This window comes from Plectropomus leopardus, chromosome 18 (assembly GCF_008729295.1).
Source record: "Plectropomus leopardus isolate mb chromosome 18, YSFRI_Pleo_2.0, whole genome shotgun sequence".
NCBI lineage: Eukaryota > Metazoa > Chordata > Actinopteri > Perciformes > Serranidae > Plectropomus > Plectropomus leopardus.
In genome coordinates, this window is record NC_056480.1 from 8,611,265 (window position 1) to 9,187,980 (window position 576,716).

Here is a 576,716-nt window from a genome sequence, read left to right on the forward strand (position 1 = left end):
AGATTATAATTTCAGAAGTACGAGAAAAGTTGGGAAAACAGAAACAAAAAAAAAGGCTTATTTTCAGTGGCAGATCTTCCGACTGGCCACATGGGCTCCTGCTTAGGGTGCTACCCAGATAGGATACTCCAAAATTACAAATCTGAGCAAACTTTATTCTTTTGTTTATTTTTTATTATCATTTTTAAACAGCTAACTTATTTGTAGATTTCTTATTAGCTATCGTGCTTGTTTGTAGTAAATAAAATACATATAAAGGACAATAAAAATGCTTGCCTAGGGTGCCAATGTACTAGGTCTGGCACTGCTTGTTTTTCTGTATTTATGAGATAATAATCTTGTTTTTTTCAGGAAAAAACTGCAATTTTTTTTCTTCTTTGAATGCATTACCCTCTGACCTTCTCTCTCATGCTGTGTTTCAAACATGTGCAGCACGATGATTGCCTTCAAGGAGACAGTTTAAATCCATCATGTCTATACAAGAAAATATTTGGCCAAGAAACAATTTGGCACACAACCCCTCTAAAACCACACCTTGACATTCTCACAGTAAGCTAACTCTTTTATGGATTAAAAAAACAAGAGTTTGTCAAGTCATGAGCTTAAGGTGGATATTTAAAGTGTATTCCTTTTGGACAGAGCCAAGCTCCCCGTTTCTAGTCTTAATGCTAAACTGAGATACTGTCTGCTGGTTATAGCTTCATATAAAGTACAGACGTGAGACTGGTCTTGATTTTCTTATTAACAACACATCAAGATAGCACATAATTTCACAACATGGAACTTTTTTTGAAAGACAACACACAGTAAAAAGTTTGTTTTAACGCATACCTCACTTTTTACTCAACACGGTCAGTGTGATTACGTAATAGATTAACAGTAACCTGTTACTCCCAGTCTACTTCCCATCAGCAGTGAGACACAAAGCCTCCAGAGAGACTGTATTTAGTTTAATTTTACATAGACACTCAAACTCTTCCAGCACTCATCTTTCATCTAATGGGGCCCCAAACTCCAGATGCTCTGACGACAGCCGCTGCCAGCTGTATCCATCAGGCACACACTGTATATAACCTCCGCTCTTTCCATGTCTCTTCCCTCTCTCTTTCTATCTGTCGCTTTTAATCCCTCTTGAAATCCTTCTGTAGTTTCATGGAAAAGCGTTAAGGAATGCCCTGGCACTGTAATACAGCATCATTAGCCACAGCAGAGCCCTTTGGCTGCTCGCTGCCAGCTCCAGCCTGCACGTCTTAATCTGCACCACTGTGTACACTTGTTGTCCAGCTGGTACTATGGCAACGGGGCTGCTTTCTGCGAGACCTCTGCTATGATATCTGGAGTTCAAGACACACACACACACACACACACACACACACACACACACACACACACACACACACACACACACACACACACACACACACACACACACACACACACGAGCACACACACACACACACACACACACACACACACACACGGGCAGGAAGACAGACCAACAGGAGGAAAAGCAATAAAGAGTGAGCTTTAAAATGCCAGCTCAGCTCCCAAAGCAGAGCAGTGAAATACTGACGCAGGGAAGGTGAGGCACTTCTGCGTCGCTCTGTTGGCGTTTGCCGATGTTCGTTTTGCTGTGATGGCTTCAGCTCTCATCATTAGTCATTTACCAGCTAACCAGGGGATGTACCACATGTCAGAAAACAGGCCCAGACCCGCTTACATAATGACATATATTATGCAAACCTTATTGGTTATGGCAACATGGACCGGCAGATGTCCAAACACATGGAATAAGAAAACTACACATCATATATTTCCACTAGGAACTCCCCTTAGAGGCCAACAGATGTTTTAGGCTCAGTTCCTATGTTGATGGTATGGGCAATGGCAGATTAGTGAGACGAGGTTCACGTGGCTTAACCTTCACATCCACGCAGCTCATTCATTATTCATCAGGGCCGGCGGCACTACACACATGACAAGACCTTAAAAAACATGCAGAATCTCAGTCTTCCTGTGTTATTGAATGGAGCCACATCCTTGGTAAAGTTCCATTTATTATCAAAAGCGGAGGCAGTGGTTTTGTACTTAAAGCGTGCTCCTTTGCAAAGTGAAAGCATGTGCTGTGCTGTATTATTTCATACTGCAAGGACACATGGAATTAAAAAGCTCTGTATTTTACAAGTCACACTGAATCACAGCCAAAATCGAAGTAGTGTGACGGCATTAACGCTGTGTTCATCAAGTGAAGTGCCCGGGAGGCCGAAAGAGGTTGAGCAAAAACTTTTTTATATTTTGAGTCTTATTTTTGTGGTTTTGGCAATTATCTTTTCAGATAGACATAAAGAAAAGCCACCGACTAACACACAAGCACTTTAAAAGGTCACCAGTTGAATAATATTGTCTTAATTGGCTGCAAGAAAGTGAAAATGCCAAACATTTAAGTTGCTACCAAGACTTCTAGTCTATCATTCTAATCTTCTAGTATATCATTTCATGTCTTATGATTTTACGTCTAAATAACCGGGTAAGATACTTAGGTTTAAGCAGAAGTAGCAACACATTCTCACTCCCAGCTCATCAAATACAGAAACTGATCAGTGGCCATACTCATGAAAATATTACATGCTAAATACCCCTCCTTTCTGCGTCAGTTTTGTTCTTTCAGAGACAGCATAGCAACTTAGGCTCGTTACAGGCATTGTATATTTTCAAATTAAATTCTATTTTCACAAGAAATGTACAGTTTCTGCACATTAATCGCAAAGTCTTTTTTCAAATTAACTTAGAACGTAAGGAAAAAACTTTCAGGTTCACGTCCTTAGGCTTAGGTAACAAAAGCACGTGGTGAGGTTTAAAGGTTTAGAAAAAAAATGTCATGGTTTGGCTTAAAATAAGTAAGTTTGCTACTAATGTAATAAAACATCACGTGACAATAGTTTGCTAGACCAACTAGCAAACTAAGTTATTAAAATAACTTAACTGACTTTTGGTTTAACATAGAAAATGAACAGCAGGCTTAAAGGTAAAAGTCTGGAGTTTGTTTGACTCATCCACCTCCAGATGTTTTTACTCTTCACAGTATGGTAGATGCAGAGTGTCAAAAATGCCGTCACCTGTTGCATCTAAAGCCTGTCTAAAGCCCAGTTCAGACCAAGATTACGACCAGATGAAAACCATTTTAGAACGTTGCAGTGAAAAATTGCAGCAGTGTGAATTGGGCCATTTAAGCTAGACTCAGGCTGGCTGATGGTGTCATCTGCAACTCAGCTTGTCAAATCACCAGCGGCTAATTTCAGAACATGAGACATATCACTTGTCCCAACAGCCAACCAGTCCATTGGTAAAGTCAGTCATCTGTCCACAGACAGCGTCTTGCTGCTGCAATTTCTGCCAAAAGCCCTCAGTCCCCGCCCAGTCCGAGTCCGCCTCATTCACATCTGTCTCCATCATCACAGTGTGGCGATGTCAGATGGTAGGTCGTCACTGCTGCTTGCTGTATGTGCTGCATGTCTCACACACACACACTCATTAACTAATAATCAGCACTGCTTATCAAAATTATTGTGTGTATTTACTATGAATGTGATTCCTCTGAAGCTCAGAATGATTCACCATCAGCCTACTGGAGATGCAACCGTAGCAAATATCTCACTTTCCTATCTCTTATTTCAAGAAGCTACAAATTATATTCACCTAAGAAATGGCTGAGAAGCTGGAAATCAGAACAGAAGCTTAAAGAGTTGTTGATTTAGAGATGATACACAGTCTGGTCTAGATGGATAGTTGTCAACTGACAGGTTTTTATAACATTGCAGACTGGTACATTTCAAGTAGTAGCGTGTTTTAACTTGTCTTGTTGTGAATCTTTGGTCTGAACTGGGCTTATCGCGTCTAAAAGGTGTCTCTGTGCCTTGGTGTCTGATGTGGGGACCACTGACCAAACATTGTTATTGGACTTGTTGGGAGTTACTCTTCTGTAAAGATCTCAAGATCTAAGCAATTAAAGGCTGATGAGCAAAACGTTATCAGAACTGGTATGAATCATGACCAAAACTATGGCTGCTTTTTTGGGCTGCTTTGCAAAGAGTTGCTTTCAGCCCTGTGTTTAGTCTCTTATAACTCCTCAGGGAAATATCGGGCTCAGCTGAATGCTTTTTGTTCCCCAGGCAGTTATTAACTCTTTATGTCATAAGAGCAGTGAGAGTAAACCAAAGCAGTTAAGTAGAGGGCTGGAAAATGAAAACAATGAGCTGAAAGAAACTTAAACGTCTTTCGGATTTGGACGCTTTAAATAATGGAGAATGGGTTTCACTCCTGTGACACTTTGCCAATCTACTCCTGTCACGTTGGTAGGGTTGATTCACATGTCTGACTTGGAAAAGAGTTTGAGGAGAACCAGTCCAGACAGTTCTGAGGCTGAGATTTAGTGAGAGCTAATCTCTGCTGATGGTCCTCAGGCACTCAGACAGACATACACAGACAAATACTAAAGCACGAGTGATGTCATGCATGCACACATCCGCGTGGGCTGACTGAATTCCTAAAAATTAATTGCACAATAAAATGCAGACACGCAGAATGAACAAAAGTTGGCACACGCACACATAGAGTTAAATACAGCTCATGTGGGAGTACTTAACAGAGTCGGGGCCCCCTTCTGACTCCAGCCTCACCTATGTCGAGTTTCTTTGTAGTTCAGCGGAGGGTTAGTCTGCCGCAGCCATAACATGTGTAATGTACCATAACTCTGGAAAGATTAGAAAACATTCTGCTTGACTCAGAGGAAACACAGTGTGCAGAGCAGTGTGTGTGAGAGACAGACAAAGTTTTTGCAGTATATCAACCTAAGCTGTGTGAGGTGTACGGGTGCATGGTGGGTATGGGCCACTGACCCAGAATAATAAGTGCCCATTTCTTTCCTCTGCTTACAGTCTACACCCCTTTGCAGCGTCTTAAATAACCGCCGCAGTCAGTCAACACCGACCTTTCACAGACTCAGACACAGCACTTCTAACGTATTTATAGCGTGGTATTTCCCCTGCTTGTTGCCCTTAACCAAGTCCACCTTCCATTGTTATTCCTTGTAGAGAGGGCATGACATTTGTGGTATACGCACCATTCTTTCACTACGCTCTCATAACATGCAGCCTGACGAGGGCAAAGGGTTATCCAGCTGACAGACGAACTGAACACCCAGCGATTTGCAAAAAACAGGAGAAACAATGACATCCGCAGCATTACAATATACGAGGAAACATAAAATAATGGATAAGATTAAAACAGAAACATCATTATACATCATGTTCAGCTAGAAGCTTGTGTTGTTTCTTGTGCTAAAAATATATATTGTCAATTCATTTCAAACAATAATAGGGATTAAAAGTTGCTCCGGCAAAAGGGCGACTTTAAAAAAGTCCTAATAGTTCAGAATTAGGGATGCTCGATAACATCAGCATATCATCAGTATCGGCAGATATTGGTTTTAAAAGTATATACGTAACGGTGGACCAAGGAGACCTCACCTGCGCACTGCTCCCAGGAACGTCCTGAGCATACCACATCTACACCCATCTTTAAACTCTGCCTTTAATTTGATCTCAGCTGCACACCTATGAAGTTTCTTCACTACTTCCTATCCCCGTACTTCCAGCTTCCTTGCTCAGACCACAGCCATCATTTTGATATTAACTACACATCTGCAAAGTTTCTTGACTCTTTCTTGCATGGTTGTGGCGCTGTTGCTTAGAAAAAATCTTTCCACAGACAAACAGAACTATAAACCCCCTGGCAAAGTACTCAAAACATCTTCTGTTGTAGTTCCTGCTGCAGTTGGTGTCTCCAGAACCACATTTCACCATTGTGACAAACACACACACAGACTCACGCAAAGAAAACAAATTTAGCCAATGAACCAATGTCACAGCTGCTAACTAGAGACCACAGTGCGATGGGATCACTCCAGCCATGATGGAACTTAATACAAATGTAGGCCAGGGGCAGTAAGTGGGCGAGCAATGGCCCCCTCCCTCCTTTCTACCCCACTACTTCTGGGGACCACATTTCTGCCATGAAGACAAACTAACACATGCACACACATACACACTATTGCAGCTGGTAAAAATAAGAAACACAGCCACAGGGCAGAGTATTTGCAGATAAAAACACCACCACACACTCCTAGTGAGCCATAAATTAAGATTAAGAAGGATTACTTCTGTATGAGTCTATCCATTGTTTTGTTTTTTCCTACATAGTATACTTTTAAAGCCATACTCCAGTGATTTATTTACTGCACTTTGATAAAGCTAAGAGACTTATAAGAGTAGGATTAAAATCGCCCATACTACGGACTTTTAGTAGTTTTAGGGACTTTTAATGCTACTCAGAATGAAATTTAAGACCAATTTTACAGTATGTCCAAAATGGAAGAAAAATAAATATAAACCAACATCAATGACTTAGGGAAAGGGACAATTTACCCAAATATTCAATGTTACATAAAATATGACTTTTGTAAGTCAAATTAAAAAATGACTTTTAATGCCAGAGGCGTTCAGTAAATTAAAAATATTTGTATATGTATTAAAAAAAATTGATTTTACAATGTGATTTAAGAAAGAAAATAATAAAATCCTACTTCCTGTGTCTTAGCATTTTTAAGACTTTTGAAAGATTGATTTAAGACATTTTAATACAGATTAAGGCCTTGTTTTTTGATTCATATATGCAGTTATAAGACTTTTTAAGAATCTGAGGGAACTCTGAATATGGGTCAAACTTCCCACCCTCTTCTTTCATACCCCACGCCCTGATGACATCATGTTGTTTTGACAGGATAAGTATTGCTCTTTGTGACAAGTAAACTGAACTTTGTTTAATACTTGTGTAAAGTTAATGGACTGCTCCTTTAAGGAAAAGTGCTATTTTACACCAGATTTCTCCCAAGAAGCAGAATTCACACCTTAAAGCTGCATGCAAATACACTGTAGTTTAAAACAACTCTGGAATTACACTTGCTGATTATTTTCACCATGGCTAACTGTTTCTCAGTCTTAAAGCTGAGAAAATTATCTCCTCATGGATCTGGCTTCATATTAAGCAAACAGACATGACAGTTGTTTTAATAGTCTCTGAAGTAGTGTTTTAATTTTGGACTATACTAAAAAAAATCTCTAAAAAAGAACGACACTAAAGGTCCACTTATTAGCTTTTTGGAGCTTTTTTCAGCTGTATCTCATGATATTCCTCAGCGTGATCAAGGGATCCATATTTCAGTTATGTGAAGCTGAGAAAGACTGAGAAATGGTGAAAAGCTCTGTGTAAAGCTAGCAGGTGGGCTTTGAGTTTAAATTATTATTATTTTGATCAAACTGCTTTTTCCAAGATCAAGACTGAACTTAATCAATCTGAATTTTGACGGTTAAAGTTGATAATTTGCAGCGTATTGCTAAAACAAACCTCATAATTCTCCCCATCATATACTTACCGAGCACATCAGGGTCACATCTGGAGGGACTGAGGTGTTTTCGAGGCCTTCGGAGCTGGAGCCGTGTTTTATGGCCCCACATGTCAGTAGCTTACACATGTTCCCATTACAGTCTCACAAATCTGCAGCGCCGGGGCCCCGGGGGTCGGCCCCTGAAGCATGTGTGGTCTTCTTCCTGTTACCGGGAGGACTGTTTATCCACCTGCAGTCTGTTGCTGTAGATCACATCACTTGGCCTGGAGGTGATAGTGAGCCATTAGGACTTCCAGGTCCGTTGGGCTGCAGGGGGAAGAGAGGAGGTGCAAGATGTATTATCGTCTTTTTTTCCTTTATCTTAACCCTCTTGCTATTTGTCTCTTTCTCTCTCTTCTTCACTACTTTCCTCCTTCTCTGCCACTCTTTCAATTGCATAATTCATTTTTTCTATGCTTGTTTATGCTCTACATCGCAACCTCTCTTTTCATCTTTCTATTCTTTCACTGGCCTCTTCTCCTAATATTCTTTTTTATCAATACATACTGCCATTTTTCTGCCCTGACCTTCCCCTTTTGAGCTCCACTGACCTCTTCAATCACATGCAAACTGTTATACTGAATGTGAACAATTATAGCACCCACTAGACACTCAAAACTGCACATTCATTCATTGTGATTGGCAATTTTTCTCAAGGTAAATTTCTGGACTCAAAGGAATTCTTACACCCACAAAATGATCATTTGTATACCTATTACACATGCCGTGTAACATTTAATTTGTGAGGAAAAATGTTTTTCTTGCCTGCCTTCAGCCCTGTCTCCTTCAAATTACATTTATATACAACTTATTTGAAACTGCAAATGTTCTGAGAAAATCATGATGCTGAACACATTATGATTTTTAAATAAGGAAATGTTGCTGATTAACAGAAAGTCGCAAAAATGTTGATCCTGAATGTTTTTGCAAAATGTTCAGTGACAATGTTTTTCTGTTGTTTTTCACTAAAATCATCAATCTCGTTTACTTATTTATTTAACTTTTCCTGTATATTTATCAGAGACTGATGTTTATGGAAGAAATGAGAGATATTTGCTGGCTGTAATTAGTTGTTAGCCATCACATGACATGCAGTGCAGGCTGCTGTATCCTAAAAGTTAAACTCTGTTTAAAAAACAATCGCTTGGGAATGCGCACACGTCACAATGGCGAGGCTTATTAGCAGGCCTGTACGGCCCCTTAACCTCACTACCCACAGTAGTGTGGACACCAAACAACGGTTTGGTATGTCTGCCATCTTCCCCAGCCACCTCCTCCCAAAGCCTACGCAGTACATGAATGAAGTGTGTTGTTACTTGAAAGAAACGTTGTCTATGACAATAATCCAGGCAGTGACTACACAGCCACAACATTGTTAAGAAAGCGGTTTAATAACATACAAAAGTAATTTCGGGTTGCCATGTTGAATGACAAATCCAAAAACGAGAAAATTCTTGATGAGCTGAAGTCATAGGTTAACAAGGTTAACAGCAGCAAAAATATATCAAAACATCTGTACATGCAATCTCACCCACAGACTGGTTGCTGGTGCGCTATTCCTCTGTGTGTGAGACCGTTTATGAGAACATTTAAGATTTTAGCAAAAATGCATGTGTTTGGGAAGAACTGAGCATGCGACGGGATAAATGAGACTTGGATTATACTGCACAAGTTGAGAGTTTGATAACAGATGTTTTGATATATTGTTGTTGTGAAACATGGCCCCCTATGAGTTTATTTTTTATTATTTTTTTTAAATTGCGTTTTTGCATTCTTTGTTCACCGTGGACATGTGAGAAAAACGACATTTTCAATATGAATTCAACATATCGGGGTATGCATTTGATATACAAATGATCACTTTGTGGGTAAAGTATTTCTTTAAAATGCCTCTTTGCATAATTGAATTCTTTGAGCAGCCGACTCTGGACAAATCCCAAAGTGGAGTTTTAGCTGAGGAAACTTCACAATGGGTCCTATAGGATCTCTCTGATATCTTAGAATAGGCTGAATTCCTGATGTTGCCCTCCAACTTGCAGCAAATTTAAATCGGAAAGTGTTTTATGTTGCCTTTTTGTGAGTTAGAAACCTGAAATGTCAGTTCAGTTTGATTGTGACTGTGCTTGTCTGGAAAATGTTGATGTAAAACAGAGGGCTCACATGTTCCCTGTATATTCAAGCAAAAAATCATCCAAATATTACAGCTTTCCCCAAACTGCCTCCTTAAATACATTTGCTGTCTGATTTCTCCCTCCTTTTTTAGATCATGTAAACAATGCACTCTAGAGTCAAACAGTATGAAGAGTACTATATTTCCATGTTTTTTACATGTTTATATTTCATAAACATCTGGGACAAGTTGTATTATTCTTGGCATATATACATTTATAATAAATGACTCTAAGTTTGCTGCATATAGCATTTGGAGTTGCTTGTGCTCTCTTCACTCCTCCCTCAGTCGCTCTCTGTCTCACACACAGACACAAAGTCCAAACTAATGTTGCTTCAGAGGGAGAAAGAAAGGAAACCTGAGCTCTTGTGTCCGGCCTGCTGGGAAGCTCCTGTCCAAACATATTCTCCTGCACACAACTGTTCAATCTCTCATTTTTTTCTAGAACTGGATTTAAATTCGACATAAAGAGTTGTTTTTGTTTAACAAAGTGCTGCAGCCCTTGACTCTATCTGTTGGCAGACTATTTTGGTCTGAGCTCCACCCAGTCAGATAATGGTCTCAGTGCTAGATGATACTGGCATAACTCCTCTAACCGGCCAAAACCAGATGCAAATCACAGCGAGGGGACCAGCAAACAGCTCACAGCCTGTGAAAAGCTATGTGCACAGTTTATATATAGAAAATTGAAATTGGAGAGCCCTAAAAAGTGCAACTGCATTTAATCTTAGATTTCGGGGAATGCAAAAATGACTTGGCCTGAATTCTACAGAAGTCCTTTGTATTTTCTAAAGTAACCAAATGAAATGAATCTCATTTTTCCAAATGTGTAACCTTAAAGGAGCAGTGTGCAGAATTTACTGGTATCGAGCGGTGAGGATTACAGATTGCAAAGGCTCTGAGTATTGCAGCTACTTTTTTCAAGTGAACAGTCGTGCTATTGCAGCAAAGGTTTGAAGGCTTTTACCAAAAGCCAAATTATCCGCAGAGGTCTCTTACTCGCCAAAATAAACGGACCAGGTGATTACAGCCAAAAGAAAAGCGTATGAAGCAGTTTCATGTTACAAATCAGTGTTTCTCCGTAGCTGTCTGGCAAGTCAGAGATGGCCAAGCACTTTCTAATGTGCGCTCACCTTTTATCTCTGATAACTTAAGATCCAGGTGTTTAGGAGGTTTTTATCAGAAACCAAAATTATAGATGGCTCTTCCTCTTAAAAAAACAGGCCAGGTGACTGAAACAGGTAAAAACACTGAATAAAGCAGTTTCATTTTAAAAGTCTGTGTTTTTTCAATGCTGTTTGGCTCATCAAAGAGGCTCTGCTAACTAAAGCAGTACACACGCATAAACTCAGAGCGGTAATGGTCGTATCTGAAGCCAGTGTTTAGTTTATCTATTATGAGCTACTGTAGACACAGCACAGTGATTTCCATAGACAAAGACCAGCTCCTTATGTAGATATATACGTCTCATTTTAAGGTAGCAAAAACAGAACAATTCTTACTGTATGGTGATTATACACTAAAGAAAACATACTTATTATATCATATTCAATTTCTGCCTAAAAATACCCCTAAACGCTACACAGTGACCCTATAACTTCTGATTCAATCATGAGAATTAGAGACGATTCCCTTCCTGTGCTCTGCTCTCTCAGGAAACACCTGTTTTCCTTAAAGTTTCCGTTTGACCACGAGTAACCTTAAAGGATTATTCTGGGTTATTAACAGTTGAATTTTTTTCATAATACATTAGATAATTAGACAGATGTACAAGCCAACTCAAGTCAGACTATCTCAATCTGGCTAACGAGGGCAGATGTGTGAATATTTCTTACCCTCTGTGTATGAAAACCTAATCTCATTTAGAAAAAGACAGATGACTGTTTGCTCTGTTGACTATAATCAAATGTACATCAAAAACTTGAATCAGGTGCTCATGGAAAATGGAAACCAACAGGATACACAGAAAAGAAACCCAGGCACTCCAAAAGTGTGAAAAATGTGAAAAAATAGGAGGAATTAGATTAAAAAGTCTTTATTGTAGTGGCAGAATCATTAAAAAAGCCAACATGTTTCAACCATTACTGGTCTCCTTCAGGGCTTTAGTAGTAGTGGTAAAACATGTTGGCTTTTTTAATGATTTAGCCACTATAATAAAGGCTTTTTATTTTTCACACTTTTGGAGTGCCTGGATTTCCTTCCTGTTTAACCTAACCACAATGTTCAAATTCGAAAGTGCATTTAAACTGACAGGTTGGGTTAATGACAGGAAGTGGTGCATTAATGTAAAAGTTATGACTTACTGGCTTTCCTCACATCCTCAATTAACACTTATTGTCATCAGCATGTCGGGAACAGAGCGGGGCCCTTGGCATAGACCCGCTGCTGTGCCACCTGGGGAACAATGCCTTGTGTGCAGCCCCCAGGATCTCCTGGGATACAATTGTTCCACTAATGTCATTGTTAACTTCAATAGGCTTTGGCTGGGCTCCCAATTTCTGCTACACAATGATAGTAATTCATCATGGGAATATTGAAATGGAGCTGCTGTCGGAGTGAGTGTGTCGCCACAGGGACTCTATTGTAGATGTGGGACAAGACATCCGTGTTTTTTATTTGTTCTCCTGTCGGCTGGAGGAGCACATCTGGCAAAGTTGTTCACACCTTGTTTATCAATACGTGCTGGAGGGGTACATTTGATAAAGCTCTTTTTGCAGGTGGAACAATAACCGGACAGAAGGCCTGTTCCCATCTCAGATTTTCACAAACAAGCAATATTTTCAAAATGACGATTAAAGAGAATTGCGAGATGACTGCGTTTCTATTGAAAGATGCTGTGCTACTTTATCTTGCGATAAAATTCCAAGAAGCATGACGATCAATGTTCAAAACAATCTATCTATCTATCTATTTGTCTATCTATCTGTCTGTCTGTCTATCGAATAATATTCCACTGTTCGCCTTCATTTTCTCCTGCGAGTAAGTTTGGCTAACCTGGAGGTTTGTTTAAATCCAGATTGATCATCTGACTTCTTGTGTTTCTTTCCCCATGTATCTATAGTTCAGTGCTCAGTATTCCTCACTCAGCAAATTAAATGCATATTATTATCACTAATGACTGAATTGACCAAAGTAAGACTTCATTTCACCTGAAATCATCCACATACATTTCATATTTGTGCAAAGATTATAGACATGTTACTTATGCAATATTTCCACCTGAATCTAATAGACCTAGATAGTGTATAAATATGAATCATGCATTTCCTTGCTAATGAGATATCCACATTTAGCTGCTTGTAATGAGGTTTACTGGCCTAATGTTGCATTCACATATTCCTAGATTAAGCGAATAATGAATTCCCCCTCAAAACTCACCAAATCCCTCTTGGGCGTTATTTAGATTTTAGCTCAGCACTGCAGATCCCCCCCTTTGGTTAATTATGTCTCTCTTAGTGGTGCATAAGCTAATAAGGGAGCACCAGGTGTGTTTGTGGTTGCTGACGATCACAGATTCTTGATTGGATGCAAAAGCGCTTGGACTGCACCTGGAAGCTCAGGGTCGTTAAAGGTCCCAGACCCAATCAACCTCATTCCCCTGTTTGGATTGGTCTGGAATCAAATCAATTGTGCTCAACTAGCTGGAACCTGAAGTCTTGTCACCCTCGGGGTCTGCACAGATCAGTGCCTGCAGGCAAATAGATCTCCTTCAGAATGGTTACAACTAATTTACTGCTGCTTGTTTTGTACTATGTGGAACATGTTATTACAATCAGGGCATTAGAGAGTGCTGAGGCTGCAATAATGACATAATGATGGAGACAGACATGCATGAAAAAAGCTCGCGAGCGCTGTTCATCATGTTCCTCTAGCTGTATCTCTATATGTCTATAACACAAAACCTGACATCCAAAAAATGTATGCTGTCAAGCTACAACTATGTCATGGTCGATTAATCTGTGAATTATTTTTTTCATTCAAGAATTAGTAGTCTATTATAATATTTAGGAAAATTGTAAAAAATAAATAAATAAATAATAATAATAATAATAATAATAATAATAAAAGCCAAAGATGATGTCCTAAAATGCAGGGTTGTTCTATACTGTATTTGTTATGAATTAAAAATCATAAGAAATATCTATTAAATATGTCACTTAGTCAGGAATTGTTGGTTTACTCAGTAATAGGAAAGACGTCCCTTAAGGAAAAAGGTTGTACTGGAATACAGAACAGTTACAAAACATCATTTTTGTGGCCTTACCATCCTATATACATAATTACAGCTATAAAAAGTATGTTTCCATCATTGTCTAAACTGGAGCTTTGGGGGTTAACCCCTGACAAGATCAGTTTATTTAACATTTTGTTAGAGATGAAACTCATTCACAATAATATGCATGGATGTGATATATAATATGTATTTACTGTTGGTTTTAGTTGATTATTAGCCTGATTTCAATTTTAAAAAATGCTTTTGAGAAAACATACCTACTTCTTTTTAAATTAAAGATTCAGAGGCTTGGATGATCCTGATGAAGGCCACAAGCCGAAACCCATTGTTCTTCTAATGAAATTGATATACAGTACTGTGCAAAAGTCTTAGGCCACCATAAATGTATTGTTTCATATATACTAAGATACAAACAAAGAATACAGAGAACATGTCAAAACAAAATGTATTCTTCATACTGAAGTCAATATTTAGTGTGAAACATGGAATCGTACAACCATAACAAATCAACAATCAATACTGAGCTTTGGACATGACTTGAATGAAACCTGATGTAAAGACACCAGAGGATTAGTATTGTAAACCTCACATCGGGCTCAACACATGCTAAGTGGAAAAGGAGGTCACAATAAATACTTCAGTGAAGTCGTTTTACTCTGAAATATATGCGTAATTAATACTGTATACTTATTTCTTGTATGTTGTGGTTGTACTTTAATTAAGAGACTACTGAGAAATAAATATGTATGATCATTATAACCTTGTTAAAGTAAATAAGTTTAAGGTGGCCTCACACTATGACACAGGACTGTGCTACAGGTGGAGCTGGAAGGAGGTAAAGTTGCTCCAGAAACACCCTGCCTCTACAAAAATAAAGATTCAGGAAATAGTGGCTTGACGTTTCTACTCACCTACCGATAGTCTGAATCAGCTCTGCAGAGTTGCGCTCTCTTTAGCTGTTTCCTTCAGCTCTTTTACCTCCTGCTGCCTGTATGTTAGCCAGCTAGCTAGCCAGCTAGCTACGACGGGTTAAGGTGTTAGCATATTAGGCTACATCGCTTGACGCGATAAAGACCCGAAAAGCTTCGCATTTTCGGATTTTTAGCCACGAAGAATCCCGTTGGTTCACCATTTCGTCCGTAACCATTTATACAACTAAACTAAACTAAACTTCAGCGGAGCATGACCGTATTAGCACCGCAGCCCTCAACGGTCGGCACGGAAACAACATAGTCACGTGACAGGTGTCACGGGTCATCGCTTTGTGTCACGTTATTTATTTTTCTTTTTTCTTTGCGGTATAACTTTTATAATTATGATCTACTTTTTATTTCTATCACCTCCTGAAAAATAAAAGTTACATTTTTATCCTTAAGACGGTTCATATTACAAAAAAAAAGAATAAAAATAAAAATAACACATCTTCAGGAGCCCATAAGGGGACATCCCTAAAAATGTTTGCTCTCCTGAGCACTCATTTATTTTTCGCCATCATTTTTTTCCACCATCTAATTTTCCCCCCACTTTTAATTTCTTTTTTTCACCATCTATTTTTTTTTTATATCACCATCTAAATTTTCTCCATAATCATTTCTTACCATCTTAAGTTTTTTTCACCATCCAATTTGTTTTCCCCATCTCATTTTTTTCACACCATATAGTTTTCTGTCTCCCCCATGTCCCTTAGGAGCTCCGTAAATATCAAATTAGCTGTTGATATATTTAAAAGTTGAAAACGAATCAATTATTCGTTGCAGCTCTAATTTGCTGCTGTAATTTTAACATTTATTGTACTGTTTAAAAGCAAACCGTTTAAAGCAATTCCAAATTTACTCCCTTTCTGTGCATGCATTTTCAATGGACATGGATTATCTGTTTCTATAGAAGTCAGAGTCCTCACAGTGAAGCTCCTGCCAGGATTTACCATCAGCTCCCTTATCAACACCAAATGCTGCATCCGGAGACCCCTCAAAGACCATGTTTATCCTATACACTAAATACACATCAATCAGACAATTTGTACTGCAACTAGGACATCTATATTTTAATGTGCATCCAGGCTTTTTCCATCTTAATCTTGGTTTATATTCAGCAGATGGCAAACCCTCCATGGGAAAGCTGGTTGTGTTGTCGTGTTTCACCCAGTGGAGATGCCCTTGATCTGTATCCAGTGGTGGTAGTGTTGCATGCGTGTGTGTGTGTGTGTGTGTGTGTGTGTGTGTGTGTATAGGGCTTCTCACTCCTCTGTGAAATAAACACAGCAGATAACATCTGTGTTGGTATGCTGCACCCTTGTGGTGCTCAGCTGCTACATCTCTATAAGTCCAGATAAGGAGGCTGCCTGGCTCCGAGGGAGTGAGATTGAATCTGTGGCATTTCACTCGATAAAGGATCCCACTGCATTTTCCCCAGATTTAACAGCCTCCAGTGTGTAGTGGAGAAAACCACGGCACCACGGAGAAGTCTCTCGGAGCGGTAAAATGTTTTAAATTGCTGTAAATGTACCACACCGACACTTATCTCTGTCAAGCACTGGGGTACTCCCATGTATTCCCAGATCAGCAGATGCACACAAAAAAGGAAGCTGGAGGCTCAGTCATGCACACACAGTCCGATCCAACCACTCAATTGTTCTCTATTAAGATGTCCTTTGTCTTCAAGTGCCGGCCTTGTCGCCTTGATCTTGCAGAGACGTCTCGCGCAGTGGAAACTTGGCTACAGTGCAGCCTCGATATTGACAGTACAGGCGTCCCTAGGAGGTGACAAGGACAGCAATTGATTGGGCCTAAATGAGAGTGAAGAGGAAGATTGATTGCCATCGATCCACTTCTTCCTCCAGCAGGCTCCTCCATCTTTGATTATGACCACTTTACGCCCAATCAAGTGTGTGTGAGCAGCGATCGGGGAAATCCCATTGAGAGGTATTAGCTCCATTTGCGAAGGCTGTAATTATGAGAGGATGTGAGGGCCCAAGGTCAACGCGCAGCAGGTGCTATCAGGCTGCATGATAATAATAGGGCTTCCTCTTGCTTCCCACTGCAATTTAGTCATATAGATAATAGGCTATGGGTAAGATGGTGTGTTGTGTGTGTTGCTCTGAAGACGCTTGGTGCATAATAAATGTTTCCATGATAGGGGCTCGAGGACAGGAAAACAGCAAGCATGCGGTGATCGTTTGCATGCAGATTAAGCCTTTGAAATCTGAGCAAATGTGCTTGGTTTCTTTCAAAATATGGGGAGAAGGCAATGAGCAACGAGAGAAAAAATGATCCAGACATTTGCAAGAAATTAGTAAAAAAGTGTTTAAAAAAAATCAGGGTGCCTGGTAGCGCACCTAGTGGAACCAGCGTCCTGTATGTCCTTGCTGCAGCAGCCGCAAGTTCAACTCTCTCGCCCTGTCACTCTACTGCTATCCTATAAAATAAAGGCGAAAAAGCAAAAAAAATAAAAAAATAAAAAAATAAAAATCTGAAAATCAGTTTAAAAAAAGAAGATATACTTAAAAATTAAAAAAAAGAAGTGGCTTTAAAAATTGCATTAAAATTCCTTAGCATTTTTTCGCCTACACAGTTTTCCTTAGCTTTTTAAAATAAATTTCTAAATCTACTAATTTATTGCAATTTGTAGAGCATTTTTTTTTATGAAGTTGCTCATACCTTTTTCATTTTTTTTAAGAAATTGAAAAAAAATGCTTAAAAATATTAAATCTGTGACATAATTTTAAATATGTAATTACGATAATTTTAAATAAAGTTTTTCCATAGCTGTTTGGATTTTTTCCTTATACAGTTTTCCCTAGCTTTTTAAAATAATTTTAATCTACTAATTTTTTTAATCTAATTGATTGCAATTTGCAGAATATTTCTTACTGAGTTGCTCATTTCCTTTTTTTCCCCTCATGTTTTTGAAAGAAATCGCACCAATTTGCTCAGAGACCAAAGTTTGTGAAAGCAGCACAAGAAAAGACGTGTCACTTCAAGTTTCAAAGGGTCAAAAGATAACAGCGCTCCTTGGTGCTTTTTTCCACAATTTTTTTTATTGAAAGCTTCATCAGAGAGAGAAAAAAACAACTCATAAAACCCAAGTCAAATCCTAACATCCACAGATGTACAGATAATTTCTCAAAGATCACACACACTGAGCAGCGTGTGCGAGGCGTGACCATGTCCTCCTCGGCGCTGAAACCAAGAAAAGTGAAAAAACGAACAAAAACAACAAAAAGAGAAAAAACTCAAAAAACAAAACAAAACAAAAAACCGCTCTGCTGTCCTAATAAATAGTTTCTCTTTTTATCTTGAATCCCATGCCTGGCGCACTTTCTGTGCAGGCTATCTCTAAACAATTTGGTTGGCCATTTCCTAGTGATTGTTGGATTTCGTATTTCTCAGGGAGCTGTTTGAACTCTGCAAGGGGCTGTGCTGGCTGGCTGGCTGCGCTCCTGGGGTTGTGTGGCAAATCGATAGCTCTCATCAAAGGTGGACCGGAGCATCAATTAAAAAGCACGGGGCCTCGCTCTTGTGGGGGGCAGTTTGAGCAATTTTCCCACTGCATTATGTGTGTGGAGAGTGTGTGTGTGTGTGTGTTGTGTGTGTGTGTGTGCTGGTCTGTGATGAGTTATTGAGCCACAGTTCTCCTTTACACACAGTGGGAGACGGGCTGTGAGAGTAACTCTGAACTACTGTTTTCCTAACACATGAGAATCAACGTGGAATGGCTACAACTTGCGAGTGTGACATGAAATAAATCTAATGAGTCGACTCCTGTGACAGTGTGGACGCCACGCTGCATACATTACTTTCTGGATCAGATTTAAGGATGGCGGCAGTGATTGTGAGAGACGGTGAGTTAGGGACGGATTGAGAAAAATACAGTGAAGTAAGCACCTCGCCTTGAAAATCTGACACCAGAGAAGACCAGGATGTAGGTAAAGACTGGAGATCTGTGTTTATCAGAGAAGGTAAGCTCACGGCAGATCAGATTTACCTCGTAGAGAGTGTGCGAGCTATCCACAGAGGACTGACGGGGAATAAAAGGTTGCATTTCCTCGTATTTGATCCAAAAATACAGAATTCTTCCTTCTGTAACAATTCTGAGCTTTTGGTTTCACTTCTTTGGGGCACCAGATGAGTGAGATTTTCTGCATTATGACACTTTAAACATGTAATATATGATTGCATAAACTTCATTTCAATTTTTTGGCACTATAGCAGCAAATATCCTGACACTTAAGCAGGCAAACTGTTAGAGCACCAGTGGGACCCAGTTTTACTCAGCAAAATGAATGACAGCGACCAACTGCCCTTCTTGATAATACAGACTAACGAATGCACGAGTCCAAAGGGTCTTCAATGTTTTTTGGGCCAAGGATCCATTAACTGAAAGAGACACGGAGCAGGGACCCCCTATTACATGTATTTTATAAAATTACATCAAATTTGGGATAACGTTTTGAATATTTTTAGCTGCTAGGTCAGCAGCAGCTCTGTTAGCCTCGCCTTCTGCACTTAGCTTGTGGTAAGTCTCGAAAAGTTAAAAAAAGATCCATTGTGTCGCACAAGAATATCTGTACCTATCAACAATGGTAACTGTAAATTGTAAATTGCATTTATTTATTTTTTTCATGAAAGGGCTTACTTATCTTTAATATGTTGGATTTGTATTAATGTGTATTTTCATACATATTGTAATTCTTGGACACAACGGATGCAAACAGTAGTGGCAAACTGACTTATCGCATTGCTAAACTGCAAGCTCTCTTTCGTGAGATATTTGTTTCATCCAAACAAACAAAAAGAAAACAAAAAAATGCATGGACCAACTATTAATGACACCACTGCACCCCATGTGACAATTTCTCAATCTCTCCACTCTCACTTTCCACTCTGTGGAATATGACAAGCCCACTGATGTCATCACGGTTTGCCCTTCAGGTAATGACAAACCTGCTTTTTGGGTTCAGAACCAATTGATTTTTTGGTAGAAATACTCTAGGAACTAAAACAGAACCTATTCAATTTTGAGTGTAAGTGAGATCCTAATACGATGAGAAAGCAGCAGATTGGAGGATGGTGAAGTGGACTTGAAGGGGAAAGTAGAGAATGCAACTGACGCTAACAGATGGATGGAAAGTGGTATAAAGATTAAGGATGGAAGAGATGGAAAATGATGATCGACTGTGTGGTAAAGGAGAGTCTGTCTCAGTGTGACGGTGTAGGAAAGGAAGAGTGTTGCTAATTAGTGACGGGTCAGGCAGGTCACCTCCCAGAGTCCTGTGCAGTGTACATACTGCTGCATGAAGACGGAGAAACTCCAGGCTATGACCACTTCTGCCCGGCAACAGGAGCTAATGATCCCTCTCCTCCTTCCTTCCCCACACACATACACTCTCTCCTGGTGTAGCTGGCTCCTGGTTTGTGCTGACACATGGGCTGACTGGGAGCAGAGCATTTCTGCCACAGCGTCCTTAAAATGGCAAGCATTCGTTCTGTACACTCCCGTGAAGGTATTGGTATTCTAAAAAGATACATTAAGCCATTGTGCTATTAAGAAAAAGCCATTTTCTGTTGGTTCAGTCGGGTAATCTTTCAGATCTCTGTGAAATATCGGCGCCGTACACCAAAAGCAAACACCTGCTCTCCTTTTCTTTCTGTCTTGAATCTCCATTAGCAAAATAGAGCTGATGTTCTTTGTTGTGCATTTTTTTCCATAATCTCTTGGCTATTTGTAATCCTATTTCCCATAATGCCATTACTATTGAATCTCAGGCCATTTGTGGGACGCTCTGCTCTCCGATGTGCAACTCCTGCATTATGAGTCCTATTAAGCTTCAAAAATGTCTCTATAAAACAGCAGCTGTAAAAGTCTAGAGAACGTAGTTATACCGACGCTGGATTTCCTAAAAGTTGAACTGTTGAGTAGAAGATCTCTTCACACACGCACACTGACACACACATACTAGCTTAAAACTGGTAGTTGTAGTTTAGCAGCTCTGTTCACACTTAAAAAGACTCAATGATAAACAGATGAGCAACATGGGGAAGTCCGGGAGCTCTAAAACCCAACGTTTGTCAGTTGTTAGCCGTTAAAGACTGTAATGTGGCTTGTTTATGGGGAGATAAGAGCAAATTGTAGCCTGGAGGCGAGTACAAGCAGATGTTGAGTGGCAGATGAGATGAAAGGAGAAGGGCAGGTGTTGATTTGATTGGACAATAAACAGCTGAACGGTCATTGAGAGACGGTTTGATTGGCTTTTGACCTCCGTTGGTGGATGGGAGATAAGATACAGCAGGTTTTAACACAGACTGAGGAAAAAGAAATATGGCTTTAAAGGTGCAGAAACCTGTGTGCCTTTTTCTTTTGAGTGTTGTCAAGTTAACAGGTGGCTTGTTAAGAGAGCTGATGGCCAAATGATCAACAGTGGCCGGCTCGCACTGAACACAATGAAGGCACAAGCCTGAGACAGCTTCCTCTGTAGCACCGTAGAGTAGCTTCGACATTGTGTAGCATTTCTTTAGCACAACTGGAGCCGGTTGCATCAACTGGTCTTAGCTAAGCCTGGTCCGAACTGCTAAGTCTTTAGAACTGACTTTACTTTACAAACTTAAACCTAGTCCTAACTACGCCCCGTCTTAGCGGTGCATGTTCTCGTGAATGTCTAAAACCTGCAGCTGTTGCTGAGCAGCGCATGTGTTTCTGTGACACATTAACATTCTCCAGCTGTCTTGTTAATGTTTGGCTTCATTTTTTATTATTTGCAGCAACGTTTTAATGGAGGAACAGAGGAAAAGACACCATGATTTGAAAAGTATAGAACTGTGCAAGAGAGAAGTAAACAAAGCTGTCTTATAACCAACGGAGGGACGGTGTGCTGTCAGCGGTGGTGCAGAGAACCCCAGTGTGAGCTCTGAAATCTGGAAATCATAAACATTTCAGCACCTCCGGTTCCCTCGTCTCGAAATCAGTGGGTTTTTCGAATGAGTTTTTGGTTATCAGCCTAAAGAGAAAGAGACTCTTGCGTTTTGTTCTATGACAAAATAAATCAGTTAATACCCCACTAGTGAACTTTGAAGTTTTAATGCATCTTAAAGAGATGGTTGTTACCACGTGGCTAAATGAGACTACAGAACGTCATCACGCCAAACCGCACCAAACACAGCTTTACAGCCTCATAGCGGTGGCGTTGCTACCGTAGTTTAGCTCATTCTAGCCTAACATTAGCGTTTTACTCCTAGCAATTAAATTTAGGCTTCAAAAATCCTTAAATGTTGTCATTTGAAAGTGGTAGTTATTTGTGGAGATTTTTTTGTTGAGCATAATGTGTACGTATCATAAACACAAAACATTTTTTTTCTGCAATGATCCAAAATCTAATAGAAAAATCTGAATAAGCTCTTTGGTAAGGGAACCAGGGAGATGTTAGCCTTTGGTTTGGCCTACAGAAAAACAGTATCCCAGGGTCACTCTATGTTTGTATGTTAGTGAGATAAAAAGGAGACTTTAGCAGGAAAGCTAACGTTGCTGTTCAAGTTTTGTGGCTCTTGTGCTCTGTATCAATCAGGCTGCAGACACATAGAAACAATTAAAATTTAAACTTTAGACCTGCTCCTGACTAGGCGTAAGACTTACACCCAGTTTTAGCAAAAAGAAGGCTTAAGACTAGATGGTGCAACCAGCGTAATTATGAGGTCAGCCAAGCTGTGACCAACTTAGCTTAGGACCAGGCCTAAGTCCTGTTGGTGCAACCGACCCCTGGGTTGTCAATGTGCTTTTTTTGGAATCATCTGGAAGCTTTGTTAAAAGGCACTCAATGTACAATATGATTGTTTGTTACATACATGCCACGCACAATGACGTAGCTTGCCTGTAATGTGCACAACACGGCATCATGACCCCCAAAACGCAACGCTGGACTCAGATTTAAATGAGTCACATGAACTGCAAGAGCTCAATTGCAATTGTCACCAAACAAAAAGCTCCCTCTCTGTCTGGAAGAAAGGGGTCTTTTGAGGGACACTGGAGTGGATCCTATTGCCCCGGAGGGAGACAAATTGGGCCCGTCAAGCCTCATTGCGAGAGTGACTGAAATTGGTTTGTGGTTCTGCTTGTGCACCATCCAATAAAGAGAAGAAACCTCAGAGAGAGTGCGGGAGAGAGGAGGGGGGAAAAGAGGGAGAGAATGAGGGAAAATGAGAGCAAAAGAAGCCCGGCTTGGCCATGGCACATTAATGGTGCCAGTGGAGCAGGGAAAAAAACTGAGTCTTTTTAGTGCTGTAGCCGCACGGTGGGGCAGAGCGGGCGGGCATGGGTGAACGGAGCAGACACACAGCGCTCCTGACACACAAAGGCTGCTGTAATGGGGGCAGAAATGGCTGCCATCCCACAGGCAATTTCTTCAGGGGACAATCCTCAGAGATGAAATCATTGAAAACCTCACACAGCTCCGGGATGGAAATACCCGATAAGATGTGACGGGGTTGTTTGTGCAACAAATTGGGACAACCAGGGGTGTAGCTGACACTCAGTTGTAGGGCTGGGGACGGGGCGGCCATCAACATCTTGTTATGGCTGCTGAGGAGCCTAGTTAGTTCCCGCAGGTGTGCTGACCGTCGCTGCTTGTGTTGGGTAAATGATCAGGGGGATGTTCAAGACAGACTGTCCTCTACTAGCCTTTAAACACATCTTTCCAGACCTTGTTAGTGTGTTTTCAAGAAAATGTGCCACATTTTTTCACAGTAACTTCCTGGAGTCTTCTGGTTGCATGTTAGGGCCTGAAATCATTAAATGGCGCCGCGTTGTCAGTGTTTTTCCGCCTTAGACACTGTTTGTCAGTGTGTTTCGGCGTTAGACACCTGTGCCAAAAGCCACTTTTCACCACATTAGGAAGACACTGGATGAACAGAAAGCACCTGGGGCGGCAGTATGATACACCAAAGGACAGCATTAGGTTGAAACGCTGGCGGTAACGACATAATAAAAAGACCTTGAGGGTCCATGTAAAGTGGGTGGGAGGGTTGGTAGTTGGACCCAACAAACGTTTGTCTGGGAGCCTGGTGCTCACCTCCTGTGTGAATGCTGATCCAAACCATGATATATTTATTAAAACTAACCACCACTGCTTTTGTTGCCTAATCGTAACCACATGCTTTTGTTGATGGCCCTGCTTTGATTGTGGCAACCCAGAATGTCAACAGCAGACACAGGAGAACAATTAAAGCTTTTTTTGTAGACGCAAAAGTCCCCTGACAAAGCAGCAATATGTGACATCTTGGGATGAGAACGTGTTGACTTGAAACGCCGAGCCGACGGCCGCCCGTTATTCATGTCGTGCCATTCGTGAGCCTCTTTTGTCCTAGTTTTTATGGCGTGTTCCACACAGTTGGCACTAGTCTCTTTGTTACGGCCGAATCAGCATGTTAAATCCATCTTGGAGACAGTGGAGCCCGTTGGTGATTGAAATCAGTCTGATTGGCAGTTCAGCTCAACGCACAAGGAGAAACAAAAGCCAACAGCTAAAGCCAAGAGTGTGTGAGATTGAAACAAACTCGTCATATTAGATACGATTAGTTCTTAGCAGCCGAGCTCTTTAGCAGAAATGGTTCCTATTTGCTTGTGTTATCATTTGCTAGTGCACGGTAAAAATCGGCCATTCTTTCAGCACTAGGTTGTGTATTTAATGTGCTAAATGGCAAACTAGCATCTTGAATCTATCCTTCAGGTCTTTTGGTTTCCCTTTTTGGGGTGCAGAATGTGCATGCTAGTCGGCTGTTGGCTCTAGTATTTGCTGTGCAACTTTTTGGCCGAGACACAGGGAACACGAGATGACACAACAGTTGGCCTTAGTCGCCCTTAAGCTCACAATGATGACGTGACTTCTGTAAATTACTGCACCTAGCCAAGAAATAGTCTGGCACAGAACCCCCTTATGAAACCAAAAGCTGTACTTTATACTTTTTTATGGATTAAACAAAAAGGTATAAATTGTTTATTATGTCCTTCTTTGGACAGAGCCCGACTAGCTGTTTCCCCCTAACTGCATATTTCCTGTTCAGACAAGTAAGTGAACAGTGAAAACGATTTTCTCATTGAGCTCTTGGGAAAGGAGTGTACAAGCACAGTTCATAAAATGTTAATTCAAGCATTGCAATTACTTCTTCATGTTTGTTTTGATTTACTTTGGCCGCCCAAAAGGTTCTCAAAAGTCAGTACCATTAAGTGCCATGAAGTTTATGCAATCATTGCTTAAGACTTTGACTTGCACACTTTTTTTGTGACCAACAGCTTATCTCGTACAAAATGCAGCAAACACCACTCATCTGGTATTCTTGTTGGCGTAAGTGTGGTGACACACAGCAGAGATTAACAGGAGGTCAAAAAGCAGCAGGAAGATTCCCAGTTCAACACTGAAGCTCAGCGTGTTGAGAAATGCTTGAGTTAGTTACGGTTATAAAGAGACTACGGTCAGAAATCACTGAGGGGACGAAGCTGGAAGCAATGTGTCAACAACCATGGAGCGTAGCGAGCAACATTCCCCAATCTGTTTCCTAAAGTTTTCCCTGCAGGATCTGAGAGATAGATAGAGGTGAAATGCACCCACGGTGTGTGAAAGCATCGTGATGAGACATTTATAAAGAAACCAAAAGACAAGAAGAGGAGGTGAAGAAAAAGGACTTTAGGTAGAACTGCCACAAGTTTGTACTGTTAGTATGTACGTGATGAGATATGTGTATGTTTGTGTTTATCTGTGTGTGTGAGTGTGTGTGTGTGTGAGTGTGTGTGTGTGTGTGTGTGTGACAGCTTGGACAACCGTGGAAAACTAGCTTAAACCCGGTGAAAAAGATGTTAAGAAGGATAGTAAGGACTGGTCCGGCCATCAAGGTCAAATAAAAAAACAACGACAACAGCAACATCAACAACAACAATATCAACATTAACATCATCAACAACAACAACATCAACAACAACAAAATCAAACTGAAAAATGAAAAGGAAAAGAAAACAAAAAAAACAAAAACAAAACTCTGGTTCAGAGTGTCTCTTCATCTTTGGTATAAAAATGGCCATCCATGGGCTGCATTTGATCCACAACTAGGAAAGAACTACAGAAATTGTCAACAATTTCTTCTATTGCTTTTGCACTGATTGGTTTAAACCGTTAAGCTCCTACTGAATCTACTGTTTTTATTTCACTGCCAGAATTTTTTCCGCAATTTTTTTTGTTAATTTTATACTTTTTTTCTTCTTCTTTTTTTTTTCTTTTCGCAGTGTGACAAGCAAAGCGGGCTAAAAACATCTTAAAGCTCATAAAAAAGGTAAAATGTGGCAGATAAAAAGCACTAATGTTGTTGACAGCAACTTTGCCATGTAAAATAATAATTATGATAATAAAAAACAAGTTCAGCATTTTGCAACAGACTGCATCCACAATGCAGCATGTTTTTCGTATGTTTTCATTTTTTTCCTCATTGTGAAAAATCTCTTCAAAGCTTCTTCTCCACACCCCCCGAGTCTTTTTCCCCAACAGACATTTTGTTTTCTTCTGACACTTAGTTACCTCTGACATAATAATTATCAAAGTTTTCTTCTAATGAAGAAAAGAAAAAAAGCTCTTCTCTATTAAATCTGTACAGCTTATGTGATAGATTCTTTTTTTCCTCTTTAGAACAACTCATCCAGTGTCTTGTACCCTCTGAGTGGTGCAAGAGACTGATTTCGTTTGCTTGTTTTTTTTTTTTATCCTAACCAGACGTCAGACTTTAACTCTGTAAAAAGTTTCTGCCGCCCTTCAAATTAAGGCCATGAAGATTCAAGAAAGAAAAAAACAACACTTTTTCGAATATATCTAGAAAACTAAAATTTAACACTAGAACATAAAAAAGAGTGAAAAGAAATTGTAGCTTAATATCTGAGGAAGACAATCTCTGTGTGTATCTCAAACTTGACTCCCCTTTTTCTAATTACAAAATAAACTTCATCACCTACCTGCGCATTCAACCTTTTTTTTTTGTCATTTTCTATTTTTTTCTTTTTTTTTTAATTGGTTGAGAATTTTCTTTGAGAAACTTTTCAAGCTTCAGCCCAGCCCTTCAGGCAGGTTCCCAGACTAAACAATTTCACTTCTTTGCACTGTGCCCAGCAATTTTCTCATCTACCTCCCTCAGCACTCTTTGCCTCCTTCCTGCGTTGTTGTTTTTTTTTTCGTTTTTTTTCTCGTAGGCCAGGTAAGAAATGAAAAAAGTGTCTCTTTTTTGGTGCCTGGGCAATCTGGAAGCAATCTCTTTCTTTTCTCTTTTCCTCACATTCACAGTGCAGCCACCTTCTGTCTCAAGGCAACGCTGTCACAGGAACATTCGCTCAGGCCGTTGCTATCTGATGAAAGAGGAGAAAACGGAGAAAGAGAGAGAGGGAGGGTGCCGCTGTAATCAAAGCACAATATTACAAACACAGAAAAGCAATAGAGCTGACAGCTGACAGCCCAGTCAAAGACTGAGGCAAAATGAGGAATGTTAAACAGTTCTGATGAGGTCAGAAAAACAAAAAGTGCTGCCAAAATGACGAGCAACTGACATCAGCAGCCAGGAATAATCTGAGTCATTTATTACGGCACAACTGAGTCTTATTTCATTCAGATTAGCATTTTGTGTTCCTTTGTCAAAGAGAAATAACTTGCAATTTTAATGCTTTTGTTATTCCAAAAAACAAAACATCTTAAAATAATTACTTTGTATGATAATATCAATACAGTTTACAATTTTATTCACAGACAGGAGGCTGATCTGTATAAGTCTGATTTACTTAGGGAGTTAAAAACCTGTTTGTGGCAGAATTTATGTGTTGGACCACAAAATGACCTGATATACGTAAACAGTGCATGCTGGGAGAGGGCAGTAGGGATAATATCTGACAAATTGTATTCTACGGAGCCTGGGACGGGACATGGAGGAAAAAAAATGTTGAAAATCAGGTGTGGGATCATACTCTGTGACTTTTTAAAAATCTGACGTGTGCTTTTTTTAACGTACTGTTGTCCATGTTTTAAAATATTGTATGTGTTCTTAGGAAGTGTACTTTGTCCTGTGTACTGTTGTTCCTGTTTGAATATTTGGTATGTGTTTCTTCTGTAGCTGTCACCACACCTGCTCTGGGACGACAGGTGAACATTAGCCAAGCTGGCTAAACTGGCACATTTACAGAAATGTCTGTTAATGTGCACTGTCCCTGTAACCTTTAACTGTATACATAAAGAAATTTAAAATAAGAAAAAAACATTAACTTTGTGAGATCTTGCAAAACTGTAATGAGAAAAAAGTTGTGGGTTAGAAAAAAAAAAAAAAGTAAATTCAGGTCAGTTTGGTACCATGGAGACAACCACAACAATGGGGCGTTCATAGGATTTTATTTGAAAATGGCCTCAAATATTAAGACATTAAATCAGTGCTTGGCAGTAGGCACGCTCTTCCCATAGTGGTGCACTCCGCGGCCCTTCCTCCTCCGTCCCTGTCACTAGGAGAGTACTTTGCCGGCAGTAGAGCGGACAGCAGCTCTGGGACAGACCTTTAGTGGCTGTAGCAACTTGAACTCAGCCAATCCAGTCCCAGCACTGAGGGTAACAGTGGGCTGAGTCTAACCTCTAAAGATCCCTGAAAGTCCTGGCTCCCCGCAGGATCAACAAACTTTCTGTTGCTGCCATTACGCAGGTTAGACCCAGCCCACTGTGTCTCCTGACACAGGCTACAAGTTTACAGATTGCTACTGCTGCTAACTGAAGGTCCGTCTCCAAAGACACAGCCCGTTTTCCCTCCAACAAAGAAGTCAGGGTGTATTAACTAACTACTTCTTGTTGCATTTGCAGTCTGCTAAACAATAATCTCTCCGGGATCTCCGGCTTCCTCCCACAGTACAAAGACACGCATGTCAGGTTGATTGGAAACTCTAAATTGCCCGTAGGTGTGACTAAGCGTGTAAGGTTGTCTGTCTATATCTGCGATAGTCTGGCGACCTGTCCAGGGTGTACCCCGCCTTCCCCCCGATGACAGCTGGGATTGGCTCCAGCCCCCCCGCGACCCTTACGAGGACAAGCGGTTACGGAAAATATATGAATGAATGAATGTAGCTGCCATATTTTGCAGGACCCTCATGAGTGTGGTTTCCATAGAAACGCAACTGTCAAGGCTTTTGTCACATTGAAGTGGGCGTGGTTTCATCTGAAGTTGCTCAGAAAAATGGTAAGAAGCTGTCAGGTCAGATTGTGCTTTGCAGTGTCTCTCACTTTTTTGAAAACTGTGTTTGCTGCCAAGCACTCATTTAATGTTTTTATGTTTGAGGTCGATCTGAAACTAAAACCTCTCCCTCAGTTATGTGCACCCCATTCTTATGATTGTCTCCAGGCTGCCAAACTGACCCATAAGTGCATTGATCTTTTTTTTTTCAAAATAAAAAACTAATGCAAGATCTTTCAAAAGTACTTCTTTTTTTTTTTTTTTTTTTTAAACCTTCAATTTTCTTCAATGTCCCTTCTCGGCCCCAACGTGACGATGAAACTGACCTGCTCAGCGATTTGCAACATGGACAACTCTCCGATTATAAAATTGTACTGTCATATTGCCCACCCCTAGCGCTTACATCTAAGAGTGGAAAATCAATGTGAAAGTAAAAATAATGTTGGCATGGCATGCTAAAACAGTTGACAGCAGCTGTCCTGCTTCACTGTTTGACTCACTTGGACTGGTATGAGTAAGCAGGAACGTGGTCGGCAGCACTGTCCACCTGGATCTGTTGCTGCTGGCCCGCCACCTCCTGTGACGAGGGAGCCACTGTCTGGGGGGAGGCGTCCGTCACCACTCCCTGGGGACAGACAGGAGGAAATGTGTCAGCTCTGAACTTTAACAAGCATCTCGCTGCAACGTTTGGCATGTCCTGCTGAAGAGTATGTGACTGAATCTGGTAAAAATTTAGCTTTGTACGTACAGTACACGAGTTCTTCTGCATGAGGTTTTTATTACCGAAATTAATATTACTATACAGACTCCGACAGACCAAAAATTCGAACTTAAATAATGATAAATAAACTGTTCTGACGTGAGATAAACGTATACTAATAAAGTTGTGATTATTAACTTCTCAAACTGACATATCCATCAAGCGTAGACAAGAATCTCTCACACCCACAGAACTTCATTTCAAATAATAAATGTTTCCATCCGAGAAAGCCAATATGCTGTCTGTCAGAGATACATATAAAATAAAGGTGGTCTTTCAATTATGTACAGTAAATATGCAGCCATACAAAAATGCTGTTTTGAATTTTAACATTTCACTCAAGTGATACAGCATTGCAAGAAAAATATGAGGAATACTTGTCATTTATATATCAACTGAAGCTCCAGTGTGTAGGATTTAGGAGGATACATTGGCAGAGAGGGAATTTACAAGATTCATAACTGTTTTCATGAGTTTATGATCCCCTGAAACTAACAATTGTCACGTTTTTTAACCGCAGAATGAGGCGCTTACAGATATATACAGAGTGGGTCTTCATCCACACAGGACCCCAGGGCGTGTACCAGGCTTTAAAGACAATTTTGGTAGTTAGCAAAAACCAAGATTAAAATTTTAGAGTCTATCATGTGATGTTACTTAGGCTCAAACTTTTTTCCACAGACTTACATTCTGAAGAGATTTCTGTAAATTGATGGATAATTTGTTTTGAACGTCACAACCCACGCGAAATTCATTCTACCATGAGGATTTGATCCATTTCGTCTCAAGTCTAGAGAAGCCGCGTGACTGAATCATTTTCATCTCTATTTTCCCCACATCCTTTTGGTGCGTATTTAACTCGTTGGGCTGTTCACACTGGACGTGCTGTGAACTGCCGGCGGCGATAGTTTCAGCGTCTGGTCTCAACGTGGACTGGCTGACAGTCGCTCAGTCTATAGGGAACAGTTGGGTTGTCGACTCTGGTTGTGTGTATATCCTTGTGTATAGGCACACTGTTATTTATTACAGTTGCATCAGGAAATTATTAATATATATTTTTTCTGTGCCTAAAATCATGACACACACTCACACCTGTGCTGTGCATGTTGTGTGTGTTTGTGCTCCTCAGAGGATACTTATTATGTATTTTCACGTTGATATATTGTATATTTCTATTTTGGTACCTCATTAGAGCTTGAAGGGCGTCAGCTGTGTTGGGTCATGTGTGTATCTGTGTATTTTTAAGATGGCGACTCAAATTTGCAATTCTGAGGAAGAGCATACTGGCTCGAAACATCACTTGCTTTGCAGAATAAAATCCTTTAATGAGAGCCTCCTGGTGCGCACATCTCTATCTCTGTACACTAAATTGCTGGCAGACTTTTACATTTATATTTTACGTTAAAACAGTCTTAAAAGATGACCATGTGCACCGAATTCATCCCAACAGCCTCTTAGCCTTTTTATGTGTCTAGCAATACAGATTACCCCCATCATTGAGTCATCTCCATCACCTTTAACAAGCTCTCAAGGATACTGCGTCCTGTCCATACATCAGCCCTCCAGACACTGGCTGATGCAGTGATATACACCCCGCTGCTGACGCTGGCACCGAGAGGATGACGCTGAGGATGAAATAGGTAAGAGGCGCCACGGGCTACAATACAACTACATTTCTCTCCTCTGTCCCGCTCCTTCATGAGGAACTTTCAGGGGAAGGGGAGCTTTGGAGGGGGGTATAAAAGAGGGGGAGGAGCGACTAATGGGTCTGTCAGGGGGAACTGTCATTGTCCGTGGCCGGTGGGCTAACCAGAGCTCCGTGGCTGACGGATGTGTGTGTTCCAGCTACCTACCGGCCCGGACCGGCTGTGGAGGGAGAGAGAGAGAGACAGCACCGCCGGCACTGTGTCTCACTTCAGCTCCTGTCATCTGATACACGACTGATAGTCCATCTGAATACGACCGCACTGTCAGCCGCCAGACAGCCGTCCCGCTCTCCTCGCCGGGCCTGCCTGCCCGCCTGCTCTCCACGTTCATCATTTCTCAAGCTGGACTGCCCAAAACCTGCCAGGAGCTCAGACAGCCGCCGAAGAAGTGACAAAGTCTGTGCTGCACTTCAAATGTCTTTCCCAAATACTATAAAACTTCTGACTCATCTTGCTTTGCTTGCAGTTTTCACCCTTGTTATTTGCTGGTGGTGCGAGGCCATTTGTTCAGAGAGAATACGAGCAATTTACAGCGCGCTTCAAACGTAATCTGTCTATTTAATGACTGTTTTGGTCTGTCGATGGGGTGAGCAGGTTTAGAGATGGTGAAGAGCGATGGTGGGTGTCAGTGAGTGGGCTGTCAGGAGTCATGGTGCCCTCTGTTTGGGTAAACATCGACAGATAGGTGATTATTACTAGTAGGGATTAACAGATCGTGAAATTCTGGGCCGACACTGATGTTTAAATAACAGTTTTATTGATAGCTGATGCAGATAGCAATGTTTTGTTTTGCTTTTTTGTTTCCAGGGAAACAAAGAAATCTTGAATTTCTTAAAAAAATCTTAGAAATCTTAAAAAAAGAACGCTCCTTCCTCCCTATTGACGTGTCAGACAATGCACCCTTTTGTTTCCCTGATAATGCTACATTGTGACCAACAAATCCACGTTTAGATGGTCAGGATGAGAACTAGTTACCGTTAGCTGTTAGCAGCCGATGACTAACTAACAGCTAACAGCGGTTGCATTGAGGTACATTATGATGCATTTAAGCTCTGTTCAGGAAAAATAAGTATTGGGCTTCATGTAATTTCACATCAGTTTGATCCTAATGTAAGATATGTTTTCAGCATTGTTTGAAAAGAATGTTTGTTAAAGTGCAGCCTCATTATGGCACCTTCTTTAACTTGAAAAACAAAGTAGTGCTCGTCAAATACTATAAATATCCTCTGACATTTAATCCGACAAACTTAAGCTGTTTTATCAATCATCGTAATTTCACAAGACATCACAGGCTGGTGACGTGTTAGCCTACATTCCCACTGACGTCATCTCATTCACAGGCAGGACAGATCTTCTTGGAGACTGAGCTGTTCAGGTATTCATCCAGCTATCAGCAGCTGGTCTGTCTGTGTCACAAGCCAGAAACTGTAACGTTCTCATGATGTGTTCTAGTGAAATCTTCTAAAATGGAGATTTTGGCAAGAAACTTAAATAAATACAGCTGTCTGAAGGACAAATTTTTTGATGTTTTTCAACAATATAAAACAGATATTAGAGGGGGGATTGTGATATATTAGGTAAGGTAAAAGGCTTGCGAAGCAGTTTACAAAAATGTTTTTTTTTTTTAAAAATTAGGTTATATTAAAGGCTGTTTCATTATTGTTTATGATTGAATTCATTTTCCAAATGTATTTTCTGACAACGAAGATTTTTTTTTTTTCCTTGGCACATAACAGGGAATAAATAACAAAAAAAACCAAGATCAACAACAACCAATTCTGTGAATCGGCCCAGAATTCCGCAACCAGTGTAAGCCTAATTATTAATAGGCACTGTGTGTGTACACGTGAGTCTTACTTCGACAGGGACGGCTGTTGGAGGCACAGGAGTGTACTGGGGAATGTAGGTCCCTTGCATAGGCGCCGCGGCAGCTGCAGCAGTCATGTACTGAAACACAAACAAAAGACAAACACATATCAAAACTCGGCTGCACACATCACAATACAAACATGTTACATGCAACACACACATTTGTAACATATTCTGCCAAATCCCAATCCAAAATGGTACAAGACACTGATATCACAAATATCACAATGAAACCCTCATTCACTGAAATTATCCCCCGAAACCAGTGGGAATGTGAGCATGCTGTGCCCTCAGCGTCCTTTGGAGGGCGCTAAAAGAATATGTGTGCACTCCTAGCAGAGCATGTGAGTGTGTGACAAAGAAGGAGGAAGAGATGTTCAGTTGTTCCACTAAGACTTCACAGGCGAGCAAATGCACCGGGCCCACAGCTGAGAAGCAGATAAAAAATAAAAGAAAGTTGAAGGGAATGAAGGTGGAGTGTTTGAGTGAGAGAGAAGGAAGAGGAAGCGGGAGGTATGTCGCCTGTGGCCTATATTCCTTTCGACATGCCTGCCCCAGCTTTTAACCGGGTGCTCGCTCACTCCGTGATGGCCATTTTACAGACGTGACACAAGTTCAGTTACATGACAGCCACGGGGCTTTCACATGCAAAATGAATGAGGACATGGCACTTTTGTGTGATGCGATTTTTTTTTCCAGCGAATGCATGTTTTGTGTGTGTGTGTGTGTGTGTGTGTGTGTGTGTGTGTTGGTGAACATGCGTGCCAGTGTCAGCCAGATTTGCCAGTGTGTGTGCGTGGTTTTAATTAGCGCATGCCTGTGCATAAAAGATCACTATTTGTGTGTCCAACTGTGCGTGTGGATGGATGAGTTCGTTGTGTGCAGCTGTGTGTTGGGAACATACATGCACGTGTGTGTGTGTGTGTGTGTGTTTGTGACAGACAAAGACAAAGAGGCTTGGAACGATAATGCTGCAGTACAGCGCCAACGGATGTGATCCCAGATAAAAGCCACCAGGCTGCCTCTCCGCCTCTCCTCGTCTTCCTGCTGCTTTTCCGGACCGAGAGAGAGGAAAAAAAAGGAAGTACAATCCCTTTCTTTCTGTCTTATTTTTTTCTTTCGCCTCTCAGTCCCCCTGCCAGTGCTAAAAAGCGTGGCGGCAGTATGCAGTAGGAGGCGGTAATGGAGGGGCTGCGCCGGGCTGCGGAGCCTTTCTTGGCCGCGGGCCCGGCGGTGCTGGTGAAGTGTCATTACCGGCAGCGTTGCTAATGGATCGGGTACGGCTCCACCGCTCACCGCTAATGAGAGCAGCTAAAGGCCATGGACATGGGTGATTAACTCCCCCACCGTCGCTACACATGGCCAGGAGGATGCCCTGGGATGGATGTTAGCGTGTATGTGTGGGCATGTGCGCGTGAATTTAAGGTTATCACACCTCCAGGGCTGTCACACTCAGGACGGGGTGAGGCGGCACATCCAGACTTCCTGACACATTACCACATTACCTCTCTGTGTCATCCCTTCTTCCCTCTCACCTTCCTGTCACTTGCTCTCTCTCTCTCCCATTCTCTCTCAACCTGCTATTGTCTAAAAGGCCCTATCAGGTTGTTGAAGTGACCTTCTCCCTGGCGAATCGAAACCATGCATACCAATTTTCCTTTTGCTCCTTGCCTTCCTCCCCATTAACTTATTCAGTCAACTCACCTGTGAGGGCTGCAGGAAAGCAAATGAAGGGAAGCAGGAGATAATTAGCAATATCAAAATCTCCCTGTCAAAGCCAGGATGTCCATTTGAAATGTTATATTTCTCTGCAGGACTGCAAAAGGAATTTAAATGAGATTTAACAAGAAAATTTAATAAGATAAGATTTTTCCCCCCTCCTACCATAACCATTAGTTAACCTATTTAACGTGGCAGATTGAGCTGGGCATATTTTTGCAGTCGCTGCCGTGGCAAGTCAAGAGGATGTCAGGCCCGGCTACTGTGAATTGGGTTGCTATGGCGATAAAGATGATTTTTGTCCAATTTCAACTCTTTTAATACTTCCCTGTCCATAGTCAGGGGACAGGTTGGGCAATATAAAACATCCCTAATTGGCAATAAATGGTGTTTCACTCTCACAGTCACACACATAGCTTCACACACACACACACACACACACACACACCTGTGACTGGAGCAGATGGCGTGCGCGTATGTTTGATGAACGGGAGGCCTGAATAGTTCCTTAACGAGGCTGGTGTGAGTAGACTCCTTAAGTCTCTTCTTCACCATCACTCTCCATGACATACAACTACAGTATAAAGTTAGACCGCAATGCAGCAATGCCAGCACGGAAAAACATATACCATAGACAGAACCACTCTAGTACCGCCGCACTGAATATGACAGCATGTACAAGGATAGTAGTTTACTTTCAGCTTTCCAAATCAACAAAAATTTCTCTAGCCCTTTGGCGTCCTGCTCAAATGTTTGGTAGAACACATTTTGAGTTGCTATATGTGTATTGATAATGAAAAAAATGGTGTGAGCTAGTGATTCAATGACTGAAGAAGAACTCAGGAGACTTCGATGGATTACACTCAGTATTTAACAAAGACTCGATCGAGGAGAATCACAGCAGACCATACAGTGTGAGACAGTGGATGCCGTTCAGGGATTCTGAAGGTGTCGTTGTGTGAGGACAGTCCTTAACCACGACAATCCTCCAGAGAGAAACACTACATGTTACCAAATAAGGTTATTTTGCAGACATCTGTGAGTGAAAAAAGGTCCTTAAGTTTGAACAAACAAGTGTGCTCACCCTGTTTACCCTAAATCACCTTGCCTGTCACCCCAACTATACAACTGAACATCCCCAAGAAGAGACAATAAATCTATTTAGAGCAAATATAAAGAAAGGCAGCTGTGGGAGTCAAGAATCTGACCTCATGGCCTGTTGTAGGCCTGGTACTGACCTAACTCTTGCTCCACTAAAAATTCTCTGTCATTAATAACGAATGTTTTAAATTTAACTCAACCTAATTCAGCTATCTGTATCATTCCATTCATGTATGTTTTGCAAAAACTAGAATTACGGCCTCTCGGTTGCCTCAATGCACCAGTGAAGTTGCCTTTAAAGTGTATAGCCATTTCTGTGAAAACATGGATACTTCAATGCATCTTCCCTCCGGCAGCACAGAATATCTTATACAGTCAGCACAATTTCAAGATTACTGTCACTAATTCAGTATTTGACCAAATCTTTTACTTTCCGTTCCTGAGTTATGACATTAAGTAATGGCCTGAAAAGTGTTTTTGCAGAACTTTACAATGTCACAGTTAACCTTTGGCCTCTTGGACACAGCTTTATCACTATATATTCTTTTAGTTTTACCATTACCATGAAGGGCCATCTGAACCGTTTACTTAGAGGCCTACAATTTATTTTACCCTATGGGGTCTGTTAAAAAAAACAAAAAACATTGATTTTTGTTATTATAGCTCAAAGAAAAAAAAAGATTGTTTTCGTAGAGAGGACATTAAAGGGCTAGAAACTTCTTCTGGCACTGGTGGAAGGTAGCAGAGCACGTTAGCATGTGCAAACGTCCAAATAAATCATCCACCTCTCCGTCTGTCACTCAGCCTCAACATCTATCTGCTGCCACGGTGACAACACGCTGTTCTGTCGCGTCGTCTGCAAGGTGGAGGATAACAGTTGGTCAAGGCAAGAGCATCCAGCCACTCAGTGTAGGTTATTAATGGCAGAGCAGCGTGGGGATGGGCTCTGATGACTATTGATCTTAGCTGTGGGGCTCCGACACAATGGGAACTATTGGAGCTGTACATCAGCGGCTGTGAATCACAGCGCTGTACCACTTCACCGTGAAAAGCCCTCCATCTTGGCCCCCAGACTTTGTTAACACCCCGCCTGCAGAGATCATTTTAACCGAAAAAAATTCAGTGTCACTGTTTTAATCACTTCCTTAAACACATTATTATCAGTAGCTTTCACAGTATATAATTCCACTATTTCAATATTGAAGGTACTTGGTGGTGTTTTTGACCCTTAATAAGACTATGGAAGTTTTGTTAAGAGCAGTGCCCATTTTGTTTGTCTCATGCACCTGCAGAGGTGCACACAGGTATGTTCACACATGTTGGTGACATGTTGAACGCCCTGACAACGGTTTCACATTATTCCACTGATCTACAGCAAAATGCAGCTGTAATCCCTTTATGCTGCACAAGAGCTTGGATTGCCGCCTCACGTTTGCATGCCTCCACTGAACAGTCAAGTCGCAGTTTACATCCATGTTCAGCATCAAACATATGTAGTGAAGACTTTGAAGGACTTGCATAAAAAGTAATAAACATACACAGTATTTTGGCGAAATGTCGCACACACATCTTCTGCACTGAAGATCTATTGAATCATGTGCTCGCCCAAGAAAAGAGTCACCATTATAGTGTCTATGTAAAAGTATTTTTCCAAAACTTTATGATGTTGAAGTGAAGTTGACCTTTGACCTTTTGAATATAAACCGTCATCACTTCACCTTTTAAAAAATCCTATTAGATGTTTGTGTGAAATGTTGTTATAGTTAGCGTACAAATTTTGAATTATGGCCCAAATCATACAAACGTCATAAAACCCTGCATACGTCCTCAAATCTGAGAAATGTCCTGAAAATCGAGAAATTTCTTAAAAATCCCAAAAATGTCAGAAAATCCTAGGATTATGTCTGCTGTGACTGGGCCCTGACCTCCTGTCAAGTTGAATATCCCTGCTGCAGCGTGTGTCTTCTCCTCCGTCTACAGGTTTTATTTGATTCGCTGTTTATTTAAAAATATTGATTGTGCAGCTTTAAGTTAATATACTAGAAAGACGGTCCTTCAGAGGCCCCGATTATGCCATAAACAATAAACTCTGCGTCACGAATTGACTGCTGTTCTCTGTGATCAAGATCAAGAGTGTCGGGCAAACATTTGACCGCACTGCAGAGTTTGACGCTCGCTGTGAGCTGATGCATTTAACTCCCATACACATAATTCAGGAGTTCACATTTGGAGAACAATTTAGATTCAGATCACATAATTCAGATTCATAAAAAAACAGCACGGACGCCAAATTCAGAACATTAAAATTCATTTGAAAGTGGCACAACTCTTGCACCATAGTTCTTGGCTGCAAGCCCTTAAACGCATTCAAATTGAAGTGTGAAATCTAAAAAATGCCATAAAACGCTGTCCCCCTACTAGCAATTACCTTCAAGGTCTTGCAAGGACCTAACTGCTCTGTGGTACTGGGACTCACTGAGGTGTCAACATGTGTTACTGTTTGACTGTGAAGCTACGAGAGAAGAGAGTGCACGCTCAGGCAACTTTCCCCGGGTGAGTAAAGGTTAAATATAGCCATGCACAGTTATGGAAATGCACAATAACATACTGTACTTAGACTTGCCTGTAGAAAACCAAGAGAAACAGCCCAGATAATAGAGGGAAGCGCTTCACACAAATCTGTCTTGCAGGGACAGAGAAGCTGTCAATCACCACTGTCACCATGCCAACAGAGACCTGGGTTCTACATGCCATGACAGGAATAGGATGGAGAACACAGAGGGAAGGTCACCTCTTGTCATGTCAAACACTGTGTCGCTCAGCTGCAGACACTGACGCGTGCAAACACACTCGCACAAAAATGACAGAGCGTGCGCACACCCACAAACTAACAGGCATGAGCGAAGCATGACAGATAGACTCCTTCTAAGTGGCGAGAGCTGGGAGATAGTAAATAAATCACTAACAGAGCAATATGCACCAAACATGGTAAAATCAATCAGCGAGGAGCACGGCTGGCATGTTTATGTGTGCCATCCATAAACAGTGAGCCTGAGGTTCTTTAGCATTCTGTAATCAAGTTGTTCCAGATACCAAAGCGAGTGCACAAGTTGTCGAAAACAGAACATTTTTCTGGTGAAGCAGCTAAATTCCAAAGCAGTGACCATGAGACGAGGCTTCCTCATTACGAGCTTTTCCCTGCCACTCCTTTTTAACAGGCCTCCGTGCCGATCCGTTCTCGGAAAGCTACGGTCACCACACCAGTGTCACAGCTTGGGCGGACCGGGAACATTTGGTTCTTTTCTTGGAGGGAAGAAGAAAGCCACAGCCATACACAAAAACAGCCGCAGAGAGTCCCGGAACAGCCAAGAAGTATTCTGAGGTGTGGCTTCTCCGTCAGCGGCCAGGGGCTGCTGCGATAAGTTGTTGACTTTGGAGACAGCTGCTCGTGGCAGGTGCTCCTCGGATGCCAAGGTTAACCCTTTGAAACCTGAGCAAATTGGGTTAATTTCTTTCAAAAACATGGTAGCATGAAAATGAGCCCCTTAACAAGAAATTACCCACAAATTAGCAACAAATTATTAAAAAGCTACAAGAAAATTACCTGAAAATTAGCAAAAAAGGGAAATTTGTTTTTAATGGAAGACAAGGCTCTGGATTTTCCCTGTAGTGTTTAAATTTTTAGTACGGACATGCGACTTAATGTCAGCTTTCTACCACATTACTTTTTTTATTTTCCTATATTATATTTTATATTATTTTTTCTGATATTTATAAATAAAATATTTTATTTTTTGTGCTTTATTTTTTGTTTGTGTTATGTCTTCATTACTGTTTGCAAAGTTTATTTAGGTAAGACATCTTTCTAACCATTAATGTTTTCTTTTAAATCTCAACTGCACTATCTGTTTTAATCTGTTGTTGTGCTTTTATTGTACAAATAAAAATAAAATGTTGTGAATAAAATAAAAACAAGGAAATAACCTAAAGAGTGCTAAAAAGGGCCTTTTATATATTGAGTTTCATGTTTTGAGTATATAATTATTCTAATCATAAGTATAGTTTCTGGATATTTTTCCATTTTTTAAAATTTTTTGGGGATAATTTTGTAATGTTTCTTTCTCTCCCCCTTTGAAAAAGATCAGGTTGTTTTCTTGTCAGCTTTTATAAATTTTGCTCATTGCCTATGCCCATGTTTTTAGAGAGAACTGAACTTTTTTGCTCACGTTTCAAAAGTTTACAAACTTGTCAATGTAGCACAAGAAAAACTGATGTCCATCCAGGTTTCAAAGCGTTAAATCACTTGACCAGCGGGTGGCAATCAAAACAACCTCTCCACATGCGTGTACACGTGAGGAATGTGCGGTATCAACTCCAGTTTACTACATGGATCTTTTAACAGGCTTTCTCAATCAGGCATTATGAAAGGCCTTTCACATCTGGCTTGAGAAAAAGCTTTATAGGAAACATGTCTCAATTCCCATAGATGATCAAGTGTGGCATGCCGTGTGTGCAGCTCAGCCGTAGAGAAGTTATGCTACACAGCACATCGCCTCAGGAAAGCTAAGCAGGCAGAAAGGGGAGAGGCAGAGAGAGTAAACCAAAAATGAAAAAAAAAAAAAAAAGGAGAGCCTTAACCCACTTTCTCCTATAATACAACCCATCAAACATCAGAAGCCATCATCATAGATTAGCCTGTCTCTAATCCTGCCTGTTAGCACAGCTGGGGCAGATTAAGGAGGGGGCATTCCTGACAGAGCCAACATGGCGTCAAAAAAAAAATCAACAACAGCTTGTTCCCACCAAGTATAGAGTAAGAGCTCTGATCTGAGAACTATAGCAGAAAGCCACACACACACACACACACACACACACACACACACACACACACACAGATCAAACGTAGTGGCGGAGCAAAGCTGCCTGCTTGCTTGCCCCCGGGCAGCGGGGTTAGGGCAGGAAGTCAGGCTTCAGAAACTGTGCGACACCTCTAAGTCGACTTGATCCTAAAACAGGGGGGAGTTCCTGGTTTAGGGGGGCGGCCACTGTAAGCGTGTGTGTGTGCGGAATAAAGATGGAGTGATAGGTTTGCGATTTAGAGAGCGAGGGAGACAGAAAGGGTGAGAGAGAAACAGAAATTAGAGGAAGGTGGAGAACAGAGAGCCCTGTCACACTGCTAGACTTCACAGGAAATCTGTTTAATGTGGAAGATCAGGGAGGAAACATGCTCTCTCAATATCTGGTGGTGAATGCATGCAGTGTAAAACAAATGATACGGCAGCTCTGTGGCAGCTCCGTGGCAGCGCACATGTGGCGACAGCCTAAGAAGGTTTGGCTTTCTTGAAAGGAAATGTAAAATCCGTCTCTTACTCAGTGTGTACTTTGTGTTAGAACCAAATGAACAATGTTCCCCACAGATAAAAGGCCTCCGCGTGGTCCTCCTGACCCAAACCTGCTGTGTAATGGACACCTGCCGATTTCTCTCTCAACGTTTAACTTTCTGTCTCAAAGAGCAGATGGAGACTGTTAGATGTTCTGCATTGCTGATTGGTACGATGAAAAGGAATAACAGCAAATATGCACCTTTTTATTAACGGATTCGTCGTGTTTGAGTTTTCATTTCTCCTAAGGAAATGTAATATAGGTTTGGGTTTATTGACCCCTGAAAAACCGAAAGTGTGGTAATGCTACTTTCTGCATTTATATTTTTATCTTTTTTATTTTAGTCCAGTAGGGCTGTACCTAATATTTCGAAGCTTCATTCATATCGTTGACATGCAAATTCTAAATCAACATTCGAATGCTGCAAAGCTTAATTTTTTCCTTTTTTTTGCATGACCATTACTTTGTTTCAAGCCTTGTAATTCTGCACAGATGCAGATAAAGATTTGGCACTTACATTGTAAGGTTTATATAATTTGTAGCATTAGACTCCAGTGGTGGCTGCATAGGATTGTTTCCAACGTGTGATCCAAACATTTCTAATAACTCCAGGGGCCATATTCACAAACGCTCCCAATTTAGCCTAATTTTTTAGCCAGGAGTCCTAGTTTATGAGTAATTTGGGAAAGGCCTCAGAGCAACTCTAAGCAAGGAAGGGACAGAAACATTTATCTCAGAGAGGAGGTGTGGTTAACTTTATTGCAAGGTGTGATGCATTCTTTTAAAAGGTGTGATTGGTTGTCACAGAAAGGCCCTTTTGTGGGCCTGCAATTTGTGGACACACAAAGGAAATGAAATGAACTGCGTCACAATATGAGACTCTGAAAAGTGGCGTTTGTGTGATGTTACTGCTGCCCTGTGACATGTTTCCTGTTGCCAAACACCTAATATTTTTATCACTTTATTTCTGGCGTTATATATCGTTACTGTGTTGGGTAGGAGATGTAAGCACATCTCTAATGAGAATGACTACAAATAGTATCCCTGCACCATCTAATCTGTAGTATTTCATTAACTCACCATCACCCAGGGTTCGGAGAATATCTCTCCTCTCCTCTGCTTATTAAGTTCTCCTCGCTACTCCTAACAATATTTTACCTCGAGAGCTCTCTTAAGGGCAAAAACGCATTATGGCAGACCTTCATCTGTATCAGGACCTAGTCTTAACTTTAAAGGGGAAATTCATGGAACATGTAACATTTCTAAGAATTTTATTAGAATTTTGTCTCTAGGAGCAACTAGGAAGCTTTATGAATACAACCTCATTTCCAAACTTTTCATGTTTTTATCTAACAAAATATTCAGCTTCAATCTATATTTGTTGGTGGTTGGCCTTTTAAAAACATAATTTTCACTGTGGTTAAAAAAACCAAGAAAAAAACAGTGTGATCTCCCGCTTGCCACACACAAAGGGAGGCGCGCACTTGTTTAAATGAGGGTTGAGCAGCAATCTACCAGCATCAAAGTTGATTTCATATCAAAAGACTAACTAATTTATTTGGTTGAATGACATTATTCAATTTGATTTTTTTAAGGATGATTACTTAAAAAATATGACAACAGACATTTAAAGCTTCATTTAAAAACCTCAATAGAAGCATCAAACGTAAAAAAAGTAACATTCAGTACAGCCTTAAAATCTAGCAAATAAGCCATTATGATGAATTGGTGAGTGTGCTTTCCATATGAATGGTACTGTACAAAAGATTCATCAGAGCTGAGTAAATTGCCGTATTATTATTTCACTAAACCAACATAATTTCACTGACAGAGATGTGGCAGTTTATATAAGATAATATTAAACTTGAATCAGTTCTTTACTGCCATATCTTTGACGGTTTATACAGCAGCCTTTTATTCTGCCCTCACAGCTTGTGCACTGTCGGTGGAGAGCTATGTGGTGATTTAAACACACTTTCAACAAAGGTTGGAGACAGGTCTTTGAGTTCTTTTTACAAGAAGCAACTTTGAAGCCGTGAAAAAGCACTGGACAAAAACAAGATGCCATGAACAAGACTTAGGCCAAAGGCATTGTAACAAGGACGCTGGATTCACAGTGGTATATACCTGTCAAATTAGTTACACTGTCCCTAATGCCAGGACTGAAGAAAGTGACTCCAGTGAGAATTCAACATTGAGTTTTCACGGGAAGTACAACACAGTAATAATCTCGTAAACCTGACATAGAGCCTGTTAATCTGTGGTTTTAACACATTAACAAGTAGAAAGAGCTAAACAAAGCATCAAGATGCAACCCTAACCCTAACCCATTATGACCCGATCAAACCATTTACCGAGCTGGTCTGGGACACATTTAAGAACATATCTTTTGTAATGTAAAAGCTAATGCATCCCTGACAAGGACTCCGTCTGCAATGAAGGATGCGGTGGTTGTTTTGGTGACAATGTGCTCACGCTCTGTAACTTGTCCATTTTACGATGAGTCACAAAAAAGATGTCCATCACCCGAAAACTTTGCATTTCCAACTTTAAACACACCCAACATGACGTTTCCCTACAGGCTGCCCAGATTTTTGGACACTGCATGATCTCACCACCTGACCTGTTGCACCATCAGCTGGTCTCAGACCAGCACAACCACCCCGATGCCCCACTAGTCCATTTATAAGAAAAAACTTTGGACAAGAAACCACAAACCGCTACAATTGTAATATATCCCTCAAATTTAATCTGTTAAGTCTTGAAAATGTCATATTTTTCTCTCTAGTTAAAAAAAAATCAACAACAGCTTGTTCCCACCAAGTATAGAGTAAGAGCTCTGATCTGAGAACTATAGCAGAAAGCCACACACACACACACACACACACACACACACACACACACACACACACACACACACAGATTTTTGTCATTTTTCTATGAGGCTAGGATGGTGGTAGAAGAAGAATTAAGAATGCAAACATTAATTTTAATTTTACGGACCATTGTTAAACAACTACAACTGTTCTGTAAATACCATAGGCATCCTATAACTATCTACAGATGCAGATCCCTAGAATTTTCCCTCCAGACCGAAGGCTTTCAGCTGCCAGTCAGTTCCCAGCCAACTTCCAGCCGAGGACCGGCCAGGGTCCGGGCAAGGTTGCAGCTGCATCTGTACATCCTGTACAATATTTTATAGTGCTTTTTGTACGTAATGCATGTGCAGTCTGTGTTATTGTTCCCAGCAGAGTGGGAATAAAAATTGGCTTGTAGCTACATTTCTGTATAATGCATTAGATTACAAGTATTGAAATTCCTGTTTATTATACGTGGTGCCTTTTTGACTGAACATAAATTTATAATATGCAGTGTAAGAAGTCCAAACTATCATTGCTTCTCATAAAGCTTACTGCTTTGATTGCACAGTGCTAAGTTTATAACTTGGAGGATCTCTCTTCTGCTTTCTGGCAGCCTGACAGACTCGGTGTTTGTGTTTTGGTATGTGCACGGCTCATTGTAGCACAGCGAGGAGTACTCACACTTCCTGTAGTGCCCAGGGACAGATGGTTCATCTGCTGGGTGAGAGGGCCCATCATGCTGGCAGGCTGCATGGACATAGTGTGGTCCATGGCTGGCGTGATCACTGCACCCTGGTGGAACGAGAGGAGAGACGAGGAGAGAGTGAGGCAGAAAGAAAAGAAAACAATGCAGTCTGTGCAGGTTGTTTTAATCTTTATTCTGCTTTCTATTAGCTTCTACAAAGTGGCTGTAGAGGATCAGGCGTGTTGGGGTGGGGATGGTAAAGGTTAAAGAAAGCGAGGGAGGAAGAGAGAGAAGAAACGGAAGAAAGTCAGCAGGACAAAAAGGAGAAAAGTAGGAGAAGAGGGTGAATATGTCAAACACATAAAAGTAATGAAAACAGAGGGAGGGAAGAAGGGTGGGGCGCGGCCAGGGGTGACACAAGGACAAAGCAGCCAGAGAAGAAGAAGCGAAGAGGGACAGTTTCGATATGCAGCTACAGAACGCGGGGACATTTTCGAGATCAATACCCACTATTGTCTTTGGTCCATCAAAATAGTCAATATCTGCTGCTCATGTATCAACAGTATGGGTTTGTGCGGTTCATTGATTTCTGAGAGAGGATGCATTCTCTCCGTCCCTCCCTCTCCGCCTCACTCTCCAGCCTCCCCTCTTGGTATAATGCGCGGCATGTTTTCCCTAACGGGCGGATGAGAACGCTAGAAGCTTCTTTTTCACGGTGCAGTGGAACATGAGGGAAAGTGATGAAACCATTGTTGCTCTTTCATCCCTTGTCATGATAGCTCCATTTCCCCAGCACTGAAGCCTCGGGAGGAACGTGTTCAAAACCAAGCCCTTTTCCAACGCTCTTCTCACTTTGTGTGTGTCTGTGTGTGTTTGTAGGTAAGCCTGCAACACACTGTGTTGAACAGCATTAGTGCACGAGTGTCAAAGAGACTGACAGTGTGTGTGTGTGTGTGTGTGTGTGTCTACGGGCACGCAGCTCCAGAAGTGTACGCGAATGTGAGCGTGCATGTGCGCACCCCACTGGTGACTCTGTGTGGGCCTATTGGAGAACAAACTGTGCAGACACAGCCTGTCAGAATCGCTCTGCTTGTCTACTCTCTGCATTCACAACACAGTCAGCTAACTCTCTCTCTCTCCTCCCCCTCCTCGACACCCGTCTCCCACTCGATATGCAAGCTTCATGTGATCCTACCCGGAGTTTCACCTCAGCACAAAAAGAAAGAAACTGGGTTGAATGCTAATATCAGTGATGGAGGAAGTGTTACAGTCGCACCAGCTCTTTGTATGTCTCATTATAATGTAGTCAGTGTTTAATAAGTGCTGATGAAAACGTCACTAAATTAAAACAGGTTGCAAACACAAAGATCTTACTTGCAGTCAGGATGGATAGAATCATTTTTTTTGCCCTGGGGTTTGCCTCTCAGGCTATATAGCCGACCACTGCCTTATAAAAACACAGCAATGATAAATAATATAATAAAACATGAGTAGTTGGTAGTACTTATTTTCAACCAGGGATAAACTTAGAATTCAAATTTTAAAAAAAAGTAAAGTTTAACACATAAAAACACAGCAATAGTAAAAAATATAATAAAACATGATTAGTTGGTAGTACTTATTTTCAACCAGGGATAAACTTAGAATTCAAATTTTAAAAAAAAAACATAGAGGTAAATGAAATTATATTATTAAATACTATAATTGGCATTTTGGTAACTGCCAGGTGTAACTGATGTAATGCTAAATGGAAAGACTCATGAATGCTTGCTAATATAAGACATAATATTAAATATGTTAATACGTATTTACATTTGATTAAAATGCTTTTTGTTGGGTTAATTGACAAATTATTCTGTTAGATTGGCATAAATAGATGTTTCTCTCATTGTAAACTGCATGAATATTACTTATTCTATTACTAAAAAAAAAAAAAAAAAAAACCCCCAATGCAAAACATACCTAAAAAGGTATAGCTCATGATGCTACACTGAATTTCTGTTTATGTATTTGGTGTTTTTTCTTTTCTACAGATGACTTAAATCTTTACTAATGTACCGAAAACATGAAATAAGTTTTAATGGTGCAACCTTATTAGACTTGTTATTTATAAATAACTAAAACAGTAACCTCTTCATTAATAACACTGACCTCTGTAAATGTCTGAATATGTACATTTAGTTTAAGTAATGCCTTTCATTTGATATGATTTTTAATGTCTTACTTGCACAAGTCTTTATAAGCTGCTATTACTTCATCTTCTGTCCTATCTAATAAAGGCAAAAATGCCCCAAAATAGTCTTTAAAAAAAAAGGAACGACCTTTCATAAAAACTAATTTAACGGCAGCAAATATAAAACTAACTAAAAAGTGTATAAACTGATCTCATGTTGTATCTATTCTGTGTGGAAAATCTGAATCTGAAAAAATAACTAGCTCAATAGCCGCTCCAAAAAATATAAATATCTAGTACTTAGCTCCATTTCACTGCTGGCTGTGATAGACGAAATAAAAGGTAAAAGGAGAGGGGAAACAAGGAGACAGAAAAAAAAGACTGCGGGGACAGGAGAAAGATGATTAAGGAGTGAGCTGATGGAGGTCATGAGGAAGACGGGAGCGCCGAGAGACGGACAGAGGAGAGGGAGGAGCGAGAATTAGAGAGAAAGGCTGAGGGACACACAGCAAGAGAGAAGACAAAGAAGGAGAAAGATGAAGAGAGGAGGCGAGGAGGAGAGAAGGAGAGAGACAGAGAGGAGCGAGAGGGAAGCAGCAGGAGCTGTGGGCTACCTGTTACTGATTCAGCCTCTGACAATGCCTTTATAATGGGAAAGGGAGAGCAACGGAAAGGCTTAATTCACAGACGTGTCAGGGAGAGTTAAGCCGATTTGTGATTTCGATTTTCTGTGTTTGTGAGACTGTGTGTCTGTGAGGGAGGGGTTTTTAGTGTGTGTGTGTGTGTGTGTGTGTGTGTGTGTGTGTGTGTGTTGTTTGTCTGTCTAGGGACACTCTAGAGATGAAAAGAAAATGAGGCGGAGACGGACACAAATAGACAATATATGTTTTTGATTTGTCCACTGTGTGCGAGAGAGTAAAATAATGGATGCCACAGATGCGTTACAAATGTATGACACGATGTTTACAGATCTCCTCAATGTATGCACATTTCAGTGTGTGTGTGTGTGTGTGTGTGAGAGAGAGAGAGAGAGAGAAAAGCCCATCTTGCTTAAGACGGTATTGATCCGGCTCTAGACAGCAGACAGATGATATCAGCACCATGGTTGTTAAATACGTTGATTTACACTCAGCGAGCAGAGACAATGTACAGTAAATAGGAAATCTTGTAAAAAATCTAACAACCTGCAGTGTTTTTTAATGACCGCTCATTACAAGTAAGCAGCAGCACTCGGACTGATGGAGCACTGATCGCTATCAGCTGATGTTCATGACTTTGTGTTCAGAGCTGCTGATCAGAAATAACAATTGTAAAATGGGGAGAGCAAATACATAAATGTCACACAGATAGAGTGTTTTTACTGCATGAGCCATTACAGCTAAAGGATCTCCACCACGGCCCGTTTAGCACCACACAGACTTAAGATGCAGTCCAGCACAGGCAGTGTGTTTGGGTGGCTCGTATCGAGCTTTAAAACTGAAGTATTTGTTTTTCTGCTGCACAGGATTTCACCCAGTTTTTTGAATGTGGATAAAAGTTTTTGCCTTTTTGTTTGCGGCTATGTGACTTAAATAGACAACAAATCTGCTTTGGTCAAAAGGGAGTTATGAATTTTGAAATAAAGATCAAAATTTCTCATTTTGGATGGTGTAACAAGACACGTAATAAAGCACTGCTTAAAGTAAATATATAATAATCTTCATGGACTAGCAGTGTATCATTTCGAAGTGAAAAAAAAATAAAGGAACCTTGCAAATGAAGAAAATGCTATGTTTTTTAGCCCGTTTTCATTCCCGACCCGTCAAATACCGCAGCTTGGTCAGTAATTTTGGTTTCAGACGATGCAAAAAGGTACATTTTGCTTCAGTCTGAAATACGAAACAACGGTAACATATATTACAGTAATAGAAGGAGCTGGAAAGTCCTAATAGGACTGGTGGGAGAGGTGGTGGATGGTTATAACAAACCCTGGACTTTGTTTAGTATCAGGTTACAAAAACCTAATCAGAGCATTTGACATGACAAAGTTGGTACCAATGGTTGCCTTACACTGTCTTAAAATGAGTGTTCTTCATCCTCTTAAAGACAATGCAAAGTCAATGTCGACCAAGATCACAGCATTACTAAAACCATTTACAAAGTGCTCATCAGAACATCGTTGTTGGCCCTGATGTTTCACTGCTTGCAAAACGACATCTGAACTGTTCAGAAATTGTACACAAAGTCACTGTAGCTTGTTAAGCAGTGAGAATAAACACAAAAAAAGTTTTCAGAGTGAATGTGCTTTTTGACAAGTGAAATGTGAAATTTTGAGGGAAAAAAAGCCAGGAGAGGCACATTAAAAGCCTCAAAAACGTCAAACAATAACCGAGGCTGTATTCCATCCAAACAAAGCATCACTTGTGTTGTCCACATGAAAGAGGACCCGCACTTGACTCAACACATTCCTCGCAGTATTTGACAGTTGGTTTCTCGGTGTGGGGCTCTGTGGTTTGGATGCTGATGCTCGTGTGTGTATGTTGGTGTGTTTAGTGTTGGGATGAATGTGACACGCAAGACTGCAGGAGACTTGCAGAGGTGCTGCGGCTTTGCGTAATTCTGCTAATGCATTGGTAGTGCATTAGACAATTCTCCATTTCCACAGAAACAGACTGAGCTTGTTCACTTTACTGGAAATCCTGGTGTTATAGAACATCTGCTGATGATTGACTGGTAACTATATACAGTACAGAATGCCAGGGAGCCTTAATACTGAAGGCTTGCCCACCTGTAGGCACTGAAACCGTATTCATAGAAGCCAAAAAAATTATATAAGTTACTGGATTTTAATAAACATGCATTTGTCTTTAACCCTTTGAAAAACATGGAAGGAAGGCGATGAGTAACTTAACAAGAAATGACCCAAAAAATCACTAAAAAGGAGTAAAAGTTACAAAAAAAATAACCTGAAAATTAGCCAAAAAAGTATAAAACAAAAAAATAATTCCTAAGTTGTTTTCTTGTTACCTTTTACCCATTTCTTGTTCATTGCCTTTTTTTCATGTTTTTGAAAGAAATCAAACCGATTTGCTCAGGTTTCAAAAGATTGCTTGTGAAAGTTGTCTTGAATGCAGCACAAGAAAACTGATATTGGTTCGTTTCTCAAAGGGTTAATCCATATTTATATGCTCTTGAATCATCTGAATTCATCACCATCTTGGTCTGTATTTGTGCTGAACAACAGCCACCCAGCACTTCACCCACCTCGACTGCGACCACTTTTCCGGCGCCCTCAGGCACCTTTCTGTTGGTTAAGCTCTAAAAGGGAGCCAGCATCTTGGGTCTTTCACCCTAATCCTCAGCCTGAATCCCACCTTGGGGCTACCAGACTACCAGGGCTGCCCTGCTTTTACTGACAGTGTGTCTACAACGTGCCGCAGACTAAGCCAGGAAGTCGTAGCGCGCACTGATGAATAGCAATGACTGAAGCCTCACAAGTTGACATTGACACAGATAGCGGCTTATCTTGGCATTTACCATCATGTTTAAATTATAAATTTTATTTTTTTTATGGTTGTGGTAAGCATACTTCCAACCCAGACAAGAACCTACAGGGAAAACGGGGATTGTTAGCGTGGAAATGAAGCAGCTGAGGGGCCACAACAATGTATGTTAACAGATTAGCATATGGAGCCGCCGGAGGATTTCTCACCTCTGGCAAAGATGTTTATCTTCTGTGTTACTGTTTGTCCTCCACAATGAGATGACAACAAGAGGGATGATGGATCAGTCTCCTGCCACTTATTGATTAATTTGTCTGTCAATCATGTGCAGCAGTCCAGAGGACACAGACTGAATTACAATAAAACGTTTCAGCACTGAAATCAACATTTTCAAAATTACACCAGCGAAGGTCTACATTAAACAAAAATGACAGTGCTGTCATCATTTCAAAGGAAGATTGATTAAAATTACACTCTGGTGCTTTATACCACCTTCAATTATATAAACATCATAACAATAAAATAGTTAAAACCCTCATGCCTGTAAGGGACATTAGGGACTTTCTAGGGTCTATTTTTGCATAACTGATTGTGGTAAAGGTGTGCATTTTTTTACTCAAGTGTTAGAAATGTGTATAGATATAACTAGAACTGTCCTTATTAGTTGTCCTTAGTTCAAACCATTGCCGACTAGTTGTGGCACCTATATGATATTATTTTAATTGTTTAAATACATTTTTGGACCATCAGACAACTGTTTGAGTTCCAGGGCTGAGAAACAATGTTATAAGTAACGCAGTTAACACCACGATACATTAGGAACATACAAAACCGTAATAATAATGAGCCCACAAAACATTAACAAGATGTAATAAAAATACCTGATTGCAAGGTCTGACCACCAGCTTCTTCTGTTTGTCCACTCCAGAAAGTCTGATAACTAGAAAACACATGACTGCTTCATATGCATGCCGTTCTGCATGTTAAGTAGCCATGTGCTTTCTTGCTATCTGGGCTAAACCTTTGTATTTATGGTTGAGTTACTTCAGAGCATAACGTTAGCTTTGGCTAGCTAGCTGATGAAAGCATTTGTACAATTGCAAAAAGAGCATTTAGTGTTGACTTTCCCAGAACAGGATATAAAATCATTGAAGACAACCTGCACAATCAGGGGTGCATCTGTTGATTGTGAGCATATATACTCAGGGTCGTGCAGGACATTAACTCGCATGCAGGTGGAGTACACACACAACCCTTCACTGCAAAAGACTCAATGTTACATACTATATATATATATATATATATACCAGAATTTTATACAACGGCTGCCCCTTGAAAGTTGGAGGTTGATTGAAATTCCTTCCAGTGGAGGAGTTGTTTTTTTCTCTGCAGTGTAGCCTACATCTGGGGACATTGTGGTCCCTAGATTTTGCTGTGGAGTGAGTGCTCTTGACTTTGACGCTACTCTTTGATACAAAGCTGCAGACACCATGCAGTGGCACAGAGGAGGAGAGAGGCCCTCTGCTTATAAGTGTCAAATCTACAACTCCCACCAACTCTATACAATACAGGCTCTGACTTTTGTGATGTCTAGTGTTGACAGAAATGTTGTTGCACGTTAGCTTGTTTACTATATTATGTGAATGCTGCAGTGAACATGCACTGGAGTCGGGTACAGCCCTACTTAAACCCAAACTGCAAGAACTTTTTACGCATATAAGTCATCTGATCTTTATCCAACTTCTAAGTCCGACTTCATGAATGCTCGAGTCCAAGTCGAGTCACGAGTCCAGAGAATAGGGGTTTGAGTCGGACTCAAGTCCGTGTCGAGGCCTGGAGTGCTACATCACTGGTATGTGCACATTTAACTTGGCCAATAAAGCATAGTCTGCTTCAGAGAGGTGAAAATAGGAAACACATCAAAATGAGGGGACATATGTCACTAACTGTCCCTGACAGGGATTGTTCATGACAATGCCGTTGCTTTGTTGTGCACAAATTAAATCAATCCCTATTGTGACTGATTAGGAGTGTAAAATGCTCAGAGTAATGAGATTATTACCAAAAAGAAACCACTAACTTGAGGAGGACAAAATATCTGGATGGATTTGAACTGTGTTTGTGTGTGCGCATATGCGCGTGTACGAGAGAGGATAAGGACGCTAGATGAAGCATGTAACAGTATTTGTCATGTCTTCATGGGAGGTCCATTCCTCTCCACGCTCGGATCAACCATTCTCTGACTGCCATTTTGCAGACAAATGGATCATTTCACACTCAAGGATCTCTCCAGAATATTTACCCTATTTACAAAACCAAAAAAAAAAAAAATTAGAAATCCAATTTTAGAAAAAAAAAAACAAAACACAGCAAGCTAATAAAGCCTGTCCACCAAAGCAAATCAGTTTTAAAATGTGTTTCTGCTACTATCGCAACATTTCTGGAGGTAATATCCAAAGGCTTACAGTGAAAGTGCAGCAGCTCAATCTCTCCGTCAGTCACCCTGTGGCACTGCAACAATATCTCTCTTATATGAATGCAACTTTAACCCTGAACAGACGATTTTTTGCTGGCACCGGCACAGTAGCTGCAGTTGTACTCAGAAAGGGCAGCCAGAAGAGAGAGAGAGAGGAGAGATGGAGTGAGACAAAAACTGGGAGAAATGTGAGGGAGATGTATAGGAAGAAGTACAGAGGAGGTGAGGATGGGAGAGAGGGATGAAACGATAAGAGAGAGGTAGAGAAAGAGCGGCGAGAGCAACTCAAGGACGACCATAGCCCCGTCTCAAATTCTGCCTCGCCAGTCAAATCTATGAGACCGACATAATGTTCCCCCTCTGAATCCGTGAAACGTTTTTCGTGTCAAGCGGGGAGATGGGTATCACACAGTGCACCGATTCACCCCTATCCGAGGAGGGCAGATAGTTATGGTTCAATTCTAAGAGGCCCAGCAAGCGGCCATTGAAAGCCGGAGCCAGGGAGAGCTGGCCGGGGTACAACGGAGAGGAATTCAATAATTCACCTTCAGTGTAAGAGCCAATGCATTGTAGCGTCTACACACTTGAAGCACATACAGTGAGGAAAAAGAGAGGATGGATAAGTCATAGGGGAAGACAGCAGTGCTGCGCTTGGCTGGCACTGCAGCGGCCCTGGCACTCTTTGGCAGTATGAAGTGAATTTGAGAGTGCTTGATTGATGATCCTGTGTGAGATTTAGCCTTAAAGGGATACTTTGCCAATTTTCAACCAGCTTTGTATCACAACAACGTGGGTAGTATGTATAGATAAACTGTGGTAGACTTCCCTCCATCAAACCAGTGGCTTGATGTCCCTCCTCTGCCCCCTGGCAAAACACTGACAAAAGATGTAATTTCAGACCATTCTCATTTTGAAGTTGTCAAATACTGCTGCTTTTGCAGTGCTTTCGGCGTAAGATCCTGACACCAAAAGCCACCTTTCGTGTACGCACGACATGCAGCTGGACGGCGTCAGTTGAGAATGCGGCTGGACGGAAGCTGTTGCGTACGCATGACACGCCGCTGGACAGCACCAGGTTGCCAGTAATAAGAAAGTACAAGAAGCAAGAGGGCGGAAAGGTGGGGCAGCGGATGGGTCCAACAGACTGGACATTCATGTGGGAGTCCGGTGTTCGCTTCCTGTCTGAATGTTGTGGTGATTTTTCTTTACATGTGCCTTCTTCCCCTAATCCATAACCATCCGTGAGAGTGTGTGCATTTGTTAATGTCCTGGCGTTGGTAGCCATGTGCTTTTCTTGCCTACATATAACCACATGCAGCATCATCCCAGTGTGATGGTCTCAAATTTGGACCAAAATCCTGTCAAATGGTAAACTAGACAGCGCTGATCAAATATAAATCAAGATTATATCACTCCACTGCCTATCTCTTGCCCAAAATGTTTTCAGAAATGTATTTTAATGCTCGGTTTTGCCGTAATGGCGAGAGTTTGTGAACAGAAAGTCGGTGTTATACTGCTTCCTGCACAGTGAAAAGGAGGCCAAAAAAAGGGAGATCAAACAGTAAAATTAAGCAGCGCTGATCAAATATAAAAGAAGATTCTGTTATTGAGCTGCATATTTCTTGCCTCAAATGTTTTTCAGAAACATGTTTTAGCTCATTGTTTCACTGTAACCAGAGATCCAGCCGACTGCCATTGTGTCGAATGGATGAGGTCCATTGTGTGTCTATCTATCTGATGCATTCTGGTAGTTGTAGGTTTTCTACCCCTTAAGCAAAAACACCCTATTATTTGTTTTCTCTGGTCATGTAGCTCCAATCCAAAAGTATTTGCGTCTCTACTGCTGAGACAGCCTCGTTTTACGTAAAGACTCTCTTTGTATTGGTGAAATGCTTCTTTAAAAATGTGTTTCTGCACTAAAACAATATGTGTGTTTCGGAAGTCGTGCATCTGTGAGCCGCATGTGTGCATTTGTCTTTTGGGGCTCCAGTTTTCGCCCCGTCTGCAGGCTCTGCTGACTTGTGTAGCGCTGACCAAACAACATAGCACAAAAGGCGAGCAGTCATGCTGCTCTGACATCCCACGCCTAACTGCCAAACAGAGCACAGCATTAGGAGTTCTGAGAGACAGTGTGAGCTGAGAAGAGGAAGGGAAGACAAGTGATAAAGTGAGGGAAGAAAAGAACGAAGAACAACGCCTGGAAGAACAGCCTCATTTAGCTGTCCACTTTAAAAAACACTGTCACTTTCTATCAAGTTCCTCTCCGAGTGCATCGCTCCCATTAATTGGGGATAAACAAATTTTGAAAACTGTTCTCCGCTCACTCTCTCTGTCTTCCCGTTAACAAAGTGCCGGCTCCTCTGCGGGGATGAAGTCCAGTTTTGTATGGATGGACTTGTCAAACTTAATCTAGTTAGATAAAAAACAAACACCTTTGCCGAAGCGGTACACGCTGTAACGCTGTCTGTTTACTGTGCAATAAGCAAACTCTGGGTCAAGTTGTTCTCAACGTCAGCACAGTTTGATTTACTGCCATTCAATATATCATCTGTTATTTCCTACAGTTTATTGTCTGACACTATTTCTAAAGGAGTTTACTGGGAGGCTAAAATACAGAAAAACATGTAGAAACACAGCATCAGCAGCAGCTAATTAACCAGGTTTTTCACCGTATATCTCTCTCCACTGACCTTTTATATCATTTTACCAACATGCTAAATTTATCCTTGTGAGAAGTATTGTACTTTTAAGGTTAGGAAATAATTTCTTAGCGAGTTCTTTATCCCAGTGGAAGCTCCTCACCCAGATAATTTATCATGATTGTCTTCATTGCAGCATTAATAAGGGAGGAGTGATTTTTTTTTAAGGCTCAAGCAGAAAGTGCAGATAACTCCAGTTTAGTCTACAATGCACTTCTGTGGCTTCTCTGGAGTATCAGAACCAGTCAGTCATGTCTCTTACTAAAGAATGCAATAAGTACGTATGATCCCATAAACAATCTTTACAGATGTTTATATTTAGAACAGTTTATCTCTGTTTATCAGTTGAATGCCATATATGTACATATATGTGCATATATGTGCATAGGCTGCAGCGGGACAATTCAGATTTGAAACATAGTTTTCGTCTCTTTGACGAAGTGAATGTTTTTTTACGGCTGAGTCTGAAATATCATACTTTATACAGTAATATGTTTAAACATTATGTGAGATTTTTTAGGATGTCAGCCTTAGTTTGAAACTGATATTATGTAAATAGCACTCTATTTCAAAGACTACATTACAGTATGCCAACACTGGCCACTATTCAGGCATAAATATCCCACAATGCAATACGAAAGACAATAATTACGGACATTGCCCAAGACAGCTCTGTTATGTTGGTAATGCTTCAAATTAAGTGTAAGTGTAATATCTTCCTTGGCTTGGCTTATTATATTTTTAGTCTCTTAGGAAGTTATGTGCTTAAACCATGCTAACAGGCCAAAATAACTCAACTTTCATACACTCAATTGCAAAATTTTTGATTTAATGTCAAGGTTAAACAATTTAACGTAAATACAACCAAGCGTTTGTTTCCGAAGAAAACCTGTCAGTGCAAAGTTAGCTTCTTAACAGTTAGAACTTTCCCTCCATCATGAGAAACTCATGGGGGTGCGCTCAGGGACGTCGCCGCCAACGTGTGAACTGCGAAACACCATTTTTTAAAGAACTGCTGCTGAAGTTCCAGTCAGTTTCACCCCCCTTTGCTACTGTGTTGCTACAATATTCCAGGTAATCTAACACGCGTGCACGCATGCACACATGCACGCACACACACACACACACACACACACACACACACACACACACACACACTGTTCTCCTCTATTCTGACATCTGACTGGCTTGCTGTGACCTCTTCCTTTTCCACGCTCGACCGCCTCCATATTGCCTGGACACCAGGAGCGCCATTGCACAACGCTCCATTGGTTTAACACGCGACACGTGGTGGGGCCCGCCAAACTGCAGCACAATCAATTGGTTTTTAATGCTTTGAGTAGGCCCCCGAGCTCTTGAAGCAAGCATGCTTGGGTAATTTGATGTGATTCACTGAGCTGGTGGCAGGCTGTGTGTGTGTGTGTGTGTGTGTGTGTGTGTGTGTGTGTGTGTGTGTAAGTAAGGGGCGGTCTGCTGTGTATGTAGCTGGTACGGGATATGAGCGCGGGTCATAAAGGGAGACAGATTGGTAGCTATGATCCACTGACGGCGATGACAGCTGGGGTTAGCAACTAGCAGCCGTTTGGTGACAGAGAGAGCCACCGGAACACAATGGGGACGGGGCCATGGGGACGACATGGCCACATGGCTTCTTCTGGCATGAAGGCATGATGAGATGAACACCACAGCACGATGCGGCTACTGGCTAGTGGCTACTGCCAATGGCTGAAAGAGGCCTAATGACATAAGGCTGGAAGACGGATGGCCGTCAGGCAGTCGTACGGGCTGGTTGGGAATAATCAGTATGGACCACACATATGGCTCTACATAACACATAGAGTGCACACAAACATGTATCTGGCAAACACGAGGGGTTACACAAACATAGACGACGAGGCTGTGTATGTGCTGACAGACAAACCATAACAACACATGACTGGAGAGTCTGAGAAGATACCAGAAGATGAAGAAAATGGTGTGTACATTTACATATACACATGCATTGGCATAGTCTAGACCAGTGATACTCGACTAACAACCCGTGGGCCAAATCTGGCCCCTGATTGGGTGCTGGATGGCCCCCCCGACCATTTTCTAATTCACAATAAAAATATGGTGATTCATACAGGGAATTGTTTTTTTTAGTATAGATAAGGTGCCAGAGTGCATAAAAGAGCATCAAAACAGAGATTGTTTATAAAAAAAGTACAGCTGGATGATCTCCTGCAACCCCTAACAGAGGTCCTAGCTAAGCCCCTTATGTCCTAAAATCCAATAATGCTAGGAACATCCTAAAATCCTGGAAATGTCCTAAAATCCAGAAACATCCAAAAATCATAGAAATGTCCTAAAATCTTGGAAATGTCCTTACATCCTAGAAATATCCTTACATCCTAGAAATGTCCTAAAATCCAGAAACATCCTAAAATCCTACAAATGTCCTCGTCCTTGAAATTCTAGAAAATTCTAACTCCTTTAAACGTCATTAAATCCAGGGTGTCTGGTAGATCAGTGGATAAAGCAGGCACCCCCATGTTTGAAGGAATGTCCTTGCTGCAGCGGCCGTGGGCTCGACTCCAGCTCATGGCCCTTTGCTGCATGTTGTCCCCGCTCTCTCCCCCTTTCACACTGTCACTGTTCTATCCAATGAAGGAAAAAAAAAAATCTTTAAAAAAAACCCATAAATCCTTGAAATGTCCTGAAGTCCTACAAATGTCCTAAAATCCTAGAAACATGTATAGGGCAGCCTCCTGTCATTTTGCAGAAGTGGCCCCCAAGAAAAGCAAGCTGAGTATGCTTGGTCTAGACACACAGAGATACATTGATGTGCACGTGTTTGCAGCAGCAAACACATATTCGCACACAAGTACACATCGCTGCACATGCTGACACCATTAGAAGTCAATCTTGTCATTCACCTTGTAATAATGTCTAACATCCATGTCACTGTCACAACAGGCGGACTCAGCAGCAAAAATAGTTTGCTTGTTAGTGAGCTAACTTTACTCCTGTGCGAAACACCAGGAAAGTGACTGCAAAGGCAGCAAGCGACGGCGGGGAAGAGAAGGCCGGAGAGTTAAGAAACCTGTAGGACAGGCAGGAGGTCGCATGGCTGAAAGGCAAACTGAGTGGCTTGGAGGGCAGCTGCAGCTGGGTGTGGTGTGTGTGTATGTGTGTGTGTGTGCCTGGCTGGTGGCCTGCTGCGACCAGATTACATGTTCACTGTCCCACAGCGGGAGTGGAAGTGAGATGGGTAGGACTGAGTGGTAAATGGCCGCAGCGGGGAGCCACGCGGCTGGTTGAGCACTCCTCCAGTGAGTGAGTGCTAGACCGTCAGCTGTTGAGTCCAGTGTTTCCCAATTTGTTCAATCACAGGGACTGAAGCAGGTGTCTTTTTGACTCAGGCTAACAATTCTACTGACACTGGCAAATATTTTTCGATAAAAGCAGCAACAGAACTAGGAAATATTAGAGAATTCCATTTTCTGGGTGCTTATCAGCATTTGCACCTCATGAACATTTTCTTGGTTTACTTTGACTATCAACAAAAAAACTGACCAACTGCCAAAGGAAACATAATTGATTAATGTAAGAAAGGGCTTTTCAAAATAGCCCCTGTCACACATGCACTGCAAACCTGGGATTACCTGGAGGAGCTGTATGTGAGAACGCAAATGTCTGAATCAATTAGATTAGACATTAAACAAACTTTGTCCTGCCGGCTTCTTCCTAGTACAAAGTCTGTGTAATGTCCAATTAAGCTGTTGTGTGAAAAGAAAATGTAATTGTCTGCAAAATGTATACCCAGCAAGTGGCTTGTTGATTAAGTTTTAATCATGATGAGGATCTTGCGAAATTGGAAGAAAACAAACGTGCAGGTAAGGAAGAAAATGTAATTTACGTGAAAAATGTCTAATTGGAAAAAACGATGAAACTCTGGACTTCTCTTGGTAAGGGCGGAAGCAGAAATCATCAGACAAATTGACAGAGCAGCAAGAGACTCTGACCACGCTGTTATTGGCTTCATGCGAGTATTTCCAGGAGGTGAAAACACTACATGTTTTGTGCTACATGTGCGAAATAGAGACTCCAGCATGTTTGCACCTGATGACTCCAAATTGTCTGGAGTGTGATGAAAAGACATTAAAAATCTACCTTTAAACTGGTGATAAAATTACTATATACAATTAAATAATAATTAGAAATCCTTAGTAATTATTATTCAGGTTTTTCACTTATTATATGGCTTTTAGGTAGATATTAATCAACTCTGTAGTGTTTGACATCTCCAGTTTTGTAGTTTGCAAATTGTGTTTTTATTTATATAACTTCACTGTTTTAACACTTTCAAAAGCCGTATTTCTAAGAGCGTAGTTGAAGACTGCAGAAGTTTGTTATTCTGAAAAGTACCACGCTGAGTTTCTTTTAGGTCTTGTTGTCTGCAAAGAATATCCACACTAATGAGTTAGTTTTATATTCTTTACTGTTAAAAACACATTTTAGTACCTCTGGCAAAATTTAATGGATGTTTCGGTTTTTAATCAGACAACAAATATGTATGTTTTTTTTAAAAAAAAAAAATGTTGTTAGAGACTCTAACAACCCACATGTTTTATATTAACCTTTTGAACTCATGTTCTCTTTAAGGTACCAACAGTACTGTTTAGAAAAAACATCCCACATTTACTTTCCTAATGTTGTAGCAACAAAGAGCATTAGTAGCTTTGTAAATTGTTTTAAGGTTGAGCTTTAATTGATCCTTGCTCCATGAGTGTTCTCATTTTGTTGCTTAGAGGTTTTTAATCTTTCTGCCAGAGGCTTTAATGTTTGCTTAAGGCTTTTCGTGGCCCCTGAAGCACATTCCGTGTACACTGTTCTTCATTGCTCTGAACCAGTCCAGGGCATATCTAGTTGATTCTTTACAATCTTGAACCAGTTTCACTGCTCCACTACTATGACATGCATTATAACACAATATAATAAACACATAAATATTAGATAATTTTCCTGATGCAGTTATATTATGTTTGGAAAAAAAATCATCAGCCTGAGGGTAACCTGAGTCATCTTTTGCTGAAGTTACCGCTAATAAATCTCACAGCTGCATAATTTAACTCATGCTGTATGATCAAAGTTCACTACTCTGTACTAATGATAAAATGAATATGCATACAGGTGAATAGGTAATGCCTGACTATAAGGATTTATGACATTTGAGAAATATCTTGCAGTTTTTTTTTTTTTTTTTTTATACAGATATTTTTATTTGCAGTGCAGTTTAACATGTTAAGACACACCGAACTATCAAAGAACTCCTGGCAACAAAGGCCCATACCCTGATGCGGACAGAAAAAAGGAGAAGTAACGCACAGTAACACAAACAGTTATAAAGCATATTTGCTCAAGAACTCAATAGCTAAAAAATTAATCTTGCCTTGTATAAGAAATTCATTTTGATGTCACGGCCTCTTGACTTGCTTGCCTCATTTCAGTTTCTTTTCTTGTTCGCTAAGCTGAACTGCCTCTGAAGACGATCCAACAGTCTGAACAGTGCAAAAAAGCTGACAGGGGCTGACTATTGCCAATAGTGCAGGACACATCGCCAAAACCTGGGGGGCAGACACCCACTGACGACCTGACAAATGGCTGACTGTTGGATTTGGTGTGTCAGGGCCCTTAAACAAAAACAGGGTTAGTGGGATAGAAAGCTCTTTAGGTAATGGAGAAAATTAGCACTGCAAGAGCCTGTCTGGGTGGGTTTTAAATGAAACTCTTGGAATATAAAAGTGTTCTCAGTAGAAACCTCTGGGTGGATTCTTGATAGGACCCTTAAAAGATTGAAAGGTTCTGGATAGAAACACCAGAGGGAGTTTTTGGTGGAACCATTACACCATAAAAGGGTTCTCTGTAGAATCTCTTAAAGGAGGTTCTGGGTGAAACCTTTCTCCTTTATATTTAATGGTAGGTAGAAATCTCTGATACCCCTTTTCCACCAAATTAGCTTTGTTTCTTGAACTGGTTCAGTTCAGAATTCTTGGAAACTTGGTGCTTCCCCGCAAATCAGCCTCAATTTTTACTAGTTTCAACTGGAACCATTTTAATTGAGGATGCGTCAACAACAGAGGGAGAGAAAACGGAAGTAGCAAAAAGGCTAATCTCATTGATTACTTGTGAGCTTTTTAATAAAAAAAAACAAAACAAAACAAGCATGGAACAACTATTAATATATCACTGCACACAATATTTTCTGTGGTGATTTCTCACTTATCGTTTCTGTTGTTGCCCTCCCCGTCCTCTTCCCAACCTGTAGAACATGACATCCTTACTGATGTCGTCACGGTTCTTCAGGTCAAGAATAGCCTGTGCATGCTTTCAAAAGGGATATTCAACCAAACCACGACCTGGCTATCTTCGGCTGCTCTACAAGGACTTTTGAGTTGTCGTGCGACATACAGACTGCCCTACATCTATCAATGGTGGTTGCTAAGAAACGTATTCTCCTGACCTGGAAGTCTACCAACTAACCCTGCTTTACACATTGGCTCAGAGAGATGATGTCTGTTATTCAGATGGAAAGACTACGTCTGGATAAACTTAATACACGGAAAGGGCTATTTTTGAGAATTTGGGGACCTTTTCTGGCTCAGTGCAACATAACTCCTCCTCCATAGAGACCCTGACTTTCTTGGGCAATTGAACAAGCATAGTATCTTTTCTTTTCTTTTTTATTTCATTTCTAGTCTTGAATTATTAATATTGTGGCATTTTTCATGTGAGGCTATTTTTCGTTAGAATTATCTGGCAGCCTTATTGTACTGTTCTGTGTTGTGTTGTGCTTTGCACTTTGTCTGGTTTGTCAACTGTCATCAGATTGAAAAGTGAAAATGAAATGAAATGCTCTCAACGGTTCAAAATTAGGTATGGGAACCAGAATCAAAGCTGTTCCACGTTGGTGAGGGAGACGTAAGGTTCTACAAGGAACTATGGCTGTAACTGAATTTGTTTTCCATACAAAGGTTTAAGTTTAAACGGGCTTCACGGGATGTTCAGTGTGACAGCAGCATTCACGTCATACAATAAACAAGCTAACGGCGCTAACGACTGACCACAAATACACAATAACATTTTTTCTGACACTAGATGTCAACAAATTTGCTGTGAGCTGAAAATTCACCACTTCTTCACTTTACGGTGCGGTCTCTTCCTCTGTGCCACTGCAGCATGTTCGCAGCGTGTAAGTCAAGAGAACTCACTCTGCTGCAAAATCTGGGGACCAAAACGTCCCCATGAGTACACTGCACAGAAAAAAAACAACTGATTTGAGGCAGTCTCGGTTGAATGAGGGTCTCCAACTGATGATTCGAGTCTCCTACTTTCAAGGGACAGTCCTACAACGATTCGCAGAGATTATCCAATGAGGACAAGAGAATAAAGTCTATACCTTTCTAGTTAGCACATTTAATTCTAAGAGAGTAGGATGACTGAACATCATTGGATGCAATCTCCTGTAATGTTCTCCTGTGGCAGACTGTGTTGCCAGTGAACTACATCTAATTGATATTAATTTTTTCCCTGTCTGCTGTCTGGGCTGGTAACCCAGAGCAACAGTCTACAGCCTTCTGTATTGTGCTGCGGTCTGGTAAATGATGCTGAATCGCTTCCTGGCACATCAAACACCTATAAACTCCCAACTAAAAAATAAAACGAAATGTGTTTGTATACTTACGAAAGATGGAAACAAGAATGGGATAATGTGCTTTTATGGAGCTGTGTGTAGTAACTGCAGGGCAAAAGTGGAGCAATCATTTAGCTATAAGAAGTTTTCATGTGGCACTATAATTGTATGTGAATGTATGCAATTGAGCCGGTTTGACATTTGACCTGCTGCAATGGAAGAATGTGGCTTAAACGTTTTTCCAGACTGAATATATTTTCTTGATCAGCAGTATTGCTCTAAATATAAAAACTAATCTTCCATGTTGTAAACTATTTTCGGCACAAACATGAAATAAACATTTTTTAACGAGTTCCTCCTAAAAGCTTTCAACAACTCTGGTGAAACACTGCGCAGAGAGGAGAAACTGAAGGGTAACTATACATTTCCAGCTAAAGGTGGGCCCCAATGGGGAGTCAAGGGCAGCTACTGCAGGTGAATGGTAGAGTACTTACTGTAGGTTGCATAACATATTGTTGATGAGGCATCCATGACGTACTCTGGACCTGAGGAGAGACACATAAAATGTAAAATGTTGGTGACAATATAAATTTTTGTCAATCTCAGTCAGATCCGAGTGGTATCCCACATAAAGCAATAAACGCTGTTCAAATATTCACAATATGTTCAAATACTCTCAAGTCTGGAGGTTTTAAAGTGATTGCGTTGGTTTTAATGCACCAAAATGGCTGAACTTTATACAGATTAAGTTGTGCCAAAGAATTACAGAAAGAATTTGAAAGTCTGGAGGCAGCAAATCTCCCTCCTGCCTTCTCATTATTGCCAACAGTATGACTTGTGCAGGGAGCCCATAAATTAGGTTCCTTCTCTATTATAATAATATTATTAATGCCGTACCCGGTGCTGTCGCAAGAGGGGTGAAACATTGTGAAAATTCGAGGGACAGACAGCTAAAGAGGACTGGTTTTAGTAGGATTATTAAAAAGTAAAAAGAAAAAGGAATTTAAGAGTGGTGGACAGAATTCAGAAGTGTGGGAGACATACAGACATGCATATTCCCAAACGTTGATGAAAACGTTAAAGAGACGGTGAAACAGTGACAGAGACAATGATCAAGAGACTGGGGAAAATGGAGGAACAAACAGAGCTTTTAGATGTGCTGGAGAGAGGAATTAGACAGCTTGTAGCAGACAAACACACAGGCTGGCCACTGATCCTGGTAAAATGATTAGATTAAACAAAGACAAACATGGAATAATCTGCTATAAGAGCAATCAATCCTCTGTGCCAACCCAAACGCGTGATTTGGATCCACACCTAAACAAGCTCGATGTTCTATAACATGAAGCCAAGTCTGTTTGTTTATACATGGCAGTATTTGCTCTCTCCAGCTGAACGGGACAGCAGATAGACACAGAGAAAGCTTATCTTTAATCACTCATCTTTATGCAAGATACTGCATGACCATCATGTGATTGATTCAATTGAGAGATTTAGTCTCTAGTCAGACTTAAGGCCCTTGTACACTGCACCACTTTGGGCTTTCCAAAATGAAAGCTGGCAATCGTGAATGAAATGTGGTCAGATCTTTAGCTGTGAATCAAATCATTTAGATAAGTCCATTAAGGACCAAATATCCCACATTGCGACCACTGCTACAACCCACGTTTGAAAAAACAAAACAATCACAGTACAACATGACATGACACAGAATAAACTACAGAGCTAGTGCAATGCTAATACTTAACACACATTTACCATTTTGGCTGATTCCATTGTAGAGCTACGATTTACCAAACGTTCACTGCACCATCTGACATGCTTCAAAACTGACAGCATACTGTCTGAGAGAGATTGTGAAACACATCCTTCACACTGTCAGCAGTTTGAGATCTAATTAATTCTTATGAAATACTCAAAGTTACACTGCTCCACGTGAATACATACGCGCAGCGTCTCCTAATGGGGTGTCGGACAGCAGCCTCAAATCTTATTAATATTTACTTCATTAATTACCTTATTAATATTCACCTAATTAATTAAATGTATTATGTCACACACATGCAACCCATCTGCACATCCACGTGTTTGTAACAAGCAGAGTGTGTATGCGTTGTGAACCCACATATGTGGCCACATCTTGCTACCTAATAATGTGTCCTTGAAATAGCAGGAAAATACTGCGCTATTGACTTTAGATCAAGTTTTTGTTGGTCAATGGAGGGCTTAAGCAGAACGCTTGCAGGCTAGAAAAACTGCATGCTGGAAAACTCAATGCATGAGTAAATGTACACAGCGTCCTTCTTAATGTGGACAGCAGCTCTGCAACTCTGCTCTGCTCTCTGCTGTATTCATATTTTTGAGTAATAATAAATGTTAATATTTCCCTCATTAATAATGTAATATTTCACACACATGCTACCTATCCATGCATCCCTGTGTGTGTTACAAGCAGATTACATGCATGTGATGAAACCTGTTATCTAGGTACATCTTCTGAATAATGCACCCTTTAAATAGCAGCAAAATACAGCGCTATCGACTTTAGATCAGGTTTCTGTTGGTCAATGACTGGCTTAAGCAGCAGGCTTGTAGGCTAACCTTGTGGAGAACTCAACGTGTGAGTAAATGTGTAAAGCGCCTCTCTTAATGGGGAGTCAGACAGCAGCTCTGCAGCTCTGCTCGCTGCTATGTTAACATTTTAGAGTAATAATTAATGTTGTTAATATTTCCTTCATTAAGGATGCATTATTTCACCTGCATGCAACCCATCCTCCAGTCCTGTGTGCATAACAAGCCGAGTGTAAGAACAGTGTGAGCCCACTTATGTAATCACATCTTACTATTTGAAAAATGGGCCAATTACAAAGAAAATACAAAGCAATTGAGTTTAGACCATAATTTTGTTGGTCAATGCCTTTTTAATGGCTCAAAATAAAAATTGCTTAAAATTGCAACAGGAGACACCTCTGTTAAAGACCTACACACCAATGGGTGCACAAATAGGGGCAAGTACATTTGCTACACAACGTGGGCGCTGGCCATGCAAATGACAACTGCATCAGTCCGAAACTAGCATTGACAGTTTTGCTGAACTGAAGAGGCCCTTTGCCTCTGAGCATTTGTCTTGGCTGATTGAGACTTGTCTGTACTAACAATAATTCTATAGTCACAGTAGGTCCAGTGTGAGTTAACAGTATAATTTACCTAAGAAGCTCTCCACCTCTGGCTGAACTTCACAGCTCGCGTTACCATTTAAAACAGCCTGTCAGCCAATAAGCCAAAAAGCCGGTCAGTCAGTCGTTCATCCGCACGGTCAGCCAGTTGGCCACCCATCCAACCAGTCAAACGTGAAGCCAAACAACCAGCCAGTTAGCTAGTTAGTAAGCCAGCCAGCCACACATCCAGCCAGCCAGTCACATATTTAGTCAGCCTGTGAGCCAGTCTGCAGAGCCAGTGATGTAAACCAGGCCACGGTTGGCTGGCGGCACTAGCTGAGATCTCGGTAGTGATCTGGCCTGGGCTGGCTCCCGTCATGTGGATCATCAAAGCTGTTTTTCCAGGAAACAAAGCCAATCATCGTTCAAGCTCACTGGAGGCAGGCTTGAAAGAACACCAGAACACTGCTGTTGGCATGGGTCATTTGCAGATTTGATAAATCAATGCCACTATACTAGTAGCTCAGAAAATATCCACTCAACATAAACATAAAAGAAGGAATGGCATATGCAGTCATTTCCATGAACCTTGAGATTTTCATTACAAAGGCAATAGTTATCATCACAAAAGGAAGCGATTTCCTTTTGTCTGGCGTATGTGGCTGCCTGGCTTGTCTTCTCTTTTTCTTTTCCCTCTGTCTCTTTGTACTTGAACAGAAGATGAAGGACTCACCTTCCTGCCGTGACTGGCTGAAGGGCAATATTACAGGAAGCGGTGGCAGAGCTGCCCGATATTGAAACTGTGAGGATTAATATTCCTCAAAAGCCTGGCCATTGTTTTTGATAAATCAATTTGGGAAGCCTTCCGAGAGCGGATTAGAGACGCGCCCTGGCCCACTTTTCTCCCTCCTCCTCTCTCCCCTACTCCTCCACCGCAGGTACTGGACCAGAGTTTTAATCAAGCGTGCCTCAAAGACGGGCACAGCAACCTTCAGCGACACCCCTCCTCTGCCCCCACCCCCACCCGAGCCTTTGCCATCACCACCACCCGTACTATCTGTCCTCCTCTCCCTAGTTGTCTTTCTCTCCATCTGTCCCTTCTATTTTCCCCATCTATCCTTCATCTCCTTTCTCTTGCTCACTATCCCCGTCTGCCTGTCTTTGCATACCAAACAGAGCCGATGTTCAACGATAGTGTCTGAGCGAGAGGGCACGGTGGCACTGCCTCTTGATGTTTAGATTCGGCAAAGGGTGCCGCGTGAAATGCGCGGTGACGGAAAACGGTTAATGCTCTTGACATCTCACACAGCCAATTTTCACGTTCCTGTTCTGTTCTCTTTCATTACTCCGCAGATCACAGCCGTGAGGAATGTGGAAATTCACTTTGGAAGAGGAAGTGATTGTATCCAAGTTAGCAAAAATAAAATCTAAAAACAAAAAAAAATAATTAAAAAACGTCTTTATTGTGTTAGCAGCTGAGGGAGCACAAAGAGGTCAGGAAACTGGGAGGGAGGGAAGCGTTTGTTTTTCCTAGACACTTTCATTCTTGATGGGCGATTTTAGTTTTTTCTACCCTGTCAGCCGTTTTTTAATCCTTTTTTTTTCTGCCTCTTGTTTTCTGATGCCTGTTGTGTTTGCCGCCTACGAAACAGATGTCATCGAGCACAGCTGGAGCGGCGAAGAAAACGATGAGAGAAGAAGAGAGAACCTCACGCTGTTTTGCAGCCCGCCCCCTCTTTCCATCTCCTTTACACAAAGCAAAACCCTCATATTACACATACACAGACAGCAATCTACCCATAATGCAGTGCATTATGGCCCACCTGATATGTGGAAACGGGGGAAGCAGCGATGAAGGGCGTGATGGAGGTCTGTGCAATCATGCGGTTGGTGGCGATGCTGTAAGGCGAGGAGTAGAACCTGAGGAGGGAGGGAGGAGAGGACACAGCAGAATTAGCTTTTCAAATTCATATTAAGCATATAGAACATTATGTAAATATAAAAACGACTTCTCTGTCTATATAATAAAGAAACCAGAGCACACATACACACACACAGACACACACACACGAACGCACTGTCGATTTATCCCGCAGCTTGTTCAGAGCAAACACTCTGCCATATATTGTATTTCCAACGCCGTATAAAAGTTTCATAAAGTGTCTTATAGCTTTCTCAATTGAAAAGTCGGGTTTTATCACATCAAATTGAGCTTTGTCATAGTAAAGCGTAGGAGGTTGTCTGTATTTTTTTTCTTTCCAATGTGGATTCTGGTATTAAGGCTGCACTGTACCACGCTGGCTGGCTGGCTTAAGCAGCGCGCTTGTAGGCTAAGCTCGTGGAAAACTCAATGCATTTCAAGAAGGTGAGGTTTGACATGAGCTGCAGAGAAGCGAGGTGGTCAGCTCCGCTACTTTATCTCGTTGCTGAAGGTTTATAGCGACTGAATGTAGCTGGGATCCCCTGGGAGGCCAAGTGGAATGTCCAATAGTCTCTGTCACCTGAGCTGAAGATCATGTTACAGGCCGATGATATGAACCATGATGTGCACCAGGTCTGACGACCCCACATTTGATATCATGATCCAGCATCGGGTCTTCCTGTTGTGTTTACGTTAGGGCTGCCAGCGTTTATCATAATGCCATTAAGGTCTGTACGGGACTCATTCATTTTTAAAATCGTGTTAATCGCAAGGAGTTTTTCAGAATGTCCCTTTTTGGTGTCAAAAAACTGTTTGCATGTGGACCAAAGGCCAAAATGCATCGGAAAAGCTGAGTTTTAAAAAATACCTGTGTACGTGAGGACTAGGCATTAGCTCCGACCCTCACCTTTACGAGGTTTGGGCAGTTACAAAAAGAATGAGATTGTGGAAACAAACAGCCAAAACGTGTTTTGTCCAAAGGATGGCTGGGCTTACTCTTAGAGATAAGATAAGGACCGTGACATCCAGAGGAAGCCACTGCTCCTTTGAAGGAGACAGTTGAGGTGGATCAGGCATTTGATCAAAATGCTTCCTGGACGTCATCTTTTGAAGGTTTTTAAATGGGAAGGTGACCCGGGTGTAAATCCAGTGGACTTTGGAAAGATTATACTGTATATCTCAACTGTCCTTGGAACATCTCAGGATCCTTCAGGAGGAGCTTCGAAACGTTGCAAGGAAGGAAGAACGTCTGGACTACCTCACTTAGCCTGCTTGCACCATGACCTGGCCCCGGAAAAGTGGCAGAAAATGGATGGATGGATCCAATTTGCACTTGAATTTTGATACACCAGTGAGCATAGTCTGTAGCATTTCTGTTTTACATTTTCAGTTCAACTGTGGTTTTATTTTCAACTTCGCATTAACATCTTAATCAAATTGAGTGTATACTTCTACATTCTTTTCTAGATGATTTACTATTTTTTACTCCCCACACTGCATTAACACTTGAATAAAATGAACTACTTTTACATTTGTTGTATTTAATTCACCTTATTTCCCTTTTTTTTCTGGAACATGATCATTACGCTCAACTTCTAATCGAATGCATTACGACTGAATCATTCCTTTCCCAGCAGGTCTGTTGCTTAACACAAATATCTGTGGGATTATAATTTGGCGGATTTGCAGCAAAGCAGGCTTTAAAACGGCAGGCTGTGTGTAATGAGGGATGCTATTCATCCAGTTTTTTGGGTTGAGATTGACTCCGAGTCACTGGGGGATAAGTGGTTTAGGAAGCGGGGAATGAGGAGCTTCCTGTGAGTGACTGAGGCCAGAGGGAGATAGAACGGAGCCTCAACACCCTCCTTCCTGTCTCAGTACTGTGGGGGAAAATAAAACATGTTGCCGGGTCATTTATTTCCACAGCACCGTTAAGTCATGACATAAAGACACAGAAACACACAGGAACACACACATACATGAAGACCCAAACACACAGACGCTCGCTCGGCCACACGTTGCCATTTTTCACCCGGCCCAACCAGTGAAAACCGATATGAAGTCCATATAGATTTTCCTAATCAAACAGTAACAAAGTGCAGACACTACATTAATCTTTATGTATGACAGTGGTATTGAACGGGGTCCTATGAGCCAAGAGGTGAGTGTATTAGATAGTGCCGAGGATGGATTGACTGTCAAACTCTTACCCATTCTGCATTGCAGCGGGATCATATGTTAACGCCATGCCAGTCTGAAAGAGAAAAAACATACAGGATTAATCACAAATTAGGAGTCGGATAAGACAACAATATACTAAATGACATTAAAATGCATTAGGGGAAAATGTGATAGTTGAGAAGGCATTGCACGACAATGTCTGTCACAAAAAAAAACAATGTTATCTTTTTTTTTCCTTTTTTGTTTTTTCTATATTTTCATACCATTAAAGGAATAGCTCAATGTTTTGGGAAGTGTGCTTATTTGTTATTTTTTGGCGAGAGTTAGTTGACAAGATTGTATGTTTTTGCATTTTGATTTTTGTACAGCTTAAACAAACGAGATATAACGTGTTAATTAGTGAGCTGTAGAGGTTTTAGTGATACATAACCAAGCTTGCTTTTTCTCCTGGTTCCAGTCTGGCTGTAGCTTCATATTTAGAGAGTACAGACATCATGACAGTGGCGTCAATACTGTCATCTCAGGTTCTGCAAATACGCAAATGTACACATTTTCTCAATTTCTGAACTACTCCTACTGAAAGGGAACCTGTGATTCTCATTTTCAGAATTATACTTGTACATTGGGTTTCTACTAGATCATCTTTACTTTAATGTTCAAAAAACACATTTTTTCCCTGCATGATGTCTGTGCTGGTACAACTGTATCCATCCTTTGTGTGAAATGCTCTGTTGTAGTGCCTGTTTCTTTAAGACGCCATCCCCAAAAAGCTCAGCCTGCTCTGATTGCTCAGCGTTTACGGGTCTTTCATATCTGGGCTCTTGACATCTCTGCACTGTCATTGCAGCCGGGGAATGACTGTAACGCAGTAGAGCTACACTTTCTACTGTATAACACCAATAAAAGCATCTTAATTAAAATCTTCACCACTGGACATGTTCCAGAAGGAATATGATATGAAACTGAGGAGAAATTAAAAATATAAGCAACCAAGATAACATGTTTCCTTGAGGTTATCATGTAGCTACATGTAGCAGTGTAGCTGCATTAGCATGCTTGGAGAAAATGAACATGTCAAGAAATTTGTCACAAGCTGACGTCATCTTGTCTTACAACAACAAAAAAAAAAAATGTTGGAAACAGAGTATTTAGATCACAGGTGGCCTCCAGTGTGGCTAGATATTGACAGTTGGTTGAATTTAGGTAGTAAGGTCGCGTGACCAAAATTCAATGTCCGGACAACATCTAATTTCAACGTCATTTTGACATAAAATACTGACGTCAAATGACACTGATATTTTGTTGACTTTTAGTTGTGTTGTTAAGTAACAAAAAATCTCCAAAAGTCTGCCAATGGTCTCATGCCAACGCCATCTTGGTGTAGAATTACGACATGAGGTATTAAGAACAAAACCCAACCTCTGCAAAAGTCAAAATGTCAACGTCCACACGGAAATTTTAACATCTTAAGACATTTAAAATATTGTCAAACCAATTCTCACTCTAACCAGAAATGTGATATCTATCTAACTCAAGAATCAAACATCTTTTTGACATCATATTCAATAGTCTAAAGCAAATTTTGAAAAATGCCAGGAGGCCAGGGGCCACTCGCAACAAATTAGCTTAGGTCAGCTGTACGCAGGGACATTTTTTAGCATTTGAGGACATTCAGGGCTTAGCCTTTTCCTTTTTCAAACAAGCTCTATTTGAATTCTTCTAATGCTCTCTGGCATCTTATTTACATCTTAAGTACAAAAATAAACACAGAAAAAAAGTCACAATGTCTTTTAGTTAAGAATTTGAAATGGTTTTGGGGGCAAACTGGCACCTTATCGGTGGCCAGATTTGTCCCTGGGGTTGTAAATTGAGTATCATTGGTCCAAAGTCTAAAGTTTTTGCTCACAGGGATTATGTTTACGTATGTTTCACTCATTATTTGAAACTCTGCACACATCTGATATGAATTTCTGATACTGTAATACACTTTATATGACAGAAAATAAGGAAAAGCAACAACGGTTCCCTTCAATGACAGAGGAACCAGAAATCACTGAAAACACTATCTGTTTTTTTCATTGAGTCACAACATTTCAGCAAGTACATCATTGTCAAGTAAGATTAGTATCTCAGTTTAAACTGTATAGTACATATTCAAGGTAAATACGCATATACATTGTACTGCATTCTGCCAGTGTCACCTGTGTGTTCTGTACGTCTGTCGATATGTTCCTGCATCAATGTCACCCAGATAATTCGCTGTACCTTTATTGTACTTGGGGAATAACGCGATTTAGACTCTGATTCTTTTTTGTTCAAAATAAATTTAATCAAATCAAAATCAACTCATTTTCAAATTGGAAAAACTGACAAGTGACAGAGCCAATGTGGGGAAAAGCTCAGTCGATAGGACAAAGTGAATTGGTATTGAGGACGCCTCTTTTTCCATTTCAATCACGTACAATCATGTATTTATGAATGAGAGGAAATGAAGAAATGCCCTTTGGAGAGAAAAGGAGTGAGCGGAAAACTGAGTTCTTTGTCTGCTGATGGTTTGTGTGTGTGTGTGTGTGTGTGTGTGTGTGTGTGTGTGTGTGTGTGTGTGTGTGTGTGTGCGCGCGCGTGCAAGTGTGTGTGCGGCCCTCTTAGAGTCCAGGAGAGAAACCTGTGCGCCGCAATCCGTCATCTGCATTCCTGAAGGTTCTCTCCCGGAGGAGAGCTAATCCGATTTCTTTTAACGGGAGGCTGCTGAGGACGGCAGATTTCATCAGCATACACACACACAGACACACACAGACACACGCACACAGACACACACTCGCTGTTCTTGCCCTTCCTCTCTCTCACTTTCCTCTCCCTCCCCCTCCTTTCTTCCCCCATCATCTTGTTCCTTTCTCTCCGTACCTTTCTCTCCCCATCCCTCATCTCTTAATCTACCCTCCTCCTGTCTCTCTGTACCACTTTTTTGCCCTTGTTCCTCCAGAGGGCTACCTACACTGAGCTACGGTGTTAGGGGAATAGTGGCTCAGAGGAGCAGGGGGGATCAGTGAGCCTGGACCAAACCTCGTAGAGTGAGCAAAAACACAGAATCTAAACCAAATGAATAGAGATGCTCGGACGCATCCGTGAGTGGTGGCCTTTGCGTTCAATTTCTGTGAGAGTGCATTTACACAACTGGTTAAAAAAGGCTTTCAGAGGCATTTCATTTCATTTCATTTTCACCAGATAAAGCGACTTATATGAGTGCGTGTTGTGGAAAGACAGAATGAAAACTAGATATATCACCACACGGTTGTCTGCCTCTGCGCACCAGTCGAGTTAAACGTACAGTTTACAGACATGTATGTGAAAATGTGGATGCTTCATACACGCTCAGGGGGCCAAATGTACTAGAACTGCCACTGCCCGTGTTTTATATCCTTTACTTTGTGTTTTCACCTTCTGTCCCTTTGTGTGAGCAGTCATGTGCAAAAGTCTCTGTGTACGTATTTACACACTGTCTTCGCACCAAATGTGAGATCAAGCCTGCATATTTGTGTGTGCGAGCGTGTGTTCACAACACGCTAATAGCAGTGGCAGACATGGCCAGCTGTCTGGTGAGGCTGATAACTCCCCTAAGTGCTGCCCTTGGTTCCATGTGCTGATGAATTCCACAGCAGAGAAGCTCCTGACCGGAGACCCTGCGCGGCCAATGACTGATTACCGATGCAGTCAGCTTTTGGCTCTGCCGCAACATGGAGAAAGGAAAAGACAGAGACAGTCTGTGTAATTTTTTTTTTTTGTCTGAACTTGATTCAAGAGAGAAAAAATGTCGATACTGTGCAGATACTGTGAGCAAAGCTCAGCCCTGAGAAAAGCTGCCAGGGAAAGAGTTTGCTTTTCAAAGAGGGAGCAGCTACGTATGTTCATTTTGCATGCTTAATTAGGTCAAAATCGAGTTACACTTCCTCACCACATGTAAATGTGATGATTTAAAGGTCCAGAGTGTGAGGTTTAGGGGAATATTTTGGATATGTTGTTGCCAAAAATGAAATATAATTAAAAAGTATGATTTCTTTAATGTATAATTACCTGAAAATAAGTTTAAAAAAATTGTGTTTTTGTAACCTTAAAATGTGCTGTTTATCTACATGGGGAGCAAGTTCTTTTCCATGGAGACTGCAAGGTTTTACCACCATGTTTCTACAGTAGCCCAGAACGGACAAATCAAATTCATTTGTTTTTCACGTCAGCCACAGTAGTTCTCCTACTCACTTGGCACATATGGGCGAAGTTTTAGATTTGCATCCTCACTGCAAGATGTAACTAAATCCATCACACTATCACATCCTACCACAGCAACATGTGTTTGTGAACATGGAAACATCATGTGTTTAACAACCACATCCTAAAAAAAGGGTCGGGTGAGGACAGCCTGTAAGAGGCTGCTGTAAGGACACCTGTGCTGTGCTGTTCTTATGCTGGAAAACTGAGCCGAGCAGTTATACCCATGTCCTCACACACACGCATACACACACACACACTGACCCACTCCCTCCTTGTATTTTTGTCTTACATACACAGATCCACTCTCTATTTTTTCTCCCCGCCTTGTGGCCACACACACACACACACACACACACACACACACACACGCACACGCACACAAACACGGACATCTGTCAGGCTTTCACACAGAGTGGAGAGCCGGATGTTTTTTTCATCTTCACTCATTCCCCTAGAGTAGGTGCTTGAGAAGTGTGACTTTGAAAGTTTTTGTGTGTAGGAGTGTGTGTTGGTGAAAGAGAGCAAGGAAGTGAAAAGAGAGGGAGAGAGAAAGAGAGAGAGAGAGGGGGGGGGAGAAAAGGATGAGCACCCATGGCGCTTCTGTCTGTATGTGTGTGTGTGTGTGTGTGTGTGTGTGTGTGGCGGGAAAAAAAATGCAGTGACTAATATGTTTGTCAGCATGAGACAGCGAGACAGCACTTTCTCGACTCCCACTTTGGGTAGTTTACAAGAAAATCTGTCATATATTTCTCAATCCTCACCGTCAGCCCACCCTGCAGCACTCAACCCCTTGTAACTTCTGACTGATCATGCAATGTGTTCCCTCTCTCTTTTCTTTCTCTTAGTCTCAGTGAGTCACTCACTCTCTCTCCATATGTTGCTGTGGGGATCTGGGAAGACTTCAAACACGGCGAAGAAGAGGCAGAGAGACAAAGAGAGAGATGGCGAGAAGGGGAAGAGAGTGCTGAAAGACAGAGAGAGAGAGAGAGGAAGAGAGTGAGAGAAAGACTGACAGTGTAGACATAGAGAGAAGGTGGAGAGACACGGAGAGGGAGAGATAGAGAGACGTTGATGGTGTTGCTCTCCTTCATCTGCCTGCCACAGGGAGGCGGGGTGAGGAATGGCCTCATCTCTGATAAACGGACTAACATGTGATGCCTATCTCCCATCTCCTCCTGCCCCGCCTGCAGAGCTGATCGATGACCACGAGGATGCTCACACACTCACACACACACCACATACATGACACACTACACTTGTAAGGGCCTTTCTGTTTCGATAGGAGATGCACGCAGAATGCATTGCAATGTGAACGCCATTTTCCCCTACATTTTCAAAAATTATTTCCTAAATTGACTAATTTTTTGCAACAGGACACAAACTCACAAAAAGCTACAGATGACCCCTTCAAATAGCACATTCAGATCAAACTGGGGGCTTAATCAAAATAAGGAGGATGCTTACTAACAGCAGGTGTGAATGTAGATTAAATGACATATCAGATTGCGTCGTAACAGCAGGTTAATTCCCTCTCCGGGGTGATATGGTTAGAGGGTGTTGTTCAGTAGAAAGAAAATAGTTCCTGTATGTAACTGCTCACAACAACGTCTGCGGATTATCTTGAGTAACCGGGTCATGATGTCTGGAAAGAGAGCTGCTGAGTTTTTCAAATTTATTTTTTGGCGCTTTGAGCACCAAAAGCCGAGTCCTATCTCATGCTATCTCGTTCCATTATTTTATAAGGCAGACAACTCTACAGCCGGTATCTCCAGTGCTCGGCAACTAATACGATTGATAGATAGCACTACAGGTAAGAGGAAAACTATTTCAATTTGGGGTGAACTGTCCCTTTAACCATAACGCTGACATCTCACCCTAAACTTTCATCATCTTTCAACACTGTAACAGATAAGACAGACACATGTAAGATTTGAATATAAGATAACATAATACTCCTCCCCCTCCCCTTTATCTTCTTCCTTTCATCTCTCTCTATATGTGGTTTCCTTTCTTCGTTTCATGTTTTTCTTTTATACATGTTGAGAGGAACTCGAGATAATAAGGTTCTGCACATTTAGGTCAGATACAAGTCTATAATGATGAAGCCAAGCAGTCAGTAGACCTCCGTGAGTAATAATCCCTGAGCTCATAATGACATCAAATGGAGCACACCTGTGATTTTCAATAGGAGCACACATGGGAAATGCTATTCACAAAATCTCAGTCAATACAGAGAAGGTGCACAGTGCACAGAGAGCCTTTTTAAAAAATTCTGTATTTGATTTTTCAGCCTCTTTATAGCTTTGTATTGTTTCTTGCAAAATACTTTGTTATCTACCAGTTGCTGCAGAAAAGAACATGCAACAGGGTGTTAACTCGGCTGGAGTAAGAATAGAAATTTATGAAAAATAAAAACTTGGAAACTAAACTGCACCTTATTCTAATCTCATCTTGTTCTAGCCTCCATTCAAATCCCAACTCTTTATTTTTCTGTGAAGTTTGGGAGCTACTCAATTTGTAAAAAATGTCCTCAGGAAGGTCTAAATCTCAGAGCGGCTCCCTCAAGGACAGCAAAGCAACAGCACATAAACAAATAAATGTCCACACACTCGAGCGCGTTCGGTGTTCAGCTACAGATTTACACATTCACACACACTGCCTTGAACTGAGGCTGTTAAAGCTCGGCCTCCCAGCCGTGCCACCGCGCCTTATCAGAGAGTAATGTGAAACATGAGAGAGGTGGAGGGGAGGAGAGGAGGAGGTGATGCTGAGGAGAGATTTCTCTTTTACTGAGACAACAGGAAAGAAGTTTAAAATGAGATGAAAATACCTGTAGCTAGAAATGTACGCAGCAACCGTGTCTGCGTGGCTGTGTTCAGCTCGGCCTTTGACTGAACTCTCCTTAAACTCTGTGTCTCTCTGTATTTCCCTTGGATTCGTACAGCCTGAGGATAGGTGCAGTTCTTTTACTCAAAAAGAAACAGCTTAAAAATGTACTGCGTGTTTGTTTGGTTTTTTTTGTATCAATTTGCGTCGCCGTGGGTACATTTTTTTACTGACATAGTATCAAATTTGCGTTGCGTTCCCTCTGAACACACAGTGTCTGCCCTTTGAAAGTTAGCAGGGTAGTTTAAGGTAGCTTAATTTCTGTTTTCATGAAAATGAAAGCCCAAATTACATCGAATGGCCAGCTGAATGTCCATATGTGCGAGACTGATCCTGTCTGCTTAAATCTACATTCATATTAAATTAATCTGCATTAGCAAATGCATTATTGCTGCCTGGATAATGTTTTTTTTTATTAACATAAAAGTTCAAACTTTATGTAAAACGCACAGTATCTGTAAGCTGCTTCACTCCCTCTGAACATCCCTGTAATATGTTTACTTTTAGTGTTTTCTTTTCAATATCCTGGCAATGCAAGTGTGATCAAGAATTTCATGGTTATTTTGAGACAAATCAAATCCCTCAGTTTAAGTTGTGGAGAGACTGCAGGCTTGATTAAATATCAAGACCATGAGCTGGAAAAAGGGTTTAAAAGTTATAATAATTACATATATTATAAATATATGATAATATGATGATATAATTATATTAAACAAATCTGGACATTTTCCCCCTACTTTTTAAAATTAATTTCCTAAATCAAGTTTTTTTTGTAATTTGCTAGACATTTATTGGCAAGTTGCTCATTTTATTTTCTCCCATGTTTTCAAAAGAATTTAAAGCATTTTTTTCGGCATTTAAAGGTTTAAATACTTTTGAAAGGTGTCTAAATGCACCAAAAGAAAACGAATGTCCATCAAGGTTTCAAAGGGTTATTGAACCTAAATTGATGGTGTGAACATGCCCTGAATGGTACATTCAAGCCTGTTTTTTTTTGCTAAAACAGAATATAGACTCCGCATTTCCAGGCAGGACGTTTTTTGGGGAAAAAAAGAACGTTTGTAGTATATAAACATATTACACAGGAGGTAGGATCAGTGATACACGATATGCAGCAATTTAAATTACAAAAGATAGTGTGTGTTTAATGTAGAGGAAGTCAGAGGTGGTTGATGAATAAAGTGAAACAAGAAAAAAAGGTGTTTCTCCCATTCTGACAGTGTATTATTTTTCTTTTAACCTTATTACACACACGCTCATACATACACAGCCGTCTCACTTTACCTCAAGTAAGTCAACTGAGCTGACCCTGTCAATGTGCGGGCCTGCGAGGGGATGTAGCGATGTGATTTAGGTTAAACACGCTTCACTGGCTTATAGGTGTTAGGGCTGCTGAACATGTGATGGACAGACACAAAGACACACACACACACACACACACACACGGCTGGTGTAACAATCCACCAGACCCTAAACACACACACCCACACACAGCAATTCTACAGCCCACAAAGAGAGCATGTGTCTTCTGAAGGACAAACATTTCATCTCTCCTGGTCTCCCCTACCTTGCAGTTTCAGCACAACTGTCAGCCTCACTGAATGTGTGTGTGTATGTGTTTGTGTGTGTGTGTGTGTTTGTGTGCACTCTATAGTCCAGTCCTGAAGTACTCGGCTGCCCGTCTCCTCTGTGTGTCCTTCCCAGTATAGCTGCCTGGTAGCCTATGAAGAGACTTTAACCTTGCCTCCACATGTTGCTGATGAATACGTTACCATAGCACTGGATCCAATTTCTGGGTTCTGATGTATGGCGGGAATATACGTGTTCAGTGAGGCGTTCGGCTTGAGATGCAATTTACATGACAGTGCCTATATATCCGGGGGCAGTATGATCGATATCTGGGGTATTTTTCTTTTCTTTTTTTAATAGCTCCATACCTTTAGAGTAAATACAAATGACAGGCGGCAGTGGTTTACGTGAAGCCAGATGTTGCCAACTGTGGAGGGGCTCTGTGAGCAGGGTGGGTCCTGTTATTAGAAATGCCATTACCTCAGAGGTAAATGCTTTGTTTAATACGTTATCGCTATAGGATGGAAAAAAGTTTAGTCAACAGGGATTTTTTTCTGAACATATTTGGGTCTCCTGGCTATGGATTATTATAGAATAATTGATTGCATTCACGGAAATTATGTAAAAATGTGAATATGTCTATTCAACACGTTCTCATCCAAGCTCATCAAATACAGACAAATTATCACATCCCCTTAGCGTCTTATAATAGTGACAAGTGACATCACATAGTGATGTGTGCTTAATGTTGTGAAATGGTCGTGATCAGATTTAGGCAACAAAACTACTTAGTAATTAAATTAAGTACCTGCACACACTCACTTTAGCTGCTCCCCTTTAGTTCAACCAGGGGCACAAGGCGTTTTTCTTGTTTTACGGGCTTTCATTACACAAACGTTATTATAGGAGGTGTTAACAGGTGGTCATATATGGGGCGAGCACTTCTGCCTGTCCACTGACTCGTAGTCAGTGACTCTGACCCCTTCAGAGTCAGTGCTCAGTTGGTGAATTATCACATTGGCTATTCATATGCAACACTAGAGATCATCCCAAACAGAGACAGGAGTCAGGATGTGTCCGACACCATCCGAAGCTTCTATAGCTGACTCAGTTTCTTGTAACTTTCGCTCAATAGTTTGGTAATTGCTCTTTATGTGGCACCTCTAATGTGTTGGCAGCTTGATGAGCAAACCAATACCCAGTTTGTTGAAGAAAATGCTCTAACCCCAAGCAGGTATACAAAAAAAAAAATTCTAGCGAGCTATTATGGGGGGAGATCTGTACCCTATGTAAGTGTTTTTTCAGTCGTGCAAGCGTCAATAACGTCTTTTTACTTCTGGGACGTATGGAAGGACAACAGCTTCTTTCACAGTGTAACATCTTACCTCGCCTTCTCTGTGCCACGGCCTCCCGTTCTGAGGGTACTTGCTCTGGCTCTGGCGTTTCTTCTGCCCTCCGTCGGCAAATTTGCACAGCAAAGGCTCCGTGGGAGCTGCGGACAGAGAGAGGACAAAATCATGTTAGGAGGACTTCATCCTGTGACCCATCAGAAGGACAGAAGCCCTTTTGCACTGTGTTGCATTTCTTGTCTTCTACAATCGTATCTCCCTCCCTCCCTCCTCTCTCCTCTCTGCCCTCCTACGGAGCTCCTCGAAAAATTCCCAGACCGACGATGTTGGCAGGCACTTCCTACCCCGGCCCAGGCTGGCAGCCCATGAAAGAGCATTGCAGGGTATTGTTGAAATAATAATCACAGTAATCGCTCTTGTAAATACCTCTGAGATGGTAATGCAGGACTGCTCTGTCAGCCAAAGCTTTTTTTCTCGAAGGCGTTCCTGCTCCTGACGTGTAATCCCTCCGTGTTTCACTTTAACAGCCATATTCTCTTTTATTTGAAATGTTAGGCCCTTTTTCCACTCTGCAACCATCAGTGCGAGCGTCTCACCGGGCTGGAGTGTTTGAATTGAAACTGTCATGATATTACCGGTGCCGTTCTCAGCGTCAACACCGGGGGCACTCTAACCATTTCTGACATGATAAGAGCAACAGAGGATTGACTCAAGTGCCCACGGAGCTGGCAGAGTGTCTAACATCAAGCAGCAGGAAAACATGACATGAAATAGCTGTTATTAATCTAATTAAAAAAAAAGAAAAAAAAAAGCCGTCTGTACTGCGACCTCATTGAAGGCGTCTCTGTATCAACAGCCTATTGTGTGCATAATTGCTGATAAAAGGTTGATGAAAGTGTTGCGATGACCTACGCCTCTGTAAAGATAACTTCTCAAAGGGCACTTTCTCACTACTTGAGCTGCAGGTGAGCATCGACGGAGACAAAAATGGATTCAGGTGGAGGACTCTCCTGATGAGATACTGCAGAGAGAGAGACGGAGAGGAAGAAGGAGCCGAGGCAGGTAAAAAAAAAAAGCTCTTAGTGAGCTTTTCTTGTGAGAAATGGGTCGCTATCTTAAGTTGAGACGTCACATTTCATTCAGTTCCTCACTCGTTTTCATGTCCGTTCAGTTGTTCAATCAGCCACTCTGTCATCGCTGTATTTATTGTTTCACATCTATTTCCTTTTTTTCAAAATCTAATTCATTTAAAATCTTTTTGCTGTGCAGTTAGCAGTGATGGAATGTAACTAAGTACATTTACTACTTAAGTACTGCACTTAAGTATGAATATGAGGTACTCCTACTTTACTAGAGTATTTTCTTTTCATGTCACTTTATACTTTACTCCACTACATTTCAGGGGGACATATTGTACTTATTTACTTCACTACATTTATTTGACAGCTTTAGTTACTTTACAAATGATTTTTACACAAGAAAACAAAAGAAGAATTTATAAAATATGATATTTTGTTACAAATTAAGTCACCAAAGAGTTTATACAACTACAGCTGCAACAATTATTGATTTTGAGTTTTGGGGAGTGTTATATTCAATTTCTGATTCTTATGATCGGTTTTTTAATGTTTTTTTCTTCTTTATTTGAATAATTTTGAGTTTTGGTGTGTTTTTCTATTTTTTTTTTTAAATAATAATTTTGAGTTTTTGGATGTTTCATTCTATTTTCTATTTTCTAATTTTGAAGTTTTGGGTGTTTTTTCTAATTTTTTCATCATTTGGGATATTTTGTCTTATTTTTTAAAATAATTGTGAGTTTTTTGGTGTGTTTTTTTTAAATTTTTCTCTAATAACTGATTTTTTGGGTATGTTTTTTTGCATTAGGTACTTTTACCCTAAAGTATGTTTTCCCTATTATACTTAGTTTTACTTAAGTGACATCAATGACAGACTTTAGCTTGTATCAGAGTATTTTCAGAGGGAGTATTCATACTTTTACTTCAGCAATGATCTGAATACTTCATCCACTAGGGGTAATTAAATAAACAATTAATTTATAGACATTTTATCTTGTGATTTGTGCGTATAAATGTCAGGTCACCGTACACTAGTAAGTCGAACTTTGTAGCAGCCTTCAATTTATTAGACTAGATTAATTAATTAGGCTTATTGGCTATCAGCCTTTCTATTTTGATGGGTGGTGCTGTGAGGTTTTTAAAATTATTTTATTGAATATAAACTCATTATTTCTGATAGCTGAAGTTGAGTCCCATTACTCTGCTTCATCTTTATACCAATTCATGTGTTTCTGAGTCATAGTTTTGAATTATAACATTTTCTTGTGACATGTTTTGGTATTAATTAATTCATTAATTATCAATAGTTTAATATAATTTTTAATTAATATTTAAATCTGTAGTACTGTAATCTCTACAGACGACCTGCGCTCCTGTAAAGAGAACTTCTCGAAGGGCACTTTCTCACTACTTGAGCTGCAGGTGAGCATCGACGGAGACAACAATGGATTCAGGTGGAGGACTCTCCTGATGAGATACTGCAGAGAGAGAGACGGAAAAAAGGAGGGAGCGAGGAAAGAAAAAAAAAAAGCTCTTAGTGAGCTTTTCTCGTGAGAAATGGGTGGCTCTTTTGGCTGGGGATCTGGGGGTCTTAACAGTGTCCGTCCCCTTTTCAGTGTGCGTCAGCGAGATCGGAATCTCTCTGGAACAGACCGCGGAGATGAGAGAGGGGAATGGAAACTAAAAGAAACACGGGGGTACAGAGAGAACGAGAGAAACAAGACAGAGAGAAAAAAATTGGGCAAAAGAGATAAGAGAAACAGGTGAGTGACCGTGGGAGAAACAAGAGGGGGAAGCAGGGGCAGAGCGAGAATCACCAGGATCAAACGCTCGTTCCCTGTGAAGGCTGCACAGTTCAGCAACAGTACAGTACACACTGAGCCGGCCAGCTTGTCCAAACACTGAACCACGGCTGCTCTGCACCTGGTGGCTTAGAAAGGGACCTGACGGCTCTCCCTGTCATCGCATTCACATTACAGGCCTGGCAGCTCGTGACACGGCCGCTCTGTGACGACACAGGCCAATGACGGGGCTGTCTGCGGGAGGTGAGCAACGGGAGTTTTCATCACGCCGTGCCAGAGATGACACCCACCGGGAGAATTGTTGATGCTTTAATCTCCGCTCACAGATGTTAGAGGCGCTTGGGCCTTGATAATAAGGCAGCATCACAAGACAGGAGAGAAAGAAATGCTGTCAGGGACTGACAAGGTAGTGACGGCAATAAAACAAGCTGGAGTGAGGTGAAGTGATGACGAGGAAAAAAATTAAGGCAGCCTGGACACCATTTTTTTCCTAAAGTTAAAACAAATAGTTTTTTTTTTTTTTTTTTTAACAATTTAGACTTCAGTCAAATTACTTAAACAGACTCTAACAAAGACATCATAGTGGGGGCAAGAGTCAGACAGATTATCACGAGCCCCAATGGGACGGGGTTTCTTCGAAAGTCTGGCATGAAAAGTAATAAGTGATAGTGAAGTAATTAGTGCCATAACTAAATTAAAATCAGCTAAATAAATTGGTTGGTGACTTGAAAGTAGTAGTAGCTCTCTGAGGCACCTCTCACTCTTACTTAAAGGTGCAAAATAGTTTAGTCCAACCCCAGGATCAGTCTCTAAACAGAGCTAGAGCACCAACGTACACTGTTACCCCCTTTGCATTGCTAGTACAAAAGAGCTGTGAAGCAGAGCAGCAGCAGAGAGCAGCATGGAGGCCTGTGAAAATGATGCACTGTTTTAATCTTTTTTATATCTCTTACTTATTCGGGCTCTATTTCAAATTTGGTGCATACTAACTTGGAACAATGTTTGAGCACTGCTTAGGTGGAGGCCAATGGTATTTTGTGGTGGTGCGTTTCTGCATCTTGCCGGTAAAGGGGCTAAAATTAGCACATTCACTCGGCTGTAGTATTTTCATCACTGCTGACTGATGCCAGAGTTGATAAATATTTGTGACTACTACAGAATCATTTGAGGTGTGTCTGAATGCTGATTTTAACCTTTTCTTTTACATACAAAAGCCAGATGTGAGCAGGTGTGAGGGATTTTTAGTGCAGTGGGAAAGGGGTTTTACTTGTGACTTGTAAAACAATGACTTGGTCCCATCTCTTTTATCTACAGCTGGTGTCTGAGAGTTATGGCACTAACAAAAATGTGTGTGTGTGTGTGCTGCTAAAGGGCTATTATAGGCACTATATGCAAACAAATTACTCCAGAACAAAAAAAAAAAAAGCTAATGTGTTTAGGTGGCTTTAGGGTCTACTATGGGACCAAACTTTTCACAGTCGGCCCAGGAAAATGTTGCCGGGCAGGCAGAGTGAGAGAGACGCTGCAGAAGAAAAACAACAAAAGCTCTTCCAAACCTCTCCTCTGGCAGTCTGGGAGATAATTAGCTATCGGAGAGATTTGGAGAATCTGACACAGAGCACGCTGACGTTACCCCTGTGACTACATCCCCAGTTCCCACAGCGCGCTAGCCAATTTGTTTAAGACTCCAGCCCAAGATCAACAGCCTTATACCACCCCACCCACCCTGTGATCACACTCACCCCTCTGTAGACCTAACACACACACACACACACACACACACACACACACACACACACACACACACACACACACACACACACCCCTCCGCCTGCCCTTAAAGTCTCTCTGCTATAACCCCGCAGAACACGCAGAAATACTCACAGACACGTAAACACACAATGCAAACTGCTGCCAGCCTGAAAACCTTTCTTAGCCCTCTCACCACACACCGTCATCACTGGCACAGCCCAGAATAAACTAGACCACTTGCTGTTCGTACCAGCTGCTGATGCTGCGTCTTTACGTCTCCAAGTACAACACAATTCACACTGGCTCCAGTCGGAGTGTGTGTTCTAGGGGGGCGCTTAAAAAAAAGTAGTTATAAACCAATTTGCTGCCCCATAATGATCCCAAATGATGGGAAAATACATAAAGTGCTTTTGGTCAGAGGTCAACAACCGCCGCTAACAAGGTGCTCCATGGGAACTCCTAATTGTTTTTTATGTGGGTTGCTGTAGGAACTGGTAAACATGTTAACGAGGGGTGACCGCAGACATGCATGTGTGGAGCATGCACACTCATGGACACGCATAGTCAGAAAAACAAGAGGAGCGGCGCTAGGCAAAGTACTGAGAGCAATGTGTGTGCCTCATTTGATCACAGCCGCGGCTCAATCACACTCCACACTGTGCATTTGGCTCTGAAGAGATAGTCATGGCTTTCTGCTCATCAATAGACACATTACCACCCAGTAAAATGAACCAATAAGTGCATGCAGATGTACTTCTGTACAAGACAGTGCAATTACAATAGCCATTTAAATCGAAGCTTGTTGCAAGTTTCACTTATTAGCGCAGCGTTGCGTAAGTAATCATCGCTGTTACTGTTGTTTCCTATGGGCCAGCATCTGGGGGAAATCAACCCTTTGTCTGGAGAATAACAGCCAACAGCGGCAAAAACTCCAGATCTCACCATCCTTTTTCTTTCCGAGATCTGCAGACAAAGACCGCTCGCGTGTGCTCTGGATGGTATAGCAAGACCGACTGAATAACATCTTGATCCATGAATGCAAATCAGCACATGCATTATAACACATAAATGTCGGCACGTCATATAATCACTCAGAATTGGACCGTACATCTGTTTGGCCTGAATGGTGAGATCAATGCAGGAATGCCCCTGAGCTGCAGAGGGAATGGGTAAAAAGGTTCTCGCTCAGTGTAACAGCCAGCTTTTCACCATCAAGACAGTTACAAAAGAGGCCTCTCACATGGGGCCTGGAGGCAAACTGGGCTGGCCTTGCTGTACTCATGGTGCGTGCAAAGTCCTAAAGAGGCTGAACTGTTCAGCCACTTGTACCAAAAAATGTCAATTTAAAGAGCTTCAGTGAAAAGAAGTTTTCCGCTTTTCACTTTTTTTTTAATAATAATGGTTAACTCTTTAGAACCTGGATCAACATCAGTTTTGTTATGCTGCGTTTGGATGCCCTCAACAGGCATTTAAACCTTTTGGTTGAAATTGGTTTGATTTCTTCTGAAAACATGGGGGAAAAATGTAAAGGTGACAAGAAAATGACTTGAAAATTAACTGTAGGGAGATTATTGAATATTATCCAAAGAAAGGGGAAAAAATGGTCCAGAAAACTGACTATATTTCTAATACTCATAAATTCATATTCAAAATTAGGTTACAGAAAAAATTGCTCTTTACTTTTTCTTGAGGTAATTTTCTTGTCTCCTTTTGTTTTTTTACTTTTATTTTTTGTCCTTATATTCAGGTAATTCTCCTTTAACTTTTTACTATTTATGTGCTTATTTTCTGCCATTTCTTGAGTAGTCGCTTATTGCTATCTTCCCATGTTTTTGAGAGAAATTGAGCCAATTTGCACAGGTTTCAAGGGGTTAAGGCTTCAAAATGGCAGTCTGCAAACCAGTGGGTTACATCACTCTAGCTACATCCATTATTTACACACCCTATGGTTTTTACAGGAAGGACATGTTTTGGAGGGAGTAGGAAGAGGGAAGGAGCAGGACAGTATTTTATTGGAATTCTGCTGTACTCTGACGTTGCTCGAGGGGATCTCTAATTGGATCAACAACTGTCTGATTCCCATCAGCCAGCTTGACCTGTCTGCCCAGACTGAGGAGGCTGTGTCTTATGGGAAGGAGAGAAAGAAAGAGTGGGAGGAAGAGAGACATGGAAAGACACATGAGGAGGCAGGGAGCGCAGGGGACTGTGTTCTAGAAATAGATAAAGGTGAAGAAAAACACGGGGTCATTATGCTAGAAAAACAATCGAGGGGACAAACGAGAAGGGACATGCCAAAACTAGCATGCACGCATGTGTCGCCATTTTCAGAATAAAAGCTCAGAATGGCCGCCGACCGGGAAAGTAGGCGGCGGCAGCTTCCCCACAGGGAGGAGGACTTTGACGGATCCCAGTCGATAGCTCTCACAACTGCCACGCTGGCCTCGCATCTTTCAGCGTGGAAATGAAGACAGTCTGCCAGCCATTTTGCTGACAGGGACGGCACACATGGCTCAATGACACGGCCCGATAAATGGAGCGGGGCGCCGAGAGGAGAGCGAGACAAAGAGGGGGAAGGAGAGGGAGATAGATGGAGAGACAGATACAGCGTCATGGAGAGACAAAAAAGACGTGGGGAGACAGTGACGGAGAGCAACAGAGGGGATTCAGCGATGGCAGGAGTGACAGTCCAGTTTTCCCCATTACGATCCATACCATATAGATGAGAGAGGGAGATTAGTACTGGGAGAAGCATGTCAACAACGCCTTGCTCCTCACTCTGCATCCGCTACACATGCTCTGTGCCTATTGATCAGACTTTCCCCATCGAGGGCTCCTACAGCATGGCAGGGCTGAGATGATATTATGGATTACGGGAAGGGAAGTGGAGGGAAGAGCCCTGGATGCGGGCGGTAGAAGCCTGATCGATGAGCTATTGCACACTTAACAAGAGTAATGTTATGTAGGGAGTCTCTGACATGCAAATCCATCTCTCACTCTCTCTGTCCATCTCCCTCCATCGCATCTCTCTCCGTCGTGGTTATCTGCCGTCTGACTATTGCTTTCCTCATTCCTTTCTTGATTGTTCTATCTATCTATCTATCTATCTATCTATCTATCTATCTATCTATCTATCTATCTATCTGTCTGTCTATCTGTACTGAATAAAAGTTGAAATGCAACACTTTTGTTTTTGCTCTCATTTTTCACAGGTTTAAATTTGGTTGTAAATCCATTCACTTGAGAGGAGCAGCATATCAAAATGCTGATTAAAAACTAAGTGGTGTCCATGGTTTAAATAACTTTTGAAGAGTTAAGTAATATTTTTATGTTTCTACATCTAAAAGTATTTTGGATCAGTATGTTTAGATTTTTTAATTTGGTAAAATCGGGTTAAAAAAAAAAATCGTCGCAAAAATACCAATGTAATTCAAAGGGTTAAACAACATCATTTCTAAGAAATAAAGTTCCCTGTATACAATTAACACTTAAAACGATAAGAAAGGAACTTGAAAATGACAAGGTAGCACAAAATGTAAACCATACTGTGATGTTTCATCTTTACCAAATGTGCAATCTTATCACATAACACAATGACACAGATTGCTTAGGTTTTTAGGGAGCTGACGGCAGGAATGTCCACCAGAGCTGTTGCTTGTGAACTGAATGTTAATTTCACTACCATAAGCGGTCTCCAATGTCATTTCCCTAAGTTTGGCAGTACATCCAACCACTCTTACAACTGCACAAAGCAGTTACAATGACGATTGTGCAAACGAAGTGTTGCATCAGCTGTTCTGTTGGCTGGTCTCAGACGATTTTGCAGGTAAAGACGCTGGATGTGGAGGTCCTGAGCCTTTGTGGTTATTTGTAGTCTGCAGCTGCGAGGCTGGTTGGATGTACTGCCAAATTCACAGAACTGACATTGGAGATGCCTTATGGTAATGTAATGAACATTAAATTCCTGTGCAACAGCGCTGCTGCAGTCAGCCAAGGAAAATATGAGAGAAGTGAAGGTCATGAGTCAGTGACAGTGCTCGGGGAGCACGCTATAACCCATCATATCGTTGTTGTCTCAACAACGACATGATGGGAACGAAAAATCCATCCACGAGATTAGAAAACACACATTACGTGATGACTGCTGATGTTTTTGTAACTAAAACCTGAGAGAAATATATCTATTGAGTGCATGAAAAAGTCTTAGATCTTTATGTTAATCCTGGGGAATAAATATGAGCAAAAACAAAAGCTGCATTTATGTTTTTGCTCTATCTATCTATCTATCTATCTATCTATCTATCTATCTATCTATCTATATATCTCTTCATGCACCGCTGAGCACACTCTGCTCCCACACCAGATTCTCACAAATAAAACTGATGGATGAGATGAGCTCCATGTGTGTCTGGCGCACAGTCAGTCTAAAACGAAGCAGACAACTACAATTGATTGAGACCATCTTATGGGAACGGGAATACTTAAGCCTCAAAAACATGCACATTTCTAAGAGGCAGTCCAGGAATACATCGATGTGAAATGATCTCACAGAAAAAGGTGAAGAAGATTCTGCATAAATACAGGGCTGTAATTATTTCAGCAGATGAAAATAGGGTTGTGCCTCTGAGTCTGAATTAATCTGCTCTTACAGTAAAAGTGAGAGCAGCAAGTGCAGCGCCAAACAGGCGGTGGGTTTCCAGCTGGTAGCCAACTCCTGCGAGAGACGCTCTGAGGTACCAGTTAAACGAGAAATTCAGTTTTGCTTAATCAGCTAATTCCACTCGTCATTCGCAATGCTAAGGTTGCCATGGTGAGTAAACAAATTACTAAAGACAACACACAGAGGTGTGTGAGGGAATGTAAGTTAGTGCGTGTGTGTTTGCCAACTCTAATGAGCGGCTCACAATCCTCCATCCATATATTGAAATAACATTTATACAGACAGTCCTCACCACATTCATCCCAAATGGCATAGCTGTGTGTCGCTGGTTCCTGTAGCCGGCTGCAATTTTAAAGTGGCCGTGGCAGATGTTTCTAATGCTGAATCCACACATGCTGCTCCACGCTGCCAACATCTCTGCTGCTGCTGCGGCAGTCGGCCTCAGTATCAGTGGCCGCTTTACACAGCTGGCCAGGGTGGCAATTACAAGAAGCCACATTGTGGTCGCTGCAAAATTGTTAAGAGTACAGTTTAAGATTGAAAACACTATTTGCAGAGTGGATTCGAAATAAGATCCCAGCTAAGAAAACACTACAATGTGCAGCAGGCGACGTGACGTCAAAACATCACAGACAAATCGAGCAGTGAGCCAAGCAGACTGACTGTTTGGTTTGGAGACGCATCTTAAGGTCTTCATCACTTGTCTAAATTGATGAAACATCTTTGTGGCACATTTTAAGCTGTCTTCGCATCACTGTAACACTTACAATATGACTTGGCTGTGTGAGAATCTTCCTCCTAAACACGTTCTTGTAGATAAAACTAGACAGATGTGAAGCTCGGTTATGCTTTATCATTGAACTGTCTTATTTATCTGCCAATCTGATTAGATTGGAAAGATTAACGTTTATTTTAAAACAGGACAATTGGAAACTTAAGATCGTTCTCAGCCATGACATGTGGCCATTCGATGTTCACATTACAGTAACTGATACATGCGTTTTGAATAAGAACAGCGATCACACTGACACACTGAATTTATGTTGCTGCAAAACATGGAAAGATGTCCAGAGACCACTTTCTGTGACATACTGAGAAAGGAAATGCATGAGACATTATGAATTATTGCACTGGGGTTGTAAGCCTCCACAAACCACTCAAGTTGCAGTTACAGTTCACATTCGTGTCTGTTCAGACTCATATGTAGCCATGACAGTCGACGATGCTTCAGATAGATGCTGCCGCAAAAAAGCTGCAGATTCTAAAACGCGCATGCTTCACACACATCTTCTGGTCATAATTGACATGCATGCATGCTTGAGTTGTTGTAAGTTTTTGACCTTGTTATGCGGTGTGATAGTGTATACTGGGAGGTAGTACGTGTACGAAATCTCATGGGAATAGGACACTAAGTCTGTAGTGGACCAGATGAGATGTCATTTTGGAAGGACTTTGCCTGCTGTGGTTTTTGTATTCTCAAATAAACCATGTTCAAGTTTTTCTCTGCCTCAAGTGAGTACTTTGGATTTTCACAAAAAGAAACTGAAACACAAGTTGAAACCAGGACATATTGCAGAACAAGTAACACAGGAACTCTGGTATGTTTACTATACTATTCCTCAATACTTGAGATATTATGTTCACAAGAGTGGGATGGACGGACGGACAACCCAAAAACAGAATGGATCTATCCACCCCTCCCACCTGCCCTATAGGGACCTTCCAGCTCCTTATATTACATTGTTACCAGCAGCATTTCAACCTGCCACCGTCCTGGGGCACATCATACTGCCGCACCAGGTGCCATCCAGACAACTTGTAATGTATCATAACACCCCAAAAGGTTCTGTCTGCGTTACTTCGCACCATAAAATCTGGCTTTTGGCGTCAGTATCTTACACGAAAATCACTGGCAAAGTAGTGATATTTCACAACTTCGGAATGAAAATGGGCCGGAGAGACAGTTATGTTAACCGTAAATCTCATTACCCCTGTGAAAAATGTCTGAGGGAGCCACTACAATACAAAGACAACAAGATGCATGCTAATGTACGGTATTGCATCTGCAGCGGAGAAATGTTGCAATAGCCAACTCTCCCATGAAATGAACAAACTTTAAAAGAAAGCAACTTCCCTCAGACAGTAACAAGAACTGTGTTGATGAAATTGACAAGTGAGCTTTGATCGGTTCTCTTCGGCCTGGTGGCATAAAACTGGTCCTGGCCTGTGGAGTTCTCCTTTCACGGCAAACAGTTTTGGCTGCAGACGGACTTAAGAGCAGCTGTTGCTGTTCTTTGCCTGTGGGGGTTGACTCCTGCTGCCACTGTCTGTGTCACTGCCTGTGTGGGCAGACAGTGAAGCCAGCTCTGTCCCTGTTAGCAGAGTATTATAACACTGCCAACGCCTCCAGTGACCCGTGAAACCTCCCATCTATAGAGATGAATCATACAGATGGGGGCTTTGTAATTCAACAGAACTGCCCATCCACCAGACCTTCGGCAAATATTTCTTGGTATATATGACACCGTATCAGAATCAGAATAAATCAGTTCTGAGCTGCAAGTTAGAAGACGCGATGTACTCTATGCTCTACGAGCGTGGGTTTGGTACATTGCGGAGGCTTCTTTATTAGCATTCAAATACATATTTTTGCCTCATACTCAGCTTTGCACAGCTTCTACATAATATTACAGCAAAAATAATTTAGGTTTATTTTGCAAGGAGAGATTTTGCTGAGCATGCATGGTGTTTTCCAGCACCACGCTGCTTGACATTCATAGAGTTACACATATTCACGCTCAGAGCACATTGCAAACAGTCCTCTATTGTTGGCCAAACTCAAAAGAAAAACTGGATGTTAGGTGTGTTTTTAAAAAGCAGCTCCAGGGATTCAAACACATGATTTTCTTATTTTATTTTATCTAACCTTTAGGCTACCATTGACTGCAAATTGATAATGACATCTGAACAGAGGTGGAAAATATGCTTCAAGCTGCAAATACAAGGAAGCCACATGAGTTAGAGTGGCATAAAAAAAGGCTCTGTGTTTGTTAACTAGGTTTCCACCGTAGGGGCTTCCAGTAACAACGGTATGGACAGGAAAGAAAATGAAATTACAGCACAATAAATGAATTATCAATAAAGAGCCCTCGATACTGTATCTGAGGGGGATCGATGCGCCACAGCCGGGCTGCAATGTGGGCCGAGGGGCTGAGGGCAGGCCCATAGCCGAGGGACTGGCCGGATCAATAGTGTCACTGGGGTGATTGACGATCGATGCCGCCAGTGACGTTGATTTATGATCAATGAAAGCAGGGCACCTGACTAATAAGGGGAGAAGGGGGTGTGCGAGGGGGGTTCCATAGCCGCCCCTTTACTGTAACTGATTGGGGATCGATGAAGAGTGGCACCGTGGCTGATTAGGGATCAGGCGACTCTGTGGCAGAGGAAGGCAGCTGTGTGTGAGAGGATTTGGTTGGCTGCACGGAGACCAGCCTGTCTGAGCCGAGCAGAGCTGCAGAGACTGTAATTAAAGCTGTGCTGAAAGGAGCTTTCCACTGGTTGATAGAAGCTGCAGGTGCAGCTCGCTTTGCTCTTTCACTTTCAAAAGAGCAGCCATGCACCCACACAGACAGACACACACATACACGCACTAAAGCACACTCACAGACACAACCACAGACAGCACAGGAAGGTCTGCACTATGTTTCTGCCATTCTCCCTCATAAAAATCTTATCTGGTACTCTCATCGACATCCTCTGTCTCTTTTACCGTGTTTCCTCACAGGCTTCAGCTTTTTCAGGACACTGTTGCTGCTTTTTGGCATTTTGCTACTATAACCCAAACAGATCAGTCTACAGTCAACAGTGTCACAGTTGGACATCATGTGTTAAAAGTTTTACTGGCATATTACTTTACCTTGTTTTCATTTCTGCAATCTCATTATCATTCTCGCTGCTTAGAATTAAACGCTTCTATCTGCATTCTGAGCCGTTTGAGACATTGAGCTTCAAAATTTTGCATTGCACATAGCATACATTATATGAACTTTTTTGTTTTCTAAATGTCCAAAAATGCATACAACAACAAAAAAACCTAGGTGTAAATGTAGCAAAAATTATGAGTCTTACAATGAAAATGCGTAAGTGTGGATGTAGCTGTAGTGACATTTGTTCTTGTTATTTAAAAGTGACAAACAGGTGTAAACTTCTGTGCAGTGTCAACACAAGAAACAGTGAGAATACTGTTTTTAGAGCTTTGTTTTGGTGAGAAGAACTTCATCTGACATGTGAATGACATGTGACCAAAGTATCTGCACAACAGTAAACATGATCTTCTCATAAATTCAAAGAACATGAATGTAGGCACAGATGTGGTTTAGATTAGCCCAGTAGCTTCAGACTTAAAAGCCAAAGTAAGGTCCAAAGTAAAAATGGCTAACCCACTCATCTACGCTTTGTCTGACAGACCCCTGTACTTCTGAACTTCAAACAGTGCATCAGACATTCCCAAGGCTCATAATTCATTCATATCTTAGGTATTCTCTTTGTTCTCGAGCGGCGTTGACACTAATTTTCGTCTGTCTTTCTAAAAAAAAAAGAAGTTGCTGACAAGAAAGTGGCATCTTTTTTGTGCACATTGGATATATGGACAGTTTTCAAAGGAAATTGCAATATATCCCAGCCTATCTCCTGATATTTAAACACTGTTTTAGATCTTAAAGCTCAGGTCAGGGTAATTAAGGGATTAAAAATATATAGTAAGCAGCCAATCTTTTGCAATTTACTTGCACAGCATCATTAGGTGTCTACCATGTGTCATCACTATTAAAGAGTTTTCTCCAACTCCTTTAAATTAAGCTTAAACTGAAAAACAGGCTGTAATAATAATGATTTGAGAGCTAGCTAGAGGCTTTAACACTTGAAACAAAACTATCTGTGGCCAAAATCTGACCTCACATCCTTCCTGTGTTAGTGTTCCCTCTCAGTCTTGAAGAAAAAAGAAAAAAGCCAGTTTGAAAGCACATTCCTCTCACACTTAAAAAACTCTCCAGTGTTATTTATGCTCAGTAGCTGTGCCCCCTCCTCCCGTTGAAAGAGCCGGAGCGATAACCAGAGAGAAAAGGTTGACCTGTGTAGAACAACTTTGAGTAAGTCCTTGCCTAAACATCTCAGAAGTGATGAAAAGACTTTGTTTTCTCAGTCTGCCTTAATGGGTCCCAATCAATGTGGGAGAGCCGTGTTTTTTCTCCTCATGTCCTGACCCTTGGGGGAAACACAGGGAGGTAATGTGGGAGGGGAAAGATATTGACACGCCAACGTCGATATCACTAGGGTTCACAAACACCGGCGCAGTGAAGGTAACTCCTTTTTACTTGAAGTTGAGGCCGGCTATCAGGGGCTCATCGATGCTGCATCAAGGACATAAGTACAGCGTGAGTGCGCCTCAGTGTGGACCGTAAATTAGAAACAAACACTGTTGTTACACTGATGATATTCATCAGCGCTTATGAGTCTCCTCCAAAAGAAACCACCTGTCTCCCACACACACACACAAACGATGCTTTCAACTAAACAATGTCAGGAATGTGAGGCGGCGCAGCACTGCCTGCAGAGGCGAGCGCACCGCCACGCCGGCTCTCATCTGTCACCAACGGCAACCAGCCCACCAGCCGCCATGATGTGCAGCTTAATTGGGGGAGCTGATGAGGTCTGATGAGGCCGGTACTTATTGAATTCCCCGGCCTGTTATTTAGATAATGCTGGAGAGGAGCGGCCTCCGTCATCTTTCCCATTCTCATCCATTCACGGTCCCAGCAGGGGGCTGCTGGCTAATCCACTCTTGTTTGTAATGGCTGTGCGAACTGAGGGGATTTGGACACGCTCTCCCCTCGCTAGCACACATCTAACAATCCCCACTGTTGATTTTACCCCATAATGGGCCTATTTGACGAATTAACCACATCCCCACACCCATCTCAACCCGCTTTTGCCTGTCTTTCTTTCTTTTCTTTTTTTTGGGGTGGTATTGTTAAATAATTAGGCTTTGAAGCAATCTTCTCCTTTTCTCGGCATCTCCAAAAGCAATTACCAAACTTCAAAAATGTGGCTGCAGTACAGTGTTCACTGGCTTACGATGTATGTGTGAGTGAGAAAGAGAGAGAAAGGGTGTGAATGGAGTGCAGTGGGGAGAAAGCAAACAGAGGAGAGGAGCGGAAGTTGCAGAACAGATGGCTAAATGGCTGGACAACAAACTTTTAATTCTGAGCCTCAGAGTGGTGAAGGAGATGGAGAGCGTGAAGTCGCAGAGGGGTGCCAAGAGTGCTGCTCAGTATGAGACAGCACATCAAAACGCATCAGAAGTGACGAAAACTCCTGTGATTAATGCCTCTGCTGCAGAGAACTGAAAAAGCATCTGAATTTCAAACGTAAAGTTTTTATGGAAAAAATCTGCATTTGTGTGGTTAGACCTTCATAAGTACCAGCTGTAGTGTGGAGAGGCTCCAAAAACACAGTTTTACTTGGATGATGAGCATAAGAAAAGCAGATATAAAACTTAAAATTACTGCCACACAGTCGTATGCATTTGCGCACCAGCCAAGTTGCAGTTACAGTTTGCATTGATATCTGTGAAAACATGGTTAACACATCCACACATCTTCCCCCCAACAGCACAGAAGATCTATACAATCAGCACAGCTTCAAGGTGGGCACCCAAGATCAGCATCACCAAAACCGCCTTTTGTGACAAATAAGACAATTGAATTGAACTGAATCACTTCAACATTTTATGTGAAATGTTGTCATAATTAGCGTATGAGTGCTTGAGCCAAACATGCTTTGTGAGGTCAAAGTGACTTTTGACCACTAAACTCTAATTAGCTCATTCTAATGTACAAGTAGACATTTGTGCCAAATTTGAGGAAATTCCTTCCAGGCCTTCATGAGATACTACCTGAGAATGGGACAAATGCAAGGTCACGGTGACCTTGACCAATGACCGCTAAATTTGACTTATTCATTGTTGAGTCCAAGTGAACGTTTGAGCAAAATTTCAAGATAATCTCTTAGGGTGTAAAAGTGATATCACGTTCATGAGAATGAGACGCATGCAAGGTCACAGTGACCTTGACCTTTAACTGCCAAATTTGAATCACTACCAAGTGAAAGTTTATGCCAAATTTGAATAAAATATTTCAAGGTGTTCTTGAGATATCCCTTTCACAAGAATATGAGAGATGAGCTCACGGTGAACTTTTACCAACTAAATTCAGTTGATCATTGTTGTGTCCAAGTGGACATTTGCGCAAAATTTGAGGACAGAATGAGATGGATGCAAGGTCACAGTGATCTTTACTTTTTATCACAAAATGCTGATCAGTTTATTGTTGAGCCCAAGTGGACATTTGTGCCAAATGTGAAGACATTTTTTCAATGCATTCTTGAGATATTGCTTTAACAAGAATGGGACAGACGTATATATGGACAGATGGACAACCTTACCACATAAGGCCTCCGGCCAAGGCTATCACTGGTGTGAAGGTGGAAATAGACACAGATGTGTTGCAAATTCTGACTACGTAAAACATAGATTTGTCGTCTGATGTATGCAAAGTATTTGAGATCTTGTTTTCCTGGCTCTTTGTCTGCCAGAACGTGCATCACAATGGAGCACAGTCAGCTGTCAAAATCTCAAACAGTCATTTAAAGCACTTGCAATTTTCCTATTTGGAAGTGTTAATGGAGGCAAAAGATAATTTAACACATCCGATATCACCAACTGCAACTCAAAATGATACCTTATCTTGAAAAAAATAAACAATACAGCCTTCCCTCAGAATTACTGGTCTGAAGAATATCCAGTGACATCCAGACAAACAAAAGGCCATATTTATACGGGTCAGCTGTCGGGGCCTTATAGATTAGGGGGCGATACTGACGAGGGGGGCCATTAAGGTAGCAACATTTAAAAGCTTACATGGGGAAGGTACAACGAGGAGTTCACCAGGGGCGCAGCGAATCAATATCAGCTCGACTTAGAAATCTGCTGTATAATCCTTGATCTCCAAGGCCATTTGCTTTGCAGCCTGAAATTGGATACACCCCGACTGCATCCATCCCTCCAATCTCTCTCTCTCTCTCTCTCTCACACACACACACACGTTGCGGTGAGCCCGGTGCTCCACAAATGAGACATGCTGAAAAATTGATCTGGATGCATCTGTGGCAAGATTACGTCTAGGGCTAAAAGAGAGATATGACTAGCTCAAGGTAATTCATAAATCTGTGTGTCTATGTGTAAGAGGATCAGGACAGGGCCCGGTGAATGGGGAAAAACCCAGTGGTGGTATTATCATAACTACATCACGGCTATCTGGCAGACGGCTGAGCAAAAAGGCCATTAAGTCAACACCTCTATAAATGCTAAGGCTGGTTATGGCCACACACTGAAAAAACACTGGTATATACTTCTGTAAAGCACAGACCGCAAGTATGATTAACAAGGATCTAAGGAAAATAAATCATCTTTGGTTTTTTCGCCTGTAAGCAGCGAGTCATTCTGCAGAATAATACAATTTTTATGATGAACGATTTGAGTAGAATGGAATGAAGTATAATAGACACACATCTGAAAAATACACTTTTGCATTGCATTTTTTGCTTTTGCCTGATAAAGGTTTACTGTGTAGGATTTGGGGTGATATATTGGCAGAAATAGAATATAATATATAGAAATATTCCTAACTTTTCTTTCATTAGTTTATAATAACCATAGATTATATACAGGTGGACAACATGACAGCTCTCCCAAAGTGAGGCCATTCAATCTCAATCACGCCCTGGTGTCTGACTGCAGTATAGGTAATAAAGCCCGCCCCTCTATGTTAGTAAATAGGACACAGGCCAAACTAAATACTCAAAGTACGAGCCAAATAAATTTTTCCCAAAGACAGTTTCTGTCACTTAAGGTCGTTTTCATCACCCTGGTTTTTGTTCAAGTGTTTGTGTCTATGGTAAGTTCAGTTTAAGTGAGTTAATAAATTATAAAAAAGGGGGCTTTTGCACCATGATTGACAGCTGTGAAAGCCAATCCATGCGCTCCCAATCAATGGAGCTGCTCACGGGCTCTCAATGACATCACTCTCACAAGATGGCAACGCCTGTATTCTGGATATTTTAACCTCACTTCAGCATAATGGCCGTAATTGTGGGCGTGTCCTTGATCTTCATGTACAGTCTATGATAATAGCCTAAAAAAATAACAATAATTTTCCTTACCTTAGAATGATCTGTTTATGTCTACGTGCTTGCTTCTGCTTTACCTTGTTTGTCAAAGTAATTTGTAAAGTCTGTTTTTTGCTATATAAATAAAGTTATTATTATAACATTAATTCTCCAAAATGCTAGGCACATAAAAAGTTTCAGTTGGTTGTAGTCTATAACCTCACCACTAGATGCCATTAAATACTTCACACCAGAAATTTAACTGCTCATTCAGCTTTCTTTGTCTACGAATAAATGCACAAAATATTCAGGTTTTTGCCCTTATTCTGGAAAAGACAATAGTGATATTTGCATTTACATGCAGCTGTGCATTTTGCAGTTAGTGCGCCCTAAAATGTCCTTTATCACGTCAAAATGTGGAAAAATGTGTGGAGCCAGTTGGTGAAACAGGTCAGTGTTGTGATATTTGTGCATAACCAAAAACCTGTTGATTTCCTCGTCTTTCTTAATGTTTAACAGTAAGTGTGTTTTTCCTTCTAGAAATGTGGGCTTTTCTTTTGGGCATGCATTTCTACACTGGCCTTGCAAACTGCTGGTGAGATGGTTCAAGTACAACACATCCACAGTAACACACAGAGCTGACAGCAAACACGCAGGAGGCCGTGGGCCACAACCTTTTGTACAAACTCCAGTTGAGACACATTTACCAAATGTGCTGTATACATGTCCAAAGAATTCCCCTAAAACCTGAATAATACCCGTATGTCACCCTTCGTAATAGGAAAATGCTTCATTCAGACCATCTTAGTGTAATATGCTATTTACATGACAAGTATCAAATTTGAAATATTGTGATATTCAGAATAATAATTTATTAGTTCGATGTGCATGTAAATGTAGTGATTTGTGCATGGTTGAATGAGAGCAGCTCACTCTCTCTTTCTCTCCATCTAACATTTAGTTAACATTAAAGGGTCACATTTTGATAGGGTTTAAAAAAGGGCACAAATCCAGCATTAAATAAAATGCTTGGACAGCTAACTCAGATCTTCCCCACTGCAGGTGCAGGAATAGCCGAAGTCGATGCTGAATCTTCTGGATGCAATGCCTTCTTAGAGCTGTTAAACAAATAACTACCCTTGCAACAATAATAATCTGGAAACATGGAGTTTCGATCACTTTAAAAACTATGCTTACTTTTTTGTGTCTCATGATAATCAAACAGACATTCAAGGTAAAAAAGAATTCGACGACTTTAAACTGCAGTGAAATTATTTTACTGTTACAGTTACAAACAAAACTAAAATCGAATTAGTCGCTTTAAAGGGACTGATAATAATAATAATAATAATAATAATAATAATAATAAAAACAATAATAATAATAATAATAATACTTTATTTATATAGTAGTTAAAAGCAAAATGCTTTGACAAACAAAGTAGAAGCAAGATACCCCAAAGGCAATGTAACAATAGAAGCCAAACAACAATGCTGAGCTAAGACAGGACAAAATTAAGTCAGAAAAAAGAGATACAATTTGCTACAAAAAATACTAATAAAAGTAAAACATATAAAACAAATAAATAAAGTAAAGACAAATACTACTACTACTACTACTACTACTACTTAAATTAATAAAAATAGCAATAAGCGGGATCAAGACTGAATAAAAAGATTAAATAAAAAACAGCCTCACATATAAAAGCAAGTCCATAAAAATTATTACTTAAATATTATACCTTACGCATTTATGTGGGAGTTTTACTCCAACTTTTACAGTATTATAAAAATATTTTAGGACCTCTCAAATGTATTGTTGCCTGACCCTTTCTTCTGCCTTCCGGCAGGTGAAACAAAACAAACAAAAATATTCCACTTTAACGGAGAATCTGCACTGCAGTAACAGCACTTACTACTGTGCAGCAAGCGAGGCATGCGAAGTGAGATTTCCAGGAAGGGTATATCTTTAGGTGCCTCTCTGCTGTAAGTGTGGGCTGCCTGACTTTTTTTGTATTTATTCCCATGGTGGTGTGCATTGTTAGAGTGGCAGTTGTTGGACTCTCTGAGGCCTTTAAGCTCTCTGTTTTCCCCTATTACTTGTGCCCTGTGGGGGGACAGACAGTTGTAGTGAGATGCGGTGCAGCGCAGCAGGGATGGTCCCCAGATACCACCGATTCATACTTTCCACCTGACGCACAGGATAGAGAGAACAGAGAGCTGGCAATTACCAGACTTCTTGCTATATATACTGCAATCCTGGCCAGCTCTGCTCTGCTGTACTCTACTCTGAAGGCTGTCTCAGGGCCAAGCTGGAGGTAATGAAAGCAACACACTCCTAATGGACTATTGATGTGTGTGTGTTTGTGTGTGTGTATGAGAGGAAGAAGTGAGCGAGGCTCAAAGAACAAAGGTAGGAAACAGAGACTGTAAGAAATCATTCCGCTGGCGTGTTTTCCTTTTGTGCGTCGTCTGTGTTTTTGCAACTGCAGAAAAGTGTGCATCCATGTCTGTGAGCTACCGTAAATCATCTATATAAGCTGAGCAGAAGCAGCAGAAATAAACCGCAAGCGTGATCCAATAACGGCGGTGTGCTGCGCTGCCAGCCGAGGAAACAGAGACAGACAGAGAGACAGTGTGTCTGAGACATGAGGTCACTCAGAACCAGGTGTGTTTCCATCGTCCTTCAGCTCAAAACACCAGCAGGCGGCTTTCATATAAATACAAAGAAAAACACACAAATAGCTCCAGGTGACAAAAAAACACTGGCAACTCGGACGCCATCGCAGGATGTTTCATCAAATGGAAAAAATCCCATGCCTGCTGATCGTCCATTGGCAGAGCGTATAGGTGTGTGTCTCTGTGTGTGTCCCCTACCCCGCTGGCAGGCAGTCGGATGAATGAATGGGCGTCAACTCCTGGAGGTCCGGTGGCGCTACAGAAATAACTCTGCTGACCACGGTGACCTCTGCTTGTTCCCACACAGCCTGCGTCCTGTTCTAATGGAGGCCCGTGCTCTATTTTGGGGGCGGCAGCTAGATTTATCTCACTGCCCTCTGTGTCCTGGGACAGTGACAGTGACGTGGCCGGGTGTAACTGATGCTTGCTTTTTTTTCCTTTTTTTTTTTTAACTCTGCTTCCCTGACGCAAGCACACAGAGGATACAATTAGTCTTGAGGTCAATTCTGGTCAGTCAGATGACCTGGCTATACTTCACTATTTCTATTCACTTTCAAATATTTTGTCCGCATACTAGATTATGCTCCCATGAATCTTTAATATAATTACCATCGAAGTGACATTTCAAGCTACACGCTCTTCACCACACAGATGAACATTATCTCGTTTGTGGACTTTGTTTTTTATTCTCTTGTATTATCGCTTGTCCAGCGCCTGGATGTGTATAAATAATGCCGAGTTAAGGCAAGTAAATCTATCAATTTCCTGCAATTTGTGGAAGATTTTTTACCAAGTTTGCCTCATTGCCTTTTTTTCTCCATGTTTTTAAAATCATCACACCAATTTGCTCTAGGTTCAAAGCTTTAAATATTTGTGAAAGGCAACGTGGCGTCACTCTAGGTTTCAAAGGATTTAAAAAAAGAAAGTAAGCTGTGACTGATCATGTTTCGTGATGCTTATAAGATGCTAAAAAGGTGCGGGAGATAGAGAGGAGTGAACCACAGGACGCAAGCCTGCTGCATTGCTTGCATACCACAGAGACCTTGGAGCATGATTATCCTCCTCAGCGAACTTAATCTTCATTCTGGCGGACAGGCAGGCTGGCCAAAAGGCTGTGAGCTCGGTGACCTACTGTATCTGCTGAGAGGCTGAATATTATTCTTTGAAAAAGAAATGCATCGCCTCAGGTCCTGCATTAGATTAAGTTGACTGATGGCTAGAACCTGGAATCTAGGGATCCGTGAAGATAGCTCGTGCATCTCAGGACTTCATTCCTAAGAGTGGTGGAGAGACCCGTAACATATAGGGAGGAGTAGAAAAAGAGAAACCTAAAGGTTTTTGCTCAGTCAGCAGAGTGCGCCCCTGAGCTTTCCAGAATAAAAGTCACGGGAAAACGTTCAACCGTTCAACCAACAACTGGTCCCCAACTGTGCTCCACTTGGCAGAGCTGGACGTTAGCAGAAACCAAAAAAATCTATGGCTGTGTCAAGAATCTCATACCTTTTCTTTTCACTTCCTGTAAGTACTGCAGCTGCCCTCACAAACTGTGTGGTGGAGTATGCAAACAATTAGGACATAACACCTGGTCAAAACAATGCGCCTCAGCGTTGACCCTGTTACTCATATTCCAGTTGAACCCCATAGCGCGAAATTTTAAAGTCAAAAGAAAAGATTCTGAGTTTTCATCTGTCTCTGGCTCAGTGTTTGTGTCATATCCTTCGCTGCTAAGAGGATTGTGGGTCAGAATAGCCAGAAAAGCAATCTGGCTTGCATGCCGCAAAGTGCGACCGGATGCAGTAGGACTTCCTGGTATTTTCTGCAAAGTGCATCTGAAATACTTTGTATTGGGACATACTAAATCCTTTTCTGGCATACTAAATAGTGTGGTTGTATTGGTATTGGAGCATAATGCCTGACTTTACCTGATAAATAAGTAGATGAATGTGCGACTAACTAGTGCTAATGTTAATGTTAAGTTAATATGATTCATTTTCTGTGGCTAATTAAATAGTCATCGAAACATTTTAGTCTGGAAAAAAAGGTTGCCACACTCCTAGTACCACAAAGCTAAAGCAGCTAAAACCAGCCTGTTTTGCAGTGAGGCAAAATGTGAGAGAGAATACTCTTAATTACAGTATGCATTATACATTTATGAACATATTAAACTCCAGAGCATTTTTGCAACAAGGCCCAATTGGAGTTTGTGCCCAACCTTGCTGCTGCTCCACTTCCCAGAATAAATAATTGATAACTGAAAAAATTTTGGTCATAACTGTCAGCTGTCCATGTAGGGAGTGAATCCACAGCAGAAAAGAAATGGGAGCACATCAATGAACGGGCTGAACGCATATCAAACAAAAGAGGAGAGGCAGGCTGTTCTTCATAAATAAAAGCAGCCTCAGGTGCTTATTTTGCTCGCACTAATATTGTGTGCACTCAGCTATATCCGGTAACATAGATGAGCGTTAGGGAAGATGAGCAGGAATGTGTGCGATGTGGAGAATAGCGAGGAGGAGAGGAGAGGAGAGGATGATGGAGGATAGAGGAGAGGAGAGGAAAGGAGAGGAGAGGAGAGGAGAGGAGAGGAGAGGAGATGAGGATGCAGGAGGATGAAAGACGGCGATGGCAAGGAAGATAAGACAGTGTGTTTAAAGGCGAGGACAACAAAAAGTGCAAGGAGAGATGTGAGCGGGGGTGAGGGTGAAAAAGATAGAAGGGGATCAACATGGTGGACAGCTGGTTGGAGGTCGCCGGGGGTCAAGCTCAGGAAGTGGTCGCCCGCCCAATGTCATCCTTTCATCTCGTCTGCTGCAGATGCAGCAACCTAAACTTTGCTCAAATTTAACCTTCCAAAAGCACGGCTTGATCCAACTTTCACTCCTCTCTCTTCTGCGCCTCCCATCACTTTCTTCCCCTCGCTGCCCTTTTCCATCTGTTCTCTTTTATCTCCCTCTCTTATTCCTGTCACATTTCCTCAGCTCTTAATCTATTTCTTTCCATCGCCCTGCTGCTATATTTCTCTCCATTACTCTCCCTCGTTATGTATCTTTTTCTCATGGTAACTCTCCTACGTTCTGTCTCTCTCCACATTAGACGTGGTTGAGTGGAGAGCAAAGTCAATCGTTCCTGCCTAAACCCCTCCAGGAGCCAGAGCTCCTCTCCTCTGCCTAAACAAACTTTGAAGCCAATCAAAGGGCTTATATTATTTTCTGTGGAAGGGGACTGCAGCAGGTGAATACTTTATATTTCGGTGACAGATCCACTCAGAGCGGCTCCTCGCTCTTCTCCTCTCCGCGCTAACCGTCGGCTCCGCTCATGATTGATACAGTTCAGTGGCAAAACAAACAAAGCGTGACAAATCCAGATTATTGTCTGTGGGCGAGATAAGGTTATAATGAGAAAGTGCATCGGGGGAAATTGATCCTTTTTCAGGAAGCTGTCTGATTTACTGGGGATGCCAATAATAACTTCCTGTGTGTCCTGCCTCTAATGGGAGGCGGGTGAAGTCAGGGGTGGTGGTGGGGGTGGAAGGTTCATGCTAAGAGGACAGATTTCATTACGATGCAATATCCCGAGAAATGCATTCGAGAGGGAGGTTTGGTGGCTAATTATTATCCGTAGCAGTGTATATTGAAAAGCTGTCTGACTGTCATTGTGTATCACAAACAGAGACAGAAATATGGGTTCACGCCGGGTGACAGCGGCAGTAAATGAATTATCAATACATTATGGATCTGACCTTTTGTTTCTGTCAAATACAAAAAGGAAAACATTAGATATAAACAATTCACACAACAGCACCCACACATGACATGCTGATGCATCATGGGAAAAAACTGTGCGTGCTTGGCGAGGCAGCCATGTCTGAGACGCACTGACAGCCAACCTACTTGGCTGCACGTTAAATCTACACGCCATAGGGGAGAGGAATGGGCCTGCTGACAGGCCAGTTATTAGCCGGGGGAATGTGGGAGGGATTGCAGAAATTAACATGGATTACTCAAGTATGACTGACAGTTTCAGAAGGGCTTTTTGTGACTTAGCGAGTGAATTGGGACTTGCCTTAATTCAGCGAGGGACGTTTTAATACCGTGGGCTGTCTCTGCTATCTTGGCACCGTTGCCGTGGTGAGGACGCCAACAGGGAGGGAATCTTTTTCTGCAACAGCTCCCCACCCTCAGCGGCACAGGCCTTGTGTTCTGCACATAATGACGGGATGTGTCGGCAGGCCAGCACTTGGGGTGCACTTGGTCTGTGCTGTGTTTTGTTTAAAGGGGGGCTTGCCAAATAGCGGCCCCCGTGAACTCGGTCTGGCATAAGCTTGACAGCTGTGGTGGTCCACAGACCCTGGGTGTCATCTGGATCTCTGACAGATCAGGGGAGTAAATCAGAATACTGGGAATTTGTTTGGGTTTTGAAAAATGTAATCAGTGCCTAAATGACAAAAGAGGTTCATATCTGCTTACTTCTGAAATGAACACTATGACCAGCCTCAAAACAACACATACAGAGTGGTGCGAGAAGGAATCCGAAAACCAGCAAATGAGTTAACATTTTAGCATCTCAAAGTCAGTAGATTTTTTGGTTAAATGCCTAAAATAAGGTTTGTGGTCAACACAAGCTTAAGAGACTTTAACATTTTGTTCTATGGCATGAAATATGTCAATAAATACCCCACTCCTAAGTTTGAAGCTGTCTTAAAAAAGGTAATTGCTAACAAGTTGTTAAAGGAGAATACAGAACATCATCATATCAAAAACACTGTTTTGGTGGCAACACTGAATTTATGCGACCATAGTGTAGTAATTTTATAGCCTAATGTTAGCTTTTCACTTTCGCTAATTGCAGTTACACTTCAAAAATCATAAACATGGTGAACAAAACATGTAAGTATCAGAAACGTGTATGCATGCTTGTATGCATGCTACAAATACTAGCTTACTAGTTTTCCTTGTTATTAAAAATGCGCATCTTGACTTCTGGACATGAACACCGTTGGTGTCCTGAGTGAAAGTCCCGTGTCTGTTTGAACAATTCAACTCCAATCTCAACAACACAAGAAGGACGTCTTTGATATTTGTACAACATTATGTGAACTTTGTCGCATTTTCAGCTACGTCACACCACTTCTTCCTCTGCTTCTATGACAATTATAACAGCCACTAGAGGGCGCTGCCTTACATTAAAGGTAAGTGTGGGTTGTAAAAGCTGCTGCAGTCGACCTGTGTGGCCGTGTGTCTGTGAGAGCTGGCTGTTCGTGAGGGAGGATGGGGCTCTTTACATGGGAAAAGCACTGATGCTTCCCACAAGTCTCCATGAGGAATATGGCTTTCACTGTCAGCCTGAATCAACTTTATATGTATACATTATACAAACACTACTTTTGATCTGAAGACAGATTGTGAGTGAGAAGAGTCAGAGACAGTCACTGTGGTTTGAACAGAAATTGTGAAAACAGATAAAGTTAGAGGGAGAAATGCCAGAGTGTTGTATTAAAAAAAAAAAAAAAGCAGGAAAGCTTGTACATATTGCATGTTTCCGTTTGGTTCCATCTCCCAGGGCCACTGGCTGCTTCCTGATGTGGTTTCCATTATTTATCCAGCATCTATTGGACAATATTGGAGCCGACTCTCAGCTCCGCTGCCATATTGGCAGCAGGACAACGGAGTGAGCAACAACAACGGAAGGGAAAAGGAAGACGCTGCAGTGTTACTGCACATCCAGTCTGGATTGAATCTGTGTTTGCACAGTTAGACATTCACGAGAACAGTGGATTCATTGAAGTCTGGTGCTGTCATTTGGCAGCGATCAACACTACCTGTATCCAGCCCGTCTGAAAACACACCTTTGTGTTTATTTAGCTGTTGTTTGATTGTTGACAATGAAATTAAGTGAAATTGCACAAAGAGCAGCAATTCGCCTGAGCGGCACAGAACATGTATCAAATGTTATCCATTTGCTCGCTGCCACAGCACACACGCAATATGGCATGTACGTGAGATTACTCACCTGCCAAAACCAAACAATGGCTAATGTATCTCCGGTTCAAATTACATTTACCATAGGGTGTCATCTCTAAGCTGTTTAATGCATTGTGGGACGAAGGGCTTTAATCAGCAAGGCTCAGCGGAGCCAGCGGATTAAATCACTTTTTATCTGCGCTTCCTTTGACTTTCCCAGTGCTCAGGGTTGCAGTGTAAATCATAATGCGTCCCTGTTGGGCTCACTTCAGTATGGTTTATTGCCGTAGTCACATTTCATAAATTCTATTTATTTTGTATATTGAGTAAATCCACATGCACTGAAAAACACGGATAACTCTTTATTCTCACCTCCGACTACGAAGTTGATCGTTTCTCAAGAAGGACTTTATTATCCCTACATGAATGTTAAGTCCATCTATTTGTGTGTGTGTTTAGATAGTACGTGTGCGCCTTGTTGCATGTACATACAACGTATACGTCAATACACACACACATATGTGTATTTTGGCACACATGCATGTTATCTAGAGTGTGTGAATGACTTTGTATCTGCGTGCAGGCGTATGCACACTCACAGCCGGTAACAGCGACAGGGAGAGCGGCTGCCGCATTGCACAGAATAGCTAAACAGCTGTAGTGCTCCATCAGGGCTATCGATCATGTCCCTCTCTCTGAATCACAATCAGACGTGGGCAGAGCGGAGAGGCTAGAGCAGGCCTCGGTGACTGGCTTGTTGGACGAAAGCTACGCACCTCTCATATCAACCAGGCCTCGGCAAACAAACCTGACCGGGATAGCTGATTAGATGCATCGATACACACGTGCTGTTGTACGTGTTTCTATAGAACTTGCTGGAATACAATGGTTTTATTAAATAATGGATGGAGTATCCAGACCCTTTACTCAACTAAAAGTACAAATACAGGGCTGTCAAAATACTCAAGTTAAAGTCCTGCATTGAAAATATTACTCAACTAAAAGTAAGTAAAACCAAGAAAATGTACTTTAAGTATTGAAAGTAAAAGTACCCAATCTAGAAAAATGAAATAAAATAAAAATAATTCAAGATAAATTAGAAAAAGACTAAAATGTTCAATAGCTATTTAATTTTCTGTCAATTGTCTAATTGTTTAATGGCCTAATTGTTTCAGCTGCACTTGCATGATATTTCATAAACTTTTCTTATGCTTTTTATGCAAAAATCTCCATTCATAAGTAACTAAAGATGTCAGATACATGTAATAAAAAGCACAATATTTTTCACAGAAATGTAGTGAAGTAGGAGTATAAAGTGGCATGAAATGGAGTAGACTCAAGTGAAGTATATGAACCTTAAATTTGTATTTAAGTGCAATACTTGAGTAAATGTACATTCCACCAATTCTTTTGCTGCTTATAAAGAAAACACGGGTGTTTATCATGTTTAAAGCACTTATTACTTATGTAAGAGTTATGAATGATGTTGGATCATGACAAGAATTGGCACAACACCTCACATTCTGTACATGCAGACTCTGAATCACATTAAAAGTGCATATGTTGTAACTAAATAACACATGTGCTGTATTTCATTAAAAACTAAACGGTAAGAATAGGGACTCTGTTTAAGTATCATTAGCCGCCATCTGCTATCATCCAATCCACACTGTATATCAACTCAACATCTCATGTAATCACAAGGAAGTTCAATGTTATTACATTATAATTTAAACAGGAAGTGTATGGAATCTGTCTGTGGCGCCATTAACTGCCATCTGCTAGCATCTCGCTGATCCTCCGCTCTGTCCCGTATGTTCTCTGCGTCCTTTTCTGCAACTCGACGATAAAACTTCCTGCCAACATGGTGACTTCCTTTCCGTTTATTTTCCCACGGTCAGTTGAATTTAACGGACGACCTGGCACCTGACATCCACATATTTACTTCCTGGTACAGGACAGCAGGGTTACAACTCAATATCCTTTTGTACTGCCACTGGACACACCTGAGTAGAGGAGGGCAGCTATAACGAGACCAACCCCCATCACACACACACACGCGCGCACACACACACACACACACACACACACACACACACACACACACACACACACACACACACACACACACAGAAACAGACTTTGTCAGCACACAAATACAGTTTGTGTGTTCCTGCTTTAAAATGCATAAATTTAAATATGCACACATGAATGAGAAAACACAACTGTAGTGAAAACACATGACGTGCACACTGACACACAAATACATGACTACAAAGGGCTATTCGCTGCATGTGTGATAGACAGAAACAGCCCCGAGGTTCTCCACAGAGGAACATCTGAGTTTGATAACAGAGGAATGTCCAGAGATCTTCATTTAGCAGACAGCAACTCAACATGGAACACTTCCTCAAACCCCACCCTCGTACAGACCTCAAGAGTAAAGAAAAATATCAAAGGGAGTTACAATACAGTTACAATTTGCTTGTTACTTTATAAGTTTGGGATCATTCATCAGTAGTGCCAACATTTGAGTCTCCAAGTTAATTTCTGATAGCTGGAAACAAGGTGTATTTGCCAAAAACAAACCAGGTAGGGCAAGAACCACAAGCAGTGATGCTAGACTGGTTTCCAAAAGCAGTTTACTTGAATACAGAAGCTCATGCAGACCTTCATAACTTATTGCGCCAGAGAAAATTTCCCAGAAGTGAAGAGAAGATCATTTCTGCACACTGGCCTATCATCTGCAAGATCGTCAACATTTCCGTCCTCACACTTCTGTCTGGTGAAGTGTAGGAACAAAAAATATTTTAAAACATATTTGGATAAAGTCTCCTCGGGTGAGGATCACTTTGGTGATTACAATCGGAGCTGGAATTTCACAGGGGCCATTAAGACCATGGCCGCCCCGCCACCTCAGTTTGCTGCACCAGAGTGGCCTTGATGCCCATCCTGCACTTCAAACCCAGCTGATTTTGCTGTTTTCTCCTCTGCTGCTTTTCTGTCAATACGATTTATTGACACCGGTGTGCTTTGTTGATATTCTGAATTCTTACTGAGCAACACCAAGGGAAACGCTGCATATGTAACAAGTCGCGGGTTTCATTTCCAGCCAGGTATGAGGCACTGGAAAACCAGGTTATTCATCATTAGGTCTGTCAGATATTATCACAACACTTTAGTCACGATACAATATTATTGGCATTTTAAATGTTTTGCATGATGTTGATTATTGCAAGAACATATATTGTGTATTATTACCTTTTCAAGATGTAAATCATGTCCCCACTTATAAAGTAACGCTTTTAAATTAGAGTTTCTTACTTTAGTCATTTTTTATTGAAGTAAAATGTATCTAGTGGACTAAAGAGTTGAATTTGCATTTGCAATATCTGTTAATCATACAATAAAAGAATCGACACTTGGCAACTGTGTTTCGATACAATATTGCCAAGCAAAATATTGCAATACTATACTGTATCTATTTTCCCTCACCCCTTGTAATTTGTGAACACCGATCAATTTCTTTTTAAATAAATACCCTTGTTTGGTTATTTTCTTTCAGTGTAGAATATATTCAAAATAAAATCATCCTTGACTCTAAAATTAAATTAACTATTTTTGTGGACTTAAAATTATTGTCTAATCCAATCGCATTTGTGCCCATAAAAATTAATAGCACCAAAGTAGCCTTGCCTTAAAAAATATTAAAAACAAGGCTTTGTACATTTTTTTTATAATGATAGTGATAAAAATAGCAGCCAACCCCCCTAAAAAAATTAACCAACCAACAATAAATAAAATGAATAAATAAATAAAAGAGACCCAAGTTGTTACAAATTGAGGGATTAGTTATGGTATGCCATTACCTCAAATTACAAAAAACAACAACACAAGCAACAATATTAGCCTTTGCCACAGCCAGTCCAGTCTGTGTGTGCATTCAGGCACACATGAAGGGACAGGGGAGATTTCATGGACCCTTTAGGAGCATAGTAGCACCAGACCAGAACAGACCTTGTAAACTTAACTATTCTTAATTCCACAGAAGGATTTCCTCGATCAGGGCAGTAAATCTTCATGCTTGGCACAAGCCTGAACAATCCATTAACAATAATAAAGCCCGAGCGGCCGGGAGATAGACCCTTAAAGGGGAAGGTCAGCCTGATATTACAGCTTTAAAGGTTTCCTATTACGGCTCAACTTCAATATAACCACTCACCTTGCCTTTAATGGCCGCTGGCTATGCAGTGGCTGAGCATATATGGAGATTCTAAATCCAGACTCTCTGAGATATTACTGTATAGTGGAGGGCGATTTATGGGTCTGTTTCTGGTTGGAGGTGTGAGTATTGTTAATAAAATTGCCACAGGGGTGAAGGAGATCTCCATGGTATTGCCCTGTCTGGCCCCCACGTCCTGCTGGGACGCATTGGGAGGCTTCGCGCGCTGCAGCACCTGGCCCCAAAAGTGCTACGGCAGCATGTTTTCTCCTCCCTCTGACTCTTTCTTTCATATCTCGACTCTCCTTCCGCCTTGCTTCTCTTTTTGCTAACACCTCGTGTCACCCTTGCTCCCCCCGAGACTCACTCCAACATTTCCAATGTCTCCTTTTGTTTTAAACTTTGGAGACAGTGATGCCTTCTCTGTGCTAACACACAATGTGGTACAGCCTTGTCTCCACATCTGTCTCTATTTTGTGACATCCCCCCCCCCGCCTGTTTTCTCCTTGGCCAACTTGTTCCACTGTCTGAGGTGACTGCAGGAAAGAAAGATAGGAAGGAGAGAGGACACGGCAACAGAGAGCAGGAGCAGGAGAGGAAAGAGGGGAGAGTGCAAGCTCTTAAGTAGATTGCAAAGAACAGCACAGAGGCATGAGTGTGAATATTAAGAGGGTTTTCTCCTGCCCGAGAAGTTTCAGCCTGCAGCAGCAGCAGCACCACCAGGGAGGGGAGAGAGACGGTGACAGAAAGAGAGAGAGGGAGAGGAAGCGACCTATAGAACCGTCAGCTATTCAGCCATAGCCGCGACAGCTAGCTTCAGGTGTCAGAAACACCGGTGTACACAATCTATCAAGCTGTCCGGCAGATCTGAGATGAGAAATTACCATAATTGAATTAGAAAGGAGGTTTCTCATCGCAGAGGTGATGATTTTCCAAGAGAGAAAAGAAAAAGGGGGTGATGCGAGAACAATGTAAAGCAAAAGGAGGGGAGAGACTCACCTGGAATGCCTGGCGGGGTTTTCAGGTATTTTCCATTGAAATGCTGTATCACTACTTCACATTTCTCTGTGGACTCCATCCTGCAACACAAAGTGATACACAGCAAGTTAAATTAAAAATAACCATCATCCACTTGCAGCCAAGGTTGACATTTTTCAGAGTCCTTCCTTAGAAATAGAAGTACTTAACCCCTACACTACATCACGGACAAAAAGGAGAGTGCTTGTTATAAAGATACTGAATTGCTTTGTGGTGTAAATTGAGGGTTTTTATGGCACAAAAAAATGACAGTCACAGGCAGTGGTGGGTGAAGTATTCAGATCCTTTACTCAAGTAAAAGTATTCATACCAGACTGTAAAAATACTCCGTTACAAGTAAAATTTCTGCATTGAAAATATCACTCAAGTTAACTTAAGTAGGAACAATCAAAAATGTATATACTTTAAGTATTTAGTGTTAAATGACCCTATCCAGAAGATAAATAAATAAATGCTAAAATGAAGTAAATAAATGTAAAAAAATATTCAAAATAAATTAGAAAACAACTGAAATGTTTATCAAAATAGTTAATTACAATAAGAGGATGCATGATGTGATGTTAATTCCATGACAGAAGAGACCTGATGATCACTAAAATTGATACCAGTATTGGTTAATGGCCAAATAACTATATCAGCATATTGGACAATGGCAAAATCTAATTTTGTGCATCCCTAGTCAGGTGAAAAAACAAAACAAAAAACATCACATTCAAATGGGAAGCTAACACTGGACCCCCTGCTGCTAACTCACTGTGCTTCTTATATCATACTGTTATACAGTAATAGGGGTATAAAACACTGGTTTCATCACGATACAATATTATATTGATACTTTGGACAACGATACGATATTTGCCGATATATATATACACAGTCTACCGCAATAAGATGTCGATTCGATTCGATTTAGGGGCTGCGATCAATATGAGCCGATATTATCTGCAACACGGTCGGTTACAGGAGAAGCTGCCACTCTTTGTCTGCAATCTATTTGAGCTTATTAATGAGTATATTATTGGTTTATTGACATTATCATTTTAGCACAATCCAATTCATAGCTTCATGCACCAAAGCCATGGTGCCATTATAATAATTCTGCCTGTTTTACATTTATTGTCCACTTGATGGTACAGTAGAGCAAATGAAGCACCGTGAATCTTCAGCCTATGAGTGAACCAATTGGATGGAATGCTTCAATGTTTTATGACACTTCATCTTGCCATCACTAATAGTCATATATCCTCATCATATTTCTCTCAGCCGCTCGCCATCATGATGGATGCTGTGTGACACAGACTTTCACAATAAGGGTGCGCCTGAAAGAGGATGATATGGATCCATGTTTACACTTCGCATCAGTGTTATCGTTATTGTTGATCGTTGCTCATTTAATCCATATATCGATGCAGATCAAGGGATCGTTACACCCCTAATTGTTACAAGCAGCCTTTGCACATGATGCCATTCAGCAGCATGTCATGCCGACAGTACCAACCCTCTGTGTATCATCCTGTGGTGGCAGGTTTCGACCAGCTGTCCAGAGTCATATAATAACACAGTGACTGGTCCGGTCTGACCACGTTCTCAGCTGACCACATCCAGCGGTGTATCATACAGACGCCAAAGGTGACTTTTGATGTCAAGAGATATGCGGAAAACACTAAAAAAGCGGCGATATTTAACAACTTTGGAATGAGAATGGGCTGGGTAACCTTTGGTATGACATACAGTTTACCACTCAGCTCCAGCACAGTAGCAGCACCTACAAAATATTCCAAGGTGAGTTTCAGCCCACGGGGAGCACTGCTGAAGCCATTTTCATTATTTTATTTTAATATTTAATCAACTAAAACTGCTGGTTTCCATACTGCACTGGACACCATCACACATGGGGCACGAGGTTATGAAGTGCCACTGATCACACATTTAAAACAACAAGGAGTCACCCACTAGACTGTGTCCTGCTGGCTGGGTAGTGTGAAAAGTTTGTATCCAAAAAAAAAAGTCTGACACTGTTGAGAGTGTGTGTGTCTATCTGCTGGGGATTGTCTTTGTTTGCATGAGTCAGAAATTCATAATGAAATTCAGGATTTGCAGGAAAAAAGTTGTTACGCAGCTCTTCTTGAAGTAGAAAAGGCAGCGAGGACACTTAAAAGGGATGCAGATATGTAAAAGAAAAAGTAGAAGAGGGGGACAAGTTTAGTATAAAGGAAAGTAATGACTGATTTCTGGAGTGGGAGAGAAAATACAGTTTGCTGTTTGACGCACTTCCCCCCCTTCACCAGCCGCTGGATCAAAAGTGTATGGGCTGAGCAGCTGAGCAGCAGGAGGGCTCTGATCTCTCACATCATAAGCACACAGTCACTAATGCCATACACACATCACATCAAAACACAAACATAAGTGTATCAGATGCATTGTATTGTTCACATGCAAACATTAGTGGTGCGGAGAAGGGCACATTTGTGTGCAAGTGAGCAAACACACTCTGTCAGCTTAAAAATAACCCCTTATCTTTCAACCTTTACAATACACATAAGTCACACTAACATATATCTGCTCCATACTGTTAACTCAGAAGAATTTTCTTACCCTGAATTTAAATCTCAAACTGTGAGCTATGCATACTGCCCACATAGTCCCAAGAACGGGCACAAAATGTCGCCTGGTGTGAACTGCAACTCCTTAGTTTCTTTTTCTTACCATGAATATAATGCTGACTCATTCCTAGCTTCTTAACTTAAAATAAAAGCAATTAGGCTTATTAATCATTCTTAATGTTTGGTTTGTCCATCGTAGGCTACTGTAGAACAACATGACTACATGGAAGACAACCTGCTCCACATGTAGATATGAAATACCTAATTCTAAGTTAAAAAAAAAACAATGATTCTTACATTTAGGTGATTATAAACCATTGAAAGCATAGTTATGAAAATGTCAACCAATATATACCTTTAAATCCTACACACTCAAGCATTAATTGTGGGAAGCCGAAATCATGATCAAGATTAATATGCAATTAAATGTTACAATGTTCACCATCGTAATTCACTGTGTTAGCATGCAAACGCTTGCTAATTAGCACCAAACACAAAGTATAGCAAGGCCGGTGGGAATGTCATTAGTTCTGATTGACTGACTTTTTGACCTAATGATGCTGCTACATGAAAAGTCAGGGGAAGTTATCACAATTCATCTTGACGGTTGTGTGTGCCACATTTAATGGCAATATCTTCAGAAAACACTTCACTGAAAACTGAGATTGTGAACCTCAAAGTGACGCTAAAGGAAAAGTCAGGGGATTTCTAAATTCATTAGAATTCATCCCCTGTGGAGCATGAATGCATGTAAAATTTTGTTAGAGTAACATCAAAAGACACCGCCTCATGCATGGATTTGCACCCAGTGTACATATGTTACCATGCAGATCCTTTAATATATACTCACAAAGCACTCATATTAAAATGAGGCCGTTTTTAAATGCGGGCCTGAGTGATTGCGATGCCTGTGCTTATGGTAATATGCTCTTGAAATGTGCAGAACTCATTGCTTTCCAGATTTTCATGCTTTATTCGCTCTCACCTCCAAGAATACTCATATCATCCTGTCAGCCGCTCACTTCTCTGTCCTCTGTCTCTCATCCCTCCTCTATCTCTACCTTCATCCTTCTTTTTTTACCATAGCTTCTTTATCGCTCCCTCCGTCCCATCCATCTTACTCCCGGCCCGTCTGCACCTCTTCTTTTTGACGTCTCTCTCATTCCTCCCCGTCTTTCAACCTTGGTTTTTTCCTCCATCTTTCACTGTTACTCTCTCTCTTTCTCCCGCCTCATCTCTCCCACTTTCCGTGCCCTCCTTTTCTTTCCTCTCTGTCTATCCGTTTGTTTCTCCGTGCCTCCCTATCCACATCTTTCTCTCTTTCCCTCTCCCTACTTCTCCTTTTAGAATATGTAATCTTTCATACTTCCTGGCATCATCCATCTCTCTCTGACCCTGTATCCATCCCTTCTCCCCGAACTCTCTGGCTTTTCTCTCTGTCCCCCCTTGAGTTTGGGGAGACTGATAATAACCAGACACTGTGACTCAGCTGATCACTAATCTTGACAACTGGCCTTTAACACATCCCCAGCACTCAGCAACTAACAATTAGATCAGTAAAAACACTGTCATTCAGCTGATTGAAAGAGTATATAAGGGTTGGGCGGTTTGAACATTTTAGATTTTTATTTATGAGTGATATTTTTAACAAAAGAAACCAAATTTCTCAAAATTTAAATATCTGAAAACAAGCACCCACATGAATTGCGCCTAAATAAAACCGGTAACATAACGATTTCAACCTGTGGTTGTTTGATTAATGAATAAGAAAAGAGATAAAAGGAATATAAATACAAAGAAGCCTTCCATGGCAGCTTTCAGGACCAGACAATATTCAAAACACAGCACAAAAAAGCATTCAGGTTGGATGATATCCAGCTCAACATTATATAAAGCGGTTTTGTGCCCAGTGAGAAACAAAGGAAGTGGAAATGGATGTCCGTTCCCTTACAGATAACCCTAAAATATTTTTTTTATAAGAGATTATTTTCTGTTAAGTGTAGCCTACTTAATTAAAAACACAGATTTAAGTCATGTAACCTTATTTGCTAGTAAGTTTATAGCTTTTTTTAATTTATTTTTTTATGAGGTAGTGTCCTCCGCATAGATTTGGTAGTTTATTCTGTGGCAGAAAAACATTTTAATACTAGTGACTGAAAGGAAAATAAAATAGTTATGTTACTTGGCCATATATCAGTGGCTTTAAAAATCTGATATGTTTGTGTATGCTATAATTTAATGTTCTTAAAAAAATCATACTCAGCCAAAACTGTTTTTGGCAGGTCAGACCTGGAAAAAAAAAAGGAAATTGGAATCGTCCTTAAAAATCCAATTTCTTACAGTATATCCTATTTAAAGGGGGTCGACAGATTATGAGCCTGGCTGATCATTGGGGCTGATATTTGGCATTTTGCCTATTATCTGTATCTGCATTTTATTTTAATGATAGCTGATACAATTTATTAATTAAAAAGTGCAAAGAAAGTGTCAGCATGGGAGGAACTTTTAATTTGTAAAACCTCAGGGAGCTATTTTTATTCATTCATTTTTTATTTGAAATTTTCACTTGACATTATAAAAAAAAAGTTGCTTAGAACTTACTGTATATGATGATGAAAGTTTCAGTTTTGATTAAACATTTTCTAAAGGCATTCAAACAAAAGTTTGTGTTGGAGTTTGTTATATACATGCTGTATATATTGCTATATATTGAAAGATTTTCATTTTTATTGTAAACGTACATCATTTTCAAATATCGGTTTGCAGTCTCATTAACTACTAATAACTGGCATTGGTTTCGACCCCTACTTTGTGTTTTGTATGTATTATTCATTTGGCTCTGTATAACATTCTTTGATGAAAACATCACGCCAATAAAGCTTCACTGAATTAAAATGAATATGCAGTGTGTTCATGTTTACATATAATCTGTATGCATGTATGCACACATTCATAATATGCTCCTAATCCATGTTCACACACAGAACACGGTTACACAAACACACCAATAACCCCTCCATAATGCTTTCACTTCGGGAGGTGACACAGAGAGGATCTGCATGAAGAAAGCTCCTCATCGCTTTATTGCTCTCTTTCAATAAAGCCTAAAAACTTAGTGAAATATTGAGGTTTATGTGGTTGTGTACTGCCTTGTCAAAACAAAAGCTGTTTTGAGATTATTTGTTGCTGTATTTTTGCTTTCCATCTTAAAAGGGGGGCACGGATGCATCACACTCCTCCAGAGTTTTAAGTGATCCTCTGACTGGAAGTGTTGCCGCTCTGCCTCTCCTCACTATTCCCTTGCGCTCTTCATCCATCCTCCTCACACCCCCTCTGGCTACTCATTGTTTGCCTCCTCCTCAACGCTGTCTCTCCTTTCAAGCAGGTAGGTAGACAGAAAACAGGTGGGTAGACAAGGAGTAAATAAGGCAGACGGGCTGTTAGGCAGTCGTAGGGAAACAAAGCGGTCAGCCAGACTGTCTGTTGGTCAGCGAGGCTTTCGGGTTAGCCGCCGCTCAGCAAGAGAGGCAGCCAGGTAGGCGGTGAGGCAGGCTGGTTCTCTGTGTGCTGCTGGTTAATGGCATCAGGTGCTGCTGTCTGCAATGATTAGTGCTGGGGCTGGAGTAATGGGCTCTGATAACAGTAATGGATCGGCCCACAAACACTTAGCTCAGTTTACTCTCTCTAATGCCCCTCATGGCCCAACCCTCGGCAGCTGTCTGTCTGTCCGTCTGTTGACACAGCTAACGGGAGCTCTGCTATTCATAAAATGCATTTTTTTCCCCTCTCACTGGCTTCTTTTTCTGACCCGTACTTACAAATTACACGAAGAAACCTCCTAATTTTTCTCTTTTTGCTCTTTATCTAACCAAAACACCACCCATATTTTCTCCCAGACACCCGCACTCACTCGTCTCTATTCCTCAATCTTCCTACGTGTCACACTACGCTCTCCTTCCCGTCACCTTCTCTTTCTCTTTATAATAACCTCTATGATTAGTTCTTTTACCTGCCCATTGTTTCACACTCGTATCCTTTCTCTCTCTCCCTTTTCCATCATGTCTCCTCGTCCTCCCACCGAGGGCTGCTGGAACAGGTGGCCTGTGGCAGGTTGTTGCTGTGCTCTGCTTGTTGGTCTGCAGGAGGCTGCCTTCCTGTCTGTGTGTGTGTGCACGCGCACGGGAGAGTCTGGCACACGTGCATGCTCTTATGCACATGTGAGGCGGCCAGTCTGTGCATATGCTCAAGTTTTTGCCTAAGTGCCTGTTTGTGTGTGTTTGTGCCTGTCTGTCCTGCTGTAACCCGCAGTAATAGAGCGGGGAATAGGAGAGGAGTTCAGCCGGAGCAGGTGATTAAGAAAAATCCCTGCAAGATGGCGGCTCAGTGGCCGTCAGTGGCCTCCTCTGGGTAAACAAGGGAGGAATGTGTGGAGGGGAATGAGAGCCTGGTGGCTGCTGCAGAGGACAAGGACAGAGCGGTTTATGACTTTGGGGGATTAACGAGCTGAAATGGAAACTTTTCTAAGTAGAAAAAAGAAATAAAGCGTTGAGTGTTGGGAGTGGTGGTGGAAATATGTCAGCCCTGGCTGTACTGGAAGGAGGTAATTGCAGGTATCCGTGGATGTGTGAGAATGTACAGGCCCAAGCATCCGTTACTCTGCATGTGCACACACACTCTGATGCACAGGCATGAACAAAGATGAACTCATCGACTGGCAGGCGCGCTGTCAAACAGGCCTGGCAAACAAATCACCTTTTAAAGTTTCCACCGCCTCGAGGCAGGATTCATCTGACAAGTGTCTCTTTAGAGTGAACGTGTGCGTGCACATAGTAAGCACGAGTGTGTGCCAGTATGCCAGAGCATGTTCACGTGTTTGAGCCCATTTGTCTTGAGTCTGTAGAGTTGTGAAAATGAACTTACAGTATATAGGTCAAAATGATCTGCAAATTATATCAACGAGATGGGAATAGAGAACTGGTTCAAGTTGGGAACAGGTTCCAAATTTTCCAATACATCTGATCATACGCCTGCGAGCTTATCCATCACGTTCTCATCCCAACTCGTCACATGTTGAAGCTGTCAGTGGACTAACGGGACGTCCAAAGCAGTAGGCTGCACTTTATAATTTCTGTGGCCCAGTTCTCCTGTCTGCGTCTCCAAATTGGGACTGTGCATCTATTAATGTGTTTTACACTATACAAATGAAGTATTGTCATGAATCTCAGTGTGTTTTCACCTGGTTAAATAAAGGCTTAATGGCATTATGTTCCACCACAAAGCTAAAACCTTGACACTTTTCTTACCTTCCATGCTTGCAATGTCAGTGAACGGCATGTGTGTGGGGGGGGTGGCTGTAACCTACGATATTGTCTGAGTGGAAGCTTCAATTTGAAAAACACAGAATAGAACGCAGTTGGACCCACCCTTTAAATTTAAGAAATGCTATGTATTTTACACTCTATGCATGGGTGCCACTGCTTCCAACCCGAACAGCATGTCCATTACCAAGGGTAAATATCCTGTAACAATAACATCAGCGCCAGAATTTTTTTTTTTACTAAGACGTGAAAACAAATACTGTACAAATATTCTCTCATTTCATCTACACTGTGTTCAGACTCAAGAGAGACAATAAAAACAGTGATGCTGAAAACCTGAGAAGGCCTGCTTTTTCCCAACACAAAAAAATTACCCAATAATGGATACGTGATAAAAAAAAAAAAGAATCGGACTGATAAGCGGAAATGATAATGGCACTGGTATCAATAATATCCTATCAATTCCCACCCCTGTAGTAGCAGCGTTACTGTGTACCTGGCGAAGCCGACTCCTCTGCTGACCCCGTTGGCATCCCTCAGTATCCTCGTGGAGATGACGTGACCCAGAGGCTTCAGCATGTTCTCCAGCTCCTGCTCGTCCATAGACACCGGCAGGTTGGAGATGTACAGGTTGGTGGGGTCCTGCTCCTGTTGCTGCAAGGCCAGGGGTTTGAAGAGTAATGAAAGATGGATAGAGGAGAGAGAAGAGAGGGAGAGAGAGAAAAAGATGAGAAATAATGTATCACCAACAATTGTCAGAATTGTGAAATATGCATCGGCTCTGTGTCGTGGGGCGTCACGTAACACGCCGCAGCGGTGCCAGCAGTGGAACCAAACTCTGGCTGAACTCATATGACACTTTGCTCTGCTCACATGTCAGATGGATACACCAGTAGGTCACTGTGCCTCTGGCTCTATGCGTGACACAGATACAGAGGGGGAATGTAAACTAAATGAACTAACTAAAGTACTGTACCTAAGTATGAATATGAGGTACTTGTACTTTACTGGAGTATCTTCTTTTTATGCTACTTTTTACTTTTACTCAACCACATATCAGAGAGAAAAATGCACTTTTTTGACTAAATTCTTCTCAGAGCTTTAATTACTTTACAAATTAAGATTTTTGCATTCAAAAGAAGAATGTATAAAATATGTTTTGCTAGTTAGCAAAGTTACCAAAGGGTTTATACAAGTACATCTGAAACAATCAGTTGATTAATCAATTCAGAGAAAATTGATTGCCAACTGATTGGATAAAAATTTACATCTTTTTCTATTTAAAGAAAAGATTAAAAAATGTATATAATATTTTTTGTCTTATTTTTAAGAATTCTTTAAGGATTCTTTTTTTATAACTGAGTTTTGATGGGTTTTTTTTTCATTTTTTGTTTTTGATTTTCTGTTTTTTCCTATTCCTAAAATTGTAACTTTTTGGGTTGTGTTTTTTTTGAGTTTTTTTTCCCCGCACTGGAAACTTTCACTTTGAATACTTTAAGTACATTTTCCTGATTATACTTACTTACTTTTACCGAAGTACCATTTTCAATGTAGGACTTCTACTCATTACAAAGAATTTTCACAGGGTGGTATTAATACTTATAGTTAAGTAGAGGATCTGATTATTTCTTCCAGGATTGCACAGATAGTGAGTAACCTATGGAAAGTAATATGACAGTCTGTGTCAACATCTTGCTGTACATTTTTATAGTTTGCATGGCTTATTATGGGCGTGTTTCTTGTTAAACCAATCTAAAGTGTTAAAGATGAAGAGAAAGAGAGAACCAGCTAGAAGCTGTGCAGTGTGAATTGTACAACAGCGTGTTTCTCTGTTGTGCCCAGAGGCTGCTGCTAGCTAGGTGAAGCTACACAGCTGGTGGTGGGTTGAGCCTGAGGTAGCAGCGGGCCCTGTGAGCTCTACAGTGGAACAGCTGGAAACAGCAGCCCCAGTCAATCAGTCACGGAGGCAGGCAGCCACCGTGTAAGTCAACCAGCTATCCATCCATCCATCTACGCTACAAGTCTCTAAATTAAGCATGAAACAACATTATGTCATCCTTATCTCCAATTATGATGCTGTACGCACGTCAGCATATTCTTCTCTAACATACCAAATTGCATTCAGTCCATCCTCCCACCCAGGTAATAAGTATCCAATCAGGCGGCCAGCCAGATTCAGATCTGAACCAGCTCTCATTCATCACATCTCTTTATCCAACATCTCCAACGCTTTCCTCCAACAGCAGCCAGGACCACAAGGGCAAAAGCAATATTACAAAAAGGCCAGCATAATGTGATGAGTGATTACTGCAGCATTTTGATAAGAGTTACATCCACTTTAGATCACAGGTATTAGTAGAGAGTTAATCTTGTACCATCTATTTTAAATTTGGGTCGGTCAATTGCTGAAAGAAAACTAATAGATGTGAATCTTTTGGATAATTCTGAGTGGATGTTTTGAGTCTGCCTTTGTGAACTGCACTTACAAGTTCTGCATTTAATCAAAATGAATCATGAGTTAAATTTCCTCACACCCTCAGTAACAGCTTCTCTTATCAGAAGGTTACATATTAATCTAGTTTAGATCAATAATGTGAGCAGTGGAGGGCCTTCAAAAGGAGCATCAGCATATAGAGAGGCAATCATCTGTGTGATGGTTGGGCTCTATCATCTAATAAGAAGGCAGGCTACTGAATCTATCCTGAATAACAACAGCAATATAACAAGACACACATCTTTAAAAGTTATGGAATGATATGAATTCTTAAGAGTAAAATGGTAATTTCATTAGTTCAGGAGTGGTTAAGTTGGGTCGGCCAAACCTTGTCTCATAAATCTTAATAACTGGCAAGAAGACAAAAGAAGATGAGACACAAGGATAAGAAGAAGAAGTAACTGTCTTTTGCCTGAAGTAAATTAAAGTGAGTCTGAAGGATTTTTCATCCTTGACCATATTTACACATATTTTTGTTTCAGTGGGACTAATGGAAGAAACTCTTGTGAAGGTTCAGTGTGTAGGATTTAGGGGGATACATACTGGCAGAGATGGAATATAATATGGTAAGTATGTTTTCTTCAGTGAAAGATCACCTGAAAGTAAGAATTATTGTGTTGAGCCGTTTATATCTATATTGGAAGCGGGTCATCATTCATAAAGTCTACCATGTTGCATCACCATGTTTCTACAGCAGCCCAAAACAGACAAACCACCTACGGTCGCAAATGAATCAGAAAAACCCGAAAAAAAAGGGTCCAGATGAGGTTTCACTTTAACAGTATCAGTAATAGGTACATAAGTGAAATTTTGTAAAATATAATTTGCATTCAAGAAGATTTGGAATCTGCTATCACTACTTAACTGTGAATTTAGCTGATTCGGCCTTAAATCAATAGCACAAAAAGACAAGAAACGTGAATTTTCTGTGATCTTCCTCACACACATATGCAGCACACTGTAAACAGGGACTTCAGTAAAGAAGTCTGTCTTCTTCTCAGCTGGGGGTTGTGAAGATACTTCAGTTGCAGCCTGCATGTAAACACCTTCTTTGAGAATCTTTACAGACTCTCTGTGCTTCGCCACAGGCAACACTGTCTCACTCTGTTCTTGTTTTGCTTTCTGTTGACGGTCGGAGGAAGAGGTTAAGGAGGAGGAGAGGAAGTGCCTCCACCAGCCTCCATCTCTCCATCTGTCAGAGGAGAAGACTGGTCCCTCCCCTGATTAATTAGCCGTCTTATCTGACAGGACATGTTTGATCTGATTAAAGCCTTTGGGAAAAAGCCCGTGCTTGCCGTAAAAGCAGGAAAACCGCAGCCCTTTCTCCTTTAACCAGGAACTCAATTACCTAACTTTGGGGAAACTAAACCCCCTCCCTTCTTGCGCTGGTTTGCCACATTTATGCGCTTCAAAAGGAGCGCACAAGAGTTTGTATAACACAGGATTTGGCAGTGAATGAGGCTTAATTAAATCTGCCTGTAAAAAATCTACTGTACACGTGTCACTCTCCTGCTAAGTCCCTTTGCTGTATGTAGCCGTGCAGCTGTGCTTTCCTTTGAGTTGTTATGTGAGGTGATGTTTTTCAGGATTATGTCAAATAGGCTTCCTATTCCAATGCAGACAGGAGGTCTGGATCAAAGAGTTAACTGACTGACTCAGTCGCCGGGCTTAGCCAATGATATGAGAGTTTAGGTGTGTGTGAATGAAAGCACTTTCTCCTTTAAGCATGTGACAGTACACGCGGTGAATGGATGCGACGGAACGGAGAGCGGTAATTTGTGCGCGCGGGCTAATAGCAGAGAGCTCCGTTTGCTGGCGGGGATTATCGCGGGGAGGCCTCATCTACGCACGGCCGCCTCGCTAAGTTTCCTCTTTGATGACGTTCCGCACCACAAAGCCCTAAATACCCAGATGAGAAGGTTACGGGGAGGAGTGGAAATGGGAGCATTTTGACGGGAGGTGAGACGGGCTGCCCCATTCCATGAGGAGATTTAATTTCCTTTAATGTCAGCCTTTGCACACGCTCCGCTGTCAGGCTATGAATGAAACCGTAATTGAGGTGTGTGTGCGCCTGTGTATATATCCTATCTCGGGGTAATTATGCGTCTCTTCCATCAAATCTATAGAGTCTTTTTTCGCTTTATGTGTGTGTGATTCTTGTGTGTGCAATGGCATTTTGTGCCCGTCCCCTCCCCATTGACCAGTGTTGTAGAAGGCTAATGGAAAGGCTCCAGGCGGCGTTGAGCCTTTGATGAGCATGATTCCTTCACCTTGCCACCAGGAGGACAGGAGGAATCCAACAGTGTGTGTGACAGGAGGGGGGAGGCGTCCGCCGTGTCGTTTCCCGCTGACGGATGGCCCACTCGCTCGAGCTGACAGCCCCGTAGCTGTTATTTCATTTCGACACCCTGCTCTGTTTACCTCACTGTAATTTCTGAGAACATTACCATGCTACGGGAGAGGGAGGGAGGGAGGGGGGAAGGGGGTATTAGTGGAAAAAAAAAGAAAAAAAGGGGAGGGTTCAGCAAAAAAAGAGAGAAAATAGAAGTTATATATCACGGTGCAAAAGGTGAAAGAGTGAAAAGGTAAGAAAGCTGCAGAGAAAGACAGAGACGCAGGCAGCTGACATGACAGGCAGATATAACACATTAAAGGGAGCCCTTGTTGCCTTTGACAACGCTTGAGGGAAAAGAGACGTCAGCTGTTAGAAGTCTCACGTTCTGCCTATGGGGCTCTCAGGGCTGTATCCATTTAACTGATAAAAGTTAGACAGATAGATATGTGTCTTGACCGGGGGCTCTGCATCTAACGCATGTTGAGGCTCGGAGCTGCCCTCACGCCTCATTCTTTTCTGATGCTATACCTCCCTAATTCGTATACCGCATTCTGTCTTTCTTTTCCCCTCTTTTCTTATGCCACTGACCTCTCCATAGCTTACCCTCTTCCAACTTTTCTTTTAGTCAAACTTACTCTCCATTTTACGTTCCTCCTAAAGCTGGATTTCGACTCATGGGTTGAATCGACGCCATACTTCCAGCATATCCTCTGCATATACGAGTACCCTACGTTGTTGCCTGATGCACATCTTCCCAGGGCAGGGCAGACCTCCTGTTTGTTTTTGTTTGTTTGTTTTAAGCTGAAAACCATTCCATTAAGTGGAAACTTTCACAGATAAAAAAAACAATAAATTGTGAAGACAGTAAAGCCCTGAAAAAATATTTAAATTCACAGAAATCGCACTGCCAACTAGCGTTTGGGAAGTGTAACTGTAAAGTGACACAGACACAAGTGTTAACGATCACAATGGCGTGGGCCACTTGCAAAGTCCACTGTGTATGTTATTCATACAACTATAAATCAGCCTTAATACTTACATTTTCCATCAATCTATTCCTTCTTGTCCTTCCTACTCCACCATTGCCATCTCCTCCATCCTTTTCTCCTTGCCCTCTCCTCTTTCCATTCAGTTTGCTCAAGAGATTAGAGCTCAACGTGTAATTGGCTCTACAGGGCTTCTCAGCTGCTCCTCTAAGCACCGGTACACACTCTGTGAGAGCGTGTGTGAATGTGCATGAGCCTATATCCAATGCCAATCCTTAGCGGTACACCGCACTATTCACTTCCCTCAGGTATGCCTCTCTGGCCTGTTGTGTGACTAACCAGCAGCCTGAAGGAGCACAATTAAATGAAAAAGACAATGGGGTTCCGTGTTGTTTGGTTGGAGAAAACTGCAAGGAAGCAGCAGTTGCTCTGTTGCTGCTGCTGCGAGGATGTGTTGCTGACAAAGTTTTGCAGATGCCAGAGGGAGCGTTACTGTGCTCTTGTATATAGGTTGAGGATCTGCACTCAGATCTTGCTGTGGGAGCCTGAGTCTGCAGAATGCCTCGAACAGACAAGCGGGGCCGACCAAGTGGAAGGAAGAGGGGGAGATCGGGGAGCTGGAGAGGGGAGAAGCATATGAGCGCATCAACTCACTTCAAAAGCTTGAGTTTAATTTGCGAGGAGCCAGAAAATTCGGAGGCAAAAAGGTAGCACTACAAAGGAGCTATCATTCTGTCAGCCGGCTAGTCAGCTGGTCAGACAACAGCAGGCGAAGTCAGGCGAGCAGCTTACTGCCCTTTGATGAGCGCTCGCACATTCACTGTTGCCACTGATGAGCGGATGGCAGGATCACTCTGCTCTTCCCTTTGTAGAGGCTGTTGTCAAACGCTTCCTCAACACTCTGCCATTCTGTCTGTTATCAAGCGCCTCTGTGACACTCGACTTCAAAACCCCCTCCACATCCAAGACTTTACATTACAGTGTGTCCTCATCACGGCGCGCCTCTGTCCACCACAGCCACTAACAGCGGATACAGAGCCGAGCTGCAAGAGGCGTGAAACTACAAGTGCAGAGTTTAGTGGGAGAATTAGATTTTGAAGTTGCTGCACATTAAAGGGACAGTTCAGATTTTGGAAGTGGGGTTGTGTGGGGCACGTTTCTATAGTCAGCGTATTATATACAGCAGATGTAAGTCAGTCCACCTCCAGTTTGGAGAGGCAGGCTGGAGTCCAGAAGCTAAGCAATGTGCTGTTGTGGATGAGGGTCAGCGTCAGCAAAAAAAAATGTATTTATTGCCTTTAATGGATAGGACAGTGTGAGTGTGAAAGGGGTAGAGAAAGAGGGGGAGACACGCAGCAAAGGGCTGAGGGTGGACTCCAACCCGTGGCCACTGCGGCGTGGACACAGCCTCTGCACATGGGGCGCTACTCTATCCACTGGGCCACCAGGTGCCACAAACTAACTGATTTCAGCAAAGACAGACCAGCAGTTCATGTGTTCAGTGATAATAAATCCCTGTTTTTCTCAATGGAGTCTGGCTTCGAAGACAGCGATACAGTGGCTTAATTTTCCCATTGGAAATCACCGTCTGAAAGGTAAAATGCTAAAAGTACAGAATACACTTCTGGTTTTGTTGCTGAGCCCTCCACAGCAGTACATTGCTCAGCCTCCGTGTCGGACTCCAGTCTTCTTCTCCAAACCGGAAGTGCACAGACTGACATCTACTATATGTAATATACTGTCAATGTGGATACTAAAATATGAATACAAAGCCCACCTAAAAAAAAAACCCAGGAACCATCGCTTCAAACAAAGACCAGCTTATGGTGCATTAGCACAGAAGCGCAGGAGAAATGTCAGGCTCTGCAGACAGGCGGTGAAACTTTGTTGGCTTGCATCCTCTCTCAAACTGACACACATCCTCACAAACACGCTGACATGCACACAACAATCCAAAATATGCACACATGTCTCAGACCTAGACACAGAACAGCATGCCACAGAGTAAAAGAAAGATGGCAAGAGCGCAAGCTGGTAACGCGTGAGGTCCTTCTGCTGCTCACTGGGGGGGCTGACGAAATCCACATTCCTGATTCAAACCTTCTGTTGGAAAGAAAAGGCTGTGAGGCGGAGGATCTGTGCCATCACCCAGGGCAGCCATTTTCAATCCAATTACCATATTACATCTGAACAAACAGCCTAAAACACCTGTCATTTAAACAGTGCTTTAATAGCGCTGTGATAAACGGGTATTGGCAGGGGGTTTAAGATAAAGAATGCAAACACACCGTGTAGACATATAGTCGTCAGAGCTTAAGGAGCTGAATTAAAGCTCATTTTTTTGTTGTAGATAACATCTTTCCTCTGATTCATAATTTGATTTTGAATCATCATTTGTAGGTGGAAGTGCTGTAATCACCTTGGCGTGTACACGGTACGAGTTTGAGAGTGGTTGGAGACGAAGTTGTGTTTCTGAAATTTCAAGCGTGTTTCCCTCAAAATCTGCGTAAGAATATAGTCAAGAGGGTGTATGAGAGTATATGAGATGACATTTCATTGCAGCTTCCCAGAGACAGTAAGATGATGTTAGACATTGGAATAAATATTAATTTTAATTTTTTTTAGATTTCCATCCAGTTTTTCATAACAGGTGGATGGAAACTGTTGGTGAAACCAACTTTTTCTTTCCTGACAAAGAGTCAGACACCACAGCTTTAAGGGTGTGTGCCCATACCTTTTCTGTGCCCTCTTTTTCCCCAAATAAAAAAAATCTATATACATTACAATATGACATGCAAAGGAATCCTTTTAATGTAAAGTAACTCGATGGAAGATATTCTGTGGCACTCGACACTGAGTTGACTGCCTGCTGTGACTAAAATAACACCATGGTGATTGTGGCAAAACTGATTTATAAAGACATTGGCACGGTAACTGTATTTGAAGCAACAGTACACCCCAAAATCAAAAATACATATTTTCCACCTGTAGTGCTATTTGTCAGTCCAGTTTGTTTTGGTGTGGGTTGCTGAGTGTTGGAGATATCAACAGTAGAGATGTGTGTCTTCTCTCCTCTGTAATAGAAGAATAGATGGCTCTCGACTGATAATTAGCACTACAGGTAAGAGGAATCATATGTATTTTTGGTTTTGGGGTGAACTGTCTCTTTCATTTGGATCATACTGCACATCCTTAGTCAAAACAAAATATCTGTCAAAATGATTACTCTCCCTTTGCTGTGTATTGACATGATGTGGACACAGTCAATCTGCGTTCCTGATCTGTCATCATCCTCACTGTAAGCTTCCAAACGGATCTGTCATTTCATCTTTTCACATTAGGACGCTCAACAACATCATCCACTCACCAACAGATGGTTGCTTATGTAGATTAATTAACCTCTCAGCATCATATTCACACCAAAAAGTAATTTAAACTTTGTCACAGGGCACAAAGTTTTTTTTTTTCTTCCTTTCTAAATGGCCTTTTTTTTTCATAAGATACAAAAGATAAAAATAGCAGAATATGAAGCTCGGGAGAAGGATTAGAGGTTCACCTTGCTCACGCAGTGTTCCATTTGGCTGGAATACAATGTTACCTGATTAAATAAAAATCTTACAAATTACCATACGTTGCTGCAGAGCACAGCTTAATACATCACATTATTCAGCTACAGAATTCTTCCCATGAGTGCAATCCAAGCCAATGACAACTAAGTGTGTCCTAGCGGCCCAGAGGCACTGAGGTGTTTAGTTTGGTTTTAAGATCTACACTCATTCACTCACATAATTACGCACTCGGCTCCTGCACAGCTCTGCATCTCATACGTGCACAAACTCACAGCCACATACATGTGACCGTACACGCAAACATGCAGTTCATCTTTGTCTTGTTACGGCTCACGGAAAATGGCTTTCTCGCTGCTCAGTATTATGGTGAGATGATAGATGCTGTGTGAGGAACAAAAGTGGGTGATACATTATTGAGCCTTTGAGTATGCTAACACAGCGGTGGGGCTTTGTTTTACTAACTCTCTAAGCTCGGCCGACTCTCTGCTGGCATAACTGGTGAAATATTCATCCAGCATGTGGTGCAGTGAGTACTATGGCACAAAACCAGGTCTTTGTATGTCCTTCCATGTGCCATTTAACGGCGCTGGTAAATTCAAGCAAAGGTACATGAAGGATCATGTGCTGTGCAGAGGACATTAAAAGTCAAACTCTTGCTAGAAATTTTGATTTGGTGTGACATCTGAGATATATTTTTTGTGGGTCATTGCCATAAAATTAAGACTGAAGGCCACTTAAACAGCTTCAAACATAAGTGCAATGCTGATATTCCGGTCACACATGCACGAAATTAACATTGGCGAATATTTGCCTCCCGGTCACTTTTGTTCAATGCTACCAAAGGGGCGAATAAAACATTTGTTTCCTGTGGTAAAGCAGATTTGCAGTTTGTAAATTTGACCCAGCTTGTTGCTGTGTCTAACCATACTTTTCTGCACTTTTTGTGCCTATTCATGCCTATCAAAGATATTTAACCCTGCAGGGCCCACCATTGCAAAATTATAGCCCATTTAACTATCCTAAAAAAAATAATCTGCAGAAAAACACACATTTACATAGTAAGTGGGTCCCATTGTTTATACTTGCATTGCAATAGGATGGTAAATGTGTTTATAGGTCTGGTCATCTGGTCATGAAGCTCATCTCTGTGTTTAATTGGAGCTGATTTGTCAAGATTCAGGTACGTAAAATGTCTTAAACATTTTTTTCTGTGATGACTACAATGTCTTAAACATTTAGATATTTAGTTATTGTGGAACACGTTCATCACATTTGATTTTGAGCTTGTTATGTCTATGTGGTAATTTTACAACATTTCCCTAAAAACTTAGTAAAAGTGAAAAAAACATTTCTACATTTGGGCTATACAGGGTTAAAAAAAAACCAAAACAAAATAAAACAAAACAAAACAAAACAAAACAAAAAAAAAAAAAACGGTCAAAATGTATAGTTTCATTCTCAAGCTAGAATTACAGCCTCTGTAATTAAATAAAATCTTATAAATTCATTGTTGAGTTCAAGTGGATGTTTGTGCCAAATTTGATAAAATTCTCTCAAGGTGTTATTTAGATATCATGTTCACTGGAATGGGATGGATACAAAGCCACTACAACATTTCACCACCAAAATCTAATTAGTTCATCCTTAAGTCCAAGTGGATTTGTGGTTTGTGCCAAAATTGAAAAAATCCTCTCAAGGTGTCCTTGAAATATCCCGTTCACAAGAATGGGACAGAAATACGTACAGGTGGACAAGCGGAAAACATAATGCCTATGGCCACAACTGTCGCTGGCACAGAGGCATAAACCAGACCAAGAAAAAGCAGAAGGTGGTTTTTAGCTAATTTTATCTAAACAGGTGCAAAGGCAAAGGTGCTCTTGTGAGTGCAACAAGTGCACCAACAAAACAACAAACAAGTGTTTTTAATCATTTTTTGACAGCAGAGGTATAAGCTGCATTAGACTTACACTTGTTAATAGTAGAACCTTTTTGCATGTTTCGCTATTTTTAAGGGATTTGTTGAAATGACAGAAAAAACAACCACCTCCTTTAAGATTTCTGAATATCCAGGATGTATCATCAACCGTATCAAGTGTAATTTTCCCTGTTTTGCAGATGTGTGATGAAGCGATCACACCTTTACTTTGCAAAAACAGACGTAACACCACTAAATTATGTCTGCCATCAATGTCATGGCTCATACATTTTGATGCCAGGTTAATGTGAATTTAAATGGGTCGATATGCGCTTCACCCGCTTAATCACGACCCCCTGATTTGATTTTGTATCTCCCTCGGTGAGCTAATATTCCAGAGATTAAAATTTCATGTGGAGCTCATATCAAAAATTCATTATTAACATGGAAGACGGGCACACCCGCCTTACCCCCGTGCTCCAGCAAAAGGAGACAAAACTCATGCATGCATAGCACAAGTGGGCAGACACACGCGCATGCAAACGCACTCTTAGCCACGCTCCCCAAGGACTTCAAGTCGAATTCATCCCGCCTTTGTAGAAATATTGAGGAATTTCCTTATAAGCTGTGGTTATGTCGTCGGTCGTGCTCCCTCAGCTCAGGAGTAGACAACATTCACAAATGTCTTCCCAGTTTCATAATACATTTTCATCACCGTAACCTTCATATTTTTCCATTACGGTGTTCGCAACAACAGCTCATTGTGTTGTCGCCAGGGTAAATGCATTTTTCCGTCTTATGCATCATTCATGATATCATTTCTGAGATTGAATTCCTCCTGGCTGACATCATGTGGAGGCGGAGAGTGCTGGTGATGGTTTTGGTTTTGGAGAGGAGGAAGGGGGTGTTAAGAGGAAACGGTGGCGAGCTGTTTGATTTCCACTATTGACCAACATGAGGACCTCTGTGGGCTGACGCAGGAAACCAACTGCATCTGTAAATTACGATGACTTTTCACTCTGCACAAGAGCTCTCCCTCTTTGCCAGCTTGTCTGTTAACAGGAAAACTCTCTATTTCAAATCACTATCACACAAATTCTCTAGATTGCCTCTTTTTTCTGTGTAGTCCACATAGTTGAGGACATTTGATCATGTACATTGGGCAGACATGAGATAAAATACTAAACTGAACACATGACATCCTGTAACTGTTGTATGCAGTGTGCCAAAATGGGGCTTTGATATGTGGTGGAGGATTTCCCCAGTCACCCAAGAAACATAATTTAAGTCTTTGGAGAGCTGGCTGGGACCCTAATATTACAGTAACATTCTGCATGTTTCAGTCCAACGTGGCTTTGTGGAAATAAATGCTTTAGAAAGAACATTGTGCTCGGTTTGTTTGTGCACAAAGATTTCATCAAGGGGCGATGTGCACAGTCTTCCACTGTTTGCCTTCCTACTGATGAGCACACATGCTGATTTTCTATGATGATTGTGTACTTCACACCTAGTGTGCCATTCATTTTAGGCCTTCCTTTCAGCCACTGTGTGTGCAGGAGAGGTAATTTTGATTCTTGAACTTTAAAGTGAAATGTTTGAGTACCTAATTCACTCACAATAGTCCCACAAATAAACAAACAAACAAAGCATGCACAATTTATTTCACTTCTCTACTGGAAAGTGAGAAATTCTCTAGGACCTGCACTTGTGTAACACTTTTCTAGTTGCTTTCACACTGTGAGTCACAGTCACCCACTGACACACTGGTGGCTGAGGCCACTGTACAAGGTGCCAACTGTTACTCAGTGTAACATTCATAAACATTCATCCAATTTGGGGTTCATTATCTTGCCCAAGAATACTCCTGAGCCACAGCCGCCCCTGTCGGTCTATGTTATTATAATCAGAAGCACACAAGTGAAACATAAGACTGTATATGTCCATATATAAGTATTAAGGTGTCACAAATAGGAATACTAATCCATGCTAGGCTGATCTTTCACATAATTACTGTCACAATAACCGAAGCAAAAATGATAAAGTAATCAACAAGAAATCAAAACTGTCAAAACAGATAAAAGTAGTGGATAAATAGCTAAAATGTCCAGCTTTAGTCATTCTAAGTATATAGCTGCAAAGACTAGTCAATGAATTCATTAGTCAGTCCACAGGAAACTGATGTGTTATCGTTTAGGTAATTTTTTAAGTAAAAAAGCCAAACATTTGGTGGTGTCGTGTTTCTAAATGTGACATCTGAATGATTTTCTTGTCCTACATGATAACAAACTGAACAGCTTTTTAGGACTGTTGGTCAGATAAAAAAACATTTTGAAGATATCTTCCTGGGCTCTAGGAAATTAACTAGGACATTTTTCACTATTTTCTAACATTTTATTGACTAAACAATTCATCTCTTGATCGAGAAAATAATTGGTAGATTAACTGATATGAAAGTAATCATTAGTTGCAGCTCTACCTAAATGATAGTAATAAAAAAAAATAAATCTATTGAAAGAAGATAGACTAAGCCATCAGTATTTAAAGGATCCTTATCACTCATTTCTCATATGCACTGTGAGACTGAAATTATCTGGACATTATCTGGAGGGGTGATGTATGTGAACATTATTGTTCGGATCAGTTGCATCAGAAATGGAAAAGGAATTAATCTTGCCAGCTCGCCAGTGCAAAGTACATGTCATGTCCTTTGAGCTTATGTATCCCATGGATTTTTTTGCATGGAAAATTTGGGGTTGTGGCAATATGCTGATTGCAGACAGCGTGCATGCACCTGCCAGTTACGAATGATTCTGATCCACCAACATACACAGTGTGGTAAGAAAAAAATCAGGGAGTGCGCACGCCTCATAAATCCGACTGTAGTTTTGCGTGAACAATTATTTTACCCGCAGAGCAAGAACGTTTCTATGAACAGATCAGTAAATGAAGCCCATTGTGTCTGCTCTGCAGAAAAAAACTCTAAAAGTATTCCCTGACACTAGCCTCCTGGTAAAGCTGTGGGGGAACACCAGAAACAAAATGTTGGGAACCACCTCTTAAAGGTTACCACACTTGCTCCACAGTGACCTACCCACTTAAAAACTCCTAAAAAGCCCATGTGTCTCCAACATGCTCTCCTCTCCGCTTCAGAGAGGCTGTCTTATTCAATGCACGCTCCTCCCAGAGCTTCACCACATACGATCCTCAGAGCTGCCCTCGACGGGGTTCACCGCATCATAAAATCGTCATGCGTGTTAACTCCACGGTGCAGGGGTCAAATGAGCCGTAACCGTGGATGTTAAGTTACTTCAAAAGGCTGCGTTTATGCTCCCCTCCCCCTGCCTGTGTGAAGAATGTGCTCTCCAGTCCGGCCGGGTCAGAGGATCGAGGATGGGGAGGAAGGCGAAGTCACATGCGTGCACTTCAGCGTGCATCCAAGACCTTCTCACATGCTCGCAACACTCTGAACCATACGAGCACTTACGCACAGACTCACGGCTCCTTTTCAACCTCGTTTAAAAAGCGGACACATACTGTGTGTTGACAGGCCATATTCAGTGTTAAGATGACAGGCAGGATGTGTGAGCCTTTCAGCAGAGTGGTACAGCAACATCAGAAAACAGGAGAGTGACAATCTCTTTGTTTCCCTGCACACTCCATCACCTGCTCTCCAAATGGAGCCACAATGCAATTTTCACTTATGAATCTACTGCAAAGCAAATAGCATACGCTGTTTGCCTGCTCCACAAACACACCCTGAATAACTACCCTGGGTCATGGACTCATTTGTTATTCCTTAATGTGCCACTACTCACCGGGGAACACTAAGGCTGCCACGTGAAAATGCGCTGGGATGTGAGCGTCATATGTCTAACTGTGAGCAGAAATACCTCGCCTTAGCTCTGTCACATCGGCATGGAGAAATGACAACACGGCGGAGGCGAGAGAGCCGCCGAAATATTGAAATATATATTAAAGAATTATTTCTCAATGGAAAACAGCAACAACAAAAGTAATAAAAAAGCAATAATGGAAGTGTTGTGCGGGGAAAGCCACTCAGAACAAATCAACATTTATGTGACATCAGTCAGGTTCAGTGGTGGAACTGATGCAATGATTTTCAATTACAAAACACTGATGTGGAGTATTAGTTCCCGTTCTGTCACAAAACACGGCTCCTTGATGCTGCTATGAGCCAGGTTTTGATTTGAATAAATAGATAGGGGAGAAAACTAATACATACTTAATACTTTTTCTAAAATCAATACCTTGTATGTGTTCTTTAATACACATTAAATATGCTGCTTCAATTATTTTGATCAGAACAGATCAGTCTCGTTAATCTTTCTTGCTACCTGCAAATACAATATGTTTAATTACATGTTGCATGATGGACATACTTCTTAGGCATAAATGCAATATGTTGCCTTAAAGTCCATTTGTCATCAATTGATGTTATGAGCTGTACAAATGACAATCCCAATTATACAATTAACAGAGCTGGATAAATGCTAATTATAAGATCTCAGTCCATAATATGCCAAAAATAAAATCTCATCAAATGAGGTTTTCCATATGTGTTTATCATTTTGACAAAAATGGTAAAAAAAATAAACCAAAAAATAGAAGAAAAAAAAACAAAAAACAAGAAAAAGGCACATTTTTGATACCTGGCAGAAAAATCTGACAATGTTGACAAATCACCACATAATTACACATCATCCATGTGTTCCACACAGCAGCCCTTTTATTTTCCATCTGGTGACAGCTGCCTCTGGGCCCTAGTTAATATGTATACAATTACATCTGGACTTCAGTGTAAATATTTCCATGATGATGTGCTGACCTATATGGTTGTGACAGAATTATCATCAATATAACATGTCTACATTAGCAAAAAACAAACAAACACACCACTGTCTGTCTGAGTTTCATATGATAAGATAAAATAAGATGAAAGTTTATTTATCTGTAGGGAAACTGTCATGCAACAGTAGAAATACAAAATGGGCAGTGCGCATTTATAAAAAGTCCAAATATAGTAACAGTAAGGTGGAAATAAGATGCAATCCTGATATATTAATAACAGGCAGAAACTATATGACTGCTCAGGGTCACTGTGGTTTCTCTGAGTTCTAGCTTTCATTCCTTTTGGAGTCCAATTATACTGATAATTCAGATATTAGATATCAGTAGAAACTATTGCAGTGCCCATTCAAAATGTGCCAGTTCAGGATGGTCCGATCGCTTGGCCTCAAAAATTGACACTTGCAGCTTCTTCAATAACTGCTCATCTAAACAACTTCACACTGCACTTTGTTGCTGAAAGCTAGTAATATGAGGCTAGGTCTGGGCAATATATTACAGTCAGATTATATTGTATTATATATGTGATATGGGACTAAAAGTATTCTTAGATTTTGGAAATGTTAATGCTGTATGTAATTTTCTAAACCTACCTGCTTCAGCTGTTCTATAATTTGTCTTTACACACCTATTCATTATAACCACACTACTGATTTTTAAAAAATAAAAAATCTCACTGTGTAAGTATTTTGCAAAAGCACCAATAGTCAACTCTACAATATTGTCGCAATATCAAAGTATTTGGTCAAAAATATCCTAATATTTGATTTTCTATCTGGGACAAGGTTATTTCTGGGAACAGAAGCACTTATTCAGACAGTTACATTGCTGATGTTTGAAATGCTTGCGTTCAAGGCAGTGTAACATCTTCTTAGTCTTCTTCATCTGTTTTTGAATGTACTGTAGATGTACCCAGCTAGACCCAGCATGCCATTTGGCAATGTAACAGTATGAACATAACGCACTTGTAATACATATATCCCATAGATCTCAAGAGCAAACACTTGACACTGCACCTCCTTGGCTCCTCAGCGATACACCTCCCAAGTGTGATGTTGATCAGATGAACGGTTGTTGAGAACATCAAAGGGCAAACACACTGACTATGTGAAATTCGATAATATTTGCGCACTTTTTTCTCGCATTGTTGCTCCCCTTTTATTTCATGGTTACGTTTCAAATTAGAAATACATGTACTCACTATGAAGTCATATTATCAACAACTCCTTGCGGGACACGTGTTATTTCAGGCTTAAGAATCAGTGAAGGGAAATGCCGCTGAGCCATGCAGCTGCAACCACCAAAACCCCATGCAGGCGATTAAAGTTTAATCGTTCCCAACCTGCAACCATTACACAACAAAAAAAATTATCGGTGGTAATTCCCCGCTGCTAAGTCATTTTGTTGACCCGTCAAAAACAGTAGACGAAGTTTTCCAAGCCCAAACCCAATCTCCTCGGTGTGTGTTTCAGTGAGAGCGTCATTAGGAGCAGATGACCTATATAGAGGGGACGGCTGCTTGTTACAGTCTAATTCTCACCCTAAGTGGCCTGGAAGAGGGCTGCTTCAGCGGGAGATAATGTGTTTGTTATGGACACTAATGATACAGTGAAAGCAAACTAACGACCCACCCTGGGTGTCCCGCCGACTTCAGCGGCGTCATCACTCCCATTCTATGAGCAAGTAGGAAAAGTCTCTTTACGGGTTTCCTCTGTCCAGAGAGGGAGGGACACAATGGAGAAAGAGAGAGAAACAAAAAAAAAGAGGAAAAAAGAGAAGCTGGCTCTTTAGCCTCAAATCCGGTAAAGGCCACGCAGGGAGGAGGCACACGAGAGGAATGCAGGGAGAGCGGGAGGGGAGAGAAAAAGCTGGGAGGCTAGTAATAAAAATGTAGTAAAAACAATAACAACTGCCTTAGTGCTTTTTATTGATGCTCAGGTGGACTTGCGATGAGGTAAATAAGCCTGTTAACACCAAAGTGCAGCCATGACACAACGGTGTTCAACGAATTCTGAGCAAATGTTGAATTCATGCATTAAATTAGTGATAAAAAGCTCGGATCTATGTCTGCTACAGGGTGAATTAGCAAATGTGATCTTGAACAGAGGAGGCAATACAGATGCAAAATAACTCATTAACGGTATCACACATAATGTACTGAAGGTGACTAAATTTGTAAAAATGCAACATAAAAAGGAACAATTTAATCACAGGACTATCATCCACATTCTTATACATCTTAAAATCTTTTGTACATGTAATAAATGGTTTCTTTGTTGCACCTGAAAGAGTATATTTTAAATTTGAAGGCAAATTTTTATGACATGGGACTTCTAATTGAATAGACCCGCAGGGCTGTTGAGACCTCCAATATTTGCTTTTGACTATGCTTTTATAAGAGCATGTCTGCTACCCTGCACATCCTGTCTTCACTCAGGATTGGAAATTAGCACCAGCCACTAGTCAAATGCTGGTAAAATATGCAAGTGGCTGCTAGATTTGCCTTTCTCACTGGCCAAAAAATACCCAAGAGTAACTCACTGAGAGGCTGGTAGATTTTGGAATCAAGCAGCCACAGTGGAAAGTGGACAAAAAAGTTAATTTCCAATTTCCAGCCCTGGTTCTCATCCTCAGATATTAACGCCACATGTTCACAAGATGTAAGGAAGTTGATGAAAAAAAGGGAGCAGGATCAGAGTCCTGCATCAGGTCAGATACACGGTGGGTGACACACTACAAAGGTAAAAAAAGGTAGGTTAAAAAAACCAACAACAACAAAAAAAAGGTTATGATAGATGGTGGATGATTATAATATCTTAAAATAAAATAAGAAGAAAAATAGTATTTCATGTTTTATCCTCCGACTACTGGCTCATCTTTACTCCCTGCATGTATTAAAGAAACAGATTTATCTGTTTAAAACATCACTGCCCTTATACTTCCATTCATCCTTTACATTGGCATAAATGCAGCCAAAAGATGGCACTAGAGAGCGGAGTCAGAAGATTCAGACAACAACAAACATTTAATGGTAGAGAAGGTCGTAATAACATTTACCAGAGACAGAGTTATAGATGGCGGTCTGTGAGGCCATTAGAAACAGCTCTATTTGAGGAGGGAGAATTCTTTTCACTATGTTACAGATTTGTTATGTCCCATTTTATAAGTTTTCGTGTCGTGTCTTGCTTGAAGTAAGATTCACTGCTCTACAATCTCCAGTGGTACTACTCCACTTCATCCATATCCATCAATTTTAAGATAACGTGCACAAATAAGGACAAAATTAACTGAGAGTACAGACAGAAGGCTACATCTGTATCTGTATACTTCTAATATATCTATCTAACATTAGCATAAATGAGCGCTTAGTGTGTCGGCTCTGTCCTCTGCTCCACCTGGAATATGAGAGCTGCTTCAATTAGGTGCGTGACTACAAGGCACGGTAACTATGGTGCTCACTGCAATGGGAATAAACAAAAAACGTCATATTTGAATTGTGTTTCCTGACTCACCTTCATTTTGAAATACATTATTTTAGTTTCACATGTGGAAAGTGTTCCAAAATAACCACTTCAAGCACACTACTTAACCAAATTATTTTAACAGCACATGGTTATCTTAGAATTTGGCTGTGGTATTGCACACTGCGGCTCCGGTTCAGGAGTGGGTCTTAAAAATTTGACTGCTGCAGGACTCTGGGCAAGATTTAAAGTTAAGTCAGCAGCAACAATAAAAGAGAGGTTTGATGAAAAACTTGTCTGCAATGGTACGTTTTTTTGCTTTGATATTGATAATATCTCAATCTCCTCAAACGTCACCATGTTAAGTCATGTAAACATGCAAAATTGTATTATTTCTGATAAGGATATTTTGATGTGGACAAAGAATGATTGGTCCTGATCTACAGCCTAATGGTTATATCTTAATATCATCCAAGTTCACAGACAAGTATGTGAGCAATGACACTCGAGTTACAGCTGCTATGACTCAGCGAACTTTGATTCACGATAATGATAAAACCACATGCAACTAAACTACTGTAGAGACGAAGTGTGTGTTTGTGTGTGTGAGAGGATCACAGGAGGAAGGACGAAAGTAAAGGAAGAGAAATGGTCACTGGGTAATCATTTGTGGGAGACCCTGGTTTGTAGTCCAACTGCATAGACGAGTCTAGACACATGTCATGGGTCTTGGCAGGAGAGACAGGAACATCAGTGTCCACATGACAGCATGACAGAGTGAGTGAACTCTAGACTCTGGAGATTCAGACAAAAGGAAATGGAGAGAAGGACGAGCATCCTGCGAGATGGAAGAGGGTCACCTTATCCGGAGGTCATCGTGGGTCGAGAGTAAGCGGAGTGGAGAAAATCACATGCAAGGTGCCTTTAAATAAATCAGTCATCTGATGTCAACACCTGCTTCATGTCTCCAGATAATTAACTGTCACACGTGTCCCCGTAGGTTTTAGCATAATCATTCCATCATTTATCATCGCCACCCAAGAGGACGTTATCATGGTCAATGCTGTTGTCATAACAGCAAGATCTTGCTTGTGCAAAGACGTGTTTGTGTGCGACTGCAGTTAAGATACTAAAACAACAGTGCCTAAGGAAGCGATGTCAAGGCCCATTGCACAAGACTGCACAATAAACACACCAACATAAAGCAGGAAGCACAAGCCTACTCTATAAATCCGTCAACAAACCGTCTTGGCTCATCAGCGTGTTATCTGGACGGCATCTAATGAGCTCTTAATTTGAGAGTGTCTGCATCATTAACAGGGCCCGCCGTTTGATGCCACAGCTGTCAAATAACACTTTCATCCCAACACGACGGCAGGAAGTGTGTGCCACTTTGTGTGTGCACTGTTCATGCTAAAGGATTATGTTTCCATGCAACAAAGATGATGTAAAGAATGCATTTGCTATATTAGATAAAAAGAACTGTTTTGATTGAATGTCTTCCACGCTGGGGCTAGGAAATATATTAATACTATATAGATGCATTTCTATAACTGTAGGACATTTCAGATTTTAGGATGTTTCTGGGATTTTAAGAGATTTCTAGGATTTTAAGACATTCCAAAGATGTTAGGATGTTTCAAGGATTTTAGGTCATTCATAGGATTTTAAAACGTTTCCTGGATTTACAGATGTTTCCAGGACTTTAGGACATTTCTAGGATTTTAGCACATTCATAGGATTTTAGAACGTTTCTTGAATTTAAGGATGTTTCCAGGATTTTAGGACATTTCTAGGATTCTAGAAAATTTCTAGGATATTAGGACATGTTTCGGATTTCAGAACATTTGTAGGATTTTAGGAAGTTTCTCTGATTTTAGGAGGTTTCTAAGATTTTAGGACATTAGGGACTTAGCTGGGACCTCTGTTGGGGATGTGGAGGATCCTCCACTGGCACTTTTTTTGATAAACAAGCAATATATTAATGCTGATTTATGCAGTCTGGCACCTTATGTTACTAAAAGTACAAAAACAATTAGAATTAAATGCCACCCAGCACCCTATCAGGGGCCAGATTTGGCCTGGAGGCCGTTAGTTGAATATCACTGCCCTAGAATATTGAGGCAATATGGATTTTGAGGTAATTGATTCATAAATATTGTGATTTATGATTTTCTCCAAATTCTCCAACCTTATTTCATGCTGTATCTGTGTTTAGAGAACAGGTGGAAAGAAGGTATTTTGGAGAGAAGAGCAGCGGTGTGGAGACAGAGACGGGCACTAAGGGAGTCAGAAAGACTCGCAGAGAGAGAAATGTGTTTACCCTCCAAAACAAGTCTTAAAAAACAGGGCAGTCCCGCGCCCTGGCATCTCCCCCTGGGCAGTCGGCTGTGAAAACAATCACAATGACCCGCGGCACTGGCAGCTTGCTAGCGTATGAACAGCGTCACTCTGTGTAATGATATCACAGATTGCTACGGGGGCCTGCAGGTGTCAAACTTGAATTCAGACAGGGAGGAGGGATTTGTTACACAATGTCCTTTTACAAGACAAACCGAGGGGATCATCACGTCATCGTGCGATTAACAACACCCGTGTCCTTCCATTAGCCTGACCTTGTTAAGTGTGTGTTGCGTGATTACACGGTCTGTCGCTATCATGTGTTTCCACCAAGTGCAGCGAGTAAAATCTTTGCAGCTGTAGCTGTGAAGCACTTTTTTGTTGTTGGTTACTGTTGTTATTGTTGCCATTGGATTGACCTTACGGCTGCGTGGCTGCTCTCGTAAGTGTGAAGGCTCGTCACTCTCTCTGTCTTCCTCTGCCTCTCTCACTCTCTCACTCACATCCCTGGCTGCTATAATTAGAGTAATTGGAATCAGATGATGCTGGTTTAATTGGAAAGGAATGCAGACGGGGCTACGGGGCTTTTCCGCACGGGAAAATCAGCTGGGAGAGAGTCCACGAGACAGTAGGGAGGCATGGCAGACGACGAGGTCCACAGTCACGCATTCGGCTGCTTTGGCTTTAATGAAATTGGCGTCGTAAACACACAAACAAATTACCAGGCCTGATGGAGTCTGAATGCTGTCGCATGTTGGCAGCGCTGAGAGTATGATGTCAGGTAAGGCAATACACAAGAACTAAGTTTGGCAAAACATTCAAATTACAGGAGCGTGATTTATGAACAGTAATGAGTCAAAGCAGAAATTCAATCTCCTCATCTGACGGTAGCTTGGACTTTCGGCAGAAAAAACATTTCATAGTGAAGGTTAGGGAGCCACAGGGTGATAACGATACATATTGCATGATGAAAGTTGGATACACACTTGCCAACAAAGGGCCAGAATATTAAAGGTTAGAATCCATCGGTAAGAGGGCAAGTTTCATTTAAACTGTGCCAGAAGCAAATTCTCTTTCCAAGTTGAAAGAGACTGAGAGAGCGAGAGAGAGAGACAGAGAGAGACAGAGAGAGAGAGAAAGAGAGAGAGGGATGCTAGGCTGGTTTCATTCTGCTGAAAGTCACAGCTGAAAGTCAGCCTGATTGTTTGCTGTTTGTGCGCTGTGGCGTGGGAAGAGTATTAGATTCCCTGCAGGCGCTGGCAGCTTAATGAAGGAAAGAGACACACCCGCTTCAAGAGCTGGGACTTCCTCATCAAACGCTGCAGCTGACCTCCTTATCAAAAGGGGGCGGTGTTGCCCATAATGTGTGTGTTTTGTGTTGTCTTTGCTCAGAGATATAGAGAACCCCTGTAATGAGTCCTAAATCCCAGAAATAAATTAGCATTTTAGCCCCTCCGGTGCCCTTTTCTCAGAGTCGATGGGTTTTTTGAATGGGCTTTTGGTAAGATGCTTCAAATAAGGTCTGTGGTTGACACATTCACCCACTGTGAACTTTGAAGCTTTGATGTGACCTAAAAAATATAGTTGTTAACAAGTGGTTACAGAACATCATCACGTCGAATGTGACCATAGTGTAGTTTGTCTTAGCCTTGCATTAGCTTTTACTTCTGATGATTACAAAAAAGGCTTCAAACATCCTAAAAGTGGTGTTCACTTGTGAAGATTATCCTGCTGAGAAAAAATATGCACGTGTCATCAACATTTGTTTACCACAGAGCTCTAATGGAAATATCCCGCAGGCTTTTTGATGAGGGAACTTCCTTATAGTTTCTGGGTTGGCCTATAGAAAAATGTCATCCCGGGGGCCATCTGTACGTCAGCTAGTGGGGCCGTCATATTGGAGAGACAAGACTATAGATTACAAATGCTAGCAAACACAGGACTGGCAGTTTTTCTAGCTAAAAAGCACCACGATATATTTCTCAACCATTTGCAATGAATCTGTTTATATTTAAGGTTTGATGATCTAGCTGTAGCATAAAAAAAAGTTTTGCCTCAGTGAAGAATGTGTGTTAGACTGACACAAATCACTCACATGTTGAATGTTTATCATCATAAGGAAGTGTAAAAACATAAACATAATTTGGCTTATTGTCCTCGTATATCATTTAATGTGGAAGGAGACATCTTTCACACTAATGCTGGCACTTTATTGACTCCTTGATCATAACCTAATATAGGAACTTTCATCACTGTTCATTTTAGAAAGGCCACCACAAGAAAATGTGTTATTTATTTAGATTATTACACAACAATGGACCACAGACGTCCGTTTGTGGTGTCCAGCAGTAATTACAGCCCAATTACTGAAATTATAATTAACTGCAGGCAAAACTTTTGGTTTTTGGTTAAGAAATATAAACATTTTAGGGCTTTTTATAAATAAAAACTTCAGCTCTCCTGTTTACAGTTGTGTTTACAGGATAGTCTGGCCTCTCCAATAAGGGGGTGGCACCCAGTGGCCAATGTAGTGATTATGTCGATGTCTTTTGTATATCTAGTAAAAGAGCTGGAACTGCATGAAGTCAACAGATCTAATTATCCTGACAATCCCGCCATCTCTACACAACTAATTTTCTACGACCGCCACGTGTCTGGCTCGTTTGTCGGGTTCAAGCTCTCCATCTCCAGCTACATCTCATTACCCTTAACATGGGGGTGGTAACCAGGGACGGTTTGGAGAAAACTCTAAGCATGCCTCCATCTCTCAAACTTGTTCTATCCGTCCACGTGGGCTTGAAATGTGTGTATGCAGCTCTTTTGTTTTGCCCGCCGCTTGCTGCCGGACTGCTCAGAGCCTTTGTCTTCCTGCGATGCTCCCCAGATCTCAGTTCGTTACAGAGCGTAATTAGCGTGGCGCGAGCGGGCTCCCCAGCCGACACACAAAACTCATTAAATTCCACTAGCCTGCTTTTTCGCTGGCACGCTCTCCTCGCCCCATATTAATCTTCCTTCCAACCCAAACTTTAATTCTCTGAGAAAATGTTTATGGGAGGAATAACCGCTTCCGCCCTCACATGCAATAACATTTTTTTTTACTCTTAAATTCAATGCTGTTTTATAATCCAAGGTCAGGTCTAATGAGTGTCTGGCTAATCAGATGCAAGGTGCCACAGTGCCTCCCCGATGAGTGCGGCAGGTCGAAGATGACACCAGGGCACTTTCTCTCCGTCTTTTGTCTCTATCTCTCCATGTGTGCGCCTGCATCTCCAGACAATGACCAGACTCATTTCCAGACTCCCTCCCGCAGTCTCCCTACCCACTAACAGGGCCACACAAACAAGGTCATTCAGACTGCTGTAAGAGGAAGATGTATCATTTACTGGGAGATGGATGACATGATGTCTCCGCAAAAAGCTTTTATTTTGACCAGAAGTATTACTGCAACCCTCCAGCTCTCTTTCCCCCCTCCCCTCTAATTGAACAAGGAGGCAAAAGACAACTGCCACTTGAGCTGCAAAGGAAATTGCCTCTTCAGTACGATGGAAAATACACAAACCATTGTTGAAAAATGGGTGTATTCGCTCAACAACCTGGCCTAAGAGGGCTGAAGACAGATTGGAGATGGGCGTCCTTGATGACTCATCTGGCCAACAGTGCAAAGGGCAGTAAACCTCCCTCCCATTACTTGCCATGAAGTTCCTATTTGGCACCATCATGCTTCAGATTTCCTTTAAAAGACAGCAATAAAGATCAGTTTAAAAGCAGGGTGAACTACCGGTTTTCCATTAGCATCACATATCTTGCTGCTGGTCTCTGCTGAGCCCTGACAGTGCATGCTGTTTAGCAGACCTGACAGCAGATTACACTGAGTGGAGTTAAGTGAAGTATATTGTCTTTTATTGGCAATTTATTGTTTATCTGTATTTTTTTTTAGCCATGCTAGATTCATGGTTATCTTGCAGGGTAGCTGATTTTTGAGATGTCATGATCACAGGATCTCAAGATCACACACAAATCCATCTTGTCAGACTTCAAATAATGCATTTGTGTCTGAACCACCGGTGGTTCCATCCAATCAGCATCCTCTGAGGAGCTACTGGCAGCCAGGGGTGTGGTTTAGGTTTGTGTGATGACAAGCAGATGCTAAAGTGTTCAAAACCCCAACGGGACGCCCACAAGCGCAGTTGGTAGAATGGGCGCTAGTGCTGTAGTACTTGAAATCGGTTTCAGTCTTGAGCTTGATGAATATTGATGTTTTTTCTTTGCATAGATGATCAGAATCATTATATTCATTAGATATGCAGTATGTACAAATTTTGCCACACATTTCACAGATACAGGGCTGCAAAAATACTTTTGTCTGTAACAAAAACAGTTAATAAAGCAACTTTCAAGCACTACGCCAGACAATTGTGTGTTATATTATTGTGTGATTTCAATATTGGTAAAAAAATAGATCTTGAGAGAAGATGCAGTCTAGAGCAGTACAGTATGCGTGTGGTATGACTTTCAGGTCTGCATCAGTGCTGCTGAGGTATAAAGAGCAGCAATGTAGCCGGGCAGACTGACAGCTCCTGCAGAGCTTTCGGGCCAGACGAGTGCAGCCAGCACTCCCGTGGGTCCAACACCTGCCAGATGCAGCGGGATGAGAGCGGGTGACAGCGGGGTATCAGAACCCTCAAACCCCCCTCAGCTATCCCAGAAAGAAAAACCTCACCAGGGCTGGCAGAGAGACAGCTACCACTGGGACTTCCACCTCGCTGCCTAGCATTAATTTAACCTACTTGATGGGTGACCGGCTGCATTAACTTGACATTTGCTCATGCACATCATGTCGGTTGGCAGAGGATGGCAGCAAATTAGCAGCACCGTCATAGTGTCACAGAGTTTTGGGATGAGTTTTTATAGTCTATGTATGATTTTTTTTTTTTTTATCATATTATCTTTTCATCACAGCGATGATGAGTTTTTAATTAGCCATAGAATTATCTGCATCATGAGCGGTGACCTTGAAAGGGCAGGGGCTGATAACAGAGTTGAAAAATGAAGTAGACGTTAAGTAGAACAGAATAGAGGAGCAGAAAGTAAACACTGCTTAACAATGTACTCAGAGTTCAGCCTATTATCATCTAAATCTACATCAACTGAGACATCAAAGCAACTATCAAAGAAAAAAAAAAGAAGTCCAGACTCCAGGATATGAACTTCCACAGCTCCCACGAGTCCCGTTCTTAGTCAAGTCCATTCACTCCCATTAGCAAACTGCAGGTTCTGCTAATGTCTAAAGCTATCCAGGCAGGTAACAGTCCCCTGTTATGATAATGGTTTCACCCAACTCTTTGATGCCACACTGGCCGTAATGGTGTCTGAAGAGAGTGATTGCGGGGTACTACCCTCCAGGGGCTCATTAGCGAGGAGCGGAGCTATTTGAAGAAGGCCGTGTATGGGAGTGTGGGGAGAAACTGTTTTTTTTCCTGGACATGTTTTTTTTTTCCCCTCACTGCTGTTTTCCTGTCCCAAAAAAAATACACAAGAGTGTGGAGCTGTAAGAGGGCAGGCTAGGACAAACTGCTTGTTGTGGGCAGCAGTAGTTGGCAGAGATGCCAGAGAGCTGAAGTAGCACCATGAGCCACAGGAGGGAAGCCGGGATAGAGAGAATGTGATGTGTTGGCAGGGTGCAAAGGAGACGGAGACAGAGAAAGAGAGAGAGAGAGAGAGGGGGGGACAGTGGGACAGGCTGATAGCCATAGGATGCCGTCTCTTTGCTCCAACAGAAGCTTGCTGCAGGATTCTGAGCAGGGTGCCATCACGGATGTGCTGGGACTGCACATGCTGACAAGTACATTAGACTTTGACTACTGTTACGTCAATCTGATCTGTGATGACACTGTAACCAGACAGGAGGCTGCTGCTGCTGCTGCTGGGAGAGGCCGAGAACACCTTGAAATTTCGAACAATTTCCTATTGGACCTTGGTTATTTTGATAAGAAAGCCATGAGAGCTCTGAAAAAATTGGTCCGGAGCAAGTTTTCTTCTTACATGTTACATTCTGTAATAGTAACAAGTAATAGCAGCAACATGGTAAAATTGGCACGGACGATACTGAAGTTCTAACTTTCTAACTAACTTGCCACTGTTGTGCACAATGTGTACCGAAAAATGACACAAAAAGACAAAACCAGGTAAAAGTTTAGAGGGACACTTTAACCTCATATAAAAATACATTTTATTTAATTTTTTTATGTTTTGAGCACCAAAAGCCGAGTGCCATCTAGTTCCATTATATTGGAGAGAAAGCAGACATCTCTATGGACAATATCTCCAACACTCTACAACTCACAGCAAAACTAACTAGATTAATACAAAGCAATGCAGGTAAGAAGGAAAAATATGTAATTTTGATTTTGGGGTGAACTGTACCTTTAATATCGTGATTTAAGATCTCCACTTGCTGCCAAAGTTGAAATATAGTTCAGCGTGCGTCAAATATCTCAAATAAAATTTTGATATTGTTTTTTTGCCTCAGTATGTGTCACAATATTTCATCAACTTCAATTGACCCAAATCCATACAAATGACTAAAAAGACGTTCACGAATCCATTTTTCATCCCCATTTTGTCACATACGAAGAAGGGAAAAAAAGAAGTCAGCAGTGCAGAAAGTGCCAGAGCGTGAGGTGTTCGTTAACTGGAAGATCTCTTCCTTTAAAAAGACCCCCAGCATTTACATTCCCCTAAACCCTTGCCTTTCAAGCCAAGCCTGCTTTCAATATCAAAGCTCCTTTTGAGAGCCTCTGGTGGAATGATAACAGAGAGAAGGGGACTTTAGTGAAAATGTAAGATCTTGAAAAGAGGGAGAGATGAGGAGGAGAGAGGAAGAGAGACAGAGGGGGAGGGTAGGAGCCGGGAAGACAGCATATCAATCGGCCCTTTAACTGACACAAGTTATTCTGAAGTGTTTTTTTTTTAATCTTTTTTTAAACATGCAGGGAAACGTGAACATGATGCAGAGAGCGTGATAAAACATCATTAGGCAGCCATGAAAGAGGCTCAGAGTTTTTGGTGACAATAGGATCCTTCTGTCAGATATGGTGAGGATTACACACAGCGGCAGGGTGAAATGACTTGTTAGAGTAGAGGGAGGCTTCCCTTTTTTTGTCCTTTGGATGACATGTGTATGCTTGTATTCGGGCGTGCATGTGTGCGTGTTTACCTTGTACGTGCGTGTTTGAGCATGAGTGGTGTATGTTCTGCGTCTTGCAGGAATATGTGCCAGCTGAGTGCACCTGGAAGCTGTTTGAGATAAACTGGGGCTGTCGGGGATTACTTGGGACAGAGCAATATGCAATCTGTGTGCACATGTATGCATCTGTGTGTGAGTGTATGTGTGCAAGTGTGTGGTCTGCAAAACTTCATTTATATGTGCATGTGTTAAGGTATTAAACTAGATACATAAAGAAAAATGTACATCACCCATACCAGAAAACACGGTAATTGTAGGCAAAAATACTGACAACATTCCCGCAAAGACTTATTATTTTTGATGGGGCCGGAAAAACAGAAAAAGAAATCCATGTTTACCACCGCCGTTGATGAAAGAGAATTTTGCTTTGTATCCTATTACAAATGTGACTTAATTCGTCAGGCTGTTGGTGCACTGTTTGTCTCCGTATCCTCTGATACAAATGCACAACAGGCGACTGCTGTTAAACAAATGCAACTATGCAACCATGTGGCTGCGTTCTGTGTTTGGTTCTGTTTTGTTCTAATCCACTTTGTTCCGCTCAGTCCTGTCCAATCTGATCATGTTTCGCTTCAATCCAGCCCACGTCTCTGCTGACGCTCCCACTCTTTCATTAGCCAGGTTCAAGTCAAATCAGTTTTATATTTAGAGCCAGAAATCTCTTTACAATCTGTTCTGCATACAACATCCTCTATCCTGAGACCCTTGGGTTGAATAAGGGAAAAACTTAACTTGAACAAACAAGAAGAATCCTCATGAAAAGCAACAGAGGAAGGAGAGCTGTTCCAGCAGAGATTAACATGCAATGCTGTAGGTAGAGTTACAATATTAAGGCTGCATTAGCGGACTTTTTTCAAGCCACTTGTGGGTGTTGGAAACAAGTAGCAATCCCCATGATGACATGCAGTATGAAATTTTGAGTTGATGTAATGAACTTTTAAGGATACAGTTGCCTAATTTACACATCCCACTGGTACAAAGCAACATAAGCGTTCATCTGGAGTCAAATTAGGTACCAAAACTACATACTAATTAAGTATTAACAAAGTGCATTAACTTATAAAGAGTTTATTCCCCACATCCTTATTAAAAGTATAGTTCAGATCTTTTAGATTGGGGTTTATGAGGAACAGTAGATGTCAGTTGGCACGTCTCCGGTTTGGAAAAACAGCAGGAGTACCAACACAGAAGTTAAGCAATGTACTGCTGTGGAAGGGGGCGACAGGAAAACAGATGTTAGCCACCCAAAAATCAGTAAGTATCAATTTAAGTGTACATTATATTAAAAAATATTTTCACAGCTTTACCTTGATGTCAGACAGCCCTTTTTCTCGGAAAAGCTGTTGCGTTATATTGGAAGCTACCAGACTCCATTGACAAAAACAGTAACTTTAGCTTCCTGAACATGGAAGTTGCTGGTCAAGCACCGCCTCGATTGGCCAGTTTGTTTGTGTCAATGTGTGAATTGGGTGAATCTGAATCTGACCCTTTAAAGCTCCAAAATCACACAGCAACACAAACAAACTTACAGACTGAGGCAGCGGTAAACCAGCAGCTCCCAAGTTCTGCAAAGTAATATTACCGTGGTTTGACGAGAGCATAGACAAAGGCTTCACTTCCCTATTAGAAAAGGCTTTCTGACAGCAAGGTTAAGGGGTGAAAATATCAAAATTATAGCATACACTAAAATGAATTTTTTTTCTTTTTTTTAAGATTATTTTTTGGGGATTTTCCCCTTAATTGATAGGTCAGCTGTAGAATGACAGTATATGTCGGAGAGAGAGGGGGAATGACATACAGCAAAGGGCCACAGGCCGGAATCGAACCCGGGCCACTGCAATGGCCTCGGCATATGCAGGTGAGCTAGAGGCTGTGCCTTGATGCACTTTTCTAAGCTGGTAGTACGTTTCTCAGTGTCCATGGAGGTACTGTACTCCTGCCTGGTTCTCCAAACTGGGGGCGTGCTGACTGCCATCTACTGTGGTTAATACACCAACTACGGATAAATACCTCATACAACTCCACTAAACTATCCCTTAAGTGTAAACACATTAGTTGAATGTGTGTGTTAGCTGCTGTGTGACCTCTCTGTTGCAATCCTGGCATCAGGGGGCACGAGGGAGGAAATGTGCCGTCCCTCCCTGTCTCCCTCCATTCCTCTCATCATCACTCACTCCCACGCTGTAAACATCACCCTCCAGGTTGCAACACCAAAGAGGGGAGCCCCCTTTCAACTGGAGGAAGCTCGCCACAACGGGGGACTGTATGTGTGATGGTGTGTTTGCATGAAAGAGAGACAGAGAGAGAGAAGGAGTGTCGTAATATCCATCCATCATGATTAGTCAGGGAATTATATTTATTTGATTTTATCGTATATGTATAAATGTATGTATGTAAGCATTATTGTGTACTATAGATTAATAAATATCCTGCTTGCACCACCCATGATGGATGGATATTACGATTTTTTTTTTTTTTTTCCGTCCCTCTTTCATGCAAACACACCATCACACATACAGTCCCCCGTTGTGGCGAGCTTCCTCCAGTTGAAAGGGGGCTCCCCTCTTTGGTGTTGCAACCTGGAGGGTAGCCAATAAACATGATTGGTAAAAAAAAAAAAAAAAAAAAAATCTATCTTTTCCTGCACATATAAATGTTAAGGAGAGCAGAACATCTCCATCTGACATCTACTTTCAATTCAGTGTTTTATTTGAACGGTAAACAATAGTACAAAGCCTACCACAAAAGTTCATTTAAATGAGAAAAATAATGAGCAGAAACTAAACGTCCTGTGTCAGCAGTTTGGTTTAGTTTCTAAACACAAAATTTAGCCCCACAATACGCTGCTCTTTTCCAACCATACACTCCCCCTCCGGAGAGCTCTCGCTACGACCTCCACACAGATAATGACTTCTCCTGCCTCTCTGTTTTCTTTCTGCTCTCTGTTCTAACAGCTCCTGTGCCAGCGGAGGTGGTTTGACCCCGGCATGGTCCCTGGCTTCCTGGATACTTCCTGGAAAGCCCTGGATAACCGGGCAGGTCTGGGGGGCTCAAACGTCAGCGGGGGCACGGCCCACTGTGGAGGACTTGTCTTACATCCAGGCCTTTGAGATGCTATCTGCAGCTATTTGGAGGCAAACTTGAGAAACTTTCCCCAGCACTTCAAAAGGATTACATCGTCTCTTTCTCTTACTTAACTACTTTCTAGTAATTTTCTCTCTTCCTGTTTTGCTCTTTTCGCTCTCACCTTGCGCTGTTATTTGAGCCAGGTGGATGCTTGCTCTAATGCTCCGGGACTTAACATCTGATTTTAAGCTCAGACTACTTCAGCTCCTGTTTTTCTCCTGCTGCACACACACAGTCAGCAGACAAGGAGTGAAAACCACAAGAAGTCTGTCAATTTTCTGCAAGAAAAAAATAAAAAAACAAACAACAAACAGAGTAACAGAATCAGACACAGTACCCCTGAAGCAAAGCAATGGCAATTTTCTTCTTTTGTGTTTGTGACAGGCTGTATACCCAGGAGGGGAAAAAATGGAGGTTTCCCTTTGGGAGAGAGTTAACGACATGGTGAAGGCTTTTCAAATGGAGGGGAGGCTTGGCATGTGCCACTGTAAACAAGCTGAAATGCTGGGAAGTTCAGAGAGTGAACGGTGCCCCGAGTAAAGCCGCTCCAACATGACACACCGCTTTTGATGTGCTGGCCAAGTTTGTATTCGCAACCATTATAACACTTAGCCGGTCAGTCGTAAACAAGCGCGTTTAAGAAAACACACAGGCACACAAACACATTACGTTATACATTCATGTCATCAGTAGTGGACAGTAATTAAGCACTTTGAAGTACTGAATTTACTTAAGTTTGGAGTAGCTGTACTTTACTTGAGTATTATATTTTAGGGAATTTATAACTTTGTCTCTACTACATTTGAAAGACAAATATTGTATTTTTGACTCCACTTTATTTCTATCAAGGCTCTTACATCCATAAACTATAATCATAAAGTCCTGCAGTTGGTTTGTTTGTCGAAATGGTGTCCCCGTACCCTTACCACATGCATCTGCTCCTCAGATTGGGCAGCTCATTGGTAGAGACAGGTAGAGGGAAGAGGTCATCAGCAGGTGGTTGTGATTGGTTATGTGTTGTTACTCATGGCTACAGCGACAGAGATGAAGACTTCCCATCAGATCACCCATGGCTGTGCCTCAAGTCCATATATGAGGTTTTCAATTCGGAGAATAATTTTTATGGATTTAAATTTTTGCTCTATTTACCATGCAACAACTTCATCACGGCATGTTGAGGTATGTAAACATTTCTTTAATTCCAAGTTAATATTTTCAGTTAACTGTGCTTGTAGTAGATGCAGTTTTCATGCCATTTTGGGTCAAATGATTGTTTAGTTGTCATACACTGTTCAGCATTTTCACTTTAGCTGCAGACTCATCAGTGCGTTAAAATAAAAAGTACTTTAAATACAAATTTTTTTAAATGTATTTTTAAAAGCAAGTACTCCAGTACTTTACCTCGGGTAATAATTCAGCTCTGCTACTTTCACTGGTATTGGAGTAATATTTGAGCAAGAGTATCTATACTTTGACTCAAGTAGTAATGTTGTATTCTTTGTCCACCACTGCATGCCGTATTGACTCACTCACGCAGCTGGAGTGCTTTCACTCACACAGCACACAGTTTAGATGTAAACACACGTCCTGCATAACCTCTACGTGGTGCTGCTCCCCGTTTAGACCCATCCATCAACACTATTTGGAGTCTGGATTGTTTTGCCGCCACTGGCTGACATCTTAACTTAGTATTTTTTCATAGTGCCACCAGTTCAATCTGTGCTTTTTCCATTTAAGAATAGATGGTTGAGTGTTGTCGAAGTGACACGTTGCATATACCAGCGCTTGGTGGCAAATATTAAAAAGTTGGAGTTAAAAATCTAACAAAGTAACCAGAAACACAACAAATTAAGCTCTCGAATGATTCCCCATGATGGGGGAATTTCACCGTATATATCACCATGGCAGGTACCAACCACTCTGGGATTTGTCCAAACTAAACAAGAGGGCTAAGAAAACTGCTGGGGGTTGCATTTAATACGTTTTCTCCACCATCTACACCATCTCCTTCCATCCACATCCAATTCGCCTCCCCTCTGGCAGTGGGTTTATAGAAAACTTGCCTCGACCAAAACATGATGAGCCTACAAATCTCCTGCGGCTGACAGAGGGAGATGTCTGGCGTCCCGTGTAGGAGGAGACCAAGATTTGATTACACTCTGTCACCGAGCGCTTGGATGAAAAACACAGACCCCTGCCAGAGCCAAAATGGCGTCTGGGCTGAGAGAACAGGCCTCACGCTGTGACTTGGAGTGCAAAACAAAGCATAGTGATGGAGAAACAAAGGGACATACACAGGCCTTTCGATGACGCCACAAAGTGAAATAAGACTAAAATACTGTATATGTCTTTTTTGCCTGCAGCTTAAGGTTCATAGCCTTTTCACAGAGTCTTTCTTTTACTGGCTTTTAATTACATAAAGCTTCCACAAGAGCAATCCAAAGCTTATATTTGGGGCATTTTGCCAACAGAAGTGTTATGTAGTTTCCTATCAGTCAACAAGTGAAAGACTGAGACAGTGAAGCAAAATGATCCCAAGAAGAAATCAGAAGAAAGAAAAGGTGCATCAAATTACATAGTTAAGAAATAAATTAAAATAGTTTTGAATATTCAGCTGAAAATGCCACATACCTCAGTAAAGCCTCATTACCACATTACCTGCAATATTATGGTCTTACTTAAATGTCATACAGAAAAAACATCTGATATTCATATCAGAGATATTCATCTCATATTGTTTCTGACGGTGATAAGATGCGTCTCTGGCATGGAAAAGCATTATATACAGACAATAGCAACAGCAGCTGTGACTGTCACCCTACATAACACAAGAAAAGAGAAAATCCCAATGCACATAGTTTTATAACACAAAAATACCAGTTCTAAACTCTGTCAGCCTTAGCCATCACCAATCACACTTTGCTGCAAAGCAATCATCCGATCATACTGATCAGGCAGGATGCACAGATCAGTATAGTGACACTGCCATATGCAGCTTACAAGACAGTGGGCCCCCGGGCAAAGACATGCAGAAGGCTCCACCACCGTCGTTTTGCATCTTTTTGTAATTGTTTTGACCCTTTTTTAGTTACTTTCTGTCTCTTAAACATTCCTTTGTATCATTTTTGGTTATTTCAAGTCTCACCCTGGCTGGAGTAACAGTTTGCAAGTGAATGCCGGGGGCCCCTGTCACTTTGGGCTCCGGGGCCTGTGCCCGGTAGCCCTGTTCAGTAATCCATCCCTGGGCACTGCCAAACAAATCTTTCAAGAAACGTTTTCTTATGTGATGCAATCTTGGTAACTTTCATAACAGCAGCTGTGGTCAAAAGTAAAAAAAAAAAAAAAATACAACATGTAGTTTCTTTAAAAACTTTTGCTTGACCTCAAAGGAAAATGTCATGAGGTGAGGTGTGTGTGAGGATAGGGAAGAGAGGGAGGGAGATACTGCTAACTGGAGTTAAAGAGCAGGATTGGTTACTGTTATTATTGCCACTTGTTATGGTTCTGTGCAATGACAGCACTTTTTTATTCTGTATCTGTACTTTGACATGTGGATGGAACAGAAATGTGACTTTATTCTTTTAATTTCAAAAGTAAAATGTAAAAATTGCTATTTTCTGCTTCAATCATTTGAATTTTGCTAAAATTAATCATTATAAAAAGGTTAAAAAACAAGGGAAAAAAAAGTCATTTAACAGGCTGCTGAAAATGTCTGGCTCATCTACTGTTCCTGGTTTTAAAATCCAGCCAAGCTCTGTATTACAGGAAAAATATGTGTTTTTTTTCTTTTTTGATTAACTTTTGAAACATCTATATAACATCTGGGAAATCTTTCTTTCACAATGCACATTCCTAACCCAAGGAAAAAACAGTACACAACATCTCAGACAGACAGATACAGCATGTAAATAATTTTTTGCCTGCTTGTACAGATCATTTTCTGGCGGCCACTGGCAGAGCTGAGAGCAGTGACCATCTGGTTTCCCTGTGTTTACTTCTCTCCGGGTTCAGTTTAAGTAGTACAGCCAGATTTCACTGGGAGACACCACAGACAGGCCCGCTTTAAATCTCCACATCCGAGCCTGTCATGGACACGTGTGCGTGCGTTGGAGTGTTTTTGTTGGTGTCCGTCTGCATGTATTTAGATCACAGGATCCAGTTAAAGACTAAATTTAGCTGTAAGGACATCCTCCGCGCTGGATCTGCTCTGCATGGCACAGCCTCACATACTTTATCCATAGTTCTGTTCAGATCAAAGAAATATCTCAAAAACTTCACGCACTTCCATGAACACACACAGAAAAAATGCTGCTTTCCACCATTAGACAGAGTTACTGGGATTAAAATATATAATTTTGGTTATTAAAATAGCAGATGTTTCCATAGCCAGGCACGTTAGCTGGATTACGCGGGCTGCAGCGAGGATCCCAGAGAGTGCAGGACAAGGTCAGACGGCCAAACTGCCATGTGATGCTTCCGCGTGATGATACACACAACAGGCTGTTAGCATGCAGCAAGTAGTAGGGAGGTGGAGAGGGATGAAGGAAGGGAGGGAAAGAATGAAAGTCAGGATGGATGGTAGAGACAGAAATGAGAAAAAAGACTGTTTATGAATGGAAGAAAATGTGGAAGATGAAGGTAAGGTGAGAGCTGGATGAGGGGAGTGTATTGTATCCTAAAATATAAAACACATGATCAAAAATAAATCCTCAGTTGGAGGTTACAATACAGCTTCGGTGCTGCAGAGGGGAGCAGGCGCAGTGATCCGCTGTTAAGAGTTGGCTCAATGACAAGGTCACTGGTGGTAAGAACCTTGACATGATAATAAGAGTGTGGAGAAAATCTGGTGAATGAACTCATCACAATGCACAAACCCACTGTAGCCTTAAAGGGAGCACAGCACTCGGCTGTAATCTAAAGAAATGTTATTCGCATTCAAGATAAGAATGAGATAACTGTCAATACAATTCCCCGCTATCAGAATAAAATGTGCTTCCGTTAAGTGGTGCGCTGTGTTCACATGTTGTTGCCTGAAGTGCTGCTTGTGAGGAGAATTGAAAGCACGCAGCCTGTTATCTGCTGTATCTGAGTTTACCTTGCTACAGATACAAGATTATTTTACTGGCAAGACTGACCCATATTCCCTGCTACATTGTCATGTTTGCTGCAGTCATTAATTGTAACTGGTGGAGACAAACATTGTTCCCTTCACGCAAGACTTTTCTGAGTAGTTAAACCAACTTTTGGGGAGCCTTTGAAAGAAAGCTTTATGATGGAAGTGGCATTGATGTCTTTGTCAATCAGACAGAAAGTGAAACACAAAAAGTCAACGGACAGAAAGACAGGCAACAGAAAAAGGAATGTGAGCCACCAGAGCAGATCCAGGGGGCCTGGTAAGATGGCATTGGCCACGGAGGCCTAATAATTGGTTGGGCATGACGGAAAGTCGAGACCCTGCCAGCCTGCTCATGATGAGGTCATGGGACTGGGGAGCTAGTGGGCAGCCGGTTAGTCATGATGTTGGCTCATCCATCAAAGTTGCTAGGAGAATAAATCTTAACTGACAGCCGTCATAGCAGTGCTTGGGCAGCGCCGGGCTTGGTGTGCAGTCCAGGCAATAAGGTGTGCAAAGTTTAGTGTGTTTTAAAGTACACTGTGCAGAATAAACAACATATAGACATACAAAGTAATCCCTCTAATCATCACTTATGACCCACTCAGAGTGTGGGCTGATGTATTTGTCTGCAGGGACTCTGCCCCCTGCCTGTGTTTTCTTATTTTTTTCTTGCTGGGCAGAGTGCATAAGTGAGGCATGGATGGATTACTGGATGGGCCTACCAAGCCTTCACTTGCAAAATGTCACTCAAAATAACAAGTACCAAATAGGAGGAGCATACAAAAACACACACACAGAAAAAGACCACAAAATAACAAAAAAAAAAAGACAAAACAACCACAAAGCAACCAAAAAGGCACAAAATAATCAATTTTAATAATCAACAAAATTACCTCAGAGACTCAAATGACTACAAAAAGACACAGAACAACTACAAAGAGACACGAAACCAGCACAAAGTCTGTGTCTTGCTCCTATGTTGATGATAAAGATGTCATGACCAGGTGCCGGACTGTAAGCAGCATGCATCCAAGAGAAAGATATGAAAATCACAGACAAAAGTGCCGAAAAAACGTGAATATAAAGAATATAAACGCTACATGACTAAAGCTAAAGTTGGCTTTCATTTTTGTTGGCGATGCTGTTTAAAAACAGCAGACAATTCCTGTATAGTAAACCTTTAAAGCTTTGTGAGCTGAGAGAGAGAGCGAGTGTGGCCAGGGACGGCAATATTTTACATGGAGAAGTAATTCCAGCTAACGGCAACCATTAAGTTTCAGTTTATTTACTGAGAAAAATTAAGATAAGATTAAGAGGCTGCAGCTCCCTCCTTTTATAGGTCCTTACCATCTGTCTCCTTCTATATCAGTGTCTGTGTCATGGTTATTTTTCTTTTCCTCCCAATCTCATTTCTTCTCATTGCTTTTTGTTCTACGGACGAGCCTGAGGGTCGCTCCTCTTATATCGCCAAACTAATGCGGCCGCCCACTCTTCAAAACCACGGCAGAAAAACTTGGAGACATAATCGCTATAAAACTCCACCGCATGAGGCCCCTTGTGCGAGTTCATCAGCTTCTGAGCATTCAAGTGGAGAATGTATCATTTATAGATGGTGCTTAGGAGGCGATGGAGTCTCCCAAGGCCATTAAAGTCTAAACAAAGAAGATGAGGTGTCGGCGTCCCAAAGGACACACGGCGCCGGGCCCTTTTACACCAGCATGTCATCTGTGCGCAAAGTGTTGTCTGAAAAGGTTGAAAGCTCTATCAGCACAGACCGCGCCCAGGGAATTGAACTCTCAACCCCTCTGGTAATTTTGTGAAGTATGCAGCACGATGACTGCGGTGCGTCGCTGACCAAAAATGTCACCCTGCCCTTTCCTCTTGTCAGAGAGAGCCTGTCAGAGTCCTGGGGGCACTGACTAATTACTGTTCCCTGTGCTGGATAGGGGACGTGGAGGGGGTGTGTATGCCCCTGTGCGGATGTGTGATGTGTCTTGAATGCTTTGTGTGTGTGTGTGTGTGAGAGAGAGTACTTCTAAATGACAAAGCACTTCTGTAAGGTCAGGCTCAACTTGTGTATCAGCTCCTTAGTGAGATGACAAGCAGATGTGCAGCAAACAAGTCAAGCAACAAGCTCTCACTAGTGATGACAGAAAGTGGAGGTAAGTGGAAGCAAACAAGGAATTATGGGGCTCATTTTTACAGGATGAGGAAGACTGCAACCTACACACACGTTGAGCATTAATTGCCACCCTGCGGCTTAATAAATTTGAACTTCACTTACATGAGCTGATATGCTGCATTCTGTCAATTCATTAAATAATATTGCTTAAAGGGAAATTCTGAGAGTCTCCTATAGCTTCTCAAAAAACTCTCAAATTCAGCCGCTTTAATCCCATCTGTTAATTTCCCCAGTAAGTACTTTAAAGGGTTAGGAAATGGGAAAAGTTGGCTTCATTGCTTCATTCATTACATTCAAATTCTGAATCAGCATTCAAATTATTCACCACATTTGTTCTCTTTGTCAACGCATTCTGTTTAACCCTTTAAAAACTGGGCAAACTGGTTTAATTTCTTTCAAAAACATGGGAAAAAAGCCAATGAGCAACGTAAGAAGAAATGACCCAAATATTAGCAAGAAATAATCTGAAAATTAACAAAAAAAGAAAAAGAAACAAATGGGATAGAAAAAAACAGGGAAATTACCTGATTAAAAATATAAGTATTCTCTTTAATAATTTTTCATATATAAGTATGATAATTTGAAATATAGTTCTCCAAGGCTTCCCCAGATTTGCAATTTACTGAAAATGTATTGCCAAGTTTCTGTTTGCCATATTTTCCCATGTTTTTCAAAGAAGGATTCAAATGTTTAAATTTGTGAAAGGCGTCCGAATGCAGCACAAGAAAAACGATGATTCAATTTTCAAAGGGTTAAACCTGATTAGATTAGGCTACATTAATATCATTAGTATGATACTATTTCACTGATTAGATTGCAGTAGTGGCTGTGTAAGATTGTGTCTGACTCACTGACTGACTAAACTCTTCCAGTAACTCCAGAGCATTGTGAAGTGCAGAAGGCATAATTTACTGAAAAAAGTTAGATGTAAGAATTTTTAAAATTTGCATTTTTATCCATATTTTATCCATATTTGTTGGTGTTTAGTCTTTTCACTGTGGTCAAGAAATGGTCTGCTTTCCTGCTTGCAGCACATAAGTGCACTTGTATATAAAGGGCAGTCCAGCAGCAATCTAACAGCAGCATAAATTAAAGTTAATTTAATTTTAAAAAGTCACAAATTTAATCTTATGAATAACTTTATTCAAACTGAGGATTTTGTTCGAGGAGTTTCTTATGTGACCTCATGAAAAATGACATTTGAAGCTTGATTTGAAAACTTAAGTTTAAAGCTTCACATTTAAAACAAAAAAAGTATAACTCAAGGATCCTTGTTTTTTTTATAATGGCATCAGTCCATCAAATGACAAAAAACTAGATGTGTATTTCCACAAAAGTGTTGCTGCACAGCGTCACCTTGTTTTAAAGAGATTAGCAGAAAACATCTCAAACATTTTTACACAGAAAGAAGCCTGAAATTCTTGAAGCTTATTGAGCAGACTGTACGGCAGATGCACCTCTGGCTCAATCTGCTGGCTGACCTAACCTAATGTTGTGGGGGATATGCAGCTTGCTTCAATAACTACAGGGCTTTTCTGTAGGAGGTTTGTGCTCTATGCCCTTATTGACATTACTACTGCCAGAGTTAGGTTCCAAAATCTTTAGGAAAAATATTACAGGGGTTAATAATTCATCTGTATGTTTAAAAAGGCCTACGCATAGCTCACCAAAAAACTACTCTCATTTTGGTGCTGTAAAATAACAAAACACTTTTGAGGGAAATGGAATTGCTTAGTCTAACTAATGCAGGCTCATATTCGTCCGTCCCGTTATTATATGCAGAAAGAAAAAAAACACACACCCTCAGCTAATAATACACGCCACGGGCTACACCTGCTTCAGTATTCAAACTGTGCTTCAGACCTCTCTGGCAGAAGTATCGAGTCATCAGCAAGTTATCAGCCTATGTGGACAGAGAGCTTCATTAGCACAAACACTGCACGCCAGCTAACGCAGCATAATTTTACACCCCCGCTCAACCCCTCCGTGCGTGCTCCTGTGAGCGTGTGTGTGTGTCATGGTGTCATCTGTAAGTGTGTCTCTAAATGTGTGTGGGTATGTAAGCAGGGATGCAGAGGATGGATCTGATCTGCTTTCACATATGTGAGGAATATCAGTTAACTTGCTGCTTTAGCTTTGAGTTCAGCTCATTTTGTTTTCAAAAGCGCGACAATCATTAAATAGTGACCACCTGGTTAATTTTTAAGAAAAAATGCAAAAGTGCAGCACTCCATTGACTCAGTGAGCCACATTTCAAAGCGCTAGCTCTTTAGAGGAGGTGAAATTTTAATGTTTTGTCTTTTATTTGATTTTTTATTAGCTTTGCTGACAGACAGCTAGCGAACCACTTTAACATGAGGAAACATGGTGCCTATTACACACCCTCCAGTCTCCTCTGGTTAGCTAACATTAGCCTTAGCTGCTCTGCATTGTGCACCACCCAGGGTGAGTGGGAGCTAAGTTAGCTCATTTAGCATCGCTCATTTGCATTCATGGCTAGTGATGCTGTCCCTGTCACAGGATGACACTGCTGTTAGACATTGTGTCGATCCACCAGGCTCCCTCAGGGTTGCCCCGTGAGTAAACAGCTTTATTTTTAGCCAAAACCCCTATAGCAATATCAACCAGCACCACTAGGGGTGCTGGCACTGCTAAAGGCGCTAACAGACCTAACAATGATGCTAAAGAGCATTTTCAGCTTAAAATTGAGCCAATAACTCATCAGGGCAACATGAAAGGAGACCAATGTTTCCATAGCAGGTAGCACGCAGCAGGTGACCTGCAAGTGTGATGGGCTTTGAAGCCAATCTTCATAGTGGCCAAAGGTGGAATTACACCTCCTGGTCCCATAACCTGATGCCACTGGGTCAAAAAAATACTTTTTCCCATTGACTTACATTGTAAACAAGATGCATGTTAATCACTGGATACATTTCTTTTTTTAAAGGACTTGGTCCTCCTATCAGGATTTGATTCGTTTGGTCCGATAAAATTTGTAAAGTCTAAAAGAGCTGTAAGTTAAAATAATTTTATCCCCGCTGAAGTTAGCGGAGCGCTAAACCAGAAGTAGCCAGTTCGACCGAGGGAGGTCTCTATTAATGTGGAATAATGTGGAAGCAGCGTCGATCATTGTGCGATTTCATACTGTGAAAATAGAGCTTTTTTTGGCTTCATGTGCAGCTGAGCAACTTTCACAGCAGCAAACCGGATCTCACCGCGAATGCTGTATCCAGGTCTCTTAATACATCCATGGTGGACATGAGCACTATGTCTCCAGATGTTAACAGGGCCGATGAATGGTTAACTATTGACATCCCCAATTGGAATAAATCTTAACTTTATTAATTAAATCTGTATATCACTCTATATATTTGCTGCAGGCTGCATCTTTAAATATGACCCATTTTCATTTGGTTAGCATGCACAGGGCTACTGTAGGCCTATGTGGTTCTGGAGTTGGCAGGCCAAGATGATTTAGGAGTGTTTGTGCTGGTGTGTGTGTGTGTGTGTGTGTGTGTGTGTGTGTGTGTGTGTGTCACAGGAGGAGAGGCATGCTAGTAGTCAGCAGAACAGGACTGTGGCTCAGTGTTTGTCCCTGCAATGTGTTTAATGGGCCCTCTACACATAGCACTTCCCTGGTGAGAATGATGCTAATTACTGTACAGCACCTTGCCACACTCTCTTGCAGCTCCTCTCTCTCTCTCTCTCTCTCTCTCACACACACACACACACACACACACACACACACACACACACACACACACAGATGTACATGTGCATATACACACATATTAACATGCAAAGTGATGTGCACAAACAGCAAGGAGGCCTGTGAAGATCCACGTGAGTAAGCAGGCAGAATGCAAATGCAACCACAAGCAAATAAGCTCACACTCAACTGGGCATGCACGTGGATTCATAAACACATAGAAAACACACATTCCCCCCCAAAACAACAACAACAAAAAAAACAAGGACATAATACTCAGCACATTTCTGCCCTCGCCTGACTTTTTATTGCTCTCTCATCTCACTTCACTTCACTTTTTTCCCTCCTTTCCTCACAAACATAACCTCCACTTTTTCTTTTCACACCGCCTTAATTCGTCTTTGTTTTTCCCACACACGTTTGCCCATCCTCTCATCTTTCCCACCCTGTTTCTCAACATTTGAACGAACCTCTTTCCCACTGTTTGCCTCCTGTAGCTAACTCTTTGACCCATCACGTAAACATCACCTTATCACCCTGACCCCTGACACCATTTCCAGGATTATCCGAGTTCACAGGTCGCGGCCGTGCATTGATCCGGAGGAAGCGGATCAACATCTACAGTCATGTTCGCTCGGCTTCTCCGCAATGACTTGGCCTTGAAGTTGAAACCAAGCAACCATTAAAAGCTTCTTATTCAAATAGATGCAGTGATGCAGACTGTGTGTGGATATATCTGCGTATACTGTAACTGTATGAGCAACTGTGTTTGTGTGTGTGTGTTGCATGCATATCATATGTCCATCTAAGAGTTTTGGAGTGTATGGGTCTGAGAGAGAGACACGCACACACTAATAAGATGCAGAAAGCGGTGCAGGCCTTTAAGCAAGGGTATGGGTGAGTGTGTGCTGTCCACGACTGCAATCAATTACAAAGCGTTGGGGCTGCATGTTCTAATCAGAGGCATAAATGTCAGCTCCTTTCCCCCACACACGCCTCCATTTACATCCATTAATGCAGCGGGGGAAAGAGCGTGAGAGCCAGCGAGAGAGAGAGAGAGAGAGAGAGAGAGAGAGAAGCTGCCTTGTGTTTCATATGGAGAAGGATGAGAGCTGGCGGGATAGTGAAAAACAGAGCAGGAAAAAAGAAAATTAAGCAGCAGAACCAGTGATAACCTGTCAACTAGGTAAAGTGCAGGTACAATTTATGGCCAGAGGTATGTTAATACTCCCAAACACAAAGCAATGTTCTTAAAGACATGGGTTTCCCCGTTTCATGTAGAAGAACTTGACTGGCAGCCCAGTTCCCAGAAGAAAAAAATGGCATTATACACTTCTGCAAACCATGAATATGCTACAGTTGCACATTTCATTTGTATCATATCAAGATTTGTAAAGTGTAATATATGAGCTGACTTTGTAATCAGAGGGTGGAGAAGACAGTGAAGGGTGCCTCATCTAGGCAAGACTGCAGACTACTGCAGACCACTGTTGATGTCAAAAAACAACAAAATATTTGTTTAATAAAATAAAAAATAAGTCATAAGTCATTTCTGTCTTTCCGGCAGTTTTTTAGGCTTCAAATCTGGTTGTTTTGTAGCAACCTGTCAGTGTTTTTGCAGCAGCTTTTTACATTTCAAACATTGGTGGTCTGTAGCAACCTATCAGTGCAGTTTTTAGGCTCCACATGCAAGTGTTGAAGTGACCCAATCAGCCAACCCAATTTACCAAAACATCAATGTTTTTCCTGCTGTGATTGTGCCCCCAAAACCAAGTATTTTAAGCCAAAAAAGGACCTTTCCTTCACTATAACCTAGTGGTAATTGGGTGGCAATTGGGTTTTCACTGGTTGGCACAGAGCTCTGACCTCGACCCCATCAAGCAACTTTAAAATAAACTGCAATAGAGAATGCAAGCCAGGGAAAAGCTTCACAAAAACAATATGCATGTTCATGCAGGGGTCACTACTGGTAGACTCATCATCTAAAGTCCATGCCCATTATTATTAATGCTCTTGTGTCTGAATGGGAGCAAATCTCTGAGCAGGATATCATTGACTATGTTATAATTTATCAACAGATGCTGCTACTTAGAATTCCTCTTCCTTGGTCCAGTCAATCCCCAGCCACTCATTTTTCTCACAGGGCATGTCTAGATTCAGCTGTAAACATGCATAATCTCATTCCAGCTAAGGACCAGGCAAGGTCCCAGCAGGGATTTGCCATGGGTCTGCCTGGGCCCCATCATGGAGAAACGGGAAATTCTAGGGGGCTGCATCTGTAACTAAATATCACAAGAGGTAAGCAAGAAAATATGTTCTTTTGTAAAACCATTTCTTCAAATTCTGGTAAGGTACTAGTCGGTATGTGTGGGTAGGAATCTTTTTGTGCATTATCACTGTAAACAACATTTGCAAGGCGGGAGAGAAAGGACAGAGGGATGAATGATATGAAAAAGGAAAGGCAACAAAAAATACTAATAATAAAAAAAAGTGGGTAAAGCCTGAGGGCAGGGGCCCATTACTATGGCCTTTCTCCCTTCTGGAGAGAATAAGAAGAGGGATGGAGCACCCAGCGCAAAACCCAGACAGGCAGACGATGGAGCAGCAGCTGTGATAGCAATTAGACCCTTATGTATTAAACATACCTTTGTAGAGAGCAAAGAGAGGAGAGAGAAGAGGAAGAGAGGGAAATGGAGAAAAGGAGTGGGGTGAATAGTAGCCAGCGGAGCATCTGAATCATATCTCTTCCTCTCTTCCTTCCTCTCGCCCCCCTCCCCTGCCTCCCTAAACAGCAAAACAGTGAAAGCTATTCCCCGTGCTGCTGTACAGCATCTCAAAAGGTTCCAAAAGTGATTAAAAGACTGACAGAGGACATTTGTATACATCCGCACGGCATGTAAACAGCTAACTCTCCCTTGTGGTGGATACCGCACTGGCTCCCTCGCTTCCCGTCTCTTCCCATGCCTACAGCCGGAGACGAGGCAGCGGGTTCACATGACTCGCAGTGCAGCTCCTCTCCATCCTTTTGAAGACTAATCGACCCTTCACTTGAGCCTAATTGATGTTGCATCGGTGAGCACTGGCTCTTGGATTATTCAGTCAAACATGTTTAACTGGTTCCCAGGCTACAGGCTGGAAAAACATCTTGACTGTAATATAGTGCCAATATGCAGCACAGGAGGTGCATATACTTTGTCATTATAAAAACATAAGGTTTAAACCATTTTATATATGGTAGTCCCCTGTGTGTAATGCACACATAATGCTGCCTGAAGCCAAAAATAATTAATGAAAACTCACATTGAAATGTAGGCAATACAGCGGTGGTGATCTTAATAAAAAAGTAATAGTATACCAACACATTCTTATCTCAAGTTGTCACATATTACTGATTTATCAGTGGACTTCTGTGTCCACATACTGTGTAAGTTATCCTCCTGCATCTGCTGTTGATGTTCAAGGATGCCGCAACCTACGTCAGGATGTCAATAAAAACCACATGGCTACAAAGGCACTGATGGTTAGGTTTAGGAAAAAACATCATTGCTTGGCTCTCCATTCTAATAGGTGAAAGTCCATGTATTTCCCAACCATCCTCTAGGGACCTTCCAGCTATTTATATTACGTCGTTGCCGTCAGCAATACAACCTGACGTTATCCAGCGGTATATCATATGGCTGAAAGGGTTCTGCCAAGCCGCGTTATCAACTGATGATGGCCATCCGTGTAACACACTGCCGCAACAAAAGCCATCCAGCCAACCGGTGGCGCATCATAACACCCCAGAAGGATCCATCTGGCTACATAACAAACTGAGGCTGCCCGCTGGCATATTATACTGCCGTAAGAAGTGGCTTGTAGTGTTGGTATCTTACGCCAAAATTACTGACAAAGCTGTGGTATTTGATGACTTTGGAATGAGAACAGGCTAAATATACTGCAGTATTTTGCAAACATTCATTCATTTTTTATGATTTTTTTCACATTTTTTCAGCCACTTATTGATTTTATATTTTTGGATTTATATGTATTTATATATATATATATGCATTTATCATCCGTTTAATCACTTCACCACACTCTCAGGGAGCAAAGTTTCCTCTGGGTACAAACGCAGCAGCAGAACAGCAGATGCAGTGAAATAAAACTCAATCATTAATGTGTAGGATCTAAAAGTTTGCTTTCACTCATCTCTGCAGCAGCTGCCACTCTCATCCATCAATCTAATCTGATCACCTCTGACAGGATCAACAGATCAGTTATCTTCCCTGCGATGTAAACTTCCCAAACTGTAGCTGAGGAAAAAAGAACTCAAGAAAAGCTTTACAGGTGCTGCATTCAAGTACCCTCAGACAAAGTACATATTAATTTACAAAAAGGACAAAAACACTCTAATTATGTTGTAACCACTGTCTTAGCTTTTCTTTGTTTGTTCTTTATTGGTTGTTAAATTGGGACTTCTGCCAAAAAAAAAACTGAAAAATGTCTACGAAAACCAGCAATTAAAAAAGATATAGCGGCAATAATATATAATAACATTAATATTTTAACCAAAGTAAGAAATTACTATTAAATATTTAATCACTCAGACAATACAGACATTGTTAATCAAAGCTGAACAAAAGCATTGCCGCCATTAGCTCCTTTTTGATTGACATCCTGAATCACACGTGCTGCCTTGTTTGCAGCGTGCTTGATGGAAGGGCCATATGTTTTATGAGATGAGGTTATTCATAGGTTGTTGTGTTAACCAGGAACACTGTTGAACCTGTCACTTCCTCTTGAGCTGACAAGCTTTATTAGGGGAGGGGAGGACGCCCCTGTTTATTCATCCTTGGTCTACGGCGTGCGGCGTGTGTCAAACCAGATCCACCATGCATAAGCTTGTTACAATTGTTCAACTGGTGCTGTATTGGTACAATGGCTTTAGTCAGTCAGTTGTGATGGAATCAGATTTGTTCCTGAGAATAAGTGTGTGGGAGAACAGGGACACATGCCACAATATTGTGAGGCGGCAGATTGCCAGGCTCTCTAAAAAAAGGGTGATTGCTCACTTATGGATACTTGCTGTGGTATCACAACATTCAGCCTTTTTTTTTTTTTTATGGACGCCTGACTGTCACCCACAAATAAGCATATGGCTGAAATGAGAAAAAACGTCAGCGCTCCCAGAGCAGTCGCACATAGACACATACCGAAACAGACACACTTCAAAACCCCATTCTGTTTGGCTGTTGTTTTTGTCAGTTTACGACCTAAACCCCCCATTGTTGAATTAACCGCGGAGAGAAGGGTGGGTGGCTGGAGCCACAGTGCCAGGGCTACGCTGGCCCAGAAAAAAGCCACAACACAAACTAACTCTTGGCAGGGGATGGAGAGGCAGTATTTTTCCAAAAACTGATTACCTTCCCACCCCCCCAGTGCTCCCTCCCTTTCCCCTCTCTCACTTTCTCTCCCTCTCTGAGACAAGCTGTTCCCTTGGCAGCTGTTTCGACAATGCAGATCCCCAAGCGCAGAGGGAGGTTGGACTGTATAAGAGTGTGTATATGTATCGACGCAGGGAGGGGGGTCACTAATTTAGGAACCCTCTACATGCAAATCAGCACACAAACAAGCCAAGATTTTTTTTTTTCTCCAAGGCCCCAGGATGCTGAAACTGAGCATGATTAGCACTCAACACAGTGTCAGATTCTGAAAACCCTGTGCTTTCTGAGGGTCCGGCCTTTTGTTGGAGCCCCTTCCGTTCAATGTCGGGCCCCGTAGTCATGTTTTTTCCAGGTGTAAGCTCTCACGGCGAGCTGCATTCACCCCATCAGGTTTTGTTACCCTCGTAGATATGACAGCACAAGATTGTCAGGGATGCTCAACTTGCTTTGCTTTGGGGCCACTTTTGCAAAATAGAGGGCACTTCTAGGATTTTTTTTGGCATTTCTCAGATTTTAGGATGTTAGGATGTTTCTAGGCAGTTTCAAGGACTTTAGGATGTAACGTCTGAATGTCCTCTATGGGCTGGGCAGTATATTAATACTATAAAGAACGTTTCTAGGATTTTAGGATGTTTCTAAGGTTTAAGGGTGTTTATAGGATTTTAGGACATTTGTAGGATTTTAAGATGTTTATACAATTTTAGGACATTTCTAGGATTTATGGACTTTGGAGTTTTAGGATGTTTGTAGAATTTTGGGATGTTTCTTGGATTTTAGGACATTCTTCAGATTGTACGACATTTCTTAGGTTTTAGGATGTTTCTTGGGTTTAAGGGTGTTTCAAGGATTTTAGGTAATTTTTAGGAATTTATAGCTTTTCTAGTATTTTAGGAAATTTCCAGTGTAAATAACTTTATTTTTATTGTAAATTAGAAAATGGTTGCGGGGCCACCTGTCACCCTATTGGGGGCCAGATTTGGCCTGCGGCTGTTAGTTGAGCATTACTGGTATACACTATCCTCTACAGTCCAGGGCTGCCAATATGCAGATGTGGCATTAAATTCACATGCAACCTTATTGTATTTTATACCCATACCATGTGTGTTGAAAAATGCTGTTAGAGGCAAAAATAACAATGTGACTTTAACTAGGCAATCCTGGCAGGACTCATTAGAGGATAGATGATACTTCTCTACCTAAAACATGAGTCAGATGTGGCCAGGGAGCCCATGGGCAGGAAACAAACACATCATAATCCTCCTCTGTAATTGGGCAAATGAGAGATGTTGCCATTGGACAATGGCACTGGAACAGATGGCAACAGAGAGGCGTTGTAAACCACCCACTACCCCTAGCCTGGCTTTCTCTCCTTTACAGTATTTACTCCAAAAAAGGTAGAGGCAGGCATCATTTCAGCAACCCCTACAGACTGCCTGTTTCTTTCTGTCTTACGCACACACAGACACACTCCTCCACCAAAAAGTGAATCTCTCTTGTCTCCCATCAAAGCACCTTTTCCTCCGAGACCCCCCACCAAGCTGCTCGCTAAGAGCCCTCCTTCGAGCCCCTAATGCACAGCCAATCAGATTAGGGCCGTCGATGTAAGCCTTGAATTACTCACGTTATGACTTGATTGGCCAATAATTTGATTGGAGTCACATCTCTACTTCCCCTGGTTCTTCAGATCCCATCTTCCCCGTTCCCCCCGCTCTTCCTCTCCCAGTCTCCCTCTCACTTGAGGCAACAACAACAACAACAACAACAACTCTGGCTGTCAGCTTTTGAGGCAGCGTGTGACCGTTTCCATGGGGATCACCAAACTGACTTATCAGGGGAAAAGAAGCTCTCCTACTGTAAGTCAGATGCAATGATTTAAACCGTGAAACAAAAACATCGAATTCTCTTGTGACTGCATATCACTGAACAACCTCGGTTTTACTGTCAGCATGTTCTCACTACCAACTTGTCAAATATGGCAGCGTGGTCAGTGGCCCTATGCTTCAAGTGCTTTAGGTGCCTTCTAGCATCAGTTGAAATAAATCAGGGCACCCAGTAGCTCACCTGGTAGAGTGCCCCCCTATGTACAAAGGCTATGTTGTTTCTAGAGCAGCTGCAGGTTCAATCCCAACACATGGCCCTTTGCTGCAGGTGGTGAAGTGATTTGCTGCAAAAAAGCTTCTTTCACACAAAAACAATAAACCAGCCATCTAATAATGATGACAATCTCTAGTTAATGCATCCAATAACTATGCACGATTGTAAAATATATAGTCAGACAACACAGGCATTAAAACCTTTGCAGATGGTAGCAGTTCATTTACATTTTCATGCAGAGGTCACATATTGCCAACGTGAGCATGTGAATTCATGTAATAACTGACAGTGGGTGGTGGAGACAGTGGCATTAACATATGCTGAAGTCAGTGCATAGCTGTACATTTGCCCATACAGCTTCAACTAAATAAACAAGATATCATGACCCAGTTACTCAAGATAATCAACAGACCTTGTTGTGAGCAGTTTCATGTTGGAACTATTTTCTTTCCAATGAACTACAGCTGCCAACGTTATCACTGCAGAAGGAAACCTGCATCTACTGCTAGCTCACCTAGCACCACCAAAAGTCACAGCTAAGCTGAGGAGGACGCCATTTATGCTTAAATCTCACGTTGTCACGAGCTGGAGCCTTAGTCCATGAGAGGATGCATGTTTCTTTCTGTGATATGGTTGACGGGTGTTGTTCAGTAGAAATAAAATAGCTCCAACATAAAATTGCACATGACAAGGTCTGTGGATTATCTTGAGTAACAGGGTCATGATTTCTGGAAAGAGACATTGCTGTTGACTTTTTCAGATGTCTCTTTGTTTTCTTTTTTTTCTGGTGCTTTGAGCACAACAAGCCGAGTGCCATCTAGTTCTATTATATTTGAGAGAAGGCAGACATCTCTACGGCAGACATCTCCAACACTCAGCAACCCACAACAAAACAATGTACTAATAACTAGCCCTTCGGGTAACAGGAAAAAGATGGGTTATTTTTGATTTGGGGTTACCTGTCCCTTTAATCCCTCTAGAAAGCAACTGCCTGTTTTCAATAAATGAACCAAATGGTAAAATAACACTGTTGAATTCTTTCTTCAGATGAAATGACTTTTCCAGAAAACTAACTGTGAATTTTACATTGCCCAATCTAATTATTTCCTGGAATAACCATTTACAAAAGGTGAAGTTCTAGGAAAGGAGGCGCTATGACAAACTATACTTCCTGTTGAGCTTGGGCTGTTTCCGAACAGTTGGTTCAAATCAAGCCAGAGTCCGTCCAGATAGGAAGTGATGTGATGTAGGGAACAAAAGCTTCACTATATGTTAACTTAATCTCACAGAGGCGCCTCAGAGAGACTGATCATTATTCAAGATGGCAGTGCCTCCTCACCAGCTAGCTGCCTCTTCCTTTTTCTGACAGTTATGAGGTGTACGTACCCTGTTAACCCTTTTCAAACAGACAGATCGCTGTACGCATGATTCTCTTTAAATAGATCTAAAATAAGAACCATAACAGCTAGAATGTTCTTTCTTTTTGAAGCAGAAAGCAGAAACTTATGTTTTCTGTGTCAACATTTTGAACGCTTGTAATGATGTCACTGTGCTATGATGAAAAAAGCGTCCGGTGGCATCAGATAAGTGAATGATGGATCATCACAATGCCTCTGCTCTCTGCTCATGAAACGGAGCATATCTCAAGAACTAAATAATGTACATAGTTCAAATAATTATTTTTTTCATGTTTCTACATTTAAAAATCTTTTGGATCAGTATGTTTTGTTCTTTTATTTTTCTAAAATTGATGAAAAAACAGATTTTTGTATTATTTTTTAATGACACAGTTTCAATACTTTTATCAATTATTATAGTTTATTGACTTACATAACCTTTTAGTTTAGGCTGTACATATTTTAGGGATATGAAGCAAAACACTCGATGAAATCACAATGTGCAAAAATACCAATGTAGGCACTGGCAGATCATTTCCACTGTTCAAAGGATTAATAAGGGACTACAGTGGTGGCTGTAGTGTGGACCATAACACCGCTATAATTACATATGGCATAAAAATTTCTGGTTTGTACCAGTGAAGACTGAGGAGGCAAGAGGGTCTCCTGTTTGAGTATCCGGCAAAAAGAAAGTGTATAAAATACCAGAGGAAGAACTTCACTGTCAAAAAGATACAGAACATGAGCAGCAGAAAGGGGAAGGAAAAGAGGCATTAGCAGATCGACTGATGTGCAAACAGCCTGGAGCATGTATTTAAGGGGTCTCCAGTCTTATTTCACTACATGGAGGCAAAAGGGCTGATTCTGTTTGACTGCGAACTTCAAAATGAATCTGCGAGGAGTGTGTGCTGCTCCACAAATTAGCCTGGGAGACATTTTGTATCTATGTCACACACCAAGCAGAGAGAGGGATGCGGATGGATGCTCCCTCTACTGAGAGGATGTTTTGATGGTAATCACATCCCTGGTTTTTTTCCCCTCCCTTTTCTATCTTGTCTACCACTCTCAGTTTTAACTTTCTTCAGCTGTCACACTCCTCAGGAAGAAGGCAGCCATCTGCTATGAATCATACCATGCTCTGAATCAAATTTAACAACACAGACTTGCAGCCTTGTAAACACAGGCATACGCAAATGATGGCAGCAGACGAATCGCAGTCGCTGGCAGAAACAAAGACATCCCTTAGAGCTAAACATGTTTGACTCGAATGAAAATGCACACATCCAAGAGGGAGCTAAGAAGCATACACACAGGATAAAAAGTAAAACAAACTTAGAAAATATGATATTTCGACATCCAGCATCCAAATGTAAAGATGAAAAACCCAAAGAAATCACAATAATTAACCGTGATAGTCAGAGGAACTGCCAAGACATGCCTGGGAGAATTTTAAGACATTGTCAAAAAGAAAGGTCACCACCTTGATCGTAGCGCATGATAACACGGGGACAACAGCACTGAGATAACCCAAAAGATAATGCAAAGATAAAACCAGAGATGGCAGCAAGATAACCCTCACAAAACACCGCAGCGACGCTACGATGGCATGAAGAATACTGAGATAACACCAAAAACAATGCCGCAATATCACAAGCCGAGCACAACAAACATCAAACATACAGTAAGTGGAGGAGACAGAATAACAGCTTTCTAAGGGTGGAGTGGAGGAATGAGAAACAGCGACAGATATAACAAAGACAAATGGAGATAACGGGGCCATCGGTAAAAAAAAAAGAGAGAGAGAACAACACAACAAGCCAGCATGCAGTCGCACCACAGACATCACGACGCATGCAGACAAAATATTGACACTGTGTAGAGACAAAAAGGGCAGCAGAGAATTTAGTGAGTTCTAGATAAGAGCTGGTGTAAATAAATGTGCGGTAAAAGCAAAATTTGCATGACAGGCTCTTTCTAAAGGCGACATTCTCAAATAAACTACTTTATTATTGAAACACGCAAGCTGAAACTGTGCTGCGCAATGCAACAGTGATGTGAGAAAACTTTTACTATAAGATATAAAAAGGGCTGTAGACACTGCAAAGTTGTTTGAGCGAGTTTATTTGTCGGCTAGAAACTAGGGCTAGGTGATTTATACCGATTTTATATCGATAGACCACATATCTTCTTAGATTTTGGATATCGTAATATGTGTAATAAGTGTCTTTTCCTGGTTTTAAAAGCTGGATAACAATAAACTGATGTAATTCTCTTAACTTGCAAGGCTGTTCTATTATTAACCTTTATCTATTTAAGCTCCTATCACATGAGACTAGTAATAATCAAGGGTATCTTAATTCTGTGCATATCTGCAATTTCTGTAATTCATCATGTGAAAATTCAACTGCCTAATATGCTAATACGTGTAGCATGGAATACAACATGTAAAATTTGAAAAAAAACTTTTTTTTGTAAACATTTATTACATAGTTTTGTTGCCTAAACCCCACCAGGTAAAGTGGAAGTGTGACAGTTTCAGGATAATAAGGATGAATTTATAACAGCAACTGTTTGGCCAGTGGAAATTAACCTATTCTGTCGTTTAGGTATGAGAGAGCATTGCCTCGCTACACAGAAAGATAGAGCATGCTCAAATCCATCAGAACAGCCAGATTTCAAAAGATGGTGATTAATGACCAAAGACAATATGTGACAGATTCAGTTCTGTTTGTTCAACCCAGATTTAAAGAAAAAAAAAGATAAAAAAGGATGTTAAAGAACTTACTTGTGGTGCTCTGAAGTGTGTCTGTGTTGTGCAGAGAGGAGTCACAAATGACTGCATTATATCCGGAAGATAATGTCAGTAAATCCAAGTAAGACAGATTTTGCTTATCGAAAGCACCCCACAAAACACAGACATGGGGGCAATTTCTAAATCACATGAGGTCCCCTGTTTGTACTAGTTCTGTGTGAATAGGGCTTTATTCATTATATCCACATCACTGATAATTATTCATCAAAATTACATTTATATATTTTGTAAAAGCACCAACATGCAACTCTACTATATCATCCATATATAGATATCAAGGTATTTTGTAAAAAAAACAAAAAACAAAAACAAAACATTGATATATGATTTCCCCTAAATCACCCAGGGTTTTTTGAAAACAAGGGGTGGGTTTTAGCAATGTGTGGTTGACTTTGATGGAGAGTTAATGATCTAAAATCACCTTGAAGGGGCTTGACACACATACATGTACCCATCTATTTGCAATTTGTCCCTCTTAACTGCTGACTATCTCTTACTCCATCCAGACCCTGGAGGATGAACTGCGGAGGCAAAAGCTCCCCCAGGCCACCCCTCTTAAAGGTCCACTTTTTCTTTCCTCTCTCCCTTGCATCCTTTTCCTTCCTCAACAAAGCAACAGTCACAGCATGTGTACAGTGTGTGTTTGCCTACAGGGCCTGAGGTCTTGAGGGCTTGGCCCTGTCTGAGCTCAGATAAACTCAGCTGACCTTGACTTTTTAGACCTCTTGAGACAAGGCAGAGATCCCTACTGTGTTTCTCAGCAGAGCGAGAAAGGTCAGAAAAGCATTTTCTTGTTCTCGTTTTCTCTTTGACATAAAATAAAACATGTAAGACGTGGGAGCCTAAAAAAAAAAAACACACATCATCCAAAAGAAGAACATTTCACACAATCACGAGTGTTTGATATTCTGATGTGAAATTTTGTCGTCTCTGTTTCCATCTCGCCCTGTCTTTATCTCTTGCACGGCCGTGTCCACACACTCGCACACAGAGACTCATGGGAGTAGTGTCAGAGAGATGAAAAGGATGAAAAGGGACCCGATACTCTGGCTTTCCACTTCCTCATTAGGCAGAATGAGGGACTGTGTTGGTGTCAGAGAGCTGGTTCATCAGCCCTCAGCAGGACAGAACCACCAGCCCTGATCCACGCTACTCTACCCAGCTCTGCTCTGCTCTGCCTGGCCTGGCTGCTCCCTCTTCCTGCACTCCTCTCACATATGATTGAAGCCACTTGAAATGGAGACAGTCGGTGTAATTTGACATGGCGAGCCCGCAGAATTCGTTAAAGAGGGTAATAGGGTGCAATAGAGAACGGGAAATAATGACAGAGGGAAAGTGAGAGGAGTCATAATAAGGAAAGTTTTAGTTAATGAAATGACGACAGCTGGAATATTAAAAAAAAAGAAAAGGAACACGCATGTTGCTTAAAAGAGGCTTGTCAGTGAATAAAAGGTAAACTGTTTATTATAATAACTGGAAACGGCTTTTATCCCCTTGTTTTTGTTATTTCTGGTAGACATATATATGTCACAAGTTATGCTTGTGTATAGCATTTAGACCAGTCTGGCATCTGCCATATCAAAACTATGCGTAAAACATGAATGCCCAAAAACACTGTAACCTCTGTTAGCTCCGTTTCCACTGTTAGCACAGTTAAAGCTGTTAGCATCATTAGCTGCTAGCTGCCGACTCAGCCACCTCCATGTCGAGAGCCCTAGAGTGACCCCTTACTACATATATCAAACTGATTAACTGATTGATTGATTTATAAATCATGGATTCATTTGACAAGGATTTATGGGCTTTTAAGATGAGATAAGATTTTTTTTTAAAAGGCTTATTTATTTTTGCTAATAATATGTTGAATTCATGTAACTGCATTTTCAGACATATTTTAATTTATTTAAAAAAAATAAAAAACTTTAAAAGACACTTTTAAAATACAAAAAAACAACAATTTGGCAGAAACTCGAGGAACACCAAGGGGTCACAGCCTTCCTTTTAAACATCAGTCTTAATCTTAAGACTAAAATGGATGGGGAATGGAAAAAAAAACATTTCAGGAACCAGCTGCACCTCCCACTTTGTATTTCTACTGAAGTGCAGCTATGTCTGTCTAAGTGTAAGCTCAGATAAAGGCTCGGATCTGACTGTGCTGCAGCGCCCAGAACTACCATTAAATACGATCCATGTAGAGTGACTCTCAGTGTGATGGGAATATGGACTCGCACAAGCGTGCAACCGGATGTAAGCAGTAGCTTAAAGTTGGCGCACAGACTCATGCTGCTGCTGCAGTGGATGGGTTGCATTAATCAAATGAAATTTTCTGGTGAATTAAAGATGAATTTAAAGCCCTTTGCTTTAATGTAGTCACTTTGAGTGAGTGAGTGTGTGTGTGTGTGTGTGTGTGTGTGTGTGTGTAGTCACAACCTCACCAAATCACAAAGTGCTGTGTAATGACTGCAAATATGCCGTTTGTTGCTACGAAAGCATAGTTTTCACAGTGGCACACAGCCTTGACACTTGATTCACAAGCATACAACAATGTAATTAGGACAGGATCTGTGTGTCTTAGTTTAATCACGTCTTGCCAAAAATGAAACATCCAGTAATCTGTAAAAATGATAAAGTGCTCGTTCTTGTCCCACTGAATCCTATAATAGTCTTCGTAGACATTTAACAATGCTTGCCATTCTTGGCCCTTTTTTCTTTTTTTTTCAAAGCATTTTCAATGTCCGGAACTTTTATATAACTAGTATCACAGATCATAATTTTTTTTTTAAAGGATTGAAAACAGGTTATGCGCATTTATAAAAACATTTCTTTTTTTCTGTTTGCTCCTTTTGGCCACATTTAAATCATAAGAATTCAACCATTATACCAATTGATTCTGCAGTGTGTGCACTCTGCTGCTAAGAGTCTACTTGTCAAATCAGTGCCTCCTAGAAATCTACAAACACACTGCAGATATAGCCAATCTTGCAGTTTTACATCAGTAAAACTAACACTTGAATGAATACCGTTATGTAAAAAAAGCACGGTGGCCCCAGTGTTAATCATGGTTGCAGAGTGGATCCTGAAAATCATACAAACTCTGCATATTGATTGTCATTTCTGTGTGAACGCTTGCAGAGAGAGGAGTCAGAATATATTCATCACTGCTGCATTCATGCATACATTTACTCTGACTTGCTCAATGCAAACACAGAGAGCAGTGCATGCTTTGTGATGCCACATCTTTGCTCATAATCTAATGATGAACGTATTTTAGGTACACTATATACAGATGCAGCCACACAGAATTTCCCCTTCTAACTGAAGGTCTTCTGGCTGCCAGTCAGTTCCCAGCCAGTTACCAGTCAAATCCCAGTGAAAACAGTGAAGTTGCCCTTACTCCAACTCTAGACCACTTACATCTTTAGTACAATGTCTTTCAACTGTCAAGATCAAGGCCAGGGGGTAAGGGAAATTGTGGCTTTGCGGTAGCTGCTCCAAAGCTTTGGAATAGCCTTCTGCTCTCATCAATTGATCTCTCTCCATTTCCAGACAAATCTTGAGACATCTATATTTTTACTGGCCTTTGGTTGCTCATAGTGGTTTTAATATTTTATAATCTGTAATTGATCTCACCATTCTTATTCTGTTTTATATTTGTGTACATATAATACCGCTTTGTAATTTTTCCTTTTTGTTATTATGCCTACTTAAATTTTAGCTATTTGTGCACCTTTCATTTTAACTTGTTCAGCACTTTGGTTGGAATTGGTTGCTTTTAAATGTGCTTTATAAATAAAGCTGATTTGAATAAAGTTACCAGTAAAATCCCAGCCACTTTCTGCAGATGCAGCCTCATAGAATTTTCCCTTCTAACCAAAGATTTTGGCTGCCAACTGGCTGCCAGTCATTACCCAGCCAGTTACTAGTCAACTCCCAGCTACTGGTTTCCTGACATGGTTTGAGTTGATTCCACTGTAAACATAATCTCATTCCAGCCAAAAACCAGGTAAGGTCCTAGTGGGGATCCACCATGGATCTGCCTGGATCTCATCTTGGAGGAACGGGAAATTCTAGGTGGCTGCATCTGTATGTGTGTATGAGAAGGTTTACCATTGTTTTACATCAATCATTTGGAGCCTCTTTGCCATTAGCTGTACACCTGGTGCTTTCCAGTTACTCACAAATGCACCTGGTTTGTTTTTTAGGTGGAGAAGGCAGTTTTTTTTTAAATATATTTCTGAGGCCAGATAGAAGCAGCAAGAGAAACTGACAAAAATAGGGTTCATGAGTACCACTCGAGGTAAAATTACAGTTCTTCAGAGGATAGCAGGTAAGTAGCCTTGAGGTGGTATTTCTGACACATAAAATGCAATGAGAGAAAGGTGCCTGGCGCTCTCTCTTTATGCACATCAACAGCCTGCTATCAGAACCAGATGCTGAGAAGCCCAGTATGGCTGTTGAGGTTGATGTGCGTGGTGACAGCACTGTATAGCGGAGGTAAGTAAGCATGAATGGAGGGATAGATGGAGAGATGGCAGGATACAAGGAGGACTGGGGGCGCCTGGCATTGAGGAATCTAATCCCCGAGTTAATTGGTATGACTGATGAAGACAAATTGAAATGGGTCAGCTGAACCAGGGAGGAGAGGAAGGGCTGAAGATAAGGCGCACTGTGTACAGAGCACAAGTAGTTTAGCACAAAAAGGATATAAGCACGTGCAAACACATACAGTTGATAACTGGAGTGAGATACCGTAAGTTTGTACTAAGGATGCAGCGGGAAATTAACTCGTTCGGGTGAAAGAATGCGCCAAACATTCTCGGTGAAAGCTTTTCCTTAACACTGAAACTGTGCCATTGATTTTCCAATACTCACATCTATTCACAGGTGGTCTTCTCAGGGCCAGCTGAGTAACTGAATGCAAAGCGTTTCACCTGGTCCGTGTGTGTCAGTGTGGAAGTGTGGAAGTGTGGAAGCCCGGTCCTTTGAACGCCGTCTCTGTGGACCCCGCTAATTGAGCCAGATCAATTCACAGAGACGGCGAGCAGGTTGGCACAGTTGCCACATCAAAGAGATTCTAATAACTGCACACTGTGGCCATTACTGAGCCTGAAAAAGCCATATTTGTGGCTGCTTCAAAGCAAGCATGGCAGCAATGAACATAGTGAGAATGCAGGCCTTCACTATTCTTTTAAAAGCCTACAATCGAGACACAAGGCCATTTTGGAGCAATTTTGGGAACGGAATAGAGGCTATTTACGCATACATAAATGCAACCACTTTAAATTGTACTTTAATTAGAGCGCTTTTTTGCTGCTGTGGTGGAAACCAATAAAAACATGCAAAAAGAGCCCAATGACGGGCTGTAATTGTTAAGAAGAAATTGCAATAATACCCGAATGATTCCTCTGCACAGTTTCACACAGCAGCAGTCTCCTACTCTGCATCTACAGCAGGATTAGTTATGCTGATGCTGTCTGTTGCTAGTCATCTCCTTCCTTCTTTCTCTTTCTCACTCCCCCGTCTTTGCCTGATAAGTGATAAGTTTGTAACTTTGTTCATTAGTGCTGGCCTGTCTCCTGCTGCACGGGCTGTCTGAGGCGACATTATGGCTGGCAGGCCTCTCACTCGCCTCTCCTAGCTCTCTTTTCCGCAGTGTCTCTCACTTTTTGTTTCCCTCTCAACTTCATTCTTCCTCACACTCTTCCTACCTTTTTTTGTGCTTCATCTCTTTTTTTTCTCACACCCCTGCTCTCACTGAGTTCTACTTAGCCTCAGTTTCTCACTCTCTCTCATGCTCGCAGCTCGGCATGTCTCTGCGCTGCTCGGCGAAATAATTTACCGCACGCAGCGCTCCCGCGGATGATTGAAGCGTAATTAGACGGCAGAGACAGTGGAAGCCAACGGAGGTGCTTGGGAGCCGGCGCTCGTCAGATGGTCCGTCTCACTCTCACTGGCTTTGCCCTTCAAAACTATCACTTCTGCGGGAGGAGCAGGGAGGGGACGATGAGCTCAGCCACACCGCAGCTAACTACACTGCAAAAAATACATGACACGTTGGCAAGTGATTGCATCTTTTTTATGAGTAAGATTTTCTCACTGCACTGCAGACTTTTCCATTGATGCTTTGAAACCTGAGAAATTGGTTTAATTTCTTTCAAAAACATGAGGAGAGGGTGATGAGCAACTTAACAAGCATTGCCCAAATAAATTGGTAAAAAGTTTCAGGAAAAATCAAAAATAAGCCACCCCCCCCCCAAAAAACCCATGATAATAATAAAAACAAAAAAAAGACATGTATGTATATATCTGTATGTATTTTTTCCAAGTAACATTGATATAAATATATAATTACAAATAGTTTCTGACCTTTTTTCCCCACTTTTTTGATAATTTTCTAATTATCACCTTTCTTGCCATGTTGGTCCTTGTCCTTTTCCCCATGTTTTTTTTTAAAGAAATCAAACCAAAATAGTAACTGTGTATATATATATATATATATATATATATATATATATATATATATATATATATATATATATTATATATATATATATATATATATGTATATATGTATATTGGTTTTCAACTGAGAAAAAAAGTGGTTTTGGGCTTTAGTTACTCTTTAATTTCTAACCTTTTTTTCTTTATTCATGTCAATGTACCTTCCTTAATGGAAGACAGGACAAAAAAGTGGCATCTTAGGCCATAAACTTGTTGAAACTTTAATGACAAGAATATCAAACAAAACTTAAGCATTTCTCTTGAACTCAAGATAAACTGACTTGCCGCAGGAATAGGGAATCGACATGATGTCTAGGTCCATCATTACACTTTTAGGGAGATGAGGAGCGGAGAGGAAGGAGACATACAGATATGTGTAGGGAAGGCATGATTAGCTTTGTGCTACTAGTCTCTGAAAGCCACACTGTCACCACAGCAGAGTGTATAAAGCTACAAGTGCTTGTTAAAGGATGAGTGAAGGAGCGAAAGGAGTGAAGTATAGACACGATTTGCTTACTGGCATCATTTGGATACTTACACGCTGTATTCAGATGTGGAGCAAAAGCAAATATGGAAGGGAATGAGCTGCTGTGAGTGACTATAATCATAAGGACACCCTTGTCGATGGCGGTTTCACGGGGAAAGTGCTGATCACGGCACTGGTTCTGACACCATATGCTTCGCAAACAAACACCGCGGTGGATGTCAGAGGGGAAATGGCATCAAGGTGGCGAATGGAGAGGTGAGTGATGCTGCTGAGTGAGCACCTGCATCCCCAAACTCTGTCCAATTACCCATTCACAATACAACGCATTTCCCCCTACATTCTCCACAGATTTAACCCTTACTTTGGGGGGAGGGGGGGCTTCGTGAGCTGTTGTCAGCAACCAACTGCAACAGCACTGTCAGCCATGCCTTTGATTATCACCCAGAGGTCACACTGTGTTGAGCCCTACCGTGGGGTTCTGGGTGTCAACGGAGCTAAGACGTCAGAGGAGTCACCTTTAGAGGATAATAAGAAGACTGCTGACTGACTGCGGACCACCCAGAGGGGGAGCCGTGCTTTTCGCATGAATATAAATGTAATATTGACAGGAAATCTTCCCCAGGAGAGAGGAAGGAAAAGACAGCAGAGCAAGTGGAAAGGAGTGAGAATAAATGAGAGGGGGGGTTGCAAAAGGACTGAACACTCTGGTTCGTTTCACACCGTTAAACCATCTGAAGCATCCGCTGGTGACTACTGCTTGATGGGCCGGTGCGAGGGCTGTGTTATCATAAACATTTGGGATTCACTTCATGGAGGCACTTTAATGATGCTTTTAGCATAATTCCCCCACTGTAATGTGAAGTGAAGGGCAAGCAGCGCCTTTCTGTCTGCCTGTAGCTTCTGTGAACCTTATGAATATTGGCGATCGGAATGAGGGGAGTGACGAAGGCACACTGCACCACAGGCTTCGCCCCAGCTGCTCAAACCAGGGCATTGGTGAAAACTCCTAAAAATCAATATCATGGCTTTGTTGAACCCCTGCATGATGGCCTTACACCTAGTGACTTATCAAGCAATTTCACTGTTGCAGAAAAATTTCCTCAGTAGGTGGGCTCCTGCGATGTTAATCATTTGGTGTAAGTTGGACACAAAACTCAGTCTGAGCGATCTGAAGATTTCTTTTTCTGTTATTAATGTTCCAACAAAAGGCTCATGCAAATACTAGTCCAGCACCAAACAAAGTTGTGTTGTTAAGAAACCAAAAGCCAGCATCTTCCAAGCGTTATATGAAAATGTCACGGCGACGTAGAAAAACATTAAGTTGGGAGATATGAAACAAAATCCAACATCTGCAAAACATGATGATGTCAACATCCACCCAAACTCTAACGTTGTTAGACATTTAAAATATCATCAACATGATTTTTATTATGACAAAAAATTTGACGTCAGTCTATGAGTTCAAAGTCTTTCTGAAGTCAAATTGATGCCCAGTGCCAGCTGGGGAGAGGGTGTCAGACGTTAGTCTTCTAGTGGCATTAGTGACAATAAGCGCAATTCATTGTATAACAATGAAAAAGCACTGTTACAGCTGTGTGAATTTTTTTTAATTTTACAATATTCTTTTTTCCCTAAAAAATATATTAGAGTGAAAGAAGTATTTGACGTACCAGGATTCAAAAATAAAAACCAGACAGGAATTTTACTTAAGGATCAAAGAAGTGAAAATAAAACAAATCCACATGCATCTTTATGAGCATTATGGAATTTATGGTCAGATCCAAAGAAAACAAACATCAGCTCTGAGTTTTTATCAGCCCTAAGTATGTGTAACATAAAAGCAAGTGCACATTGTCAGAATCCATAGGATGTTGGAGTTGTTTTGCTAATTTTAGGCTGTCCACATAGAGAGGAAAAAGAGAAGAGTGTGGAAAAAAAAACAAAGTAGAAAAGGACAGCTTTGTTTTCATCCGGGCTGTTATCAGCAGAAGCCGACTGCAGCGAGAATAGGGAGGGATGATTTCCATAAAGACTGGCTGTTGTCTGAAAGCAAGCAGCTGTCAGGCGGAATTACCTCTCCGACACAGACACCACAATCGAGGGCGCCCTTCCCATAATTCAGTCTGATTGGCTCAAGGGGAAAATGGCAGCCTGCGGAGAGTGAGGCGAGCGGCTGGTTGACAGGTTTGCATCTGCGAAGCTAGACGCGGCGTTTACCTGTTATCATTCTGTCTGCTCGACGTGTCACTTTTCACAGCTCGGAAAGCTACCTGAACAAAGTGACATAGAGAATGGAGTCCGCGGTGTGAGGAGGCAAATATGTGCCTATACTCAATATCGCTCTCAATCATGCACGTACGCACAAAGACACACACACAGACACACACACACACAAACATCTAAAGTATAAAAGGTGGGAACACTAATTTGTAAAGCGTTCTCTTGCAACTGATTATTAACCACGTTTCTTTGTATAATACATGGAATATGGTTTTTACATACAGTACTGTAATTTTAACACATTGTAACACAGTAAGTGTTTTGCTATCTGACATCTTGTTGTTTACTAATGCGAGACTATTTCAGTGATTCAAACAATGCTGTTAGAGCAAAGCATGCTTTGCCTCTTGATATCTTGATATATCATCCCAACATAACTAGCAGACCAATGAACTGTTTATATTGAACCATCATTGTTTAAAAAAATAGTTTGATATTTATACAAACTATAAGACCACAATCATGTCTTGGCTGTAGTTATGGATCCCGATCTAGAGGTGATTAGCTTAGCTTAGCTTGCTGTCACACCCACACACACACACATTCAAGTTCACATACAAACTGCCACTCGCTCACACAGATGTACACTATACACACACTCTGCACCTATGCTAAGTGCTCTTATCTGTGACTTGTGTAGAGGTGAGTGACAGGAAGGGAGGCGCAGGGGGGAAGTGTCCTTTAGGTATCTTAATTATGGCTCCTCTCCTCCCTCTCGCTGTCACCGTCCCCAGGGGAGGGCAAGACAAAAGGAAGGCAATGTTTCATCTCTGCTGCCTTGGTATTTCAAATTCCAAGGGGAGTAAGAGGAGAGAGACAGCAGGGTGTTACATTGGAGGAAGAAGAGGAAACCAAGTAGCTCTTTCCTTTTCCCTCTATTTCTCTCACTGTGCCTCCTCTGCAGCTGTGTTCAAAATAAGCCTCCTTAATAAAAGCGTTTTTAATGGCATCAAGGCGGCAAAAAAAGGCACAACTTGATTACTGTGACGGTTTTATTTAATGAGCTCAAAGCCTCTGGCTCTGACTTATTGTGGGAGTCTTGTGTGGCGTTAGCATTCGTTTTTGTGATTTACACCTTCCTCGATGCGCACCTGGGTTTCTCATCCAGCCCCACCAGGGGAATGCTGCTCCGCTATGACAGAGAGGAGGGTGTCAGAGACACCTTGGCAGGTAGGCAGACACAAAGACAGCCTGCTGTTAATTATTGATGGGAATAAATTGCACTCATTGGATGTTTGGCAGGGGAACACATGGTGGATGTGGATACAAATGTGTTTATGGATGTGTGTTCTCAGAAAGGAAAAAAGATGGCACGCGAAAGCGGCTTTAAAGGGATAGTTCAGATTTTTTGAAGAGTGGTTGTATGGGGTACTTATCCATAAATACTATATCAAAAATAGTAGTTGTCACTCAGCACACCCCCAGTTTGGAGAAGAGGGCAGGAGTCTGACATGGAAGCTAAGCAATCTGCTGCTGTGGAGGGGTCAGCAACAAAACATACTTTAGCCACCTACAAATAGTCCTCCCTGAAAAGGCAGTATCACTTTAACCATATGCTATTTTGAGAGTATTTTTAGCAATTTACCTAAATGTCAGACAGCGATTTTCTGCTGTATTGCTCTTGTCAAAGTCAGACTTCATTGAGAAAAACGATAATTTAACATCACTGAACACAGGAGCTGCTGATCTACCGCTGCCTCAGCTGGTTAGACTGGTCTCTTTATTATGTGACCTCAGCATTGTAAAGGATACATTTGGGTTCACAAAGGTGACACGATAACACAAACTAACTAACTGATAAATGCAATGGCAGAACAGCAGCTCCTGTCTTCCTTGAGCTAACACCACTGTTTTTGTTAATACAGCCTGATGGCTGATGAGAGCATAGATGGGGAATTGAAGCCATTACTGACCTCCCCGTCCAAATGGGCTGACTGATGGAAAAGTAATGTGGTGAAAATACTCTTGATATATCATACTCTTAACCTGATATACCTTTCTTTTTAAAGTGGGACTTTTTTAAAGTGCCTAAAATACATTTTGTTGCTGACCTCTATCCACAGCAGCACACTGCTTTGTGTTAGTTTTTAAACTTTTCTTTCTTTTTTGCATATTTCCAGGGAATTTTCTTGTGACTTTTTACTAATTTCTTACTCCTTTTGGGGCCATGTCTTGTTATGTAGCTCACTGCCTTCTTCCTCTGTTTTTTAAACAAATCAGCTTGCTGAGGTTTCTAAGGGTTTATCATAAGAAAAGGGGGTTCGTGAGGGGGCACGGAGGGGGAGGAGCCAGTAGAGTGATGAGAGTGGTACCTGGTAAAGAGACGTTAGAGAGATGCAGAGGTAGTCTATAAAAGCAAACAACTCCTTAATGTCTCTCACAAGTGTGATAAAAGCACAGAGCTGCAGCACAGGATGGTGGCCTTTCCATTTGTGTGAAAAGAACAAGGGAACGTTGAAAAAAACTATTATACACATATGCTAATAGAAAATGATTTTGCGAATGTGCCCACACGCACACCTATGCAAACAAACATTCTTAAAAAGGTCAGCTCTTTTGTTTTGGGACACAAGACCTCTCTCATGAAAATATTGACTGAGAAAAAGGGGAGCAATGCAAAGTGCGGTTCTTAAAATGAGATGGGCAAAGAGCACGGCTTCCTATCTGTATTCTGAGAGCCTGGCCTCTTATAAATATTGGAAGAAGGACAGTGGTGGGGAGAGGAAACGGCCAAATGGTGCATTTGAGAAATGGCACACCTGAGCACCGCGCCGAATATCATCTCCTCCTGTCAGATCTCATCCCATTTGATCAAAATAATTGCCACCTTCATCGTTATCATCAATTCTGTCATCTTCAACCGGTGCCATCGCCGTTCCCCATCTCATCAGGGCTTCTTTGGCTTCAAGGGGGGGATTTCTGGATCAGATCAAATGCAGACCATCTCTGTCTGGGAAAATCACTCAGAGTGTACCCTCATAGTCATCACCATATTCATTGCTTTAATGCTACTGACATTTTGTTCACCTATTTAAATATTCTGACACCAGCAAATCTTCGGCTTGTACAAAAATAGCATGGTTTAGCCGCGCGGGCTCGTCTATCATAGATGTCCACAGAGTGGGCCCTGCTGTGGTTTAGTCTATGATGATTCTCTCTATAGTCAGCAAGGATATGAAAAATTTAGAAAAGAAAAATGAGGAAAGGACAGCTGCTAGCCTGGACTGAGGGTCGACACACGCTCAGCAATATCACTGCATGTTCTTGTTCTGGCACCAGTTCTTTTGGGAGAGTGCGAACCAGCCAGTTAGCCAGTCGACAATCTGCTAAAACTGACAGACAGCCAAATATGCAACAATCAAGATTTAGTCACAGTCTTAATATACAAGACTCTGAAGTTAAAGGAATGGTGTGTAAGATTTAGGGGAGTTCAGTGGTGAGGGTTGCAGATTGCAGCCACCTAGAAGTTAGATTTCCCTTTAGAGTTTAGGAGGTTTTCACTGGGAGCCGAATTATCCACAGTGGTCTATTCCTCTCCAAAACAAACTGACAAGGTGATTTAAACAAGTAAAGCACTTTTTTTAAACTTGTTTGTGTTTGTGTCTTCACTTTTCATCATTTTGTCCCCTCACTTCCTGTGATTTGCAGGTACGTGAGCACAGTGCAGGAGGAACTCTTAATGAGTTTTTTCTTTTTTTTTCCCCTCAGCAGCCCAAATTTGTGTGAATCACAGGGTTGATAACAGATTTGTTGATCCGGTCAGACCTGATCAGATCAGATCGCATGAACTGCTGCAAAGCAGCGAATAAAAACTTTTAGACCCAGCGCAATTAACAATTTAGTTTCACTTTCACTGTGCCTGGTGTTTTGCTGCTCCCTCTGTGCCCAGAGTATGGTGTGTGTTCAGAGAGTGTGCTGCAATGCATAACAGAAAAGTAAATATATATTTAAACAGCATTCTTAATGAACAATGCAGCTCCCAAAATATCAAATCAATACGTGGCCGTAGATATTTTAATCGTGGCAGGCTGCCACAAATAAATGAATGTGTGAGAAACCCTGTATGAGATCCAGACATTCAGGAGGTTTTTACTGAGAGACAAAATATTCACAGTTTAATGTTAGAAAATTTGTGTTTTTCCTACACTGTTCACCATGAAGGCACTACTAACTACGATGGCTGACACGAAAACCAAATGGCCCGATCTAGAGCCAGCGTTTGTGTTTGTTCTGGGCTACTGTAGAAACATGGCGGTGCAACATGGTGATCTCTGCAGTCAAGGAAACATCTCATTCTAAGATAACCAAAACACAACACTGCTTATTTTCAGGTGATTATACACTAATAAAAACTTCTTATATTATATCATATTTCTGCTAATACCTACACACTAGACCGTTAAATAGTACATACGCACACACTGCCAATGTGTTTTCCTCTAAGCCATACCTCTCCATCTGTGTCTATATCTATCAACCTGGCTGCATTGTGCAACTCACTGGGGCCCTCTTTGTACCACTGAAACAGCTTGTCTCATCTGCTTCCACTTAGCAGCCTAATAATCCTGCACAACATCGGACAAGCGGCTGGTCAATCTTCAGTTACAGCAGAGCCAGCTTACAGCCAAGATAGTTTGCTGTGGAATAACGCCACACACACACACACACACACACATTCTCTCACATATAACTAAGTCCACATAACCACTTGAAACAAGGTACTACATGAACAAGTCTTGATACTGGGTTGTATTAGACTACAGCTTTGCACTGTCACAGAGCATGTCAGTAAGATAAAACAGACCCACATGCACCGCAGTCACCTCCCAACTTGTCATATAACCCCAGAAACACACTTACAAGCCCACATTCATGAGTCGTCTTATATTACATTGAACAAGTTTGTCATTAAACAGCAAAGCACTGCGGAAAATCACTTTCTATAAAACTGTGTTTATGGACAGAACAAGTTTTGGTGGAGCTTTCAGAGCCATCAGCATCTATTAAGTGTGTTGAGTGTGCGATATTAAATCCCTGGAGGGAGTTAAAAGCGTAACAAAGTGCTAATGATAATGCAAGAGGAAGCGGTGATGCTAACTTGTTTTTAAACACTTCTTACCTTGGCCATTTGGGCCTGCACCCCGGTGGCTTTGAGAGACGACACGGCCTTCTGTGCTGCAGCTGGGCTGTCAAAATCCACAAAGCCATAGCCTGGAGAGAGAAGAGGAGAGAGGGAGAGAAAGAAAAGAGGCATTAGTAAAGGAAAAAATGAAGGCAGATGACTAACAAGGAGAATGACAGGCACTTGGTAATTGTAGCAGTAATAGGTTGGTAACATGACTACAGAGGCTGCCAGTTCTCATATCTGGTGAGCACTACATTGTTTGATAATTAGCGACACTGACGTTCATAGGGGGATGCTATGCATCTTAATTAGTAGCATGGATGAGCGATTTAGTAATAACAAACCCCGGCACCCTGCCCACCTCCACCTCCACACACACACACACACACACACACACGCACACAATGAAACACACACATGCAAACACACACAGAGATACACACACTTTTGCAAAAACAAAATCAGCAGTGAGTGGAGTGCAAATCAGGAATACAGACAATCACTGTTGCAGTTATGTTGAAGAGACATTCTTATTTAACTTTATATACGGACTATTTATTTATACATTTTAGTCTGTATATAAAGTTTGTACATCATTTTATTATTTTTCATCATATTTATTTTTGAATCTGTGCTATTATCCTTTCATTTATCTCTTATTTAATGTTTAGAGTCTTATTTGTTAATTTAAATGTGTCTATCTACAGGTTTTATCCTACCTCTGATATTTCTTCCCTTATTGCAGTGTTTCCTCAGTTCATAGTTTTAATGAGTGCTCTTATTTTAGTGCTTTTAGTGTTAAATTCTTAATCACAAAGTCTTGTCTTTATTCATGTCCTTGTGTGTGTACGTGGGGGGTAATCAAATAAAGTCTGACTGATTGATTACTTGTAGTTTAAGATTATTTACATATTGTGAAAAGTCCACGATTAAAGAAATAATACACACACGCACACAGACGTGTCAATTATTCCCTGAGAACATCGAGTCATTTCAGTTTTCACTTGTTCAGTCTTTTGATTTTTGGAGCCTGTGAAGTTGGCTGGCCCACATCGTGTTCCCCAGCACCCGGCATATTAACACAACCCCATTTCAAAGCCTCCATAATCCTCTCCCCGGTAACAAATCTCTCAAAGGTTGACAACATACCACAAATGCTGCCATTTCTCTCTGTCTTTCTTCAAATATATCTCTCTTACATACACATAAACACTTGTACTTGTCGAACGCAGCCTTTCTGTCCACCTTCTCACTGTCTTTGTCCCTCTCAGTCTCTAACACGCTTTCTCTCGACATCTCTCTCTCTCTCTCTCTCATATTTTTCCTGCTATTAACAGCCACCAGCCCCCATCTGGAAATTCATCACCGGAGGAAAGCGGAGGGAATGAAATCTGCGGCTGTGATTTATGAGTTATTGTGATCCCGACGTTCTCCGGGATGTATCGGAGACGGGGGTCACGTCTGTGTTAATTAAAATTTGGTGGCGGATTAAAAGCAGTCAATGGTGCCCTATGATCCACTGTTTCAGAGGGAAAGTGTAATTAGAAAAGGATAATGGGTGTGAGGTGGGGGGATACGCGCCGCTGTGGTTACCCCACCATGCTACGAACCATCATACAGAAACACGTAACATTTTTTATTCTCGCCATGAGTTGTTCTCATACAAACATCTCACTTTCTGAAACATTCGAGGTGTGTGTCTATGTGGCGGCGGTGGAGGTGATGGTGTGGGGGCCGGGGGTTTGGGTCATTTTCCTGTTGGATGACGGTGAAGGAGTGTGGAGTAATGTGAAAATCATAACCTGTGGCGGAAGAGAAATCGAGTGTGAGGACTGATTAATGGCCAGCTGTTAGAGTGGGGCTGGGAGGGGGGGGGTCTTTAATTGTGGAAATATGAGGAGCAACAGCGAAAGGACTCAAATACAGGTGGCAGTCCAAATAACCGTACCCGTTCTTTGAAAATGTATAATTCCCCAAAAAGAGACTGCAAGTAGGTAGTACATACCAACATTTTGCCACATTAGTAAGCCAATAAATGTGCCACTTTTAACAGTATTTAAAGGTCTCGTGTGTAAGACTGAAGGGGATATATAAGTATGTTTTCCTCAGTGTATAATCACCTGATAGTAAGAATCGTGTGTTTTGTTTTGTTTTTTTTACCTTGAACCTACCTAGAATGAGGTTAGATTAGAATTAAACGAGTTATTAAAAAATTTACCCCCCCCCGATACAGGTGTCATAAATTTTGAAATAAGCTTTAGAGACCAAAACCACCTTTTTTTGTACCAGCCTATATATATTTATTTCGGCTGTAAAGGTGATTATTTTAAATGGGGGTCTATAGTAAAATGACTGGCTCAAGTGGCCATTCAAGGAACTGCAGTTTTTGGAGGTTGTAGGTTGCCACATGGATTAAAAGCGCCAACCATGGCACAACTAAAACAGGGAGAGGAAAGCGCTTTTGTTTTCCACGGTAGCTATCCCCAGAGTATAAGTATATATAGGAGTTCTTTGCAGTTACTATCCTAGTGTTGGAACAACCGAAACAAGTGAAACTGTAGAAACAAAACGAGTGTGTCCTGTGTTGTTGGTTGCTAGGCTCTAAGGAAAATTAAATATCGATCTGACTGTCTTTGCAATAGCGGCACCAACAATAATATTACTTGGAAACGTTAGGAGGGGAAAGTGAAGAAGTTGTCCATTTCCACTTGAATTTGAAGGGTTGGTTAAACCAAACTACAAAAAAAACAAACAAAAAAACCCACTTTTTCTTTCCTTTAGTGGAATCTAGCCAAACAGATATTGTATAGTGGATTTTCTTTGGCCAGTTTTCTGCCTCCCTCCAAGTACAATGGAGGTGAATTGAATTTTGGATGTGGCGAGAGTGAAAGCAATGTGTCTTTTCAGAGACAGTCTCCCTGTCACTGTGGATAATCCACAGACAACACTGTGAACGGTTTTCAGGGGACTACAAATGGATGAGAAACTACCAACATAAAGTGTCTTTGTAAGATGTTGGGCCACAACAAACAGCTTCACTGTGCCTTGGCACAGACTGTACAGTCACTGGAACGCCACTGGAGGGATGAACACCATTATTCCGAAATATATTTCCTGCTTTGGTGTGTTGATGATGGTGGTGGAGAGTTCTGTGAAAAGGGCAGTTCCATATGGAAAGCGTTTTTTGAAGAGTTTACAGTTTTTTCCCTGGCGCTGGTAGTGGAGTGCCATCTTCACAGTCCAAATCTCCAGGGCCGATCTGAAAACATTTAATCCAGATCAGAATCATCTGGATAGACTTAAGTTGCAAAATTGGGTATTTCAAAATAAGGAGATGTAATCCTGATTCTGCAAATTGGGATATGGATTTGAATTTTTCATCTAGTGAGTGACACATTCAATTTACTAATTAATGATTGATAATGATAATAATAATAATAATAATAACAATAATAATAATAAAATAATTGATTACATTTACAGAGTTTTTCTCAACTCAGAGTTTTTCAGAGAAAAAAAAAAGTAATAAATACAGCGATAGTTAAACCAGGGAGATAGTTAAAACCAGCCCAACATAGATAAATGAGGATAAATAATGTCCGTCTATCTCTTCTAGAAATTTTTGCAAAAAGCACATATTTAATTAGACAATGTTTCATTTGCATCATTAAACATAAAATATCAGAAAACTTATGATACAAAAAGATAACTGTCTAATGCAAGTAATCAACTGGGGACGTTTCATAGTGATATCTATTATTTTTACCCTAGCGTCTCATTATAAGTATACATAAGTGTATCTACATACAGGCATATCTTTAAAGGCTGTTTTCCTAAAAATTATCATTTTTTTTCTGGCACTCTGAGCCACAAAATCTCCACTTCAGGAGGACTTACATTCATCAAACACACTAGTTTTGTGACTATCTGTATTTTGAAGGTTTTTATACAGGGGTTTATTCATATATCATCCATAGTCTGATTTATATATATCCTTTATTAAAAACAACAAAAACAACAAAAACATGGTAATTTTTTGTAATGGATACTGACAATACATTTGAATTTATTTAGTAATAAAAAAAAAGATATCCAAAATTCCCTCTAAAAACATTTAATATGAAAAGAGATGTCATACTTCTAGCGATCATCTAAGGAAGTTTTGGCAGTATCTATTGGTTAAAAGTTTTATCTGCACCAAGGGTGTCTCCCCTTAATTTGTAACATGTCCATGTTTGTCTTTCCACAGTGAGGAGATTTATCCAGAGTGACAGGCATAGTGTTATTTGGAAAGACATGTTGCTGTTAAATCTTTTAAAAGCAATTTTTCAATGCTGTGAACATCACAAACAAAATTCCATTCACCTCTGCTGCACTGGGATGGAGGCAGAAAACTCACAGATGGATCTCTCTCCAAACGTGGGCGAGAAAAACAAAACTACCTGCATGGCTAGACAACACCAGGGGTGAGTGCTTTTTTTTGTAGTTTCGGTGAACTAGCCCTTTAAACACGGTGAAACCAGACATTGCATTCTCTTTGGATCTAAGAACACATTAAAAGTACATTAAGAGAAGCACACAGATTGTTACCGAGGCCCTCTGGGTGACGGCTGCGTCTCTTTAATAATCAGAATATTCCAATGGTGGATACCTGGGACCCCCAATTACAAATTTAATATTCACCCCACTGCCACCTGGAGTGCACTTATCAAACTTTCAGCAGGATGAGGATTTCAGAGAATGCTGACCTATATTCAGACGGCTCTGAATGGAGGAAGAGGTGAGGGGAAGGCAGAGAGAAAGAGAGCCAGAGAAAGGGTGTGTACAAAAGAAAGGCAGCGTGAGGGAGGGTGTTATTTGAGGTCATCTCAATGCACTGAAGAAGACTGAATCGACACTCAGCTTGCAGCCTCCAGTAATAGATCCAGTTTGCTTTTCCCCTGTGCAGTTATTGAAGCTGATATATGCATTATGATTCTATAATGTGGAACGTTTGATCTGTAGCCACAGGCTAAAACTGGTAAAGACTTGTTTTGTTGGAGAAGAAAATAATAATTGAGGGACATGAAGACAGCTTGACTCTGAATTTGTGCTTTTGTCAGGCCGAAGGGTTGTGGAGGTTATGGAGGGGTCTTTGTATGTGTGCGTGTATATATATGTATGTGTGTGTGAGCTGCTTCAATACTTGAGACAATCAGCTCTAACATTAGACCACTGAAGTTAAGTCATTCTGGCTCATCCTCACGGTTTAAAGAGTAACGTATAGGATTAGATAAAGACATAGTGAAATTCTGAGGATATATTCAGATTTAGGATTGGGTATAATTTCCAATTTTTATGAAATTAACCTACATATTGTACAGTAAGTATAGTACATGAGACATATGTTCCCTCAACATTCAACACTTGGAAGGACCCAGTGTGCTGTTAAGTTTGCACTCCACATGGAAATTGGACACTAATAAGGTAGGCTGCCCCTAAAAAGAGATTCTTATCATTAGTCAGAGATCCTCAGTAGACTGCGATAGCTTCATGTCGAGCAGTCAGTTGGTAGATTTCCATTCACCCTCAAATTGCACAAACTGAAATCGGGAATATAAAATACGCCTAATGAAAACACGTCGAAAAAACTCCCATTTATCGCAAAAGAAGTTTTTACGTTAGCATGAGCTGGTATTTCAGGTGATACGAAAAGCAATATTTTGCAAAACTGGAATGGAAACACTTTTTTTGCTTTTATAGGTCACACGATGAAGGAACTGGCTCCCTCAGGCATGATGCAGTGGGCACTACAAAAGGTGTTATTGCATCACATAACTCTTCAAAAATTGAGCACAATATTCGGAAGTTTTGAATCCACAATTCCTCTGTGAAATCGTGGACTATCACCTCCCAAAAATCCCTCATATGTGGCCGCTCCCTCATATAAGGGGCAAGCCCTTCCAGTGTTAGTGCGGTGGCTGAAACAGTTACCCTAATGTTCTGAACATCCATGACTAAAAACCATCAGAGAAGGAAGAGGGAAAATGTGTTTGTGTTCATTTACAGCATGGGCCAAATCACCGTGATTTCACACTAATGTCAACAATCGCATACAACTCTGGATTGCAGACATATGTGAAATCGGCAAACTTGTTCATTTCTGTTTTCATTTAAGCCGTAACTCTTACATAGATATATAGTTAGACACAATGGTCTGATCTGACGGAGGTTTCTGTTGTGCTTATTTTGTATTAATTTGCTCTCTCCTTTAAGAAACCAAATTTAGCATTACCCAACAGTGATATCTTTCTGCCACAACTACTAATTTTGGGTAAACTTAAGCAGTTGTTTTCTTAAATTTATGACCCAACAGGTAAATTAGGTCCTTAACAAAATATAAAAGCATCAATAATATATTTAAAGGAATGAACACACTTTGAAATTGCAGACGTTCAGTGCAAAACTGTTTTTGAGCAAGTTTGCTCTTGGCAGATGGAAATCTGAAATCCTGAACCCTTCTCTACTTTTATTATTACCTGGCACCCCATACACAAAACTTAACGATTGTCTTTTCAGATCTTAGCTTAGCTGTTTGCTCAGCATCCTTGAACTGTATGTATCCAGAAGTTACTGCAAACAAACACTGTGATTCAGTTTATAAAGTGTGTATGGACAGGAACTGTGCCTATAGCTGTGTATGTTTCCTGGCGAATCCAACTGTATGTATGTATTTGGTTAGTCCTTAAGCAAAAGAAAAAGTAAGTTGTGAAGAAGCGGCAGGGTCAAGAAATGTTACACTCAATTTAAGACATCGCATCTCACACATCCAAACAACACGTACGCACACCTACACACAGATGCACGCACAAGAATGTGTTGCTGAAGCCAAGTACATGCTGTACTCCTACTGTATTCACTGCGGGTACTCTAGAGTTTCCATCTTGAGTGGGTTGCAGAGGGCAAGGTGTTGCTTTGAAGCCTCTGCAACAACACAAACATCCAATCGATAGCTGTCACTTAAAAGCAGCTCAAAGTGACTGACTGCATACGTGGCTGCTGATAATGCGGCACAGCTTCACACTAATGTGCATACACACATACGCGGCGCAGGGACACGCACACACATACTGTATGTACAGACACACAGACTGTCTCTCTGTGTGGAATAAAGAGAACATGAGCTGCCATATCATATTTCCTGGTCTGGCTTTAACAGGGAGCCTGTCAAGATAAAAGGACCATCTTCAATCAGTTACTACAGGATGGTGCAATGCTACCACTGCCTCCACTCCACTGTAGCCCCAATGGCTGTGTATATGTGTGTATGAGGCAGGGTGCTCCCTAACACAGTCGCCCTGCGGAGGTGTAGAACTACAGTAGATGCCACCTCGGGCTACGCTCCGCACAAAAGTCTTCAGTGAAGAGCGGAGATAAGGGACTCATTACAGTACGTGTATCGACGTATCAATCATCCATGCATCATTCATGCGCTGTCAAATTATGCTAATCCTAATTACTTCTGGGGAAATTACCATTCTTTATCTGCTAATAGTCAGGATTGTTTGGGGTTTCCTACCCACTATATCCACCACCATTTTCCCCAATATTTCCATTTTTCACATTCTAATATTCAGCGCTAATGATCCCATTTTGCACAGCATACAATGGAATAATAATGCCCTAAGTATGAATAATGAATCAACGACAAGTCACGGAGCATTACAATGGTGTACGGGGCAAACAGTGTAATTGTTTACGTCCTTGTGAGTCATCAAGAGGGGTTGTGAAGCTGCTGTTGCACATGGGTGATTAATCATCACGGTTACACGTATGTTAATAATTCGTACTTTGCATGTATAAAAGTAATTATGGCTAAGAGGGGAGATAGATGGGCCACACCATGGACAAATATGCATAACAATGCCTGTAATATGACTGTTATGATTCATGGTATAGTTGTAGCACTGCACGGCGTTCCATCCGAAAGTATGTGCATCGCTCTGACCTTCTTACTGCAGATGCTGTATTTGCATGTACAGATTCCTGTATGCCACTTTTACCTTTTTAGGATTTGTATATTTGGCCTTTAATAAAACTATGTAATATAGTGCTGAAATGGTTTGTCAATTTATAAATTTGTTGATAAATGACAAATGAATTGATGAAGATTTTGAGAATGGAGACACTGCGCGTCATTTATCAAAGCCAAATATTCTTTAGTTCCTGCTTCTCAGATGCGAAGTTTAGGCCTGCAGCTGATGCAATTTGTTGATTATTTGTGATAATCAGCTATAATGGTGGTTCCTAACCAGTGGGTCATAGGTCCATTCTGAATGGACCAACAGTGACTTGTGAACGTGTCATGTTTGTAAAAAAAACAGTTTATTTTGAAGTACATTTCCAGCACAGAGCCTTTATTCTGAAGTGACTTTTCTGTTTATTCTTGCAATATGTTTTAATTATTTGTGTTCTAAGCAAACGTGCTAATTACATTTTGTGAAAATAAATTGAATATATGTACATTTATAATGTGTGGACCTTGAACTAATGACTATGGTTTTGAGAGCACAAGGTTATGTTGTTAAGTCAATCTTTTTACTGACCGACATATTTTCCTGTGATAAATGACTTCAATTTAAATATTCATTCTTATTTTACGAAATTTAAAAAACTGTCATTATGAAAGTTACATGATACTTAATTAATAAGAGAACATACTAACAGACTGTTTATTATATTGGGACTATTAAAAATTAAATATTTAGTTGAGTACCAAACTGTATTAGTTTTGTATCGGGTGAAAAGTAGAGTACTACAAAAGTTGTTTATTTTTATTTTAGAGAATGAGGAACATAGAGGGAAATTTTACTTTAAGCACCAGTTTGCGCTGACTACATTAAAGCAAATGTGAAATTCAGTTGTTGGCATCAAACTGTGGAATTTTCTACAGAATGATTTAAAGGGTTGTTTAAATATTTTTTATTTTAAGAAAATGTATTACGAAAGAACAGTTAGATTTTATGCAGTTGGTAGGTAGAATCTGTCCCTTTATTCAAGATGACTTATTATTGCTCTTAATTCTTCTCTTGCTATTTATTTATTTTTCTTTCTTTTCTTTCTTTTGTTGAACTGTAATTGACAGATCATCTTTTCCTTTTCTTAATATATGTTTTGAGAAAGGGGCAGGTAAGATTTCTGTCTTCTTCTTGCCCCTTTTTTCGTCATGGAATATGTATTAGAGTTGTTCTGCATGTAAATATGATTGTTGTGCAATAACATTTGTGGAACAAATAATGAAATAAAATAAAAATGATGATTATTTTTCTGTCTATCAATCAATTAATTGTTTCAGCACCAGTGAGGTTTAAAGGTATGCTTTTTTATATCCCTGTAAATTGAATATAATTGGGTTTTGTATTGCTCAAAGGAGAAAATTAATAATCTGAGGCAGTCACTAATGGCCCTGGGAAATTGTGAAAAGTAATTTTCTCTTTATTCTTAACTTCATAAAAGGTCCAGTGGGTAAGATTTGGAGAAACATATAATCAGAAATGGAATATAATCTAATATGTATGTTTTCTGAAGTGAATAATCACCTGAAAATAACAATTGTTGTGTTTTAGTTACCAAGAACAGGACGTTTATGTAGGAAGCAGGTCCTCATCCACTGAGATAGCCAGGTTGCAACGCCACATTTCTACAGTAGCCCAGAATGGACAAACCAAACACTGACTCTAGGTAGGGCCATTTGCATTTTCATGTTTTTGTGTCCGTCCCTTGTTAGCAGCCTCTTGGCATCGAGTTAAACTGCACATGAAAAACACTGATTTTTAAGGTGACACTGCTTTCTCAGTGTTTTGACCAGTTTTAATCACCTGGTATGTTTGTTTTGGAGAGGAGGAGACTTCTGTGGTTAATTCGGCTTCCGATTTAAACCTCTTGAACGATTAACACTGACAGAATCCTAATCGTGAGCTCATGATTGGCAAATGGGACATGGGTTGCAATAATGTGATTCTCACTGCTAGATGCCACAAAACCAAACACACTGCTCCTTGAAGTGATTATGAAAGTAGGTGAATAATCATAAAAATATTTGTTAGTTACAGAGACACGGCTACTCTGCCCTTGAGAGAAAAAAAAACAACTTTTAACCCTACATACGTGAGTGAAAGGAAGCTGTTGAAAAATGTAAGTGATTGTACATTTATAGATGTCTTTGGTCAATTTTGGGGTTTGACGAGCTCCTTTGCCCTGCAGGGAGGGTGGATGGTGGTTTTGGGACGCTGCTGTGAACTGTGCAAACACTGAAGGGGGGGTTTAAATAGCGAGATGGCATCCATGACTAACTGTGGCCAAGTCAAGACCGCCATGGTCACACTCCAAACCCAGAGGAGAGCATCCTCACTGGGACTGCATTCTTACACCCTCCTCCATCTTTCCTGCACCACCAGCAGCTGACTGATGATAAAATTTTGTGGCTTCCCTCTACTAAACCATACAGTGGTGTGTGTGTGTGTGTGCGTGTGTGTGTGTGTGTGTGTGTGTGTGTGTGTGTGAATGTGTTTCTGTGCCTCTGTGTTTGCTGAATGGGTGTGTACAAATGCTTGTGTTTGACCTCCAACTTTCTTGTTTGTGTGTGCGTTTGAGGGTACGTGAGTAAACAAGGGGAGGACCATAAATCTATCTCTCAGTTGAACGATCCCACAGAGAAACATCTGCAATGCATTTATTTTTTAAATGTTATTAAAATGTTTGCTTTGGGCAAGAGACTCCTGACCACATCACAGCCGTCACAGCGCTGACACCACAGAGAAGTGACAACTCAAGAGGCAACACTTCCCCAGCTGGGCCTGTCACAAAAACGACTTATCTTAAACGATATGTTGTCCCACAAATAATTGCGATAAACAATATTATTGTCATTTTGAGATAATTTTATACCACTGATATCGTGATATTATAACAGCTCCAAAACAGAGTCAATTCCCATAGACCCTCATGTTAAAATGCCCAACTTAACAGTAGAAATAAACATGTTTACAGCCTGCTGCAGAAAAACACTTTTGGTGTTTATGTCTAATTTCAACATTGACAGAAACTGCACTGGGGATAAATTTTTATATAACTCACTTTTACATTTCATTAAGGCCCAAAGTAACAAATTTAAGGGCAGGATCGCTTGAATGACAGGCTGTCTTCGAGGTGTCACTCCAGTCTGTGAATCAGACCCACCCTTCGCTCATCCACATCTTCACCCTTTAGACTAAATGTGGTCACTTCTGGCCCCAAAATACCAAGACAGCTACGGCCGAAAGGTCGTGGCTATAAAACGTCTGCCCACAAGCCAAGAGGTAACCTACCGTAGCTCCATTATTTACACAATCTATAGCTCTAAACCCATATAGTGATTCTGCACATACGTACCTAAAGAGACAAGTTAAAATTAGTAAAAACATGCAAGCACCAACACCCAAAAATGCTTTCACGCACCCACAGACTGCAGCTCTTGGAACGACTCAGAAAATAAAGATCCCTCATTTACTCGTCCGCTGTCACCATCCTGCCTGCCTTGTGTTCGGAGACAATACCCATTTGTTGTAAAATAACTCTCACAGAAGCCTCCTCTATATTAGACACAGGCGAGGAGATAGCGGTACAGGCAATTAACTTATCAACCCTGCAACATGGATTTATAGCTAAGGCATTCGTCTCGGGCTGAAACAGCAGCCCATTGGCTGTATTGTATTTCTTGTCATCTTCTCTCACAGGTGGAGGAGTGTCCTTGTCAGAGAGCCGCAGTTGGGATCTGCAGAGGGCAAAGTGCCAGGGCTCAGGGCCAAGGGGGCCAGTGGCAGCTCATTGTGCAGAAGACAAACTGGACAGGAGGTTGGAAAAACAAATTGCTCATTCAATATGTGTGCAAATGATACAGATGGGTCCTGCGCAACAGTGACGTACCTACAGAATTGATGCACATAGTCAGTTCATAGCAGATTCGGTGCCCTAGGTAAGCCTCCCAAATACATCCCTTCTCCCCCATTTGTTTTTTGTTGATATTTATTCCTCCTTTATGCCAGAAAAACAGAAATCTACACTAAAAATAATAAAACTGTTTTAAAGTAAGTAAGCCCCTCATTACACTGCTTTTGAAGGAGTAAAAATTCAGTGGCACACATTTGAAATCTTTTATTCCCTCTGCGATTTGTCTTTTAAATTATCTTTAAATATTACTTTTCTATTTTATTTTTTACCTTTATTTTTATTTATTTGATTGAAAATCAAACTTACTTTATTCTATTTATAGATCCTTTTATTCCACTGAACTCATTGGCAAATTTTATTTTTTACGATTACTCAACTTTATGTGTCGACATTTTACTGTATAAGTACAAAGCAAGTCCTTCAAACAAATTGCCCCTGGCAGGATTGATAAAGTTATCTGAATCTGACTTCATGAAACAACCTTCAAAATAATCTTTCACATGAAAAAAATCTAATAAGAAATAAAAAAAAATAACTGCTCCAAAGCCTTTTCACTGTCACTTCTCCTCCTTTTCTCTCCAAAAGCTACATTTTACAAAATTACACTGAATACATCACGGAAACGTTATAATTTACCTTCACCCAATATTACCAACCCACTATGTAACTTACTACAACCCCTGGGAGCTGTTAGTTGTGGCCATCTGCTGCTTAGAGGTAATGTTTATCAGCCTTCTGATTTCAACACAGAGTTGTTGTTCTTTTATTCTCTCCACATAAACTCCTCTGATGCTCACTTGAGTCCACTTTAACTTTGAACTTAACCACTGAAGATGGCATGGCGTGATTATGGTGCCAACCTCGGAATGGTGCCGGCCTGTATCGCCTATGGCAACCGCTGCCACGGCATATGGTTGCACAACGATTGGCAGCATGTAAGTAAGGACCCTGTTTAACATTCAGCCAGCTCTGATGCTACACATTCTCTCCACTGTTATTCTTTAGAAATTCATACTATATTGAGTTTCAAATAGAAAGTGTCACCACGAAGCTATTCTGGGAGCACTATGAAATGTGAAACGTTAGATTAACATTTTCACAGGTCGAATATTTAAGCATTTCAACATATGGGTTCACTGTAATGATCTCCTCTCCATCTAAGCATTTCGTTTCTTCTCCATTTTACTCTTCATCATTTTCTGCCCTCTTTCCTTTGTTCCTTAATTAATTCTGTCTATTCACACTCATTAGCTATAGCACAACACCATATGGCTTCCACTACATTTTCAGCGATAAATTCAGCATGACAGTCAAGACACTGTTTAAAATACTGTATGTGTGTGTTACAAGAGAGATACAGTAATGTTAAAATCCTCGCTAGGGTGCTAAAAAATGCTATCAAGGCAAAAGGAGGCTTGTTTCAGGACACCTGTCAATTCGTTTCACAGACCTGAAGAGGCGTTCAAAAATAAAATATTCACACACTCATTGCTGACATTCACTGATTTAAAGTGCATTTTGTGAAATTGTGCAGATATGGACTTATACGGACAGTCAGATTTGTAAATGACATCAATGCTCAGTTCCCTGGTAGCTCCATTAGCTCGCTCGCTTAATAGCAAAACCTGATGTGTTTGGTACAACATGTGAAAGGTTTTAGACCTGAAGGGTGTTAATTACTTGTCAAGAGGTTGTTAAAACGAGACCGGTGGCAAAAAAACACTGAGTAGCTATACAGAACCCCCACATGGATATCTCAGAGAACACACACACACACACACACACACACACACACACACACGAATACTATGTGCATTCACACATGACTGAGTACTCATACTCATGAGTGTGCGAGCAAACACAAACTTGGAAATACTAGCATACACACGCATGGCAGAACATGAATGTGTTAACATACTGTATATTCATATTGATACAAGTGCACACACACACACACACACACACACACACACACACACGCACACACTCAGGTTAGAATGTCAAACAGCCTTGAATAGCTGCTCATTATAGCGCCCGTTGATGTGAAAATGCCAAAAGCAGTATAAGCACATTTTTACACAAAGAGCAGGTGCAGTCCTTCACTCGCACCTCTCTTTCACTTCACCTATAGAGCGTCTTAAAATACACTCCCATCAACTCATGCTGGGTGTTTCTTTTTTTCCGACACGTTATCTCCATTTGAGCGTCAGGCTGTAATAAGCAATATAATCATGTCACGGCCTGAGAGCGCCACCAGCGAGGCGAGAGGACAGGCTAAATATTTGAACAAAGCCGGATCGATGAAATTCAAGCGCCCTCGGAACATGGGAGGAAAATCTCCCCGGTGGAGACGAACATTAAAATCCGGACAAAGACAAAGTGTCCCATTCCTATGAACAAGTACGCAGCGCATTTCTGTTCTCTTGCATCTGTTAGTCATTCATGAGGAACGGCCCAGCCGCCCCCAGCTAGCCTTCCTCTTCATTGCAGTTATGATTTATGCCTTCCTTAACTAATCAAGGGTATGATCATTAGTCAGGGGATGTGCAAGGGGCCAGGGCCTTGGCAGGTCAGTGGAAGGACTTATCTCAGAGCAGTTGGGTCGGGGATAAGAGATGACTCGGGGTACGCCCCCTCACCTTCCACCGGTGCCCTCCGAGGCATTTGTCAACAAACAGGACAAGGATAGGGAGCTCCGGGGTGTGTTGTAAAATGGATTGAGCCAATGGCGAGAGAATGGTGCTGACAAACATCTGCAACGGATATTCCCAAGAGTCAGCTTGTTGACATTTATTAGATTTTTCTGTCTTTGCTTGGTTCCAGAATCAACAATAACACTTCATAAATGAACAAATTCCCAAAATTCATAATGAATCTGTGTGCAAAAAATGCATTTGGGAGGCCTTGGTCTATTTTGATCTGGGATTCTGCAGTTTCACCTCACTGTGACCTCCACAAAACGAACACTCACACACAATCATTAAAAATGCACGCACATATACAGACAACAACCACACTGCATGCAAAAACAGCACAGGAAGTAGAGGGGATACAAAAGGTCAGAGCTCAAGGAATGCAGCGCTGATGGCCCCGGCTGCTTCTATTTATGACAAACTTGGCCAATCAAATGCCTGCTTGGTGAATGGCCAACTTGGAATGGGGGGGGGGCGGCGGCAAATAAAGGAGAGAAAAAGGATTTTGTGTGTGTATATGATTGGGAGGGTGCTAACAAAGGCTGTGGGTGTTATCCAATGAGGTTCTGCATGCTGAATCTGTCCAAATCAATGTGATTATCCCTCAGCTATTGCTAATTAGAGTCATTAATACGCAATGCAAGCAGGAAACAGCACACGCTTTCTTTCCCCCCACCTTGCTCCTCCAGCTGATCTCGCCTCTTTCTGGAATGGCTTTTAGGGAACTGAGGCATTTGGAAAAGGTCCGCTCTTGGCCACATTTCAGTCGAGATTCTCATCTGCACATAATTCACTTTCAAAGGGCAGAGGGGGCGGCAAAGAGAATCCTTAATTGCGCCGGCACCGTGTACAACATAGACAAATGTTTATATCTCAGCCCTCTAATGAGAAACCAATAACGGATGCAAAAAGCACTCTCTGCCTTTTCTGCCCCCCCCCACCCCCGCCCCTGCTCCCTCTCCACCCCAACCCAAACACAGATACACATGCACACGACAATGAAAAACAGGCCTTTTTGGAGAGCGTCACCTCATTCATCAATAGCCCTTATGCTCGGAGTCATGCAATACTCTACTCAGACACTGATGCAGCAATAAATCTGTTTTTATAGAATGTAACATTGCCTATATTTCTCCATTAGGCTGATCTTGTGGTAAGGGCATGGGATGCCTCAGATTGTAATGGTCAAGCCTCTGACAGGCTTTTAAATTGAACCATACGGAGGCTGCATGCAGCTCAGCACAGCCATGCAAAACTGATTCAGTGTTCAAAATGCAAGGAGTTCAGCATTTAATGATCAGCATGCAAAGACATTTTGCTGTACATTCATGATAACTATTTTTTTTTTTTTATCATATGCTACTTTTATCTCTGCAATCAAATGTTTGGATTACTACAGGTCCCATATTGTACAAAACCAGATTTCCATATCTTTTAAAGGTGGTACGGGTGCCATATAAATACTGTGAAAGTATCAAAACATTCAAAACGGAGCATTTCAGACAGAGGGTGGATGCAGGTAGATACAGGGTGACCCAACGAACTTTTTCCAGTTCATGAATATATATTCATTACCACATGGATTTTTCTTTTTTTTCACTTTGAATGTGAGTAAGATGCAAGAGAGCATACAAATAAAATAAAATAAAATGAAAATAAAGCGAGGACCCCCCAGACCAGCAATGGAGGTTGGGTTTAATTATTTATATAAAGCCCTTGGCCTCTTGCAAAAGTGGTGCCCTGAGCAAAGCACGTCAAGTATGGCAGTTCTTATTGCAGTTGAAATCCAAAATACAAGTATGGACCTGAAAATGAGCATGAAATTGACATAAAAGCTAACTTTGTTCTTTTGTTTGTCAGGGAAACCGTGGACTCGATGTCCTGACAAAATGGAATTTGTATAACCGCACAAACTACATTGTCAACCTATCTGAACAATACCAACTCATTAAAACATCACTGTTAAAACCACTAACGTCTAATACAGCGCATTGCACAAAGGCACAGTCGAGTATGACAACTCCCCCTTGACGTGATACGATGCGTTTGACATATAATGATGAAAAAAAAAACTGTTTAGGAGCATTGCTCAGAATGGCTACTTTTTGCTCTGAATTTCTACCCTAATGTCTTGTAAAATATACAAAATGCTACATTTACTTTTCAAATGGTCATTTTCAGGAAAGACTAAGTATAAATGTTCCTGAAAAATTAACCTGCAAGTGTCTCTTTAAGCATAATTGGGATTTTCTGGGACCAAATAGGTAGTGAGCCTGTTTTACATCAGGTCACCCACATAATAGAGTAAAGGCGACAGTAATTCTTTCAAGATGCAAGTTTATGTAATGCCCTTGTGAGTTTTTAACATCATCATACAAAATGGATGGCAAGTTACGGGGCAAAGAATTGAACAACAACAAACTGCTGAAACACACAGCCACAAGAGACTATCTTCTCATCTCATCTATCTCCCACCAGTCAGTGTGGTGGTCCGTCGCGGCAGAGCGCCAGTCAGGCCGGTGAATCTCGACGCAGCCTTATCTCCCAGCGGCGGAGGAGGAAACGGAGGTCCTTTAAAGGGCTGAGGTCATTTCCTCTGCCTCTGGGCTCTGGCAGGAAAAATAAAATGTCTCCATTCGGTCAGCCCTGCTTTATTTCAAATGCCGTCGCTGCCTTTTAAGAGGCCCTTGTGGGCATGGATGGCAAATGAGCGGTTTTGGTTTCCCGCAATCTATTCCTTTTCTCTCTCCCTCTGCCATTCTCAATCCCCAACTCCGTCCGTGATGCAAACCCCAAATCTCTGCTGTATTTCTACAGTAAATGTGAAAGTGCACAGACAGATATATAGATAGACAGAGTACGAGATCAGGAGAGAAAAACAGAGACAAAAAGCAAAGGAGAAGCGGTGTGAGAGTGCGGAGGAGCATGAGAGCGAAAGAGATGAAGAGCTGAATGCCTCCTCTAACCCACAGCGCTCGACAGCCCTAAAGCCCTTTCACAACTTCCTGTTACCATTTCTCTCTGAACTGGGCTACATCCAAAGCATGTGTGTGAGTATTTATCGGCATGCACAGTTTGTATGTGACTGTTGTGCACCCTTGCAAGAATGTGTGTTTGTGTGTGTGTGTGCCTGCAAGCCTGTGTGTCACAGAGTGCGCAGAGAGTGAGGGAGTGAGTCAGCGCTGGGAAGATAGAGAGGCTCATTGAAAGGCCTGCGTGGTGCGGTGGTGGAGGAGAGCAGCCAGAAAAGGCAGACAGGCAGGCAGGCACACATGCTGTGATGTTAGGAGGAGGATTGATAGATCTGTTGCATGGCCACTGCGGCTGCAAGAGCCGAACACACCTCAGGCAGATGGATGGGGAGTGCGTGCAGGGGTACGATTAGTCTTTGTGTGTGTGTGTGTGTGTGTGTGTGAGTGTGCCCTTTGTGTTTGAGTGCGTGGGAGAGGTGCATAACATGGTCTTGGTGTGTACTTTTTGTGATGTGGCACTTCAAACAGGCCTTTGCAGCACTCACACACACTCGTCCATCCACTGAGGGCAAATGTATAGATGGATGTACGGCAGCGGGTAAACAATGTGGGTCCATGTTTGTGCGTAGGCGACGGCCGTACCTGTGTTGGTATGCATTTTCCCAACACTTGACCCGTAAGTACAGAAAGCGTCATCACTGTTTTTCTGCTTTTCCACAACAGACAGCCTTTACTCCCACGCTCATGATTCCATCTCACATATCATCAGCGATCCATCTTCCCAGCCTCTCTCTCATATTTAAACTATTTTTATGGTCTTTCTAGAGATGTTTTATCGACACAACAAATAAAAAACTTCTGCTATAGAAAGGCTTCAACATTTGACATTATTGTATTGAAATAAAGTGAAGTTCTAAATCCAGTGTATAGGTAAAGGGTGTAAATGCACTTAAGGGTACATGAACATTCACATGTCCGTTATGAGAACCAAGTTATCCCACAGTACCTGCAAACATGTGTGTGTTATTCAACCACCTGAAAAGTACAAATGCAGGAAGACAGAGAGTAGCCCACTCTTCCGTCTTTTAAGTGGTTACATCTTAAGTATAATCTCGACATCCCTGAAGTGCATAATTAATAGATTAATTGTGGACAGTGCTTTCTTGCTTGCTGTTAAGACACAGTTTTAGGCCTACATATTCTTCTGCTAAGTATTTTTTACCAGATATAATGGATGGAGAGATTTAGGGTTTCCATGGTCAACAAGCAGAAAACAGAAAGTTTGAGTGTGGCAGCACTGATGATAAAACTGATTACTGTGTATGTGTATGTGTGTGTGTGAGACACAGAGATGAAGAGAAAGAAAGAGGAAGGTGGAAGGTGGACTACTGCACAATGATTCTTACATTAATAAAAAGTCACTTTCCCTGTCCCGCCTGCTCAAAACTGGTGATATTTTTTTAATAAACTCACTTGCTTACCCAAATAGCTGTGAAGCTATGGTGGCATCTAACTTATGAAACTTTGCACTAATGCCATAGTTTATGTAAAAGCTCTAACCAACTTTGCCAACAAATATGTCCAGGAGGTCCCTAAGAACTTGCTCCATGCCAAAACCTGCTAGATGTTGATTGACCATGATATGCTGCATATCCACTGCATGGTCTGGACTCGACTCGACTTTCTTTTGGTACCAGTTCCCTTTCTGTATTTTATTTTCTACTGCTGTTAGGACTTCCCCAGTGTAGGCGGGACTCTCAGCTGATTGCCAATGGGACGTCGTGTGAAACTAATTTGATATAATTATCAGGAACCAAACAACAGAACATCAACACTCAGTCAGTTGTATGTGGTAGTGCACATAGTGCATACTTTTGCAGGCTAGCATTTCTAAAAATCTGGATTGAGTGAATTAAAAAAAATTTAGTCGCTATTGACTGTAGCTTGAATATTTTAAAATAGCAGGTCAGCAGTTGAGTTGAGGAGAGCTGTATCCTGCCATACCATGCAGTGAACATGTGGCAATATAGTCAAAAAACAACACTTAATCTACATGAATCAAAAAGGTCTAAAAACTTCACAATCAACTTAAAAAAGACACCAAGACATCTAAAAGCCTGCCCTCCATGCAACATTTTTTCTTGTTACATAATTAGATATTCTCTAGGATCCATCTTTGCTGCAATTTTACATGTTGAAGAGTTTTTTTAATAACTGATGTATTTCATCTGATCCAAATGCAACAAATCAAAGATTGACATTTTGCTGATAACGGCACACTAAGTTTCATAATACTGTCACAGAGGATTTGACTGTGGCAAGGCAATATTATGAAGGTGTTTGCCAAGTAATACAACATTAATGTTACAACGTAATCTACTCTGAATATGCGCGTGTAGATATTTGACTGGCCAACAAACACCCTGCCAGATGACATCACATTGTGGCTCTGTAAGAAAAGAGCCTGTTTCAATTTTATTGCTGGGCAACCCTGCATTGTTTTGCCAGAGCCATGTACACCCCCTCTGCATCGATGCAATGAACATATTGAAATGAGTGAGGGGGCTGTGTTATTCATGCAGTGCTCATGTCAGTATGAACACAGCCTATTGGTGACTATACTAGAGCATGCATTACATAAATGAGCTGGAAATATTAGTTTGTTCATATATATATCCTTATTCTCTCCCTGTCTTGGATGTAATTGTTTAACATTTTTGTGAATTTAATCTGCCTTATCAGCAGAATAAATTGTACCCCAGATGTTATCATAATAAAAGATACAGAATAATCACACAATGTTGTTTAAATGTGTGACTATCAAGTGTGTGTGTGTATGTGGGGGGGGATTATTAAAGCATAGTATCGCAAACTGTTTTGCGTGGCAATATCGTATCAATACACAGGCGCCGAGCATGGACGTTTTTATTGTATAAATTATTAACCCTTTGAAAGCTGGAGGGACATCACTTGTGCTGCTTTTATATACCTTTCAACCGTTAAACCCTGAGCAAATTGGTGTGATTTTAAAAAAAAAACAAAAAAACAAGGAGAAAAGGCAATGAGCAACTTGGTAAGAAACGTTGCTCAACTTGCAAGAAATCAGTAGATTTAAAAAATTATTTTAAAGAAGCTAGGGGAAAATATCTAGGGGAAAATAAAGAAATAAGACTGAGGCAAAAACTTTCTAATTATCATATTTACATAACTTATAATCATTTTTTCCAGGATTTTAAAAATTTGTTTAAATCAAATTTTATTTCCTTTTTGTTTGTGTTTTTATTTATGTCAGTTTTTTAAATTAATTTTCAGGTAATTTGTTTGTACTTCTCATTAATTTCTTGCTAATTGTGGGGACATTTCTTCTTTTGTTTTATTTGAAAGAAATAACGCTCATTTCAAAGGGATAATATTGCAAATACAAGTTAAAAATTAGAAGTCTACTAGAATAACAAAACATATTGTTTTTTTAGTCTATTAGGTACATTTTGCTCCAATAAAAATGAGTTATGTGAGTAAGCAGCTTATAAGCCATATCAGATAAAACAGATGTTGACAAAGTTTTACATAACTTGCAGTTAAAAAAAAAGGTATTAGTCACAATATACTACAAAATATGTTATCCCAATACTCAGCATATCAGATACCAATTAAAATTGCAATACTATGGTGTTGTATCTTCAGTATCATATTGTATCATGCGGCCCCTGGTGATTTCCACCCCCCAATAAATATGTTTGAGACCCGATTTCATGATTTAAAAACTCAAACTAAACCAAAAGTTTTTTAATCAATAAAATGACGAGGAGAGACAATATAAAAGCAGAGAAAGAAGTTAGTTAGAGATATGCTCCCCTCTTTGTTCTCCGTGGGCTGACTGTCGATCTCTCTCTCGCAGAGATGACCGGTCCTGACCTCTTCTCTCTCCCATTTTTCTCACGTTGTTTTTGGCAGTGCGCTCACTGAGCTGAACTAAACACAAATAACACGAGGGGGAGGAGAGGAGGTGGAGCAGGAGAAGAGACCGGAGGAGAGGGATGCTCGCTGTGTGATGGTGGCACAGCAGTGATAAGCCGCCGCTCTGACATTTAAACAAGTGTCAGGGTCGAGAGGGTCAGATGACTGGAAACAATGCGTGACTAGATCAGGGCGATGTGTCGATTTCGCTTTGTTACTGGGAGCGCAGATGCACGCCAGCCCATCAGGCTTCAATACGCCCTGCTCGATTCGTTTATGCTTTGATAACTGCTCACCTCTCAGGAGAGGTGAGATGTGCGTCAGAAATTATGTTTTTGTGTTGTTTCTCTTTTTCCCAACTTGTCTTTAAAAAACTAAAGAACTGTAATTTTCTCTTCAAGGTTACTCAGTCCTTCTCCTCACACTCTTACTTCCTCTTTGTACACATCCTCCCCTCCGTCCATCTTCCTCTCTCTCACAGAGCAGGACTCTCCTTTCCACTCATAAAATACGTCTGCTTGTATTTGCTTTTTGGCATCTCAGCAGTGCTGCATTCCAGGAGGGTGACTTATGGGAAACATTGTCTCCCACACAACACAGTGCTAAACTGAGTGGATTTTTTTGTTGTTGCTGTGCATAACTCAGGTCAGCTGAACACAGAGGGATAACCTGTGATCTGTGTCTGTAATAGAGCTCGATGTATTTCTTGCATCACAGAAATTGAGAGGTTTAACAAACCTCTACTTTTTAGCTGGACCACAGAGCTGAGGCTTGAGTGTGAGGTTACACCACCGGTCAGAGTGACTGATGCTTTAAGTGTTGGTGTTAACCCACTGGCTGTTGCTCTTTTTAAATGAATAGACACTGATGGGAAAGCCACTCAGACATACAGCAAATTTTTCTCAATGGCCACTTGCGGTATTGCAGCAAAAAAATTACAGGTCAATCAATAATGTTTTTTCCAAGCCAATAACAATACCATTATTATTATTAGTTAATGAGACCGATAACCAATATTTAGAACCGATATGCATTTACAATAAAAAAAAATATCTCTGTCTGTATACACTTTGGAATATAACAAACTCCTACACAAAATTTTGATTAAATGACTTAAGCAAATATTTAGTCCAAACTGAAATGTTCAACATCATATGCAGCAAGTTTCCAGCTAACTTGCTAACTTAAATGGGGTTAAAATCATTCAATCATGTGGCTCTCCTAGACTTTTGAACTGCTTCAGACCAAATGGGTCAAATCCTGATAATGAAACGAGTCATTTCACAGCAGTTGTGTCTCTGAAATTATGTATCCACTGACTTACAAATGTCTCTTTTACCATGTAAGTCAATGGGAAAGTCATATTGGGATGCAGGGCACAGTTTAATTACATTATTTGGCCACAAGGTCGTTTTCAGTGGAACTTGGCCTGATTGGGACAGATGCTGCGCAGTTTTGTTCTTCAATTTAACATGTATTTACAATAATTTTTGGGCTGGACTGTAAAAACAAGGCTGGCTCTATAAGCGTTAGTCAACATGAACAAAAGTCTGTCACTGGTAGACTAATGCTCACTTTCTGTTTCAAATCAAAAGCCCTAATTTCAAATTAAAAGCCCTCTAGCAATATACTAGGTTTTAACCTATAGTCTTGTTTCGCTTCTTCCAGCCTCACTTCCTGCACCTCTGCCTTTCTCCTCTTTAATCCCCCCTCTGCTGTGTCTTGTAACCTGTAGATACATCCTTCCTACTAACATGCATCCAGTCTCGTCTTTAATAGCCCCTAGGACACAAAAAAAGGACCTGTCAGGATAATCAACCCTTTTTTCCCAACTCTCTAACAGGCAGAGGTTATTTTCCTCAACATTTTGACCTAGAGCATGCCTGGCAGGATAAACCAAGGTGTGGAGTGGGGTTAAGAAGGCAGCTTCACCTTGAAAGGCCACACTTCAGAGCCCGGGAAACCACAAAAAGCAATTAAAAGTATTGATGGAACTTCAATAGCTCTTAAACAGTGCTGCCAGACACCTCGGGGCAAGTAGCACACTAATCTTTTTTTTTCTTTCTCATCTCTCTATCGCTGCTTCTCTCCCTCTTTCTTCACTGACGCTGTTCTTGATCATTACCAACTGATTGCACAAAAAAAAAAAGTGTGAAATGTATTTACAGCCGCACGAGGCAGGGGGCTGATGTAAAGATAGAGCCAAGACCTCAAGAAGGTGAGTGTGACAATGGTCGTCAATAGGTAATCTAATCCCGACCACCTTGTTAGGCCTCTAATTGGTCAAGTATGTTTGAGTATGTAAATGTATGCAGCATGTGTGCTCAAAGAACAATTTCAAAATGAGGCACTAATGTCGTCGCTGCATGTGCGCACCATTTACTGTTCAGAGCTTTAATGGGCCTTTTACAGAAACACACAGAAAGATTGTCTTCAATATTACAAAACAGGAAATCGAAGAGGAGACAGGGAGGGGCCGAGACAGTGGCTGCTTATCCTCTGAAGCAGGGCAGTGACATCTAAGAGCGGGTTGTTTACCCGAAGCCTTCCTGCAGTGTTAAGCCAGCTACTCGCTTAAATCACTGATTTACCGGGTGAAGCTTCCTCAGCTGATGTCTAAATTTACAGCTTGAACTGCTGTTTATCGTGACAACACATAGTCTTGAGAGTGATAGCTGCACTAAAACAAGGTGGGTGTACAGGACAGACAGAGTAATGACTTACCTTTGCACTGGTTGGTGTTCTTATCCAGAATGGCCTTGGTTGACACTATTTTTCCATACCTGTAAAGACAGAGAAATCAAATTGAGTGTTTTTGACCTGCAGACCTTTGACTGGTGGGGCAGTTCACGAAAACCACTGTCCCCTGGTTAAAGTAGATGTCTTGTTCTCTGTAGTCTCTGCCATTTAGTTGCAACTAGCAATTTGCAAAGTCGCACAAATGTCAAAAGCCATTGGAAAGAGAAATCACTTGAGGTTAATAACATTATGTGTATGGCTGACTTCAAATGAATGTGCGGCCCTCTGACATTTGAGCGAGTCACTGAACATTTTCAAAAGGTCTGAAAGCATACAGGCACAGTGAACGATCTTAAAAGTTAAGTTGTTATATTAGTATACAGTGCAACACTAATTCATTCATTTCACATCTGAGAACTAAAGTGATCAAAAAGTCCAGTCTGTCACCTGTGACATAACAATAATACTCATTTATTTCACTGGATAATAATCTGTTAAAATATATATAAAGAAAACTAATTAGTACTTGAACGAGTGAACTCATTGTTAGTGTTTACCTGCATTTTTGGCAATTTCTATAAACAAGCATGGAATTAACAACATAGTGTTTTTGGTGTACATTTGATATTTATTGACATGACTGCGATTTTTTACAATTTTCATTTAGTATTGTGATTATTTTCTAATTGGATAATTCTTGTTTATGCAACAAGATCTTTATACTTAATACAACATACTTTATATGTTCTAACATGATTACACTATTGATCCATCTGCTGACATTTACACTTGTTGGATGATGAGTACCTACAGTATTTGGTTAATCTTTGGGTACTGTATTTTTAATGTAATTTAATTTGATTCAGCCTTAGGACCCTGACAAACTAAGCTAACTCTATTTTTTTGCAGTATGCACTTTTTTTTTTGGTCGAATCATTTAATCATCATCTGATCAGCGTGAGACACAGCGAAGCCTACTGGTCAATGAAATCACTCTGATTGGCAGAACTTCTTAAATGTTTTAGCCATTGAGATCTTTATCAGAAATGGTTCAGAATAGTTTGTGTTATTTTTGGCCAATGCACAGTAAATATCCTTTGTTATTTCAACATCAGGTTGCGTTGTAACGTAAAAGTTATTTTCTCTCACGCAGCCACAGAAAGCACCTCCTATTTGGCCGTTGGTTATAGTCTTTGCTATATTTTCCGTGCAGCTTTTTTGGCAAGATACAGGTAACAAGAGGCAATGTTACAATCAATCTGTGTGGCCATTATTTCTTTGAGGTCAGTTTGATTTTTGATATACGGATGCTGTGCCCTCCAATTACTTTGTGTTTGTTTGTTTTTCTGGTGCAGTTTGCTTGCAACTTTTGTCCAATAAAGGTCTGGGGACCAAAAAATCTTAAATAAAATGAGTGATCAAGAGAGTGCAAAATTTAAGGGATCTTTTACAGATTTAACCCATTTATACGAAGCATAAGATGTAAAAAGATAAAGTATTTGTCTCTATGAAACCCAAATAAAAAAGCCAAAATTGTCCACAAAAGTCCACTGTCATCATTATGTTAGTGGTGTAGCTCGCTGCAAAACTGAAAGGTATTAAATCTCTTTATTCCACAGCTCTGCATGCACAGTGGGTTGCTATGAATTTTTTGGAATTGAAAGATTGACCTTAGTGACTGACTGACAGTGAGTTATTCTATCTGCTTGTCTCAGCTAAAACTGCAACATTCTGCATTGTGTGCAGGGCGAGAAGCACTGTAAGTACAGTATGTGCGAGTGTGCCAATCTGCACATGTGCATATTCTGCACGCATCTGTGACTGTGTGAGTGTGTGTGCAGCTGCGACCTTGCATGTACAATTACACTTGTGTATGTGATGCATGCATGTTTGTGTATAAATACATAAGTGAGAACAATTCCCCGTGTGTCGAACACACATCACAATGAGTGAGCAGAGGAAACGTCTGCCGTACACACCCACGCACGCACGCACACGCGCACACACACATTCTGTAGGGAAGAAGCAGTGGTGCATCCCGGCCCATATTTCAGCAGCAGGGGATAATTGTGCCATTTCTCAACGAGTGGCGGAGACTCTATTTACTGCATGCTGCGGTGGGGTGGGTGGTGGATATGAACTGATGAGCTCCGAGAGGAAAACTACCAGCTCACACACACAAATACAGATACCGCGTGAGTACACACACACACACACACACACACACACACACACACACACACACACACACACACACACACACACACATACATACATACACAAATATGCACACACACAGACAGCACTCACCAATCAGTGGATTGTCTCTCTTCAGCAGATAAACAGGCCATTTTAACTATAGGGATCCATAATCTACTTCACCAGAATGGGACTAACGTGTAACATTTGATCACATTGAGACACTCTCAAGCATAAGTACACAAGACGAGCATGGAACAGCGAGCGCTCATTTGATTAGAGAACATGCAGAGCCGGGTTAGCAACTGCGGTATTTCAGTTTTTGATGAGAAACAATCTGGAGAGGAACATGCAGTGAGAACTTGTGATAATGGTAAAATCTTCAACAAACAATATAGTTCAATGAAGATACATGTATGTTGTGATTTACTTTAGACTGGGTGACTATTTATTGATAAAATATAAGAGACAATAATTAGCACTGGTTGATACTGACAAACACAAAAGTTGTGATATTTTAAAGTCCAAATAAAATGGGGCCTGCCTATTGTTCTAATGCTTCAAATTTCCAAGCCCAAGTTCATCCATAAATGGTCTATAAAAACTGCCATTCCTCTGAAGCCATTTCTCTGAAAACATGCACTCCCTACAGTTTGATGACCCAAACCCCAGAAAAAGTCTTTGCATTGCACGTTTCTGTGAACCAAGAACCACTGCATTTGTCATCGGCACTATGTTGAATGTGTGGTTAGGTTTAGGCACACCACCCTCTCGGTTAGGGTTAGGCAAAGAGCATGTTTTGGCTTAAAACACCCACGTTTGTTGGTGTAAAAGTTCACTGCAGGTTCAGTGGAAGAAAGGCAGCTGATAATCTCAATGAAGAGTTGGTAAAAACACCCGGAATTGGTGGCTCAAATGCCGCTGGGACATTGAAACTAACTGCAGGGAGTGTGTATTTTTGGAGAAACACCACTGTGGAGTAATGCATGTTTGATTTTGGAATACATGCTGACGGACAAACGGGTTTTTGGTCCAATGTGATATTTTTTGGACTGATGGGGCTTTGAAATGTCAGGCTCTTGTATTAATGGCACTAGTGAAACATCATTTTGAGAGTATCAAGCTTTACCTTTAAGAATTTTAACCCTATGGAACAGGATAGGCAGGTGGGACATATGATAATATAGCATTGATAAGAATTTAGATTGATCATTGAAAAATGGGCATGTTATGAACATGGAGAATTACACGCAGAATAGCAGTATTCGCAAGGGAGAGAGGGGCAAAGCCCATGGTATACTCTATGTGGATGATCAAGTGGTCTTCTGTAAAACACCTTGTGCATTACCAGCAGGCCTGTAACAATGGTATTGTGCAGCTGAAAGGTGCACATAGATTAATGGGTGGATGTCATGGTATTACTGGATGCTCCTGCTTGGTACTAGCTCATGTCAGCACACATCTAATTTTGTTTTCGGGAAGAAAACATGATAGAATTTTGATAGGTTCACAATATGACCTAGGTTGTGATCTTATGAGGTTAAAAGGGCAGTTTTCATTTCATGCTGACATTAATGCCTCAATTATCAATATTTTAGAATAGAAAAAACTTTCAAAAATGAGTACTAATGTGAATATGGCATACTACTTTTCTTTTAATTGAGCTAGAAAAGTAAAAAAGTACACCATTTAAGTATAAAGCCACCATAAACACACTGGAAAGACAAGATTTAAGATGTATGTTAAAAAAATATAACTAAATCAGACATAAATTAAATCTTAAATCACAATATTGATTTCTTGCCCAGCTCTAGATGCAAGCCACTTCACTAGCTAGTATGTTTGTTCTTGTATGTGTATCTGTTTATTTGCACACAGGTGTCCCCCCTTCTTCAGTACTTAGGTGAAAATTGTTGTATGCTTTCAGTCTGGGAAGCAGTTAAAAAGCTCAGTGCTTTTGGCACAAATTGGGGGAAAAGTTCTCATTAAAACTTTGTTTGGACTCTGGGGAAGCAGGAGACAGTAGCTTTTTCAATGCCAGCTCATCACTGCTTGCCTCATTAAATGTTAAAGATGGCTCATCAATGCATCCTTTCCGCGGTCCAAATACACACCACAAAGACACTGCAGCGAGATGAAAAGGCAAGGTGGAAGGAGCCAGCTTCCTGCCCATAATGGAGGCATACTGGGGACAGACAGAGAATGTGATCAGCCTGTTCATGTATGTGGCGTGTGTGTGGCTGTGGACGACCCTGCTGGTGGCTCCTTCCCCTCTCTGCCAGGCGGGCCTGGGGTGGCTTTGATGTGACAGAGGCAGTCCCTGTGAAGCACAGGTTTAACACTGTGATGCTGTGGCCGGGGATGCAGAGCCTGTCTCCACTAATCCTATTTCAATCACTCTCGCAGCCTCTTATCTCTGACTCCGCTGGCCCTCGGTCCTCCCTCCTCCTCACAAATCTTCTCCTCTCTCTCTCTTTGCCTCCTAATGTCTCTTAACCTTCCTTTCTATTTTTCGTTCCTATTCTGTATCCTTCATTTCTCTCCTTTTATCTCTCTCTTCCTCCTCCCTCCTAATAGGAATCCCATGGCAATCATACTGATGCAACATCGGATCAACCCAAAGAAAAGAAGACGCCAGAAATGAAACTGCCTATAAAAAAAAAGAAGCTTTATGAGCTATTTTAGGCTGATGAAATGTACAAATTGTGGTGGATGTAAAACATGTCATTCGTTTGACAGCTGTCTGGGCACTGAGATGCGATAAAATTGAAGCTGAGCCGAAAGCTCAGCTACGTTTTTAAGAGGGCAGCTGCATGCACACACGAGTGACATCCCAGTGCTGCATTTCTATCTTTTCTCGCTTTCTAGCTGGATGAAACGATCCAGGCGTGTTTCATTTCCGTCATCAGAGCTGGGAAAGTGAAGTGGCTCTTTGCTGTATGTGGGCAGAGAGAGAGCCGGCCAGAACCACAACACGTCACTGTGGTGTTGCTGGTACACAGGAAAGCACAGTGCTGGAAAGGATGGAGGGACCACCCAAGTGTTGTGCTTAGACCTTGCCCTCGCTCTTTGGACACACTCTCCAAAGATTTGTAACTGTGTGTGTGTGTGTGTCATTGAGCAGGAGATAAAACTAGGATCTAAGAGCACTTTCTCCCATCTGTGCTCTCCAAATGTCTTTGCATATAAGCTTGCTGAGGTGTGTGTGTGTGTGTGTGTGTCTGTGCCTGTGTGCGCACAAATCTGCATATGACTGTCCATCTGTGCCTGCAGAAGAAGACTGTAATATAGTACATATACCATTTGAGCTCTCACTCTTTGATGAAATAAAAGAAGAAAATAAGCAAAAAAAAAAACAAATGCAGAGAGAGAGGGTTAGGTTTTCGTGTTCAGCTGTGAGCTGTATAAAAGAAAAGTCTGCCTCAGTTGGTTCAGCACCTTCAGCGCACCTGTGCAGGGGAATAAGGCAGGTGCAAAAGGCACACTGCAGAGAAAAATAACTTCAATTTATCACCTCTTGTAGGCCTTTACACAAAATAATTAGCAGAATGTAGATACTGTAGCTGAGAAAGAAAAGGTGCTACATTAGGAGTTCTACTCATGTACAAGCAGGTGCACCCACCATCCAGATTTACTCGTTGCTCTGTGCTGCAAATATAATCCAGAGGGGTTTCATAAGCATTGTTTTATTGAAAAATGTGTAATGGTTACACCAGTGTCTTTGTCAGCAGCACAGAGCAGCATTCAAATATATTATTTCTACCTATTAGTTCAGGTAGTGACAACCTTTACAGCAATTCCAGCTGACGAAACTGTGATAATAAGTTTGTAGGATGAGCCAATCTCCAGTAACGTCTTGTTATTTACAGGGAAACCGCTCCCATTTTTGAAATTCAGACATTTCTATGGTCTAAGACAGTTCAAAAGTATTAGTAGGCCTAAACACTTTCTCCCAAATCTGAAAACTAGAAATCTGTAATGTCATCCTGTAAAAAAGGAGCTGCTTCATTGACAGTGAATCAGGAAAGATGTTATTTGTAACACCGAAAGCGTGGAGGAGAATGTTCTGAAAATATGGGTACATTTGCTGTTTCAGAAGTGAGAACACTAAATTGACTGAATCACTGTGACATCCGGCTAAAAAAATAATCATTTGTATGGGACCTGCACTTGTATAGCGCGTTTTTAGTCTTTCTACCACTCAAAGCACTTGCACACTACAAGTCACATTCACCCATTCACACTCATTCATACACATTCAAACACTGATTGAACGGTCATCAGGAGCAGTCTGGGGTTCAGTATCTTGCCCAAGGATACTTCGACATGTTGACTGAGGTGCAGGGGATCGAACTACCCATCTTCTGATTTGAGGAAAATCTGTTCCCTACCAAAGCCACAGTCACCCCGTAGCTCTGGGTAGACAACTGGCAATCCGTTACAGAGATATGTGAAATCAGCCAACTTTTTTATTTCTGTTGTCATTTTCAGTTGTAACACCGTGGTCTGACCTATCTGACATTTCTGCTGTGCTTTTTTTATGTATTGGGTTGCTTTGTTAGCAACTGTGATAAACCAAATGTACCAGCAAGGACTGCTGTGGACGGGGGCTGCAACAAAACAAATTTTATTTAGCTGAAAAACTCAAATTCCCTTTAAGTTTACACTATTTTTGGAATATAATCACAGCTTTAACCAACATACAAATCAGCATAGACCAGCAACTTCTGTGTTCTGCAAAGTTAATTTACTATTTTTCGTTAATGGAGCCCTGTGACTTTGAGATAACAGCTTCAGTTCCTCATCAGAAAAAGCTATCTGACGAAAGCTAAAGTGGTGAAAATATTCTAATATATCTAATATATAATTAAACTGATATTGATGATTGACAGTGCTGTTTCATTACATGTTTTCTACTCGTAAGTTATTGTCAACAAACATTGTGATTCACTCTTAAAAGCTCATTTGTGTATAAAAAAGAAAACAAACACTCTGTGGATCCACAAAGTCAGTCTCCATTCATTGTCCTTGGAGCAGCTCCAGACTTTATACTTGATGCCATCACACATTTGGGACATACTGGTTTCTGGCTTTCAGAGAGAGAAGCTCATGTTCACAAATATTGACTGAATATCCCTTGGTGATTTAAATAAAATATTGGAATTCCTAATTTAGGTGGTGCTCCACTTTAAGACATCGCTTGTATGAAAAAAGGTCTGAGTCTGGCTGAACAGCTTCATGATATGATGAATTATAATTTACTTTTTCTTGTTTTGTTTTTTAGCATTAGAAAAGGAAAGGTAAAGTAAAAGTATAAATGTCACCTATTCCAGTAATGCTGAAGATAACCAACAATTTTATAGGATGTGTTTTGTTTTTGTTAAGTCTTTGATGCTAATGCAAGAGACAGGTGTCACTGTGGCAGACGCACAGAGAGGACGGAGCAGAGGGGGGAAAAAAAAGATGGAAAAGAAACATGACTTCTTTATACTCTTATATCAAAGATGAAAAGGAGAAACAGGATGTAGGAGAGAGCAAAATATAAAGAGGATGAAAGATAAAAATGGAGAATCTGAGACAAACAGCACGTACAAACACTCAGGCATTGACACAATTGAATGTTAAAAAAAGGAAAGAGCATTTTGTGCACATTTCGCATGTATTGGCATTTATGTTATATATATACATATATATTATATGCGTTTAGTTAAATGCATGTGCATGCCTTTTCGCTGAGAATCAGTGGGAATTATTTTGTCGAAAAAAAGCAGCATGTGGCAGCTGCCCTTGAAAGTCGCCCCGTCTTACATCAGCTAAGGTGTCCTACAGCTCGCACATCTCTATAACTCAAACAGAGGTCAGGTCTCCTGCCCACCGGGCATCTTTTTGGATAGAAATATTAAACAGATTTATTTGTGAAATGTTGTTGCTGCTGCAGTTGCTATGCGACAACTGAAAATCTGTATGGATATAGCTAACCTCAAGCTTCAAATATATCTGTGTATATTTATTTTTATTCCTAATGTGTTGCACTTTGAGAGCCGAAGACATGCTGAACTGAGAGCAGAGTCACAGACACACAACTGCAAAAAGAATGTTTATCCAATCTTCAACTGATATTACTGCATCTATTTTAACTCTTTACTTTTTTTAAAAGTTCAAATCTCTAGCTCTGGTCTGTGGGAAGGACAAACGGCAGAAAGAGCAGCACAGGACAGCAAGCATTCATAAATGAAAAACATTATCAGAGACTGGCAAAATAAGAAGGCTGGTGGCTAGAATAAGAAGCTACAAAGAAAAAGAAACTACAAATACCATCTCACAGTTCAGCGCCTCTGCACACCAGTTAGGTTACACTAACAGAAAACATGCCTCACACATATCCTCCCCCCTGGCAGCAAAAATATCTCTACAATCAGCACATTTTCAAGGTGGGCACCCAAGATTAGTGTCACCAATTCAGCATCTGACCAAATGTCTTCTCTTATGTTCCTAAGATATAATGTCGAATAATGGACAGAATTTTTTTTTTTGCAGAACATTGTGTGCCACAGTGTAGTTTACCTTTGATCTTCTGGATATAAAATGCCATCGCTTCATCATTTTATCTTTTTAGAAATCAGTGTGAAATTTTGTCATGATTACATATGAATTCTTTAGTTATATCTGCTAAAGCAATTTCTTTTCTGAGGCCAGCGTATTTTTTTAAAAATGATTTGCAAATGGAAACATTGCATATTTATGGCACGCTACATGTGCTGGCAGTGCAATGAGATGCTGGGCGTGCATTCTGCGCTGAGCACTGGGCGTTTTTTGGTTGTTTTTTTTTTCGAGCACAGAGAGTTGAAAAATGTTCCACTTTGTGCTCGTCACTGTCACTTCAACCATGCAGTCACAGTGGAAAAGAAACAAACAAGACTATCGCAAAGACAAACCGTCATATATGACATGTATAAGTGCTGCACAACAACAAGAATGGAGGAAAAATATGTTAATATAAAGCATAGAGCCTATACTGCGTTTCCTCTCATGAACCCACACAGACCAGCGTGTCCATCCTCTTTCCCAACATACTTCAACCTTCCCCTCATACAAAACGAGTACTCTACCCTGAGCTTACGTTTACTTCTGTGAATATTGCCTATCATAGCAACCAGACACAACCAAACTTATCGTGAAAAACGCTGCACCTTCAAGAGCTCTCATTGCTCTCACACAACGTTTTGGTGGACACGGCCCCTTATGGAACAAAAAGGTGTCTTGTGAAGTCAAAGTGACCTTAATCTTTGACTTTTAACAACCAAATAATAATCAAATAATAATCACTCCAAGTGGACCTTTGTGTCATATTTGAAGAGTTCATGAGATGTTGCCTTCACGAGAATAAGACAGACAAGGTCACAGTAACCTTGAAAAATATGAAGAAATTCCCTAAAGCCATTCTCAAGATAATGCATTCACAACAATAGGATATACAGACATAATCCCTCTGGCAATCTGTGCAGAAAAACATAAAAAAGGCAGAAATTCAGAGCGAGACAAAGACAGGCACAGATTAATACGATGACACAGAGAGACACAGTGGGAAGAATAAACAGAGGAGGGCAAAACTATCCTGATGGACACCTGGCAGGGAACAGAGCAGCTGTTCACTCCACCAACTCTGACTTGATATCAGTGACTTGTTCTCATGACCTCCGAGCCTCTGAGCTGACAAGTTGGTGGTAATGGCCTTTATCTTTAACCCAGCATGGAACTGCACAGAGACTGTGACACGTTTCAGCAAAGTGAGTCCAAAGTCGTCACTCGTCATGAACACAAAACTTGCTTGTTGGATCAAAGCTGTGGGTCGCCTGCCTAATTATATTGTTTGGTATAATATATGGTAAAGTATTCCATAGTTTTGGAATGTTTTTGTTGAAGGATAATGGTGTCTAAATTATGAAAGCATCACAGTATAAATATCAAAACATTGTGTTGGCAAGCATGAGCAGCAATAAATCAAAAACGCTTCAACAAATTGGATAATTCCTTTTTTGGCTTTAGCACTCTATCTTTTTCTTGGCAGAATTTCACCGTGTTTTTTTTTAGGTGCTGGGATTCCCCCAGTGTTTTGTTGGCGCGTTTGCGGTAAACTGCCAAATGTGTACTTTCAAACCTTTAACGTCTCTAAATGTGGGAAGCATCTTGGAACCGAAAAGGTAACCCAGGCTTGAGTGGTTGCTCTTTCTTTTCTTATGTCCTCTTCTTCAACAAACGTTACATTCATGGGGTAAAAGAGACATTGGCAACACTGTAAAACATCTAGTTTATTTTGGCATCATATAAAGGGTAAATATCATCTGGTAGACTAAAACAACATAATCAACATTAAGCTTCAAGTCCATTTATTTCCTACAGATTTAAGTGACCGCAGTGCTCTGGCCCTGCAGTGTGTCATTGCACCCGTCTGTTGAAGTTGGCCGTGGTCTCTCTCTGTGGTCATTAGTTGTCATCAACTGTTCTGATTTCAATTTTTCCTTATTTCCCCACTGATGTGATTTCTTTTCATGAGCATTCATTTCACCTGGCAAGTGTGAAATGGATGACAAGTTGATTAGAACCATTCAAACTTCCCCTCCTCCCTTTATAATAGGAATGGATTATAGCTGCAAGCAGCAACACAGCCACCGGGCTCCAGACAGGCAATTTATAAAGGAAAAGAAGGTGATTTAAAAGTTTTAGCATGTGTTCGGAATTCATTGCTGGAGAGTTAAATTTAAAACAATTCATCTTCGTATTACGGGACTTTCAGTAAAAGAAAGTTTTAAAATTCAGATAGCCTCCATCAGGTAAATTGTTCCCACAATTTTAGTCTGTGTCGCCTTGGATAAGACTGGATCAATCTGCTAAATGTGGTTCATTTATATTCCTTTTTAATCTACTGCATTTATGTCTTGCTGTGTCCATTTCTCCAGATAATAATTTAACTGTTCTATTTTATTATTAAATCAATACGAAACTCAAAATTTTGGATTGGATACAAAATGTAGCGCCTTTTTTCTGCAAGTCTTAAAATAGAGTTTTTATTATTTCATTTTGGTGTATTTGGAAATGTTTTTGTTTTACCAAAAAATATAATTAAGGGAAAAAAAAGGAGAAATCAAGAGTCAATCAAGAGAACATGAAACTGGAGACTCCTGGACTGTCTTCACAGTAGTGAGTCATCAACCAAAGTGTGAACACGGGTCAAAATACTGAAACTCTGGTATAACGCCGACAGTGCATCAGACAAAAACGAGTGTCTTTAAAAGTGGACAAACTGTTTTCAGATGCAGCACTGTGATGAAATGCAGGCACATCCATCACAACAAAGGTCTATTTGTCTTCTAAATAAAGGCAATTTTACTGTGCTGCAGGCATTCATCTTTAAGAAAAATAACTTAGCCTGGTTGAAATTAGATATGAATATGGATTAGCATGAAGAGACTAATTTCTCTTTGGAGTACAACAATCAAAGTGACATGTTGCAGTTTTTTTTGGAGGTAATGCATCAGACTTTTTCTTGGCCTAAAGCAAATGCTTCCATGAGTTTACACTAGCTGTCTGGTAACCTCACAATGTTGACAGGACTCTAGGAAGTCACTAGTTTGGTCTCAATCCGGATGCAATGTAAATTTTAACCAAATTCTCAGAAGATCTGCAAAAGAAAATGTGAATTTATGTGCTTTTAGTTGTAATTTAATTGTTATTTACGACATCTATTGCATGTCTGTCTGTCCTGGAAAAGGGATGACTCCTCAGTCGCTCTTCCTGAGGTTTCTACCATTTTTTTCCCCCATTACAGTTTTTTTTTGGGGGGGAGTTTTTCCTTAGACAATGTGAGGGTCTAAGGGCAGAGGGATGTTGGATGCTGTAAAGCTCTCTGAGGCAAACTGTTTTGTGATAATGGGCTTTATAAATAAAAGTGCACTGAATTGAAATTAAATTGAAATAAGTAGCAGGTGGCGCTTGTTCTCCGGTCAGATTCCACTTTAGAAGAAGAGCGCCAGTCAAATGTCAAATGAAAAAAAACAATGCCTGAGCAATAACGAGCAGGAGAATGGGAATAGGGAGTTTTAAACAACTGATATTATGAGTGTTCTGGTAAGAGTCCTGTGTGCATATTAGTGTGTTTAACTCATCAAGAGACAATGAGAGCTTGCAGTGCAATGACAGTACATCACAACTGTACATCAATTATTTGCTGAATCTTTTTATATTGCACTTAGTCTCATTTAACTTTTATTGAATAAACCAACTTTTCCCCTCTCCTCCAAGCTGCAATCTTTCCAAATTTTTTTTTAGGATTTGTTGCGATTCCACTTTTACATGCACAAATTCAAAATGCTTAAAAGAAGAAGATAGTAATGCACCTTCTGCTCTCAGCCAAGAAAACGCCTCTCCATTAACTGCAAAGAGTCACTTTGATGTTTAAGTTTTAACAGACAAAATATAAACTGTCAATCTCTGAGCTTAGTTTTTGGTATAGACAAAAAAGTCTCACCTCTTTCTCCCTGTTTCAAGGCTTTATGCTAAGATAAGCCAATAGCGTGCTGGCTGTAGCTTCATATCTGATGAATATGCGAGTGGTATCAATATTCACATCGTGCTCTCAAACATTTCCCAAAAAATCTCTTCATCCTGTGGTCACCTTCAGAGGATCAAAGTGGGCGCTCTGCCCTGGAGAAGATGATGATTTTTGGGCTGATCGCTCAACCCTGCCACCCATCTGGACTCTAACCAGCCGACTGAGGATGTCCTTGTCAACCAAGTATCAGTGTGACACAGAAATAACATCCATCTTTTATGATTTTCATTTCTGCTGTATCACAGGTAATTCATTTTATTTATTTGTTTTGGTGTTTCTGTTTAAAACTGTCACTCATACTTGAAATTGAGTATTGGTATTGTCTTTTGTAAGCTTAATAGGATGTAAAGGTCAGAAAAAGTTGAAAGGATAAGACAGTTAATGCCAGAGAAGTTCACCAAAGAGGCACAACGCCCTCAGACTGCGCCACAGACTGATAGTGTGTGTGTTAACGGAGTGTGTACCAAGAAAAGACAAGAGGAATAGTAAGTGACGGCAGGAGGCATTAGTCTGTTGTTCTGAGTGCAGCTAGTTACAATCTCTCTCTTTCAAACACACGCGCGCGCACACACACCGGTCTTCTTCATAGCCAGCCTTGCAGAGTAGCCCCTGTTTGTTTGGAAGTGTCCAACCTGTCAAACCCTCATGCCATGCACTGCTGTCTGACACGCACAAATGAACCCATCTCATCTGTGCTGCTGTTGCCTCTGCTTTCTAGATACTGCTTCAAATGAAAGGGGAAGTCAGTAGAAGGAAATGGGGAGGAGGGAAGGAAGGGAGGATAGTGATTTAAAGCCAGAGAGCCCTGAGATCTCAGGTTTTGTCCCTAATGTCAGTCAGTCTTGTTGCACCGGAGATTTTGCTGCAGCTTCTGTAAGAGCTGAAAAACTGTCCCTCGCTGTAGGGCTGGAGTCAGACAGAATGCAAAGCACAGTGGGGAGGAAGACTGTTGCACAGACCAGCATGTTACAGAAACAACTGGATTGGTTGCTATGGTTTTTGGTATTAGCTCCTGAAGGGAAACGGAGGTGAAATACATCCAGAAAACTTGACTGTGTGTGTATTGTGAGTGAATCGAAGCCCTGAAGTCATATTAAATAAGCTAAATAACGAAAAATGCTGTTCAGGAAAATAATTGTTAGAGCATTAGCTGTTAACAGAGTAAGCTTTGAAGCAGAATTGAAAGAGAAGCTCTTTCCAGCTTCTAAATAGGAAAACTGTCTACATGTCATGTATACAGTAATGGGGGGGATAAATAATTCAAAAAAACAGCCTGAGGCCAAATCAGCTTCTCTGCTCGCCCTCGCTCTAAAATCGATGTTTGGGGAGGAAAAAGGCGTTGCATTTAAGTCAGTTTGGAGCGGCCAGTGAACTGACTATGTCACTTCAGCTGGAGCAGAGAAGGGGGGAGATTAACATGATGAAGAGATGCGAGAGGGCAGATGAGAGAGAGAGAGGGGGAGGGAGAGACGAAACGTGGAGCAAGTGTAACAGGGAATAAGAGTGGGAAAGAAAAAACGGAGAGCGAAGCAGAAAGGGGGGCAGTGTGAGAGCGAGGAAGACGTTCACACATAGAAAAAGTGGGTAAGGAGAGTTTTGGTTCCAGGAACAGCAGATGCTTCTACTCAGCGTGAAGCTGGAGCCGTAGGAGTAGTTTAGTTTGGGCATTCCTGTGGCTGAGGTTAAGCACTACTATCTCTTTATGCCCTGAGTGACGCACAATGTGACAACTTGGTTGGCTAGAGTTGGGTGTGTTTCGGGTAGGGAGGGAGCAGTGCAGGGATTATAGAAAGATAGGTGATTATGCAAAAGAGATAGATTGAGGAAAGAAAATCACCACATTGTTTAGAATAGAACTCGACCAATACTAGATTTTTGATTTTTTGATACCAATATGGATAATTTGAATATCTGCTCACTCTACATCTGCTGATATTCCTTTGTAGGATAAACCACAACATAGACAAACATTTTTTTGTGAGAACTTCTAAAATGTAGTTATTAAAGAGCAACGTAACACCATGCTTAAAAGCATTGTTTGATTGACCTCTAGATTTTAGTTTCTGTTAAACCTGGGGTTGATCAGAGGTGTGCTACGTTTTGACTGTCACTACACCCAACAGTGATATCACTGGCAACTGCTTTTTCAATAAGACTCTGAGGACAACAGACAATATTTTAGGGCTCTGGTTTAGCTCTTACTTCTTCTGCACTCTGGTAATTTAGTCTAAGCTCTATAAACAGATGACTACATATGAATACATATAAATAAATTAAACAAGCAAATAAAATGCTACATTTTCATCGGATGATATCTGATATGCTCTGAAATTGCATTTCGGCCGATGCAGATATGTTCATGGAGAATAGTATGATTTACATGAGGATTGGGTGCTGAACTCAGTACTTTAAAGAGTACCAACTGAATTTTGCTTCTGCTACCGAGTATAAATTCACGTTAAATTCAGTTTTCCATACCTAAGAGCCTTTCTGGGGGAGAGAGTTGGGTTTAAATAGGAGGCAGAAGTGCAGCCAAGTGCCCAATATCCTGGAAGTCGGCCACAGAGTTCTGAGGCCAGCTATGGAGCTCTGCGGAGCTGGCCGGTTCATCTTCAGACAGGAGGCATAAGCATCCCAAAGCTGGGAAGCCGGTTTCCCAGGGAGCCAAAACTATTGCTGCAGCGTTGATCTGATGATAGTTTTGGCGTCTGGTCTATTTTCTTTTCTATATTATTTTAGTAATTGCCTAGTATTACATTTAGAAGAGCAGACAGAAGACAAGAGATTAGCTCTATGTGTGATTGGAAAAAAGCAGTGGAGTTGCTTTTAAGGCTATTACGTCACCCCTTCAGCCTGTTCAAACATTAAACATTTGTTATTACAGAGAAAGTAAAGCACCAAATAAAGGTACCATTGGGTACTGGTTCCGAATTCCAATGTACTGATAGTGTATAGGTTCAAACGTGAACACTACCCAGCCCTTATTACCAATGAAAGCTTTATTCATCTTGATCTTTTGGCAATTTCTTTGTATTCATTGTCCTACGTATATATGGACATCCCCAAATGTTTGTGATACACTAAAAGGGCAGATTAAACCTGCCTCTGTATCTGTCTAGTAGTATAATTGTACTGGTGGTGAAAATTTGAAACTGTGATGCTGCACTGGAGCATTTTTGCTCCTAATTCTTCTTCCTCTGTCAGTTTTTTGAAACAGAGCCATGGGACAGCCGGCTCTGATAGCTAGGCAGCTAATGTCAACACTGGACCTCAGAGAGTCATTAGGGATAATGTGGCGCTGCTGAGTGCCTGGGCCTCTGCGCCATAAAAACAGGTGGTCCCAGGGTCACCCCTCCCTACTCTCCCCCTCACCTCCTCTACTTAGCATACCTTATGGCTCTCTCCCTTCTCTCCTCTCTTCTCCTACTCCCCCTCTGTCTTTCCCTCAGCACACACGAGAAAGGTTATTTGGACAATTGGTGGTGATTAGCTCTTGATTTGGCTCACTGTGTTCGTTTGATCAGACCGTGGCATGGAAACGAGTGCGACTGAGGGGCGCAGCTGTGCCTCGGCCATGACTGAAATTGGGTGAGGAGAACCAGAAGGAGAAGGAGGGGAAAGGAGGAAGCAGAGAAGAGTTAGGACTGAAGAGGAAGAAGAGGAGGAGCGAGGCGTTGGGGGTTTAGGGACTTCTTGGGTCCTTTGCTTTCTTGGCAATCTGAATTATGGATTTGGGCTGCTGGCAGAGAAAATGTGAACTGCTTTGTCCGTGTTATTCCAGGTGTGGGGGCTCGTAAAGAAAAAAAATCCATCTCCTTTTAACTTTCAACCTTTCATCCAACAACCTGCTTCCATCCTTGCTGTGCCTCTCCCGGGTGGTGGATTGCGAACAAGAAAAATGAGGGTGCTGCCTTATAGCTGGCTGCTGAATCGGGTTATAAAGTCTGCTTCACCCTTAGGTGTTCGGGGCCTGTGCTGGCAGCAATGATCTTTGGGTTGGATGGGGCTGATGTTGGGGCTTAGGGTTGGCCCAGTGCCTCAACCTGGCTGGTAGGCCAAGGAATTTTTCTCACAGTAACGGCTGTTCTATTCATCCATCCATCCGTCCATCCATCCAATCATCAGGCAAGTGGGAAGGCTTCTCGCTATCTGAGTGTTTAGCCAACAAATCCCCACTCCACTCCTTTGGCCTCTCCTCCACACCCATATATCAGGCTGACGGCTGCAGAGAACCCAACATCCAGCCAGCTGAATAAAACAGAGATTAAGCACCCACCCGAATCCATTTAATTACTCGTTCAACAGCTCTCGGCATGTAACTCCAACCGCTGTGAGAACTTTGGTGTTCTTCACTCTTTACTTTTCTCTCCCAGTGACCACAGGGAGGTTGAATGAGGTGGCTGGTCACACTGAAATCGTGGTCTTGGTAACTAAAATAATCGCATGTTCAGTTGTTGGTAATTGCATGGTTGAGTGTGTCTGCAATTTAAAGGGATAGTTTAGTTTTTTTGAAGTTCGTATGGGGTTCTCATCCATAGTCAATGCATTACATACAGTATATATCAGTCGGCAACAACACATATTTTAGCCGCCTATAAACAGTCCTATCTAAAAAAAAATCACTATCATTAAAAAAACATTATTTTAACTACATGCTAGATTGAGAGGATTTTCACTGCTTCACGGTGCATGCCCACTTTACGTGACCAATTTGCCTAAATTAGCATCCGCTCCACGGGTTGCTTGTGTCAATCCCACAATCCCCCCACCACCTTTTCAACCAACTCCACACACGGGTGTTTTATTTACGGAAAAAAACACCCAGTACAAAACTGTTTTCTTTCATATTTTACAATTTAAACTGGAAATGGCTAATTTACGTAAATGACATTAATTTAACTATAACATTTGCAGTTTTATGCCTGTCTGTCTGTCTGCCTGTCTGTCTTTCTGTCTGTCTGTCTGTCTGTCTAGTCCATTCTTGGGAATGTGATATCTCAAGAACGCCTTGACAGAATTTCTTCAAATTCACCACAAATGTGCACTTGAACTCAAGGATTATATAGACTAAATAGATTTTGGTGGTCATACGTCAGAGTTTAAGGTCAATGTGACCTTGACTGTCTTTTTCCTGTGAACACACATATCTCAAGAACACCTTGAGGGAATTTCTTTAAATTTGGCACAAATGTTCAAGTATACTCAAGGAGGAGCTGATTGGATTTAGTGGTCAAAGATCAAAGTGACCTTGCATTTATCTAATTTTTGTAATGCGACCTCTGAAGAACACCTTGAGGGATTTACTTCAAGCGTTCAAGTTGACTGGTGCACAGAGGCATACAACAGTGTGGTGGTATATGTAATTTCACATGGATAGATAATCAGCTACAATACATTTTTATTAGTTTCACTTTAGTATTTCCTGGATTTACACAAGCAGTTCAGAAAGTCACCAGCACTGCAGCTTGAGTGGCTGTGCTGAAACGAGCTCTGTTTAAATTTTGAAATTGTCACTCCCTCTCGTTGCACTGCCAGCTTGATCCGCATCGCAGGTATCCCAGCATGCTTTGTGCAGTGAATCAGTTGTTTGCAATACACAATAAATAGGAGCAAATTTGTGGTTGCATATTGCGTGTAGTGGGCATGTAACTTTACCTTTACAGTCAGACAGCCATTTACAGCTCCCCATTTATGCTCTTTTTAAAGCTACTAGTCTCCACTGATAAAAACAGTGATTTAACATTGCTGAAGACAGGAGCTGCTGGTCTACCACTGCCTTAGTTTGTTCGTTTGTGTTATTGTGTTTGACTTTGGTGAATCCAGTTTAACCTTTAAAACACCAAAATCACATAATAACAGACTAACTGACTGAGGCAGCAGTAGACCAGCAGCTTCTGTGTTCAGTAATGTTAAATCACTGTTTTACTCAATGCAGTCTTGCTTTGAAGAGAGTGATGTAAAAGCTTAATTTTCCCATTGGAAACACAGTCTAAAATTAAGGCAAAGTAATTAAAATATTCTAAATATAGTGTACACTTACACTGATAAAAAAAAATTAAGTGGGACTTTTTTAGGTGGCTAAAGTAGGTTATGCTGTGGCCCCCATTGACAGCAGTAGATTGCTTAGCTTTCATGTCAGACTCTGTGGGTATACTGACATCTACTATGTGTAATGTACTGTTTATGGATACGTATCTCATATAGCTCCACTCTAAAAAATCTGAACTACCCCTTTAAGGTCCAGTTACCAGTGTGTAAAGCTGGGAATGGAAGCCAGTTGAACCAGTTTTTATCAAAAATGACATAACAAAAACATGCAAACAGATTTGATGTAAATATTTAAACCTAGATAATCAAACTTCTGTATTTCTGTCTTTTAACTGAGAACTGTGAACTCTGAGAGTTTGGGAGGCCTTGATGAAGGTTATTAAAAATGTGACAGGATCTTGGCAATGCAGTATTAAGAGTTCACAAGGACGGGGTTACAACCACAGTAGACGGCATTTATTTTTTGGCATCACTCAGGCGGTGTGCAACAGCCTCCAATCAGCAGCTACGATATGGCCTGCTGTCAAGAATTCGTCAGTTTGGCAGCAGCATGTTTGCTTTTGAGATAGTGTTGAACCAGGGCGGCAGGAGCTGCCTTTCAGTGCGTGTGACACAACAAACCCAGGCCCTCGGCCCAATCAAGGGTAGCTGCCGCGGCTGAGGGCCAGGAGAGGAGGCGCTGGGTGTTGGAGAAGGGCTGGGCATGTGGGAAAAAACCTGAGGGGGACCCAGGGTGCTGCAGACTGCAGAACAGTCGCATGACCTTTTCTAGAATGCTGCCACCCGCCTGCCACTGAAACACAGTCTGGCTAATTAAAGTTTCAGTGGCATTGGATTTTCACTGGCACAGCACACCTCGGGCAACCTTGGGGGCTCTCAGGCAGGCGATACACACATAGGGAAGGATGGGGGATACAGGAAGAGAGAGAGGGGAGGCCGTGGAAACAGCTGAACAAGAGGACAGCCACTAGAGGACAGCACGGCAGATCCAAGCAGAAGCAGGAAAAGTCAGTGGCTTTCCATAACACACAAGCGAAAAGCTATATATTATAATGCAAATCTACAGTCACAAACATGCACACTACCAGGGTATTTTACATAAGCTGCGAGATGGTTTGCCCTTCCGAATAGTTCCGCTCAAAATATTCAAGATCATATAGAATTAGAAATGAAATTGAAACTGTCCAACTCTGTACAACTGGGTTAATGCAAGAGCTAAGCGAGAGATATGCAATGTCAAAATGCTGAGTGCTTTTCCAAATCTTATCGGGGCCGCCTCTCAGGCTAATGGAATTTTGATGGGTCAGTATCAAGAATAAATGCATGACTTATGACACAGCTACCGGGAGCATTACCAAATATACTGGACAGCATGTTCCCGTCTCAAAAGGATCATTGAATAATTGGCCGCGTTTGACCAGGACATTTCTCGAAATATGGCCAAGAAAAGGTTATGCAACCAGACAGACTCGCTCATGGCCTGTATTTCACAATCTACTGGCCTTGTCTCCATTAATGATCTTGACCCCCTTTTCACCATTTTAGAAGTGAAAGGGCCTAATGGAGCTGAACAAAGCTGCTTGTGTGTGTCGGTGTGTGTCTGTCTGTGTGCGTGTGCGTGTGTGTGTGTGAATGAAAGACAAAGACGCAGAGAGAAAAGAAAGCCCCTGAGACTGTGTGTTACAGCTTGATGAGGTCTTGGTCTGTGATTCCTGAGGGAGGTGGTCCAATCTAAGCTTTATTAGGCCTTATTGAGCTGTGTGCAGGCAGGTGTGTGTGTTTTCTCTATCAAGAACATTTGGCAGAGCTTTATGAGTACCTTTGTGTGTGAGTGTCCCTAAAAAACACTTACTTGGTAGCAGTTTAATGGGGGTGTGCAAGGTATTGTTCATGGATCTTTTCTTATGCCTGTAATTTTCTTCTCGGAGAACTTTTTTAGTCTGATCAGTTCGACACTTAAGAGCTATGGTATGTCATTTGTGTCAACGTCGCAATACCTGACGACAACTGGAGGGTCCAGGTATGTATGTGTATAGCAGTCAGTCCCTTAAACGGATAGTTCATCCCAAAATAAAAAAAAAACGTATTTCCTTTCTTACCTGTAGTGCTATACATCTATCTAGATTGTTTTCGTGTGAGTTGCTGAGTGTTGGTGACATCGGCTATTGAAAGTCAGTTTGTAACACAGCCACATGGATCATTTTGCAATGTTATGATACGCCGCAGGTTGACCAGATGGCACCTCGCATGGCAGTATGATACGCGAACGGGCGGTGTCAGTTAATAACACGGCCGCATGGAACCTGTTTTGGCTGTATGATACACATCTGGACAGCGTCAGGTTGAAACACTGCCCATAATAATATAAAATAAGGAGATCGAAGGTCCCTATAGGGCAGGGATGGGTCGAAAAATCCCAGACGTCACCCGGGAGGTCGATGATTACTTCCTGTATGAAGCAAACACTGGCCTTCTGTTTTATTTTATAACCACATGCTATTGTTGCCTAAACCTAACCATCTGTATCTGTGTTTTGTAATCCTAACCATGTGCTTTTGTTGACATCCTGCAGTTGGTTGTGTATCCTGGGGCGTTAACAGCAAACGCAAGTGGATAGCTAGAACGTAATATGTAGACACAGAAGTCCACCGACAAAGTGGCCATATGTGACAACTCGGGATGAGAACATGTTGGATTATCCAACAAAAGGAAGGACGAATAAAAGAGCCCACTCTGGGCTGGTGAGCTGACTACGACTGGTGGCCAGGTGGACCACCTTTGACTGACATTTGACTTGACTGTTAGCTTCATGGTTTGATGCCCATGAGTTACAGCCACTGTGAAACACTCCAAATGCACATGCGTTTTCCATCTTGTCTGGGTACAACATCCTCTACACAAAACGTCTCTTGTGTCTCCAGTCCATCAGCTATTTATTCAGATAGTCACTAATATGTGCTCCTGTCAGGGTAACCTCCATATTTTAACTTATTTGGACTGCGGGACAAGCACATAAAACTTTTCCATGAAACATCTTTATCATTTTAAACTTGAGACATTGTTTCTATTAAAGGCTTTTCAAGATGACAGTTTAAATTAGTGCCACTATATATTCAGAATGGATTTGGCTTCTCATCCATAATGATTATATTAACTTTCCAACAGAGGAAAAATTAACAAATCATTTCAGTTAACGTGGAATATGAAATGATTAATATGGAAACAAAGTTTCCACATTAAATGAATGAAAGTGGATGACATTTATGTAGCCTACAGTAACATTATGAGCTGGAGACATATAGCGAGGCATACTGTCAACGATGTGTTGCTATATACATACAACATGGAGAAGCACATCATGGCCAATTAAACCCCATAGTGACTTTGACAAGTGTGACAGTGGAAGCTCTGTGTTGAACTCACGGTTGGCAGAGTTTGATGAGGTCCTGGTCGGTGGTCCCAGGTGGCAGGCCTCGGATATACAGGTTGGTCTTACTCAGCTGCTCCGCCCCTCCCTGGCTGCAGCTGTTGGTGCTGGGGCTGGGAGGAGCCATGGGATGAGGGGGTGGAGCATAGGGCTGCTGGGAAAAGAGAAGAGAGGAAAGATTTAACACAAAAAGCTAAAAATAGATTTAATTTAGAAGACATGAGATGAGAAGTTAAAGAGTAAAAAAAACACACCGAGAGATGAGGTGTGAAAAAAATACAATGTCTAAGGAGGCAGAAGAAAGTGTGAGAAGGAGTAGGAAAAATATATCAATTCAAGAAACAGCAGGCGCTGCCAGTTTTATATCACTGTAATTATGAAAGTACACATTTTAGGGTGGCTGCAAGGCTGAGAGGAGATGAGAGCGGGGTCACCTCGAGGCTGAGTCCACCAAAAGCATTTTTTCCTAAAGGCCAGGGTATTTTAAAATTATTTGCAATGGGAACACTATGTATATAAACTACCAACACCAGCAGCATAACCAGGCACTGAGCCTCTAATCTGTGAAGAGCACGACAAACTAAAATTTCACTTTTTAAGAGTTCTCAAGCACGTGGCCAGGCGTTTCCTGAGGATCACTGGGCATTTTCATCTGAGAAAAAAATGCTTTGGTGAGCACGGGCCATGATAAACCCAACAGTGGATGTTAATGAGTTAAATTTCTAAGAATATAGTCAAATAGGGCTAAAACTACTGATTACTTTCATAGTGGATGAATATGTTGGTAAACAACAGAATCGTGAAAAATGTCAATCAGTGTTTCCAAAGCCAAAGATCCTAAAATGTCTTGTTTTCTCCATGACCCAAAGATATTCAGTTTACTGTCATAGAGGAGAAAAAACACAAAATATCACATTTATGATGCTGGAATAAGAGAATTTTACCTTTTCTTAAGAGAACTACTTCACCCACAAAAATGACCACTTGTAAATCAGTTTGTCATACTGTTTTATCTTGAATTGGATTGGAAATGTTTGAGTGAAAATGCATGTGTTGGGAAGTACTGAGATTACCAGTGGATAAATGAGTCTTGGATTATGTGCCACAAGTTGTGTAAGTGTTTGTAAAAGCGTGTTTTGTGATGGTGTTGCTGTTGTTAAACGTGGTCCCCAATCAATCATTCAATCAATCAATCAATCAATTAATCAGTATGTTTACCTTGTTCAATGGTGGAATGCAAAGAACACAAAGTTTTCTTCATAAATTCTACTTGGCACAGCGTGAATAAGTAATTTGCAAATAGTCATTCTGTTAGTGAAGTATTCCTTTAATTACTCAAATCAATTACCAGACAAGTTGGCCATTAACTTAATACGTGAAAACTCATCAATTAATTGTTTCAGCTTTATAACAAAATTATGAGAATAAGAACACATCACGAGGAAAACATTCTCGTGGAGAAAAAAAATGTCTTCAGATACGATGCCAAAGTCTGAATTTATATATTCACTTTCACCTCCCTTTTAAGTACAGCATAAAGTAATAAATTAGATCTGAATTTCTCTGTCAGTGTCTTTACTCTAAACATGACACTGGAGTCAAGAGTGCACAGATTTTTATATTTTTTATTTAAAGTTAACATTTCACCAAGGGGACTGTCTGAAATTAGGGTTCATGAGGCTTACAGCAGCTTACAACACTTTTAAATGATGGCAACTTCCTGCTTACTATTCATACCCTCAAAACCAATTCCATTACACTGTAAAACAATTTACACCTCAGAGGGTGTGATATCTCGACGCAGTAATCCTCTCCAGCCTGTTTCATAAACATCTCAACATGAACCTCTTTTCTCGGTGTAATCTCTATCTTCCAATATGTATTCAAAGTGTATTTGATATTTGATTCCCTCGCTTTCTTTTGCTCCCTCTCTCTCCTCCTCTGCTCTCCTCACGTGCCTGTTGTGCTGTTAGTGTAGATTTATGGTGTAGGAGTCAGGGCCCCCTGCTCACAGCCCATTTATATCTCTATTGCAGGGACACTGCACATAGTGACAGGAAGAGAGAAGCAGGGCCCTGTGGGCATGAGCGGAAAGAGAGGGAGACTAGAAGAGAGCGAGCGAGGAGGGAAGAGACGATGCACACTGCAATAAAGTAAGTGAGTGATGGATGAAACAGAGTAAAGAAAAAAAATGGTCAGGGAGAGTCGGGGACATGACTAAATACCACCACCAGCTCCAGTTAACCATCTTAACCCCTCATCCTCCCCAGAGAGAACCTAAAGACCCCATACCATGCTGGAGAGACACACACAGTTTAATACTCACACACAAACACACACACAACATTAGCCATCCAATCCGCCCCACACGTTAGCAGCGGCTGCCGAAGCATGGCTGATTTGATGCGCTATTTTAAGCGTGTGTGCCATGCCAGCGTGTTGCCTCCACTCCTCAGACAAAGAGCCGGGGTCCCTGTAGCGTGAAGAGGGAGCCACGTCCATCAATGGACGGCCAATTACCACGCTGAGCTAAGTGGAACTGATGGCCAGCCACTCGCTGTGCCGGACGCACACATACTGTACACATGTCTATGTCTGCGCTCGCACGTACACGCAAAAGGCATGTGATGACACAGAAACTCCTTTTTCACACAGAAGCCAAAACAGAATTTCAGGGCACCATTGCCGGACCTGTTTTATGTCTTCATAAAACAAAAACTTCAACTGAACTTTCAAACAAATCAAGACAAATCTCAAGTCACACACTGCAGATTACATCAGGTCAAAGAAATGATCTCTCAGGTCTCTACATGTAAACCATGAGAATTCCTTAACATGTGAAAACTTTGCTTTCTAAGCTGTTTATAGTATTTTTTTTTTTTTTTTTACAGAGCTGACCATTGACGCTTTATGCATGAGCGTAAGAATTAAGTATACATAATGTGTGGCTATATAATGCCCCCTGTTGTTATGTCATACCGTCGTTCTGGATTTCAGTCAGCAATTTTGACACACTTTTAATACACTTTTTGTCAGATTCCGTAAAAATCTCCTTACGGTCCACTTGCTATCTATTACATGTGTGCACTGAAAAACATATCAGGTGTTTTTACACAGACCTGGCTCTGTAATTGGTAAACAAACAAAGTGGTGTGGACTAGGGCTGTACACTGAAACAAAGTATCATTTACACTGCAATATTGCAATGTAAAATCTTCAAATTACAGGAGCTATATAAATCTTTTTAAAGTAAAGATTGTCATAGCATACCATTATAAATGAAGTAACGCGGTGCTATTGAGAGGCCATGGGAACATGCTTGTTTGGTACGGACCCTAGCACAAATGACATCATCATGTTCATATTTTTTTCTTTCAATGAAAATTAAATGCAAAAATTATAATTTACGCTAAAATCCATCTCATATTGCAGTTGCAATATGTATGTCAAACTAATCACAATATGTGTTTTTTCTAAGCACTTCTTGCTTCAAGCTAATCAGTAACAGAGGGCTTTATTGATGAGCTCTGCTGTCTCAAGAGCCAAAACAACATGTTGAATGGCTGAGAAAAGCCAAAAGTGGCCGATAAGTGCAGACGGGTCAAAGACAGCCCAAAATTGACTGTCAGCTTGGTGTGTCAGGACTCTGAGACGTCCAACATGAACCACAACATCCAGGGTTCAAATCCGGCCGGTCTTTGATGCATGTCTCCCTCATTTTTTGTTCTCTTTCATCTCTTGTGTCCAATACAGAAAAGTTGAACATGAGAGTTAAATGCGCTTTTTGTCAGGTAAGTTAATTGCTGCAGCAGCTAAGGTAAAGTTGTTACTTTAATGACTTAAGTATGACTCCAGTCAGAGTGTTAGGTCTATAACTTTCCTTGCCAAACACAGTAACACACAAAAACTCCACTTCTCCCCCTCCTCCTGCAGATTGTGCCTCAAACTGCTTTGGAAGCCTTGGTTACATGAGCTAGAATACTTTTTTTTTTTCAAAAAAGACAAAAAAAGGCACAACTAGTCTCCAGTCACTCACGTTTTCCTGCAGTGGCAGTAGTACAGAAGAATCTTAATCTCTTGAGTGCTCCATGGGAGTTATTTTCTCCCACTCAAAGTCACTGGAATGTGCACAGCTGCAGTTCAAGACTTGACTTTGACGCTTTCACCTTATGCCTCCCCCCTCATTTTTATTTTCCCCAAAAGTCCACTGTAGCGTCAATTACACACACAGTACTTAACATACTGTGCGACACGTACAAATTCAGCAGCACAAACAGGAGACGCTACAGAGTTGCTGTCAGCGCTGAAGGTTAATTGAAAGCCTCTCTCTCTTTCTTTGTTTTAGCCCTTCAGTAATACACACAGCCCTCCTCCTCTTCCTCCTCCTCCTTCTCCTTCTCCTCCCTGGGCTCCAGGCTTGGCTTGCATCCTGGGCTTTGGAATTCATGTGTCCCGCCCTATCGATTTGCTTTCATTTTTTAAGGTCAGAAGCTGAAATCTTACACAATGAGGCATGGAGGGTCAAAACCAGCCTATTACTTACAGTGTTGGGCGAGAAGACGGAGAGGGAGGTTATCCAAGGGGAAAGAGGAAAAAAAAGGCCGGATGAGTCCCCCTGGACTAAGAATGGTGCCGGAGATCTCAGAGGAATGGCGACTGTTGGGTGAATGTTGGGATGGGGTGAATGGGTTTAATGTCAGACTTATGGATTTAATGGTGTTTTTCTTTTGTTTTTATCTTATTAGCGGCTTTATGTACAAAGGGAGTTCTGCTCTTATGCACTTGAGGAATGCAAAAGTCATCCAACTTTGGACAAGAGCTGCCAAAAGAGCTGGCTCTTCAAACGCTTGTGTGTCTGCATTTGTAATGTATGGACGCACATATGAACTTCTAAGCGTGGGAGCGAAATCAGCAAACATGCATTGGCTGATGCTTCAACCCACAAGCACACAAACACATTCCAACTAAAACTGTTTCCCACTTCTTTAAATCGAAATCTCTCTTGCACTGTAAAATCTGACAAGCTGATTTTACTTAAAATAATATAGGAAAGAGATTGCTTCAAAAAGTATAAGTAAATATAACTATTAGTTTTAATTTATGTTTACTTTACATCTAATTATTAATTTCAATCTTGTTACACTGACTTTTTTTTTTAAAAATGCTTAACTTAACAAAACTTAACAAAATGGGCCACACTTGTATAGTGCTTTTCTAGGCTTCAGTCCACTCAAAACGCTTTTACACTACATGCCATAATCACCAATTTACACACACGCACACAAACACATGCTTGTGGTCAAGGCTACCATACAGAGTTCAACCTGCTACTCAGTCTTTAACCATTCATACACAGTCACACACGGACTGAACAGCCATCGGGAGCAATTTGGTTTTTAGTATCTTGCCCAGGGATACTTCGACATGGTGATTGGAGGAGCTGGGGATCGAACACTGGACGACCCGCTCTACCTCTAATTACAAATTACAATTACAAATTAGTCAATTAGTCAAGGTTAATAGTTATAGTGACTTTCCTTTTTCAAGGCAATTGGTTTCCAAGATTATTTTAAGGAACGTCAACTTGTCAGTTTTTTTTTTCAGTGTGGCTTCCTCCGGTCGCTCCAATGGAGGTTAATAACTGCGCTTGTTTCTCTTTCCGGATGGTTCCGTGACTGCTGTTTACCCTCAGCCTGTCAGCCTGCAAGATCCCGCTTCTCCAAAATATAATAAATACAGACCTTATGTGTCAGAATGATGAGGATTGAATACAGCACTTGACAAAATGGCATTTCAGCAAGAGAGGAGAGGAAGTGGAAGATTGAGGGAAAGGGGAGGGAGAGACAAAGAAAAAAAAAACAGCGAGATAGAAAGAGTTAAAGAAGAGCGTGTGGGAGAATAGCTGGTTATGACACTTCAAAAACCTCCAGGTGGTAAATGAGAAAAACCTCCATTCTCCCTCCTCCCTACCCAGCTGTGACATGCTGCTACAGAGGCTTACTGGGGATTTCAATTTGCCGCACTGTATTTTAGACAGGCAGAATGGTTTACACAGGCCCAATTTACCGGGCCAGCCGTGCAGGGGGGGTTCACAGCCTCTGTGACATGCCAGGGAATGTTTATGAGTGTATTAAGTGAGGATGATAAATCTAACGTACGCTACATAGGCTGAGGGCACACAGCGCTGCACTGTGTACTCACACACTCACAGAAAGACAACGCACATTTTTTATACAGGTCGTAGCGAGCCCTCTCGGTCACTGAGAGCGAAAGACCTAAATCTAGTCTGTCTATTATTATTTACATGGTCATGTACTGTACATACATCATTCTCACACTGTATGAAGGCTGTGCACATGTGCTATTGCAAATTTATTTATAGTTAATTTTGTCAAAGTCATGCATCATCAAAATGTCAAGTTGCAGCAGGCCTGTTTTCAGCTTTGTGACAATGCATTTTTCAAATAATCAATTTGTTTAATGTTTATTTATAATTTAAATTTAGAAAACAAAACTAGAATCACATCTTGCCCCAAAAGCACAGGAGATCTATACAAGCACAGTTTCAAGTTGAGCACTCAAGATTAGAGTCACAAAATTAGTATCTGACCAAACATCTACCCTTCTGTCCATGAGTTATGATGTAGAATAATGGACAGAAAAGTGTTTTTGCAAAACGTTATGACGTCACAATCAAGTTTACCTTTCACCTTTTGGATATAAAATGTCATCACTTTATAATTTTTTTCCTATTATATGTTTGTGTGCAATCTTGTCAAAAGTAGTTAATTAATTATAGAGTTATGACGGACTTATTGTTTTGTGACCTTTGACCGTCAAAATCTCATCAGTTCATCCTTGTGTCCAAGTGGATGTTTGTGCTAAATTTTAAGAAATTCCCTTGAGGTGTTCCTAAGATTTTGTATTCACGAAAACGTGATGGATGAGGTCACAGTGATCTGGACCTATGACCATCAAAACCTTATTAGTTTACTGCTGAGTCCAGGTGGACATTCGTGCCAAATTTTTAGAAATACGGAGGGATGGATGGAAAGCCTGAAAACATACCACCACTGGCCACAGCTGTCAACCGGCATTTGCACAGGCATAAAAAGCAACAACAAAAACAAAATCACCCAATTTGGAAATACATGGCTTTACCGGATAATGACAGGATGCCTTTTATGTCAGTGTAAAACTACAACCATAAGATCTGAATTCAAAATGTGGACACTGAAATAACATTTTTTGGGAAAAAAAGCAATAATTCCAATGTCATAACAGTTACGTTAAATGTTTCAATTCCACTGTTCATGATGTGGCATCTCTGCAGAGAGCACCTGCAAAGATGGTTTTCCTTTATTCCCAAGTTGATTACATCATCATATGAGGTGGTTTCTTGCTTGTATAAAAAAATGTGAAAACATACTACGTGAGTGCACACTGTTTGCCAAACACAGAGGAGGGCAGCCGTGGCACTAATTGGAATGAAAGCAGGGCTGTGGCTTCCCTGCCTCCCTGCACTCTGCAGGGCAGGGCTGCGACTGGAGGAGAGGCGGCTGTGCACCACTGTGGTAATTGGCCCTGATTTATAGGAGGTCAGCGCAGCCAGTGAGAGCTAGCTCAACACTGGCAATAGGCCAGACAAGGCCACGCTGTCGATATCAGTAAACCAACCCAACCCTGCCCAAACCCCCACGGCCAGGACGCCACTGCTAGAGATCAGCTGTCACCATGCAGGACATGTGCACGTGTGTGTGAGTGCACGTTTGTGTGCGTGCATGCCTTTTTCCTGTTCTGTGTGTTCTTGTGTTTGTGAATCACTGGAGTCAGACACACACACAAGAAAACCTGCCACAAAAAATGACAAGCAGTCTCCTTAAATTGAAGAAAAAAGCCTCTCAGCTCATCCTCCATTAATTCATGCTGGCAAAGTCTCTGCAAAGACTCTTAAAGACAAGCATAGTCCCAGAGGCATCCCTTCCAAACTGCCAGAACTAACAGCTAGCTCTGCGGTCGGCCGCATTCACATCAGCCTCTAAGCATGGGAGGAACACAAATCCCCCATCCATCCTGGATAGCTGCTTCCAAACCTTTAGCCCTTAAACATGTATGCAGAGAAGAGGGAGGGACGCAGTAAGACACAGGGAAGAAAGCTCTTGCTTCTCCTCCTTTTGCCTCCTGTTTTTATGCCTCGCACTTTCTCTCTTTGTCTGTGCCTGTTGAGGTAAACCCATAGCCAGAGGAGTGAATTGCAAAACATGCCCAAGTCACATGGGAATCCAACGCTGGTGATTCTACGGGAAGACTGGGAGCTCACTGTAAGTGGGGGCAAGGAGAGAACGGGGATAAAAGAACTAAAAAGGGAAGACAGATGCAGTTACAGGTATGAAGGAGTTGAAGCAAAGGCCTGAAAGAACAACCAAGCCAAAAAGGAGGAAACTAGAATTTCCGTCTTGCGGTTGTATGTTTCTATGAACCTGTCAAGTTGAGGTTAGACACACCCAGGATTAATGTCACCAAGTCAGTATCTAACCAAAAGTCTCCCCTTTTGTTTTTGAGTCATAAGGTTGAATGATGGCCACAAAAGTAATCTTGCAGACCATTATGATATCACAGTGATGTTGACCTCTGACCTTTTGTAAATAAAATGACATCACTTCATCTTTGTAAATATTCACGTTCATGTGAAATCTTCCCGTAATTTGTGACGGCCAAAGACGTGTTCTTGACCTTTGACAACCAAATTCTTATCATTTTATTCTTCAGTCCATATGGACGTTTGTGCCAAATTTGAGGAAATTCCCTCAAGGTGTTCTTGAGATATCAAGAATTAGACAGAGGCTAGGTCATGGTAACCTTGACCTTTGACCATCACATCCTAATCTGCTCAACGTTTAATCAAAGTGGATGTTTGTGCCAAATTTGGAATAATTCTCTGAAGACGTTTTGGTGTTCATGAGAATGAGAAGAGGAGGTCACAGTTATCTTGACCTTTGACCTATGACAACCACCATCTATCCAATTCATTGTTGAGCTCAAGTCTATGCTTGTGCTAAATTTGGAATAATTTCCTCAAGAGGTTCTTGAGATATCACGTTCATGAGAATGGGACACACTGGACTGACGGACAACCTGAAAACAGATTGCCTCCGGCCAAAGCTATTCTCAGCATGGAGGTAATAAAAAAAAAAGGAAAAACAAGAGAGAAGAGTGAATGAGAAAAATACAGATTAAAGTACAGGAGTCATTTTGACTGTCTGATTCTCTCTGGGCTTCCACTAGCCTGCGGGCCTTCTTTCTCAGTAAAACAAAAAAGCCCTGGGATCTGGGACAGTGGTAAGCCAACACTGCTGTGGACAATGACGCAGGGGGGCTAATTTTAAACATGCTGATTGGTCCATCTCCAGTATCTCTCAACGCAGAGGATGGAACGTTTTTTCTCTCTTCCTGTTTCTCCCTCTGCTTTCTCATTGCTCACTGCCTCAACTTCCTTTTCTTATTTCTACTTCAACCTCTTTCCCCCCCTCTCTCCCCCAGGCTTTCTCTCCCTCTCACTTTCTCTTTGGGGCAGATAAGAGCAGAACGTTGTCTTCCGTGTCAGGACCCATGTGTCTGGATACAGAGCCTCAGAGTTAAAATAGAGGCCATATCTTTCCCAGGGGGGAGAGATAGGATGCATACACATTATCTGACAGAGAGGACAAGAGCTATGGAGGTAAACAAGGCGCGCTTTATGTAGCGTCACTGTTTTAAAAACACAGAGTCATCTGTTTAAGCTGCGAGGGGGTTACATAATGGGAAAATAGTATTGGGTCTGAGATGCATCATTTTACTACAAAAAAATCCATTGGAAATGGTGCATTTACGGCAGAAAATGACAGAACGTGACTGTAAAAAACTGCAGAGACATCAAAAGATAGGACAAGGATGGGACAGGAATTACAGGGCTTTTTTAGTCATTTTACTTATTTATACTTCTTTGTAAGAATTTAGAAGTACTGAAGAATCAATAATTAGCCATGAATCAACAGAGTTTAGAAGACTAAAAATAAATATGCACGAGGAACAACAATGCAAGCGCATGACCTAGAAAAGAGCTTTTTTTTCAAATTTAACAAGGCTTTTATCAGGAAAAGGTGGAGGGTAAAGAGAGGAAGGTATCATATCATAATGCCTCTGTTTTATGTTACCAAAAATTGATATGAAGAGCTATTACATAAGCTGTAGGACTGGAGTCGTGTTTTCTATCCATTTAGTTCCAAAAATGTGTCAGAGACTTTGTGGTATCAGATTATTTTAGAGTCAATTTCCAGTTTTGCCAGTCCGGTCCAGTGTACGAACATAAACCAGTTTGATTTTATGCAAACCGGGTTAACCGGCATTCATTATTATAACACATTCTGGACATTTTAAAAGTTCCAACTCAGATGCATTAGTAATAAACACTATCATGGGGTGATTAATATAATATCATGCTTGTAAACCTTCTAATAAAGCAACTAGTGTCCAATGGGTTGTGTGTAAATTTATGGCCAAGAAGAGGTAGCCAGTGTTGGCAACATGAAAGAGATCAAATTTCGCCATGTTTGTTTACTTTCTGGGATGATGAAGGGTTATTCTATTAAAAAGACTAAAACTACACCAATATAAAAACATTTTGGATTTGAAGCTGACAAAGGAAGTGTCCTTATCGGCTGCAGGCATGTAAGCTGAAGTTTTGTTGAACACTGTGTTACTATCTATATCTGATGCTCGCCTTGACAGTGCTGCAGTGGATGAGGACCCGCTGATTCATGAAGTTGAAATGAGGAAATATTCATACAAAACCTCCTTATTTGACAACAAAAATCTAAACATAGTGTCAGCTGGCTTTAGAGAGATCAGCAGGTAGCTGAATTTAATTAAATGACCATCGCTTAAAACAAGCTAAGCTAACATTACTTGCTGTTGGCTATCTTTTAAGTAATTTCAAGTAAATATCACAATATAAAGCACATTTTTTTGGATTTAAAAAGTAAACTTCCAAACATAGAAAGATTACAAGTAGTTTACTCATCCATCTTTTCAATAGTTATGTCACCAGTCTGATCTGCTACGTGTTTGTTTACATTAAGTAATTAAAGTGCATATTTAATGGGTTAGGTTTGGACAGAGAGTTCCAATGTTATGTGATGCTATGTGATAATCGGACGTACATTTTCTGTTGGCACACAGTGTCATTATATTCCACTCAAGAGTGGCTTCTGAGTCAAGTGGGACACCTGAATTAATATTTAGTAAACTGGTCCGGTTCGCTGTTTCGGCTTCATATCAACCCTGGATTATTAAAAAAAAAACAAAAACGTTTTTACAGTCACATAAATTCCAGCTTTTACAAACTGCCTTTTCAATTTTCCAAATTGTAACTCTCTCAGTGAGGTCCTCCATCACTTCACATTCTTGTTTAGTTTCTGCAGTGTGACCTGGGAAACATTTCCTGCTCAAAAGATACAGTGCACATCTCATTTACAGAACACATTCATCACCAGGTCCAAACAAGAACATGTGCAAGCACACTGTATAAGCCTAAATGTTTATACCCCTCCTCGGCTAACCATAAACTTGGTTCTCTGCGGACATTAAAGGTCAACTGGTGTTTAGGTGACATAACCAGGGCTGAAGTGTGTTTGTGGAGAGCAATTACGATGGTTTGGCTGTGAGAGAGGTGACCGCTGCAGAGGGATCTGTAAAAAAACGTGCAGGGCGAGAACCGTGGGCAGAGCCAAAGTGAAACTCGATGGACATAAATATTTGGGCTGATTTGTCATCATTATGGCCAGCTGGGTCTGTTTGCAAGCTAGCTGGTGTGGGAGTGGAGACTGAAGGATGGATGGAGCAAGCAGGAAAGTGGGAGGACAGAGACACTGTTTTAAAGACCAAGCAGTAACCAAGAGACAGACAGAGGGTGATAAAGACTGTGGAAAAAAAGAGAGAAGGAGAATGTTTTAAACTTTGTCTCCACGTGAACCTGAGCTGGCACCAACAGTGTCAGACTGATCCACTGATTTACTGTGACTATGATCCATAGACAAATAATGGTTACAGATTGGTCCCCAGGTCAGTAATTTAACCAAACCTTCAATTTTGAGCTGGCAGATGTGGCTAATGGATTTTTTTTATTAACCTATTAATCATTTAGACCATAAAATTTATGAGAGTGAGAAATTCACAAGAGTTCTTTGGATTGCTTTTTTTTCTTCAAATCTAACCAACAGTCAAAAACTGAAAGATATTTATATTTAAAATGATACAACATCTAACAAGGGGCAAATCCTTTAATGCATTCTCTTAAAATAAAATTATGAGTTTATTATTTCAGCATAAAATTAGTCTGAACTCGCTAAAGTAGGTATTCTGAAGAAAATTATATGACCCTTTAAAAAATAATAATAATTGACCTGTGCAAACCAGGTACGTCTTAGGAATTTAAACTGCAAAATCAAGTGGAATACAAAAGGCCTTTTCTTTTAGTCCGTGGCTCAACTGACCCAGTGAGCTTTAGGGCTGCATTTTAAAGCGCTTTACATTTAGAGCTGATGACATTTCAATGTTTTGTGGTGTAAACGTCTTGCATTTTAGTTTATTTTTCTGTTGTCTTTTCTGAAAGACAGACAGCTACCCAGGATAACATGCAGAAACATATTGCCTACTGCTTCAGTGGGTTAGCTATTGTTAGCCTTGGCTGCTCTGCACTGCGAACCACCTGGGTTGGATAGGAGCTAGCTGGCCACCCTGCTGTCTCCCATATTTAGCCCTGGTGAGAAAGCTGCTTCATTTTGAACTGCAAATCCCCTTTAGCATTGTTAACTAAATTAACACTGGTAGCCATGCTAACACGGTTGGACATTCAGTGTTACAGTGGCTTTCACTTACTTACTATAGCATCACGCTAACTGCACTAATGATGGATATTAAATATGTAACATTTTTTGCAGACACAAGACGTCAATCATAACCCAGAGACTGTGTCGTATTAAGTTGATGTGAGCTGTAAATTCACCACTTTCAGGCAAAAGAGAGACAATAATGCTAGCTCAGAGCCTTGTGGTGCAGAGTCTCTCCTCCTCTGTGCAGCTGCATTGTGTACACAGCCATCTGTACCAAAGAGTAGCTTGAAAGTCAAGAGTGCTCACTCCGCAGCAAAAAAACTGGGGACCAAAACATCCCCAGAAGTACACTCTGCAGCACACTGACTAATCGAAAACAAAAAACTCAGTCAACTGAGGGGTCCCCATCTGATGATTCAAATCCATGACTTTCAGGGGACAACCCTATAACATAGTCTTAGTTAGAAGGTGGGCACAATGTTTCCACAGCAACGCTATCGGGTCAGGACAGTGTTACTAGCAGTAATTGCATTATGAAAGGCATTACTACCTAGCTCCCATCTGACCCTGTTGCTTCACGGTGCAATAAATTGAAGAATAGCAAAATTAACCTATAGACCAACATGCATAAATGTTTAAAAACATTCTCAGTGGTTAACACCTAGACATCCCTACAATAAATGTATTCTGTTACATCATTTGACTGAGCCTTGTTCCTGTATTTCAGTTCATTTCATGTTTTTGAGCATTATGCTTCCTGGAAAGCCCTCCCTCACCAGAGCTCTGGACCCAGAGGACCCCCAGTGTAGAGCTCCATCTCTGTGTAAAACAACACCAGATATTAGAAAGAGAGCAGCAGCCGCAGTGAGCGAGGACCCCCCTCCCTCTCTCTCCCTCTCTCTCACTCTCCGTCTCTAATTGGGCACATTCTTCAGGAGTCAGTTATGTTTTTCACAGGAAGTGTAAGCACAAACAGAGGACTGTGGTAGATGTGGAGAGAGCGGGGCTAGCTCTTTTTCAGCGTGACTTGTCTCTCACTGAGACAAATGTCTACCAATCCAGTCACGCACACGAGCTGGCATCCTGCCCTGAAATGTTCTCATAGGCTGCATAAAGGAGCGAGAAAGTGGGAGAGAGACTGAATAACAAACACAAAACTGTCTCTCAGTCTCTCTCTCAAGTCTTGTCTCAAGTATACCATATGCTATATGTTAGTTCTAGGTCCATAGCCTTTGTCCGGCCGTCCAAGAGGAGCAGCTTGTTGGCTGACTGCCGTGCCTAAATGACTGACTAGATAGCTGACCTGCTGACCAGTTGGTGAGAGTTATTGCTGAACTGTGGAGAATGCCAAGGGGAAGGAGAGAGAGAGAGAGGGAGAGAGGGCAGATTGATAGAGAAGAAGCTTGAGCTGTCCCAGAGTGCCATTTGTTACGCTGTTCTCCAGACAAACAAATTTACGTCTCCTCTTCCAGAAGGTCAACTGTGCTCAAATTCATAAATAAGGCTGTAATTGGTGCAGGAGCGCCAAAGAGGCTCAAAGGTCCCCACCAGCCCAGTGCTTGAGTTACTGCCTGACACTGACTTCAGTGTGCGTTTGACTGCATGCCCACAGCCATATGTCAAAAGTACTACGTAATGTTTGCATAACTGAGCGATGTTATCATTGCTTTTACAAATAGCAGACAGCAGGTATTTCTCTGCAAATGCAAGAATTCACCAAGACTGACAGCAGGCGCGACACCGAGTGTGTGTCTATACGTGCTGTGCTTTGGGTATAGAACGAAATGTTTGAACACTGACAGTTTTTGAGAGATTTGTTTGAGATTTTTCTGTATTTTGTGCACTTTGTATGAGCACCTAGGGTCGTGGGAAATAACATTTCTTTTCTGTATACTCCATAAATGGAGATGACAAATAGATAAACTTGAACTTGAGATACAACTGCTGTTTTGACTGCTGATCTTAGTCAGGTATCAAAATAACAAATTAAAAGTCAAACCAAATTGCAAACACCTGGGACAATTAACCCATTAAAAGGTCAAAATTAAAAAAATAAAATCCTTTAATTAAGTCAAAAATGCCACATCCATAGAGTACAAATTAAAATGGGATATAGAAAAAATGTATAAAAGATCAGAGTTGCAGTGAAAAATAAGCAATTGTTATTAAGGAGAGAAATTAAAACGGGATAGGGAAGGCAGATCAAACATTAAGCAATGCAAGTTTCATACCCACACCTGAAATATCTTTTTTACCTTGAAGAAAAGCAAATCATACAGAAAAATGCTGATATTTCTAACAATAGAAACTAGCCTATCAATATCAAGGAAAAAGGGAAAAAAAGTCAAATATTACACTATTTGCTTTTAATGATTTGCTCAGTGTCTTTTTGCATCATGCTGATTTGACACATGTTATTGTTTGCTTCATTTTAAGGATGTTTTTTTTCATCAGTTATTGATGTGGTAATTGTCTCAGGTGTTTGAAATCTGGCTCTTCTTTACATTGGTTGGCGCCGCCTGTGGCTTTGAGATTAAGATGTTGTTGTGTGTTGTTTCTTGAATTCGAAGCCAAACAAAGATCCGTGACATACATCTTTAATAAAGTCATTGCTGATAGTATGTGGGAATTCAGTCTATTCTTTTACAATTTAATTACGCAGTGTACCTGTCAATGCTTTGTGTATTTCTGCAGATATATTCAGTGTCTATACACTTTTCTCTGACACCACCTATAAATGTGTGATGCACACAGGGGAACACAAACACGTTGATTGACACACACGAACAGCACAAAAACATCATCTTAAGGTTTCTTTACACTATATTCAGAGTGAATCTATGAGAAAAGATTTTTTTTTCTTAACATGGAGGTGACTGATCTAGTGGCAAGAAGCTGTTGGGAACTGTTGATTAACAGAATAAAATTAAATCGCAGAGCATCACCTTCCAAACAAGAAAAATTGATTAATTAACTCGGTCACCTGAAATGTCGTAAACCATCAATTTTGAACTCTTATCAATAATTAGAATAATAAGTGTAACCAAAATTACCACATGAATATAGAATATTGAGGGATTTTGAGGTGTTTGACACAGAAGAGGTTGGCAAGATTCACTTTTGTTCATTTCTGAACAGAAAGCACAGGTTGCATTCATGTGGCTCTCAACATGGAGGCGGCTGAGCTGGTGGATAGCAGCTAAACGTGCAAACAGCCCAAACAGTGCTAACAAAGACAACAGTGCTGACAGTCCTAATATCAGTGGTATCCACCCTATGGTTGCAGTGCAGAGCAAGACTAACATGTGCTAACATGCACACACAACCGAACCATCTACCAAAACAAAAAACAGAGAAGCTCGGATTACAACACACAGAGAGGTAGCTTGACATAATTCCCTGCTCACGATGTTATCACCCCACTACTGTATATCTTTACCTTGCAAATAGCTATTTGCTGCTATATTAATGCTCTGAATACTGTCTCCTTTAAGCAAAGTGGCACAGACACACAAAATGTGGAAGCGTTATACCCAGTGATAGCATATATGAGCGCAACTGTACAAAGATGAAAGGATAAAATCCTTACAAATGCTGATATGTATAGAAATATGCACAGGAGAGAACACACATCCTGTTCTCTTTGAATATTCATTTTTCTTTCACATGCAAAGTAGTTGCACTGGGTCTGGAATGTCACTTTTGGCCCCCAAGGAATAAACTCACTGAAGCGTCTCTGACAATTGCCAGACTAAATACTGGCACTAAACACCAGCCGCCGTTGTGGCAGGAACGCTTGAGACACAGCAATAACAAATCAGCTAGGGAATGGAAAACAGTCGCTTTGCAGTAGTTTATAGGGTTATTTTATGACGTACATCTGAAAAACATATCCAGGGATTTCGCATGGGGATCCTAACCAACCGAGCTGTTCTTCTAAGCCAGAAAAATCAGGTGTACAATTGGTAGCAGGAGGGAGGTGGTGACACTGGTGTTTAAATGCTTAAAAAAGAGACCAACCACATTTGAAACAGAATAATTCACTGTCTATTTGGCCCTTATTTTTTGTGATTACTGCTTAAATATGTTTGACTCTACAGACATCATTTAAATGAGGCACAAAGTAACTCAGGTATCCTGTTCTTTATATAACAACTGAAAAAAAACAATTGTGTGAAAAACAAAATGGCTTTGAAATGGTACATTATCCTGCAATTCTGTAATTGCGAGGCGAGCTGTAAATGAGATTTTGATGGATGTGAACTTCTGCTTGTGTTTGAGAAAAGGTCGTGCAGCAGCAGGCAATCAAACCAACATGAAAGGTTTTTTTTTTTTTTTTTTTAATGGGGGGGGGGGGGGCAGGCTGAAAATATCATCTGGAATCTTCTGCATGTTTGAATATGAAGTGTATCCAAATATTTGCACAACAAATGTTAATCTTTAAACTGAAGATATGAAGCTGAATCAACACCTGAAATCCCCTACTCATACAGTAAACTGTTTTAATTTACCACTGGTATTTTCACTTTGTTGGTGGGCAACTTCCTTGTGATAAAGTTTTTTCACTTCACATCTTGGCAAGGACTGCCTGACTGCACCAAAGCTTTTGTGTCTGTGAGGCTCGAGTGTCTGAAACACCCACCTTTGTGGTGCGTCCTTCAGAGGCTCCAACCTCAGATTTGGCACACAACTCACTACTGACAAATGCATTTCTACCTGGAGCCATTTTGTAGTTTAGTCACTTTGTTGTGGCCCTGGACAAGATCTAATTTGTCACAACATTATTTGCTGCAAATTTATACTTTCAAGTGGGCTGATAGTTTACTTCAGGCAATAACTCACTATCTTCACTAAACAAGTGCACTTTGTCAGACCAGTAAATCATATTCAAACTAAAAGATTTCCATTTGGTTCACTATCAGTTTGTCTGTGACTGTTTTTATTTGGGATGCACTGAAAATCCAGTACTGATATTGGTTATCAGTTTAATTTTGAATGTTTAATATATATGAAATTTGTTTGTACAATTTTTTAGCTTAATTGTGCTCCTGTGTTAACAGTGTTTGCTGGATTTTTTAAATTCATTTTTGACTAATTAATTGGTGCTTTTAATTTTTTTTTTTAACTGGAATTGTAATTTCTATTAATTCTAAAGATTTTTTTTCCCCACGTAGCTGGTGCTAGTCAAGCATAAAGTTGCCTTACAAATACAAGACTGATCCTGGTCACGTCCACACAGTGAGTCATACAGTTTACTAATGAAACACTGGTATGGGAATGGTGGGTATTGGCCAATACCCCAAATCCAGATATCCCTGATAATCCCTACTTTTGACAAGGGAAAAACAAATTTTTGCTCCTTGCACTGCTGCAACTGCAACTAGACTTCCCTGCCCCCTTTAAATGACTTTTACCTGACTCTCAAAAGACCATAATGACAAAAAATAAATAATAGAAAATATGTACAATTAAATATTGCTAAAATATCAATGCACTCTGATATCAATGCATTGTCTTGCATCATTAGATGGCCAGCCCAAACAGGCTTTAAAGGCATGCATCAAATAAACTGATCTTATATTGCATACATTTATTATTCAGTCTAGTTTGCCTAATTTTCCGAGCATTAAAATAAAACCAGCACAAACTTTGCCACTCATTCCAACTTCTCATTTACATCAAACCAAGAATAATTAAGAATTTCTGTTATGCATCCTTATAAGGGTGCACACGGGTCATAATATTAAGTATGAACATGCATTGAGAGCACAGACCGGAATGATCACGGAGCTCATCAAAGCATGCACTGCTGCAAAACCACACCCATCCGAGTGAAATATCAAGCTTTTAGGGAGTTCCACAAGTTAACAATACGTAACTAGCATACAAAGGGCCCATCATAATAACATAACAATAACAAGGCCTTAACTACCTGGTGCCACTGAACAGACTCATCGCAGCCTAAGCAGCTTGTTTTGTTCATACATTGAACTGTCTTTGCTGCTAAACTATTGTACAGGGGCTCACCTTGCCCTCCCAACCCCCCTGTTTTCCTCTGTCTAACCCTCCATAACTGAATCTATCCCCTGCTAGTGCTCCATCCATCCTCTCTTCACCCTCTGCAATCCCCTCAGTCAGTTCTCATCTATCCCTAAATCCATCCCAATCCTCATCTAGCTGCTAGTCCTCCCTTTCTCCTTCCTTCCTTCCTGCTTGCCCCCACCCCTCTTTCGACTCTCTCTCCTTCTCTCCACCCCTTTCTCCTCCCCGTCTAACAGCCATCGGGGAGTTTTTACATAGTGTTGAGCAGAGTTTAGTAGGCCAAAGAAGACGGCGTGCCAGATTCTGCACAGTGTGTTAAGCAACTATCCCCCTTGAAGGAATATCAGCATTACTCAACACAAAACCCCCTGCATCCGCCCGCCTCCTCGGGTCTGAGCTCGCATACTGCAGGGCTGCCGTCAGCAGCAGACAGCGAAGCTATGCAGGAGATTGTTTTACTTTGGGGTCAATGTGAGAACAATGCCGCATTGTAACATCCCTGGAATCGCTGCTTGATATTCTGCCTCTGTGCACCTGGATATGTCAAACCGAGAAAGATGTGTCAGGAAAAGTAAGGTTTTCACATCAAAGACAAACATAAGCCCACCAGACAAACTTTTTTCCTCTTCTGATTTCCTCAACCATTTATCTGTTTCAGTTTTTATTTTCAACATAGGAGCTTTAAGTTTTTCTGTTGCTTTGGCATATTGACATGACCGCTGAGTTAGGGACCCTTCAGACGCGCCTATCCTAGTGATTTAAAGGAAGAGAGTCAGCCTCTTCTGGGCAGACCATCCAGAGCCGTCAATCCCATGACTTACTGGAAACCAAAGGGGAATGATCTGTGCTTCCCAGCTCTCACAAGCAGAGTTCAATCAGTGCGGATGTGGAGCTTTATCCAAAAGTGTCACAATCGCGTGATAAATAAAGTGAGCACCGTCGGGTCGGCCAGCTAGAGCGAGAGGTGTTAGAAACAAGACAGCAGGGAGGAAGAGAGAGACAGAGGAAGCTGAGACAAAAAAAGAAGTAACAGAGAGAGAAAGATAGATAGGGATGCAGACGTCTGCCAAAGGAGAAGAGGTGCAGTGTCTGAGTTGTCCGGACCTTGATACTGTGATTTATTCATGAGATAAGTCACCATGGCTGTGGAACAGGTGAGTGTAATAGTGTAATGTTTCCCCCTTGCCTGACTGCTTGCCTCAGTGACTCTGGCCTGCTGTGCTCTCGTCAGGCTGCTGGAAGAGTTTAATGCATGCAACACTTGGACACGGTGAGGGATCACAGCCAGTATAGATAAACACAGGGCCATCTGGGTTCAAGCAGGTTAGAACAAACTCGGCAGTGATGCTATTGGTCCTTTTATATCTTCAAAGGTAGCTTTCCACTTTGGTATTTTAACCCTGGGCCCTTTTTTTCTGACATTTTTGTGTCTAAGTGACTACTGGGAACAACACTTTTAATCCTCTGAAATCTGATCAAATTGGTTTGATTTCTTTCAAAAACAGGAGAAGGCAATGAGCAACATAACAACTCAAAACACTGCAAGAAAATTACCTGAAAATAAGCTAAAAGAAAAAAGTAAAAGTAAAAAACAAAAACAAACAAGAAAATGACCTGAAAAAGTGCAGAAAATTAAAAAGAATATATATAGATGTATATATTGATAATGATAATAAATATAGTTTTAAGGAAAATTTCTCTGGTTTTTGATAATATTCTAATAACCCCTCCTTCATTTTAAGACTAATTCCCAGGTCATTTTCTTTATCACCTTTTACTAATTTGGTACAAATTATGTGATATTTTGGCAATTTGGTAATTGCCTTTTCCCCCCGTTTTCGAAAGAAATCAGATTAGTTGTTATACTAAGTGTCTGACAACAATATATACAGGATCCCTATGGTGACAGACCTTTTTGTTAAACAGTAACATCTAGTGTTGCCCCTTGAAAGTCTGAGATTTGAATCATAAGTCGGAGACCCCTCAGCTGACTGAGATTGCTTCAAGTTGAGCCACTTTTGCAGCGCACATCTGGGGATGTTTTCAATGTGTACAAACTGTCTATTTCAGTGGAGTTTGGTGAGTTTGGTGATAGCATTTTCAGGGCTGTCTCTGGTTGAAAAGAAAGGATCTTAGTCTTTAACAAAAAGTCTATCTGCAGGAATCCTTTCCATTATATTGTCAGACACTTAGAAAAACAATCTGAGCCTGTCGGTGACAAAAGAAGCACTTTAGTGGACGTAAACCGACGATGCAGAAATGTCCCAAGTGGTTACATGGAAGCCTGTTTCCTGACTGCCAGCTGCAGCGCCCTCGCTCAGTGCTGGACCAGTTTCAGAAACTGTTGTTCCAGTTAGTCACTGATATACAAAATCATGGAAAAAGAGCGTCCAGGTTGAAAAAATACAAAGTTACCACTAGGCTGGCAGAGGAAAAAAAAAATCAAGGCTTGCAGTTCCTTCAAACATTTTTCCTTACTCGTACGTTCCCATTGAAGCCAGACAGAAAGGAGTTATTCCCGCAGTTTCACTCAGTCCTTCCGTATGTACTCTATCTATTCATAAAGCTTCTCACAGGTCTAATTTAGCATCACAGTGCAGGCTGAATGACCATAAATTTCAAGAAAAGATGCGCAATTGTCCCAAATCAGCAATCCTGTTGCAAGCCACTTTATGAATCAAAGCCAGGGATTATGCTTCTTCCCTCTGACAATTGCTCAAGTGCTTTTATAAGGATCCCTTACCACGATGCTCAAAACAACTTTCTGAAAACAGAGCAGCCGTAGCCATAAAACATTTTTTTCTCCTTTTGCAAATTCAAGAGGCTATTTGGACTTTTCTTTTTTTATTGATGATGTCACCCTTGTGTCTAATGCATCCACTTTTGCAAGCTATTGAAAAATAGTTAGTGAAAAAAGAGAGCTTATACTCCTGATCCTCTCCCAGCTAATGAATCTAACAATTGGCTTTTATTTCATTTCAAATTTAAATCTTGCATGACGAAAATGATCCCACTGCTTTCTTTATTCACTACAAAAAAAGCCCTAAGAGCTCTCCTTCAAAGTAAAATACAATCGAGTTTCTGCAGTCTTTTCAGCACGATGTTTTTCCAACCCGACATTATATTTTCATAAGGCAGGGCAAATTGTGAGGAGACTTCAAAGATGAAAATCAGCGGTGGTCTGGCCTATTGTACTTACTAAAGGGTTTCTAAACTATTTATTTACCCTCCAATGGAGACTTTTCAAGAGATGATAGCAGTGGACTGTTATTGTTATGGTGTGTGGCCCTCCTTTCTCTGGCTGAATGTGCGGGGCCGGGGCTCTGAGAGAACAGTGCTCGCTTCCATTGTACCGCCGCGCAGATTACCACATGAACAGGAAGCTCCTCAGCCGCCAACAGCAGACCACCTCTTCAATACCCAAGACAGCGGAGTCATTGTGGGGCTGAATATGAAGGGCTCTGCCCACTAACCGTGGATGGACCATTACCATCATAATGATCCCCGCGCTGTTTTAAGAAAAAAATCATTTTAAAGACCCAGCGGATGACAAGGAGGTGAGGCTTTACCACACACAGAAAGCAGCCGCCGAGCCAGGGTGGCATTCCTTCGTTTTTGCTTAAGAAAGAATGTGCTGGAAATGCATAATTAATTAGTTTCAGGCTGCTTCACGTCCCACAAGAGGCCCAACTTATCGTGCTACAATCCCATCAGCCCCGGCATATTTTAAGACTCATCTCGAGGCTCATCGATCTTTTAATCTGTTTCACTAAAGAACAACTACGGTAAACTAAAGGATACTAAAGGAAACACAGTTACACATTTGTTAACTGGAGGCACACGTTAAGGCAATTAAAGCAAACATTAAGACAAGCAGACAAAAGGAAAAGCCGTCAGACAGTTTAATGTTAAGTGTGTGGTGAAGACTACAGCTGGATGGCAGGTGGAAAAGGGACTACAGATAATGAGGCTGAGTCACGATTTGGAAAGAAAACAACTCATGACATGGAAGCAGCAGCTTAAACAGGCCATTTCAGTTCAAGTCTGAGTCCCAGATCGGGTCAACACTTTCCACACTTGTGCATTTTTTCACGCAATGCCAACAGCTACCCTGAAGATCTCTGATGGTGGTTTATGGGCAGCACAGAATAACAAAAAGACTGCATGCATCCAGTCAGAGAGACAGTAAGCAGCTCGTGAACAGTCTGCAGCAGCTGTCTGTGACACTGAGGGGTCTGAATCTTTAGACTCAGCACTTTTAAGTGAGTCTATTTTTGCTTCCCACAACTAAATTTAGAGAACACTTTTAGCCAAAACTTTGATTACTGACAACAACTTTACTCACTAGCAGACAACAGCCTTATATAACCTCCTGTCCTCTAATATTTAAACAATGAGATTTTTTCTGTAGATAATCATCAGTGATGTTGATATAAAGACAACGTAAACAGAATGTACATCACATAACTGTAATGCAAGTAAAAAAAAGGCTTATGATAAGCTAATATCCAAAATCTAAGATGACATTTAATCTCATATTCCTAGATCGATATAATATTGATAGCAGGGATCTCAACAGTTAACATTAACAATTAATGTTTGACAATAATTTTGACTGGTTATGCACAGTGGTGGGGTGTAACTAAGTACATTTACTTATGTACTGTACCTAAATATGAATCTGAGGTACTTTGCTTTAGTATTAAGTAATTTCCTATTTTCTAAAAATAAATTTTAGTTTTTTTGTATGCAGTTTATTATTATTATCATTATTATTATTACTTGTAGTAGTAGTAGTATGCATTGGGTATAGGTTTGAATAATTTCTATTTTTTAAATTTGTTTATTTAGATTTTTTTGCATTGGGTACTTTTAATACTTAAAGTACATTTTCCTAATTGTTCTTACTTAAGTAACATTTTCAATGCAGGAAATGAGGAATTAAGTTAGTCACTCTTGAATGTAATGTTCCAGCAACATTTAACGTTAGTAATGGTTTATTGTTTATGACATCTTCAACCCCAGAATTAACTTTTTTTAGTATCCATTTTGTCAGATTTTCCTCATTAGTCCTGTTGTACTTGGTGACTCCCTTATGAAGCTCAGCTGGAAAAGCTCTGCTTTAGTGATACAATATGCAGTCATTGTTTGAAACGTTACGTTAGACATCACATTTGTTTTTCACTTGCCCGATTACACAAACGCGTGAGGCATTACACAAGTTTACTTCTCCTGGCCGAGAGTTAATGTTGAGCCCTGGTCCCTCCTGTATTACACATTCTTTTGTTTTTTTTAAAAGGCTCTGCCTAAGTTCAATCAGGAAGACTTCAATCCTTCACAATTCTCTCTCGATCTCACTCCCACCACTTCCTTCAATCAGCTGATTATGGGCGTTTGCTCCTGTAGTTAACCAATCAAACTTAGCCATCATTTCAATCAGCCAAGTATGTTGCTGCTGTCAAACCTAAAATCTGTTCTCCTCTCTGCTGCTGTTAGCTGTCACTTTAGACAGAACTGTCACGCCTTCCTCCACCCCATTCACCTCCAGTTTAAGTATCCAGAGCCCCGGTCGAGCTCATCAAAAGCCCACTCCTCTTCACATCCAGATCCTCAGCAGCCTCCTCATCCCATCACCATCAGCAGCCTCCTCATCCCATCACCACCAGTGTTTGGACGCCAGCAGAGGGGGGTCCCTATTCTACACAGCGTCACCATCATCCTTAAACATGGCATTACTATGGGGTCTAATCACCAAAAGATAATTTTCATACTTATGGGCATGTAAATAAATATTTTTCAGTTATGAAAGAATAAGTCTCTCCTTACTGAATGAAATTTACCGTTTATTTACTGATAATGTGCAAAACTAACCAAAACTGACATCCCTAATCGATATTTTTTCCCAGCTCTATCCTTTGTGGTAGGTGCAGCTAGTTTTGTATCTTTGAGATGCTCAGCCTTAACGACCTGTCCACATCTCCACTACATTAACCCTTCCAAACCTGGAAAGACATCAGTTTTTTTGTGCTGCATTCAGATGCCTTTCCCATGCATATAAATCTTTGAAACCTGAGAAATTTGTTTTCTTTTGAAAACAAGAGCAACTTGGCAAGAGATGGCACAAACTGCAAGAAACTAGGAAAATCACCTGAAAGTGATTATAATTATTACTTTTATGATTATTATTAACTATTTCATCTAAATGTTTACTGGTAAATTTCCCAATATTTTTGAAAGAAATTCAGCCAATTTACTCACATTTCAAAGGATTTAACTCATATCCCATACAGTACAACATACAGGCCCTCCTTGAGCAAATCCTGTATCTTTCCCCCTCTGTTCATTTTTACAGTACGGAGCCTCATATATAAAAGCAGTAAGAAAACATAAAATGAATACCACAGTTATTGGTATATATCTACCACTTTTGGAAGGTAGAGTGGAGAAATAGCTCTTGAATTATCACTTGTCAACATGACTAAAAATCCACACTGCAGATCTGTTTCTAGCATATTTTGACTATTGCCTTATTGTCAATCTGCTGCCATGTGAAGGAAGCGTCCAAAAAGCATCTCACATGCACGCAGCTTGTTGTATACCCTCCAAGATGGTGGAAATTGCTGGTTTGTCAAACCCAGAGGGAGAAATTGAATGTTCAAGGGAGGAAAAAGAAGAGACAAGAAAAGGAGAGAAAGAGGACAAATTGAAGGACATCATTTTTTGGATTCGAGCCTGAGCTTGTGTCACCGTATGTGTGTTTTTCAGACAGGGGAGGTGCACTGATAAACGAACAAAGCGGTGCTCTTGTATGAGCGTTAAACTGTTTCAGCCTGGTTGTTTTTCAGAAACAAGGGAGCAACAGAGGAGGAAACACTGAATCTAATGCCAGCTAAAGGGCACTTGAGCTATTCCGGTGACAAACAGGACCATGGCTAATGTATATTACCAAACGGAGATTGAACCAGCCATTTCAGTACAAGCAAGCGGGCAAGTAGGCAGTCAGGATCTCTATTTAAAGACATCTGAGAGACCAGCATTCTCTTCTCGCCTCATTCCCTGCAGCAAAACAATAAATAGCTAAATCACAACACACTTAAAAGCCCCGCCGTGCCACAATATCCACATATATCCTTCGCTCCACAGTCCCACTCCTCTCTTAACTGCTCTAAATTATTTCAATTCTGCAGGAGAGAAAAAAAAAGTCATTCACATGAAGTAATCAGTCTTCGCTCACTCTTTTCTCCCTGCGACAGCCTTATTTGACAACTCTGCTACATTAAACAGCCTACTGGTGAAAAGGGGGGGAGAGAAAAAAAATAAAAGGAATGCATCCAATTATTCATGCATAATGATAGCTCTGTTATCCAGTAAGGCAGGGGCTCCCACACAAAGCAGTTCCCCCTTCCCACTCTAATACATCTTAAGTACTGACAATCGCCAGGAGTCACATTTGACGGGCACCTAATTTCATGGCGTTCCCATCGTTCCTCACGTGTTACGGCCCATTGGCGCCAAAGAGTTACAGTATTTATGACGAGGTGATTGTCCCCGGGAACATTAATGTGGTGTTCCCCCAAAAAAGCAGGCACGTTAGAGGGGCCTTGGCCGACGCTCGCATGGGGTCATGTTTCAGGCACCGGAGCCCCGAATGAAGAGTTAACAAGCACGCCCCCCCCCCCCCCCGTATATGGCTGTGAAGACCTTCTATATAGACATGAGCTCAAGGTTCACAGCACCTCATTGCCTTCGCTACGACCAGGTGATAAATTCTAGAGCAGAAATGAATTGGTTGACCTTGAGGGTAGCCGGTGTTGCAAGTTGCAATCTGATACCGTGCATTATCCTATCAGTCTTACCTGGTCTTTTTTTTTCTTCATGCATGTGTGTTGCTGAATAAATACTGCATTTATATAATTTGTAGACTGCAAAATTATCAAAATCATCTAAGAAACCAAAAATACCTTAGAAACACTCAGTGTTGTGGACGTTATTTGTACTTATGGAGACACTTTGCCAATTTTCAACCAGCTTTTAATCAAAATAATGTGGGTAGTATGTGCAGATGAACTGTGGTAAACTTCCTTCCATCTAACTAGTGCCTACATATCCCTCCTCCTGCCCTAGCGAAACCCTGCAGGATGATGCAAACTGATGCACAACACATCATCCAGCAGTGTTTCACTAGGCAGACTTCCATTACAGATTTAAGCAAACTTTTTTTTAAAATGTCGGTAAAACACAATTGTGAGATGACGTTTCCACTGACTGATGTTATGCATTTTCTCTTGTGATGTTATATAACTTCTGCTTTGGTGATAACATTCCAAGAGGCATTGCGATGGATGTTCAAAATATAAGCAGGTTTATTTCTATTGCAGCCACCGCACTAGCCGTCATTATTTCCAATGGAAGGCGACATAGGCATGTTATGCAAGCGAAAATGGAAAGGCAAGCACCTTATACGTGGGAGGGGCCACGTATGAGGGATTTCTGAGAGGTGATAGTCCACGATTTCACAGACAAATTGTGAATTCAAAACTTCGGGATGATCCGCTCAATTTTTTTGAGTTATCCAATGCAATAACACCTCTTGTAGCACCTGCTGCATCATACCCAGTTGATACCGACAAGCAATAGCATCATGTGAACAATTAAAGCCAAAAAAAAGTGTTTCCATTCCAGTTTTTGTGAAATATGGCTTTTTCGAATCACCTGATATACCCCTCATACGAAAGAGTTTTCATTAGGCAGATTTTATATTAGCAATTTGAATTTGTAGCTCTCCTGGCTGTTGTTTGAACTACACACTGTATTTCTGCATTTTTGTACTTCCCACTGCCACTGCGGACACAAAGAGTATAAAAGTGGACCAAGAGACGGATCAAATGATGCACAATATTGGATTTTTTTTTGCCAATTACCGATATGCATATTATATGCATTTTGGTTATTGTAAGTTTTCTACCGCTTGAGCAAAAGCATCTTTTTTCTCTGTTTTCTCTGGTCATGTAGCACCAATTTCAAAAGCATCTTTCTACTGCATGGACAGCCTCCTTTTATTAACAAGCCATCTTTCCAGCAGTGAAACACTTCTTTAAAATGTAAGTGTTGGTGCAGTGAACAGACAGCTTACGCTCTAACAAATGCAGCTGTGGAGCTCAGGTGGCTCGGCCCTCTCTCTTGCCCTCCGTCACAGCTCCTAGTCGATGGGCCGCTCTTAATAATTCATGGGCTGTAAGAATCGGCATGCCCTAATTGGTGGGCAGGCTTAATACTCTCAGCACGGCTGGGACCAAAAACAAAAGCAGCTAGCTTTTTTTTTTTTCCCCTCCCAGGCACACCGAGAAAAAATTGACTTTCCTCTCTTTGGTTTCAAGTTAAAAGGCCCCTCCTGAAATCCAAGAAGCACCTTGAAGCACACCAGCTCAGGCATGTGGGAGCAAACAGTGCAAGCAGTCGAATCAGGCTACCTTTTACATGCTTTTGAGAGTGAAGTGTGGCAGGATGTATTCACCCTTCAAAACAGGCCTTGCTCTCCTTCTGCTCCTTCTCAGAGCAGGATGAAGTGTCGCTGGGTGCCAGGGTAAAAAGGACACCTTTAAAGTGTTCACAGTGACGATGATGCCACTGCATTATACATTGACGTCTGTTCGGCAGTCAGCAATCACTGGGTGAGGCTTCCGGGAATACGTTTTGCATTGTATGTATTATGTAAATGCATTATACATATATTTATCAGTACAAGATGGTGCAGTTTGCATTTTCCCACAAACCAGAAAAAAAAAAAAACAACTGAAAGTTTAGGACAGACACCTGCTGACAAGACATCACAGAGCTCATTAAAGTCAGACACTAGAAGACTAAACAAAAAGGGACATGAAGGGAACCTTGAGGGGACTTGTGAGATTTGTAAGTCACTACCATGAAATTACTAAATTTTGACTGTGTGCCTTTGTGAATTAGGGGTGGGCCACGCCATACACAAAAGGCTGCATTCACAAACATTGCACACACACAAATCTGAGCTTAAACCATGCATACGAATGTTTTACACACAAATCTTACATATACACACATAATTATGGGGAATAAAAAATATGATATAGATATACCTACCAATATAGGACCAGAAAGAGAGCACACATTACACCAATTTTAAAGTCTTTGCATTGGCTCCCAGTGTGATTGTAAGATCTTTTTATTAGTTTTTAAGCTCTCTTTTTTTTTAAGGGGGATTCTGTTTTTTATTGTATGAAGCACTCTGTGTTACAGTTTTGCTTGAATGAGAAGTGCTATACAAATAAAGTCTGATTGACTAATTGATATATATCTGCTGCATTTTCTACTCCACATTATCAACGTCAGCAATGGCCCCAAAAATCCAGTATTGGTTGGGCTCTACAGTATATCAATATCATGATATACAGATACCATGAACAAATATTTTATTCTTATTAATATATTATTGTCCAAATTAGCCATCTCCGTTTTAAGAGAAGGAATAGTAATATACTGTGTAGACACAGACACACATCCTTATCTTTTCTTTCAAAATGGCTTCGCTATTTGTCTCTAATCATTTTAAATTCTCAAGCTGCCAGCTATTGTGGAAGAAGCAACAGAGTTAACTATCTTCTCTCAGGAGAATTAGACTGAAGACTCTCAGCAGGTTGCTGATGTCTGATTGTAATCTTCAATGTCTCTTTTCCCCGAGAACCAAACACAATTTCTCCGTCTTGCTTTTAATTTCATCGCATTGCTGCTAAAAATGCTCCCAGTCTGCTCTGCTTTGCATCATTTTTCCCCAGCCTTTCAAACATTCCCCTTTTTTAATCCACTCTATCAGTCTCTACTGTGTGAGAAACACTTCATTATTTTTCTTTGTAAACTGTAGAAGCTCAAATGTGCAATAAAGTCCTGTTTGGCGTAAGGCTGGTTGCAAGCAAAGAGGTACTGTAAGGTACTAAAGCACCTGCTGAATAGTGCGAGAGAGAAGGTAATGTGTCCACGTGATGTTGAAAAGACAGAGAAAGTAAAAGAGAGACCTTCAGCTAATGCTTTTCACCTTGAAAGGCTGCTGACGATCCACTCTCAAGCCGCTTCGTGAGCCCGCTGCCCTCCATCCCTCCCTCTTCCTCTTGCCTCCCCGCATTCACTTTTATCGAATTACAGGGGTGCAGGCTCACCCTGCGCCACGTTTAAAACGGCACTAATGCATCTCAGCGTGAGGTAGGGTGGCTGTGTCATAGCTGCTACGTTCCAGACAATTACCACCAACGAGGACAGCAAAAGGCCCAAATGGAGAGGAAACAAATAGGTGTGGAGAAGCACTCCTTTGGATGACTCATTAAACAAGCAGACTATCACACCCCGCGCGATTTCAGTTTCCCTCAAAATGCCTTAACGATGTCACTTGTCTGTAACCATCGATTTCTCCCTGCCAGGCTTGTAATTGGAAGAAGAGTAAGTGTAATCTGAAACCACTAGATGAGGGCAGACATCTTTAGATGATAAAATCATCTTTATTCAAGGGGGGCTAAATCTGAAATGATAATTTAAATATAAATGTAGTGCTATTGATTTGATTGTAATTCAGTGTAGCAAATATGCTTATTGATCAGCTGAGTCTTTATGTTCGTCACTTCGGCCACCTCATTAACCCCTGAAATGATCTAATAACATCAAACCTGCCAGGGAGTGTGATTGACATTTGGTACAACCGGCTGTTATCTTTATATATTTTAAATGTCTTTTTGTTTAAAGATAGAACAAAGCGTTCTAATTTCCCCGTTTCCACACAGTCTACGTGCAGAGAGCACCAAGGGTCTAATGCGATTAAACAAATGTGCCACCGCCGCCTGTGAGCCAAAAGAAATCCTCCTAACCCGGGTCATCACAGGTGAAAACAAACCAGGTTTTATTAGAGGGATGATAGACATTTCGGAGGAGGCAGGGGGGCAAAGTTTTCAAAGCTGACTGCTAAAACATGCAGCATATCCCGGCAAGGAGATTGGATTCCAACTAGAGGCTCAGGGCAGCGGCGCCGGGGTCACTCCACAATCTGCACAGGTCAGAGCCGAGGCAGCGCTACAAGCTGGTTTGACGTTCTCCATTAACTCACCCTCTCTAACCCACAACACAAACCTGTGCTACTAAACAGAACAAGGGAGAAAGACAGCAGGAAGCAGAACAAAGAAGGGAACTACATACAATCGAATATCTCTGTAAAACTGTACATAAAATAAAGAAAGATCACATTGAAATATCAGTCATTTTTAACTTGACAACATGAAGATTCTAAATGGGTATGTTTATATCTCCTGTTAAGACGTTTTGTTAGAGTAGTAGCTGACAGGAAGTACACAGGGACCAAAGCTGTAACCCGAGCAACAGAGAGAAATTTTAGAAAAATGTCTGGGCAATTAATCAAATTTTATTTTCAATTATGAAAACAAGCTAAGCATTATAAAACGATTATCGTGCCACATTCTGTTTTGCAGTGATTTTGATTTGTGTGTACCTCTTTACAGCGTTTTGCTCAGTGTCACCAATTTTTGACTAGATTTAGCAACTTTTCAAACAGTCTACTGACTTTAAAACTAATCCATTGCCACCATTGCAGGTACATTGGTCACTAGCTTAATAGGCTGCACATTCAAGCACACTATTATCAAAGTACCTCAGTTGACTTTTGGTTTTACATGGGACACAAACAGCAGTCTACTGGGTGAAAGTCTGGAGTTTGTTTAACCCATCTCACTCATTATACTACAGAAGCTGCTTCAAGTACACAAAATGATGCTGCTTGAGTGCTGCTCAGAGCATCGGTATCTGATGCAGAGGAACACTGACCAAGCGTCAGCATTTGACGAGTTTGACGAGTTTTGACTGGTGCTAGGCCTTAATTTCTAAGGATATGCAACTACACTTGCAGATACTGTATGTCGTAGACAATGCCAAATTAAAGCATATGGTCAAAGTGCTTGTGTATTCTAGTCAGTGTCACTTGTTAGATGTCAAGTATGTGAATGGCCCAACTGTTTAGTTAGTTATGGCCAACGAGCCACTTACAATTTAATTATTTTAAAGTTCAAGAAAATCCACATTTAGAAAGTTTTAATTTTTAACAAATTTTTCAGTAAAAAGTGATTGTATATATAATCATTGTCTCAATGAACAAAGTCATCCTAATTATGAATTTTGCAATGATCACGCAGCCCTCTTTCTTTCCACTTTCCAAACTGAAATACCCACAATTTTAATTAGGGATAAACATAAATAAATGCACTGTGTGTCATCTTAATAAATGACAGCCAACAATGACACCAAAGCTTTGAGATGCTGTTTAAATAACAGATTAAGACAACTGTCTGCAAAGAACAAAATATTTGAGGTTCACCTACACTTTCAAAACAGACTTTTGGTAAATATGTAACATAAATATCGCAAGATTTTTTTTTAAAAACAAGTCTACAATTACTATCAGCTGCTGTTTTCTCTCACATTCTGTGGTTTCAGCCTTATATTTATCCACCTTTACCCACATGTAGGCAGTGGACCTGATGTGAATTCTCAGACTGTTTGGAAACACGATCGCAGAGAGAGCTTGTTTGGGCTCCGGCTGTGCCCTGCTAGCGTATACAAAGCATATAGAGAGTCAGCTAGCTGCCACAAGCCACAGCTTTATTTAAAACTTCACCCAACCTCAAATGACTCGTGGAAGTCAGTTCCTGAAGGAAGGTTATTCAGGGTAGTCGGGTGCTCCAAACATCTGAACAAGCATTACAGCCTACAGAAATTTCATGCTTACAAGCAGGAAAATAAAGGCCGACACATGCAAGCGAATCTGATATTGACTGGCTCTGCTTTGTGACAAGTGAGGAAACAGAGAAATGAATGTTAAACACTGGTGGTACTGTAAATGTCTCGCCGCAGTGATATTGGCAGCTGCAATGTCATTACAGTGTTTTAGTTTAGGTCTTAGAATGACAGTGCTTGTATTCTGGCGTTAGTACAGGTGTAGCTGTCTTGCAGGCCCAGACTTCTTTCTACGCTTCATTTCACCCCATTTTACCACTGGGCCTGTGTCAGGGGAAGTGGTTACACTATAAAGACCTACAATAAGACTTAGATTGAACTACCAACTGCAAACTATAAAATAAACGTCATCTTAGCGTTTTACGGAGGCCTTGAAGTTATTCATTTCAACAATATCTCAAAAGCATATGACCTGCTGTAATTATATAATTACTCAAATTACATTTTTTTTTGTCTCCTAAAACCACAACACTCCATCTTGACAATGGGACCTCACAGAAACAGCATATTTGCGAGTGCTGCAGTGTAGTTTTGTGGTGCCTGCAACAATGATCACCTCTGTCGGAGACTTCATGGGGGCTGTTGATAACCGCCAACAAAAACAACAAGCCACGCCAGCGCAATTATGCATGTCCATTTTAACATAATATGGGGTGAACATGAGATGCGTGGGAGCGGAAGGGTGACTCTTGAGTCCTGCGGGGGCGGGAGGTTTGAGTGTGTATATTTATGTGCTGGAGAAAGAATGTGTGTCTGTGAGGCTGATTGAATGCGGGTGTCCATGTTGCATGCTTGTGTGACAAGCGAACAGGAGCCGGGATCTAAAGAACACATGTTTAGGGTCCTTTTGAGAGCGCTGCTTTGAGTTGACAGTATTGTTTGGGTTTGGGTGGGTATTTCAAAGGACTGCTTGGGATAAAAGACAAGTCTCTAGAGCTTATGGTTGCTACACATTTTCCATTTTAAGATTCCAACCTTTTATAGGCATCAAATTTGAGAGATTGTGGAGTGTATTGTTTTTCACACCAGACTACAGGCTAAAGATATGACAGATACTTTGCGCCATTTGTAGACTCTCTGGGAAAAGTAATTCATATTGTTGTGGTAAGGCTCAAAATAAGTTTCAGGTTCTCTTGTGATTTATTACACTGTGTTTTACTTTACTGGAATAACCTTCTCCAATATTCTTCTCTGGCAACAGTGAACAGTAAAAGAATGCAGCTGTTGCATGACAACCTCATAACATTATGTGGTGAGTATTTGGTTTTTGCTGGGAATCAAAGAATTGTAGTTCATTCTTTGGTGTTTTTTTTTTTTATAGTTTTGGCCATTGTTTCTATCAATTTTGGTGACATAATAGTCACAAAAGTAATTGCTGAAATCCAAAAACGAAGAAATTGTTGACATCTCATGCTATTACGAGCAGGAGCCTCTCATCAGTGAGTAGAGGCACGCATCCTTCTGCACTGTGATACGTTTGCAAGGTGTAGATTGGTAGAGAGAAAATAGTTCCAACATTACATTGACACAACAAGGTCTGTGGATTATTTTGAGTAACCAGGTCATGATTTCTGGAAAGAGACACTGCTGTTGAGGTTTGCCGTCTAGTTTCATTATATATGTGAGGCAGACATGTCTACCTTCGAATTATATGATTCTGTCTGCATCCTGAGCAATTTTAGTATTGTGCTTCAATGTTTTTTTCATTGTAAATCAACAAAATTACATAAAACTTTTGTTTTCTAAATAAAAATCTAAAATTGCACAAAACTTAACAAAAACCTCACATAATGCTAATAAGTTGTCAAAGAATAAGACTATATGGATGACTCAATTCTGTCAAAAAAGTCAGACACTTACTGACGACATATACGGTCGATATCTCCAGCGCTCGGCAACTCTCACCAAAACAATCCAGACTGATAAATATGTATTTTTGATTTGGAGGTAAACAGTCTTATTAAAAAGTGAGAGTTTAGGAATTAATTTTACTATATGCTTTCTTTTCCATTTAAAATGTGTATGACTGTCTGCCACATTCCCACATCTCAACATTTACTTGTTAAGTACAATTACTGATGGCCAAAACTATGGAAATATGACCCAAGTTGTAATAAATCACAATTTTATTTAAAAGCTTCACCGTCATTTATAAAAGCTTTATGATCCTACAGGGCAAATAAAATACTTGTTGCAGATCCCAAGATGTATGAGCCTGAATAAGAAAATCTCTTGAGTCCTGCAGTTGATTTCTCAGAGATACAAGGTTTTAATCTGATGGCAGCGGAGGGATGGCTGGCAGGCAGGATCAGTCAGTCAGGGTGACCTCATGTGTTTGGCACAGGGAATGCCTATCAGGTTTCCCTCTGTGCAGATTCAAGCGTGCTCACTCCACACCAGCCCCAGGACCGACCCACCCCCCCCCCCACCCCCCCAGGCGTGTGTGTGTATTTGTGTGTCTGTGTGGAAAGGGGAGATAATTGCACGACTGTGTGTGTGTATGTGTGTGAGAGTGAATGAGATAGAGAGGTAGAGAGATAAATTATATGAGATAAATTATTCAGAGGGAAAGAGAGAGAGATACTGCAGGAGGGTGAGCTGTGTGTCAGTCCCCTCCGGTGAACTCGGTGAACTCAGCAGGGCTCCCACCCTTCCTCACATACCGCCCCCCTTCCTCTACGATAAACGTCCTGCTCTCTCATGTTTCCTCTCAGGCTGTTATGTATGCACATGATAATGTGGGTCATTGTGTATGTTGAGGTTTTAAAAGTGTGTGAAACTTCTCTCGCATGCCCAGAGTGTACAAGACGAGTTTCACACTTTATAAATATCTACAGAGGAAGAAACTCTTGCTCGTTGAATCCTGATGTAATCTCAGTCATAAAACAAAACGATTAGCTGAAACATTAGAAAAGGTTATTTTGGTTGGGGTCAAAAGCTTTTAATTAATAGGAATTTAGTGTCAGTTAACAGAGGTGTGGACTCAAGTCATATGACTTGCACTTGAGTGACAAATGTGATGACTTTAGACTCACTTTGATGAAATCAATAGACTTGCAAATCATTTTGGATTTTAACACCTGTGACTCTTGACTTCACTTGACTCGAGCCTCTTGACTTGATACCTTTTCCTCAAGCCCAACATTTTTAAAATATCTTACTGAAAACGTGTGCCTCAGTGAATTAATCTGAGAAAACACAGGTATCCTATCAGCTATTGGTCAAATTGTTATTTCAAATATCGGCCCAGAATTTCACAACCGGTGCATCCCCATTTCATATGTTGGATATTTAATATGTTATTACTATGTTGGTAAATCGGCATTACATTTGGTGAGGAGCACATGATGATTTGTTTAGGACTCAAAACTCAAAGTTCAGCACATTAGACTTGTTTTGGGACTTAGGTGCAAAGACTTTAGACTTTCTAGTGAATTGCAATACAATGCCTTGGTCCCACCTCTGTGAGTTACTATCAATAGAAACTATTCCAAAACAACTTCTTCTCGACTCTTGACTTCGGACTTGAGTGCAAAGACTTGAGACTTTGGCTACTTGCGGCTTGCAAAACAAAGCCTTGGTCCTACCTCTGTCAGTTCGTATCAACAGAATCTATTCCTAAAAAACTTCTACCGGAACCCCACCTCAGGGTTACAGCAGTTGCTCTACAGTGACCTTGTGTGACCCACTGTCAAACAATGGGCTAGGTAAGCAAACACTATTGGCAACTGTCGCTATGGTAACAATACAGCACACACTCCCACCGATCCCCTTAATAAAGCCTCGACAGGCTCAGAGGCTTCCCGTTTCACAAATCACTGTGGCAACTGCCAGCAGAGAAACGTACAATGCCAAACACACACACACACACACACACACCGACATATATACACACACCCACACACACACAGAGGCATAGGTTAAACAGATGCGACATGCTAGTTAATGCTGCCACACATCAGCCATGAGAGCCAAACGTCCTCCATAACCCTTGAGTGGGGAATGATGGAGCAGGAGCCGCCCGCCTGCTGCAGCTCCGGCTGGCTGTTAAACTGCTATCTATAACTAAACAGATCAGCAGATCATCCTGCGCGCTACAGGAAGTCTACATAACTGGGGCACAGAGTTCCTAAACATTTCAGAGAGAGCACTAGCGTCAAGAGTCGTCTTAACGATTACACCGGGTCTGTGTCGGGGAACGTTGGCTCACCATTGCTGGAGTGTTTATCCAACGTTCGCGGGAAGGCGGGGTAATGTCAGCTTAGTGATTAATTGCAGGCCCAAAGTGCTGAGGACACAGAATCTGCTCTGAATGGCGCCGACTGCAGCTCCTACAAGGGTTTATTGCTTTATCGGCTGAATCCTAATGTGACCCTCTCCCCTCCACTCCCTCAGACGGGTCCACTGGTGCTGGAGCATCCGAAACATATTCAGCAAGGTGCCTCCGTGGTTAATTGCCCAATGTAGTTCAAGTTCCCACTGCTGAGGAAACTTTCTACTGTATTTTCCATTGATAGCCTGAGAAAAATATTTAGGAAGTAATTCAAGTGCAGCATGTCTGCGTAGGGGCTTGATACAGATCTCTGCGGGTTGATAAAGCTCCCTATACAGCGTGATTCCTCCCAATATGTTGAGAGAAGCATAACATATGGCGGTTACACAAGCATGCAGCTGTTGTTTTTTGGGGCTAGAGATAAATAATGGATACAAGTCTTCCACAGGGTGCTCAAGACAGCTAATGAGAGAAAGAAAGCAGACAGGGAATTAGTAACTAACTGTTTCTCAAAGCCACTGTTTTCTAACATTTTCACAAGAGCCCAAGGACAAAAAAATATAGGAGGATGAAAACATCAGTATTCATCAGCTGTAAAAGTACTCAAATGCAAATGTTAGAAAAACTTGTACTGGCAATATTGTGCATATTTTAAAGCAGACACAAAGGCAAAAACCCATTACATATTTTTACCCGCTAACCCTCATTTTCTAGTGCCACCTTGACTCTTGGAACAGAGTAGTGGTTGAAAACTTTCCCTAAGAAATGGGACAACCCTTCAAGGCCCTGCATTGGTATGCTGGCGTTTACGTAAAAAAATGCAATGAGTGTTTCCATTGTGAATACGCCGTCTTCTGCATTGGTGATTTCTCTTGCACTGGCTACAGGCATTTTTTGTGGTTGTCAGGATGCTCAGGATTCATTCGCAAGTTAAGTTTCATGCTACTGATGCGTCCTGGTAACTCACTTGGTAGAGTGCATACCATTGAAGCTCAGTCCTTATCATGGTAGCTCAGTTTCAATTCCAGCCTGAGACCTTTTCTGCAGGATCCCTGTTTCTCTTATGCTTTCACTATTAAGGAAAATATGTGTATATATATAATATATATATATATATATATATATATATATATATATATACATATATATTATATATATATATATATATAATTTCAGTTAATGAAGTCATCAAAAAACAACAAAAAAAAATATGCAGCTTCATAACCAGGCAACTAGTGCTGGTCTGTGGGCTGACATTAGAAAATAATGCTTCTACCCTGCCAGTCTGCGCTGATATTAGAGGAGCAGTAACCAGTTAACAAGTTGCTTAAAGTGGCTAGATAATGTTGTACATAAGTGACGTTATTGCGCATTAATGGAAGCATCAAACCTGGCCGAATTACACTCAACAGAAAAACCTTCAACAAAACATTTAAATGGCATGAGAGCCATGGTGATTACAATGCAATGCAATACTTTCTTCTACTTCCAATCCAGAGAACAAGAGCTTCACCTGAACCATAGAAAGTCACAACAACTGAACACAGAGCGAGCAGTGTCTCCTCTCCTGCCCGTCACACACCTACTGCACATCACAAGAGGTGAGAGGGAGAGAGACTCAGCGTTATATTGTATTATTAAAGCCTCTGCTTGGCACTGATGGTGAAACAGCCGTGAAGTGGATTTTGATTATTCTGAGCAGCATGCATGGTAGTGAATTATAATTTATTCCTCTCTTTTTCTCCTGATGGTCTAAATAAGTTTCTAAATTTGTTGCTGGTCGCTTTTTAGAATAAAGTTGCCAAGGTCTGAAAAAGTGCTAAATATAGCAGAAAAGTTGGTAACACTGGGAATAACAAGTGCAACTGTATTGTATTTCAGACATCATATGCCTTCAAACAGGGGTTAAACAACATGAAAATATCTCAAAATGCAAAACTGTTATGTGCAAATGAGCTATAACAATATCATTTTAGCTAGCTAGCTAGTTGAGACATTGGCATAGTAGTGATTTCTGCTGTAATGCTTGTTACAAAGAGGACCATAATACATTGAAAGGGCATTAAACTAAGTTGATAATATGGCTTTTTGTTGCTTTTAAAGTTGTACTAAGACAGAAAATACATTTGTGGGTTGCACTTACAGCCACCTTGCCACTAAATTCTAATAACACTTAGAAGTGTATCTGAAAAACCTTCAAACCTGTGTTTGGGGGGCTGTGTAGTCCTAAAAATTCACTCTACCGCTCTATCTGAACAAGGATCAGGACACCAGTCAGTTCCTCCAGACGTGAACATGCAAAACAGAGGGGTAAGGAGTGTTTGGGTCACAGTAAGAGCATGCTAATGCATGTGAAAGCATTGATTCCTGCACGCATTTCCTTCTCACACACACTCTCTGTCCCACTCTTTCTCTCTCAAATGTGGGTGACCTTAATAATTTAGGGGAAACAGAAGAGAGAGGAGATAGCATTTGCCTCAGTGCAAATCTTACAGGGGGAAACGAGTGTTCTGCATCAAACCCTCCAATAAGTTTGCCATTTTCAGGCATTCATCTGTTACCAAGTGAACCCTCACCCTCGCTGTGTGTGCACAGGGGGTGTCTCTGAGCCAACATGATTAACTATTGAAAAGAGAGAGAACCGGCATCTTGTATGGGGACCACATATCATAATGACACTTTTTAATTCTGTTGCCAATGGCTGTTTATGTGCTACTAATTACTGGTGAAGAATAATAATCTCTCCTCCGATTGGACTCTATCATGCCGAGGGCTTTTCTCCTCTCTTCTTTTTTCCATTTATCCTGGTTTGTGACTCTGCTGGGCTCCGCTCACTCCCTGCACCAGCGTCCTTGCAATCTAATTCATGCCGCCTACCTGTCCCACTCAGTGTTTTTCCATACTCTGACTAATGCACACACGTTGTGGCCTCAGAAGCAGCTGAAGCAGTAGAGGGGTCTGCCAGATAAAGCATTCAGGCAAAATCTAAGAGCGTGGCTTGAGTCATTTAACTTAAATAAAGCTGGGAGAAAGGCCTGTTTGCTCTTGGTAATCCCCCACTTGCTCGACAAGGCTCCGCAAGGTTCATCTGCTGCGCTAAATTGGTGCACGTATCCTTATTTGTATAGGAGCTCATTGTGGCTGGGTGAGAGGGGGGAATCTGACAGGACTGGCAGCTATTCAAGCCCTCATGCCTATTTGCTTATCCTCATTCATGGCAGAATTGGCTTTTTCCGGAGCCATTTTTCAAGCTATGCGTGACATGGTATTTTCATTGAGCCTGCCACTACTAATGCAGCTGTATGGAGTAACTATTGCAGGCAGGCAGTATATGTGTTTAGGCGAGGGGCGAGCGGGGCCTCCCACACTAATCACAGTGGTAAGGCTACACTACCATTTGCATGTCTGTGGCCGGGGTCTCCTCCGGTTTCCACGTCTGAGTATCTACGTGAAAGACACCAGCTCGTCAGTTCGCACAGCCACAATGGAAATGAAATGCAAATTCACTCAAAGTAAGATCGACTCTGGCAGAGGATGTTCTCTGTCAGACTGTGACGTCATTAAGTAAATGAAAGATCAGCTTGAATGATGAGTCTGACTCTTGATTCTCTGGAGCCAAAGTAAAAAAGATCAAACAATACAATATACAGCAGTGGTTCCTAACTGGTGGGTCGCGGTCCAAAAGTGGGTTGCGGGTCCATTTTGAATGGACCACAAGACACTCGCGAACATGTCAAGTTTGTAAAAAAAAACCCCACACTTTATCTTTAAGTACAGTGAATTTCCAGCACGTGGCCCTGTTCTTGGTATTATTAGGCCTAACAACCCGCTATACACTATGTTTTATGTATATACACTTTATCCTTACAATACACCTTATTCATTTGTGTTCAAAACCCACATGTTGTTTACATTTTGTGAAATAAAATTGAATATGTGATCATTTCTCTTATGTGTCAACCTTGAGCTAATGACTAAAGCCTCCAAAAAACTGTGAGATTTTAGCTAACTTTTAAGTTGTGTGCAAGTTACACTGTGCGACATGGATCTAATAAACTTGGGTACAACATCAAGTTTGATGTACGCAGACTGCACGATGACAACGCCTACTGAATCGCAGGCTACGATGTACGTCCATCAACGTCATTACAGAAGAGCAAGATGTCATCAGCATGTGTCACACTGATCAGTGCGTCATTTCATGCTGTATTTCTATTGGTGGGTTAGTAACATAGGTCATGACAGCAGTCACATATTGAGATGGTCATCTGAAATTTCTCACACTGTCAGAATTTTATCCCAGGCTGTCTTTGATTGCAAGACTGAGACAACAGCCATCCTTGAACCAAAGATATTGCCACGTTTCTTTCACAATGGTCATCTTTTGTCTGGGACAGCCCAAAATCACAGTGTGTACCTGGCTTAAGGAGAAATTTGGATCCTATGGCTGGACCATTTGGGAACCACTAATATAGTGCACATCATTTATAAAAAGCTGATACTCCCTTTTGCAGACTTTCCAGTTAAACATTTTAATAGAAAACACACTATCGCCTACATGGTAGACTGTTTTGACTATGAGCTCATCGCTATTTGACGCTCTGAGTTCTCCAAAACGTGTCGGGTTATGAGGCAGACAACAGGCCAGGACTATAAACCAGTAAAAAACTGAAGCCAGAGGGTAATGACAAAACTGTCTGAGGAGAGTGACTTCACGATCAGCATGGGGAAACTGTCTTAACATCAATTAGGGTTAGGGTTAGGCACATAGGGCTTCATTTGGTTAACGTATTAAAGTCACCACTCGTGAAAATAAACAAACTTTTAAGTTGGATTAGTTCTACACATTTAATGCAGGCCTCAGCCTCCCTCAGATGCCCTCAGTCAGGAAGGTGAAAAGGTAATTCTGCTGCAGTAGGAGCCATGCCGAGATCCTCTGGTGCGCTGTGCCTCAAAGTGTACGCAGCAGCCGTTCGTTAAAAATGCAGGAGCAATTACCCCGGCTGGGTTTGACTCAGTGAACGCTACCAAACTGAGCTGCCGCCACCGCCTCCTACACCTCCTCCTACCCTTCCGCTGCCGTCATTGCAGCACTGGGCAACCTGAGCATTCTGCATGTGAACCGGCATGCCAAAGGTAGGGCGGCAGACGCAGCAGACACCAAAAGCTTCAGTTACACAAGAACAACAAAAGCCCTTCTCTGCCTGCCTGTCTCTCACGAGGTGCAGTTACCCACCCCCCCCTCCCTCAGCCCTCCCTAGCACGTGACCTGCAGCCTGACATCCTTCAACACCAGCAGTCCTGACCCAACTCCTCTTCTGCTCTCCACTATCTTCCCCTCAAATGGGGCCAAAAAAGGCACGATGTGCCTCATTCTGAATTTCAGCTATGCAGTTCACATAAACAAGAGTGCTCTAGTTTTTCAGGGTTGATTTTTTAGCATAATTTGGGGATGGACAGAGCCTCATAGTTAATTTACGCATGCTGTGAAACATCAAATCCAAGCAAAAACATGCCTTGCAATCAACAAATGACAACACAAATACAAACAGACTTAACTTTTACAAATATATTCAGCTGTTCACATAACACAGGTAGTGTTTGCAGTACTTTCTCAGGATAGAAGACAAATTCACACAGAGGTATTGACCCACCGACTAAAGGATTCAGTCATATTCAGACATATTCGGTATCTACTGCGCATCAGCAGAAGTTTCAACAAAGTTCATAATCCTTTTATCCTTTTTTCAACAAAGCTGATAATCCCAGACTAAACACATGCACTCAATCGAACGTGCTCACTTCAGTTTAGAAAATATTGACCATAATTTTGCCAAATACATGTTGGGCGAACGTTTTATACGGACCAAACTAGAGATGTGAATAGTTAACCGTTAATCGGTTAATCTCTGAGAGTATTTTTGGATGTTTACACATGTTGGGCTTTATAGTTATTTTGTTGCTCTTGACTTTACTGCACTTCGCAACAACCAGATCTGGTGGGAGCTGTTTTTAGTTAGAGGCAGTGCCCATTTGACAATTACCACTGATAATACGACCTGACCCACCAGCGTTGCTATAGAAACATGTAGCCCAACCTCTGGTCTCCCCGCGGGTGTCTCTGGTGAGTAAGGGGCTCAATTTTAGCCACAAACCTCCTTTAAAATTCTCAGCTAACACTATCACTGTTAGGTCTGATAGCAGTGTTAGCAGTGCCAGCACGACTTTTGGTGTTAACGTACTTAACAATGCTAAAAAAGGTTTTGTGGCTCAAAATGAGGACACTTACTCACCAGGGTGACCTGAGGGGACACTGGAGGGTGGCCACAATGTTTTCATAGCAATATGTCTCATCATCAGGATGCTATCAGCAGCCAATGGCGTTATCTAGCCAGTAGAGATTGTAGGCTGGGTCGTGGGAACTATATTTTTACATGTTAATGCAGCTAGCTGTTTGTCTGTCAGCAAAGCAAACAAAAAATAAATGTCAAGATATTTGAATCACAAAACACTTAAATTACACCACCTCTGAATGGATAATGATTTGAAATGTGGCGCTACAGCTCACTGAGTCAATGAAGCTCTGGACTAAAAGGAAAGGCCTTCTGTACTTCACGTCATCTTGTGTGGTTTTTTTTTTTTTTTTTTTTAAATTAACTGGATCGCTAACGGCTGTGAAAAAGTAAAATTAACTGAAACCTAAATCCTTACACCAAAAGATCACATACTAGTCATTATTTTAAGACAACAATTAGCCTTACTTGAAATGGTGAAGGAAGTATGGTGTGTTTGACTGTTACTATATCCCATATGTTGCTCTGTATATTAATACGGGCTGTATGTATTAAAAGGGGTCTACACAGGAGGTGTCTCTCCAGCCACTCATGTCATCCTGCACAGATGGCAGGACACCATGCCCAGCAGACAGCAGGGGCTCCCGGAAATAGAGGAAGAGGCACGCGAACGCAATGGAGGATGGGAATGAGCAATTACAAAGAAGGACAACATGAAAGAGAATTTAAAGATGAAGGGAGGCTTGGCACAAAAAAATAGGAGCAAGGAAGAGTGTGGTCTGAGCGAAAGTGAGGGGGAAACATAAACAGTCCAAGATGAAAAAAGACAAAATTGTGAGACTGTACCCCGCCGTCCTCAGAGGCAAAAGGGGAGACAGAAAATAGAGCGTGAAAACGCCAGGCTAGGCTTTTGCCAGAGCGACAGAAGAGTGAAACAGTGGGCCAGAGGAGACAGCTCCAGGCAGAAACTATGTTACAGAAAGAAATGCTAGTGAAAACAAGAAAATAGTAAAAAAGCAGGTGTATTTGTAGAGTCCTGCCGTGCTGGTTGGTTCGAGGGGCACATCATGCGTCTTCTTTCATCTAGCTTTAAATCTATAGCAACATCTTTCCTGTCTTATTCCCGCTGTATGGTGACTCTGCATGTCTCTGTCTGTAGACTCCAAAAATACAGAAAACACATAGAAATGTGTTTCATTTCAGCACTGAAAGAGCACGGCATTGATTTATCTCAGAATCATTCCAATGATCTTAAAAATGTTTGGAAATTCAAGCGATGCTTAATATGAACAGACACTTAAGACCACCTGTGGCTGAAAGTCCACATCCGCAATTTATTGATGCACAAATGACCCCAGTGAGGGTTTCAGTGTGTGTGTGTGTGTGTGTGTGTGTGTGTGTGTGTGTGTGTATGTTTATGTGTGCGCCTCTCTTCACAGCGGTGCGATCGGAAGCTGGTGGGGATTCAGCGTCTTAACCCAGGTTTTCTGGTTGAAGGAAACTCGCCCTGCTCATTCCGCCACCTTCCTCCCCATATGCCCCATTTCACCAAACAGGTAGGAGTCTCCTCTCTCTTGCAGCGCAGACTTGTGTCGCCTGTTATATCTCCAGATGGTCCAGGAAAGAGAGTTCAGAGACGAGATTCCCTGGGGCAAGAGCTCCACCACTAAGCACATCATTTTATATTTTAGGCATTTATCTCAGACGCGCTTCTATTTTTTTTTTTTTTTTTTTTAAGCGACCTCCAGTGAGTGAGCAGGCACTTTGTTCCATGTCTTGCTCAAGGACACTTCGATGCAACACCAGCCTGTTGTGAAGAAGAAAAATGTGACCTGGTTTTGAGACCATCACTCTGAGTGCTAGACCACTTACCACCGAGCACAAACATGCACAGTGTTTGACCACAACTTGCAACTTTATTAAGTACAAACTTATTGATAGACTTCTTAAGCACACAATTGAACACAGGTGCTTATACACCATCTGTGCTCGTAAACCAAGCCGGCAAATGTTAGCAAACACGTAACTTTGCTGCTACATTTACAACCCCTTTGTACTCCAAAGTTAATACAGAACAGGTCCCCCCTTCATCATTAGAGCTGCAGTGTATAGAAAATTTAAAAAAAAAAGAAGATATTTCGCATTTTCTCTCTTGTATGTCCCTCTGCTGTTCTGATAAAATGTGACTACATACACGAAATATTCCAGCTTTTGCTCTAATTCCAAAAAAGACAATATTCCTACTCAGCTGTTTCGGGGTTTCCTACACACTTATTAATTTGTGGCGGCCCGCCACAATTAAAACATCTGCCACCATGTATTTCTTCTCTAGACCCTGCATAAGTAGTGCTGTTGGAATATATATACTGTTTGGGTTTTTTTCTGCACCACACTCTCGAAGCGCAGAACGTACTGTGGGCACAAATGGAGCAACAGAATACCAGGCACGGTGAAAGTGAAATGCATTCATTCCACTGGGTCTAAACACCTGCTCCTCTCATCCATTGATCTGATCAGTTCTGACTGGATCAATAGATCAATTATCCACCCAATGACTGAAAATCCTCAAACTGCTGCTGAGGAAAAGAACTCATGGCAAGTTCACAGATCCACAATATCTTCCAATTTGAGAGACAGAACAATGAATGCACAAATAAGATTTAAAAAAAAAAAAAAGGTAATCTGCTTACACAGTAATCGTCAGCTGCCATTACACATAGAGTCTAATTCTTTGGGAAACACTTCAAATGAAAATGAATATTCCAATAATGGTCCTGTTAACATGCAGCAGTGCATACTCAAATTAACGTCCCCTAACATGTCGTTCATCACATTTATATGAAAAAGTGGTACAGCTGGAACCACTTGAGCCAATTTACTTCTTTGCATCAAAACTGGATTTTTTTCCAAAGTTTCCTACCCGTGACGGACTTGTTGGACAATGCAAAAGCAGCCTCCCTCTTTCATTCCATCAAGCATCTTCTTGAAAAGATTGGTGCTGCCATATTTGCTCATATTCAAAAACCTATTGATATCCAAGTCTTTCGTAATGTTTAAAAGTAGGTGTGTTTTTCTTCAGACCAGAAATGTTGGATTTTCTGGGCATGCATCTCTACCCCAAAGCCTTGTATCATGATTAAGAGTTGTTCTGTGTGCAAGCATTCATGACAACACACAGAGCGGACTGTAAACAAGAAAGAGGCTGTGTGTCGCAAACTGCGGTAAAACCCCGAGTTAAGATGCATGTTCTGAATGTGCTTTATGCATGTCCAAAGAATGCTTATGAAACCCCTAATAATCAGCCCGTTCTCATTCCCAACTCATCAAATACCAATGCTTGGTCGCTGATTTTGGTGTCAGACACTGATGCAAAAAGGCCTCTTTCGCAAAGGTTGCGTAAGTTCATAGTGCCACCGCATGATGTCTGTTTAAAACACCACAAGTAACAATGTAATATTAGCAGCTGGAAAATCCCTGTAGGGTGGGAGGGAAGTTGGATGGGTTCAACAAACTCCAGACTCTTCCCCAGGAGCCTGCTGTTTATTTCTCGAAATGTTGAGCCAAACCATGATTTAAAATACGAAGTGTTTTACCGAAATTGTAAGCTTATTTTGAAAAGGCTCTATAAAAATGCATCTAACAAGCAGAAATTTCTGTGAAAACAGGAGTTAATTTTTAAGAGATACAATGCATGAAACAACTGTAAATAGACACAGTGTCTCAGAACGTCAACAACAAACCAAAGAGGGTACCTAGAGTGTCATATACAGACGTGAAAGTCCACTTATTAAGCGACAGTATTTGATATGTTGGGATGACAATGTGTAAGAATAATAGCAGCACATCCCACGTCTTAATTCAAAAATCGCTTCATTCGGAAAAAGTCCTAATCCATAAAAATCCAAATGGAATATATGATTCACCTGTATCTATGACAAGACCTGTATCCAATTCAGAATATTGTGATACTCTGAATTATAGTGAAGTATTACTGAGCATGTAACGGTAGCCGGTGTCGAACGAGCACTCTGGTCAAGCAGCCATAATGAGATGTGGACAGCGGCATGCAGTGCAGGTCTCAGCACCCTGCAAACACAACCTTAATGTATGGGTGTGCAGATAGGGCTGAGCTGTCAGTTGATAGATGAGAAGGGTTAACACTACCCCCCTACTGTAGTGTGCATCGCGTGCATGTTTGTGCATGTACACACAGGCCACAGCAAATAAATGGAGCTGTCTGCCCCATTGACTGACAGTTACACATGGAGGGATTGTGCTGCTGGATAAAGCTGTAGGCACGGGCAGATAAAAGCCAGGGGTATTAGTTGATTAATGATCAAAACGCCTCCTTTCATGGTGTGACCATGTGAAGAGAAGGATTGGGAAAAAAAAACGAAAGCAAGATAGAGCTCTTGCTAAAAAGCCTGCCAGTTTGAGCGAGCTAAGAGAGAACACATGATGGGTTAAGATTTACAGCGAGGCTGGGACAGTATTTTGTTTCGGGCAGTCAGTCGTGAGGCATGTATCAAGAATTACAAGTGAGGGAAATGAGTTATACTGCCCCTGTCTTAGTACTAATCAGAACATATCGTCCCAGGCTCAGAATAGGGCTGGGCTTTAGGAAATGTAATATAAGAAGTGTATTTTTCCAGCCCTAAAAGCCCTTGATAAACTCTTCAAAGCAGATCCACATCAGCGGAGACAGAGGGGACTAAGCTGCGAGCTGAGTTTTACGCCACTGATAACTGATTTAATGAAAGACTTCGCAAAGTGGTCCTTTTTCCTCTGCCTTTGATTTCGCTTGCTCTCCATGTCTATGTATATCTGTCTCTCCTCTTGTTGTCTCTGTGCCTCTCTTTCTCCTCTATCAAGGCATTAAAGGAGGATTTAGATGGCTCTGTTGTTATTTCTGTAGCACAATGGATCACCCCGTGTAATGTAACCAAACCCCTTTCCTTTCCTCGCTTTTAACTGGCCCCTCCCTTAAACATCCACCCCTCCGCTCCCTGTCTTTCTCTCTCTCTCTCGCATGCCCCTTCCCTCCATCTCTTCCTCCAATTCTAAAGAATTAGAGTATAAATGGTACCTATGGCAGGGGCAGACACAGGCACAGATCCTCTCAAAGGGCTCCATTGACTGGTGTTTACTTAAGGCCGGGGACATTAGCTGCTGCTAAATCTACCTCAACGTGCGCCTCTTGGCTTCCCGGGCTCTGCATGTTCTAGTTTGCAACACAGACCCCTGCCTGCTCCAGTGCTGGAAGAAGTATGCAGTTATTTACTTAAATAAAAGTACTAATACTAAACTAACATGGCGCCCACCGTCCCAACGAATCTGCTTCTCTCTCGTGACACCTGTGTTACTTGTATTTATATTAGTGCCGATATGTTTCTACATTACATTAATGCACAGTGCATTTATTCTGTCTGCAATATTTGCATGAGGCAAAATACCCTTACTTTCAAATAATATTTGTTTGTATATTTGCACGAGGCATAGAGTGATTTACTTTTTAAACTCTTAGTACATGTTTATTTAATTTTGAATCTAACTTTTCTTCTGATTAAATTGTTTTTGCGTGAAGGGAGACGATGTAAACTGCTGTGTTTTTAACTGTGCATATGATATAAAGTTCTTGAATCTTAAATCTGTGAAAATACTTTGTTACAAGTAAAAGTCCTGCACTGAAAATGTTACTTAAGTAAAAGTAAGTAAGTACAATCAGGAAAATGTATTCACAGTATTAAAGTTAAAAGCACCCAATGCAGAAAAATCTAAACAAAAACAGAAAAATACCTATTATTATTATTATCATTATTATTAATAATGATAATAATAATAATAGATATTAATAATAATGATGCATCCAAAAAATAGAAAATGACTTAAATCTTTATCAAAACAGTTGACAATTTTCTGTCAGTCGGCTGATTGATTAATGAACTAATTCTTTCAACTGTACCTGTATAAACTGTTGTAAAGTAACTAAAGCTGTCAAATAAATGTAGTGAAGTTTAAGCAGAATAATTCCCTCAGAAATGTAATGGAGTAAAAGTATATAGCAGCATGAAAAAAAAGTACAAGTAAAGTACAAGTACCTAGAATTTGTACTGAAGTACAGAACTTCAGTAAAAGTCCTTAGTTACACTCCACCATTGGCAAGCTCCCAGATCACAGCCAAAGTGTGTGTGTGTGTGTATGCATACTTCAGCATCCTTGTGTGTGTGAGATCGCTGACATTAGGCATGTAATGACCTAGCCTATCAGCGGTGTAACAGCACAAGGGTACAGCGGTGTCAGGTACCTTGTGTGCACGCAGTACCAGCGACAGTAAAGCCTGGATTTCACAACAGAGGCAAAATTTACTGCAGGTTTTCAACGCAAATTAGCATTAATTTGAGAGCTCCTTTTGAGAGTTGTGTGCATAGAAATTAAACAGAGGACTGGAAAATGCCTGTCATTGAGTGAAAATGAGATACCCCAAGACTAACAGGCACTTAGCGCCCGCATTTAGCTGAAATTCATATTCTTTCCTAAACACTATCACGACATAACAATAATTGATCTGTATGCTGTAATTGTTCTCGTGGGTGAGGGGAGGGGCCAGAGCGAGGCTTTTTTTTACCGTAATTTTCTCATTTATGATGCACATCTATTACCTATCATTAAAGTTGAATGCATGGCAAGCTGTGAACAGCACTACACATCAGACTAACACAGGCTGGATAAAGGGCCGAATTTCAGCAAATGACTCCATGGACTGATCAGCTGGGGAATAGGCAGAAATAGGCCCTTTAAAGGATCCTCTCATCAAAGCTGCATCCTGCCAGCTCCCCCCTCCCTCTAAGCCATAACCTCATATAAAAGTCACACACACACACACTGACACGCCGAGGCGCACACACAGACAGGCGGACACACAAATCCTCTTTCGGGAATCAATAATTCAGCTAAAGAGAAGCACATGCTACGCCCCACTGCACTAATCAATAGAAAGCCAAATGTTATCTTTTCATCTCATTCTCTGACTTTCACATTCTAATCTGGGGCCGGCTAGCTCATGCTGGACAGCATCAGAGAACTCCATTAAATCAGAATATAATACAGACGTACAGACGGGGATAAAGGGACCCCAAATTCAGAAGGCGCCTGGGTTTATTCTGACAATGTTAGCTCCTCTCTTTACAATAGAGTCCTTAGTTGTAAGCGAGCGCAGATGTTCTATAAATTTTCTATGCATAGAATCTCAAATATGTGTCATAAAATGGAGGCGAGAGAAGGAGAATGGCAACACTTTAGTATGAGTTACGCCCCGCTCCCCCTCCCTATCCCTGCAAGATATTTATGCCCCCCACCCACTTCTCTTGGGAGAATGAGGCCATACCTTGAGAATGCAGCAGTAGAGATAAATAGAGAGACTTTTGTGATTTCAGACTGATGACTAAATCGGAGTGTGCAAAATAAAGGGCTTACAGGGAATTTGTGTGTTTGTGTGTGTGTGCAGTCCGACTGTGTGGACTGAACCTGCAGCCTTCTCCCCTCTCTGTAATCGAGCTATCAATGGGCATTAATGAGAGTGTGAGATAGCTCTCCACAACCCTCTCGGCCACATCGCCCAACACTCTGGCCTCTCACCCCGCCTCCCTTTCTCCCGCTGACCTCGTCCGTGGCTCGATCATATCAGCCCAGGAGGCCGCCGGCTACGCTAACTAACCATGAAAATGAATACGGATGTCAGCTGATTTATAAACGGAAATGTATGCTCGCCCCCCCTGCTATAGCTCTCGTTTGCATGACACAGGACCCTAGCCGCTCGCTCAAGGATACATCAATCGCTGACGGTGGCAAGATCGGATCTGCGCTGACCTTGGGAGTGAACTGCAGCACAGGCGGAGGAGGCAGGGGGCCCTGTTGCAACAGAGCAAGCAAGCAGGCGGGCAGAAAGCGAGAGGAGGGAGGAAGAGGGGGAAAAGAAAAGTGGAAGGGAGGGAGGGGAGAGTGGAGGGGCATGCCCTGATTGAGAGGCCCCCGAGATGAGCAACTCTGAGATATGAGAAGGGGGAGGGAGGGGAAAGAGGGGAGGGTGGAGGGAGTCGCGGAGGGGGGGCGGGAGTGAGAGGGAGGCCATATGGCAGCAGCACAAATGTATTAAACTATAAATCAGGGTGAGAGCTAGTGGACTGCCAGGTGGGGCTGCAGGCAGGTCGTCCCTGCAGGCAGGTCAGATCTGCTGGAGGCGCACAGCTCCACAATCCAGCTCCACATGGAAAAGGATCACTGATAGTTTGCTACGTTTGGCTTTATCAATTTTATTGATAATCATTGCATAAAGTTATTTTCTTTCCGCCTTAATAGAGGAAATGAACCACATTTTAACTTTAATTTCTCTAGTGTTAGAAAGTGTTCAACACTGCTGCCAATAAAACAGGAACCAATATCAAAACAATATTTTTTCGATACCTTTCATAAGGGAAAAATAAACTTCACAAGGGAAAAATAAACTTCTTTATTTGCTCAATAACGTTTGTTTTTTTTGGCTTGTTTTTTTGCTCAGTGATTCAGCTTTTGTGCGCAATGCATCAGGTTTGTCAGTCACTATTTGTAAACATGCTCACCAGCTAAAGTAAATCTTTTGGTGTTTCGCCTTGCTGTATTTACATTTTTTGGTGCTCTGTCTATTGGAAGCATGCTACTTACAGTCTGCCACCTGCTTGCTACCTTTTTAAAATTCTCCGACCTCACCTGAGTGCTATGGGGATAAACGCTCATAAATATCCTGAACACAAAAAAAATAAGAAGAAAATTAGAATTACAGTCAGAGGGCAGAGTCTCTGCAGAAAAACACACTGCTACACACTAAGAGTGGGTCAAAAACGATGACTGAGAGAAATTACTTCTGTAGGAGTATATGCACGTTTCGTTTTTTGTTTTTTAAATCCCACATAATATATGTTTAAACAACGAGCTAGTAGAGTTTCCTAATTAAGATCAGAAAACATCTGATCACAAAATGTGTAAAAAAGCCTCTAAATTGCTCCAATTGTTCAATGCTGACTTCAAACACGTTTTGATACTGTGCCAATGACACATTTCGGTCATGTCCTGTATTCAGAATACAAACTGCTCCCATCAGGTAGACGCTAGAGTCACTATTAAATAAAGACAAGATACCTGAATATAGGTATAAGAAATCTTTCACCCCTCTGTCAGTGGATCCCCTAAACTCAGGATATAAGTAGGTCGTAAAATGAGGGGCAGTGTTACATGTTTTTCAATACACTGTATGTCTGTTTCTGCACTATCAATGTGTTTCTATGTGGAGGCCTTTACATCCAAGACAAATTTCCAGAGGGACAAATAAACTAATCATGAATCTTGAAGTTAGATTCCCTTTCCTACAGTATCTATACAGCTATGCATGCAATCGGAGATATTTACAAAGAATATGTGATTTTTTAATGATATCACATACAACAGTACTTAAAGGTCTATTGTGTACGATCAGTGAGGTTGCAGAGCCAAAACTTCTCACATATGCCAAGTGTGTATGAGAATATGGTGGCTGATGTAAAAAAAATAAATGGCCCTATCTGGAGCCACTGTTTGATTTGTCCATTCTGGGCTACTGTAGAACAAAAACACAAACTTTGCAGATGAGGACCAGCTCCATATTTTGATATAAACAGCTCACGCTAAGGTAACAAAATTACGCTGATTCTTATTTTCAGGTGATTAACAACAAATAAAAACATAGTTATAATTATTATATACAATTTCTACCAACAGATGGCCTTACATCCCATATACTGGTACCTAACCAACCAGCAACCAACTGAGACCAAACTATTGCACAAAGTTCATTTGCACACATTCACCATGCTGCTCAGTGATTGCAGTGTATCTCAGTGTCACAATAATGAACAGAAATTAGTGTTACACATGTGGTAGAAAAACAAATAGAGTAATCCCCAAAAGGCTTCCATTTTAATCCCTTGATGATGTCTGGGTAGTGTGCCCAGCCAGTGTCCTGGCAGCCATCAGGGCCCAGGCCTGGGCTCCCATCCCAGAGGCACCGATGCATACTACAGCTAGAGCAAACACGGGCAGCCGTCCTCATGCCTGCTCTCCGTCAGAAACACACCGACCGACCATCGCCGTGAAAAAAGGAGAGTTTATAACCTGTTTGCCCGCTCTTTGTGAAGCACCACAATGAATCATTTGTGCTGGTTAGCGAGTAACAACAACATAATTAAATGTTTTATTCGCCTCAATCAGAAAAAGTGGCACTGAAAGCATTTGAACAAAGGCCTGCTTTCAGCTTGAAAATGCTTCATTAGTAAATTAAATGTGGATCCTATTTCTCTCATTTGTTTAAAAAGCTGCCTGTCAGTTATTTTGATTAAAAGAAAAACTGTTTTTTAACACTTCAGGCCAACGCACTACATCACATCAAGATCTCATCAGTTTGCAGGTGAGACGATGGATGGAGGCTACTGGACAGCTCCCAGTAACGGTCTGGTGGGTTGTACTAACTCAAGCCTTGATCCCTGATCCTTCATACACACACACAGCCACACACACACACACGCTGACACAGACATCCAAACTCCAGCGAGGTAACCTGCCATCTGAAACCATCACAGCCAAGGCCAGCTATCCATCAAATCCCATCTCCACTCAGGGATGAGAGGGGGATGAAGAGGGAGGGAGGGAGGGAGGGAGGAAGGGAGGGGTGAGGGAGGCAGGGCAGGAGTGTTGGAGGAGGATGAGTAGGCTTGAGGAATGTGAGAAGAGCACAAGCGTACCTTGGTCTGGAGATAGTGGGGGTAGTAGTAGGTGTACTGAGGGTACATTGGCTGCTGCTCCAATCGCTTGCCCATGTAGCTGGAATCCTTAGCACTGAGGCAGGGAATGGTGACACGGGGGCGGAAGCTGCCAAGTAGCTAGCGACGGGATAGAGGCAGCGGAGGTGCTGTGCGATTCCTGTCTTGGCTGTCCGCACCACTGTGTCGCTATAGCCGGCTCTCCAGGGAGAAGACAAGGAACTGCGTGCCGGACAGGGTGGAGGTCTGCCTCTGATGGGGGAAGCTCCTCGCCGGTTATCGGGCAGATGCTCGCTCAGTCTCTCAGTGCTGGATGTGATGGAAATATTTCCACAAGTGCTAGAAACCAAGAGCGCCGTGTCCGTCAGTGGTATCGGATAGTAACGCGTGATATGGGTGAGGTAGAGGAAGAAGAGGGAAGAGAAGAGGTGCAGGTGGCAGTAGCTCTGGCAGTCCTGTGGAGGTTGGAGAATGGGAGAAGGAAGAAGAAGAGGAGGAAAGGAGGAGGAAAAGGGATGGCAAGGAAAAACGGGAGAGGATGTATAGGTTCACTTCTCTATTTGAGCTGTTTCACTCCAGTCTTTCGCCTGGGCTTTAATCTGCCTCTCTCTCAGACACACTGTGAATCTGACTCTCTCTCGCTGCCCCTCTCTCTCTCTCTCTGTCCCTCTCTTACACACACACACCGTCTCTCTCTCTCCTCTGTAGTCTGATCCGATGGTGGCTGCGTGCTGTCCTGTTTGACAGAGGGGGAGATATCCTCAGCACCGGTTGCCGACAGATGCACTTTGTGCACGGAGCAGAATCACAACACACGAGAGCCGAGCGCAGACACAGAAAGCAATCTCAGTCGAGCCAGCAGGAGGGCAGATAACACACAGAAATGATCCCAGTTTCTAAATGATGTAGCACAAGCGTGTATTTAAAAAATCCACCGGTTGGTTAGTCAATCCAGATAGTGGGAGAAGAAAAAAAACACAGTGACTGTGTCCCAGGTGCCCAGCAGAGAAGGAGTCCCTCGTCTGCGATCCTCCCTCTTCCTGCACTTGTAAAAATGTGTTCCTTATTTCGTCCTTGGCTCTCTCACTCCTCTAAGCAGCCTGCCTCGTTCTCTTTCCCTCTGTCACACAGTTGCTCTCTCTCTTACTCTCGCGTGCGCTTTCTCTATCACTCAGCCTCTCTCTCTCTCTCTCTCTGTGTCTCTCTCCTTCTCCTCCACACTGACAGGGCGGTAAAAGGGGGCTCGTCCGAGGCTGCGAGCAGAGCAGACTGCCTCCTCCTTCTCCAGCCCAGCCGGTAGGAGGGTCTTTAGCAGCTCTGTGCGAGAGAAGGATCCAGACACAGACCAGCGGGCTGCAGCGTTTCCACAACCTGGGAGAACGCAGGGAAGAGGAGTGGAGACAAGAGGGGGATGGCGTCAGCGCGAGCAGTCGATTCCCCCTACTGGCTGCGCACGGAGCTACCGGCTGGAACACACTGAGTCCTCAAACAAACACTTTTCTCTTAACAAACTTGGAGGAGTTAATCCCAAAAACAGTTGTTTCATAAACCACCTTCAGTGTGCAACTTTTCAGAACTTGAGAGTATATTTTGAAGCAGTGTTAACTGTATTGACGAGGGGTTTAACAGTACACAAGAGTCACGGTTCAGTTCTTAGTCTGGTAAAGGTGTCACAGTTCACTGAGAGTTTAATACAGCAAGAGAGCAGTGCAGAGTCACAGACAGACAAAAAAGTCTTGTTGGGGACCAGTTGTGGACAAAGTACACATGACTCAAATTAAAGATACTCATATCCAAATATTACTCCAATGTATGTGAAAGTTGCAATAATATGATTACTTGAGTTAAAAAAACTTACCCTAGCAAATACTAACCCTAACCCTTTTTTTATTTTAATCACAACACATTGGTGAATCCACGGGTAAAGTGGAGTGTTTGACAATTTTCTGGGCAAATCCATTAGCATTCATTTAATAAAAAATAGCAGAAAACTGTAACTAGGTTTACCACAAGCACAGACAGCAGCTTTGTTTAAAATATTCATCTGGAATTAAGCAAATACCTTGATGTGCCATGAGGAGGTTTGTTCATGGTAAAAAGAGCAAGCCTTTTAAAACTACATGTCTCATTCTTCATCTACAATACTTCATAACTGGACTTGAGATGTGGTCATGGGTTATCTGGTGCCAGATACAGCCACCTGCTGATGATCTCTTCTCTCTACCTGTCTCTACCAATGAGTTTCCCAATCTGATTTGTGCATGAGCGAGATAGATGTATGGGAACACCACTTTGACAAGCAAACCAGACGCAGAAGTGCATGATCACAGTTTATGGATATAGAAATGTAGTGAAGTCAAAAGAACCATACACATCTTTCAAATGTAGTGGAGTCAAAGTAATATGTTTCCAAAACTGTATTTAAATATAGTACTAAAGTAAATGAACTTTGTAACTGTCGACCACTGGAGGTAACAATTGACTGAGGTAATTGGCAACTTAGACAAACTATTTTCATTCGCAAAATACGGATCATTTCAAACACTTCTTTAAATCACTGGTTGAACACTGTACAAACACTTTCCCAAAGGGCAACAGGTCACAACAGACTATAAAACTGAAAAAGGATCCGTTATGATATGAAACTGAAATAACTAAAGTGCATCAACTAATACAAAACAAAACTTGTGCATCAGGAGGAGCGATACATTCAGTTCCACCTTGGCTATATTTAAGCATTCAACGCACCCAAACATTTACTGTCCTGGTGATGGGACGCTGTCGAATGTATGTCAGCATGTCTCCATGCATTTCCATCACAAACCCTAAAGTGGTGCACCAACTCCAACACACCCTCCTAGAGTGTTAGAAACATCTCTCTCTGTTGCCGTTTTAGCTGACCAGGACCTGCAGGCGAGTCCTCCAGCTCTGGTGTTGCTGCGTAAAGCTAAAGGTTTCTGGGTGGAACTAGCACAACTTTGTTTCAACATTACGTGCATCAATGTTGCCTATGCACCAGACCATGATGGTTCAGTATGAATACATGAACTTTTACAGTCTTGGTATTTCCATTAAGTGTTGCCTGGAAACCATGTTCTTATCAATGATTATATTTTCAATCACAATTTTGTTCTGTCATTTTGTTTTTTAAAGCTACAGTTGGAAATTTTTCTAAAAATGTTTTTTGTCATATTTTCCAAACTCATTTTCTAAACTATATTGAAAGTGGTACATGAGTCAGATAGTGTGTGCAAAAAAATCATCTTTGAACTGCCTCTGATGGCTCACCAAAAACAACCAATTAAAGCCAAAGACGCATTTGTTCAATCATGTTGATCACTGCTCACAAACTGTGGACAAACTAGTCAGCGCCGATTAAACATGAATCAAGATTCTGTTACTGAATTGCTTATTTCTTGTCTCAAATGTTTTCAGACACATATGTTTAGCTGTAAAATGAGACCATTTGTGACCCAGATGCCTTTTTAGAAATAGTCAACAGAAGTAAGATGTGATCCACATGACTGACAGCTCCTTTAGAGACTCTGTAGCCCCTGACTGTTTTTATTTAAATGCAGTACGGCCGTTAGAAACACTACTTTTTTTTTCACAGTTGATCACTCTCATTCAGTGCTGTGTAAAATATACTGACAGTTTCAGCAATTATGAAAAACGTTCAAAAAAAGGGTTAAAAGTTAGCAACTATAGCTTTAAATCATTGATTAGATATGAGAAAGCAATATTTGGTCTGTGTTAGTTTACAAAAAAGCATCACTACATTAATAGGTGGGGTACAATAATCTCAAACATTTACAAAGGCAGTAAGAGGGAAACCGCTTTCTGTGTAACGTCAAAAGATGACAGTGGATGAATCCTCCTCTGATTGACCGAGACCGAGACCAAAAACATCACAAGAATGTGCAGTCGGTGAGTGTTTTTGCCTGATCACAAGTAACCTCAGCTACACTCAGACTTCTGCAAAGATCAAAAACACAAGGCTCAGGAAGTCCCCCTCCTTTTTCTAAACCTTAGTCCTTCAGGGTATCTCAGTGACTCTGAGGCCACAAGTTCAGGAGCTTCATTTTTCACTCAATTAGCAAATCAACTTGATTTTCATTTAAATCATCTGACATGAATCCTGCAGGAAAAAAACACAGCCAAAAACTACACCAAGAAAACGACCGGACTGAAAACAATTATGTTCTGGCAATTTCTGTGTCTGAAAATAGACATCTGACTGTGATGAGTTTAGTTTTGTATTTCATCTGTTACACTTGAAAGAATTTCACAAAACCCACGAGGCTGATGTCTCGTCAAACAATAATAACCTAATTACATATTTCTAGTGCAACACTCAAGATAAGTGAGTTCATCTGTAAACACACTTTCTTCATCTCTGAGTACATTGATAATTATTTTTGTTGCACCAATATGTATGACAGTGCAAGTGTTGTAGTCCTGCAATGATTATTTTATGAATTTGATCAATTGCAAAGACAGTAGTCAATATTTTTGATTTGTTTTGCAATGCTGATTATTTTCAAGCATGAACGCTTGAGACACATACAGTAATGTAGCACAAATGCCACATATTTCTATGAGATGTGTCTAAAAGGGCCCACTGCATGTGGACGGACTGAATCAATAGCAGCAGAAGAATCTCAGAGACCAAAACAAAGCTCAGAAGGAAAGGGCAGCCTTTTACAGATATAGAGAGGAAAATATAATTATCAGATAGGGCACTTTTATCCGTAGGAAAGACATGAGGCTGATATCGATTGCGGATTACCAGATTAACAGCTTCCAGATCAACTAGACACATAAACTCCCAGCATCTGGGGAAGGGCAGAAAGCAGAGAACAAAGACAGTAAGACGGACAAAGGCCAATGGAGAGAGTAATAGAACGAGAGATACCGAGAGAAAATGAGATAAGAAACATCGGGAGACAGGACCTGAAGGAGGCACAGAGGCAGAAAAGATTCATATGTCTTTATAACACCGTGTGTCCACTGAGCAACCATGTAAAGTCGTCTCTGTAGTTCACAGATAAGGCTCATCATTTTCTGTTCTCACTTAAAAATACTGCGATTAAAGGAGTAGAACTGAGCAGTTAGGTCAGTTTAAGCTGATTTTCATCCAGATTTTGTCCACATGCGACCAAAAGTTGTTTCCCTTCTGCAAATGATGCCTCTGCCGATAGAAAGTGAGGACAAATATGGAGGAAAGGATGCAAATGAGCGGCTAATTATACACAATCCCAAAAAGTAATGAAAGAACAGTAAGTGTTCCTATGTGCAAATGCACTGTGCTGTTATTTTTTGTATTTATTTTAAGTTCCCTTTTTATTTTAAGAGTACTATTAATAAATCAATTTAAACATTTATAAGTCTTTTTTTTAAAAAAAAAAAATGCTGGTTCCTGCTTTTCAAATGCGAGAATTCATTGCTTTTTCTTATTATTTCTGACATTTTTATAAAACTTTTAATGAATTCTAGAGAAAATAATTAGCAGATGGTTTTAGCACTAACCTAAACCTATCTCTATAATTACACAAACCCCTAATCTTTTTTTTTTTTTTTTAAATCTTTGCTACTAATTCTGACTGCACCCTGACTAACCTTCTCTGAAGTTTATTCAAATTAGTGGACACCGAATGGAGACACAGGGGAGTACCATTACACAGACACTGGTCAGCTAATCCATTAATATTCATCGATCCAACCATTAAGAATTAAGAGCTGGGAATTGAGACTTGACTCCTGAAACTAAAGAACTTGACCCCTGGCCCTGCAGACAACACTAGAAAGTACCCTGAGAGCCGGCTGACGTGAACTTTCAGCCTCTGCCCAGGAGTTGACTAAGGTTAGTTTATGGAAGCAATTTCCAGCGATGTGACTGAGCGCAGTAACGCACGCTGTGTGTAAATAAATGTCGGCGCTGCGTCTCATTCTGTGGAAGCAGACCTTGAAGACTGGAGGTGTGTGTTTTGCTCTGGCGGTGATGGAAGCGCTCTGGTCTGAATCAGCGGGGCTGACGTCACAGACGGGTGACATGCAGCCAAATATTTCATGGAAAGAGAGCCAGAGTGAGGGAGTATCTCTGTGTTCTTGTATTATTAATACCAGTGGTGGAGTGTTACTATATACATTTACTGAAGTGCTTTACTTAAGTGCAAATTTGAGGTACTTGTACTTTACTTGAGTATTTTGTTTTCATGCTACTTTATACTTTTACTCCATTACATTTGGAGGGAAATATTCTACTTTTAACTTCTCTACATTTATCTGACAGCTTTTATTGCTTTACAAATTAAGATTTTTTTACTAAAAAAATAACATAACATTTTTAAAGTATGATTGTTTTTTTTAATAAATTAAACTACCCAACAGTGTATATATATGTATGTATTTGTTGATGAATCAATTAGCCAAATGACAGAAAATTAATTTTCAGCTATTTTGATATTTAACATTTTAGTCATTTTCTTTATTCCCCCTTTTTCTTTTTTAATAATTTTTAATTTTTTTGGCTCCAGTTTATGAAGGTGGCAGGTTTGAATAATTTTGAGTTTTTTGTGTTTGTTCTGCATTGAGTACTTTTACTTTTAATACTTTAAGTACATTTTCCTGATTGTACTTACTTGTACTTAAGAAGCAATTTCGATTAAGGACTTTTATTTGTATTTCCACAATGTGGTATTAGTACTTTTACTTAAAAAAAAGTAACTGCGTAATTCTTCCACCACTGATTAATGCTGATGTAACATCTACTCATTTGCTGCTGATTCATCTCCATGTGAAAGCTGTGGAAAATGTGGAGATAAGAGATCATTTGGCAAGTGTGAAGTGATTTTCAGAAGATTCTGCTTCCTTTCAATGTACTTTGTGTATTATTGTATACTGGGGTTTGCCACACAGAACAGCACTCCAAAGTGGATTCAGTATTCCTCCAAGTGAGTGAGAACTGATCTGATTCACAAGCCGATTTGTCAAAATGAAACTCAAACTTTGCCTCTCTGCCGCTCTAAATATTTAAAAACCTGCACCAAGAAATATTTGCTAATACTTTGCAGCCGGGTCTGTCAAGAATTTTCACATAACAAAGCCAAAGCCATCTGCTGCCCCTCTGTTCTGAGGTCTTTCTTTGATGCTCGCTGATTCACTTTCTAAATTGAGAAGCATGAGTGAGTCATTCGTGGGACTTTAAAATAGAGAGAGAGGAAGACAGCTGAGGGTATATCGTGCCCCTGAAGGTGTTAAGTAGTTACAATCCTCCTCTAAAAGAATCAGGCAAGTCTAGGAGCAGAAAACCACAGCATGATCACAGCGTGGCCTCTGATCTGAGCAGTTCAAGAGTGACTGTGAGGTTTTTTAAAAAAAAAAAAATATTTAGCCTGTATTTAACCAGATCAGTCTTTTCTTACTTGGCAAATTTGTATGGCATTAGCAGCAAGATTTTTTGGGGGGAGATATTTCAATTATATTAACATCCATGGAGATATTGGTGTCCTGAGGAGATGCCCTTTACTTCATTGACTGCTCTGACAAAACAAATTATACTGCAAATGCCCTGGATCTTAAGTAAAACAACATAGTCACCAGAAGAAAATGTTGGCATTGTAAGTTTCTGCAAACCATGTGTGTGTACATAACATTTGTACATCTTTTACTTATCCACGTTTCTAAATTTATGTAGTTTTGATTTTCACTTTGATGAGATGGTTGACAAGCTGCAGACCACCGCAGACCCATGTTCAAGACCAACAAACAACAAAAGCCCCTGTTTTTTCAGCTGAACATAAGTGTATTTGTACATTTAATGAATTTCATACATATATCTACATTTCTAAAAATGACAGTGTTGACTGCATGTACATGAGCTGATTTTTTCATCTAGGTGGAGGGGACGGTGGACTGCATGTCACCTTCGCAAGACAGCTGCCAAGCCGCAGATCACTGCTTGAGACCAACAAACAACAAATCTAAGTGTTTTTTTTGGTGATCCATCATCAGCAAAGTACCCAACTCTCTAACTTGAGTCCAAGTACAGACACTCCTGGTATACAAGTGAAAGCTGTAGAGTCAAATTATTACTTGATCTAAAGTACTAGAGTACTAGCTTTTAAAAATACGTACGTTTTAAAGGACCTTTTTTTAATGTCTACACATTGTATATTGTCACAGTACATTTACAGAACCTAATGACTCTAAAACAACTGACTGGATGAACTGATTTGCTTGGAAAACCTGTAGAATGAAAAGCTTGTTGAATATGCAGCAAAGCCTATAGAAACACATACTAACAAACGGACCACCGTCGCCATTTTCAGTTTTTTAAGGGGGAAAATGAATACTTCCACCAACTTTCTCAGATTCGATGGTGAAGTCTTGTAGTACGTGTTTTTGCACAGTAAATAGAGCAAACGTTTAAACTGATACGAGTCATTCTTCATCTCAAATAATTCAAACATTGACTTGAGCTACAGCCATGTTGTGATCTGGTAGTGACCGTCATCTCCATCTGTTGCCGTAGCTATTAATAACAATACATAACTAAATAAAACCTCCTGCTGACGACATCTTCCCTCTACCTGTCTCTACCGATGAGCTGCCCAATCTGAGTGGCGCATGTGCAAGGAAGAGGAACGGGAACCCTACCTTGTTTAACAAACCACACACAGAACTGCATGATCACAGTTTATGGACTTTTGCAGTGCATAAAAAAGAAACACTAGATATATACCGCCACATAGTCGTATGCCTCTGCGCACAAGTCAAGTTTCACTTACAGGTTACATCCAGGATGCCTCACGAACAGAAGATCTATACAATCAGCATATTTTAAGATGATCTTTGAGGGTTCTTGAGTTATGGCCAAAAACATGTTGTATGAGGTCACCATTACCTTGACCTTTGCACACCAAATTCTCATCAGCTCAAGTGAATGTTTTTGTCAAATCTGAATCAAATGCCCTGAGATATCTCGTACTAGAATGAAACAAATGCAAGGTCGATGCAACCTTTGAGCACCAAGATCTAATTAGTTCCTCCGTGAACGTTTAAGCCAAATTTGAAGAAATTCCCTTAAGGTGTCATTAGATATCAGGTTCACAAGAATGAAACAGATGAGGTCACAATGGCCTTGAACTTTGACCTCTGACTACCAAAATTTAATCAGTACATCCTTGAGCCCAAGTGGCCTTGGGCTCAAGGACGTGTCTAAAAATGACAATATTCCCTCAAGGTGGTCTTGAGATATCAAGAATGGCAGGGTGGATGGACAACCTGAAAACATAATGCCTGCCGGCATGGAGGCATAAAAAATCATCTGCTGACTTCAAAGCAAAAGTAATGAGTAACAAGAGCCTTCACAGAATTGAGTCAAAAGTGCAATATTTGTCATTCAAATGTGGTGGAATCAAAGTAACAAGTATTCAAAAAAAAAAAAACAACCCTCAATTAAAGTACAGATACTCCAAAACTGTACTTAAGTACAGTATTTAAGTAGATGTAGTTTGTTACTGTTCACCACTGGAAGGAATGATATTGGGGAATCAAGACATTTAAGAGTTGAACAATAAGTTGTCTTCAAAACAGTGACGACAGCTACAAAATGTTCCCATCCAAAAGGAATTCCTAGAAAGTCCACAACCACTCTGCCCTGCTGCCTGACCCCTCCCCAGAGGAGACTACTGGACTTCTTCAAGCTGCTGCAGAAACCATGAGGCTTTGTTTCCTTTGGTTGGCTGGACTGTCCTGTCATGGGTGTTTCCCAGAAATGACCAGATGTGTGGAATTCGAGGGAAGGCTGGCGCAGAGCCAGGGGATGGGATATGGGAGAGGAGGAGGAGGAGGAGGAGGAGGAAGGCTGGAAGAATGGAGGCACGGGGGAGAGGAGGGAAGTGGAATTGTGAAACAACAGGGCCTGGTATTCCTGGAAAAACCCTTTTTGCTTTTGGCAGCAGCTCTACTGGGAGACACCCAAGAACCAGAAGATCATCTTACATGTTTTATGCAAACCTACTGATGCAGCATGACTAACCAGCTTCCCTCGGGGCATTTTGCTCACGACAAAGTGAAGGATGAACTATGTCAACAGCCCAACTATGACAGAGCATCTTAGACTGTGCTTGTGTTATGGATTACAGCAGAGATCCTCTGATTACAGTTTACAATAATCTGAGAAAACACAACTGAATGTTGATGATCACGCCAATCAGGAACAGACTGATAAACAGATGTTGTCTGAATACCAGCATTTGTCACACCACAGAAGATCACTTAGTACAGATGATGAAGTTCGTTGGAAGCACCAGCACTGCTATAAAAAGAAAGTGATCTTTTTTTCATTAAAGCAAAATCTAATTTAGCCAAATTTGAAGGCATGCTAAAACACATAAATGCCAGATTTGAGATCAATTTTTAAAAAAAGGAAAGATAATTTAATAACTCCAAATATCTAAGTGTACGAGGTCTACAAGAAAACCACATATTTTTGGCAGTTTCGCTAAAATTGAGAAGAAGTGCAAACCACAGAAAGAAAAAGAGGGTGGGTAACCTCTGAAGTGGTTCTGAGTGTCAATTTGTCTTTATACTGTTTCTTGCAGTTCATGGTGCAATAAATTACTTGATTATTTGATTAACAACATCTAAAATCAGCAAACCAATTACATTACAACTTATTTCAATATAGTCCCTAAGACAAATTGCATGTGAAAAAAATAAGTTATTGAGTTTAAATCATGGTTTCAGTGTCCAATCAGAGACATAAGGTAAAAAAAGAGTTTATTTTTGTGTTTGTAAATAGCGGAGCTTCGCCAAACTGCCCATTACTGTAAGGTGGCACACATTCAAGATTTCTTCCTGAAGGGTTTTAATCTGGGAAGTTCATCAGATGTATGGAAATACAGGATGTAGCCCAATCCGATCAGTTTTGCCAGAATTACAGTAGAAAAACGGATTTTTCACTCAGTAGGTATAAAAATAAGAAGAAAACACAAGTATAATCCATTTCAAGGCAATGTTTATCCTGCTAGCCTATCTTTAGTAATAACCAGGGTAAAGCTGACAGAGACAGGAGAGGGACAAGACTAAAATGGTGTTGGTGGCTGGTTTGCTTTGACTGTACTTGCTGCTAATGAAAAAAAGACAAACATGCATGATTTGAAGATTTAAGTGCACATAATGGGTTCAGGTTAACAATAGTCTAAACATCTTATTCTTGTTATTTCACACAACTGTGACAGTAAACATGATGAATCTATTTAAGATTGATACTGCCATTTGCTTTGAGGACTAATGCTGCGTTTCCATAGAATCAGGCGCGAGAAAAAGTGGCAGGAATGGCAGGATTGTAAAACTAAACATGCATGCCGATATGTTGACATGGTGTTACTATAGTGTTTACAGAAAATGGAATAAAATATATTCAATAAAACTATTCTGTGTTTATCATTTTATGTAATTTTTCATGTAATGTCCAGAAGTTGTTCAGATGTTTTCTCTCTGTTTAAGGAAGCTGCATAATATTCTGTTGTCAATTCCGTCTTGAAGGACGCCAAAACATTAAAATATTCTAAGCGGTGTCGGTATTCTCTGCCGCATCTTTTCCTGTTGTTGTGCTCAAACTAATATGATACTTGGTTTGGTTGTCGTCTCCCTGATCCCCTGTGAATGCAGCATAACTAAGCTTTATATGCCAGAAATACATTGTACTTCCACATCTTGTGGTCAATTTATCCAAATGTTACTTTTGTCCTGCACCTGTGTTTCTTTCAACCCAACACAGAGGGGCAAAAGTAGCATTACACATCGTTAATTCTCTGTCTGGTTGCAACTGAGTCGCTTATTTAAAATTTCTGAAAATTTTAACCCTTGCGTTGTCCTTGGGGTCAATCTGACCCAAAATGAAATCTATTGCCGTCAAAATATGTTTTTTATACTTATGTAAACAAGGTCTAAGTTCCAAAACGAAGGGAAAAATGTATGGTAATGGTTTGGACTGAAATAAGACTAAAGCTGATTGACAATTTATACAATATGCTTGAAATAACAAAACAGGGCAGGGTCAGAATGACCCCAGAAGACATAAGGTGTATGGCAATCCGGAGGACATTACGAGGGTTTTTAAAAAGGCTGTTTTTGATAGAGGACGTCTCAGTTTTTGGTATGATTGAGTTTGACTCATTTATCCAAAATTTAAGGGTTGTTATTGATAGATGACAAGAGTATGATGTTCACAAAAGTATGAAATACTAAAAAGTTATACTTTCATCCCTTGCCTTCTCCAAAACACACTGAATGATGTACTTGTTAACACCCCTGACTCTAAACTCTGTGAATAGATTTGTGAGCGTTCTGTGTGTAAGTTCACCACATCTCTGACACATGCAGTTTCTTAATACATTCTTATCGGTGCACTTACGGATGACAGCCTGAGGTAATTCAACACATTCCCCCTCTGAGAGTATAATTTTCCACCGCGCAAGAGCATAGTGATCTAGTCAAGATATGATTGCAGAGAGCTCCTCTCTATTTATTTATTTTTTTTCCATTTATTTATATACGATGGTCTCATCACCTGGTTTCAGCTGTTTATCTGCCACATTATGAAGTAAAAAAGGGTGGGCTCATTCCGGACCACCGGCCCTGCACCGAGACATTTGATAAACACCAGGCAGATTTCCAGTGAGTCATTAGCTTCTATCACAACACAGAGGAGAGCAATGCAAGCCTAATGGGGAGGAAATATGAAACCAGACGTGCATGAGTAAAAATGACTCACAGCACCCCTTACTACGCCCAACCAGGGACAGGCAACAGACCTAAAAGAGTAAATTGGGTACACTTATGAGATCTCTATTCCAAATGTGTAATGTATATACAAGTCACGCCGACCGACTCATTTCCTGATTAGCGTGATTCGGAGAAAAGATCAGAGTTGTTACAAATGATTTCGTACTTGGAAATGAGGCCCACAGCCAGGGGGATAATACATGTGTGTGTATGTGCAAGTAGATTCCTTAGTGTTTGTGAAACTCCATTTAAAATCAGGTGGTCTACAGCTGCGGCGGTTGTGTGTGTGTGCTGGCGCGAGTGCGTCTGTTTTTCTCTGTGTGAAAAGTTAAAGCAAAAGCGTCTCTGAGGAAACTCAGAGATCATAGTCAGGGTCAAGGTTATTCTGACACCGAAAGGTGAAAACACTTGAGTGGAGCTCAGAGATCAGACTTCCTGTGTGACTGCGACGCTAACCCTAATATAACATATACACTGCAACCGAGAGCCGGCCATGTCCTTCTATGAACCGGCCAGCCTCCCACTGCCAGGGACAGCACAGCTACATCTCTGCAGATGAGGGAGAGATGATGCCAAGAAAATCTCTGCATAATAAGGAATTAAGTGCTGCACAGGCAGAGAGAGTGTGAGTTTTAAACAATAGATATTTTTCGTGTGGACGTGCAAAGCCAAAATATTCAAAACTTACATTGTTTAGAATATGAAGAAAGCATCCGACCTGATGGAAAAAAGGTAAATATGAGTCACATTGCAGAGAAATGGAAAGAGGCCTATCAAACCTTCATCACAGCACTCAGACTGTATCATGTGCATTTTGTTTTATTCATTGTGTTAACGCCCTAAATAGATCTAAGTGCAAAGTCATTCATTCTTGTCAGTGCGACTGTGTGCTACTTTTTCAGTTTTTTGTTTTTTCAGAATACTGCATTGAAAAAAAGTCTTTGACAGTTATAAACAAAAAAAAAAATCCAAAGCTTGAAGGTTCAGTGTGTAGGATTTACAGACAAATATTGGCAGGAATGAAATATGATAGATTAGAATTAGTGTATAATCACCTGAGTATAAGAATCATTGAGTTTCTGTTACATTTATAAATACGGAAGTTTCTTTTTCTACAGAGATCACCATGTTGCAGCACCATGTTTCAGGAGTCAAGAATGGACAAATCAAAATACTCTGTTTTGCTTCAGCCACCACAGCCCCTCAAGAGTGTAGGGGGGGAAAAGAAAGATTTTTTTTTTAACCTGAAACTGATTTACTCAGTGTTTTTTTCTGCTAAAATGGCCTGATCCACTTGTTTTAGAGAGGAGGAGATGTCTGGGGATACCACTAAAAACCTCCTGAAAGTCTGGATTTTAAGTCATCACAGAAAAAAAGTGAGCACAGAGTAGCAAGTGCTAGGTTGGCCGCCCGTGTCCTACATACCAAACAATATAGGAGAAAAACTGATTTGTCACATATTCATTGCATCTACCAGGTTTTAAAGAGGAAGAGACCTCTGCGGACAATTCTGCTCCTGGTAAAGGTGGTAAAGGGCAGGTCAAGGTGTCTGTGTCCATGTGAGAGTCTGCTTTGATCCGCATCCACCCATGTCTGCAAAGGTCTGTACTGACCCTGTATGGACGTCCGTGTGCAAGCCAATTTTTATGAGCACAGGGACTGCACACATAGCAATCAGGCAGACTGGAAGTGCTCCAATCACTTGTTCCACCATCCACTCCATTTCAAAACACTACAGTAAAGCCAGCCACACCCGCTGCGCTGAAGTTTGTTTTAAGTTGGATATTTCAATTATTTTTATTTAGCCTTAATTTAACCAAGTTTGTCGCTCTGAGATTGCAGATCTCACTTACAAAGGAAACCTGGCTTAGAATAGCAGCAACTCAGAGTTTCAGTGACACATAAAAATCACATAAAAGCACATAGATCTGAGTAACAGAATGATCTGATAAAACAGCTGAACACAGACAGCATTGACTCAATGGGTTTCACCTTTACTCTGGACCAAGTAGTGTTGTCCTATTTTCTGTTTCACAAAATGTTGGCAATGGGAGTGTGATAAGCTCACCTCCCGGCCTTCCCATTTACTGCTAGGAGTGGACACAAATCCAAGATCGTATTCTGAATAGATCCTCGTACGACTCTGCTTAAATGCAGCTGTATGCGGACATCCAATGTGGAAAGCATGTCTGAGCCTTAACTGGGAGAAGTTTCAGCTGGTTGCAATCTGCAATCCTCAACACTAGGAGCCACTAAATCCCCCTAAATATTACACACTACTGGACCTTTAAACCACAAATAAGAAGACGCTTGTATGCTCAAGTCTGTGTTTGTGTATGTGTCCAGGAACTGGTGTTCATGGGCAGAAATGTCAGAGGCACACAGGTTGAAGAGTAAAATAGTGTGGTAATAGAGGAAGGTGCTGAGGGTTCTGCCCACAGCAGATAGAGATTGGAGATTGTGAAAAGAGTTATCGCTCCCCGGAACAGATCTGTATAAGCCTATGAAGCTTGATGCTGCCTGCAATTGAGCAGGATGGGATGGGAGGACAGCAGCAATGTTTTAAAGCACTGCTAAGCCATCCTGGAATGAAGTGAAATGACCACATGTCACACAGAGATGAGAAGTGAGAGGGAGGGGACAGGCAGAGTGAGAAACAGTGCGTAGGGTAAGGAGAGAGAGAAAACAGAGTGTGTCGTTCTAAGAGGAATATTTCAGGGTGGTAAATGGAGCAGAACTCCATTCCAGCTCCTCTCTTAACCTCCCCCGGTGTCTCATCCTCTGCATGCAAAGCATGAAGCCCAGGAGACAAAGAAAACAGAGAGAGAGAGCTGAAGAGACAAGCTTCAGGACAAAATAACACTGAATTAATAGACAAGACATTTTGCTCATGCATTTGTTTGAACATAACAGAAAACACACAGGGGTGTTGGATTGTAAGTGGTGAGAATTTGCTCTGTAGACATTCTAGTTTTTTGTTGGTTTTTTTTCCAGTTTAAATACTGAATAGGTGAGGGCTGTTGACCCTGACCACACAGGCAGCCAGTTCACTCATTTAAAGAGTTATTTTGCTGCTGCAAAGATGGTCTTTTGCATAAAATTAGATGCAACTACTTCTGAAAATGGTGCCACATGACCAGAAAAAAGCAGAAGAAAAGTGCTGTGGTGTTTTTCTCTCAAGAGGTTGAAAACCTACAACTACCAGAAAGCACTGTGCTGCACCGGACCAATAAATGCTCCCGCTGATGGACAACGCAATGCAAGTTTGTCACATGATGCCGGTCAGCTGGTAACAGACACTCAGATTACAGCCAAACAGTGCACTGCAACATGTTTCTGAAGACATTTTAGGCGAGATATAGGCAAATACAGTAACAGAATCTTGGTTTATATTTAATCAGCACTACCTAGTTTTGCAGTTCTGACTCTGAAACTGAGAGAGTTGGGCAGGTCTCTGTCTCGATCCACTCAGGATTGTGCCTGCGGTGGCAGGCATACAAATATGCAAATACAACCTGTAGTTTCAAGGAACAAGCCAATGGCATGATTATACATACTAATGCAAACTTCTTTCTCTGCCTCAATATTTCAGTAAAGAAACATTGATTCTTCATATTGTCAAAAATGAAATTAGGTCGTGAGAGCCTAAAGTAAAAGACGTTATGGTCGGTTCAACTTTGAATTGTGAAACAAATCATGAAGGACTGTTGCTCAGTTAGTCACAGGAATGCGTGCAGTACATGTCTTCATAGGATAACTTTAAGCATGCTTTACATACATTACAGTGCAAATCAAAATGGGTAGCATATCTTTGACATGCTCTGAATTCTTTGGAACATTATCATGGGATTTGTATGCTGTAATACTGCCAGATGGCACTGAGGTACTAGAAAGCATATAGTAGATGATTAAGAACATTCACATCATGGCGCAACTCCTCTGGGTAACATTTAGATATCAGTGTGTAAGACTTTCAGGGTTATGCACTTTGAGATTGCCTCCTTGGCGGCGCCTGTGTAATTAGTAGTACTGAAGTCATCAAAGTGCACCAACTAAATGGAGCAAAGCGGCTCCAACAAACCTTCCACCTTTCACAAAACCAAGGCTGGGAGAGGGCCGAGGGAGGAGGAATGTTATACACCAATTTAATCTTTCACACAACAATTGTTTACTGTTAGAGGGAGGGGGAGTGTGGTACAGTTAGAGGAAGAGTAATACAAAACAAAGTAACACTTTGAGAACATGTGAAGGAATAGCTGACAAGTTTTCACTCTTTGTCAATACTTGTGAGCCCGAGTCTTTGTGCTCTTTGTCCTATCAAACTGCACTATTTTATAGGAATAACAAAGTGTGCGATGACGAATGCCTTTGCTTTATTCGTCTCTGTACGTGGCTTGACAGAGCCGACAGAGAAGTGAACCATCAAACTCTTTCCTCCAACAAGACTTGTTCAAACGCTGCGTTTTCTGCTGCCAAAACAGCACACAGAGGAACTTTCAAAAACAACAGTGCTGTTAAATAAATCAAAAATACCCCTGCAGCTTAGCTCAGCTGCAAAAGTGCACAGCAACAGAATCATGGACTCAGCCGTTCTTTCCTTTCTTAATTAGTACACATAGACAAAAAAGTAGTGTATTGTTTCAGATGCAAGATTAAAGTTTTATAGCCACACTAACAAACTAATGATGATTCTTCACACAACAGAAACATGTTTTGCTAGATTCTTTTAAACAACTGACTTGTGGAAAGGTTTTTATCGAAATCAAAAGTGGTACAATTTTTTGGAGTCTCAGGAATGAGCCAGAGGAAATTTTGTTATGGTAACCCTCTAATGAGATTTTGAAATATTGTGTAAAGTTGGAAGCAGACCTTTTAAAAGTCAAAGCTGTAAAAATGAACATGTGCATTGTGCATGCGTGCTTATGGATATGGGATACTGGGAAACTTAACTGTCATGGACCCATTGGTAATGTCCCTAGTCACAAATCTGCTTTTCCTTTTTAGGAGGGATGAAAAAAAGCTGTAGATGGAAATATGTTTTTGACACATTTAATGAAACTGTCAGTACATCCTGACAGAAGTACATAAGAGAGATCATCTCTAAAAAAAAAAAAAAAAGTCATATTCTTATGTCTCCTCCTACTGCTTCCAATGGCATTTGAATGAATCCACCACATGTGAATGAAAATAACCAATCAAAGCAAAGGAGTATATAATGCAGCTTTCAGTCATATCAATCACTGCTCATGAACTGCTATCAAACAGTCAAACTAGGCAGAGTTGAACAAATATTAATTAAGGTTCAGTTACTGCATTCCATGTTGAAAACAGTCGAGCCAAAACCAAGCAATGTCCACCAGCCAGAGCAAACTCTCAATATATGGCTAAACAGTACACTGAAATGTCTGAAAACTTGAGGTCCTCAGCTCTGAGAGGTTGTTTTGTTCAGCCACCGTGGATTCTTGCAATTGGGAGAACAAGGAGGAGGCAGACAAACATGACTCTTTTTCAAACAGATTATCTGTCTTGCGCACTACAGTCATGATATAGTGACAATTTTAGCATATTTGAAAAAAGTTTCTTTTATTTAAGTTACCAACTATATATAAGAGGGATGGTTCATCCAAAAATGAAAATTCAGTCCTTATCTACTCACCCTCATGCCGATAGAAAGTCAAGTGAAGTTTTATAGTCCACAAAACACTGCCACAGTTTCACAGGGAAAAGGATTTGCACTCATCTCCCAAACAATGGAAGCAAATGGTGACCAGATTCAAACGTTAAAAAATGGGTAATATAACCACAAAATGTCTCCATACTGCTGCTTTCCTTATGAACCTCTGGCAGTGTTTTGTGTACTATAAAACTTTACACAACTTTCCATTGACATGAAGGTAAGTAGATAATGACTGAATTTTCACTTTTAGGTTAACTATCCCTTTAAGGGGTGAGCCACAGGAGTGCCAAAGAGGGAAGCACACCAAGGGCACCTGGTGGAAAGGTGCAGAATGGCACAGTCAGCAAAAGCACACAGAGGTGGTATTAGAGGCTCCAGAGAAGCACTGAAAGACAGCAGGTAAGAGATGGAAGACGCAGGGTTGGCAATGGGAGAAATAAGACTAATGGGATCAGGAGACAGGATGTGGATGTGGCAGAGATAATGATTAAACTGATGTAGTAACAGTCGACAAAATACAGGGCAAGTGAAAAAAAGAGAAACTAATGATTGAGGTAAAACTCAGTGTACCACCGTTCTTGATTAACTAGTTTCCCTTTTAACTACTTCTCAAAATACAGGCTGAGTATTATTAATTGCCAGAAGGAGCTTTACAATATTTCTATCTGCTTGGAACTTGCAAATTTACTTTCCTGTACAAAAGATGATCAGTTAATAATGCTCATGTCACAGCCTTTCTTTGAATTTGAAAAAACACTGCCTACTTCCAATGAACACAAGCATACAGTTGCTTTTTTCATACAAAAAAACTGTAATTGCTACAAACTTTCAAGTCAAACACTTACAATTAAGTCTCTATCGTGTATAACAAGCAAGACTAATGTGGCCAGCATCGTTTAAAAAGAGCAACACTTCTCCCTTAACAGCAAATTATTCTGTGTGCTTTAACTAAGTGAACCTTTACTCTTTGATTCTGTGCAACTAACACCAAAACTCACAGCCTTTTAAATAAGACAAGTCACATAGTGTGATCAACTCATGAATGAAACAACATAAATTAGGGCTGGACGATACAACAGTATACACTGTCCACCCTGTCTTACCCTGATATTTTTATCCTAACCCAAACCAGTCTTAGTCCTGATGCCTAAACCTAATTACACCAAACCAAGGAATGCAATAATTACTGTATTTTAGGTGAGTCTGCAGTTGCTTGGAGGTGAAGAAGCTTTGCCTTTTCAGGCTCTGAGATGATGTTATCTTCTGCCCTCTGCTAAGAAGTGGCGACTTTAAAGCTCACAATCACTAAATACAATACAGGCTCTGGCTATTCTTTATATCTAATGTCTGAAAAAAATATGTTGCACATTCCTAACCCATTGCTGGCATAGTCAGTTTGCATTAGCTCAGAGGACTAAGGGGCTTGTTTAATATAAATAAAAATGTTGCTGTCACCCTGAACATCCCACCAAACCCTGTTCAAACTCAAACTCTGCATGGAAAAAAAAGAGACAAATGTACAGCCCTACTTTGTAGCAAATTGGGGCTGGATTTTCGCAATCTCACAAAACCGGCAACATTTGAAATTATTGTTCTCAAGAACCTTAAAGCTTGAGAGTAATTACTGTTTGAATTTTCAACCCTTTTTTAAACTTGGCTTGGTTGAAAAAAAAAATCAAAAGTGAGTAAGTATAGTTTGGTTATTTCCAAACATTACTTCACTGAATTTACAGAACAATTATTGTATCGTGATACATACTGTTACTGTGATCTACAATTAAATAAGCTGTGATCAAAGATTTTGTCCATATATCATTTTTATACAAACAAAGACAGAAATGGATCCAGAAATGTAAGCTTCCAGTACTTCTGTTCAGATATTTGGGAGGATCTCTTAAAGCCAGTTATGGGTCAGAGACTCATCATAAGGTCCTCATTAGAATATAAATAATAAAATCTGATTTTGCTTCATTAATTAGGGCGTGTTCCTGTGTGTACGCAGTCATGGGCCTCACGCCTTCATCAGAAAAGTGGAGGCCTCATCATCTCTTCCTTTCCCATACGGTTCATGTTCAGCCATCGCTCATGCCCATATTGCATGATTGCACTGAAGGACCAGTATAATCAGCCATAATGCTTTACAGATGTTATGGGTGTTTTTAAAGCCAATACTACAGCCCCAGGCAGCCATATATGAAAACCCATCTGTGCACGGATGTCAGTGCGTGTGTGTGTGTGTGTGTGTGTGTGTGTGTGTGTGTGAGACTGTATATGTAGCTGAAAACCAGGGCATGATCAGAGTGAAACACTAAGAATTAAGGTCAGATCCACAGCTCAGGATGTGTGATTTATGTTCCTCTGCCTTGCCCTGTCATTGACTAATCACCTGAAGAGAGAGTAACAGGTCCAAACTGATTTTCTGAGGAGTGATTTCACAGACGAAATGCTCCGAATTTGCTATTAAACACGGCCAAAAAACAGCGCTAAGCCAGCAATGACATGTGAATATGACAGTCCACATGAACTGAACAAGAGAAGACACCCCTTTAAATCCCTGCAAGATCTGCCAGCATCCTTCCTAATCCACCCCGTAACATCTCCCATTGTGTCCAACATCTAATATCAACCACGAACCGCTGCTAAATGAAGCCTGGTGGCATACCGCAGCCAGGAATTTGCATGGACCGCCCGCTCTTGTGAAATAGGAAATGAAACATGCGGAGGCTTGGAAGCTCGGTCAGATTCTGGATATTCCTGTGGTCTGGCTCTCAGGATCCTGTGGCCCGGGCCTTTAATTCTTAATGGCGGAGAACGCCAAGCTCTGGTCACGACAGGAAATGCCTGCTAGGTGAAACATCCGCCCAAAAAGCATTCATTCAGAAGTGTCAAATACACAAGCTTTCCCCTTGAATCTGATTGGTGCACTGCTAAGCAAAGTGCTTTGTCATGATGAACATGCTCATTTGGTTATATTCCAGTCAGCTGCACCACTATTTAAAGGTTTGGTTGGTTTTTTTTTTTTACAACCCTGGACCTGCTTCTGTGGAAACTCGTCATTTATTTGAACACTACAAAACACTACAAAAGCTGGAAAATACACCTGTTTAAAATGTGTGATCACAACTCATGAAAACACAAACGTGGTGTCAAACATGTAATTTACACTTCCAGACAGTTATTTTTTTAACCAGATTTTACTGGCACCATCAACCTGGACAGGTGTAGCACCCCCCAAAAATATCTACATTTCTTAATAGAGAATGGACAGGGTATATGCACATTTTTTAAGCCAAAAAATGAATGACTTTTTAAATCTTTTTAACCTTTTAATCTAAACTAGGTTAAAATGCAGACTAGTGCCACCTCCCCAGCAATGTAAACTTTTTTTTTGCCTGTGCGCTGGTCAATTTTTTAATTTTGGGCAATTTTGCTTCAATTTTCTGTCAGACTAATGAAAAGAAAATGTAAAATAAAAAAAAAAGCAAACAAACAAACACATGTCGATGTTTACTTTAGTTCAGATTTCTATTCTGGAAATTTATCGAAAAAGCACATATTTATTTAATTAGATAATGCTTCTTTTAAAACATTGAAATATAACATTTCAGAAAACTTGTGACAGAGAAAATAATTACTTAATGTTAGTAATCAACTGGGGAGGTTTCATGATTATATCTTTTAGTTAAAGTTTTTTACCCTTAGGTCTTATTTTTGGTCTAAATGTATGTAATATTTATAATACATCACTGCATTTTTATTAGATTACGCCTCTTTTACTTAAACATGCAATTTCAGGCGTGTACCGAAACAAAGCATTGGATACTGTAGAAACCAGCATTATTGTGCGATATAAAATATCGGTAAAATAAAACATAAAAATGTGAGACATCAATTTTGCACCAAATCAAACTTTATGCCACCCCTCCTTAACAATTTGACATATTTAGACCTTGAATATCAAAAACCTGATTTAAGACTTCCTAAGAAATTTTAAGGATCTGGGGGGACCCTTATGTGCTGACAAACCTGAAGGTTCTGCGTTTTACAGTACTGCATAACATGCCTGGATACATTAACAATATATAAAGTGACAAGCATTGGGGATACCAGCTTCAATTTGCTGTAGCAATGCCTTGCAATGCAAAGATAATTACTGTTGTTTACTTTATGCTCCAAACAATTTACAGAAAATAATGTCTCGAAAAGTGCATTAGTGTTGGCAGGGGTTTTAATGGTTTGATGCATTTGCTTAAATAAACAGAAATTCGACATTATATGGTAATTCCAAACTAAGAACGGAGGCAGATATATTGCAAACTGTGTGTGTGCGTGTGTGTCAGTGTGTGTAAGGGTTGCTGTGAAGGCGGCAGGGACGGTCGCAGAAGAGGGGGGAGCGGAGGGGGTGTGAGCTAAGGAGTGTCATAAGAAGTAAGTGCACATTCGTACACAGGGACACACTAACGGCACTCAGTCACTCAGCCTCAGTGTGCACTGTTGAAGCAAATTAAGGAAGCCTTGGCAGCCTTTTAATGGTCTGTCACAGTCTAACAGGTTTAGAGCGCTTACAATGGACCCAGGCACTAAGCCCGACAGCTCGCGCTTAATTGTTCAGAACCTGTGTGTGCGTGTGTGTGTGTGTGTGTGTGTGTGTGTGTGTGTGTGTGTGTGTGTGTGTGTGTGTGTGTACTGTTCAAGCCATTCTGTGCCTGTAACTAAAGTCATTGATTCTCATTATGAGGACGGATAAGATAGACACTTCTTGTCTGTCAGTCTGTCGGTCTGACTGGTTCAATAAAACGAGCACTCCAGCTGATATGTGACGATGAATGTGGTGCCAATATCTCTGTTTCCAACCTCAGTTATTTTAGAGAAAGTGATCCTAAAGCCGAGGTATTCATGCACAGTTACATTCTCATTCAGCTGAGGGTAGGGAGTTAATTGTGTGGCTATTTCCACAAAAAGGAGTTTCAAATAAACCATCCTCAGACGGAGACAAAGACACGCAGAGGCACAAAGCCATAAGTAGATTGAGTTATTGACTCAAGCAGCCAATGATAAACAAAACATCAAGTGTCTCAATTTTCAAGTGGTGCCTGAAGAAATCAACAAAGCAAATAAGACCATTTGTTTTTCACTCCGAAGCCCACACTATATCAGCGAGCAAAATGGCCCACGAAGGACGAGGTGGCGGTGCTTAAAAATCCCTCCTAAATGGTTGGAGATTCTGAGCAGTGTGACCTAGAATATGTTTGACAATTTTCTTTTAATTAGGCCTTGAAGACACGACTCATTCCAACTGCTGTCCCGAGAGCTAAATTAATTACTGAGACAAAGCCCATTCTAGCTCATGGCAAAGATGAATCATTGCAGTATTTGGGGAATGAGCAATGCTCTTCATTCAAGGGCTGATGAAAGAGACTCACACTCTGAAATGTTAGTTAATGTGCTCCATCACACAAAGTCTCTGTGAGGCTCCCCATGTTGCACCACACATGTACAGGACACATCGGCATCTGCTGCCTCTGCTAACGGAAATTCACCTTTCATTTGATCTTCTCTTGGATGGAATATTTTTTTGAGGAATGCATTGAAAAAAGACATAGTGGGGCTTTTATAGTGGTTACACTCAATTTACATCTATTTTGTTTGCAACACTGCTCCCTTGCTCTCTTCTCTTCTTCAGTCACACCTTACTCGTAGGGCTAGGTATTGGTTAGGCTTATGTATGTAATATTTTATACCTTCTTTCCTTTCTGAAATTTCAACAGGGTTATACACTACTATTACTTTCAGCTTTTCAGTCTAATAAATACACACAACATAAACCCACAAAATGCAAAGAAAAGTAATATTTTCACACTTATTGTCCTAATTAAACTGAAAAATACAACCGTTCACCTTTTGAATTCAACTTCCACTCGGTCACACAGGACTGACGAGGCTTAACTGCCTCGTTAACTCATCAAATTTGACAGAAACAAAATAAAACTCACCCAAACCATATAGGGTACTCTTGCTGGTAATCTAGTTAGAAAGTCCTCTTCTCAAACAATCACCAGCTCCAATGTGGTTGAAAAAAAATCCTGAATTTTGAACTTACCAGACTGTTCCGTTTTATTATTGCCTTTACCCACTCAATCATTACATCCGCAACACTGATGATAATTTATCAAAAATCTCATTGTGTAAATATTTGGTGAAAGCACCAATAGTCAACCCTTTAATATTGCCAAAATATTAAGGTATTTGATCAATAATATTGGGACATACTTTTTTTTTTTCAATGTCTCATGCAGGCCATCATCCAGCGGATGCCCCCTCACCCCCTGCCAGCAGGCAGGCCATTCATTCAGCTAAATGACTGTGTCATCTGTCAGCCAGTATAAATGTGTGTTTGTGAGTTATGGCTAATTAAGCTCATCACAACACCAATGGTTGTGCCAGAGCCGAGGCCTCACAAAGAGATGGATGAAAAGGTGAGTTGGTTGTACCTACAGCTGATGAATTTGCCAACACTGGGAAATGCAATGTTTTTTTCAATTTAATGTACTTATTCTTCTCAGATATAAACGAACAAATTGTCTCATTATTTTAGTTAAATCTTAAGTTTTGGCCGCTTGTAAAACAAAGCAGAGCGGTACTTTGCAATCAGGGATTTGCTCTCTGTCTTGTTTGTTATTGCTGTCTTTTCATGTCTCTCTGATTATCACCTATTTTTGAACACTCCTGCAGTGTCCCTTTCTGTCTCTTCTCTGAGTTTTCAGACCCCTTGGAGATGTGCCAGGAATCCCTACTAGCAGGTTTGTATTGACTGAATGATTGGCCAGTGTGTGCTCGGCAAGTCTAATGAGGTAACAACCTCAGTTTGCCCAGGCGACACCTCAGGATTAAATTGAAGGGTTCATGGGGATGTCCATGTCCTCAGATAAAAGAGTGATAACACACTCAAATGTTTTCATTAGGGGAAAAATGTGTCTTGTTATCTATGCCTGATAAGATGAGAACTCCCTATACGGAGGAATAACATATGAAAACGGTCATCCGGCAAACAGTTTTTGCACCGATTCCCCAGCAGTGGAGTATTTGTTATCCTAAAGGAGAGAAAAGCTAGTTTTGTCCTCTGCAGCCCATGTGTGGGTGTGTGTGTCTCTATCTGTATGTTATGAAGAGAGATGAAGTCTGCAGAGCACATAGACGCAATGCGGGATGGCCCTTGAGTTCAGAATTCATCCCTAATTTTTCCACATATATCTTGTCACAAGACCAAGGGACCAAAGGACTTTGGCTCTTGCACTCTCAGACTCATCATACTCCCATCTTCATGAGCTCCGATTAACTTGGTTATAAGCACACTACATGGACAGTTAGTTGAAGTAGACTAAATTGATATGCGGGTTCTCTCTGGTGGATGCAGTTACAAAGTCCAATATAGCTAATAAGCCAGGCTAAATGCTTGGGTAGCTCAATATTTGGAAGGACGATAAATGATCAGCTGATAATTTCAAATTCGTATTATTATGTATTATTCAGATAATTTCAGAGCCTATAACACAAAGCACAGCACAGCATCTAGACACACCGATACAAACAGTGGTGGTAAGCACTTTAAAGTTGGTTTACAATCCGCTAATAAACACAAAGAGGCAAAGAAAGAAAAACAAGTGCAGCACACTGACTAGAGGGTCAAATATGATATAATGTATAGTGGACATTTTCGCAATACCACAGTTTTAAAAGAAAACACACAATTAATGCCAAGGTTCTGATCACAGACCATCCGACTCCCTGCTGAATCTGTAAACTTTATGTTGCTGCCTTAACAAAGGTTAGATGCAGGACCATCTCTGGAGCTGCTGTGCCCCCAGAAAATGACCAGATCTGCCAGGTTAGTACATCTGACACCAAGCCGTTAAATGGTCCATTTGTACAAGATAACATAGCAGCAGCGGCTAACATATTAAACCAAACTATTAAAAGGTCCCAATGACTCACATAAACACTAAGACAATTTAAATAACTTGGTTAAACCTGTTTAGTAAAATTATTGAGGAACTCACTTTACTTTTGTTTTAATTACTTGTGTATAATACACTGACAAATCTAACTTGACAGATCACAAATGCAGAACCTAAAATTTCCAGTTCTTCTGTGATGGTGCTCAAAAAGATCTGCAGGATTTGTCCAGTCCTTGGCTGGAATTAGATTTGCTTGTTTACAGTGGAATGTAGACATGCTCCTGCGGAAACCAGTGGCTGGGAGTTGACTGGTAACATCTTGGGAACTGACTGGGAGCCGGCTGGCAGCTGAAAGGCCTTTGGCTGGGAGGGGAAATTCTAGGCGGCTTCATCTGTATGTCAAAGCACCTAATTTGAATTCTTGGGCAAAACGCTCTGTAAAAAGCACAATAAATGAACAGCAGAAGAGTCAAAACTGGGTTTTTTTGTGTGTGGTTTAACAATAGTGATGCCAGTTTTGGTTAGTCAGAGCTATAATAGATCATCCACCTTTGCTGACCACATCTTAGCCTTTCTAAACCTCAGGTCTGCATACATTAAGGGTAATTAACTTCTTTTTAAAAGACAAAAATGTGCAATAATGTTATCTCAGTCACAAAAAGCAGTGACCTATCAGTTCAGCTGAAAAAAATATCATGCATCCCTAATACATAAAAGACCATGGTCCCCAAACAGGCCTAACATGCAAAATAATGAAACACTATCACATGCATGAGTAATAGCTGGACTGCAGAGACCAAGATGATTGAAGAAATGTTGGAAACATCTGGATATTAAGCACTTAGGAGATAATCTGTTGAGTGAGGAAGCATACCATCAGAAATGAAACAGCTCAGAGGTCAGATAGAAATATGTGTTTATATAAGCAATGAAAGTTGACTGAGAACACATGCTCTTTTTCATCAATGTCTCGCAGCTTCTTGCAGTCACACACAGAAGAGCCACAAAAGGTAGAAGGCTAACCCAAGAACATTTCTCAAAGCTAGAAGCTGCTTATCAAATATCCCAACAGTAACACTTAACAAAAAGAGTGGAAACTCAATTTACAATGTCTACACTTCGTTTGACATTGTATGCTCACTCCATTATTGCTATCAGCCATAAATAGACTCTGTCACACCAATTAGTGGAAAGTACCTTCACAGATTGTTTCCTTTTCTTTGCCATTGTGCTTGTGATCAATTCTCCATAGACCAGAAAATCTATAACGTGCAGCTTAGTCACAGCCAAGGCAATAGGAGTGTTTGCAGCCCATGTGGCTTTAAGTAAAGAATCCAATAACACCAAGTGCAATCATTAGTTTGTCAGGTTTTATTACACTAAAGTACCTGAAGGCTGGTCCACTCCCCACAGCTGCTATCTAACCTGTTTAGCTGTTAATAGTAACAGTGATGGGAGGTGAGACACTTGGCATTCTTCAGTCAACACAGTACACGTCTCCTGCTCTGCATCTTCCTCTCTCACCCTGTCTGTCATCCCCTTCTCTGCATCTTTCTACTTTTTCTCATCAGTCTTGTTTCTTGGTTGGGTTTTTTTTGGTTGTTATTTTACATCTCTGTCACAGTCTTACATTCTTCCATTCTTTCAATATAAAAATCAAATTACAGATCACTAAATACAATGCACATATACATTTTTATAGAAAAGTCAAAGCAATCTTAAGATATTAAATACATTCTTTGAGGCTACACTATTTCACAGCAGCGATATGAACTAAATGCTAATGTCAGCATGCAACCTTGCACACAATGACGGTTATCATGATTCACATGTTACAATGTTTGACAGCTTATGTTTAGCATGTCCACTATATTAGTTAGGTGTGTTAGCATGCTTGTATTTGCAGATTGTCACCAAAAGTAAAGGTGAGGTTAACAGTATTGCCAGTTTTGCAGGTATGTGGTCACAAATTGAAGTAGCCTATTAGACAAAGCTGCATTTTGATTTGTAAATTAAACTTTACAGTACACAAAAAAATTAATTTTGAAGAAAAAATAAAAACCCCTGTTGAAGACCCAAGTTAAATAATAAATAGTAATCCATTTTGACAGTTTACTGAGTGTTTTCTTACTTTTACACAAGACAACTAATCTAAGTCTAAGTTTCATTTAAACACCAGGAAAATTAGGGTTATCCCTAATCAAAACCAACATTTGAAGTGCCCCAGTTTCTGCTGTCAAAATAATGTGCTTTCAACCTACAACAACCAACCTCAACTGCCTTCCCATGACTTTTGTGCAATGAACCTTGTGCTTCCTCCACATCCCCCCCAAAAAACAACCTTATTGGTTAACGTAATTAAGGCAACAATTATGTTTTCACAGAAAATTTGTAAATTTGTTGGAAAAAGTATTTTGTTAGAGTAAGCATTGCATATTCACAATAACAGTCTCCCTCTTTGACTCTCTTTCTAGTCACAGCTCCTGACTTCTACATGACTTTCTCTGCTGCTATTTTGTCATACCCCCCTCCCACAGGATCTTCATCCCACCATATTAAGAGTGGAAATGTATCCGCTTCCATTGTAATTACAAACCCACTGGAGGCAAAGCTTCTTGATCTCGGCTGGATCCTCGCTTGCTTTTCTTTTTTCCTTTATTTACTCACCTCCCTCAGCCGAGAGGACAGACACATGCTGAGCTATCAGTTCTGTTTTTCTTCCCTTTCTGTTGGGCATTCTTTGCATCTAATATGCCTGAAATTACAATAGCATTTAGGGAGGCAATAAAAACAATGACATAGATGGGGTGGGTGTTTGAGAGGAAAAGAGAGGGGAGTCTGCATTCGTTAGTTTGGGGTTTGCCGTTCTGTATACAGTATGTGTTGCATATAAGAAGCTATAAAAATGCACGAGGCAGACTAAAAGGCTGGAACCACGCCATTGTTTACTGTTAGTGTCTGGATTAGCCATCTCCAGGCACTGCGAATCCTACTCGAGGCTAAAGTGTAGACTTGTAACAGCCCAGGACGAAGCAGTGATAGTGGGGGAGAAATTGCTTTCTGCAGGGACGAAATGAAAACTGCTGAGAAGAAAACAACCGTCCCCACTGTCCCATGAAAACAGGCCAGTTAAAGCCGGCAGAGGCTGCTACACTTTGAGGGTGGAGGGTCAAGATGAGGGCAAGCGTTTGATGACCCCACAGTGATCTGTAACCAAGACCGGTTAAGCGGGTACTGTGTGACAAGTATGGCCTACCAACAGCCCGCACAAACAAAAACACACAAAGGACAACAAAGAGACAAGAAAGAGGTTTGTCTGATGTGAAATTGCGTGAGAATGTTGTCTGTTTCGAATCCATTCTGGGAATTTTTGTACTCTATCAATCTTTGTCTGCTGGCTTTGTGAAACACCCAATGTTTATTTCCTGGAATGTCTCAGACTGTGTAGCTGCTTTCAACTCCAACACCATCATCAAGTCTGCTGGCGACAGAGCTGCGGTGAGCCTGAGATGAGATAAAAACAAAATAGTCCACCTAAAGGAAGTAGAGGACCTGACCGGCTTGCGTCAAGACAACAACCTCCTCCTGAGCTTCAGCAAAACTAAGGAGATTATAGTGGACTTTGGGAAGAAGCAGGGACGAAGTACACCCCTCTTAATATCATTGGGTCCTTGGTGAGTCCACATCACCGAGGGCTCGACCCGGGTGTTTAATGACTCAGTAGTGAGAAAGACAAGGCAATGACTGTTTTCCCTAAAATGCTTGAGGAAATACCAAGTATCTCCTCAAATACTGAGGAATTTCTACTCTTGCACCATCGTGGGTGTCCTGAGGGGTAACATCACTGTCTGGTACAGAAACAGCAATGAACAGGACCAGATGGTAGGGCTGGGAGGTATGGCTTTACAATAATATCACAATATTTTAAGACTATATATATACATCTTGATATTTTGAAATCTCCTCTAAACTACTGTAAACTACTAAAATACAAAATCATTAAATGAATTGTACAAATAAAGTGGCTACTGCCATAAAATAGTTATATCAACTACTGTCAAAAAAACTTTAATAAAATACTGTTATAATGTTAAAGTACCGTTACAGTAAAGGTAAATAAAGTATTGTTATAGTTAAATAAATCAAAGCACAAAGCGTTATCAGATGATGTAAATGAAATAAACTATATAGTATAATATGAAACGATAGACTTATTTAAAAATTCGTCAATCGCACAGCCCTACCATATGGCCCTGCAAGGAGTGGTTCATTCAGCTAAACATATAATAGGCGGTACCCTACAGCTTCGTGTCCACCAATCAGTCTAGTAGAGTTAATTTTGTTACACATTATTTCTGTTTTCATTATCAGAAGTTCTGAATGATACTGTCCTTTTCTTTTGTTACTCTCCCATTGACCTACCTACACACTGATCCGATACTAAAAGGTGGAGCTAAAAACACTGCAGTCTGTTGATTGGTCAATAAAGAATCGTCACACTTGATCTACAAGGACTCCATGCACAAACCCACTACTTAAAAAATATTCCTCTGAGAGACACTCTCACTCTAGCCTCTCGCGGACAATCAGCGAGCAGATGCTCATCTGCATTGCCCATGAAGAGGAAATATAACGTGAGCTGGATGAAGCAGTGACACAGCTATTACTAAAAAGATTTGGGGTCTAGATACATATGCACAGACATGTGTACAGGTCCAAAGAGTACTATAACAAAAGTGTTTAGTGGAAACATGGCTGACTCTGCCTAAAGGATATTTACACCAGGAGCTGCAACAAAAAGGCCAAGAGTATCATTTAAGATCCCAACCACCCAGATAGTGGCATTTTGCGACAGGCGGGGTACACCATGGACAGGTCGCCAGACTATCACAGACTGACACATAAAGTCAGACAACCATTCATGCTCAAATTCACACCTACGACCCATTTAGAGTCACCAATATACCTGCATGTCTTTGAACTGTGGAAGGAAGCTGGAGATCCCGCAGAAAACGCGACTAACACAGCAACAACATGCAAACTCCACACAGAAGCGCCTCCACTCCTGATTCATACTTGGGGACCCTCTTGCTGCGAGGCAACAATGCTAACCACTGCACCACCAGGCCACTGTGAATACTTATCGTTACACTAAATTTAATGCAAGTAAGGAACTGATAAGATGAAAGTGCATTGAAAATTGTATCTTATATGATTTAATGTGACAAATAAAGTGACTGATTGATTGACTGATTACACTGTCATAATCAAAATGAATACTGATATATAATAATAATAATAATAATAATAATAATAATAATAATAATAATAATAATAATAATAATAATAATAATAATCTCTCTCTCTCTCTATATATATATATATATATATATATATCAGCTTTAAAAACAGTTGTCTAAAAAGTACTTTGTCAGACAAAGCAAAGGCAAGTGCACTGCAGTGAACAGAGTACGCCATGAATGACTGACTGCCTGAAGCAGCTTTCAGGTTTCGCTTCATTTAACAAAGTAAGCCAAACTTCTTTGGGCTCTTATCAGTCAGACTGAGGTTGCAAATATTGAGGTTCAACGCTCAGCCCTATGTAACACAGCTACTGTACGACTGGTGAGACTTGTGCTAAGGCTTGGGAAAGATTCTTTTACTGCTAAGAAAACCTAAAACCATGCTTAGTCAGAGAAGAACAAAAGTGGCTTCATGTGAGTTCAGCTTTTGGAGTAACCCACCCAGTTAGGTCTAAGAATTCAGACACGCCTCGGTCCCGTGTGTTGATGATGATGACTGTGCTCCCCCAGGGGGTGTGGCAGTAAAGAAAAGAAAGGGCCATGATGTTCCCAAAAACATGTGACAGAGCTCAGCCACAACTACACCGCAGCCACAGCGTTTATGTCTGTCTTGTGGAATGTTCTCTGTTGTTGTTTCCTGTTTGTGCACAATATAAAAGCTGCTCTTTGACTTAGGTGGTGCCGTAGGAAGCAATGCCACTGGCAACGGTGGTGTTTGTTGATGACCGCTTGAGCACAAGATAATTTCCTTCCTGCTTACTAAAAAAAACACAATGTGTGAATGAATATGTACCTTGATATCAAAGGAATAAAATAAAAGAAATAAAAGGACTGCCAACCAGGAGCCAACGTACATGAATGATTATCATATCTAAACCCAATTTCATCACGCGTTGCAAGCAAGCCCTCCAAGGGAGTCTCAACACGTTGGCAAATAGGCAGCTGGGAATTTAAGTGGCGCGTATGTAAGATGAGAGAATATCAGAGAGTCGTAATGGAAATAAAAGGGAACGAGAAAGAGATTTGGTGCGAAGCCTTGTAAATACGTTTATTAGAGGAAGAAATACCGCGGAATAAAAAGCTGCCAAATCTTTGTTTCCAGCTCTGTGACTGTGACAGCAACATGACGATAATAAAATTCCTCAATTTGGCTCGTGCCTGGGTTCTAGTCACACCCCAAACGTTGCATTAGAGAACCAGATCGCACCAATAAAGTCAAATCAAACGGATTGCAGAACAGCAATTAATTCCAAGGATAATGACAAGGGAAGCGGTCCAAAAGAGTCTCTACCTCAATTAGTCTCTCATTGCACTGTCAATGCAGAGGATGGATGAAAGAAAAACAAATTAAGTTGCAGAGAAGAGAGATGGAAAGAGGAAGAAAGAGAGAGGAAGGCGGGAAGTGAGATATGCAGTGAGGGTTTGGGAGATGGTGTGGGAAAGAGGGAAAGATTAAAGGGAGATGGAGAAATAAGAGGAGGGGGATGGAGAGAGAGAATCTGCTGTGTTCCTAAGAGCTTCCCTGATAGTAACGGCCACTAATGGACACCAGAGAGGGAGTGATTAGAAAGAAAAAGCAAGACGGAGAGAGCTGAGGAGTGGAGATGAGAGCCACAAGAGACATCGAGGAAGAAGAATCGTCTGTACTCACAGCTGTATGGGCCGGGCAGTAGGCGTAGCTCGTGTGCGGGGACTGAGAGTGGTGATGTTGTTGGTGGTGGGTTAGGTAGTGCTGCAGATTTGTACGGGTGAAGGACGGGCCGCTCCAGGTACCTTGACCACTGCTGCTACCAGCTGCCTTACTGCTGTGGTAACCTCTCACCGCTACGCTGGGCTGGTGGGAAGAAAAAAATGAGAACAAAATGAGGAATTGGAAATGGGAATCAGGAGGTTGGGGAGGGAAAGGGAAAGTGGTTAGTGTGGGCAAGAGACAGAGGAGAAGAGAGGAACTGTGAGGGAGCGCAGTGACAAATGTTACCGTCAAGAACATCAATAGCATAACTGCGAGCACTCTGCAGCGGGCAAGCACTGACAACTGACTGCCCGGTCACTGACCTGTATCCAAAGCAGGATGCAGTGCTGATCTAAAATCTTCATACCGGAGCATCAAGATTGTTCTCACACTTTCTTTTCACTCATTTTCTCCGTTTCCTTTCCTCTCTCTGCGAGCGCCAGATGTTGTGAAACCCCCCCTCGGTCACGGGCGAGATGCGTTCTTGCTGGAAAAGTGCTGATTGGTTTGATAAAATGCTTGGATTACAGGCTGGCAATGGGCTTCCCAGTGTGGCATTATGTATTGGGTATCAACAGGGTCCAGGAAACACAGGGCTGAATCTGCTGACAGGCTGGCTTATGCCGCTCTGAGATGGGTTACCTGGGCTGTCATGGCTATTGGAGCACAGAGAAAAAATACAGGACGCACAAATGTCGATCCGCGGCTTTTTGACAAGACCTAAGACAAACACTTTAGTATTCGCAAACTCTGGTTAGCAGAGCCACTTATGGTTTGTTTTAATGTGTACTGAGTCTCCAAACAGCAGAAATTACAGCATTAAGTTCATAGTGTTTGCTGGCAAACTATGTTTCTCTAAAAATAATTTTTCATAAAAACTGAAGCATTAAGTGGCATTTTATGGATCTTTTTTTTCCTTACATCTGAAAATATAGCAGCTTTATTCATACTTAAATAAAGATTAGAAATTTTGCTCCCTAAATTAAATTGAAAAAAATATATAAAGAAATACACATATTTATTTAAATCACTTCAATATGCATCTCAGTTGTTTAGAAAAGCTTCTGTGATGTCAGGCATTTTCCAAAAATCTCCAAAAAGGCAAAATCTTGAAGGGACTGAGTGACAGAACTGGTGTATGGTGAAACACTGTGTAACACCAACTACCACGGCAAGCCTACTCACGGCAGCAAGAAGAGGAGCTCCTTCTATATGGCTGAACAACAGGCAAAAACTGGTGTGTGCAACTGTTTTAACGAGAATTAATAGAGATGTGGTATATATGTACATTTTTACAGTTCACAAATTTTGAACATCCCAAATAATTTTCAGTATCATACATTTCAAACTTTGATGTGGTCAACAAAAAGATTAAAAGATATAAACGGGGGGGGGTCCCAAAACTTACCATAGACATTTTCCACTATACCTTTACATCGTACCACTGACGAAATTCAATGATGAAAATCATCTTTAGTCACAGCCCAGTGTTTAACATACTCACTAATCTGTATTTACTTTCTTTAACAGAGATCTTAAAGAAATATAAAGATAATTACTTGTAATTAATAAATGTTTTTATTAAATTATGCACGGTGCTCTGATCTCTCTGATTCAGATTTCACTCCCTCTGCGAAAACACTACATATGATGTAATCTAAGGACCTTTAACTTGATTTAATTTACATTTGTGTGTGCAGAGCAAAGTCGAGCCCCCTCGAATGAAGCACAGCTGTACATCACTAGTGAGCATTAACAGTCCCCTTTAGCCCCTGTTGGATTTTCACAGAGGTCAGAGGCCAACCCACACAGGGGATACTGAGGGGGAGCGTTGGCAGCAATATAGACTCACAGCTGTGCTCAGAAAGCTTGCCAGTCTCGTATTCTTCATCACGAAAGAGCCGGAGGGGGAAAACGAAAGCCAAAGTTCAGTCTAATACATACAATATATAACGACAGCTTTAGGGTTCATGGTAATATGAAACAGGAGGAGGCCATTTCCCCCAAAGCTGGATATATGCCTTCATACAGTATGGCATAGAGGAGCATGAGAGAAGCCCACTGCTACTATAAAACCATAGGTTGTGGGGAAAAAAAGAGATAATATGTGAAGCTGATTTTGAACCATCAGGTTTTGAACGGCATCAAAAATGGAAACATTAGTTGCAAGAAAAATCAAGCGAGGTTTGTGGATTTTTTTTTGAAGACATCAAACACACTGAGCTGTTATTTTCTCTCTGGCCTCAAATGACAGATTTAGTCATAGGGTCAAAATTTGAGAACTGTGTGTGGGCAGGATATATTGTACTAACAACACATCAGCATTTAGAGCTATGCCTCACTGATGCAAGTTATTGAGTGCTATAGAGACATTCCCGCGCTATTATACAGCCACTGTAAAAACCAGGAGCGAAGGAACAGCACCAAGTACGGTACATTAAGCTGCACGGGCACAGACGCTTCTTTAACGCAAGTATTCACCAGTTCATAGAGTTTAAGTGCCGCCCCAAGCCAAAGACAACCTCCACTGGCCTTATAAATGAAGATTATTCAGCCAAAGAGGAGGCGTTTAGAACTAATGCATCTGTGGCCATGTGTTTTGTTAAAGACCCTGTCTCATGGGAGAAATACATTTTTAAATATGTTTCATGCATATATTGGAAACAGTCATTGATGAAAATGTTTAAAGGCTTGGTTGCTAGGCTGCATGAGTGACAAGATATCCGCCCTTCGCATCACAGGGGTTGAGCTGTGTTTTAACGCGAGGCCGAGATCCGAGGGTCTTGACATTCCTCGACTGGAATGCATGATTGGTCCCCGGACTCAGATTCATGTCACAGACTTTCAGCGGCTCGTCAGAGAGCTACACTCTGCCCATATTTCTCTGTTTTATATAAGAGCCAATCGGATCTGGTTACACAAGGTTTTTCCTCGTCTGAGCTGAGGGGGAATGCTTTACATGCAGCCAAACAGATGTGTGTGTATGCAGAGGCTGGTGTCTGCGTGGGTTTGTGAGTGCATGCTTGTGTTTATGTTTCTGTGTGTGCTGCAATTGATTTGCTCAAAATTTACCGAGGGGGATGCTGAGGAAGAAAAACATTGTTTTGGGTTTTTTTTAGCAAGTGCAAATCATATTCTTCATATGTGCGTGTGTGCATGTACTTTGTTTGTCTAGCCTTGGTTTTGATTGCACTTTCAGGGTCAGTTCTTTGTTATATGCTTCTGAAAGTAGCAGTGTGTAAGGTTTTGGGGATTTAATGGCTGTGAGGATTCCACATTGTAACCAGCTGAAACTTCTCCCCGTTAGAATTCCTTCAGTCATCACTGTTTAGGAGGTTTTAACCGGGAACCTCATTTTTCACAGAGGTCTCTTGCTGATATAAACTAGTAAGAACACGGAGAAAAGCAGTTTCATGTGAAAATAAGTTTTTCCGAAGGTGATAAAGCTTCATATGGTGGACACAAATAGGCGAACCATATTACTACTGCTACTACTACCATTAATAATAATCATAATAATGATAATGATGATAATAACTTTGTTGATCTAGCACCTTTAAAAAAAGAGTTTACAAATTGCTTTGACAAAAAAAGCAAAAGCAGAAATGGCCAAAAATCAACAGAAGGCCAAAAATCTCTACTCAACACAAGCCAGACAAAACTAGGGTAGAGTAAGGATAAAATTCAAACAAGAGGACAAATAAGTCAGATGAAGGATGCAAAATGTCAATATAAAATTATACAAATAAATTAACAAAAAACAACCAAAGCAATTAAAGCCGCCATAAAAACTAAAGCAGGTAAAACATGAACAAAATAGGTTAAAAAAAAGAAAAAGAAGAAAAAGACCATGTCATAAAAAAGCAAGTCGAATGGCCCCTATCTACAGCCAGTGTTTGGTTTGTCTGGTCTGGGCTACTGTAGAAACATGGCGGTCTTCATGAACAAAGACCCCCTCCCTGCATAGATATGTACAGCTCACTTTAAGGTGAGGAAAACACAACATTTCTTACTGTTAGGTGATGATACATTTAAGAAAATATACTTATAATGTATTCTATTTCTGCCAATATGTCCCTTGAAATACTACAATACTACATACAGGACCTGTAAGGTTAGAATTACACTGTTTCCCAGAGAATGAGATTTTTTTTGTTATGGTTGGTGGCAACTTTTTGTTGCTTCAATTACACGTTAGACTCGTTGGAGTACGGACTGCAGGGTGTGAGAACTGGTGCCTTGCCATTGCTGCAACGACCCATAAATCTGAAACCTCAATAACTGAAAAAAGCCCACTTGACTGACTGTCTGATATGCTGAAAACGCCCATTGCTGTAAAGGCCCATTACTACGAAATTACACTCTTTCCCTGTAGCAAGAAAGATTAATGGCCTGTAATCAGTTGGCGCTGCCACTATTACATTACACTACACCACTACATTATTTTCCTAATCCCAATCTCATTTCTCACTCCTAATCCTAGCAAAACAAACCAACGAAGGTAACGAGCACTAGCCAATCAGAGGCAGTGAAAGGGCGGTCATGCCTTTCCAATAGTAGGTAAGAAAATTGGTACACTGGAAGGTCTGATGATCTGTTTGAGAGTGTGTTTTTTGGAGCTGTTTGGCTGTTGAACAATTGGGCTTTTGGTCCAGAGGGACATTTTTGAGACTAGTGGGTTTTCGAAATACTCGGCTGTAAACAATGGGCAGTACACCACTAGCTAGTTCAATCATGTCTCATTTGTGGTCTAATAAACAGTGAATTAATCAAATTTAAATAGCAGGACCTGCGTGAGCATGTTTCCCATTGGGAAAGCAGCCATTTTAATCTCTCTCTCTCTCGTTTTTCCAACCTAGAGAGAGAAGAGAGGAGAGAGTGAGAGAGAGAGAGAGAGAGAGAGAGAGAGAGAGAGAGAGAGAAAGAGAGACTGTAGCATGCATCTCCAAAAATGGAAAGTAAATATGTGGTAGAAAGTGTTGATATTGTGGCAGGCTGCCAAAAATAAATGAAGGAATGGGAAACCTTAGATAAGGTTTAGACTTAGGATAGTGGTTGAAGTTAGGAAAGTGTTGCGATATATTCCTTCATCTCAAGCAGAGATTTTTAAACTCTTAACACTGTTGGCCCCATCAGACACCAAGATTACTGTGCTACCCTTGATTTGGGACATTCTGAGCCTCAATACTGTCCAATAACAATCTGATGCAACATGAATAGTTGATATTTCTGGATTTTGTAGCTCCCATTATTATTTTTTCTCTTAGTTTAATTTTGGGGATAATCATGTCCTCAGTTTTAAAACTAGTTTTGAACCGTCCTTCATAATTTAAGGGCTTTGAGAAACAGGAAGAATGATGGTACCATGGAGGAAATTAGTTTGTGGTTGTTTACAATATTTGTTCACACTTTGATAAATTGTTCAAACTGGTTATTAACAGTTTCTGTTTGTCATGTACCCATGGATGTATGGAAAACTATTAACTGATCACTTTGATACAGAAGAAAAACACACACAAGCTCTGCGCACATTGAATCTCAAAATGATGCGCACCATTATGCTGCGGTTTCCAGATTGAACAACACATTTCCTCAGAACGGTGTCAAACGGTGTGCCAGAGGTGTACCCACTTAGCAGCAAGATGTATAAAAATCTTATCTTATTGCTCATACAATATTTGTTTTTTTGGTCAACACTCACTTGGCAATGTAGATGTATGTTTTTTCATGCCAATAAAGCCCCCGCAAAAAAGAACAACCAAATAACAATGCTGATATGTCTTATAGAAACTGTAAAAAAAAAAAAAAAAAAAAAAAAAATATATATATATATATATAAATATATATATATATATATATATATATATAGGAAATATACATTGGATTATATTGGAAAAAAAAGATATCCTATAAGAGTATGCTGAACCTTGCAAAACAGCTGCATTGCTCTGCGCAACAGCCGGTTCACACAGAATGTCTTCTGGCATGTTAACCTTAGATCATAACAAATGCCACAAATAGAGTAAAGTTCATTATTTTCTTGGTACAAGATATTCATTTGGCTAAACGGCAAAGAAAAATGTAACTACTTGAGCAAGCTAGGACGTTATCAGCTCCATTTATTACTAAACATGCATGTGGAGGCTTGATAATGCTTCACCTTCAGCTATGAAAAAGTGAGTGGAGGTTGTGGCTCCATTAATACGCTGAGATGAACCAGAGCATAGCACCTCTCCAGAGTCCATTTGTCACCGGTTAAGTGATTTCCTTCCCTCTCCTCTCTCTCCCTGGTGACACTGCGTGGTTAAGGGTGTCAGCGGATGGACCTCTGCGAATTACAGAACTCCTATGCATCCTGCTGCTCATATGGAAATGGTTTCTTTACATAATATGCAGCACAAGAAGGTTTTAAACTGCAGGTCAACCTCAATTCAATTCAGTCAGCTAGAGGTTGATTTTCTCTCCCATAGCTGGATGTTTTAATTCTGAAAACTAATGCATATTTATCACTGAATAAAATGAATAACTTGACAAATGAACCTCAAATGTATTGCTCTTTTAGAATGAAGTAAATGAAATACAGACTGTGATTTCGGTGGTAATGGTTGTGTCAAGTCCTTGAAGATAGATATACACAAATTTAAACTATTTTATGATTTCTGGACTGCAAAAAAAAAAAAAAAAAAAACACTGCTCCCTCATTCACAGGAGTCATTTTTCTGTGAACATTGCGTGACCCCATAACTATGATGAAACCTCCCCATGAGGTTCCCTCTAAGGAATAATATGGTCATACTGAACAATTCCTTGCTTTCCAGGATATATTTCCTCCATGAAATCTATAACACAATAGAACAAATATACACTCCGGTGTGTATGGTGTTGGGAAGCAAACTGTGGCCTATTGCCGAGACATCAGATTGCTTTTGTATTACAGAAAGTTTAACAGAATACGTCTTTATGGCTGTCTGTGAAATTCTACAGTTTTATGGTTTCAGCCTGGTATATTGACTTTTTTGCAGGATGAATCAAACGCCCTGAGGCAACAGATGTCTTTTGTTATGTGTCTTTTGTTATACAACTTATCTAATTTTATCTGTAAGAGGACCTATTATGCTCTTTTTTGGGTTTCTGCTTGTATTTGGGGGTTCTACCTGAACACGTTTACATGCTTTTATTGTCAAAAAACACTATTTTCCTCACACTGTCTGTGCTGGAACACCTGCATTCGCCATCTGTCTAAAACAGTTGGTTTTAGCACCTGTCTCATTAGGACCCATTCACAATTTAGCCAAATGTATTTTGATTGGTCAGTGTTTCAGTGGGTCTTCTGTATCATGGTGTCTGCACAGTCATAGAAATAACTATAATGGACATCTTCAAAATTGGACATGTTCCAGCAGATATATGATCCGAAAATAGAGTAGTAGTAGCTATATGAAGCAATGTAAGCTACATAATGTAATTCCCAGAATAAAAGTTGGCATTGTACATTTCAGCAAATCCAAGACATAACATAAGATAACATTAGGATGTTATTATGTAGCTGATATATTGAAACTTTGTTTTCTCTGTTTAAACAATGTGGTTAACGTGGTTGTGTTTAGGCACAAAAAAACATGGTTATGGTTATGTTTTGGCTAAAAATACCCATTTGGGGGGCAAAATTGCTGCTGGAAACTCCACCAATGTCTCGCTAAAAACCATCTGCATTTGGTGGCACAATTGGCATGGAAATGCTGCTTATGTCTTGCTAAAACAACACCCAATGGCACAGTTATGGCTGAAAATGCTGCAGAGGTCTCATTAAAAGTACACGTGGTTTTAGAGGCACAATAAAACACCCACTCTTGGTGGCACAGTCATGGCTGAAATTGCAACAATATGTTGCCAAAAAAACACCAGGTTTTGGTGGCCTGTTGCTCCTGGATATAATGCCAGTGTCTCCCTGAAAAACAGCTGCTTTTGGTGGAACAATTGCTCCTGAGGGACTGCTGATGTGTTAAAAAATAACCACTTGCTGCAGAACAGTCATGGCTAAAAAATATAAAGGTTGATACAGTACGTTAAAAAAAAAAAAACATACGCATATAACAAATCCAGGGTTTGCAGAAACATACAATGGCAATATTTTTTTTTGGTGACTAGGCTGTGTCTCTAAGGTAGGAAAAAAACACTGGAAACAGAGCATTCAGAATCGTCTGAGTGCTGAGAGTTTAGCTTGCAGGATTTACTTTTACATATATTTACCTCATTATCTAAAACATTAAGGTATAACATATATCTCAAGGTATTATCCTAAACATGTCTTGCGTCTGCGCTGTTTCCCTTTCCTCTATACATTCAATTACACTATAGTGTGATTATCTGAACATCCTGAACGTATTGCGCCCCACAGCTGTTGTTGGATCTACAAGTACTTCAAGGCAGAAATTGTGATTTCCCACGATGCAGATCCAAATCAAAATGTCCTGGTTTCCTGTTGGCCTATCTGTGTTATCTCGGCTCAGCCCTTTTTTTTTTCAAAGAGACTGGAGTGCTGCCAAAAAGCCTCCTTTCTGCTCTCTGCGTCATCTCCATGTTCTTATTTTACTTGAAACACATGTAGAATTACAGTTAAATTCCAGCGCAATGGTGTAAAACTGACCTAAAAAACACAAAATGAGCAAAATTGAAGGCCAAAAAACTTCACAACAAGCGACTAAATAACCAAGCCCCAGAGCATATTTGAAATGAAGGTTGAAATGAATGGTTTAAGGGTGAGAGGCTTCAACACAAGGACCAGGGAAAGTCATCCCAGATGGCATTAGTTAGGGGATATTGTCTTCTAGAGGGCCCTCCACGCCTGGTTGCTCCGTTTGGCCGGCTATGAAAGAGATGCAGCTTTCCTTTGGCATCTCTGATGACTGACTTCCTGGAAGCCGTGTTGCGTGAAATGGCCTCCTCTGTACCAGCCGCTCTCCTTTGCCAATCCTCATCCTCTCACACAAGTCAGCTTCCCGCCGCCAAACACGCAGGATTTGACTGTCACTCCTGGCAAAACGCAGCAGACGGACGTACGACGGGCTCCGCGGGTCACCGGCAGTTCCACCTGCAATCCCAAATGGCACCTCTGTTCACCCACCCTCATCCGATGCTCGAGGACCAAGTTCAAGCGTAACCAAGGCAACGCAGTGGCAGGGCATGTGCGGATTTTGGCGCGTGGGAAGTCTGACAGGTTTCAGGCTGCTCTCAGTTGAAAATGGGAAGGAATGAGCGATTGAGAAGCTTCCTTCGGTGTCTCCACGCTCACTAGCGCCAGGGCAGAGAGGGCTGGCGAGGCCAACACCACATACTCCGTCTCTGCTTGTCTCGCTCGCTACCTCTTTTCCTCTCCACTTTTTCTAATAACTCTCTATGAAAACACTCCAGCGATCTCAGATGAGAGTCTGGAGGGACCATGAGTAGGTGGTAACCAAGGCAACTGGGTCAGAGGGTGACATTATAACCACAATGGCTGACAGCCACTCACACAAGCAGTACAGTACAGTACTTAGGGTCAACTGAGCTAAGTTTAGAGTGTGGTGTATACTGTTAAGATTTCCGCACTGACCTCAGTGTGACTGAGATCTCTATTGACTGGAGTCCCCACACAAACTGCAGTGACCCAACCTGTCTGGAGCCTCTGCTGTAGTCTCGAGAGACAAACAGGATAAACAATCCTCAAGTCACGCAATACTTTTATTTAGTATAGGGTGACAGAACACACTGTTTATGTATTACAGCTCAAAGAGAAAGTGTTAATCTTTTAAAAAACCTGTTTTCACACTGAATAGCAGAGGTTTGGACTCGAGTCAGACTCAAGTCATGAATTTGATGACTTTAGACATGCAAGTCCAAAAAGACTTAGACTTCAGTGTTTCGACTTGAAACTATTTGTGACAAAGATTTTGAATGTTAATATCTAAAATGCGTTCAACAAATCAATAATTTTGCATTAGTTTCCTGAATGAACTAATAAATAATGCTATTCATTTCCAGAATGTTGAAAATTAACACCTCAGATAATCCACTGCTGAACTGGTAGCATCCAGTCAAGTTGAAGGAGAAAAACCAAGATAACTAATGTTGCATTACTGAGCACTAATTGGAAAAAAGAGATACCAAAGATTATTTTGTTTGCTTACAAAAACTACACGGTGGTCAATAAAAAACAACTGCAGTATGCAAAACGTGTCTTTACAGATGGCGATGCAACAACTTCCAATTGTCCAATAATATTAACACAGTTAGCAAGCTAATGCTTAGCTAACATTAATTTAACAGCTAAATAACTAAAAAACTTGTTTTAACAAATAAATACAAACTAAATTCACAATGCACTTGTAATGAGGCTTCAGTCCTGAATGTTTTATAATTATGACTAGATCTAAATATATAGATTATTTATACCTTTTAAGAGAAGAATGGGCCTAATTAGTCACATTCCACCAATGTTAACATAAATACATACATTTCACTAATTAATTATTAATTAGATTTAACTTTCTAATTCTAGTCAATAAATGTTTAATGTTGCATTTGTAAATTATTCTGTCCTCAACACTATTATTACAATACTATTATTAGTAATATTTTTAAAATGAAAAGTTAAAAAAAAAAAACAGTTCAAGGGTACAGTGCCACAGTGCATTTAAAAAAGCATCAAAATACAGCCTGTTTGTTACGAAAGCTTAAAAAAAGTATCCCTCTGGACACCCTCCTGGCTAAGCCCCCCAATGTCCTGAAATTCTCAAAACGTCCCTGCTTGACAGCCTTGACTTGGGACTCGAATGCAAACACGTAAGACTTACTTGTGATTTAAAACAATAACTTGGGCCCACTTCTGCTAAATAGCGCTCTGAGTCTTCTGAGGTGAAGAGGAGGTGCAGATGGGGCACACAGAGGGACAAAAAGAGGACAGAAAAAAATCTATGTACTGAGTGAGTCTTTGACCTCTGAGGATCTCTGACGAACAATAACATGACCCTTCCACAACTTTCTGTGTCTGTTATCCTTCTCTACAAATATTTTCCTTGGCCTGACACATGTTTATGCTCTGATGAACCGTGAGTCTGAGGGCTGCTGCTGTGAAGCGGATGTAGAGCCTAAAATTTGCATCTTGACATCCTATGGGAATCCAATGGAAAGACATGGGGGGCGATCTGACTAACAGACAAACTGACTATTGACGAGGCCTGATTTTAATAACACCTGCACTAGGGACACATATACCCCAAGTATCCCATGCTCCCTTTCTCACTGCCTTCCCTCGACCTCCCGCTACACTCGGACTAACAACGGGAAGCAGCATCCGACCCGAGTGTAGAGGGGACATAAACATTTACACAGAAGCACTTCAGGGGGGACAAAGGCATAATGCTGCAAAGCAGTCCACAGTGTGGAAAAGGAGATGAGCTGATCTAATATATTGGTTGTTAAAATAGTATATTGACAGAAAATTATTAATTTTGATCATCTATTTTTTTGCTTAAGTCATTTGTCAACAATGCCAAAAAGTTGCTGGTTCAAGCTTCCCAGATATGAGAATGTGCAGATTTTTTCTGCTTTGTAAAATAAACACTGTTTGGTTTTAGCCTGCAAAACACATAAACTGAGTCTTCACAGAACCTCATGGGTTCTAGTAACTCAGAACCAGGCTGACAAACTTTGGGTCAGATTCAAAAGACTGTCATGATTTAATTATGCAGTCTTGTCTTAATATGTCTAAATATCTGCGGGAAACCAAGTATACTCGCTATCCAATCTGATCATATGGTGCGTCACAGTCACTGCAGAAGAAAATGTTTATTTTTAAGTGTAAACTGTGAAGCTGTGAATTGCTACGGTTTTTCACCACCCATGCTCGTAACTGGTAGCACAACATACTGCTGTTTCCAGTGTAAATGTGTCCTCTTCATCTTTGAGTCTGTTGGTCAATTTGTGCTCAAATAACACAGAAAAATCTCAAGAACAACTAGCCTCTGACATATTTTGAAGATGACAAAAAATATTGTTAGCCAGATCAAGGATATCCCTGTAGGGATAAGTGCCACCCCGAAGTAACTTTTGGGGCTATTTCTTCGGATATACAATATTAATGTCTAGCATACCATCATGAAAACATCATTCTATCGCATACTGTTGTCCTTGCTGTCAACTCCTTGAAGCTATATTGCCTGAGGCCCAGAAACTATCCAATAAACACTGCGGCACCCAGAGAAACAGAACCGGCATTGTTTCTTTTTGTCAAACTTGTGTGACCTAGTGACTGTAACCAAATGAAAACGGGACTTTGTATTGGCCAACTGTCCTTAGGTTTCTACTGAATCATGTTTGATGACTGGTACTCTCTAAGATCAGGAAAATAAATATATGCATGTCAAAGTCAGGTCCAAAAGTTTGGAGCGGTGAGGACATCTAATCTGAAGTTGTTGCCTTGGGTTCTGGGACAATACAAAATTGTCTGTGTGTATTGTTCATACACTAAATTGAAAAAGAAAGATATAAATTAAGAAATGAAACAGTTTTAATTGACAGCAGCAAATTAAATCATCCAAAGGTAAGTTGAAAAAAGGAGCAACATCCTCCTTGTAACTCACAACAGCATTTAAGTTCCAGTCACATAACACTGATCACAAAAAAAGAGAAAACCATAAAAACCTTCCTCTGACTTTGAAACACTAAGACGAACACCAAATAGATGTTTTGAAATACAGGAATCCAGGATGTAATGCACAGTACTTCAACCTGTTAACAGCAGTATAGACACAGGCTGTTAATGTCTGCTGCTGAACTATGATTACAGCTGTTTACCCACTGGGGCAGCCTAGCTGTGTCTGAGTGGATCACACCTCCAGACAAATGCTTTCACTCTGACATTTTAGTTCTCTTCTTATGTATGCGTTTTATACACCCACTTCTCTGGCTCTGTCACTTTGTCTGTTCGCCTGGCTCTATCACTGTCTCCCTTTGTCTCTCTCTCTCTTTGTTTCTGTATATCCTTCCACCACTCGCACTCTCTCTCTCTCTCCGTCCAACTCTCTCTCTCCTTCCATCACTCTATAAACTGTGGGGATGATGGATGCCTCTGATTGCCTGAGGCCTCTGAGTCCAACACACTAAATCCCGAGTGTTGTTTGGAGCTGTGTGCCATTAAAACACCTACACAATGCAGAAATAACCACACATGATCACTAAGTGAGAGGTGGTCTATTTGGGCAGAGTAAGCAGAGGTAAAAGAGTGCGGAACATATGTTCAGTGCCCCTAATTAACACTGAATCTATAACAAACACTGGGGTTCATTTTACCAGTTAATTATTGCCTGCTGAATTTTATCATACAAGCACTCTTTGTTACAGTCTTGTTTTTTTAAGAGTGGGCTACCAGTGCAAAGTGAGTTCTCACATTGACAATAAACATTTTCATTCTCAAACTGCAATTTACAACAAATCTAAATAAACTGACAATAGCAGCGACAACAGTGGCATCTTACCAGAGAATTTACCAACCAGTCAGCCAACAGAACAGTATGTTTGAATAGACATACTTCTACATTACAAAACAAACCGAGGTGAGTGTAAGAAAATAAAACTTGAATGAAAGGCACTGTATAAACAAGACTGTCAGAGGGATGTATGCTGCAGCCCTCTGAGGCAAATATAAATAAAACTGACTTGACTTGACCAGAGACACTACGGTCTAAACATCACTGCAATACAGTCGTCACTGTGGTGACGTTGGTTAGGTGATGAGGTCATCACTATCATCACCACCTTATTTGTTTTTAGCAAATGGATTAAATTCATTGAAAAAATTAGCTTTTTTGGCTCTAATGCAGCCACTCTGTTTGCTGTCACGACTCGCTCGATGTCCCACCCACAGCACCTGATTGGTTTTATGTCAGTCAGGATTTTCCACACATTCATTTATTTGTGGCAGGCTGCCATCATGTATCTGTTTATCACTGTGAAGCACTTCGAGCTGCATTCCATTTGTGAGAGGTGATGTTTAAATAAAATTGTATTATTATTATTATTATGATTTCATACACGAGATGTATAAAACGCAGACCTACAGATGTGCATTCGATCCATGCTGGACCAGTTAATATGAGTCAGCTGTCTTGTAATTATGGTTCTCAACATGAATAGAGAATTCAGTCTGCAGCCTAGTTAATAGACCTCACCAATAAACTACTATATTATACAGTTTACTTTCATTATAAACACTTGTATAACACTTTGTGCATAGGGTACCAAGTACTAGTGGGGGCATAACCACGGACAGATTGTCTGAGCGAAACTGTCATCCCTTGTTCCATGGCCCTAGCTCTCGATATAGATTTTACATCATTTCGCTGCAATATTAGTTCTATATTCCTACAAATAAAACGTTTAAAATGACAATAAAATGACTGGTGGTACCATAGAAACCACATGTATCTGCACTTGCTGTAGCTTGCGGCAGGACAAGGCAGCACTTAAGTTTGTCTGTGTTTCTGTCATTGACGCATCTGTCCCAGTGGCCCAAAGTGAGAAGACGGAAGAGGAGAGGGGGAGTAAGATGAGAGGAGATGAGCGTGGCTTTGAGGTGACGTCGAGTCTTCCATGGCAGGCTCTTGTCTGTCTGTCAGAGGTTGTTTAAATCTGACTCCCTCTGTGTGTGTGAGCACAGAAAGACAAAAAGAAAAGAAAGATCATGCATTGCATCTTCCTCTCTCCTCCCCTCTTCTTTTGCAGTGTCCTTGGCTTTGTGTTCCCTCCAGATGGGCCCCGCTTGCTGCAGCACCTCTCAGGATGACGTGGACCCCAGCTGCCTACCGCTGCTATTTCTAGGCCTGTACCCCCTTTTCAACCTCGAAGAAATCTGATACCACCTTCAAACGTGCACATCTGTCGGGCATCATGGAGCGCAGTGTGTGTTAGAGTGGAGGTTCAGAGAAAAAGTTGTTGGCTTATGTTTAAGATAAAAGAAAAGGGTATAAGGAGGATTATTGTAAGGAACATCTGTCATACTCCTTTTTAACGGATGAAGGCTGCTTAGCACAAAACACACACATAAACAAAAACAAAAGGTCATGCTCATGTGTACGACAACCTCCCAAACGGTCAGGGTCAAAACATGGACAGAAAGCACCATTCTCCTCCACATGGCTCCTCTTTTCTCCTCTCAGGCTCGAAATCTCTTTTTTTGTTTTGTTGTCTCCGTCAGATCCCCACGGAGGCTGGAAATGAAGAATTAAGACAAGAGCGCGAGAAAACAAACCAAGTTGCAACCAAGTCGGCCAACACTGCAGTCCTCCAATAACAACACTTCTTGATAAAAGTCTATTTTCTCGGCACACTGTCTCCACATGATGTTATCATTTTTCTTTAAATTCAATAAAGTCTTCTCTCTGCGCTCGAATGAAAACTGTATAGTTTCGAGATGAGCACACAGTTTTGTGCAACTTTCCCATATGAGGCCGCCTGCTGCAATATGACTTGCTGAAATGCTGAGGATGTACTGCTGTGAGAAGCAGACGCAGATTATTATTAAACCTTGGGCTTTGTTTTGATTTCCACTAAAGAAAGACAGACAATTATCCGCTGAGTAAAGGAGACAGAATTTTTCCAGTGGTTAAGAGTTGGATCAGGCTTTTATAATAGGTTCGTCCTCAGCAATCACAAAGTAAAACTAGTTCTAGAGGACACATGTAAACACCTTTCTGCCTGCAGCCTTCAGTGAGAGCTGGGTAAGTGACCGTGAGCGCTTGAGAGAAAACACTTGAGTCACATTGAACTCAAATGTTTGGGAAGGGCATAAAAAGGCCAGCTTTTTATCGTGACAGTGTTTTTTCCCTGTTTTTACAAAACACACTTAACCCAGCAAGAAATGGGTATTGTGTGAATTCTTTCCTCAGTTTATAAAGCGAGCCACTTTAGTGAAGTGTTTATACTCCTTTTAGTGGTCTTCATTGCTGTATGAAAAGTGCGCAGATTTGGCCTCTTTTTAAATCATGACAATGAACACCTTCAGAATGATTCCACAATGCGTCATATCTCATGCTCTGTCTCCTGCACCACTATCTCTCCACCCCACGTGTTCCTATGTATGAAAGACGGGGAGGAAAGAACTGCAGTGAGAGGGAAAAAAAGACTGATCCCACCACTCTGCACCCCAGCGGAGCATAACAGGGTACGCATGTAGAGTCATGAGCACATTCCAGCTCTCCTCTAGACCGCTGACACAGGGACATGTCAGAACAGTGGCTCTTGGCCCCCTGAGAAAGCTCGACAGCTATACTGTCACTGTTTGGAAAGGACTGCACTGTGATACCGATGCACCACCACCTGTCAGCTAATGTGGCTTTTCCTTTTTTTGTAATGCTCTTTTAGTCTGTTAGGGGGAAACTCACTTTTTTCCTTTGTCAAACTCCACACACAGTCGTTTAGAAATGCTGGTAGAGATTTGATAATCTGCTCACAGACACAGAGTTGAAATTCAGATGGTCCCTTTTCACAACTTCAGCTTTACAGACACTATCCAACTAGACTGTTACAGAAGATGCAGTGAAAAAGCCCTGGAAGCACCAATGTGAAGAAGTAGCTGTGGCACTTGAACTTGTGTGCATTCAGTAATTAATTAAGTTAATGGAGTGCAAGCACTCATGTGCCTGCCCTGCGGCGATAGAGTGCAAAGTGAATATTTGCTACTCATGGTGATAGTGATAGTCCTCTCTACCAAGAGCACGGTTTCCTGCCTCCTGGCATTTTTACTTCCAACTCCTCGTGTACTTACACTTGAGTAGTAGCCCTCAGTGTGTGATACCAACACATAAACGCACCCTTTAGCTTCTGTACAAGATGCGATGAGCCATGTCATTATCATATACTGTGAGCAACTGACGTAGTATAAAGAGCAAGAAAGTCTGCATGGGGCAGGAGGTAAGGGTGGTGGATGGGTCATACAAACACAGGACTTTCAACAAGGAGACCACTGTGTGTCCCCTCTGTAATAAATCAGTGCTGAGTTATTTTAACTACCTTACATAGTATATCAGGTTATGTTACATGAATAACACTTTTTTAATGCTGCCTTCAAATGGAACTCGCAAGCTAATGGTTATAACATGTAAGGCCTTGTACACAATATGATTGCCGTTCAAAAGGTTAAGTCGTACAGCTACATGGTCGCTAATGTCGGCGTCTAGAAGCTACCGAGAATAGTAAGCGGGTCACTTAGTGCAGGAAATGCAAAGGTGTAATGACAGAGAAAAACAACGAGGCAGCTGAGAATATCAACATTTTTCTAAAACATATTACACAAAGAACAAACTCTAAAAAAATAAAATTACAATGGAAAATCTTACCTTCAGCAGAAAAATTTACCTCAATGGCCATTTCATTAAACATCAGGAAAGATGCCACTACTTGTGAACTTAGAGCTTTCAGAAAATTTCCACTAACAAGGCTGTGAATACTTCAAGGGGAATTCATATACACTCTTTTCGTAAACACATTAAACACAACCCCATTTGATGGCAGCATAAACTGAACCATTTGTTTTTTCTTAACATCACCATGATCTTTTGTTGCCAACACAAAAACAAAGTAAACCTACATTAGTTTTTTTTAGTTTTGTTAAAAGTACTGTATGCATGTTACATTTACTGTGAAATTTTGAAAAGACAGTATGTATGTAACAAGTGGAAAAAGACATGCTGTACTGGAGCGTCTAAAACTAACACTAGAGGAGAACCTACATAAATGTATAGTGATAGTGATAACTAGATAGATGGTGTCTAACTAATTCAATGGAATTGCTCATATGGTGCATATGGCCGAAAAAATGCCTAGCCTCCTGGTTTAAGTCCATGGTGTGTGGCCCACTGAGTATGCACAGTAGTGTTTTTTTCCACTGGCCTCAACCTGTACTTCTGCTTGGCTCACAGACTTTACATTGTGATGACATCAGAGGTTTTTAAATAGTTTTTCACAGATCTAGAAAAGCTTTATAAATATTAAACCTCCATAGTAAAAAAAAATCATAATCGACCTTGTTTGCAGTTCAAGGCGTCCTCTCAACAGTTTAACAGATGTCTCTTTTACTTTTAACTTTAGGGGCTGCAAGGGATTTTTTTGCCGCAATATTGAAAGTAGCCACTGGAAAAAAGTGGACACAAGGCTGAGCAGTGCTCCTGGGGACCTGGGTTTCAATTTGAGGAGCAGGACCACTGACCAAGCCTCAGTATTTGAGGAGTTGGGAGTTAGAATATGTTGCCTGCCTCACTTACATGACGACATGTTCCCGTGGAACAGCATATGGCAGGACGCTGAGCACATCACAACGGTCGCAACACACAAATCACACATCACGAGAGGATGAATGAGAGGCATGAAATCAAGAGGCAAACATTACATCAGCAAAAGATAATGTATATAGACTGCAGGTTCAACATCCACACCATTGGCAGGACAAGCTTTACCAAGATGCATTTGTGAAGAAACATCACAGTAAAATGTTTACTTCTATAACAATTTGGAACACTGATTAAAGCTGGGGTATGCAGAAATACAGCAAAGCAAAAAAGGCAGAATTTGAAAATCAAACACAGTGTTTCCCTTAGAATATAATGTGAAGTGTTTATGTGTAAAACATACTTGAGTAAAAGGTAAAAGTCCACTATTAATTCTCTTGGCAAATGTTTATTACCACTCATCACTGGACAAACACTATTGAGACATAAGTGTATTTTAGTCATGTATTAATATCTGCTCAGTACACATTATAGTCATGTATTAATATCTGCTCAGTACACATTACTCTTTAGTATAAGGCAGTTGGCAGATCATGTAAGTGAACATCATGTCATGCACAGTGTGGAAAAGAATAACAGGTCAACTAATGAACATCACTTTTTGCTCCTGTCGTCATTTCTCAGGGGCCGAATGATTTGTTGCACACTGGAGTGTTCACCAACATTCAGTAAATGGCCAAACTAACAGTAAATCAGAAAACAGCAGGGAGGGTACACCCACGAACACTGAGTCAGCTACAGAAACTTCATGATTTATGCTCGTCTGTGCCATCAATCTCTGCAATTCTGTCAGAAAATAACAGTAATAGCTTCCGAATCCACATTGCGAGTCTTCCTTAAGTTAATAGGGTCTAATGAAACTATCATTTGTGGTTTTGGTTTATGTTTGGTGGTCGAAGTATTCAGCAGCAAGATGCATTTCACTGCACTGCACAACACAAATCCTCCTACTGCAGCATGTGTCCTCTGGGGCCGAGAGAGGCCATGTAGGCAACTGCAGATGGAGGATCACACTTTCCACATGCTCCACACCCTGTTTTATAGAGCCTCCCAAGCTGTGAGAGAGCAGAGTAGTCTGCTGCCAGACTGAGTTTAATTACTCATAGTACACATACATAGCCAGGATATAGTGATCCACGTGTGAATGTGTGCACGTGTGTAAGCCCAGCATGCAGCGAGTTACAATAAATATTGCAGTAAGGCTTTCGACTCTAAACCCTTCGGAGTTTCCTTGTTTTTCCGTCTCGCCTTATCAACGAAATCAGACCACAATGCACACTGAGACCTCTTAGAACGTCCTATCTCCCCGGCAGATAAATGAGAGTGATTTCTTTTGACAGCTCGGGTATGGAAATAGAGCTACGGGCTAAGAGAGGTGACATGATATAGACAACAAAGTCAAGCGAAGAGTCGGGAAGAAACAAGAAGCCCCTAAAGTGAGATCCAAAAACAGGAGTCTTGTTGTCGATGTGTTAATCTGTCAAAGTGCCAAAAGAGACTGACAGGACATGGAGAAGTGTCAAAAATCACCCAGACGAAACAGATAAGGACAAGTTACATGGATACACATAGAGCATGTATTCAGACTTCAGTTATTCAAGCAACACACGCTGCATCTGTTCGGGGAGTCTACAGTTTTTAAACACATTTAATGCTTTTTTAAGATCTTTTAAGGTAAGATGATTTTATAAATAAAATATTTTTAATTAAATTTAAGACTATTTAAGTACTTCAAGGCATAGTATTTACAGAAAAATTGAATATAAGACTTTTTAAAGGTATACTATTTAGGACTGTTGATAACTGTAAACGCAATAGCGAAAGTAAAGGTAAAAGCCAACGCCAGATTCACTCTCGTTTGCCATTTAACTTAGCTACTAGTACTGTGTCTCTTCTGCTTACTGTCTGACACCTGGTAGTTACCTTTTTGTAAAAGCAAGACCTCACCTGAGTGCTGTGGGTGTTAACCCCCATAAATGTCCTGAACGTAGCAAAATTAGAACAACATTAGAAAAAACAGGCAGAGTCTGTGCAGAACAATACACCGCAATATACATCTAATGGGTCATAAATGATGATTAAGAGGGATTATTTCTGTAGGTGTCTACACACTGATTACACTAATTTTTAGGAAAATCCTGCAGATTGTATGTAAAAGGACCTGCAGACACCCTGGTGTTACAGGGCCATCACAGTGTTGTATTTTGCTGAGCTTCCACAGTGATAGTATGTGTAAACAGACTAAATTCTGTTTTGGGGGAATGACTACTTGACAGGTCAGCAGCAGTGGCTATTTGACAAGGGAATTCAGACACACGTCAGGAGCTGCATTCAAAAATGCAGTGTGTGCTCTCTGCTCTGGAATTTGACCCTGTGAGGCCGAATCACTTAAACAGAGTGAGGCAAGAGAGCGCATTAGAAGCACCATAGAAGCACTACTATGATAAGTACCATATAAGTCCACTAAAAGGCTATTTGTCAGAGCCACAGAACCTCACAAGTTCGCAACATGAGCTGTTCCTCACAGTGTGGAGCTCCCCCTGAAGGTCAAAGGCCAGCGGGACCAGGCCAGGGTATGACTGTGTTCGGAACTTGGTTAAAGGATAAGGTCACAACGTGAGGAAACCCAAGACATCCATCTAATCCTCCTTGCATAAATGTAGGAATCCATGACCTCTACCATACCACATGAAGAAGCGCTTTAGCAGTGAAGAGAGCGGCATAAACATCATGAATCATTTAGGACGATGATAGTGAAAGGGCTGGGTCAGGGGAGAAGAGCATAGAAAAGGTCAGCGGATTATTTTCTTATCACAGAAATTACAGAGAGATCAATAATCAAGCAAATTCCAAAATTGCTGATAATGAGGGTTTTCTAGCATCATCTGTATTCTACAAAGTTTCTCAAGAAGGGCTTTAGGGGGAAAATTATGCCTTGAAAGAACCAGTAGGTATCAAACAAACCGAAGTAGAGTTAAGGAGTAGGAGAGCTATATTGGACACAGCTATGAACATTAGCCTCCCCTACAGCCCTGAAACCTCCCACTGGTTGAGCGGGATGACTAAGGATGACAGGGATGCCTAATGTGACTTTCATTAACGATATGCTACAGGCCGGAGGCTGAGGCAGGCCAAGCTCAAATTGAAAAGTGCTGAAGCATAACTGTGTCGGATGCCCAGTTTCCTACCCCTATAGTCCGACTGATTGAATTCTTGCCTCGCCCAGTGAAAGAATTCCTAAGCTTCCCTTATTCCCGTATCAAGCAGGAGGGTTTGGCTGGTTGATTTTCTAACTAACCTGCCATGGACTGCCACAGTCATGCAAGTAAATGTTAATGTAGACTACAATCAAGGGGAGTTGTTAGTCCAAACTTTGGCTGTTTCTCACATATTTGATAGACTATTGCCATGGTGATCGTGAAGACTAGTCAATGCACTTCTTTCTTTTTATTTTCTTCTACAACTAAATTAATATATGATAAGAAATGCCAGTGTCCATAACATTACAGGGAAAGGAAATTTGCCTTCAGCAATTTGGTAACAGAGAGTAAAACAAACCGTAAAGGGCAGCTAACGTTAGGGAGGGGGATTGTTCCTGTTTTATATCGAAACTTTTTCTGTGACTCCTTAACGATCCTTTAGTCTTTATTGATACCACTATTGATACTTTTCTATTATTTGGCGGAAATACATTTTAAATTTCTAAAATTATGATTTAAATATTTACTTAAAAAAATCATGGCATCAGTATTTTTAATTATGTATTGTAAGATTATTAGAAGTCATGATGGGACGTTAAACAGGTTGTAATTCCAACTCTAAAGTCCATTTTAAATACTGGGAAAGCAAATTTCTCACCCAAATTTCTCTATTATTCAAGTTCCTTGTCAAAAACTAAATTTTCTTTTTCTTGATGTTACATTTGAACACATCATGCCAACAATGTATTTACCTTTGCCTTATAGTCATTTTACTGAGCTGACCTTGAATACATCAGAATTTAACTTTATGCTATCTTGTTTATTTAGCTAACTACTGATTATCCTGCCAATTTCAACTCGAATTTCAACATTGGATTACTATTTTTAACTGATGGCACTTTCTCCCCCATGACCACAAGATTATTCTTTGCTTAATTCAATAGCTGTTGGCTGGCAATTCAATTGTATGCGGACCAGTGACTGGATTTAAATGACATGATTCGACTCAAGATGTAGCTAACGTTACGTTTTAGAACCCACTGGACTTAACAGCAGTGTCAATAAGCTCAAATGTTATCAATTTTCAGGTTTTGAAAAAAGCGGAACCAGCCACATCGTTGCTACATGGTACATTAATGTAGTGTTTTGTTACCCAAAAGACACATAATCTAGTGAATCTACATAACAACGTGATAAAAGAGCAGTTTAGTAACATACTGATACGTGTTGATCAACAAGGTTGACATTTACTATAATGATATATTTCAACCATTATCACCCATTTCTACTGTATACTCTATGCATATCATGAATTTTCATCCTCAATTATGACTACTGCACCTTCATTTCACACACTGGACAAACTACCTGCTGTGTTCTGTAGCTGTTCACACATCGGTAGAGTGAAAGGTCAGGAAGTCGAGGTATGAAGATGTAGTGTGATACACACTGAGAGAGCAGAATAGAAGCTGTTTGCATATATGCAACAAGGAGATGATTTGAGGTGTGAGTCTGTAGGGGGAGGACTGTAGCTGCTAATTAGAGTTAGATTCTAATACAAAAGACTCTCCTACAGCACGAAGGGCCTTGTTAGCTGACAGTCGAACCTGAGTGCTCCGGCTGAGGGGTTGGCTGGCTGCTGCAGAGCTGTCTTCCTTCACTGACATCGATAGGGGCTCCACAGGAGGGTGAGGAAACAATGGTGTTGACAAGCAGTATCAGGCCTAGCAGCATGAAGGCAGGGCCAAACGATTCCATTTCCCAGCCAATTCCATTATCAGGACACACAGACTTTACTAATGCCTGAAAACAAACAATACACAAGCATCCCTCTAATTAAGCCCTTGAGTAGCGCTGCTTAGTGCACCGGCATATCTGTGTTGGATGCCTGCGAACAGGCTGATTGGATTCATCAGCACTTTTAATGTGCTCCTCCCCTTTTAAGGCCTCAAGAAGACTCCTGGCTGAATTCAATGGCCCATCCAATACATTTCATGTTTAAAGCCCTGAGGGGCTGATTGGGGTATCGAGGCTGTCAGTTATTTCTTCAGGAATACACAATCAGACAACAATGCACGTGGTAACAGTGCAGACTGCAGCTTAACAAGTATGTCTACAAAGATTATCTTTATGTATTGTGATGTGAAGTATTGTGATTCAGATTTTTTTCACACAATCATTAGACTAAGTTTTATTAAACACATATACACTAACACCTCCATACATTTGTGGCGCCAAGCCATGATGACAATGTCTGTCGCTGCATATTCATTTTATATTTTTGGAGCTCAAATCAATTATGTGGGTATAAATACACCATTTGGTCATTCATTACACCAAATTCTCGGATTGATTTTCCCTGCCTCTTGTTGTTTTAATAAAGTTTTACATCCCTAGCTGGCATTCATAAATGCCATTGCATACATCAGTTGACATTTACAAACTAAAATGTGTACATTGCAAAAGCATGATATTTGTTTTCAAAGTAAATAATATTTTGCCAAATCAAAGCAAAATCAAATTGTTTAACAAGATATTAAATATTCCAATTGGCTATTTGTGGTCACCATCTGAGACTTGACAGTTTAACCACATTATTTTATATGTTATGTCAGTAAATCTTAGGAACAGTTATTACTAGGACCACTAAAGAAAACTGAAGATGAACATTTAATATCCAGTGGGTCACAATATAGACACTACCACTAACTACATTATCATCATTAGAACACCTAAATATGTATTTCTGCATAATTATAATTATACCAAATCCATTTTAAGTCCGAAAAACCTAGTGTTGCTTTTTAGTTCAGGTCCTGTTAGTGTTCAAACAAATGAACCAAGGGGACATTAACAGAGCTGTGGATTCAACAAAGTCCCACTTCCACTGCTTTCTCAAGAGGTTAAAAATGAGAGCAACAAGTTATCATTCCTGAGAGGCTCTCTGTGTTTTCACAAAGATAAAGATGTTAATGACCACAGACCAAGAGCCAGTGAGGGACCATAGAGAGATAAAGAAAAAGTGAGTGAAATAGACTAAAAAATGGTCATTTAGCGAAACGCTTGAAAGAGAAGTGGACTCACAATGCCCCAAGGTGATTGAAATTAATTAAATGTTGGACAGCAACACACAATCACACTGTCCGCTCTTTTTTTAGAATGAAGCAAATTAATGAGGTGATAACCTTCGAACTCTCCTTGCTTTTATTTTGAAGATGACTGTTCTCTTTAATGGTTAATTTGACAGAGACAGAGAGTGATACACAGCAGCGTGGATTTCATATCGGGGCAGTTTGTAAATGTTTTTCCTTTTCAGTTAATTAATTGTGCATCTTCAAGTCTCAAGACTGCTCTGAGTGTGGACTGACAGAAAGAGGTTTCGCTCTTCTTCGAGGACCTTGTATCTGGGGCTCTTGGTAAATGTGTAAGGATAAATACTTTAGTACACAATTCATAGACGCATCTTTAAAAGAGAGTTATCAAATGCTACCAATACACTAAAAACATATGAGAACAGACTACGTGTCGATGGTCAATGCCGTTTCAGAAGAACTGGAGCTGTCAAGCATCTTGAGCACGTACTTAATATGAAAAGACTGTCATCATCCATTTAATGCTATGTAACTGTAAGTACCATTGACCCCCATCAAGTAGTTCAACTTCTATAATTTTTCTGAAGTACAATGAAGCAGCTTCCACTCCCGCTATTTCCTCAAGGTTTGCCCTCAAAGACCCTCTCCAGTTCATCTTTGCAAACAGGGCCGAACAGAGGAGTGGACTGTGTGAGTCATTAGAAGACAGTGCTCGTTTAGAGGAAGTACACACCGCTATTAACTCACAAAATATATCCAGAAAACTGCCTGACTACTGACTACTGACGTTTTCCCTTCACTTGTTTTCCAGTTGTGGTAAATGTGGAAACAATAAATCTCTTGATATGTGAGAGCATTTCCACTGGACCCACTTTGTGTTCACAACAGCTTTGCCACAGAAGCCCTAAATATACAGTATGTTCTTATTTCAAGGGTGTCAAATACAGCAGCTTGGTCAGTGGCCACTGGCATCTAAATTCAATCCACTAGGCACCTTTTAGGATCTTACCAGATTTTCAGCTAACTCCAGTGTGAATTCTTCTGTGACAATGACGTACTAAAAATGACAGAGTCTGAATAGGGCCAGAGCGAGGGGCAGTGGAAGGGTCAAACAACACAGGTCACAGGACTGTCAGACAGTATTTGTGTGAAATGTAGATTTAAAAAAAAAAATACATTACATATTTCAGGTTATGTTACAAATTTACTCATTTTAACCCAAACCATGATATTTTCTCCAAACTAAAGGAAGTAGTTTTGTTGTCAAATTCACATTTCCTACGAACATGGAAGCTTATTTTGAGAAGATGCATGAAACATGCAGTTTTCAAAAGCAGCAAAACAGTGGAATTACAATGTGTAAGTCTGTCACATGATGCCATTGGGGCTAAAACGACTTTTTTCCATAGACTTATATTTAAGCTTGGGTTTTACAACCTTTTTACAGTATACCAGGGTATTTAGAAATCCCAAAGTTATGTTTTTCAATACCATAATAAGTACAGATACTCCTTTCTTTATCAAACTCATCACCAGAGCTCTGTATCCAGTCTCTACTGGTGGAACAAGCAGCTGAGCTGAAAGTCACTGTGACACCTAGTGGCGGAGGGCTAAGTTACAGGACTGTAAAAAGCCAGCGGCCAGCAACAGCAGAGAGAGGCCACAGAGAATAGCGGTATGTTTTTACATCTGATTTGGTGAAATTTCAGAAAGGTATGAAATATTACAGACCGCCCATGCCTCCTTACAATGTGAAATAGCAATCTGCAAATCAGTGGGAACATTTTTTTGAACGTCACAGTCTCCGCAATAGAATTTTTTTACCATTTGAATTTGATCTATTTGAGCCAATAACATTTGGGAGGTCTTGAAGAGCCGCATGATTGGATTATTTCATCCCCATTCAAGTTAATATAACATTAAACTGGAAGTATCTGCATCAACCAGCTGAAGTCTCTAGTGTGCTTGCTCTATGGGCTCTGAGCGTGAACAGAGCTCCGCCTCTAACGCTGTATCCTGTTCTCTCTTTACACATACATGGCGCGCCCTCAGCATCCAGAACTGACACTAGAGGGGAACCTTGAGCTTCATATTTAACAGAACCTTAGGACAGCTGACCAAGCTGCTGAGTTGGGAGTGAGAAGGTGTTGAAAAATAAAAATAACAACATAATATGATGGTAATCTAACAGGCAATTCAGGGTCAAGGTGGGAGTTTGGCAAGTATGGTTGTTACAAAGAAATTGTGTCTGACTCCCCCTCCTTTTTTTCCCCCATCACACACGTAGTAAAAAGGCCTTCCACCTAGGAATGTGGATTTCTGGCCAGAGCCTGACGATGTCAAGGCTTGTGGTTAAATTAGAGTTCAGTGTTTTAGGGGGCATTTGAACTAGTCCCCCTGCAAACACTGGAATGGAGTGAGAGAAAGCTGCCAATTTCCTCTCTCGAGAAACAGCAACCTTTTCAGTAATGGAGTTGCCTGCTGCACTCAGAATGAAATCCGGCGTTGGAATCAAGCTCCATGTAGGCGACCCTAACTTAACTGCGTCTCAAGTGTAATGTACATATTCAATCTAACTACACTAATCAGTTTTATTACACCTATTGACTCTCCCAAGGTGCCTGTGGACTGCACGCAGAGAGCGATATGGATACGCTTGTGCTGTGTCAGATACTGTGTAGGTTAGAGTGATTATGTTAAAGGTCAGGGTCTTTTTGCACCTTGGTGAAGGAGGAATGTGATAACAATACTAATCCCATACAAGTCCACACTGGCCATACCAAATGCTGTACATTCCTCCTATAAACAATGGATAAAGTAGAGGAACTGAGGCGGAAGCACATGTACTTATGGCAGAGCATGAACAGCTTAAGAATTTAGTGAAGAGCAGATCAGATCTTTTCAGTAGTATACAATCATATTGTGACGGCAAAATATGCTGTGTACTGTCAGAATGCAGGTCACGATACCAGAAATTCACTAATCTAAACCAAAACTAGTAAAATTCCACATTTCTCAATAGTCAGTTCAATACTACGGTAAGAATAACAACAAAGCCAATGCACTTTAAATTGTATTATTTATCCCTGATGACCTACCATGAATGCAAGCACTAGCCTACATGGGTTCATGAGATATGGGCTATTTGTCCTGACCTTCCTCCATTATGATTAGACAGCTTGGTAAAATGTGACAGTGACAAGTAGTGCATTTTTTTTTTTTTTTACAAAAAAAGTTAAACATTTTTCAACTTTGTGACCAGAAAAAAAAAGCCAAAGGTGAATTGCTCAGCGTAAAATTGACACTTAGCACCTTGTCATGCTGCTAGTTAGTGTTATGTTAGTTCTGGTGGCCCCCCACAGATAAATTAATGTGTGGTAAACCCTGAACATATTTTAAATAATAGCCAAAATCTTATATACTCAAAACTTTTCCACAACATTTTGTTAATTTCTAAACATTTACAAGTCTGGAAAATAGTTTATCTGATTTTATAACTTTTAACAGCAGACTAGAACACTTGTAGGCGTTTATGCTGCTCCGTCAAGTCCGAAAGAATTGCATCCCCGGTACTAGAGAAAAACGAGCACCAGGTTTTCAGAATTTCAGCACTGACTTGGTGCCTGAGTAGTTCTTGTGACATCCCTAACTGTCAGTCTGTGTTAAAGGTCTCCTCCTCCTCCTCCTCATAAACACCTCACACTTTATGTGCATGTCTCTCTGTCTGAGTACAGCTAGGAGGGATCAGACTGGTTCTCCCTCTCTCCCTGCTCTCCCTCGCTGCACTATGGGAGAGATAGTGCAAATAAAAGAGGGTGTTTAAGCTCTGCCACTTGTGGAGGGGTCTCATCTCCAGCCTCAGGTGGTGTTCCAGCGCACAGCTAAGATTGAAGGCGAATCACAGACACTGCTCGAGGCCAAGCTGCTTTCTAACAGCAGTATTGGTGTTATACACTTCTATGCATGCAGGCACACAGGGAGAGACAGAGAGGGAGGACAGTAAACAGAGAGAAGAAGAGGAGAAGGAGGGAGGGAGGGGAGGACAATATCTTTATCCATCATAACAAAGAGAAAAATGCTGAGGCTTCATGGGATGCCTCCTTAAAGGGTGAGATGTGACACACCGCCTGCAAGCGGCGGAAAGCAGAGCGCAAAACGAAACAAGGCTGATACAAAACACACAGGCAAAAGGCTAACTCCCTCGCATTCATCAAGAGGATCCAGATTTGATTTCAAGCCAAACACAAGTCTCTATTCCTTCCGTCCTCGCTCGTTTCCTTCCAGGCAGACAGACACACAGACAGATACACTCTATCTCTTCATTCACATCCTGCTGGCCTCTGTGCTCTCTGCAAATCTCCGACAGGAAAAAAAAAAGTGCCAGCAGTAATTCCATTGCTCATTATTCTTCATTACAGAAGAGAAAAGCACCCAGGGCTAGATCATATTTGCTGTTAACTAAAGTTTCGGAGACAATTAGCTCAGGTTGTTAAAATTAATCATTGTTACAGCCATAATCTCTGAGGCCAGCAGAAGCCTCAGCATTTATGGTTTGTTTATTTGAGCGCCTCCTGTGGATATCGACCCGGCCGTGTTGTAAACAGTAGGATAAGGCCTTCTAAGATCGTTGGGCGGATTTACTTTCTACACAGGGATGAGCCATCCAATTGTGACCTAGATCAGACGCACAGAGAGGGGAGAACACAGCCTCTCTCCACTTAATGATTACAGTAGGTTTATCTGAACAAACTTCTTATTATTTCTGTATTGAATAATGTGACTGTTCCAACAGTTTTTCTCTGAGGATAGTGGCTGCAGCTGTCTACATAGGGGGGGACTTGGAATTTCAGTAATTTCCTCATCTTGAAAGCCCCTACAGCAGCACTCCCGTGTCCCTGCTGCTTGTTGTCGTTCCATTGATGATTGACTGTAAACATCAGAGGCTCATAGAAACTGATGGGAAGCTCCATTACGCTAATCTAAGCAGCCTCTTTTTTTACACTCTTGCTGCAAAAAGCTGAATAAAACATGCTTCAATCTCCCCAAAATGGAGACATGCCTTCTAAGCATTTCCATTTTCCTCCTTCAATGCATTTTTCTTTCTACAACGCTTTGTGTGCAACTAGATCCTGCAGTATATCCGACTTAAATTATTTGGCCAACTTCTTTTCTAATAGGCCCTTGTGGTATGCCTCTTAGCAGCGACCAGAAGCTAATAGCCCTGGTCACGCTGCATGAAAACCATATAAACATCTCTGCCCCTGTTTCACAGAAATATACACTCACATCAGTTTCTTCATTTTGTCTATCACAGCTTTTTCAAGTCATGAGATGGCCACTTTCTTCAAAAACATGATACTGCAGCTGAGATACATACAGTTATGATGTAGGCACAGACATTTCCAGTCAGCTAGTGAGCGCCATTAAATTTATGTTAAATTTGTTCTAAATTTAGGCTCTGCTGTCTATTTAACAAGACTTTGAGATAGTTTTTGGGGTTGGTGTTGGGCGGCGATGGCATGTGGCTGCGAGTCACTCATCAGGATGAGAAAATCAAGTCTCACCAGTCTGTAATCTCTCCTTCTGCCGACTTCTAGCCAGCTAGCTGTTTAAATGTAAACATCAGTAAACATGGAGGAGAGTGTGGAGAAGATGAGCAACAGATGAGCTGAGAGCTGAGAGTTGTTGAGACAGAGATGAAAAATTGTCTCATTGGTGCAAACTGGCAGGTGCTCAGAATATTGCAGACCAGCACATTGCAAATAGTTGCATTCAACTAGCCGCATTATGAATGTTTGGTCTGAACTGGGCTTTACGGTTAATTGAGGACTGGTGTGACAGAGGGAATGTGAGGTGCTGTCCTGTTCCTGTGGTTCATCACTGCTATAACGTTAGGCTGTGCAGAAGCAGCTGCAGAGATGAGTCTCTGCACAGGTTGCATAAGCAACCATACGGTTGTCTTGTCGGGGTGTGGATATGTGGACAGTAAAATCATTCCACAACCGGAAAATATGAATCACCACCACCATCCAGAACAGGACAATTATAAAACAGCTGTTAATATTTTATAAATAAGCCTTTGCCTGTTTTTTGTTGCAACACAGGACACCTGAGAGACATACTGTGAGGACCTCTGCAGATCTACAACATCCTGAACATGTAAAGGCATAAAGCACATGAACATGCACAATTTCTGGGACCTGGGTTGGGACTCTGAGGACTCTGCTAATACCCTACATCACTTACTGAGAGCATGTGCAGCAGGCAGACTGATTCAGAATGGATGTGCTTCAGGCAGCTAGAAGGAATTCTATTATTGCCCTCAAAAAAACCAAGTATCTATATGGAAATTTTCCTCCGCCTAATATATGGCTGTGCTGGATAGTTACATGATAATCCCAGTGTAATTAATGGTTCCTCCAGCAAAAGGCTGTTTAATGCAGCAGCAGGCTTTGAGCACATATGGATTTTTAGTGCTAACTATTGGAATATTCAGTGGAAATGTAGGTAAACACTTCTGCTCTCCCATAGGCATTACAGAGACGACACAAGAGGGATTTTATTTTAGCATTTCTTGTTGTCTGGAAGCCTTCAATACCAAATAAGAATATAACTGAAGACTAAATGGTAACTTTACAGTAAAAAAAATCATGTAAGCTGGTTACATCAAACAATGTTTATGCAGTTCTGTAAGCAGGATTCCTACACGTTTTACATTTCAAAATCCCATCAACTCAAGAGACAGATTTAAAGACTTCTACTTAGATTTTTCAGACCGTAATAGATATTCGAATACAAATAACTGGATGCTCATAAATGGCCTTTGGTCCACACTCCTACACAGAAGGTTAGATGACGTTTCACTGCCAAACATTTTTGCTCAAAAAGGAAGTAAAGTAGCCAATGCTACCCATATTTGTATAGTTTTCCCTTAACATTTTGAATAAGTAAGAGGTGGCCTGGTGGTGCAGTGTGAAGCAAGGTCACCTTGCAGCATGAGGGTTTCTACGTCCATGCTCGCAGCCTAGCTGGGGCCCTCCTGTGTGGAGTTTGCATGTTCTCCTCATGTCAGCATCAGTTTTTTCTAGGTCTCCAGCCTCCTCCTACAGTCCAAAGACATGCAGGTTAATATGTGCCAGGCTCAGACCCAGTCGAATCCAATTTGGCTGTTCAATACGAATTCGTTTTGTTTTTTAATACTAAGCTTTAAAAGTGTGAGTGTCAGTGTGAGAGCGACATCCACATCATATAGTTGACAAGCTAACGGCGCTTACAACAGATCACAAATGCTCAGTAACATTTTATTGTCGACACTAACTAAACAAAAATGTCGTTTCAAGTAATTAAATATATATGTCAGCAGTGAGCGGAACAGCGTGCAGGAGTTTCACTCTTTGTTTATTTTTTTTTTTTTTAATCAGAATAGGTGCAAAAGTCTGGAAATACAAATATTTTTTCATACTTATCCAGACCTGGAAATCACCAAAATTCCTTACAAGTGACCATGGGTACTTTAAACTGAAATATTTTTGTCATTTTGATTAAAAGAAGTACATAAATAATTCCTGTTCATGATGACCAGTGGTTCTAATCCATTAACTAAGATCAAACATTCACAGAGGAATACGAAAAAAAAACAAGGCATGGCACGAACACATTAAAAAATCCTGTCTTACTGCTCTGTATATGCAGCACACTGATTTAAAGTGCTACACAACTACACAAGCTTTGTGTTTACGGCAGTTATAGTAAATGGGGTCCTCTTGTGGCAAGGACAGCCAGGAATAAACATCCACCAACACAGTGTGTTGGTGAGTGAGTGAGAAGGAAAGGATGGTGTAGAAACATACTAAAATATCTCTATGCAAATTATAGAAAGAACACAAAAATATAGCCAGATTTTCTTTTTGTTCTTCAGCAATTTAAAGAGTAACAATTTCCAACAAGTTGCTAGAGTTTTAAACAAAATGGTTAAAAGGATAATAGAATAGTTAAGGTACAGGAAACACTTTAGTATCTATAACGACAAAACCACAATACGCACATGAATATCTGCCTCTAAAAGCTTTCCACATAGCTGCCGCTGCAGTATTTAAAAGTATATTTAGAAAAAAAAGCTTGTGCATCTTTGTTCTTCAATGCCTTAGCGATTTCTCATGCACCCCCTCCGTCCATTCTCTCCACTTTGCCATCTCACTCACCCACACATCTCCATCACCCCTCTTTCTCCGTCTGTTATTAGCAGTTCTTTAATAATGAACCCAACAGGCGTCCTCTTCATTAGGCAGGCAGGGGGAGAGAGGCCAGCGAGCCGGGCTGACCCTGCTACACTCTCCTCATCGGGGATCTGGCACAGGAATTTTAATAGGAGAGCAACGCAGGCAGGCAGGTCAGTCCAGGAGACACACTGTGCATGCCAATCTGAGCTGACCAACCGGCGTGAACGCAGCGAGTGTGCTGCTCTGCGAGTCTGACAGTCTGTAACAAGCGTGGAGGAAGAAGAAGGAAGGGATGAAGGCGAGTGGGAAAAGAGCGGTGGGAAAGGGATCAAGAGGGACAACACAGAGATGCTGAGCAGCTATTCAGGTGAGAGGAGTGGAGGAAGGTGATGGGGACAAGGGCCAAACTGAGACGATCCTTGCTGTGCTTCTCATACTAATAAAGCAGGTAAGGCTCTTGTTAATTGGCTTTTTATTCATGCAACACTTGTTATGAGAGGATGAAAACACAGATGCAACATTGGGACCGTTATGGTGCTTGTTATTCGTAATCGGAGACTAAAAATGCTACTGGTGGATCTCTCCCTCAGGAAACAGAATGAGCTGTATTTCATGTCCCCTAAACCAGCCACATGAGTATAAGCCACATAAAAAGTGTGAGCTTGCAGTGGGCTTTTAGAGCTACTCTGCTGGGCTGGGTAATAAACCATTCACTCTCTTCCTCCATGCTTAAACAGTCTGCCTTTGAGCTACACTTTATATCACCCATTTTAAAATTTCCCTGCCCTCAACAGCACAGGTGATTTGTTGTATATTCACCACTGGGCCGGTGGATTTTCTTTTTTAGCTTCTCCCCGCCGTGGTAATTGCCACGTCGACCTTGATGCAGATAGGATAAATGAAACATATCCTCTGTCAAGACTCGGCCATTAGTAGCTCCACAGAATTACCTCATTTCCTCTGTGATCTCTGTAAACATTTCTGATTCAGGGCATGCCTGCCTATTCTGCAATACTTTTCCACAACTATCTGAGGGAGCGCTCACGCCGGCGCCTCATTCCAAAAAGATACTGTATGTGTACCTGGCCCTACACCTTAATCCATTTTCACTGTAAATTGTGCACATCCAGCTTTCAGCCAAGAGCAAAACAGCTCCTCTGGGAAAAGCTGAGGCTGTTTGATAAACCAAAACACTTTTTTTTAAGATTTTCAGATCAGAGAAATGACAGGCTAGAAGTACATCAAACTTTCGCAACTGAAAATAAAGTGTTATATAAATTCAAAGGGACTGGGGAGTTACAGCTAAAAAGAACATCTTAAGCCAAAGTGCCAGCCAGATCTCAGAGATGAAACATCAGTGTTGATACATTAACTCTGGTCCAGGCCCTAAATACTAGGGTTAGGTGTTGTTCACATATGATCCAATACCTGTACCAGTACCCTACAGGACCTTTTGTGATGCTTTACTTTCTTTACAAAAGAAAATGTAATTGACATAGTAAACTAAAAAGCAAATCTGCTCTTCTGCTCTTTTCTAACCACGCATAGAGCTAATTTTCTGTATCTGTCTTTTTGTCTGCCTGTATGTGTTCATCTAGCAGTGGTACTAGGCTATTACTAAAATAATACAGAAAAGAAAACAGACAAGATGCCAAAACTATCTCGACGTCTGCATTGCAGTAATACTTTTGGCTCCCTGGGAAGCCGACGAAGCAGCTGACAGAGTGGCCAGTAGAGCGGCCAACACAGCGGCCAACAGAGTGGCCAACGGAGCTGCAGCCAACAGAGCGGCTAACAAAGCGGCCAACAGAGCGGCCAACGGAGCAGGCCTTTCCAGCTTCCTACTTGAAGTTGAACCGAGCAGCTCCAAGGAGCTTGGTATCCCGCCTCAGAGCTTCTAGACTTTGGGTTGGTTTGTGGCACTTCCACCTCTTGTCTAAACCCGGCTTTCTCACCCAGATGCTCTCTAAGGTACTGACATTTGGCACTGATAGATACAGGATGGATACAGGCGTAATTGGGTTGCTACTACCTAGTAGTGACGATAATGGTGGCAGATTTACCACTTTAAGTGTTTAGTACTTAAACGTTTTTGGGTTTTTTTTTTAACATGGGTTCTTGATTTAAGATAGAGAAGGACAAATGCAGGCTTATCATCAAAAGATAGTGTCACTAACATTAGTTTCATGAGTTAATTCAAAATGTCGTCTTCAATGTTTCCTGATGTGTAGATTATAAAAAAGTCCTGTAAAGGAGGTCTTAGAGATGCACTTGATGGCTACATACATGATACAATGATAAAAGACTGAGGCTAGCTACATGTCCAAAGCAAAAAGTTGATGATCATTTTAAAAACATGGAAATAAAAAGCAGCATTGTTCTAATTTTGCAGCATAGAAGCTAGTCATTATATTTAAACATGCTGTATGCAACTCTGGAGAAACACGGTTAAGTTGAGTCTCGTTTCAAGATCTTAAAATACTGATGTTTTGTGTTGGTGTTTGGACCGAACCGTCAACCCAAAGCGCTGCTATCTGACGACCAGGGAATGAGACGCAGAAATCCACTATCTCTACATAAAGCAATTTTAAGCATGATAGGGAAAAATGTAAGATCTAATATCAGTTATTTTTGTTTTAACAAAACTCGGGTTGGCTGCTTAGTTTACATGTGCATATTTTAAAACAGTTCTCACTTTCAATATTTTAAGAGAAAAAGGGGCTTTTAGTATGAATACTGTCGTGTTGCTATGTTGCTAGCGTTGGTTGGAGTATAAAAGTCCCCAAAACCAACAAAGAGCAGGACAGAGCAGCTAACATGACTGTAAACTTCCAGATGGGAAATTCTATACAATGGATGCTCTTGAGTGGGTTTTTAAATTGAACTAATAATGGTAATAACAGGACAAAGTTACTTTGTACTGGAAACACCACTTAGTCATTTATGTCAGTAGCTCCTAATCAGACATGCTAATAATTGCATCTTACATTAGAGCAGATTTCTTACACCATTGCTCTTTGGTTGGGGGTTTCATAAAAGCTTTCATTTTCTTTTGATATTTTTCAAAACAGGATGCATTAACAGTCCACAAAGAAACCACATTTCTAAACCCAACAGTCGCATATCTGCCTCAGCACCACTGAGGCCGACATTTTCTTTTTACAAATATTCAGATGAAGTCAATAAATCTGCAGGGGGAACAATAACAATACACAAAACCAGAGAGAGCTAATAAAAATAAATCACCCCTCTATAAACAAATTCTCTTTGACTCTGTTCCATTACTGTGTATCGACTGTGGTTTTCACATCAGAATACGGACGGAGTCGAGGTCTGGTAATGCAGTTCTATATGGTGCGTTTTTAGCACTGACAGCAGCTATATATTTCAGATTGGATCACACTGAAAATCCATAAATACATCACTTGTAATTGTCCACAGCCTGTCAGTGCCACAATCACAATCTGCTTTGTCATGTGTGGAGGACAAAGACTTTAATGAAGAGCACCGTACTGGGCCTTCGTATTGTTCTCATTTCTTGCCCTGTCAGCTTTGTAAATTAAGAATGATGTTCCTATTTGTCTTGCAGTTTATTTGTTGCAAAATGGTTGATTTAGCTCAAACTAACACATGGTGCACAGCTCCTCCCATTAGTCCCGAGGCAGTAAATACTGGAGTGAGAGCTGCTTTTGAAAACGAGAAAAGGGAAGTGGGTGGAAAGAAATGAAAACATTTCAACAGTTTCATTTTTCATGAGATATCTGACTTTTGATAAAAAATGACACATACTCTTTCAGAAAGACTGAAAGCTTGAAAACAAATTCCAGCACTTGTAAAGGAAAGCAAACATCCAAACAGATGTTGCCATCCTTTCATTTTACATCTATTAAGTGGACTATTTCCCTGCACTATCGTAATGACCCTGGCTCAGGTGCTCCTGAAATCGCCCCAACTTATGAATCAGCCAAACTGCGGTATCCTTGTGCAATCAACAATGTAATCTCGCTGACAGACTGTGCAGTGGTGGGTCATCAGAGGCTTTGAAATTGAATTCCAAAACAAACTTTGATAGTCTTGGCCAGATGATATAACTGCAAATTATCTGTTTCAAAATGATGCTGACCTCATGGCATCACCAGCAGAACAATGAGCGATTTTGCCTTTGAATCCTGGCAGTAGGCTGCAGATCTGTGACAGATGGAGATGTGGGAAGCCAAAGAAAATACTTCACTGTAGGGTCTACACTTGCAGTCCTCTCATCGAAACCAACACAAATTCACAAAATCGCCAAACCAAATCCAAACAATTTTCCCTACCATTATTTGCAGCAGTTGGTCATGATGTGGTGCATGTTGGCATAAAAAAGCAGCTCTCAAGTTAGCACTACCTTGCAAAAATGGATATCTTTGGTATATTTATGCAATTTCAAGTGCTTTACTTTCAACTAAGCCAAACATTTCTGATGATTGCCTCAGTCCAGTGTTTGAGCTTACACCTGTTTATTTTTTATGCAAACCGGCTGAGCCAGCATTTGTCATTATAACACTTCCTGGCAAATTAAAAAGAAACCTACATCAGCAACCTGCGACGACGTCATCACTCATAATTTGCAATATGAGAAAGTGCTTAACATAGTATTTTGTTTACAAACTGACCAAAAGAGCCACTAGTGTCTGTCAGGGCTTGCAGAATTTACACGAAGGAGATCAGGGGAGTGTTTTTATTGCGTTTTTTGCGAGATGTTATAAGCATTGTATATGGATGAACCACTATATTAGCAAGCAGCATTAAGTGTCCAAAAAAAAAGACGAACTCTGTCTTTCAACAACATTCTTTCATTCAAGGTGACAGAAGAAGAGAGACTACTGTGAAAGCACAAGAGACTCTCCATTTATGTGTGTGCTTTTGCACATATAGGGGCATGTATGTGACTGCATGGTTGTGTATTAGTGTACATATTGTCCATGTGTCACATCCAAGTCTCATATCGGTTCTGATGCATCAGATTACCCCATCAGAGCCCGTTTGTCCAGCGAGGCCATCAGTCCGACACTAATCCTCCTTTGATGAGTCCAGCTTCACAGGAAAAGCACTGACATTTCGCACTAAGGCCTTCTCTCTTTCCTCCCTCCACGCACGGACGGGCCTCGGCTCCGGTGAGATGCTCTTTCATCCCGACCTTGGTGAGATGAGGGTCTGGATTCAGATGACTGGTGGATTAGATGGCAGCTCACAGGAGACTGAGAGACTGATGTCTGAGAGAAAGACTCAGGAGACACGGCCTCAAGAGCAGAGTGAGACGCAGACCAGGTCCATGCCAGGGTTAGTCAGAAGGGCTGTCCCGAATACAATTATTTTGTGTGGCAGAGCTTAAGTAGTAATCAACAGCAGGGTGGGATAAATTCATGGATGAATCATAAACTCAAATGGTCATATTGATAGAATCCGAAACAATGGACGAACAAAGCCCAATAACAAGCACAGAATCAGCAAACTTGCTCCAACAAACTGCAAGAGAAAGTCTACCCCAAAATCAAAAATACATATGTTTCCTCTTCTCTGTAGTGCTACTTATCAAGTTAGATTGTTTTGGTATGAGATACCAAATGTTGGAAATATCGCCCGTAGAGATGTCTGCCTTCTTTCCAGTATAATGGAACTAGATGGCACTCAGCTTGTGGAGCTGAAAGCGCCAAAATAAATAAATAAATATAGAAAAGAAATTTAAAAAATTTAAAATATATATATATTTTTTTAACTAAACTGCAACGTAACTTTCCAGAGATTAGAACCCGGTTACTCAACATAATCCACAGACCTTGTGAACCGTTTCATGCAGAAACTATTTTCCTTCTTCAGGACTACACCCACCAACTAAATCACTGCGCAGAAGGAAGTGTGCATCCACAGCTAGCTCACCCAGCACCTCCGGTTTGGCAATGTCTACTAAATTGATATATGACGATGTCCACAGTGAGACATTCAAATGGATGAAGACATCCCTGAGTGGGGGAAAACAACTCAAAAATAATCTAAAATTAAATAGGATGTTGCACTCGGTGGTCAGTGACTGACAGCCATCAGCGGTGCATAGTAAAATCGTTCATCTGCCTTTTTTGGTTGAACATCAGTCACGTGTTCTTTAAGTGTCAATAAGCAAAAATCCTGAGCACCACTCACTCTAAATAAGCGAACCACTTTACACAAATATTTTTCAGGATCAGGGTCTCTAATGTTCCTAAAACAGAACCATGACCATATGCTGCTTGCCAAACAAAGAACATAAAAATAGATGATTGTTATTAAAAAGTAGAAGGTGAATGCTTAATTAAACAGAACAAATAAAAACAATCCAATCATATTAATCTAGTGAGTTAGGTTTGCTATTTAAAACTCATTAGGGAGGGACACTTAACATCAACATGCATGGCACATTAAATAACCATCAAATGGAGTTCTATCAACACGGAGTTAACCAGTAATCACAGCTGTGTCATTTCACTGAGAGAGAGCAACTGTTAAAGAAAGTCATTAATGGAAAACCCATGTTGGCTTTTTGCAAAAGAAAGAAATCTGCTGTAAATGTTAAATGAATTGAAAAATGTCAAAGATAAATTCACTAGTTTTTAATTTATTGGCTTAATACAGGAAACACTTTGGTGTGCCCATGTGCCACAAAAGCTGCTTTATCATCTCTAAACATTATACTACAAGAGCAAAACAGAAAATAATCAACAATATCCTAATGGATTGTGCACAGAATACATGTATAAATGTACTGGAAAGAAGGGAAAATAGTGTGTTCATAGGCAGCAAATGAACTGCTGCAACTCTCTTGGAAGACTTGCGGTTGATGCTTTCAGATCACTGGATTTATCATTTGAATGAAATCAAACAAATGCAACTATCAGTTGTAAAACAGTAAAATCTGTGATTACTTTGCCCATATACTGTAGTTTTATCCCGTCATTAACTTCCTGTTGAATATGGAGCAAGACAAAATGCTGAGGCTAGACTTTTAACTAGAACGGAGGAAGGGAGATCATATATCCCGGCACAATTGCACCAGCTCCCAGCGGATTCTAGTCGTCTTCAAAATCCTGCTGATTACTTATAAAGCACTGAATGGCCAATTTCCTGTTTAGATTACAGAGCTTTTACGGTATGTCCTTTCTCACCACTGTGAAATTGTAGGTCTTCGGGAAAAAAAAAACTGTCTATAGAACTAGACTACAGAGGAAATGTGACAAAACACTTGCTGTCCATGAGCCAAAATTGTCCAGATTTTTCCCATAAGTGTTATAAGTTTAGGAGTCTGTGTTAGATTTCATGTGTTATTTTGACACTAAATTGTTCAATTTTTCAACCTCTGTTGTCTGCTCTGAACATAGCAAAACTGAGGAATAATGTTGCCCTAAAAAAGCAAATCTGTTTAACCCAAGCTCAGACTAAAGGGGTTTTAAGATCCTGACCAATTTCGATACAAGTAGCGTCACACACATAAGGAGAAACTTAATACATGTTCCTCTCTTAAATCTCAAACATGCACACGCTGCATCAGAGGGAGCATGAATGCACAACCTCACGTGATCTCATGTAAACAAAACGAGGCTGGGTGTTAGCACACGTATATCGTCATATACTGTGCACCCCGGTGAAATTCCAGGAAGATATGGAAGCCCAAGGCTACTGTCTAATTATTGCATCGACTAATTTACCATCAAAGCATCTTTTTTGCAGTTACTTTTTAATGAAATTGTATGAAAGTATAATGTGAAGCTGATCAAACAAAACTCTGGGTTGACTCTGTTATTACACCCCTTGTAAATAACACACAGCTGTGATGTGGGACCTAATCTGAATCTTGCTGTTTATCACCTCCTGCAAGACTAACTAAAAAAAATCCTCAGAAGATGACATTTCTTGAGAAACATATAAAACATTTCTGCAATAAATGTTACATTTTTCTGAGAGAGCAACACATTCAGCCTCACACTGATATGTGTAACGCAGACATCTCATACTGTATCCCTACCAAGTATAACCAGGTAGTCACACTGTGCTAACCACATTACACAATAGCTCCACTGCTGTGGCTACAAGTGAAAACGCTCGGGCTTTCAGAGCACAGGATCAATATGTTCATATAGAGGTTTCATAAGGCATGTTAGTTTTATGAAGTAAAAGCTTGACTGTTGCTTCTGCCTCCACTCCGGGAACTTTGCACTGCAGACTTGACTGATTTAAGAAATACTAAAAACCTAACAACTGGACGGCTATTGATTTCCCTCAGCAGAGGCAGATCAAGAGGTACATTTATGATCAGACAGGGTGCAAGAAATTACACCACAGCACAAACCTGCTATTGATTGGACGGAGCAGTGTGAACTGTTAAAAAGTTAACCACTGTGTACACAGTTTTGCAATGGTGGTGGCAAGAGGAGAGGGAAACACTACAGGCACATAACAGGACTGAACTGTGTGGTACATCGAGGGAAAGCCAACCAACACTCAGAAATCATCATTTCATTAGTGTGAATGAGAGCTCATCCATCAGTTAGATTCATTTTGCACATTTCCATCACCTCGACTCAATAATTCAGCCTCATTTTTTATGTCGCTGCTGATAATCATTTGTATAAAAATTAGCACGGCAAATTGAAACTATGAAGCATGTTGGAATGTGCTTAACGCCTCAATATGCTGGATTTTACTTAAACTTACAAAAGTGTGACTGAGTGAATCTGTGCAAGTTAACTCCCTGTGGGTACTCATGGGGAGATCCTACTGGAAACTGCAGCAGCACATCTGCACTCAGCTGTTAACACGCCGACCAGGATGTCAAACAGGGAGATGCAGGGACAAGCAGGAGGACACACAGGGGGAGACGAGGGAAAAACATAAAACTCCAAATGGGGATAATAATAATAGTAATAATAATATCATAAACCTACGTGGTTTAAACCAATATATATTTCCTTGTTACATTTTGTCATAGTATGTAGTGTTAGAAGACCTCTCTTTAATTGATGAGATAAAGAAAATAACCAGCAAATAGTTGAGATTTAAAGAAAAACCAATTAGGGTCTTGAAAGAGGTATTTTCATCAATGATTTGCACACTTTTCAATGTGATTCAACATTTGATGAAGCACAGGCTGCAGTAGCCTTTGAGTTGGGCCAGTAATGATGGAGGACAAGTCAAATGATTTTCTCCCCTCTAGCAACTGAAGCTCCAACATGATAAACACAAAGTGATATTTTGCATGAACAAGATTGACTTGTTTGGTTCATTAAACAAGTGAACAGGTGAATAAGTGATTAATTGAATAAACAAATGACTCTTGCTGAAAGGACGCCTCCCAACACCTCCTGCCACAGCGAGGTGCATCACTGCCTCTCTCTGGTCCTGCAAGGAAGCACACACCTCAGCAGCAGAGTGCCTCTAACACCATCCAGAGCTCTTTATAGGCCTGTATCACAGCTCAACTGGTCTCTGATGTCACTTCAACTGCAATAAAGCATGATAAAGAATGTCTTTCTGTTTTACATATCCAGCTGCAGTAATTCACCAGCAGAGGTCAGAGCATGAAACTGATGCCTCCTGCAGCAGGTACGCTCACCAACATTACACAGACACAAAGCCTGTAGCAAGAGATTTGACTGTTTGTCCCCTTAAATTTTAAGGAAAGCTCAGCTCATCAAGAACCGTTGCAGAACCTCCTGATCAGGTAACTTGAGTCATCTGCTGCATCGTAAGCTGAGAGGAGAAACTGATTGTATATCAGCTCTGCCTGCCTTCTCTGAGGCATCTGATTAGTGATAATGTGGTGAAAGGGCTCATTTATCCAAAACATGCACCATTGGACCGAGGCATGATGACGTGAATCGCATATCAGATGCACGAGGAGGGCAAAACTGGTCACAGTTAAACAGGAAACCCAAAAATAAAAGGCAAATCACATTTGCAAGCGTCAATGTGGATTTGATGGCGTGGATGTTATGTTGTACATACCCCATTTTACACTGTGTTCCCCTTGCCCGCGTTTCCATCAGTTTTGCGCAAAACCATTTTAATCAGGGATGTGTCATTAACGAAGGGCGTTGCACACTGCACAACAGAAGAAAACAGTAGTTGAAAAATTGCTTATTAGACTGTTTACCTACAAGCTTTTCTTCTGTTATTAAAGGCATTAGTTTTTTTTCCCAAAAACAAGCAAGGAACAACTATTAATGAGAGCACTGCACGCTCTTTTTTATCTGATGATTTCTCACTTCACTTCTCCATCCTCTCTGTTCAATGACACGCCTGCTTATGTCATCACGGTTTCCACCAGGAAAAGGAAAACCTACTTTTTTGGGGGGTTCCAGCTAAAAGCCAACTTTTCAGACACAGAAAATGTTATGTTTACCATGTTACATGAATGCTGTTGTCACACTGCACGTCCAACAGAGCCCTTTTTAAAGTTTACAACTTTATATATGGAAAACAAAACGAATCATCCATTATTAGTATTAAACAGCCAAATTCAATAAGACTGACATTATTTTGAGTCGGGTACAGCCCTACATACAAATGGTAAATCACGTCACATGCAAATGGTAAATATAATGTATCATTAAAAAAAAAGTATTTTATTTTCTACCATCTAACAATTTATTTGTGCAGTCAGGGCTGGGACAAACATTAGAAATGGCTGAAGTATTTTTCTGTCAAGGCGAGTACTCCCGCCCACTGAAAGAATCCAGACAGAGAGCAAAACCGAATATTGAGCTCACATCATCAGGATGGTCTCACCAGGCTAACAAAATCCTGCTCTTTTTTCTCTATCACCCTCCTTAATCCAAACCACCACCTCCCTTACACCCTCTCAGTTCCTGTGTCCCCTCCTCTCCTTTCTCCCCTCCCTCATCTGTCCCATGCTCTCTCCGTCTCTGCAGACTCCATAATGACATTTGGTCACTGTAAAGAGCCATGATGGTGCTGTTAACTGTGAGGAGGGAGGTGGTTGTCACGGTTACCTGATGCAGCATGGTGTTGGACCATCTGCCATGCAAAAGACAGCTCCCTGCTCTCTGCTGTAATTACAGAAAACCCCAAGCAGCCAGCGAGCCCTGGCACACATGAGGACAAAAAGTGTGTGTGAGTGACAGAAAAAGAGAGAGAAATAACTGGGAGTCATCCGTGTGTGTGTGTGTGTGTGTGTGTGTGTGTGTGTGTGTGTGTGTGTGTGTGTGTGTGTGTGTGTGTGTGTGTGTGTGTGTGAGACAGCCCATGGGGAAAAAAACTACATAAAAGGAGCAAATAGCCAATGTTTAAGATTAAACAGAATGGTGACATTTATGCTCAACAACAGGATGTTCCAATCTGATCAGGGCAGATCAAAGCTTTACTTTAATAGATCCATCCGTTCCAGCTACAGCACATGAAGCCTGCTCCATAGCCGTTCCTTTGTTTGTTGTAACCCATTGTGCTCCTTACACACCAGCTGTCAGAAACTCCCCATTGTGTTCCACTAAAACGCCGGAGCCGCTTCCTCACATACAGTGCAGCGAGAGAGTCAACCATGAAGTGTTCAAACAAATAAACAGCAGCCAGAAGTTTCAATTAATGATATCCACACCGACAGCGAGCATTAGCAAGCAAACTTGCTTTAATGGTCAATTTACTTCACTTTGCTCGGTGACATTTTGCATCTGCACCGCACCTCCAAAGTGCTGCTGTTGGCTGAAAACTACATTTCAACTTGTTCATGCTGGGAATATATTGGATAAATATTATGGAAAGGCTTTGATGAAGGTTACATTCTTTAGAGCAGCAATATTTTAGGCTAAATGTGCACTGGGGAGCTGTATTATGTATAAAATTCAGATGTTACTCTGCATTAAATTACATCTCCTCCACTCTAAAAAGTCAACTGATACTTGTTGATTTTCTCTTAAAAATCAACAATTTAACCTAAACCCTCAAGTGTATTTCAGTGGTTGTGTCCTTCCTTTTGTTGTGATATTATAAGTTATGGGGTAATACTTCACACAGAAAATTAACATTCACATCCTCAAGGCTTAAAAGGTCCACTGTTTTAGGGAGATATTTAGGCAGAAATGGAATGCAATATAATAGTATGTTTTCTTCAGTGTATAATCACCTGAAAAATGGCATTTGTCATTATTTGTTACCTTAGAATGAGCCGTTTACATCTACATAAGGAGCAGGTCCTCGTCAATAGAGATCCTTTTGTTTCACTACTGTGTTTGTACGAAAGCCCAGAATGGACAAACCACACACTGGCTCTAGATAAAGTCTTTCATGTTCTCACATTTTAGTAGCAATTAAAAGCCCCTCCGTGATGAGCAGTGTCAGAAAAGCACTAATTGTTAATGAAAAAAATCCTTTATTCTGTGTTTTCCCCGTTTTTAATCACCTTGCACATTTGTCCTGGAGAGGAAGAGACCTCTGTGGATAATTTGGCTCCTGGTAAAAACCTCCAAATGTCTGGTTCGTTATCGGAGATAAAAGGTGAGCATATATTAGCAGCAGGGCTAACAGGCTGTCTGTGAGGAGCTAAAAAGTACAGTAGAAACACTTTTTTTTAACATTAAACTGCTTTATCGAGCATTTTTGCTGGTTTTAAATCACCTGGGCAATTTGTCTCAGAAAGGAAGAGACCTCTACTGATAATATGTCTTAAGGTAAAAACCTCCTAAACAATGAATGCTGAAGGAATTGTAACAGGGAACTGGGCACAATGGAGAAGTTTCAGCTGGTTGCAATCTGCAATCTTCACCGCTAGACACCACTAAATCCTACGCACTGCTCCTTTAACTATATATCTGTGCTTTAAAAATGCAAAGTTTGCAATTTGAACAACAAAACATAACCATGAAAGGGCCAACAACAAATAAGTAAAGCATCTAACTGTGTAACTGAAAAATGTTACAGATTGCTGCATAGAGGAGTAAAAATACCACAGCTTTGAGTGTATTATTAAAATACTAATGTATGATTAACTCCAACAGAAGGTTTTAAGGTACAGCAGACACACAGTCATGTATTTGAATATTTTTATGCGTTCGAAATGTATTATTTTTAGTCCATATGGAAGTAAACCATTACAGTTATAAAACTGTTAACTTTTAGCCCCAGGATTGACCTGCCTCATTATACCTGGACTTAAAGTTGACAGATGCTGAGAGACTGGATGATCTCTGATTCATTAGACGTCCTGTTGAGCTCGGCTAAAGTAAAAGCAAGCTTTTTAAAACTGTGCACAGTGGACAGTTACATAAGGAGTGAAATGTTCATTTAATTTCTTCCAGCCAGAATCAGACCAGTGCTTACCTCTTAATCAAGCTTTTGCATTTTCACAAGAACAATCTTATCATTTGGTTGTTTTTTTTTTTTTTTTTTTGACCAAATCTCTTGTGATTAAATAATATGGAATAAAAACTGTGCAGGACTTAAAGTGATGATGTTTAGTTTTAGTGGTTTTGGGATTCATCTGTTAATAATCCAGTAAGCTTGTTAGACTTGGTTTCGGCACCACACCCTTTATACAGTACTGTCAAACTGTTAAATGCCAGCTGCATGTAACACACAATAAGACACAGTTTCAGTTTGCATGCCTCTCTGCACCTAAATGGTATTGATTATTTTTTGGTCATTTTCAAAAGGACTTATAGGCTTTACAGCATATTTATCTACAACTTTGATCAAGTCCAACAAGGAACATATTTCTGAAACATGTTGGGAGGATAATAATAATAATTTTGGCCTGAGACACAGATTTGGCTTACAACACAAGATTTATCAAGCTCTATTTAATAGGACTATAATAGAACATTAAAATGATTTCTAGAGAGAACTAGAGGACAAATGGCAATAAAAACACAAATTAGTATAATATTCCTCCATAGATCTGGTCTATGACTGTGCATGACTCCTGCTGTGTGCACACACCTTGCAGCTACATCATGTACAGCTTTCTCCTCTAATAACCCCGAGTGACACTATCTCATTGTGCTGCTGTGATTACAGCAAAGTGAACAAACCATGTGATGATCAATCGTTGTACTGAGCTGAACCAGATCCTCACACACAGTATAATGTCTTCTGTCAGTCTAAACTTACAATATTACTTGATAGCATATGAGGCCTTCTTAGTGCTTTTGATTTTTTTTCCCCTCTGACTTCATGTTGTTAAACTAGTTCCTCACTATTTTTGATCCAACCATAGGAGAGCACTTTAACTGTTTTTTGTCATTTTTTATCCAATCAGAAACCTTTTTAACCACCTTATCAGTGCAGTTTCTGTCTGTTTTCAGGCAAAAATGGACTTTAAACTTTAAATTTTTCTGACATTTTCAGAAAAACCATCCACCCTCTGAATGCCCAAAGTCTCGAGTTTGTGATTGTAAAGTTCCATGAGGCTGTGATTATCCTTGAAGTCAAAACAGTCATTTTATACAATGAGGTCAAGATTTTTTAACGAGAGGGATTTCAAGAAAGTACTGTTAATGTGGATGACATGGATGTCACAGTAAGTTGTGTATCAAATAGGATACAAAAAGCCTTATAGGGCTTACAACAGAACAATGTTTTTGGGTGATGCCTACGGTCTTGCCGTACCAAAGGGTGTACTTTTCTTTTCCTACTTTTCTTTGCCCAACAACAGTGTGTGTGTAGGCACTCTCACAAGTTAGTCAGACCAGCCAGTAGCAACACGATAAATGGCAAAAGGCAAATCTGTAGTAATATCCTACACATTTGAGAATATGGGTACATTTAAGTAAACCTAAAAATATGACATGATGGTCTACCAATGGTCCTCTGGGGCCTCAGTGCCCTAAACGCTACCACCTTTGCCAGGCAACGGCAAAACACAGTACTTCAGACAGCCAAAGACGAGGACAGATGGGCGGGAGGCAGTGGTGGAGTAGTAGTTGATGAGGTGAGGTATACATGATAAGTGGGTACACTGTAAACAGCCAAAAAAAGGGCTAGAAAAAGACGTGAGTATATCCTATATACCTACATATACCCTCACCACTAGCAGGCGGCCAGGCAGGTGTTAGTATTGTGCAGAGCAACACGACAAAAACGCAAACATGCCATCTGCATTATGACAAACACAAGTTTTACTCTTAGTGGTGCGGGACATGAGTAAAACCTTCAATAAACAAACATTTGAAAGCTGCTGTACAGTCATACAATATTGTTGATATTGTAATATGACCCTTTTTTACATTAAAATTTGTACAGGTATGATAATGAACAATACTTAGTTTCAAATCAAACAACTCTTTCGACACCAGACTAGAGTGTCATTTTTTAATTACACACACTGAATTTGTTGACTTGTTTCCAAACAGTGTTGAGGCAAGTAGTGGATTTTACTTGTTCACCCCGAACGCTGACCATGTGAAAAATCTCTCAAGATGAGCGGCGCTTACAGTCAACATTCCTGTGCAGCGACCCCAATGCAACAAATAGCAGGAGAATGTGACTCAGCCGTGGCTCGACTCCTTGCCTTCTTGTCTCTAATCCCCTGGCATCAGCACACAGTGAGGGTGAGTGCACCGGACACTTTGGAGCAAGGATCACAAACTGTTCCTGTGGGGATGGTTACCAAGGGCAACAGCATAGGTCACACACCGCGCCGCATTGACGGGGCCAAAGAAATCTGGTGAACAGCAAACTACTGCTGCTGTACTTTTTATAATAAAGTGCAAAAAAAGCAATTAAGAACCAAATGTGGTTTAAATTGCTTGGTGATCCAATTAAAACCGAAGGCCTGCAGATAGCAGTCTGCCTCTAATGAGGTAAAATTAACACCATTAGCATTGCCTCCTCCTGACTGTCTTCCATATAAGAACTTCCTCCTTTCTGCCTTTTCATATTTTTCTTCCTGTGGGCATGTCTTGTTCTGAATGTCTGTAGAAAATAAATATGTGTATTTGGAGTTATTATCGCTCTCTAATTTACCGTAATGAAAGTGCTAGCCTGCGCTGGCGGATGAGCCATTTTAATTTAAGCATCGAATGCAGGCCTGCATATTAATGACCTTATTTGCATAAATCATGTCACTCCACTCGGGATTCCAATTAAACCCTTGATTAATTGCTCGGCTGACCCGTTAAATAGAATCCTTTAAGTGGTTCAACAGGCCACCAAAGCCTGTTGACACACACACACACTGTCTCACACACACACTCACAAACACACGACTGTAAACTCACACATGATTTACTCTGAATAAAATTAATCAGAAGAAAGGGATCTACTAATTCTGAAATGTGAACATCCTCTGGGAAGTGTGAAACCTGCGGGATGAAATTCAGAGTGAAAAGCCCGACTCACCAAGCTGAACTCAGTTTAGGAGAGAGACACTTTATCCAACAAGATAATGACATCAATGTCACTGGTGAAGATGAAATCCACCACCACAGGAAGGTGTTTGTGTGAGACACATTTTCCTAATTCCCTGTTTGTGCTCGAATGATCATCTTTTGGCTCGCAGTGCAGAGCTGGAAAAATTCTATTTTACACAACAGAGAGCATAAAAAAGCTGTTTACACAGATTACACTATGACTTAAACTTCTATTATCCTCAACAAATTAAAGATGATGTGAGAGACTAAATTAAAATACAACAATGACTAGACGTACCACACACATTTACTTTTTCCGCTTTTCTCCATTTGGACACATGTGAAAACACCTCTGTGGTCATGTAGCAGCTGCCCTGCTGTTTACTGCTGTTTGTATACACCAGTACTGGTCGTTGTGAAGTGAGAGGCACTGGCCCCTTATTTTCACTTAAATGCTGCTGGGATACAGCTGCACTGTTTGAGACACAGCAGCACACCAGGGCCGAAAAAAGCTTACAAATAAGGTCTAATCATAGGGGCGGCTGTTTACACACAACCCTAAAGTTGTATATAACATGAGGAAAGTGGCAAAGATCAGCACCGTGAGAAAGAACTGCATTTATGAGAAATGTTCATATATTCAGTAATTGACTTTTTTAAAAAAAATACAGTAAGACACTGTAAATCTTGTTGCTTTTTGGAGTCAATATTACACTGTAAACCTTAAATTCAACTGTGGAATGCTGTAGGAAATCTAACTGTAATATATTGTTGAAATCTGACAGTATTGACACTGAAAAATAATGGCGGTAACTACATGTCGTGGAAGAACTATCTGATGGGGAAATGTGAAAAAATATTGATGGTGGCACTGATTGGCCAATCAAACACAGCAGCTACAGTGAGTGCAACAAACAACAGCTTTCATGTCCGTAAATGACATTTTAATGACATGCTATTTATAGATGGTACCATCAGCTCCATGCTGTGCTGCAAATGATGTTTATAGTTGTTACCACGGCAACAACAAGTAAATGGGAGTGTGTTATAAACCAGACTACTGGTGGAAGCTGCGATCTCATTTTTTAATGCTCCCTAATACAAGTTTCTTCATCCCGCATGTAAATGACAACACGTACATAATAACACTAAACACAACTTGTCAAGCACATGAGCGTACCGATAAGGGGGATCTTTCACTGCTCTCAGCTACATGAATGGATTACATAACTAACACAAAAATAAAAGTGGCTGTATGTGACGGATTACTGAAAAAAAGTGTCAGGTTTTCTGCATGTTTTCAAGCAGTGTATTAATCTGTATGGGGGTTAGGTAGTGAATGACACAGATTTGCTGCAGCAGAGCTCCACATTCACCTCAACACTGTCAGCTCTGCATGCCTGCTGTCTGTCAGCGGCTCTCAGGTCACAGAGCTGACCTCTGACAGCCTGACTGAGAGGATGGGTAGGTGGGTAGGTGTGTGTGCGCGTGCGTGCGTGTATGCGTGTTTGTTTGCTGCATGTCGTCAACCTATGGTGGATTATCACAGATAGATCAGCATTAGTGTATTCATTGGCAGATAATCAAATGTCAGTACACACAATGGTTTATAGGCTGCATATAACTGAAGTATAACTGAGCCCTGTATTTTTCCTACTAACATACATGTATTTTATATATTTTTCATTTTTATTTAGTTCATTTAAATTTAGTTTATTTTATTTAAATTTATTTTAAAGCCAAAACAATTAATCTATTGCAGTTGATTAAAAGAAAATCCATGTGACAATTTTAGTCTTTCATCAAAGAAAAACACTTAATTCTTCTCAAACGTGGATATCTGTTGCCTTGCTAACAAATCCCTGTTTAATTGGATATTACTGAGAGAAACACAGAGACATGACCTTCAACTTTGGATTTGGCACTTAGGGTTTTATCAGACTTTTTACTCACAAAAGGTTTTAATTCGGAAAATAACGACAGAAACTGAAAAGAAAATTTTCCACATTCTAGTTATTATTTATCACTATACTTGTCTCAATATTGTCACAGTTCAGCAACCTAAGTTGAAGCGGCTTTGTCCAAAAGCTTGTTATGTGCTTATGTAAAAAAACAAATATTGGCTGATATCTCTTAATCTAATTTATTCCTCCTCAAATATTATTGTCAGTATTTGCATACAGTATGTTTGTCTGAGTAGGAGTGTCAGAGAGAGATAAACACACACAGGCAGAGAGACAGAGACAGTAGGGTTTATGTGCCTGACTCTCTGCTGTACCTGCTGGACTTGGCAGGGACAGGCGCTGTCATCTGACCCTCTTCTCTCTTTCTCTGGCCGGAGGCCAACTTGCCCGGGCCGAGCCAGGCACATCGGATTAATATCTGCTGGGCTGTTACGTGGCTCTGTCCTTACATCACTGTCCTCTGCTGCTGACTGTACAGAGAAGCTGAGGCAACGGACAAGACGCATGTCAAATCACACACACTGGTGTTCACACTGATGCAGCAGGTCAGGATTTTTCCTGCATAAAAGAAATTTTAGCGCCGCCTAAGAGGTTCCAGCCAGCACAAAAGAAAAATCACCAACACCAAAATAAGCACTGAGACTAACAATAACCATTCAAATTTTCTTAATTGCAATTTTTTACAAGCAGAGCATAAACTTAAATACAACCTTGACTTCCTGCAGTCAACTCCCCTCTGTTCCACAGCTGCTATATTTTACACAGACAGCTGACACAGGATAAGCCACCCAAGCTGATTTATTTCAGGTGAAAATCTTAAAAACGCAGAATTACAATAGCAACAACACTTTTTGCATCATGTCCAGCCTCCTGCACCCGTTTATCAAATTAAGTCTTTCCAGTAGATGAGATCAATTCTGACATGACAATCTCCTATTGTGGGCTTCATGTGTGAAAGGGCCAAAATTTATCTGGACCTGATTCTTTGGACATGGTAACATTAACAGACACTGACCTGCCTCCCTCTCCAAACCCAAAAACCTCTCCCTCAAACACACTTCCCTCCACTCCTCCAGTGCTGTAATAAAATTATTTTTAGCTAGTTTTGCTACATGGTGTCTCCTTTACTAAAGCACTTTAAACATTTTCAGGCCACTCATCGAAAAAAAAATATAGGTCAACTGTGCAAGCAGCTTACTACGATCCATACTTAAATTTATTATAAGGCGGTGCCCTCTAGTGGAGGGAGGGAGTGAGGTAACGTATTATAAAATGCGACAAACTCACTGCCATGTTTTACCAAAAAAATGGAAAAAGTCTCTACAGGACGGACAGTTCAAACAGGGACAGGACTTTCACCCAGGAGACTGGTGTTCTTGGCCAAAGTCAATGTTTAATTATTAACAAAGTAGCATAGTATGCTGTAAGTAAGCCACAAATGTGATGGCGTATGTGGCATCTGTCACGTAACATACATGATGTTACCTTGGTAGCAAAAGTACTTTATTAGCACTGTAAGCACTTAAGCTAATTTTACCTAATTTAAAAATTACTCATACTGTGCCTGCATCATTTGCTATTTGGATTGTATCCACTCGTATTGTTAAACAGTGTTGTATATTCTTAACTTGTACATGTTTAACTATAACATTAGCCTTTTTATCTTAATGTTGTTTGTCTTAACCATTGTACATACTGTTATTTTAGGATGCCTTTAAACATGAGGCAAGGGACTACCGATGAAAAATAGCTCCCCAGCTTAACTTGTGTGCATTTACATTTCTTTAAATGTAGATTAATGTACACTGTCCCTTTTTAAATAAATAAATTACAAATTCAATTACAAATTAACTGCAACTGTTAAGGTTTTTTTAAGTTCTTTTTTGGGCTTTTGCCTTTGTCCTTTTATAAGACAGCTTAAGCGTGAAAGGGGGCGAGAGAAAGAGGGGATGATATGTAGCAAAGGGCCACAGGCTAGAGTCAAACCTGCGACAGTGGCAAGCCTGCTGTACCAGGTAAGCTATCAGTCACTCCAAGGTAGCATTATAGGTCATTTTAGAAGTCAGTGGAAATTACTGACCTATTCTGTAAGCATGCGTGGGACTATTTCTTTATCAAATAGTCAGAAATAGCAGTATAATGCATAGTTTTATGTCAAATAAGGAAACACAGACTCAGCAAAAATCCTGTGTAGTCACCCCCTCAAAGGCCCATTCGGAGCAAAACATTTGCAGGTGAGTGACAGTGGTGGCATACTGGATTTCAGTGCATTTGAAAAAGGTTTATTTTTGCAAAACTACTATTACAATTACAACATTTATTAACTAAATACATGACTCTAATGCTCAAGTCCGCACAGACTTTCATCAGCGCATGAATTCTCCATGAATTGCTCCCATTTTCAAGATACTGAGCTCCTTTCCAGCGCACCTGCATGACAAGTTCTGCATGTGCAAGTTTTTCTCCTAATCTGCCAGACATACTGGATTTCAGCCATTAGCCACAGGGTGCCAAAGTGAGAATCATGGAGAGGTCGAGGCTCGTGATTGTGGCAGCCTGCAATACAGACTTGACTTTTTGACTTCTTTCTTTAAGTACCTGGGTAACTTAGGCTGAAGACAAAATGAGTAACTGTATTATTTCCCTTTTAATAATCATGAAAAGTAAGTCAATACTGCACATGATGAACCTGAGTGATTTAACAGCAAGTTTTCTTTTTGAGCAGGCAATAAAGATGAATCAAGAAAAGTTCAGGATGAATCGATCAAGTTAAAATCACAAAGATAATGGCTGATTAAATGCATCTGTGCAATAAATGTGTGTTGTGTTTCTGTATCTGTCTGCTTACTGCGTTCACAGAAAATCTCTAATCACTGTTTCGTGGCTTTGTTCGAGTCGTGAGCCTTTCATATTTTGTTACATGTTTGCTAAATAAAAGGAATATTTTCAGAGAAGATGCAGAAGATTTCCCCAAAGAGGAAAGAAAGCAAGAAAAAATTATTATTTTGGAATTGTCCCTGAATTTGCTCAGCTTGGCCTAGATGTATCTTCAGTATCAAAAACTCCACACAAAGACTGTTCGCTCTGAAGTATTAGAGGATCTGTGAGTTATCAGCCTACATGCAGGAGCCTATAGCTTGCCAGTTTTTACTCTGGGAATTTTATCATGACAATGGTGAAGCCGCCTCGGGGCCCTTTTAAGCTTCCCTCATTTCATTTCCATCTCTATTGCTCTCTGAGTTCAGTTACATTTGGCTGTGCATCACCATGGCAGCGGACACTGGCCCTCGTGTCTGACTCAGACATCATCCAGAGTATTTCAGCTCTGAGTGAGTCATAATGAGTCCCACTCTCCGCTGCTACGGCACTGAAAATAGGCTCACTTTCCTCCTTAAGATTTCTCTGGGGAGGACGTCTGTGATCATCTCTCAAAACGCTTCTTTCATTCTGCAACAAACATGAACCAAAATAAGAAAGAGCTGGGAATGTTGGGATCCAGCCAAGTGGATAAAGACAGATTTTTTTTTTCTGTGAACAGGATATACACAAGGACAGAAACACACAGAGACTATGCTGAGACAGCCCCCCTTTTTCCGCTTCGCTTTACCTGTATGCACTTACAACCAAGAGTTCAGAGAGTCAAACGAGAGCCTAATGATGCCAACTTTAACTTCTCTATTAAACCTCCCCTCTCTATTTACAAAGAGCCTGATCAAACGCAGATGTTTCCAAATGTATTTTGCATAGGCAACCACATTATATAGTTTGTCTTATGTGCTACTATTGTGTGTCTATGTGCTTTCTATAACTGAAATTCCAAAAAAGTTGGAACACTGTGTGAAAGTGTAAATAAAAACAGAGAGCAAAGGCTTTTCAGCATTAAGTTAGAAGAAATAATTATTCAACAAGTCAACTTTTTTTTCATTAAAAATATTTCCATTGCAACTATTCACCAATAATTTGGACCAGACATTGGCATCAACTCAATAAAGCTACTCTCATAAAGAAAGTGTAACATTAAAACTATGTGCAACAAAGTAGAATGATGTAGGTAAAAACATTTAACATGCTAACTGAAATCTATTTAATACTTAGAGAAACAAGATGCTTCTTGTAAGAAACTACTTTCTTTCATTGTTCAGATGGGATTTTAGCCCTTTCTTCCCTACCCTTTAAAATCTAGGCAAATTTTCAAAAACATGGGTAGAAGGCAATAAGCAAATAAAAACTTGGTAAAGAAAAAAGTACAAACTACTTGAAAGTTATCTGAAAATTAGCAATAACAAACAAGAAACAAACAAAGAAACAAAAAAATCAAAACAAAAACAAAAAAGGGAATATCCTGGGTTAGGGTTTAGTTGCGTAAAAATTACATGTATTCTGTACAAATAAACTTAAATGTCTTTGAACAAAAAAAAAACAATTTTCTCAAGCTACTTATTTCTCACAAGGTGCGGGACATTTCGTGCCAAGTTGCTTGTTGCCTTTTTCCCAATGTTTATTAACTTTGAAAACTCTAAGAATTGGTATCCTCAGTTCACAAACACTTACTGAAACCTATTTTTCTATTACAAAAACCAACTGCTAACATCTGACATTTGTATGTTACGGTACGGTGGTTACGGTAAGGTTACAATTGGTATTCACACCAAGGTCAAATGACTCTGCAATCATCACAGGTGTTTATTGGCTCCAACTCCAATCGGCAGTAATGGAAATACAACAGCCATGTGAACATTTTTTTATAGCTCTTTTACCAGCGCATTGCAATAATCCACTTCCAAACTTTTTTGGAATGTATTGCAGACATCAAAATCAGAATGAGTGTATATTTACAAAAAAACAAAGTTTATCACTTAATATCTTCTATTTTTACTGTATTTAATTGAATTTATGTCAAAGTGGATTTGCAAATCTTTACATTCTTTTTTTATTTACATTTTACCCTGAATCCCAACCTTTTTGGAATCAGGGTTTGTGATTTACGCTTTTGAAAAAAAACATTTTAACAGAGCTTTAAAACAGCACCTACACTTGAAAAACAAAATCATTTAATTCATTTTCAGTTTGCATGAAATTAAGCGTCTGATGACTTAATAAGAATCTAAAATAAGCTAAGTGTGAACAGTTTTTGGCCTTGTACCACAACTTTTCAAAGAAGGGATAGATTAACCTATACAGACAGTAAGAGGTTAACTTCACCATCAAAGTAATCAAGACAGAGCCCTGCGCTTTAGGACTGAGATTCATTTGGGTTGAATAAAGAGTGTGTGCGTGTGGGTGTGTGGGTGTGTGTGTGTGTGTGTGTGTGTGTGTGTGTCACATGGGTTACTCTGACACAGCCTCCGGGCCCGCAGTTCTGCTAAATGAGAAGCTTCATTTTTATTGTGATGGGAGGCAAAGACAGAGGAGACACGAGGAGGGAGGGATATTTCCCCGCTTGAAATTTGTAAATGAGATTTGCTAACCCTGGGCGCGACATTCAATCTGGGTCCCATGTTCAAGGAAAATAGTCATTTCTGTCTCTCTTTATTCTCTATCTCTGAAATCTATACACTCCAGCTAAAATAATGTGGCGCAGTCTCTGTGGTGGCCTGTCACTCATCCAGACCTGTGGGTCGTTTACCCTCGACACTCCGCTGAGCATCGCTGCAAAATATTTCTTTTGCATTGATAAAATTCAGATATCAATTAAGATATTACCTGATTACTTGTTTTATATATTTTACAGCAACACAGCTTAGAGGTATTCCTATCTAGTAATACAATTATTTAACTAAATAAACACATTTATTTTGGGGTGTCATTTTTCTTGCCCATATGCACACTTTCGTATTTATTGGTGGTTATCAAATAACAACAAAGGGTTTTTTTTTTGTTTGTTTTATTTCTTTGCTTGTTTTGCAGTTTTTTTCTGGTTTAACTTGACTAATTTGTTCTGATTTTGTTTTATTTTTTGTTGTTTCTGTTGTCTGACAGTGGATCTGTTTATTTCTATATAATTCATTTCTGTGTATAAAGTATAAAAGTCATTATGTTTTGAATAATGCCAAAATCAATAAAAAAAAAAATTCAAAGACAAAAAAACAAACAAAAAAACAATAAAGACTAAACAGCTCCTGCTGTGGCACTCTAGCAATCTTTTTTGGACCCTTGACGTGCCTTTGAAACCAACCCAGTTTCATCTGCCTCGCTCCCAAATTTGCCACAAACAGCACAATACATAAAATGAAGTTTCACTAACCTCCTTTTTTTGGGAGGGTATTTTTTTCCTTCATTAATAGGAAAGCACATGAAAAGTAGGAGAGAAAAGGGGAATGATGCACAACGGCCACAGGCCGAACTCGTATCCGTGCCGCTGCAGAAGCCTCAGCCAATGTGACACATACTTTCCCGGGTGAGCTAGAGCGCCCCTTCAGCAACATCCTTTATCTTTACGCGGCACCATTTTTCTTTTTTTCAAATTTTTGATTTTTAATTTTTGTGGCTTGATTTACTTGCCCAACGTGGTATTTTACTTGCCAAAGGCAACTATGATGATGTTGGCACCTAGTGGTTTACAGGTGCCCTGCCAATATGCGCAACAATTAGCAGGCTGTATTTTTCCATCATGTTGTATAGCCTCATGACTAATAATATCTTCTTTTTTTAAAAAAAAATAGCCGTTGTTCCTTTTTCAATGTCAAGCCCTGCGTTTATGGTGATACTGTATTGTTTTATTTTTACAACAAAAACTGTGACACTCATTCGCCATGTAAAGGAGAAACAAAAGTCAAATAAGGCTTGTCTAAGTCTTATTAAGAAGACCTATAACTTGTGTATTTGACATTTAGTAAGGTCGGCTCATTAATTAGGCTGGATAAGTACGCTAAGGAGAACATGAGAATTTGAAGTCATTGCCTTTATGCTATGTTTATGTTGTTGTATCTGCCATCTATAACAAGGCTTCACGTTATTATCCTTTAAGCCTTTGACCTACAAACCATAATAAAACAACAGCTGCATGATTCATCTCTCTCTTTTATGTGATTCACGTGCACACAGGAGAGGCTCCATACAGAATAAATGTGAGTAGCCACAGAGCACAAGCGCGCAACAAAGAGTTATCTATCCGTCGCATGAAGCCATCCCGTGTGCTAAAAATAGGTCCATTCAGAACAGCGTAAAAAGAGGATCTGCTCCCGCTCTCCTGGCACAACAGTCCGTGCTCTCAATCCACCCCACCACCCTTCCGATGGGATTTGCTAACCCTGTGAAAATGTGCCAGTGACCCAGTCTCCTAGCTTTCACTTCAAGGCCTGTTAAGGTCTCCTAAGACAGTGATTAACATCATTACAAGTGTTACTTAAATCTGCTGGTTCAGGGACAGAGAGGACAGAGCAAAGAGGTAATTATATACAGAGATACAGGGGGGAAATGGAAAGGACATGCTTCATGAGTACAATCACAATGCCATTCATGCCACTTTTTAAAGCTGAAAACATAACTTAAAGCTCCTTTTTTGTTATCATTTTGTAGTTGACTAACAAGTGCACGAAGACTGATCACAAGTGAGCAACCGAAACAAGAGAATAATTTAAATGAGCATACTTGACTTAAGGTCTCCTCTGGTAAAATACCAAAAGTAGGGATGCCCCTATTTATTGGCTTCACATTGGTATCAGTTGAAATTCGCCTTGTTGACTGCCTATTGGCAAATAAGATGACAAAATGTTTGGGACAAAAAGAGATCTTCCACCTTCGAAATGTAAGGATGCAGTGAACTCATCATGGATACATCAGGGTACACACCACATTGTTTTCCTTATAATGCTACTTGTAAACAACAAATCCATGTTGAAATTTAAAAGGAGGAGACTAACAGCTGACGGAGGTTGCATTCAGTTTTATTGTGATGTGTTCAACCCCTCCTCTGTAAAAATGAGTATTGGGCGGAGGTTAATTATAACGTTCTAATTATGCGTTCAAGTTTAATCTTGTAAAATGTAGTTTTTGGTGAGAAACTTTAAAAAAATACAGTTGTTTAAATGAGAAGTTTTTTTAGAGAAGGAATTATAATTTATATATATTTTTATTTTAAAGGTTGTTTCAGAAATGTATATGATCGAATTTGCAGTCATACAAAGGTAGTGCAATGAAGGACTGAATTAGGCGTCGACAGATTATCGACCTGGCTGATTACTGGGGTCGATATTTGGCATTTTGCCGATTATCTGTACCGGCATTTTATTTTAATGATCGCCGGTAAAATTAATTAATTAAGAAGTTCAAAGAAAATTTCAGCATGGGGGAACTTTTACTTTGTAAAACCTCGAGGAGCTATTTTTATTTTTTTTATTTTTTATTTTAATTCTCAGTTGACTTTATACAAAACATTACTTGGATCTTGCAGTATTTGATGTTGAACATTTCTGTTTTGATTAAACATTTGCAAAAGATATTTAAACAAAGTTTTATATACCTATACTGAAGGACTTCAAAACAGGTCGAGTTTTTTTAATAAGGATGGTTTCTTTGTTTCCCCGGCACAGGAAGGGCAATAAAAAATTAGATAAACAAATTAAACAACAAAACATCTGTAATCGGCCAAATCTTTATTTTAAACAACAGTATCTGCCGAGAATTTCACAATTAGGGCATCCCTAACTGCAAGTGAAAACACCTGTCAGTATTGTGGGTTGTTGTAGCCTTAAACTGTGACTCTTTACATGTTAGCTTCACTAGTCAATAATCGACGACTACTCTGCTGCAATGCAGGAAAGTGGTAATTCAATAAAGAAAGGTAGGGGACATTAGAGGAGACAGACTGCTGTAAAACTGCAGAGGAATAATGGAGTCAATGGCAGGAAGAGGAGAGTGTGATCGGGATTAGAAGGCAATCTGGATTAGTCAGAGGATCTGGGGCTCACGCTGCTGCTGCTACTGCAGGCATCGGATGACACATGCACAAAAATGCCAAGTCAGGCTGAGAGACCGAGACGAGAAATATGTCTGCAAGCCCACGTGCGAACATGTTGTCGCTTTCTTTTAATTTTACAGCTCGCTTCTGTAATTTTGCAGGCTGAAATTGTCCATTGTGATATTTGAATTTTATCAGGCAGAAATCCCTAGAGAAGAGGAGGGGATATTTGCTGCCATACACCCTAATCATGCAATGTGTAATAGCTCTTTGCTTTAATATCTATAAGTTAACAAAGCACTGGCACAATGTCAAATATGTATTCTATCCTTTTAAATACAATTGGCTCATATAACAAGCAGACTAATAATACTTGAGAAATAGCTCAATTACCACTCACTCTCCGCAGCACTCTAATTATAGCCTTAACAAAAGAGCAGCCATAATGCACTTTTAAGTGTAATGGGAGTTTATCTAATTAAGCCTATCGCACACAGACATAGGCATGCAGGCATGCACACACAGACACTTGAACACTGGTGAGAGAACTGTCATTCAGTAATTAGTAGTGGTGATGAAACCCTCTATTACCGTTTCATTTGCACGCCATCACAGGGCGCAGTCGGCTGACCTGTGTGCTTTCATGCAGCCGAGCTTTGCCAACAGCTTTTAAAACAGCAATATCTTTATGACACAACTGTGGCACGGAGCAGCGTGGCACATTAGCCAGTTTGCCTTTTTATTTTCAGTAATCAGCTAAACATCAGTACTGTATTTTACCATTATCTACTCCAGTAATGAGTGCCTTATATCTCCATTGGTGGTGTTAATGAGTGGGCAGGCGTGGTCTAACTGCTGGGACTAATAGGGCCGGTCACACAATCTAACAAGGTGTGAATATATATATTACATGCCCCAGGGAACATAATAGAGGTGTTTGCTCTTATTATCACAGAGCTGGTAGGGTGCCCTAATGATGCCCCCGCGAGCTAAGAAGCCAAGCAGCCAATCACCCACCCAGCCAGCCATCACAGTATTCAGCTCTTTGTTTTAAACCTCAACAGATGTACCTCACCCGGCCTGGACTCATGTTATATTAGAAACTAGACTTCCCGCTGTGTTAGCAGAGTTTATGAGATATGGAAACCCTTTATTTTACATTAAAAAAGTGTCTACATCTAGCATGTGTGGGAGCCAGAGGCCTGAGGATGAAATGAGGTAATTTAAATATATCCTCAAGAGTTTTACCGAGGTGGGTTTGTTTGCTTTCTCATTTTCACACAGATAAATGCCGTCGTCTGCTGCTGCCAAAATCTCCAAACTAGACACATGAGCTGCGTCATTAAATCATTTTCACACGTGGCCAAAAATATCATGGGGCATCTTAAAACATTTTGCTTATTTTCAACACTATTTTTATGGATAAGTCAAGTGGATGGTATGTCTATAACATCAGCTGTAAATGCCAACACTCACTGTGTGGTGTGCCCAGAAAATTCAGCCCCCTTAAGTGTGTAGAAATGCTTTCTTTCTGTAGGTGTAAATTTAGATCCCAGCTAGATGAGCACCGTTGTTTCCCGACCATTACATTGGGGAGCCTAACCAACCTGACTGTAAGAGAGAAAACAGTCCTCCTGGCTCTACAATAGGGGTCGATCAATATTGGTTTTTCAAGGCCAATACTGATACAGATTCTTAGTGGTTAATAAGACCAATAACCGATGTGTGGAACCAATATGCATTACAATAATAGCAAAAAATCATTTTGTCAAAATTTAGAATTTGGAATATAACAAACAAAAAACTGTTTAAATGCCTTTAGCAAATTCTTAAGCAAACATGTTCCCAGCAACTTTTTTAAAGAGTCAAGGTAAAATTAAAAAAATAAATAAATAAATAAAAATAGCTCCCTGAGGTTTTACAAAGTAGAAAATCCTCCTATGCTAATAATTTCTTTGCACTTTTTAATTAATTGATTTTATAAGCAATGATTTAATAAATAAAATACTGATACAGATAATCAACAAATTCCAAATATTGGCCCCCAATAATCGGCCAGGCCAATAATCTGCCAACCCCTACTCTACAAGATTGAACTTGGTAAATAACAAATAAATAAAGAAATAAGCTATGGATGACTACAGTACATTATGATATGTGATCATAAAATTAATTGGGAATTACGTCTTTATCATATTAACTATTTTTTCACGTTGTTTAGAGTGTAAAAAGGACTATCCACTTCAAACATTTACCGTGTATGGTTTTACACAGTTTTATTTGTCACTTATTGTTGGATTGATTAAAACCATGAAATACAATCTGAACTGCTGCTTTTCTTGGCCCTACCCCACATGACTATGATTTCAAAGTCAGTAGTAAATCTTTTGTAAACTATTGTTACTTAAAAGACTATTTCCAGATTCCTCCTTGATTAGATTAGTTTTGAATAAAATCCCTGAATAAACCCCACTAATACTTAGGAGAAAACATTGTCACTGTTGTTCTTTTATGTGTCTTATTGTTTACAGTATGCCCATTCATTTGGGCTCTCTGTGTCCAATTAAGTGAAACCACTTCTCTCACCACCGATACTTCACAGTAAAGTCAGTCATTTGTTTCCTAACACCCTGTTAAATGTTGTCTTTAAGAGGGTAAACATGGAGTTATCCATTTTACAACAAATCTAACGGATTTCAAGTTTTATTCTTCTTGGTTTCCGTGTTAGGATAATATAAACTGGTATTTATTCATTTATTTTCAAAAACACAGCAAAGCAGCAAAAGAATCATATTGCTTTTTTGCTTCCTCAAGATGTTATGAGGACTGCAAGCCAAGTCTCATCTAAACACTGGAAAATATTGATGCTAAGGGCTTGATTATAATTAATCAAACGACATTTCCGAGTGGAAACAGATTGTCCAAATGGAAATATTTGAATGCATGTGTCACGACTAAACAGTGCAGCATCTGTCAGAGCAGACAGACCAGAGCTGAGGTCACCCTCCCATGTGAATGCTCTTGTCTCATAGATGTCCTGAAAAATACAATTATTCTATGTCAGGACAATGCTACAGCAAGTCATTATCATCTAAAAACTTGTCTGAGGTTGGATTTTCCCCACAGTAGAGAGAGTGAAGGTTTGTGCAGAATCAGTTATACAGATACTGATTTTATGGGATATGACTACAAGCGTTATTCAAAGTGTAAGCGATATGGTGGCACAATGTCCTGAATATAATCAGGACAGTACACAAATCATTTCCATATGCAATAAAAATAAAAATAAAATGTCATCAGCAGATGCCAACAATTTTGAATCTGATCTACCTTCAATGTCTGCTCAGCGGCATTTCTTTCAACCAATATCTTTTTTTTGTTCTTTAGTAAAATGGCAGAAAGGCTTTCTTAAGAGTTAAATATATTTTAGCCTTCACCTCCCGGAGCTCCCCGCTTTTACGCCAACCAAAATCTGCAGCGTGACAAAGAAACACGTAATTTCACGTCATCCAGCATTTTGCTTGCGGCACAGGCACAATTCCCAAAGCCTTAACACCGTTTAACTACACACACTCCGGTGGTGAAATAGACCTGGTTGAAAATAAGCAAAGTACCCCATTCAGGCCTCAGAATAACATAAAGATGATGTTTTAAAATTGGCACTCAGCATAAGAAATGTCATGCAGAAATAAGGAAAACATATATAACAGTACCACAACGATATAAACAGCTCACTTCTTTCAAGCTTTTCAACTGTTTTTTGTATTCGGACAGTAACAACAACCACACTGAAGCCCTTTTCACCCTTTTGGCATAGGACTAGTAAGTCGACCTCATATGATTTATGAATAACCCCCCCATGTCAATGTTTTGTGCAGCGCATTTGGACAAGATTAGTAAAGTCTGTATTTTACTTCAATAAACTGACATTATCCACCAGATATAATGCACACAGTTATTTGTAAGTCCACTCTACTTAACACAGAACCACTACAGCACATCTAGCACTGATGTGCAGTCTTAACCCCCTTTTTTGTTAAATATGTGGAAAAACACTCCAAACCAATTCTGCCACACATTCATCACGTTATTCATCTCATTATCTTTTGAGAGTTCCCTCTTCTGATTGATTTGAGCTTCTTTCTGCAAATGGGTTTCCGTGCTGTGTAGAGTCTCCTGCATCCAAAACGCTGTCAAAACTTTCACTTATAATTGCCAACACAGCCTGCATTTTCTCAACCAGGAAAGAGGCAGAAAAGGAACAAAACAAAACAAAACCTAAATATGACCCCAAATCACAGAGATGCACACTGAACTAACATTATCACACAAAAGGTTTGGTTTGGGATTTTTACTTAACAAATTATGGACATGCAGACTCTCACATTATTAAGACGACGGACGACCTCCAGAATAATTAGAAATTACCAGAGGTACCAACATACCCATTAGCCCAGTGCTAATCGGGCTTAACAGTTAAAATACACAGCACTTGTAAAACCGAGGACTGCAGGCCTCTTTATATCTAACAGCTACCTAATAAGATCCTTTTCTATGATGATGAATGGCCACAAAAACAACATGCCAAATACAATTTTACATTCACATTCAGGCAGTGATTGTCAAGCTGCATATTATGTTTCTGTAAATCCACCACAAACAATCGCCCATTGAACATGTTGTATATAACAGCTTTATCACTTTAAGTGCCACATTATCTGCAGTCTGTAGCCAGAAATGAGAACATTAAACATATTTTCTGGCAACAAATAAAAACTCTCACAAAAAAAATTCCACCCTGTGAAGACCAGGACTGTCTACTGCTAATCTAGCACATTTGGCAATTCTGCAGAAGTCTTCCTTGACCTTTCCAGTGCTGCCAAGTCATCACAAACTGAGAGAGTGAACAGTTCCCAGCCTTGACACCGAGTCAGACACAAACCCCCCCGACAACACACAGGCCTCCATGCAGCTCCAGCATGGCACACACACAGCAAACATCCACGGGGTGCATGATTCATTAAAAAATGAAAATGCAAGGGGCTGAAATTTTTTTAATAACAGCGGAGGATTTTCCAGATGGCCTCCTAAACAGGGTGTTCTCATGCTTATGTTCCCATGCCAAATTGCTGGCCTACAAATCAAGTCGCACATCCAACAAATATTTCATTATGAACAAACTAAATGCATAACAACAGCAGTAGTTTTCTGGCTTTAAAGATTCTCATGGAAAAACTCTGCTTTGATGTATCCGAAACCATCATGCATTATATTTAGAAAAGAACGACAAAGATCAACACTGTACAGTATTCACATATACTGTGCATATTCACACTATCTCAACAAACAAGAATATTTTTGACCAGTTATTCTTGTCAGTCTATAGGTAAATTTTTTTAACACCTTAGTTTAATGCACTCCTAACCACCCTGGGTAAAGTGGGCGAATGTTAGCTAGCGGCGCTGCTCATTCTGCTATTGCTGCTTGTAACGCCATCCTAACCCAATGGTGTTGTTGTGAAAACATTGTCCCAAACCAATAAACCTAGGGGAAACACGTCTTGTGGTACTAGAAAACAATGCCAAAGGGGTTTTGCGACTAAAACTAAAGCTGCTTACTCACTGGAGTGGCCATTATGTCTCACAGCAATGTTGCCCTAATCACCAGGACAGTGTTACCAGCAGTAATTGTGAATGAGTAGCGCTGCTAACTAACTCCCACCTGACCCAAATGGTGCGCAGTGCAGTTCATGCTGGGCTTACGTTAGCTAACCACTGGAGATCGGAGCGTGGGCAGAGGCACTATGTATCCGCATGCTAATGCAGCTAGCAAACAGAAACTAAAAGCCACCACACGGAACCAACATCAAAAAACTAGCCGCAACAAAAGCTGTTGCCTCCTGTGTCTTGGTCAAAAAGTTGCACATGAACACACTGCACAAACTAAAACTGCGCCTGCGTGACAGGAAGAAAACGTTCCATACCAGCAGACCGCGCTGGTCTGCAATCATTAAAAAAGGGAAACTGGAAGACCATTTAAGCCCAGTTAGCCAGATTGCACACTACCATCATAAGTGAAACAGAAATATCCATAGAATATTACTTTGTACCAGTGAACAATAACACAAACCACCAGGAAACGTTTCTGCTAAAGAGCTTAACTGCTAAAGAAATCAATCTCACCTTATATAACAAGTTTGTTCTGACCTCACTCCCTCTTGACTTTAGCTGTCTGTTTACATTTATCACTTCGGTTTTTCTTCTTGGGTGCTGAGCTGAACAGCCAATCCGATTGATTTCATTCACTGAAGGGCTCCTCCTTCTCCGATTCAACATGCTGAATTGATGGGAACAAAGTTAACTAGCACTGAGGAGGGCCAAAGGTGTGGGACTCACTGCAGCAACTAGGATGACAGACAGTCACAGGCGGCCCAACATTTACGGACAGTCGATCGTTGGCTTGGTGTGTCAGGGCCTTAAAATATAAAGCATGACATTTACATCACACTAAATGGATAATGCTTTGAAGTGCAGCGCTAAAGCTCAATGAGTCAATGGAGCGCCAGACTAAAAGGCCTTTTGTATTTAATGTCATTTTGTTTTGTTTTTTTCTCTCCAAAAATGTTAAAACTGTTAAAACCAGTTAACTACCAGTTAATGTGTGTCAGGCAATCGAAAGCAAAATTAACCAAAACTGAAGTCCATAATTCAAACACACAAGCCCATGTGAAGCAACTCTACCACAAAATCTCCAAGGTGAAGGACAGACACACTGAGCACCTGTCAACCAAAAGGCCGAATGCTGTTTCTAAGCCGTTTGTGAGTGTAAGGGGCTGAAGGTCAACTGTACAGTATCTAGAAGTCAGACAGGCCTGGAGTCATGACTGGTGACTCCGCTGAGTCCAATGAGCCCCTTAGGTCATCTGTGTCGAGGGAGGATTAGGAGCGGTCGGTGATCCCATCAAAGCAATGTGTCACCAGCACCGTGTCTTACCACTGAGCCACACACTCCAGCGAGCACTGATCCCCTTAACTTACTCTCAGCGGGCCCGGCAACTAAGGCAAGCTGACAGCAGGGCTATTTTCGGGCAGAAATGAGCCCTGTTTGGACAGGGCCACAGATAGAGATGGCCCGGGCCCATGCCATCGCTCTCCATTAGAGAGAATGAAAAACACAGTGAGGAGCCCACTTTGCCACTTTGCAGCGCAGAGCAACCTTTTGCTCACGACAGCTCCCAGAAACAGATGAGGGATAAATGTGTTGTGACAGCAGCTAATAAGGTCCCTGTGATCTACTGGTAGTGTGTCAGTATGTGTGTGTGTGTGTGTGTGTGTGTGTGTGTGTGTGTGTGTGTGTGTGGGGCTGTGTGCACGCGTGAGTGCCCATGTGTCGTCTGTGTTTATACAGAGAGTATGCTTCGAACAGAGGAGTAAAATGCACTGATGAGAGATAAATAGAGCTGCTAAAAGAGGTTGTGTCTTGATACATGACTACATGATACACATTTGACATGCTTGATCATCCTCTCTTCTTTTCTATGACAGATTAAAAGAGCCAATGGACTAAAATAGTAAGCAGCAACACAAATGAAGTCTACAAATAGCTAGAGCCAGTCACAAAATGCATTAAATAGCATACCAGTCGCACTGATTAGCATTTTATACCGTCTATACTGTTGCAGTTACTAAAGAATCTTGTACAACTTCTGAAAAGAGCTATCTAACAAAACGATCCACTGTTTCTGTGGAGGTTTTATTTGCATTTAAATTAATATAGCTGTCCCTACAAGCCCACATGTGCCTGGCAAGCTAAAGTTTACAATAAAGACACTGATGCAGTGCTCACAAATAGAGGAAAGGATTACGAAAAAATCAATTTGTAATGCTCTTTCACCTTCTCACTAATGATCATCCGTCCTTAATACACAAGATCATGGACTAAGGCTTGACCCTGGTCACCAAACCAGGAGCTAACCCAATTACATCCTGCCCTGGACACTCCAGAGACGATATATTTACCTCACCTCACCTGAGAGGAATACAGTACATTCATTACAGAACGAGAGACACAAGTTCTAAAAAATGCATCTACTGTCAAACAACATGATGGATTTTTTTTAATTAGTGTCTATACAGTGCTTGAATTTCACTGACGGATTTTTTTCTTTTACCTTATTTAGGACTTATTAGTCATAGTTGCTAACTATCAGAGCTCAGTCATGGCTGGCCAGCAACTGTCATGTGTTTCCACATTGGGTGTTGATGTAAATGCTGCATCAATCAATCATTTATTTGTTTGTCTTATTTATTAATTTATTATCACACATGGTGCAACTCCAGTGAAATGAGATCCCCTTTAACTTTTGCAATGTAATTTAGTCTCTTTTTTTGCATCTTCTTACATTATTGCCTGCTACTTTATAATTTCCCATGTTTTTGGATGGTTCTGGTACTCAATGGTTTCTGTTTGTGGAATGATTTAACTGTCCACCCATCCCGACCCTCAGTCGGCTGCATGGTCGCCCCTTCTGACCACAGGCAGCAACCCTGCTCTGCAGCCACCTCTGAACAGTAAATAGCAGTCATTGCACTTTCTCCCTTTACCTCACAATGGCAGGAATATCATACAATTTTAAGAAATGCATCATGCAGCAACTATGCAGGAAGAATTGATGTGTTTTCATTCACACACAGTAAACACAGCAAACGGAACAGTTATCTAACAGCTGATATTTCCTGCTATTTACCAGAAATGGATGAATAGCGTCCGGGATTTATCCAAGTTTTGGTGAATAAAAGGATATTACAGTTTCTGGTATACTGTTCTCCAGTTTATTTTCCAGCGCCTGTACAATAGCTATGGGGATGCTAGTTTAGCTGGTGCCCATTCTTCTCCATCTTTTTCTTGATATTGAGATTTAAAAATGTCGACCTGGCTAGCTTGAAGATGGTTTCCATCATTTTTCTAATAATTTTGGTTTTACTTGGTAATTTAATGCTATAAAAAGGGGGATTTGACACCATGATTGACAGCTGTGTAAGCCAATCCGTGTGGTCACAAACAACGTCCCTGCTCACGATTGGTCGGACAGGAAACTCCACCACTGTGGAGATTGCTACTGCACAGACTGGCTACGAATAACATCACAAGCACAAGATGTAAGCAGCCATATTTGGGATGTTTTGGCATCACTTGCACATAGACGGGGTAAGTAGGGACTCATTGTCCATCTTTAAATACAGTCTAGAATTTGGCAAAAGGAGAGTTTACAGACTGGTGAGTTGCTTTTTTAATCCTGATGAGTGACTCACAACTACACGCCACCACTATCCAAACCCAACCATAAAAAGCACCAACAAACCTTGAAAAATAGACAGAAGAGCATAAATTTAGCCCAAATTTGGCTGAGCCGACACAGAGGCGACTGTAAACGTCTGCGCCTACGTCATAGCGGCTGTTAAATCACCTCAACCCATGGATATTTTAATAGTGCTCCTGCAGTGCTATATAACAGTTTTACAAAAGTAGGTTTCATCCAGCTGTCTGGTGAAATGTGGCCATACTTAAGAGTCAATGTTTAGAGGAGCTTTGAACATGTCCTCGTTGTTCTCTTTGTCTGTTTATGAAATGCAGCATCAGTGTGTTTGTGATACTGCTGGAAGAAATGTCCTAGATCCAATGACAGAGTAGAGCTGCGTTTGTTTAAAACATTGGACTTTTTTCATGACAAACATTTGAACTTGTCATAGTAGGTAGAGCACAGGTGCAATATAAAGACCACACAGTATAATCAAGACAAAATTGTTTTAAATTGTGTTTGCATTAGCTTTAAAAACCGAGCTGCCAATAAAGCTCAGGATAGAATTACAGTAATGAGATTATCACATAAGCTACACACATACAGTTAGACTGTCTCTGCCTGCAGTTCTCTGCCGTCACACTTAAGTTACATCTCACCTCTCTGCAAAGCAACCGTCTCCAAAGGCATTTTTCCTTGAAATAGGCTGCTGCATGGCAGTGAATATTTGCGCTGTCAAAGGATTAAGACATCACAGCATATCTAAAACTATTACAGCTACAATTTATTTTACTTTCCTGACACAGCTGAGCAGAGAAGCCATTAATTTTCTCAACAAAACGGAGCAGTAGGGACTTTTCAAAGGTCCCTGCTATTGTGGAGGTTTTGAACTGTGGTGCTGGACGCCTCACACAGGAAATCATTTCAGGTTCAATTTGTTGCAGTGAAATTAAAAGACAGGCAGCCATTTGCATCTGTAAATGTACAGTATTTGACAAGGTGCCAGTTCTCAATTTGTCCACTTGCAAAGAGCACGTTGTAATTTGCAGTTTAATGTGCATATTACAGTAATTTGTGCATTGCGCTGTTTTCATGATCAGGCATACTGGAATATTGAATAAACCGTGCTTTAGTAAATCTGCAGAGGCTCAGGGCAGACTCCTGGACTGCTCCCTCCACAACCAATCAGCCCACCTCCACTACCCATTCATATCCGGAGGAGGGGTGTGGGATCGATGGCATGCCGGGATGCTATTAGAGCCGAGGCAGCCAGGCAGCCAGGCAGCCACGACTTCAAAAGCAAAGTGTGGGAGGAGAAATAATACAAGGTAATTATCTGGGCCCCGCTAGCTACCACCGAGGTAATCTGTAGTGTGGAGGACGGGGGGGGGGCTGTGGAGGTGGTGTTCAGGATGTCTGTCCATATTTACCTCAACTCACTGCACTCTGCTCACTCCTGCAATGCTGATGGAGGAGACAAAAAGTTTCCCCAGCACACATTTTTGTTCATTTTTATTCTAATACTTCCCATTTTTTACTGATATTTATATTCAGATCGTGTGCAACCTGCAGCAAAAATGGTTGTTGGATACTAACCCTGTGAAACTTTGAGTTACATAACTTTTCTTGTGCTGCTTTCAGATGCCATTCACGTGTATTTAAGCCTTTGAACCCTAAGCAAATTAGTGTGATTTCTTTCAAAAACATGGAGAAAAGGGCAATAAGCAACTTGGTAAGAAATTCTCTACACATTTCAATTCAATTAGTAGATTAAGAAAATTATCTTGAAACGCTAGGAGAAAATGTCTAGGGGGAAAACATAGAAAAGTTCGGGAATAACTACATTTATTGGTAAATACCATAATTACATATTTTAAATTATTTTACATAATTATTATTTTTTGAGCACTTTTTGCAAGTCATTTCCTATTTTTCCTTTTTTTTTCAAATTTTTTTTTTAACTAATTTTCTCGTAATTCTCTTGCACTTTTTCCTAATTTCTTGCTAATTTCTGGGTAATTTCCTCTTTTGTTGCTCTTTTTAGTCTTCTTATATTTTAAGGAAATCAAGCCAATTTGCTTATGTTTCAAAGGGTTAAACAAATATCAGTTATATAAAGTAAGACAATTCTTCAAATGTTTAATTGCAGCCGATTTTCAGAGTTTACAGGCAACAAAACTTATTGCACTTCATAAAAAGACAAAAAAAAGAAGCAATCAGAGTGAATCACATCCCAACCTGTCACACTGCCACTGAAGCCAAATTGCCGAGCAAGGTGAGAAGCCATCTGCTTTTCCAGTTAACTTAAAAGTCATGATGAGCAAGAAGCAATTACGCAAATGCTCTGAGAGCATCTGGACAACAAGTCATCACAAAGTCAAGAAAGTTCCACTTATCTGACTCGAGCGCACACAAGTGAATTTTATTGGCTAACAAACATGAAATTCATTCAAATCCTGACTCAATAACATCTGCATGGATTTTAATTTTCTGATCGCTCATTTAGAAGTGCACACAAAATCTCCATTCAGAGCTATTCAATATAATTTGCTTCCTCTGTTCCTGAATGATTCTCATTTGTGTAATCAAATATAACAGCAATAATCACTGGTACAACTATTCCACTCCACGCCTAAAAGCCCAATCTCCAATGACTCATTTCTAATAGAAAGAAAACACAAATTACCACAGCGAGGAATAGATCAGTCCGTTTTACATACATATGAGATGAAAAAAACTGTGTGTGGAAATAATGTGCATGAGCACAGGCAAAAACACACCCGCTGTTAAAACAGAGAACAATTATAAAAAGTGCAGGATCAGCAAGCTAACTCCTACGTGCGGCCATAGGCTTTGTGCTCGTCGACTTGTTTCTGCTTCCAGTGCAGTTAATGAGTTAAAGGTCAGTAGGCTGTTGTGACACCAATTAGTGCAATATTTCAAATCAGCAATGTAGCTCATCATCAGTGGTGGTCAGCTCATGCTTTTAAGATTTCAACAAAGCTAATTGTAGAATAATGAGCACAAATCGATGCTATCACGGGACGGATGCTATGAGAAATAATCCCCTTGGGGTGGTTTAGAGGTCACGGGCTGCACTTCAGTCAGTGTCACAGATCAACACAGGGGTCAGGGTACAGCGAAGGTGCAGGGGTTATGTTGAGGTTAAAGTGCAGAGTCAGCTTTAACACCTTCTGCTCAACCCTTAAAGGAAGACGTTACCTGATCTTCCTTGAGAATTTTACTACAAAACATGGTTGCTGAGGGAATTCAAACAGAAATGTTTTTTACAAATTCCAAAATTTGTTAAGTCCCAGTGCAATCCAAGCACTCAATATGTTGGCAATTTTGTATGCAAGATTTCCTACATATTAATTAATAACTCATGACAAGTTTCGCCGAATTTAGAGGGGGGCACAAAAAAAGCATTTTGAAGCCTTGGGTTTGGCATTGTGGCAGTCATTGTCTTGGATTTTTTGGAGCCAGAATTGACACACGGTGACCGAGAGAATGGAGCTGTGGAGGAGCCAGGGGTGAAACTGACCAAATAACTGTCTGCATGTTCTACTACGTTCATACTACCATACTATATAGTATGCCAGAAAAGGTTAAGTATGTCTCAATACATAGCATGTCAGATGCAGTATGCCAAAAATACCAGGATGTTCATTTATATTTTGCAGTATGCAGGTCAGCATGTTCTTCTGGCTTTCCTGACCCACAATCCTCTGCACAGCAAAACACGTCATATCGACTGAGCTGACAACTTGTTGACAAGTTGTTGACAGCTGGCAGAGTTTTTTGAGAACATATTTTTGACAACAGCCAAATAATTCATAATCAAAACTTTTCCAAAACATTATGTTAATGCCAAACCATTTCCAGGCCTGGAAAACATTTTTCTAATTTTCTAACTTTTCCAGAATTTCATGACCACGGGAACCTTGTGTGTGTCAGATATTCAATCCAGGGTTATGATTAGTTCTGCACACTTCAACCTCAATAGCACAGCTTCTGTTTGGTCAACTGATAAAATGTTGACAAGAATCAACCAAGCTCCATATGACAAGAGTATGCCGTGAATCTGACGCCAAAAATATGAAAAAAATATCATAGCAAGGATTCTGTGACCTATTTTATGCGCTCCTTGTCATCAATAACTTGCCTCACAAGACACGAAAGCCCCCGTACAACCAAGGTTTCTAAAGATAACATCACAACCAGGAGCACTTGGGGATTAAGTGGTCACTGAAGGGTTCTTCATCAGTACACTGCTGTGAGTGAAATTAATTTTCAAGCTCAACTATTTTTGTCCCTGGGTATTCAGATTCTAGAGACAGTCTGGGGATTCAAACTGACAAATATACTTTCACCAGCTGACTTCCTTTAAGCAACAGCTGACTGCACTGTGAATGACCCGGTACGCCACAGCAGCTCTGAGCCGGAGCCCTCGGGTCAGACTGTGCCACCTCATTCTCTATGATGTATCGCTAATAAACAACAGGGCAGGCCAGAGGCAAGCACCTTTTAACAAGGACAAAAACACTGGTCCACTTCCACAGATGACACCTTGATGAATAAACTCTCCAGACTAATCGATGACACCATGGCAGCAGGAGCCAGCCTGCCAACCGGTTGGTCAGGCAGCGTCACGGCACACACACTCTCAGGGCCACCCTCACTAGAGTGCAGCAGGTGTCGAATCAACTGCTAATTGACCAACAAAGAGCTCAAAAATGAAAAAATACACACACTTACACACATAGGTTCAATGACAGGGACAGTGGCCTTGTTGTCTGTTGTAAGTATGTGTCTGCCACTTGGGGACACCTACTGTTAAATTAAAAAAAACAAATGTTTGATGATGCTACTGTGAGCTAGCTGCTAACACCTTCATGCGTCATTTCTTCACAATGTGGCACCGACAAACAAAGACAGACAAATGGCCTGTGTTCAACATAAACACTGTGTACAGAAGCTTCTGCAGCAGTAACAATCATCATGACAGCTTTTATTGTAAGATGCACACCATAAGGATGTGATGCACCGATGCATCAGTGGGCTGCACAAGCAGACGTGGATCGACAGTGTGAGCTTTAAAAAGCATAACTCTGAGGTCTGATACAACTTTTCAAAACCAATTGTTGGAACCAATTGTGTGAAGGCCTGCTTGTGTGTGTGTGTGTGTGTGTGTGTGTGTGTATAAGTTGTGCTTGTTTCATTGAGCCAATTACGCCTAAGAGAGGGAGCGATCTTTCCTCCAGCCTTGTGGAGAAGGGTCTATTGAACGTCTGTGGTAAAGGATTTCTATGAACTGTCTGAGAAGATTTTTTGAAGTGCTCTTATTTCTCTTTTAATTTGCATGTTAACAGTAAATTATATTAACTTACTAAAGGAAGACATGAATAGCTTAAAAATTTTGTTCATCTTACTATTGCAACACTAACTATCAGACAGTGACAGTGGGCATAAGCAATTGGTCATTTTTTACAACTCCACAGCTACATTAGATATAGTTTTTTCACTTTTCACAGAAAATACATCAGTAAATACCCCACTCATGAATTTTAAATCCTTAAAGGTGGTTGCTATGAAGTGGCTAAATGAGACTACAGAGTGTCATCTCACTGTACACTGTTTTCCAGCCACGTAGTCGTAGCAACATTGAGTCATGAACATAGTGAAGTTCATTTATAGCCCAATGTTAACTTCTGCTTTCGCCAGTTGCATTTAGGCTTCAAAAATGTGTGATGATTTTCTTGCTGAACACAATGTGTAAGTATCGTAAACTTTTGTTTGCCACAAATCTCGTTTTTGGTGAAAACCCAAAAACCAATGGACAAATCCCACTAGCTTTTTGACAAGGGAACCAGAGGGACACTGCCACTTCCACATCGGCCAGCAAATAAATGTCATCTCTGCAGCACTCTATTCTGTACTTGACTAACTGCTGCAGATTTAATGACAAATTGATAAAAAATATCCACAAGACAATTCACACAACCAGCAGCACATCCTTTGCCAGTTAAGGCTTCCTGCTTTGACAAGCTGCCATCACACCTAAAACAATTATTTTACATTTTCAAGAGTTTCTGATGTCATCTAAATGCTTCAAAAGTCCTTTTACCTTGCCAAGATGAAGACCCTGAAGCCTTTTGTCAATTGCCGTTTGCTCAAAGTCTGCTCAAAGGACTCAAAATTGATAGAGCAAGCCATGACAAGCATCCCATTCAGAGCTGCCAGTAGCAGTCAGTCCAGTCATCTAGTGAATGTTTTTGTATATCTGTTGTGTTTATTTCTCTCCTCTCTGCTCCAAGGCCTATAGAGCCTCTCGGGCTGATTGACGGAAAGAGGTTCTGGCTCCTGCCAGAGAAGCATGATTGACGTCCCTGAGATGGAGGAGAGCCAGCGAGGATTTTACTGTCACTCTTGGACGTGCAGAGGGCTCCAAGATGGCAGTGGGTTGATATGTTTGAGAATCAGCACTCACACGTGGAGACTGCACAAGTATGTTGATGCCAAGCAATTCCGTGTGCACATATCATAGCCATAGTTTGTAGTATGTGCTGACGGTTCTCGTGGCAGCCTAACTACACTTTACCTAATTCCTTTAAAACCACCAAACCAAAAGTACCTACAGTTTCACTTTGCCTTGCAACGACATTAGTGAGCAGACAGGTCCTTCCAACACTGGACAACCCATAACTCTCTGCAGTTATTAACGCTCCTTACTGCATCACATCCCTAACAGCACAAGACATGCAAACTGCAACGCAACATGGCTTTTCAGCACCCCAAGAGATAACACTATGAATAAGTAAGAGTATCTCTGCGTGAAAGAACGGGATATATCACCCAGAATAGCTCAACAGACAGGCAGGATCTCATCACTCATCACACATATAGACACACCCATGCACACGCACAGTGGCTGCAGATGTGCAGCAGTCTGTGACTTACTTTTCTGTCATCTTTCTGGTTTGCTGGCTGCGCATCCTTGCTGTGGTTGTCAGCAGAAGGCCTGCCGCTGGCATCCGTCTGTCTGTCGTCAAATTCATTCTGCTGATTGGCCCCTGACCGAGGAGAGCCCAAAGGACGTGGCTCCGGCTGCTGAACACCACTCTGGACCTCCATCTTCCTCCGCAGTGCCTTGAAAAGGAAGAGCAAGATGGAGGAGAATAAAGCAGACAGGTTGACTGCACACAACAGATTAATAGATTTGTTCTTACAATCATTTCTCTCACATACACACTGATCTGCATTTACTTCATCAACTGCTGGTTTCTACTGCTGATGAGCGCAGGAAAGATAATAAAGAAATGTCGGCTGAACTTTCACCAGATGATATAAAGATGGAGTGCAGTTAGAAACACTTTTGCAATAAATCTTTGTCAAGAAACTTCACAGGAAAAGTAGATAACCCTACCAAACATTGCATCAAGCATTTGTGTGTAAACCATTGGGCTGTACAAAATACACAAACACTCTTGCTGTCAGTAGTAAAGGGTAATATATCTACTTTAAAACCCACTAAAATATTTATTTACAAAAGTACTATACATATAAATCTAGGTAGCTTCATAAACAGAAGATAGCAGACATCAACATTATATGCAAAACTGTTTCGATACCAGTAACAGGCATGCCTCAAATACTGCCTAAAATGCTGGATCAGGCATCGGGAGGCACACAAGTCTATGCACTGATCCACAACCATGTAATTTATTAACAAATTTAAAAGTGGTTTCACACAACGGCATTTTACCGAAAATCAATTCTTCTTTGCTGCTCTAAAACAGTAGCCTACAGACAACAGCTATGCCGTACAGCAATGATATTTCAAATCCATCACGGTAAGTAGCAAATGGACCTACACCACGAGTCACATTCACCCATTCATACACTGGTGGCCAAGGCTACCTGCTATAAGGGGCCACCTATTATTCAGTTTATCTATCGTTTTCTATTTTTCTTCTTTGTAGACCTTTTTTCAGGTAATTTCTTTGTTTTGTTTATAAATCCCAATATTCAATCAATTTCCTTACAACTTTTTGCAAATGCCTTGTTAATTTGGGGCAATTTTTTCTCTTTGTGTAATTTCTTGTGAAGTTGCAGAAGAAATCCTATCAATTTCCTCAGATTTCAATGAGTTAATAATATGCATCCAAAGCACTGATTTAAGTATGTAGGTTATTTGCATATTTGTTTTGTTTGTGAGACTGCACCAAAAGCTTCAGCCACCTATAAAAATCAATGTAGCTATGTAATGAAAAATGTTGGTAAAACAAATAAAATGTTCACTTGTAGCCTTTGGATTCTTTTTTGTCATCAAGCCTATACACTGAATAATCAAGCACTACTTGCAGTTTTATTTTTTTAAATGTCTGTGCATAACAAGACATAAGCCTAATAAAGAATAATGTGTTGGTCCAACATTATTATTATCACAACCAAATCTTTATAATAAAATTAACTAAACAGATAAAAATCGGCTGTTCAAGAACCCCTGCATGATAAGTCATCTATCACTGGAACAGCAATATTCTTTTCTTTTAATAAAGGATGATCCCCATCCTGATATAGAAAAGTAAGCCCTGAGTGCCCCAGGTGTAATTAATAACATTAATGACGGCTGTATTCCATTTGTATGTGCTATTTCCCAGACTCCTGGTAATGTGCACATTGGCTCACTGTCACGGCTTACTGGAGCACATGATGGATTTGAGCCATTGTTAACAAAATTTTGTTTCACCTGGGCCTTTGCTGCTATGACAAGTCAAAATATCTGCTGTGGAAAAGGTCTATATAACCAATTATGTGGTTGCCCTTTACTGTACATAATATGGGTCAGTTCACTCAGTTAAAACGGAAACCTGCCTAACCCAAAAACAACAATACAACTGCACAAGGTTAACCCCTGACAACTTCAACTCGACTCTTCAGCAAGTAAGAAAGCAACTGTATGCAAACGCTTCTTACATGCATTTTGACTTTCCAAAATACATGTTTTTAGAGGAATGTATCGTTTTTTTGCTTGTCTTTTTAAAATAAAATTAAGCAATAGATAAAACACAAAATTTCTAGTATTATTTTATTAGGTTTAGGCAATAAGAGCACTTTGTTAGGTTTAGAAAAAAAAGGGTTGGTTTTAAATTCAGATAAAAAATAAACACTGGGCTGTGGCATAAAAGTCCAGACTTTGTCTGAACCATTCACAACGCATCTTGTCCTGCCCTCCCTATATGAACATTCTTGCTATTTATATTTAAGTAATCCCTGATGGCGATACCAACTGCCACCCAGTTCGTATAATGCCTCTGTACTTCTGTGTCTGACGCCAAGGTCAACTGCAAAAGCAGCAGTATTGGACAAACTGGGCTGTTGCCCACTGCATCTAAAACTGATGTGCCTGGTGTGTATCGTACCACCATGAAAGGAGGCGGCCTCACTGACAGTGCAACTGTCTATGGACTAGCCACAGAAACACCAGTTTGTCACAGCCTGTCATGTTTTTTTTTCACGTTTGGTGTTGTGCACCTGGAACACTTGGAAGTCGGAAATTTTAACAAGTAAATTCCAACATTCAACTTTGAATGAAACGCAGCACATCTGTTCTGGTTCAAGTCTGTGAGTAGTTGAAGGTTATTTCATGTTGATACAAAAATGTCCCAACTGACCCCAATCTCCCCTACATCACAAGAAACACTAACTTACTATCTAAGCCCGTTTTCGTCAAGCAACCCAAAGACTGGATACAAAACAACATTAAAAACCTGATAAACTACGAAAAGTACGTTATCTTAGCATGAAAAGACCTTCCTTACTGTTGTGAAGACTATATCGCTATGCAACATTGTGGTGCTTGTGATTAACTTTCAGTGCAATATATCAGAGGCAAGTGCACACTGTTCTTAAATCCCCAAACAATAAAGCAGAGATAAACAAAGTAAGGAGAAGTCACCTAGTCCGAAGGACAGATCAAGAAACTATCCATCAGCAGCCCCGCAGTGATGTTTAGTTGCTTCATTCTGCATTCTGGAGTCATCAATAAGTTATGAGGTCAGTTGGTCGCTCTCACAGCTTAGATGGGCTGCCTCATAAATACATACATGCCCTGAAGGACGTTGAGATAAACATTTTAACGCCTCAGAGCAGCGAGACTCCGCAGAACCTGGAGCCTTGACATCACAGGTGAACGCACCTGTTGGTCCGTGTAATTAACCCCAGTGACGTAGGCTACGGCGTGACGTAAGTGTTCTGTAGCATCTAATGTTACAAAAGACACTTAATAGGTGCAAAAGTGCAAAACTCTGACTGGTTTGACATTTATTTTTTAGTTGAATTATTTAAACATGTATGTATTTGTACTAGGACTAGTTACCGAGCAGGTAAGGCCCAGGTCAGCACTAAATTTTAGGTTTAAGAGCTGCAAAAACGTTCAAAGTTGGCTCCTTCCTGAGTTGCTAATGTGCACCCGCTTGCTTTGCCTTCAGTGCACGCGTATAAGCAAATGAGGATGCAGTTCAATTGATGTTTCTACATCTAAAAACAACTCCAACAACATGATATCTCACATTGCCACTTATAAACATGATAACGAGGGGTTATCGCCGCTGACAGGGCTCCTCGCGCTGTGTCTGTGTCATTACGGTAGCTTCAGCCGCGCATGGCGGCGGCACACCAACATAAACAAGTCGCAAAAGAATGCCGAAATACCTCTGTCACTTCTTGGCTCCTCGTTATGTCAGAAGCATATCAAGAGGAAGATGCGGTAGTGCAACTTGCTTTACATCTCTGTTGTTGTTGCTGTGACGCGGAAAGCCACGGCAGTCTGGGGCAGAACAACAGGCAACCGGCTCATTTGAGTTGTATGAGAAGTTATTCCGTCAGAAACTGGCAGAGACGCTGCGAGACACTTGAGTCAACGCCGAGGAGGCAGAGCACGGTGTCACAGAGCTGCACAACCCGCTGCTGCTCGCGCTGCTGCTGTCACGGCGGGCGTGTCCCCGCGAGCTGTCACCAAACACTCCTCCCTCCCTCCTCCCGCCTCCCGGTCACACCGAGCCCGTGTCAAAAATGCTGCCTTCAGGTGCTCCTCCAGAGATCCGGTATTCTACAGACTACAAGTTGCTGATGACTTTTTCGTTTTGAAGGAGCTATTTAGAGCATTAATATAGCAGAATTTGCTGTTTTGACCCTCTATGGTGAGAAATTCAAAATAAGACACGCACATCCCTTAGTGGGCGCTGGGTCCAAGATGGACAGGTGTAACAAGATAGAGATCCGCACACCAGGAAGCTCCCATTAAAGGATTTTTTTTATTCTGCAAAACAAGTGACATTTCAAGCGTTTGCTCTTCCTCAGACTTGTAGGTTTATCAGGGTGACTTCTAGCTCACCTGGGAGAGTGCACACTCCAGGCAGCGTGCACTCTCCCAGCGTTGCAGGCTCGAGTCCGACCTGTGGCCCTTTGCTGCTTATCATTCTTCCATCTCTGACTTATCTTTCATGTCTATATTTCAAACTGTCCAATCAATAAAAAGGGAAAAATGCCACAAAAGTAAGTAAGTTAAAAAAAAAAAGGTTACATAAATAACCATGTGACTCAACACAGCTGAGGCCCTTCAACCTCTGATGAGGTACCAAAGTAGAAATAAGCAATTTGTCAAAGTGAAATTACATAATACATTAAAACAAATATCTTTTGAGGAGCACAAACACACATAACATGCACATAACATCCCCTTTTTATAGAACTGAATAACTCATTAAAACCAAACTGATTATTAAAAAAAAATCACTTGAACAAACATCAGGGTAATGAGAACTACTTTCAGTGACAGAAATCATCTTCAGGAAAAGCTTATTTGGCATGTACATTAAGTTTTTAGTTTGGTCCATGTTCCATTCACCAACATGGAGGGGTGTGCTGTATGACCTATACTGAGACACCAGGGGGCGATTCAGATTGAAAGCAACACCTTGGAGGACCTGTCATGTTGTCCATCTTTATACAGTCTATGATAAACACAATTAGCTTTGTTAGCACTGTTGTCATTCAGAATCTGTCTCTATAGTTAGGAAAATTAAGAGCGCATGGAAGCTCACCTGGCAGAGCAGGTGTCCCATGTACAGAGCCTGTAGCCTTGCTGCATGCGGCCCTTTGCTTCATGTCGCCTTCCCTCTCTCCCTTTTCACATTTTCAGCTGTCCTAAAGGCAAAAGCAAAAACATCTTTTAAAAAAGTTTAATCATTCAGATACAAGAGAAAGGTACTAGTTGGAAAATTCTTACAGAAAGTAATAGGTCTAATGTTTTGCTAGGTGGCCTAGTTGTGACCTATTCTAAAATATACATGGCATAGAGCTCCATGTGCTCCAAACTAATGAGAGACAAATACAAACAAAGCATGCATTTTGGGATTATTTTGGAATGTTTACTTTATTTGACATAAGTGTGTTACTGTAAAGTGAAATGTTCAACTCTTATGAGAGCAATAATGTGTTGAATGACCTATAGTAAATAAGGCAAAACACCAATAATATCCCAAACTAAGTACTCGCATTGTCACAGTGCAAAAATATTATTTCTGATATTTTAAGTCAACCAAACACCTCTAAACTATGAGGCATCAAATCTATAATATTTCCCACACCAAGTGAAAGCAGCAGAAGCTTTACTACTGTGGGAGGAGCCGACCTCTCCTGCTGGAGGTTAGGTGAAGCCAGGGCAGTGAAAGCTGAACTGGCAGTGCAACTGCTGAGTGAAAATAGATTTATTATGTAACCTGCACAGTGTAAAGAAGAAATTCAATAATAATTGATATTTTAGTATAGTGGTCCTGTCATTCAGATCAATTACACCACTTAACACCAGTGTCAGAATTAGCCAATACTCATGGAAATTCATTTATTATTATTATAACAATATTAAATGATCTTTAAAGAAATATATTATAGGCTAGTGTAATTTAACTTAATTGACACTTTTGCAGTTTATCCGACAGATGATTAATTATACAAAAACAGCAACTTTTAAAATGTAATTATCAAATTATTAAATTACTTATTCTGAATGCCACAGTTAGGGTCCTTCCAAAAACTAGAGAATAAGACCACATTACTCCATTAGTCCTAAAATCCTTACACTGCTGACCTGTCACTCAAATAATTGATTTTAAAATCTTGCGTCAAAATATATCCCTGACATATTTGTGACATATAAACCCCTCTAGGACCCTCAGGGTATCTGGGGCCGGCCAACTGACCATCCCAAGAGTTTTTTTTTTTTTTTATCATGCAGCACAAACCTGGAATAACCTCCCAGATGATGTTAGATCCCCTACACTCACCCTTTTTAAATCAAATCTAAAAATATTCCTTTTTGACATTGCTTACTACACCTAGTAATGACTACTAACTTATTTTTAAACTTGATTTTAAATAATTTTAAATTATCTTTTTTTCTTGAATATCTTATCTCTTTACTTTTTTATTGTAAATCTGTATCCTTTCTTATGTCTTATATTGTATTGCTCTGTAAAGCCCTTTGAATTGCCGTTTTAGAAAATGTGTGATACATATAAAGCTGCCTTGCCTTGCCTTGAAATTAAAATCAACACTATATTATTCTTTTATTATAGTTGTGAGCTGTTATACCAAAAAGTGAGTTTTCCTTCTAAGATTGTTTCATTCGTATGGTTTTTAGAAGCTAAAAGAGGGAAATTAATCCAGATTTTTACAGTTTCTACATTACTACAATTTCCTAAAAATATCTTGTGCCCCTCTGATTCCTGCCCTAAACATTGGGAGTCAAGTGGCAGTAAATGACTGTGGATGAATTATGAATCAGTAAGGCTCAATGTTGACCACAAGGTGGCAACATAAACTCAATAAACACTGAGGCACGATTGAACCAACTCAATTTGGATTTGTAAAGCTGTAATGATACGCTTCAAACTACACTCTTTCAAATGATGAATCGTAATCTGGCTGTTGTGTCATGTAGCTTTTTGAGACTTTTTAAATGCCACTCAGGATGAAATTTAAGACCAATTTTACAATAACCTAAAATGAAAAAACTATTTTGTAAAAAAAAAAACATGACAATTTTATTCAAGTGAAAAATATTGGGTCTGATTAGAATTGGGAAATACTTGGCATTTGTTATTTTTATAACTGATTTCTTATGCCTCACTTTGTATGGGGTATTAATACACTGCTTTAATTCCCATCATGAAGAGTGTAAGAAGAGGAATTCAGATAAATGTATAAAATAAATAAATAAATATTACCAAGTATTTTTTCTGATTTTACAACGCAATGTCAGAAAAAAGCAATTCATAACATCCTACTAGAAACGTATTTGCATTTTAAAACTTTTGAATGACTGATTTAAGAAATTCTAATAACAACTAAGGCCTTATCTTTAGATTAATGAATTTAATGTCCTTTAAGACTTTTTAAGGATCTGCGGAGACCCTGTTCAGGAGGGAAAGATACGACTCCAGCAGGAGCCATATGGTATGCATGTGATGTGTTTATTCTACAGCGTGACATTATTTTTACTCTTCCTTTGCTCTTTGATCATTGTTAAGCTCTGTGTGCAGTATTTACCCTAATCGGGGCCCTCCAATCTGCTGAGCTATAACATGAGGGAGGCATCATATGGGTGTTGGTCTATTGTGCCATCTTCATCGCCTCCCTGTCTGCCTCAACTTAAGAGGCCATACTGGTGCACCGTCTCATCCAAACAGAAGGGAATTCACCCAAACGAACAACTGCTCTGACAGGCGGGCCCTCATCTGTTCTGACGGAGCTGCCTGTCTGCCAGAGAAGGCAGACAGGCAGTCAGAGAGGCAGGTGGATAGGCAGGCGGAGGGTGAGGCACTGCGAGGAGTAGGAGCCCCGTACACTCGATGGGCCCCTCGGCGTATCCATGTGTCCTCTGTGTAAGCCAGCAGGAACACACAGTCAGGCATGTCAGTGGCCCCAGCCGGCACAAGCAGATGTTTTCTGGGTATTGTTGTTCCGCTTCTCTGGTAATTGTTTTTCTTCAGGGCCAGCCAGTGGGACGAGGTGCCAGGTTGTGTTGTGGGAAGGAGTTATGGAGAGATGGAAAGACAGAGTGTATAATCAATCAGCGATGGCTTTGGAGGCTGTTCTACACAGACTGTCCATCTTTTTCCTCGTGCTCCATGTGGCTTCAATTACAGCAACACAAATGGAGAAGCTGAGATGTCACAGTCATGAGGACAAAGACTGCGTTAATTGTGACGGTGAGCTGTTATTTCAAAACTGTAAAGGTCTTTCAATCAATCATTTGTTTGTCACGTGGAGTTATTCAAGGTACAACTTGAGTCTAATGTCTTACATCCTTTAACTTGTGCACTGTGATTTAGTCCTTTTCTTCATCTTCTTAGATTGTTACCACTGAGCAATAGATGTCATTTAAACATTGTTTCCAAGCTTTAGCCCTGTTATAGACCACATTTTTTTTAGCAAAATGTAACCAAATTTTAGACCACATTTTTAAATAATGATTAAATATATTGAATATACATAAAAACCCGTACATAACAAACAAAAGTACTGCATACCCCCGCGCTTACATTATCAAGATTCTGTTTACTCTTTCATCTGAACTAAGATGAGACATCTACTAAACTTTCACTTTTCAACCTTGAAAATAGAAAACTAAACGTCCAAAGACGAATACATCTCAATGTCTGAAGTCAAATAGACATATAACAGATATTAATTAAATGTCTTTTCAAAGTCAATTAACTCAGTGCCTGCTGCTTTATAGTTGTTCATGTTTTTGGATAGTTCTGGTAGGCCATGGTTTCTAGTTACGCTACTGTCCACACATCCCGACCTCAACAAGAAGTAGCACCACTCTGCAGCTGCTTTGAGGCGGTGTATGGCAGTGATCCACAGCAGGAACAGGAAAGAACCTACAAGTCCCACTAGCCAGTTTTACCTGTTCAAGGCGGGAATATCATGCGGTTATGCCGCCTTGCTGTAATGTCTATAGGGTGTGAACGCGGAAAGGTGGGACAGAGTGGTCTCACCTTTGAACAGAGGTAGTAACAGCCCAGATAAAAGGTCTGTGTAAAACGTAAAGCCAGAGAGGTGTGACCATGGGTAGAGAGGTGTGACATTTTGGTTACATATTATGCTGACAACCACAATGAAGACGATTTTAAAAACATCTGTTAGCAATGAGCAGCTAACTCAAAGAAGAAAAACAACAGTCGTGAATGTCCGAAATTTGGGGAAACAATTAGATTTGGGATTAACTTATCCTCTGAGTAGAGGACGAGATAAGCTGCCAAATAATGATGGCTCGTCATTTCATTCTGTGTAAAAATGCAAAGGCCAGCTGGGGCTGCAGTAGAGTGCCACATTGAATAAATCAAGTATAAACCAGATTAAAGATTAAAGTTAATTGTCCCTAAAGACACTTTACATACAGGTATCTGTTATTTAGGTATAAAATAATATGTTTTTGCTGTTGTAATACCATAAATCAGCCTGTTATCTTTTCCTTATTGTGAGTCTTTTAATACAGCTGCTTGTGGTTTTGCAGACGCTCTTGAAGCTCTTGAAGCCAGTTTACCCTCACAGACACTTAACAGTTTGTTATGGTACAGAACGCAGCTAATTCACTCCAACTGTGTTAGACACTGAGTGTTATCCTGTGATCCCATGTTGAAAATGCCCTCTTAATTAGCACAGCGAACTACCGAGACCTTATAATAGGGTCAAATGTTCTGGAGACCTTGAGCACAGCAGAGACAGAAAACACCCACTAGGGGGCACTTTGAGACTTTGCATCAAAAGCATGAGCAGCAGAGCCTCTTTTGTACAAAGTAAACTGTTAAGAGTATAGTTTGGGATATATGCTCGGTAAATTTTCTGTACTTCAAATTAAAAAATAATGCATTTTTGCCTGGATTTACATGCTACCATTCCTCTTTTTCCTCTAGCAGTCCTGTGTTGTGCGTTGCAAGCAACTGAGCTGTTGATCGCTTTCAAAAGGTTTTATTCTAGGGTTTGATTTTATGGGACTTTTTATCAGCTACTACATGGCTCAATCCATCATTTGAACACCGTGGTTCTGCAGTGCCGAACCCAACATCCATTCCCCAGAAGGAGCACCAATTCAAGAGAGGAATTGTGAAGCCGCTCTCATCTGTTGTCGTGGCATGCCACACTCCTGGGAAGCTGCAGCCTTCACTAAAAGCCAGTGTCAAGATGTTAAGCTTTTTACAGGCTGACGCAAGATGTAAGTAATTTGGTCCAATCATGTTTTCATTTTTTTTATATATAAATATATAATTGTAGGTGTTAAGAGCGCTGTTAAGAGCATGTGGGGAAGGCAGACAGAAAAAGCTTCAGCCATGGAATCTGCTGTTCACACGCAGAGCATTGGATGGAGACTGTATTTCATAATCTGCCTTCACTGCCAATAGATGCAAGTGAAAATAGAACCAATGTCACATCTGCCTTTTCACTATTTTTGACGGCATCCATTCGCCTAATCCCGTAGTGAACATCATCCATGTCAGACAGAGTGTTTAGACCTCGTTGCACTGCGTGAGTCTGTTTTGTATCGTGTTTGCTGAGGCTTTTCCTCCACACCGCCGAGACATCTGACAAAATGAAGAGGCGTCTGAGGCCCCGTGGTTACGGGGTCACACAGCAGCCTTGTGAAGTTGTGGCGGTTACCAGCACGTCTCACTGTACGCTGGCAAGACGAGGCACAACAGTCCAGCCTGATTACAAAGTAGCACCTTTGGCCTCCTTATTTCTCACACCCAGGATGAAGGAGTGACAGCATCTGTGGGATAAGCCTCTTTTGGATGAGACAGATTTACACAAGAGAGAGTGTGTAGCATACCTGAACCGAAAGCAAAAAGGATGCAGCGAGGGGAAGTTAGGTCATATTTAAAACGTTAGAATAATCCTGATGCAATAAGTTGTCTCCTTGACCTACAAATATTGTTGACTTTCTTTATTTGTGTCTACATTTTAATCATTGTGTTTGTTTGCGCTCATGCATGCCTGCTCCTTGCCACTGAATCATACCTGTCAAATTCATATCAGCCATGACTCAAACCCCACCCACTGTCAGCATGATTGGCAGCTCAGGCAAAGTTCAAACACCACGCTCCAGATCATCACCAAAATACAGCTGCTGCTGCATGAGAGAAGAAGCACCTCTGAGTCACACAACAGGACCTTGAAAATTCTTAGTCACACGTTGATTTTTTCTTTATCATTGTTGAACGGTCAATGGGAAACGCAGAGAGAAGAATATAAGTGTCTCTTATGAAAGTACAATATATAACAAAAATTAAATCTTAAGTCTAAAGGTGAATACAAAAAGAGAAAGATTAAAAAAAAATTAAAATAATAAAAAGGGGAAAATCTTTGTAATAAATTTCTGATATTGAAACAATAATGTTGCTCTTTATTTAAAATAAAAAAAAACTCCATTTTTGTTGTTTTTACATTTGCATCATACATATTCAGAACAAAAGCGAAATGTGTTCCAAGAGTAGTGGTGTTGCTAAAACTAGCAAGAGGACAAAAGAACTGCGCCTGCTGATATACCATGTGTCAACCGCCCTGTCTCTGTGTGTGTGTGTGTGTGTGTGGTGTGTGCATAGATGCATTGCATGTGTGTGTGCAAGTGTGTGTGTGTGGGGGGGGGGGGGGGGGTTGCCTATGAGCAAGCACATGCATACATTTGTGTCAACCACATAGAGGTGGCAGTTTTTTTCCTTTTCATGGGTGTTAACTGTAAAATAATTATAGTCCGATTAGTTTTATTATGGGTTTAAAAGGTTTCCAAGATCCAACAAGAAAAAAATGTCGAACACTAAATATATGAATAAATCCTGAAACATAAAGGTGAAATTAGGCATTGAATTCTGTTAACTTCTGTAAAATTTAAAAAGGTGATTTTACTTTTAAAAATCAAGGAAACCGATTTCCTTGAAAAATGTAAGTAAATATAACTATTCGTCTTGTGTTTACTTAGTATCTAATTGCGTAGTTCACTTAAAGGGTAGTTATGTTTACTTAATTTTGTGAAGTTGTTGCAACTTAAAAATGAAAACTTTGATTAGATTAATCTTTCTAAGCCTTAGCAGCTTCAGTACATTAAGTTTACAGTGATATATGTTATGTATTCTGCTGGTTGCAAACTATTAAAAACAGAACTCACAGACCTAACTTCATCATTGGCTAAAATCCTCTTTGTGATGATACAGTTAATTCAGTTTAACTAGGTTTACTGGCGTTGAACAATTCTACTTGTCATTTTTAGGTTGTAACAACTTCACAAAATCAAGTAAATTAAGGTAAATCTAATTAGATATAAAGTAAACATAAAATTAGATTAATAACTGTATTAACGTTTTTTTTTTCAAGGCAATCAGTCTCCAAGATTATTTTAAGTATAATCAACTTGGCAGATTTTACATTGCAGCATTAGGAAAAAAATAATCAAAAATAAAAACTAATTTTTGACCATGAATGTTCTCTTAAATTTAGTTTGAGTCATTTTTGGCCGCACATTTTCGCTTTGTGCTGGTAAAATACAAACATTAATATTAACAACAGACTTATATAATTTTGTCTTAATTTTATGTTGAATTTAATTTTAGTCTTGTTTTGTCACTCATCACAAAATCCAAGTCAGTCAGAATCCAGTCGACCACAGCAACTGCATGTGTGCGCAGGCTAACGTTACTTCATGTAAAACTGCATGCCCAAGTGTTACTTTGAGTGTGTTGATGTTTCCAAGCTGGGTTGAATCATTAGGAAGTGATTCTCTCTAACAAGGGCTAAGGAGCTGTCAGGAGACATTCACAGGCAGGTTTCGCCATGGAGAGTGTGAGGAGTCTTATCAGGGTCTTAGCTGTTTTGCTGCGCCTGTTTATAAAGAGCCTGCTTTATTTGGAGTGAATGCATTCTAGCAAGGTCTCTACTGTTTCTGTGCGTTGATTAAAAGTGTTTTCACGATTACCCGTAGTGAGTCTATTCCAGCCTAACAGGGTTACTAGCAGTTTTAATGAAGGGGAATAATCATTACATGTGAAAGGGGTTCGTCGGGGTCTCGTGCTGTCGTTGTCTGTCTGCTTGTTGTGAGTGTGATGAGGAACTTTGCCTCCACGGGGTTAGATTTGACTTGTTTTTTAATTTGGTCAAAAAATAAAAAATAAAAAATTACAAACATGTCAGACTATTCTACTCCACCGTTGTGTCATTATTATGAACATTCATAATAACACTTCCCTCCTCTGCAAAACGTCTCCTCTGTTAAATCTCCTCAAAAATTTTGTAAACTGTGATGAGAGTCATATATCTTTATTTTTGTCTCTCTCTGTGTGTTTGGGTGTTCTGCATCTCCCTTTCTCTTCTTCAGATACAGTTGCCCGGCTCGCTAATGTGGCTTTTTCGCTCTGCTCCTTTTGTTGGCTGTGGTCAGCTTTTGCATTTGCTGGTGTGAGTGAATTTCTCACAGCTTCTCGTGAATGTGTTTTTTGAAAGTCCTATTCAACATTTGGTGCAACTATAATCGGCACTAAGCCACTACGCTCATGCAGACGTGTCTGCGGATTCACACATTCAGGCCTTCAGAAGTGTTGTGCCATCTCCTTTTAATTTTTTTTTTTTTTGCAGTCCAAGTAGCTACTAAAGAAATGTTTTAAGTTGATCAAAGGAATTCTGAGTGGATGCATGGTCACAGGATTAACTGATTGATCAAAGAACATTTAATTAGAGAGGCGGCAAGATGGCTTCCCTCGCGTTTTGCGCTTCCTCATAATATAGGATACAAGCAAAATAACTGTGGTTATTAAAGAGAAATACGCATAGTAAATATTCTTAAATAATATTAATAATTTTCCAGAAATCATTTATTGTCAACTGTCAGTACAACCCTCTAAACAACAGAGAAAAATATGAAGGTCATTTTAAATGTCACCATTTATTAATTCCTTAAAAGCTTTTAATTTTACTGCATGCACATTTGGTAACAATTGTAGAAGTGTGGTTTGGCACTAGTGAGGTTCCCCCTATCAACGACCTGCCAATCGTACTCTCACTTCTCTTTTTTCCAGTAAAGAACAGCCTGGCGTCTTAAATTTAAACATCACTTCAGGCCTAAGCTTCAGCTATTTGTGTATGCTCGAGAATGCGTGCCGCTCTGCCCCATGTTGTGCACTTCTGTTATCAAATCAAACAATTAGATCTCCAGCCTTGTAGCAGAAAATTACATTTTGACACGACGGTGCATGTTTGATTAATATATTGTAACATCTGACTCTTCGCTCCATCGTTCTCTGATGGGGCCAATAGATAATAAATGGATGACTTGTGAAGCTATAATGAAGTGACTGTCTTGTTATCGACAGGGGAGCCTACAATGCTTTAGTGCAAAGTAGAGCTTCCAACGGAGGCCCTCCGGTGCACAGATTATTACACTGGCCGTTAAAATGAGCTAATGTTCTGCTGCCAGTGCACCTCTCCAAAGGGACAGAAGCTGAATTCCCCTCTCACAGCTGCAAAACAGAGGTGTAAATTAAAGCCAAACAAAGTAAAAAAAAAAAAAAAATCTCAAATCCAAGGCCAGGCTACAGTATTTTTATGATTAAAATATGGGATTTCCTCTGTTTCTGGTGATGTGGGTGTAAGGCTTTTATTATTGTGTTATGTATGACAGATGATGCTTGTGCAGCTTTTGTTGTGAACTGTGTTAGTGTAGTAATATCTAAAACACAACACTTCCACTTTGAAAAGTCATTGTGATTTTTTTTTATTTGCTAGGTTTGATTTTTATTTTTGTAAGTGTATTTTCTTATAAACAGTTTGTTGATTTTATTTTGAGAAGTGAGCATAAGCGCAGATTTTGGGGAGGTGGGAGGGACACAGGAGATATATCCCCCTCAACCACTCAATGAGCATTTGTGTCCCAACACAAAATAAAAGCAGCAAAATTTAAGACATTTCCACAATAAATGTGTGCAGAGAAGAAAAAAAATGTGCATACAAATTGACCAGAATGCAGAAAATTAAGTGTTTGATGCTCAAAATTTTTAAGGGAAGATCCCGTTTTACATGGCTTTTTATGTACAGGTGAGCAGTCTCAATGAGCAAGAAGTTCTCAGTTGATCAATTTTATTCTGATATGAGTCTTGATTAATGAACAACGCAAAGTGTCATATGGGCCCCACCCGCAACGCTGAAACGAAACCTAGCAGTCACGATGAGCTAAAGGAGACTCTGTGTTAGATTTGTTGCTGTTGTTTATTTCTCCAGTCTTAATGTGCCACCACTCCCCCCAGGTACTTATTAGCAATGACAGGGAATGTCTGATTTGACAGGAGTGTGACAGGTGTAAATTTCACACACAATTCAACTCCACACATTAATCCAATTAATTTTGAACATGTTCTCCTCTCCTGCTCTCTGCCAGCAGAACTGAGTCAAGGAAGGTTTGAGTTGTTGGTTTTATGGAGCAAATTATTTTCTTTTCAGCCAAACATCTTTTTTTATTTAATTTGTAATACAGGTACAGGTAAGAAAAAATCTGTTTTGGATAAAATGTGAAAATATAAATTTAAAATAGAGAGATCGTTAAAGGGTAAAAAAAAAAAGCACTTCACAAACATCAAGGCATCTTTGGGGGTGGGGAGTTGGGAGTTAGGGGGATAACAGTGAAAAAATATTCCACTTTGAGAATGTGCAAGATCTCATGCAGTTGCCTCTCTCTCACTCTCTATCCCTCCTCTCTGTTGGCGCTAAATCACACGTTAGTACAGCCAGTGGATGTGTTGACAGTTTTACAAACAGAAATGTAAAACGCCATACTCAAGGGGGTCTAAGAGATAAGGGGGGGAGCTGAATGGGGCAGGAAACAGAACAAACATGGCCCAGAAAAGCATAAAATGCCATGTTGAAACACCTCGGCTGGGTTATTTTAATTACATAGGGTATGCCACACTATCAGCAATAGCCACGAGTGGTGTCACCCGTATGGAGAGGAAGCACTGCTGCTCAATACCGCTGGGATTTCCCATAGCTCGCTGCCTGTGCAGAGCCGGTGTAAAGTGTAAGAATAGTATAGAAGCTGCTGCTTAACATAATGAGTGATCTCTTTGCTTTGCCATTAAAATATATAAACCGCCAAATCAAACACAGCAGCACAAGCTGACTTAACATGCCCCTAAAATGACACTTTTGCTATAGTGAATCCCCTGCTGTCTGGAGCTCACTGAATAACTATGACCAGCAGAAGTGAGAGACATTCCCAACAGATTGTCTTAGCCTGCTGAGCACAGAGAGAGGACGTTAAGGGACATATAGACACAGCCTGGGGTGCCTTAAAGGGAGGGTGGGGAGGCCTGAATAACCTTACAACATGTCATAGATTACAGATACATATTGTGTCAGAGCTGTCAAAATTGAAATGTCTGGCAGCATTTCAGGTACTGATAAATAGGCTAGTACAAGCATGTCTGATTTACAGTATATCTATTTTTCATGTTTTATTTCTATTACATAACATATCCTATATGACACACTTGTATGATAACAAATTAGCACCTCACATATTACATTACATACAAATGTAAAGTTACGTACTTAACGTCAAGTTATGTACCAATGTAAAGTTACGTAGGGTGGGTTTAGGCAGTAGGCCTAAAGATAAATAGGTTTGGGCATATAAAGTTAAGTAGGTTTGATTTTTGCAAGCAATGATATGTAGATTAGGTTTTGATGAGTAAAGTTAGTTAGGTTTGGTTTAAAAGTAAAGTTAAGTAAGTTTAGTCAAGTATAGTTGTGTTTAAAGTACACTGGTCAGGTGAAGGCAAGTAATACGTAAGTTAGGTTAATAGAAGTCAAGTTATGTTGGTTGGGTTTCAGCAAGTAAAGTTACGTAGGTTAGGTTTAGGAAAGTTAAATTATGTAGGTTTAGACAAGTAAGTAGTAAGTAGATTTGGTTTCGGCAAGTTAAAGTTACATATGATCAGTTTTGGAAAAGAAACATTGTGATGAGATGCCTTTAGTCAAAGATCACGTCGCGTGTTATTTGAAATATTCCACAAACCCAACCTGCCTCTTAACATGGACTTTCGCTCTTTATACTATTTCCATCTTTATCCATCAGCGTGTTGGCCACATGATCACAGCTGTTGCATTTATGTATATTATACACAAATTACTGGTTCAAGTTTACGTGGGTTATATATGAAATGTGGTATATGACATAGGTACAGTACACATGAGAACAGACCTGGATATAAATAACGTGTTTCTGGCTCATCAGGATGCTACTTGCACAAAATATATTAGTTCCTGGAGTTCTCTTGCATCTCCTGGCCGATCTATGCAGCGAAAATAATATCACAGTTGGACATTGCTTCCCTCTCACACTGTCCTTAGTGACATGATTTAACAGGAAAAACAAGGCACTTTTGGTCACTTCAGTAACAATTTTGAGTATAAGTTTCATGTACCAAGTGTGTGTGTGTGTGTGTGTGTGTGTGTGTGTGTGTGTGTGTGTGTGTGTGTGTGTGCGCATGAGTGTGAATGGAGGAGAGGCTGATGTGAAATGGGTGAGAGGATGAGAAGATTCAGGTTTGTTTTCATTAAAAACAAGCAAAGACTACCAGTAACAGACGAGGGACCCCACATATTTGAGCGTCACACAGTGGATGCATTTGTGAGTGTGTGTGTGTCTGTGTTTATATCATGTGTGTATCTACATGTGAGGGAGTTTGCTTGTGGCTAAATGTGAGGCTTTTCATCAGATGGAGTGAGGCTGGCGTGAAGACAACGATTGGCCCCAACTGGTCCTGGTGCTGGTAGGACACAGGCCTTGCCTCTCTGAAAAGGCATCATTAGAAAGTGACAAAACTGCCAGGGGCAAAACTGGCCCCGCACAATGATCAATTCGGCAGACAGGATTGAATTATAGGGGGAGGGCAGGCTTTTAAAGAAGGGGAATTGGAGGGAGTTGGTATAGTACAAGGCCCCCTACTGCTTTAATTACTGATGTGTGCGTCTCCCAATTAACAGCGCACCTATGGTCCACTGGCCACTACGGGCCCGCACAAAGCTGGAGAGGAGAAAGAACATTCTGCGGAGAAGCAGAGAGAGAGAAACGCAGAGACACACAAACCAGGGTGCTCATTAGCGAATGGTAATCAGCGGTCGAGAGGTTGGGCACTCACCTCACAAAACGCCACATGTCAATTTGTCCCTTTCCATTCATGAGCCCACTCTCATTTTACCCCGCTCCCTCATGTTCCCTTGTTGAGGAGAATTGGATGGAGCGCCGTGGGGGGAAACACTCGAAGGGAAACGTAAACACAGGCCTGGAGTAGAGACTGCTTCGTCAACAAGGGGGGGACTGCACTCCTCAGCTGCGTCCATCCTCACACGTTCATAAGACATCAGCCCCATACTATCATATAATTTCATCATAGTATCCCATGCATACCACATTTACATTTACTGATATGGCTGCTGTGAACTTTGAGTACCTCCCTGCCACTATTTCACACAAATAAAGTGTAGCAAACAGTATGACACAGTGTAACATATAGTGTGTGAACACTTTCGCTACCTGTGACATTAACAGTTCTGCCCATTAAAACTACACTGTATCTGATTTGCCCTGTTCACACAACTTGCCACTATTTCTTTAACTACTGAACAGCCATGTTGTCCACATATTGACCTACAAGAAACACTTTGACATCTGTGAAATACATTTCTTGCAGAGTAAGATGAAAATATGTACGCATTAGGGGTTGAGAGATTATCAGCCTGGCTGATTATCTGGGTCAATATTTATTTTAATGATCTCTGATCAAATTAATTCATTAAAAAGTGCAAAGAAAGCATGGAAGGAACTTTTACTTTGAGCTATTTTTGTTTATTCTTTTTTTATTTATTTAAATTTTCACTTGACTTTTTTTTAAAAAGTTGTTATGAACTTGCTGTATTATGTTGAAAGTTTCAGTTTTGATTAAACATTTGCTAAAGGCAACCAAAACAAAGTTTTGTACCAGAGTTTAATGCATATTAGTTCCAAGTATCAGTTATCAGTCTTATTAACTAATTCTTATCTGTATTGCTATCAATATCGGTGTTTGCCCTGAAAAACCAATATCAGTCAACACCTAGTATGCATATTCACAGTGGTTAAATCAGGCCAGGGCTGTCTGAGTCTCAGAGCCGGTGTAAAAGGGGGGATACTCTGCCAATTTTCATGCAGTTTTGTATCATAACAATGTAGGTAGTAAGTGTGTAGTTTTATGAAAAGGCCATCTTTTCAGCAATGGAGTTACTTATGAAGTGTTTACTTCGTAAGTGCACAGACCACAGTCTTCAATTAGGTGATGTACAAACATCAAAACTTTCCGGGGGTTTCCTTTTTTCTAATAATGTGCAGAATATCTGAGCAATATATGTGCATTCTTTTATTAAACCTTTCAGTTTCTGACCGAGTTTTCTCCATAACTTGGCTTCCACCTATCACTGTCCACCATCTGTGCTGCTTGACTGACTGCCTATATAGGCTAGCTTTCAAACTATGATTTGCTTTTACAAAATGATATATAACTTTAATACAAGATTGTTTGTGGATGGTTGCCTCCAATATAGGACAGCTAACTCTTTCGTTAAAGGTCAGTGTGTGGGATTTAGGAGCATCTATTGGCAGAAATGGTACATAACATAATTATGTTCTCATTAGTTAATAATTGCCTGACAATAACAATTGTTGCATTTTGGTTACCTTTGAATGTGCAGTTAATATCTAAACACGGAGTCGATCCTCTTCGACAGATTCCACCCTGTTGTTTCTACAGTAGCCCAGAACAGACAAACCAAACACTGGCTCTAAATAGGCCTGTTTGCATTTTTCGTTTTTGCATCAGCCACCATTGTGGCAAACTGAATAAGTTTCATTTAGTTTCAATCTACAACCTCACCACAAGATGCCATTTAATCCTACACACTGGATTCAAACTATTATACAATTTTAAGTTATATTTAATATACATTTTGTCAAATTACATCAAGTCTATGCACACACGCACCCATGGTAACCACAGTGCCCCACAATGTAACAAATCCCAGTTCAATCACTGAATATTCATATTTAACAGCCAAATGTGAATGTGGTACTGATCTTCCCACCTTTCATCAAGAAAGTGAATGTATGTATTTCCAAAATGTCAAACTATTCCTTTAAATGCAAGCACAAAAACACTACATTTTGTTGCATAAACGTTTCAGTGGGTTTTTTTTGATATGTAAGATTTGTATTTGTTACTTTTTAGTTCTTTGATTGGCTCCTGGAGGATCTTTCGAGAGATGACCATGCTTTGCTGTGGCATCATGCATGGGCATGCCCTCCAGCCATGCAAGTGCGTGTAACACCGGCCCTTGTCTTCCTTAGTCCTCACAATGTGACAAAACACCGCACCCAGCACGGTCCGCTGGGCAACGGCAGAATATCTCATGCACCAAAGCCAATTTCATCTGAACTGAAATTGGGGAGGGCCAGCTCACGCTCTCACATTCAAAATTTAAATCAGATCTTCTCTCAGTCGAGTGGAATCGATGCGACTCTCCATCTTACTTTGAAATGAGACCTAGTCATCCTCATGGATTATAGGTGGCTCATCACGGGAAGACTGCGCTGGTAGATATCTCTAGAGATCCATCTCCATCCAATCCTTCTGATCTCCATTTGTCTACCACTCAATCTCTATGTCCCTGTATCCTGTATACCTTCCTGCTCTGTATTTGGATGAGATCAAGGGCCGTGTAAGATAATCCATATTTTAATCAGAAGAATGATTTGAAATGAAATCTGAAAGCATGTGCATACATCCTCAACAAGGCATTCCTATATAAACCCCTTGAAACCCAGACTGACATCAGTTTACCTGTGCTTTTTGCACATTTTTTGGCCATGTCTCTTTAAGTTGCTCATTGCCTTCTCCCCCTTATTCGGAAGAAATCATATTAATTTATTCAGGTTTCAAAGGGTTAAACAACAATGGTACAGAAACACACTTATCCCTCACTATATTGATGCATCCAGTGCTTAAACAGTCAAAACATGCTGGATAAACATCTTAAAAACACAACATTACTGATGAATATCCTTAAAAAGAAGTCAAATAAATACAAGCAGAGCAAGGCTTTGATGTGTTTAGCTATTCCACATCCTTTGCACCTCCATTTTCTCATCATGGCAGCTTCAACAAGGTTTAATTGGTATGGAAATAGAAGTGGTAAAACATGACAGGAACTTCTCAAGCCTGGCTATTTAGACCCATTATTACTGTATACTGTCCTTCAACCAATTATCGCCAATCTAGTTCACCACAACCCCCCACCAACCTCCTCCCTCATGATTTAACCAGGCTTCATGCAGCTGCAGAGAGGCAGCTCCGGGTCGATAAATACAACTTGTACTCCAGTGTGGTGCAAATTGAGTTTCTATGGGAGAATAATAGTTTGAAAAGCTTATTTGAGATTTCAGGCCCCCTGCCTCAGCTACTACACACTACAAAATATACTCACATAAACCAGAAGTCCTGCCATTTATTCATCATTTCATGACACCTTCATCCACTCATGAAAGGTTGCACTTCTTTCTTATAATTTGTACCCAAAAAACTCTGTGTTTTATCGGGAAATTATGTTATCTTTTGCACACAGAGCCACCTCAGTCTTTGTCTGTGACAGCGCTTCTGTGTGTGCTTTATTTGCACATAGCCAGGAAATGTCACCTTGCAAAGAATATTCACAGCTCAAGCTGTGTGTGTTTGCCACATAACGGAAAATGACTGGACCTCCAAAGAAGCAGATAAAAAGATGAGAAGTTACATCTGCATAAACAGATTTCACCTTAAAACAAACACACTTTCCAGACATTTGAAAGGTGTTTGCGTAAAGTCCGACATTACAGCGCGGCAACCTTCGCCTGAGGTGAAAATAGGGTGATGCTGCAGCTAAATCTTGAATACACAACTGCATTAGTGCAGTACTGTTACACTTCCTGCAAGAATCCATCGCTGGCACACTCATTTGGCATGGACTTCCCATGGACCAGCTTGTTGTCTGGGCCATTGTTAGCCCAGGAGGCTGGCCTGAGCCCTGAGGGCTTGGTCAGCGTTTAGGGTGTTTTGCAGGGTGGGGTGGAGGGGGAAGGGTGGGTGAGGGGGGAGGCTATAGAGATGGGTGCAGGCCAAGGCTGGGCAGGGCTTGATGCCAGGGTCTCAGTGGGACACCCTCCTTTCTGGGAGCCTGCTCAGCCCCCTCCTGGGGCCCCAGCAGGGTGCAGGGATACATGGTCAGTGCAAGACAGGTCCATCTGCCCCACTACCTCTGTCCCGCTCATGCCAGCACCCTCCTATCACCTGCTCCATCGGCACCTTATGGAAATGACCTACTGCTGCCTGACCTAGCTGACACGCATGGCTCACCTTCAGCATATGCCACCGTGGCTTCTGTGTCATCTGTGCTCGGGTTTATGAATGGTTGAGGCAACTTTAAGCCTTGAATATAAAACTGTCAATTGTTTCCTGCACGGTGAAATCTGTCAAGTTGATCTTACTGAAAATAATCTTGGAAACTTTTAAACTTGGAAAGTTTACTTAAAACTTAGTTGTATTAACTACGTTACTGCAACTTCAAAATGACAAGTGAAATTACCTCATTCTTTCTAAGTGTTAACAACTTCAGTAAACCAAGTTAATCTGACTTACCTTGAAAATAAAGAAGAGGATTTTGCCAATGACGAAGTTAGGAGATCTGCAAAGTTCTGTTTTGTTAACATGTTTAAGAAAATACAGATATGATTGGCTAGTTTACAACCAGCAGAATACAAGTGTATAGCACAGTAAACTTGGTTTACTGAAGTTTCCAAAACTTACAAAAATTGGTTTAATTAAAACTGTCATTTTTATGTTGCAAAAACTGCACAAAATTAAGTAAATATAAAAATTTTTTAAATAAACTTAACAATTAGATGTAAAGTAAACATAAATTAAGATAAATATTTGCTTACATTTTTCAAGGCAATAAGTTTCCTAGATTTTTTTAATAACAAAATCAACATGTCAGATTTTACAATGTGGCAGCACAGTATGAAGAGAAATGTAGCCTCACATCAACAATGTTTTATTCTTTAGTTGTTCTATCAGTAAAGCAAGCAGTGAGCGAGTTTAAAGTACATGCGTATAGTGTGAAGTGTGTCTTTGATGTAACCCAGTGTTAGGGTGGAGGGGTTTTCCTTGTGTACACTTATTTGCTCTTCTTTTTAAAGTGTTGTTTGCAGGTGCAGGGTCGATTGTTGGCCTTCAAAGCGCCACAAAGAACAGCCTCCTGCATGTGACTGCTGTGCTACCTGGCTGTGAACCCACTGAAATTTACAGCAGCAAAAACACCAATCTCACAAGCAAGAGAAAATGTGGAGTCGAAATCTAAAAATAAGACGCCCCGTGTTTGAACAGCTAACACCTTCTTCTTCAAAAAAGCTCTGGTGTGAAAGAGAGCATGGTACTTTCAACGACTAAAAAAGTTCTGAGTTGTAAGACATCAGCCAGCAATGTTTTTGGAAGACAGAAACACAGCCTTCGGCATATTTTAAATACCGTTGTCAAAATATCAGGCAGGAGCTTATTTTCCAAAAGCGATATTAAATTGTAAAGTTCAATCATAATTTGCCTATAATTATTAGGTTATCAAGATATAAATAAGAGGAAGCAATGTTGGGGTACCATCTGTTAAAACCACTTGCATTTAGAGCCAAGTGTGTTTTATCTTTATCAAGCTAACATCTATTTCCCTTTTTGGGCGCTGTGGTGAACAGACATGGTTTTGTGACTTTGTGTAATAGTAATTTTTGTCTGTCTAGTTGGAGGTGTTAAACAAAGCGGGGCAGAAAAGGAGAACTTCAGTGTCGTTCAGAGGTATTTTTCCCTCACTGTGTTAAAAGTGTTTTATTTTCATTGGCTACCAATTTGCATGACTTGTTCTTCTCTATTCCTGTCTAAGTGTCTCTGAAGCAAAAGTTTAACTGTCAAACTTTCCTTTGGCCTTTTGTTTTTCTGTCAGGTTTCTGGTCCTCAGTATCACCAGATGTCAGTACTTTCTCTGAGCAGAGTTATTTCATTATTACGTTATCTCTTTACCTACACAAGCCCAGAGTGGGTTTGTTGCTGCTCTGCATACAAAAGGACACAGAAATTGTTTCAGTGAAGTAAAAAAATAGGCAAAAAGCTACCAGACAGCATGAAGATCAGTGTGAACTCAGCAGAGATATGTCAGAGGATGTAAAGACAACATGCAGCCTCACTCTCACTACTGAAATCCATGTTCCTTTTTTTCTATATAGACTATTTATATTTTTTGTAGACTATTTAAAGGTTCAGTGTGTAGGGTTTAGGGGTATATATTGGCATAAGTCAAATGTATTAGCATGCTTTCTTTAGTGTATAATATACTGAAAATGTTTCTACTGGTTTAAATCAGTCAGTCCATTTGTTTTGAAGAGGAAGAGACCTCTGCGGATAATTTGGCTCCTGGTGAAAACCTCCTGAATGTCTGGATTTTCAGTCATCAGAGAAAAAAGGTGGCCACACATTAGCAGGTGCTGGGCTAGCAGCTGTCTTAAACAGGCCGAACAGCGTTGGAGAAACACTGATTTGTAACGTGTAACTGCTCTTTTCAGTGTGAACTGTGAACAAATCACCTGGTCCATTTGTCTCTGATAGAATGAGACCCTTTGTGGATAATTCAGCTCACAGTAAAAACCTCCTGAACAATTCACACCAATAGAATTCTGCTCTAATGTCTCAAAGTCTCCACAACCACTTGAAGAGAAACTATAAAAATGATCTTTTCTCATTAATTATTTTAAAAGGCAAGGTAAGGTTTCCACTATGTGTTTACCCTTCCCACACTAATGTTCACTGAAACTCATGCTCAATGTAATTTTTCTCTCTTTTTTTTTTTTTTTTTTAGCCTGCTCTTGCCAGCTGTCATCATACACGGCAGATTATAAAATGAACACATCCTGCTAATTTTTTGCTGTATAAAACTGAAATCCGTCACCATCTTTAGTGGGCATGAAGAGTTGTTTTTTTTTTAAATAAACAGAGAACTCATTTAAAGCACACATGAAGTGAGGTAGCTCACTTGCCTCTTCAAATGGGGCAGGCAGCGCAGTCTATTGTGCTGCTGTGGCTGCCAGCGCGCTGAATGCTGTGAATGGGGGAGCAGTCGTGCCCTCTGTGTCGCCCCAGCTGTCTTTGACTGATAGGATGGAGGAAGGGGGAGCGGAGAGGTGTAAGGAAGTTCAGGAGGCCTTTAGATATACAACAGAACTGAACAGACTGTCATGTTAGTCATCTTAACTAACCAACCAGCCAGCCAAGCAGTGGGCTGCCGCGTTAACACACAGCTCCACGGCTCAGAACGAGCTAATTAATGCAGCCAAATGAGATCAGCAGTAGAGGCCCAGGCCAGGGCCATATTGCTAAATAGCTTCCTTCAGTACCGGCCTGTGTGGTGTAATTACCAGCAGGCCACCTCACAATGCCGCCTTTATGTCCCAGTGAAAGTGATTTCATGTCCCTCATTCCCCCATTAGCAGCATGTTTTTCAAATGTGATGAGAGAAGTCTGTCAATGGTTATTGTGCGTGTTTGTGTGAGAGAGTGCCAGTTTGCTTTGAATATAATGGACAGCCTGGTGAATGTATTGAAGCGGGCACATGTTCAATCGATGCCATGAATCTCAGGCTGCAGCCCACCAACAAGTAATGACAGACTAATAAGACATTAAATGAGTTAAACCTGCATGCTAACATGTTTCTCCTTTTAAAGTAGGAAAATCAGCATAGGCCGATGGGTAAATAAAAAGAATGAAGCATTGTAGTGCACCAAATATATACATTTGTTTCTCATTGTAAATAAATGAATGTTGTGTTGTAGGGGTGTAACACTTCATCAGTCTGCATCGATATATCAATTAAATGAGCAATGATAACGTATCATCAATACAAAGTGTAAACATTGATCCATATCATCCTCTTCAGGTGCGCCTTTATTTTGAAATTCTCTGTCACTTTCACACAGCGCCAGGCAGATGATGGCAAGCAGCCGAGAGAAAGATGATGTGGATGAGGAAGATAACACATCTACTTGGGAATAAATCATCAGTTTCTTTTCTGAGAAACTCAGGGTGAACAGGCAGAGCACATGCCATATGTAAACAAAAGTAGTACTCAGGAAATACGACGCACATGCTGGACATCTCACTTTGCTAACTTTTTGCAGCACCATTAGCTGCTCTGTTTTAACAAGGTTAGACTGAAAAAAATGTGCATGCAGGCTGAAATTTATCTGTGCTATTCTGTCAGGAGATGCAGGAAATGAAACCAGTGGTGAGTAAAAGAAAGCGTTAATAACACATGGAAATTTGTTAAGTTATGAGTAGAGGAAAAGTCCAGTAGCTGCTAAGCTAATTTATGCAATGTAAAATGTCATTGCCTTAATTTTTGAGCGTCTTTGCTTGAATGTTCCTTTAATGCTTTTTTGTCAACTACTTCCTTATAGTTAGTTTTTGTCTGTCTTGGGCCCAACAAAAAAATACCTGTGATCTCAGTAAAAAAAAAAAATAAAAAAAAAAAAAAAAAACATAGGGTTGAAATTCTTCTTGACTGGGTCTCCTTTAATTCAGGTCTTACCTTCCTTCATGATAAGATGAGGCATCCACAGCAGTGACAACAGTCCTGATGGCAGGTCAAGCAGCTCCACGATGTTGCTGATCACAGATTGAATCCTCCTTCAAAAAATAAAAAACAGCCTGCACACAAGTGTGCAGAACAATTATCATACTGTCTGAATGTCCTTTTTAAATTGTTCTTTTCTCAGAATTAACTGAACCTGCATTTTTGTAGAATAAAACACTTCCTGTAACTTTAATAACTTGAACTAAATTGCCTCACTTATGTTCCTGCATGTACAGTTTCAATAAATGCACATATTGGACCTTCCACATGAAAATACATAAACACACTTGCTTTCAGCAGCATGTTTAAATGTGCACAAAATGGTTCACATGCTTTCCCAGGTCTACAGCAGCACCTACGCACGCTGCACATTATTCAGCCTAGCCACTAGGCCGCAACTTAGACAACCATAGTGAACTGCTAAAAACATTACACCACCAGCTATGTTCTCTTTAAATCACACAAGCATTATATCCTAGCTGGTTTTAATATTTACCAAATATTCTTTACACACAATTCAATCATCTGTGATTAACTCCTTATTTAGGGCTTTACATTATTATCCACCCACCCGCCAAATGCGGGTAGATTTCACCAGTGGCTGGAAACAGAGGCACTCTCATTAGCCACTTTGACAGGTGGCATTGTTGAATATCTATTTTTGATTGTAGTTTTCTCTTAAGGAATCTGAATATAAACACATTGCAATATGACACTAGGACACTACAACTCCCATGAGTACTACCTGCACATACTGTTTGCTCATCATTGGTCCATTCCTGAAGTCTGAGGGTTGTTCACACCGAGACATATCGCGAGAAAAGCAGTCAGCAAAACCTCTCATGTTTTTCTGACATTAAAGTTGAATTATTTTCAACTTCCCACTCAATGCACAGAGTTGCTCCGCTCCTCAATGTAACTTTTGGCCACAAGCAGCCCCTCCACGGGCGCTCACAGCTGTTTTTCCAGATCCCTTCAAAGGCGTTTCTGGCGCAGCAGCACCTGGCACTTTGCGTTGGTGTGATCGCCCCTTAATGCTTCGCGCTTGCGCACTACTGACCAACGAAAGTGGAAACAAGAAGTCCAGCCATGAAGACCAGTTTTCACGGAGCAGAGAGACAAAAAAGACAAAAAACAATTCTTCTTTGCTGTTTGTTTCTAGTGCAATATTTTTTGCTTTTTCTGCTCTGTATTAAAATATTTACAACTGTTATTATTAAATATTTAACTTTGTGTTTCTCTCGCCGTTTTTTCAGTTTGCTTTTATCGTTTTAATTAATCTTCTACACACTTGCACCACATTTATCATTTGTAAAAAGAAGCTTCTCTATTATGTTTTAGCTAAATTTCTTTAGTGTTATACATTCTATCTACTCTTGCTTTGGATGTGTACAGAACAGTAGTCATTTACATTTAAAATGGTTGTAAATCTAGTTCAAGTTACTTTTGGCGCGCCATAGTCAACTTTAATCACATAAAACATACTTTCTCAACAGCATAATTGTGGTAAGTGAAAATTCTGAGTGGCTATAACTTTGGAAAACCAGTAGTCACAATGGCTGGTGAGCAAAAAAGCTAATGTCAAGTCCTGTCTTTAATGCTAACTCGCTAGCTTTGGATAGCTAACTTACCGGGATATTTAGGACGGAAGTTTTCCCGAAGTTTTCTTCATTTTATGCTTATGCGAAATTAAGATTTTCGGCCACACACACCTGTCCCTGTTGAGTCTGACTGAGGGGAAAATAACAGCGAGGCCTTTCTGCACGCGACGCTTAACGTCTCAGCCTGTGAGGCGTTCAGGGAACATCAGTAAACCAAAGAGTCACTAAAACCTGGGTTATACTGTGAGGCGTTTAAGGAACACCTGTAGATTATTATGTCTGAAAATAACCAGTGTTACATAGAGATCGTCATAATTGTGTCTAACCAGAAAAACTAGTGTTTGTAAAAGAAAATGTGGTGCATTTTAACAAAGTGAGATTTAAATGTACTAAAACTAAAAGACAAGAAAAAGCACGTGGTGTTATTCATTCATGAATTTATTAATTTAGTCATTTATTTACATCTATCATGTAATGCAGAAGAAATTTACATCGCTCTGGCTCATTTGATTTATTTAGGTTTTGAATATAGAGAAGAGAGATATCAGTATTATATTTATTTTTTTACAAAGAGTTGTCAGAACTTTAACCCTAACAATAAATCCTATTCATTTAACCCCATCCCACCCCACATTCCCTTTTCATGGGTAGCAAGTGGCCAGTGGAATTATGAAGCACTAGAAATGTACAGAAAAAAATGGAAAATAACACAAAATTAAATAAAATACAATAATCCCTGACAGAACATTGGAAAAGGTAGTGCCGAGCAATAAGAATAAGCAGAATTAATGAGAAAAAAATAAATTGATTAATTATTTTAAAAATCTGGGAGACATTAAAACAGTATAATTTATGATAATAATTCTTCAGAATAAAGTCAATTTTGTGAACCATCCACCACCCAGCCTGTCTACTTACAACACTGCTCAGGACCGTTTCCTTGTTTACTCCTGTCAGCGCATTTATCATGTGATCACATCCTTTCAAAATATGTTGGATATGTACAAATTTGGGTATGAAAGCATACAAATAGTTTGTGAGAACAGGCTGTTGGGGTTTAACTGAATTTTGAATAATCAAGTCGAAGAAGAAAGAATATATATATAAAGGCCCAATTTGTCTCCCCTTTTTTCTCATCCATACGCTGCGGCTGTCTTCCATCATAATCCCTCAATTCAAGTCACCATGAATATAGACACCAACAACCATTTGGTGTGTAATGTAGCAGAAGCATCTCGCTGGCCGTCACTATAGTGCCACCCAGACGCTGTCAAAGGTGCCACGTTTAGCCCCAGGCACTACTACTCAATCACTGCCTGGTTCACAGGGGCCAGCACACCAGCAGAGCCCACTAATGCTTTACTAACCCACACCATCTCCTCCACTCCTCTGTTTCCCCTCCTCTCCTTGTCAGGACAGGCAAAACCAGCGTCTCCCTCAACCCCCTGGGTCCTTGTGGATTGAACTCATCCCCCAGCACTAACGGAGAGAAGACAGGCCATGTTTTGCTGGGCCCCCAAGCAGCAGCTCTCCGCTCAGGGTCCAGAGGCAGAAAACTCACCGACTGCCACTGGAGCCCTCCTGACAGGATATGTGCGGCAATGGGCTGCTATGTCCCAGACCTGTCACTGTGGAGCCCTGCAGGGTGCGCTCACATATGCCTCAACTCCGTCTGCAAGAAAAATCTATATATTTTCTCTTGAAGATGCAGCTTGTAAAAGTTCATGGAGAAATAATAGATTAAGATGACATGCATTTTCAGTCGCCCCTTTTGTTTTGTATGTGTGTCTCTTATTGCCACAAGGGGCTAACAGTTAATTGTCATCATAGAATCCTTAATATGCGATACGAACATTGGGTCTCTTGCGAGAAACGATATACGAAAACATTTTTTTTTTCATATCCACTATTTGTTCTTATTTTGTTAGTACCTAGTATGGTGTGTTTTTATTTTTCCTCTTCTCTTAGGTAAGAGAACATTTTATGAGTGGTAAGAGCACTCTTTAAGCTGAACACCAAATTAATTTAAATTCAAACAAGTCGGGGGAGAAAGACAAAGAGAGGCACAGAATAAATGGAAAAAAAGAAAACACATTCCAGCAAGGGGATAAAGACAAGTACAAAAAGATACTAGACAAGAGAAGCATGGCCGAGTCATATAGATCAGATCCAGTATTCACAGGTCCAGTTGGATAGGAGGTGAGAATTCCAGGTCAGGCTCCGACACGACTCCCTGACTCCTAATTTAGAGATTCTCATTTTCAGTTCCCGAACTGAGGGCAAGAAATTGTACCTGTGAGAACCCTTCAGGCAGAACAGGGAGAGGTGTGGAAGAATCTGTTTCTGTCAGAGAGGAAGCCGCTCAACGACTTGCCTCTGTTCCATCTGTGTGCGACACAATCACAGTTGAGAGTTGTTAGTGTATGCACTTGGAAAACTTGAGGCCCTTCATTTATTTCCTGTGCATAAACACTTGTTTCAACTCAACATGGAACGCTGCTATTGCATGATTTGTTCATTTCTGCAATATGGCAGATAAGGTTAGGTTAAGATAGTTATTTTTCTCTGCCTTAAAAGTAAATTTTTGTTGAAATTTATTTAAAATACACAAATGAACCATGCTGTTAAACTGGGTGAACAATGTCTCCAGTACCTTGAACATGAGCACTGTAGTTTATTTTTTAAATAGTCAACCCTACTGCTGCTGTCAATACTCAAAGCCTCAGTTGTGTATTTATCCCCAGCAGAAAATAGGCCCCAACAAATGCACCATTTCCTCCTGTTTGAGTAGTTTGCTCGAAACTAGTGCTCAGCTGATCCATGTCGCACAGTGTAGCTGCACTAGATTTAAGATTGCTAAAATCGCACATTCGGTAAGAGGCCTAAAATTGTTAAAATTTCAGTTGCTACTGTATTGAAATGTTTAGTTAAGGCTTGTTATCCATTATTTACTTTATTTTATTTACATCCATTTGCCACAAAAGCCAAGTAGCAAGTAGTGTAACCTGATAATCACTGAATAAAAATGTGGTTCCTTCTTTTGCTAACATGACGACACTGACATACTTCAGCTTTACATTTTGTAGACCACAAATGTTATTTAAATGTGAAGATGACTTTTGTAATTTCAAACGCTGCAGCCTACAATAAAAACATGAAGTCAAGCTTCTTGTTATGAGGTAAATGCAGTCATGCTATCATCATCAGAGCTGTTGCTAACCACACACACACACACACACACACACACATTTTGTCACGTTCACAATTCAGCACAACACATTTCTCCATCATGATTGTCTGTGTCATGACACACAAGTACACACATGCACCCCAACCCCCTCTTTCTGACAAACACACACACTTTCACAACACACATTCACACAACTTGGCTCCACATCCTGAGCCTCTGACACCATTTTCTCATGGTTTCAACGATGAGGTCAGCTTGTTGAAGAGTTGAGTGTGACCTTTTCTGTCACGGACACCCCAGCCTCACTCAGAGATTATTTGAAGACCTTTATTCACTTCTTCGTTATGTCAAAGCATCATACATCTCAGCACACATACAAATTAGCATGTTATTTATATCGGGTAGCTGAATGACACTATTTGGGGAGTGTTTGTTTGCAGTACCTCTGCGCTTCACCATTTAGTTATTTCCAGCTCAAAAGCCAGTCAAGACCATGCTAAATCAGGTATCAGGCGTTCTCAAACTGACTAAGACAAGTCTCAAGTCCTTGAGGGTAGTTCCAGGACAAGTTCCAAGTCTTCCTTCGCAAACAGCAAGTCAACTGAAAATCTGCTGTTTTATACACATCTGTAGAGCTTTTGATGTATTGACTAGGTGAATGAATATCTAAGCCTGCAAAAAAAAAAATAAAACAACAAGGGAACACAGCCACCATGAAATCATATCTACACATTACAGCTATTAGTTTGACGTAGTTCACATGTCAAGTCTGAGTTCTGAGTGCTGTAAAGTAGGGACAGTTATCAATTCTGGGATGGAACAGAGTTCAAGGAAGCAGAGTTTGAAGAGGGACTGGCTTGAGCTCACATTCACAGGTGGTAGTTAAAAATTCAGGTGGGGAAAGGGTGACCATGGAGTGGACTGGCAGGTGAATGTATCAGATAAGTTGCAGAAATACTTAGAACAGGAAGCTTGTGTGAAAAGCGGGGACTCTGAGGAGGGGCAGGCAGGGCTTGTGGTCGAAGAGGAAGCAGAGTCGGCGTCAGGCACACAGAGGAGCAGGTGATTACAGTAGGAGCAGGCAGCGGGATCAGCAAGGACAGACGGGGAATCGATGTGATTTACTTCAGTGACTTCATATACATGTGAATGCACTTTATGTGATCGTTTGAAACTTTATTTGTTAAAATTCTATTTAGTTCATCTGTAAAGCCAGGACTCAGTGTACTTCCATCCCTAATGTGTATTAACCACCCAACCTCCTTATCTTTTTGTTTATTTTTCCTATTGGGTTTGCTGCTGCTTAAGTTGCATTTGAATTTACAGTATCTTTTTTCCTATTTTGTTCTTACAATGCTATGTCTTAAAGCCGGGGCTTATTGTCTCAGCAGGTGTCAAGGGATTTGGTTGGTCTTGCGCTTTGAGGAGACCTCCCTCCCTGTTAGCCCTTCGCTCTGCAGGGCTGCAGGGTTCACTGAAGCAAGGAGATGACATCTTCCCTTTCCACAGAGAGCACCATGTCTCTCTCCAGAACCTCATACAGGATACACAGTGCAGACACACACACACACAAACACGAGTCCCCAGCCACACACTCTCTGACCCCTCCACCCCTAGTCCTGCTCCTTGTACTCCCCGCCCCCCCACCGTCTCTTCCCCGCCTTCTCTGAGGAGAGGAGCTGTATTGAGCGGGAGCTTGAAACCATGCTTGTATTGTCAAAGGACTTGCCGGCACTTACCTCCACTTGAACATTTAGTGCTGTCTTGCTGGGCCAGGACAGAGAATAGCACTATAGGGTCACTGATGAATTGCTATTTCTGGACAAGAGATAAACACTCTGCTTTGTAGGGATTATCTCTCCAATCTGTGGCAGCACAGCTGAGATTTTTATCTTCTGTCTTAGAGTCCAAGTCACGTTTATGTCAGTGAATTTATAAAGTTGTACACTGCATTGGGATCTAGGCTTTATCATTGTGTCATACAATGATTTGAATGAATGTAGTGCTTTATTTTCATTGGAATTAACTGCTGATTACAATGATACAAATGTAGAAAATACTACAAAAGAACCAGAAATAAAAGGACTTCTATTGAATTCTATTTTGATTAGACTAGTAACTTATGAGAATTTAGGAGTGTGTGAAACACCCTAAACAGCTGCCACTGTGCATGTGTGTGTGTCATGCATGTGTCTGTGCATATGTGGGTGTCTGTGCATTTTAATAATAAGGTGTTGACTCTGCCCTCCAAGGCTCACCTGTGGGGATTCCCAGTGGTGTGTGTCCGGACCTGCGTTCATGTATGTGTGTGTGTGTGTGTTTGTGCACATACGAGTCTGTGTGTATGTGTGTCACTTTGGGAGGCCCATATCTGTGCACCACAGCGCAACACCTGCCAGAGGCTGTGGCTGTTTATGACAGAGGCTGTGTGAGCTGGAAAGGACACTGTGGAGCATCGCCAGCTCCATACACACAAACACACACACACACACACACACACACACACACACACACACACACACACACACGCACACACACAAAAAAACAAAGCACACAAAAATTGTCTGTGATTTTTATTGCAATAATTCATATTGTGCAAACACAAAATTCACACAAGCAAACACTTCTAAATGGCCAGACATCACACCTACACTGTAAAAACTATGAGAAAAACACTCCCCTTCACACACACACACACACACACACACACACGGGTAAATGTAATAACCACAGGGCCGGTGTGATCTGTGTCTCTCTCCCTAGGTCTTGCTGGCTGTGCAGGTCCCCAGCAGCTCCTATATTACAGCAGTAGGCAGGGGAGCCTGGCAGAGCCACCGGCCTACAAAGTTCAATATAAACGAACAGTGGGATCTCCCAGGGACCTGGCAGGAAAAAGCTTAGCAAAGTTAAAGCCTCACCAGCCCTTCCCGGCTGCCCATGCCAATGACACAACACACATGTACAGTGCATATGGGCATACAAGGCTGCACACACTCACACAGTTGTACACACACTGACAGAAAACCTATTTCCCGTGGAAGGAGTTGTGGTGCTTCTGTAGTTTACCAAAAGGCCAGTCAATTTTACAGGTAATTTACTCTAGGTTAATGTGTAAATTTGTGCAATTTGATTTGAAATGGGATAGTCACAAGGGAAGACATGCCTGACATACCAAATCAAAATACCAGTGATCTTACAACTGACAAAAACTGAAAAATAGTTTTTAAAAAATCAAAACTGAAAATTGGGCACAATAAGGTACAAGGCACAACAAATTCATTGTCATTGTCTGAAATGAAACTTTTTAAAATTTACGAGAAGTGCTTTCAGTGTTTCCAAAAAACCCCCCCAAAAAACTGTTTGTCAACAGTTCTTATGATATCTTAAACCTACAATGGTCCCTATGAAATCTAATGAATGAAGATATGTACTTAACATTAAATGGTGTAATGTTTAGAAAAGGAAGCATGGTGATGATGCACCATAAAATAACTCAAAGTGCTCTTGGTATCACACGGGACACAAACACCATTCGTATGGGGGAAAGTCCTGTGTTTGCTTGACCAATCCACCATTCATATCTGCCTTCTCTCGGGACTTACGCTCATTATTCCCCTAAGCCGTTTTTACCTAGTTTTGGTTAGCCTGGACTTTTTGTGTAATAATGGACTTAAAATCTAACAGTCTCTCAAGGCACAATGAAGATATATGCATCTTTTTTTCAGGACAACCTTGGCTATTAGGCTGCAGTGATGTCACTTGAATGTACAAATAGGTATGAGACCATAAAGACAAAAGAAAAATTAAGACGGGAATTGAATTGCACAGATCTTGAGTGATAAATCACCCATGTAGTATATACAAGCTCTTCTGCTGTAGAAAACCTTTCTCCTAAGTGATGGGAATCAGAATGTGAAAAAATAAACATTAAAACTATTATAGTTCAAAAAATGAACACACTTTTCCAAAAAAACTCCCATTGTTTTTTGTTTTGCAGTTGTTTGTATGTGCCATTATCTGTGTCATTCTGCACAGCAGCTTCTCTCTGCCACATCACACTCCTGACGCTTCAGATAGGGCCCCAATCCTCCTACCTGCTCTGCCTGCAGTCAACACAGAGTTTACATCCATCTGACGCCCTGCTGCTTATTATACTGTCTCCTGATTTACCCTTGTCTCATTATTATTATTCTTATTAATCTTATTATTATGATTAGTATTATTATTATTGTTATTATTATAGGGGCTACCAGCGTTTATTCTAATGCAGGAGGCGCTGCCAATACCACAGAGCGATAGATACAGCAGGATTAGACCAATCACAGTGCAGTTTGCTTCAGATGACGTGCGGCAATGACAGCGGATACAAAGAGTCGGTCGGTCTTCCGATTGGACGATAAAACCAAAACAAACCTCTGACCTCTCTCCAAAGGGACTATGGGAAACCAATATGGCGTTTAACATCGATGCTAATATACTTTTGTCATCGAAATATGATTAAAAATATGGACGGAAGACACCCAATATCGGATCTATCATCACGGAATTATTGAACAACGTCCCGTAAAAACACCCGATTTCCACGGCTGAAGAGAAAGGCTTCTTAAAGAGCGACGATGCATCGGAGACATCCCCACGAAAAGGCGCAGCCGGGAGCTTTACACTGCCGAAAAAAAGTAAGACGATCCGGCCTACGGTCGCAGAATTAGGACACTTTACATAAAGTGGAAAACATTGTAGTCGCCGGTAGTAGTACGGCGGACTCAGTTAAACTACTTATTTCTTTACTCCAGTCAGTGCATTTCCCACGTGAAATTGAGTAGTTAATATATGAAAAATGGCTCGTGATAATGTGGGATATACCAATTGTAGTGCATTACCCTTTGTAGGTATATGTACAAACACAGCATCTACAATTCCATGGCAACTGTGCAAGCTCTATCCTCTGATGAGGACCATGTGATATGATCAGCTGCCAGAGAGCACAGCTGCCAGGTACCATCATCCAAAACATCGAAAATAAAAGGAACAACAAATCTTTATAGTGCTCTACATAATCAGATATAGCATTATCCATAATGAGTAAAGCATATTGCAGAAAAAAAGTTTGTTCATGTTTAGATATGAATGAATGATTTTTAAAATTATTATTGTGTCATGCAAACAATTATGCCCAGCCCAGGAGTCCAAGAGTCCAAGTACATATTAAGAGATGGCATTAAAGGAAAGAAGATAGAGCAAAGCAAAGCAACAAAAGTATTGTACATAAATCATCATTGAGTGACAGAAAATTCAGAATAACTACTAATTAAACAAACTTTCTTGTCTTCTCTTCCGGGTTTTTGAAATATAATTGGCAAATGCATCAAAATTTAAGCTACCACACTAGTTTTTGGTCATCCGAGCATCAGAAAATATCACGGTTTAGAGGACCCATTTGATGAAATATCAATTCTTTCTAATAACTCTTGATATTTAGACATTACACATAACATCTAAACAGATTTGCTTCTGCTTTCAATATATAAATTAAAACTCCACTTAACATGGTGATGACAAAGCAATTTTCATTTGCATTCCTGAGAGGAAATCACTTCTTTTGCTGGGTGACTCTGTGTAAAAGGACAGTGAAACAAAAATTACTCCCTTGCCTTTATTTTACCCTCCTCCTTTCCAGCTCTCCATGCGCCTAGCCCTCTCTCTGTATGCTTTGTAGGGTTGCTCCCATCTTCAGATGGCTGTGGATGCAATAATGACCCAACAGATGGGTTTATTAGAGGGCGGTTAAGGCAGCCAGCGGGTGGTTTGTTCAGGGGGAACCGAGAGCCGCAGCGCCAGGAGCTCTGGGTGAAAAGGAGACTTGTCAGGAAGCAAGTGACTCTGCCTCTCTTCAGTTGTTTATCCAAAAGGCAGAATCTCTTCCTCGTAATGATCTCGGCCTTTAGGACCAGTTGTCCTTATGTGTGTGTGCTTTTGTTTCGCACCCACACATATGTGCACTCATTCTTATGTAATAATGCATCCATGCATTGCATTCGTAAATTTCCGTACATATGCATCCCCCTGAAGCATGTGCATGCCTTTTGAGATGTAAATGAGATCAAGCTGGCTTTGTTAGCTACCTGCGCGTTAATCCTTGTTTAAGATGTCATCTGTCTCTTTTTGCCTCTCTATTCGGTGGGGCGGGTGGCATGCTTTGTGTATTTAGCCCCAGGTGTCAAAGGAGGTTCTTCAAACCCTCGTTAGTGTCCTAGAGTGTGTCTGCATTTGTGTGTGTGTGTGTTTGTGTGTGTGTTGCTCTCTGCTGGAGCATGCCTAGATCCCGAGACAATGTGGGCCACATCAGATCATGCAGAGACCTTATTATTCCCTTTGCACTTCTAGGTCTCTCCAACACTTGTTAGTTTTCACTAGTCAATAGGAGCTCAATGGAGTTGATTTAGCAAATAAAGGCAAAAACGTGTGACATCAACTCAAGCATATGGATGGAATTCAGCCATCAACTGGAAGGAAATTAGTAAATTAGTCCTAAATTAACGGAATAAAGGAGGTCAGAGGTTTAATTTCCATGAAGTGTTGCTAATTATTGATGATAGGGTATCAAAACCTATATTTTCATATATAAGTTATATATGTATATTTTCATTTAAGATCTAAAAACATTCAACAAAATCTGTAAACCGCAACCCCTTTGGATTGACATGCACAGAAACAAAAGACATTAGAGGGTTAAAATTAAAAGGTACAATAGGAGAATACAAATAGTTCAAAAAAACAAAACAATAAATATATAAAAACAAATACATTTTCAAACAGCAAAACTGTCCCATAAGGGCCTGATGTGCAACTGATGCTTAGTGCAAATTTGTAGAAACCAAACTGTTACACTGGTAAAAATCTGTACTGTAACTCAGCTGTGCAACATGGGTATGAATTATGACCTCCATCCATTTTAGCTATACCTTATCTAATGGGTTGGAGCCAGTCCCAGCTGATTTTGGGTGAGAGGGGGGATACGCCCTCGACAGGTCACCAGTCAATCCCAGAGACACACAACCATTCACACTCACCTTCACACGTATGGGCAATTTAGAGTTGACAATTAACCAAACCTGTGTGTCTTCAGACTGTGGGGAAAAAAAACAAAAAACATGGAGAAAATCCAAGTAGGCACTAAGAGAACATGCAAAGGGCACACAGAAAAGACCCCCAGTGGTTGGAAGGTTTTAATGCCAAGCTCAGACCCTTTGACAATGTTAACCTTCAGCAGAAATAAACGCACTCACTCAATTCAATACACTTTAGCCACTTATGTTACTAAGTCACAAAGCGGACTTTACGACTTAATATTATGCCACAACTGCTGCTTGTGGTCACATGTCCTCATACAATGGATTGTATGATATCTTACAAAAATGCACATGCAACCGTCTGTATGACATCTTATAAATTAGTGCCCCATTAATGGCTTTGGCAAGTTATGTTCTTAATTTAAAGTTTTGTTCTTAATGCAAAGCTATGCAGGTTAGGTTTAGACAAGTAAGTCCAAAGTCTCTACATCAGGTTTAGAAAGAGAACATGGTTGGATTTCGTCACATTATGTACTTAACATAAAGTTATCTAGGTCAGGTTTAGGAAAAGGAACATGGTTGGACATTGTCACATTACTCATGTAATGAAAATTTACATAGGTTAAGTTTAGCTAAATAAAGTTGCGTTTAGGAAAAGAAACATTGTTGGGGATAGTCACACTTGGTTTTGCAATATCTCCTCTGTGCTCAGCCAATACACAGAAGAGGAAATGCCTCGAAGGACATTATGCTGCTTAGAGACCACTCATCTGAGGAGTGTAAGGCACGCGACACCTGGAGGGAGAAATCAAATGCTTGTTAGGGCGCGGTGGAGGGCCCTTCACGGTCTCTCACCTCTGAAACCTCAGCAACAATCCCCCCCCCCCCCCCCCCCCCCCGGTTGGTGGGGAACCCCCCCCCCCGTTTCCCCCCCCCCTCTCCTCCTCTTCAAAGGTCATCCAATCCTGGCCACCGCCCCACTCCACCCACAAAACCATGGACGGATACCCAATGAAGGGTATGAACACTGAGCTTTTAGCCCCTTTTTCTCTCGAGGGGTGTTTCTATCTCCTTTGTTGTCTCACTCCAGCACCGTATATACTACACCTTCACGTTCCAACTGATCATTTATGGAGAACATGTAAATATTTGAAGTCGCACTTTATAGAGGCTTAGTGCTGAAGAGTAAGATGAAGAAGAAAATGAACCCTATTTTGTGTATTACTGTAGCTTGCAGTCAAGCATTAACAAGTTATCTGGATATTCAATCTGTGCCTTTGCTTCTTCAAGAAAATGTCATTTCACACATGGTGAAAAGTACGTTTCAAGTATAACTTTTTGACGTGTATTTTACGCGATTATTCCATTTTATGCTATGTTATACTTTTTTCTACTCTACTACAAAATTATACGACAGCTATTTTACAGGTTTCGATTTTACATATAAAATACGCATTAGTTTGTAAATTATGAGGCATTTATGTAGATAAATTCATCATCCAGCAGTATGTAAATCATTTTAGCACCTTAGCTCCAGCTCAACTGGCTATGATCTTAAAATGCTGCTTACACATAAATGCATGGATTTGAATAATCAAGTAATATAATGAGTAATAATATCACACTCACTATACATGCTGAAAAGAGCCATTTCTTATAATGGGTTCTTTCAGGTCATGTTAATATTATTATTAACACTGCAGACTATAACTTACTGTAAATGCTCATGACACATATGACACATTGTACATTTAAATGTTCTAGTTCTTCTTTCTGTTTAGATGATCAAGTGAAAGTAGGAGCCACTATAGGCTGATAAAAAAAAAAACCAAAAAAAAAAAACCCTCACTCCCTGAAAATACAGTCACTTTTAACAGATCAATGTGTATTTATGTTTAACAGACTGACATATTAAAATGTTAAATCAATCCAGTAAAAAACAAATTATTTTGCATTTGGGTATAATTCCTACTATAGTTTAAGATTACCGTATTCTCCCATCAATTCTCTCATGAGCACACACGCACACAGACATTTACGCATCCAAAAAAATACACTTTATGGGCACCCCTGCACAGACACAGCTCACCCATGTCTGTAATCCTCCTAATCTGTCACCATGACCCAGGGTAATGCCATGTCACCACAAGTGTTTGGCTTTGCTTTCAACTCAGCCATGTTGACACCCCACGTCTCCTCAGAAACTCTCCCTGACTCTGGCTGCAGCCCTCTGGCCTGCCCCCACTTCCCCCCAACTCCCCCCCATGACACCGCGGCTCCTTCTGCCCTGTCTCAAGCAGCTACCATCGTCTCAGCCACATCTTGGCCTGGAGCCGACACCACGGTATGCAGCAACCCTGATTCAGGTGGCGTAAATATAGCCCAGCCTGACACTGAGTGGACGCTACATGCACCTGAGATGTAAACAAACTTAAGCATCAAAAAAAGCCAAGGCCCCCCAGCCTTACAGCATCGCTCACAAAAGCTTACGATATCCACCCCTGACGAAAGACGATGCCAGAATCTCTCGCATCTCACTGTTGCCTTTACTCTCTCTTTGCATGACATGAGCGTTTGCACCGAGCTCCAATTGGCATGACAGTGTGACCCCCAACCTTTTTTCTGCTTGTCCCCACATCCCATCCCCTAACATCTCTCCTTCCTTTCCTTGTCCCCGCATCATCTATGTCATCCCCCCCTCCTCCCTTACTCTCACCCACACCCCTGCTCTTCCCTCAATGACAATATCCTGGTAATGGTGGCCTTTGTTTTTCTTGGCCCGGGCGCCTGGATTTGTCAGGACGCATTTCCTGCCCGCAGACTGAGGGGGCTGCTGCTGCGTGGCAATCTGGGCTCACTTCTCAGGCAGCTAAACCCTTTGACACTGTGCTTTTTAATTAAAATTACATTATGATTAATCAGGCAGAAGGAGGGGCCCTCCCCCTCACTTGCACTCCCTCCACCTCCTCCTCTTCTCCTCTCTCCTCCTGCTCAGTTTCCAGGCAGGTTTGATTACAACCTGTGACGGACGTTCCTCACTGCCAAGCCGCTAAAGATGTGCTGGCAGATGCGGCGGCCTGGCCAGCTTGTCAAGCCCCGGGGTTGCAAGCAGCCAGGGAGAGAGGGACAGAGGAAGGGAGAGAAAAAAAAAGAACAGAGGAGCAGCGATAGAAAGAATATGGCAAGGAGAGTGTGTGGAAAGAGAGACCAGGTATTTGACAAGAGAGGGAAATTAGGAGAAAAAGAGAACTCAGGAGCGATAACCAGAGACTTAAAATCCTCCAGATACTCCAGAGACTGTGACAAGCCATCAGGCAGACTGACAGGCAGGCAAAGCTCTTGTATGGCCATATTGATTTGGAGAGCTCTGCTGCATACACTCACTCCCAGAACAGAGGAGACAAGAAGACATGAAGCAGGGATTCATTTCTCCCTACAGCTGTACAAGGTGCCTAGATACAAGAGCCTATACTTAACTCCAGTGTCTTTGCTGCTACTCTGGGTCCTTTATATGGCAAGGTGCATGTAACCTGGAGCTGTGTGTATGTGTGTGTTGTATATGTTTGCTTACTCATGCTGAAATAGTCATGTCAGAAGTATGTAGAGACATTGAAACAAAAGGTAGAGCCAATAAAGGGCATGTCAATGAGAGAGCACAAGACAAACGGGATGTCCTCTGACGGGACATCAGAGCACCATTGTGTTAAATGAGTGATGCTGAAAAGTGTATTAATTTTCACATTAAAATAGTTTGACAGAGGGAACATCCTGTCAAGCTGGAAAATACCAAACATTTTTTGGCATATTTTTTCTTAGGGGACCTGTTACTCAGATCTTGGGTTTCAACCAAAAGATATTTACACCCCATTGCTCAAAAAATACTCGATTTTCCTCACACTGTCTGTGCTGGCATATCTTTATTCTCCCTCTGTCTGAGATGCTTTGTTTTTAGTACATCTTTTTTTAAACCCCCCTTTCCAAAAAGCCCAGTCTGCTTTGATTGGTCTGAGTTTCCAGGTCTTCTGTATTTCTGCACTGTCATTACAGCTGGGGAATGTGACGGAGTATAGAGGCGATTTTTTACCATGAAAATTACCAACAAAATCTAAACCAAAATCTTCACAACCGCACATGTTCCTGCAAAAATCAAATTCGAAAGTGGACTGAAATTAAAGCCATCAGCAACCAAGATGACATGTTTCCCTTATTTTAGCATGTAGCTACATGTAGCAGTGTACTTAGAGCTAGGAGGATGACTTTAATGGAGGATAGCAGCATTTTTTACCCCCCCACACCCCCCAAAAAAGAAAAAAGTATAAAAGCTTTTAAGCCAAAAATGTTACAAATGTTAGCATAGGCCTATGACAAACCAGTGTTACATGTTTAACTTTTGCTAGCATGTAGCTACATGTAGCGGTGACTGTAACGGTGAAAGGAAGACTAAAATTGGTGAGAAATTGGCGATCAAGAGTCAGAATGTAAGATTACATCTAACCTTTTCCCATGACAAATCACCAATAGAGCTTCTCAACCAAACTGGGTGAGTTCCAGCAGAAACATGATCAGAAATGTGGAAGAAATTAACATCTGCAGCTAAGATTACATGTTTCCCTGACATTAGCATGTAGCAGTGTACGTATGTTAACACTTGCAATAGCATGCTTGGAGCAGATGACCAAAGAAATCTGTCACCAGCTGATTTAAATTACATGTTCAGAAAGGTCTGAAGCCTGAGGTTTTTTTTTCACATTTACATATATTAAACTCATTATTTGAAACTTTTGCGTAGTTTAATATGAACATCTGACATTTCAACATTATACATACGACAGAGCATAAGTAAAAGCATAATAGGTCCCCTTCAAAAATTCTGATGTTTACTTTCTTCCCTCCAATGTGTACGTTTAGCCATATGTTTGTAGCAATTCATAAGAGGAGCTGCTTACACTCATTGCAAATCAGGTCAAATGGCTGTTAGCACCTCACATACACTGCCATGACCCTGCATGATCTACAGTAGCCGTGAAAGAAATGTCATTTTGTGGCCACGTCTCAAGGATTGAATGCGTGTGACTCTGTGCGTTTATGTGCGTAAGTGTTTGAGGTTGCGTTTTTGCGTGTGCTTGCATGCTTGTGTGTGTACGCTCACATAGTGTGTGTGTGTGTGTGTGTGTGTGTGTTAAAAAAGGGGGGTGCTGGTGATAAGGGGGTTGAGCAGGCGAGACCGGCGCGTTATCAAGCACATTTCCGTCGCTCACATAAGTGTAACAGAGTTTGTAAAATCTCAGGAAGGATGGGGAAAAAAGATTGGAGATGGTACTTTTTCATAATCAAATATGCATTGAACCATTTGACTTAGTCAAACATGTCAAATCTCTTTTTAATTTTTTTTCTTTAAGTAGGATACATTACAGTAGGAAACGAAATTCTGCACCGTGCATTAAGGACAATTTCTGACAAAACAAAGATTTCAAAAGCAGCTCTTAAATTATAATGAAAAAAAATACTACAAAATGAATTTCATTTTCTAGACAATTATGTAATTTCTATTCTACATTCAAATCAGTTTTCCCTTTTTGTGCCTGTCTCTCTGCATCGCTTTCACCCATTCAGCCCCCCGAGCAGAAACAGGCCTGTATTGAGCGTCCTGTGGCCACATTGACAGGCAGTATTAAAAGCCAGTAGGTGGTCTTTCACTGTCACCGGGCAGAAGCCCCTCGTCACAGCACATTAATTACACACTCTCACCAGCTCAAACAAGCCTTGCCTGTTCATGCACGGAGATGGATTAAGAGCAGAGTGAAGTGTGTGTTGTTTAAAAATCCCAAATTTAATCGTTGCTCTTGCCCTTGCCTTCCTGCAGCAGAAATTTCGTTAAGGACATGCAGTGATAATGGTAACAAAGGGAAGTGAGCAGCCCCTATTTTAAAATGTGAAATTAGTTGCATCAACTTCAGTGGACCTTGTGATGGTTCTTGATGAGTGGGCTGGAAAGAGCGTACAATCTGGTCGCATTTGCCGTTTTTCTATTAACTCTATAAATACCAGTGTTGTGGCTGCTGTGAGTGAAAATAAATGTCAGGGAGTATTTTTCCGTCAATCCATCCGTGATGCTGCTCCCTACTCCACACATGTACACACAGATATTTGTGTATGTACTTGTACATGCACATACTGGTATATTATGTGTCTATGCATGTGTATATATTGAGCGCAGGTAGTTGCATGCAGGTGTGATTGTCACAGGATCCAGGACTTTCCTCCCTATGACCTGACCCAGCCGTGAACCCTGTTGCCCTTACGATCCATACGTATCATTTACCCAACGCCCTCCCTGTCGTCTTGCCTAATGCACGGAGGCGTGAAACACCTCGTAATGCTCAATCACAGCGGGGCACAGCATGCTAGGAGCCATCCAGAGTGACAGGACAGGGCCAGGGAGGCTGCCGGCTTAGGGACGAAATACCACATCGCCCTCAGGGAGAGAAAGGTGGAGGAGGAGGGGGGAGAAGGGTGAGGGGCTATAGGGGTTTGGAGGGGGAGGGGAATAGGGGGTACAAGTGGGGGTTAAGTTGGTCTGGGTCAACAAAATGCAGATATAAGGTAAGTTTGTTGTCCGCTCACGAAAAACCCCAAAGAAATTGGACAAAAAAATAAATTTCTCTCCTCACTTTAGTTGGCAAATATCAGATTTGCATATAATGGCTACAGTACCATCATTAAAAGAGTGGAGTTGATTGGAGAGAAATTTTTGACAAACATAGCAACACCTATGTCCCAGCACGCTCTTTGATGGCACCGTTCACATTTTTGTTTAAACATGGCTGAGAGCAAATTTCAGGTGTTCTTAATGACATCTCTCTTTTGCTGTCCAACATGTACTCAACAAGCGCAAGCCTCGAAGTCTAAAAAATGACGCCAATACAGAAGTACCAGAAACTGTAGTTCGTTGAACGGCTGAAACAACCACTATTGGTAATATATAATGCAGGGTTGTATATAATGGCCACACAGACCTCCGCTGTCTACAACATGGATGTATTATGTATTATAGTCTGGATACAGCCAAGGGGACGGGGCCCCATTCATTCCTATGAAAGCTGCTTATTGGCGTATTAAGCAGAAAAAGCTTTTTCTGGGTGTAGTAACAGTGTAAAATATCTGGCTCTACGGCAGCCGAGCGCTGGATCACTAGCTATCTACATCTTGAAATGAGTCATTTCATGAGGGTTTTGACGCTCATAAAAATTATTAACTGATTTACAGACATCTCTTTCCTGATATAAGTTATTGGGGAAAGGTCTTTCTGGGCCAGGGGGCATCACGTGCTGCTATGCTGCTTTGGGTCCCTGACAACGTTAACGTAACAATGGACCTTTTTCACAGCAGACAGTTCATCTTTTCATAGTCAGGTAAAACACAGGTGTATTCAATAACAGTAACACAGCTCCATTATATGTCCAGGTAAGCTATTCAAGTGAGCCAGCATGCAAAATAACTAACTCCCTTCAGTTAAATGCAGCTATAATTAATGTTATTGAATACACCTGTGTGTTTCCCACTGTGACATGTCAAAACATCTGCTATGAAAAAAATCCATAGTGGCCACGGCTGTTAAGCTATTGATACAAAAAATGATTGATCACAGACAAACAGAAACCTTAAGATACTTGTGGAAACACACAGCATCTTAAGCCTGTTGCAGATGTGTTCGCCCATGTCTGACAGTTTACAATCTTATGTCAGAATTTTTGAAAACATCCGTTTTCTCCCCATTCACACTCCGGCACAGGATCAGCATTTTTAAATTTATCCTGTTTGGATGTCAGGTTTCAAATTCTCCATTTTTTGCGGATGGTAAGAAGTGGCTTAGTATGGATGTGAGGCCAACAATTTTTTGATTTAACTGCTGAAGACATTCTGGATGAGCATCGTGATGGAAAAGAGGACACGGTGTGTAGTGGTTGGATTTGCAAGTGAAAAACATTAAAGGATAGAGAAAATGAGAAGGAGGAGGGCGGGAGAAAAAAAAGATGGAGAGAGACGCAACAGACGGAAGTCACACTTGTGAAGTTGGAGGTGTGAAGGAAAAAGACTTGATCATGTTTAAAGGCAGCTTCTTGGACTGCTGTTTTAAAACCCATCAATGTGCTGCTTAACTCTTTCTGTTCTGAAGCAGCAGATCTGTTTTTTACACTTACCAACAAACTTTGGTGAAAATATTGAAAAATACAGCACGGTGTTGTGAATATGTTGCTGTTGATGTTAGTGTGGGGACTGTGTTAATAGTGTGGTATGAGAATTATTATTAAACTCATTAATATTAACTGCAAAAACACCAAACATTGAATTTCTATGGCCCATTTCTTTTAGATTATTTTAGCAAATGCTAATAATGTGTATACACTAAACATGAGGCACCTCAAGCATAATTCCAGACACATTTTTCTGACTCACTGGCACCTTCTCTACTTGTAAAAACCTAACTAGCTAGCATCTGAAGAATTTTACACATACATACATAAGCCTCGGAAAGTGTGAGACACTGATGTTGGCAGAGGGGTCCATCTGATGCATTGAGAATAAAACTGGTTTTCGCTCAAAGTCAGCACAAAATTGTCATAAAATGTAAACAAGAGGAGAGATCTGCTTCCACCCTGGCAAAGCCTCCCTTGTCCTTGTCTGTGCCCTGTGGACTCATGCCCAGGACCTGGGCCTCTCCCAGGCCAAGCTGCCCAATGGTCCAGTTAATCATATGCAGCGCCACGAGGAAGCTTATGCTGGCCTATGCCAGTTTATGCCTCCATGACTGCAGGGTGTCGAGGCCAGAACTGCAGTGAGAGGGGGGCCTGACAGACTGGCTTGGCATCTGAGGCCTTGGCTTAGATTTGAAGATGAGTGGACTCCTCAGAACCTGCGCTGGTACCCCCTCTGCCCCCTCCGAGTGTTTCTCCCAGTGTCCAGGTCCTGCTGTGGGGCTGCTGACCTGCTGACTGTGTGGACAGAGACCCTGCTGACCAACACAAACACTGACATTACTGCCTCTCAGCAGGGAGAGACAAAAACTCTCAAGGGCAGCATGCGGGTTTATGTGAGTCAAGCGTGTGTCACTTGTCACAGAAAGTAGAGGATGGATAAGGATGTCCATCCACTGTCGGGCGGCGCTACCCCTTATTATATAACATTTACCTTATTACGAACCCTCGAACCCCATGCACAAATTTTTGTGCATTCCTAAATTGCCATATTACATGATAATTTTACCAATGTGACACTTACAATAAGCACTTAACTTAGTTTGCCAACTCATTTTAACTAATTTCCCGGCTCCTACCAGTGCCTTAGACATACGAGAGTTACGACACTCCCATAGACACCCGTTGTGATTGTGGAATTCGGAAGTCGTGTGGGTCATAAACACGGATATTTCCAGTGCTGAGCCCCATTCATTTTCAATTATCCAGAGGCTCGCTCACCAGTAAGTGTTAATGTTAATTAAATCACTCCATGTTGGGACATTTTAATGCATAAGTAGACCTGATGTGATTCTTTTATGTAGCCGGCTTTAGGTTTTGTTTTTATCTTGAGGTAATGGCTACCGTAGTTAGATACTAATTTCAGCCAATGCTAACGGAACAATGCTAGCATAACTTGGCTACCCCAATGTCAGTTGACCTTATGTTGCAGTTACATTAAATTAAAACCCTTATTGGTGTTCGTTTGTTTACAGACTCTATGCCCTCTTGTTAGAATCATGTTAGAGTCAGCAACATTTACTTGCAACTGTTTTAGTTGAAGCTACATGTAATTTACGTTACATTGACTGGTAGGCAGATTACATGGGTAACTTTACCTAAAACACTGATGGGCCTGCAGGAGACTTGAATAGTTTTTTTTTCAACAATATGAGAATATGTATGTCTGTATGTCCAGTCTAAGGTTTGTCAGAGGTGGTGACTGCAGACCTGCACGTCACTACCAACATCAGGAGATGAAGACCCTGGGTGGAGGCACAGATTGGACCTCAGCGCCAGGTTGCAAATGATTCAACTCTCCATCAGTGTTTTAGGTAATGTTACCCGTGTAATCTAGTAAAGCAAGCTACCAGTCAATGTAACCTAAATTACATGTAACTTCTACTAATACAGTTGCAAATTAATGTTGCTAACTATAGCATAAATCTAATAAGAGAGCATAAACTCTGTAAGCAAACGAACATCAATAAGGGTTTTAATTCAATGTAAATGCAACGTAAGGTCATCTGACATCTAGCTAGCCAAGTTACGTTAGCATTGTACCGTTAGCATTGGCTGTAATTAGGATCTCACTACGGTAGCAATTATCGTAACTCTGTATTTCTAAGACACTGGGAGTGTTTTAACTCGAATGGTATTATTTCAGTTTTGGCCACTATATAAAATTTGTATCAACGCCTATCACACTTCCTGGGGGCTTGTACAGAACTGTACGCTAATCCTTTTCCCAGAGTGATTGTAAAATAAAACGTGAAAAACACAATCTGTTCCACCTCAGATGGTATAATGTGATCATATCTCTGCTGTTTACACTTTAAGCAAGCGTATTAGCTGTTAGCTTGCCTTGCAATGCTAGCTAACTGTAAACATCTACTACTTCTAAAAGATGGTTTATGATTTCTTATGGCTCCTTAACAGATGCTAACACTTTAGACAAACATTTAAAAAAATCATTATACCAAAACAGATTTAAAGCTTCATTGTGGTGGCAATGTTGAAGTCGTGCGACAGTAGCTTGTTTATGGCCTCAAGTTACCAGTATGACACTACCATCCAGGCTGGCCAACAAATAAATATCATCTCCTCAGCACTCTATTAACCTAAGGGGAACATGAATCAGTGTACCAATTTTTCATTGCATCCATTCAATGGATGCCAAGTCATTTCACTCAAACCCCAACTACAACCATCATGTTGGCACTATCTGAAAAGCAGGGAAATATCCTAAGTCAGTCAAATGTATTGTTTCAGGACAATGAATGTCTGTATTAACTTTAATGCCAATGCATCAAATACTCATTGAAACATTTCAGTGATGGACTGAAAGACCCATGTTGTCATCTTAGAGCCACATTGGTAATATGGCTAAAAATGAGCAAAACTCACAGTTTACATTAATCTATGCATGAAACTATCATTAAAAGGGACCTTGATGTCTTCAAAGACATTTTTTGAGAGTATGCCAAATCAAACTGACCACCCTTGCCCACTCACACACACAGACTACTTTTACACATTCTTTTAGTCCGTTTGCAATGATCTGTTTTCTAAACAGCTGAGTGACCTTAACTGTGTACCATCACAAAGCACACTGGAGGTGCTAGCCTTCAGATGAGGTGACACAAAGAGATATACAGTTATGAATCACTTGTAATCTGTGTCCATTATTAGTTTACATACCAACATGTCAAAGGTAAATTTGAACTTGAATTAATGCATGCATGTTGTGGTGGAAATGAAAGGTGTAATGTAGATACGTGGGTGTAAATAAAAGCATGAGCACATTTTATTAGTGTGCTCATGCATTTTGCATCAATGAGCGCCGCCACAAAAGAGCAGCATGGATTGACAGCATAGTGGGGCTGGCCTCTGGCCGACTGTGACCTTTGACAAGTCTCTGTCACTTCTCACCTCGGCAAGACGAGCTCTGTCATATCAGCGCACACAACATCACATGCTCCTGTCCCCCATCCTGCCGTCTCTTCGATTAAAAGCTTAATGGTTGTTTTACTACTCTGCCACTTTGATGACAGCATGCTAATCTGCCACCGTTGGATCTCCGAGAAGCTGAAGGAAAGAAGGGGGGGGGAGGAGGGTGGGCGTGGATTTTGCGGCAGGGTGCTTCGTGGGCTCATGCATTTTGCATCATTTTTTTGGAGCTATGCCCAATCATAAACTGACCACCCTTGCCCACTCAACACACAGGACTACTTTTACACTTCTTTTAGTTCCGTTTGCAATGATCTGTTTTCTAAACAGCTGAGGAGACTTTTAACTGTTGTACCATCACAAAGCACACTGGAGGTGCTAGCCTTCAGATGAGGTGATACAAAGAGATATACAGTTATGAATCACTTGTAATCTGGTCCATTATTAGTTTACATACAACATGTCAAAGGTAAATTTGAACTTGAATTTAATGCATGCATGTTGTGGTGGAAATGATAGTGTAATGTAGATACGTGGGTTAAATAAAAGCAATGAGCACATTTTATTAGTGTGCTCATGCATTTTGCATTCAATGAGCGCCGCCACAATAAGAGCAGCATGGATTGACAGCATAGTGGGTTGGCCTTGGCGACTGTGACTTGACAAGTCTCTGTCACTTCTCACCACGGACAAGCGAGCTCTGTCATATCAGTCGCACACAACATCACCATGCTCCTGTCCCCATCCTGCTCGTCTCTTGGTAAAAAAGCTTAATGGTTGTTTTACTACTCTGCCACTTTGATGACAGGAGCCTTATCTCAGAACTGCACACAGTGCACTGAGCGCATCCTTTTCCTGCCGTTCTGGCTCCCGGTGGAGGGGGAGGAGGTGGAGGAGGAGGAGGAGGGTGAGGATATCTTACAGGTTAGGAGGGGGCACTGACAATATAATCATGGTGAGACACTGCAGCGTGAGGAATTTTTTCTTTTTCTTTTTTTTCAGTTTTCACACGCGGCAGACCCAAAGGGGTGGTCCTGGTCAGGGCATCTAGCCGGAGAGCCCAGTCTCACCTCACTGACATGGAAGCCACCCTGGCTGTCACTTTGCATCTCTGACGCCAAGAGAGGGAGACCATGACCAGCCTGACAGGGGCAGCGGAAGGTGAGGACCCAAAATGCTTGAGACACACTTGGCTCAGAGCCAAACTCTGCTCCTCCCTTACTTTCTGCCGCCCCCTTCCTCCTGACACCTCAGAGCGTCTATGTGAACTTTTATACTTTATGATCTTTCTAACCTTTACATTTTTGAAAAAAACATCTAAAAGGATCTGAAAGATCCGTAATTTCTCTCCTTAGAACTAATCAGGCATTTGGATATGATGACAAGCGAGAAAGGTTGAACATATTTGAAATATGTCTGCTTTGAAAGTAGATGCCACAAGAGCTTAGTGATAAATGAACATTGAAATACAATTATGACAAAAAACATTATTCATCTCCATGTAAATTCTTTGTCAAAGCCACAGGGAGCCATAGGAGAGTGTTTTTTTTTTTTTTTTTAAAGAGACTGATAAACATTTGCTGCATCCACCACACTGGGTGCTAAGTAATTTTTAGTATTTAGGAAAGTTTTAACTGACAATTGATGACTGATGTGCCATGCACGTAAGTCACTGTTGGTACTAAGGAGATTCCACACAAAGACATCACCCTTACACAATTGCAGTTAGGAGAGGTGTTGCAGCAACCCCCCCCCCCCACCCCACCCCAATGTGGGTGAGATATATTATGTGGTTTTTTTTTGGTCCAAGAGCATAAAAATCCCAAATTATTTATTGGTAACATATGACTTATCAGAAATCACATGAACAAAAAACCACCAGCGTAGGTATGTCACACTACGGTAAGAAAAAAAAAAAGAAAACACAAAGAAAACACTTGTGACTTTGGAGTAACCCCATGACAGATGTGACACAATGACTAATGTTTTGATACTGTGTGGGCGCTGCAAAGCGAACAAGGGCTTCCACATTGCTTGCAAAACAATCTGAATGCCGTAGATGCATCAGAAAACAGTTTCAGTGGTCTTTTGATTTTGATTTATTTTTCTCTGGTAAGTACTGAACTGATCATGGCTTGAAGATTGTTTAGCTTTAATGATACAATTGATGATAAATGATACAATTAAAAATTAAAAAATAAAAAAGCAAATTGCACTTCATTGTGCAATTCACATCAAAACAGGATAAACAACATAATAGCATTAAAAAATGCAATTAGAAACCATCATGTAGAAGAAAACTATTATATAAATATTAGTCTTTATGCTGTATGATTTTTTTCTCCTAAATAAAATTGTCTATGTTCTGATTTGGATCTGTACATTTTATGTAAGTTGAATGAAGAACTAGAAGTTAAGAATTTCACTCATCAAAAAAACATTTCACACTTGTTAAAAGTGACTTGCTTCCCACGAGTGTGTTGCTCTTCTGTGAACAAAATTTAAGTTATGAGAAAAAAAGTGTGACTGTTGCCTCTCAGGTCGTCACAGTAAGAGGCCTCTGGAGACCCTGAAACTTGCAGTAAAAATCAACACTCTCTTTCTGCATATATCATCAGCTGCTGCTGTTCAGTGCATTTCAGGTGAACGATACGAGATGAAACTTTTTCTGCGTTATTTTCTCTCATGTTAAAAAAAACGTTCATGTCCCAGCACTATTTTATGATAAACTAACCAGCTAAAACTTGTTCATTTCAGTTGTGGTTTTATAAGTGAAGGCGGAGAGGCCAACGGTAAAAGTGGCAGCATAGTAAGAACAAGAAAACCTGACACTTTGCAGCCACTCAAAATGCATTTTATGCCCATTTTTGGTCCACTGAAACGGATGTTGTCAAAAGAATAACACATTATGCTGAACAGCTTTTGCTATGACACACAAGAAACATTGTGCGGTCCAGTACTATGGTGTCACAGTTCAAATCAGGATTGTATTATAGCAAGCAGATACATTGGCATGATTTATGTTTTCTTTTGATAAATGTTGTGAGTGGGCATCACTGAATTAACTAGATTCTACCTTCGTAAACAGCAATCTGTGTCTGTGCATTTGAAGATTTTACCTGTATGACTGTCCAAAAATGACTCATATGGGTATTTTCTATCGAATCTCTTCTTATATTCTGGTTAAATCACATAACTGACACCTAAAAACAACTGCAAGGTTAGGGGTAGGTTGAAAAGAATCATGGTGAAAGGAGGTGTAAAAGTATTATACATTCAACAAACCAACCATAACTCCAATCTAACATAGTTTGCATTTGCCGGTGTTCAGACTTTGGAATATGCCCACTCCACAGAGCTGAATAATTCATCTGGCATCCTGACATGAAACACCGGTTTCTTGGTTGAAATAAAAAATGATCAATCAGAGCCATGGGTGGGACTGATGCCATTGTTAAGGTACACTCTCACCATGTTTATTTTCCTAAAACCAACCACTATGACTGCCTAAACCTAACATCCATAACTGTATGTTAATTATGTAATGTTAAGGATATAACGTAATTTATGGGGAGCTAATTCGTATATCATACAAACTGTTGTGTATGCATTTTTGTGGGATATCATTTGAGAATATGTTGTCACGTGACATATGTCTGTAGCATCACATGCTACAAATACTAGCACACTTAGCTGTGATTTAAATAACTGGACTGTTGGTTTCACATGGGAAACAAACAGCGGGCTCCCCGGTAAAAGTCTGGAGACTGTTCGGCCCGCCTAACCTATACCGACTCTCTCACGCTTCATACTATAGCGTCAAAAAATGCTGCTGCCTGGTGTGTCTCATACTGTTAAAGCAGGCCGTGGTGCAATGGTATCTGACACCGATGGCCACAAACTAAGTGTTGGTATTGATTGAGTTTGGGAGTTGGGAATCAAACCCAGTTGGAAATTCAGTTTTTTCACTCTAATATTATTTTTACATGTTAAACACACACATAGGCCTGAAACACACACACACACACACATGCACAAACAGGACTTACACACATAGACTAATGTCAGAGCATCCCAAGAAGTTTTGGGTTCGGTGCCTTGCTCAGGGGCATGTCAGCGGTGCCCAGGAGGCAAACTGGCACCTCTTTAGCTAAGCTCTCTATCCCAAGCCAAGTCCTGATGGATTGACGACGGCTGCCACTTGAGACAAACAAACCAACATTGCGGGGGTTGGTGGGACTAATGTTATTGTTTTTCAGTTGAGGAAAAAGCTTTGAATACACTTTATTATCCCAGAGCCCAAAGAATTGTACTAATGCAGCACAGCCCTCCTCCATCTATCTATCCATCTATCCAGTCACACTTTATCACACTCATTCATACATCTGCACCCCTCCATCGCTGATCCCATCATTCTGCGTTACACAGTTGAACTTGTGCCCCCTGCCTCCTTCTTGACCTCCTCGGTGGAGTGCTGTGAACCCACTGCTGCCCCCTTTCTCCATCCACTCCTCCTCCACCTCCTCCTCCACCCCCCCCCGTTCCAGCTCTTTCAGCGCGGCAGACTGCCGAGCCCGCTTGGCCGCCCCTTGCCGTCTCACAGAAGTGCGAAAATAAGATGGCATTGGATCTATTAACACATTAGGCTGAGTGTTAGTGAGGGGGCCCCAGCCGAGACCACTCTCCCAAGGTCCACCGACCGCCATGCTGCCCCTGCTCTGGCCGGGGGCAAGGTGGAAGGTTGTGAAGGGGGGGGGGGGTGGGGGGGGGGGGTAGTCTGTAGGCAATTAGACATATCTGTGAGCTGTAGGAGGGGGTAACGAAGGGGTAGCAGTGCAGTGTTCGGTACAGGGCATGCTGACACTTGTCCATTTGAACTATCACCTGTTCCATCAACAGCATGTCAATTGATGGATGACTGATCGATAGTTACATGTCAGGACTTGCTTTGTCTGACAGAGAAGCTCTGCGCTCATCGTCAATCCTGAAAAAGTGAATCTGTTAACATTTGTAAAATATATATATATATATATATATATATAAAAAGTGTGATATTAATTTTAAGGTGATTTGGAGTGTGTTGTTCGGGGGGGGTGTCAGGGTGTGTTTGCGTTAGTGATCATGCGAGAGCGCGTGCCATCCGCTGTTTGTTCATGTGCCGTCGCGCATGTGCAAAAACCCTCCCAATCAGTCAGCATATTTTCTATTCATGAAGGTAAAACATAAACTGCCACATAAACTGCCATTTCTCAGATAACCTTGTTCCAATGTTATGATGACTTTACATGTGCTCGCATCCACAGGATTTCACTCCTGAACTTGTTGGCACGTCGAGATGTAATGTGTGCCTGTCTGCGAGTGTCTCTACCTCGGTGCGATTACACGCCCACAGATCTACCAGCTTCATCACAACAGCAACAAAAAAAAATAAATAAACCTCACAACTTTTTGTCACACTTCAATCACATAACATTAACCAACCGCATGTTGGGAATTAATAGACGGTGTTTGCTGCTATTTATTTGACTTTTCTTTTTTAGCAAATGATGAATGAATGCTCAGCACAGTTGTAAGACAAAGGAGCGGCAGTGCGATTTTCATATATGTTCATTTTCTATGATTTACAGGATGTAACATTATTGTCTCTTGTGTTTCTCCTCCTGGCAGTGGAAGCAAATTCCACCATCGCCCCTCTGCTGTACAGCATGTGGCCCTCCCTCAGAGGGGCTGGTTACCAAGCAGATTAGACAAGATATTTACAGGTGTGAAAAGATGCATTCTTCTAATACAGTGTGAAATTCTTCTGTTAAGTGCGCTCTTTCCAATAAGCCTGTTCACAATGGGATGAGAGAGAGGAAAAGAGAGAGAGAGAGAGAGAATCCAAGAAGCGAGTTGTCTTGTTTTTTGGCTCTGTATTTTAAAAGGAGCTGAGGCGTAGCTGAGCGCAAGTCTTAAGAAAAAGTGATAAAATATACAGTGAGAAAAGCTTTCAAAGTGTCGGGAAATTAAAGCGGAGTGCAGCAGCAGGGCGGGGGACGCGGGTGGGGGGTTGGTTTGTCGGGTGGTGGTGGTAGAGCAGCGTTCAAGATGACGGCAATCTGCTTATGTGACTCCGGAGAGGAGTTGTCCTCGGCGGCCTCAGACTTCTCCCGCGTTGGTGACATCGTATCAGCTGGGTGATATTTTGCAGGTTGATAATTGTTTTTGAGCAGTTGTATGTAACACAATATGCAACTCTTTCGGGGTCGGGAGTGATCCTGGGAGGCTAGAGGAAGCTTCTTTGTAGCCTGGTGTGACCCTACTTTTGATGTAAAGAAAGTGAAGAGGAGGCACAGTCAGTCCAAATTTCAGCGGAAGAGAAGAGAATGGGAGGTTGGAGGAGATGGATTTGGGTGAAAGCAATGGAGTGAGGGGGGAAGGGGGTAGGATACGGGGCGTAGGAGTGTTGTGACCACACGCCCTCACCCGTAGAGCATGGCTTGGAGCCCAGACGAGTCTACAGTGGGCCGGCCCACGTCGCTATGGAAAGAGGGTCATTCTGTACAGGAGTCAGGAACAGCAGCGCGGGGATCAAAATGCTGCAGTGCCAACTCTCCACCCTGTGAAAAACAAACAAATGATCCTCGCTGGTAAATTCCTATAACCAGCATTTGCATTAATGAGTCTCAAGGTAGAGAATGTAATACAAGTGTAAAGTAGGTGATTTTTAGGGCGAAATAAAAACAGCGAAAAATAAGTGTGGGAAAAGATCAGAGCATGTAAGATTGCAAGTATTTTAAATGAAAGATATTAAATTAAACACTGATATAAACAGAGAAAAAAAGTGTTATATAAAAATCTTTTTTTTAATCCTTTTTTTTTTTAAAAAAAAACAAAACAAAACAAAAACACCTTGTCCTCTCCGTTCCTACCAACAACTGTAAGATTTCACCAAAGAGCATAGTGCACTCAAGCTTGTACAACCACGGTTTCTTTTGATGCCTTGCTAAATAAAACTCTGGCTCCTCTTTTATCCATTTCTGCCAGCTGTATTAGCGTCGTGTACGGCCTCTCTTTCTGCCGCCCTCTCCCACCATTTACAACACCGACACACGGCTTGGCCGACCAACGGAGCAGAGAGACCCCCTAATTAATGGAGGCAATCTTGCAGCTTTCAAGCGGCTTTACATTTCTTTAAATGAAAGGATTAACGCGGTGCATTAAGATGTATTTAACCTCCAGCACTTGCTCTGTTTCAATAAGTATTAAACAGGCCATTAAATGGAGTGAGGGCGCTCAATTAAAGCAGACAAAGGCCAGTGTGGTGAATGTGGAGTGAGGGGTGGATCCATGCTTTGCGGTTCGCATTTAGCATCTGCCCAAACAGCTCATGGTGAGCTGGAAGAGAAAAGGAGCTGACGGGCTGCAGCCTGCAGACGCACAGAAGGCCCGATGGAGAAAGTAGGGCTTCAGAGCAATATACATTAAAAAAAAGAAAGCATATAACCTTTAATAATTGTCACTTTATATTTTCCTTTAAATCACTTGCTGCATTCAGTCTGCATGATAGGGTAACAATTGTTTTTAAAAAGATGTATAGTCTACCCACATTGGAAACAAGAGCCAGAAATCTCAGAAATCTATTTTCTAAGTTGTTGATTTTACAAAACAATCAACCGCCACCATGCGAGCCGTGCCAGAGCCCCTGCTGAACAATGATGGTATTGTTCACTTGGAAAAGAAAACTGGCGTGGGCTGCTGCATTTATCAATTTTCCCTTTCTCTTTTTCGCCCACTACTTGTTTGTCATTGCATGGCGAAGGCCCATTTTGGGCCCAGCAGGTTGTCCTGTGCGCATGGCATCACCTAAAATTAGTTCAAGTCAGCGGTGGCCTTTTTTGCAGCTTTGCCACTGCGGATGTTTGCAGATCCAAAAAAACTGCTTTGTCTCACTCGCTTTTCATGTTTGTGACAAGCCTTGTTTTTTTCCTCAGTGGAAAAACATTAAATGAAATAAGCACAAAAGAAGAATACCTAAAAGTTTTATCTCAAAGTATGACAACATAAAAAATTGTGGTTAAATCAAACATCAGAAGTCATTTACCATATATGTCAAAGAAAATTTCAAATGAGGAATCTACAGACTGAATTGTTAAACTCCTCAACATAACAGGCATGACAGGCTTGTCATGCACTTAAGTGTTAATTAGTTTTCATATTCTGCGCTCCCTCCCCATCTATCTTTCCATCATGAGGGTATTGAGAATGACGTGGCTCTGCAGATAAATACATTTCCTATTGAATATCATTAGCCCCCTCCCGCTGCAGGATGTGGCAGAACAGCTTTTCTCGGGTTGTCTTCCATTCAGATGATTAGCCTCAAACTATATCTCCAAAGTGTTTGTCAGGGCGCGTAGCATGCTACAGCGAATCCAGGAAACAGATGGACTTGCTCATGGAGGAACAGACTGAACATGGTGTGCCTTAAATGAGCCCGATAAAACTGTGGCACAAACCTTCAGCCCATATTACCGTACACTTTGAAACCCCCAGCATTTATGTTAGCCTGCAGGCACGCATTATGGTGCCCTGTCTGCAGCGAGAGAGAATGAGACTGACAACTAACAGTGAGAGTGAATTACGAAGGTTATGGCTGAGCTAACATTGACCGAATAACCATAAGTCATTTTAAAATGTCGTCTTTGATTGCATTTTCATGCTGGTGGGTTGTTTAAACTCAGATGAAGCTTGTTGGCATAGAAGACAATGAAAAAACCCTTTATTTTTATACTTACAGTGGGAAAAAGTGAATTTTCCTTCCATTCAAAGTTATCTGTTAAATAGGTGTACAAGCCAAACACCACCCACGAGGAATTATACTCTCTCGGGTGTAAGTTTTGTTGGGGGCGGGGGGGTCATATGACACAGGGGGTTTGGAGGTCCCCTGCCAGGAAATTTTGAGTTTTTAACGCTCAATTTCCTGCATTCTGGTGTTTATGCAGTAGTTTGTGCATTTTCCGCATCAATTTAAATCTACACCTCTACACTATCTTGCAGTTTTAGAAAAATCTGAAAATCTCTAATAATCATTTTAATTTGTGTTTCAAAAAGTTGTCCACAAACTACCCTGTAGCTGCTACTTGTCAGGCCAGCGTTACAAATTGAAAGTACAAGTGTTTAAGTCAACCTTATATGAACTAAAACCTGTTGTGCATATTTATTTCTTTAAGAGGTGTTACTTGTCTGCTTGTGATGCACTGATTTCTAATTTGTAAACTAAAGATAGCAGCAGCCCGGGCTGAGAGTGTTGCTATATATAGTATGTATTGTATATACTGTACTGCTACAAGATCCATTAATTGGAATCGCTGAGCTCTTTTCATTCTGGAAAGTGTTGTTACTCTGTGAGACAGAGTGTGGCAGAGTTATAATTTAGTGACTTTTTCCCCTTATTGTTATTTTTTATTTGGAAGTTGCTTTTCTCATTGAGAATTTTTGGCATTAACATTTTGTATTCAATCAATATAACAGACGCAGAGATTTTTTCATGTTCATCAAGGCTGCAAATGTTATTTCTAATAACAACAAAAGACCTTCATTTTGAAATAAAGTTCCTAAAAGTTGATTTTATTTTATCAGTGAACACTCTTTCATACTTAAATGACAGAATAGGTCAATTTTCACTGACTTCACAAATGACATATATGACTGTCACAGTTCAACTCTTTAGCTGGAGACAGTGGGGAGACATAGATAAATTGACAAATAAAGTGATTACTTGACCACAAAAAGTCATCAAAACAACTCACAAATAGCTAGGCAAAATCTGTAGAGTCAGTAATGTGGGGAGTAGATAAGTAAAAGTGTGCTGTATGGGTGTTGTGCTGTAAATACAATGGAAAAAAAGAAACAAAAAACACAGAGGTATGGTAATTAGAGACTGCTGAACTGTGTGCATGGGCCTCTGCAGGCCCAGGTGTGTCATATGATGCTGATTGCACTCAGTCAAATCTGCAGCCATGGAAACACAGAAACAGCGCAGGAAGAGGGACCTAGCAGAGAGGCTCTCACCCTTCCCATAAGAACAAAGCATAGCTCACCATAACTAAAATAACTTAAACACATGTTAAAACAAATTGTGCTTCAATTGATTTTCAACTACTACTATTTCCACCTGTCATCAAAACATCATATTGCTGTCCAAATGGTTGCAGTTTTAATGATGTCTTCAAAGTCCAAGTAAAGCAAAATCAGTGATTTTTCTTAAAACACGCTGAATATGTTAGAAAATACTTGTTGAAAACATGTGGAGTTGTGGAGTTACAAAGTTAAACTGTTACATAGTTTAACTGTTTTTCGCCATTTCTGTGTCCAGGATTTTTTGGGCAGGCCTAAAAGCCTTTTCCATGATGTACTTGAATGGTACATTTTCTGCTTGTGTACACATGATTGTGGCATTTTAAGACTTGTTTATCCATGTATTTATTACACTAAGGGAGCTAAGAGAGCTTGTAAAACGTAACAAACTTGATGCTGACGATCAGGATGAAGGGAACAACATTAATATATGATATAATGCAACAAGCTCTGACGTCAATAACCAGTGATGTTTAAGCTTGTTCAGCGGACACGCTCCTAACGTCAAATTTTTTAATAATTCAACTTTGGCTTGGTTAATAACACATTTTTCTGTGGTGTGACTCATTAACAAGCAAGGTGGAGTACATAACAGAAACTTTGTAGTTGCTAAAACTTTGTAGTTATGTTTAGGCAACAAAATGAGGCAGTGAGGTTTTGAAAAAAACCGACATGGTTTGGCTTTAAATAAGTAATTTTGTTACTAATGTAACATAAGTCACATGGCATACATGTCAGTAGTGTATAGGGTCAGCCTATGCTTCACAAACTAGCTAACTGTGCTACACTGTCATTAAAAGAAGTTAATATTGACTTTGGGGCATGGACATTGGTCTACTGGGTGAAAGTCCTGTGTTTGTTTGACCACCTCTCCCATCCACTTTAAAAGGACTTCTTCCATCTTCATATAAAATTTTGCGTGGACTTTGTTGCTTATTATACTCAATCACCTCACTTCCTCCTTTGCTCACGTAATAATTATTATGGCCACTAAAAGCAACATGCAAAAAATGTAAGTATGTAAGCTGTTTGCACAGCTGACTTACAGTAGATGGCTGATTTTTTTTGGTGAGAGCTGGCTGGTATTGATCTGGTGCGGTTTGATTTCCACCACTTTCCACCATTATTTCACAGCTTAGGTGTTGCCTGACACACAATGATTGAGGACGCCAGACCTTTCATACAACACTCTTTATTGCTGAAAGAGCACAACAACAAAAGCTGCTGGTCAAAGGATGGAGGTATGGCCGATACAGTCAATGGCTACTTGGCAATAATGCTAAAAACATGAAAAGGTATTTCATTTGGTCTGTAACATATACTTTAAATGTCCACACTTTTCAGGAACCATGAAATAGTTTCTGAAGTCTCATTTGAAGGCTACTCAGAAGCGCTCGAGATGGAGTATATTCAGGCTTTAACAGAGTTGGCTGGGGAAGTGCCAAGACTGGCAAATACCACTCCTGCTGTGTTCTTTGCACCCCGGTCGCAGCTCTCAGAGGTATCCCCAGCCTGTTGAGCCTGTGAGGGGAAGAGCGGAGATCAAATGAGAGGAGACGGAGGAGAGAGAGAACATATGAAAGCTTGAGAGAGTGGGTAAGAGTGAGAGAAAGGGGGGCTCTGGAAGTGTAGAAGAAGGAGATGAGTAATGAGGTGAGACACACCTCGTGTAATGTTGCCTTCCGTAGAATCACGGCTTAGCACAGGTCTGATTCCTTAACTCTTTCTCTCCTTTTTTGAGAACTGTCATTAAGTCATATGATCATGTAGAGTGTAAAAAAAAACTCAAGCGACTCTCTCAGCAGAGTGCCAACTGCGTGTGTGTGTTTATGTATAAAAGGGCTCTTCTTCTAGCCACACATGCTTTGATATACTTTTAAGGGTTTTTTTTAATCCTTGTATAGAGCATGTTTTAGATTGTTGTTATTTCCATCACAAATACTTTTAGTTAGTCTTTCCAACATGAAATGAAACTGTTTGTTATTTTAAGAGTTGCAAGTACAGTGTCAAGAACATGATCCCTCACTGGCTTCCCACCAACAACCACTGCCAATTGTGTTTTTTGGCATGCACGCGCAAGCCAGAGGTACCGCTATAGTGGGAACTGAACCCCCGGCCTTTGTGGTGGCGGGTGAGAAATTTTTGCCATCATGGGCACCCTGTTTAGAGCATATTTACGTTAATATTTACATCCATAGGGCACACACTAAATGCTAGCCAATTCCAGTCTGAGATGATTAGTTATTTATATAAGTATTTTACTGCTGGAAAGATCTCTCATTTTAGAGAGAAGCAGATTCTGAAAACTGGTGCTACATGACCAGAGAAAACAGAGAAGGCTGTGGCATTCGCTTTTGCTCAGAGGTAGAAAACTTAGCACTATGCACTGTGCGGCACCAGAACAATAAACGCTCCCACTGGTGGGTGACGTAAAGTGCAACATGTTCTCATCCCAAGTCATCACATATTGCCGCTTTGTCAATGGACTTCTGCGTCTACATATTACGCTCAAGGTATCCCTCTGCGTCTGCTCTTTACGAGCCGGGAAGTAAGCAAAAGCACATGCTCAGGTTTAAGCAAAAAGGGCACATAGTTGGGTGTAGAAAATTAAACATCACATTCAGATGGGAAGCAAACACAGACCTCCTGTGTGAAAGTCTGTGGCTTTATATTATGTCGTTACCAGCAGTGTTTCAACCTGACGATGTCCAGGGGCACATCATGCAGACACGGCTCTGTCTGGCCACATTATCAACTGATGCCACCAGGCTGCGAATCGTACTGTTGTAGTAGGTGCTCTCAGGGAGCATATAATAACAACGCAAATGGTTCAATCCTCTGCTGATGCCGTCCAGTGGCATATCACACAGCCACGAAAGGTGGCTTTTGGCGTCGGCATCTTACAGCAAACTCGCTGCAAAAGTGTCAGTATTTGACAACTTCAGAATGAGAACCAGCTGGTTTAACAGTACACCAAATTATGTTTCTGAAAACTCTTAATGTGAGAAATATACAATGCAGTTATAGAATTTGGTTCATATTTGATCAGAATTGCTTAGTTTTACAATTTTATCTGAGTTTGGTTAAAAGAGGGGCCGGTCTGGCTCTACAAGTACAAGCAGTGGTTCGAGCAATAGCCATAGAGCCAGTGAAAATCAGGATTTTAGCTGACAGATGAGCAGGGAGATCTGGGTGCTTGTAGGATGGGAAAAAAATTACAAAAGTTTGTTTACACATAGTACATTATGATTCAAAGCTGGCTGAAAATTGTATCCCTTTAACCATCTGTGAAATAGGCCAGAGCAAACCAATAATTTAACATGATCGGAAATTTAAATTGGTACAAACAGGTTCAGCATCCAGCATTTCTCTTGCAGGAAACAAGAAACACACAGAGCAGTGTTAGTGTAGATTCTAATGTATTTTATCTGCCAAAGTGTCCCATTCAAACTTGGATGAACCAAGTAACACTGTGTAAAAGAGTGAAAGAGGAATTCACATCCTCAGATATAAAGTTCTGTGAACTCTGTCAAAGCTGCCTCCCATTGTGTCACTCTGCTGAACTGTAACAAAGTTGAAATGGCCCAAGCCAAGACTGGAGGCCTCAGCTGTGGCTGAGTGGAGCCAACGCATGGTGAAGGCCTTTACTGGGGTGACGAGAGCAGGGAGCAGGGAGCCAGTGCATGTTAGCTAGCTAGAGCGTTTGGTAAAAGTGCAGACAGCTTGGGAGGTGCTAATGAATGCCGGGCATTGCTAACCGTACTGTACCCAGGCTCCGGGCGCAGCCTGGCAGCCTCCTGTCCCTCCTGCCCGTGCGAAATGTGAAAGATCAACCGGTTGGAGGGAGCAGACGGGAGCAAACACACACACACACACACAAGTGCACACACACTTGCTCAAATGCACACACACAGGCGTGCATGTGTACATAAGTACACACATCACGATGCATACACAGACATACACAGACTCACGCAGACAAAAATACACGCACGCACAGACTCTCAGAAAGACAGGCACATAGACAAGCGTACCCACACTCCGGCACAAACACACTCAGGCCTGGCTCACTGTGGTATCACATCATGAGGGCTCCAGCCAGGCCAAGCCATGAGGCCTCAGCTGAGATGATTCAAGGCTCCCTGCTGGGTCCTCACTCAATCAGCCAGGTGGAGCTCCACACCAGAATGACAGCAGAACTCCAACACTCCACGCTACAGCCTCTAAATGTGGAAATTAATTTGTGTTTGTGAATTTGTGCAAATCAATGTGGTTATATGAAAAATGTAAAATTTGAAGTTATAATTACAAGACCAATTTTTGCAGCTTGTAGTCATGAGACACAAATAATGTTTCATAAATGATAGTGCTGGAAAAGGTTGATCTATTAGTTCATTTTGTTTCTTGTCCTAATAGAAATATTCATAGAAAATGCGCTACTAAATACTGGAGTACTTTCATATTACCCACCAACCAAACAGAAAAGATTTAAAAAAGAAAATAGAAAGTACACGAATTAATGAATTTATTAAGGTTTTATAAAATAGAGGCAACTGAAGTTGCTATTGAAGTCTAAAGATGTTTCACGACTTTAAGAACCACCATGTCTCCAACAACCTGGTTGGTCTTGAATCTCCACATTTGGTCCATTATTTATATAGTAACATACTATATACATAATTCTGCCTTTTGACAAAAGAATTGCTTTAAAAATAATTACCAGTATATGATGTCCAGTATGTTTGCTTTGTGTCCACCAGTAAGCCTTTCTGTAGGTTTTTTGTGTTCAGGTCTTAAAACTAAAAATTAAACTAAAAGTAACATCACAAAGTGACCTTTGTGTTAAAAAGCAATATGTTACCCCCAGAAGTGTCGAAAGGCACCAGTGCAAAGGTGAGGTTTCTGCATTTGTGCATTAATCATGAAACCACTTTATAACAGCAGTAACTTTAATTTACAGTTGCCTACAATTTTTTTTGTGATTCATGAGAAAAATATTCTTAGTCTTTATCACACTTTATTACTTGGGACCAAACATGATACATTGCTTTACTCCTAAAACCCCTACTATTTTTGATGAACTTATATAAGAAAACATGGCTAAATGTCATCAAAAACATGATGAAATAGAATTGGTAAGCCATATTAAGCATTAAGCATAATGAGTCGTGTGAAATAGAAAGTCTGCACAGATCTAAATGCAGGATAAGTTAATAATAATAATAATAATGAAAAAGGCACTACAAAAGCACCAATTTATGCCTTCATTTCATTTAATTGTATCTTTTTTTTCAAGGCATCTACTTTAGTGTGTAGATAAGATGTGTGACAGCAGCGGGGCCGTATGGCAGACTTTCTTCATTCTCTTGCGGTCAGTAACTATCAAAAGAAAGCATACATGAGAATGTCATTAAAATACAGACTTAAGTGAGAACCAGACTTATATTCCTGAGAGAAATGCTTCATCCACAAAATGACCATTTGTAAATTGGTACGTTTATTTGTAAGTTAGTTATACTATGTTACTTTGAACTAACAAAGGAAACCGTATTATTTAAAACTGAACTGAGAGTGAAACTTATCTTTTCAAGACTCCAATACAATGTTTTTTTTAGTCAAATGCATGTGTTGCTACATGGGTTTTGTGAGAGTTTGTAAACATGTCTTGCTATAATAAGTTTGCAAAATGCCTTTACAAACAAAGCAAAGCAGAAGAAAGTTAGTCACTGTAAGAATAGAAGCCAAACAATAATGCCTAACCAAGGCCAGACAGAAATTATGGTAGAATTAAACAAGAGACCTGATGCAAGAACATATTACAAAGAGGACAGATGATAATTAGAAATCCAGATAAAAACAATAAAAGCATAACAATAAAAGTAAATACAATGAAAGAATAAAATACTAAAAACATAATAATAATAATACAATAAAAAGCATGGTCAGCTTTACATTAAAGCCTCGACTTTGGACTGGTCCTAAGGACAGTACCTGAGGATCCACGGCTACCAGCTTGCTCATACAGGTGTCAACATTATTTTTATTTAGCTTGGGGCCACACAAGCTTGATGCAGTTTTGCTGTTGTTAAATGTGACCCTAAATCTTGGCATGGAGGCAGGTGAAAAAAGCAAAGTCTTTTTCTCAAATTCAAGATAACATGGCAAGATTAATTGATCTACAAATGTTAATTTCCAGGGTAAAGTATTCCTTTAACATATGACTGAATTTGATCCTATAGAGAAGTTAAAAATAAAACGCCTGAGGAGTTGCGTGTTAAATAGTAGAAACGTGCTTCCTGTGGTGACCCCGGCTCTGACGGGGATCACTGATCACTTAAAGCTGTGAACTCTCATCAGGAACACTTCCTGATAATGGAGCGATCAACAGCTCACGATATGTAAGTACACTGGGAGTTCTGTTCCTGTTAAGACAACACTGTAAAATTTGACAAGTTGTTGTTTCTTAAAATAATCTTGGCAACCGGCTGCCTTGAAAAAGGAAAGTTAATATAACTATTAATCCTAATTTATGTTTATTTTATAATTAACTGTTAATTTTATTTAAAATTTACCTTTATTTACTTTTTTAAGTGGTTGCAACTTGATGAAATGACCAGTGAAATCACCTTGTGATGTGTTAGCAACTTATGTAAACAAAGTTAGTCTGACTTCAAAATCATGATCATGACAAAGATGATTTTGCCGATGATGATGTTAGAAGATCTGAGTTCTACTTTGTTACCAGTATATGATGTCCAGTATGTTTGCTTTGTGTCAGCCAGTAAGCTTTTCTGTAGGTTTTTTGTGTTCAGGTCTTAATACTAAAAATGAAACTAAAAGTAACTTCACAAAGTGGCCTTCGTGTTAAAAAGCAATATGTCACCCCCACAAGTGCCTAAAGGCACCAGTGCATTTCATTTAATTGTATCTTTTTTCTCAAGTAAAAAAAATATACATATGACAAGTTTGCAACCAGCAGAATACAGAATATATAACACAGTAAACTTGGTTTACTGAAGTATTTTACTTAAAAAAAACAAAAAACTAGGAGACTGATTGCCTTGAAAAATAAAACTTGTATTACCCAACTTAATATTAACCTATAATTTAGTTATATTTACTTGATTTTTTGAAGTTATTGCAAATTGAAAATAAAAAAGTTTAATCAAATCAATTTTTCTAAGTTTTAGCAATTTAAGTAAACCAAGTTTATTGTGCCTTATATTCTGTATTCTGTTGGCTGCAAACTCGTCAGTCATATGTATCTATTCATAAACATGTTAACAAAACAGGACTTATAGATCCTGTAACTTCATCACTGGTGAAATCCTCTTTGTAATGATCAAGTTATGTTAGACTAACTTGGCATACTGAAGTTGCTAAAACTTAGACAGATTGATCTAATTACACTCATCATTTTTAAGTTGCAACAATACAAAATTATGTAAATACAGGTAAACTTAACAAATACATATAAAGGAAACATGAATTGAGACAAATTGTTATTTTGAAGGCAATCAGTTTCCTAGATTTTTCCTGAGTCAAATCAACTTGTCAGATTTTATAGTGAACCTGGCAGGAAGGTTCGGCTCTATATTCTACACATTGTCTCTGTGAATTATACCCAGCTGTATACGATGAATCATACTTACCATTTTCACTTATGAATATTCATATTTCAGTGTTTTGCATATAGCTTATCTAAACAGAAATGGATGTATCACAGTTATAATCTATGTCCCACCATCTGTAGTGTCCTGTCATAATAACACAAATGGATGGATTGATGTTTTTACAAACTTCAGTATGAAAAGCACATTTACAGGCTCCACTGAATATGTATTTAACCTTCTTTACAGCAGGTCATATTGCAAATGTTACTGCATTATCAAGTTTTTAATATCTAACTACCACCTGACTTTGAGGCACAAAATGTGATGCTTCTGATTTCTCGTCTTCAACTTTCTCCTCCACAGTAACACGCGTTCATGAGTAAGTAGAGTCTCATTAAATGCTCATTGCGAGTTGTCTGGAGATGTATCTATTCATTAGCTTCAAAAGGGTGTCATGTGTATGAATTATGCTAACAGGATCTAATTAGCAGATGCAAATGAGGTTAGTCAAAATTGTACTGAAAAGACAGAAGAAAAGCTCCATGGGATAGTTGGAGCTCGACAGCTCACCAACCGCCCCCACGCTGGGCACCAAATGTGATGGTTCGCCCCTGCTGCTGCTCTATACAGGAGGCAGGACTGAACCATAAACACAGACGTGGGGAGGACAGCTGTTCAGAGGTGTTCACTCAAAATTTCGAAAAGAACAGGTATTTCTAAAAGTAAATATCTAGCTCAGAAAGCTTAATGACATGTCATTAGTGTGGATGAATGTCCACTCACACTGCTCCGAGCCAAAAGTTAGCCCCCCTAACTCCTCACACCTCCCCTCCTCCTGAACACACACACACACACACACACACAGACATGCGTCCCCCTCCCTGTCCCACAAGAAACAAGTTACACAACCAGAATCCGAACTCCAGAATCCGGCGTGAAGAGGACTCACTAATAGCAGCCGCCTACAAGCTCCTGCCATTCTGACATCAGTGGCCCCAGACTGTGGAGAAGCTGGCAGGACTCGGGGAGCATGCCTTCTGGCCTCGGCACAGAGGAAGGCCAGCAGGCTGCAGCATCACACACATACAGTACACACACACACACTTGATCCTGCAGTGAGAGTCATGGCTAAGCTATCTGACATGCACGCAGGGTTAGAGGGGGGAGGCAGCAACTAGTGACCCTGTTTATGGCAGGAATCAGAGAGACACAAAGAGCTGATCGCTGTTAATTGGCATTAGGAGGCTGATGCCTGCCGACCCTGGTGTTGAACCCCGAGTCACATCGGCTCTGCCAAGACTGGCAGAGTGTCACGGGCCAGCAATGCAAACTGGGATGGGTCTCAGGTCAGGTTTTTTTATCTACAGTTTGCCAGGTTTTGTCCTCTTAAATGAAACCAGGATGGCAAATCAAAGGATGATTTAAAAAAAAAAAGAGAGGTGCACAGGTGGCCAAGATGTTAAGGCACCAACTGTAAACAGCAACCAAGGTTATGATTACATATATTTATTCCATATGGGCGTTTTGATTATTTATGAATGTCTGATGTTATTTATCATTTAAGTTGAGTTTGCTGGTCTTGAAGATGTTGGTGCTTTGTTGGAGTTGATTTGATTGTGTTCACACTCACTTCATTGGCTGCACCTGTGACAGTTATATAGTGCTGCTCTGATCGCCTACAGCTGACACCAGCCTTGCTATATCTGTGAGCTGCCACTTGTCTTTGCATACCTTGATCAAGACTGTAAGTTGAAACGTGTAGGTGGTAAGCCCATTTATCAAAGGCTTTTTCACCTTTATACAGTGCGCCTTGGTATTTTTTATGACTAATTGACCACAAAGAAAAGTACTAGTAAGTCAGTTTGACTCATTCCTTTTTGGTTTCATATGTCCTTGGATCCAAAGACCACTTGGTTTTTGACATTACTTTTAAACATGTCTGCATAAACAGTCTCATGTACCGGGGCAAGAGGGTGCATTTTAAGTGTTTTAAATACTAACGTTCTGTGGAGTACTAAATATACAACTGGATAAATGAGACCAGTTTTGGTGCTTTTAAACCTGGCCCCCATTTACTTAAGTTAATTAATAATTTTCTCTGTTTTTGGACAGATTGTTTTGATTCTTCAACGCTCACAATGGAGACATGCAGAGAAGCAAAGTTTTCTTCACAAATTCAATGCAAAGTGAGTATTTTATATACAAATTATCATTTGGGGTGAAGTATTCCTTTAATAAGTGTGATGTGTGGTAGTATGTGCTTTTCCTTTGCCTCTCATACAAAGAGATAAGAGATTTCGCACGTGAAGCCAGTGAAAGGATTGTCAGTGAGATGGACACTTATAGAAAGCCAGAAGTCTTCATCACTGTAACTAGCTAACAACCAGCCAACACAAAAGTCACACCACCTGCCACTAATTCAACTGTGACTGATGAAGTTTCAGCATGCCAGCACTTTGTCTGAATATCAGACATCAAAAGTTATGAGTTGCACCAAAATGCAGTTCAGTTCAGTTACCTCAAAGAACCATATCTCAGATGCAAACAGTAATTTTTACTGCTGCCAATGGGCTTTTTTCACAGAGGGCTTTTTGACATGTCACAGCAGGGAAAACTGCGGTAAATATTAAAAATGAAAGATGGCTGAATTCTGTTTAGCTGCTTCCATTTTAGACTCCTGCTAATGTGCATGCTGGCTCATTGTCACACTGTCATGGCTTTGACACTTGAGTAAAAGTGAGCCATTGTTAACGTCATAAATAACACCTGTGCTTTTCTTACAATGACAAGCCAAAATGTCAGCTGGGGAAAAGTTCTGTTGAGCTGTTCAGGGAAATGATGAAATGTTAAATTATCATATTAAGATTTGCTCCCAGTGTGCATGGACTAATACACTCACCCATACCAGCCCGGTCTCACTCCCACCACAATACACCGTTATTTTTCTGCTCTTATTTACAATCTTATTCTTACCATAAAGTCAGAAGTTTTGTTGCCTAAACCTAACTGTCAACTCCTTCTTACTGCAGACTCCTTCTGTATCAAGATACAGTGCAAAACTCTGCCTCTAATGCCATCTAGTAACCTCTGGGCCTTTTATCCAAGCTCAGAGATCTTGTTGCCAATACTGTGTTTTTATGTTTGTTCTATTTTGTTTTTAATGCTGCATGCACATCAGAGCTATTTGCACTGCTATAATAGGGAAAAAATTAAGAAAAAGCTAGGGAAAAATTATATTTATTATTATAATGATATATTTAAAATAAAGTCACAGGACTATTTTAGTTTTTGAGGCACTTTTTTGAAATCTTGTTTGTCTTGGGCTTTTTTTGCTTTGTTTTTTGTGTGTGCGTTTGTGTGTGCGCGTGCTAATTTTCAGGTAATATTCACTTTTTTTTTTACTATTTTCTTTCTAATTTTGGGGTTATTTCTTCTTTCATTGCTCGTCGCCTTCTTCCCATGTTTTTGAAAGAAGTCAAGCCAAGTTGCTCAGGTTAATAATAAATTATGTGATGTAAAGCTGAAATCCTGCATGTAATCATGCAATCAAGATCAAATCAGTTCAGTGTGATTGCCACTGGGGGGATTTTAATGCAGGTTTTCAAATGTGAATTTAACCAAAGTGAGCAAAGCTTGTGGACAAAAAACATTTCGTTTAACTATTATCTGGACAAAAATATGTGAGCCCTTTTGCTTTCCATAGGTAGCCATCAGCACTGACCCTAAACCCCAGGTGTTCTAGTAGCAGAGAAGTGGCCTTGTTCACAATGTGCAACATTTACACTGATTATTTTATACTTTCCTGAAATACACCTGCTACATGAATACTGTCACTACAATTTCTACTTTAAAATGCTCTCTCTAAGTGATTTTGAATTAGATTCAGTGAAATCCAGTTGAGAAAGTGAAAGAGAAAATAGCTTTACGGCGGTGTGAGACCACCCACTCACATCCTCTGCAGCTCTGGGTGACTCACTGCCAACCACTGCTAACCACACAGGTGAAATCAACCCTAGTTTTGTTCCCAACACCTTCAAAGAGTGCTCAATTCTAAATCAGTGTATTGTTAAATAGGCTCTGTACACATGGCTTTCTATGCTTGTTCATGTAACTGCCTGTGATTGTTCTTTTCATGGACATCTCCTTTATATTTCTGACATCTAACAATAGCCAGCTCCATAGGTAACCAGCTAGATCAAAAAGCCTGACAATAAACATAATTAATTGCAATTTCACAAGACGCGAAAACAAAGCAAAAGCAGTTTTCTTCCTTGTTCATTTTGACTGCAGCAGATCCCCTGTCTTCACACCTCCCACATTTGGTTTAACGTGTTGCATTGTCCCCCACACAGCTATTCACGTACACGCACAAATACACACGCAGCCACACAGCAGAAACACACAGAGACCCACTCATGCACTCACACTCACACACAGCTATACGAAGACCACATCAGCCTGGGGCTCCCCTTTTGTCTGCCTCTGCACAAAAGGTGTGATCGCTCGTTGTGCTGGTGAGGAGGTGGGGGACATTCTTTACCCAGGGGTGGAAGGTATCAGGCTGGTGTGTCCTCCTCTGCCACATCATATTTTGAATTGAAGGGTGGCTATCATTGGGGTTCCCCCAATGCATCCATCAGTGCTGTGAAGGACAGTTACTCTTCACCAAGCAAACATGTGCTTCCCTGCACCGTCATGGGTTTATGTCCCTCTCCTCCCTTCTTTCCAAAAGTGACGACTCAAAAACTAAAAAAAACTGCAGGGAAAGTCTTGCATTACTTACTATGTTTAAGGAACAGTTTGACACTTTGGGCTATGTGCTTGTTCGCTGCCTTGCAGGAACTTAGATGGGAAGATCTGACTTAACTGCTTTGCATTTTAAGTGCATTTGCATTTTGCTATGCACTTACACACTGCCGCGCCGCTTTAAAATGTTGTATTTTCCTTAATTGGATGGATTTTATACACTTTTTTAAGCATTATTTTTATTAATCTTATCTCAGTGGATTTTATTTTCAATCTTATGTTATGCATTCTGTGCATTCTATTTTTGTCTTAATGTTTTTCTTACTTTTACTAGTATTATTAAGTGGGTTTTAAGTGTATTCTATTCTGATCTTACCTTAGTTTTATTATGTCCTTATGTCTTCTATATCTGTCATTTCATGTTAAGCACTTGGTGCATATACTTTCTTTGCATTTCTTGTATGAAAGTGCCATACAGATATAGTTTATTTTTATTTTTATTTTTATTTTTATTTTTATTAGGATCAATACCACTCATATCTGTACGGTAAATATGTAACTCGAGCCAGCAGCTGGTTAGTTTAGTGGAAAGTAGCTTACAAATGGAAAAAGTGGAACAACTAAATTTCACAGACCACTTCACAACACTGGAAACAGATTACAGAGTTAATTTTATTGAGTAGCCTACATATCTAACTGTTTCAGCTTTTTAATATAACAAATTCTAATGTGTCACAAAATTCGGCAAGAAGCTGATCCTGCAACATCCATAATTGCAGGAGCTGTCCAGGGTGCTCTGTATATGACCCCTCCTCATTACTCATTGAGTGCAGGATTTTAACAGTTATTGTAAAAAGCCCACCTGCCCACACAACTCAGATTGTTACACAACTGTACTGTGAAGATAGAAAGAAAAAGATTTTCTTTAAGGGCCAAATTATTTTTATTTTAAAATTTTCTCAAAAAGAGCAACAAAAATTGCATCATCTATGACTACTTGTTTAACTGGCAGTGGGACTAGTGTTTTCTTAAAGGCTTGCAGGCCTAAAGGCCAAAAGATGTGCTCATGTAAACATACATGAGCAGTTTTGAGAAGATTTTCTTAGGATGAGTAAGATCTAGTTTAATAGCTATGGCTACATCAGGTACACTATGGTGTGGTGTGCCGAATCTTGAACTGAGCCATGCTCGATTATCTTTATGGCGTACACTAATGCACGACTAATTTTCAGGCAATTTTCTTGTCACTTTTACTAATTTCTTGAAACTTTTCCCCCATGTTTTTGAAACAAATCCAAACAGTTTACACAGGTTTCAAAGGGTTGGGAAGACGGCACAAGAAAAGTGATGTCAATTCAGATTTCAAAGGGTTAACCATTTGGCATTATTGTTATGAGATGAGGCAAGAGAGAGTGAAATACTGCCCCGTATTCAGTTGGACTTGGTTGCTGGTAATTACAAATAAGTCCTTTAAAAATGAGGGAGACACTCCTGTAGTGTTAGCATCAGATGAGAGAGAGACCGCTGTACGCCCCACAGCTTCAGCATCAGGTGAGGGAGAGCCACAGTTTTTTTTAATATTATCATATTGACAGGTGGCAGAGAGGCGTGTTTGGACTGCGCGCCCACTGCAATATATCTCCCTCTGAATATATTGATGAAAATGTATATTTTTTAAATGTACCAGGAAACCACCCTCTGTCATCCAAAATAACCATCAGCAAAGGTATTTAGAAATATGATTAAACTTTAAAAAAATGGCACTGTTATTGCTCCTGGTTCTAGTATTACAATGTGTTGCAGTTTGTCCAAGTGGTGTTACCGTACTCGTACTCGTGTTAAATGTAAGTGACATTTGAGGGTGATGATAGTTAGATTTTTGTTAACTTTGAACAGAGCTAGGTTTGCTTTTTTCCCCCTGTTTCTAGTTTTTATGTGAGCCAAGCTAATCAGCTGCTGACTCGGGAACCAACTTAGAGTCAAATTCTTGTCAGCCAAACAAATATTCAAAAAAATATCAAACTGTACCTTTAATACCAGGTTTTTACAAAAAAAATACTGTGAGAGAGGGGACTTCACTGGCGTTATTATTTTCTATAAATCACTGTGAGCATCTGTTTTCCGTTGCCTCAAAATCAGGGCATGCCCCTTCTTTCCGACTGGGTCATGAGTTGAATCATCACAAATTTGCAAACCAAGTAAATAACACGTCACTTTAAAAATGTTTCAACTTTACTGCAAGTTATTTGACTCCCTAAAACTGTATTCATTTCATACTGTGTCCATAAAACACATGACTGAAAGAACAGCTTAAAGTCAGAATTATCAGGAGGCTTCGATAGCTCAACATACACCAGATTTTTTAAATGAAGTCTGGACCATTAACACTGGGTACGGGTCCAACCTGTCTCGGCTGGTCTGTTCTATCAAGGTCCACAACCATCAGATGAACCTCGAAACAAGCGCTCCCCCATCAGACAGAATGTTTGGTCCATGTGTCTAGACCTCCACCATATCTGACCCGCCAGCACAGAAGGACACACAAACACTCGACAGACGATCATAAGGAACAAATACAGGCAGGCTCCTTCCCTCCACCATGTGACTTGGATATGCATGCTCACTGCTGTTCGTAATTTCTTATCACTGACACCCACCCTTCCACATCCACATATACACTTGTCAAATATGACACCTCTACCCACAAGGAAGAGACCAGGTTCTCAGCCCCCTCTGAGAGAGCCTGACTAAACTGTCCCACCTAGTTTTTGTGCAAGCCACACATGAGTGGGCCTTCCCTTCAACGTAAACAACGTCTGCTTTGGTCTCAGACCTCAGACAGGAGGGCCTTTTTGCTTGGGCCTTTCCATCTCTCCCCTGCTCTCCAGTCAGAGAAGGAGACCAAACCATGGACCACTTCCATGATATGTGGGAGTCCCTGCTGTTTCTGTGGCTGCCAGGCAGGCAGCCTCTTCCCTCTCCCTTCAGAGCGCTTGGCTCCATAACCACGGGAGCCCATCTGATGTGGTCCCCCCATCTGACTAGCAGCTCTCTTCCCCAGGCCCAGACGGCTGGAGGGACAGAGCAGACGAGAGGGGCCGCAGATTGTTGTAAACCATTTACATGTAAATACAGAGCCCAGGCCCGGGTCTGGGTTCAATATTGAAGGTGTCCGCTGCACTGAGGTCCCTCTGTGTGTGCATATATAAGCGCGTGTGCATACACGCCGGCGAGTGTATATGATTGTGTGTGCGCACGTGTGTGTGCTTTTCATGTATGTGCATGGCATGATCCAGTACATCTAAATTATACAGCTGCCAAATTGCTGCAAATGTTTTAATACAAAAGCATTCTGTGGTCTCTAATTATATCTAATGGCTGCTGGATGCATTTCTCCAAGCAAAAAAATCTGAGCCTTTTCAGAGGATAATATGGCATTTTATCAACTAGTTTAATATCTAATTGCACAAAACAATGAGAAGAAATACTAAAAAGAAGTGAATGCGTAGTATGGTGGTTGGATATTTCAAATCGCTGCGGAGAGTCCGGTCCGAACTGGGTTCCTATCTTTCTTGTCTAAAAGAGCGCCGTTCAAATAACCAGACCTGACTGCAGTTAGGAGTTCTTCATTCACTGTACTTGTGATGATGAGATTCGTGAAATTGAATGCTGAAAATCAGAACATACAAAAATATGTTTACAGGAAATATATATAATGTATATGTTACTTGTGGTATCTGTAGCATCCCTATAGCAACTCTTCTTGCTTTCCATTTATGTATTGTCTTAAACTGTAAAATCTGACAAGTTGTTTTTACTTAAAATAATCTTGGAAACTGATTGCTTTGAAAAAGGGAAAGTAAATATAACTATAAATCTAATTTATGTTTACTTTATATCAATGTTTTAAGATTGCATGAAATTTAGCTGTTTTGTCAAGTGAAATGACCTTGTTCTTAGCAACTTCAGTAAAAAAAAAAGTTAGTCTGACATAACTTGTTTATGACAAAGAGAATTTTTCCAACAATGGAGACCTGCGAGTTCTGTTTTGTTAGCATACAAATATGATTGGCTAGTTTGCAACCAATAGAAAACAGATGTATAGCACAGTAAACTTTGTTTAGTGAAGTTGATAAAACTTATAAACACTGATTTAATTAAACTTTTGAGTGGCAACAACTTTTAAGTAGCCGTAACAATTGGATATAAAGTATCTATATTATGATTAATGGTTATATTTACTCACATTTTTCAAGGTAAACAGTTTCCTAGATTTAAGTAAAATCAACTTGTCAGACTTTAAAGTGTACTGTAAAGTTCCAACTTATATTCTACATACATTTAACATAAATACTGAACAGAAAAAGCACTCTGCGAACTGTGTTGCCATATAATGCATTACATTATTGCTGTTTCCGCAGAAATAGGCTGACACAGACTCAACTTTCAATGCTCAGACTAACTCCTCTTCTTGGTATATTTGAAACAACCTTCTTTTTGGTTTCATGAATAAACAAATCACACTCAAGTTGAAACTAATGACTAGACTGGTATTAACATTTGAAACCTCGATGATTGGTGATGCATTCAAACGTCTATCACAAGCATTTAAACCTTTGAAATGTGAGGAAACTAGTTTGAATACTTTTAAAAAAAATATTGGAAAAATGACAGTCTGCAACTTGATATGAAATGTCTCACAAATTGCAAAAAAAATCCATGTTGACAAGACAAGGGTCTGAAATTTAGCTTAAAAATGGAGAAAAGTATAATAAAATAGGGATTTTTTTTAAAATTAGGTTACACACACACACACACACACAAACACACACACACACACACACACACATATATATATATATATATATATATATTATGTATAATTTTTTATTTTAGAACTTTTATCAGGACCTTTCCTGTTTTTATTTTTCCTTTCTTTCTTTTTTCTTTAGCTAATTTCAGGCAGTTTTCTCAAAACTTTCCACTAATTGCAAGTTTTTGGATCATATCTTGTTAAGTTTCTCGTTACCTTATTTCCATGTTTTTGAGAGAAACCAGGCCCATTTTCATTGGTTTCAAAGGGTTAAAATATAGCAACAGATAGCCTTTAAACAAATAATATTGACTTAAATGTGTCCAGTGTTCATACAAACGAGTCTCTAAAGACTGCTTTCCGGATGGTTTTTGTGTGACAGAGAGGAGCATCTGAGGGCCTTCTAGCATGGTGAATGTTGTCCCCACTCCCCAGAGGAGGCTGAAGATGCCGAGGCAACATCGCCGTTTCACTGGGGGGTCAACCTTAAACCATTAATCATGTCTACATAACCTCCCTCCCACTAGCATATGCCTCTGGCTGGTAGACAGTAAGTCAGTTAGGGCTTTCCTCTGTGTCGCTCTAGAAGCTTTCATACCGGGAGAGAGAAGTGTTAAAACTCTACATTCTCACTTCTGACTCACTGATTTAACCACATTGAGGCAGGAGCAGCAGCAGAATACTCCTGTGGTGTAAATCTGTTTGTGTTCACTGTCCAAAAAAAAAAAAAGCAAGAGGAGGAAAAAAAATAAAGGGTCCTCCTGAAATGCAGTTTCTGAGTCAGGGTTAGCAATGTGATAAAAGCCCAGCTTGTTTGGCAGTAATAGTGCTATGGGAAAGGACGGAGGACCAGGGGTGAGCTGGGTTGCTGTGTCTTGGTGGCCGCGGCTGGTTGGTCGACGAGCTCAAGTGTTGGGACCATCTCTCCCCTCCCTCCTCACCCCAACTCTCCTCGGCCAAGAGCCTGTTAGAGAGGGCGTGTTATCTTGGAGGCTTAATGCAGAGTCGATATAACTCCGCCACCCTCCCTTACACCTCACGTTCCAGGGAACACATATATCCAGTCTACGCTGTCAAACTTTTAGCACCTGCTATTTTGCTTTGGTCCCTTATGTCAATTCCTCTGGTGTTTCATGAGGATGGGCCGGGGAGAAGTGGGTCAACAAAGGTTGATGCTAAAATGGGGATGAGGGTGAGACTCAGGCCATCGGGCTACCATCCACTTTCATCGGCTTCGTGTTCTGCTCATGACGATACAGTGAGTGAAAGTAAAAGGGCAGATGTGTCAAAATCAGTTCAATGATCTGCACACCCAATTCACAGAAAAAAAATCTTTAGTTAAAGGTCCAGTGAGTAAGATTTAGGGCTATATATTGGCAGAAATTGTATATAATACAATTAGTATGCTTTCTTTAGTGCATAATCACCTCATCTACGGAGAAACAAACACTAGCTTTAGAAAGGGCCATTTGCATTTTCACATTGGCCACGGTAGCTAGCAGCCCTTGTGTGACAAGCAGCATCGGAAAAACACAGACTTTTTAACACAAAACTGCTTTACTCAGTGTTTTTACTAGTGTTAATCACTGTGTCTGTTTGTTTCAGAGAGAAGAAGACCTCCTCTGATAACTCGGCTACTTGTAAAAACCACCAGAACATCTGGATCTTCAGTCAGTCGAGAAAAAGGGTGAGCACACATTGGCAAGCGTTAGGCTAGCACCTAGCAGGCCCCTGCAACATGCCATACAGCATCGGAGAAACACTGTTATGCAGGATACTGCCTTATTCTATATTTTTACTTTTTATTTTTTAATGGGGTCTGCTGTTTTGGAGAGGAGGAGACCTCTGCAGATAACTCAGCTCCCAGTAAAAAGCTCCTGGACATCTGGATCTGAAGATCTAAGAGAAAAAAGGTGAGCACTGATTAGCAGATGCTCGGCTAGCAGCCCATCTCCTACATGCTAAACAGCGCTGGAGAAACCTTGGCTATTAATGTGAAACGGGTTTATTAGGTGATTTTACTGGTTTTAACCTCCTAGTCTGTTTGTTTTGAAGAGAAGGTGACATCTGTGTATAATTTGGCTCCTGGTAAAAACTTCCTCAAAGTCTGGATCCTAAATTATCACAGAAAAAGGTATATGCACACATGCTCAGCTAGCGGACCATCTGACATGTGAAACAGCATCAAATAAATGATGATCTGTCACATTAAACTCTTTTATTGAGTGTTCATATTGGTTTTAAAGACCTGGTCTGTTCGTTTTGGAGACAGGGAGATATCTGCAGACGGTAAAAACGTCTTGAACGAACAGAACTGAAGCAATTCTAACCAGGAGAAGTTTCAGATAGTTGCAATCTGCAATCCTCACTGCTAATCCCCCTACATCTTACACACTGATACTTTAACACCATTCTGTCAGTAATTACTTTTTGGTGTATTATTTCTAAATTTCAAAATCTGAAAGATTTAAAACATTATGTGCATTTATTCTCCATTTTCTCAACATCTGGAAAACATTAACAGACTTGGAGACTTAAAAGCTGCTTTAAGCATGACAGTACCTGGACATAGTGAGTTTGTTAGAGAGGATAAAAAGTCAGATAAGAAGAGCACACATACCTGAAACTCACCCTGCTTCCATATAGTGTAGCTGCTGCTTTCCCCACAGGCCCTGGGTGACACTTTCTATAATGCAGTAATCCAAAAATCATGTTATCATGCCTTGGGGAATCAAATACAGTGAGTGCAGCTTCAATCCTATTTCCCTGAATGCAGCCAGTATACCTTATTTTTCTTAAGATTTGTCTTAACACAGTGGATTATCATTGCCCCCGAAAAACCTGCACATCACAAAAGCATCGGGCTCACATATCCCCAGATACGTTTCTGCAGTAATCCACCGCTCCTTCCACGGGCCAGACGCACAAAACACATACACACATGCATGCATGCAGCAACATGCTGACATCAAGACTTATCTGGTGATATGACGCAAAGTAGCATCCCATGGTTTTATGCAATCTGGCGTACTTTAATGTATTTTGAGGAATTCAAACGTGCTGCATATATAGAGAGAATTCCCGGGGGTCTCGCTCAGTGACTGGTTGCAGATGGGGAAGATTCCCATTTCATGATAATTTGCTCTGCTAGAATGACATCTGAAATAACCTACATGACATCAAACATGAATACACTTTACATATTCTAATCTAGGAGTATATAGGTTTAAAAAAAATGCACTATAACAAAAAATGTGAAGCTTTTCTTTTATATATTTTTTCCAGGCTAGAGGGAAAACCCTGTGCTGTTTAAATCATGGAGAAAATGGCGGGGACAAGGAAATAACAAAAAGTAATTGATGAAAGCAATATGTACCCAAATGGAAATTCATGAAAGCTGTCACCTTCGTATCTTTGAAGACAGCAGCATGTCTGTAACATAAGCTTTCCTCGTGTAAAGGCTACTGCTTTGATTAAATGTTAGCAATCCTCCGCACACTGGAAAATATACTGAGGGACATCTTTGATAAACTTGTGAAATAAATTCTTTCCAATAAAAATGCTCCTGAGGATGATGATTTGCGGAGGAGCGCAGCGCTGGCATGGTGCACATTGCACTCGGTTCTGTTCCCAGCACCCCTCCCTCCAGGGGTCTCGGTGGCGAGGATCTCTAATGAGACTTGCGTTATTAATCCTTGCAATGGGGTACATGAATTCACTCCTGAGCAAAGGCTTCAGCAGCCACCTCGGCCCATAAAACCTGGAATGTATTCCTTTCATGTGCGCTGTTGATGATCTACTCTGACAACAATATGGTAAGACTTCCCTTCCCCTGTCGCGCGGGCCCTGGCCCGGGGCCAAGGAGGGTCATCTCAGACACACTTGGACTTTTATAGGTGGTCAAGAAACATGCTGACAGGTCACAAGTGGGAGCTCCTTTATGAGTCGAACCTAAACATCCACCTCATTTGGAATTAGTTTATTTATAGCTGGCCTGTAAATCACATTTATTTTGTTTTCTAGCTTTTAAAATGGAAACTGAGTCTTTGGGGTCATTTTGGAAAACTAACTTTCTTTAGACTGCAGCCGTTAAAACAATAGCATTGAATTTGTTTTACCAAGATTTCCTCTCAAAGGGCTTGTAATCATCTGTGAAACATCACCGTAAAGGGAAAAAACTTCATGTAAAAAGGATTTCACTTGACTTATATCTTAATGAGACTGTAAAGAGGTTGGGCCCAGTGGTGCCCACAAGGGGGAACCAGGGGGCCTTGGTGTCTATATGAAAGACGACACATCTCCACTTACTCCCATTGTACAAAAATGAAGCCAAAATATCTCAAATACATTTGTAGCCACATTTGTAGTTTTCAATTAGCCTTCAGAGGCATAATAGAATACCTACGATTCAGTTTTGGCTTTTGATGTTGGTGTGCCACCCCAAGATGTGGAGCCAGTGCAGCCTGTTGGGTCTGTGCAGGTGGTGGAAAAGCCAAATGTTCCTTATAAAACACACTTTTCCTCAACAGCATTAACCCGTAACTTGCTGATTATGCAAGAGCCCATTAAAAGAGAAAAGCTATACAGCAGGATTGCATTAGTGAGGTGTTGACAGCTCAAGTGTGAAATGTTCGACTTTGGTTCTAATACAAATGCAGCTTGCTTCGAACTATAGATTTACCCTCTATGACAGCCTGTAGCAACACTGAGTCAAGAGAGTAGCACCTCGGATGTGTGTTTGTGAGAGTGAGAGAGGACATAAACAGACAGATTGACAAAAAAAAGATTATTAGGCCTAATCTTGGATCAAGTTCACAGGCCCATGATGATCCTCATAATGCATATTTTCAGTGTTCATGTTAATTTTGCCTTTTGCATCCAAGCATATTCCCTCAACGCCTTTGGGAGTCGTAGAAAATGGGCATTCATGTTCTTCTTATTTTGCTAAAATGGAATTAGAGTGACCCTATTTCACAAAACCCCAGAGCTTCTCTGGTGGCATCATCTTACAAGCTTCCCCGAGGAATTCTGCATTTGTTAGAAAGAGGGAGGCGATTGGTGAAAATCAGGATTTGGTTATGCTGTAGATAAGTGAGACTCTCTGTTGACAGACAGGTCAAAATAAATAACAGAATTTCTTTGAAAAGTGCTTGATCTCCATTGTCAAATGTTTGGTGTTCGTGTCCCCGTGCAGCAGTCTGGGAAGCATCTCGGTCTTGATTGACAGATTGTGAGCTGTATGCATTTAAGATCCGGTCCCCTGATGGCCCCGTCGCCGGCTCCACTGTCCCGTTTATGACACGAGCCAATCTGCCTCCAGCCGAGATTCTCCCTCAGCTTTTCACAGATCTGTATCCCCATTTTCCCCAAATTCATCTCACCCCCTACTCTCCCTCCAGCTTACTTTAAGACTCTCTCTCTCTCGCTCACACACACACACACACACACACACACACACACACACACACACACAAGCAGAGTTCACTGCAGCTGAAGATGATGTAAAGTGAGATGCAAAAGTGAGAGGCCTGCATGCAGCTCCCTCTTTCAGCTGTGACTTACTTTATTATAACTAACGATGGGAACGTTAGCCGGTTATCCTGATCGGTCACTAGAGAGCGCTGTCCTCGTGTCACCGCTGACAGATCCCTGCATGATGAGGCCTGGGGGCCGCGTGCACGACGTTTGTTGTGCGACATGTTTCTTTGATTATTTCTGGTTTCGGCAGCTTTCGCTCTCTCTCACTCGCTCTCTCACTCTGTTTGTGTGTGTGTGTGTGTGTGTGTGTGTGTGTGAGAGAGAGAGAGAGAGAGAGAGAGCGAGCGTGTGTGTCACACCACACACACTTTTTATAAATACGTTTTATTTTTGCACATCTTTTTTTAAAAATCAGAATCCAACAACTGTCATTGTGTTCCTTTAATTTTTATTTTCATCATTTTCTTTTCCTCATCGGTGTGTGTGCATGTGTGCAGTATTTGTGCATCCTTGCTCTCCGTTTGGGCATCCCCTGCTAAAACTGCGCACTATTTAAATTTCAATGGCTTGATGGAGATTTATCACCATTTAAACACGGTAGTTCACCTTTTATTCAAACCTTCCTTCAAAGTCAAAAAAGAAATACAGAAAATAATATTTTTTGTCTGCTTTCAGGATGCTCATCCCCACTGAGTAGACGATTGATGCGAAATTGCATTCATATATTCAAAATCTTATTTGAATTATTATATATATGTTTTTATTACATGGGAAATTAAATAAGGGAATCGATCTCATTCACTGGCTATAGTTATTTTTTTCCGAATTTCTAATTAGCTTTTTTTATGTAATCTATATAATAATCATTAATAAACCATGTTTTTTGTTGCATGACAATTTGTGAGCAATGTAAGAATAATTAATTTAAAAAAGGTTGGATTAAAAAACACAAACTCCGAAAAAAAATATATATTTAAGTTTTATTAAATTATTCTACAGGAAAATAAATCTCCAGCAACAACAATGTAATTGTCACCTTATAAAAAAAAGAGAAAGAAAGCTTGTGCAAAAAAAAAAATCTAGACTGTTTTTCTTGAATAGAGACAATAAATAAAATAGAATAAAAATAAGCGTTTCTTTTTAATTGTAAATATTTTATTCCAGTCAGTTTTGACGCTCGGTAGTTTCATTAGATCCAAGCCTACAAACCTGGAAGTAAAAGAGGCGACGGAGGCCAATTATAGAAAATAAGCTGCACATGTGAATGTTTTTTTTCTGAACGTGTTGCCGTGTGTTGCAGGGAAAGAAAAAAAAAAGGTCTTGGTGTTTGCTGTTATTCGAGGATAAAGTCTTCTCGGGTGAGTGAGTGAAAGTAATCTGATAAGAAGCCATATCTGAATGTGTTTTTTAACGTGATGACTTGAAGCCCAAGCTGAAAGTTTAGAGGTGTTTGAGCGCGCGGTTGAACTAATTTTCGTAATTACGGGTTCAAGTCTTTGTAGTGAAACGTGTAGAATTCTGCTTGTCGTTTCAGCCCCTTAGAAATTGTATTTGACTCCTATTTGACAGCACATTGATGATTATTTGCACGTGTAAATTATTGTTAAAATGTGTAAAATGTTTGGTTTGTGGTGCGTGGAGTGATCGCCACTTCGACTACGTGTAAACGTTGGATATAAGCATAAAAATAAACTAAACGACACTCATTTTTTTCTCTTTATTATTTCTACCAGACGCTTTCTAATTGAATTAGAGCAGTGCGTCCATTGGCTATGGAGAGGGCTGGTGCCCCCGCATGCCTCTTCAAAAGCTCCTCCCCTCTCGCTTACAATCAGTTTGGTGTGTGGAGAACTACGTCTTATAAGAGCCGCTGAACATCCCATGTCCAGCCCATAATCTGATCTGAAAATCCGTAGGTGAGGAGAAGGTTTCACCCCCTTCCATCAGCCGTCAGGGAGGGAGGCGCGCAGAGACAGAAACAACCAGGGCGCCGGTGGTTTGTGTCGCCTCCTTGGCTTGAGATCCACTCTCTGGAAACTCTTTCAAACTTATTTATTGCAAGATCTAAACAATGCAGTTAGAGAACATCCTACCCAACGCCAGCATCAATTTACCCAAGACATTTTACAATCTTTCCTCGTCGGACAGTGCCAACAACAGCCCGAGGCCGTCATCGCAGCTCGACTACCAAGAGGTGGACCGGACGGAATCAGAGTCCAGCAGCGCTCCTAAGAAATATCTGAGCGGGGTGGGGAACGGGATGCTGGGTGAGGGCGAGGGGGACACTTTCACTAAAACCGTGGCCGATGGGAGGAAAGGCTCCCCGGTGCTCGGTGAGGACGAGTTGACGAGCGGTCGGCGGTACAACATAGACGAACTTGGGTCTGACAGATACTTCATCTCGTCGTCCCAGGCGAGTTCCGACATGGCGAGCCCCTGTTCCCTCTTTCCTTACGCAGGACAGACCGGGTCGGTGTACACCGGCTCCAGCAGCTCCAGGTACCCGGCCTCGCTTCATTACGGATCCGTCCTGCCTCCAACAGGCTTCTCCTCCTCGTCCGTGTGCAGCGGCCGGAGCCAGTTTAGCAGCGGAGGGTACCAATTCAGCCAAGGTCCGGGCTGTTTGTACCCCTCCTATCCTGGGACGGGGACGGGGATTGGCTCCATGTCGCTGCCGGGGTCTGCCGCCGGAGCCAGGGCGCAGGTCTACCTGTGCAACCGGCCTCTGTGGCTCAAATTCCACCGGCACCAGACCGAGATGATCATCACCAAACAGGGCAGGTGAGCAGAAGAGAAAACTATCAGTAGTCATGTGCAAAATATAAAATTCGTTTTTTTTTATATCTATTTGGCCTGTTTGGATTTCATTTCCATGTACCTTAAATTTTACTTTTTACGCATGAGCAGAATTTTACGCACACGATCCATACGTCAACTTTCATTTTTTAAAAATACATTTTTGAACTTAAAATTGTAAGTTTTCGTTTCTAGTAAATTTTAAATGCACAACCACACAACAGCCTAAGCATTACGTCAATGAATGCATTTTTTTCCCCTCATTTTGTGTCAGATTAGCATTCTGTCAAATGCAACACGTGAGGATATTTTTCCAGCGTTACGGGCACAGCTGTTGATTGTTCCTGTTCTCCTTTTTTTCCGCAGACGGATGTTCCCATTCCTCAGTTTCAACATCACTGGCCTGAACCTCACGGCCCATTACAATGTCTTTGTAGAAGTTGTTTTGGCTGACCCGAATCACTGGCGCTTTCAGGGAGGAAAGTGGGTCACTTGTGGGAAAGCAGATAATAATATGCAAGGTGAGTGAGAGAATTAACAAAACTTAATTAGCTCTGTTAAATTTGTATTATGTTTTTGAAATAATTAAAAATTAAAATCGAAAAAGAAATTTAAAAAACGTGCTGCAGTTATGTTGTAATTAGTCGTGACAGCTTGAGGATATGCAAATCGGGGGTGTAAAGGTTTAAGATTGTTTTGGAAATAAATACTGTTTTTATTTCATATTCTAGCATAATATTTTGATTGTTGCATTTTTTTTGTGTTTTTGTTGCAATAATTTAGAGTCTTCAGTACTATTTTTAATTTTGAATATCAAGTCATCTCAGTGAGCACACCAAAGTGTGAAACTGATGGTTGAATGTTCCCCTTTTATATGACTGGTAGGCTACTCTAAAGAGTTTTAACTTTAAATATGTTTACAAATGATTTTTTTCCATTTGATAATTTAATGACAGAGAACAGTTTTTAAAAAAAAGTTAATTTGTGAGATTTAAACAAGAATATTAGATTTTTATTTTAATAAATTCTATCAGCTCTTTTAGAATCTATAGCAATTAATGTTTGTTTGCATTATATCAATCCAAAACAATAATAGTTGTTTCATGTATTTTATTTTACCAATATTTCCCTTATTAAAATAGAATTATCAAATGCATCATCAGTCATTCAAAAATTGAAAAAAAGCAGGATATGATTTATTTTATATTTTAATTCTATAACAGTTTGCACAGAGACAGGCTTTGTCCTTTTCTGTTTGTCATATTACTCACTACGTTGTTTAAATTTTAGGTAACAAAATGTATGTTCATCCTGAATCTCCAAACACTGGTGCTCACTGGATGAGGCAAGAAATCTCTTTTGGCAAGTTGAAGCTGACCAACAATAAAGGGGCCAACAACAACAACACACAGGTGAGATATTGATTTCTAAAATGCTCAAATTCACCATTTGGAAGCGCGTCGGTGTTGTTAATACTGTTTCTGATTTTCATTTACCACAAATAATTATTTCAACATTTAGAATTCAAGCGTGATTGCCATCTTTTAAGATAATTTAATAACAAGTCCTCACTTTATTTTTAGTAAAATGAAAAGAAAATACAATGTACAATTTGCAAAGGCATTCACACAGCCTGCTGTGAAATCTGCAGCGTTGCACTCATGACACCTTCTCCTCTGCAGATGATAGTCTTGCAGTCGCTTCATAAATACCAACCGCGGCTGCACATTGTGGAGGTGACGGAAGACGGAGTGGAGGACATGAGCAACGAGGCCAGAACTCAAACGTTCACCTTCCCAGAGAACCAGTTTATAGCCGTCACTGCTTACCAGAACACAGATGTAAGCATCTGAAGACCACCATTTTTGTTCAAAAATCTTTTGTTTTAGAATTAATTTAGCTCTTTGAATAATTTATTTTGAAATGCATGTATTAAAATAATTTATTATTGCACAGTGTACTTGACTGCCTTAAGATGCACGTTATTTATGCTAGATTTTTGTTTCTTTCAGATCACACAGCTGAAAATAGATCACAACCCCTTTGCAAAAGGCTTCCGGGACAACTATGACTCGTACGTGTCTTTCACTTCAAGCGAGTGGTTGAACTGTTTTTCCTGTGATACACTATTCGATCCATGCTCGGACCCTGAATCTTCTCTTGCATCTAATTTCTCTCTTCATCTGTCGAACAGGATGTACACAGCCCCAGAGAGTGACAGGTTGACTCCGTCCCCTACAGACTCCCCTCGCTCCACTCAAATTGTCCCCGGGGCCCGCTACGCCATGCAGCCTTTCTTTCAGGACCAGTTTGTCAACAACCTGCCTCAGAACCGCTTCTACACCAGCGAACGGGCTGTCCCCCAAACCAACAGCCTTCTCTCCCCACAGAGCGAGGACGTCAGCGCCGCCGCCTCCGCCCAGCGTTGGTTTGTCCCTCCAGTCCAGCAGCCGGGCTCCAACAAGCTGGATCTGTCGTATGATAATGACTATTCCACCAGCAGCCTGCTGTCCTACGGCATTAAGCCCCTGTCTCTGCAGACGTCCCACGCCCTCAGCTACTACCCAGACTCTGCCTTCGCCTCCATGGCGGCAGGCTGGGGCACCAGAAGCTCTTACCAGCGCAAGATGACCACTGGCCTGCCCTGGTCCCCTCGTCCAAGCCCCCCAGCCTTCCCGGAGGATCAGCTGGGGGCCACTAAAGACAAGCTGCCGGAGGAGAGCGCACCGCCAGCCTCGACCTGGATTGAGACGTCCCACTCACTGAAATCGGTGGACTCTACCGATTCTGGCGTGTACTCGGTGGTGTGCAAGAGGCGCAGGATGTCCCCTGGGGGCTCGAGCACAGAGAACTCCCCAACCATCAAGTGTGAGGACTTGACTACGGAAGAGTACAACAAGGACAACCCCAAAGGCATGGGTTATTATGCATTCTACACAAGCCCCTAAGACTGTATTTATTGAAACTTAATATAATTCTTTTGTTTGAGTGCTCTCCATTCCTTGTTAATGTCTTTTTTCTCTTTTCTCTAAAGGTGCCAAAGCTTAGTGTTCCCCCAAGCAAGCTGCACAAGGTTATTTTCCCAGGCCAGCCCCTCTCACATACCTGAGCAGAAACATGCATAGTGATTGTTGTTTTTGAAAAAAAAAAAGCATGTCCCTCTTTTTATTCATTTATTTTTACAACTTTTTATTTTTTACAAATGTGATTTTTTCCCCCCCTGCGTATTTAAGTCATTTTCGTTGTACAGTATTCGTGCACTTTAGAATGTGATGTATCTTGTACAAATTGTCTTCATGGAGGTGTTATTAAATGGATAATAAAACAGCTTTTCACAAAGCACTGTCCAAATGTCTTCCTCGGTTTCATTCATACATTATGTGCATGTGACATTAAGACATTGGCAATTCTAATAATAATCTATCTTAATCAACTGTAAATACAAAATTAAAATCTAGAACAGCAACAGAAACTAAACTGAAATAATTTGATCTGATACAGTTTCCGTTAAATTGAAATTAAAAATGTCTTAAGCAGTGAACAGGGGAACCGGTTTCCCTGCTGTACATTAGAGATTGTTACAGAGGCCGTGAATTTGGGCCTTTAAAAAAGAGCCCCCCCAAGTGGTTGCTGCCAACAAGTTAAATTGCAACAAGTGTACAAAAAGTGTTAATCTATCCGGCATCTAAATACTACAATGCTGTCAAACTGGGTTGTGGTGCTAGAAAATATAGCTAGTTTTATCTTATTTTGAATTATTGTTAAAATTTTTCCTGTGAGTGTAGGGGAATATTTTTCAGTAACATTATTTTGCAAATTATAATTTGATAAGCCACTGCTCCTTTAACCCTCTGCTACACATTATGAAGCCAGTTGGTTAAAACAAAATGTTCTGTTTTTTGTCATAAAGTAGACAAAGTAAACATAATTTATAGTTTTTCAAAACATATATTTTTTGGTGACACATTTGGTGTACGTTACCTTAATGCAAAACCGTGCCATAATGGTAAGAACTCACGCATTTTAAAACTGAAAAGCATTTAATATTAACTCTTTTCTGAGTTCGTCTGATTGTTACCCTCAGACAACATTGTACCAGGATGGAACAGCCTATAGCAATGAATATGTTAAAATGAATGCCCTTTTCCGCTAATAAAAAAAATTGTATCCAATTATTTTTTGTGCAAAGACTTACCAGGTATCATGAATTATAATATATTTGGGGGGACATATACCCCTCAACTTATATATCTCAATACCCACCAAGGTGTAGATCTAAACTGCCCCACCAAAAGGTTGAATGTGCAATCATAGCCCTGATAAATGCAATCACAGTAAACGAGAATGTAAAATGATAACGGCATAGGATGTCATACGTATATTGCAAAAGGCCATTTCTGTTTTAAGGCCACACTGAGTTCATTTTTGATGTTTTTTTTTGCTCTCGTAAATAGAAAGCGGAAATTCTCAGCGCCCATTAGTGTTCATGCACAAAAGAGCTGAGCAATCCATTTCAAGCTACAAATAAGTGCAACAAGGTAACACCGCAGCTCACAATTCAAGTGAACGAAGTGTGATTTAAATATGAGATTTCCGTGTCTTACATGACACGACTCACAACATAGAGCCAATTAGGTGAAAAACACACAAAAGCACATAGTCCCACTACTCCTTCTGTTGTTGCCATGGTGTTTTCACACATTTTTGTCTTTTTTTTCTTTTGCAACTGCATACAAGGCATGTGTACTTAGAAAATATGAAAACAGGCTTAATGAAAAATGGTCCATCAACCACCCAACTAAGGGCAATGCACAGCTCAACACCTCTATTTATACGCCTCTCCAAAAGTAGATTAGAGGAGATAAAATCCATGAAAAGAGAAGTCATAATATTCACACAGAGACTACTTGGCTCATGTTCCCAGCACCTGTTTTTCCGTCAGTGAAAATACTTCAAATCCTTCCCCATAAGGACCGCAATTTGAATTGATTTACATACTTGAATTCTAATTAATTCTGTTGTCAGACTCCTTGACAAAGTGAGGAGTCTGACTAACTCCAATTAACACCTCCTAACAAGGTAGAGTGCTTGATTGCCCTGGCCTCTCAGGAAAGCTGTAAGAAAAAGGCTCTGGGGGGGGGTTCGAGCCTTGAGAATATAAATGTTTGCACTTGTGCGTGTCAGCAAATTGTATTTCAGAGCATCTGATGATGTTTTTCTTCTTCTTTTCATGTTGTCTTGACCTCTGCTCATCAGTGCTCATGAGGGGGAGAAAATCTACCAAGATTATCGCTGGACAATTACAGCAACTGCAGGAACTACAAGAGTTCTGCAGAGATGTGATAGCTGATACACTCACAATCAGACGGCAAAAACAAGGAGAATTTTATATGATCATGATTTATAATCTAGAGCCGACTTATAATTTAGTGCATATAGTTTAGTGTTAAGACAGTTTGATGCTTCGTATTGACCTAACATTTTGCAGAGGTGTGGAAATACTGCAGTTTAACTTACCATAAACAGATGATTGCTGGAGTTTGTCTTACCACATGGAACTTATATACAAAACGAACAACCCATATAGCACATATACATGTTTCAGTGGTGTAGCCACAGTCACCAACAGTCCATCATCCTGTTTAAATGCCTTTCTGAAAGCATTTTGGCATTGATATGAAGCACTGCAGATGTAATCCCATACACAGTGACGGTTTGATTTACATACATTGTAACAGGGACGTCTATCTTAACTACAAATATCATTGTCTTCACTGCAGCTCTGTAAACATCCTCATTTATTTGATGGATATAGAGCTCTACAGGGTTTTGGGGGGATTTTCCATTGGATTTTTGATTATTGCAGAACAAGCCATAGATTTTGTCACAACTTTAGGCTGGGGACACAAATGAAGGGTGGGGTTTGGGGGTCCTTGCCCAGGAAAATATGAGCACCAAGCACTTGATTTCCTGCATCTGGTAATTTTATTGCACCATTTTGTGTTGTAAATGTCATCGAAATAAAACTCCTCTGCTACTTTTATATTTCTATTGGGGGGCCACAATCATACATCTCTAGTATCTCTAGTATCATAGTGAGGGTGACATGTCCTCTGTGCCACCCCTTACTCTTGCTGAAATCTACATCAATGTTGAAGAAAATAAGCTCTGTTGCAAACAAAAGTTTATGATACTTGGGGCGACCTCTAACTCACCTGGTAGAGTGTGTGCACCATATAGTCCTCTGCAGCGGCCTGTGGTTAGATTAGACCTACGGCCCTTTGCTGCATGTCATCCCTCCTCTCTCTCACACACGTCCTGTCAATAAAGGGAAAACACTAAAATAAAATCTTAAAAAAAAAGAAAAAAAGTTTATTATACTTACAAGTTTTATTCAGCGAGATAATATTGACAAATGAACACCACACAACCAACACCATCGCACCAACACCAACACCAACACCATCACCATCGCCAAAAGTAAAACGCTAACTTTAGGCAAGAAATAAACTACACTACAGTTGCATGATTTCAACGTCACATCAGGGCTAAAAAGACGTATTCAGTGTGATGGTGTTTTATTTTTCCCACAACCTCTGTAGTCTCATTTAGCCACTGTTAGCAACTGTCATTTGATGTGACATGTGACATGTGAAAGCTTTAAAAACATATTTTATGTCGCACAACAGCACATGAAAATATCTTAAGCTTGTGTTATACACAAACCTTGTTACGGACATTTAATCATCCAAAAAGCTCAATGACTTCCAGATAAGAGAAATGACACTAACTCATATGCTGCACCACTCTGTCACAAGTTAATAACAGGTGATTCATGGGAACAACTCCAAAAACCTAGCACAAGTCAATAGATTGTGTCTTTCTCAGCCATTCATGCAAGAAGTAAAGTAATCAATAGACACCTCTGCAACATGCTTCCACCAGTTCAGACCATGTTGACTTAAAGGAGATATGCACATTGGGATAAGACCTGAAGAATTGACTACTGTGCTCTACTGATGTTGTTAACATGGTAAGCTACAATGTCAGTAACTGAGCTGAGTTTTGCTGTAGTGTCAGTTATACTTGTGCAAGAAGAGTCTAGTGGAGTTATGATTGGGCTCCCAAAACCCTCACTGTAAAATCTGACAAGTTGATCTTAGAGGAAAATCTTGGAAACCGATTGCCTTGAAAAATGTAAGTAAATGTAAGTATTAATCTTAATTTATGTTTTATTTGGATCTAATTATAAAGTTTTCTTGAAATTTATCTGTATTTACTTAATTTTGTTCTTTTATGCTTAAAACATGACAAATTTAATGCAATTAATCTTTCTCAGTGTTAGCAACTTCAGTGAGAAGTTAGTCTGGCTCAACTCGATCATGACAAAGAGGATTTTGCCAACAATGAAGTTAGGAGATCTGCAACCAGTAGCATTCAGATTTATAGCACGGTAAAACTGATTTACTGAAGTTGCTAAAACTCGGGAAGAATCAGTTTCCTACTTTTTTAAAAGTATAAATAACTGGTCAAATTTTACATTGCAACATGAATCTGCATAGTGTGAGTGAGGGCCAGACCCAAACCTGATCAGCACCAGTTTTGGGCCAAGTCTGATTAAAAACCGATTAAAATTCCTATAATTTAAAAACAAACAAACAAACAGATTTGTAGCGAACTAAAGTCAACTAAAGTCTTTTCAGTGACAAACATTTGTTTGAAATTTGGGCCCAGTTGGGTTCAGTCAGGAAAACAAAGCTCTGAGGACCAGCCAGTGGTTTCCAGAATTTGTAGCATATTAGTGAAACTTCCTCTTATTCAATGTGTGTGTGTGTGTGTGTGTGTGTGTGTGTGTGTGTCGCGTGTCTTTGCCCTTCCCTCAGGTCGTCCATTGGCGACCATGTTGAGAGTTCATGTAAGAAAGGCCAAGGAGGCTACGGAGACATTGTACCCAAGGAGGGCTGACATCTAAACCCAGATGAAGGCCTGAGGCTGTTTCCTCACCTTCAGTCACACACTATTACTGCTCTCACTGACTAAATGCGGCCAGAGGCACATGTGTGTCTGGGTCAAGATTTTTTAGATGCCGCTTTTAAAAAATGTAACCTACAGACAAGCAAGAGTGAGACGGTGGCGATTATGTTTCCTTTTCACACTATATTTCCCCTTTTGATGTGTTGATAAATGTCACTTCCGTTAAATGGTCATCAAGCCAGTTAGAATTATCGTAGAATTGTTCCTCAGGGACGGTTTAGTCTCATACGGCCACTCGGTTGTTTTGTGATGTATTCACTCATGATCTAGGAAACAGACTGCAACTAATGATTATTTTCATTGTCATTTGTCGTCATTTTTCTCAAAAAATCAATTAGGTTTTTTATCTATAAAACGCCAGAAAATGGCGAAATGTCTTATTTCGTTTACAACTCAAAGATACTGTCACAAAAAAGTAAAGGAACCAGAAAATATTCATATTTAAGAAGCTGGGATCGGAGAAATTTGACATTTTGGCCTTAGAATTTTTTTTTTTCAAACCAATTAATTGATTATCAAATTAGTGGTCAATTAATTCATTGCAGCACTACTTAATTTATTTTATATTGCAAACTTACTTAAATTGGCATCAATATCATTGGCTGACATGAGTCAGATGCTTTCTTTTTCTATTATATGAAATTATGGACATTGAAATAAGAACTGCAACAAGTAATTGATGTGTTGTCAACTATTAATTAATCACCAGTTAATTTAATAATGGATTGATCACTCTGAGTAATTTTTTTAAATAAAAAAAAAATTCTCTGATTCCAGCTCTCAAAGTGAAAATATTCTGGTTTCTTTTCTCCTCTGTGCCTGTAAACTATTACAAACCAATAAACAAGTTGACGATTCATTTAATGGTTAAAAACTAGTTGATTAATCATTGCAGCTCTTCTAGTAAATTGCTTTATTTTGCACAGACTCTTAAATATCTGGAGGTTAAAGTCATTAGTTGACAGCGGTCATATTCAGTCTTTCTCTTATTGTATAAAAAAATAAGGACACAGAATTATAATTGCAACGATTAGTTGATCAATCAACTAGTCATTTGAATTAATCAGCAGCTAGTTTGATTTTCAATTAATCAGTTTGAGTAATTTCTGAATTCAACAAGGTCAAAATTCTCTGATTCCAGCTTCTTAAATGTGAATATTTTCTGGCTTATTTTTCACTTTTGTCGACATTTTATTGACCAAACAACTAACTGATATTCACTAACCATATGCGGTGAATATTGTGTAACTATTTATCAAATATGATAATACATGTACTGCAGATATCTTCTGGTGCATCATGCTGTATTCTCTTATGCATAATGAGCATATGTTTTTTAGTATTAAGTGGAGGTCATGGACATTGACAGTCCTAATGATGCTGACAAAGGCTCTCCTTTTAGCTCGCCCCAGGTGTCTATCTACACAACACAATGCTTTATTTAGTCTCACTTCCTTGCTCTGGACCTGGTTAATCAGCAGTAAATGGGGGGGTGGTGGGCTGACTACAGCACGGGTGTAATGCTCACAGGTCTGCTGGAGTGAGACCCTGGTGTGAGATGAGTCTCAAGTTAGCGGGGCCACAACTGTTTGGAGAAGGGCGCTGAGTGTTGGCAGAGAGCGCCGAGGTGAGAGGAACCGGAGGCGCGGAAGGGCCTTGTGTCGGTGCCCTCAGACGGCTTGTGCAGCGCGCAGGCCCCTGACTCACCGGTGCATAGATAATGTTGGAGAGAGTATCCCGCGGCTAAGCTGCACTTAACAGCACATTGATTTCAAACCCCTGTGTTCCCTCTGGAGGGCAGTGGGATGCACCTCAACAGGCCGGACCCCCACCCCTTCTTTTCCCCCCTCCCACCTTCCCCTTCTGACCACCGCCACCATTTACCCCAACCTACCCCTCCCTCTGTCTACCCACCCCTGATTCGATTTTGGTACACCATGCTGGTCACTGGCCTCTACTCCCCCCCCTCGTCTGAGCGTCCCAGCGGAGTTAAACAGAATTCAGGGGCACAAAGGCTCCCGCAAGACCCCAGTCTTGAGAGCAATGTTTTGGGTAGGGTGTGCAGAGGCAGCCGCGTGGAAAAGATCTGTGGTCAAAATCAATGCATTGGCACTTTGATGGAGCGCTCCAACAGATTTGGGAATTTCACATTCTCGTTTTTCTCTCCTGACACCAACAGAAGGCCTCACCGCTGAGGAAAAACATCATCCACTAAACCTTCTGGGAAAGGGGGACTCTTAATTTCTACAGCTTCGGGGACAAAACACGACACAGTCAATATTCATTCGGTGACTTGTGAATAACATCTCCCCAATCTGTCGCCTCTTTATGCTTGAAGCAAAATGAAATGCAACCTTTGCACAGATTCTTTAAGTTACATTTGGTTGCAATTCTTCCACTACAGTAAGTTCAGTCCTCCTTTTCTTGCTAAAGCTCGAAAAGAGAAAACTTTCTTTCTTATAATTAACACACCTTGTGGTGTGCATCTCTTCATGCTAGTCCCAGCACAGGTGGATGCCAGTATGGTGCTTCTTCCACTTGTCTAACTTCTGACTCATCTCCCAGCTGCATCATGCGGATGCATGTTTCAGGAGCAGTACACAGCACTCTTCTTTGTGCGCTAATGGGCTCTCAGCATCTTTAAGACTCGGGGTACAATTAAGAGGTGATAGTTTGATCTCCCACCTCGCAGTTCTATTTCTGAGCTGTCGCGTGATTATGCCGGAGGTTGATGGGTGTGTGAGGAACGGGCTCTATTTAAAGGAAGACGCCCATAAAATCTTCTGGAAGAAGAAGAAGAGACTTTTTTTTGCTGTTTGCACTCGCCTGATTTCTATTCTAATTGTGCTTTAACAAAATGCATGACATGATCACAGAGGGATTTTTAAATAAAGCTTTTGATGGAGTGTGATGGTGTTCACTGTAATCACTTGGTGTGACATTTTTATCATTATCTGATGGTGTAGAAGCAGACTGGAAATTGGGAGAGAGAGATAAAAGATAAAAGTAAAACTTTATTTTTATTTATAAGTCTTAAAGGTCTACAAAAATGTTTTACATTTGCTTACTGAGCTGGGTTTTAAAAGGCAATTGTATTGGCAAAGAGTATTTTATCACATATCAGCACCAACTTCTATTACCATATCTTACCCATCAGGCAACTTTTTTGATGGTTTAAAAACAAGTTAGGTGCTTCTGCTATTGTAGTCAATTTCACTTTCCCAAATATGTCGCTGAATGAGCAGATATAAAAGATAACTTAATATATCATCTCTGAAGAGGAAAATAAACATGTTCATATCTCGCAGCCAGCTGCCGCCTGACATGAGAGGAATGGTTGATACAGCATTGCCATCTGCTGGTTAAATTTAATTATTACACACTGTCAAATTTTAATACATGCTAAGAAAAGGTGGTTTTATAGAAGATGGATGATAAAGCCACACCAAGAGGCTGTAGGATGATAAGGATTTAATTTCACATTTGTTCATATACTTATTTCCGTTTTATATTCAGGTTTCTCAACCGGCATAATCCATGCAGATGAATAGATAGACCATGATTGTTGACCTCCCACCCTAGGACAAAGGTTACAATATAAGTCCTTTTTTTTAAAGAATAGGGCTGCAATTGACAACTATTGCCATTGTCATCATTTTCTAAATTAATTGATTAGTTTGGTCTTTAAAATGTCAGAAAATGGGGAAAATGACAATAATGGTTTCCCAAAGCCCAAGATGAGGTCTTCAAATGTTTTGTTTTGTCCACAGCCCAAAGATAGTCAGTTAATTTTCTTAGAGGAGTAAAAAAAAAAAAACCCACAAAAAACAAATAAACAAAACAATACCTAACAGAAAATATTCACAATCAGTAAGCTAGAATCAGAGAAATTTTATTTTTTCTAAATTCTATTTTTCTCTGTTTTTGTCTAACATTTGGGTTTCATTAGCCTGTTTTCAGAAGTGAATAACTTTAGGTCATAATAAACATCTTTAAACAATAAAGGCTACTAGGCCTATTGATTACTTTTTCTTGAAGACCAACAAGGACCCCAAAATAGTTATTTTTTTAATGTATATGTAGGATTTATTTTGTAAAAATGTGTAGCCTGCATTCAATTTCGAATGTCTGGCAACTTTGTTTGTTATGTATGATCATTATTCCAATGTCCAATCCCTTATATTATCAAAATAAAATACATTTGATTGCTGTCAAGGAAAAATATTTTATTTTAACATTGTAAAAGTCTTTCATTTTTCTCAAAATAAAAGTAGAGAGTGCTTTTCTAATGTTTGAAAGCCACACCATTGTTTGATTTCTTTGTCCTTCTGTCAGTCTGTCTGGGTCCAGCATGATTCCTATCTATTTAAAAAAAAAAAAACTATGGTGGTGGCCACTTTGGTTAACATTTCCACCATATATAGGCCTACTTTGCCTTTAAGTAGCCTAGCTTTAGTTAGTTAAAAGGAAATTACCTGGCAAAATATAGAAAAATTATGAAGTATATACAGTTGGTTAAGTGGTAGTTGATGAGGTGGCCTACCTACTCCTATAAAAAAATAATAAAATAAATAAAATAAAATAAATAAATAGGCTAAATAATAATAAAATAAAATAAAACAAAATTAATTAAAATAAAAAAAATAAAATAAAATCCAACGGCATTTTGGCTGATAGGCAGGTATACAGTTAATAGCCAGTAAAAGAGGTGGGTATATCCTGTATACCTGTATATATATATTGTTAGCCTTTATTCAACCATATGGGCCCCCAAAATAAAAACCAAACAAGCATCATTTTCATATCCAGTTAATTTAAATATGAAACTTGGGAATCAAGACTTTGTAATAAAGTTGTATGTTTTTATACACTTCTCTTGTGTTCTACTTGCATTTAAATGATGGATGCAGAAACCGTCTCAGCAGGTTTAGTGTGGTAAAAAAAAAAAAAAAAAGAAAGAAAGAAAATCAGAACACAAAAAAGCCCGCTTGGGACTTTGACATAGAAAACAACTCCCGCCCCCATCATTACGTATTTAGATGTGATTGGCTGAGAATGCCGGTAATCGAACGCGAATTGGCAATCAATCACTGTCAATCAATTTAGGGGCGTGTCTTCACTGTGTCGTTAGGGAGAGCACAGCCAGTCTTCACAGTACACACAAGTGCCACCCGGCTCCGTCCTCTCCGTTTACCGACTGTGAAAAAAAAAGAGTTAACGGTGGGAAGAAGACCGGCGGCAGTTGAAAAATGGACGAACCGTCGGAACAAATGAGGCCCCTTTTGAGAACTGTGAGTACCCGCCCAGCCGTTAGCCCACCATTATTATTAGTGTGGCTCTTTGTCCGTGTTTGCCCCTTGTTTGCCAAGCAGCCGCAGAAGTGATGCTTGGGAGTCAGCTTCAGTGAGGCACCATCCGGCGGCGGCTATTGTTAGCCGGCTTTCCACTTCTGACACGTGGCACGGGTACAAGTTGGGTTCAGGTCCCTGGTTTAAGTCAACGAAAGCGTTCATTCAGATATATGTTGTGTTAAAGTGTGTTTTAATGCCGTGGTTTTTCACGTTTTAAGTCAGCTTTGTTTGTTTTCAGCTAGTTCTTGCTAATGTAGCCGAGCGCGAGCAGAGTCAAGGCTGTTCAGTGACGTTATTAACGTTATTGACCGTTGTTAACGTTAAATTAACGGATGCAAGTAAGTCTGGACGTTAATGTGCGCCCACGCACTATGATTGACCTAAACGTACACATAACTTACTATAAACATTCAGAGTTGCCTTAATAAGACTGACAAGAATGTCTGTGTTTAATTAACATTACATAGCTTTGTACCGGCATTGTAGCGTTTTCCCCCTAACGTTCAACAGGTCCACCTTTCCGTTACTTGATAATTTGTGTCCCGGCGAGTCAGTTGATAAGATCTGCCGGTACATTTACAGAAATAAAAGGCTCATTTGCGTATCAAATGCGCCCAAAATAGATCAGCCCTGTTGTGTGACATTTCCAAGTCAGGAAATGCTGCTAATTTTACTGTGAAAGCTTGTGCCACCGGAAAAAATAGACATGAAAGTGAAAGAGAGAATGTTTACACAATGGCAGACACGTGAGTTACAGTATCTACCTATTATTTTTTATTTTATTTCCTGAATTCACTCTTGTTTTGAGACAAGGACGTAGTGTCCATCAAATACTTTATTGTCTCACACATTTTTATTTTTAAATAAACATAAAATCATAGATAGACAGATAGTAACTTTATTAATTCTTTAGGATTCATAAAAACAGGAGACCCCCCCCCCCCCCACAGGAAACAATAAAAGAATAAAATATGGGCTTAAAAGGATACAAAAGTAAAAACCCCAAGAAAAAAAGAGCCATTCCATAAAATCATGGACTTTCACAATCACATTTTCCAGGCCAGCATAAGTCAAGAAATTAGTAAAAATCATTGAAAGTTTGGGGAAAATCATGGAATTTTGTTGTGTAATGAAATTAGTACAGTCATTCTATGGACAACCTTCCATTTAGAAAAAAACATGACAGCAAATTTATTTTCTGTAGTGTGTGAACATAATGTAGCCCTTATATGTGTAGATTTGCGATTGCGTACGTTTCTTCGATTTTCTTTCTGGGTGATGTTTGAATAACATTTGATTTGAATATGATAGCAATTATTAGTAAAGGATAAAAAGTGAAAGTATCTTTCTTTTTAATGTGTATTTTAACTGAGCTGTGTGTAAGACAGACCCACATCCTGTCTGCTGGGTGTAACTTTACAGTCACAGATGGGAGGATGAGCATCAAACACAGCAGTGTGAACACGTCTAAAAAAGAAACAGGTTTCAGATGCTAAGTTTAAAGTGCAGGATGACTTACTGACATCAATGCTGGTGTAGGGTTGTCCACTACTATGTTGGTGTTAGTGCCTATGAGGAGTATATGCGTCTGCTTGCGTCTGAGGAAACTTGACCCCTGGCTGCCCAATAAAAAGGAGTTGCTGGATAGCTGAAGTACTATATCAATGCATTCACTGTGGCATGTGTAACTGTTCACTCATCAAAATGCACATCCCAGAGAATATACAGTGGTTAGGCTTTGAGTTGGACATTCAGCACCAGTGTCTGCATGAGTCTGGTTTCAACAAGATTTTTTTTTGTCATTTTCAGGCTCACTGGTTGAGTCTTAAATGTCATGTTTAAAGTGAAACATTGATGTTATTGGGCTAAGAAATGGGTTTGAGCAGTGAGAATCTCATCTAAACTACAATGGAATAGTTATCTATTATTGTTTAGTTTGGCCTCAGCGTCTTTGTTCATTTCAAACAAGAACGGACACATGCTATGTAATCTCATTAAATGGTTGTTGTTCTGCTGCCTTTATGGCGCCGATTATCATCTCAGGCTCTATTTGTGGCATTTATAGAGCTGCTTAAATAGATTTGCTTCTTTGTTTAAGTGACTTGTATTAGAGATGAGTTTTCTTCTCTGCTCATGTGTTGCATGAGTGCTTAGTAGCCAAAGATTAAGCCTCTTGGTACCACCTTCTAATGGTGTGTTTGGTGTCATACTTGAGACACCAGTAGGGGTTGACAGATAATCAGTCTGGCCGATTACCAGGGCCAATATTTATACATTTTAGTTAGATATTTTGCAGATCATCTGTATCTGTGTTTTATTTTTATGATCGCAGTTAAACTGATTATTTAAAAAGTGCAAAGAAAGTGTCAGCAAGGGAGGAATTTTTACTTTGTAAAACCTCAGGGAACTTTTTTTTATCCAGTCATTTTTTTCTTAAATTTTCACTTGACTTTGTGAAAAAAGTTGCAGGGAACTTGCTGTATATGATGATGAAAGTTTTGATTAAACATTTGATAAAGGCATTTAAACAAACTTTTGTGTTAGATTGAATACTAACAAAGATTTTTATTTTTATTGTTAATGCATACTGGTCATTATGTCTCCTTGAGACATCTGATTGGTATCTGTATCAGCCGTGAAAAATCAATATCTAGTCCAAAGTCTGGCTTCATTTCACAAAGAACAAAGACAACAGCACCGCTTGAAATGTCTGTAAAATTAAGTAAGGGTGGAAACACCAGCAATATGCTAAAACATCTTTCTATGCAACATGTGCTTAAATTCTAGAAATGACATGAATTTGACACTGCACTCGTGAAATTGCTAAAACTGCTAAACTGCTAAATATCTGATGTTATCAATTAACATTAGCACAGTTAAACAGTGAGGCGTTTGCACATCTGAGTATTATGCATGCATTTTTTGAAAACTGTTTCTACACTGTGTTCAGATACAGAAATATGAAAACAAATGTGTTAATGCTGAAAACCTGCATAGGCCTTAGGGTTGCAGCAGTATAATAATTTTAAGGTATACCGCGATATGGAAGTTGACGGTTATCATACTTTGTACATTTGCGGATCTACAATATTGGAAGAAAATGCAGCTGGACAGTATTTTTTTTTCAAGAGGGAGACTTGTACACATACTTTCATTAAAAAATGTTTCAAGTCTGAATTATAGTGATGAAACATTTATTCAACCAAAACCAACCCTTCTGTTTTCATTCCTTCATTAATTCTTAAATACCGTGATACCGTGAAACTGCGATATTTTCTGAGATGGTTATTGTACCGTAAAATTCTCATACTGTTGCAAATATAGTATAAAACCAACCATAGTATAACATTTTATCAGTTCCCAGTCCTAATTGTTATAGCAGTGTTATAGTTTCGAACACCAGGATTCCCATTCTTTTTGTTTGGTTCATGCATCATAATTTGCTCATACACACTTTCTGAGACTTACAGTCACTCTTTATGGACTATTTGGCTCCACAGTGTGAGCGTTCATTAAATTTAACTTCAGGTGTTTGCTAGCATGCCAGGAAAAAAGGGATTTGTGCGTCCCGCTGTTCGACTAGTGAAAGAGGGTTTTAGTCTGGCCAGGAAAGGCTGTATGACCTGGACTATTATTGGCTCAGTGCAGTAGCACTTACTGCCAGGGATAGTGAGTGTTTTATGAAGCTTACTAAGTGTATAGCATGGCTTTGAATGGGTAATTACACCGAATGAGCTACTTTGCCAGTCTAATGGTGCTCTGTTCTGTTCAGCAGTACTATTAAGATAATACGATAAAAAATAACAAAGTCCCACCATATCCAGCTGTAGGCTAATTGGTGTACAAAACAAAGAGCCTGTTTGTTTATATTGACCCAATCTATTTACTACGAGAATGTAATATACTTTATGAAAGTCGGATGCAGGTGGCTAGTAGCTTGCTTGGTAGAGCAGGTGCCCCGTATGCAGGGACTGTGTCCTTGTTGCGACAGCTGAGGGTTAGATTCTGGCCTCGGCCCTTTGGTGCATGTGGCCACTCTTTCTTCCCTTTTCATGCTGTCACTGGCTATCCAATGAAAACAAAGAGCCCCAAAAATATATCTGAAAAAAAAGTTTATGGTCTCAATTAGAGCTGCATGATTAATCAAAAAAAAAAAAAAATCACAATCTCGATTCACACATCTATGCAATCTCATTTCCAAATAACACAGATTTACTCGCTCCTACTTCCCTATGCATTCCTGTGAAGTTGTAGCAGGTTAAAAAACGATATCTCCTGTTTTGGTTGATTCAAAAATAAAATCCATTAAATAACAAAACAAGGGACTTTTACATGAAAGAATGTTTAGGAAATCAAACGTCCACTGTTTTTCAACCGCATAAATCTCTGCTAGCTGCAAGGCTAATTTATACAATGGAAAAGCCATAATCCTGTGCTGTTAACATTAGCATGTATTTGTTATGAAAACATGTCCAGCAAGTGTTTTGTCTGTGAATCTTTTTTGCAAGAATCATGCAGCCCTAGTCTCAATTGCTAGTTTCAAGCATTCTTCAAGACAGCGTGATTTTTATTTTGTAAATGATGGACCTATTTAGAGTAAAATGTACAATAAAACAGGGTATGTTTTTTTGCGTGGCTACCTCATGATTGACAAGTCACTGATGGTGTCCTTGGGTTGTCACTCAGATCCACCCTTGCTCCTTCACCCTCTCGTCCAAATATGGTCACTTCTGGTTAAAAAAAAAAAAAAACAACAACGATAAAAACCATGATGGTACCAGCCAAAATGCCAAACCCAAGGCTCCGTAACGACAGTCCACAAATCAGCGTGTGACGTCACATTGGCCACGTCAACTTCTTTTAAGTGGTCTAAAGAGGATAGGGGAGAGTTTCATTCACATCTATTAGCCACCCACGTTTACAACTCATCAGAGGATTCAAACCAGCAGCATTTGATCACAAGCGTACTTGTCCTCTAGTTTACCACTGGGAGTAACAGACCAATGTCCTAAAGGTAATTTCATGATTGAAAAGACTGAAAAGCAGATCAAAATGCCCACGGTTCTACATGGCATTATGCCTCATTATGCCTTTGTCTACCATGTGTCCAGAGATGATTTTGAAGCTCATCCAATTACAGGAAAACTTAGAAAAGTCATCTAAGCCATTATGCTGTTAAGTGTGGTCTGAGTCTTGATGGTTGCTGTCTGAGTCTTGATGGTTGCACATAATGGCAGTTTAGCTTTCTGTTGGGTGGTGATATAACCTGGGAGGGGTAATGGATCTGAGACATTGAGAGGTTAATCTTTGATCCCTAAGCCTCTGTCTTGTGTGTAAACACTGGTTTGTACACGCAACCCTATGCAAGAAAAATCTTTCTGTCTCACCATACAGGAACTGAATGGCTATATGTGTGTATGTGTATGTTTATCCAGATGGTATGATTTTAAATACTTTCAAAAATACAGATGCTTCTTCTTGTATTGAGGTGAAGTATTGTATGTAGTGCACAATGGGCACCACACACAGATACCTTCATGTACTGTATACCCCGATAAAACGTCAGGGATTTACGAAAGTATGTAAAAATTAGGGCTATACACAACTCAAAATTATGTCAGTAGAATCGGATTTGGCTGTTTAATATGACTAGTAAACTCAGGGGTGCAAACTTGTAACTATTTGGAAAATATTGCTGTTTGGAATTCAAATTGGGTAATTTGTGTAGCCAGACACACACTGTATTTCCATGATGCAGAATTGCTCAGTTGTAAAATATATTGAAAATGATTTACTAATTTTAATGCAAGTAGCTGACCACAAAGAACCATGAACAGAAAGAGACTGTTTGCCCAGGGCAAAATATGAATTACATTTTTCCACAGACTGCATCTATTTTTTCAGTAACAATACTACAAATACGGCTCTGTTTCACTTTTTTCTTATGGATGCATGTAGTTGGTGGTGGTATGTCAGTGCACTGGATTTCACATACAGTACCGCTTTGTACCACCGGTATACTAATAATGCACATCATTATAGCACTGCCTCTTACTTTCACTCTTTATTGAAACTGGAACCCTAACTTGGGCAGCTCTTGCAGAGCTATTAAGGCATCTTAAGGTACCACCTCTTGTGTCTGGACTTGTCTGATATCTAGAGGTACAGATTTCAGGAATGTCCTTTTGCCGTACTCATGTGACACACATTCTTGTTGTGGACAGGAAACAAATGAGCCATAGTTCTTTGTAAAATCACAGGTTGTTGAGAGACATATCCAACCTTCAGGCTGTGAGAGGGTTTGTGAATGTCAAAGTCAAAGACATGGAAGCTTTTTGAATCTTAATGAATACACAGGCTATCTGTCCTTTTTCTGCTCATTGCACCCCCTGAGGAATGCAGAGCTCACACGTGTGCTTGTTTCTATTTATCTGTGTTAGGGGGTGGGTCTTCATTTGTGACCTGAATACCTCAGCGGGTGAGCATTTGAATGTCCTCCAAATGTGTGTGTATGTCCTCCATGGGGTGGTGTGTATGGGTGCGTTTTTAAGCTCTTGGCTGGGCAAATAAAATATTCATGGTGGCATGGTGGGATTGGCTGCTGAGCAAAGAGCGGGCTGACAGGATAGAGCAGAGCACTGTGTGTTCAGAAGCATCTCTCTCTCTCTCTCTCTCTCTCTCTCTCTCCTCCTGTCTCTGTATAAAGAGATGAGCAGAGGAAGAGGGAACAGACGAGTGCGACAGTGTCTGTTAGTGCTTAGCTTACACACACCTTCTACAACAGAGATAGCCATCAGAAAGAGGGAACTGGCCGACGTCCTTGCTGCCTTTGCTTTTGCGGATGTTTTAGTCTAAATGGATGAACAGAGCGAAGGGGAGCATGTGCTTACGGTACGTCTAGTCCTCTGTGTGTGTGTGTGTGTGTGTGTGTGTGTGTGTGTGTGTTTCATGTGTGCCCCACTGTTAGTGTTCCACACTTGAACAGGATCCAGTGGCTCTGTGTGTGCAGCATTATTGGTGTGTTTTCTATTGGTTTGTCCTCTTGTGTTCTTTTACGGTAGAGTGGAGCGGTTTATAAGAATGAATGGGGCAGGTGGTCAGTACAGAGAAGCTGTTGCCTCATCGGACGTGACTCTTGAAATGGAAACGTTTCCTTTCAACTCTTTAATCGCCTCAAGGAGCAGGAAAGAGATGAAGCCGACAGAGACAGTTATGGCTGCTTGAAGGAGCGGGACAAGGAGAGCAGGAAGGAGGAGAGGAGAGAGACAAGGAGTGTGAGGAAGAGGAGGGTGAAAAATGGCTCTGCCAAGGTAGCAGAATACAAACAAGGTGCATGCTGTCAGTAGAGATGGCATTTATTGACTGGAGTGAAATTAAACGCAATACCTTTTTACATTCAGTCTAGCTAAAATTAAAAAATTGCAAAAATTACTCTGCCCAGAGCGGGAGCTATGCGCAAGGAGGTACTGGTGTAATCAGGAGGAAAACATTTGTGAGGCAGAGACGGGGGATGGTTTCCATCTTTGTGTTTTTGTGTTTGTCTGCAAAGTCTGTGCATCTTTGGGAGTATTGATTTCATTAGATGGAGACTGTTTGTTTTCCAACATTTCTGCTCAATGAGATTTTCTTCCCAGCTGTTGAAACTATGAGATTAAACTATATCTTCGCTCAGACATTAAATACAGGACACAAGCTTCTGACTGCCTCTGCCTTCTTAGTTTTGTCCTGTTCACACATGGCAAGGATCTAGGGAGGTAAATAATTTAATGGATAGTCAGCAATAGTCAGCAAAATATAGCTGCCTGGTCAAATTATAGAATTTATCTCTGGGTGTACATTTGTACAGCACATGCCAAGTACCATGGATGTTCGCGCCTTCCTGAAAAACACTTTCCAAAATAATTAGTCTATGATTCACTTCCCTTGTATGATAGCATCTTTCAATTTTTGATTAAAATTTTTTGTCAGTTTTAAAGGCTATTACAGTGTTAGGCTACTGAGTCTTGATTTGTAAAGATCAACAGATCATAGGTTTTATGCCCTAAAAATTGTCATTTACATTTTCAGATTTTTTTTTTTAATTGTGGGCTACATGTTAGTCTTGTCAGGATACTGAAATTTCAAACTTTGATTCTGTACCTTGAAAAACATCCATATTTGATACCATTTTTGAAATTTACACTGAGGGCATATTATTGAAAATTATATAGAAATTTAACAATACATGACTGTGAAGACTTTTTCTTTCTTGGTTAGGAATGTACTCACTACTGGACTGTTGTAAATATTCACAATAATAATTTTTTTTTTTACATTAATGAAAACAATTTGAACACAACACATTTGAAAGCTTTTTTAACACACATTAAAAAAGCCAATAAAATGCAAGTAAAAAACTTGGATGACAGAAATGCAATATGATATGCGTATGTTTTCTGTAGTGTACAATCTCCTGAAAATAAGAATTGTTGAGTTTTAGTTATGTTGCCCCGCCATGTTTCTACAGACGCCCAGAATGGACAAACCAAGTACTGGCTCTAGATAGGCCTGCTTGCGCTACTGTAGTTAGAATTCCGGCTGCAATGAGAGTGTCAGAAAAACACTGATTTTTAAAAAAACTTTTTAAGGTAAATCTGCTTTATATGCTAGTTTTACTGGTTTTAATCAATTATTCCTTTGGTTTTGAAGAAGAGACCTCTGTGGAAAACGAAGCTTGCTGTAAAAACCTCCTGAACACTGATGGAATTCTAACAGGGAAAAGTTTCAGCAGGTTGCAGTCTCCTATCCTCATCTCTAGATGCCACTAAATCCCCATAAATCCTGCATACTGTACCTTTAATGTAATTAACATAATTTGGTGAGTGGCCATCAATAATCTCACAAATGTCTGTTTCTATTATCTTCCTGTTTTCAAACATAATTTAATTGGTTACATCATTCAAAAGTAATTGGCAGTAAAGGCATGTCAGTGTTCTCATCCTTAGTATGTAATTGTGCATTTTGGCAGTGTGAGACAGAGACATTGGGTAATCTCGAGGGACAGGTCTCTCACTATGTAACACCTCTCTTACGTCAGTCTCTATTGATTGGATCAGGTCCCAGTAAAGCAAAGCTGGCAAGACACTGAGATTAGAGGGAACCAGGCCTGTTGGCTTGTTGGGTGGCTCGTTGTTTTAATTCTCTGTCTGGTTGGCTGACGAGATGTTTGGCTGCTGTGAGCTTAAATCACTCCCACACAAACGTACTAACAGAAGTGAGGTTAACCTACATGTTGTTAATGACTTTAATGTGTAAAAAAAAAAATGCAAAGCGGAAGCAATTTGCCCATCAAGCGAAAATTGATTGCTAATTACTTTTTATTTATCAGTCAAACATTTGAATTAAAAAATGCAACATGAAACATTTTCTGGTTTTAGCCTCTAAACTGTGAGGACTGGTTGATTTTAATAGTCTTCATATGTCATTAAAATAAATAGCTATCAGTTGTGCAAAACAAGCAATTTAAATTTACCACATTTAACTATGGAAAGTTGTGATATGCAATTTTTTTGTGGCATTTTATTGACAAAAAGTTAAAGGTACCCTGTCAAGCTCATGTTTTGTTTGTTGTGTGCATGTGCACCAAGTTACACATGCACATGTGCAATGGTGTCACACTATCCCACTGATCTACAGGTGGCGGTAATGCGCTAAGATATGCAGAAAGAAGAAACTGCTTTCTAATGAGCAAGGATGTAAACAATGCTGGATTTAACTTAGGAACTTTACAGGAGTTTATGAGGAAGGTTTAAGGATACACGGAAACTGCATTTTGTTAACTAACACTGAGTGTAAGCAAACAAGAAAACTCACAATGTGTACTGTTCCAGAGAGTAAGGCATTGTAAAGCATCACAACAAAGTTATTTCATACAGCACAACCTACTGCAGCCCCAAAAATTGCCATAGATTTAAATACAATGTCTATATCTTGATTACAAACACCTGTGTATACAGTCTTTAACAACTTTACAAGTCTATCTTGAGCTCAACCATGCGCCTATTTAACATGAAAGTCCTTAGATAAAGTTCAATGGTGAGTTCAAACAGTATTTTCCTTGCGATTGCATGAACACATGGTAAGCCTGGTGTTTACTCTTAAAGGTTCTTGTGAAACACAAATCCTCATCCGTGCATAATACCCAACACATTGGTGAATTTACCTCCTAAGCTGCTGTAAAAGCCAGAAAATCTTTATATACAGACTCACGTACAGCAATGATTTTACCAGCCCTTTATCCTTCATATACAACATGAAAACATTATAGTGAGAAATTTTGTATTAGCATTTTTCAAATTAATATGAATGAATTCATTTTGCGCTATCTAGCACACAATAGGTCTGTATTTCTGTCTTTATATGCAGCTGTTTAAATTATTGAACAGGTTTTTGACAAGCAATCACAGAAACAGTTTTTCACCAAATGTATGAAATTCAGATTGCTAATGGTTTTAAAACTGCATCAGATTGAACTGACTTTTGGGGTTTTATGGGCTGCTGCCACTACATTGGCTTCCACCTAAATCCTCTCCCAGTGCCTACATTGAACACATTAAACCAGCCTTGTTATTGACTGGTCTTCTCAGTTAATTTCTACAATTTTTGGATCCATGTTTTGGTGGTGAAGCCTTCATTTCAGCTCTCTGTGGAGAAAACTAAATCTTAACTTTTACAGCAACATTTCAAGTCTGTAGGCGGTGAGTGTTTCATGCTTAAAATACAATAAAATGTAACTATGAAACTTAGAGCAACTGGGGTCATTTCGGCCCACTTGATATCATCTTTTCACAATTGTATTGGACTTCATATTGTTGTTTGCTGACTGATCTGGTTGGGAGCAGATATGTTAAGGTTATTGTGAAGAACGTGAGAGTTGCAAATGAACCGAAAGGAAAGTGTTTGATATTGGTGATCCTCCACAGACTTTCACACATTTTATTATTGTTGTCTGGGAACAGCATTCCCACAAGAGACCCGTGTGAGAATGAATAGAGGATGAGGGGGCAGGATTGGACAACAGAAAGATGAGAAATGATGAAGAGTGACACTCTTTATGGTTTGATTGTGTTGGCACTTGGCAGGTTGCCTGGTGCTGTTGCCTAGCTCTCTCTGATTGTTATTTGAAACCCACTCTGTACTCGTCCACATTAAATTTGTCTCCTCTAAAGTGTATTGAGCACAGCCAGGCAGGGCTTATCTAACACCAGACTCCATGCATGCTTTCAGTTCTCCCGATCTTGGACTACAAGTGACGTAATGTTCCCTGGTGGCATTGAGGGACTTCTGATCAGAATTTCCCACCACGCTCGACATCTGTTATGTCAGCGGTAGGTGGAGCAGAATGTGACACGTACTATGAGTAATGTTTCTGATATTTGGCAGTAGGTTTATGAAAAAAAAATTAATGCATTCATCATTCATTCATATTTTTAAATGAATACAAATCTAAATGTGTCATGTGGTGAGTTAGCTAGTAGCAAGTTAACTTTTGAGGAAATATACTTTTTTTTTTTAAAAATGTGGCAACAATGTGGGCTAAGTGCAAACTATGGGTTTAAAGTGAACAACTAATTTATAAAGGAAATATTTGATAATAAATAATAATTGGAAATAAATAAATCCTACATAAAAAAAGCTTTCTAACCTTCACTTTTACCTGCACTGCCTAGTGTAACTGCAGCACATGTTTCGTACTGTTCATACTGTACATATCTAGCGTATTCGTATCCTCCCTTTGCCATTTAATCCATTCTATATTTATTCTTTATACCCCTGTTCATTCTGTGTATACTCTGTTCTGCACTTCTGGTCAGATGCTAAACTGCATTTCATTCTCAGTACCTGTGCTCTGCGCAATGATGATAAAGTCGACTGATTAAAAAAAAAAAAACAACAACAAAACCAACAAAAAGTGGTAACAGCCGGCAAACAAAACTAGCAAATACTTTAAGGTTAACAAGCTATGAACTGCATACTTTGCTTGAGGCTACTATCTGCACCTGGTTAACTGAAATATCATAAAAATAGAACATATATGTACTTTTGAAATGTCATCACAAATGTAGTCTTTTGGCCACACAGTAGTGTTGGCAGTAGTGTAGGCTGCACATGGCAGAATGCACTGTGCATCCAGTGGGTTGTAATTTCACTGAATTCTCTTTTATTTGATGTTGGCAAATTATCTATGTGATAGAAGAGTGGGTTGCTGAATATTGTGCATGTTTACTATTCATTAAAAAGGGCAAAGTTTGAACTGAAACATGCCATAAGACCAACTATCACTTGATTACGTGTATTTTACCACTATACAAGTTCACTATTATAAGGTATGTTTTTTATATTGAAATTGTGCAACAATTCCCAGAATTTCCAAGCTTTCCTGGAAATTTTCTGCAAATTTACCAAAAATTTTCCAACCCTTTGTAACCTGATGTGGTAGCACTCATGCCTTAGTGGACACTGACAGGTCAGGAAACACTATGCATGCGTTTACACCTGCAGACCTTTCTGGATTAAGCTCTAACCATGGATCCATTTGAATTTAATGTTTCCATCTTTGTAACTTGATCACAATCTGACCTTTATTTGGCAGTCTAGTTACTGCTGTATTGATCCAGACCTGCTTGGATAATCTGACCTGCAGCTTTGCTATCACTCAATAGTTTCAGACAGGTTTGGTTGCATATTTAAAACAAACATCACAGAATCAGTAAGTGCTGGGCACATATAGTCTGGCTTTTTTTTTTACTGTGTAGATGCAGCCAGAGACACATCTGCCATCATCAACATCATCTGTTGATGTCACTACATGATAGCTTTTCTTACTCAGCTGGCAGTTCTGCTGCAAACCCTCCCCACTGGCACTGCTCCTGTAGCCACAGCTGTGATTTGAAGGCATAATGGCCAATTGCCTCCCTGGCCTGGGGGCTGTGGGTGATAGACTGGGGGTTTATTTTGGACAAAGCTATGTGACAGGTTGCATCATGTGCTCTTAAAATGTACCGAGCAACGTGGGGTCGAGGGCACAGCAGACTTTAACACGTGCATATACTTCACAGGCATGATGACAACATGCATACAATACACGCACAAAAAAACATGTAAACAACTTTGTATATGGTAAAATGCACAGATTTGTGTAAGTGGTATTTTAAGAAGCTTAAGAATAAGACGATACTCAGGAAACAGGAAAAGGTTCACACAAGTTTTGTACGTCCTGCTTATAAAGATTGGTTCATGTGATATCAGTGGGAAGTTAGTTAGTTTTTTTAATTGATATCGGTCCTAAATTGGCATATTTTTCTTATTTTATTCCACTACAGAAGAGACTTGATGATCAATGAAATAAGTTGGGGAAAGAAAGTGGATGTATTGATAACGGTATACGTTATCGGTCAAATTAGTTTTGAAATATTGCCATGTTGGATATCAACAAAAAATCCAATATCGTGCACCCCTAGTTTACACCTACATAGGTAGCGGATCCTCATCCACTGAGATTACCATGTCTCAACTCCATGTTTCTACAGTAGCCCAAAATGGACAAACCAAACACTGGCTCTAAATAGGGTCATTTCTTTTTTGTATCTGCCACCATAGTTAGCATCCCCTCTTGAACAACAGCTTCAGAACACTTAGATTTTTGAAGTAACCCTGCTTTATTCCGTATTTTTACTGGTTTAAATCACCTGGTCCTTTTGTTTTAGTTAGGAAGAGACCCTTAAAAAAATTTGAAACATCCTGAACTATGAACACAGTAGGAATTTCAACCAGGAGAAGTTTCAGCTGATTGCAATCTATAGTCTTCACTGCCAAATCCCCCCTAAATACACACTGTTTCTTAAAGTTAAAAGTAATTACACCACACAGCAGTCAGAAATCTATTACAGATGTTTGAACTTCAGCAATCTCCACGTTTCAGCTAGTGTAACTGATGGACCAAGATGTTAGCTTTCTGTCCTGACGATTGCAGCTGAACATCCAGTCCCTCCGTCACTAATGACCATGAGGGACCAGTCCAATTTTAGTCACCCTTGATCAGTTTCACCCACCCGTAGTGTGCTGTGGGGGGGATGAACTCCAGTTACTAGAGAGAGATTAATTTCTTCTTGCTGCTCTTCTCCCTGCAGCTGAATTATTACTGCTCCTCATCAAGGCACTGTCAGAGAGCAACACTGCTCATTATCATGCAAATCCACTTGCAACTGAGAAACATGCGCACATGCACGCAGGCACACACACACACACACACACACACACACACACACACACACGTACATACAGGCTTACAAACGCACACAGACACAATCACAGATGGCATCACTCATCGTAGGTGGGGTTCAAACAGGGGAATGATTATGGTAATATATGTGTGGAAACCTGAATGTCATTGAAGACATATTCGCAGTAGTAAGCCAGCAATGAAACGGGGAAAGCAGAAGGTCATAGAGTATGTGCTTTCTGTCAGAATAAAACCTTAGTGTGGCAAGTGGAAATGACTGCATGTTGTGGCAGACACACAAGGCCCTGATATCATCCATGTATCATGTATCTTTTCATCATGTGGCTGTCATCATCACCTTTTGTTTCCACACTCCCCTGCTAAGCAGCAGTGCTTCTCTGTGATTGGCTATAAGGATTCAAAGGATCATCCAATTGGGGATTGTGTTGTGTTGAACGTTGTTGGTGCACAAGCCAGGAGAGCGGTGCATTTGTAGTTGTTGACATGCGGTGTCTGATCGTGTTATAAAAAAGTGGATATCTTTGATCACTTTGAACTCAGTTGAAATATGAAGAAATTCATTTTTAGTTTCATAAACAGTATTCTGCAGCCTTACCCAATCTGTATTGAATCATAAGCTGGCAAATAGACTGGACTTAAAGAAACTATAAGACAGGATCAAAACTACAAGCCTGGATGTCACAAATGTACTATCATATATCCCTGTTTCAGCCTGTTCTTATCAGCCTGGTGATTTGAGCCAACATAAGCTCACTGCCAGCCTTTGGTGTTTATGACGCTATATGAATGTGTTTCTAAAATAAGCTTTTCCTTCATGCTCACAATACACTATGCCTGGTTGAAAGGACACACAGATCATAAAGCCATGCTGGCCTGACTTCTAGTGATTCTCTCTGTGTGGTCTTGGAGAACAGCTGGACGTATTAAGTTCCTTAGAGGTGCGAAATTGTCATTTCTCACAAGGGTGGCCTGGCAGTGTGTCACATATGTTTTTGATTGGAGTGATTTGACATTTCATGTGTTTGTTTGTTGATTGGGGTGCTAGTTATGGTGGTAGCAGGGGTATGGTGTAATTAGATGAGAAGAAGCCAAGAGATTCTGGTATGTCATTATTTTTGTGGCCTTGGGTGACATTGATATCAGTAGCTTTATTCTAATAGGGGACCCACAGTGACTTCTCCCAGCAATTTTATTTCCGTTTTGGCCACACATGAAACAGTAATTGGAGATGGTTGTGTCTCTGTGGCTAACTTAAATTCTCTGGCACTTGAGGAGCAGACAATCTGGTTTTTGTCTGTCTGTGTGTGTCTTACACTTCTGTCTGAGAACCAGTTTTGAGTTTCAAACTGAACCAAGTTAAGTGTAGTTTAAAGGTTAGAGTTAAGATTGGGCTAACTTTAGTTTAAATGTTTAAGGTTAAACGGATGGTGCAGATCCTTTGAAGTTGTGTTGTATGAGGTACTTATTCATAGTTGATGTATCACATACAATAGATTTCCGTCGGCACACCCCCGTTTTAGAGAAGCAGGCAAGAGTCCAACATGGAAGATTAGCAAAGTACTGCTATGAAGGGGTCTGCAACAAAATGTATTTTAACCACCTTAAAAAAATCTGTTTAAGTTTAAACTAGGCTAGCTCATTTTTCATAACTTACTGAAATTTTACCAGGAAATACAGTATATGATGATATAAGTGTGCACTACCAACCCCTCCTACTTACTCTCAGCTTTTCAAACTAATAAATACACAGCGAAAAGTACAAAATGTTAAAAGTAATATTCTAACGTGTATTTTCCTTATCAACCAGAAATATACAACTGTACCCCTTTGAATTCAACTTTCTCTTGGTCACAGAAGACTTATGAGGCTTAATTGCCTCATTAACTCATAAAACACACTTCGTTCAGACTCCACAGAAACAAAATAAGTCATCTAAACTGTCTTGGTTACTCTTGGTGGTAATCTATTTAGTAAGTCCACTGTTTCAACAATCACCAGTTTTGTTTGGTCAAAATAAATCCCTAATTTACCAAGTTAGATGTATACTGTTATACTGTGATGCAGCCCAAGATATTGCTAAACATCGGCCTTTAAAGGGATGACTTCGGATTCACCAAAGTCATGCAATAACACAAGCTAACCGATCAATAATGCAATAGATCAGCAGCTCCTGTGTTCAATGAGTCGCTAGACTGTTTTTTTCCTGTTGTTTTCAAAGAGTCTGTTGAGTCTGACAAGAGCATAGATGGGGAACTTAAGCCATCAACTGCTACCCCGTCAGAATGGACTTTCTCAAGGTGGCTGAAATACATTTTGCAGTACATTGCTTGACTTTCTTGGTGTGGGTTCTTTTCTGCTTCTCCAAACTGGAAAAACCTCCAAACCGACCGTCATATTCTGTATGTCATGTGTAGAGTATAGATAAGAACCCCATACAATCTCAATCCACATAATCTGAAGTATCCCTTTGAGCATGTACTGCTGATTTTTAAGACTGCAGTGTGGGGTTGAGGGATGAGTGTCCTCACAAATATAGTAATTCGCTGCATGTGTTTTGTTGCAGTAATTATTGTTTCTAAGGCATTATAATTTGATAAAGAATATTAATAATATGCACCTTTGCTACCATCTATCCTGACAGCTTTATGTCTCCTCTAATTGGATCTTTCTATCTCTTGATGTTTCTGTGAGATTGATATCAGGCTAATTATTTTCTCTGAGGTCGTAACCTCTCTTTTTAATGAGTGTAACCAGCCTATCAGTGTTGCTATGAAACTCGACCTTTTATGGCATGGACCATAACAACGAATTTGTTTTCCACTACTGACTAATTAGTATGAGAAACGGCACATATATAAACCCTCTTGAGATGTTAATGATATCATGCTGCATCATACAGAACAAGTTGTTTAAAGAAACCCAGCAGAGGTTAGTGTAGTTGATAAACTATGCTGTTATCACATCTGCCAAATCTAACCTGTTTGTCAGAGTATTTTATTGTGTTCTGGACTCAACCAAGAAATGGTTTATCAGTCTAATCATGAAGTACACTTAATTATATTTTCTTCCAGATCATGGTTTGAGTCGTTGCTCTTCACTGTGGTGTGAAAATGGGCTGTCGGTGTTGGCCATCTGTGAAACCAAAGTGCTTTGTTTGCTTTACTCCCACACATAAAGCCAGAGCTATGGAGCTATGGTCATTTGGTATTGTAATCAACAGGTGCTTAACATATTTGGAGGAAATGTAGACTCTCCATGCTGTGTTCCCACCAGTCTGATCACAGCCAAGCCGATCTTGGTCAATATACTTGGCTTAGTGCCAACACTGTCTGAAAAAACTGTTGTCTGATAGAATCAGGGTCCTTTTTCTGCTCTCCTAGTTTCTGACATTCTCACCAACTCAGACATCTAGCTTATTCCTTTGTGACGACAGTCTATTAGAGTTCTTCAAATAGATACTAAAGCTGATTCTTCATATTTATCATCTATGCTAGGAATAATGTTTGCAGCCAATTTCACAAACTACTGGACCACGTAGACTAACATTTTGTATGCACATTTATAGGTCCCATCATCACACCAAAATGTGTTGCTAGGAAAGTGTCGCTAGAGAAACGTCGCTAGCAAAACCATTGTTTCCTTATGGTACAGCGTGCCTGTTGGGCATTCCTCTCTTGCTGCTGCATGATGCGTTTTTCCTGGCAGTTTTTGGGCACACATAAAAAGTTAAAATGTTTTCATCTTTTCCACTCAAAGCAGAGTCGCACCACTCATTTATGTCACTTCAGGCCAGGCGCATGCAGTATATGCACGCAGTGTGCACACAAGCAGTATACGTACGCGGCCCTGCTCCACAGGTGCTCCCAGCTGATTTTCAGATGCACTTCCAAGGCGTTTTTGAAGTGGTTGTGCTCAGCGAGATGCATCTTGGTGTGATCGCCCCCCTATGACTGTATGCTCAAGGATCTCTCATGGTTGCGATGATTCACAATTGTTGCAAAACTTGTTTTATTGACTGTTTTATACCATCATTTGCTGCTGACTCAAGTCCTCATAAAAATGACAAAGCAAAAAGCATTTACGACAAATGGCTCAGGCAATAAACAACACACTTTAATAAAATAAATAAATAAACGCTTTCTTTTTGTTTGGTCATATTTTTAACAGGAGGGTCAGTGGATGAATTCCTTCCTCGATATGGTATGATTCACTTAAGTTTTGAAAAATATCAGATTGGGAAAAAAATCATTTTGTTATCTTTGCTGCCATCTTGACTGTGAAGGAGCTGGTAAGGACAATTCCACTGGGTGCAGCTGTGCCGCATGTATTATCTTGAGTAGCTGCTATCAGTTCTGGTGATTGCCTGGCAAAGATTTGCACTCTACTGAGTGCACTTTTCTAGTTTCAGTCTGTCATTGTTTCTAACATTTTGCTCCATTCTGGTGATAAAACATCTTATTGAATGTCTGTGTGTATCTGCTGTGTTATTAGCAAAATGCAAGGAAGAAATGTTCTCAAAGGTTTTTATGTCCTGATCTTTCTCATCCACTGGTATTTCCCCAAGACCAATACTTTTCATGTTCAGTGAGCTGTAGAAATATGTCTCTATATAATGTATGTAATTGTATATATAATTGTTATAATATTATATAAGCCAAAAAATCAATGTGCACATGATACTCATATTTCTTCTGTCTCTCTCCCTCCTGTCATTCTCAGGGTCTAGATGAGGAGGCAATAGTTGACCATGGGAAGACCAGCTTCACCACGCACACAAACTATGAAAAGGAAGATTTGGAAAGTAAGTTTAAAGCCACCCAGACTGGATGATTTGTGTGTTCATGTGTTCATTTGTCTATGTGATTTTTTTTTTCAATTGATGAAAAGGGTGATAATCAAACCAGAGGACATAAAGCTGAAACCTGAGCATGATTATGTTGCCTTTTCTATTTCTGTTAAACCAATGCTTTATTTTATTTTCATTCATTAACTTGTTGCTGATCACTTTAAGTGTGACTCACCAGGCTAAGTAGACTTAAGACGCTTTGGTCCCTTAGGATGGGATTTTATTGTTTTTGAGATTTAGCACAATGGCTTGGATCATTAGTTTGCTGTCAGCTGATGCGCAAGTTCAGGCATCGGATTTGGATCATCACTAGATGGAGTCTAACATCTAATGAAGTGTCAATGCAGCTCAGGTGTAGCCACACCACAGATGCTATTACCACCCTAATATCTCCCTCAGGTGTTTGCTATTTGTCCCTCTGTCTTCCCTCAGCATACTGCTCTTTCTTTATGTGTCCACCACACTTCATATCCTCCATCCTCTATTCAATAATGTCTCTATCCCATTCTCTCGTTTTGTGACACCCTACAGCACTCTGCTTTCCGTCCAGCTAAGCTGGGGTTTTTTCACTCCATCCTCTTTCACCTCCTGTTTCTTTCTTTCCCTTCCTCTTTCCCTCTTTCTCTTTCTCTGTCTCTGTTTTTCTCTCCATCTGCTCAGCTCGTGTGTGTCACTTCTGCCTTCCTCTGAGTGCTGCATCTTGGTTTCATTCCTCCTGGGTTCCCTCTCAAATCAAAGAGAGATGACTCATCTGTGAAAAATGAGTATTGGCAGAGAATGTAGGGCAAAAATAGGGCGTTCGCATTTCAGAACACGGTTCCTGTGTGGCAGTAACCATAATGAGGGGAAGTAGATAAAACATTTGGGAGAATGCAGAGAGGTGAAAAAGTTAAATGTTGTACTCTGGTTTCCTTCATGTAGAATATCTAGAGCACTCAAAAGAAATGGAAAGTAGTCCTCTGTCATTCTGTCTGAAATGTTTGTGTGTCTTTTACTTCAGTTGTAAATGACTGGTATTGTGAAAAATGTTATTGTAGGCCTAAACAGTCAGTTCAACCTAGCCTTGTACTAATTGAATTTAATCCATTGCATTTCGAATTTCATCCTATTATTGTCCACCTGGGAAGAATCTGACTTATTACTGAATACTTAATACTACAAATTATTAGCTTTGCCTGCTAACAGAGGCAGAAATCTGCTGTGTGTGCGGGTCAAGAAAAGACAGGAGGCTAGTAACATGTTCTACCAAAGGAGCAGAAATACAGGGTTCCTGCCAATCCTTCTTAAGTCTTAAAAGGCATTCATTAATCTATTAATTATTAATCTAATTTTGTGCTATTATAAAATTAGTCCATTCTGAGTTGGGTTAAAAAAGTATTAAAAAGTCTGAAACTAACTTTCCTTGAGCTGTAGGAACCCTGAATTATAAAACAGTTTTATTTCAACATAGAATTCTTTACCATGTTTTTAATGATATTCTGAGTAACTTTGTGTCATACTGAAATTGTGAACTGTTTTGTTGTTTGACCTTTATTACGTTATGCTTTACTCTCTTTCCTCATGTTTCCTTTGCTAATTTGTGTGAAAGTGGGCGTATGGGAAAAAGTGTCTGAATTGGTGTTGCACTTATCTTGTCCCCAGGCCACAGAGCAGTGTATGTAGGCGTCCACGTTCCTCTTGGAAGGGAGAGCAAACGGAGGCATCGCCACCGAGGACACAAACACCACCGAAAGAAGAAAGAGAAAGACTCTGAAGAGGGGAAGGACGATGGCAGGGAATCCCCAACCTATGGTTGGAAACACTCATCCTTAATGTCTTAATGCCCCCATTTAGTACCAAACCCGAAAGCCCCTTTTACTATCATTTCTCTCTCCAAGTCTCTCTCCCTTCATACCTGTGTCCCATCACACAGTACCTGGCTGATAATATAGTTTTTAGAGCCTTCAACTGTGTTTATTCATGCACCCACAGACTCGCTTCAGACAAGAAACAGAGACCCTTTCAATCCACAATGGATAGATCATGCTTTTCTAATTCTTTTAATTGGTGGGATTTTTGTGCTGCATTCATAAACTGATTCTTTGCAAATAGTTATAAAGCTAGTTAAGTGATAAACCACTCTCTGATGGCCATGGTGGTGGACTTTTAATGCAGTAACAATGCCACAAAACATCTTGAATTCCATCACAAATAAAAAGCTTAAAAGCTTGGTTGGCAGTGAAAGGAAAATTGAGGGAAGCAGACCTCCCTCTAACAATGCATAGATTTTCAGGTTATAGCACCACTCTGTTTAAGCCTTTTGTGTTTCCCCGCCTTTCAAATAGTTCTGAATAAAACATTTAGCTCTAAAAGGCAGAAAAGGCCACCGGGAACCAGCCGCTGACACTGATTGAAGGCTATGACATTTTAAGTGATGTGTGCGTGCTTTTGTGAGAGAACTTGCTGCATCACCTCAACTGCAAGACACATAAGCAACCAAATAATGCTTTGAACTCTATAGCACCTTTCCCTCTGCACAACAAACATCTGGCTTTTATATTTAATTGATGGGAAAGGTCACAAAGGCATTCATTTCTGGGACAAATGACTTGGTAGTAGTCACAGGAGTATATCAGCTCCGGCTCCCGTCATCTCCAGTTGGCAGTGATGGGAAAAACAACCCCTGGGTGGATGTGCTGATTTTAGCCTCTTTGCTAGTAGGATGCAATGATGGGCCGCTACATCTTCTACCTCCGTCCAAACAGTGCTCATACACCGTTCAAAATTTGGTCACAAAGTTTGAGAGCGAGACACTGATTAAGTCAGAAACATTGATAGAAATAACCACCATAACATTTTAATTGGTCTCCATGCTAATCCTGTTTTCCGGCTCACTTTAAAATGTGACATACCAGAAAAAGAAAAAAAGTGGACAGCAGGTTTTCCCACACATTCATTTATTTGTTGGAGCTGGACTGTTTATCTATTTGTTGCACCACACTCTTGGAGCGCAGAATGTACTCTAGTCACTGAAGGAGCAGTTGAAATTGCAGTTTAAGTAAAATTTAACTATTGATTGCACAGAGTCTAAAAGTGTGCTTTAACTTGTCTCTGCTCTTCTCATCCATCAAGTTGTCAGGATGCTAGAATTTCTAACTGGATGCTCAATACCATTTTCGATACCGCAGGAGGAAAAATGTAAAAAGCTGCTAGTGAAGGGAGGAGCTGTGAGCCTGCCTGTCTGCAGCTGTGCTGTGTGTGTAGTTGCGTATCAGTGAGGAGGCATAGAGGGCACTGCTGGTATCGATACTGTTGCAAATGAGTATTGTATTCAATACTAATTATAGATTATTTTGGCAACCCTAGCTCTGACTGGATTGACAGATCAATTATCTAGCTCACGACTCAAACTCCTAAACCTGTTGCTAAGGAAATAAAGACGTCATGTCGAGTTTAGCTTGTTCTTTGTCTGGAAAAAGGGTATGTGAGGGTTTAATAGACCTTTATGACACTAAACAGGACAGTATTGGTCCTGTTGTCATGACAGCACTGACTGAGGGCACACAGCATCCCAGTTTATAGGATGAATATTCTAGATCAGCACCTTACTCATGTACACAGTTTCATACCTCGTGCTGGTGCCTAAAAATTTCATCACATGTCCAGCTCGTGCAGAGTCTCTAACACACACACACACACACACACACACACACACACACACACAGAGAGTTAAATAAACCATCTGTCATCATGTGTCTTGCTTTCTTCTCTAGAGATGAATAGCAAAAAATCTTTAAAGGTTTATAAGGGTCAGTAACATGAGTAATTGACCCAGAAAAAAATATCAAAGGGTAGACTGTCTTAATGCTGAGGTTAAGGAGTGCAATAACGTTAAGCAGCAACAAAAGCCATATTAAGTGAACTCATGTGTTCATGATACACACCAGACCACCACCCCATGTACCCATGTGTGAACAGAAAATAACTCTCCCTTTTTTTGCTTCCAGTCACTCCATATCTGCCTCCCCGTGGCATGTAGTCTTGTAATCTGCCATATCTATTTCCGTTTTCTCTCCGGTTCCAGATGTCCTGATATCTGCTCTCTAATTCAATCAGACATGAAAAGAAAATTGCTGGAAAGCATTCAGGTTTTCATTAGGCTATCTTGCACAGTTTCTCAGCATCAAGCCAGCAGCTGTATTCCCTCTTATGTAGTATAATGAAAAGCAGTTCGTGATGTGCCGGTCTCACTGTACCTAAAAAGTATTCTCCCCAGCTTGGGAAGGCAACAGTGTAGTTGCCAACACATTTTCTCAAACAGACCCAAAAGAATTCTGTTTCATCATGCTACCATCTATTAAGCTCCGATTGAATTTTTTCTTCTTCAAGGCATTTTGTCACGCTCTATGGCTGAACTCACAGAATAGTCTGACACTAAAGGGGAAACTCTTGCGAAAATGTGTTTAAGAATAAGACATCCACTTAAAGGTGCCCTGTTTTCTTGTAAATGGAAAAAAGTTACGTTTCACACTCTCAGAAATGCAAAAGTGTATTATGGCACAATGTGATCTAATGAACACAATACATCTCCATCTTCATTTTTCAAAGTAGATTTGGAGCACATTTTGAAATATGCATTATTTAAAGCCATGTTTACTAGCTTGCAGTCTTCTTCTCCCCTGCCTTTGCTGGCACATTGCTGCATATCTTGGCACATTGCAGCCACCTGTAGATCAGTGGAAACGTTTAAAACCTTTTGCAAGGTATGAATCACATCATCAGTGTATATTTGCATGTGTTAAAAAATTAAACAGGAACCCACTCAGAAATAAAAACAACAGCTCCACAGAGTGTGATAAATACTGTCTGGAGAATTTCACTGTTATTATTGTAAATATTATTAATTTGACTTTTGGCCCTTGCCCACTCTCTGTCCAGACACACCATCTCAGCGGGTCCAGTTCATCCTGGGTACAGAAGACGATGACCTTGAGCACGTCCCCCATGACCTCTTCACCGAGATGGACGAGCTTTCTTTCAGAGATGGCAGCGCCACTGAATGGAAGGAGACTGCCAGGTCAGAAGAAACTTGAGGGGTGAACGCCATGACGTCCGCGAAATGTGACAGCAATACAGAACTACCAGTGGCCTTTAATGCCTCTGAGCTGAATAATTCCAGATCTCTTGGTGTTTGTATGTGATAGCTTTGGAGCATAATCATAGAATGACATTATTGGGAGTTCACTGGAAACCCTGATTAGCTATTGTGATCACAGCTATTACCCAAAGCTATTAGCCTTGGTGACTTCATTTACAGTAAATTTGTTGGTCTCTATATGAGATCCGAAGAGACACAGACTAGGCTCATTCTCCACTGTAGGCCAAAAACTTCAATGTGGTTTACCTTAGGGGTCAACTGAGTGGTTTTTTAGGGCTGATACTGATTATTAGTACTTAATCAGACTGATAACTGATACTAGTTTAGGTAGCATCTCTCATTTGTTTATGTCATTTGTTAGCTTGCAGGCTTGTAGTTTTTTTGCTGGGTTTGTCTCAAAATCTATTTTCCTGTTAATATGTTTTTCTTGTATTAGACTGCAATTGGCTTTCGTATGAGTAACGTACCTAATCTAGATTCCCCAGCTTGTGTTTGGAACTGGATTTTAGGGAAGTGCGAAGACATCGCCCCCTTCAGTAAGGGAATGTGAAAACACTACAGATACAATACAGGAAAGTCCATGTCATACATTTTAGGGGATATAAACAGAAGAAAAACATATTTTTGAATGGAGTGGGACATTAATAATAATTTGTGGATTCAAGTAAATTGTTGGGTCTATGTGTTTTGTGTACCTCTTGTTTGTTTTCAGATGGTTGAAGTTTGAAGAGGATGTGGAAGACGGTGGGGAGAGGTGGAGTAAGCCCTATGTGGCTACATTGTCACTACACAGCTTATTTGAACTACGGAGCTGCATACTCAATGGCACAGTCATGCTGGATATGAGGGCCAACAGTATCGAGGAAATTGCAGGTATACATATTTAAATCATGTTTTAACAGGGTTCCTACAGATCCTAAAAAAGTCTTAAAAGGCATCGAACACATTATTTTAAAATTAAGGCTTAATTTGTAGTAAAAAGTCTTAAATCAATATATCAGAAGCCTTAAATGCTAAGACATGGGAAGCAGGATTTTCTGAATTGTTTTTTCTTACCACGTTGCATGTAAGGCTGAAACTGAAAATCATGTATCCATATTATTTGCACTGAAGCTTCTTTTAGTCCATGTTATTATATACAGCGTGCATGGTTTCACACAGATGATCATTACTGTGGCACACTGTGCTTATGCTGATGGGGCAGCACGTGAAGATGATACCTAAAAATCAAACACTGAAAATAAAAGATGTTATTTGAGAGTAAGAAACACATAATCACCAAAAAAAACCCAAATGAAAGCAAACAAACAGCAGGTATGTCCTAGTTTTGTTATTTCCTCGTCACGGCCGAAAGATTAAAATGTTTTATGATGAAATAAAAATTTCGGCAAAATTGTTAATCCGGCAGTGGCAATTTTCTTCCTAGTCGCCCCTAATGTGCCTTTCAAAATTGTTCCTCACTCCTGATAATTGTCAGTTCTGTTAATATTTTTTCTCCAATTTTTCTTATTGTAAGATTGGTCTTAAAATCTATCATGAATGGCATTAAAAAGTCTTTAAAAGCATTAAATATATCTTGCCTTAATCCGTAGGAACCCTGTTTGAAGATTTGTGACATATTTATATTATTGTATTGTATTTATTTTGTAGCGGATAAAAGTGTGATATAAAGGCTTATAACTCTTTTCTTTCTGTGTATTTCTGTCCCTGCCTCTGTACACCTCAGACATGGTGATAGACAGCATGGTGGCATCAGGACAGCTGAAGGAGGATCTGCGGGACAAGGTGCGGGAAGCCATGCTGAAGAAACACCACCACCAGAATGAGAGAAAGCTCAGCAATCGCATTCCTCTGGTGCGCTCCATTGCTGACATAGGCAAGAAACATTCTGACCCACTCTTGCTTGAAAAAAATGGTGAGATTCTGCGATGCACTCGCATTTCTTTTTCCTCCATATTTTCGACCACTGGGGAACTGTTCCTAAAACCTCCACTGTTCAAATCCCTCAATGCCATCGTACAAGGTGGATGGTAAAAGTGAGTAAATCTAGAGAATGATTTATATCGAAGCAGTCGGCCCCAACAGTGAAACAGAAATCTGGGTGCTACTGACTGTGCTAACCTGTATGGCTGGCCTGGCTTGGGGTATTGGATTACTGATTGTTTTCACTCCATAGGGCAACACTCGGGAAATATTGCTTAACCTGCAACCAGAGTCAGCATTGTGTGTTTTCTAACTAGGCATGGCTGCAGTGATGTTAATGTATGGTGTGCATTTTTATGATCTGAGGTTTTAAGAATGAGAGAAATATCACATTCTCCACTTCTGTGCCTGTGGTTCTTGTTGGGCTTGCATTTCCATACCATGAAACCTGAAATGTCAAAATTATATATGTCACATTACTGGTTGGTGATGGTAGTACTTGTGGTGTGAAAGATCTATGTCTCTTGCCATATGAATATGTACTGTGCAGGATTTATGAGTGGTTTGTTGCGGTTAGAGCACACGTTTGCTTACAGTGCACTGACATTGTTCTAACTCATCCTCTCCTGCATGAAAACCTCTCTGAACTTCAAAGTTTTGCCTTACCTCAGTCATGATGTGTGACTGGTTTGTTCGGAGTTGAATGAGAGGAGTTGTTTGGCCCCTGCAGACCCTCCTACACGCCTCACTGAATCATTCTTAGTGTCTCCTGCACACAACCTTGCTTTCGCTCATGTTTATGCAAGCACGAATCTCTCTAACTACACCTCTGCCACGCTCTTGCTGCCCACCCCTTCTGGCTGTGTCTCTTCCAGATACCACCTCTGTGATGTACTCCTACTTCATATGTTTTTCCTCTCTGCTCCATCCCTTATTCCTTTTTCCTCCTTTCCCTCCTTTCCCTCCTCTTCTCTCTCCCTCCTCCTCTTCCCTTTTTTGCCATTGTCTCCTCTGTTAGGAGAGGGCCTGTCCTCTTCACGTCTCTCTCTCCACAAGCCAGGGGCAGCCTCCTCTGTCTCCAACCTCTCCCAGAGACGAGAGTCCAGAGTCTCCGTCCTGCTCAACCATCTCCTACCCTCTTCTTCCTCCAACACTGGGTCAGCCCCAGGCACCCCATTCCTCACCACCCCTCAAAATACCCCCTCTGTCTTCCGGCGCTCCTCCCAAAGCCCGCCACGCACCTATGGCGCAGGCGCCGGCCCTCAAGGCATCCCCGAAGTGGTGGTATCGCCTCCCGAGGATGACGACCCACCACACTCTGCAGAAGAAGACGCACCATCACCAGAACTCAGCCGACGAGCATCCTCGGCATCCCAGGGCCTCGAGCTGCTGCCCTTAGAAGGCAAATATCTGTGTAGCCTGCCAGTGTGAGTCACGGCTTGAACAGAGAACACTAGCACTAGCATGAAAGCTCTGCTTCCTGTTAACTTCCAGTCCTGCGGCCATCTCATCAGTAATCCACAGCAAGGGCTCACTCGCTAGGATGCTCCTCCTCCTGTATTTATCCACAAAGTTTTTGACACCACTCTCCTCTCCGCCTCATGATTCTTGCTCCACTTTCCTCTCTGTTTCTATCTATTCCACCAACCCATTCTTTTCTACTAATATCTCTCTTTCTTCTCTCTGAACTCTCTATACTTCTTTTTGCCATTCAAACCTCTCTCTATCTCCTTTCACATTTTTAAGACTTTCCTCAACATATATGCCTTGCTTGGTCCCGTCCTTGTTCACACCTCCTTCGTTGTGGTTGCATGGCTTCCTTCTATCTGTCTTTCCCCCATCCCTGCATCATGTGATGTTTTATTCCCATGTTTAGCCATCTTCCCCATCTCTTTATCATCAGTCAAGGTGTGTCATGTAAGACCAGAAGGGATGTCCTGATCGTGTTTTCTTTTTAATTTAGTCTAAACTATTGTTAGATAGATACAGTACAAACTTAACCTCAAAGAGACCTACATTACAACTTGCATCACCACTTCCCTAGTATAATTTCCTACAAAATTTTAAAAGGTGTCCTTTAGTGTTTTGTATGATATAAATAGAGAGGAGTTTCAATATGGATCTGTAGTGACAATAAGCTACAGATGGGATTCGCAAAGCATGTCTGTAGAGTGCCAGTAATAAGTCCTAAAACTCGGGAAATAAGTTATCATTTCAGCACCTCCGGTTCCCTCGTATCAAAGTCAATGTGTTTTTTGAATGGGTTTTTGGTTAGAAGCCTGAAATAAGATTGGTAGTTAATGCAAGGGACTTTCACATTTTGTTCTACAGCTTAAAATATGTCTGTAAATACCCCATTCAGGAACTTTGACACTTTAATGTGTCTTTAAACAAGCAGCTGCTAACAAATGACTAAATGAGACTACAGAACGTCATCACGCTGAGCCACACTAAACACAGCTTTACAGACTTGATGTGGTGGTTACGTTAAATCATGCTGCTGTGATGTAATTCGTTTATAGCCTCTGGAGATTGCATTTAGGCTCCTAAAATCCCAAAAGTTGTGTTCGCTCATGAAGATTACCTTGCTGAACCAAATGTGTAAGTGTCAAAAATATTGTTTGCCACAGAGCTTATTTTCTGCAATAATCCAAAATCCAATGGAAAAATCCAATAGCATTTTTGATGAGGGAACCAGGGCAAAGCTAACATCTGCATTGGCCTACAGAAAAATGTCATCCCTTGGGCACTCTTTATCCTAAAATGAACACAACGTATAAACACTCCTATGCAATTTGAGTGTTATGGTGCTGTAATTGGAACTACTGGCTGCTTTTTTTTCATGCTGCTTGTTGTTCACTCACTTACAACATTGCGTTTGGAATAATTTCCTTGTGTTCATGCAGAGTGCACCGGGCCTTTTTTTATAACTTTCCTATTCAGGTGACAATTTATTTTAATAAAGTGGACTAAAATGGATTGTTTTGTAATCACTGATACTATCAATCTTTCAGTGTCAGACACAGACTCTGATATAGGCTTGGGACATCCCTATCTGTTTGTTATTATGCAGCAGCTAACGTAGTACATGTCTTATCCTTAGGTGACCGCCCCATTTTGAGCACACACAGATGTAAATGTCATGCAACTTGTGCTTTTCCCATTGCATCAGTTGGCACCATATTCTTCCTCCTCATCAAAAGTATAAACATTCTTTTACCCGATTAAGTTTAGTGAGGGTGAGGGTGCCAGCAGCATGGCTAAATATAAGACCAGGGTGGGAGTATTGGTACTGTATGTACCGTCATATTGGCACCCAGTGACTTCTTGTTCTTCCCAAAGCAAGTCTGGTCAGTTTATTATTAGACTGTGTTTGCATTTCAGTGTGCATGTCTGTGTTTGTCCCCCTCTGGGAACAGCTTCAAAGTATGGGTCATTAGAACCAGTGATCACTTGGTGGAAGCTGAGTCTGAAAGGTTGGGGTGGTCTTATTATAGCTGGAGAGCTTCTGTAATTGTACTCCCTTCAAGGAAAATATACAGTATTTCCCAAGAAGCAAGCATCTTGACATCACTGTGTGGGTTATTAAAGGGGGTTTTAAGCCTTCATTATCACAGTTTAATAACACTGTAGCCATTTCAAATCAATATTGTACAACAGAGCAGTTTACAATCTTAACTATCTCTAACTGTGTATTGAACAGAGATATAGTGTTAAGACAAATTCCCTTAATGTGTCATTTTTAGAATAATTTGTCTGGATGAGTGATAGCCTGGCTTACAGGTTAAAACAAGTAACAAAATAATTCACGTCAATGATTCACTGATTTATATGTTCTCCCAGTTTATACACGTACTATAATGGTTTTGAGCTGACTGCAGCCTATTTATACAAATACATGCCATGGACCCACTGAGTGTGAAGTCATGGGGGAAATACCTGCACACAGGGCATGCAGGGAATCACCGATACACCCGCTTCATATTATTTCAGGCTCTGCTTGAGAACTTGTCAATTCTTAAAGGGAAACTGCTTTTTTTCAAAATTCATACATGTTATTCCTAAGGTCCTAGACAGGCTAAAATATAAGAAAACATGAACAACTCTCCCAAATCCAATAAAGTAGCTGGTCCACAGACAGTTAAATGGAAAGATTTCACAGATGACACTGAGAGCCTGTTTACACATGCTGTTAACATCCAGACACTGTTAGACAGCCGAACACATTGCCTTCATACCTGTGTCTATCATGTGTCTCCAACTGACCACTTGTGTTCAGATGTCATTACGTACACAAAAGGTCAAAGTGCCCCACGCACCTTTATTACATCCAAGGCTATTCAAAGAAGGCTGGGACACGCTCTCTGACCCTGTGGGAGCTATGGGGTTACAACAATGCAGCATCAATGTAACAAAAGCTGCGATCTTCGAATGTTACAGCAGCTATGAATGAAGGGATGCTGTCAGGTCAGGTGCTCTTTGGGTGTGCTCAGCCCAACAGAACTTTTGGGTACAAATTTGCTTATGGTTTTTTATACACACTTTTTCAATGATAGCAGAATTGTGATTATGACGCCATGACTTCTCTTTTTAACCTCCTTGATTACGTCCACACTCTCGCTACTTTCTGGATCGTCACATTAGCGGTTGTGTTGGTGGAGTATAGGATGTTGCTGTGAATAGAATTCAACACGTCAGATCACAATGTGTCTTAGTGATCGTTTACAACTGTATTTAGTGGTGTCCACTTATAATCCGATCATCAAGACGCATCTTAAAACCAAGTATAAACATTGCCTGAGAACTACCAGGATAACTGAGTATATGGGTACATGTTCTGTTTGAAAACTAAGAACACTGCAATAGAATAAAACTAATTTGGGTGTAAAAAAGAAAACTAACATTTCCGTGGGTCCACAAAATCTTGTTTCCCATTCACTGTCTATAGAGTACCCCAGACTTTATACTTGATGAAATCACAAATTTGAGACTTCTGTGGTTTAAGAGAGAATAACTCATGTTCGTAAATACTGATTACACTTTCCCAGGCCTTGGAAATTATTTTATTGTTTTTAATTTCAGTGTTGTTTCTGTTTAAGTGTTTCTATTTGTCAGTTTTAAGAAACTGAGCATATTATGAAATAGCAAATGGCAGCATCGAGATTCTCTAAGTCTTTTTACAGTGTAATGTCAATTGTAGAAGGGACTTTAGATTACCAGTACTTGACCCAGATCAAGACATGCATACTATGCATCCGTATAACTGCTCAAAAGATAAATTATTATTATCATCTTTGCACCTTTCATCAGAGGATATACAGTGCTACCAGACTGACAGTAAAACAATCTGTATCATTTCAGTTATTAATGTCACTGTTTTGCATAGGAATGAAGTAGCCCTGTGATGCCGCTTTTTAAAAGGCTAGTATGGGGGAGCATTCCAGGGCTTAGCCTTCCTGAATGAAGTGCGTTGGCGAATGCAACCTAAGCTAATCCCTCCCTTATTCCAAGAGGCTTTGTCGGGTATGTGAGCAATCATGCTCCTGTTCAGCAGTCACAGCTACCCAGCTTCCACTGGGGTTACTCCAGGGTACAATTCAAGGGTATGGATCACTGGCCAAACCACATGCTGGCAGAAATGGCACATTTTAATTTAGATTTGGGATTTTCGTAAATGAGTGACGCATATTGCTTACGCCTTTATACGTGTTTTTTTGTTTGACGTTGGGTTGATTACCTCCTGATGGCAAAATGAGAAATGTGTTGATGTGGAAAATGAGAAAAGAATGAAAACCTGGTAAAAGAAGTGTTCTCTCAGAATTTTCAGAGGATAGTATGTAAATGCTATCCTTTGATCCATATACATGACTCCCTCATTTCATCTCCCACTCTCATGTCACCTCAAGTGCTAGCGTTTCCTGTATCTGGTATGGCTCAAATCACATAAGCAATGTTGAAGTGTGCAGCCAATTACGCACACATCAGAGAGCTTCCTGTGCTTTTTTTTTTTTTTTTTGCTTCAACACTTGAAGGTGCTGAAGTCTGAGGAAGGTGAACTGTCAGGCATATCAAACACATCCCCTCACCTTCAGCTCAGCGCTGACATGAATTTAAGCTAAGCAGGGCTGATTTAACCACAGTAATGGAAAGCAAATAGGAATAGTACATTGTGAAATATATCGTCTCTCCTGTGGAGAGACATCACAGTGTTACAGCTCTGTACCAAATCATCATGTCTAATAATGGCTGCACAGGAAGAAATCCTTTACTTCCAGCCAAAACTGTAAAATATTAATTAGCAAATCAAATTACTACTTTTTCAATTTGTTGTTTATCTATTTCAAGTGACTATTGATCATTGCTGAGCACAGTTGAACTTGCACATTCAGTGCAAGTACAACAGGTTTCATTTTATCCCACGCTGATCAGACAGGCCACTCAACTAATGAGGATAAGTGACTGCATATTACTGATGCAGTGGTTCATATTTTTCTGTTAATTACCAAAACAGAGTGCAAATATCACACAAAAACAACAGCTTCATTTAACTTGTGGGTCATTTCTCTTATGCAGCAATATGTTAAAGTCAAAACTTTTGAGAAAAAGATGCATTGTTGCATTAGTAGTGACATGTTTAACTGTTTGGAAAACATATTTGCCAGTCTCAGGCACTCAGATAATAATTCTTACAGGTGGACCGGTTCATAATGGCGTAGCAGGGTGAAACATTTTGAGCAAAGTTAGTCTTAGCTCCCTTGTGAGTGATTGAGATTTAGCCAGCTAACCATCTATACATACACTAAACTTTAGTATGTTTTTTATTTTCATGTTGTTGTTTTTTGTTGTTGTTTTTTTAAAAAATCAAAACCATCTTTCTTTAAAATGTAGCAGTTAACTTGTGGCTGTTTTTCAAGAAAATGTTGCTGCATAACAGGAATGAATATTATAGCATTGCATTACAAACCTGCGTGGGCAGCAGTGTGACTTCAGGATTTTGTATTCGCCAAGAGCTCACCTGTGATCCAAAATGAATGTAATGCCTGTGAAATTGCCTCTTGTTTGATATGCCCACACTATAAGTTCATCAAAATTAAAAACTGAGTTGAGAGAAAAACTTGCATTTGATAATAACACCCCAAAACGGCATTTCCTGATTAACTGTGCTGCAATTCTCGACCTGTCTTTGCTTTCTAAGTACTCACACAGTGTCCATCACCACTTTGTCTCTCCTCTCCTCTTCCTTTCCTCCTGTCCCTCTCAGGACCACTGGTGTCTCCGAACTCGGTCCCAAACAACCTGGATGGCAACAAGGCAGTGGAGAGGAGACCGTCCAAAGTAGGGGTCAGTAGAGAAAGCAGCAGTGTCGACTTCAGCAAGGTAACCTAACCGCAGTACTGAGCGCAGAAAGGGCCCATGAGTTCATCTTGACTTCCACAGACGTTTGAGTGGTCTGTGTTGAAAATCGCCCGTATGAGAGCCGCCATCTCATAAACCCATCAGAGCTTTTCCTCTGGGCTCAGCAAGCGGCATCTTCAGTCATTGCTCCACCTGTAATGGACTACAAATTGATCAACAAAGTAAAAGTCTTGTAGTTACGTAACTATGGTTAATTTTGAAAATTCCTCCCTCGCATTGGCCTCCATTCATCCTTCCATTTTGTACCTCATCCATTAGATGAAATGGCAGGGCGCCATAAGTAGCTACCATTATAAAACCATCCACTATGACTGCCAAAAAATAAGGTGCAGTGTTTGTGTGAGTCACAGGATACAAAGGAGGGATCAAGACAGTCTTTTCTAAATAGGAATAAAGAAATTGTTCCATGCTCAGATCTGTATTTAGCATTGCATTTAAGATGTATTTATTTAGTAACATGATAATTCCTGACAGACGGTCTTTGCTCAGTACTCTCTAGCAGTTTATGTAGCTACTACCTTGCCTTATCTTTCATTTGTTATCATGGTTTCCGAACGACATGCTGCCATCGCTTACATTCCAGCATCTCTGTTTGCATGTGTGTCCTTCACTCTTCTTGTTTTTTACTGGTCCTTTTGTCTGATTCTTAAATTGAATTTTTTCTATGATTTCAGGTGGACATGAATTTCATGAAAAAGATTCCTCCGGGCGCCGAAGCCTCCAACGTACTGGTGGGAGAAGTGGACTTCCTGGAGAAGCCCATAATAGCCTTCGTACGACTGTCCCCTGCGGTCCTGATCACAGGCCTCACAGAGGTGCCTGTGCCCACGAGGTACAATAATTTGGAATTAAATCATACCATGACAAAGACTTTGAATTCCAAAAATTTGATATCTGACAAAAGCTGCCGACTCTGAGAAGTTATTTTCCTCTGAAAGCAACTTAAAGCAAACTGCTAAAGTGATTTGTAAAAGCCCTGTTCATATGCAACAAATAAAACCAGGGGATTTTTACGGTGGTTCTGACTACATACAATCTGCATCCACAGCCCTGTTCCCCATGTCTCTAATCTCTGCAGTAACAGGACTGAAGCCCAGTTCAGACCAAAGATTTGTGACAAGACAATCAGCTTGTAACAAAGTCCACTGGCCAAGTCACTTACAAGCTGTCAGCAGATGTTGTGTTTACTTGTTGTGGCATTCTCTGACTTCAGCCATCCCTTCATCCCCTCCGAGCCCAAGTCTGTCTCATTTACATTCTTGTAGCTGTTGGCACGTCTGTCGGTCTCTGTCTTTATGGTGTGTCTTGTGGTATGGTGGGTGGCTGCTGCTTGCTGTATGTGTGCATGTCATACGCTCATACTATCTGCCTAATTAATCGGTGCTGGTTATTTACATTATTGTGACGTATTTATATTTTATATATATATATGCCGTTTCATCACAGCTAGAAATGCAACTGTATCAAGTATCTCACTGTTACTATCCTTATTCATATTTTAAGATGCTACAAATAATATTCAGCCACAAAATAAGCCTGAAAAGTTGGAAATCAGAAAGGAAGTGCAAAGAGTTGTTGCTATGGGTACAATACTCTGTCTCGTCTAGTGGCATTGGTGTAACCTGGCAGGTTTTCAGAGTGTTGCAGACTGGCACAGTGCAAGTAGTTGAAATTTTTAACTGGTCGTGTAGCGAATCTTTGGTCTGAACTGGGTTCAACAGTCTGTAGCCATTTGATGCTCATTACACACCAGACACAAAATGGTGGCTTGGAAAAATAAAAAGATGATTTTGGTGATTGTTGAAACTTAAAAATCCAAGTTATTTTCATATATTAGGGTACAGAAATTTAAAATTTGCTCAGCTTGGTACATGTGCAGGTGGTTGATACCGTTCATCTCACTGCGGACAGTTTAAATCTGTTTGTCTTGTCAATAGTAGCTATAACATGCCAAGAAAGAATGGCAGCAAACGCAGGTAAGAAGACCACATAGTCAATGAGCATTGATGTAAACAATATAGATATCAAAATGTGTGTTTTCAAAGGAATCTGCAAAGGTTTTACAGAGGAGGAAATGCATCAGACATGTTTATTAGACTCCATAGGGTCATTTTAAGTGAACATGGTATGTAATCATGAGATCTGTATTGAGGTCGGTGTTACTCATGGTGCATTTCATGATATTTTTTCCTTTTCAAAGGTTTCTTTTCTTGCTTTTGGGTCCTCATGGCAAAGGGCCACAGTACCATGAGATTGGCAGATCCATGGCTACACTAATGACAGATGAGGTGAGAGAAAGAGACTGATCCCTTTTTGTAATTTATTTCAGTTTGATCTGCCCTAAAACTGTTTAAAAAAAAAAAATCTCTCATTTTGGATTTTTTGAGCTATATTTTTTGCTGCATAGAAATTTAATAACTCTTACTAATATCCATTATTCAGATTTTCCACGATGTAGCATACAAGGCCAAAGACCGAACTGATCTCCTCTCGGGAATAGACGAGTTCCTCGATCAAGTGACTGTCCTGCCTCCCGGAGAATGGGACCCCACAATCCGGATTGAGCCACCCAAGAACGTCCCATCTCAGGTTAGTGTTTCTCTCAGTCAAAGATTGTACTTAGCAAAAACGGCATGCAATGGTGTGTTTTACAGACATAAAATGCAAATGCCATGTAAAGCAAGCATACAGTAATTCTCCTGGGAGGTGCAGGTGCAGAGATCATTAACCAGCTGCATCTGAACACAGTACTAGATCTGACCTCACATGGAGTAGTTACAGTGTGTCTGATGATCCTTAAAATTAAAGTTTTCTTTTTTTTTTTCAAAATTATTCAAGCTCTTCTGTGTGAAAGACGTTTTGATGTTAGATATCTTTTGACCATTGAACCCAATACCTTCTTTTTTTTTTATAATTTCACATCCTGTTGGCAAAATGTAGATTAACCTAACTCACTCTAATAATCATATTCCTACATACAACCTGCAACTGCACAGGACCAAATATATATACTATTTACCTGCAATGCCTAAATAAGAAAAAGATGATTCAGTCCTAAATATGGTTCAAAATGATCTTGAAAAGGTCTTGATGTCTGACACCTGTATACTCACTGGATTACTTATGTTATCTCAAAATGTTACCTAGATGTTTTTATTGACTTCTCTGTACCTGCATTTCTTTAGAACACTTCAAACCACTATAATCACACTGAGAGTGCCCCCCTATGGTTTTAAAGCATCATGACAGCGATGAAATTTTAATACATGTCACTATATGTCATTTAAATGTCCTGTGACCTGCAGATGAAGAGGAAGAGACCGTCCCAACCCAACGGCACTGCGTCTCCAGCTGGAGAGCTGGAAAACGATGATGATCATCATGCAGGGCCTGAGCTGCAGAGGACTGGGAGGTGAGTTTAAAACCTTCTCTTGCCAAAGCAGCGAGTTAAAACAATTATAGGGACTTATTCACTCCAGTAATCTCTATTAATACCCCTGTCAGCAAAAATGTTCATATTAAGATATATTTGATACTGAAAGTGTTTCCTAGTTGAATTTACAACTTCATTAGCACAAGTAGGCATGTTTAATACATCATGTTGATTAAGTTGAGACAAATGATTCTTGTTAGCGAGAGCTGCTGGAGAAAACTCGTCAAAGACACTAAAGACCTCATTTTATCCTCTTTAGCTTCAAAGACTAACTCCAAACACTTAAAAATGTAGATGAGATGAATCAAAAGACATTATCAGATGTATTTTACAGTATGCAGTTTTTCCCTAAAAGAAACAGTTTACCTCAAAATCAAAAACACAGATTTTTCCTCTTACCTCCAGTGCTATTTATCAGTCTAGATTGTTTTGGTGTCAGTTGCCATAGAGATGTTTTCCCTTTCTTCAATTCAGTGGAGCTAGATGGCACTTGGATGGGGTGCTCAAATCATCCAAAAAAAACAAAAAAACCCCACTACATTTAAAAACTTCACAGCAAAGTCTCTTTCCAGAAATCATGACCCTGTAACTCAAGATAATCCACAGACCTGGTTGTGAACAGTTTCATGTAAGAACTATTTTCTCTCACTGAGCTACTACCACTACCAAACAGGGAAAAGTGTACAGCTGCCCCTTGAAAGTAGGAGATTCCAATAATCAGTCAGATGCTGGCTCTCTGGAGCTTGGGCCACACAGCAAGGACAAGTTATGTTTATTTGAAACCTCAGACAGACACACACACACACACACACACACACACAGCACACATACACATCAGATGTGAGGTACTATATTATTTACAGATTCACTCTGCTTTTTACTGCTGCTATAAAAGGCTCATGCTCTGAGGGAGTAGGACAGTGGACTGTATGGAAGTGTAAGAAGCTACTGTAAAGCAAGCTATCAGGAACAGGCTGTATAGAAGAGACAGTGGGACTTGTGCAGGCAGGGAATAGAGGTTGTTCCAGAGGTGTGAGGAAAAGAAAATGAAAGAAGACCTCACAGCAGAGCAATTGGACAGGTGTCAGGGGAAAAAGATGAAAATATACAAGGTGTGAAATGGAATCCCTCAAAGAAAAGAAACAAGACAGAGAAGAGAATGCAGCAAGATCACACTGTTGTTACGTTTTGTGGTTGAATATTATAAAGATGCACACTTACTTGCAAGCTCATGGCACTGCCCCAGCATTAACACTGCCAGTGTTAATATCTTCTCCGGAGTAATTAGTGTTCAAGCAACAATCAGTTGAATGTGTAAAAATTTGACACCTAGTAACTCATTTGTATTAATTTACAAGATGTAAGTGTAGAAAAACAAACCCACCAGCCATATAATGACATGACACATCTCTGTAAAATTTTATTATTTTTATGTATCACTTCTTAACCATTAAAGGATAGTTGCATGTAGGCTTGGCATTATTGTTTTTATTCATTTATTTTTATTTCTGAATTAATCTTAGTGAAACTGATGGATAACTTCTTAATAAAGTTTATGTGACACTAAATTGGATGTGTTCACTTAACTCTCTCAATTTCCCTTGCTTAACACATTAATGTGTTTTTCATTCATTCAAGCAAAAATGATACCATGGAGTCTGCCTTTTTAAATAAAGATTTGACAATGTAAATGACAGTTGTCAGGGTATAAAACTAATGATCTGTTGATCCCTACAAATCAACACTTTGCCAAATGGCAGTTCATTGCTGAAAAAAAAATTAAAATTAGAAATGAAATAGTATTATGATCTTAAAATGAGAAGTCTAAACAAATAATGGATGTAAAGAATCATGTGAACTCCTGACAGTAGATTAAACCACTATAAATCTATATATAAAAGGGTAAAAAAATACTGTAAAATCACAAGAATCTTAAAAAAAATACAGTGGTACATATTGTGGCTCATACCACCCAGCACTAAAACAACCTCTCTTCTCTTCCAGGATATGCGGAGGTCTGATTCTGGACCTCAAGCGGAAGTTACCGTTCTACTGGAGCGACATCAGAGACTCCCTCAGTCTGCAGTGTCTAGCCTCCATCCTGTTCCTCTACTGCGCCTGCATGTCCCCCGTCATCACATTCGGAGGTCTGCTGGGGGAGGCAACAAAAGGCAACATAGTGAGTCTGAAAGCCTGGCACTTAAAAGTCACCCCTTTTCATGAGCCCAGTGGGAATCAAACTCCTCATCCCTGGTTTTCTAAGTGCCATGGTTTTCCAAATAAGACATAAAAGAACCTAGTGAAATTTGGCAATCACACGTGAGTATATCATTTAATTTAGTGAGTCTTGATCTGGCACCTTAAATGGATGTTGCTATGATATTGTTACTCCTGAATCCTTGTGTTTAGTAAAAAAAAAAACATAATCTGACGTAACCTATCCTAAAGATGTTTCCATCAGCCACTGTATGTAACACAAATGCTTTCTTACACTGTAACATTTAATCTGACACACCCATGTACATACGGTACATGAGGTAAGGAAAGAGTCAACAGCTACATTAACTGTGCCAGTCGAGTGCTGTCCTGATCTTTACTTCATTGGTACATGCATAGAGGATTCTGCACCCAGTCTAAATACGTTTAATTGTGGTAAGTCTGTTGTGTCTCATTTCATCTCATTTTATAAGGAATATATAAAGGAACCCAAAATATAAAGGAACATTCCCCTTATAAAAAAACAAGTAAATTAAATTTCCTCATTCATCCCATTAGGAATGAGGGTGTATCTAATATGAATGAGAAACAGTGAGAAGGATTTTGTCCCTGTTGCTTAGGATCTTTACTGTCTCTAAATCATGAGGGTGTATCTAATATGTATGAGAGACAGAGGGATTTTGTCCCTGTTGCCTGGGATCTTTACTGTCTCTAATCATTCCTTAAAAATAGATGCATCTCAACTGTTGTCGGGGTTGCTTTAATATAGGCAGAAAGAATGCTCCATACCCTAAACACTGAGCTTTTCCTTCTCACATTTTCTGAATTAAATAATATTCTGCAGGCCATATATGGACCATGGGCCACCAGTTGACAATCACTGATGTGGGAGTTAAATGTTGATGTTATGATCTGCATGTAGTCCATCCCAGTCATGACCATTGCTACTACTTCTAAAGGGAGAAACACATTTTCTAACTACCCTACTTCATCTTGTCTTTATAAAGCAGATCATTTAGTATGTCAAGAAAAGTCACCATCATCTTTCAACCACTTCACTGCGCTATTACATACTCATTTAGGTAGATGTCTTTCACTGTGAAGTCTTTATCAACTGTCCAAAAGAGGATATGTTGATTCTTCAGCCTCCCATGCACTAATCTGTTATCACTGCAAGCTATACAGTGTCTCTCTTTTTATTGCTCCCTGTCTCTCTCTGTCTGACTCTCTCTCCTCTTTACTCAGAAGTCCTTAGTAGAACAGGGACTGTTGGCATAGGCACCGTCTGTGTGCTGGTGTGTGTGATGCGTCTGAGTAAACTCAGCAGGCGAGGGCTACACACAGATATGACTTCGGACAAATCAGCAGGGTGGAAACACTCAGACAGTTTATCTAGCCTCTCGGAGGCAGCCCAGAATGTCTGTTTAATCAAAACTCTCTGTGTTCTGGTCCGGGGTCTCTTCTTCACCTCTCTCTTTTCTCCTTCAGTCTTTCCCTCTCTATCCTCCTTCGGGTGGTTCACCTCCCACATCCTCCCTTTCTCACTCCCTCACTCCCTCCCTCTCCTGTGTGTCTACAGAGTGCCATAGAGTCTCTGTTTGGAGCCTCACTGACAGGGGTGGCATACTCCCTCTTCGCAGGCCAGCCCCTTACTATTCTTGGCAGCACGGGGCCTGTTTTAGTGTTTGAGAAGATCCTCTTCAAGTTCTGCAGGTAAGAGCAAGCAAGTTTACTTTTACATGATGAAACACTCAAAATATTGACTCAATAGTCTGCATAGTGTACAGCATGTTAACTGGACTTATGGACATTAGACACATTGACACATTTGGCATGTGTATGCCTGCATCTGTTCTCCTCCATGTGACCTTTCGTCTGTCTCTCCCAGTGACTACGGCCTGTCTTACCTGTCTCTGCGAACCAGCATTGGTCTGTGGACAGCCTTCCTGTGTCTGGTCCTTGTGGCCACAGATGCGAGTTCCCTGGTCTGCTACATCACCCGATTCACAGAAGAGGCCTTCGCTGCGCTCATCTGCATCATCTTCATCTACGAGGCTCTGGAGAAGCTCTTTCACTTGGGAGAACACTACCCCGTCAACATGCACAACGACTTGGACAACCTTACCCTGTATTCGTGAGTACTAAGAGCTCAAGTACTTTTATATTTAAGTTTATCTTATTCATATTTGTTTACACTTTATCTTGTGGTAGGAGGAGTTGGGAGCTCTTACTGTGAAGAAACAGGAAGCTTTGCTGTTGTTGGTTTTGCACATCAGATGTCTTGCGACATGGCCACTGCAAATAAAGTATTTGTCTGGTAGCTTAAAACAAAGTTATCACTTTGTCAAGTAACAACCACTCGAGCTGGTTTCCTGTTTGAGTATTTAAATATAAAAAAATGTCCTCTTGGTAGGTGGTCTTTTTTTTTTTTTAGATATTTTTTTTCTATATTAGACCCTAACCAAAAGCAAGATTAACCAGAGGCCTGTGCTATAAAATAAACTACAAACTAACTTTAGGTTTAATTGTGGGTTTTCCAAGTTACTAAGGTGGTTCACCTCTTACTCTTACTTTATGTACATAAAGTAGCTGTGGTGAGTTATGCTGCAAACCGTATCTGATCCAGTTCTGATCCAGGGTCTTTGTATATAAGGGCAAGGCTCATCAGGGGGTGGCAAAGTCCTTTGGCTTTTCTTGACAATTTTCCTATGATAGATAGCCTTGTCAATTGGGAGCTGCCACTCCAACCAGGGTCTGATGAGACATCCCCTCCCACCCCTTGCATTAAGGAGCGTCTCTCATTATTGAAGAGAGCCAGCTCCTCTGCAGGAGTGTACTCCTGTGTGGGAGTGCCCCCTCCTGTCTTCTGCAGTTCATCTTCATCCTACAACAGAGATGGATTAAAGCACTAAAGCTTTGTTTTTGTACTATTAAGATATGACAGTAAGCCAACGTGCTGCTTTGGATTATGTTTTTATGTTCATTATTTCCTCCCAAGTCTATCCACTGGGGTTGCACCTGAAAGGATAAGGCTAAAATTGTCATACACGCCATGAGACTATATCAAATAAGCACATTAATTTAATGAAGTACACAAATGTAACATAGTCAGATGAACATGTGCCAAGGTTTGGGGTACTCTTCACATTTGAACCGATACTGGTACTGATGCCAGTGCCTTGAATCCAGTACAGGCACCCAAAGGTACAGTTTTTTCTGTAATTTATTTTTGTGGTACCAAAAATGAACAGTAGTGAAGCAAGGCCATTTCTAAGCCTTAGCCTTGAAATATTGTGATAATATTTTAAAGCCATAGAGCCCAGCCAATGTTCTTTAAATCAATGTTAATTAATTCATTCTATAATGCTTTGAATCTATTAAATCCTTTCATTAATAACAAAATAACCATTTCAACATATAACCATCGTTACTATTTCAGAATTTGAGCAACATTTTTTTTTTAATGCGCTCTTCAGGTCAGGATGTCTTGTTAAGCACCAAAAGGTTACATAAAGTAGTGTATTATCCGCATAAATAGTTTCCCATTAAGAGCACACTGCTCCTATTGCTGGAACTTTAATTGTAGTGGCCTTAGCTGTTCCCAGTACATCTCCTCCCCAGAGCTGAAATGAAAATTACTCCCTTGCGAAAAAGCAAATTCAAAAACAACTGATGCTAGCAGTTTCGCTGCAGCCTGTGCTTTTAATTAACTTCAAAATGAACCGAACTCTTTTTCACCTTAAGCATAGGTTCTTTGCTCAGCATTTGTTCTGTTATCCCCAGGTGTCAGTGCTCTCCACCAGTAAATGCCTCCGAGAAAATCATGCAGGATTGGAACCGGACAGGATACAGCGCAGACTCGATCCCATGGAGCAGCCTCAATGTTTCGGTGAGACCCGTACGCAATGATCTTCAGTGTAATATGCAGGAATCACACACACGCACACGTATAACATGCACTAATGCAACAACTGAAACCTCTACACACAAAAAACTATAAGTGCCATAAATAAATATGACTTGTCAGTACTGTAACAGCTCATCATAATTCATAATTGTAACATTGTTTTCTCTAGATGTGTAAGACACTCCACGGGGCATTTTTGGGTCCTGCCTGCGGCCATCACGGGCCCTACATCCCAGATGTTCTCTTCTGGTCCGTCATCCTCTTCTTCACCACCTTCTTCCTGTCCTCCTTCCTAAAGCAGTTCAAGACAGAAAGATATTTTCCCACCAGGGTGAGATGTTTGCTAGATTTGTTTTTCTACTGTTGGTACCACAATGTTTAAACATGTCACAAATGGCTCAATGCACATCTGAACAAGTTGTTTCTTTACGTCTCTGTGCATACAGTAGTGTGTAGATTCAGTTTAAAGCTTCCCACGCTATGTAAATGTTTACATTGTGTCAGACTTTAGTACGCATGAGCTGTTTCATGTACAGAAAGAAAAGATCTTCTGCATCTGCCCACACAGTAGCAGCTAGTCTTTTATCACTTGGTGTTCTGTGTAGGCAGGTGCTGGTATTGTTATGCTTTCACTGTTGACGTGAATGTAATAATTACTTCAGTTGGATCTCGACAGTGACCTGAAATAAAAGACTGGGGTTATTCTATTTTTTGCTGTGTGTTTTAGTGACAGCAGAAAGCATGCAAGCTCAGCTGCAGTTCCTAAATGAATCGATGAATACAGCTGTGTTGTTTTTGTGTTTTGTAGGTGCGATCCACTATCAGCGACTTTGCTGTGTTTATAACCATCATGATCATGGTGTTGGTGGACTATCTAATGGGGATCCCGTCTCCTAAACTTAATGTCCCTGACCGCTTTGAGGTAGGCAACTATTCCAGCAGGCTGTCTATCTTTATGTATGCATATTTGAATTGCATGGTGAGATCATATATACTTTCAGGATATTTTTTTCATAGGCAGAGGACTGCATGTAGTACTTTTAAATTACTTAAAAATGTTTTTAATAACTAACTAAATCTAAATGTTTTTTGTCTCTGTTCTTATTTTGGTCTCCACTTAGTCTTTGCCTGTATTTTATTGCATGTGTTGTTTTGTATTATTGTATTGTATTACTCAAAGATCAGTAATCTGACATTTTCTGTTTTAATTCTAAAAGCCTAAACAGGGACAGTGGTTGCAAAGTAGTTGCATTGCATTTTAAATATGAAGCAATGTTTTATATGTTTCTTTTTGTCAAGTAAATTAAGAAATGATAAATAAATAAATATTCCTTATATACTAAATGTTGCCTACTCTCCTTTTTCTCTGCAGCCAACTTCAAAGAACAGAGGCTGGCTGATGGACCCGTTAGGAGAGAACCCCTGGTGGACGCTGCTGGTGGCTGCACTTCCTGCCCTGCTCTGCACCATCCTCATCTTTATGGACCAGCAGATCACTGCAGTCATCATCAACCGCAAGGAGCACAAGCTCAAGGTCAGAGCGGCCTGTGGAGCTTTACTTTAGGCATTGTTATATCTCAGAGTCACACACAGGTTTTCCGATGTTGAAGTGTCTTTTTCTGTTTTTGACTGTGGCATCTATCCCTTCTTTACTGTCTGGCAGTGTAAACTGCACCTAAAACTAATCACACAGGTTATATGAATTCCAAATTTTATCAGTGATTTAACATTTTGAATTTATTTTGATGTTAAATATTCCAGTGAGATCAAAATGGGTTTTTTTGGGGGTTTTTTGTCACGTGTCTTGTGTAATATTTGGCCCAACAATGATTATGTTTACATTTACAGTGATATTTTACTATTATTCCAATTATGACAATATTCTGAATTTGATATGGGTCATGTAAACAGCATATTTTGTGTAGATTAACAGAACTAGCCCTTTATCTGAACGTAGCATTTTCCTATCAGGACATGGGATAGGCCTGTATTATCTAGATTTTGGGAGAGTTCTTTGAACATGTACACAGTGTTTTCAAATGTTGTACACAAACTAACTCGCCAACAGTTTGCAAGCCAACATTTCTAGTTGGATGGAGAAACAGCTATTTTTAAACATTATGACAGGCTTTGATATCAACAGCTTTTTGGATATTCACAAATATTGCAGCACTAACCTTTTTGAGATGATGGTTGAAGGAATGACAGAAGGAGGCTTTGGTCATATGGTTGAACAAGTCCACTACTGTTGGAAACTTTTTTGATCGAAAGAAGCAACAAGAAGCTCCAGTCGTTCCTCTTTTCCATATTTTGATCTGATAAACAACAAGTTAGGGCACATTAATCAGAGTATGCACAACTGCACATAAATGGGAATCTTAATGAAGTATTAAATTTCAGTACTCATTTAAACAGCTTGATGGAAATATTGTCTATTTAAAAAAAGGGTAAAACCCAGAAAAGTTTGTGGATGTGTACATAGTCAAGAAAAAAAAAGTATGTTTTGTAGGTTTTCTTAATGGTATTTCAAAGTTCATCTTTTCCTGCTGGAACTGATTTTTTTTTTTAAAAAGTTGATAATTCATCCTGCACTTGAGGCATAATAATTTTGTATCTAATGAAACACTTTCTCGAACGTAGACACCAGCAGCTCCATCGTGTGAATGAGTCTGCATCTCTCCTTCAGAAGCAACACTGTTGGCTTCAGGCCTCAGCTCTAACATTTATGGCCTCACCCCAAACATGACTTAATCATGGCCGTCTTCTTTTTCCATTTCATCCCTGTTGGATTTTTACATTAAAATCCACAGGCGTAGGCGATGGTGGAACGGAGAGTAGTTTGTCCTCATGGCTCCATGTTGAGCTATTAGCTGCTGTCAATGTTAAATTTAGCAGGGGGATGTAATGCAAAGTAAACACTATCGTCTACACTAAATGCCAATCAATCTGTGACAAGTCCTCTCTAGCTCTGTTTTTATGGGAAACTTGTAAATGTATGTAGTTAAATCGCACTCTGATGGCCATTTCATGGGAATTCAAATCACATTTACTAATGTATCAAAAACACCATGCGATTAATTTAAATTTTTTATCAACTTTGGTGCTCATTGCTGCCTCTAGCTTGCTCTCTTTATATCTGATCACATGCCCCTCTCTATTCATCTGTAGCTCCATCATCTCCCAGCAGTCCTCTCAGTTCTCCCTTTCTGTCATCCTTAATTACAGTTGAAGCCAACATATTCTCTTGTCAGTTGTTTTGCTGTGTTCATCTCACAGAAATGCTTCTCTAATCTCTTTCAGCCTTGTTTGAAATATTTTTATGCCTTGGGGTTCCACAGCAGTGCTGTTTAAAAATAAATCCAGCCCACCTTGAAAATTCATAAAGCAAACATTTGAAACTCAGTATTCTAAGTATAGATTGGCAAATTAAATTTTTTAGACATGCTCCAGAATCTTGTTTTCTGTAACTCTATTTTTACTGAAGGAGTACATCTGCTCCACAGGGACAAACTCTCATTACTGCCGACCTGCCTCTCAGACTTACTTGCTGTCTCTTTTCTCCCTTTGGATCCTGCAGAAAGGCTGTGGCTATCATCTGGATTTGCTGGTAGTGTCAGTTATGTTGGGTGTATGCTCCATTATGGGCCTGCCGTGGTTCGTCGCTGCAACCGTCCTCTCCATCTCCCACGTTAATAGCCTGAAGGTGGAGTCTGGCTGCTCTGCTCCAGGAGAGCAACCCAAGTTCCTGGGCATCCGGGAGCAGCGGGTCACTGGATTCATGATCTTTGTCCTCATGGGTTGTTCTGTTTTCATGACCTCAGCACTCAAGGTGAGATACAGGAAACACTGGAATAATACTACAAATCATTTTTATTTAATTCTTATTTATGGCACATTCATATTTAACACACTTATAGATCCCCTTTTTCAGCATTTTTATTTTTTATTTAAACTTGTTAATAATTTGTTGTGGTATGATATACATATTGTTGTGTATATTTCTTATATTTGTGATTAAAAAAGGCAGTATTGAACAGGTGGGTTTTGATGAGTGATTAAAACTGGGAATGGTTTTTGCAGTCACAATCGTGTTATATATATATATATATATATGTGTGTGTGTGTGTGTGTGTGTGTGTGTGTGTGTGTGTGTGTGTGTGTGTATGTATGTATGTACTATATATGTGTGTGTGTGTGTGTATATATGTATATGTATGTACTATATGTGTGTGTGTGTGTGTGTCTGTGTGTGTATGTATGTATGTACTATATATGTGTGTGTGTGTATATATGTATGTATGTACTATGTGTGTGTGTGTGTGTGTGTGTGTGTGTGTGTGTATGTATGTATGTACTATATATGTGTGTGTGTGTGTATATATGTATGTATGTACTATGTGTGTGTGTGTGTGTGTGTGTGTGTGTGTGTGTATATGTATGTATGTACTATATGTCTGTGTGTGTGTGTGTGTGTGTGTATATATGTATGTATGTACTGTGTGTGTGTGTGTGTGTGTATATATAGTGCTCTATACATTATATGTTTTTCCTTTTTCTTTTTTTCTCACTTTAACCAATTTTATGGCATCAATATGTATCTAGTAGATTTGAGCGAGTGATTTTTCTGGACCACCAAAAGTTTGATTTGTATTTGCAGCTTTAATAATTTATGCAATAAAAATTTTGACACTAGATCTTATACAATATTGCATAATAATATTATACAATATTGCAATACCGTGCTGTTTTGATTTTTTCCTTATCCTTAGAACTAACGTGGTGTCCACAGCAATATGTGGGTTTTTATGTAGCAACAACATTGTACAGAAACCTGTCAGATCACATGGGAAAAGTTTTTAGAGGGGCTTGAGCAAATATCATGAGGCTAAAACATATATAACCAAAAGTGATTTTTTGGATCTAAATATGTCAGGAGCACTTCTTAAAAGTAAAGAATGTTATAAAAACCTAAAACAAAATCAAATAAAATAGTGGAACAGCCCTTTAAATATGTTGCATATGTTTTCTCTATTCTGTCCTCTTATTTTGTTTCAGTGCAGCAAATCTCATGTGAGCTTTTCGTTTTTGAACTGTAAGATGAATCATTTATTCTTTGGTTGTACTTCTGCTCTTTCTAGTTTATTCCAATGCCAGTCCTGTATGGAGTCTTTCTCTACATGGGTGTCTCGTCCCTCAAAGGCATTCAAGTAAGACTCTACACTGCTGCTCTTTGAAGATAATATGTTTTTTTTTATTCCAAACAGAACGGAAATCATGGGCTGTTTCCCCTTGTAGCACCAAACCTTTGATCGTAATTCACAATCCATAAAAGCTTTTGTTAAATGTGTCCTCTTCTGAATAATGTATTGAATTTCCCCCTTTCCTCTCGTATTCCCCGTCTTTTTCATTTGCATTTCTTATCTCTCTCACCGAGGCTCTCATTTTCTCTTTCAGTTCTTTGACAGAATCAAGCTGTTCGGCATGCCCGCCAAGCACCAGCCCGATCTGATCTATCTGCGCTACGTTCCGCTGTGGAAGGTCCACATCTTCACCCTGGTGCAGCTCACCTGCTTGGTGCTGCTGTGGGTCATCAAGGTCTCTGCAGCAGCTGTTGTGTTTCCAATGATGGTAATGACCTCAAAGACACATTTTGTGACATTTACATAATATGCTTAAGACTTGGATTAAATTAAATAAAATTTCTAATATCACCAGGATACATAATTAATGTTCTCTGTGGTGTGAGATAAAATGAAGATATTAAATATTTTATCAGTGGAATGCTTTTATTCTTTTTGATAATATTTAATTTGGTTTTGTGATCTAAATTCTGGTCTGAAATAACAGATTCCTGGTCTTTGTGTCTCCAGGTTCTGGCGCTGGTCTTTGTCCGAAAGCTGCTAGACATTTTCTTCACTAAGAGAGAGTTAAGCTGGTTGGATGATTTGATGCCAGAAAGCAAGAAGAAGAAAGAGGACGACAAGAAAAAGAAAGCACGAGAAAAGCTGGTAAAACTCATTTCATGTTGTTTGTTGTTTTTTTTATTTTGGAGCGAAAAGAAGTCAAACTGTGATTCAAGAAGAACGGTGAGAAAAGTTTTTCTAAATATTCTTAAATATCTCTGTTTGCTGCTGCCTTTTATTAAATAAAATGTTTTTTCGTATATATATATATGCATGCCTTGTTGCCAAAATGTGCTATATGAATAAACTTGCCTAATATCTTGATGCAGTGAGGAATGCTGTGTAGATGCAGTGTAGGAATCCTGTTATCAAAGCCAGCCTAAAGAGTTAGCTAATAAAAATGCCATGATTTAAGAGGAAGATGACAGTTGTAACCCAGTGTTACCAGTGTTTTACCCGCCTCACTGCAGTCGTGGCAATTCTGTGATTTCGTGTTCCAATGCTGTTTTCATTCAGGAGGAACAGTCCAGACTGCAGGAAGAGGAGGACATGGGACTGAAGGTCAGCTTCGAAGGCTCAAACCGGCTCAGCATCCCGGTGAAAACACTCTCAGGGAGGTGAGTGCTACGGCCCATAAAGCACACTTTAATGCCCAGGTCAGGGATGAAAAGCAGGATTTTATTTCAGATACTTAGTAAGGCATCAGTTGTGTTCTTTGTTTAATTATACAGAACTGTATCACACCAAAGACCTCATCTTTTATGATTCTATTTTCTTTTTTATGGCCTGACTCTTATGAGGCAGTAAAATACATTTTTATAGCTTAAAATGCTGTAAAAAGTAAAAAGTCCCCAAAATATTTACTTCCTCCCTAATAAATGCTTTTATGGCTGATTATGGTGCAGAAAAATGAAACAAATAGGTATAGCTCATAGTAAATAATAAACTAGAGCTGTAAAAACATTTTCTGATGCATTATGTACAAATTAAAATGGTAATTCTGACACTGGTCGTCAGCTGTGTGCTATTATGTCCATCTTGAACAGATCATACAGAATAGGACTAGTGACCCACAGCCTCCCAATGGAAGAAGAGGTAGCAGGGTTGTGTGTCTGATGGAAAACATCTGACCCACATGGCTGCGTTCTAACCTTCCTTACTGATACACGGACAGTTAGCGCATGGCCAAAACTGTCGCTCCTCATCTATTTAAAAACAAAACAAACGCCGGCTTTAAAACACACAGCCTTCAGTGTTGTTGTGTTCTTTATTTTTTTCATTTTGAGGGTAAAATGGTCTGTGATAAAATGTTTGTCTTCTTGAAATAATCTCATCCTCGTCTAATTTACTAATTTTGTGCACACAATCATGACAAATAACTTTTGCCTTTAATGCAAAAGGCCCACATTTCTTTATACGTGTTAACATGTAACATACTGTTCAGTCATTTTGTGCTGCTGATTTATTTTCATTTCTGATTTATTTGCATGTTCTGTGTCTTCTTGTTTGAACTGTCTCGCACTGAACCTCTCTCACTGATGTGATGTCTACATGCCTGTCTTCTCTTTGGGTTTGTGTTTGTGTGTGTGTGTGTGTGTGTGTGTCTGTGTCTGTGTGTGTGTGTCTGTGTGCATTTTCTGCATGTAGTTCTGATTCTGACCCCTTGGTTGTAAATATCTCTGATGAAATGGCCAAAACCGCAGCGTGGAAAGCAGTGAACTCGAGCGCAGAGTCATGTGTCCAACCTGTGAAGCGTAGTGGAAGGTAGCTATGCCATCTCCTGGACTTTTCCAGAGCCCTCCTCCCAACTGCACTACTTTAAAGGAATACTTCAACCCCTAAATGAACATTTGTTCAACAGTTACCCAAACTGTGTTACTTGGAATTTTTGAAGAAAACACCATTTCTCACATGACTCCACAGAGAATGAAAAATCCACAAACTGAGGAACTTTCTGATGAATTGAAGTCATAGGGGTTTGTATTTAACAACAGCAAAACTCATTCTCAAAGTCTCATTTAACCAGTCATATGCGCAGTACTTCCCAAACAAAAAGCCTTTACCGACAGGGAACTAAACATAAAGTGAAACTTATTAATGCTCTCTAAAAACCAGACTCCACTGACAAAAACAGTAAATTCAGCTTGTTGAGCACAGGAGCTGCTGTTCTACCACTGCCTCTGTAAATAAGTTTATTTTTGTTACTGTGTGACTTTGTTGAATCTGAACTAACCCTTACAACTACTAAAGTTACAAGATAACACAAACTGAGTGACTGAGTGCTAAAAAAGGGTGAAAAATATAGTGAGATAAAATAATATACAATCTGTATTATAACTGTTTGTATCTTTCACTTATACAGATACTGTATGAACGTGAATGATGGTTAAATGACTGCTTTTGTCAATAGAGCCTGGCTCATCCATAAGTTTCACTTGGAGTTTAGTTAGCTGTTGGAAAGAACGAGAGAGTCGGTTAGTGCGGATCATACGACTGCATAAATGGGACTTGTTTTATACTGCATGAGTTGTGTGAGAGTTTGTCAAGAATTTACTCCTTTTTTGGATTCTTTGTTCAATGTGGAGGCATGAGGAAAGAAAAAAGATTTCTTGACAACTTCATCCTGACATTGGGTGAGTAACTGATAAACAAATGGTCGTTTGGGGGTGAATGATTCCTTTAATATGATAAAATGTTGAAAGAAAATAATGTTCTGTGTTAGGGTCTACTGAGTTTTATGACTCTGTGAGATTATTTTTATACTGCAGTAAAATAAACTGAAGCTGCCTGGAAGGTAGGAGATCAGGATAGAAAGGTGCATAAAAAATAGTGTTGGGTGTCACAGTCTAAATCCGCACAAGCAAAGATAAGGGTTCATTCTGGTCTCCTTTAGATCTTTATGTTGACAGGAATACTTTTCTACATTACTATATGCATAACATTTTAACAGAAGTTGATAGATTTAATCTAGAGTTGTCTATAGCTGCATATTTGAACACAATCATCACAGAAGCCCAGTCATCAACAGGGTGAACTTTAGGTGATAACATCTTTGTTCTGAGAGCTGTGGTAATTGAGCACTAACACTCCTTTTTGCAATTACCCTCCACCCTCTCAGCGCTGCTTTAAATTAGCCAAGTGCTCATCTTGCCTCTGTCTCCACAGCCAGGAGAAGGTGGCCTGCGTTAGAGTCGACGTCAGCCCAGATTCACCAGGAGGGGCCTCCACCACCGAGACCTTCCTGTGATTAACGGAGGCCCTCCCACCCTCTTGATACCTTCTCTCGCACAACACTTTACTCCGCTGACGAGCACCATCTTAGTGGCAAAGGGGGCATAGAACTGGAGCAGCACAACCTGCCTGCGGGTCTCCCTTTGTCAGGGCAGCAGATGAGCTCCCTCAGGGCTGTGAGCCCTACTCCCATGCACAAGCAGTTGCCATGACGCACTGCAGAGCGCACATCACCGAGGATCAAAGGCTATTACTGCCCACCGACGCTCACTGTTTAGGAACTTTTCTCAATCTGCAATTTGTCACACATTAAAACCACAGATGCCAAAGGAAGGGGCCTCACTGGTGAGGATCTTGGACTGTGTGAATCAAATTTAGTTTTAACCCACTGTACATTTTAATTTTAATGTTATTGTTTTATCTGGTCGCAGTACTGTACATTTTCTTTGTAGCTCAGACACAATGAGTTGCGCTGCACTGTTTGTTCAAATGTATTTAAGGTCGGATTAAGACTCTTCACCAGCTTCAGAATTCATTTGATTAAAGCCATTCAGGTACTGTCAGTGCCAGCTGATTATATTTCATAATTAGTCCGGCACAGTAAATGATACAAACCAAACCAGAGGTACAGTCAGATAAATACTACGACGCCACACTACTATTATACCACATACATCTTTGTAGAATTAGCTCATGACTCATCTCTCCTGTCTGCAGGGGAACAGTATTGATATCGCTGCTCGTAAGTTGGTCAGTTTTCACTGTAAACCTCACTGTTCATATTGTATGTGATCTTATAGAAAAATCATTATGTATGTATGTATGTAAACTGTGTTGTTTTCATTTGGAACATTAGAGAAAACCTACTTCAGAGGCCATATGAAGTCTGTACTGTACAGTAAGCACTTTGCCAGTATAGTTTCTTACCTGAAATGGATTATAGTGTATTCATGACAAGGTCATTTTTCTCATCGCATCCATAGAGCTTAGAGTTGGGTCGATTTCCGGTTTTGCTGGTCTGGTCTGGTGTAAAAGCTTAAACCGATTTGATTTTGTGCAAATTTTGATGGTTAATTGGCATTTGTCATTATGACAACTTCTAGCAAATTAAAAAGTAGCTTACATCAGCAACTTGTGCTGACAACGACTGTGTTAGGAGATATTCACACTAAGAGCTGGAGCATGCTGTGTCACAAACTGGACTGTTAGTAAATTCAGAGCGCTGTTGAATGTACCGCTCAGTTATCCTGAACAAAACACTCTGAGAGCGGCAGAGTGCGCTCTGGACACTCCTTCTGGGGTGACGAAGCGGAGCAGATGTGTGATAAACTTAACCATTCGATAATTTTTGTATAAATAGAATGCTAAAATATGACAACTAGTTAACATAATATTATGTTTGTTTATCATGGACTAAAGGAGCCACTAGTTTCTGACAGGCTGTGAGCTGAGCACCAACAACATGAAGGAGATTTTCAGTAGAGGTGGGAGGGACAGAGAGGCCACACTGTTTGTTTACTAGAATGTGTTCTTTGGGTGATGAGACAAGACATGGCAGCATTAGTCTCTCAAGGAAACAATTGGCACCAGTATGCCACCAGTATATACCATTTTGGTTCTAAACCAACAAAAGAGGTGTTTGGTCTGGAATGATGTTGCGTTGTGTTGAGCTCAAACTTTTGTCTAGCACCCTATTTTTATTTATTCCTGTTGCTCGCTTTGAAAGCTCCACAACAGATGAACAACCAGGTTGTGCAGTTGAACCAGTTCCAGTAAATAACACAATATAAAATGTGTTTTTCGGTTTAAAAAGTACAAACATTAGGAAATAACAAGTACTCAACTATGTTTTGAGCGGTTACATGTCCAGTCTGATCTCAAGTGCACAGCTGATATGGATGTTGTTCATTTACATGACATAACAAAAGTGCTTATTTAAAGGATTCAGTGTCAGAGAAACGATGTTTCGTGATGGGACAAAATCATCAGATGCTAATTTGCTGTTAGGACATGGTGTCATTTTGTTCCACTTCGGAGCGACTGCTGAGTCAAGTGTGACAAAATTCAGTATACCAGTCTGGTTTGCTGTTAGACTGAAAATCAAACTGGTTTGAAATTTTTTACACCGGCCCAGTCCTCATAGAGCTGTTGTTCAAATGTCAGTTAAAAAACTCAGGAATCTTGAATGATTTCTGACTGTGGTCACTTGATATTTTTTTGTCACAGCGCAGTGATAATTAGTCTGCTGCATTTCAAGTCATCGCTGTTATTACAACTATTTTAATAAATGCTGTAAATCATAAAATATAGCGCGGTGCAGAATAAAGAAGAGAATATCCCCGACCCCAGTTAGATGCACCGGTTTTTATACTGTCTGTATAACTGTTGGTAATAGTGTGTGTGTGTGTGTGTGTGTGTGTGTGTGTGTGTGTGTGTGTGTGTGTGTGTGTGTGTGTGTGTGTGTGTGTGTGTGTGTGTGTGTGTGTGTGTGTGTGTGTGTGTGTGTGTGTGTGTGTGTGGTGTAGATAATTTGGTATGTTTAGCGTTGCAAATCATTTTATGCAAAATATTTCTACAGTAAATGTAAAAACTTATATTCTATGAAGTTGTTCTTATTTTGCTAAGTGCAGTCCTGTTTTAGCAATAAGTATTCTATACTGTGCAACGTATAGACTCATGAACCTGGCTAACATTCAGGCAAAGAATAATTTGTGACATGATTTTTGTGTCTGTTTCATCGGCTCTGTCTGTGTGTGGCTACAGTGACTCTACGGACAATAGCTTACGTGCCTTGTCGAAGCTCTTTATGTGCAAGTCTTGTACTGATTATTTTAAGTGTTCAGAACAGACGTACAGGTACACACGCGTGACGGCACACAAACGCCAAAGACAGACCAACATAACTTCATTAGAGTGAACCAGAACGCGGCTTCTGTCTGTCGTAGTGTTATTCCACGTCTGTGTGAACGTCGTAGACCGAGCCACCGACTCAAAACAGTGTAATTTTATCTTTTATCTTAATACTGTTTTTGTGTGTGTTCTGCTGTCACAGCTCTAGTGTTTGCTCACATTTGAAAGTCAACCATATTGAAATAATGTTTTTTATTGATCAGTGAATGTCAAATTTATTGTACCAACAACATAGAAAATGAAGTCGGGGACATTTTGCTAAACATGTTTTCTAAAAATCCTAAATTCAGTCACAAGTATGTCACGATTCCCTTACACATATAGACCATTTGATAAAAAAAAACAAATGTGAGTTGTCGATCAGTGGACTCATCACATTAAAGTGAACATCCGCCAACTAATTAATTCATACTGTTGTTTATTTAAAATTAAAAATAGCCTGTTTTCACAGATCAGTTTCAACATGAGCTTAAAGAGGTGGATCAACTGTCAACAACAAAAAGGTGGAGATTTGACACTCGTTCATCACTTAGTAAAACTGCGTTTGTTCTGATGTACAGACACAACATCAGTGAAGCACACAGCGTCCTGTTGTTAGTTGAATGATGACTTTTGTCATGAGCAATCGGTGCAAAGCAATAAAAGTGAATACATGGTGATTTTCTTGTCTTTATTCAGATCACACTGTGAGCTTTACGGGATAAAGTGCTCATATTTGAATGTGTTTGGCAGTTTTGTTCTCTGGTGTTACAGATGTGAGTCTTAGATTTGACACTTTTTCAACTGGCATGGCTCTTTCTCCACCTTCCTCATCTCACATAGATGAGGTGTGGACTCAAGTCACATGACTTGGACTTCGGTCAAAAATGAATGACTTTAAATTTAGCAAAATCAAAGACTTGTGACTCAACTTGGACTTCAATGGCAATTACTTGCAACTGTTTCAACTTCAGCCTTTTTTTTAAAAAAAAAAAAAAAGATTGTAATTTAGACTAAAATCAGATCATTTTCCTTCATTAACTAGATCAATATACATTTTTATAACCGTGAAGAATTAACATAATTATGTTACTGAGCGCCAGTTGGGAAAAAAAACACTGATTATTTCATACAAAAATTATGCATTGGTTGACAAAAAAAATTGCTGTATGCACAATGTGTGTCTGTGTAATTACAGACAGAGATGCAACAATTTCCAACAACTTGTTTTAACAATTGAATGCAAAATTTGAAAAGTATCCATGATTTTATTAAATTTAATATATTATTCATTCGTTTGCAGAACTGGCATTACATTTGGTGAAGAGAGGATTATGAAAATCAATTTAAAGTTTAGGATTTGGGACTTGGATATGTGATCTGCCAGTTTGAGTGCAAAGACTTGAGACTTGTGATTTGCAAAACAATAACAATGTTTTTTTTTTTTTTTTATAAATATATCACTATAGTTACATTTTATACCTGTAATGTAAACTCTGGGGAATAAACCAGTATTTCTCAACTGGTCCAGTCACAGGGTCCAGATTTCTCTTTAGTCATTAGTTCAAGGTCCACAGGTTTTAACCTACCATGTTCAATTTTAATTTGACAAAATGTAAACATGTGGGCTTAGATAAAAAAAAAAAATCAACCCCAAAAAACATGTCACAAGAATAAACAGACGAAAATAAAAGCTCTCTGAAGAAAATGGTCTTCAAAATAAATTGTTTTTTAGAGACTTGACACAGTTCGACTCGTTTGTGGTCCATTCAGAACGGACTGCAATCCACCAGTTTGGAACAAATGGTCTAAACTAAAATATATTTTTGGTTATTTTAAAACTGTCTGAACTTCATAGTTTGAGCACACCGATGTTTATTTTTCAACTGTGAAATGCCCTGCAAGGCATATATCTTTGTTGCAAGTCCTTATCAATAACATTACATTTCTTAAATTTTGTCATCATATCTTTTACAATCTTAATTTTTATTATTTATTTTATTTTATTTTATGCTTTTAGGGCATGTTTTTTTTTTTTTTGCTTTTTTTTCTTAAATAAAGAGATTTTCACAATGTCGACAATTAACTTTTCGTTATTTGTAATACTAATATTGATATATGCCCTAAAAAAGGTTCCTGACTGTGCTGTTTGTAACATTTCTGTGTTCGAGGCATAGGGTGGCAGCAGAGACCCGTCTTTAGCAGCACAGCTGAGTCCTGCTGGCACATTATGTGTAGCTGTGGCAACAACACACACACACACACACACACACACACACACACACACACACACACAGGTGTTTTCACTTATTTGACTAATTAGCCCTCCTCTCAGGCCTGATTGTGTGCCTGCAGATTGTGTTCGATTGATTTCCCTCAATGTTCTTTAGGTTTTGCAGAGAACCTGTCGGGAATCCTGCAGCTAACCGTGAGCAGACTTCTAATCAGCCAGTGAGTGAAAACACCTGTGTGGATGTGCAGTCAGTGCCTTCACATTACCTCACAGACATGACATTAGTTTATGTAATTAGTATCAGTAATGTGCTTATTACCCAAATTTCCCTTGCTGTCAGCGTTGTGTTGTGCCTGCAGTATGCACGGTTGATTAGGACTGCTGTAATCAGACCTCCTTAATCTGAAGCGCTTGATTACTCATTATTTTTTGAGCATGTGCTCTAATGTGGAGGCAGCTCTGGTTTCAGTCACATGCTCTCAGACCTGAGAGCTCACAAAATGGAGCTGCAACTGATTCCATAACATTGTGCATTTAACAGGATTAAATATTTGTCTCTCTTTCTGTGATCCAGGATAATCAATGACCACTATACACTAGAAGACTTTGAAGACTTTAAAAGTCTAAATCGCAACTGTTTCTGCAATTTTTACTTGCTCTTTTGACCCTTTTAAACCTGGATCAATGTCACGTTTAGTATTTAAACAGTTGCACCCTGTCCCATGTTTTTGAAGAAAAAACTTCAAAAACATGGTGAATAAAGGCAAGAAATGTCCTGTTTTCAAAAGCAAGGAAAAAATTAAAAATATATTTATAATTATCAGTTATTTTAAAATAATGTTTCTGAATTATTATTTTTAAAGCACCTTTTTGAGGTAATTTCCTTTTTTGCTTCTGTTTTTAAGGTATTTTTTTTCTTTTTTTTTCTCTCAAATTAGAAAGTTTCTTATTATTATTATTATTATTATCATTATTATTATTAAGTCTTATTAAATCTGTTAATCACTTGGTGTCAGCAAAAGTCATTTATTTGTGACAACATGTTCTTTCTTCATATGAGAATCTGTAGAAAACATCTAAAACCACACGGCTACATTACCATGAATGAAGGTTTAATAAACATGAATATTATTGATTCACAACATGTTGAAGGTAACAGCAGCAGCCATGTTCACACTCAGGAGGTGTACGTTTTGTCCTACATGAACTCTGAATTGTGGCAGTGCTTCATATCACAGCAGGACGTTTCAAAGTGTCTCTCGTTCGCTCGATGCCACGTGACTCAAACCCAAACGCTGACGTTCATGTTTGATACTCATCTTCACTCAGTTCTTTCAGGCTGTCAGAGAATTTGTGGTACATCGTTTCACTTGAGTGAAAATCACACTTCTGTCGCCGACGTCACTCTGACTTCCAGCTCAGCACATGACGTGTTCACACACACTTTCGAAACTCTCAGGCCAGAATCACTCGTGTAAGTCATCACAGGCGCTCCACGTCTCAGGATTATCCTCTGAATTTAAGCTTCTGGACTAAAGTGGCTCTTTTAAAACACAATTTCTTATTTGTTTACAACCACCATTACAAAAAAATCATTACAGTTCAAACAAAACTATTTCGACAGATATTGCAGCTTCTTACAGATAAAACAGGAGATTTAGGTTGTTAAAGTGTTAGAATTTTTTATAAACGTGTCTGCTGTTCCTATTTTATAGATTACAGAAACAACAATAACAATAACGCAGACACTATTATTATTTTGACTATGTTTACAAGGCATCACTTGCAGTCCTTGTATAGAGCAGTTAAACTAATATCATGTCATTTGATTTTTTTTTTGTCTTTGTGCAGACAAAATTGACATTTTATTTCTTTTTTAGGCTGAATCAGTCATTTGTGTTTTGGCTCAAAGTCTCAGATATGTACTAAAGTACACTATTGGGAAACTATAACACTGTACTGCAACAGAAACAGTTTCCTGAAGCAGGAAGGACGCTCGTCCTCCTCTTAAAGAAAGAATGTGCCCTTGTGGAGAAAGGAACTGTGGCGGCTCGTGGTTCAGTTAGCAGCATTTGGAGGTCCCTCCGGGATCAGCGACATGAAGAAGGTGATGATGAACGACCACGTGGAGGACAGGAAGCCCGTGTGGGGGGCGCTGTTTGGATCCTCTGCTCCTTCCTCTCCGCTTTCCCCATCATCGTCTGAGCCGTCATCCATCACGCCCTCCTAGAAAAGGTTGAAGTCAAATTAAGTTAGAGTTTATTAATTGTCATTTATCCATTTCTGTGAGAACACAGAGTGAAATAATGCTTCTCTGGACCAGTGTGCAAATTAATATATACATATATATATATACATATATATATATAGACAGTGGAAGGTAATATACACTGTGTAGAGACACTTTAAGTTGTCATGGTAGCAGAGGTGCAGGTGTAACTAATAACACTAACGATGACTCTGCTGTGACAGTGCTTCAGCATGCAGGATACAAGGACCCTTACTCTCATTATTTACACCTCAGTGAAAAAGGCCTGTAACATTTACTCTCGTGCTACGAAATTTAAACACACCTACAGTGTGTCAGCAACACGTGCACGCTCTGGCAAAACGCTAACAATGCAATCGTTCTGGATTCACTGAGGAATATTTAACGTCAGTGAGGTGTGTAAAGCCTTTCTGCAGTTTTTTTTTTTTTTTTTTTCACCCTCATTCAGCTCAAAATGTTTGAAAACTTGGATAAGCGCACTGTGACAGAGAGTGGACTGGTTATACTGGGACAGAGAGGCCAAGCAGACTGGTTATATTTTGCTTTGAAAGTGAACAAGCAGAGAAGCTGAGCCTGGAGCAGATTTCGGGGCATCACAGCGCTCAAAGACAGGTCATACATCATACAGGTGAGTACAACAACTCCTTGTCATCTACTAATCTGTTGTCTTGCAACACAGCGCTGTGTGTTGCATGCTGCACAGTGTGTTTGCTTGTGTGTTTTTGGCTGCAGCTGCTGTGGAGTTTATATTGTTTACACGTCTGTGCGTTGTGTTTGCTTTGGTGATGTCTTATTCTGCTGTTGATTCTGTACGAAATGCCGAGCTCTTTGATTTACGTGGCTTAATTATTCCTGTTGTTGTTGCACCTGCCGAGGTGTCCATAGCTCTTTTCGTCTGTCATCTATCTTGTTTTTTTTGTTGTTAATTGAGTTTTGTCTCCTGGTTAATTTTCGTGAGGCTACACTGAGGTCAGCGGTTAATGATGATCAGTAATGCACACACTGGCATTTATTGTTGGTTTGGACATGAGAGGTTGCGTTGGTTCATGTTCGTGGGTGTATTCGCTGACATTTAATGCTTTTAATTTTGAAGCGGTAACAATAGTATTTTAAATATCAAAAAAAAATTCTTTCCTTAAATGTAACAGTGATGTTTTCTCAGAGTACATTTTTACTTTTATTTAAACACATTTTTACACAGGTACTTTTACTTTTACATTAAGTGCTAAATTCTGTAACTTCCTATTCAAGCCTAAAATGTCCTTTTGGTGTTTTCATTCATGTGGTGTCAGGTTGCTTGTTGTTGTTGTTGCACCAGCTGAGGTGCTTTATTTGTCTCTTATATTGTTTATTTTTGTTAAATTGTCTGAATTGTGTCTCTTTTGAGGTTATTGCTGGTGAGGCTTCGCTGAGTATGGTGGTCGTATATTTAAAGATATTCACACACTGGCATTTATTTGTTTGGACTCAAGTGATCGTGTTGTTTTGTGTCGTTTTACTGGTATTTGCCTTAAATGCAGTTTATTTTGTAACAGTAGGATCGTATCATAAGTGATTTTCTTTCCATTTTAAAAATGTAACATAGTGATGTTTCCTCCAACTGACCTATTTTGTTACTTTTAAGTACATTTTTACACAGGTAGTTTCACATTTACTTAAGTAAAACTGTTTTAAAGTAACAGTACTTATATTTGAGTAAAATATTCTAGTACTCTTTCGTCCTCTTAAAATGTCATTGTAGGGTTTTCGTTTTTGTCTGGCCTTGTTATAATTATCACAATCACTGTTTAAAACACTTGACATTCCAATACCACAACCTACGATGGCATTTTAAATCTTTTTTTTGTCAGATGGGCAATCTAGATATCAAATTTAATTATTAAATCTAACAGATATTAAATTTAAAACGATTTAGTCCTCTCCTTTAGAAACTAAGACCAGCAGGAGTTTAGCGTTTTTGCGTGATAAACTGTTTTAAAGACTAATCGATCATGAAAATAGTGGGTGATATTCAAACCGTACTTGTTGCTTTTACTCAGATATACAGAGCATCTACGTCGTGTTTGTAACAAAGATGGGGAGCTTTTCCTTCATTTAATGTACTAGATTGAGAACCACTGTGTGAACATCTGGAAGCTGGTGCTTTATTGAAAGACAGCAGATGCATTTATTGTTCGAGATAAAAATCTGCTCGGCCCTGGGTTATGTTCTCAGTGACGCTCAGATGAACGACAGGCAGCTACCATTTCCTGTAACTCGTGGTTTTGTAGCTCTCCCTCCATATCGTCCTGATTGGCTCTGTCTCCAGGAAGCTGGAGCTCGTTCTCCAGGTTGAAGGGAAACCAGCCGGCCTGATGCCTGCAGACACAAACACCCAGCTGACGTCACAAACCGTTCACATCCTGCAGACAACATTAAATATCATAATCCGGTCTAATAAATGACACTTCAGAGTTCATTTAAACAGATGTTTTCTGGATGTATAAAACCAGGTTATTGGCTCTCTGCTGGAATTTACATTAGTTAGTTGCATACAAATATGTATATATTTTTTAACTTTTGTCATTATGGACATGCTACTCACAATGTTAGCCTGGTAAGATTCTCCTCAATTCAGTGATTCAGTTAATTTTACTGAAACCGCCACCAAAGAAGACGGCGTTACCAGCAGAGTGAACGAGAGAGACGCAAAAAAGAGATCAGTAGATGTAGAGGAATATTTTTAAAAAGCTAGGGAAAAATGTCTGCTGAACTGTCTTCATATTTATTATTGTATATCTAAAATTATTTTTTACAAATATGTTACAATTTTTTTTATTAAAAAAAGTCAGGCCATTTCTTGCTCTTTTTTTAACATTACTTTCTTGTTTTTTTGGGGGGAGGGTTTCAGGTATTTTTTCTTGTACTTGGGTCTTTTCTTCTTTTGTTGCTCATTACTTTCTTTTTTTGTACTTCCCATCTTCGCTAAGCAACAGTTTTTTGTATGAAAGAAAATAAAAGCTCGTCCTTTTTAGACGCCTGTCCCAAATACAAGCCTGTGAGGTCAGTGATTTAAGCAAATAATAGCCCGCACTATTAATGGAGGTTTTACGGTAACTTGTTGTTTGCAGACTGTTTTGATGCGGTTGCAGTCAGACAGAAAGATGGCAAATCAAAACGCAGCAGCGCAGATCAGGAGCACTCACAGGTAGAGCACCAGCATGGCCATCATCACCATGACGAACCGGCTGAATGACGAGTAGAAGTAGACTATACTGAGTAAGATCGCAGCACGTGAAAAAGTGTACACCCAGTCCAGCCAATCCCGGTTCAGCTCATCTTCGTTCAGGATCTCCCCTCCCTGGGCGTTCATCTGGACTTCTGGGTTGCCACGGCGATCCGCCTGAGGCTGCTGGTTCAGCGGGTCAGGCGGGTTAGAGTGAGAGGAGGGCTGGTCTGGCCTGAGGTGCTGAGAGGAGGCAGCCAGTAGCTGACTGGAGAGCAGAAGAGCACAGCTGGTTTGTAGCACTTTTGCCTGCGATGAGGCTCGAAAACAAACAAACTCAGAGACAGGAAGTGACTTACTAATGCATGTAGTACTGCCGCGCGTACAGCTGCTGCCACCACATTAGCGTCATGGGGTTGTAATAGGCGGGCGTGTTTGTGGGAGGAGTCGACTGTGGGGGGAACTGATTCCAGCTGCAAATTACAAAAATATTTTGATTATTTGACTCGCCACACACACACACACACACACACACACACATAAAACATAAAGACAAATTTTCAAATCAGCTTAATCTTTGTATCATCAAATCAACTCATTATTTCCGATTGCCAATTATTGGGGCTGATATTTGGCATTTTGCCGATTATCTGTATTGGCATTTTATTTGACTGATCACCGATAAAATTAATTACTTAAAAAATGCAAAGAAAGTGTCAGCATAGGAGGAACTTTTAAATTGTAAAACATCAGGGAGCAATTTTTATTTAGTAATTTTTTTATTTAAATTTTCACTTGACCTCATAAAAAAACAGTTGCCGGGAACTCGCTGTATATAGTGTTGAAAGTTTCAGTTTTGGTTTAGAATTTGCTAAAGGCAGTTAAACAGCGTTTTGTGTTATAGAGTTTGATATATTACAAATTCTACGTCACGGCCGCACTTGGCCATGCATATGGTGTTTTTCTGCCGTCTGTCATTACAAAGTTACACCACCAACTACTGGCCCGGCATGCATACTACAGCGTTTTTGGCTGTTTTTTCAGATCCGTGGACCTGAGGTTGTTTTCACAATGTTATCATATGAACGCAGGTTTTCTGAGACTGTTCTGTTTTTAGTAGGGCTGTCCTCGTCTAACATGGCCTGCAGTGGTTATGAAAGTTTCAGCAGTTCAGAGCTTACCTGTGCATAAACTGTGGATACATCTGGTGGTAGGGGAAGGCTCCAGTTCGCTGTCTGAGCCCATCACTGCTCTCTCCTGCAGACGACTGGCTGTGAGGACCAGTGGAAGGACTAGTAGAGTTCTGAAGTAACCAGAAAAATAAATTTGAGGCTCATGTTTCATCTTAAAACAAAGGCAAGTTTCTTAAATCCTCAGAGAGGAGTAGATCACGGCAGTGAGCTGGATGATGAAAGGAAGTGTACTGATGATGAAATGAACAGGAAAGTGTGAGGAGTGTGTGGCGGACCCACCGTGGGACTGGCCGAGTTCTCCTGAGGCTTGTTACTGCGGCTGCGGGGGGGCTTCGGGGAGCTGGGAGGGGTCCGGGAGGCGCACACCAGATGGAGCATATGGTACTCGTCCTGCTGCAGAGGCAAATACAGCTCGTTATTAAACAGAGTATTGCAGGCTCAAAGGAGAAAAGGGATGAACTTCTGAACTTACAGTGCATCATTTAAGCAATTTAGAACTAGAGCTCGACAGATTATCAGCCTGGCCGATGATTGGAGCTGATATTTGGCATTTGGCCGATTTTCTTTATCTGCGTTTTATTTAATAATCGCCAATCAAATGAGTTAATGCAAAAGTGTGCATTTTTAAACTCAACCAACACCAGGGAAGGCAGTCTGCAATACATGCAAAGAAAGCATGCAGCTTTTGCTTTGTAAAACCTCAGGGAGATATTTTTATTCATGTGTTTTTTTATTTAAATTTTCACTTGACTTTATAAAAAAAATGCTGGGAACTTGCTATATATGATTAAAGTTTTGATTCAACATTTACTAAAGGCATTTAAACAAAGTTTTGTGTTGGAGTATGTTATATTCCAAAGCTGCGGTTCCAAATATCGTTTTTTTACTAGTACTAATAACTAGTACTAGTACTAATAATCTGTATTGGCCGTCAAAAACCAATATCAGTCGAACCACATTAAGAACACTTGAGAAAAAACCTTTATCTACTTTTTGAACATTTGCTTCAAGAACTTATGTTACAAAATAAAAGTTACATTGATAATGTATAATATTAGTAAATATGACACAGTTAAGCATAATAACACTCATTTTCTAAATAAAATACCAAATTAGAGGAAACCTGAGATGCAAACATGCAACCTGAGACACTACATCACTCTAGTCTAAAAGATCATATTTTGGTACCGTCACACTTGATTGTATCTTTAGTGGATGTCATGGTTGCAGCTTATTTTAATATTGCAGACAGCTGCTCTTATAGGACCCCAACAGTGTTCATACGCCAGTTTTAATTTGTTCTGAATTTAATAAATCTAACTAAAACACTTCAAAGCAAAACAAATATTCAAACCTTCATGCATAAAACTCAATCAGTGTAGCCACAGCTCCCAGTATGCTGCTGTACCAGCCTCCAGTCTCCTGGGACGGCTTTCCACAAGGTTTTGGAAACTGGCTGCAGAGATTTGCACCCATACGGGCGATAAGGCTTGGCTTACAGTCCGTGTTGCAATTTCAGAGGTGTTTGATAGAGTTGAGGTCAGGGCTTTGTGCAGGCCTGTCGAGTGACTCCAGACCAAACTGGGCAAACTTTTTCATATATCTCACTTTGTGCACAGGAACACCGTCATGTTAAAACAGGAAATGTTCCTCCCCAAATTGTTGCTACAAAGTTGGAAGCTTTATTAGCAGCATTGTCATATGCTGACCTAAAACAAAATGACTTTTAAACATTTTTACTGCAACAGACACATTTTCAATGTCGGAACAAAATCGTGAGTTTTTATCAGAGTTCGTGTGCGCCTCCTTGATGTCAATCATTTGGTGTAATGTGGTCATACAACTTAGCCTGAGACACCATGAGTGAATCTTTTTCTCGTTTTGAAGAAAACTAAAGGAATCTAATTGCAAACAGAGACCCTGCGAGATCGCCAGTTTTTGCATAATCTTATAGTGTGTGACTTAAATTTAAATTGTCTTTTCATGCGTGTTTTTAAAGTATTGTCAAAGTCTTCTGTTGTACGGTAGGCATTATCTAAGAAAACGGGACCATGTGAGAGCTGGACAGAGGTGTTCACATACGTACACAGTATTTGCAGTCGGTTAAAGCAGAGAATCAGGCAGCTTGTATGCTTCTTGTTAGCCTTTGAGTTTTTAATCTAGAGTCACTCCGTATGAAATCCACCACAGAGTAAGCTTACCTTTCTGAGCACATCTTTTAAGGTAAAATGATCCAATAGCAGTTTCCCAGAATACACCAGCCTCTGGTCTTTGGAGCTCTAAAAATAAAAAAATAAGGATAATAGGGTTAAAGGACATAATTGTTTATAAGCAAAAATGTACAGAATTCAGTTTATTTGATAATATTTGCCCTTTTTAAACAAATGTCGACAAGAAAAAACAGACTTTAAAATGTAGATCAGGACATCAAAAGGCAGAGCACCTTTGTGTGAGGTAGTAATGAGGATGAGATTATAGTAACCTCAACTGGAATAAGTGGGTTTTAACGGGGGATTAACCTAATAGTGCAACAAGGTCAGAGTGTGTCCTCTGAAAGCCTACATTCACTGTACGACCATTCAGGAATGTGAATTGCCTATTTTCAAACCCTGGGCCAACATGACGAGGAGTACTTTTTTATTCTGGGCTCATGATGTCTCCTTGTTGAATATGCCACAGTTAATGCCCGCTAAATCACACTAACAAGAGTGCGGGCCTTACAGAGATTACTCCACCGTGTTACAAAAGGAACAGTTTGTCCTTTTTGTGTTAACAGCGACTGCATGGTGAAATGGAGCAAAGTCAGATTAGCAGCAGCACAATACAGCAGGAATCTGAACGCCTTCCCTCTATTGTGACGTCAAATCTTACAGACCCCAAGGCTCTTTTTTGCTACTATGACTCTGGAAACTCTACTTTTTTCACTCCAGAGAGTAGATTTAAGTTAATGTTCTGTGTCACTTTTATGATGATTCAACAGTAATATGAATCACAGAGGAAGTGTAGAGGAATTCAAACTGACTAGTTCTGAGTGGAGTTGTAAGTTTGACATTTAAAAACAGGCAATAATGTTTGAATCTTTCATGCACTTCTTGGCTTTAAATTCTAACACTATACACACCATTACACACGGGTGCAAAGGTGACTATTTATGCCAAGTAACGGGTTAACAGTTTGTGTCAGGCTGGAGACATTTATTACATGTTTATGTCACCAGTTTCTATCTCATTGCAGTTTTCTTGACATAATAATAATAATAATAATAATAATAATAATGATAATCTTAAAGCGTGACAAGATAAAAGCATTGGCATAAAAAACAGATAAAAACAACCAAAATAAAAGCATATTTAAAAGTCATAAAAATAGGAGCATAATAGCAAATAGAGCAACCAGAAAGAAGTTACTTATAAGTCATAAGTTCTGCAAAAAAGGAATGTTTTATGTCCTTAAAACTGCAAATTGCAACACAAGCAAAATCCGCAACACGCAGGATATAATGCTTTCTTGTGGTTCAACAAAAATGTGCTGATTTAGGTGACAGAGGAAATTGGGATGGACCAGATCAGTACAGAGACAGGCACTGGCATTAATGCATTGTTCTCATCTCTGCAGCTTTAAAGGGGGTCGCCACCTAATTCCAGTGTTATTTTCACAGCATTGGAAAGTTCAATTATTTTTTAAGAACATAAGCTACTCTCTCAAAGCTTGAAACCAGAGGTATAAAGTCTGAGACTGCTCCACAGACAACGAATGAGAGACTGATTATGTGGACCCGTAGGATGTTTTTTTTTTTGTTTGTTTTTTAAACCCAAATGAGCTTCATTCTATAATAGTGTTGTCAGCTGTGAAACAGAAAATGTTTGTGAATACTGTAGAGCTCTTAGTGTGTGACTTAATACCCTGTGACAAGAGGTGTGCCATACCTTATCATTCAGGATAATAATAATAATATACATTTTAATATGATAAGAAAAATTCATTTCTTAATTATGGAAATATTCCAACTTGCGATATAATGACATATCGTTACGCAAGGTAACAAAAGGGATAGCGTAAAGCAAAATTGCTACTGACCCCTCACAGAAAATTTAAAGGCAAACTGTCATTAATGCTAAAATTTTCAACTATAACTCTTATTTTGATGATAAAACAGACGTTCTTGACATTAATTACACAATATTTTTCAGTACTTTGTCATATGGCAAGGAAAGTTTACTTGTATAGCACTTTATTATACACAAATGTTTTTCAAAGTGGTTTCAGTTTAAAGATAGGACAATAATAATAAAATAAACTCAAAGAATAAATAAAGAAAATTAACAGGACAGGCAGGATTGATAATAATAATACAGACACATTTAAAAATAGTACAACAAAAAAAGCTGCGGAAAAGAGGTCATTCTTAAGCTTAGTTTAAAAAATGGCTACATTTGGAGCATATCTTCATCATCATGAATATTGTTTTTGCAAAAAAATCCAAAATATTGTGCTGTTAATTGACATCACAAATCCGAATTTTAGCACTCCGGTTCTTTGATTTGGGAGATTTGTTCTTGTTTCTTGTTTTTTATGTTTAACACATAGGTATTTTGTAAATGGGAACAGTTTAAGTGGACTGGAGCACAGATACTTACTGGTTTGCTCGGGTACACATCAGACAGGTGAGCTTTGAGTTTCTCCACAGTCCAGTTCTGGCAACAGTTGATGGTCTGGTCATTGTACTTCTGGTTGGGTGCCCTGATGACAAGGGTGACAGGACTGTCCACAACACCTTGATCCATGACTCAAAACCATTTGTCTCCAGTGCAAAAAATAAAAAAAGATGTGGACAACCCTTCGAGGGTGAGAACTACAAACCCCTTTCAGTTTTCTAGTGAGTTTCTGACAACATCGGAGCACAACTTTGTTGTTATTGTGAGGTCTGATGTTAATCTGCAGCTGCAAGATGTTTCCTTGCTGACCGACAGCTCAGAGATGAACCTGAGGGGAGAGAGACACACGAGGTTAACACGATCCCAATACTAGAGATATTGCAAACGTAATTTGTAATTCAAGGTTCAGGCAAGTTAGATTTAAGACTTTCACAGATGTTTTTGATGCCACCTGCAATTAAATTTAAGATTAATTTTACACTGACCACAATTGAAAAAAAAAACATGAACTGCGTTACAGTAAATTACTCAGTATTAGGGACAATTTTACCCAAAATAGTTAATGTAACATAAAGGATGACCTTTTTGGTCAATTTAAAAAGTCAGTCGATCTACTAAAATAATACATAAATAAATCAATAAAACTTCTTCTTATATCCTGATATGTGTGACCTTAATGCGAGAGGCATTAAGTAAATTGTAGATAGATATTACCTTTATTTTGAGATTTTAAACAGGGTTTCTGCACCTTAAGGTCAGGTAGATTTGAGACGTTTTTAATGTCACTTGGAATGAACCTGAAGACCAATATTCTATAACCAAAATTGAGGGACAATTTCATTTATCAATTTTAACACAAAAGATTACTTTTTTTATCCAGTAAAATATGTCAAATAGTGAAAAACACAAACAAAAGCCCTTTTCACAATGGAGACAATGAACATATTACAGTATCATAAAAGTATCTATTTGGTTTACCAACAGAAAGGGGAAATAGCTGGCCAGTTTCCTGTTATGATAACAATAACAGTGTAATATTAACACTATTAATTACTTTGATTATTTTCAGAGCGCAGAAAAAAATACAGAAAATGAAATCCTACTCCATATGTATCACAATTTTTATCACCTTTGAAACAATAATTTAAGTAAATCTAAAACCAATTAATCCCTTGTTTTAGACTAATTAATTCTACCTTTTAAATGGCTGATAACACCCTACATGTCTTAGCTTTTTTAACACATTTTACAGATTGATTTAAGACATTTTAGTGCTACTTAAGGCCTCATTTTTATAGATGAATGACTTAAATACCTTGAGAGTTTTAACGTATCCGCTTTCGACGTAACATAAAACGTTACAATAATATTTGACAGATAATTACTAGTGTCAGTGCGGTGAGTAACGTTACTCTGAGACACATCTGTCCAGAAAAACACGACACTGTATAACACTATTATAACGCTGTAATAAGCCCGTACAGACAGATATTGAGCAAACAGCAAGTATGACGTGAAAAAAACCTGGTTAGGAGCATTTAACAGCCGGCTAAGCTAACGTTAGCCTCGGAGGGCTTTCTGCCACTAATGTCAGTTATCTCAGGCTGAAAAAGTTGTTGGTTAGCATTCTTAGCTAGCAAAATTAAACCGATCTAGGTTTATAAAGATGTCCGTGACAAACGGAGGAGTGATATGTCTTGTTTGCCTACCTTGTTTACCCCCAGTGACCGAAACACTCAGCCGAGTTGTAACTCAGCCCCAGCTGAACCTGGGTGTTGGTCTTCTTCGTGACATTTCAGGATGTGGTCGATATTCAATGTTTATGGTGTATTACCGCCACCGGGCGGTCAAAGTGAGAGTTACAGCAGAGACGCGTTGATAAAATCCAGTGTGTGAGCATAATAATATATGTTGATACAGTCTATGGGCATTAGAAAATATAAGGCAAACGTATTTTTATGAATAAATAGAAATATCCTCATTTATATAAACTGAATGGACCAAATGGCATGACATTTTTTAATATATGCTGTACAATTTAACATAACCGCAAAGCACAGTCTTAAAATACAAGGTACAAGATAATTTATTAGTTTAAAAATTAAATTGAAATTTATTGAAGAAGGGGTTTAGGGGTCTCACAGGCTGGGGAAAGAAGCTGCTCTGTTGCCTGGTGGTTCAGCAGCAGATACTTCTGTATCATTTCCCAGATGGCAGCAGGGTGAACAGACTGTCTGGGGTGGGTGCTGTTTTTCAGTATTCTTCAGGCTCTGTGCAGACATCTCACTTCACAGAGGTTCTCTGTGCACCACTCTATAAGATTGTTGATTTCCTCCAAGTTTAAACTTTCACTGTTTTATAATACGGCCGGTGATGGTTGTCTGCATACATCACAATAGAGTTCTCCCCATGTCTGGGAGCGCAGTCATGGGTGTACAGTCTGAACAGGAGGGGGGTCAGCACACAGCCCTATGGGGCTCTGGTGTTGATCACTAATGTACAGGAGATGTGACTGCCAATTCAAACTTTCTGGGGTCTGCATATGAGGAAGTCCAATATTCATTTACCTTTATCTTTAAGTAATCTTAAAATTTAATTAATTCCTCTCTAAAACAAACACTCAACATTATAGTCTTCATAAAGGTATGATTTATTGAGCAGCTGTTGTATTTGACTGTATTATGTGGCAGCAGTAGCTCAGTCCGTGGCAACTTGGCTTGGGAACTGTAGGGTTGACAGTTCAACCTCTGCATGGGTCAAACACTGACTGTGAATTGAAAGCTGGAGTTTAGGTCATCAGTTCATGCTCCTGGCCACTGCCAAGATGCCCTTGAACTAGACACTGAACCCACCCACCTGTCCATGGGCAGCCCCCCTGCTCTGACTTCTCTCCACTAATTCATATGTATAGATTCTGCTTGTGCATGTGGCTTCATTTTCAGCCTCTGTGTGTGTAATCTGTAATATAATAATAATTTAAAAAAGAGAATATCCCTTTGAAGCACTAATAAGAAATGTTTCATTAATTCCAGCTTCTGTATCTGACTTTACAAAATAATTTGGCAGTTGAGTCTATTTTTTTCATGTAAGTATGGCCTTAGATTGGAAAGAAAGATTGGAAACAACAAAAACCACAAGCATATTAATCAGCGACATAAAGACGTAGTCACAGACTTTTTTAAAAGCTGAATGAGTGAGGGATCAGTGCTGAGAAATACCATGATAGTCTGTTGCTGTTAAAGTTATTCAATTTGACCACCATCTGGTGGTGGCTCAGTGTAACACGCTTCATTGCGGTTCCCCGTTTGATTTTACCAAACTTTTGGTGTCCTTGGGAAGATTTCCTCTGTATTCACCAGCTGCAACAATATTGCAACAGCTGGTGTTGTTTTCAGCTCACAAATCTGTGTTTGTGTGTCATCATGACAAAATGTGGTGACACCAACTGAAAATAGTCAAACTGTCACAGCAGAGGTTGTTGACCTGTGGCAGGTGTTACCTTTTTCTCATGTGACCCATGTTCTTTCAAACACATTCATGTGATGACAATTGATGTTTGACCATTTAAGCTAGAAAAATATAATTAAAGCAAGCAAATGATATGATCGAGCCTGAAGAGAACAGGAAGTTCTGCAAAAAAAAAAAAGTTGGCCTGTTATGACCTTCAATGAATAATGGAGAATAAATGTGTTTTATCTGCTCTGAAAATGGGTCAACCTACTTCTGCTCAATTCATAAAACTCAGGAGCCCTTGCAGGACCTTGCACAGAACAAAACTTCCTGGCAAGCAGGGCATTACTCAGTGTGTTTGAATGTCGTGTGTGTGTGTGTGTGTGTGTGTGTGTGTGTGTGTGTGTGTGTGTGTGTGTTACATAACAGCCTATCAGTGCTTGCAGGAGACGAGTGTAGTTGTCTTGAAATCAGTCACAACTGGGCCTAATTGCACCAGTAAATCCACAATACAAATTTCTGTAGATGGACTTGAGGGTCCGTTTCACATCATTTGACCACTTTAATCAATTGACCATCTATTGGCCCAGATTTCCTCCAGGTGCTCTGGTTTCCTCGCACAGTCCAAACACATGCAGGTGAGGTTAGGTGGGAAATTCACGGCCATCTGTCTCCATGTTTTACGTCCAATTTTGCACTGTAATTGGTCCTGACCTTGCACATCGTTGTGATGAAATACATTTTTTTAGATGTCTTTTAAGCATTTCTTTAGAGGTCACTCTCTTAAAGCTCACCAGTTTGCAAATAAATACAATGAATCATATCCTGGATGGGTTTATACAACAATTTAAGTACTTCCTGCAATAAAAACACCTCGTATCAGGAGGTTGAAGTGCTTCCCTGGTGATGTCCATGTCCATGTCCATGTTTGTTCACTTTTGTGGAACAACATGTCTCAGAGAACGCATGTTGACGAGGTGATGTACAGTACAGCACTTATATTCATGCCTCCCTTAATGACAGTGCATTAGACATGTACAACATCTTTCACTCCTCTTCACAAAGGCCTGTTTTTCACATCTTGACTCAATTTAGCAATGGGTAATATTGAAAATTGGGACACTTTCAACCTGATGCTCCTGTTGGTGAGATGGTAAAAGGGTTGAAATTATTTCAGCACTGTGATAACCCAAATTCTGAAGTAATTTTCCATCCCATAGAAAATAAATTCTGGTGTGTTTTTAAATACCTATTTAGTTAACATGCATCATCAGAAGATGTTTCTTTTTTACCCTAGTTGGTTGTTTTTCTGCTTTTTTCATTGTGTTTATTCTCGAGCTGTTCAGTGGGCTCCTGCTGCAGCCACGCTAAACTCATTGGATTTTAATAAAAGCTGAATTGAATGCAGTTCGGCCTCATGCAAAGTGCATGGGTACACACGCGTCGGTTTGCATTAGGAGGAGATGTGAAAGAACATTGCAGGTCAATGATTTTCAGTGATTGTTCCTGATTTTATTTATTTCGCTCTCAGACAGGTTAAGTCGCCCTTAATGATGGTTGCACCTTATGTAAATGAACCTTATGCATCCATTTACTCTGAACAAAGGAATGACAATTTACTGACACACTTTCACATTTTCATCCCTTCATTCAGGATTCATAAGAAATGAAGGCCTATGAAAAAAAATATATATTCAGATACAATCCAATGTAGATGTAAACTCATACAAGTATATTTTTAGGAGTTGTTAATGTATTTGTCAACAACTCTTCCTGTGAAGCATTTGTAACTGGAGTAAACAGTCAATGGGTGATTGAGAATATAATAAATCATGATTGTAATAACACAAATTATCCTTAAATTATATATAATATGAATATGTACTTATCTATTATTACCAGCTGTCATAGGCTGACTGGGGCTGGCTGTGTAAAAGAAAATGTGATCCTGGCGACGCCAGTTATAGCTGAAACTACTACAGGCGCCATTTTTAGTTTACTCTACCAGGTGAGCTAGGGGCAGATAGTATCACACCTGTGCATGATACAGTCACGAAACTTTTCAGGTGTGTAGTTGAGATTTTTTAAAACAGGCCAAGTTTGAAGATAAGCATGGTGTGAGCAATAAAGTAGGGGGGCAGTACGTAAGAAAGGGGTATCATTGGCCACCAAACTTTACACCCACATATTTTTTTGGGTTGTGAACTGCTGTATTGCAGCTGGAGTAATCCCATAGCACGATGGTCTCTTGCCACTGAAGTACATAAAATAATTCTGTTAGTTCTATCAGTTAAGGGAATGCTTCTTCGCAAACACTTTTTCTTAACTCTCGCAAACTCCAGACACAGATAAAAGCCCTGAGATGTAGTTAAAAGCTGCAAAATAAATCTATTTATCTGAATCTCGAAGCTCAATATGTTTTCATCTGAAATCACTGAATATGATTATGTGATCACTGAATATGATTACAGCTGTTGTACTATCCTATCAACGTATACATCGCCACAGATGCTTCATATGTATATATACTTGTATATATTTAAAATGTCCTTATATGTGCTCACAAATATATCATAGTGTGTTAAAGTTTGACAGTTAATTGAGTGTTTACTGCTTATAAATGCTAAATAACAGGGTTAAGTGTAATCAAAGCATCCAGTATCCGCCTTTTGATTTTGGATGATGATAACCATCACTGTTAACAAGCCAAGCAGACTGGAGATTCTGTCTTTGCATATTTTATCAATACAGCCAAGAACTGCAAAAACATGCTCTGTCTTCTATATTTTTCTTCCACTTCTCCCATTCAGTTAAATATCAGCCTGCTTCCAGAACCTACAGAAATCTTCCTGTGGCTTATGTCATAAAAGGATGCCACTTTATGGTTATCCATATGTCACTTTACTCTTTCTTAAAGGGGGCTTTGATCTGCAGAGATAAAAATGCAATATATTAAAAACAAGGGAGGGTCAAGTCACTGGAAAGCTTCTAAACAGGAGGTTAAAGTAGAGGATAAGTCATGTCTGGGTGCATTAGCTTTTATCATGCACATTACAAGAAAGGCAAAGGAAAAAATGGCCTCCCCAGTGGCCATTAGGACTCATGGCAATGTCAAAAGAAAACACATTGAGCAGGGATCATTTCCGCTTTCTGCAAAGTAACAAAAAAGTCTCAGAAAATAAGAGCTCATAAAAATCCCTTTTGTAACATTTGCCCTCTGACACACAGTATCAACAGTCAAAGCAAATAAAAAGCGGTCATTTATTCAACAATGCAGGGAGTTTTCCTTTTCTGTTGAACTGAACAGACTCAGAGGGGGCCTCCGTTCTTAATGAGTGCCCACATTAGTGAGTCACTCATGCTAAAAGGTCACTGGCTGGAGGAGGTTTTAATTAAGCAGGAACAACTAGGGGTGTTTTGATTTTGAGGTCAGGGTGCAATTTTGATTTCTTTGTGTGTTAAATAACACTGGTATTACATCTACCTATCTATCCATCTGCAATGTTTCAACTCATTTGGAAGGTCATGAAAAAATAAATAAATAAAAGTGCTGACCTGAATGCTTCGAAGCGTCAGTCGTTGCCATGGTACTTGACGTCTAACTAAGTATTCGAAAGCTTTGTTTTTTGTTTGGTTTTTTTTTACCTCTAAAGTATTGAAAGGAGGTGGCAGGTATGGATGAGCCCAGAGTTGTCAGTGTTGTCATCGCCTCTAGCCTTGTGATAAATTTGGCTGTCTGACAAGAAAAATGAACAGGTGAGAGAAATTGTGAAAGGTTATCTGTGGCTTGTAACTTTAGTAAAGTTC

At 40.4% G+C, this 576,716-nt stretch overlaps 4 protein-coding genes across 8 annotated transcripts; 2 read left to right on the top strand and 2 right to left on the bottom strand.

The window, feature by feature from the left end:
- Positions 1-25,847: 25,847 nt before the first annotated feature.
- Positions 25,848-405,260, bottom strand: rbms3 (RNA binding motif, single stranded interacting protein). 2 transcript variants are annotated; one of them, XM_042506228.1, is made up of 16 exons: positions 405,106-405,260; positions 401,350-401,538; positions 324,947-325,129; positions 237,444-237,601; positions 215,150-215,208; positions 190,831-190,922; positions 121,866-122,023; positions 113,410-113,489; positions 81,075-81,181; positions 70,998-71,041; positions 68,690-68,786; positions 64,203-64,253; positions 45,200-45,310; positions 33,444-33,533; positions 29,621-29,745; positions 25,848-27,270 (listed from the first exon to the last, which is right to left on the bottom strand). In XM_042506228.1, the coding sequence occupies exons 2-16, from the start codon at positions 401,521-401,523 to the stop codon at positions 27,267-27,269; spliced, it is 1,533 nt and encodes a 510-aa protein (XP_042362162.1). In that variant the 5' UTR covers positions 401,524-401,538; positions 405,106-405,260; the 3' UTR covers positions 25,848-27,266. The 2 variants fall into 2 exon arrangements, with proteins under 2 accessions (XP_042362162.1, XP_042362163.1); XM_042506229.1 differs by lacking the exons at positions 324,947-325,129; positions 401,350-401,538; positions 405,106-405,260 and adding an exon at positions 291,548-292,736.
- Positions 405,261-485,815: 80,555 nt separating this feature from the next.
- eomesa (eomesodermin homolog a) lies at positions 485,816-490,664 on the top strand. Of its 2 annotated transcripts, XM_042506045.1 has the most exons (8): positions 485,816-485,898; positions 486,274-487,321; positions 487,703-487,857; positions 488,627-488,748; positions 489,019-489,177; positions 489,349-489,410; positions 489,531-490,249; positions 490,371-490,664. In XM_042506045.1, exons 2-8 carry the CDS (start codon positions 486,612-486,614, stop codon positions 490,382-490,384), a joined length of 1,941 nt encoding a protein of 646 aa, XP_042361979.1. In that variant the 5' UTR covers positions 485,816-485,898; positions 486,274-486,611; the 3' UTR covers positions 490,385-490,664. The 2 variants fall into 2 exon arrangements, with proteins under 2 accessions (XP_042361979.1, XP_042361978.1); XM_042506044.1 differs by having other exon boundaries at positions 489,531-490,664.
- Positions 490,665-500,513: 9,849 nt separating this feature from the next.
- Positions 500,514-555,460, top strand: LOC121957467 (sodium bicarbonate cotransporter 3-like). Of its 2 annotated transcripts, none has more exons than XM_042506043.1 (25): positions 500,514-500,661; positions 519,722-519,803; positions 521,490-521,639; positions 524,766-524,904; positions 525,698-525,858; positions 526,712-526,900; positions 534,170-534,249; positions 534,999-535,156; positions 536,525-536,612; positions 536,767-536,913; positions 537,630-537,736; positions 539,762-539,936; positions 541,554-541,687; positions 541,863-542,108; positions 543,758-543,863; positions 544,051-544,212; positions 544,690-544,803; positions 545,254-545,415; positions 547,459-547,710; positions 549,020-549,088; positions 549,336-549,509; positions 549,752-549,889; positions 550,301-550,401; positions 551,432-551,548; positions 552,950-555,460. In XM_042506043.1, the coding sequence occupies exons 1-25, from the start codon at positions 500,620-500,622 to the stop codon at positions 553,029-553,031; spliced, it is 3,375 nt and encodes a 1,124-aa protein (XP_042361977.1). In that variant the 5' UTR covers positions 500,514-500,619; the 3' UTR covers positions 553,032-555,460. The 2 variants fall into 2 exon arrangements, with proteins under 2 accessions (XP_042361977.1, XP_042361976.1); XM_042506042.1 differs by lacking the exon at positions 500,514-500,661 and adding an exon at positions 507,451-507,612 and having other exon boundaries at positions 534,170-534,285.
- A 3,772-nt stretch (positions 555,461-559,232) lies between these two features.
- Positions 559,233-571,238, bottom strand: LOC121958247 (homocysteine-responsive endoplasmic reticulum-resident ubiquitin-like domain member 2 protein). Of its 2 annotated transcripts, none has more exons than XM_042507132.1 (9): positions 571,169-571,238; positions 569,442-569,787; positions 567,006-567,083; positions 565,084-565,194; positions 564,793-564,914; positions 563,971-564,084; positions 563,592-563,879; positions 562,650-562,764; positions 559,233-560,363 (listed from the first exon to the last, which is right to left on the bottom strand). In XM_042507132.1, the coding sequence occupies exons 2-9, from the start codon at positions 569,586-569,588 to the stop codon at positions 560,196-560,198; spliced, it is 1,143 nt and encodes a 380-aa protein (XP_042363066.1). In that variant the 5' UTR covers positions 569,589-569,787; positions 571,169-571,238; the 3' UTR covers positions 559,233-560,195. The 2 variants fall into 2 exon arrangements, with proteins under 2 accessions (XP_042363066.1, XP_042363065.1); XM_042507131.1 differs by having other exon boundaries at positions 565,084-565,197.
- Between the last annotated feature and the right edge of the window lie 5,478 nt (positions 571,239-576,716).

Coding starts and splice junctions, on each gene's coding strand:
- rbms3 (XM_042506228.1), bottom strand. CDS start 401,523: ATGGAGGTCCAGAGTGGTGTTCAGCAGCCGGAGCCACGTCCTTTGGGC. Junction 122,024..190,830: donor TGCAGGCCCAAATGGCCAAG/GTAAGAAGTGTT, acceptor CTGGCCTTGCAG/CAACAGGAGCAGGACCCCAC. Junction 71,042..81,074: donor CGTGGCACAGAGAAGGCGAG/GTAAGATGTTAC, acceptor TTTCTCTTTCAG/ACTGGCATGGCGTTAACATA.
- eomesa (XM_042506044.1), top strand. CDS start 486,612: ATGCAGTTAGAGAACATCCTACCCAACGCCAGCATCAATTTACCCAAG. Junction 487,858..488,626: donor AGCAGATAATAATATGCAAG/GTGAGTGAGAGA, acceptor TTTAAATTTTAG/GTAACAAAATGTATGTTCAT. Junction 489,178..489,348: donor CTGCTTACCAGAACACAGAT/GTAAGCATCTGA, acceptor TGTTTCTTTCAG/ATCACACAGCTGAAAATAGA.
- LOC121957467 (XM_042506042.1), top strand. CDS start 507,577: ATGGATGAACAGAGCGAAGGGGAGCATGTGCTTACG. Junction 542,109..543,757: donor GACAACCTTACCCTGTATTC/GTGAGTACTAAG, acceptor TGTTATCCCCAG/GTGTCAGTGCTCTCCACCAG. Junction 550,402..551,431: donor GTGAAAACACTCTCAGGGAG/GTGAGTGCTACG, acceptor TTCTGCATGTAG/TTCTGATTCTGACCCCTTGG.
- LOC121958247 (XM_042507131.1), bottom strand. CDS start 569,588: ATGGATCAAGGTGTTGTGGACAGTCCTGTCACCCTTGTCATCAGGGCA. Junction 564,085..564,792: donor TATCCACAGTTTATGCACAG/GTAAGCTCTGAA, acceptor TGTAATTTGCAG/CTGGAATCAGTTCCCCCCAC. Junction 560,364..562,649: donor ACCACGAGTTACAGGAAATG/GTAGCTGCCTGT, acceptor AACCTTTTCTAG/GAGGGCGTGATGGATGACGG.